Source organism: Sorex fumeus, unplaced genomic scaffold (assembly GCF_029834395.1).
Source record: "Sorex fumeus unplaced genomic scaffold, SorFum_2.1 ptg000044l, whole genome shotgun sequence".
Classification (NCBI taxonomy): Eukaryota; Metazoa; Chordata; class Mammalia; order Eulipotyphla; family Soricidae; genus Sorex; species Sorex fumeus.
Genome location: NW_026606101.1, coordinates 10,884,452 through 11,424,156, shown reverse-complemented (window position 1 = coordinate 11,424,156; position 539,705 = coordinate 10,884,452). Strand labels below are relative to the sequence as shown.

The 539,705-nt window shown below is 46.9% G+C and overlaps 10 protein-coding genes, 1 non-coding gene and 1 pseudogene across 18 annotated transcripts; 5 read left to right on the top strand and 7 right to left on the bottom strand.

Annotated features, from left to right (window-relative positions):
* The first annotated feature begins 3,807 nt into the window (after positions 1-3,807).
* On the top strand, positions 3,808-20,447 carry DYNLRB1 (dynein light chain roadblock-type 1). Its single transcript, XM_056121106.1, has 4 exons — positions 3,808-3,895; positions 11,715-11,790; positions 17,781-17,948; positions 20,116-20,447. The coding sequence occupies exons 1-4, from the start codon at positions 3,893-3,895 to the stop codon at positions 20,157-20,159; spliced, it is 291 nt and encodes a 96-aa protein (XP_055977081.1). The 5' UTR covers positions 3,808-3,892; the 3' UTR covers positions 20,160-20,447.
* Positions 20,448-37,345: 16,898 nt separating this feature from the next.
* On the top strand, positions 37,346-39,035 carry MAP1LC3A (microtubule associated protein 1 light chain 3 alpha). Its single transcript, XM_056121519.1, has 4 exons — positions 37,346-37,556; positions 37,901-37,956; positions 38,043-38,149; positions 38,411-39,035. The coding sequence occupies exons 1-4, from the start codon at positions 37,517-37,519 to the stop codon at positions 38,571-38,573; spliced, it is 366 nt and encodes a 121-aa protein (XP_055977494.1). The 5' UTR covers positions 37,346-37,516; the 3' UTR covers positions 38,574-39,035.
* Positions 39,036-39,311: 276 nt separating this feature from the next.
* PIGU (phosphatidylinositol glycan anchor biosynthesis class U) lies at positions 39,312-144,776 on the bottom strand. Its single transcript, XM_056121645.1, has 12 exons — positions 144,559-144,776; positions 133,070-133,134; positions 120,516-120,575; positions 119,298-119,360; positions 107,812-107,921; positions 104,490-104,590; positions 86,052-86,149; positions 61,587-61,741; positions 58,551-58,694; positions 55,956-56,080; positions 49,724-49,866; positions 39,312-39,604 (listed from the first exon to the last, which is right to left on the bottom strand). The coding sequence occupies exons 1-12, from the start codon at positions 144,686-144,688 to the stop codon at positions 39,491-39,493; spliced, it is 1,308 nt and encodes a 435-aa protein (XP_055977620.1). The 5' UTR covers positions 144,689-144,776; the 3' UTR covers positions 39,312-39,490.
* LOC130030884 (uncharacterized) lies at positions 123,898-124,009 on the bottom strand (annotated as a pseudogene).
* A 15,923-nt stretch (positions 144,777-160,699) lies between the features above and the next one.
* On the bottom strand, positions 160,700-160,810 carry LOC130030817 (U6 spliceosomal RNA). The gene has a single exon (XR_008793499.1). It is a non-coding gene; the product is annotated as a U6 spliceosomal RNA (small nuclear RNA).
* Positions 160,811-169,696: 8,886 nt separating this feature from the next.
* Positions 169,697-178,647, top strand: TP53INP2 (tumor protein p53 inducible nuclear protein 2). 2 transcript variants are annotated; one of them, XM_056121356.1, is made up of 4 exons: positions 169,697-169,796; positions 174,051-174,225; positions 174,637-174,925; positions 175,394-178,647. In XM_056121356.1, exons 2-4 carry the CDS (start codon positions 174,102-174,104, stop codon positions 175,647-175,649), a joined length of 669 nt encoding a protein of 222 aa, XP_055977331.1. In that variant the 5' UTR covers positions 169,697-169,796; positions 174,051-174,101; the 3' UTR covers positions 175,650-178,647. The 2 variants fall into 2 exon arrangements, with proteins under 2 accessions (XP_055977331.1, XP_055977332.1); XM_056121357.1 differs by lacking the exon at positions 169,697-169,796 and adding an exon at positions 170,601-170,712.
* A 1,068-nt stretch (positions 178,648-179,715) lies between these two features.
* NCOA6 (nuclear receptor coactivator 6) lies at positions 179,716-263,882 on the bottom strand. 5 transcript variants are annotated; one of them, XM_056122135.1, is made up of 16 exons: positions 263,704-263,882; positions 244,713-244,786; positions 238,074-238,180; positions 237,192-237,473; positions 236,203-236,358; positions 233,556-233,678; positions 220,280-220,408; positions 218,847-219,713; positions 216,646-216,792; positions 209,546-210,662; positions 206,252-206,373; positions 200,040-203,048; positions 195,452-195,520; positions 191,421-191,457; positions 187,817-187,965; positions 179,716-180,231 (listed from the first exon to the last, which is right to left on the bottom strand). In XM_056122135.1, the coding sequence occupies exons 4-16, from the start codon at positions 237,424-237,426 to the stop codon at positions 180,188-180,190; spliced, it is 6,204 nt and encodes a 2,067-aa protein (XP_055978110.1). In that variant the 5' UTR covers positions 237,427-237,473; positions 238,074-238,180; positions 244,713-244,786; positions 263,704-263,882; the 3' UTR covers positions 179,716-180,187. The 5 variants fall into 5 exon arrangements, with proteins under 5 accessions (XP_055978110.1, XP_055978112.1, XP_055978113.1 ...); XM_056122137.1 differs by having other exon boundaries at positions 187,817-187,962; XM_056122138.1 differs by having other exon boundaries at positions 216,646-216,759.
* Positions 263,883-276,380: 12,498 nt separating this feature from the next.
* GGT7 (gamma-glutamyltransferase 7) lies at positions 276,381-306,900 on the bottom strand. 2 transcript variants are annotated; one of them, XM_056121753.1, is made up of 15 exons: positions 306,665-306,900; positions 294,567-294,802; positions 294,199-294,350; positions 292,826-292,943; positions 292,054-292,121; positions 291,770-291,843; positions 291,272-291,468; positions 288,657-288,744; positions 286,296-286,423; positions 286,040-286,128; positions 285,124-285,273; positions 284,876-284,993; positions 284,122-284,259; positions 282,327-282,419; positions 276,381-277,050 (listed from the first exon to the last, which is right to left on the bottom strand). In XM_056121753.1, exons 1-15 carry the CDS (start codon positions 306,837-306,839, stop codon positions 276,988-276,990), a joined length of 1,887 nt encoding a protein of 628 aa, XP_055977728.1. In that variant the 5' UTR covers positions 306,840-306,900; the 3' UTR covers positions 276,381-276,987. The 2 variants fall into 2 exon arrangements, with proteins under 2 accessions (XP_055977728.1, XP_055977727.1); XM_056121752.1 differs by having other exon boundaries at positions 282,320-282,419; positions 306,665-306,896.
* Positions 306,901-311,542: 4,642 nt separating this feature from the next.
* Positions 311,543-382,400, top strand: ACSS2 (acyl-CoA synthetase short chain family member 2). The gene is made up of 18 exons (XM_056121750.1): positions 311,543-311,785; positions 320,555-320,750; positions 363,431-363,522; positions 363,877-363,980; positions 364,428-364,500; positions 364,777-364,852; positions 365,007-365,121; positions 373,491-373,628; positions 374,545-374,715; positions 374,988-375,121; positions 375,318-375,450; positions 375,533-375,589; positions 375,782-375,862; positions 378,692-378,800; positions 380,207-380,275; positions 380,582-380,758; positions 381,316-381,390; positions 381,522-382,400. Exons 1-18 carry the CDS (start codon positions 311,608-311,610, stop codon positions 381,644-381,646), a joined length of 2,103 nt encoding a protein of 700 aa, XP_055977725.1. The 5' UTR covers positions 311,543-311,607; the 3' UTR covers positions 381,647-382,400.
* A 626-nt stretch (positions 382,401-383,026) lies between these two features.
* On the bottom strand, positions 383,027-409,198 carry GSS (glutathione synthetase). 2 transcript variants are annotated; one of them, XM_056121754.1, is made up of 13 exons: positions 409,089-409,198; positions 402,180-402,314; positions 398,554-398,699; positions 397,118-397,193; positions 396,708-396,847; positions 395,948-396,064; positions 391,658-391,738; positions 391,498-391,575; positions 389,462-389,528; positions 386,658-386,852; positions 386,186-386,267; positions 384,527-384,716; positions 383,027-383,576 (listed from the first exon to the last, which is right to left on the bottom strand). In XM_056121754.1, exons 2-13 carry the CDS (start codon positions 402,306-402,308, stop codon positions 383,453-383,455), a joined length of 1,425 nt encoding a protein of 474 aa, XP_055977729.1. In that variant the 5' UTR covers positions 402,309-402,314; positions 409,089-409,198; the 3' UTR covers positions 383,027-383,452. The 2 variants fall into 2 exon arrangements, with proteins under 2 accessions (XP_055977729.1, XP_055977730.1); XM_056121755.1 differs by having other exon boundaries at positions 409,085-409,125.
* Positions 409,199-429,222: 20,024 nt separating this feature from the next.
* MYH7B (myosin heavy chain 7B) lies at positions 429,223-452,756 on the top strand. Its single transcript, XM_056121748.1, has 41 exons — positions 429,223-429,351; positions 431,441-431,547; positions 431,710-431,853; positions 432,114-432,270; positions 432,470-432,497; positions 433,569-433,665; positions 435,961-435,984; positions 436,320-436,412; positions 436,517-436,580; positions 437,299-437,397; positions 437,831-437,934; positions 438,012-438,150; positions 438,346-438,464; positions 438,560-438,709; positions 438,851-439,021; positions 440,393-440,572; positions 440,660-440,792; positions 440,872-440,948; positions 441,718-441,805; positions 441,953-442,070; positions 443,935-444,058; positions 444,155-444,291; positions 445,039-445,294; positions 446,109-446,351; positions 447,038-447,214; positions 447,324-447,469; positions 447,904-447,994; positions 448,075-448,464; positions 448,964-449,090; positions 449,169-449,287; positions 449,379-449,575; positions 449,659-450,008; positions 450,114-450,238; positions 450,328-450,443; positions 450,717-451,113; positions 451,452-451,577; positions 451,657-451,827; positions 451,909-452,013; positions 452,084-452,179; positions 452,396-452,533; positions 452,613-452,756. Exons 1-41 carry the CDS (start codon positions 429,261-429,263, stop codon positions 452,628-452,630), a joined length of 5,832 nt encoding a protein of 1,943 aa, XP_055977723.1. The 5' UTR covers positions 429,223-429,260; the 3' UTR covers positions 452,631-452,756.
* A 511-nt stretch (positions 452,757-453,267) lies between these two features.
* On the bottom strand, positions 453,268-528,176 carry TRPC4AP (transient receptor potential cation channel subfamily C member 4 associated protein). The gene is made up of 19 exons (XM_056121749.1): positions 527,993-528,176; positions 514,874-515,002; positions 511,974-512,090; positions 499,857-499,914; positions 492,299-492,354; positions 487,501-487,629; positions 482,353-482,560; positions 477,521-477,706; positions 468,990-469,156; positions 464,416-464,547; positions 459,825-459,883; positions 458,229-458,330; positions 457,251-457,334; positions 456,332-456,422; positions 455,162-455,302; positions 454,770-454,878; positions 454,225-454,337; positions 453,736-453,942; positions 453,268-453,652 (listed from the first exon to the last, which is right to left on the bottom strand). The coding sequence occupies exons 1-19, from the start codon at positions 528,158-528,160 to the stop codon at positions 453,515-453,517; spliced, it is 2,394 nt and encodes a 797-aa protein (XP_055977724.1). The 5' UTR covers positions 528,161-528,176; the 3' UTR covers positions 453,268-453,514.
* Between the last annotated feature and the right edge of the window lie 11,529 nt (positions 528,177-539,705).

Sequence of the window (539,705 nt, the reverse complement as noted above, 5' to 3'; positions counted from 1 at the left end):
CCAACCCCAAGCCTACAAAGCTCAAACTGGGACTCAGCTGTGGTTGACTGCTGTTCTCTGGACTTTAAAGAACTGTCTTATTATTGTGTTAACTGTGGAACAGAAGTTGACATTCTAAGTGCATTTGAAGTTCTTGGTTCCTACATGTCTGTAGGACATTTGGGAGAAGAACTAGGGAAATCGTCCTACTCCTCAAGTACTGTTGGTATCACTGGAAACTTCAAAAGGACACTGTTGGTCCTGAATGAACAAACTTCCATGAACTAAGATACTGTGAGTAAGAGAGTTTCCTCAAAGCACCCCACAGGGAAAACACACCTTGGAAATTTGTAGTGCTGCCCTCAGATAACTAAAAAAAATCTCTTCTGTTACTTTTCCTTATTTCCATTCCAAACTTGATCTGTTAATTTATCTTATCTATCTTAACAATCCAGGACAAATGTCAGTATTTATTACTGTGCCTCAAACATTGCTAGGTAAAAGAAGTGTGTTAACATTTAGTCTTCCTGGACACTCAATCAAAAATAATTTCTATTTTACAGTTAAAAAAAAATAGAAGCTTGAGACTGGGGTGATAGTTTAGTGGGTAAAGCACTTGCTTTGCCACAGGCCAACTCAGGTTCAATCTCTGGCAGCCTATATGGTTCCCCAGTACTGCAGGAGTAATTCCTGAGTGCAGAGCCAGAAGTCACCTCTGAACATCACCAAAAACAACACAAACAGGTGCTGGAGCGATAGCACAGTGGGAATAGCGTTTGCCTTGCAGCGGCCGGCCCCAGTTCGATTCCCAGCATCCCATATAGTCCCCCAAGTACCACCAGGAGTAACATTGCTGGGTGTGACCAAAAAAGGGGGAAAAAATAGAAGCTAACAGTAAATTAGTAGCTTAAAGTGACCACAGTTATTATAGGGCAGCAATTAAACTGGAATACAGGATTGTCTAGTTCCAAAGTCTGTATGTCTAAAGGTTTTGCTTAGGGATGGAGAGGCATTATACAGTCAGGCACATGCAAGAGGCTGACCCATACGGTACTTCGATCCCTTGACCCCATGTGATCCTCTAAGCACACCAGGAATGATCCTTAAGTGAAAAGACAGGAGGTAAACCCAGAGCACAGTCACGTGTGGCACCCCTCCAAAAAAGGGGGAAAAACTTTGCAGTAGTTGGATCAGGATAGTAGCTTAAAAGAGCTGGAGCTTTTAGTTTGCATGCATGAGGCGTAAGTTTGATCCCAAACATTGTGTGGTCCTCCTAGCACTGCTGAAAGTGACACATGGCCCCAGAGCATCGCTGGGTATGGGCCCTATCTCCCCCTCCCCGCCCCAAAATATTTTGTTGCACTGATACAAACATAACACTAGGAGTCTTATGTAGCCAGTTCAGCTATTTCAACTAGTGAGTCTCTAATCCAGTCAAATCAACAAAACTTTTTATTATTACTTCTTCCTACCCACTCAGGTCTATCTCTGCTGCCTTAGAATCTGGAAAAGCCCCACTCTCATTCTTCTTCACACAGTAATGACAAAGTCTCCAATGGAGACGTTACTGGGCCCGCTCGAGCAAATCGACGAACAACGGGAGGGCCTTTACCTTTACCTTTACCATTCTTCTTCACTGCTCAGCATGTTAGTGGTTCCTCTACATCACAGAACAGACTACAAAATAAGTCTGCTATTTATTGAAAGGCTGTCAAGGGCCTATGTCCAGCTCCTCTTTCTTCTTCATTCTCACTCCAGCTATATGAATTATTGGCTTCTCTTTGTTTCTGTGATTATGATCTTGTAAAATTCTTTTACCACAGACAACTAATCCATTTTTTCTTTTGTAGCATGATCATGATATGCCTATGTTCCGGAATGTTTTGAGGTGTAGCCAGCCTGCCTTTTGCTAAATACTGTGCTAATGTTTCTAGCATTAAATAGCAACTTTTAAATATATAATCTTCTAAAAACAAAACAACTTTGGACATTTTGTACACCCAAGAAATACGGCTTCAAAGGGCAGACTAGAGCATTCACATGAGGAATCCGGGTTCAATATTTGGCACCTTGTGTTTTGTCTCCCATCTTCTACATTTCCGCAGGAACAGCCCCCAAACAAAGTAAACCAAAAAGAATTAAATCTTGAACACAGCTGTTGCAAAGAAAGGGTAGAGAACTCCTGCACATAGAGCTTTCACCCACTTTTTCCAGTGTTAGAATCACCCATAATTTGTTAAAATGATCTAAATGTACTTTGGTAAACAACTTTTAATCTTTGTCCCTTGTTGAGATTTCACCAGTCTTTCCATCAAAGTTTTCACCAAAAGCCAGAGAGATAGTATAGTAGATAGAGCACTTACCTTGCATGGGACTGAAGCTGTCTTAATACCCAGCATCCAATACAGTCTGTCCCCCAAGCCCTGCCAGGAGCACTTCCTGAGTGCAGAGCCAGGAATACACCTGAGCATCACCAGGTGTGTATCTGTGGCCTTCCCCTACCTGCCCCCCCCCCCCCATTTTTCCTTTTTCCTGTCTTCAATCTGTGGGATTCACTTGCCTTTCATATTTCACTGACCTTGATATACAGTATTGACTAGGCAGACTCAGAGACATTATACATTTCCTTCTAATTAGGCGTAATGCTTTCTCGTGGAATTTTATGTTGTGCCTTTGGCATACTGTATTGGGAACACACATCAATCAATGTATTACCAGAACATTAACTTTGGTCCTCTGCTAAGTTTCCTTGGTTTATAGTCAGTCACCAATGCTTTTAACTGTAGAGAGGAGTATCAAATGACATTTTAGTTAAGTCGTTTGTATTAAATTTAGCAAACTAATGATACTAGTTTAAAACTAATTTTTTTTTAAAAAAAACAGCATTTATTAATGGGATCTCGAGGCCACTGAAGTCAGTGTTCAGCTCAATAACATGTCACATGGTGCACTAAACAGTGTTTTTGTTTTTGTTTGGTGTGGGAGAGCCGGGCAATGTACTAGGTATGGAACCCAGGGCCTTCTAGGAACTAGGCTTGTTTTACACTAAGCTATATATCCCTGGAGATGATTGTTTTTAACATATCATTTCCGTTAGAGAATAAAGACATTTCCTTAATAAAGACAGTGTCCTGCTAAAGAGCTGATAACGGAACGTAGGGCTCTGGTAAGAAAGGAAGGAAACCCCGTTTACAGGTGAGAAAATGAGAAGAGCACAATGATGCGTAGTGGTGCTTTCTCCAAGGTCACACAGGGTGGGACTGAGCTCGAATTCATGTCCACAGACTCCCAAAGTAGCCCTGATCGCTTCCTCTACCGGCCGGGGATATTCCCTAGGGACTCGTTCAATGACCTCCAGACTTCAGCCCCCAAACCCGGACTTCACCGCGTCCTCGCTGCAGTTTTCCTGGACGCATAAAGGATCTCTGCTACCCCTGTTCTGATCTTCATACTTTTCCCACCACTCGTCACCAGGCCTACCACAATCAGCCTAGATCGTTTGGGAGGCTAGTTATTTGCAAAACAGTGGATAAGGCGCTTGCTTTGCACGCGACCGAACCAGGTTCATTCCGACACCTCATAACCCCCACCCCTCCCAGTCCCGCCAGGAGTAAAGCACCGCCGGGTGTAAGGGCAAAACTGAGGAAACTACTTCCGATCCCGCGAACTGGCTTTTTTCTGCACGGGCGTAGCTGGGAAATCACAGCCATTGTACTCTTGAGCCTTTGCCTTTTCGCACAGCCAAGTACCCTGTAGCCCTGAGGGGGCGGAGCCAAGTCCGACCCGCCCGCCTGCTCCACGCGGGCTTCTCATTGGCTGCCAAGGCTGTCGCTCTAGACAGTGCTCTGCGCAAGCGCAGAAAGATTCGGGAAACTGGATTGGGAGCTGGCGAAGTGGAGGTAATCGTTCCGACATGGTGAGTGTTCTCCCAGTGCTTGTGACTGGGCCCGGCTGCCCAACAGCCCGCCCGGGGCTGGGTAGTTTCAGATTGTCCGGAGCCAGGCCCGAGCTGACCGGAGGGCGGAACACGGGGCGGCGCGGGGGCCTCCAGCCCCGGCCTGAGGCGCCCCGGGCGGGGCCACCGGATCCGGCGCTCCCTTGACCGGAAGCGCTCGGGGCGCGGCGCGGCGCGGCGCTGACGGCCATGGGGAGCCCGGCGCGGGGCCCCTGCCTGCTCGCGTCCCGGGGCTCGCCGCGGGGCCGCAGTAACGGGGACGTGCCTTGCAGGCTTCACGAGGGCCAGGCGGTGCTGAGCGCCTTGCGCGTCCTGGCGTTCCTCCTCACGCACGGCTCGGTGAGGTAGGCGCGGCCGTTCCCCTCCATCTTGCGGGCGCGGGGAGCCGAGCGCGGGGCCGCCGCGCGGCCAGGCCCCGGGAAATGGCGGCCACGGGCCGGGGGCTTGCTCGCGGTTGTTTCCCCCCCACACACGCCACAACCCCTGAGAACACTAGACCCGGGGTGTGCGTTGCCTTTCCAGAAAACTTTAAAATTGTACTTTAAAAAGGGGGAAAACAGTGCCACCACCAGTCACTGTTACGGGGGTTGCATCTTCCGCATCACCGGCTTTCGGCAGTTCAGCGTCTACTAAAGGCACAGATGTGGGCTCTCTTCAAAAGCTTTTTTTTTCTTACATTCCAAAAAGCGGAGGTGGGTGTTGTGTTTTGGGTCACATTCGGCGATCCTCAGGGGTTGCTCCTGGCTCTGTGCTTAGGGATCACGCAGAGGATCGTACGTGGCGTCAAGGATTGAACGCTCGTGGGCGTGGCACAGGGGCAAGCGCCTTAGCAACGTAGTGCAATCTCCCAGGGCCGCCACCGTATTTTTGGTACTGTCCCTTGTGGGGTCCACACCTGGAAGACGCTCTCAGTGGACCATGCAGGTACCGAGGATGGAACTCAGGGCTTTGCTACTTGCAAGGCTTCGGCTTTGCCACTTGAACCAGCTCCTTTACGCACCAGTGTTTATTTAGAGGCCCTTTTTAGCAAATTCATGCCGTCATAAAGACTAGGTTGCAAGTGCACACCTTGGTAAATACAGTTGACTGTTTCCTGGTCTATAAGCACAAGACCTGTTTATTACATGAAGCCGAACACGTGTTTATGCTGCAACTTTGTTTAAATATATTTTCAGGTTTTTTTGTAGGGGAGTTCTGGGTGATGCTTGGGCCTACTCCCACTTCTGTACACACATAACCATGCAGTGCCAGAGATCAAAACCAGTGCCTCCTGCCTGCGCATCCTGGGCTCAGCCCTTTACGCTTACCTCTAGCCTCTCCTTTATTTTTTAATGAGCTGTGCAGAAGCTTTCTATTGCAATATTGCATTTATACATGTAGGATATTTGTAGTTTTTCACTTCAGAAATGCTCTAATAACTGTTTTGCAGCTCTTGGTCTTGTTTTTAGTCTATGCAAGGAATCAAACCCAGGTCTCAAGGGCAGTACAGCCAGTAGGGCAGTTACCTTGCACACTGCCCTGAACTGCACCAAGAGTGACCCTGAGCACCACCTGGTGTGCTCTCCCCCGCCCCCCCCCCCCCAAATTTATCTCAATTATGCAAAGCAAGTGCTTTAGCAGTGAGTTACATCCCTGTCCTACTATAACTGTTATCTTTTCTCTTTGGGGAGAAGGGGGGAGCACACCTGCACCACCACTTCTAGATATCACTCCTAGCAAAGCTGGGGAGAAGAAGGGATTATATCCAGTGACTTGTCTTAAACCAAGGTTGCTGAGGCAGCTACATGCTAGGCAAGCGCCTTTATGTTTGTATTGTCTCTTAAGTCTGTCTTTTTTCCTTTTTTCCCCTTCATTCTTGCTAGTGTCTTGGTAGGGTAGATGAACAGAAGTGGTACTTCTAAAATGGCTAGTTTGTATTTAGTGGAAATTCCAAATTACCCTCCAGAGTGAATCATAAGAAATCCATAATTCTCATCCACTCTTACTCCACCAACAGCTATTTTCATTGCTCCTTTTTTTTTTTTTTTGAAAGAAAGGAGCAACACCCTGCATTGCTCTGGTGACCATGTGCCAGGGATCTAACATGGGCCTCTTGCATATGAAGGATGAGCTCTCGCCAGCTGAGCTGTCGCTCTGGCCTAAAAGTTCTGTCTTTAATTGAGGAGAATCTATACTGTTTCTATAGAGACTGAAGGTCACTGCTGTGTCACCACCAATAGTGAATGAGGTTTCCTTTTGCACTACTTTCCTACAAGTTCTGATTGTTTGAGGACTTTTTGAAATAGGCCTTCTCACTGGTGTGAGGTGATGTTTCATTGCTATTCTGATTTGCATTTCCCTGATAGCCTAAAATAATGAACTTTTACATATACCATTTTTTTTCTTTTTTTAATGTAGGAGTACTGCTATTTATTCAGCCACTGATTAGCTGATTGAATTGGGCATGAACTCCACATACATACACCATCTTTTTATGTTCTTTGAAGAAGTGTCTGTCCAGTACTTTTTCATGAGTGGTTTTTGTTTTTATTTTTGTATTTGTTTAGTGCCAAGACTTAAACCCAGGTCACATATGCAAGGGAAGTGATCTACCAGCATGATAGATCCATGGCCCCCATTGTTTTTATGAGGTTTTTGGTTTGCGAGGGATGTGTGTTTGTTCGGTTTTGGGTTTGTATGCTATTCGTATATCTTGGATATTAACCCTTTATCAGGTGCATGATGTGCAACTATTTTTTCCTGATTGGTAGAGAGTGTTTTAGTTTTGTTGGCTTCTCTTTTCTTTTTTTGGGGGGGGTGGGTCACATCAGACAATGCTCAGGTATCATTCCTGGCTCTGCACTTAGAATTACTTCTGATGTTGGTGCTGTAAAGACCTTGGGGATGCTAGGAATCAAAACTGGTTGGTGGTGTGCAAGGCAAGCACCCTACCCACTGTCCTATCTCTCCAGTCCCCTCTTTCTTTTTTTTTTCTTTGTATATTTTAACCAATGGTTGTAGCTGTAGCTATGTTTTACTATGCAGAAACTGTTTTGTCCCATTTGTTTATTTTGCTTTATTTTCTTTACCAGTGGCCTGGAGTGATTAAAGACACCTCTGAGGTCCATAGTCCCCAGCACCACAGGGTGTGGCCAAAAAAAAAAACACACACACACAAGCATCAAGATACTGAATATACTGGTTAGACTCTCTCTAGAAGCAAGAGAGGGAGTTGAAAATATTAGCTGACCCTGGGGGCCTACATATCCACTCAGGTATTTCTGGTATCAGATGGCTAGAACTGTAGGGATGACAAGTTACCCTAAATGCAAAGGAACCAGCATGGCTGAAGTACAGTGAGCAGGGTGGGTGGGGGGTGTGGAGACTGACCAAGTAAGAGAGACAGCCAAGATCAGCTTAGTGGTTCTGGTAGTCACAGTAATGACTCTGCTCCTTTAATGGAGATGATTTGGGGAATGACAGGTAGTTCTGGAGGTAAGGAATGAGGCGAGCCAATGTTTCGAAAGACTGGCTAGCGGCTGTCTGGGTGCAGGGCTGGGGATCAGCATCAGCTGTGCGTAAGGCAGGGGCCTTATCTCCTATACTGTGCCTCCAGCCCACTGGTCAGTTTTTTAAAGGCTTTTTTTAATTAGAGTTAATGCGCTCCTGAGGGCAGGGACCTCCTCAGTAGTAAACAGTGGTGTATATATCCACTTCTTTTCCTGACCTGCTCTGTGTTTTTGTTTTGCTTTAAGTGTTCTTTTTTTTTATTTATTTTTTGCTTTTTGGGTCACACCCAGCGATGCACAGGAGTTACTCCTGGCTCTGCACTCAGGAATTACTTCTGGCAGTGCCCAGGGGACCACATGGGATGCTGGGAATCGAACCCAGGTTGGCCACGTACAGGTCAAACACCCTACCCACCATGCTATCGCTCCAGCCCCTGCTCTTTGTTTTGAGACAAAACTCTTTTTCCCTTTTTTCAGGGGAGGGAAGGATTTGGGGCCACCCCACCTAGTGATTCTCAGAAGTTGTTCCTCGGTCTACTCAGGGAACTCTGTGGGATGCCAAGGATCGAACCCAGATCAGCCATGTATAAGGCAAAACACCCTCCCCTCTGTACTATCACTCCGGTCTAACTCTTCCTTTCTGAGCCTCAGTTTTTCATTTGTTGAATGGAGATAAATCACACTAACCTTGGATGGTTCAGGTGACAATTGTATTTCACCGCTGATAGCTCATGTATAACCACTCTTTTTTGTTAAGTATATTAAGCAGTCAGATCTCAGAAACTAATTCTTACTAAGCTCAGGATCAGCTGGACCCTAACTCTTTGGGGTGGGCGGAGAATCAGAGGGGGACACCCAGCGCAGTTGCTCAAGGCTTCCTCCTCACTTCTAATGGTCATAGGGGATCATATGCAGTGTGGGACTGAACTGTGTTTCACTGCATGCCAAACAAGCACCTTTACTTTGTACTATCTCTCTGCCCCTTGAATTTTTTTTCACTGGGTACTGGAAGGTGGGCTGGAGGGGATAGCACAGCGGGTAAGGCGTTTGCCTTGCACACGGCCAACCCAGGTTCAATTCCTCCATTCCTCTCGGAGAGCCTGGCAAGCTCCCGGTGGTAGATTCGATATGCCAAAAACAGTAACAAGAAGTCTCACAATGGAGATGTTACTGGTGCCCGCTCTAGCAAATTGATGAACAACAGGATGACAGTGCTGCAGTGCTACTGTAAGGTAGATTTTGTGAACTATATGGTTCAGTGGTAGAGCAGATTCCTTCTATGCATGGGACCCTGACCTTGATTCCCAGCACTGCAGAAAAAAAGAAAAAGTTGGTGTTGTGAAACAGTTGCAGAAATGATTTTCATTTACTTTCTTAAGTATTTACTGGGCCTATTTTTGTCTCATATCTGGTAGTCAACAGGTACAGAAAGTTACACTCCAGTATTCTGAAACTTTGAAGGCAGGGGGCCATACAGGCCAGAGGACCTGTCTCAGGACTCCCACAGAAGACCCCTGAGCTGCGGCCAAAGGATTGGGACTGAGTGAGAGAAGTGCCACTGCTCAGCCACACTGCAGGCTGTGCGTGCCCCCTGCTGTGCCCAGAAGTGAAGATGGTTAGCCCTCCACCCCTTCAAGAGCCTTTTCTGGCCACCTTATTCAAAATTGCCATAACCTCGGCATCCAGATGATCTTGCCAACTTGCCAACTGTATCTGACACTTACGGTTTACTTATTTATTATTTAATGTCTGATTCCCCTCTCTTCCAAATATCAGGGGTTTTTGGTGGTTTGTTTTTTTGGGGGGTGTTTTTTTTTTTGCATTTTGTGCCCCACACACAGCTATGCTCAGGGGTTACTCCTGGCTCTGCTATCGAATTACTCCTGGTGGTGCTTGGGAGACCATATGGGATGCCGGGATTGAACCCGGGTCAGTTGTGTGCAAGGCAAATGCCCTGCCCTCTATATTACTGCTCTGGCTCCACCAAATGTCAGTTTTATAAGAGCAAGAATATTTGTTATATTTGAGTTGTCCTGAATTGTCATAAAAGGGGAATGGAGTTGGATGGGGGCACACACAGCCTTGCAGACCTGGGAGCTTCTCCCAGCTCATAGTTTAGAGCCACTCCCAGAGGTATTGGGGTACCATGTCTTACATTCCATCCTCCTGTGTGCAAAACATGCGCTTTGAGCTGTCTCCCTAGCCCCCAGTTTCCTCTTAATGTATTCATGTAATGTTGAGCATGTCAGAGACCTGTTCTCTTATCAGAGATCTCTAAAATACAGAGGAGTTAAAAAAAAAATTTAAGAAAAATGGGGGCTGGAGAATAGCACAGCGGGTAGGGCATTTGCCTTGCACGCAGCCGACCTAGATTCGATTCCCAGCATCCCATATGGTCCCCCGAGCACCGCCAGGAGTAATTCTTGAGTGCATGAACCAGGAGTAACTCCTGTGCATCGCCGGGTGTGACCCAAAAAGAAAAAAAAATTAAGAAAAACAATAGAATTTTCAGGCTATCTTAAAAATAAAAGGAACCTTATTTATAATTCCTTTTTACTAATATGACTTCTCCCCATAATTTCTCTAGTCTTCATGTTTTCAAGTAGTTGCCATCACTTGGGCACTTTATTTTTGCATTAAATTGTGTTCTTGTTTTTATTTTTATTTTGGAGCCACTTCTGGCAATGCTCAGGGGTTACTCCGGACCCTGTGCTCAGGAATTACTTCTGGCAGGGCTCCGGGGATCATATGGGATGCCAGAAATCGAACCCAGGTTGCCATGTGCAAGGCACACACCCTGATGCTATTCTCTCCATCCCCTTAATTGTTCAATTCACATAAAACATATGTAGTGGTATAAATTTTCTGATCATCGTTGTTAATGTATTTCTTTGAATATTCATAATTTAATTAATGTTCCTAATTATGGTACATAGTAAAACTTTGGTTTCGTATATGCATGATCCACTGTATTGTATTTCTGTTCCCAGAGCGAGCTAGCCTCTGTCTATTTCAGAGGTTTGGGCTTTTTTATAGAAAGAATTTGTTTGCCCTTCGCTCCAGCATTTGAGAGTATTCTTACATCACTAGGGAGTGGGTGGTAGTGACTGGGTTGTCATCCTTGTGCCAGCTAGAAAAACACAGTAATTCATTGTGCTGTCTCCATCGCTGTTTCAGAGCTTCTCCCTTCCCCACCCCCAGCCCATTTGCCTCTGGGATAGGGAACCACTCTGTCCGTGACTAGAGCCTCTGTTTCCAGCGTAAGCCGTCTCTGACTTGGAGGAGTTCCACTGGATCTGGAGAAGTCTAGAAGGTGACTCCTGAAAGCGAGCACAATTGTGGGACACTTTTCATCCATGGGAAAATTAGGGCTTAGCTCAGTTACACAGATATTCACTAGGCCTCTGCTCTGCATTAAAACATAAAAATAGTAATCTAATATATCCCCAGTCAAGCACAGGCAAGTGCTGGGGCATAGAAATGGGCAAACACTCCATCGAGTTTGAGGTTTAATAAATTTTATGGATGATGGTCCAAAATCTGTTGGATTTTGTCAGAGATACCAAAACCTATTCTAACGAGATACCTTGCTAGAATAAAAGTGGAGACTGAGAGGTTTGGGCATATAACTGAAGAATGGCGGGGAGGAATCACGTGTGGGAGTGATACTATAGAAAGCCTTGCGTGGGCACGAAAGAACCCTAATAGCTGGTTGTCCCTCTGTTTACAAATGCCTTGTGTACTAGAGCACCCCATCCTCTGATTAATTTCTGGAGAATCAGGATAGTGAGCCTCTTTCCTGTATACATTGCCAGAGACTATACGCCATGTGTCACATTGTCTCAGATGCCATCTTACCAAATCATTGAGTCTATCCTCATAGCCTCATTTTGCTTCCTTTGGAATGTTTTCATTTGTGCAGTTTGGACCACATGTAGTAATCACTTCTTCCTCTGGGGCACCATTGTTTGGATATTTTTCAAACCATCGGTCTTGTCCCCCAAATATGTGAGTCAGGGATGTGTCTGTATTCCCAGAAATGCTGTTTATACTCTAATTTTCTAAAGAGGAAAGGAACTGGGATTGGGCCAAGGGTTCTCCTGTCAGGGATGTGAACAGAAGGTCACGTTCTGGTAGCTGTGGTCCATTTGGCAGCTGAAGAGCTCGAAGAATTGTCAGGTACCTGGGTGCTAACATGCAGCCTCCAGGTTGTGAGTCATTTGCCGTGTGTATGAAGAAATTATTCCAACTTGCCTGGCCTCTCCTAACCTTGGCCTTGTTTTCTCTGGCAGGCAGAGGTGGAGGAGACACTAAAGCGACTTCAGAGCCAGAAAGGAGTGCAGGGCATCATTGTGGTGAACACCGAAGGTACTTCCTCCCTTGTACCATGACCTGCATGCAGGAAGCCCCTAGAACACAGCCCAAACGCCTGATCGCACTCGCTGTTTAGTAGGCCCCTTTGTCTACGTAATCTAATTCTCAGCTTTTTTTTTTTAAGTGATATCTCTAAGTCTATGAGTATAAATCATTGGTAGAGTGCATGCCTCACCTATGTGAGGGCTTGCGTGCAATCCCAGGCAATCCCCAAAAATTAATCTTAAAAGAAAATTAAATAAAACAATAATAATACCTCCAGTGTTTACTGCTCTTGGAATTACAAATTTTTTGTTTTGTTTTGAGGCCACACCTGACAGTACTCAGGGGTAACTCCTGGCTCCCCACTCAGGAATCACTACTGGCAGACTCGGGGACCATATGGGGTGCTGGGGATCAAGCCTGAGTTTGCCTTGTGCAAGGCAAGCACCCTACTCGCTGTATTAGCTCTCCAGCCCCAAGGAATTTAATTTTTTTTTTAAAGGGAACATTCGCTTAGTCCCACTACCCTGATAAAGCATATTTTCAATATGCCTCTTTCTCAGTTGTCTTAAATCCTATTTTCTCTTGATAATATCACTTTAATTTTATTCTTTAGCATATTTTATTCATGGACTTTTTTGGTGGTTATTGTATAATCAGTGCTTATTAGCCATATCCTATTTTTATGTTGTTTCTGCCTTTTTTTTTTTTTTGCTTGATTATACTTGATTACAGGCCAAATTCTGTGCCTGTAACTTTTTCTCCTTCTGTAGTGTTATTTCAAGTTATTTCAATCAGAAGAATACAGATATTTGGGTCTGGAGAGATAGCACAGGGGGTAGGGCGTTTGCCTTGCACGCGGCCAACCCGGGTTGGATTCCCAGCGTCCCATATGGTCCCCTGAGCACCGCCAGGAGTAACTCACTCCTGAGTGCAGAGCCAGGAGTAACCCCTGTGCATCGCCAGGTGTGACCCAAAAAGCAAAAAAAAAAAAAAAAGAAGAATACAAATACTAATATTCCCAGGCTGCACTAAGCATTACTCCTGTGCCTCACTGTGACGGGCTTCCACTGTACAAACACAGTTTTGTTTATTCCTTGAGGCAACCCTGTTTGCTTCTGTTTTTCAGTAAAGAAAACAACCTAGAAATTGAATTGATTCATCTACCATTTCTGAATCAGGATTTCGTTCTCAGTCTGCCTGAGTTCACTTTGTACAGTTTCTCCCACAAGAGAAGTGCTGGGAAGGATCGGTGAGAGGCTGCTGGTCTGTGGTTCGGCCGTGTCGAGAGTCACCCCGCAGGGGCTCCTGATTCTCTCGTTTCTCTCGCTCAGCGCGTTCAGCTCTCATTCACTCAAGGCTTCTATAGAGCCTCGGTGTCTATGTGTGCGTTGTTATCCTTCGCCTTTTTGGAAAGACACAATTTTCCCTCACTTGGGACTGGAGCGATGGCACAGCGGGTAGGGCAATTGCCTTGCATGGGGCCGACCCGGGTTCAATTCCCAGCATCCCATATGGTCCCCCGACCACTGCCAGGGGTAATTCCTGAGTACAGAACCAGGAGTAACCCCTGTGCACTGCCGGGTGTGACCCAAAAAGAAAAAAAAAATTTTCTCTCACTCTTCCCTCCAACCTCCCACCCCCTACACACACACACACGTACGTGCGCACGTTCCTCTCGTGTATGTTCCAGAGGTCAAATCCAGGGCCATATACATATGAAGCATGTCCACCACCGTCCCGCCCACCCACCCCCCAGTCCATGGAGGCAGAATATGTACTTAAAGTGAATAGAATGAAAATCATCAGATATGACTTTGATTAAAATTTTCCAAGCAGGCAGAGCTGATTTCCCAACCTAAAACCTTGTGAAATGTTATGGTCATTGTTTTCAAAGGAGGCCTCTGGCTGGAAGCCCCAGAGCTGGATGATCTAAGGGAAATTGCTTGCCCTTTCAGACTTCAGCTGCTGCTTGGTCCAAGTAATGACTTTGTGGTACTTATTACTCCAAGACAAAACACTCTGTCCTGAAAGGGACTGTCTGAGACTAGATGTTTTTGACCCCAAATCAGGAGGAAACAGCCCTAGTGGGTGAAGACTCCCAGGCTTCCTATCATACCCACAGATCACAAGGCTTCATTCATGCTTCATTAAACTTCACTAAAGTTACTCTTAGGGCCCGGGAATGTAGCACAACAGTGCTCGCCTCATGCCTCACATTTGTGGAGGCCTGGGTTTAGTCACCAGCACCAAGGAGCATGGAAAATGTTTCTGAAGTCTAGGTTTGTTCTTGGGAATATATAGCCCCAATGCTTACCTTCTCACTTTTTGTCTGTTTGTTTTTATATACTAATGAGACCTCATTGTCCAGTAGCAAAGAGAATGGAATCAGACTGAGTTTGAATCCTGTCAGCTGTGTGTTCATGGACAATTCGGTCTCTGTTCCAGTTTTCTCACCCATAAAATGTAGATAATCACTCCCTACCTCTGAGGGAATCTTTTTAACAGTGCCTGATGTACAATAAATGACGTGTAAATGATACCATCTGTGTTTATTTTAACTTGTGTCCCTTTCACTGAATCCGCATTTTACTTTTTTGTTAAAATATAAGACAAGGGTGTATACCCATTTTTCAGATTAAAACTCTATTAAACAGAGAGGTAATGACCTGCCCAGGTCCCCAGTCTGGGGATCACCAGAATTCACTCTCCCATGAGGCCTTTGAACCCTTGGAGGCTTCCATTACGTATGACCAGTTTAGAGGCTTGTGTCAGGGATTCCTTTTATCCCCGCTCGGGCTGCCTTTCCCTGCAGTGCAACTCCCCTCACCACCCAGCCCTCCCTGTTCCTCCCCAATGATGAACCCTTAGTCTGATCACTTACCAATCACTTGCCTTTCCCTAGTCAGATTCAAATGCTGTTTCATTGAAAAAACATGGGGCCACAGAGATAGTACAGCGGGTAGGGCATTTGCCTTGCATGCAGCTGACCTGGGTTTAATCCCCAGCATCCCATATGGTCCCCCAAGCACCGCCAGGAATAATTCCTGAGCGCTGAGCCAGGAGTGACCCCTGAGCATTACTGGGTGTGACCCAAAAAGGAAAGGGAAAAAAAGGCATGAATTTAAACAGCTTTACCAAAAACTTAAGAAACTTTTCATTCTGTGCACCGCCGTCATCTGCTGCTACACTCCCAGGGCAAAATACAAAAACTGAAGTGAGGGCTGAGAGAGAGCACAGAGGGTAGGGTGTTTGCCTTGCGCGCAGCTGACCCAGGTTCGACTCCCAGCATCCCGTATGGTCCCCTGAGCACCACCAGGAGTAACTCCTGAGTGCAGAGCCAGGAGTAACCCCTGTGCTTGGCCAGGTGTGACCCAAAAAGAAAAAGAAAAAAACACTGAAGTGAGTAAAGCTTCTTGAGGGCAGGAATATTTTCTCTTGTGTTCACACACTACTATGAAGCACCTGAAACATTAAAGGAGCATTAGTTCCTTAATAAGTGTCAGGGGCCGAAGAGAGAAGTCAGAGGGTAAGGTGCTGGCCTTGCTGCAGCCAGCCTGCGTTCTGTCTCCAGCACCACATACGGACCTATGAGCTCTGGAACTATGAGCACTGCTGGTGTGGCACAGAAAACAATGTGAGTTAGGGGTTAGAGATATGCCTTGGGCCAGGGGGTCATATTAATTGCAAGGTCTTGAACCTTGGCACCTTTTGACTCCTGAGCACCACAGAATATATAGCCCTAGGAGATTCCCAGCACCTTCAGACCTAATTACTGAACTGTCAGGCTCAGTCTGAGTGGCCTTCAGGCTCTCTGAGCACTGCTTTGAATACCCATTCCCCCTCCCTAAATAAGTGGGACCGAGAGATGGTACAATGGGTAGGGTGCTTGTCTTGCACACAGCAGACCTGGATTCAGTCCCCAGCACCCTAGCACCCACTCTGCTGAGCACCGAACCAAGAGTAAGCCCTGAGCACTGCAGATGAGAAAAATTAAGCAAATCTATTCATTTTATTTATTTATGACTTTTTTGGGTCACACCCAACAATGCTCAGGGGTTACTCCTGGCTCTGCACTCAAGAATTACTCTTGGCGGTGCTCCAGGGACCATATGGGATGCCGGGGATCGAACCCGGGTTGGCTGTGTGCAAGGCAAACGCCCTACCCACTATACTATCACTCCAGCCCCACAATGTATTCTTTTTTTTTTCTTCTTGATGGAGCTGGGTGTGGCGTGAGGTTCCTAGGGGTCACACCTCCCTGCTGACTGGTCACTGCTACAAGCAGCACATTTGTTTTGAAGGAGTGCAGCCCTCAAGGCAGAGACCTAAGGGAAGGCTGACCTGTGATACATAGAAAGACCAGGCTGGGCCAGAGAGAGTCCAGGGGTAAGGTGCTTGTGCGCTCTTCAGTCTGTACCCCAGTTCAGTCCCCAGCACTACATCTGGCTCCCTGAGCACCACCAGGAGTGACCCAAAAAATCAACAAATATAGATTCATCTGGTGTGACTCCAAACACAGGTGTGCTCCACAATCAAAGTAAAATAATAGTAATTTTAAAACTAAAAAAGAGAAGGCCCAGGGGTTTAATCATCCTTAAGCCGATCAATTTAACCCAGTTTAGGAGGGTTCTGGGTCCAAAATCCAGGCACTTGTGTATGACCTGGGCCTCATTTGACAATACCCATCAGTGTGGGAAATTGTTCAGGGTGACACTGAAGGAGCCTTCTGTTGACATGTCACGGTGATTCACAGGCCATGATCTACTTAGGCCAGAGGTGGGTCAAGTGCTCCTCATTCTTCGCCATCAGGACAACAGCACTGTCCGGCAAGGGAGGTCATTTAATAGTTCACCTCAAGGAAACAGTCCAGAACGACACCATTTTGCATAGTGGTGTCTGCTGCACAGTGAATTAAGTAGGAATGGAGCCTGAGTATCCAGCAGTAAGGGAATGATTAGCTCTGTCGACTGGCCCCTTAGTGGAGTCTTTGAAAACTGCCGTAGCCCTTTTGAAAAGGGTGTGTGCTGACAGCAGGCTTGTTTGGGGGGCATGACTGTGAATATATAGACTGTTTACAGCTGGGCCCAAAGCCCTCTTGGTGGCAGCTAGATGGAGCATACCACCAGTAACAATATCGTGGCACAGCTGGCCTTTCTTCTTAGTTTTAGTTTTTATACTTTTATGAAAAAGTTCCTCCTTCAGGTTCTGTTTACAAATCAGTCTCTCCATTTATTGCTCAAAAGCTGTTCAAGACGGTAATACCCCTGTGAACTGTGATGGGCAGTGGACCCATCTCTGGCCTGCATTTGCATCCTGGCTAGATTGAGGTGTAACCACAGGCAGATGAGCCTGTCACTCAGGTTTTGGTCTTGGTGGCCAGTGAAGATGTTGACTCCACCCTCTCAGAGCTTCTGGAGTCTGGTGTAGATGTGTTTGCAGATCCCAGCCTGGTGCCTGTCACATGCGTGGCACACCCTCAGAAATGGGGACATTGGGTTGGGTTGGGTTGGGTTGGGTTGGGTTGGGTTGGGTTGGTTTTTTTGGGCTACATTCAGCACTGCTCAGGGATTTTTCCTGGCTCTGCACTGAGGAATTTCTCCTGGCAGTGCTTGGGGGACCATACTGGATGCCAGGGATCGAACCTGGGTCAGTCACATGCAAGGCAAACACATTGCTGTACTGTCACTTCGGCCATCAGAAATGGGGATATTGGGGCTGGAGCGATAACACAGTGGGTAGGGTGTGTGCCTTGCATGTGGCCGACCCGGGTTCGATTCCCAGCATCCCATATGGTCCCTTGAGCACCGTCAGGAGTAATTCCTGAGTGCATGAGCCAGGAGTAATCCCTGTGCTTGGCCGGGTGTGAACCAAAAAAAAGGGGGGGGAATATTGTTAACTGCCATCCCAAACTCGTTCAGGACTCCAGAATTAGGGCTATGGGCTTAGGAGCTGGGCAGGAGGGGGCTGCCACATCTTGCTCGTTTTGTCTCCCACCTCAGGCATTCCCATCAAGAGCACCATGGACAACCCCACCACCACGCAGTACGCCAGCCTTATGCACAACTTCATCTTGAAGGCCCGGAGCACTGTGCGGGAAATTGACCCCCAGAATGACCTCACTTTCCTTCGCATTCGTTCCAAGAAAAATGAAATTATGGTTGCACCAGGTAAGAATGGTTTCGCATAACTTACCAGCTTCCACAAGAAGGCCTTTTGAAGGGATGAGAGTGGAGTTGATTGCCCCATTGCCTGGCCAGTCTACAAATAGCCACTCACAGTGATTCCTAATCAACCAGAGTGTACGGCAAAAATACTGTAGAGATCATTATCTTTGGGGAGACTTTGCCCACTTCCAAAGTGTTGTCTCAGCGTTTTCTTCAGCTGGACCAGACTGCTGGTTGTGTTTCACATACAGTGCCTGGCTTGAATCTCGGGACTCTGGCATGTTACCTCTCTTCAAGTCTTACGATGGTTCTCTGGGTGATGAGGTACTTGTCCTTGGAGGAGCCGTGGGTTGGACCATGAAAGGGAGCAGCGGGGAGGCCATCTTTCGGCCTGCTCGCCCAACTCACACTCGGACCAGAGTGGGTTCCCCAGAACTGTGTCTCTCTCTCCCACCTGTTAGCTCAGCTCCGTAGATGCACATGTAGGAGTTCAGTGTGCACGGGCTGTCCGGTAACTGTAAGGCAGCTTCTTAAATTGGAGGTCGCAACCCCGTATGGGGTCACATTCTGAATGTAGGGGGTGGTAAGAGATGTACCAGCAGTGAGAGATTTCTGAATGGCAAACCCCCCAAAATTAATTCAGAATCAATCGTGTGAACATTGAGGGTGTTCGTTGCATTTCTTGGGGAAGGGGCGGCAAATGGAAAGGTGTGCTCGGCCCTGGGTGAGGGCATCAGAGTATGTATAGGAAGGAGTTGGGTGAGCTTTATGGTCCAAAGTAAGGGACTTCAGATTCCAAATCCAGCACTGTGAACTTGACCCGGTGAGCAGCTTTAAGACAGGCGGTGATATTACTTGTCACCAGGCAGTGCAGAGGATGAGGACACCGAATGCCCCTGCGGTTGGTGGCGCAGATGGGGGGGTGGTTATGTGGTCTTCACTCCCAGCAGCAATTACTTTCCCAGGAAAGGCCTGTTTTCAGCCTCATTTGGCTGCTTAGAAAGTTGTGAAGGAGAGAACCATAAAGCCTGTAAGCACAGGGGCCCATAATCTCCTTAGGACAACCCTACCAAGGTCCAACGACATACGACGTTGATTCTTTTAAATGACAGGGCCTTGGGCTGGAGCAATAGCACAGCAGGTAGTGTTTGCCTTTCACACAGCCAACCCAGGTTCGATTCCCAGCATCCCATATAGTCCCCTGAGCACCGCCAGGAGTAATTCCTGAGTGCAGAGCCAGGAGTAACCCCTGTGCATTGCTGGGTGTGACCCAAAAAGCAGAAAATAAATAAATGAAACATGACAGGGCCTGAATGAGAGCTCAGCAGGCTAAAGTGGACTTTGCCTGCAAGAGGCCCAGGTTTGATCCAAGAGCACCTGAGCACTTCCAGGAACAGCCTGAGTGCTGACGTAGCACGGAAACCAACAACAAAAAATATGCATACATCCATCTAGTCCCTGACTGGTGGGTTATAGAGTCTCTAGTTTTCTCAGGGAAAATAATTTAGGCATAGAGTCTTGGGCAGTGACTTCAGCAAGTCACCAGACACCTCCAACCCAGTGTGTGGCTGTCCCTGGTTTGATCCCCTGAGCAGAGCCAGGAGTGTCCTCAGAGCTCCAGGTATGGCCCAGAAACAAACGAAACACGCAAAATTCTCAGCCCTCCCAACCACCACCCCCCACCTCCTGGATCAGGGGCCAAGGTTGGCCTTGAATCTAGGGACTTGCTTTACATCTAGTGACCCTTATTTCTTCCCAGTAGGCGCTCTAGGCAGTTTGATTCCCTCTAGTTAGAGAACCACTGCTGTAGGCAAGTCATTGAAACTCAGTGTCCCTCCCAAGAAAAGTGTGCCTCCCTGTTGGTGCTGGGAAGGTTAGAGGGTGCCAGGGACCACTGCCACGCAGAGCATGAGACTCCCTACTCCGCAGCTACTCGCGCAGCGGTCCATCGGGACTGCCCATCCAGGGCAGCGCCAGAGCGTGCGGGGCAGCTGATCCAGCCCTGGGTGTCAGCTCTCGGCCCCATCTTGTCTCTGACTGGAAGACAGTTGGAAGCAGCCTCAGCATGGATGCTTCTCGTCACCTCCACCCCCAAGTTATTACTTATGGCTGAATGACGTTTGTCTTTTGCTTTACATTTAGTGATTTTTTTTCATTTTTTCTTTTGCAGATAAAGACTATTTCCTGATTGTGATTCAGAATCCAACTGAATAAGTCATCTCTTGTCTTCCTGCATCATTCCTTAATTTAATATTCCCCGTGAATCTTGTTAATCACGTCAATCGACTGGCACTTGGCACTTGGATATCAACTTAGACCCTCCTCAGACCGTGCGTGGCTGCAGCTCCTCCCTCCCACCAGTGCCATCACCCCTCAGTTCCTGGAAGGGCCCTCCTCTCTCTCAATCACGTTTCTAGCAGAACTTGTGAGAGGCCTATGCCTTGCATCCTTCTGACCTTCAGTTCATTTGTTTTTCTTTAACTAAAAATAATCTAGTGCTTACTTGCTGTGTGTCTCTAAACACCAGGTTGAAACGGTGGTTCTCTTCCTGTGTGATCATGTGGTCTGCAGGCGCCTGTCTCAGGCCCTCCCGCACCTGTGCCTACACTTGCTGAGCTAAACCGGATTTATAATTGGTGCCCTGGTTTCTAGCTACCCATTTTAGCATTTCCCACTCTCACCAGTGTTTTCAAAGATTTTCTTTCACTACATTACGCTGAGGAAACCAGAGAAGCGGAGGTGCATGGAGAGAAGGAAGTTAGGTGTATTCTGAGTGCACAGAAAGTCTGATGTTTAGATCCTGTGACTCATGTCACAGGGTATTCAAGCCAACTTAAAGACAGAATGAGTCTGATGAATGACTTGCCCAAGGTGTCACAGCTGGTAGAACAGGTCTCTCACTCCAAAAGCTTTGCTTTTCACCCTGTTTTCCCCCCAAAGTCCCCATATCTAGTTCCCCTGAGTGAGTTCATCCCGGGTGAATGCCTGCCTTCCCTTAGACTAGGGCAGAGGTGGGGGGGAAGGGGTGCCAGAAGGTGCCTGCCCCTCAGGCTGTTCACCTAGCAACATTCTGGAAGCACTCCAGCTCATTGAGCTGCCTCTGGCCCAAACTGATTGGGTCTCGTATGGTCCCTGAGCCAGCTTCTAGGTGTGTTCCCCTGCGAGCATAGTGCAGCAGTTACACATACTGTGGAGCTTCTGTACCTAGAAGTAGCTAGTGTGAAGGAATAGAGTATCTGCTAAGGTGAGAAACTGACAAGCACCATGACCACAGGTTCTAAAGAACATTTCCCAGGGACCAGGGAGATAGCTCAGTGGGCCGGGGCTCAGGCATTCCTGGCAGGAGCCTGGTTCAATCTCCAGCACCACATACAGTCATCTGAGCATCACCAGGAGTGTCCTGTAAGCGCTCCTAAGGGGAGGCCCCAAACACCCCAAGTACATTTATCAGATAATAAGGATGTACCGGACCAGAGAAGGTACAACGGGGTAGATACTTGGCTTGCATACAACCAACCCAGGTTCGATTCCTGGCACCACCAAATCTGGCCTTAAAAGAACAAGGATGTATACCTACACCCAAGATTGAAGATTTTCAAACATAGAAATAAATTTCCTCCATTAGTTACTATAATCTCTACCATTAACTTTTTATATGATTTTTATTCCTCTGCCCTTTTAAAAACTTATTTCATGGACTAGAGTGATAGTACAGATGATAGTGCACTTTGCCTTGCACACAGCCAACCCTGGTGTCACCCCACGTGGCCTCCTGACCCTGCCAGAAGTAAACCCTGAACACTGCTGGATGTGGCATGGAAAAATTAGTTCAGAATAGTCACTGCACATTCAAACACATGCATTTTCTTCAACTATCCTTTTTTGGGGGGGGAGGGTCACACCCGGCAATGCTCAGGGGTTACTCCTGGCCTTGCACTCAGGAATTACTCCTGGGGTGCTCGGGGACCATATGGGATGCTGGGGATCGAACTCGGTTCAGCCATGTGCAAGGCAAACGCCCTCCTTGCTCTTCTGTTACTCCAGCCCTCAAACACATGAAAATTCTTAGTTTACCTTTTTTTTTTACAGAACTCACAGTGAAATGACAAGTCCTAACTACCACGTACATGACAAATACTGAAACCCTTTCAACCCAAGCCCCTTTCCACATCCGCCAGAGTCCTGCCTCCCAGTCTCCACTCCCACTGCAGTGGCAACCTCTTCTGATTGGCTCCAGGAAACTGTTGCTTCTTGGGCAGGTGTGCTGCTGTCCTCTCTGTCCAACAATCGTCCCTTCACCTCCACCTTTGAGGATTGATATTGCCCTGTTCCAAAATACACTAAATAAAACACTCGAAATGGCAGGCTTTCTCCCGTTCATGTGTGACTCGAACAACTGATGCAGCAATGCAGCTGCACATCCGTACATCTTGTGCCTTGAGTCTAAATTCCCACACCAAAGTCAGGTTCTGGTGAAACACTGGAGCAAAATGAACATTGGCACCAGGGTGATAGTGCAAATAGGCCCGTGACTTGCATGTCTGAAGCCCAGAATTCCACCTCTGACCACCTCCCAGAGGGATCCCAAGAACCTCAGGACCATGGAATGTGGCCTCTTTTAAAAATAAGGTAGGTCTCACAGTTTAGATCTTTGCAATAGAAACCACTAGTTGGCAAATTAGTGGACACAGTGTTGATGAACTTAACTGATCATTAAGTTCAGAAAAAAGAATACAAAGTCAAGTTAAATGGATCGAGTGGAGGACTGGAGAGAGAGCTCAGACTGGAACACGCCTGGCATGCACAGAGTCCCAGGGTCAGTTCCTGGCACCAGATGGCCTCACAAGCCCTGCTGGGAAGACCCCAAGCAAATATGAATGTGTCAAGAAGCCCAGCTTTGATCTCTCACTACCATCTTGTTTTGAGGCTGTACCCCACGTTGCTCAGTGCTGGGATTGGGGGCAGCTTCTCTGGGCAGTCCTGGGGAACAGGATCCAGGGGTCCAACGTGCAAAGCATACTGAGCTCTGGAGTCCCCTGAGCTGTTCCCCAAAGCCATCTCTGTTACTCTCGCTTGTCCTGCCTCTGCCCTGAATAGATGGGGGAGGAGGGTGGGCAAATCTACATTTCTCCCACCACTTTGGGTACAGAAGGGCACCCCTCCATGAGCCTCCCAGTTGCTAGATGATGTGTCCAGTGCCTGTAACAACAAAGTCTCTGGCTCGTTCATTGATAGAAGCTGTCCACTGTGCCCACTGTCCTGCCCTCTTCATTAGGGACCTGGGGAGGCAATTCTTTGGTCTTGGCCTTGTTTGCCCATGTTGCAATTTTGAAATGGTGTCTGGCTAGCTGGGCCTGGCTTGTATTTACAGCTGAAACTTGTGCCTCGGCTGCTTGTCTCCAGGCTTTCAAAACTCCTTGTCGCTGCCACTCCCATCCCTCAGTCATTCCGCACCCACCTGCCACTCCTGATTCAGATAATGCACCTTTTGCGGCCCCCATTGAACTTCACTTTTGATGCACCTTTGATGGGTCCTGTGGAATTTTCCTTTTGACCGCCAGCTTTAAGGAGCCCCCTCCAACAGTTCCCTCTGCTGATTCCAGGGAAAGCTCCACCTCTAAGGGGGGTTGGCAGGGCTGGAGAGATAGCACAGTGGATAGAGTGTTTGCCTTGCATGTAGCTGACCTAGGTTCAATCCCCAGCATCCCATATGATCCCCCAAGCACTGCCAGGAGTAATTCCTGAGTGCACAGTTAGAAGTAACCCCTATGCAACGTTGGGTGTGACCCAAAAAGAGAAAAAGACCAAAAAAAGGGGGGGTAGCTTATCAGAAGCTTCTAAACTTGCAGTGCCCTTAGAAATAAAAGATGAGGCAGAAAAACAAACTCCCTCTGGCTGCCCTGCTGTGCTGCTCCCACTCCCCTCCCTGGCATAAGGCGACTGTTGCCCTGGGGTCTGCAGCAACTGAGACCCAAGTTCTCCCTGTTAGCATCCTCATTGGCAGAAACAGGTTGCTAATGGGCTTGTGTTGGTACAGTGGGCAGGACACTTGCCTTGCGCATGAACCACCCCAGGACCCTCTGTGGTTCCACAGCACCACCAGGAGTGAGCCCTGAGCACAATTGGGCCTGGCCAAAAGAAGGAAAGAGAGAAGAAATAGGTTTTGAAAGGCTCTGTCTGTAACTAAGATGAAATAGATACTTTCATGATTGACACAATCCCAGTCCGAAGGTAGTGGTGGCTTAACTGCACCTGCCTTGCATGTGGTCTGGGGGACCCCAGTGTCCCCCAACTGTGGAGCACAATCCTGGCACCTCTGCTCTCTGCAGCCACAGGAGCTGTGAGGAGCCCTAAGTGATTCCAAGTCATGCCACAGCCAGTGTGTGTCAGAACCATGAAAGGGTGAGCCCCCAGCAAGCACTATGTGAAAAGATGTGTGAGCAGCACTGCTTGGAAGGAGAACCTCGCTGAGCACGAGCACCAGCGCTGAGTGTGCAAACCCACCCCCCAAGGGGTGTACACGCCACACAGCTGTGCCACAGGGAGACATAGGAGATAATGGCAGCAATGAGCAGGAGGAGAGAGGAGGGAAAAAAATCTCCTGTTTTCAAATATTTGTTTGACATGCAATATTATCTGATACTCAGGTGGGGTTTTTTTCCATAAAAAGTACATTTTTGGGAGACCTGAGAGATGATACAGGGATGAAGGCTCTTACCACTGACTCTGGTCTGATTCCTGACAAAGTTGAAAAAACATGTCCAAAATTGGAAGGAAAAATGAAAAACGTAAGAAACTTAAGACATATCCATCTGGGATATTTAAAATGTGATCAACAGGGGCTGGAGCAACGGCACAGCGGGAAGGGCATTTGCCTTGCACGCGGCCAATCCGGTTTCAATTCCCAGCATCCCATATGGTCCCCAAACACTGCCATGAGTAATTCCTGAGTGCAGAGCTAGGAGCATCGCTGGGTCTGACCCAAAAAGTAAAATAAATAAAATATGATCAACAGGTATTTCGGAAAGAGAAAACAAAGGATAGGATATTACCATCAAGGAGCTAAGAAAAAAATTCACAGCCAAGAACACACATTTTCAGATCAAAAGTTCTGTGTTCAGAGCAATTTTCAGCAGCTCAATCATCCTGAAATCTCAAAACACTGAATAAAAGAGAGGGGATGGGAGAGAGGCAAGAAGGAAAAGGAGTAAGAATCCTGATAGCATGGGGCTGGGGTGACAGTCCAGCAGGGAGGGCACTTGCCTTGCACACAGATCACCTGGGTTTGATTCTCAGCATTCCATTTGGTCCCCCAAACACCACCAGGAGTGATCCTTGAGCATTACCAGATGTGGCCCCAAAACAAAACCATAAAACCTGAAAAAAATTACAAAACTTCAGGACTGGACGGAACCAGGCTTTGCATTCAAAAGAGCTGGGTTTGTTCACCATCTCTGCATGGTTCCCTACACACCACTGCAGGCAACTCTTGAGCACCACCAGATAAGACTCGAAAAAACAAAACAGTTGGGGCTGGATCGATAGCACAACGGGTAGGGCATTTGCCTTGCACGCAGCCAACTTGGGTTCGATTCCCAGCATCCCATACTTACTTTTGCTATTTGGGTCACACCCAGCGATGCTCAAGGGTTATTCCTGGCTCTGCACTCAGGAATTACAGTGCTTGGGGGACCATCGAACTCGGGATATCGCAATAGCACAGCAGTAGGGCGTTTTTGCCTTACAAGCAGCCAACATGGCCGACCCGAGTTCGATTCCTCCGCCCCTCTCGGAGAGCCCGGCAAGCTACCGAGAGTATCTCGCCCGCACGGCAGAGCCTGGCAAGCTACCCCTGACGTATTCGATATGCCAAACACAGTAACAAGTGTTACAACGGAGACGTTACTGGGCCCACTCGAGCAAATCGATGAACAACGGGAGGACAGTGATAATCTCCTCCATTGATTCTTTTTTTTTTTTTTTGGCTGGTCCGAGTGCAGTGGTGTTTACAATTAATTGATCAAATATGAAAAGGAAAAAAAAGCAAATTCAGGGCATGTGATGTGGCTCAGCTGTGATGTGGCTCAGATGTGAATCATAGCTATGCAGGTGAAATACAAGCCCTGAATAGGTGGAGGAGGTAAGGGCGATGGTAGGGCCCTTGTCTTGCCCATGTGAGGCCCCAAGGCTGATCCCTGGTGCCGGATTCCCAGTATAACTCCAGCCAGGTGTAACCCAGAAATGATGGAACTGGGGTTTCATCAACAGGGTTTCACCCATCTGTGCCTGGGGGAGCCGGGGGGTATCTTCTGTCTGGGTGCTTCAGGGAAGGGGGCAGGGAGGACTTTACTCGGGGCTTTATTCCTGGTTCTGTGCTCAGGGATCACTCCTGGTGGCGCTTGAGGGACCAGATAGGGTGTCCAATATTGCTGGGTGTGACTGCATTGTCCACCATCAAACCTGAGCAGAAGGAACTTCTAGAACTGGGTGGTGACAGAGGGCTGGGGAAGGAGCCGAGAGGGTGCGTGGGGGGGGGGGGGGGTGGGAGTTATCAGATCTTTGCAGGCTCTGCTGGGAGATACTTGGAGGAGCACAGCAGTGGGTGGGCAGAGACAGGATAAGGGTGTAGTTGGGGGGACGCGAGTTCCGGGGGGCTGTGTGGTCTGGGGGACCCCAGTGGAAAACTGGTGTGCTGGGGAGAGGAGGTACACCTCACACGGGCTGAGTTTGCACCCTCGGTTCCCAGCCCAGAGCACAGCATGCCGGAAGTTCCAATCTCAGCCCTGCTGGGACTTGACTCATTCAGGGGAGAGAAGGGGTGACAGGTGGTGACATGCTTGTGAGAGGAACCAAGGCAGGTGGAGGGTGGAGGTTAGTGGCCCCGCCTGGGCTGTGAAGGGGTATGGCCGCGACAGAGATGGGATGGTGGGAACAGAAGCTCCTTGAAGCTGAGTCATGGTGAGGATAGAGGTGGGGGTGGGGGGGAGAGGGGAGGTATGTGGGGGGCTGGAGTATCTGGGGGCCAGTAGAGTGGTGGAGAGATGCAGGGAAGCCCCTTCAAGCTTGGGCCAGCTGTGGATAATGGGAGTCAGTAAAAGGCACAGGGATTGGAGAAGGGGGTGACGTAGATGCAGAAGGAAAACGGGCTGCAAGCAGGGTGGGGGGGTGGTTGGTTGTGGTGGGGGTGTTCAGGGGTTACTCCTGGGGGTACTCAGGGGGGACCATAAGCGGTGCCAGTGCTGGGATCAAACGGCAGACAGCTATGTGCAAGGCGAGCACTGGGAACCTCATCCCATCTCTCCAGCCCAGTGTGAAGACTTGGAAGGGTCCCGAGCTTGCTGAGGAGCTGATGGCTAGTCTGACAGGAGTGGGGCTATGAAGCTGTATAGAAAGTAAACCCGGAAGGGGCCAGAGTGATAGTACAGCTGGGAGGGCATTTGCCTTGCACATGGCTAACCTGGGTTCAATCCCCAACATCCCATATGGTCCCCTGGGCACTGCCAGGAGAGATTCCTGAGTGCAGAGCCAGGAGTGATCCCTGAGCATTTCTGGGTGGGGCCCCAAAACCAAAACCAAAATAAATAAATAAATATGTTTAAAAAAAAAAAAGAAAACCCAGGAAACCTACTCCATCTCCTTCCCAAAGAAGATCATTTGAATATGAAGAATTTAGGCTTAAAGTGAATGGATATCTTCAAATTACCCTGTTTTTCTTTTTAAAGTCAATGTTTTTCTTAAAATAATTGAGATGCAGTTGACCTGTTTCAGGCATGCAACATAGTTCCTCCCTGTTTATGTACTCAGGAGAGAAAAGGACCAGCAGGATCCTAGCCTGCAGACTCACAGGGGCTTGTTTTGATTTTATGAGACACAAGATGGTGCTCAGGGCTTTACTCCTGGTTCTATGCTGGGGATCACTCCTGGCGTGTCTGAGGAACCAGATAGAGTAGATAGAGTATCGGAGATGAAACCCAGGTCAGCCACGGGCAAGGTAAACATCTTACTGTACTATCTCCCCAGCCCCATATCTATGCTTTTTAAAGTGTTTTAAGTGTCCGAGGCATTTTTTTTATTTGTTTATTTTGGGGCCACACCCGGCTGTGTTTAGGGCTTCCTCCTGGCTCTGTGCTCAGGGATCACTCCTGAGCATTCTTAGGCCATCTATAGTGTAGTAGCTTAATCCCAGCTTGGTGGCGTTCAAGGCAGGCCCTTAATCCCAGAACCACCCTTCCAGCCCTGATAGCCGAGATCATAGTAACCATAGTCACTGGGCCTCACAAACCCATGATTAGTTTTCTGGAATTTAGTGTCTTTTGACCATTTTATCCAACCCTCACCTGTCTGTTCTCTGAAACTCTAAGCTCAGTTTTTTTTTTTAAATTTTATTTCTGTGGGAGTCACATCTAGCAGTGCTCAGGGAGCACTCCATGCGGGGCCCAGGGGATCAACCTGGGTCAGCTACATGCAAGGCAAGTCCCCTGCCTGCTGTACTCTGTCCCTAGCCCATGATGCTTAAATTTATATGACTGAGTGCTGTTTGGCTTGAAGACCTCAGGGAAACCTGGACTTTCTCCAGCACAGCCTGCGCCCCTGGCAGTCATTCAGCACAACCCTCACCTTGTGCTAGTTCTCATTCAATTTTCTTTAAACTTTAGGCACTGTCATTTACAATCCTGGTAATGGTCAGCTTTCCAGCATGAAACATCCCAGGGCCACACCCTGCACCAGAGTTTCCGCTTCCTCCATCGTTGTCCCAGCCCTGCGTCCATGACACGCTTCCTACCGAAGGCTGGGCTCAGTGCCCGTTGTGGAGGGCTTTCTTGTAAGCCCACCCCGGAGAGACCAGAGAGACCGTCTGTACCCCTCGCTTTCATTCCTGAGGGTGTATATACCTTCCTTCCTTCCTCAGCAGCTGTTGCTGTTGCTTGGCTCTGCCCTGTGAGCTGCTCCCATGGGAGGGCCCGGCCCTGGCTCCCGGATGGTTGGTGCTCATGTCCCTGTTCCTGTCCCCACCTGGATGGCTCCCTTGGGAACATCTTGGCAGGCCCTCGGCCCACTCGCCCATTTTTTTTTTTTTTTTGCTATTATGTTTGTACAAGTTCATTTTTTGTTTGTTTGTTTTGGGCCACACACAGCAGTGCTCCGGGGTTACTCCTGGCTCTGCTGCAGGCATCACTCCTGGTGGGGCTTATGGATTGCTGGAGACCAAACCCAGGTTGGTCTCAAGCAAGGCAAGTGCCTGCCCACTGTACTATCTCTCTGACTTCTTTTTCTCTCACACTCTTTTTCTTTCTTTCTTTCTTTTTCTTTCTTTCTTTCTTTCCTTTCTTTCTTTCCTTTCTTTCTTTCTTTCTTTCTTTCTTTCTTTCTTTCTTTCTTTCTTTCTTTTCTTTCTCTTTCTCTCTTTCTCCCTTCCTTCCTTCCTCCTTCCTTCCTTCCTTCCTTCCTTCCTTCCTTCCTTCCTTCCTTCCTTGTCTCTCTCTTCCTTCCTTTCTTTCTTTGCTCAGGGATAACTCCTGGCAGGCTCAAAGGACCATATGTGATGCCAGGAATCAAACCCAGGTAGGCCTACGTGCAAGGCAAACACCCTATTCATTGTACTATTGCTCCATCCCTGAATTCTACAAGTGTATACGTACATATATGTGTGTGTATTTATTTATATTAATCCTCTACCAAATATGATCACTTTAGGCATTTTATCATAAATGAATAATATATGCCTATATATGCCTGAAATTGTCTTTTTGGGATGGTGACCACCTCCCGGGAGACCATGCAGTGCTGAGGCTCAAACCTGGGGCTCCTGCCTGTACAGTATATGCCCCAGTCCTTTGCCTCTCTCTGGGCCATTTCTAGGCTTTCTGTTTGGTTTTCCGTTGTGTGTCTGTGTGTCTGTTGTTTTGTTGTTGTTGTTAATGATTTTTTTCAGAGGGGCACACCTGGCGATGCTAGGAGTTTCTCCTGGCTCTGCACTCAGGAATCCCTCCTAGTGGTGCTGGGGATCAAGCCCAGGTTGGCTGGTGCAAGGCAAACTTCTTACCCTCTGCTCTTTCCAGCCCCTGTTTTTGTTTGTTTTTAGATGATGCTGTTTGGGTTACTACAGCCCTCTAATAATTTGAAATCAGAAAATGTGATCCAAAGAGCTGGTCAAGGAGCCGAGTGTATGTTTTCCACTGAGGAGGCCTGAGTATGACCCCCTCACTTCATCATCCCTCAGGCACAGGGATAGCTCCAAATCACTGGCAAGTTTGGCTCAAAAATAAACAAACAAAAAACCTAAGCCCCCCCCCCCCCACACACACACAAAAGAAACTGTAATGTCGACTGTAATGTCAACCATTTTTCTTCTCAAAATTTCCTTTAGTTTTTTGGATGTGTATGCTGCATGCGTGTGTTTGTGTGTCTGTGTGTGTGTGTGTTTTGGTCATACCTGGTGGTGCTCAGGGTTTACTTCTGGCTCTGCATTCAGGGATCATTCCTGGTGGGCTCAGGAACCATATAGGGTGCTGGGGCTCAAACCCAGATTAGACATGTGCTAGGCAAACACTCTACCTGCTGTACTATCACCTTGCAAAAATGTTAGGGCTGTTCTAGCTCTGTGAAAAATGGGATTTTAGGGGCTGGAGCAATAGCACAGCGGGTAGGGCGTTTGCCTTGTACGTGGCCAACCCGGGTTCGATTCCCAGCATCCTATATGGTCCCCTGAGCACTGCCAGGGGTAATTCCTGAGTGCAGAACCAGGAGTAACCCCTGTGCATCGCCAGATGTGACCCAAAAAGTCCCCCAAAAGAAAGGAAGGAAGAAAGAAAGAAAGAAAGAAAGAAAGAAAGGAAGGAAAGGAAGGAAAAATGGGATTTTAGTTGTTTGGGGGGTTGAGGGGGCCACCTGGTGGTGCTTGGTAATTACTCCCAGTTCAGAATTGGGGTCCTTAGTCCTGGCAGTTGTCAAAAGACCATGAGGTTCCAGGGATGAAACAAGGATTGGCCACATGCAAGGCAAATGCCTAAACCTCTACACTACCTTGTTAGTTGCCTGGAGTTTTAATAGGAAATGTAATGAATCCACAGACTGCCTTAGGTAATACGAATATTCATACAATATTATTTAAATCCATGAACATGGAATATCTTTATATGGAATATCTTTCCATTTGTCTTTTTAAATTTTTTTTTATCAATGTCTTATAGTCTTCCACCTTTGTTCAGTTAATTCCTGTTTTATTCTTTTAGATGCAATTGTCAATGGAATTGCTATCCTAATTTTTCTTGAGTTCACACTGAGTTCACTTTGAGTAAATATGCAAGAGATCTTTGTGCACTGATTTGCATCCTGCAACTTGATTGCATTTGTTCATTGACATACATTTAGCTTATGTCTGAGAATCCCATCAGAAATCAAGAGCAAATTAAACAGAGCACTGAGAGTTTTACTAGTTTCCCCTGACTAAGGGCTGACAGGGAGCGAGGCTAGGCACAGTGTGATAGTGGATCTCACTGCATATTTCTGGATGGGAAAAAATTAAAATTCAGGGCTGAGACAATGGCTGGAGCACATGCTTTATATGTAGGAGGCCCAGGTTTGATTCTCAGCCAACACTGGGTATGGCCCCAAAACCAGAAAAAAAAAAAGGAATAAATAAATAAATAAAAATAAACATTGAATGTATGTTTTCTAGCCAATGTTAATAGCTTTTACACTATCACAAACTAAGTCACATCATTGTAGTCTGGTGGCCACCTGAATGTCCCCTGTAAATAGGGAGTTTCAGTTCATTTTCAGTTTGGATTGCCTTATTTTATTCTTGTCTGATTGGTATAGGTTGGGCTTCCAAACTGATGAACTGAAATGGCAAGAGTGGGCATCCTTGTCTTGTTCCTCATTTGCCACCATGTTAACTGTGTGCTTGTCCCATGTGGTATTAAGCTGGGCTATGTTCCCTCTTCAACCAGTTTGTTGAGTGGTTTTATCAAAAGTGGGTGCCAGATTGCAACATACTCTGAAATGCATCCAAGAGATAAGAAGGATGGGGGGTGGGGGACTGTAGCTCTGGTAAAGCACACAGGTCTGAGCTCTGGATTCCACATAACCCCCACCAAAACCAAGGATGGAGGATGGAAACGCAGATGGAGCAAGTGGTAAGTGTGGACCATAGCTTGGGTAGGTGGACAGTCACTGGACAATGACTGTCAGTGTTCTACGTTCTGAATTTTTGGTTTTGTTTTTTGTTGTTTTTTGGTTTTGGGGGCCACACCCGGTATGCTCAGGGTTTACTCCTGCCTCTGTGCTCAGGATTCACTCCTGCTGTTACTTGGGGGACCATATGGGATGCCAGGGATCGAACCTGGGTTGGCCATGTGCAAAGCAAGTGCCCTATCTGCTGTACTATCTCTTCTCCAGTTCTCCCCACCACTCCGCCCCACTGAAAAAAAAATTTTTTTTTTTTGCTTTTTGGGTCACACCCAGTGATTCTCAGGGGTTGCTCCTGGCTCTGCACTCAGGAATTACTCCTGGCAGTGCTTGGGGGACCTTATGGGATGCCGAGGATCAAACCAGGGTCAGCCCCGTGCAAGGCAAACACCATTCCCAGCACTGCTGTACTCCACGCCCTCGCCCCCTCCCCCCCCCCCCCCCCCCGAAATTCTTTACATAAAAATTCTCAGCAACACACTGACAAGAAAACAGCAGCTCCGGCAACAAAATAGCAAGGTACTGGTAGGGAGGATAGGAAGGCTGGGGTGCATTACTGAGTGGGAACGTGTAGGCAGGCCTCCCAGAGGACATGGTGGAGAGAAGTCATACAGTTATCAGGGAAGAATGTTCCAGCAAAAAGAACAGGAAGTTCAGATAGGCCCTGGGACCCAGGTTCTAGGAATGTGAGGGGGTGAGTGTGGCTGGAGCCAAGGTATTGGTGGGGGTGGTGGATGGAGATAGGACAGTAGCAGAACCGAGGTCCCCAAGGCTGTGCTGTTCGCTCTGAATGGGATGGGGGTGGGGTTGCAGGAACTACGGAACCTGATGCCGCTGTGCACAGGATTGCTCTGATCAGTGGAACGAGTCTAGACTGGAGCCAGCAAGGCCCAAGCCAGCAGGCTGATGAGACACGATGGTCCCAGTCTGGCAATTTAGGCCCAGTGAGGTGTCAGGTTCCCAAGCACCTTTGCATGTGGCATCTCAAGGCTTTGGGCAAGATTCACTATGTGGTTTTGGGGAAAGAGCAGCATCAGATGGCAGAGGGGAAGGGCAGGCCATTCAGCAGGTAGACTGGCTCCGTCTGACCTTTGGTTTTGGGGGAGAGGGTGGGCACCGGGAGTATGGGGAGAGGAAGCAAGGAGAGAGGCCAGGCTGCTGGAGGAGGACATATCAGGCCTGCCGCCTGGTCGGGAGAAAGGAAGAGGGAACGACGACTCTTGGATGACGGGGAGTCCCACCCCAACCATTAAGCCCAGCCAAAGGGCTAGTCTGACAGAGGAGGCACCACCTGTTAGGCCCAGCTGAGGGGCTAGTCCGACAAAGGAGGCATAACCATCATGATCACGGGAGACACAGTTTTGGCTTCACTTGGCTCAGATCACCTGCGTCAGGCGAGCTTTGCCCACCAGCACACGTGGTCCCCAATCAAGAGCTGGTAACATCTTTTTTGTTTGTTTTTGAACCACACCCAGCGAAGCTGAGGGGTTACTCCTGACCCTGCGCTCAGGATTTACTCCTGGCATGTGGGATCAAATACAGGTCTGCCACGTGCAAGACAGGTACCCTACCTGCTGTTCTATTGCTCCTGTCCCCCAATATCTTTTCCCTTTTTTATATTTTATCTCATTAAATTTTTAAATTTTATTTTTATGAAGTTGCTCACAATAATTTATTACAATCAAAATTCCAACACCAATCTCACCACCATTACTCCTTTCCGCCACCATCTTTCGAATTTTTCCACCCCGACCCCCAAAGCCTGCTCTCAAAGCAGGACCTAAATAATTTATTTTGTATTGCTTGGGCTGGAGCGATAGCACAGCGGGTAGGGCGTTCGCCTTACAAGCGGCCAACATGGCCGACCCGAGTTCGATTCCTCCGCCCCTCTCGGAGAGCCCGGCAAGCTACCGAGAGTATTCGATATGCCAGACACAGTAACAACAAAGTCTCCAATGGAGACGTTACTGGGCCCGCTCGAGCAAATCGACGATCAACGGGAGGGTATTGCTTGCAATGAATAATCCACTAAAAATGATTCAAAAAAGTTTCCTGAGAAGAAAGTATGTGAAGATCATTGTATTTCAACCCGGAGCCATTAAGTCCTTGTATTAGTGATTACTAACATCAACATCCAACATCTTTTTTTTCAAGAATAACATTTTGTTAGGACTCAGTCTTGGTCATTTGGGTCATCTAAGACTGCCTCTACACAGAGATATTGCTGAGCAGTCATCAGAATCTACAAGATTTGGGGGCTGGAAGAATAGCATAGCAGGGTAGGGCCCTGCACACGGCCAACCCCCCCCCCGCCCCCCACCCCGGTTCAATTCCCAGGATCCCATATGGTTCCCCCCATCCCCCAGCACCTCCAGGAGTAATTACTGAGTGCAGAGCCAGGAGTAATCCCTGAGCATTGCTGGGTGTGACTTAAAAAGCACAAAACAAACAAACAATCTACGGGCCTGAGAAGCTAGTCTCTTTCTGCCCATCTGAAGGGCCCTGCTAGCTCTTCATCTCTGCAGTTCCCAAATCCATGGCTGTTTCAAGGGGATCTGTTTTGTTCTCTGGTTTAGGATTTAGTTTCTGGGCCACAACACGTGGTGCTCAGGGCTTACTCCTGGCTCTGTGCTCAGGGATCAGGCCTGGGGTTTAAGACCATTTGAAGTGCTGGGGCTGGAGCCCAGAGGGCGGGGGGTGGCGTGTTGCATGCATCGTCAGTGACTTCCCAGCTGTAGTATCTTTCACTGCTCACCCTCCAACCTTTTAACCTGGAAATTCAGAATTGTTATAATTTCCTAGAAAATTTTATTATTTTGTAGGGACCCTCTTTATTCAGAATAATATGTCTCACATACTGTTGCTATTTTTTCATTTAGAACACTTAAAATCAGGAGCCCTTCGATTTTAAATGTGCTCTTGTAAACAGCATTTTTCCCCCCTTGCCTAGTATGATCATCTCTGTTTAAGAGGTGAATTATCTACTTCTGGTTTTGATTGTTCATACATCGTCTACTTTTGCTTTCAATGTTCTCTTTTTCTGTCTTCTATTTTAATAACTTGGGCTGGAGTGATAGCACAGCGGTAGGGCGTTCGCCTTACAAGCGGCCAACATGGCCGACCCGAGTTCGATTCCTCCGCCCCTCTCGGAGAGCCCGGCAAGCTACCGAGAGTATTCGATATGCCAGACACAGTAACAACAAAGTCTCCAATGGAGACGTTACTGGGCCCGCTCGAGCAAATCAACGATCAACGGGAGGGCCTTTACCTTTACCTTCATATTATTAATATTTTTGCACTGGCAGCTATAATGTTTCTACTCTTAGTTTAGACCCTTCAGGGGTACGTGAGGCTTGAGCCCAAGGCCTAATAAATGCAGAGCTATTTCTACTCTTGAGTGTGTCTCCTGACCTGACAAAGCTGGACATGCTTTAGCCTCCTTCCTCCCCTCCAATAGGCTCCCCGAAGTGCTCATAGCCCACTCCCATCTTCTGTGTTATTGCTTCCCTTGTTCCTTGTTTTGTAGTCCACAAATGAGTCATCACCATTTGTGTTGCAATTAAGTGCTTGTTTAGATATACTCACATGTTTGCCAGTTTATCTGCCATTTAAATAATCCAGTTTATTCTCTTAGGGTTGGGGATTTGTTTCAGTGCCTGCCTGCCTTGCACGTGTGAGGCCCTGGGTTCAAACTCCTGCACAATACACACACAAAACACACCCTTTCTTATTTTTTATTTACTTTTTATTTTGGAGGCCACATGTGGCAGTGCTCAGGGATCACTTCTAGTGGTGCTTGGGAGATCATTGCAGTGCCGGGGATAGAACCTGGTGGGCACATGTAAGGCAAACACCTTAACCAAGTGCTTAGCTGTAGATTGAATACCTTTTTTTGTGGGGGGGGCGGGCCCATAGTTGGTGGTGTTCAGAGGTTACTCCTGGCTCTGTGCTCAGGAATTACTCCTCACAGTACTCCTTATGGGTTGCTGGCGATCGAAATCGGGTCGGACACATGCAAGGCTAACGTCCTACCTGCTGTACCACAACTGTGGCCCAGATTTTATCTTTATCCTGGTCTAAATTTTTTTTTGAAGTAAATAGATTTTATTTGGACAATTTTTAGGTGTGGAGGGAGAGAGTGAGAGAGTAAGGCACTCAAGAGAGAATGCGGGCTTCTCCAAGGGCCGAGAGAGGCCCTACACACATCCTAGCATTAGACACAAAAGCATGAAAGTACACATCTCAAGAGGGGAGATGCGGGGGACACATGTGCTCGGGCACCACATGTGCTCGGCCACGTGGGCACAAGCAGCACATGGGCTTGGGCAGCATATGCTATCCTGGTCTAAATTTTATGAGGATAGTGGTCCATGGGCTTTAATTAGGAATCTCCTCCCCCACCTTCTTTCTCTCCTGGCTCTCTTATTTGAGGAGGGGGGGTTAGGGAGACGGGGCAAAATCGTAGGTGCTCAGGGATTACTCCTGGAGGGACATGGGGACATGTATGGTGCTGGGAATGAAACCCGGGGTCAGCGTTAGGCAATCGCCCTACCCGCTGTATCGTCCATCCAGCCCCTCCAGTCTCTCCTGGTTGCCAGTTCTCGCTTTTTCTAGACACAGTCCTCCTAGATATTTGCCGTCACCTGCTTCTGTAATTAACTGCTTCTGATGTATCCTCCAGTTGAACGATTTTCTCTTTTGCTGCATCTAATCTGTCTTCTCACCAAGTCCTTGGAGCTGACTTTCAATAGCGCTAATTTGCAGTTCTAGAAAAGCCTGGGTTCTTTTCCAGCATCTCTCTCCTCCAGGTTTTCCTCCTCTCCTCTTTCTCTGACCAGGAGCTCGAGAAAACACGACCGTTTGGGAAACAGAGGTCCACCGCATCGCCCTAGGACAGTCCCTGCCAGGGGTCAGGCTGCGCGGTCGGGTGACTTAGTGCTGACGGGAAGAGCTGCGCGGGGCTGCCCGGGCCCGAGCTCCGCAGCCTCTGCAGCCGCAAACCTGCTCCCCGCCAGTTTTCCAACCAGTTCGCCAACCCCGGGCGAGGGGCGCGCAGGCATGACGTCACGGGCCTGTGACGCGCCCCCGCCCACCGCCGCCCGAGACGCGGAGGTCGCGAATCCGGCTCGCGGCGCCGTGACGTCACGGGTCCGGGCGGGCGGGTTTTGCGTCGGCCCAATGGGAGCGGCGCGCCGGCCTCCCCTTTAAGGAATGTTGTGACCTGACGTCACCCGGGCGAGTTACCTCCCCGCGCCGCCGCCGCCGGGCTCAGCGTGAGTCCCGGAGCCCTTGAGCGCCAGCGCCGAGACCCCGGAGCCCCCGAGCCCAGCCACAGCGCCGCGCCCCTGCCCCCGGCCTGCGCGCCCCGCCGGGCCCGCGCGATGCCCTCGGACCGGCCTTTCAAGCAGCGGCGGAGCTTCGGTAAGGCCCGGCGCCGGGCGGGCTGCCAGCACGAGGGTGGGGGCACGGAGTGCGGCGGGGGGGGGGTCCCCAACCCACCGCCCCGGCGGCCGCAGGTGATGTCAGGCCCGTGACGTCAGGCCCCGTCGAACCCCAGGATCGGGGACAGGCTTTGGCCTGGGCCTGTGGCTCGCGACGCGATTGGGCCCGGGGTCCTGTGCCCGAGGGCCACGGGGAGGGGGGGGTGCGGGCCCGGGGGGGTGCCGGGGGCGGGGCGAGGCGGTAGCCGCCCCCTTGGGGCCGGGCGGGGCGGAAGCGCGGGGAGGACCTGGGCCCCCGCCGCGCTGACCGCCCGCTGTCCGCAGCCGACCGCTGTAAGGAGGTGCAGCAGATCCGCGACCAGCACCCCAGCAAGATCCCGGTGAGTCCGGCCGCCCCGGCCACCCCCGCCCCTGCCCCCTGCCCCGCCCCGGCCTCACGGCTCCCACCTCGCCCGCCCGCCCTCAGGTGATCATCGAACGCTACAAGGGGGAGAAGCAGCTGCCCGTCCTGGACAAGACCAAGTTTCTGGTCCCAGATCATGTCAACATGAGCGAGTTGGTCAAGATCATCCGGTGCGCGGGGGACAGCAGCTGCCAGAGGGGGACTGGGGCAGGCGGGGGTGGGGCAGGAGGCTGAGTCGTCCCGAGAAGTACAAGTGCGGGGCTCAGGGGTGACTCGCCTGGGTTCCAGCTCTGGGGCGGGAGGTAGGGAAGAGGTCAAGGTCAGGGCCGGGGTCAGCGTCCTGTCGGGAGAGCCTGCAGCCAGGCCAGATGGGTGGGCTGCATGGAGCCTCCCGGGGTCATTGAGCGTCTCTGCCCGCCCCCCCATCCCAGGCGCCGCCTGCAGCTGAACCCCACGCAGGCCTTCTTCCTGCTGGTCAACCAGCACAGCATGGTGAGCGTGTCCACGCCCATCGCCGACATCTACGAGCAGGAGAAGGACGACGATGGCTTCCTCTACATGGTCTACGCCTCCCAGGAAACCTTCGGTTTCTGAGCCAGCAGTGGGGTGGGGTGGGGGTGGGGGTGTGGCCTGGGAGTGGGGGGTCCTGTCAGGCACTGCCCAGGGAACTCCTGGCTCCTGAACTGAGCTGCCTCTGCCCCTGGCGGGCCGGGCAGAAATGCCATCCCCAGGGCCAGGGGACCCCCATCAGGCCTACTGGCCTCTGGGTGGCTCCTGGACCAGTCCCCTGTTAGGGTTTCTCCTGAGTGCTGGCTGGGATGGGGATGGGGAACAGTCCCCAGCACCCCTGCGCTGCGTGTTTGTGTTTTTTTTTTTTTAATTTTAGGCCCCTGCCTGTCTGCCCACCTGCCCTCCCCCACCTGAGGCGCTACCCCTGCCTGGACCCCCCTGCCCCTCTTCCCCCAGGACTGGCCCCCGGCTCTCCCATCCTGACATGCTGTATGGATCTGGGTCTCTGACCCTCCGCAGAATAAAGACCGCTCAGGCCTGCCTGGCCTTCTGTCTCCAGCTGCTTGGAAACGGGGAAGGGTGTGTGTGTGTGGGGGGCTGCCCTTTACCATTCTCCGGGCAAGACGTGGGTTCTGTGGGTCCCAGACTCCTGGAAATGCACACCTGTGCAGAGGGCCTATGGGTGGAATTTGGGCCCAGAGCCCTGACCCCTTCCTGGAGTCCAGCACGAATGCAGGGGAGACTTGTTCATAGCAAAAACATTTATTGAGTCACCACAGCCTCACAGGCTACCTTCTGCTTAGTGTGCAGGGTCGCACGGGCAGCTTGAAACGGGGCTCCTGGCTGCTCCCGCAGGCCTCGCTGCCAGCCATGGCTTCCCTCTGGTGCCAGAAACTCAGGACCCTGGACTTGAACCTCATCTGTCCCAGCACTTGCCTGCTGGCAACTCTGGCCTGAGGGCGCGGCCCCCTACAGTCTGTGCAAGCCTGGGCCTCCGGGGCCTACTTGAGCACGAGCATGGCCTCGGTGCCGTCCTTGGCCGTCAGGTGGAGGCCGTGTGTGAGGTAGTACTCCCGCCGCAGGAACGCATAGAAGTAGTCGGAGATGAGCAGGATCTGCAGGGGAAGGCGGGAGTTAGAGGACTTGGGGTACCTCCTCCCTAACCTCGGACCCCTGACAAATGAGGCAGGTGTGGGGGAGCCTCTGTCCAATAGATCCTACATTTGGATCTATGTTTAGCCCCAGAAAGTCTTGCTGGCATCGTCAGCAACCGCTTCTACTGTACCGCCCTGCCTCTCCCCCTCTCTGTGATTCCAGCCCCTCCCCTCTGGGTGCCCACTGTTAGGGTGCCCGTCCCTCATCCCGCTGTCTTACCCACTTCTCACTCCAGGAGTACAGTGTGAACCCGGGTTCCCCAATCTTCCCTCTGGGTGCTCAGCCCACTTGCTCACCTCCTCCAGGTCACTCAGCCTAGCCTCCAATCAGTGGCCAGGTCCACCTCGCCTTCCACTCCCCATCCCGGTCCCCTCTCCCTAGGAGTCGGACTGAGCTTTTCTTTTCTTTTTCTTTTTTTTTGCTTTTTGGGTCACACCCAGCAATGGGGTTACTCCTGGCTCTGCACTCAGGAATCACTCCTGGTGGTGCTCAGGGGTCCATATGGGATGCAGGGAATCGAACCTGGGTTGGCGCGTGCAAGGCAAACGCCCTACCCGCTGTGCTATTGCTCCAGCCCCAAGGAAGGAGCTTTTCAAAGTAGTTTCCGTCTGTTACTGTCCAGCTTTCACTCTTTCTGGTGCATTTGAGGCTCTTGCTGGGCCCCTCAGACAGGGAACGCCAGCCCTTGCCTACACACACCACCACCAGCCCCCCCACCTCCCACGCCAGCCACACTGGTCCCTTTTTTTCCTGGCAGCCTTCTCCCTCCGCCTGGAATGTTCTCTCCCATTTCTGTCTTAGGTCTCAGATGCCGTCCCATCCACTGCACACTGCATGCCCAGGTTGTGCTGGGCCCCATGAACCTCTGCTGCACAGACAAGCGAGTCTGGAGTCCTTTGTTGGTCTGAGTGACAGCTGGTGGTCAAGGCACTGGCCCTGCACTGGGTAGGGTTCCCTGAGGGGCTCTGCGTTCCCAGTGTGGGACCCACTCAGTCTCTCCTGCCCGGGCCACATATTCAGAAACCCACTACAGGGGCTGGAGCGATAGAGGGGAGTGTCTGCCTTGCATGCACCGAACCCTGATTTAATCCCCACCATCCCCTATGGTCCCCCGAGCTCGCCAGGAGTGATTCCTGACTGCATAGCCAGGAGTACGTCCTGGTTATGTGCAACCACACCAGTTGTGCCCCAAAACCAAAAATACAAAAAACCCAAACCCAAACCAACTTGTTCATTACAGAGACTGGAGGGACGGTCCTAAGATTAAGGCATTGACCCTCCACCATATATGGTCCACTGACTGCCAGGGGTCACATCTGAGCACAGAGCCACGGGCAGCCCCTGCACACAGCTGGATGTGGCACAACCACCACCCCCCAAAACCCCACCTGTGTTCCCTTTCAGAGGGAACAGGTATTTGCCAAGGTCCCTTCATCGGACCTGCAGCTTTACACTGTCCCAAGTGCCCCAGCGGGGCCCACCAGGAGGATGTGGGGATAGTGGGCACTCAGCAGATACCCACTCCAAGTTTCCTAGGTCTCAGATGTGCCAACTGTCACCTGCTCATGGCTGAGGTGGGAGGCACCTGGCAAAGGAGTAAGTCAGAGGCTGAACCTCTAAAGCCCAAACCCTGTCCTGAGTAGCCTCTCAAATGGGGGGATGGGGTGGGGCATAGTCAAGAAGCCAAATAGGAGGGGGGAGCCCAGGTTCTTGTCAGCTCCAGACAACCTCACCACAGCCCTCCAGGAAGGTCCTGCTGCAGTCTTGTGGGCAATCAAAGTCTGGAGGTCCTGCAGAGGGTGGAAGCACACTGGGAGCCAGATGTGTGACCAGGCACCAGGCATGCCCCTCCCTGCTCCCCAGGCACAGAGTTCCACTGCTGAGGCATCAGGAGAGCTGGGGGGGCTGGGAACAGTTCTCAGAGGAGCAGAGGGGCTGCCGAGGACTGAGTGGACTGGGCCCCCACCCGGCGCAGACTTGAGGCAGGCGCCACAGTTCAAACAAAAGAAATGAAACAACTGGGGCTGGTGCAATAGCACAGCAGGTAGGGCGTTTGCCTTGCATGTGGCCAACCCGGGTTCAATTCTCATCATCCCATTATGGTTCCCTCAGCACCGCCAGGAGTAATTCCTGAGTTCAAAGCCAGGAGTAACTCTTAGGCATGGCCGGGTGTGACCCAGAAAGAAAATAAGAAATGAGCCAACTCCAAAGCTGCACACGTCAAGTCAGACAAGTAGGGGTCAAATTTCCTAGGCAGGGGGGATGGAGAGCACAGGATAAGGCACCTGCCGGAATGTGGTGGACCTTGGTTTGATTCCCAGGAATGATCTCTGAGCACTGTCTGCACTGCCCTACTGTTCATCAATTTGCTTGAGCGGGCACCAGTAATGTCTCCATTGTGAGACTTGTTACTGTTTTTGGCACATGGAATATGCCACAGGGAGCTTGTCAGGCTCTGCCGTGTGGGTGGGGTACTCTCGGTAGCTTGCCAGGCTCTCCAAGAGGGGCAGAGGAGTCAACCAGGGTTGGCCGCATGCAAGGCAAACGCCCTACCCGCTGTGCTATGGCTCCAGCCCATCTCTGATTAGAGCTAGGTAAAAAACACAAAAACAAAAAAGCCCCCAAACCAACACCCCCCCAAACAAAAAACAAAAAAAACACTACAAAAAAACCAAAAAAATGAAGTGCCTCACTACTAAGAATTTCAATGTAGGAAAGTCAAGCTTCTGACTGCTTTCTGATGCAAAGAAAAGGGGTTTATATGATTAAAGACAGGCTGGTCCTTGGAAGAAGGATGCAAAGAAAAAGAAGAGTTTGGGGCTGGAGCAACAGCACAGCGGGTAGGGCGTTTGCCTTCCACGCAGCTGATCTGGGTTCGATTCCCAGCATCCCATATGGTCCCCTGAGCACTGCCAGGGGTAATTCCTAAGTGCAGAGCCAGGAGTAACCCCTGTGCATTGCTGGGTGTGACCCAAAAAGGAAAAAAAAGAGTTTAAAATGGGGCTTACTGGGGGCCTGAGTGACTGTATAGCAGGTTGGGTATTTGCCTGCATGCAGCCAACCAGAGTTCAATCTCCGGCATCCCATATGGTCCCCCAAGCACCTCCAGGAGTAATTCCTTTTTTCTGGGGGTGTCACACCAGCAAGCTCAGGGGTTATTCCTGGCTTTGCTCTTAGGAATTACTCCTGATAGTGCTCAGGGGACCATATGGGATGCTGGGGATCAAATCCGGGTTGCCCCCCGTGCAAGGCAAACACCCTACCCACTCTAATATTGCTCCAGCCCCACCAGGAATAATTCATGAATGCAGAGCCAGGAGTAACCCATGAGCATCACTGGGTGTCACCCAAAAACAATTAAAATAAAATAAAATATGGGCTGGAGAGAGCGTATAGGGTAGGGCTTGCCCACGGCTGACCCAGGTTGAGTCTCTGCCAGGGCATATCTGAACCCAGACAGGAGTGATTCCCTGAGCAGAGCCAGGAGTAAGCCCTGAGCACAGTCAGGTGCGGTCCCCTGGCCCACTGCAAAATGTTGCGCAAGTATCAGTAATTTCAGATGATTTATAGAAACAGTGCAACAAGAAAGCGAGCTATGAGAAAATAACACGACTTCTAACAAATGTGCAGGTTGAGGTAAGAAAGGAGAGAGCATGCCATCTCAACTACCCAGGCCCTGGAGGGTAAATAAGAAAGATTCCATCAAAGGGCTGGGACCCGCATCCTGGATGCATGAGGGTTGGTCTGATCCCAGGCATCACCTGGCCCACAAGCTCTGCTGGCTGGAGCCCTCCCTGCTGGAACCGGAAACAGCTCAGCCAATTCATTGTGTCCATGAAATGCCCTGGCCATGGAGAATGGCCTAGTCTTACAAGAGACAGAAACTGCAAGGGGAAATGGCTAGATTCTAGATTCATACTGACAGTAGTATAAAAGATGGCTAGAAAACAACATGCCTTCGTGAAGGAGATTGGAAGACAGATAGAGGTTTGGGGGTCACATCTGGTGGTCCTTAGGGCTTATTCCTGGCATAAGGTTTAGGGGTCACTTCTGGTGGCCTCGGGACCATAGGGATGCTGGGGGATCAAATCTGGGTCTGCCATATGCAAGGCAAGCACTCTGTCTGCTGTACTGTTTCTCTGGTCCAGAAGATAGATATATAAATTTTTTTTTGGGTTACACCCAGCGATGCTCAGGGGTTACTCCTGATTCTACACTCAGGAATTACTCCTGGTGGTGCTTGGGGGACCGTATGGGATGCCAGGGATTGAACTCTGGTTGGCCGCGTACAAGGCAAATGCCCTGCCTGCTGTACTATCACTCCAGCCCCGAAGATACTATTTTGGATAGGAACTATGTGCTGCTTCACTGGTGAAAAAAAGACCTTTATGTGAGTCTGGATCCACATACAGCTGGATAAGCGTCAGGTGGCTTCCAAAGTCAGGCAGTCCCACACTACCCACTCCTTACAGTGCTCGGGGGGGACCGGGTGGTGCTGGAGATAGAACAGGGGCTCCGTATGCAAGGCACATACTGCAGCCCTTGACACCCCTGACATACTCCTGGTCCAGGTCAGATGGTCAGGCAGAGAAAGATCAAGTGTGTGCCAGGAAGGCAAGCCTGCTGTCAGAGACCATATGGAGTGCTCCGAAATCACCAACCATCCCTGAGAAAGGCTTTCTTGCCTTTGAAGTCTTTTCTGAAAAAACTGAGAGGCAGGGAATAGAAGAAACTGGGGAAAATGAACCAGCGAGAACTGATGGACGTTAACTGCATCAGAAAAGATGCACGGGGATGAGGCACACGGGACAGGCAAGTGAGACCCACACATGGCTGGCATTTGTGAGTCCAGTGTGTGGCGTGTGACGTGAAACATTCATGCACACACACTCACTGCCTCTGCTCACGCCCGCCCTGGGCAGGACAAGTCCCTCCTGATTCCAACAGCAGCATCGCCTCCCCCAACTCCCCAATCTCACAGGCTCCACATGACCCCTGCGGTGTGGTCACTTCCTGTAGGTCTACCAGGTGAGGGCACCTGCTCAGCTGTGGTCTGCAGTCACCAGCTTCTCCTCACCCTGTGGCATTGCCCTCCTGTGGGGTCCCTCTGACCATGTTCCTCTCACTGCAGCCGGAAGGGGCCTAGCACCCACCTTTGGGCCATGAGACCGCGTTACTGGAGCAACTGGCAGAGCAGGTACAGAGCAGAAGCAGAAAGAAGGGGTCTGAACACGCCCCAGCTCAGAGCCAAAGGCTCAGGCAGGGGTCAGCGGGGGGGGGGGGGGGGGGGGGGGAGGGAGAAAAGGCCCCAAACCTGAGCATCTGCCTGTCACAGAACCTCCAGAACCCTCCACATCCCCAGGCAGGACTTCAGACTCCCCAGCTGGAGGGTAGCAAACTCAGAGGTGAAAATTTTGTCTGGGGTGATGTGGAAGTGCGGGGGAAGGTTGTGTGCCTGGCCTGCCTGTGGCCTGAACCCCAGTTTCTGGTACTGACGATGCCCCCCGTTAAGCATGGCGGAGGGCAAAGGGCTTGGAGCGAGTGTGCTGACGGCACTGGAGCCCTGAGGCAGCAGAGGTCATGAATTTGGGGATGTCTAGAAGTGGGGTGCAGGAAGTGGCTTCAGCAGGCCAGGTCTGAGCTGTAGCTTTCTGGAGAGGCAGGTGCTGGCACTCAAGCATATTGGGGGCAAGGAGCTGGGGGCGTCTCCGGCAGGAGCATGAGACGCTGATGGACAACTTCAGAGCTGGACGGAGTTGTGGGGTGACCTGCCAACTCCCGGGCGAGAACAGACACCGAGTGGGAGGAGAGGGGGAGAGTCAGCGCCCCGCCCTCTGCATGTCACAGGCCAAGAGGCCGCTGCCCGTGCCCAGGCTCCCGGCCCTCCCTCCCCTGCCAGGCGGGGTCCGGACCTCAGAATCAGCCGCCCTCAGCCTAGCGCCAAAAGCTCAGCAGAGGCCGGAGAGACACACAGCGCCAAGGCCTGACATGTGGTCAACTCTGGTCTGATTCCTGGCACTGCTGGGTAGCCCAGAGGATCCCCAGAACAGCAGAGCCCAGTCAGCACCACATCCTAAGGACCTCCCAACAAACTGCTAGTATGATTGGCTGAGAATCACTGCAGGGGTCCTGGGAACCCTGAGCACCTCCTGGAAGCAACCCCAAAACAGGAGCATGGGCAGGTCCTCAGAGGGACAGGCCCAGGCCATGCTGTCCTCAGGGTCCATTTCTGGAGGACTGTGTGAGGTGCTGGGGATTAAACACGGGTTAGCTACGTGCAAGGCCTTACTCGCTATACTATTGCTCCCGCCCATTTTTTGTTTTTTTTTGGGGGGGGGCTGCTCCCAGTGAGGCTGGGGGGCGGGCGGAACCCTGTGCTACTGGGGGTTGAATCTGGGTCTCCCACATGCAAAGCACAGGCGCAGTTCCCTGAGCTCTCTCCAGCCCTGGGGTCCTTGTTTTTGAGTTGAATTAGGGTGAGTGGGAAATCTGCCTTATTCTTTTAAGTAAGCAAAATTTAAGCGCATTTCTTTTTGTTTATAATACAAGCATTTTGCGGGTCACTGACCTGTAGAAGGAGAGAGAGAAGGAATGGGAGGGAGAGAAGGGGGAAGAGAGACAGGGAGAGAGGGAGAGAGAAAAAGGGACAGAGAGGAGTGAGAGAGAGGGGAGATGGAGAATGAGGAAGAGGAGAAAAAAGGGAGAAGGGAGAGAGGGAAGGAGGGGGGGGGAGAGAGACAGAGAGAGAGAGAGAGAGAGACAGAGAGAGAAAGAGAGAGAAACAGAGAGAGAGTGAGCGCATCTGATCCCTTGGTTTCCTAGTGTGAACAGCCCCTAGGAATTGCTCTGGGTATTTCAGGAGTCTGTCACTGCTGCTATTTCCCATGTAAACATGAAAGGTGGCAACAGGATCCACAAGTACAATATTCTCAACACCTGGTGGTTGTTATACTGTTCTCAAGAAAACTGCAATCTAGAGAAGTGTGTCACTGGTCACATGGCTAGGAAGTGGAGGGGGACCTCAACCCACTGATCTATCTCAACCCACCCTCCCTCCCTCTCCCTCTCCCTCCTTCCCTCCCCCCCACACTCACACACACACATACACATAAACACACACATTCTATAGATGTTTTACTATTGTCATTTCCTGGTTACTAACTCTGAGGCATTATTATAATTAGTAAATGATCTGTCCACATGCTAACAATACTTATTGGCCCGAGGGAAAATGATAGGCCTAAGGCACTCGTTTACCTGCTGGTGTCACTAACAGGTCAGCCATGACAGGCCTGACCACCACAGGGAACTTGGACATCTATAGACCCCAGGACCCGGAGAGTTCACTCTGGAACATTCTTTTACCCTTGCTTCCCAGGAGGCAGGGCTGGGAGGGGAGAGTGAGGACGGGCCACAGCAGGCCCCATCCTGGCTAGGAGAGGGAGGATCCCCCGATGCTGACCACCCCAGGGGGCTCTGGCTGTGGCCTCAGGGTGGGAAGGGTACAGGTGGCACCAGACACAGACATCGGGCAAAGCAGTGTCTGGGGACGGAGCCGTGACCCCTGGCCTCAGCTGCAGGGGTGCCCTGTAGCCCACCGCCCCGACTATGTGCCCATGTCCCCGAGGGTTCTCCTGGCCACTCACAACAGGAAGCTGAGCCCATTCCCTCTGGTTCCTCAAGCAGTGGCCACACGGTTGGCAGTTGGCACCGGTCACGCCATGTTCTCGCTGGCTATCTTGGGTTGCTTAAGTCCACAAATATTTGCTAAGTGACTGCTCTGGGCCGGGCCCTGATCTTCAGTGAGGGACCCTGCTGGGGTGGGCTGGGCAGACCCTGCCTTCATGCAGCTCACGGGCCAGTGCAGGGGGCAGAGGAGCCACTCGGGGGCAGCCAGTCAGAAGCTGGCTCAGAGCCGGAAGCACAGAGGAGAGAAGAAGCCGGTGGGGCAGGGCACCTCAATGGGGGCTTGTCATTCTTGCTACAATTCTCAAGAGCTGGTATTTTCAGTCTGTGATGCCCAGGAAGTCTGGGCACGCCCCAAATAACGAGGGGTGCTCCTGTCCCTCACTCAGTGTCCAGGACACCGGCATGACGTGGGTGGCTGCTGTGGTGAACTAGTGCCCCCATCTGATGTTCCTGGCTCCGGAACCACAAGGCTCAGAGCCTCAGGCCCAGGAAGCACCTGACTGGGCAGAGCTGCGTTTGGCCCAGAGCCGGAAGCCCAGGCCCGAGAGGCCCCTGGCACAGACGTGCCGCATGCCTGAACACGCAAGGACACCGTGGGGAGGCAGAGCAGGGGTATGACCTGTCCGGAGGGCAACCTGGTACCATCTGCCATGGTACCATGCACACACCCCTGACGCAGCAGGTCCCCTGCCTCTTGCCCCGCACCTGGAATCCATCCCAGAGAACTGGCATGTGTGCACGGGAACATACGGAGGCCCAGAAGAGCCTCTTCCGGACAGCAGCCAAGTAACCAGAAACCACCTCTGGGACCAGGGAAGGGGCTCTGCTGGTCCAATAAACCCTGCAACACCCAGCCAGGGCCATACCATGACCACAGGAGACAAGGCCGCAAGGGCTGGAATGGGGCTCAGTGGTAAGCGCGGGTCTCACATGCACGATTTCTGGGTAGCCTTGGCACCACACATACTCCCAAAATCCAAGAATATCTTAGGGTGAAAAACAGCGAGATGAAGAGCAGCATTTGGAGCAAATTGGGCTCTGGAGTGATAGCACAGCGGTAGGGCGTTTGCCTTGCGCGCAGTCAGCCTGGCTGAGCCAGGTTCGATTCCGCCCCTCTAGGAGAGCCCGGCAAGCTACTGAGACTATCTCGCCCACAAGGCAAAGCCTGACAAGCTACCCATGATGTATTCAATATGCCAAACACAGTAACAAAAAGTTTCAAAAAATTGGAGACATTACTGGGCCCGCTTGAGCGGAGGATAGTGTTTGTTTGTTTGTCATTTCTTTATAAGAACAGAGAGCTTGGCTGGGGAGGTGGCACAAAGGACCAGTGTGTGGGTTTCACGGCGGGAGGTCCCTACTCCAGCCCCAGCCCTGCATGCAGATGCTCTCGAGCCTGGTCCTACCCAGGCCACAGGGCCCTGCCTGGCTCTCCGCTGCTCACAGGCTAAGGTAAACCACAGGGCTGGACACGAATTGTCCAGAAACATCCAGGCAGGAAAAGAGGACCCGCCATTCACGAGAAAGCCCCGTGTCCCTACCCAGCAGCGAACGCCAGGGCAAGAGCCTCCCCATGGTCCTCCCCTAGCCCCATGCCCACAGCAGCGCCTTGCTCCCCTCCTGCCCATCTGTGCCAAAAGCAATGAGAAGGGGAAGGGGTGGAGCTCTGAGGGATGAGGGCGGGGCGGAGCTGAGCTGACACCATGTGTCACAGCGGACAAGGAGCTCCAGGCATGGTTCAGGCCCACGTGCGAGACCCCCGTCAGAGCTCATGAAGGAGGCCGATTCCTGAGTCTGCTTTCACGTCTATGGCAGTGGGAACGGGGAACCTGGCGTGTCTGTTTTTTAAACCACGTCACTGTGACAGTCACAGCAGATACAGGATTTAAAATACATGAAGAGATGGGCCAGAGAGGTAGGACAGTGGGTAGGGAGTGTGTTCTGCTAATAGCTGACCGGGTTTGATCCCTGGCATCCTACCTGGTCCCCTGAGCCCCGCCAGGAGTGATCCCAGAGTGCAGAGCCAGGAGCAGACCCCTGAGCATCACTGGATGTGGCCCCAAAAGCAAAGTAAATGAATAACTAAATATATGAAGAGGAGGGCTGGGAGACATTCAAGGTCTGGAGCACTTGTCTTGCATGTGGGAGCCCTGGTTCCACACCCCAGTTCTGCAAGGTCTCCCAGCTCCTTTGATGATGCTGGTAAGGCATGATACTATGAGTCACAGCTGTAAGATCCCTCCGGGAGGCCCCATATGTGCCAGCAAGATTCAGGAGTCACCGCGCTCCTCCCTTCTTTCCTACAGGACCATGTGGGGGAGTAAGGAAGACCCCCACAGCCGTCGGGTGAGCAGGCCCCAGCCTGGCCCTGCGCTGCCCTGGCCTCTCACCTGTCCCACGTTAAAGGTCAGGGTGATGGCGTAGAAGAAATTCGAGTTGGCACTTCCTGCGTAAATCCAGAGGTGCCACAGGACGGGGAAGAGAAGCGAGCAGATGACGATGATGCAGGTGAGGACAAAGACATTCCGCAGAACTGCAAAGAAAGACACAGTCAGGCCGGTGCTATGTCTCTGTGCTTCTGGCCCCATATCAGGGAAAGCCTGGAGGCCTTGGGTTGGATCCCCAACACCCCTCCTCCCAACACACGCACACACACCCACACACACACACAGAGGTCCAGGAGAGTCGGCTGCAACTCAGAGGCAGTACCCTCGCCTGCTGGAGCCTGCAGGTACCAAGGCAGCCAGGGCTGGATTCCCACTCAGCCTGCATCTGCAGGTGTGGCAGTGGAAGATCAAAAGTGCTTCCAGGCCTGAAGTGGCTGCACAGCCCCTGGAGTGTAGAGCACTCGGGTTCGAGGAACAGGTGATTCCTCTTGGGCTCCAAGTCTCGGTCCCCAGCTGCACACACCCCTTAAAAACTCTTCCTCTGATGACCCCAAATCCGACACCCTCCCTCTGACCACTCCCTCCATCTCCAGAGGTGTGATTCGCCCCAGAAGAAAGCATGGTTCCAGGTCCTGGGGGCTCAGGAGGGCAGCCTGGGGCAGGGGCAGCACGGAGTGGCCTCAGAGGGAACTTGGTGGAAACGCCTGTGCTCCCCACCAAGCTTCTCAGACGGCTCGAGCGCCTGCTCCGAGGTGCCATCTCCAAGCCAGCTGCAGGAGCCAGCAGTTACCAAGAGCGCGCTTCCCTCTGCCACGGTGGCGCTTGCTCCTGACTCCTGTCTAGGAGGCCGCAGCCTTCAGCCATCTCACGGGCCAAGACCCAGGTGCCTTCACCTCCCCTGAATGCAGGAGGGGAGACCCTGTGTGTGCGCTCACAGGGCAGCCCGGCCAGGCATCCAGCTGGCCTCCTCCTCACCTGCCTCCCTCCCATATTTTAGAAAATAGGCTCATTTTTAGAGCAGGCTGAGGCTCATGGCAAGACTAAATGGAAAATAAAGATAGAGGCTCTTTTGGGGCTGGAGAGATAGCACAGTGGGTAGAGAGTTTGCCTTGCACGTGGCCAACCCGGGTTCGATTCTCAGCATCCCATATGGTCCCCCGAGCACCACCAGGAATGATTCCTGAGTGCATGAGCCAAGAGTAACCCCTGTGCACATCCCTTGGCGTGACACAAAAAAGAAAAAAAAAAAAGACAGAGGCTCTCATGCATGCTCTGCCTTCACTACTCTGAGTCTGTCCTTTAGTTTATGGGTCACACCTGAGGGGATGCAGGAGCTACTCTCAGCTCAGTGCTCAGAGGGTCATATGCTATGCGGCATCAAACCCAGAGCTCCACGGAGGATGGAGAGATAGTACAGCAGGCAAAGTGCTTGCCTTGTTATGACCCAGGTTAAATCCCTGGTACTACATACAGTCCCTGGACACAGAGCTAGGAGTGATCCCTAAGCAGAGTCCGGAGTACTTCCTGCCCCACCCCCCAAAAAAAACCAACAAAACCAGGCCTCCAGGACACAAAGCATGTGCTCCAGCCCATCCAACTAGCTCTCTGGCCCCACCTGGACGTGTGTGACAGACCAGGGCCCTGGCATTGTTAGGAGTTCTTCCTCACCAAGGGCTTTCACAGAATAAACCCAAGCGGCCCAGCCTGGCGGGCCTGGCAGTCATGGTGGTTTTTCTAACATCCCTGTGGCCAAGCCTGGGAACCACTAGACTCCAGCTGCAGGCCCCACCAAGGGGGCGGCTCCTTCTGGCCCACAGACCTCTCACAGGCTCGGGTCACAGGGCGAAGAAGATGGGTAGTTCAGAGCTTCGGTGCTGCCGAAATGCTTTTCACCTAAGGGTCATTTTTTTTTTTTTTTTTTTTTTTTGCTTTTTGGGTCACACCCGGCAATGCACAGGGGTTACTCCTGGCACTTCACTCAGGAATTACTCCTGGCGGTGCTCAGGGGACCATATGGGATGCTGGGAATCGAACCCAGGTCGGCCTCATGCAAAGCAAACGCCCTACCCGCTGAGCTATCGCTCCAGCCCCTAAGGGTCATTCTTTATGGAGATGCACTAGGCGCCTTTTTGCCTTTTGCGGCTAGTGGTTGTTAAAAAGCTTTTTCTTTTTTCTGAAACAGAGGAGAGTGCCTGGCAGGTAACTGTCTAAATGTTTTCAGCTCAATTGAAATTTAGCAACTGTGTCATCGAAGAGTATTTGAAATGCCAGTGGTGAATGAAACCCCCCAATATGGAAATGCTGGCCTGCGAGGCCCTCTTTCTAGCTGGGACTCCCCGAAGTGCTGGGTTTGCAGAGAGCTGAGCCCTGGGACGAACCCTCCTGAGGCTGCTGGTTCTTCATCACTGGAACAGGAAGTCCGAGAAGGCAGGTGCTTGTCCTGTGAGCTGCCAAGCCTATTCTGACTCCTGCTGGGTTTGCCATCAGGATTTTCATAATGAGGGTGCCAGCCTGTTGGGGGCTGCTAGTGAGCCCTCCCTGCTCTAGCAGCAAGGAGAACGAAAAACTTAAGACTGTTCTCAGTCCTGGAATTTTCTGTTCCGCAGCCTCTAGAGAAAAGGAATGTGGTTTTGGGCTTCATATATATTCAGATACCATTGTCATTTGGGGGAGTGGGGGACAGAGGTGGAGCCCTGAGTCTTAGACATGTGCCACATACGCTCTACCGTTGAGTTACTTCCTGACCCCTACAACTGTTATTAAACAATACTACCACCTTGGGGCCAGGGAAGATAAAGCAAAGCATTGGCAAATATGCCTGGCATGCATAAGGTCCTGAGTTTGACCCCTGGCACTGCATATCCCCAGAGCACCAACATGGTGGCTTTGAGCATTGCTCAAAAAAAAAAAAAAAAAAAAACCCCAACAACAACAGACAACAATACCCTCAAGAAAGGAAAACAAAGTTATCTCCATTTCTCCACTCCACCGTCATGGTACATTTCTCAGTGGTTCTTTGTTTTTGTTTTTTGTGTCACATCCAGCAGTGCTAGAGAGCTTACTCCTGGCTCTGTGCTCAGGAATCACGTTCACTGCTTTGAGGGACTGTATATAGGGCCGGAGATTGAACCCAGGTTGGCCCCATGCAAAGCAGGCGCCCTGCCCTCTGTACTACGTCTTCAACACCCACTCAGTGGACCCTTGAAAATAATTTTGCTGAAAGAAATATAACCTATTTCTAAAATGAACCTGACCACCCGGGTGTGTGTGCGCGTGTGTGTGTGTGGGGGGAGTTATTCCACATCCCTGGCCACGGTGGATTTCAGTCTGGGTGACAAGAAGGTGGCCAAGTTCAGAGAGATGGAGAGACGCCCACGGGTGCTCCTAGGCGCGACACGAAGCGTGGCCGAGACACATTCCTGTATGTCTGGAGAGAGCCACAGCATGCCGCTGGCTCTGTCTGTGGTGACCTTTGCAGGAACAGGGAGCTGCTGCTTACTCTGGCTGGCTGGCTGGCCCGAGGATTAGAGCTATCTGCCAGAGCAGATGGAGCCGGGGGCCCAGGGCACAGGACAGCTTGTTCTAGGCACCAGGAGGTGTCAGAGATGTCAGAGATGACCGGGGCCTAATGAGGCCCGATCACCTGCTGCCCAGCAGTCCAGCCCCGTACGTTCACCTGGGGCTCATCTGATCTCCGACCCTGCCACAGGGCAGCTGGGAATTGAGGCAAATCCCCTTCCCTCTCTCTGGGCAGCAGTTCTGGGTACACTTCCAGTGAGGCACCTCAGCTCCACTGGGGAGGCTGCACGGGGATTTGGGGACGTCAGTGGTTGATGTTTCCTTTTGCAAACTAGTTGATGGGTATGTGGGATTGTATTGTAGTATTTATAATTTATGTGTATTTTATCAGTACTCAGTTTTCAGCGCTCTCTACAGCAGGGCTGAATCTCTCTCGGCCCCAGGTGAGGCTGTCCGCTGCAGGCTGCTCGGGCCCGGCCAGCAGGCTGTCCCCTTCCACCACGGCTGTGCTGCTCTGACTCACGCTGGCCCCAAGCACTGGAGCCCAGCGCCTGGGCCTCCGCAGGGCCCGGCCCACGTGCCTCTCTCCTCCCCTAGGAGCAGTACAGGATGGCAGAAAGGTGAATGGATGAGCAGGCATGTTGGCACTGGCCGCTAGGATTCAAACTGTTCAAACCCCATGAAAAGTCTGAACATGAAAAGACTTTTCAGTCACTGGAGTCCCGAGAACCGGGACTGAGGGCACTCCCGAGAGAATGATTCACCCTGCGAACTGCAAACAGGTACTCCGAGCATGAGTGCTTTCTGCCAGGGCAACTAGGCTCAGGGCTGGCACCTAATGCTCACTGTGGAGCCTTCAGAAGCTGATTTTCCAGCCAGACAGCAGCAACACTATCCAGATTTCAGGGAGCCTCACTCCTGTTTCTGTGCCCCATCACTCCACAGGCCATAAATCAGCTTCTTTCAAGTCTTGAAGATGGTTTACGCCAAGGATTCTAAATGACGCTGGCCACCAGGCCTGGAGCTTTGATCATGAAATGATTCACGAAACTCCCGACCTCTTGATTAGTGATGAGAGTAACAGCAGTGCTATATATATGGCTCTCTAAGCTACATATACATATGTCTCACTATTGTTTTTGCTTTGGGGAGCAACACCCCAAAGTGCTCAGGGGCTACTCTTGGTTCAGAGCGTCAGCTGCTCCTGATGGTGCCTAGGAGTCTTCGTGCTGGATTTCCGTGAGGTCCTGCATGCAAGTATCTGCTCCAGGCCTTCCCATCACCTCCCTGCCTCTACCTTTATATTTTTTTCTGAAAGTTTAACACCCGTAAAAGCTATTCTCCATATTTATATTTAACAGACTAAAAAAAAGAAAAGCAAAACCACCAAACTACAACATGGCTCCGAAAGGGTAAATGGACTTGCCTGAAACACCTGTAGTTAGTAACGGGGAAGCTGGGTGAGGCTTAGCCAGTGTTCAGACTGTTCGGCAGTACGAATAAAAGGCCCACCACAGAGGAAGAGACGTTCTGTGTGGCACAGAGCGAAGAAGATAATGACTCTCCCTAAGACTTAGCCTGTCACACACTGAGACACATCCACATTTGGTCACCTTCTGACTTGTCACTGGCTACTGTGCCAAAGGGTCCCAGGTTGGTGGTAACCCGCTCGTCCCCAAGCATGTGATTCTTGTCTGTCCGGTGAGATGTCACAGGCAAGAAGATGCCACATCCTCCTCCTGTCAGGCCTGTCCCCCACCTGCTGCTGACCTTCCTCAGAGGCCCTGGTGACAGGTCAGTTTCCTGCTGGCAGCTGCTCAGTTTTACTTCCTGACACCCAGGCAGTCCCAAAACAACAATAAAGACTCCACCCTCTGAAGGTCGCCCTCCTCTTCACTCCCGACACTTCCTTTGCTCTGCAAAGGAAGTTCCACCGCTCCCCACCAATTTTACTTTTAGAGAATCAGGGGGTGTTGGCCCTGGACCTCACTGTTCTGTTAGGGAGACTTTCAAAACAAACACGCCACACTGCTTGGGCCACGGTTCCTCCGGGTGCAGACACACAAAGGCAGGGAGCTCACAGACATGGCAAAGGACTTCAGGCAGAGGGCAAAAGCCCGAGTGAGGGCAACAGAAGGTACCAAAGAAGTACCCCATGAGGCAGAAAGCCCCATGCTGCTCATTTGTCGTCCAGAGGATTTGGAAGTGTTGCCCTGGGACTCGGCTCAGATCCCCGCAACTCTCATCACGCTGATTCAGCTCCGTGCAGAGTGGCTGCTCTGCTGGGCTGTGTAGATACCTTTCCTTCTCAGCATGACAGAAGTGCTTGGCTTGAGCTCCTGAGCTGGATTCCGATCCCAGCCCTGCCACTTACAGTTCCGGGATGGTGAACAAACGTTCTAGCGTGTTCTTTCTCATCCACACAGTGGACGCCTCCCATCTAGGCAAGGCTAGTGAGCAGGTGAAAGGCGCTCTTGCGTATGCCACGCATAGAAGCCTGGTTACTGGGGACACCGCAGGTACTCACGGCACGGTGGGGGTTTTTATTCTCCTCCCTCCGTGATCTGGGAGCATCCCAAAGGCAGAGGCAGAGGCAGAGTTTCTGGAACAGCCAAGGCCTAACAAGCCCTGCATCCCCGGCTGCTTTGGCTGGGGGCGGGGGGGGGGGGGCGAGTTGAGACAGACCTGCAGGCCGGATGGCTCAAGGAGTACTCACATCTGTAGAGATGGTTCCACACAGGGAAGAAGGCCATGTAGAGGGCCACATCCCCCACCGTCGGGTAGGACTTAAAGATGGAGATGATGGCAATCTGGATGAACATGAAGAAGATAGGGTGGTCCCTGCAGAGCAGACAGGGAGAGATCAGTGGGGCCCAGGCCCATCACAAGGCTCCAGCCATTAAGCCCCCTAGTACGTTTGAGGGAACTTCAGAAAAAGGGTTGGCTCTAATACCCACAGGACACAGGGCTGGGGTTAGAGACGGCTTAATGGGCTGAGCACATGTTTGCATGCAGGAGTCCAGTTTTTTAATTTTGGGGTCACACCCAGTTGTGCTCAGGGCTAGCTTCTGGCTTTGTGTTCAGGGATCATTTCCAGTGAGCTCAGGGGACCACATGGGAAGCTGGGGATTGAACCTGGGTCAGTCACATGCTAGTGCCCTACCTGCTGTACCATCCTTCCAGCTCCAGAAAGCCAGGTTTGATGTTCAGTGCTATATGGTCCCCCAAGCGCTGCTGGGAGCGAACCCTAATCACTGAGCCAAGAATACACCCCTGCACTACCTGGCATAGTCCAACCCACAAAGGAAAAAAAAAAGACATTAGATCAGATAAGTAGCAGAACAGTAAACTTTGGGGACCCAGAAATGCCCCAAGGTGATGAGGATCCCCAGCAAACGCCAGAGGATCAGCCCTCGGAGACGTTTCCCATCAGGCCCTGTCTCTACCAGCGCCAGGCCTTCCCCCAGGAGCCACGGAGGAAGAAAACAAATGAAGTCAGTGTTTTTTATTACCGGCTTTAATGACTGCTTGTCAGAGGCATTAGGCAGCCTCCCTTGCCAGAGGTCCTCTGAGAACTGGACTCAGGACAGGAAGTGGCTCCTGTGGATGCTTTTGTCTGGACAATACGGTTGGCGGGGCCCGGAGACCCTTGGCTATGGCGACCTCCTTCCCAGGAAGGGCACCAAGAGCGGCCGCAGCTCTGCAGTTCTCACATGCAGGAATGGGGCCTGTCACCTCAGACTAGTAGGAGCGGCGATCACCTTCTGAGCCCTCGCTCCAGCTCGTTCAGGGGAGACCCCTTTCCTCAGCCCTCTCACAGGAGCCTCACTACACCTCCTCTGCCTGAGGTAGGCCGCACCGCACCCTGCCCTTCACTGAAAAGGAAACTGGAGCTTAGAGGTGCTGGTCACGCGATGAAGGAGCCTGTCCCAGGACTGCGACTCGTGGGCCCCACACGAGGGGCTGTGTGTGGGGAAGGAGGGGGTTCAATCTCCACACTCCTCCAGGAGTGATGGAGGGATATCAACTGGGAGAGCAAGACCCTCCTGGGCACCCCCGAATGACGCTTAGGCTGCCGCACCTGGAGGCCTAGCTCACAAGAGTTTGCTTCAGAGGTTAATGACACCATGTCTTGCAGGTCAGAGGCCAAGGTGACTCAGTGGGCAGACATCTGAGGTGTGCAGGCAAACAGGTACACACCCAAACACTGTTTACCTCTACGGCAAATGCTACCAAAAGCTGGGCACAGAGGCTAGTGGCCTCTGAGAAGGGTCGAGGAGCTCAGAAGACATCTTTCTAAAGAGAGTTGAAATAACTGTCTGGGTGGCCAGGATGCCTGCCACATTTCTATGAAAAGGCCAGTAACGGGCCCGGAAGGAAGGGCGCAGGGGCTTAGCATACCTGCCTTCTAACCTGGCAGGTGTACAGCCAGGAGTTCATATCCCTGGTGTCCCAGATATGTCCAGCACAATCCTGGCGGCCCTGCTGTGATCCCCAGCGCAGGGAGATGGCTCAGAAGCCTGAGCATAGGCCGTGTGCAGGGAGCCGCAGTACATGGCAGGAGGGACAGCAAAGGACTCAAGCTCTTAACATCTTCCAACTCTTCCAGCTCCCCTCAGCCAGCCTGGCACATACATCAGTGCCTGCGGTTACCCTTCCTTGAAGCCAGGATGACAGAACCTTCTCCAGAGGTTACTGTAAGCGATCGCTCTCTGGCACCTGGCAGGGTACAGAGGACTGAGCAAAGACTCTGGAACCAGACAAGCCAGCGCCACTGCTGACTGTCTGACGCTGGGAAAGTCATCTCATTTCTCTGAGCATCCATGTCCTCAGCTGTAACATGAGAGTGGTGACCGTGAACATGCTAGATGGGTAAGGTGCGGTTACATTTCTGCGAGCCCAGAAAGGTGCCTGGGATGAAGCGGGCAGGGAACAGGGTGGCTCTGTTATCCTGCAGGAGAGGGCTCCATGGGCCATTATTCGAGGAAACTAATTTTTCCTGAAGACGCCCCCCGAAACACGTCCCAAACCTGCTCTCATCCAAAACAGTGAGTGGGAGCAGTGGGATTAAGCATCCCAAAGTAAGATCAGGGGAAGGGTCAGGGCCCCGAGCACCTTCTGCAGGGATGCACTTGTGTGACTACTGCAGGCTTGGCCCCTAGGACCTGAAGCGAGGCATGGCCCAGCTCCCTGGGCAAAGGTGGCATAAACCTGAGAGCAAGGGCCCCACGAGAAGGGCACCTGTCAGGCTACGGGGCAGGATCCCCAGATGACTCTGGAGGAAGCAGCAGCAGCAGGTACAACTACTTACTTTAGCTTGATGGCTAAGGGGATGGTGTAGAAGAAGATGTTGATCTGAAACACGCATACAAAGAAGAGGCTGAAGTGTTCAAACATCTCTGCAAAGAAGTACCAGAAAAGACCAATGTTTGGAGTGAGATCTGGAACAGACAGTCTGAAATGAAGAAAACATGGGCAGAGAGAGACAAAGTAGAGTTAGACACCATCCACCTCGATGGGGCTTTCTCCTGCAAACATGTTCACTGAGAACAGCTCTGGCCCTGTGGAGATGTAAGGGGATGTTCTAGCACCCTGAAAACAGGGAGTGGACAAAAACAAGAGGCAAAGACGAATAGTAGCTGAGCCAAACTCTGACATGCATCAGAGATCCAAAATAAGGCAGGGCCCATGCCAGAAATCAAAAGTTCAGTTCCTTGAGGGCCAGAGAAAATAATAGAGTACGTAGGTCGTTTGCCTTGCATGCAGCTGACCCGGGTTCAATCCCCAGCATCCCATATGGTCTCCAGAATACTGCCAGGAGTAATTCCTGAGCACAGAACCAGGAATAAGCCCTGAACATCACCAGGTGTGGCCCCAAAACAAAAACCAAAAGAGAAGTTTCTCTCCAACTGGGCATACATGTTTAAAAGTCATTCAGAACCATAATCCCCTTCCCCTTCCCTCTGTGTGGTGGTTATGATGACTGGAAGATGCTCACACACTGGTTGTGGTGCTCACACAAACTCAGCTGCAGTGCTCTGGAGTCACACACATCTGTTGTGGCTTGTGTGCTGGGATCACTAATGGCACTGTCAGGATCACACTTGATGTGTGAGTTTTATTATAATTTTTTAATCTATTTTTTGGTTTGGGGGTCACAGCCAGCTGTGCTCAGGGCTTACTCCTGTTTCTGTGTTTAGGGATCACTCTTCGAGGGCTCAGGGGACCATGATGGATGCCAGTGATCAAAACCAGGTCAGCCGTGTGCAAGGCAAGTGCCTTGTCCATGGTACTATTTCTTCGACCTCCCATCCCCGCCCAAGAATGAGTTGTTTTTTTTTTTTGCTTTTCGGGTCAAACCCGGTGATGCACAGGGGTTACTCCTGGCTTGTGCACTCAGGAATTACTCCTGGCAGTGCTCGGAGGACAATATGGGATGATGCTGGGAATCGAACCCGGGTCAGCTGCATGCAAGGCAAATGACCTACCACTGTGCTATTGCTCCAGAAGCCCCTAGGATGAGTTTTAAATAAATAATACCAGGGCCACAGCAGTAGTACAGTGAGTAGGTGTTTGCCCGGCACATGGCCAACCGGGTTTAATCCCTGGCACCCTACTGATCCCTGAGCTCATCCCCTGAGCCCCACCATGAGTGTTCCCTCATCACAGACCCAGGCATACACTTTGCAGTGGTACCGGGTGTGTCCCCAAAACCAAAATTAAAATCAAGACTATCTATTCCAGCCATCCCAAAGATTTGCCTAGAGAAGCAAGTTCAAAGACAAAGGTATTGGTCCTCCCCACTCATGCCACAACTGACATTGCAGTGGGACCCCCGCCCCCCCACTGAGGGCTGGGGTAATCGTGGACAGATCCTGGCTGGCATCCAAGACCAGCTGTACTCAACCTTTTTTTTAAGTTTTTTGGGTCACACCTGGGGATGCACAGGGGTTACTCCTGACGGAGGTCGGGGGAATATATGGGATGCTGGGAGTTGAACCCGGGTCGGCCGCATGCAAGGCAAATGCCCTATCTGCTGTCTCTCCAGCCCGATTCTCAACCTTCTGACACAGAAGACAGGCACCTATCCAAGCACTGAACATCAGGTATCAGACAGCTGAAAACCACTGGTCTAGCCCATTTGTGACCCTTGCCTTTTTGCCTGAGAATTTTCTTTCATTTTTGGGCCACACCCAGCAATGCTCAGCACTTACTACTGGTTCTGCACTCCTGGCGGTGCCAAGGGGACCATATGGCATGCCGGGGATCAAACCCAGGTCAGAGGAAGTGCAAGGCAAATGCCCCACCTGCTGCACTATGGCTCCGAGAAATTTTATATGACTCCAAGTATATAAAGTAGGTATACAAATCAAATATCTGCTGATAATAAATCATGTTTTACTTAATGAATTTTTGTTTGTTTTAGGGACAAACTGGCAGGCTACCAAATGTAACCTGTCCACATGGCAGAGTTGGGCAAACTCCCCGTGGCATACCCAATATGCCAAATATCAGTAACAATGAAGGGTCTCATTCTCCTAACTTGAAAGAGCCTTGAATATGGCACTTTTTAAAAAAAAACTCAGGGCTAGGATGAAGGAGACGTTACTGGGGCCTGCTCGAGACAATCGACGAATAACAGGATGGCTGTGATTGTGATTGATTGATTTGTTTGTTTTAGACCATACCAGGCTGTTTCCAGGGCTTATTCCTGGCTCTGAGCTCAGGAATCACTCCTGGTGGGACTCAGGGTGCTCATTTGTGGTGCCAGGGATATAGCCCTGGTACTATATCTCCAGCCCCATCATGCATTTATTTTAAAATAAAATTTTCAGGGCCAGAGTGATAATATAGTGGGTAGGGCATTTGCCTTGTATGCAGCCGACCTGGGTTCAATCCCCAGCATCCCATATGGTCCCCCAAGCATTGTCAGGAGTAATTCCTGAGTACAGAGCCAAAAGTAGCCCCTGAGCATCAACTGGATGCGACCCAAGAAGAAAAAAAAAAAATTTCGAAGCCCTTCATATTTAGTTTCATGCCTCTAAATTTAAGAAGCTAGGTCTCGGCCAATGGTTCTCAGAGCAGATTGCACCAAACAGACTTAAGATTACTGTAGCCTGGGGCCGCTCACCTAGGGGATTCTGCTGGTGCTGTTGAGGCCTCAAACATGTTACTAGAAATATTAGGAAGCTGTCTGGAATCGGAAGCGCTCCCCCAGTGAGCCAGAGAAGACAACACACTTGAAAAGCTCTGTGCTAGGTGCTCCTGATACTCCCTCGCTTCCAGCTAGACCCATGTAAACCAAATCTAGCTTCCAGAGTTCCCCAAGGAGGTCGAGGTTACTTACATGAAGCCATAGACAGCAGGGATGAAATCCCAGGAGCTGAGGAGGAAGAAGGAGAGGCAAATGATTACCACTAGACTTCCCATGTACATCATGGCGTACTCCCAGGAGAAGATCCAGAAGGCTTTGCTCTTCACTTTCACGGGAATGTACTGCCGCTAGGAAAGAAGACAAAAGAGGCTACTGAGAGACACTGGGGACACAAAGCAGTCATCGGCACCAATAAGGACACCTCCTGTAGTCACGGGCCAAAGAAAAGCTGTAAATCAAAAATAGAAAGATACACCAACCAAAGAAAATTACTTTGACCTTAAGGGGTCAGAGAAAAGAATACACGGGTAAAGGTACTTTGCCTTGCATGAAGTAGACCCCAGATCTGATTCCCAGCAGGTTCGTTGAGCAGCAATGAGGGAAACCCCTGAGCACAAACTCAGGAGTAGCCCCTGAGCTACTGTGGTCCAAACAACCTCACTACTCCTATATTAATATTAAAAAGCACAGGATTAAAGATGCTCTCTAATGATAAAAAATGATTCTTCATGGCCGGGGAGACAGTGAGTAGAGCAAATGCCTAGCAAGGAAACCTGAGTCAGATCCCCAGCACAATGAGGAGGAGGAAGAAGAGGAGGAAGAAGAGGAGGAGAGCAGAAGGAGGAGAAGATCCAGGAGGAAGAGGGAGAAGAGGAGAAGCAGGAAGAGGAAAAAGAGGAGGAAAAGCTTAATCCACAGAAAGACATAATAGTTGACTGAATGGGAAAAACATATTTACACTCAACACATCAAATAAAGGTTTGATATCCAGAATACATAAAGTACTCACAAAGATCAACAACAATAAAAAATCAAAAACCCTATGGCCCCACTGCTTGGAAGCCGAACTCATGTGCCGGGGAAAAGGCAGGTGGGCTGGAGAAGAGACCACTAAGAAGAGACCACTAAATGATGGTTGGAGGGATCACTCGGGATGGTAGATGTGTGCTGAAAGTAGACTATAGACTAAACACGATGCTGCTTAGTACCTATGTTGCAAACCATAACACCCAAAAGGAGAGAGTAAGAAGGAATGTGTCTGCCACAGATGCAAGGGTTGGGAAGGGGTGGGGGTGGCGGGGGGACACTGGGAACATTGGTGGTGGAGAATGGGCATTGGTGGAGAGATGGGTACTCAACATTGTTTGACTGAAATGTAATCACAAAAATTTGTAAGTCTAACTGTATCTCCCGATAATTCATTAAAATAAAAAAAAATCAAAAACCCTATCAACAAATGGGGAGAGGAAATGAATAGATAATTCTCAGAGAAAGACAGGTGGATGGTTAGTAGGCACATGAAAAAATATTCAGCATCACTTATCATCAAAGAAATGCAAATCAACAAAATGAGATAGCATCTCAACCCAATGAGAGTGGCTTATATCAAAAACGGTAAGAACCACCTGTGTTGGCAGGGATGTGGTAAAAAAGGAACTCTTATCCACTGCTGGTGGGAATGTTGTTTGGTAAAACCCCTGTGGAAAATAGTATGTAGAGTTATCAGTAAACTTAGAATTGAACTGCCATATTTCCCAGCGATTCCATTTTTCAGCATCTACCCCCCCCCCCGGACATAAAAACACTTTTTCAAAAGAACATACACACACCATTATTCATTGCTGCACTCAGTACAATAGTAATATATGGAATCAACCTTGGTGTCCAGCGACAGCTGAATGGATTATGAACATGTGGTACATATACAGAGTCTCCTGCCTCCGCGCCTGGCTGTCCTCACTGGTGCCCCTTGGAGGAGGGTGGGTTGAGCTTCCCTCCCCACCCCAAGTAGAACCCTGGCAGCTGAAGACCTCCGGTTCCAGTCACAGCCATGCTTAAGACCACTCTCCACATGTTCAACCGAGCCTCACACATGAAGGAACTGACAGAGGAACCCAGGTGTGCGGGACCCAGGGTGTAGATCTCCAAGCCTGCCCGGATTGGGACTAGGGCCTCCTCCACCCAGATCCCCTATCTTCCAGGCGTTACACCCACCAACTGCCCCCGGCGCCATGTAATCCCATCAATGGCCAAGTCCCAGAGACTATAAAACCCTGTTCCCAGAAGCGCGCGGCCGCATTTGCAGCCGCGCAACATCTTATTATCTAAGTCTTACTCTAGAGAATCTGGCAGGCTACCAAAAGTATCCTGCCCACACAGCAGAGTCTGGCAAACTCCCCGTGGCGTATTCAATATGCCAAAAACCAGTAACAATGATGGGTCTCATTCTCCTGAGCCCGAAAGAGCCTCGAATGTGGCACTTTTGAAAATCTCAGGGCTAGGACAAAGGAGACGTTACTGGGGCCTGCTCAAGGCAATCGATGACCAACAGGATGACAGTGATACAGTGTTATATATACACAATGGAATAATATGCAGCTGCAAGAAATGATGAAATCATGCAATTTTCTGCAACGTGATTGGAACTGGAAGATATGCTGAGTGGAGTCAGAAGAAGAAAGACAAACAGGATGATCCCACTTATCTGTGATGATACTGGATGAGGAAATGTATTGCAGTAAAAGGGGGATGCCTGAATCACCTCTGACACAGTGTTTAGAGAGGAAAAGTTCGAAAAAGAAACGAAATCAAGGGAGGAAGAAGAGAACTGAAAGTAATGGGTGAACAGGCATCAGAACTTCAGTTATGTAGGGATATGGGTGAGTGGTATAGCCAGATATCCAAAACACAGACTCAAGAACACTGAAAACATGAGATCTAAGCTGCAACCACTGAAACTCTGTAATGTGCCGGTAAAGTTGACAGGCAGGGACGGTGGGGGTTGGGAGGGGAGGGAATGTGGGGACATGGGTGGAAGGATTGGTGTTGAATATTATATGCTGAAAATTCAACTACCCATGACTTTGTGAGTCATAGTTCTTAAATTAAAAATAAAGAAAAATTAAAGAAAGATGTAACAGTTCTAAACCAAGATGCATGTACTAACATACTCTCACACAAAAGAAAAGTAGACAAAGCTGTTGCTTTGTAAAGGAAACCAGACAAATCCATCTTTGGTGGCTAACATGTAAATCAAACGGACAGAATCAGTGCTCAAAGGCAGGGCGACGGCACTGTGAGACGTGAGACCGTGTATGCCTTACATGCTTGGGGCTCTAGGTTTGATCCCCAACACTGCAACAAATAAACGAAGAAAATTCAGTGAGCAGGGCTGGGACTGAGCTGAGTGGAAGAGAGCCTTCTATATGTGAGGCTCACCATTTGATCCCCAGCACTGCAAAGAAAAAAAAATTAAGAAAAAAAAACAGAACTGTAGCACTGTCCTCACATTGTTCATTGATTTGCTTGAATGGGCACCAGTAATGTATCCATTTTGAGACTTGTTACTGGGCATATCGAATATGCCATGGGGAGCTTGCCAGGCTCTGCCATGTGGGTGGGATACTCTTGGTAGCTTGCTGGGCCTCCCCAAAACATCCACAAAAAACAAAAAAGTTGATGGTTCTAATCTCTTTCACAGTGTTAACTGTCTTCACAACAAATATTAAAAGTGTGATAACAAAACTTATCAACACAAATACAAAAATATTAAATATATTATCTAATATAATTCAGTAATGCCTGGAAAAGATCATGATAAAGTTGGATTGTGACCAGATTGAGTTTATTAAAATATTCAGTTCAACCTAAGATAAGCTATGCTTAACATAAACTACTTAAAGATAAAAATCATGGCTGGAGAGATAGAACAAGGGGGAAGGTGCTTGCCTTGGCATGCTGCCAAACCGGGTTTGATCCCAGCACTGTGTGGTTCACAGAGCAACACAGAGAGTGACCCTTGAGTCACTCCTGGTGGTGCTCGGGGGACCATATGGGATGCTGGGAATTTAACCCGGGGCAGCCGCATGCAAGGCAAATGCCCTACCCGCTGTGCTATGGCTCCAGCCCCATTGGGGTCTTATCTGGTGATGCTCAGGGCTTACTCCTGGTCCTGTGCTCAGGGATCACTCCTGGTGGGCTCAGGGAACCATATGGGGTGTTGGGGTTGAAACCCAGGTTGGTTATATGCGTGGCCAATGTCCTAACTGCTATGCTATCGCTCTGGCCCAGTCAATGTAATTTTTTTTTTTTTTGCTTTATGGATGACACCCAGCGATGCAAAGGGGTTACTCCTGGCTCTGCACTCAGGAATTACTCCTGGCGGTGCTCAAGGGACCATATGGGATGCTGGGAATTGAACCCGAGTCGGTCACATGCAAGGCAAATGCCCTACCCGCTGTGCTATCACTCCAGCCCCCCAGTCAATGTAATTTTGGACAGATGTATTTTTTGTAACAATTCTGGAACAATTTTCTGTGTGTACTAACATTGAACAAATAAGTAAGTATGCTACAGAGAATGAAAATTAGGTTTCTAACTGCTAGGAGTTAGGAATAAGGAAAAGGCAATTAGGAAAAAAGGATTACCATGAACCCTGTGGTGTTAAACCGCTACCAGGGGGTCAGTGCAAAGAGACAAATCAGACATGGGTTTGTGTGTGGCGACATACAGATGCTTTAGGGCTCTGTCTGCTGGAAGAAATGATATTTCAACAGCAGCTAGCATAACTATCAGCCAGACCTTGGTTTCTAAAGAGCACTCTGCAACACAAAGAACCAGGAGTCCTTGAAGAAGTAGCTGATAACAGGGCTCTGGGCTGGGGAAACACAGGACAAGGCCGGTACAACTTGTACGAGAAGGAAATGTCAGAAACAGGGCTGGTCAAAAGAACACAGGAGCCAAAGCTAAAACATTTGGATCGATACACTACGGGAATTAACAGAATTTGGGAGGGAGGCTGGGGCCACACCTAGTGGTGCTTGGGGACTATCCTGGTTATTTGGGGGACTGCTCAGGGGACCAAGTGGCATTGGGCTTCCTGCAGGCAAAGCAAACACTCAGCCCTTTGCACTATCTAACTGGCCTTTAAGGTGTTTGCAATGCCAGGGATCAAATTCTGGCCCTCACATGCACGGCAAGTGTTCTGAGTGACACGCTTTGAACTTCTATTTTCCCTTTTGGAATTCAAGCTTTCGAAGTCACAGCTAAGGGCCTACAGCCCAAAGAGGTCATGAAGATTTATCCCTGAACTATTTACTTTAATAGTTTATGATTCTAGCACTTCTGTTTAGGTTTTTGATCCATTTTGAACTCTACATTTAAAGTGAGGTAGGAATCCCATTTCACTCTTTTGCTTGTGGCTAGCCAGTTGTCCTGGTACCATTTATTTGTTCAAGAGATTATTTCTTCTCTATTTAATAGTCTTGGCACCTCTGTCAGAAAAAAATAACCAGTTGGGGGCACAAGAGATAGTATAGCAGGTAGGTCACCTTACATGGGGCTGACCCAGGTTTGATCTCCACTGTCCCATATGTACCCCAAGCCTGCCAGGAGTGATCCCTGAGCATAGAGCCAGAAATAAGCACTGAGCACCCCAAAACAAACAAATAAACAAAAACCAAACAAAACAAAATAAAAAATCCAAAACAAAATGGAACAATGAAAGAAAAGAAAAACCGGGGCTGGAGCCATAGCACAGCGGGTAGGCGTTTGCCTTGCATGTGGCTGCCCCGGGTTCAATTCCCAGCATCCCATATGGTCCCCTGAGCACCGCCAGGGGTTATTCTTGAGCGCAGAGCCAGGAGTAACCCCTGTGCATTGCTGGGTGTGACCCAAAAAGAAAAAAAAAAGAAAGAAAAAAACCCTATCAATTTGCCAGGGTCTAGATTAGACTTTAATTCTTAGAATAAAATTCCTCTTTATGAGAACATATTAATAAAAATCAAATGAATGGATGAAGAAAAAGGGGCAACTCTTCCTTACATCAGACTTTCACTTAATAAACAAAGAACTGAGAGAAAAATTCAGGGTAACTATTTTTTTTTTTCTTTTTGGGTCACACCTGGCGATGCTCAGGGGTTATTCCTGGCTTCGCACTCAGGAATTACTCCTGGTAGTGCTCGGGGGACCATATGGGATGCTGGGAATTGAACCCAGGTAGGCCGTGTGCAAGGCAAATGCCCTACTTGCTGTGCTATTGCTCCAGCCCCAACAATTTTTATTTTTTTGGTCACACCTAGTGTTGCACAGGGGTCACTCCTGGCTCATGCACTCAGGAATTACCCCCCTGGCAGTGCTCGGGGGACCATATAAGATGCTGGGAGTTGAACAAACCCTGGTCAGCCACATGCAAGACAAACGCCCTACCCATTGTGCTATTGCTCCAGCTCCTCAGGGTAACAATATTTTTTTTTTTTCAGACAATGTCTACTCGCTGATGGAGGCTAAAGTTAGTGGAGGAAATTTGAGGAGAAATAATGTACATGATTTCAAAGTATTGTCCCCATAAAACTAAGTACAAAAGGAAGAAAACTTCTCTTTCTTCTGCTTTTTTCTACTCTGGAGAAGCCCATATTTTTCTCATGAACATACATTCCTTTCTTTCTCCCTCTCTCTCTCACTTCTAAGTAAATTTTTCAAAAAAAAAAAAAAACTATTTGGCTTCGGTGGCCTGAGCAAAGTACAGCAGGTAGGATGCTTGCTTTGTATGCGGCTGGTCTGGGTTCTATCCCCGACTTCCCATATGATCCCTTGAGTACTGCCAGGAGTGGCAGAGCCAGAATAACCCCTAAGCATCATCAGGTGCAGCCCAAACAAACCAACCACCACAACAACAAACCCCTATTTTGCTTTACTCCAAAAACAATAAAGATAAGTAAAGTAGAAATTTGGTAGACACCAAGCTAAGCAAATGATCAAGGTAAAAGTTTCAACACTAGAAATAATATATAGCAACATCATGAGTTCCTAATATTACACATTCACTCTCAGAAATACATTTTTGTTTTGGGGCTGCACTGGCAGTATTTAGGAGTTACTCCCAGCTCTACACTCAGGAATCACTCCTGGAGGTGCTCAGGGGACCATATGGGGTGCTGGGATCAAATCCAGGTCAGCAATATGCAGGGCAAATAGCTGTACTATTGCTCTAGCCCTAGGAATAAACATTTTTAATGAAAATTCCATTCAATCATGAAAAACATATGACAGAAAAGAACTGGGAGCAGACTCAGACCAGGGGAGACAGAGGAAGATACAAATAGATGCCATGAGGGAAATGGAATAGCATCCTGAAATAAAACAACTGCAGCTGCAGAGAAACTGGCAAAACTGTAATGTAAAACTCGCAAAATATAAGCAGAACTTTAAAGTGAGACACCACAACAACCTACTAGAAAAGCTAATAGTACAACAGCTGGCACCAAACATGGGTCGGACATGCTCCAGTCAGACGCCTGGTACTTAGATGCTAGGAGTGTAAAATAAAATAGCACAGGCGCTTTGGAAAAATGTCTAGCAGCTTCTAGCAAAACTAAATATACACATACCCTCTGTCCCAATAATTCCACCCTTAAGTATTTACTCAAGAGAAATAAAAACGGTAAGTCCATTAAAAGGCTTGTCCAAGAATGTTCTTAGCAGCGCTATTCATAACAGACAAAAACTGGAGACGGGCCAAGTTTCCATCAATAGGAGAATGGATAAACAAAATGTGGTATTAGCCACACAACAAAAATTATCTATACAGCAAAAGGCAAGCACACAACACTGATGAGTTTTAAAAGTATGCTGATTCTAAGAAGACTTACACCAAAGAGTCCTATTGTTTTATTCTATTTATATGTTCTAGGCGAGGCCACCTATGGTTAAGGAAAAAAAATCAGGAAGGGGAAGCAGTGACACGAGGACAGTGGCGGATCTTGGGCAGCAACATCCAAACCACAAATGTCAACACTACTGTAACCAGGTTACCTAAACTCCAAGAAAAAAAACTAAATGAGAATAGTTTTCACAGAGAAGGAAAGGTAGGAGCTGGGTGGGATGAGGCCCGAGGCACGGGTTTGGGTGACACAGGCCAGCGCACCTGCCAGGATCCTGAGGTTACCTGAGATTTGGGAACCTCACTGCTGCAAACTAACTTCCTTCCTCCCTCGCTTCCTCTCTCCTCTTTTTGGTTTCTGGGCCACAATTGGTGGTGCTTACTCCTGGCTCTGTGCTTAGGTAACACTCCTGGTTGGTGCTGGGAAACCACACGAAGTGCCAAGGCCAGTGCAGGGATTGAACTGGGTCAGCCATGGGCAAGGCAAGCGCCTAAATCCCGTTTACGACCTCTCTTGGGGCCCTACTGTAGGTAAATTTTACCTCAGACAAAACAGACTGTAACAATAAACCACTAATGATACATATGTTCAGCTATTCAAAGAGAGACAAAACTGCAATTTACAAGGAAAATAATGAAAATAAGATTTTTTTTTCTTTTTGCACCCCGCCGATGCACAGGGGTTACTTCTGGCTCTGCACTCAGGAATTACTCCTGAAGGTGCTCAGGGGACCATCTAGGATGCTGAGAATCGAACCTGGGTCGGCCGCATGCAAAGCAAACACCCTACCCACTGTGCTATAGCTCCAGCCACCAAGATTAACTCTATTTTTAAGATGGTTATGAGATCAAACAGGGTTAAATGTTCATGGTGGAATCCAGGTAATAGATGTATTTCCAAATTTCCTCTTCTGAAATGATTCATGATAAAGTATTGGCAAGAAAATGGAAAGTGTAGTTATCATTTAGCATTCTATAAATATGTGGGAGAACTCTGTGTGTGTGTGTGTGTGTGTGTGTGTGTGTGTGTGTGTGTGTGTGTGTGTGTGTAGGGGGGCAGCCTGATATTAGGCACTCGGGCTTGCTCAGGTCCAGTGATGCAGGGCAACCACGCAATTCAAACTTGGGGCATTGCTCACTAGCACCCCAGGGATTTGTGCTAACCCTAATGGCCATATGCAGACAGTGAATATTTCAATTCTCACAAAATGTTTTGTCGGACTCTAGAGTGAACTACATTTCCAGAGGATGGAAAATAACTTCACAAAAAAAGTGGTACCTATAGATAGATTCAAAGAGGAAGGGACACAGGGCACTATGCTTCCAGTTTAGGACGGTCTTGCTCTTTTCCTGAAAAATATTAGCATGCAGCATAGAAGAGAGGAGTAGAAGGCTGGACGAAACCACTGTGGTTCAGGGGAGGAAAAATCCTCATAAAGCCCGGAAGTGAAAAACACAGCTGAATCAGGTAGACAGCTCAAAATAGTTCTTGGGCAAGTTTTAAGAACATAAGCAGAAATGAGGTTTCATTTGTCACAAATGTCATTATCCGTCCACATGTGTCAGGCTGCTACCATGTTTTCAGTGTTTTGCTGACCTAAAGTGTTAGGTATGAGTGGGAAATAATTTTTTCCTTGGCAAATTACAAAATGGGACAGAGTTTCTTTTAGGCATATGTTTGTCTTTACGACTTGGTCTTATAATTTAGTGGAAGGTGTGGTGCTGGAATCTTGAATAAATAAAACCCTACTATTAACAGTATTATTAATCATGGTACCTAAAGGAAAATAAATTTTAGAGGCTAGAGAGGTAGTACACAAGATATGGTGTTTGCCTTGCATGCAGCTGACCTAAGTTTGATCCCCAAAACCCCACATAGTCCCCCAAGGCCCACCAGGAGTGATCTCTGAACACAAAGTCAGGAATAAGCCCTGAGCACTGCTGGGTGTGGCCAAAAAAAAAAAAAAGACTTGGTCTTGGAGTCAAGTTTACTTTGGTGCACAGAACCCTGAAAATAACAAGTAATGTAGAATATTTACTGTCTAATTATAAAAATGGACTTGCAATTAAATCTTTCAGGACAACTGTTACAAAGAATGAGGCATGCTTGAAATTCTGAAAAAAGAAATTCAAGCAACCCTTTGATGGTTTGTTATTTATAAATCCTAGAGTCAAATTAATTTAGAAGTCTACACTGCAAATTTCCAGAGAACAGATGACTGTTCATTTTAAGCACCTTTTCTGCTCAATAGCAAATAATGGTTTAGAATTAGAAGCATGGCTGCCAGAGAGAGCTCAATGGGCTGTATCACATGCTTTGCCTGAGGGTGGGCTGGTTTAGTCCCTAGCACTGCATGGTTCTCTGAGCACTGAGCGAGGAGTAGCCCATGAGTACTGCTGGGTGTGCCCTCCACAAAAATAGTTAAAAGTATGTCAATAAAGGCCGAGTTATTCTCATAATTTAAAAAAGTCTTTTACTGTCATTAGAAAGCATATGCCCCCTATAACCATTACCTGAGTCAATACATCTTTTAAATCTTCCGTTCATGTCTTACGATTCATCTGAAGTTGGGGCATTTAACCCGTAGAACTTCCCCCAATCTGGTTTTGCTAACTGCTAACTTTATTTTCAGTATTTGCTGTAAATTGGCAGCTGGAATGGGAGGTTCAATTTTAGATTTAATCTCTCTGGCAAAACCTTGGTTGTAGTATGTTCTTTCACCAGGAGGACTAATTTTTGTTTGCTGTTTTAAATTTGCTGGCCCCCTTCCCCTCCCCTTGCTGCTGTTACGATGCCATGGAGTGGCACATGCTTGGCTGCGGTGCTCACCCCTGGTTACAGTATTGGCACTTGAGCTGAGGTACTCGCGGGGATTGCATACTTCCAGTTGTGATATTTATACACTAGGTTCTGCTATATCAGAAATCTCACAATTTTGTGCTGAGGCTGGGGACGGCAAATGACAGTGCCACCAGGACTGCTGGTGCGAGGAGCCCCTTAAAGCATGTGCAAGGCTGGAACTCTACCCAAGAGCCAACTCCCCAGGCTGATTATTAATATTGCTTGTTTTGGGGACCACTCCTGGCTCTGCACTCAGTGATCATTCCTGGCAGGCATTTGGGGTACCTTGTGCAGTGCTGAGGATAAACCTGGGCCAGCTGTGTGCAAGGCAAGTGCCCTACCCACAGTGCTATCTCTCCGTACCCTAATATATATGATATATATTATATATATATATATTTTTTTTTTTAAACAGAAATGACTTCCCAAGATCCTGGGCTGGTCAGGTAGGTCTGACTGTTTGGTGTCTGCTGGTGCTTGGTCAGTCACCAACGCTTCACTGAGAGTTGTTTAAAGGTATTGAAACACCTTTCATTCAATACCGTGGGGTATTGAAAAATCAAACTCAGGGCCTCACAACATGCTAGGTATGTGCTCTATCACTACAACCCGGTCCTTTAACCCAGCTCAATGCTCAGATCAGCTAGGCTGTAAAGCAATGCTATCTCATTAAGTTGGTTTTGTAGGGGTGTGCATATTTGGTTGTTTGGACCATATCTGGTGGTATTCAAGGGCTATCCCTGGCTCAATGCTTGGAGGTTGCTCCCACTCATACTCAGAGGACTGTGCAAGGCAGGGGATAGAAGCTGGTGTTCCCACATGCAAAACATGTGTTATGTCATCTTCCTGGTCTTGTTTTCATTTAAGTTAAAATGCCTTTATAGAGTTGCCTGTGCTCACCTATTCTATGGTGGTACTTAGTAGAAAGGAAGGATAAAACTTTTTGTTTGTTTTGGACCAATTTGTGCTCAGGGCTTACTCCTTGTGGTGCTCGGGGACCACATGTGATGCCAGGGACTGAACCCATGTCAGCCATGTACAAGGCAAATGTCTTACCCACTGTACTATCTCTCTGGCTCCAGGAACAAGTCTTAGTTTGTTTTTCTTTTTATTTATCTAGACTATAAGATACTGAATAGATTCCCTGTCAATTGTTGACCAATGAGGTTTCCTTTTCCGTATCATTATGAATGCCTCTCTTTCAATCTGCTCCTAGGATTATTAGTTCATAGCAGACCTCATCCTGATGAAGCTCAGGGTGTCCATCTGTGCTCAGCTGAAGCCGCCTCCTGTTGGATCTGGAGACAAGCTTTGATAATTCCTTGTTGTGGTTTCAGTGTTCTGGGGTCATTGGGTAATTTTCCTGCCCTTAACCTACCATCAGCTATTTTTCTCAGCGATCTCTGCTATTACTGTTATAAGCAGTACATGGTTGTTGTCTCTATTTTGCAGTGTTGGAAGTTGAACCCAGGGCCTCACGCAGGTCAGCTGCAGCCCCAGCCAAGTAGAGTATGGGGCAAGGAAGATAGTTCGGCAATCAGGGACACACTCCCAGCATGCACCAGGACCTGAGTTCAAAACCAACACTACATGGCCCCCAGGCACTGTGGGGTGTAGCTGTGGAGGTCTTTAAGCACCACACTGCCAGGCCCAAGCACTAAATTGTCTGGCCCAGAAGGACAATACCATCAGTAGTGAGCACAAGCCCCTGAGCACTGCTTGGGAGCTCCCTGGCAGTATAAAATAAAGTGGTAAGAAATGCAGACCACAGGGGACTGGAGTGATAGCACAGCAGGGAGGGCGTTTGCCTTGCACGTGGCCAACCTGGGTTCGATTCCCAGCATTCCATATGGTCCCCAGGGCACCATGAAGAGTAATTCCTGAGTGCAAAGCCAGGTATAACCCCTGTGCATCACCGGGTGTGACCCAAAAAGCAAATACAATAAATAAACACAGACCAGTTGGGGTCCCAAGAATGGTCAGTGTTCTCCAGGTCTTTGCATGGACATAAATAGAGATATAAACACACACCTCTACATTATCAAGTAACAGCTGCCAGGGGAAGTTGTGAGTGAAGGCAACGTGATGACACACAGGCACAGTGGTGGATAGAGTAGTGTGCTCTGTCCTCAACAGAGGGCACTTTCACATTTCCAAAGGCAAAAATACAATTTTGCAGCCAGGTTTTTTATACTTGTTCACTTCCCTTTATTTATTTGGGGTTTGGGCCACACCTGGAGATGCTCAGAAGCTATTCCTGGCTCTGGGGACCATATATGGTGCTGGAGATCGAAGCAGGGTCACGGATAAAGCTGCAGCATGCAAGGCAAAAGCCTACCTCCTGGACCATCTCTCTGGGTCCCGAATACAGATATTTAGAACTGATAACTATGACTGGAAAGACAGGCCAAGGATGAGCTCATGATCATTAAAGTTTGTAACTGTATCTCAGGGTGATTCAATTAAAATAAAATTAGAAATAAAAAAAAAAGAGAATACTTAAAAAAAAAAGAGCATGAGCTCATGAACCAACCCCAGTTTGATTCCTGGCACTGCATGATCCCCCAATTGCTGCAAACAAGTATATAATAGAACTGATGACTAATTAAAATACATAATAGAACTAATGACTAATTAAAAAAATGAAACACTAGGGTCAAATAAATTCACAGTCCATGGGCTAGATGTACTTTCAAGCTGAGATATAACTGGCAGTTATTTCTCTGAAGTTATTGCTAACAGAAAAATATTTAATGAAGTAAAAGAATTCTCAGACTGCTTCAGGAAAGGCCCAACTGTAAGGGAGGAGAGAAAGGATGGTTACTTCTAGTCCTCCCCAACTCTTAACGTGGAAAAAACAGGTTTTATACAGAAATCATTTTCTTTTGTTTGTGGTTGTTGTTTGTTTGTTCTGGGCCACACCCGGCAATGCTCAGAGGTTACTTCTGGCTCTGTGCTCAGGAATTACTCCTGGCAGTCCTTGGGAGACCATATGTGATGCCAGCAATAGAACTTGGGTTGTCCATGTGCAAGGCAAACTCCCTAACCACTGTACTATCTTTCCAGCCCCTCAGAAATAATTTTCTTTCTAGGATCTGTATAATAGGGAAAAATCAGTATCAGAATACATCCTTAAACTTGGAAATTGGACCAGGGAATTAGCTCAAGGGAAGGAAAGAAAGAAAGAAAGGAGGGAGGAAGGGAGGGAGAAGACCTGGAACTGAACATTATACCTAAGCAATTAGATTTCTCAGGATGAGGCCCAGGATACTTATTTATCTTTAGTTTTAGGGCTCCATCCAGCAGTACTCTGGGCTTACTCTTGGCTCTACACTCAGGGATCACTCTGGGAGGTGCTCTGGGGGCTGTATGTGGTGCCAGGGATCAAACTCTCAGCTATATGCAAGATCTTAACCCCTGTACTATTATTTTTCCAGCCCCAGGAGAGATATCTGGTCAGTATATAAAGAGAGTGAAGCCTGTGGAAAGGACCTGGGGATGGCCCAGACCTGCAGGCATGAGGTCACGAGACTGATCCCCGGCATCAGGCCACCAAGGGTACCGCCCTGTGGGATTCCTGGTGCCATGACAGTGTGCCATCATCGATGCACTGTAGCCACATGTGTGAGATCACAACTAAAACGACGTGCACCACCCCATCACACGAGCAGCACAACTAAGTGTGCAAGCGCCACCACTAGAGGCGTGCGACCCCACAGCCAAACGTGTCACGAGAGTATGAGTGAGCGCCGCCACCACCACAACAAAAGGAAGAGGAGAAAAGTACATGACCTTCTAGAAAGCTTCCTGAAAACACAGGCCCTCACCTTCATTTATATCCTAACAAGAAAAGCAAGCCACTGGAATCAACACCACCACCTTGGGAAACAATAGAGAGTTGCTGGGGAAACAGAAAGCACAGCGTGAAGATTCTCACTAAGCCCCAAAGACGATGGAGAAGAGCTCAGAACCAACAAGACCTGCCAGTGTGATGGGACAGACACGCCCCAGCTCCAGAAGGTCTAGAAATCACTGGGTCCTCCTGCTCAGCATGAGGGAGAAGCTGAGACAGGAGGAAAACAAATCCCATAGGTGGTGTCTTCCCTGCTTCTGTTACTTTCTTTCAAAGTGTCTCATCCCAAGGGGGTCCAGGCTTTAGGAATCCCCAGCAGGAGGAAGGAGGGAGCTAAAACCCTTCCTGAAATGCGACTGCGCCCCAAGGCCCTGCTGCCAACCTCTCGGCTCCAGTCTCAGGTCTGGCTCCATGGCATCCCCTCTGGCATGGTCCTGTGGACTGCAGGGCTCACAGGATCCGCTCAGGACAGCTTAAGCGCCTTCCCTTTGACGGGGGCCAGACATCACCATCCTCAGGTGTGACGTTCCAGGAATCCAGGTGCAGCATCCCCTGACTTTGGCCCTGAAGCACTCCGGTGTCTCTCGGGGAAAGGAAAGCCAGTGTGGCTTGTGCTCTGACACTGATCAGACACTGGAGTCTCCACCTTGTCTTTGCGCCTCCTAGAAATTCTACTGGTAGAATGGAGGAGGTGGTAGCCCGCACAGGGAGCACTTCACCCAGTTACACAACCACAAGGAGCAAGTGTGGCCTCCACCAGCATTGCGACCTGCTGTGTGAGCCCCAGAGAGGGCCACTACTTAAGAGAGGGTGTGAGCACCATAAGCAGGAGTGTGTGCAACCTCTGGGAACTGCAGCAACGTGGGAAGGGAAGTGGGGAGAAACAAGAGGGAAGCAAATGAATGTTTATAGTCCCTTTATCTCCCTACATCCTCACCCTAATTATCTCCTGCACCTCCAGAAGGCTGCCATGTTCCTTCTATGAACATCTGAATATTAAAAACCACAACTAATTTTTTATGGAGATATTCCCACATTCTAACTACCTGAGATGTGCTAACCCTTTGTGGTGGCTACTATATTGTGCCCCTCTTGTAGGTAAGAAAACTGAGGACAGAAGAAGTTAAGATGTCACTTGTCTAGGGCCACAGATAAATGTCTAGACTAAAGATGACATTATATTTCGAAGATGATATTGTATTTTCCTTCAATTTTCTACCCTTTTCTTTCCTTTGGGGGGGTTCCCCCCAGACAATGCACAGGAGCCTGATGGGACCCTCACAGAGATTCTCAGTCACTTGGGCAACAGTTCAATGAAAGGATGAGGTGCTCCTCAGGCCTGCAGCACCAGAGGCTAACTGAGCCCTGGAGGTGCTCAGGGCTGGGTCCACAATGCTTGGATGCTACTGTGTGGTGCTGGGTATAGAACCAGGGTCAGCCACATGCAAGCCACGTGTCTTAACCCTGTATCATCTCTTAGCCACTCTCCTATTCTTATACAGAAAAATCCTCAAATAAACCTTTGTCACTTGAATTAAAATTTAATACTTTGCCATTAGCCCTTAACACAGTCCCATTAGCCCCGCATACATTCAGTTGCCTCTTGTGCCTGCCCATTTATCCAGTTTCGGTGGAGCCCCCAATGGCTGTGGAACTCAGCCCCAAAAGACACTGCCCTTGTGCTCACTTCCCCAGCGTATCCCCACCACCGAGTCCCGTGCCAAACTTCCTGCTGAAGACCAGTTTTCCTGCTCTTCAAAATAGGGGAGGGGAGAAGTGCCTGCTGCAGGGGCAGACTGGGGGACGGGAGGGAAACTGAGAGGGCGTGGGTTAGAGGGTAATGGCACTTGTGAAGGGATGGGTGTTGCAACAATATCTACCTGGAACTAAACAAACAAACAAACAAAAAAACACACAAAAAACCATATTTTATTTTATTTAAATCCTCTCGTTTGTATTTATTTATATTAGTGAAATACCATGAGGTACAGTTGTAGACTTACAAATTTTTCTTCTTCTTCTTCTTTTTTTTTTTTTTGCTTTTTGGGTCATACCCGGCGATAAACAGGGGTTACTCCTGGCTCTGCACTCAGGAGTTACTCCTGGCAGTGCTCAGGGGACCATATGGGATGCTGGGAATCGAATCCAGGTCGGCCACATGCAAGGCAAACGCCCTACCCGCTGTGCTATCTCTCCAGCCCCAGACGTACAAATTTTTGTGCTTGGGTTTCAGTTATACAATGATTGAGTACCCGTCCCTCCACCAGTGTCCATTCTCCACCACCGCTAATCCCAGTATCCCTCCCAACCCCCATGCCCCCATCCCACCCTGCCTCTGTGGCAGGGAATTCCCTTTTGTTCTCTCTCTCTCCTTTTGGGTGCTGTGATTTGCATTGAGTGGCAATCATGTTCAGTCTATAGTCTACTTTCAGCATACATCTCCCATCCTGGGCAGATCTTCCCAACACCCTTTATTTGGTGCTCCCTTCCCTATCTGTTTGCTCCCATTCTCATATGTGCTTGGGAGGGCTTATTTTCTGGATGTGACTGGACTCATTTTAAAAATAAACATAACCTCCTTGGGAAGGAAAGACAGCTCAATGGGCTCAGTATGTTCCGCAAGCAGGAGGCACAGACTCAATCCCAACATCACAGGGCCCCCAAGAACAGCCAGTGGCCCCCATACACTAGTTCGGTGTGACACAAAAACAATAAATAAATAAATAACATTAAGACTTTACTCACAAGGCTTTCCTTTCAAGTTACCTCCAATTAAAAATAGATATACTGGGAGGTAGGGCAATAGCACAGCAGGTAAGGGCTGCCTTGCACACAGCTGACCCAGGTTCCAACCCCAGTATCCACACAATTCCCGGAGCATCATCGAGAGTGATCCCTGGGCACAGAGCCAGAGATAAGCCCTGAGCACTACTGTGTGTGGCCCTAAAACAAACAATAATAATAAAAATTTTGAAATAGAGAAACAGCATGGGTGAGAATTTTAATCTTACATCTTGCCCCCTCTCCTTTCTCATCCTTCTCAATGCTGCAATATTGGTGACGCCTTCAGGGTCAGGGGAATGAGACCCATTGTAATTACTGGTTCTGGCATATCGAATACACAAAGGATAGCTTGCGAGGCTCTGCCGTGCAGGCAGAATACTCTCCGTAGCATGCCAGGCTTTCCGAGAGGGATAGAGGCTTTTGGGGCGACCTCTAATCGCCCTTGTAGGTGTTACCATATTTGAACCCTGATGGATCTATCACATCTTCCAGAAGGGCAATGGAGAAGATTATCCATGACTTCTACCCAAATCTTTTTGATAGCCATGTCCACCTGCCGACATACCAAATTCCACAGGATGGATATGTTGTTCCCAATATTCTCCCTTCCGAAATCCGATATGCCATTTGGTCAGTAAAGAAACAAATAGCACCCGGCCCAGACAAGGTCAGACCTGAACACCTGAAGAACCTGCCATCAGTACTCATCAATACACTGGCTCGGCTCTTCACACGCTACCTATCTGAATGCAAGGTTCCGTCCCAATGGAAAACCAGCAGGACTGTACTACTGTACAAGAAGGGAGACATCCATGACATTGGCAACTATCGTCCGATCTGCCTATTGTCTGTCATCTACAAGTTGTTCACTTGAGTCATCCTGAATAGGATTGGCAGAACACTAGATGAAGGACAACCATGCGAGCAAGCTGGGTTCCGCAAAGGATTCAGCACCATCGACCATATCTACACAATAACCAAGCTCATTGAGGTTTCTTGGGAGTTCAAGATAACGCTCTGTCTAACGTTCATTGATTTAAAGAAGGCCTTTGATTCTGTTGAGACTGAAGCAGTCATTGAAGCCCTAGCCAATCAGGGCATTCAAACTCAATACATCAAGATCCTCTGTGAGCTGTATTACGGATTCACTACCAGGATCTCACCATTCTACAAAAAAGTAATCATTGATGTCAAGAGAGGGGTTCAGCAGGGTGATACCATTTCACCGAAACTCTTCAGTGCCACCCTCGAGAACATCATGTGACGACTAGAATGGGAAGGAATAGGAGTGAAGATAGATGGTCGGCAACTACACCACCTCCGCTTTGCTGATGACATCTTTTTTTTTTTTTTAGTTTTCAAGACAACATGTTTTTTTTTTTTGTAATTATGCTTTTCAAATTTGATGAAATCGTTTTTATAACACCAAACATCAGCCAACCGGCACAAATAATGGCTGACTTCGACTGTGAGTGTGGAAAGGTCGGACTACAGCTGAATCTCATGAAGACAATGTTTATGAGAAACAGCCTTGTTCCTGATGCCCCATTCGCTCTCAACGGAACGACCATCTCCGAATGCAACAGCTATGTGTACCTAGGTCGAGAGGTCAACATGACAAATGACTTGGCACCCGAGCTGCGCAGGAGGAAGAGAGCGGCTTGGAACGCCTTCAAGAGCGTGGAAGAAATAGCTAAGAGGACGAAGAACCTCCGGCTCTGGGCACATCTCTTTGATTCCACTGTTCTTCCTGCATTAACATACGCCTCGGAGACCTGGGCCCTATGCAAACAGGATGAGAACGATATTCGGGTCTCCCAAAGAGGAATTCAAAGAGCTATGCTTGGAATATCACGTTTCACTCAAATGAGAGAAAGAATCCGGAGTTCCGATCCCCGTTGACGATCAAGAATCGGGGACACTGTCTCGTTTGCTAAGGTGTCAAAAATCAGATGGGCTGGTCACGTAATGAGATTTAAAGACGACCGCTGGACTAGAGCTGTTACCGACTGGATTCCACGGGATGTCAAAAGACCGCGTGGCTGCCCACCTACCAGATGGTCAGACTTCTTCATCAAGATCATGAACAATTGGTTTGAGGTTCTTCGTGTTCCTAGAGCGAACAGACGCCATTGGGCTACACTAGCATGTGACAGGGACAAATGGAGACGTTACTGGCGCCCGCTCGAGCAAATCGATGATTAACGGGAAGTCAAGTGATCAAGTGTCAAGTGATCTTGCCCCCTACATATAGACAATCTACTTCCTCTCTAGATTTCTGCATCCAGTCCGTCAGCTTTCTGATTCTTCCCAACACTGGCTGCAGCCCCCATTGAGCCCCTCTGTCTCAGTTCCTGCCCCCCTCCCCGAGTCTCTCAGGAGCCCTCCTCTTCCACTGTCATCATTTCGACAATTCCAGGAGTTTTAACACATTGATGACTACACACACCATCAGCGGCTCACACTTAAATGTGGCTAATTAACAGAGGCTGCGGCACTTGTGTCAACATATTAAACAAAAACACTTTTTCAGGGTGGGTCAGCATGGTGCCTGCCCTAGCAGAGCCCCTGGCAGCCCCTTGCTCTCACAATCCAAAAGTACTGCCATGAACCCATCTTGGGACGGACCTCAATGAGATATAACCTACTGAAAATTTGGATATGGGGGTTTTGTGACTGAAATCTCCAGGCTTCTCAGGGTCAAGATGGGCTACCTTTCCCCACTTCCCTATACTCCTGGAAAGCTCTGGCAGTTACCCCCATGAACCAACTCCAGAACTACCATGTAAGCTCTTCTACCAGCCTTGCTTCAGACACCCATAAGTAAATCTCAAGAGATCAAAAGCTGCATTTAATCTCGGACCCAAGCAAGGCTGAAGAGACTGAGGTAAATTGGAGGGAGGAGGGTCAGCCTGGTGCCTGCCCAAGCACAGCCCCCAGCAGCTGCTTGCTTCCACAATCCAAAATAGCCACCATGTCCCCGACTGGACTCCACTGAGATATAATCTGCCGAAAATTCAAGTATGTGGGTATTGTGACTAAAATCTCCAGGCTTTCTCGGGGGCGGCATGGACTACCTCCCCCCATCTCCCTGCACTTCAGAAGCATCAGCAGTTATGTCCACGTTTCAAAGATGCTATCCAGTTAAAAAAGCTACTCCTGCCTTACCTTCCCGATAAAAACACTGAACACCCTGAACAACAACAACTAACAACATTTCCCCTCTGTTCTCTCTCTCTTTCCCCCTCTTTTTATTGTTTTTTGTTTTAGGCTACACCTGGTGATGCTCAGGGGTTGGGATTACTCCTGGCTCTGCACTCAGGAATTACTTCTGATGGTGCTGCGGGACCATATGGGATGCCAGGGATAGAACCCGGGTCAGCAACATGCAAAGAAAGTGGCCTCCCCACTGTACTATCTTTTCAGCCTAAACAAATACTGCTTTACATTGGGCTGGAAAGGTAGTACAGAAAATAAAGTACATGTGGACAGCCTCATTTACTATCCCTGGTACCACATGTGGTTCCCTGAGCCCTGCTAGTAATGAGACCAGAGCACAGAGCTAGGAGTAATCCTTGAGCATTGTCAGAAATGGCCTCAAATCCACTCCCTCACCAAAAAAAAAAAAATTTTTTTACATAAAGCATATTTAGAAACTATCCTAATGAGTCATTCCTAAATTTTAGTCAGTTCAGGTGTACAAATAAATTTTGTGGGGGGATTTGAACTACACCTAGTGATGCTCAGGGGTCATTCCTGGTGGGACTCTGGGCACCATCCAGGGCTGGGGATCGAACAAAGCTCAGCCACTTAGAAGGCAAGTGTGCCTTAACCCCTCTACTATCTCTCTGGTCCCTAAATTAGTATCTATTTAAAGCCTTTGATAAAGAGTTACTACAGTTCTGGTTTCATGCAGTCTCCTAAGAGCTCCGACTTTCTAAAGGAGGCGGGTGCTCAGCCAAGTGGCAGAGCAAACGTGTGCAAGGGCCTGTGGGTAGGGCTGGGAGGCTCCCACCTCTGCCCCCGCATCACCAAGTACATCCAGGACACCTCCACAAGTGGCGACCCTTGGTTTGTAGCAACAACACTGACAACAGTAGAAGCAATAAAAGCCTATGAATTAGAAGTAGGAGGAGGGACACACAAACAGCACGCGGCCAGCCGTGGCAAATGGCTCTGACTCAAGAAGAATCGAAAGAGAAAAACAAAGCTGAACAACTCCACGCTGGTACTACTATTAAACTGTGGCCATGAGTCAGACCACTCGGGGGCAGGCTGGAGGGTGGCGGGAGCCACTGCAGATCACATTAGTCACTGCAGACTGGCTTGGGTTTTCGTCAACAACCCTGTCTTATAGAAAAAAAACTCAAACCTTTCATACCTTTGGGTCCAGTAATCTAGCTAGAGGGATATACCTCCAGGAAATAACTTAAAGAAAAGTACCTTTCTTTCTTTTTGGGCGGTGGAAGGAGTGAGGGGTGTGCACACCTGGCTGTGCTCAGGGCTTACTCTGTGCTCAGGGATCAGTCTGGCGATGTTCAAGGAACCATATGAGGTGCTGGGGATGGAACCTGGGTCAGTCGCATGCAAAGCAAATGGCCTACCAGCTGTACTATCTCTCTTGCCCCAGCAAAAAAAACCATTTCTATACTATTTATGTTAGTGACAGCTAGGGCACATTTCAAATCTCCTAAATGGGAGAAAAAATTAAGCCATTCAAGCAATGTAGCATTGCATATATCCACATTTATATATTGTTTTGGTTGGGGTTTGTTTTTGTTGATGTCTCTTTCGTTTTGGGGCTACACCTGGCACTGCTCAGGGCTTATTCCTGGTTCTGTGCTCAGGGACCACTCCTGGCAGGGCTCAGGGGACCATATGGAATCCAGGTGGTCATGTACAAGACAAGTGTCCTTAAGCTATCTTTCCGGTCCCATATGTCCATATTTAAAACGAAAAGCAGGCCTGGAAAGAGAGCTCATTGGGCTGAATATATACTTTGCATCTAAGAGACCAGGGTTCAATCTGTGACATCACATGGCCCCCTGAGCTGGGTATGACCCCTGACCACAGAGCCTAGAGAAATTCATGAGTACTGGCAGATGTGGCCAAAAAAAAAAAAAAGAAAACCCAAACGGAAACAAAATAAATAAATAGATAAGCATATACGGTTGGGGATGTAACTTAAGAGTAGAGTATTTGTCTTTTGTGTGTGACCACCTTTGGTTTGATCCCCTGCATCTTTCCATTCTCTCTCTCTCTCTTTCTCTCTTTTCTCTGCCCCCGCCCCCAAAGGAATTGAGCATATGTTTTCTGGAACTCCAGATTTGATCCTTGGTTCGACATGGTCCCCTGAGCACCACTGAGAGTGACCCCAAGCACTGTGCTCAGGGTGTAGCCCCCCAGCACCGCTTAATATGGTCCCAAACACCAGAAGAGAAATGACAAGCATACGGACTATTTCCATAAATAGAGATATACATTTGGCTTCAGCAACAGGGTTTGTAATTAGCATTGTGTATGCTTCTTCTCTTTCTTCCTCTGGATATAATTTGTGTATTCTTAGCGGTACAGAAAAGAGGGACAGGAGCTGGAGCAATAGTATAGAGGGTAGGGCATTTGTCTTGCATGTGGCCAACCCGGGTTAGAGTCTGGCATCCCATATGGTCCCCAGAGCACTGCCAGGAGTAATTATTGAGTGCAGAGCCAGGAGGAGGGAGGGAGAGAGTGAACAAGAGAGGGAGAGGAAGAGAGAGAGGGAGAGGGAGAGCGAGAGGGGGAGAGAGAGAGAGACAAAGAGAGAGAGAGCGAGAAAGAGAAAAAAAGAGAGAGAGAAAGAGAGAGAGAGAGAGAACAGGGCATTGCACCAGTCTGCCTGCCTGAGTTCACATCTCAATGCATCATCTGCTGGCCACGTGGCCTTGGGTGAAAGAACTCTATAAAATGCCCAGAGTTCCAGCTGCAATTATTCATGTGTCAAATATTATTATTATTAGTCTAATACATGACTAATAACATGACCTACCACATAAGCTCTTATAAAGCTGAAATGAGAAGATGCCAATAATGGTGTTCTGCACAGCCTGACAGGCAGAAAGTTTTTAGTAAATACCAGTAAAAGCGGGTAGGACGTTTGCCTTGTACACGGCTGACCTGGGTTCAATTCCTCCATCCCTCTCGGAGAGCCCGGCAAGCTACCGAGAGTATTTCGCCCTCATGGCAGAGCCTGGCAAGCTACCAGTGATGTATTCGATATGCCAAACACAGTAACAACAAGTCTCATGATAGAGACGTTACTGGGCCCGCTAGAGCAAATTGATGAACAACGGGAGGACCGCGACCGTGACTCCGTGACCAGTAAAAGCGGGTAGGACGTTTGCCTTGTACACGGCTGACCTGGGTTCGATTCCTCCATCCCTCTCAGAGAGCTCGGCAAGCTACCAAGAGTATCCTGCCCGCACAGCAAAGCCTGGAAGCTCCCTGTGGCATATTCGATATGCCAAAAACAGTAACAAGTCTGGTGCCCGCTCCAGCAAATCAATGAACAATGGGAGAACACTGTTACAGTGCTACCAGTAACTTATTTTCTTCAATTTGTCATTACCCAGTGATTCAAGTGTGACTGTAGGGCCCCACATCTGTCTGTCTATATTTGGTCTGGGGGCCATACCAGAGATGGCTAGAGGTTATTCCAAGCTTGGAGGCCACCCTTGGTGGTGTGCAGGGAACTGTGCGGTGCTGAGAATCAAGCCTGGGTTGCTCGAGCCCAGTGAGCTATCTCTCTAGCTCTCACTTTCTACACATAATTCCTACAGAAACCTTCCAGGAAAGTGGGATTATACAGAAAAGTTAACGAAATGAGCTCATAGAGGAGTCTTAGGGATATCAGATGAGAAACAGAGGCTATAGATAGTTGACAGATCCCAGCTGAAAATACATAAAACATACTTTTGTTTTATTTTGTGGCCACACCTATACATTTTCAGGGCCTACTCCTGGCTCTGTGCTCAGAGATTACTCTGGTGGGCTCTGGGGACCATATGACACGCCAGGGATCAAACAGGGATGATCCTCATGCCAGGCAAGTGCCTTACCTGCTGTACTATTGCTCTGGCCCCTAAAATACACTTTAAATACACTTGCAATGATATATTCAATTAGAACTTAATGATCATAGGTCCTCTTTCTAAGTTTGTGTTTTCAAGCAGAAGCAAGTGTGTGCACTGGGGACCCACTGCCTTCACTGACCTCTGTCTGAGCACATCGCTCACAAGCTGGCTCTCACCAGCAAGCGCTTACCTGGAGGAGATAGAGGAGTCCTGGGACAAACAAGGTGAGTGGGTACAGAGACTGGTATGTGGCTAAGGCAAGAAAAATAGCACTGAGGAAGGCACTACCTGTAAAGAGAAACAAAGACATGGAATGATCCAACCGCATCAACCAGGCCTGGACTCAGACCCCGACAGCCCCAAAGCAAGAAGCGTTCCTTTACTGCTCACATCGTCACCATTCTAATGTTCCTCATTTAGAGCAGCACCATGCAACGCACAGAGAGGGAGAATTTCCTGGCTTGATTTCCAATGAAACCTTTATCTTAAACAACCGGAGATAGCACAAGTATATGCCTTGCAAAAACTTCAGACCCAGAAAGATATAAAACTGCAGGCCAGAGGGCAACGAAGAGATCGGCTTCCTTGGCACTCATAATGTGTTGAATGTCCCATTGATTGTGCCCACAATCACTGCCTGTGCCATAGAGAGCTGTGAAAAAGAGCTTTTTGGTAATCACACCCCATGGCTATTTTTACAACACCCTTTCTTTTATGGTGGGGCAGGGCACCCAAATGTGCCCAGGGGCCCTGGAGGGATACTCAGACAATTGGGCCAGGAGTTTGGGGACAGGACTGGAGGGTGCAGCGCTGTTCAGGCCTGGAGGTGCCTGGGAACGTCCAGGAACCAGCAGTGCCCAGCAATCCTTCCAGGGCTGCACCCAGTGATGCTCAGGCCACCATGTGTTGTCCAGATGTTTTAGGATGTTATAACATCCTTTCAAGTCATTGCAGTTGTTTTTTTTTTTTATAACACAATGCTTACTGATTCCATATTAGTTTGCCTGTGGTGGGGAATAGGGACATTATTAATAAAAAATATACTTCAATTTGAAAAATATAATAAATACAGGACCTGAAAATCTATAGTCCATAAGGAATGTTATATGAACTGGGGAGACAGTACAGGGGTTAAGATACAGGTCATACATGCCAACTCATCTATGTTAGATCTCTCGCACCCCACATGTTCCCTGATCCTCAGGAGTGATCCCTGAGTACCACTTGGTGTAGCTCAACCTGTCCACCTTCAGTGATTAAAAGAAGATTAAAAGACACATCCACAAAGCTCATAGTAGTTTTCTCTGGTAACAGTAATATGCAAAATTTTTCATTTTTGACTCCCCTGTATTTTCTAAACTGTATATACTGAACATGCGCTGTTACTGTCATAAGAAAAAAAAGACTTGAGGGCTAGAAAGATATCACAGACGTTAAAACCCTTGCCTGGCATCCTGCCAACTCTAGTTCGATTTCTGGCACAGCACGGCCCCCCAAGTAATGCCAGGGGTCTCTCCTGAGCAGAGAGCTAGGGGTAGCCAAGCACCACATGTGTGACCCAACTCTCCCCAACCCCCACAAAAGAAAATTTAAAAAAAAAATCAGACTAGCACAAAACAAAATCTCAAATAGCTATTTCCTTTTAGATGGTTCAAGACAATAAAATATATTATTTTTTGTGGGGTGGGGTAGGAACCTCCTAAGCAGTGTTCAGAGAGCCCAATGCTCTCCCAGGGTCCCAGAGTACTCGTGCCTGGTGATGATGGGGTCACCGGGGTGACCCCCAGCAGTGCTGAGACTGAACTCGGGGCCTATGGAATGTGCTCCAGACTTTTGAGCTACCTGGCTGTCCCCAACAACAGACTACTCTAAAACCAAGACTAGAGAACAACAAAGGTTTCAGTGTGGCCCAGGAGTCTAGAGTGTGCAATCAAAATCCAGAGGTAGAATTTTCCATCGTTGTTTCATAAATGACTACCCACTGTAACTTATAAGTATGGTGCCAACTGATTACTGAAAACAATAGACATCCTCTTCACAGTGTTTCATGAAACGAGAAACTAGTCCCACCACTCAATCTAAGGAGTTCTGCCCCTTTCTTAGGGCTGGATCAGATGATTCATAGAGGAAAACTGATGATTCATAGTTTTGTTTTTTAACTTTATTTAAACACTGTGCTTTACAAAACTGTTCATAATACAGCAGTTTCAGCCAATCAATGTTCCAACCCCAATCCCATCACCAGTGTGTGTGACCTTCCCTCTACCACTGTTCTGTTTCCCACCTACCCCCTCAAGCCTGCCCCTTTACCAGCACAAAATTATTTATTTTATATTGCTTGTTACAACTAAATGGCTAATGAAATTATTGCTTTTTGTTTTTGTTTTTTTTTTTGTGGGGGGGTCACACCCAGTGATGCTCAGGGGTTACTCCTGGCTCGTGCACTCAGGAATTACTCCTTGCGGTGCTTGGGGAACCATATGGGATGCTGGGAATCGAACCCAGGTCGGCCGTGTACAAGGCAAAAGCCCTACCCGCTATACTATCATTCCGGCCCCAGCTCATAAAATTATTGAAAAATACTTCAAAGAAAATTTCTAAAAATGATTATATCGCACAGTGGGGGTCATTAAAATCACTGTCTGAGAGTTTACTATGCTGTTTGTTACACTGGCCTTCTGTACTATTGTTTTTGTTTACTGAGCTTAGCTTCTATGCTACTTTCCCACCCAATCTGTTGTGCTCCCACTGGCCTGTCAGTATTGTGGAATTTGGAGGTGTTGCTCCAGAACTCCAGGATCTGTGCTACTGGGTTGATGAGTTTCAGCGGCTTGGCTTGGCTTGGCATTCAACTCATAGATTAGCTGTGAAACTGGGACATTGTTTACGAGGCAGTGGCTGTAGGATGTGGGTGTGGCTTCGGGCCTTCCATCAGAGCAAGGGTCAGGGGCTGCCTGCCCCACTCAGAGAAGACCCCAGAGTTCTCAGCCCAAAAACCAGTGTACCTGGTACTTTTTGTTGGCTTGGTGTCTCTACAGAGATTGGTCATGAACCAGTGAAGTTGGGTCATTTGCAAAGCAGCGGCTGTGGGGTATGAGAGCTCCAGCTGGGGCGTTAGCAGGGCAGGGAATCGCTTGTGCCACTCTGGGGTAGCCAAAGACCCAGTGTACCCATGAGTTTCAGCGGCTTGGCTTGCCCCTCTTCTGAGATTAGTGGTGAAGCCCGTGAAACTGGGCCGCCACTTACAAGCTGGCGGCCATGGGTTGTGGGTGTTGATCCACAGGGGTTTTTTGCACACCAAAGTGATGACTGCTTGATCACTTGACATCCCGTTACTCATTGATTTGCACGAGCGGGTGCCAATAATGTCTCCATTCATCCCTCTCACGTGCTAGTGTAGCCCAATGGCGTCTGCTCACTCCAGAAACATGAAGAGCCTCAAACCGATTGTTCAGGTTCTTGACGAAGAAGTCTAATTAAGTGTCCATCTCATCTAACTTTCGACACCTTGGCAAATGAGTCAGCGTCCCTGATTCTTGATCGTCGACAGAGGTCAAAACTCTGGATACTTTCTCTCACTTGAGTGAAGCGTGATACACCAAGCATAGCTCTTTTGATTCCTCTTTGGGTGACAGAAAAACGAACAGCGTTCTTATCCTGTTTTTGTAGGGCCCAGGTCTCTGAGGCGTATGTTAATGCAGGAAGAATAGTGGAATAGAAGAGATGTGCCCGGAGTTGGAAGTTCTTCATCCTCTTAGCTATTTCTTCGACGCTCTTGAAGGCGTTCCAAGTCGCTCTTCCTTTTGCGCAACTCAGGTGCAAGGTCATTCATCATGTTGGTTTCTCGACCTAGGTACACATAACTGTTGCATGCAGAGATGTTCATTCCATTGAGAGCGAATGGAATATCAGGAATGAGACCATTTCTCATAAACATTGTTTTCATGAGATTCAACTGTAGTCCGATCTTTCCACACTCATAGTCGAAGTTGACCAGCATTTGTACTTGGCTAATGTTTGGTGTTATTAGAACAATGTCATTAGCAAAGTGGAGGTGGTGTAGTTGCCGACCATCTATCTTCACTCCCATTCTTTCCCATTCCAGTCATCGCATGCTGTTCTCGGGGGTGGCACTGAAAGAGTTTCGGTGAAATGGTATCACCCTGCTGAACCCCTCTCTTGACATGGATGATCACTTCCTTGTGGAATGGTGAGATCCTGGTAGTGAATCCGTAATACAGCTCACAGAGGATCCTGATGTATTGAGTTTGAATGCCCTATTTGGCTAGGGCTTGGATGACCACTTCAGTCTCAACAGAATCAAAGGCCTTCTTTAAATCAATGAACGTTAGACAGAGCGTCATCTTGAACTACCGAGAAACCTCAATGAGCTTGGTTATCGTGTAGATATGGTCAATCGTGCTGAATCCTTTTCAGGACCCAGCTTGCTCGCATGGTTGTCCTTCATCTAGTGTTCTGATAATCCTATTCAGGATGACTTGAGTAAACAGCTTGTAGACGACAGACAACAGGCAGATCAGGCAATAGTTGCCAATGTTGTGGATGTCTCCCTTCTCGTACAGTAGTACAGTCCTGCTGGTTTTCCATTGGGACAGAACCGTGCATTCAAGGTAGCGTGTGAAGAGCCGAGCCAGTGTATTGATGAGAACTGATGGCAGGTTCTTCTGGTGTTCGGATCTGACCTTGTCTGGGCTGGGTGCTGTTCACTTCTTTACCGATGAAATGGCATGTCGGATTTCGGAAGGGTGAATGTTGAGAACGACATATCCATCCTGCGGAATTTGGTATATGGGCAGGTGGACATGGCCATCGAAGAGAACCGAGTAGAAGTCGTGGATAATCTTCTCCATTGCCCTTCTGGAAGATGTGATAGATCCATCAGGACAACGGAGGGCAATTATCTTGGTCTTGTAGTTGGTGAAGGAAAGGCGGTGTTGTGAATGCTTTTACTGGCTTCTGCCGCATCTGCCAGCAATGCTGCTCTTCTCTCTTTGAGGTCTTCCTTGATCGCTTCTCTGCACTGCTTTGCGAGCTCCAACATTCGCTTGCAGTTGCCTGAGACTTGCGCCAAGCCATGTTGACGAATGAGCTCAAGAGTTTTCAAAGACAGGTATCTTTTTGCGGCTCTCTCTCTCTCGGCATTCCTTGCACAATCATGGAGGTGCTGAACCAGTCGATCATATTCCTCGTCAATGTCAACGATGGCATCTTCCCATGTTGCCACAATAATGCCAAAGAGCTCCCAGTTGGTGGTCGTTCTGGGAGTTCTCTTCTTAAACTTTGCAGTCCTTTCTCCCCGCTCCGTGAAGTAGAATTTTGCACGAAGAAGACGGTGGTCTGATCCCGTTTGGAATTTTGGGACAACAGCGACATCAGTCAGGCAAAACCGTTGACTGAATATGATGTGGTCAATTTCGTTGTGGAACCGTCCACCGGGAGTCTCCCATCACCAAAGTGATAGATATCCTTAAAACATCTAGGGAGGGTTAAAAATGAGACCACAGAGTTTGGCAGCTAATACAGAGAGTAGGGGTAATGGAAGCTCCCAATCATCACTGGGTGTGGTCCTGGTGATCCCTGGTGTCCGTGGTGATCCCTAGCAGTACCAGGTCCTTGGAACCTCTCAATGAACCATTAGTTCAATGAGTCCAGTATCACTGAGAGTGCCCTCCAAAACAAACAAATAAATAAAAACAGTCACTCTAGGGCTGGAGTACATGCTTCACATGAAGGAGTCCTGTGTTTGCTCTCCAGCATGGCAAGGCTCCCTAAATACTGCCAGGGGCCCCCACCCCAAAAGTCAACACTTCATAGGAAAGAGCATGAAGAAAAGAGAACTTTTGAGTGGTTCATCCCTCAAGTCACAATAACCCAGCTTCAAGGAACAAGTCCAAGTCACAAAAATTGGAAGGAAGACAGAGAAAGGAGGAAGTTGGAAGTAAAGGTCCAAGCACAAAATTCTGAGGATAGCTGTCTTGCCAAGTGACTTAGTGCCAAGCACGATGTCCTGTAACTAGGATACTTATCACTGTGGCTGTGCAGGGACAGGATCTTGCCCAAGAAAGCTATGCCACCAGCAGAGGCCCACACACACCTGCCAAGCCACTGACACCTGGAACCAGAGTCTGGCCAGGGCCTGAAGGAGAGCTTGATGGGCAGAGCACATGTGCTATTTTGCAGGGGGAGGTCTGGGTTCAATCCCTGACACTGTGTGGTCTGCCCAAGCGTTGCCAAGAGTAGCCTCTGTGCCCCAAAATATAAAACAACAAACCAAATAAAATAAAATAAAATAAAACCAGGTGAATTCAAATATTGAGAAGGTGGTGGTACAAGTGTAGTGTTCTAAGTTTAATGGCTAGGGTGGGTGCATGATTCCTTTAATTGGCAAAATTCCTAAGTGACATTTGTGGCAAAGTAGCTAAGAGGGCACAAAACTGGAAAAGATTTTTTTTCTGGGGGGGTGGTGCCAGAGATTAAGCCCAAATCTCATGCATTTTGCTGCCGAACCACTCCCTCGTCTCTGAAAATGAACTCTGTATTTATCTGCCACATGCAATGATGCTCAGGGGTTACTCCTGGCTCTGCACTGAGGGACCACTCCTGGAGGTGTTCAGGGGACTATATGGGATGCTGGTGATCAAACCTCGGTTGGCTGCGTGTAAGGCAAGCACCCTACCTGTTCTACTATCGCTCCAGCCCCTGGAAAAGAACTTCATAATTGAACCTAGTTTTCTAGATGTTGAGGGTGGGACAGAGAAGAGACCGTGTGTCTGGCAGCAGAGGATGGAGGCTAATGGCTCAACTCCATCATTCTTATAAATGTGAAAACAAACCAATGACTTCCACCTCTTTCTCCCTTAGGAGACAGTGGGGCATGAAATAAACACAGTCAGCTCCTGCCCTAATTGTCTGAGAGCAGTAATGATCTGACTGCAGCAGGTAACTATTTATAAGCCGGAGAGAGAAGAAATGGCCAGGAGCCTAACAGAACAGACTGGTGAGCTGGTGCTCCCAGGACGAGGAAGGAGAAGCCTGCCTGGATTCCTTGGCTGACATCACTGGGAAGGAAAGCCCCTGCTCTCGCCCAGTAAGTCCATGACTGTCACCCAGATACCTGGGCTGTCCTTCCTCTGCCTGATTCCCTTCCTTGATCACCACACCCTGTGGATGCACCTCTATGACACCAGTCACTGAGCTCAGCCTCTCACCAGAAATTCAGTCTCTTTTTCCCCCCAAATTTTACCCAAACCTCCTCCAGTCACGTCCACCTCCAGAAGTGCCAGAAAGACACTCTAAAAGACAGTTTAGATCACAGGTACCCAAATTTATTTGGCTTACTGCCTCTTCTCAGGAAAAGAAATCACTCAGTGGCCCCTAAAAATCTACCTTATTTTCTTCTTTTGGGGCAGGGGTAGGGAGGTAGTTAGAGGCAGCTAAGCTCAGGGCTTACTCCTGGCTTTGAACCCAGGGACCACTCCTGGTGGGGCTCAGGGAACACTCCTGGCAGTGCCAGGGAACCATATGGGGTTCTATAAATTAAACCCAGGTCGGCTGAGTGCAAAGTAAGTGTGCCCGACCCACTGTATGATCCCTCTAGTCCAGGCTAAGGGGCCTCCCAAGAAATGCTCAGGGGTAATTGAATGTGGGGCCAGAGGATGCTGTGCTGCTTAAGGACGAGCAGAACTCCCAGGCCTAACCTGGTGATGCTCATGGGGCCACATGGTGCTATGAGTCCAGCCATTACATGATCTACTCCACACATTACCTCCCCAGCCCTAGAAATTGAACTCTAAGTGAACAAATAAGAAGCATCCTCCAACTGCACTCAAAGCTTCTACAACCCCCTGAATTTTTAGTATCACATGGTGATATCACGTGGTGATACTAAAAATTCGAAATGCCAGGAGTGACCACCCCCCCACCCCAAACACTGAGTTGGGTGTAGCCCCTAAGTGTGATTGTGTATGGCCCTTCCCCCACTACAAAGGACTAACAAAGATTCTGTTCCATTCTAGGGCTAATTCCAAACTCCAACAGCACCAAGACCTTTCCCAGTTTGGTCTTATTCCCTGGCTTCAGCTCTCTGGTTTGTTTCACACACAGACCATCTTCCAGCTGCATGGGACTATTCCGTTTCTGAAAATATCATGCTGGGCAGTCCTGTGTTTGCTCTCATATATTCCTCCTGCCTGAGCTGTCTGTCTCTGGCCACAGAGTAGAGACCCATAGAGACTTCAGTGGATAACTGAAATGTTACTTCCTCCAAAACACCTATGCAGAGATGACAATACACCACTTACAGGTTCCAGTCACCTACCCTCTGTGTCCTAGTCTCAAGAACAGTGCTTGACTACACCTACATACACACACACACACACACACACACACACACAACCTTGTAAACACTGTAACAACCTCATGAAAACACTACTTTTCTTTTTCTGGTCTTTTTCTTTTATTAAAAAAAGTTTTGGGGCTAGAGCAATAGCACAGCAGGTAGGGCATTTGCCTTGCACGCAGTCGACCTGGGTTCGATTCCCAGCATCCCATATGGTCCCCCAAGCACCGCCAGGAGTAATTCCTGAGTGCAGAGCCAGGAGTAACCCCTGAGTATTGCTGGGTGTGACCCAAAAAGGAAAAAAAAAGAAAAAGATTTGGGGTCATACCAGTGATACTCAGGTATTACTCTTGGCTCTGCACTCAGAAATTACTCCTAGCAGTGCTCAAGGGACCATATGAGATGCTGAGGATCAATTTCAGGTTGGTTGTGTGCAAGGCAAACACCCAAAAACTGTACTACTGCTCTAGTTCAAAGGCTCTATTTTTCTACCCATTTTACAGGTGAAGAAATTAAGGCATAAAAATAGAAAGATTAGGGATATCCACCAAAACACACAACCAATTCCAGTGCCCATTCTCTGATCTCATCCAATATGCTCACTCAATACTGTTGTAAAATAATGTGCTAATGTTTCTCTTTTTTATTTCCCTGATTTCTCAAGGGAAATAAATTTAACTTCGAATCTCCAGCATCTAGAAGAACATGTGGTCACTGAGTGAACACCATGTAGTGGTACATAAACAACCTCTTTAAAAATCAAGCTAGGGAGATAACAAAAGGGCTAGTGTGTATGCACTGTATGCACATTACACAGTCCCTCAAGCATGGAGCCAGGAACAGCCTCTACGTACTGCTGGGTAGAGCCCAAAAACAAAAATTAAAACTCATTTAAAGGGGCTGGAGCAATAGCATAGCGGGTAGGGTATTTGCCTTGCACGTGGCTGACCTGGGTTCGATTCCCAGCATCCCATATGGTCTCCCAAGCACCACCAGGAGTTATTCCTGAGTGCAGAGCCAGGAGTAACCCCTGAGCATCGGCTGGGTGTGACCCAAAAAGAAAAAAAAAACTCATTTAAAAACAAAGAAAAAAACCCAAGCACATTGGGGCCTGGGATATGGCTTAGAAGTAGAGCACTAGCCCTGCATGTGTGAGAATCTGGGTTCAATTCAATTCAGTTCCCAGCTCCACTAAGGAAAAACAAAGCAAGCATACTGGACCAGAGACAGCAGCTCAACAGGCCGAGTACATGCCTTGTACACAGGAAGCCCAGGTGTGATCCCCAACACCCTATGATTCCTAGAACACTGACAGGAATAACCCTTAAGCTGGGGATGAATAGCCCCATCCTCTCACCCAGTAACACTAGATGTCAACCAAAACCCGAAACCCAAAAATGAACTTATTAAAGAAAACCAATACCAATGTCCTTGAGAAAGGAAACCTTATAAGTATAAGACAGGGCAATACAAATAACATGGGCAAAGGCCATGGAAGGAAGAGAGAGAGGAAGACAGAAAGAGAGGGAGAGAATGGGAGAGGGAGAGGTGGAAGGAGAGAGAGAGAGAGCAAGAGAGTGCAAAACCATAAATATATGGAAAACACAAAATAAATCTGACTGGAATAAACTGGGCTCAGAGCACGTCCCCGGAATAAGCTTTCAGCTGGCTGGGGTCATGCTCTGTGGGCAGGACCCCCAAGGATGGTGGGTGAGACACCGCAGCAGGGAAACGTAGGGCACATCCTAATCTTGTGTGGAGGCACACAAGAGACTCAGATCAAGCTGATATGTGTTTTTGAAAAAATGCTGGGCAGGGAGAGAAGAATGGGTTAGGAAGGCAGGAGGAGGACCGGGGCAGAATCTGGGAAAAGAAATGTAAAAGGGGACTCAAATAGTTTAGACAAAATGTGCAATGGAGCACGCAGATCTGAGTGCCTGCTTGCTCATGCCAAGACAGCACAGGGTGCGAGGAAGACAGGTGATTCAGATGGTCTCTGTCTGCAGAGCTCCCGGTAAACAGTGACAAAACACGGGAGGCAAGTCAGAAGGAAGTTAACTAGTCCATCCAGGAAAGTTGGCACCTGAGTTCTGAGCAATGAGCAAGGGAGGCCTGGGAGGCACTGGGAAGAGCAGGTGCATAGGCAGGAGGGCACGAGACAAAAACGGGACAGGAAATAGTACAGGGGTTAAGGCACTTGCCCTGCATGTGGCTGACACTGGCTCAATCCTCAACACATGTGGCCCCAGGAAAGATCCCTGAGCACAGAGCCAGGAGCACTGCCAGGTGTGCTCCCCTCCCCCCAGGAAAAAGGGATGTGGGCTGGGGGCAGAGCAAAGGTGGTTTAACATGCAAAATCAGGGTGATACTTGGGAGAGACTAGAAGAGGGTGCAAGTGGGGTGGTTAGGCACTCCCGTAGATATTGATAACATTCTGTTTCTTGGTAGAAGTGCTACTACTTATCACTCAACTGTACACTAACGACCTGTGCGCTTTTCAGCATATATGAGGTACTTCAATAAAAATATACTTCCAAAGCTGGAGAGATAGTACGGAGGTGTAGATGTTTGCCTAGCATGCAGCTGGGGCTCTGACACTAGTTCAAATCCCAATACCACATATGGTTCCCCAAACACTGATAGATATAGCCCTTGAGCATGCCAGCTATGGCCCAAAACCAAACAAGCCAAACCAAGCAAATATATTTCCACAGATCTGGTTGACCTCGGCAAGAAATTGGATCAGGCCCAGATCACAAAGGGCTTCGCTTGCCTCCAAAGACATCTTATGTCAGCTCTAGAAAGGTCTGGGAAACCAGGTCTGCAAGGGGAGGCTCATGTGGGCCAAGACCCAGGGCGTCCTGCACCTCTAACGTGGGGGGCTGTGACAAGAGGACTGGGGGTGGGGTTGGAGCGATAGTACAGTGGGTAGGCCGTTTGCCTTGCATGCGGCCAATCCAGGTTCGATTCCCAGCATCCCATGTGGTCCCCTGAGCACCGCCAGGAGTAATTCCTGAGTGCAGAACCAGGAGTAACCCCTGTGCATCGCCGGGTATGACGCAAAAAAGCAAAAAGAAAAAAAAAGAGGACGGAAACAGATACAAATTCGACTCTTTTGCCTGATGAGAATATTAAAGCAAATCACTCAAATGTGCAAATCGCTCAAATGCATCCGTGTACTGGCCAGGGTATCAGGAAACACTGTGCCCCACTGAGCTTGGAGTTTGTTCTCCAATTCTTAGCCAGGGGTGTGGCGAGGCGGAAGGAGACCAAACACGCCTTGGCAAGACCTGAAATGGACGCTGCCTCTGGGGACAGTAGCCAAATGGCATTGGGGTCTGGGGGGGGACCTGGCCACAGAACAGAGCAGCAGTGAAGATGACATGACACGGGGTTGTGGAGGACAGTTCCACGTAGGAATTTCCAGTGCAGAACAGAGACTGTTCACAGGTAGTGACCCAGACTAGGTGCTAGGACAGACTGAAATCGGGTCAAACAGGCTCAGGTGCCACAGGATCTTCAGGACAGGAAGTGAGCATCTAGCAAGATCACCAGGAAGGAGGATACCATGGCAGGTCTGGCCCAAAGCACTCCAAGCTCAGGAGGACTCTGCAGAGGCACTCTGTCGTGGGGGGGTGATGTGTTGCTTTTTGAGCCACAACAGCGGTGCTCTAAGGTGACTTTTGGACTTGGTACTCAGGAATTGCTTCCTGTGGTATTCAAGGGGGACCTAGTCTTGCTGGGGCTCAAACCTGGGCCTCCTGTATGCATAGCATGTGCTCCAGACTCTGGAGTGCCCTCTCGGGTCTCACTTTACACTTAATAACTCGTTGAGTCCTCCAATCACCTCATGGGGGAACTATTACTATAGCCCCATCTGACAGACAGAAAACTAGTCAGAAGTAGTAACTGAATCTGAATGCAGACAGTCTTACTCCGGTCACACTCTTCAACTGCATCACTCTGCTACCCTCCTGATCTCTTTCTATGGCTGGCCCAGAGAGCAGCAGGCAAACCTGTGAGCAGGGCTCCAAGACAGAGGCCTGGCAGGGACCCACAGATCCCAGTGGGTGACCCCTGTTCACTGCAGCATGGGAGATGACAACGACAACCAAAGTCACAACAAGCAGTCAAAGAGATGCCCCAGGGGCTGGAGTGCCTGGCATGGAGAGCCCCCTCATCCCCACAGGGTCCCCCAAGCACCACTGGAACCCCAAGGACCAAACAGCAGAAGCCCCCAGCGCACAATCAAAACAAAACAAACAAAGAAAAAAAAATCACAACAAGCAAGAAAACCATTTGTTGCCTGGGCTCAGCTAGGAAAGAAACAAAGCACTGTTCATAAGGAGCAACACTCTGGGGATGGGAGGAAGGACACCAGCCATCCCCAGCAGCATTGGGGAGCCAAACGGTACCCAGAATCAACTCAGGGCCTCACACACATGCTGTGCACCTGAGCTGTCTCCCAGACCTCATTCTAAGCATTTTGCATTCCTCCTTTATCCCACACAGTGACGGAACTGACAATGACGGAACTGACGGTGATGGTGACAGAACTGATGTTGCAGAAGCTGTGATTTGCCTGAGGCAAGACAGCAGGTAAGGAGAACCAGCAGGTTTGGAGGCTACAAAAACCAGCAGGTTTGATGTGGCAAAACTACCCCAGATGCTCTGTGCTTCTCTTGGCCCCACCCATGGGGAAGCGCAAAAATAAGTGATTGGGGGAGGGAGGCAGGTCTCAGGATCTGTCATTGCTCCATTTGGAGCTGAGCTCCTGGAAGACAACCACTCAGTCTTTTTTGTAGGGGAGAGGGTGAGGGGAGCATCTGGAGGGGTAGAAGGGTGTCTGGACCACACCCACAATGCTCAGGGGTTACTCCTGACTCTGCACTCAGGGATCACCCCTACAGTGCTCAGGAGACCATATGGAATGTCAGGTATCGAACCCAGGTCTGATGCATGCAGGGCAGTGTTCTACCCACTGTACTATTGTTCTGGCCCTGACAACTACTCATTCTTACCCCCTCCCAATTCTCCCTAGAAGATTCAGAGGGGGCCTATCAGTCCTAAGGGATCTTTATTATTTGTTTTTTGGTTTAGGGGTCACACCTAGTGGTGCTCTGGGTTTCCTCCTGGCTCTGCGCTCAGCAATTTCTCCTAGTAGGGTTTAGGGGACCTGACTGAACCTGGGTCTGCTGCATGCAAGGCAAGTGTCCTACCTTGCTGTACTATCTCTCCAGGCTGAGGGATCTCTTTTCAAAGCAGACTACTGCTGGCTGGACTGCATGCTTTAAATGTGGGAGCCCTGGTTTTGATCCCAAGCATCACAATGGTCAAGAGATGTGTTTATGAAAATAGAGCTCACAAGCAAACTAAAGGGGGTAGGGTATCACGAAAACTGAGATGATGTCTGAAACAGATGGGGGAAAAGAGATGAAGATGCTTTTGGGGGAAGGGGTGGCGGAGGAAGGGTTCTGAACCATACCCGGCAGTGCCCAGGGCTTACATCTGGCTCTGCACTCAGGAATTATTTCTGGTGGTTCAATGCCAAGAACTGAACCCAGGTCAGCTGTGTTCAAGGCAAGTGCCCTACCTGTGGTATTATCGTTCTGGCCTCGTGATGCTTTAAACAAACTGAAGATAAAAAGAGAAGTTTTAATTATACAAGCAAGGCCCAGAGAGTTCACTGAGCTGGAGACAAGCTTTGCATGCAGGTGGCCAGGGTTCCACTGCCAGTACTACAAGGTCCCATGAGCACCACAAGGAGTGACAGCAAGCAGTCAAGAGCAACCCTGAGCACTACCAGCTGGGACCCAACAATAAACACAAAAAGAAAAAAAATCAATAGAAAATAAAATACGCAAACAAGATCAATCAAGAATGTCAAAAAGAGGGGGGTATGGTGCCACCAGTAGGTCAATCTGTACCTGTGAGGCGAGTGCATCAGCAACCTGATGGCACCTTCAGACTTCCAGATACCCCAAAATTGCTACTGTGCCTTTGGCCAGACCCCAAAAACTTGGGCCAAAGTTTACCAAGAAAGTAAATGGCCAAAAGTTAGGTATGTGGGAAACACACCCACAAACCACCTCCGGCTCAGCTATATAATTGGAGGCATGTCCTCTCTGGTTCCTGATTGAACTGCTTAATGGCCATGATCCCAGAGACTCAGAAACAAATCTCGAAACCCAGCGGTTTTTGGCAGAAATGCGTCCGGTCCCTGCAGTAGGTTACCGGTGCTGGGCCAACCCAGGTGGGAATAGGTTTCGTGCCTTGGCCTGTTCCCCCTGGCGGCCCGGTGGCCACCGTTCTCCAGAGGCCACTAGACAGTCAGGTTTGGGAGCGCAGGGACGAGACATGCAGGGCCTCACGGGATGAAGGTGGAGCCGGTCCTGTCCTCCCCACCCCAACGAGACCCCAAGTCATTGCCCACAAACGGCCTCTCTGGCTCCTGATCAGGCTGCTTAATGGCCATGATCCCAGAGACTTAGAAACAAATCTCAAAACCCAGTGGCTTTTGGCAGAAATGCGTCCGGACCCCACAGTACGTTACTGTCACTGGGCCACCCCGGGGGGGAAAGGGTGTTGTCACTTCACCTGCTCTACCTTGGCGGCCTAGTGGCTGTCATCCTCCAGAGACCACGGGACAGTCAGGCTTGGGCCCGCAGTGACAAAACTTGTTGGGCCTCACAGGATGGGCGTGGAGCCAGTCCTGTCCACCCCCCCCCAACGAGACCCCAAGTTATTGCCCACGAACGGCTTTTCTGGCTCCTGATCAAGCTGCTTAACGGCCATGATCCCAGAGACTCAGGAACAAATCTCAGAACCCAGCAGGTTTTGGCAGAAATCCCTCCAGATTTAAGTGTTAAAATTTCGGAATTTTAAAATCGTGTGGCCACTACTGCAGCCATGCAACATCATATGTTATTCATAACCAGCAATAGAAAACAAATTGTCTACTGTTGCCTTTTCAGCAGATCTGAGTGTTGGGGTAAAATCTCAAATAAAAATGGTGGGTCTGGTGTCAAAATACTGAATGTGATCAAAGTAGAGAGAGAGTAATGTGGAAATCATCTGCCCCACAGGTAGGGGGAGGGTGTGGGATGGGGGTATACTGGGGTTGTTGGGGGTGGAGAATGGGCACTGGTGAAGAAGGTACGGGTGTTTTATTATGTGACCGAGACTTAGACCTGAAAGCTGTGTAACTGCTCTCACAGTGATTCAATAAATAAAATTATAAAAAATGAAAAAAAATGTAAGGTGGAGTTCGTGCACAATTCAATCACCTAATCAGTGGCTGAATAAATAGCAGTACTCCTACATTTAAAAAAAAAAAAAAAAGAATGTCAAAAAAAATGCTACAAACAAGAGGACAGTAAAAACAGAGGACAGAAGAGGCCAGAGAAACAGCTCAAGAGGGGGAGTGCATGTTACACGTGCAGGAGGCACATGTTTGAACCCCTGGCACCACAGGATCCCCCAAAGTACCACTCCGTGTGGCCCCAAATAAAACAAAAGAGAGAATTTGACTAATATTATGGGAAAATGTTATTTGTTTTATGAAAACAAAAAGGACTTTTGTTCTTAAATTGGAAGACCCTACCATAATGAATGGGAAAAATCCCTACTTCTGGGGCTGGAGAGATGATAGAGCGGGTAGAACCTTGCACACGGCTGACCTGGGTTAGATCCTCGGCACCCCATATGGTCCCCTAAGCCCACCAGAAGAGATCCTTGAGTGCTGAGCCAGTAAGCGCTGAGTTGATCCAGTAAGTCCTGAGCACCACCAGGTGTGGCCCAAAAACATGAAACAAACCAAAACAAATAAAAAGCCTATTACAAGAAATAGCCTGAGAGTACAGCAGTTAAGGCACTTGCCTCACATGTGACTGACCCCAGTTTGATCCTTGATACCATATTAAAAAAACTGTTACCAAGCTGATTGATAGTAACCAGACTGCTAGAAATGGAGCAATGTCTTCAAATACTGGAAGGAAACATTTTTCCATTTAGAATTCTACGCTCTGCCCCAGCTATTAATTTTGGGCTAAATTAGAACAAATAATTTTTTTTCAGATGTGGTATAACTCAAAACATGTATCTCGAAGCAACCTTTCTAGAACCTTTTTTTTTGGCAGTGCCTAGGATCAAATCCAGGGCCTCACACACGTATACAAAACAAGTGCTCTATACTGAGCCACATCCCTGGACCAGTCAGAGCACCTTCTTCCAAGAAAACTACTAAAGGTGATTTTTGTTACTGTTGTTGTTACTCAGCAAAATAGAGGGGAAAGAATAAAGGAGAAAAAAAAATCAGGAATGAAGGAACATGACCCAGTAGAATTATAAGGGAAGAGGCCCCATGAAAGATCTGCCCAGGAGGAGACCAGAGAACAGCGAGAAAGGTTTCCCAAAAAGCAACAGTACAGATGGGCTATTTGGTGTATTTAAGTATTAAAAAATTGCTAGGCGGGTCTGAAGCAATAGCACAGCGGGTAGGGCGTTTGCCTTGCACGCGGCCGACCCGGGTTCGATTCCCAGCATCCCATATGGTCCCCTGAGCACTGCCAGGAGTGATTCCTGAGTGCAAAGCCAGGAGTAACCCCTGAGCATTGTGACCCAAAAAGAAAAAAAAATTGCTAGGCATTTTACAAATCTAGTAGATAAAATATGAAAAAAAAAGTGTTTGGTAGAAAAGAGTATGCCAAAAAAAGACAATAATTAGATGCAGGTTGGGGAATGATTACAGAAGAGGAAATAACAGTTATTACTTTACCTAGCAGTAAATAATACATGTAGTATCACAAAATACAGGTACTGATTTTTGGATTGTTCAAAACCACAACATACCTCCTCTAGGAAAATTTAGTAAAAGCAGTGATATTAATACAAATCTTTATCTCCCATGAGAATACAATAGATAATGTCTGAAGTTTATTAAAAATCAATATGAGCTTATTCAGAAATACAAAAACAAATACTAGCAAAAGCCAGAAAAAGGTTATTCTAAAGTTGAACTAGGGCTGGAAAGAGAAAGGCAGAGGTTGTTAGTCTCACTATAAGCTACTTATTTTCCTTCTGATTTTTGGACCACTTCTGGAGGTGCTCAGGGGCTACTCCTGGATCTGTGCTGGTGTGTGTGTGTGTGTGTGTGTGTGTGTGTGTGTGTGTTGGAGGTATCAATCCTGGCAGTATTTGGGGGAACCAAACATGACCAAGTATCATAATAAGTCTTTAAGGAAAAAAATATTTTAATTATGCTAACAGTGATTCTGATTTTTAAAAAAACTTATTTTTTCTCTTGGATTTTCTAAGTTTTTACTTATTTATTTTTAATTATTTGAGATTCTGCGGTTCACAATGCTATTAACAATGGCTTATCATGCACATAATTCTAACACAAATTATCTACATTTTAAAAAATATTCTTGGGGCTGGAGAGATAGTACAGAAAGTAAGAAGGCACTTGCCTTGCATGTATTTGACCTGGTTTGATCCCTAGTATTGGTTCCCAGAGTGTTACCAGGAGTGATTTTAGAGCTCAGAGTCAAGAGTAAGCCCTGCCGTCCTTCACGCCCGACCGAGGTCACCAGCTGCCCCCCACGAGCGGCTCTCCGGCACGGCCACGACTCCAGAGCACAGAAACCAATCTCTTAACTATCTATCTTTTAATAGAAATTCTTCCAGGGTTAATAAGTAAAATAGCAGAAATCCAAAACCGCGCAGCCGCTATTGCGGCCAAGCGACATCATTTTATTCTTAAACCAAGTTGTAGAAAGCAAATCATTTCACAACGCTGTTTCAGCATGTCTGATTGAGGGGGGGGGGGGGGGGTCGTAAACCCTGAACAATAATTGTGCATCTTCTATCGAAACAATGTATCTAGTCAAAGTAGATAGAGTATTAACTAGAACTCAACTGCCTCACAGGAATTGGGAGGGGTGGGAGGTGGGGTTCTATTGGGGTTCTCGGTTAAAAATAAGTATTGGTAAAGGGAAATGTGTTTGATATTTACATGACTGAGACCTAAACCCGAAAGCTCTGTAACTTTTCCCACAGTGATTCAATGAAGAAATAAATTATAAAAAAAAAAAAAAGAGTAAGCCCTGGGCACAGTCGGGCATGGCCCCCCAAACAAAACAAACAACAACAACATAATAACAAATCTTACATGACTTTGTTTTTATTTTTAAATCCTTAGTGTACACATTACCACATCCTACCCAAGTCTGGGACAACAGACCTATGCACTTCCCTTTGAGAGCTTACCTTTCATGGTGGTCAAAATGAAGAAAGCAATGAGGGTGTTGTTGATGGCACAGGTGGACTTGGCAACACAAGACAAGATGGTGTAAGGATTTAGGAGATAGCTGGGGGAAAAAACACACACACATATAGGTGGTATTAGTAATCCTGTTCAGAAGCTGGGGAGCCCTGGCCACCACTGCCAGGAAGTTCAAAGACAACTAAAGGCACATTCAAGGGAAGGCGGCTTTCAGAAAGGGTTCTGAGGAAGAGAGAACGGGTCTGGGGCTTGGGCCAAAGAGCAGATAAAGGCACTAGAGGGTCAGGACCTCCGCGCCCATGTGTGTGGTCTGTGGAAACCATCATGCTACCTAAGCACTGGCATGCTGGACGCCTGCAACAACCTGATTTCTGGGCTGCAGGTGAGGAAACTGAGAGTTGATGCTTAAGGAACTCACACGAGGTTTCACAAGCTAAGAACTACATTCAAAATCGGGTCTTTCTGGCTCTGAAGTCTGTGTTTTTCTACTGTTTCAGGCTTCCAAAATGATAATAAATACTACCACTTCCCCAATGGGCCATATATTTTAGGAATAGCTACATTTTTCGCCAAAAACCAAGAATACATTTTCTGTTGTCAGGTTCCCAAACGCAGACACAACCCCAAGCAGGCCATTTGGGGGGCCAGACTCGCTCAGACTTTGTCCTCTCAGTAGTCAAATAGCCCAGGGTGATCCATGGACAGAATAAGGATCAATGGGATTCAGTGCTGGAGAGATGGTACAGCGGATCAGGAGCTTGCCTCGGGTACAGCCAACTTGGGTTTGCTCTCCAGAACCCCACATCGTCCCCACATCCCTGAGTCCCAGAAGTGAGCTGCCTGGAGCATAGCTGGGTGTTTCCTTCCCCCCACCCCCCCTCCCCCCGCCAAAAAAGGGGGAAAGATAAAAGAAGTATCAGTATCAACAAATTAAAGAGTTGCCGTAGAATTTTACTGAACCTCATGAATTTCTATGGAAGAGAATTAAGGTGAAACCCCTTGTCTTACTGAGGTAGGAAGGAAGGAACTGAGAAATTTTAAAAGTGACAGCAAGTGGGCTGGAGCAATAGCACAGTGGGTAGGGCGTTTGCCTTGCACACGGCCGACATGGGTTAGATTCCCAGCATCCCATATGGTCTCCCGAGCACCGCCAGGAGTGATTCCTGAGTGCAGAGCCAGGAGTGATCCCTGAGCATTGCTGGGTATGACCCAAAAAGCAAAAAAAAAAAAAACCAAAAAACAAAAAACAAAGGTGATAGCAGGGAAACCTAATAAAGTCATAATGGATTGCCATTTTTATTTCTACCCTGCTTCCATGAGAGACAAAGAAGAGCACTCTAATAAGAATAAATCATTTAAAATAATAATCAAGGGGCCAGAGCAATAGTACAGCAGGGAGGGGGTTTACCTTGCACATGGCCTACCCGGGTTCGATCCCTGGCATCCCAAAGGGTCCCCCAAGCAATGCCAGGAGTGATTCCTTAGTGCAGAGCCTGAAGTAACCTCTGAGCATTGCTGGGTATAACCCCAATAAACAAAACAAACAAAACCCCAAAAAGAAAAAAAAAAGAAAACAATAGGGGCTGGAGAGATAGCACAGTGGGTAGGGCATTTGCCTTGCACGAGGCCGATCCAGGTTCGATTCCCAGCATCCCATATGGTCCCCTGAGCACAGCCAGGAGTAACTCCTGAGTGCAGAGCCAGGAGTAACCCCTGTGCATCGCCAGGTGTGACCCAAAAAGAAAAAAAAAAAAGAGAATAATAGTCAAATAGAAGTAGAAATAAAGGTTAGGGAAAGCAAATAAAAGAAGGAAAGGCCAGGGAGCACAGACCAAATGAGTCTGTAGACAGCACTGTAATTATCAGCTTCAGATCTGGCTCTGAGTTTCCTGGCACATGAAGTGAAAAGGGAGACCAGTTACATAATTCTGATTATCAGATAGGAAGAAACATACCAGTGTCTCTCACAGAGAGAGAGATAGATTATAATTATTATTCGCAAATAAAGACCTTAAACCTAATATCTCTCAGGGCTGTAAGATTAGTAGCTGAAAAGCCAAAGCCTAGAAATTGTTGGTAGCTTCCCTCCACACACCCGAAACAACCACTGACAGGCTCATTACACAACCCAGAGAGAAATGGCCGCTACTATTAACAAACTACTCCCTGGAGACACAGAGTATGTCTAAAGGGATTCCAAGTGTTGCTAAACCTCTGGCTCTACTGGGTAATTCCCAGCAAAACTTTTGTTTGTTTGTTTGTTTTGGGGGGGGGGGTTCAGGGCTTACTCCTGGCTCTGCACTCAAGAATTACTCCTGGTGGTGCTTGGCAGACCATATGGGATGCCGGGGATTGAACCCGCGTAGGCCACACGCAAGGCAAACACCCTACCTGCTGTACTATCATTCCAGGTCCCTGGCAGAATTTCTGAAAAACATCGATGTGTGCTGCTCACAAAACATTGTGGGGGTGGGGGGCGCGGGGGTATTGGTCGGTGGGTTGTAAATGGCAGCAGCTGCTGAGGAGTGGTGGACCAGCCGCCCATGGGGGTACAGACGAGGAGATGTACACAGCAGGCAGAGGACTGAGTCAGCTGTGCCCACAAAGCAACAAAGCCGTGAGGCTCCAAAGTCACATGCTCCACAAGGAAACTTGTCTGTCCTGTTTACTCTGTGGGCCTAGAAACCAGTATTTTATTAATATTCAATTACCAGTAGCTGATGGGATAATGATCCATGTTTGTCTGTCTTTGGAATAAGTGGAAATAGCTGGAAGGAACTAACTTCCTGGCAGTAGAGTCCGCCTAGAGAATTCTTTCACAATCTCTGTCGTTTCCATAAGTCCATCCTGGTCCCCTCTGCAGAGATGGGTCTGCGGGGCACTGAACTTCAGTTTTCTGAAGGACAAATGGAAGACTAAACTGTCCCCAAAACAGAAGCTACTCAGAACAAACTACCATGTGAGGATCAGAGTTTTCTCCAATTGATATATCACAACTGAATACTTTTTTTTTCCCTTAAGGAAGCACTGGTTGCAAGTAGGCTGGAGTCCAGATCAGAGCTGAGTCAAAAAGCAATTGTGAGGGGTGGATTGTACACGTCCCTGTGAGAGGCTTTGTCCCAACAGAGACAGAATGGCTCTGTCTCTTTTGCTGGCCAAAACCCCAATTGTGCAACAGGACTACAGCAAATACTTGATGACTAAGACTGCAAGTCTCCAAAAATACAACAAACAACACGGGAGCGTCTCATCAGATTTTCCACGCATTCGCCAGCACTGAGCCCACTTTGATCAGAGAATACTTACAAGAGGGCAACTTTCAGAGGGATGGAGCGCATTTCCATGGGGGTTCGGATGAGTTCCGCCACGTCTGGGGCATACTGATCGAGCTCGAGGAGCAGTTTCTGTTTTTTAAACTGGAAAAGAAACGACAACCCACATGAAACTTGCCACACTTAGGATGATAACAAAGGTTCTTCCACAGTCCTCACGGCTTTCCACGTGCCCATGCTCTGGCCTTGCCTCTCCAGGCTCATTTCACCCCGTCTCGGCCTCCCCTCTGCCCCCGCCAGCTTTCAGAGTTGCTGCACCAGGAACAGGCCATTTGCCTCAGCACCAAGGTCTCTGCATCTGGACGCAATCAACTGCCTTTTGTTTTCCTGGTTAATTCCCACAGCACCTGTGGATCCCCATTAACTCATTACTTCCTCAGGAAGATGTACTCACCTCCCTGTTACACACATCATTTCACACACGGTATACAGTGACTTCGTTTTGCTTTGTTTGGGGCCACACCCAAAGTGGTGGCTCAGGGGTCAATCTGATGGTGCTTAGGGAACCATATGTGGTGCAGGGAATTAGGGTCACTGCATTCAAGAGAACTGCCTTAACCCTGGTATTATCTCTCTGGCCCACAACTTTTTTTTTTTTGGTTTTGGAGCCACACCTGGCGTTACACAGGGATTACTCCTGGCTCTGTGCTCAGGAATTACTCCTGGCAGTGCTCAGGGAACCATATGGAATGCCAGGGATCAAATCTGGGTCGGTCTCATGCAAGGCAAATACTCTACACACTATAATGTTCTTACCACCCACAAATTTTTGTTTAATGCAACTAACATCTATCCCCCTCACTAGATAACCTGGCAAATGGTGCAAATAATGTATATTTTAATGACTGGGTGAAAAACTGAGTGGCAAAGCAACGTTCTTTATCTTGCAAACTCCATTGGCTTAGGATCCCAAAGTTCATCAGCAAACTATTTTCAGGTGGACCAGAATAGTCTTCTGACCATCAGACTCCACTGTTCTCTCTCCAGCGCTCTTGTTTCAAGTTTCTGATTTACACAGAGGAGGTAGGGAAAGGCCATGGTGAAGAGGAAGGTGGGGTGTGGCGGGCAGCTGGAGAGTTATCCAGGGAGCGAGGGGGTGGGGGGCGGGAAGCTCCTGCCTTCCCCGGTATGTCCCAACAAGTTCAAGGGTGTGTTCCACAACGAAAAAAGTTAGGCAATCTGATAAGCAAACACTATCCAGACTATAGGTAGAAAAGGGCTCAGAGCCCCAGAGAGGCAGCCCTGCTGACTACCTGAGCAGAGAATCTTATTTTAGTATAAAATCAATATTCAAACCTATTACAAATCTGAGTATTTCATAGAAGGCAAACAGGCATGAAAAAGAGAAAGAGAACAGAATATATTCTATAGTTTTTATTAAGTTAAAGACACATAAATACATTATCCCCTTAGCGCTCTCTCTCTCTCTCTCTCTCTCTCTCTCTCTCTCTCTCTCTCACACACACACACACACAGATGCACACACACGAAACCAACTGTGCATTTACAAATGCAATGAAAGGTAAGGCCATGAGGTGAGGGAGATAGATCAAAGGTCTAGTGTTCATGCATTGCACAAGGAAGGCCCGTGTTAGATCCCTGATCTCCACGACTACACGGTTGTAGGGCCCCAGAGCACTACTGGGTGTGACAGGGTTAAAAAAAAGTTAACACCATGTGTGTGGGAATGATAAACACTAAATTCAAAACAGCGGTAACTAGTGGAGCGGGAGTAAGGAGATAAATGTATCACAGAGAGGCAACTATCTGTGTAATGTATTATTTTTTAAATTGAAATAGGTTCGTAGTAGACATTCTTGATATATTTTAAATGTTTAGGTACTTCAGAATTTTATAAAATTAAAAAGAAATGTATCAAGAATTTATCTCAATGATAGAATATATGTCTTGCAAGAGTTAGATCAGGGTACAATTTGCGAAACAAACAAAAAAAAAGAAACAAAAAGTTTTAAAGAAAATTTTAATTTCTTTTGGTTCCAAAGAAAATAAAGGGCTCTTCGTAAGAATTCAGATAAACCCCAAGTTCTTGAATAGATTTACATAGATGCTTTATTAGGAAACCTGAAAAGTTTCAAATACCTCTCCTTGATCAGCTCTGAGAATCCAAGTGAAGTAATAAGAGTTATAAACAGAAAGATTTATGCGAGGGGCTGAAGTGATAGCACAGCGGGTAGAGCATTTGCCTTGCACGCGGCCGATCCAGGTTCGATTCCCAGCATCCCATATGGTCCCCTGAGCACCGCCAGGGGTAATTCCTGAGTGCAGAGCCAGGAGTAACCCCTGAGCATTGCCGGGTGTGACCCCCCAAAAAAAATTTATGCTAGAGGCTGGAGAGAGTAGAGGAGTTGAGGCGCTTACCGTGCATGTAGTGGCAACCTGTTTAGTTCCTGGCATTGCATATGGTTCCCCCAAGCACCACCAGGAGTGATCTCTGAGCACAGATTCAGGAGTGGCCCCTGAGAACCACCAGGTGTGGCCCAATATCCCACCCACTCCCTCCGAAAAAGATTTATATCACTATTCACAGCTGAGTTGTTCAATTACAAGGACAAAATATAAAGAAGGCCCGGGTTCAATCCCTCACCCTGCACGGTCTCCTGTATACCGAGCCAGGAGCAACCCCTGGACACTGCAAGGTATGGCCCCCCTCCAGGAAAGACGAGGATAAAATATTTAAGAAGGTGCTTTTATCAGAAAGGAGCACTCAAGTGTGGGTAGTTGCAGCAGGGGGCAGAAAGGAGACCCCAGAAAAGGTTCTAAAATTGCACAACAAAAAGGATTACCTGGAGGGTGTGAGCCCCCGCACACCTCCCCCTTTTTGGAGAAGTCAGTAAGAAGGAGACGGGCAGTGAGGTCAGTCAGGAGCAACGGGAGACCAGCGGGAATGCAGCAGACCCATTCCTCAGGCGGGTCACCAGCCAGTAGGCTGGAATCAGAGATGAGGCTGGCAAACATGGACAGGGCATGGGCAAAGGTGACACTGTGCCAATAATAAAAGAAAAGACTTCCCTGTTAACGCAGTTCCCCAAAGTACTTTGAAAAGACCACGATGGCAGAAAAGGAGCGTCTCAGGAGAGAGGCAGCCAGCACAATGCACCCTCTACCCCCCCCCCCCACCCCTCTCTCTACTTGTACAAATGCACACTTGCCCTGAGGAAGGAGCTCCAATGGCCTCGTAGCTCCAATACTGACTCAGTTTCCCAGGGAGCAACAAAATCCCTTTTAAAAAATCTCCGCTGTGAACTCTGGGGTCTTCTTGCAGTGGGGGCTAGCAGCCTTGCCCCCACCCCCCTGCCCCAGCAACTGCACCCACATCCCACAACAGCCACCATGTACACTAATGGCTCAGTTAAATTTTCTGGAGTTTCTGGAGCTCAAATGCCACCACAGGACACCTCCAAATGCTACAATACTGACAGCCTGGTAGGAGCACACCTATTTAGATGGGAGAGTAACTTAGAGGCCAGCTAAGCTCAATAAACAAACATTAACACAGAAAGCTCAACTAGCAACAACAGCATAGTAAACTCCCAAATAGATCTTAATGACCCCATGGTGAGATGTAACGATTTTCACAAATTTTCTTTTACTGAAGTAGTTTTCAATAATTCCATTAGCCATTTAGTGTAACAAGCATAATACAATTTTGTGTCTCTTAAGGAGGCAGGGTTGAGAAAACAGGGATAATGGAGGGAAGGTAACAGTGGTAGTGGGTCTGGTGCTGGAATATTAAGTGCCTGTAACAAATGTATCATGAACAACTTTGTAAACCAGTGTTTTAAAAATAAAAAAAAAATGAGGAGGGTAAATCTTCATAGCATCTAGTTAGTGATGAGTCCAGAAAGTTGCTTAAAGTGTTTAAAGAAACTTAAACACACACACCAAGAAAACCATAGAAGTATAAAAATTAAATGAGGTTAAGGAATCTAATTTAAAATCCAAAAACGACTGGAGCAATATAGTACCAGGGTTAAGGTAACTTGCCTTGCAGGCAGTTCGCTCTCATTCGATCCCCAGCATCACAAACTAAACCAACCCAATAAACCAAAAAGAGAAAACACCCCAAACCAAAGACACATGCAGCAGCCTGAGGTGATGTCATTTAAAGCTATCACGGGAGAGATTTAAAGTCTGAGCAGAGACTAAGAAACTTCCTTTGTGATCAAGAAGCAGCAAGCACACAGCTGCCTCTACACTTTTCCACGTGTGTAACATTTCAGTTGAAACTGCTGAATTACGGAAAACTGCAGGATGGAATCCCCCATCCTCTCTCCACTCCCCCGGGAATTCCTTGCAAGGCCTTAGTTTTGCAAGGATGTAATTCCCCATTTCAAATAAAGAATCTTCCAAGACATTGAAGCCATGCTATACGTCCCTCTGCACCCTCAGAAACTATGATTCAGGGCCCAGAGCTCCCTCGAGGGTCGAGGAGAGGGCTTGGAATGCACAATGTCGGGAGTTTGATGCCCAACACCACCCACTGTAGCCCTGGAGGCCCTTGAGCACACTGGGCACGGGAGAGAGGTGTACTGCTTAAGCAGAGATGAGAACGGCCCAGGAGTCCTTGAACACTTCCAGGGAGCTCCCCCAAACAAAGTCAAACAAATGTGGTTCTAGGAGTGGGAGAATGAATGCTCCACCTCAACTGAATCGCCAACCGTCGGTCTCAGCCCTTTTCAACTGCGGCACTTTTTCTCCTTTAAAGGCCTCTGAGCAAACACAGGTTTATCAAGCCATTTGCTGCTTTCAAACATGAAACCCAAATTCCAAACCGGAAGCACAATCTCAGCAAAGGACAGACTCAACTTGTGTTTTCTCAGTCTCATTCCAGACCGGGCCCTTCTGATCTTATTTCCTGTCTGTGCTGCACCGCCCCCCCCCCTCCCCCCCCCCCGCCACACACACACACACTCTCTCTCTCTCTCTCTCTCTCTCTCTCTCTCTCCTACCAACTGGCCGTCTGTCTCCTATCATGGCACCCTTTACTCATACGTGTGTGTGTGTGTGTGTGTGTGTGTGTGTGTGTGTGTGTGTATGAAAGCCGGGGGGATGGGAAGGTGCAGGGAGAAGGGGTTTGGCCAAACATGCTGGTGCTTAGGGCTTATTCCTGGTTCTGTACTCAAGACACTCTCAGGGGGCTGGAGCACAGCGGGTAGGGCATTTGCCTTGCACGTGGTCAACCCAGGTTCGATTCCCAGCATCCCATATGGTCCTCTGAGCATCACCAGGCGTAATTCCTGAGTGCAGAGCCAGGAGTAACCCCTGTACATCACCAGGTGTGACCCAAAAAGAAAAAAAAAATCACTCTCAGGTTAGTTACCTGCAAGGCAAGGCAAGTGCCCTACCCACTGTCCTGTCTCTCGAGCCCTTTTCACATAATTTTTTATCTGTGCACACCTCTTGGACTATCCTTGGGGCCTACAAGGGGACTATATGGTCCCCAATTGAGAAACAATGAACTCAACCTGGAGTTCTCAAAGTTGACTGCAAACTGGAATCACTGAATAGACTTAAACATTCTGAGGGGCTGGGGCCAGAGAGATGGGGGGGGGGGGGGGGGACAAAAAGCTTGGCTTGCACACAGCTAACCTGAGTCGTCAACCTGAGTGTGATCCCTGGCAGCCCATATGATCCTTAAGGCCCCACCAGAAGTGACCCGTGAGCACAAAGTCAGGAGTAAACCCCGAGTATTGGCAAGTGGCCCCCAAACAACAAAATAAAACAAAAATAAATCCTGACAGGCTGAAGAGATAGTTCAGCAGGCAAAGCACTTGCCTTGTATGCTGCAGTCCTGGTCAGGATCTCCACCACCACATACAGTCCCCTGAGCACACCACGGGTCTCTCCTGGGCACAGAGACAAGAGTAGCCCCAGAGCACTACCAGGCAAGGACTCCAAAATGAAAATAATAACAGTAGGGGTGAGAGCAATAGTACAGTGGGCAGGGTGTCTGCCTTGCAAGCGACCGACTCAGGTTCGAGCCCCGGCATCCCATATGGTCCCCCAAGTACCTCCATAAGTCCTTCCTTAGTGCAGAGCCAGAACTAACCCCTGAGCATTGCCGGGTGTGACCCAACCCCCAATCCCCCATGCACACAAAGAGAAAAGAATAACAGTAATAAAATTAATAATAAAATTAAAATATTGAGGCCTCAGTGGTAGAACCTTGCATGTGTGAGGTCCTGGGTTCAAACCTCAGCATTGGGAATGGGGTGAAAGCGGGAGAAGCAACCAAGGTCCCCCCCTCAAATACAATTCTGACACAATTGCCATGGTTATGGTCTGGCCATCATCATGTCATTTGGAATATTAGAATGACCTCAGGAATTTTAAGAGCTCTCCAGATGATTCAAATAAGGAAGTTGGAGAACTAGTCTCTGGACCAGACTAACATTACTCCTGTCAATTGAGACAGATATAAAATGTCACATCAATCAAATTCACATCCCTCAGGCTAATAGTTGGGACATGGGTGGAGTTCCCCTTTCTATACCATAATATCCTGGGATGTCACTTTAGATGTAGAAAAGTCTTCATCACAGGGCTCAAAAGATTCAAATCCCAGAGAAGTTAAAATATTTTCAAACAATGTGATTTGGAGGAAGATGTGTGCCAATTTTCTATCCAAATCAACCATGATATATTAGTGTCAGGAAAATCTACCATTTAGAGTGGGTCTATTTTGGGCACAGTAAAAATAAAACCCCTAGGAGAGGAGAGACAGTATAAGGGTTAAGGCACTTGCCTGGCATGTGACCTGACGCCGGTTTGATCCCCAACAGTCCCCCAAATACAGCCAGGAGCTACTCCTGAGGATGGAACCAGGGTAGCCGCTAAGCACCACCAGGAGGTGTGGTCTAAATAAATACATTTCCTATTGTGATCAAGAACCTAATGTTCCAATAGGCTAAATTCTGAGAATGGAAAAACAAAACTACTCCAAATCTTAGCTGAGTGTCGTCTGATAGGCAGCGAGAGGAGCAAGGGTGCTTGGTGATAGGTGTTGCTTGTGTGAGGCCGGAGTTAGATCCCCAGCACCATATGGAACCCCAGCATCACTAACTCTAACCCTGGTATACCACTAGACCTAGCCCCTATTTTTAAAAAAAGGAATTGTGGCTGTCTTGCTGGAAATCAAGTTTCCCAATGTGCTAAAAATTAGCAGGAGGCTATGAAAGTGGCGCTTGCTGTTAATAAACTGGTTGATTTCATTAGTCTAGGTTTGGGAAAAACCTTGAATCTGAGTTACCAGCTGCCCTAAATACTGAAGTCTTAGCTATTTAAAACACTACCCAATGAAAACACTACCCAATGAGGCTGGAGAGAGAGCACGGCGGGTAGGGCGTTTGCCTTGCACGTGGCCGATGACGGTTCAATTCCCAGCGTCCCATATGGTCCCCTGGGCACTGCCAGGAGTGACTCCAGAGTGCAAAACCAGGAGTAATCCCTGTGCAACTCCGGCGTGACCCAAAAAGCAAAATAAATAAATAAATAAATAAATAAATAAATAAAACACTACCCAAGGGTCAGAGAGATAATACAATGGTTAAGGCACTTAGCTAGCAGACAGTTAACCTCATTAGATCTGTACTCTGTGTGGTTTCCTGTACCACCAGGAGTTTTCTCTGAGTAAAACCTATCTCTGGCCTCTTTTGTCTATGTGAGAAACACCAAACTTGAAGCAGGTTACAAAAGCAAGTAAACTAGTACTAAAACATCATAGAAACAAAGAACTTAAAGTCCCAAAACATTTCTGTCTTAGCTTCAGTTGATTAAAAACTTGAAAGAATGTGCTGAATCTGTCTAAACCAGGTTCACGATTTCTTTTCTTTGGAGTATTTCTAGTTTTTGATGGTCTTTACGTTGCTATTTCATTTCAAACAAAACTACTGAATATCTTTGTTTATATTCATGTACTTGTGTTCATATAGGATGAATTTCTGTGTCAGGGATTAAGTGTAAAATAGTGCCAGTATGCCTTCAAAATATTCTAATTTGCATATTAAATTCAATATTGCTAAGAGAAAAAAAATTAGCAGGAGGCTGACAACAGCTCACGTGATTTTCTCATACTAATTTTTGGGGGAGGTTAGAGGGGCGTTGGGGGACACTCAGTCCTGGTGGTACTCAGGGGACCATATGCAGTGCCAAGGATCAAACTAAAGAGGGCCACATGCAAGGAAAGTGCCTTAACCCCTGTACTATCTCTCCTGCCCTCTCACCCTCTGTATTTATTTACTTCTGGTTTGGGGGCCATATCCAGCACTGTTCAGGCATTACTCCTAGCAGGGCTCAGGGGGAATTGTATGTGGTATTGGGGGTCAAACCCAGGTCAACCTCATGCAAGCCAAGAACCCCACTGCTGTACTATCTCTTCAGCCCCTTCTTACCCTATTTAAATTATACCCCTCAAATCCACAGACTATCTCCCAAGCCCTAAAACCTGGTTTCTTTTAGGCAATTAACCACAACCTAGTTTCATTACTTCCCTATAAGCTGCACCCTTATTAAAAGTTTCTAAATGAAGGTATATATGTGGCATATATTATAATTCAGGGAAAAGAGGCATACACATGATATTAACTACTCCAATAAATTTTTTCTTTTCTTTTTTCTTTTTTCTTCTTTTTGGGTCACATCTGGTGATGCTCAAGGTTTATTCCTCGCTCTGCACTCAGGAATCACTCCTGGCAGGGCTCAGGGGACCATACAGGGTGCTGGGAATTAAACCTACGTCAGCCACATGCAAGGCAAACGCCCTAACTGCTGAACTAACACTCCAGCCTCTAAATTTTCATTCTAACATTTCAATTTTACACTTTAGTTGACAGAACTGATATGGGACAGAGTGAGCTCAATGGGAGTTCTGGTTAGGTTCAATCCCAAACACCACCTGGTCCCCTGGGCAGCACTAGCTAACAGGGAAATAGATCCTGAATAATGCCAGGTGGAGCTTTCATCTAACCCCTTACTCCTACCACCAAAAAAATAAAATATTTTGCTTATCATGTTCTCAAATAAAAGCCACCTTTGATATTCATATATGACATATATACACTATGTACATAAACAAATCTGTTGGTGAATATCCACAAGGATCTATTTCCCCCTCACTGTTTTATAATGAAAAATTTCAAACTACATAAAAGTTGAAACATAATTCAATAAAACACCTAGATCCACTGTCACTATTTTGCCACATTTCCTTTATTGCTCTACACACATACACACAATTTTTTTTCTGAAACCATTTGAAAGTTGTCGATATCACAGTATGAAGCTGGAGCGACAGTAGACTGGGTAGGGCCCTTGCTCTGCATACAGCGGCCCCAGGTTCAATCCCTGGCCCTCACACCGGGTGCTCTGGTCCCTGAGCACCACCAGGAGTGATTCCTGAGAGCAGAGTAGTAAATTCTGAGCACCACTGGGTGTGGTAAAATAAAATCAGAAATATGACCTAAATATTTTCAAATAACTTGATGATCTGATCTGTGTATACGTTACAAAATGACAACCACAATAAATTAACACACCATTTACTTTTAATTGGGAGAATGGTAAAAAAGGTAAAGGTAAAGGCCCTCCCGTTGATCGTCGATTTTGCTCGAGCGGGCCCAGTAACGTCTCCATTGGAGACTTTGTTGTTACTGTGTCTGGCATATCGAATACTCTCGGTAGCTTGCCGGGCTCTCCGAGAGGGGCGGAGGAATCGAACTCGGGTCGGCCATGTTGGCTGCGTGCAAGGCGAACGCCCTAAGATCTACTTTTCATAGCAGCTTTCAAGAATGCAATATTGGTGACTGTACTTACCATGCTATATAATAGATCCCCACAATTTATTCCTCTTACCATTGGAAATTTTTTGTTTATTTTTTTGCTTTATGGGTCACACCCAGTGATGCACAGGGGTTACTCCTGGTTCATGCACTCAGGAATTACTCCTGGCCATGCTCGGGCCACGTACAAGGTAAAAGCCCTACCCGCTATGCTACCACTGCAGCCCCACCATTGGAATTTTATATACTTTGACCTACATGCTCCATTTCCCCTATCTTTTATTTCCTGGCTTCTACCTATCTACTCTCTGTGACTTAGACTTGTTTAATATTCTCCACATAAGTGGGAGTCAGATAGTGTTTTTCTCTTCTAATTTCACTTATCATAATGCCATTAAGATAAATTAATTCAAGAAGCTCCATGAATTTAAGATGTGTACTTCCTGGGCCAGGGCTATAGTACAGTGGGTAGAGCACGTGCCTTGCATGAGGCCCACCCAGGTTTGATCTCTGGCAGCCAATATGCCAGGAGTGATTCCTGAGCACAGAGCCAGGAGTAAGTCCTAAGCAATGCTGGATGTGACTCAAAAACCAAAACCAAAAACAAGATGCATACTCCCTAGTTTTAGTGAGACTCAGTCTTGAAAATGCAGTTTTTAAGTCTTTAGGGACAGGGTCAAGGACTCTAAACCCTAATAATAGCTACGGGCTCTTAATTTGAAAAAAAATGACATATGTACACACACACACACATATCTACAGTTGAAAAACATTTCAACAGTTTTACAGACACATGAAGGCTATAAATGATCCCCAGATTAAAGCCCGCCAGGTCTAGTTTTTAAATCCCTTTACAATCTAAAGTCTAGAATTTACCAGACTGATATAATGAAGCCCAGTGCCACAGAAAGACAGACTTCTATTTCTGGTTCTATTACTTGGTAACAGAAGTGAAAATCAACCACACAAACAGACACCAGTAGGATGCAGCTTGCTCTCACCCAGTCTAAATCCTCTCAGTGGCACCCAGCCAATCAAGAAAGGCTGAAGCCAACTTTTTAAATAACTACATGGACAGTACACTTGCTCATCTGTTTACTCTCTCAGAACCTAGGAAAATTAATACTGGCTCTACTACACAATGCCCCCTGGCTATTACATATTGGAATAAGACGAGAAAGTTTACATCAAAATATTCAACAGGCATTTAATATGAGCTAAGTTTTCTAAGTAGGATTGCTCTTTGCAAGGAACCTGAAACTCTACTGGGATCCAATTTTGCCTCCAATAGGCATAAATACAGTGAGTCGAAAGCTGTATTCTTTTTCCTTTGAAAAGAGGACCTGATGAACGGAATGGAATTTTTTTTTAAGGATCCTCGTTTATATTATATTGTGATAAATTTCTATCTTCCCCCGAAAATCTGAACTTGCACAGGTGAGAAGCCATTCAGCGATTAGAGTCAAGTATCTCTTAGAGGAGCTGTCTTATGAGTTTGGTTTGGTCACTCCAGAGCTGGTGAAATAGGCCAAAGCTTCACTCCCACTTCTCAGTATTTTTCAACACGTGGATCCTTAAGTATATGATCTTGGATCCTCTGCAATCATAGAGACCAGCAGGCAACCAAATTCCACCAGTTCTGTCCCACCCACTGACAACCTACCACAACTTTATTGAAGTCCTGGATTGCAAAATACAGGGCAACGGCAGTGAGTGCGTCAGTTATCTGAAAGAGAAATAAGAAATGAACACAATTAGCGTGGGAGTAATGGAATGCTGCCACAGCCTGGAGGTTGGGAATGGTGTAGCCTCAATACAGGAAGGCAGAACCTCAACCCTCATATTGAGGACAAAAGGTAAAGTCTTTTAGGTAGGAAGACAATGATAGGACTCACCCAGGCTTATGTCAATCTGGGGTCCCAAATCTGCTCTGAAATTTGAAATAGGACTACCCACTCCTCTGCAGATCTAATGTGTCAAGTGCCCAGCACATAGTAAGTCCTCAATTAATTTGAGGTCATTGTCATTGTTAAGGAAATCTTTAGCAGATCTAGATTTTTCTTGATCAGCATTTTCCACTCTTGTCAGAGAGCAGCTAAACAATGGGCTAAGCACATACTTTGCATGCAGGAGCCCTAGGTTCAATCCATGGCATCACATGGTCCCCCAAGCACAGAGCTGGGAGTAGTCCCCCCACCCCCAGCACCTCTGGGTGTGGCCCAAAACACAAACAGATTTTCAACCCTGGATGAGGCAAACATTTCAAATTACTAAGCTCTCAAAACTCTCCTGTCATCATAATTGGGGAGGGGGCTGGGAGGAGCAGGCCACCAGGAGTTTGGGACACGACTGGCAGTGCTGGGGGTACCTACCACCCTGGGATCAGGGGATCCTCCACAGTGCTCAGGCCACTGTAAGACATCAGGAATCAAATTGGGGTTGGCCACATGCAAGGCAAGAGCCTTAACTCTTGAACTATCCCGCTGGCCACGTCATCATCTTAGTTTTAAAGGATTTTGCCCCTCAAAGTCTTATCATGCCTATGTCATCTTCCATAATGACTCACAGATCATCTGCAAAGAAAGCTTAGAAAATTCAGTTTGCCTTCTACACTGGCACCAGAATTAAAGCCAATCACAGACCCTTAGAGCTAGAAAACTCAAGAACACATAGACTGGAAGCAAGTTTTACACAGTATAAGGAATTTCAAATGGTCGGAAGTCACACATTTCTCACACTTCCATAATACTTCCAAATTTAAAATAGGATTTTGCTTTTATATTCTGATAAACTCCTAGAGCTTCTAAAGTAGATTTTTCTCTTAAAAACCAGGAAAGACTATATATATAGTCTGATTTCATACTGATTTCATGTGACTTACCATAAATACCAATTCAGCATAGTCAATCAGGAAATGAAAGAGGTATATTATTAATGGAGTCTGCAGGAGAAAAACAAACAAAGTTAAATTCTTACTATGAGTTCCTGTAGTAGGAGATAGGACAGAGGCTATTTTGTCAGCAAAAATCTCTTTCTTCCCTAGAGTAGTATTCTACAATAGTAGGCTAATGACATATGATGCCTTATTGTTCTTTGTTTTATTTTAAGCCGCACCCCCTTTGAGTGCTCAGGTGCTACTCCTGGTTGTACTTGGGATGGAACCTGCAAAACAAGCACCTTAACCACTTAACTTAACAACTTAACTTAACTTAACAACTTAACTCTGGCTCTGATCAATATACATGAGAGTAACTTTCTGTCACTATTTTATGCCCTTAGGACAATCTGTTGAATTAGGAGATGAGAATAAAAAAGATCTGACATACATTAAATATTGGCTGAGGGGCTGGGGGTTTGACTCAGTGGGAGAGGCACCTGCCATGCATGTGTAACATACTTGGTTTGCACCCCAGCCCACATGGCTTTGAGCACTGCCTGATTCAGCCTTGGTGGCCCCCGGTACACGGCAGAAAGCCGAGGTTTGAGGCTGGCATTGCATGGGCCAAGACTCCAGCCTTCTGAAACATCTTCTTACCAAACCCGTTACATTTTTTGGTTTGTTTTGTTTTTGCTTTCTGGTGGTTTTTTGGGGGGTAAGGGGGAAGGGTGGTCATGCCTGGCGACGATCAGGGGTTACTCCTGGCTCTGCACTCAGGAATTACTCCTGATGCATAGAAATTACTCTGGCAGTGCTTGGGGGAATCATATGGAATGCTGGGAATCGAACTGGGCTGGCCACTTGCAAGGCAGACACCCTCCCCGCTGTATTATCACTTTGGCCCCCTGCCCCATTACATTTTTGAAATTATCATATAGTTGGGGCTGAACTAAAAACTCAATGTGCTGTGTGTGAGCTTTGCATGAGGGAGGGCTGAGTCCGATCTCCAGTACTGCATGGTCCCAGAGCACTGCTGGGAGCAAACTCCAGCATAGAGCAGAAGCTTCTAAGCACCTCCAGAAATGGCTCCCAAAATAAAGCAGATAATTGGGCTGGAGAGATAGCTCAAAGGGCTACAGTGCCTGACAGTACCACAATAACTCCCAAGCACTGAGTTGGGAGTAGTACCCCTTGAGTACCACCAGGTGTGGTCCCCAAATCATATCAAACCAAAAAACCAAAAAAGATTGGATATTATCTTTTAGTTGTATTTCTAGGTTATTTACATTTAATGCAATTACTGGTAATGTTTAAGTTCACCACACCATCTTATTTTTTTTCATTTACTACATTTTCTCTTTTCTTTTCCTTCTTTATTATTTTTACTATTCCCTTCCCCTCTATTAGCTTGTTGGTTAGACATTCAGCTATTTCTTTTCTTCTTTGGTTTTTGGGTCACATGTGGCAGTGCTCAAAGGTTATTACCTGGCTCTGCAACTCAGAAATCAGTCCTGGTGGTGCTCAGGGGACCATACAGGATGCCAGGAATCAAACCTGGGTTGACCGCATGCAAGGTAAGTGCCCTACCTGCTGTACTATGGCTCTGGCCCCCATTTAGATATTATTTCTTTTTGTGGTTAACCTCAGATAATGACATACTTCCATAACTATAATATCAATTACTTTCAATATTTTTAATTGACAATATAAGAAAAGTTTAACCTTTTATTCCATATATATTTTATTTGGTTGTTGGATTTAGGGTCATACCCAGTTGTGCTCAGGGCTTACTTCTGGCTCTGTGCTCAGGGATCACTCCTGTTAGGGCTCGGGAACCATATTCAGTGTCAGGTATCAAACCTCAGTCAGCAGTGTGCAAGGCAAGTGCCCGACACACTGTACTATCTGTCCAACCCCATCCACATATATTTTTGGGTGGGGCCCCACACCTGGTAGTGCTCCGGGTTTACTCCTGGCTCTTCACTCACTGATCATTCCTGGTGGACCAAGGGACCACTGTGCTGGTAGGGATCCAAACCTGGCTGACCGTGTATAAGACAAGAGCCCTAACCACTGTACTATTTCTCCAGCACCTCCACATATATTTTAAAACCTGAAAGACATTATTAGTTTTATACACAGTCAGTATAAATATAGGTAAAGGTAAAGGTAAAGGCCCTCCCGTTGATCGTCGATTTGCTCGAGCGGGCCCAGTAACATCTCCATTGGAGACTTTATTGTTACTGTGTCTGGCATATCGAATACTCTCGGTATCAATATGTGTATCTATACTGTGTCTGGCATATTGAATACTCTCGGTAGCTTGCCGGGCTCTCCGATAAAGCTCCAATAGCCCAGCAGTAGGGCGTTTGCCTTGCACGCAGCCAACATGGCCGACCCGAGTTCGATTCCTCCACCCCTCTCGGAGAGCCCGGCAAGCTACCGAGAGTATCTCGCCCGCACGGCAGAGCCTGGCAAGCTCCCCATGACGAATTCGATAAATATAGATTTACCCATATATTTACCTTTCTCATTTTTATTTATTCCTTCCTATAGTTTTTCTGTTTTGATTAAACAATGAAAAATATTCGTAAAAAAAAAAATAGAAGTTTATGGGGTTGGAGTGATAGCACAGCGATTAGGGCATTTGCCGTGCATGCAGCCCAACCCAGGTTTGATTCCCTGCATCCCTTACGGTCCCCTGAGCACGGCCAGGAGTAATTCCTAAGTGCATGAACCAGGAGTAACCCCTGTGCATCGCTGTGTGTGACCCAAAAAGCAATGGGAAAGGAGAAATGGCTCAAAAAGCTATTACAAAGCAGAGACCTACCTCCCCAAACTCCCCCCAAAAAACTACCCAACTCTAGTTTCAGCCAGTTTGCCTGCCTGCCTGCCTGCCTGTCTTCCTTCCTTCCTTCTACATTCACTGATGTTGGGAGGGCATGAGTGCTAAGGAACAGACCCAGGGCTTCACCAATGCAAGCATATGCTCTACCACTTGAGTCACATCCCTGGCCTACATGTGACCATTTTTTCTTTTTCTTTCCTTTTCTTTTTTTTTTCCCCCGGGGGGTGGGGTAGGGAGGTCACTCTGGTGATGCTCAGGAGTTACTTCTGGCTCTGCACTCAGGAATTACTCCTGGAAGTGCTCAGGATGCCAGGGTTAGAACCCAGGACAGCCGTGTTCAAGGTAAACGTCCTACCCACTGTACCATCATTCCAGTCCTTAGATGTGACCATTTTTTTCTGGAAAAAAAAAGTTCTTCCAGTTTCTGGCAATTAGAAAGGAGTTTTATCACCTCAATTCAGTTAGGAATTTAGCTAACTAGAAGCTAGAGTTCATTCTCCCCCACCCGCTCACCCACCCACCCACCCACCCACACCACCATGACCACCATTCACAATACAGACAGGCACAGGCCTGGGCTGGGATCACTGTGCCTGTTCTTTCTATACAGTGGTGTAAAGTACACAGCCTGGGGTAAGCACGAGAGCCCAAGAACTAGAGTTCGTTTCTGTAAGACCAGTCTGTGCAGTGTAGCTTTGCTGTCAGTAGAACCCTTCAGAAGACTTGGGGGAGCCAGGCCCCTTGGAGGGCCGCTGCTCCGGTCCTTGGCTCCTCGCCCCAGGAGACTGCCAGGAGCTCCCCCGCACTCCTTAGCCAGCCAGTATGTTACTTCTCTGCCTCAGCCCTTGCAACTTACAAACTGGTAAATGCTTGGAAATGGAACCAACTCAGACTCTGTCACTGGACCTTGGCCCTTCTAGCCCTGGATAGCTCGGTACTTTCCAAGGCCTTCAAATAAATCTTTTATGTACTTGTCCTTTTTTGCAGTTGCTCAAGTCATGGGGTCACCTTGTTCTGCTTCAGTTCAAAATGAAGGCTGGTGCATGAGTTGGTTTTTGCAAGCCTATGCAAGTAACACGAGAGAACCTCTTTCCAAGCTGGCCACATGCATAAAGGTACCAAATATTGTAAAGGTCACTGACAGACTTTTTTTTTTTATTAGTGAAACACCATGAGGTACAGTTATAGGCTTACAAATTTTGTGCTTGGGTTTCAGTTATACAATGATCAAGTGCCCATCCCTCCACCAGTGTCCATAATCCATCCCCACGGGTCACAGCATCCCCCCCCCCCACTCCTCATCCCCCCGTCCCATCCTGCCTCTGTGGCAGGGTATTCCCCCTTGTTCTCTCTCTCTTCTTTTGGGTACTGTGTTTTGCAAGAGAGGCATTGAGTGGCAATCATGTTTGGTCTATAGACTACTTTTAGCATGCTTCTCCCACCCTGGGAGGGTCCTCACAACACCCTTCATTTGGTGCTCTCTTCTCTATCTGAGCTTCCTTTTCACCTAGAACGTGTGGCTGGCCTTCCATTCATGGAGCAAAATTCCTGGTCCTAATCTCAGCCATTCCTGACAGACTTTTTAATGAGAACAAACTAGTATGGTAGGTACAAACAAACAAACAAACAAACAAAAAAACCCCAAGGCTTTATGGCCAGAGTCAAGTTTAAAACCAGATTCTACCTGGAGCCTTCATGTCCTCAGCTATGCATAAGAAGAAAGATCTAGGGCCAGGGAAGTAACGGAACAGCTGAGCGCTTGCTTTGCATGTAGGAGGTCTGGGTTCCACCCCGATCTCCACAAGGTGTGCCCAGTACCACAGGGAGTAGCCCCTCTGCCTAGCGCAGGAAGTAGCCCTTGAGCACCACCAGAAATGGTCCCCAAACCCCAAATAAAACAAAACAAAAAGAGGAGAAACCTATTTCACAAGATTCTGAACAGAACTGAGCAGTAATGTGAAAAGTACTAACACAATGCCTAGCATACAGAAAACTAACACAATGCCTAGCATAGAGCAAACTTCATTACATTAGCTATCTGAGAGAAGTCTTTGTTTTGTTTCTTTTGAACAGGGGCATCAGTTTTGCCTTTCAAAGTTCAATAAGATTAAGCTTTTACAACTCTTGACTAATGGATTCTTTTTTGCACTTATCTTTGTAAGTAGTAACTTGATATTTATATTACAAATGGCCTGTTTTCCAAGTGTCTTGATGGTTCAGATAGTGTAGAAAGACCCTTAAAAGGTCTCAGAAATAACAAGAAATCCTTCTCAAAAAGCCTATCAGCAAATAGGCTGGTTTTCACAATGAATTCCCATGTCCATAGTAGTTAGCATAATCCATATTATGCATTTAGTACAATCTGCCTTTATTCCCTATCTCCAACCTGGGTGACCACTCCCACTCAGGGTAAACTAGGAAGGGACAAGCTCCTAATTTTATCAGCACTTGGCTACTGAAAAGATCTATGGAAGACAGTCATAAACACTAACCTGTTACTCCTAAATGTTTTTTTTCTCTCCTGGGTAAATATCCCCACCCCTCTATAACACCTTCTTTTTTTTTTTTTTTTTTTTTTTTGCTTTGGGCCACAATTGGCTGTATAGGGCTTATTTCTGGCTCTGTACTCAGGAATCATTCTGGGGGTGCATGGGATTAGGGTGTAGAACCATAAGCAATGCTGGGGAGAGAAGCAGGTCAACTGTGTGCAAGGCAAATACCCTGCCTCCTGTACGATCTGTCTGGCCCCTAGAATACCTTCTTAACTTTCCCTAAGAATAAGGTGATAGGAGAGTGAACTGTGAGCACACCCCAGAAGGTTGCCCTAAGGCTGTGACCAGGTCACCCTCTCTAAGGAAATTGACAGTCTGCTTCCAAGTTGACTTTTTGGGCTGTTAGTTTAGGATAAGTTTCTTATCCCAAAGGGTTGTGCGTAAGATTTGTTATCACAGCTTCCCCGCAGCAAGTGACCCAAGAGAGTGCCTCTATGACAGGAACTGCAGCATCATTTATAACCAGATCTGTTGACAGACTGTCAATTCTGCTATATTCCGATGGTTACCCGAGCCAGCCCTGGCACACTGTGAGAGGAGAAAGAATAAGTCAACACCGTCAGGTGGGCACCTCCACGGACATCTTGGAGGCTGATACCGCACTAAGTGATCACACTAGTCTCATGTTTTCAAGTATCATCTATAGGCTGACAGAACCCTGTTGTGCTTTTTTGGTTGTGTGTTTTTTGTTTTTTTTTGGGGGGGGGGTTGGGGATGGTGGTGGCAGGGATTGGGCCCACATCCACTGGTGCTCAGGACATTCTCTGGGCTCTAGGCTCAGGGATCAATCCTGGCAGGGCTCAAGGGACCATATAGGGTAGGGAATTGAACAAGTCAGCACTGCTGTACTATCCCTCTAGTTCTAAAACAAACCTAGTTTTAATCTCATTTTATTGGTATGGGGCTCTCAAGGGGAACCCTGGAAGCTCCTTCCAGTCATTCTCAGCCAAGCAGGTAGACTGGCAGCTGGATGCGACACTGCAGATGCAGTGTTGCTTTGAGCCTGTGGCCTCCCCGGGACACCTGGGCCATGCTCAGCCTTAGGAGCTGACTGGATGATGCTCAGGGATCCATGTGGTACTGTGGAGTAACAAAGTCAGTTATATGCAAGTTATATACACTTTAACCCACACTTTAACTCTCTCTCTAGCTCTTATTTTGTAACTTTATAGGTGATCCCCAAGAGGTACTTAAGAGCTAGAGAGTCACTCCTGGAAATCCTATACCCAGTGGTGCAGGCCTGATGGTAGAACCCAATTATATACTTCCAGTTTGGACCTTCTTCTTTGAGTTTCATATTTGTATAGTCAATTGTCTTAACACTGCCACCTGAATATTAAAAAAATTAAAATTTATTTTCAAAAGTGCTTCAAACTTAACATGGCAAAATCTGAACTCTTATCCCCAATCCGTTAAAACCTGCTCCTCCCTCAGTATACCCCATCTTGCTGAACATACCCCACCATTCACTCAATTGCTGAGGACCAAACCTGATATCCTTGGGTCCTCTCTTGCCTTCACGTCTCATATCAAATCTATGAACAAGACTACCTCTAAAATGTAACTTAGGACCAGAGTGATAGTACAGCAAGTGGGACATTTTCCTTGTATGTGGCCATCCCAGGTTCAATTCCCAGCACCCATATGGTCCCCGAACCCCACCAGGAGCCTGAGTGCAGAGAGACAGAAGTAAGCCCTGAGAGCAATTGGGTGTAGTCTAAAACAAAACAAAACAAAAAAGTAACTTGGCAGCAGAAGAGATGGTTCAAAGGGCTGGAGCATACACTCTGCGTATGGGAGCCTGGATTCAGTCCCCAACACTTTATGGTCTCTTGAGCACTGCTGGGAGTAGCCCTCGAGTTCCACAGTGTCTCTAACTCCAAACCCCCTCTCCCCCGGCCCAAATTTTATATATACAACTAGGGTCAAGATATATAGCTCAGTTGTAAAGTTCATGCCTTGCATATATGAGAACTGGATTCAATACCAGATACGCACAAAAACCCAAAATACTAGAATAGAGACCAGAGGGCCAAAGAAATAGCTCTATGGGCTCGGTACATGCTCTGCACGCAGGAAGTCTGGATTTGACCCTGGGCACTACATGGTCCTTGAACACCACCAGAAAAAAATCCCAACAGAGCTGGGAATGGCCACTGAGCACTGTTGGGAGTGGTCCCCAAATTAAAAAAAAATCACATTTTTTAGAAATCTGATAGCTTTTCACCTTCTAGGGCTGTTATCACCCTAAATCCAGGCTACCATTTTTCTGCACAGCCCGTTCCAGGAACATCCTGGCCATTCCCCTGCTTACCTTTTGCCTTGACTTGGAGTCATGTTCCCCTAAGGTACTGACAGCAATATTTATTTAATGAAATATAAATTGCATCTCTCCTCTCCTGGATTATAACAAGGAAAAAAAAATCCACTTGCTGCTGTGGACCACTGCAGAACATGAGGGATCTCAAAGTTTCTGGGAGAAAACCTGCTCTAAGAGGTTTTCGCAGAGTAAAACTGGGGTGACCAAACCCTAAGATCAAAGGGCCATTCACTGTTAACGTCTTGAAATCCTGGATTGAGCCACATTTCCACATAGGCTAATCTACCTTGAAATCCACCTCTGATCACAGTTGGCCTTACTATAAGACCACTATGATCAGGGTTGGCTTAGTTCTTAACTTTAAGAAATATATTGCCTTGGGGACCAGAGAGATAGTACAGTGAGTAGGGAGCTTGCCTTCCATTCCTGGCACCCTGCATGGCTCGCCAAGTCTGCCAGAAGCAATTCCTAAGTGCAGAGCCAGGAGTAATCCCTGAGCACCACCAGGTGTGCCCCCTTTTACTCCCCCCGAAAAGAAGTATACTGCCCTGAAGGTTCCTGTGCATAAATAATCTATCCAGGTGAAGCTAAGGAAAAAGACTGAGAAGTGTTGAGGTTTAGTCTCTCTCAAAGGCCAGGACTGAGGAATATGAGAAATAGCTAGAGAAGATAAGATACACATTTCTATTTGATCAGATAATCATAAGAACATGAAGTATCCCTACTGACCTCACCAGTCAATTGATCATGACATGATCATATGTCAACTGCCAAGACACCTCTCATATGTTCTTCAAATAACAAACTCTAGACATCAAAATAATATTGAGGGGCTGGAGTGATAATACAGCAGGTAGGGCACTTGCCCTGCATGTGACCAAGTTGGGTTCAATCCCTGGTATCCCATATGGTCCCCCAAGCTCCCCCAAGCTCCACCAGGAGTGATCCCTGAGCGCAGAGCCAGGAGTAATCCCTGAGCACCACTGTGCCCCCACCCCTGCCAAACCCTCCTCAGTATATATATTGAGGCAAGAGAGGAAGAGAGAGAAGAAAAAGAAAAAAACAGAGAGAATATATCCAAATTTTTAAGCAGGCCTATAAGAAGTCCTTCATAATCTGGCTCTCAATGTCTCACAACTGACCTCCTCTTATTCATTCTATTTGCTCATTCCTTAACAACACTGGCCAGCCTTAGGCAACAAACAAGGGTCAGACTCAGTCCCAAATTAGGCACATCACACAGTCCCAAATTAGGTTTGCCTTTCCAATCTGCAGCATCACATGGTCCCCCCAAGCATCGCTAGGTACAGCCCTGAGGCCCCTGGACAACTGCCAGGTGTGGCCCCCTCAAGGTGGCATGGGTAATCCCCAATATTACAGAGCCTGAAAAATAACTTTAGTTCTGCATTTTCACTATTATTTTGTTATTGATGTTTTCAATCTCTTATTCAGAAAAATCTTTATTCCTTAAATTATGCTTACTTGATCTTTTCTCTAGTTTGTTAAAATAGAAACTCAGATCATTAGTTTGCAACCTTTCTTTTGCAAAACAGGAATTTAGCACTATAAACTTCACCCAACTGCTGCTTTCACACATTTAAATTCCACACATTTAAATAAGTTGTATTTTTGTTTCCATTCAACTAAAAATATTTTCTGATTTTTTTCTCTGATTCATGAATTATATAGGAATGTGTTACTGGCATTAGTTAATTCAATTATAGTCAAAGAATATACTTTGCATGATTTCAGTCTTTTTCAACTTATTGAGGCTTGTTTAGTGGCCCAGAACATGGTCTATCTTACCCATGTTCCATGCATACTTGAAAAGATTATATGTTTTGGGGGCTGGAGTGCTTAACACAGTGGGTAGGGCGTTTGCCTTGCAGCGGCCAACCCGAATTCGATTCCCAGCATCCCATATGGTCCCCTGAGCACCGCTGAGAGTGATTCCTGAGTGCATGAGCCAGGAGTAACCCCCTGAGCATCGCCAGGTGTGATCCATAAAGAAAAAAAAAATTATATGTTTTGCCATTGTTAGATGGAATGTTCTATAAATAATGAGGTCAATTTCTTCAAGTCATCTATATCCTTAGGATTTTCTGTCTGTTTGAGCTATTAATCACCAAGAGGGCAGACACTGAGATCTACAACTATCATTATGAATTTCTCTATTTCTTCCTGCAGTTCCATCGGTATTCATGTATTTTGAAACTGGCAAAAGTGCATAAACATTAGGATTGCTTGCATCCTTTTGGTGAACTGACCCCTTAATCATGAAGTAACTTTCTTTATCACTGGCAATATTCTTTGCTCTGAAAGACACAACCTTTTTACTAACTTTTAATATGTCTCCTTCTCTCAGAAATATAGTACTACAAAGCAAAGAACTGTGTCTTATTTGGTATTCCTTTTTCTAACAGAGTAGCTAGTAAAAAACTAAGTAGCTTTAAAAAAAAAAACCCAGATGTGCTCAGGTCTTACTCCTGGCTCTATGCTTGGGGATTAGTCCAAACAGAGCTTGGGGGAACATATGTGATACCCTCGATCGAACCTGGGTCAGATGCGTGCAAGCACTCTACTTACTGTACTATTACTCTAGCCCTTCTGGCCCTAAACAAGTTTCTTCTTGAGTTTTATGGCTTGTTTTTCTTTTCTTTTTTTTTTTTTTTTTTTTGAGGGGGAGAGAAAGGGTTGTCAAGGGGACTGGGTTACACCCAGCTGAACTCAGAAATTACTCCTGACAGGCTAAGGGGACCATATGAAGTGCCAGGGATGGAACCCAGCTAAGCCGCATGCAAGGCAAGTACTTAACCTGCTGTACTATCTCTCTGGTCCCTAAAAAATCTTTTATAAAGGAAAGCGAGAAGGAGGGAATGACTGGGATACATAAGCAAATACAGAGCTAGACATTAGGCATAAGTTATGAAAGAAGCCAGTAATTGCTCAAAGGAGCAACTATTCTGGCAGGCAAAATAAACACAAGAGCAATCTCAAGAGCATGATAGAAGCCATGATAAGGATATGAAGAAGTTGCCTTGGAAGATAAGGGAGGAGTTTCTGTATCTAGTCTAAAGTGATGAAGGGGCTTTCTAAAGGAGGTAAACATCTAAGTTAACATCTGAATTGTAGAACCGAGCATGAAATGAAGGAAGAGGGGCCCTCCATAAGAAGAGCACATGAGCGAAAACACATAAGCAGTATCAGAGATGGTGCTGGGACATAATGAGGGCATGTCTAAACTTAGGGAAATCTCAGTCTAGAAAACATACTGCTAAAGGCCCACGGCACACCGAGCCGCTGAGCTCCAAGGCTCCTCTTTGATATGCCCACACACATCTGCTCACACTAACTGAATTATATGCTTACTAAGAGTCTCTTAAATTGTTCCTAACCTGTTTCTGCTAGTAGTTCTTGTTATTGCGGTTTGATTAGATAATAATACAAAGATAATGAAATAAGAATGCAAAGAGCAGTTGTTACCTCCATGGGAACCAAGCTGAATGCCTCTGAAAAGCTAGATAGAACATCAACAAAAAATTCCTCTCAAAGCAGGATACTGAAAAGAATTTGTGGTTTGGGTGACCACAAGAGGCTCCTGGGGCTTTGTACCGCCCTCTAAGGTGTTTGGAATTTATCCTGAAGTTGGTAGTGAGCATTCAAAGCTTCTGAGCAGGACAGAGACATAATCAGATTCATATTTCTAAAAAAAGGGGGCTCTAAGTAAAGAATAAAGGAGCAGAATGCACAAGATTCGTCAAGAAGCTGTTGCAGTAATTCAAGCAAAAGCTAGAGGAACCTAAGAAATAGTGAACAATTCTTTTTAGTTCTTTTTTTCCTTTATTGTTTTTGGATCACATTCAGCAGTGCTCAGGGGCTACTTCAGGCTCAGTTCTGCGAGTCACTCCATGTGGTGTTGGGGATCAAACCAGCCATTCACATGCCAAAAACAGGCTCTAGCCAGTTGGATTCTCTCCAGAGTTCCTGGCTAACTGCTGGGGTTCCATTCCAGGGACTGAGGGCACAATGCTGCTCAGGTCCTACAGTGCTGGGATGACCCAGGCCTCACACTGGTGTTCAGGGAGCCTCCAAGAGCCACACTTGGCAGCGGCTGGGGGCTTTCAGGGTTGCACAATATTCAGCGGGGGGGGCAGGGATTGAACCAGGGTTGACCACATGCAAAGCATCAGTATTAACCCTATACTATCTCTCAGGTCCCTTTCCTTTTTTTTTTCTTTTAGTTTCATTGTTACTATTGTTGGGGTTTCTTTGGGGGGAGGGGGAGGGCAGGGGGCACATCCAGTCCTGTTTAGGGATCACTCCTGGCAGTGCTAAGGGGACATGTCAAATGGAGTCAGGGATTAAATTCGGGTCAGCCATGTGCAAGACAAGCACCTTAACCCCTGTACCATGTCTCCGGCCTCCAAAGTTAATAATTCTTAGTAACTAATAGCAAAGGTTAAATAGGCTTTTGTAGGTTTTCTACGAAAGCAACACTGCTGCTTTCATATGAAAGCATGTTCCAAGGAGCCAATTACATGCCAGCTAGCATACAACCTACTCACGGACAGGGAATGTCTGTAGTTTATTTTCCATCAAAAATGGTAATCTATACAAAAGTCTCATCTGCTTCCCCAAATTGCAATCTTGATCTGGATCATTTCCACTGCAATTGTGAAACCTCCTTATGCAAAGGACATCTCAAAAAGGGCTGTTTCTAAATATAATTTTCAAAAATAGATGTTTTCAAATGTTTGTACAGAAACAGAGGTTAAGCTTTGGCATCTGTGACTATGAACTACTCTTAGTCTCCAGGAAAGAAAACAAGGGCACTTACTTCATGAAATACTGCTCCAGAATACGGGGACACTCCCAAGTCCAGCAGCGAGAGGCCTTCGACCACTGGAAAGGAAGATGTCCAAGATCACATTCAGTCCACAGGCAAATGCAGAGAAAGCAAAGTGCAAGAACTCCGGCCAAGAAGAGCCTCTGTTTCTTTAAGCCCACCCTCATCCCCCACAGGGGCTTGGGTCATGATGTGAATATCCCACAGAAAGGGAACTTCGGTCCATGCAGTTCTTTCTCCCTGCAGGGCAGGGGGCAGTACAGCTTTTTTTTTTTTTTTTGCTTTTTGGGTCACACCTGGTGATGCACAGGGGTTACTCCTGGTTCATGCACTCAGGAATTACTCCTGGCAGTGCTCGGGGGACCATATGGGATTGCTGGAAATCGAACCTAGGTCAGCTGTGTGCAAGGCAAACACCCTACCCGCTGTGCTATTTCTCCAACCCCAGTACAACTTACTTTTGAGAAGGGTTTTTTATCTTGTTTGTTTGCTTTTTGTTTGTGGACCAAAACAGACAGTACTCAGGGTTTACTCCTGCCTCTGTACTCAGGGATCACTCCTGGCAGGGAACCACATGGGATGCTGAGGATCGAACCCAAATTGGCTGGGTACAAGGCAAGCACCTTACCTGCTGTACTATTCAGCCCACAATGGCATTTTCTTAAGTGAAAAGCAGGTCATGACACAGCATGTCAAATTAGTGAATTTTTCCTAGCAGCACTCAGAGGACTATATGCATTACTGGAGATGGAATAGGGATCAGCCACACATAGGTAAATTCCTTAACCTCTAAGCTATCTCTTTGGACTCTGAATTTCATATTTTCACATTTAATTTTAAATATTTTAAAATATTCGTTCATTTAATTATTTGAGAAATAGTATTTTTGATGAGAACTGGCTCTAAATAAAGATAAACATTAAAAATAAACACATGGTATTAATGATCATCTCTAGATATTAAGAACACTGAGGCCAGGGGCCAGAGAGACAGCACAGCAGGTAGGGCATTTATTCCTTGCAGGCATCCAACCCGGGTTCATTCCCAGAATCCCATATGGTCCCTGAGCCTTGTCAGGAATGATTCTTGAGTGCAGAGGCAAGTGTAACTTCTGAACGCTGTTTGGTGTGACCCCAAAGCAAAAAACAAACAGAAATACAGAAAATAATTTATCTTATCATTTCTTCATTTTTCTAAATCATTAGCAATGAACGTGTATGGTTTAGTTGTTAAAAAAAAAAAAGAAAATTGATTCTGAAAGAATGACACCTGAAAAATATAAGCATCATAGGAATCAAGAAAATTTATGTATAAACTTAGAAAATCTCTCAGAAATAAGGACAATAGTACACCAGATAGGGAATTTGCCTTTCATGTGGCCAACACGGGTTCTCTCCCTGGCACTCTATAATGTCCCCAGGTACCACCAGAAGTAATTCCTGAGTGCAGAGTGAGGAGTAAGCCCTAAAGATCACTGGGTGTGGCCAAAAAACCAAATGAAAAATAAAATCTTTCAGAAATACACTAAGAAACTGATAATGATGTTTGCCTCGGCCTAGCATCAATTTCATGTAAAAATATTTACTTATTTTTTAGCAAAGTAAAATAGCTTTATAGGAAAATATGAGTTGGAAAAGGGACACATTCAAAAGAGAGCACAGGCTTCTCCAGAGGGGCGAGAGAACTGCAGGTGTCCCATAAAGTAAAAGAAAGAAATTACAGATCTAAGGGTGAGATGTAGGCAACTCCCCAAATGAGGAGTATGCCATGTAAAATAATTTAAAAGTTGGGGTTAGAGAGATAGTACAGCAGGTAGAGTGCTTGCCTTTGCATTCAGACAACCAGAGTTCAATCCCAACACATGGTTCCCCTTGCGCACCGCCAGGAAGTAATTCCTGAGTATAGAATCAAAGTAAGCCCTGAGCATTGGCTGGCATGACTCTCCCTCAAAGGGAAAAAAAAAAAACAACCTAAAAACTTTAAAGTAGGGGCCAAAGATATAGTACAGTGGGTAAGGCACTTGCTTGCATGTAGCACACTCAGGCTCAATCTCAAGCAATACACAGTTTCCCAAACCCTGAAAAGAAGTCATCCCTGGGCACAGAGCCAGGAAAAGCCCTGAGCATAGTTGTGTGTGGCCCCAAATTTTTTAATTGAAAAACATTTTTTAGAATTAAGTAACAAAATTATTTAAAAGTAAATAAGCAGGAATCAGTAGAGAGATAGCACAAAGGGTAGGGCACTTGTCTTGCAAGAGGCTGACCCAGGTTCAATCCCCAGTACCCCATATGGTGCCCCAAGATACCCCAGGAATGATCCCTGAGCACCATCAGGTGTGACCTAAAAATAAAAACAAAATAAACACTAGTATTTACTATAACCATGTCTAACATTTAAACCACAAAACAGGTTCCTTATAGAGAGTCCTATTAGGTTGTCTTTTGATCATATAGCCATTTGGATTTTCAAGGTCTTAATCATTAATTTTTCTGGATGAAGGTTTGGATCACACCTGTTGGTACTCAGGGGTTATTCCCAGCTCTGTCTGGTGGAGTTACTCCCTGAGGTGCTGAGGGACCATGCAGAGCTGACCATATGCAAAGTACCTTCACCCCTATTCTGTCTCTCTGGCCATGCACTTTGAATTTTTTTTATTATGTGACTGAACTGCTTATCCAAAAACAAAGGTATCAATCAAAATCAAAGCTACAAAGTCTTCCCCAAAAATAACATAATTGGAGCCAAAAAAACAGTCCAGCAGTTAAAGTGCTTGCCTTGCACTGGCTGAGCATGGTTCAATCCCCAACACCACATATGCACCCCTAAGTACCATCAAGAGTGACCCTGAGCAGAGCTGGGAGTAGATCCGCCTTTCCCTTGCCCCAGTACCAGGTGTGGCCCAACTTCCCTCCCCCGATGACATATGTGTAATGACTGGGACATCAACATGGTTTTAAACTTTGTAGATTCATCCTAGAAAAAAAAACCTAATCAGTTACACAATTCATGGAATCTATAAAATAAGACAAAGCCTGTTGTTGCTCAAGATGGGGCTGTAACAGGTCCTCTTACCAAAGCCAGAAAGAAACCTCCCTCACGGGGCCCATAAAGAGACGCAGTGTAACCCAATATTAAACGCTTCACTAACACCTTTGCTGGAGGCCCAAGGTGAGTCAGCGGTCACTTTATACAGCCATCTCATTCTTAGCCAAAGGCGTCCTACCACAGAGCAGTAAACGTAAGACGCAGAAGCCCTATAAATACTATCCAGGAATATCACTCGCCACTGGTTTGACCCAGACGAAATTCTTGATTATGAAGGTAGAGGAACAAACCAGACATTTTAGGTGACTGACTAAAATGTCGTTTCTCTTAGATATGATTTTGCTAGGTATTATACACTATGAATTTGTTAAATGTTCTCTTGGCAAGTCCCTGATTTTGCTATCCTGATGATCAAATATGAGTGATATAGCACAGCGGGTAGGGCATTTTCCTTGCACGCGGCTGATTGGGTCAATCCAGGATCAATTCCTCTGCCCCTCTCAGAGAGCCCGGCAAGCTACTGAGAGTATCTCGCCCGCACGGCAAAGCCTGGCAAGTTACCCGTGACGTATTAGATATGCCAGACACAGTAACAAGTCTCACAAAGGAGACGTTACTGGGCCCGCTAAAGCAAATCGATGAACAACGGGAGGACATGACAGTGATTACTTACTAGGTAATTGATCTGGGGGAAGAGACATAAGAAAATATTGAGACGTAAAATACAACAGAAATAGTGATATCTTATCTTTGGATGCAGCTGCCAACTTGCTGCATATTTTCTTGTATAAAGAACACAAGAACGAGTTAAACATGTTAAATCATGAATAAACAAATCCAGAAAGTCTAAACCGAGCTGGAGCAATAGTACAGCAGGTAGGGAGTTTGCCTTGCATGCAGCTGACCTAGGTTTGATGAGGGAACATGTGATCCCATATGGTCCCTAGAGCACCACCAGGAGTAATTGCTGAGTGCATAGCCAGGAGTAACCTCTGAGCATTGCTGAGTGTGACCCCCCCAAAAAAAAATGTCAAAAAATAAAAATAAAAAGTCTGAACTATGGAAGCTTCTAGAGGCCAAATGGTCTGAGGTCTTCAACTAATAAAATACAAAGGAAAAGAAAGGGATGGATGGAAACCTAAAGAATAAAGGAGGAGTCAAGAGATAGTACAACAGATAAGGTGTTTGCCTTTCACGGGGCTGACCTGGGTCCAATACCTGGTACCATCTGTAGTGCCCTGAGTCATGCAATAAGTGATCCCTGAGCACAGAGCATGGAGTAAATCCTGAGCACTGTCAGGTATGACCCAAAAATCAAAAACAAACAAACAAAAAAGATTGAGGAACACATACATACAAATACTTTTGTTTTTGGGGGGAGGCACATACAGATATGCCGGGAATTACCCCCAGCACAACACGTGAGGGGAATCATGTGGTGCCAGGGATTGAGCCCTGGGCTCCCACAAGCAACGTATATAGTCCAACACTTGGAGCTGTCTCCCCAGACACAAAGTTCTGGTTCTTGAGTTACATAATGGTGATAAAATTGTTTCTTCTAATAATTCATCACGTAAGAAAGACATGGCTGTATGCAATTTACTAATTCTGTATCCTATCTAATACAAGCAGATTTTAAAGTAGCAGTGCAGGGCTGGAGTGATAGCACAGCGGGTAGGGCATTTGCCTTGCACGCGAACGACCCGGGTTCGATTCCCAGCGTCCCATATGGTCCCCTGAGCACCGCCAGGGATAATTCCTGAGTGCATGAGCCAGAAATAACTCCTGAGCATCGCCGGGTATGACCCCCCCCACCAAAAAAAAAGTAAAAAAAAAAAAATAAAGCTGCAGTGCAGGGTCGGAACATTAGTACAGTGAGTAGGGTGTTTGCCTTGCCCGTAGCTGACCTGAGTTCTAATCCCCAGCATCTCATATGGTTCCCCGAGCACCTCCAGGAACAATCCCTGAGCATCACTGGGTGTGACCCAAAAAGCAAATAAATAAATAAATAAATAAAAATAAAATAGCAGTGCAGAATTGTTCCTCCTGACCAGACTCTACTCACAGATGCATTAGAGATTGGTCATTTTCTTCTGCTTTTCTGTTTTTGGGGCCATACCCCAAGGTGCTGGTGGGGTGTGAGGTGAGGGGGAGGGGAGGGCTGTCTACTCCTGGTTCTGTACTCAAGTGCCACTCCTGGCAGTGCTCATGGGGCAATCATGCAGTACTGGCAATCAGGGATTGCCAAATCTGGGATTCTTGCATCCAAGCATGGGCTCAACCCACTGAGTTATTTCTCCAGCCCTGGAGTTAGGCTTCCAAATGAACATCAATAGCTTGTGTTCTACTCATACTCAATAAAATTCCGGATCTTTAGGTGTCAAAGACAAATAGGCATTTTCTGTCTGGAGAAAAAGGCCAATCTCTAATCACCTGCATCTCAATATCAATGTTCTCTTTTTAACACATAACAATCTCTCTCTCTCTGTCTCTCTCTCTCTCTCTCCCTATGTGTCACTCTGTCACTTTCTCACTCTCACTCTCTCTCTCTCTTTCCATATTTCTTTAAATAGAACTTTTTTTAAAGGCAAGGAAATACTAAAATAGGTTCCACTATCACTCCTGATGATGATTCCCACACAGGATGAGATGAAACAAACTCTGGTGAAATAGTCGTGCCTATAAATTGCTAACTATTCATATAAAAATACTCTTATCTATGTGACATTGGGCAAGGGGAAAGCTCCTTGTATTTCAATTTTCTAAAGCTATAAAAGTATAGATTTTATCGTTTATAGAGCATTAATACCACTATTTACATCTTAGGGTCATTTAGCTTAATCATACCTCACATACTTAAACTTCCTGGCTTGTAGAAAGCACTGCATCAATGTTCATTATTATTCTTTCTATTGGACTGAGAAGCACATGTCAGCGTTTTATCAAGCACATTTCCCCCTCTTCTGGTACCAGCACTTCTACTTTTCCTATGGACACTCTCCCTCTTTTACGGTCTGGGAAGCTGTCCATGCTAAAGAGTTAATGACAGATGCATAATTTAGACTGATCACAGACTGAGTAGGAATTAGCATGTTAGGAGCCAAGGAGACAGTTCTGAGGGCTGGAAGACCCGATCTAGCATGCACAAAACCCTGGCAACCCATAGCCTCCCAAGCATCACACGGTATAGCCCTGTGGCCCCACGTATTGCTCAGAAGGCCCCCCAAGAAAACGCAAAAACCAAGGAAGTTCAATGTGACTCAATTCCAAGGCTTTTGTTATGTTCATTTGAGAAGTGTCACTCTCTATGAAACTGAGAGGATGTAAGTCAGAAACTCTGAGTAGCCAATTTTTTTTTTTTTTTTTTTTTTTTTGCTTTTTTGGGTCACACCCAGCGATGCACAGGGGTTACTCCTGGCTCTGCACTCAGGAGTTACTCCTGGCGGTGCTCAGGGGACCATATGGGATGCTGGGAATCAAATCCGGGTCGGCCGCGTGCAAGGCAAACGCCCTACCTGCTGTGCTATCTCTCCAACCCCACAGTAGCCAATCTTGCAACTACATGGGATACATCTTCCTGAATGCAGTGAAATTCAAAAAGGAAACAAAACTGGACCAGGTCAGCATGGCAGCAGCAAGCACCAGAGGGACGGCAGCTCACAGTGCTCTCAACAGAAGATGAGGCCACAAAATTTCTGTGTGAGTGAACGTGTGTGCCCCTCAGGTATTCTGGTTCAGGGAGCGTGCCATGGAGCACAGGCCCAGAACGGGATGTGTGAGGATGGCAACAGCACGACCACCAGCTGGCATGCTGTGGGCGGGGACAGAGTTTAAAGGGGTCTGAACAGGCTCTATAGGTCTGACTCGGTACCATTGCAGAGCATGGGTGCTGAGGTCCCGAAGTTGAGGAGGAGGTGCCCAGGTGATTTGCTGCCAATGGAGTGGCCCTGCTGCCATTTCCTCCCAGGACCAGTCCACACTACCCACCATATTATGGAGGAAAACCTCCCCGAGTGCCAACTGTGCGGACACCAAAGATGGAAACAGGTGCCTCCTAGTCAGGTTCTGCTGGTCTGGTAGCTGAAAGTCTGCCCAGAGTACCCAAGTCACATACTGTAGCAGCCCTGGACCTGGTTTTGATCCCTACCGGGTCCACTGCTACTGTCACTACTGGGGTTCCGGGGGCATGGCAGTGCCGGTAGGTCAACTAAACTAGTAGGGTGAGGGCATCAGCAGCCTGATGGTGCCCTCGGGCTTATGGACACTCTAAAATAACTGCTGTCCCTCCGACCAAACTCCAACAACCCAGAACCAAGTTTCCGGAGAAATTAAATCACCAACAGTTAAGTATGTGGGAGCCACGCCCACAAACAACCTACAGCTCAGTCATATAAGCTTATTTATCAGCCACACTGCAAAGTTCCATAAATAAATCTTGAAAGAGATCTGTAGCACTGTCGTCCCATCCCATTGTTCATCGATTTGCTCAAGCGGGCACCAATAACATCTCCATTGTGAGACTTGTTGTTACTGTTTTTGGCATATCAAATATGCCACGGGTAGCTTGCCAGGCTCTGACCTACAGGAGGGATACTCTCGGTAGCTTGCCAGGCTCTCCGAGAGTGACAGAGGAATTGAACCTGGGTCAGCCGCGTGCAAGGCAAATGCCCTACCTGCTGTACCATCGCTCCAGCCCAAATCTTGAAAGAGATCAGAAGCCACAATTAATCTCAGACCTGCACAGGCTGTACAAATGGGGTACAGAGAGGAGGGTGGGTTTGCCAGTGCCCGCCCAAGCAGAGCCCCCAGCAGCTGCTTGCTCCCACAATCCAAAATCACTGCCATGCTCCCAGCCACACTCTACTGTCTTGGGAGGGCCCTCACCAAGATATTAATCTGCTGAAAATTCGGGTATGTGGGTTTTGTGACTGAAATCTCCAGGCTCTCTTGGTGTCGGGATAGGCTACTTCCCCCCAGCTCCCTATACCTCCTAAAGTTCTGGCAATCACATCTACAACCCAAACCTGTCACCCAGTTGCAAACCATAATGCACAAAAGGAGAGAGAGAGAGAGTGTGTGTGTGTGTGTGTGAGAGAGAGAGAGAGAGAGAGAGAGAAAGAGAGAGAGAGAGAGAGAACAAGAAGGTGCTGCCACAGAGGCAGACGGGGGAGGGGAGGAGGGGAACTGGGGACATTGGTGGTGGGAAATGTACACTGGTGGAGGGATGAGTGTTGGAACATTTTATGACTGAAATCCAATCATGAAAAGCTTTGTGATGCTCTATTTCAAGGTGATTCAATTAAAAAAAAAAAAAAGAATTAGTCCTGATGAGATCACTGAGTCTCTGGACCCAACAGACTGAAAGAATATGTGAATGAAAAAAAACTGTCATCAGAGGTCAGAGGTCACACAATGAGTAAGAAGTAGAAGCAAATTTTTTTGGTTTTTTTGAGATTCTAGAGCTTTTGTTCTAAATCACCATACTCCTTGCCTCATCTTTGGATCCTTTACCCGAGCTACACTAAAAATTGCTTAACTTCTCTCATTGTTTTCTCATTCATAAAAGGGGAAAAATAACACCATCTCACATTGACTAACTGGATGATACAATGAGACTTTGCTTATATGAAGCTTATGAGTCTGACACACAGTATTTTCAGAAACCTTAGCTCTAATTATCCAAACCACAGCCATTCATTCATTACCATTCCAAATGTCTACAGAGTAACATCAATCAATACCTGAGCATTTTAAAGTTCAAGGACATGAAGGGGACTTCTAATCACTGGTAATGATCCTTTTCTTAATCTGGGTGCTGGCGAGCCCATGCCTCTTGAGCCATATAAGCTCATTAACCAGACATGATCCAGAGCTTCATAAATATATCTCGAAAGAGATCAGCAAGCTGCAAGAGATGCCTCCAGACCCCACACCAGGCTGAGTCTCATATCTAGGGAACCCCAGGGGTGGGGGGCAGGTGAGCCCTCCACCCACCCAAACAGAGCCCCAGCAGCCAAAAACCTTCAGAACCTAATCGCTGCCATGCTCAGAGTCGGACTCCACAGGCTTGGAAGAGCATCATCCAGGAAAGAGCTGTTGAAAAACTCAGGTATGCGAGTTTTGTGACTGAAATCTCCAGGCTCTCACCGAGTCGGGATGGGCAACCCCCCCACATCCCCATTCTTTCAGGAGCCTGGCAATCATGCCCATGAACTGCCTCTGGCACCATATAGGCTCATAAACCAGCCATGATCCAGAGACTTATAAATAAATCTCAAAAGAGATCAGCAAGATGCAGAGATGTTTCCCAATCCCAAAGTCACCATCCAGTTAAAAATTTAATCAGCTATATCACCCCATCAAAATTTTAGAATTCCTGGAGCAACATCTCAGACTCTACATCACTGATATACTAGGAGTAGCACACCACACTGGATATGATGCAAAGTAAAAGGCAACCAATCTCGATTAAGAAAATATTAACACACAAGGTTTAACCTGTAACAACATGTTAGTAATCTTTTATACAGGATAAGATACAACAATCTTCACACACTTTCTTCTAAGGAAATCTTTTTTGATCATTTTTAGCAAATTAATCGTAACAAGCAATACAAAATAAATCATTCAGAGTCTGCTATTGGAGCAGGCTTCGGTTGTGGTTGGGAAAATTGGAAATAACAGTGGTGGGGAGGTATAATGTTGGTGGGATTGGTATAATATTGAATGTAATAAATTGTAGTGAGCAACTTTATAAAAATAAAAAATTAAAAAATCTGGGTGCTGGCTGATTTGAGTATACAAGGTTTAAAAAAAAAAAGCGAGCTAGGGCTGGGGGTTAGTACAGTGGTCATACATATGCTTCGCATACACAGAAACCTGAGTCTGAACCCTGCTACCACATGTACTACCATGCCCAAGTAATCCTACATCCTTGGACCCTGGTATTGAAACTCCAGTTGGCTGAGAGTCCCTAGAATTGGTCCTCAGAACCCCTGAGCACTGCCTGGGATGTAACCCCCGAATAAATTTAGTTCATTGAGCTTTACACAAATTATGTGTGCACTGTGCATATGTTGTACTTCAGTTACAAGGTTTAAAGGGAGTGATAGTATAGTAGGTCAGGCACTTGCCTAGCACATGGCCAACCGGGTTCCATCCCTCGCATCCCATATGGTCCCTGGAGCACTACCAGAAATAATTCCTACATGCAGAGCCAGGAGTCAGCCCTGAGCACCATCGGGTATGACCCAAGCCTCCCCCCTCCAAAAAAAAAGCAAACAGGCTGAAATAAAATCTTAAACCTCCAACTGGAGAGATTGTACAGGCACCAAGACACTTGCCGTGTAATCTGGGGTAGGGAACTATGGTTAGATTCCCAAGGCCTAGGGTCACTGCTGAGCGTATAACCAGAAATAACCCTGAGCACTGCAGAGGCAGGATGTCGCCCAAAAGCCCACCACCCTGACCCCCACCATCAAAAACAAACAAAAGTTCTTCACTCTTTGGTTCAAATCTAATCAGACTCCCTTACTTTGGACATTTGATGTCCTTCAACATTTCTTGGTCCTGTTTACCTTCTGCTACCTGGAACTCCTCTTTCTCAAATCTCCCTCTGCAAACGCTACATCCTGCAATAGTTCAAAGTCCTCATCCTTAGGAAAATGGAAAAGGAGCTAACAGTTTCTCCAGGGGCAGAAATCCAAGGGGAAAAAAAAATGTGCACGAGGAACACATATCTCATAAATGATAATAACTATTTGTCTCTCCCCTCAGATCAAATTCCAGTTTCTCTGTAAGCGCTTGTACAAAACAAAGTTTGGGGATGGCTCCAAGGACTGGAGTGCACACTTTACATGCTGGAGGCCAGGGTTCCATCGCAAGCACGCGGAGCACCAAGCAAGCACCTCACAGAGCATTGTGAGGCGTGACTCACCCTCCCCCCCCCAAAAAATACAATTAATATCAAAGTTTGATGAATCTTAAAAAATTAATCAGAAAACTACAGTGCAAATCCCTGAACGAGAAAGAAATACACACACACACACACACACACACACACACACACGCCCTCTCTTCCCCCCCTTACGGGGGATTAGTCCCCTCATGGTCCGGACCCCAGTCCCTCACCACCTCACCCCGCAAGGGGCTCCCCCCTTGCCATCACGCCTCCAAGCCCAACTCCCTCCGCAAATCGCACCCCACCGCTCCGGGCCCGGGGCGGGACACACCCCCTCGGCGTCCCAACCCCCGGGAGCGCGGGCGCCCGCCGCAGCCCCGCCCTCGGCGCCGTCCTCCCGCCCCCTCGGGGAAGCCCGGGAGCCGGTCAGTTTCCCTCGAACGTGGAGCTTGCGAACGCTGCCCCCGCCTCCCATTCACAGAGGCCAGGGGTGTGCGGGCAGGCCCTGGCCGCCTCCCCGAGCCGGAGGCCTCACCTCTTTTCCAGGAGCTGAGCGGGGACACCACCTCCACCCGCTCGGAGATGAACTCGGCCAGACTGGAGCGGAACAACGCCGCCCGCACGGTCACGGCCACCACCAGCACCAGCGCTAAGGGAGCCGCCATGTTAGCTGGGGCGGCGCGCGGGCGGCAGCGGGAGGCGGGGCGGAAGAGCCTCGGCGCGCCCTGCCGCCGCCGCCTCAGTGCTGGTCTCAGCGGCCGCACCGGGGAGACTACAACTCCCAGGGAGCCTTGCGGCGAGACGGACCCAAACGACGGCAAGCGGAGCGTCTCAACCTTGTAGCAATAGGTTTTGCTTCGCCTCTTTCGGCAGCAGGTGAATTGCGAAATGACTCTGGCCCAAGTGCCGTGTGAATTAGGCGCCGGCGAAAGCAATTACCGTGCTCGGGTTGTGAGCAAGGTGGGTTTTTTTTTTTTTTTTTCGCTTCATAGCCACAACCTGCGTGGGAAGGATGAATGCTACTCGGGTTCAGCAAGTCCAGGGCTTGCTCCTTGGCAGTACAGGGGTATCTGGCGAGGCCGGGATCCCCGGGGCTCCCGCGCTCCAGTCTTTTGAGCCCTCTCCCAGACAGAGAGGTTTTGTTTTTGTGGTGCTGAGTTCTGAACCCAGGTCGAATGCGCTTTATCATTTACCCAGATCTCTCTCATTTACCCTGGGAGAGGTATAAAGTGTTGTAAATTTCTTTCTTCTGTGTACATGTTTTTAACTATTAAAATGAGAGACCTAAGAGACGGTATAGAGATTATGGCGCAGTCCCTGCGTGCAGCTAATCCGGAGTTTCTCCCCCAGCACCGCCAGGAGCGACCGCCCCTCCCCCACCGGATGTGGCCCCCCAAACCAGCAAGAACAACAAATCTCTTACCTGAGAAAATTGCTAACTGTGGCTTGTACAGGCTCGCTGGAGACGATTAGGGATGCTTACATATTTTGCCAGATGCTTTGAACAGCCATTTTCAAACATTAAATGATCTATACTTATCTATTCAAAATAAGGCAATAGTCAAAATTCTTCATTTCCTATTTATTTTACCACTCGTTTCATATGTGCTCTTGAAATTATTCACAACGATTATATCAGTATTTCAAATACTGTATAAGGGTGTCCTACTATGCTTCTCTCTCTAAATGGGTTTTTAGTTATGGTAGCTGGTTAGTTAATCCCAGTGAGAGTGAAACATACCTCAGGAATCAGCAAACTCTGCCTATTTGGTGAGTGTTTATAAGCATTTAGCAGCACAGCCCATATAAAAAGTACTTATGGGGAATGCTTAAATGATGTTCTAATCGTTTTAAATTAATTTACTAGGAAATTTAGATTTGTGAATAAAGTGAAACAAGTTGCATCATCAAAAATAATTCCATGGAAGCGAGTTAGATAACATTGGATAAGTGGCCAAGGAAGTTTCTGAGAAATAGAATTTGAACTGAGACCACAGGATGAGAAACTAACCAGTGCTTCCAAATCAGAGGGAACAGACTAAAGTCCAGAAACACTGTGTGTTTGAGAGAGGAAGCAAAAATGGGCCAGATGGAGAAAGTAGTAGAAGGTGTGTGTGGAAAGCATTTTGGAGTCACTCAGATAAGGACCTTTTTGCCATGGCTGAGAATTTTATTTTATTCAAAATGCAATTGATGTATCATTGAAAAAATTTTTTTCTTGTTGGTTTTTTTTGTTTTGTTTGAGGCCCAAATCCAGCTCAGTGCTCGGAGTCACTCCTGTTGATCTAGGAAAGCCCGAGATACCAAGAATCAAACCCAGAGTCTCACACAAACAAGACAAGTGCTCTACCACTGAGCTACATCTCCAGTCCCACAACTCAATAACTTTAAAATAGTAATAATGGACTAGACCGATAATACAATGGATAATAGCCATTTTTGAACAGCCATTTTCAAAAATTAAATGATATATACTTACCTATTCAAGATAAGACAGTAGTCAAAATTCTTCATTTCCTATTTATTTTACCACTTGTTTCATATGTACTCTTGAAATTATTTACAACGATTATATCAGTATTTCAAATACTGTATAACGGTATATACTGTATAGCGATTATATCAGTATTTCAAATACTGAACCAGGCTGACCCAGGTTCAATCCCTGGTACACCATAGTGCTCTGTCAGGAGTGGTCCCAGGAGTACAAAGACAGGAGCAAGCCCGGAGCAACTCCAGGTGTGGCCCCTCAAAATAAATAAATAAAATTTGAAATAATCCCATTTAAAATGGAAAACAGGGCCCTGAAAGATAGTACAGACAGTGAAACGCTTGCCTTGCAAACCTGGTTCTACTCTCTGACACCACATGGTCCCCCAGACACCATCAGGTGTCACACCTGAACACAGAGTCAGGAATATCCGCTGAGCATTGCCAGGTATGGTCCAAACAAACACATAAAAAATAAAATTAAATTAAGTGAGAGAATGAGTTGGACAACTGTATCTCCAAAGAAGATATCCAAATGAATGAACAATAAACACATGAGAAGATGCTGTGTGTTGTAGTTATTAATGAAGTATAATCAAAACCACAATAAGATATCACTTCCTGTTCTCTAAGATGTTTACAATAAAAGATAATATGTTATCTTTTATTTTAGTACTGAAGTGGAAATTTGCTAAGTTTAGCTGTGGGAATGTAAAAATGCTATAGCCCTTTTGATAGTGTGGCAGTTCCTTAAAATATCCCAGTAATGCCGAACACTCAGTAATTCAAATGGTAGCCATATATACCCAAAAGAAAAGAAAATATGGAGCTGGAGTGATAGCACACCAGGTAGGATGTTTGCCTTGCACACAGCCAATCCGGGTTCAATTCCCAGCATCCCATATGGTCCCCAGAGCACTGCCAGGAGTAATTTCTAAGTGCATGAGCCAGGAGTAACCCCGGTACAATGCCAGGTGTGACCCAAAGAGCAAAAAAGAAAAAAATATATATATATAAATATTTATATACAGAAACTTGTGCATGGATGTATATAGCCCATTCCTAGTTGAAGTTCATAAATGTCAAAAAGTGGAGACAACTCAAATATCCATTATGTTTTACCATGAATGAATACATAAAATATGGTATGTCTATACAAGGCTATAAATAAACGTTAACAAAAGTAATCACTGTCACTGTCACTGTCCTCCCATTATTCATCGATTTGCTGGAGCGGGACCAGTAACGTCTCCATTTTGAGACTTGTTGTTACTGTGTTTGGCATATCGAATATGTCACGGGTAGCTTGCCAGGCTTTGCCGTGCGGGCGAGATACTCTCGGTAGTTTGCCGGGCCTGCTCAAGCAAACTGATGAACAACGGGAGGACAGTGCTACAATGCTATATACTGGCTTTTTGGTCACACCCAGTGATACTCAGGGGTTACTCCTGGCTCGGCACTCAGGAATCACTCCTGGCATTGTTCAGGGGACCATATGGGATGCTGGGGATCAAACCCAGGCTGGCCATGTGCAAGGCAAATGCTCTACCTGCTGAACTATCACTCCAGTCCCTTTTTTTGTTTTTTAACTCCACAGAACTATATTTTTTGGGGGTGGCTTGTGTGTGTGTGTGTGTGTGTGTGTGTGTGTGTGTGTGTGTGTGTTTAGGACATACCCTGAGGTGCTCAGGGTTACTCCTGGTTCTGATTCAGTAATTGAACCTGATGGTACTGGGGAGCCATATGGGATGCTGGAGATCAAACTCAGATCAGCCGTTTGCAAGGCAAGTACCCTACTAGTTGTACAATCTCTCCAGCCCCAGAACTATAGAAGTTTTAAATAGGTTAACTTCATGGTATATGTACTATGTCACAGTATCTTTTATATTTTTAGGGCCATACCTGGTAATAATACTTGGGGGCTATTTGGGGGGTTCCATGCTCAGGGGTCACTCCCAAAAGTGCTCATGGGATCATGCAGTGCGAGGGACCAAATCTGGGTCTTCTACAGTTGATTGAGCTAGCTCTTCGGCCCCTAATACTTTTGTTTTAAATGAATATCAGAGAATCATGTGGGGAACATAACTTTTATTATTTTATCACTATTGTTAAACCAAGCAGCACTTGGGGGTCACCAACCCAGAGGTCACTAGGACCACACCTGGCTGGGATGGGGACATGCAGTGCCAAGGATCAAATTCAGGTCTTGGCACTGAGCACACACCCAACCCTGGGAGTGTAATTTTCAAATGTAAATTTTCTAGTTCTGCCCTAGAGACTGAGTCACTAGGTCTGGGAACTACTGGTGATTGAACCCAGAACTTGCATTCATTTTGGGGGGATGATGAGTTTTGGGGGCCCCACTCAACAGTGTTCAAGGATGGGGGACCAGATGCAATGCCAAGGGTTGAACCAGACTGGTCACATGCAAAGCATGCACTTTAATTCCTGTACTATCTGCCCAGAACTGAGAACCTGCATTTTTTCTTGGGGATGCCACACCTATCAGTGCTCAGAAGCCACACCTGGCCACTCCTAACAGTGTTTAAGGGACCATAAGCAGTGCCAAGAATCAACCTGGGTCAGTCAAGATATTAATCCTTGTACTATCTCTTCAGCCCTAAGAACTTGCATTCTTAATTTCTACTATCACTGATGGTGGTGGTTCAGGAACCATACAAGAAAAAAGATGAAAGCAGCAATACTAACTAGCAAGTTTTGAATGTTTGCTATGTGCTATGTATTAATTTTTATTGTTTTACTCCATTTTACATATACACTTTTACAAAATTTTTACTTCCGTACCACCACTAGTACACGATAAAATTGAGGCACAAAGACATTGATTCATTTGTTTAAGGCCACACCACTAGTAAATAGCAGGCGCAGGGTCTGAATGTAGCTCGAGATGTTGTGGTTAAGCTACTCTGCCTCAGAAAATGAGAGGAATTTGGGTTGGGTTGGCTTGAGTTGGGTTGGATTGTTTTTGTTGTTGTAGCTGAGAAGGAAGGGTAGAGAATTGCAAAGAAGGAGATAATAAAGAAGTAAGCAAGGTGGTTTCTGTCCTGAGAAACCAGGTCATATGTGGGCTCCCGAGTGAGGAAGAAATGGAGGAACTGGGGTATTAAGTAACCAGCATTAAGCCACGCACCTGGGTAGCTTTCCACTTAGCATTTCTGACCACCGACCCTTGCCAAGTCCTGCCCTTGGCTGGAGAGAATGTCTAGTCTATTCAGTACCTTTCTTCTATTCAAAAATAGCAAACTGATCTGGCTGTTTCTAACATTAAAAAAATGAGCTTGGAGATCTTGAGGGAGTAAAGGTGAAGACTCAGAAACTAAACATGAGAAAGTCAGAACCATGCCTGACTCTTGTCGGCTCAAACAGGAAGATACAGGAAGAAGCGAACTCCAACCAGTTTTTATGCCTTGCACCCTGACATTCAAGAGTCAAAGAGCGTGCAAAAAACAGATTGATTAAGATTTGGGCCCTGGCCTACATCTTGGATGTGTGTCGGGCAACTAGAGAAAAGGGTAGATAAAACTTTGTATGGTAAATCTACCTTATGAGGGCACACCTAGGAGGCTGGAGAGAGAACAGTGCGTAGGGTGCTTGCCTTGCACATAGCTGACTTACGTTTGTTCCCCAGCATTCCATATGGTGCCCCAAGCACCACCAGGATGAGGGGGGCTGGAGCAATAGCACAGCAGGTAGGGTGTTTGCCTTGCACGTGGCCGACCCAGGTTTGATTCCCAGCATCCCATAAGGTCCCCTGAGCACTGCCAGGGGAAATTCCTGAGTGCAGAGCTAGAAATAACTTCTGAGCATTACCAGGTATGGCCCCCAAACAAACAAATAGCAAAATAAAATGAGGACACACCTGAAGACAAATGAAGAAAAAAGTGTGGTTGGGTGGTGGAGGATGGCAAAAGGCAAATTCCACTATAAATGGTGACAGTGATGGATACAGCCCCTCCCATTTTGGCGTCTAGAGCCTCGCAGGAAATAACACAAAACAGGAGTAATCAGACCAATAAAATAGAGGTTGTGGTAAGAACTATAAGAACAACAGACCAGAAACAGTAATAAAAATAAGAGGACCTCCTCTTGACTGAATGGGTTATCAATAAAACCAGTCTGAGGGGGGTTGGAGCAATAGTACAGCAGGTAGGGCATTTGCCTTGCACACAGCCGACCCGGGTTTGATTCCCAGCATCCCGTATGGTCCCCTGAGCACCACCAAGGGTAACTCCTGAGTGCAGAGCCAGGACTAACCCCTGTGCTTCGCCAGGTGTGACCCTCCAAAAAAAAAAACAGTCTGAGGAGGTGACATTGAGGCTAAGACTTACAGGGTAGAAGAACCCACCAAAGGGAAGAGGTGGCAGTAGTGAATTGTGTGCCTGGGGAGTAGACTGGGCTGGCAATGAAGCAGAGGAATGAATGGGACAGGAAGATGGGGAAGCAGATGAGGATCAAATGACTCTGTGGCTCTTGAGGATAAGTTTTCTATTCAAAGAACCACGGGAAATCCAATGAAGATGGAGGTTGGAAGAGGTCCTAGTTTTGGTTTTGTCAGTCTCCCTTTGCTGCTTAAGGTGTGGGCAGGATAGAGAGGGAACTGGAGGGAAGCACTAAAAGGAGAAGGCTGGTGGCATCTAAAATTTCTGGTGACTTGTCCTAGGGAAGGAGAAAGAAGTGGATGGAAAGAGATTTGGAAGGCAGCATTAAAACATTGATTCCCAAGTCCCAAAATTGTCCTTGGTACTTATACCCCAGCTCCTGGGAAGTTCTGAAAAATGGTTTTTGGAGACTTTATTAACAAAAGTTAGAGAGATTAGTGAAACTGATACGAATGCAAAAATCTTTAAATTTAAGTAATTGGAGAGTTCTTTTCTTCCCCAGAAGCCTAGTGACCAGTTGTCATTCAGAATGACACGAGTAACTAGCCAGGCAAAGAATTTCAAAATACAAGAAGCATTCTCTGCAGCAGCCTTTACCATGCAAAGGCCACAGTGCCTGAGTCAGAAATTTAAAAACGAACAAGAAAAAAAATTAATCAAAATGTACTTGAACACACCAGATAATTATCTGCTTTCAATCTGAAATAAATTTGGCAGTGGCAAAATAACAGACTTCAATAAAAATTTACTGTTCCTTGGATTATGCAAAGAGATATCAAACTAAATCTAGATTTGCAAAATAAGGCCTGGATAGGAAGCAAAGAACTGAAGAAAGTTAGCCGAAGAAACACAAGGATAGAGTGAAGTAAGGATGGCTGTAAAATCCAAGAGAATAATAATCAAGCCAAGATACAACATTGGCTTGATCTGTGTTTGATGATGCAGGTTTTTCACCAGATGACAAGGAAATATATAAAACTTTTAAAAGACTGGGGCTGGAGAGATAGTACAGCGGGTAGGGCATTTGTCTTGCATGCAGCCAACCCAGGTTCAATTCCCAGCATCCCATATGGTCCCCTGAGTACCGCCAGGAGTAATTCCTGAGTGCTAAGCCAGGAGCAACCCCTGTGCATATATAAGATAGTGGCCAGTAGGGAAATATAATTAAAAGCATCCTGCAGGTTAGAGAAGAGCTGGTCTATTTCACTGGACAGAATGGGAAGCCCTGGCCCAGGAGCAACACCTGGGACAGTCAAATAGCATGTCTAGTGGCACTAGGCCCAGAAACTGGATGCTCACCATCTGCCTCCCAAACTAGCAGCTTCTTTTTTCTGGATAAGTCCCCTGGGATACCCAGCCCTGCTCCTTCCTACACCCTCGCACCCATGTAGTATAAGGACAGCGGAAGAAACCAGAGATCTGGCTTTTCACAATATCCTGAAGAATAGTTTCTGGGACCGCCAAACCCTCTCAATTTCCTTCCTGTCCCCTGACCACAATACCCACCATTGTACAAGTCATACTTTGGGGAAAGCAAGACCAAGATGGGCTTTCATCACACCCAACCTCCTCTCTCTGAAGGCTTCTCCTTACCCAGGAGCACCACCTCCACTACTGGAAGTCCATTGAGACCTCTTATGTGCTCTCTCCTTACACATACAGACTTCCAGCTCTGGCTCTGGGAAAGGAGCCCACCATGGTGGGCTTGGTGTGTTGCTCCCTCCTTGCCACCTTGCTGTTTTTCCACTGGAATTTCTCAACTTTGTTATTTGAATGAGATCAACATCACCATGAGAAATGGCATGAAATGATTTAAACTAACCAATGCACACGGAATCTCTAGCCCCAAAGGTTCAGGAAGGAAACATAGGCCCCAATTAAGTGAATCAGAGCACACAAGACTCAATTCTTTCAAATTGGACTATTTGGGAAATGGACCTTCTGGATTTGTGCTGGAAGCACCCAGACCCTGCCACAGTTATTTCTGAATATTTTGACTTTTAAAAAAAATTTTATTAGTTGAACACCATGAGGTACAGTTGTAGACTTACAAATTTTTGTGCTTGGGTTTCAGTTATACAAGGATCGAGTACCCATCCCTCCACCAGTGCCTATTCTCCACCACCAGTGATCCCAGTATCCCTCCCACCACCATCCCCATCCCACCACACCTCTGTGACAGGGCATTCCCTTTTGTTCTCGCTCTCCTTTTGGGTGTTGTAGTTTGCAATAGAGGTACTGAGTGGCAATCGTGTCCGGTCTATAGTCTATAGTCTACTTTCAGCATGCATTTCCGATCCTGGGAGGATTCTCCCAACACCCTTTACTTGGTGCTCCTTTCTCTTTCTGAGCTCCCTTTTCCCTGAGCATTTTGACCAGTTTTTTTTCCTCTGGCTTAATTGAGTTTGAATTGGAGCTTTTTTTTTTTCTTGGCATCAAGGTTTCCTAATTGATGGGGCTCCTCTTCCCAAAGGATTGACATACCACTGGCTTTAACCCAGATTACTCTTCAGAGATTTGGAGATGTGTATCAAACTACCTCCTAAATATGCCTACCTGAATATCCCAAGGCCTCTCCAAACTCCAAAATTACAAATTCATCCTTATCACAACTCACTCTCTTTTTCTTTTTCTCTTTCTCTCCTCCTCCTCCTTCTCCTCCTCCTCTTCCTCCTCCTCCTTCTCCTCCTCCTCCTCCTCTTCTTCCTCTTCCTCTTCTTCTGCTCCTCTTCCTCTCCTCTTCCTCCTCCCCTTCCTCCTCCTCTTCCTCCTCCTCCTATTCCTCCTCCTCTTTCTGCAAAAACCTGGTAATGAGTCTTTGTATCTCCCTTTTCCCCATCCTTCAGAAACAATCCATCTTGAACTTTTGAACCTTTATCAGTTGAATACATCTACTCCTCTCCATCCTCACTGCCATCACCTCCATCTTAGCCAATAGTCTTACTTGCTGAGCCTTCATTTAAAACCCTTCTCTGGGGGCTGGGAGAGAACATGCTTTATATTCAGGAGGCCCAGGTTCAATCCCTAGCACCACGTGGTCCCCCAGGTGCTGCCAGGAGCGACCCCTGGCGCAGAGCCTGGAATAAACCCCAAACTCTGTGGTTGTGCCCACACCCTCTCCGCCCAAAGAGAAGCAAACTCCTGCCTTGGATATAGCTCAGCAATAGAGTACTTCTTTGCCTGTGTCAGTGCCTGCTCCCAGCTCCACCAAAAAAGGAAAGAAACAAAGAAGCAAAGTACTAAAGATAGCTTGCAAGGGCCTGCATGTTCTATCTAGTCCTCCCTTGCCTCATCTCCCACTTATTGTCCTATTTGCACCTGAGAAAATAAACTACCAATGACCATTCCCTTGGTACTTTCCATGTTGTACACCCTACCAGCTATCTTGATTTCACGAGTCATCTGACATTTTCAGAATAGGTCTCCTTACATACTCTGACAGCTCAGAGCCAGAGAAATAACTCAGAGGACCAGAGTTCAGGCTTCGCATGTGGAAGACTCGGGTTCTATCCTTAGCACCACATGGGCCCCCAGGCATCTATTGGGAATGAGTCTAGGGCACCAAATCCCACTGGACATAACCCAGAAACCCAACCCCCCACAAAAATGAAACCAAAAAACAAGGCTGAGCCTTGGATATTCCCAGTCATGTGGGTGGTGGAAATAATACAAACCTTAAAAGAAAATTTGGGGGGCTGGAGTGATAGTACAGTGAATAGGGCATTTGTCTTGCACGTGGCCTACCCGGGTTCGATTCCCAGCATCCCATATGGTCCCCTGAGCTATCGCCAGGTGTAATTCCTGAGTGCAGAGCCAGGAGTAGCCCCTGTGCATCGCCAGGTGTGACCCAAAAAGCCAATAAATAAATAAATAAAAAGTTCACCCTTCCAGGGACTGGAGAGATAGTACAGTGGGTAGGGTGCTTACATCACATGTGGCTAACCTGTGTTTGTTCCCTAGCATCCCATTTGGTTCCCCAAGCACTGCCAGATGTAATTTCTGTGTGCAAAGCCATGAGTAAATTCTGATAACTGCTGGGTGTGGTGCCAAAACAAAACAACACAATTTCACCCTTCCTTCCCTCTGTTGTTAATGTGATGACCAGGACTCACACACATGCTCCGCCATCGTGCTCACACCTTTCAGTTGAGCTTGCTGGGTGTTGCATTCATTTATTGATGGTGTTTGCCTTAGGTCTCAGTGGTGTTCACATACATTCTTCCTGGGGGTTGTCTTCCAGAGTGCAATGCCTACACATCTCTTTTGTTGCTGTGCTCACCAGCCCCCTTTAGCTGGCTGAAATGTGTCTAGAAATTATAGACAGAAAAAAAACTGCCAGGTATCATCACACTCATGAATATGGTGGCAGCGGGGATTGAAATCATGACCTCGTGCTGCAAGACAGGTGCATCCATGGTGTCATCTCCCAAATATAAACTGACCCTCAAATACAGACTTTTTAAGGGCAGGTATGGCATTTCCAGTTGTCAATGAATAGTCATCCCCCCATTCCTCCCAAAGAACAGGTCTGAATGGGCACATTATACTTTGATAGTTGTCACCCATTTATTTTCCCTTAGTCCACTTTTCCGCATCAAGCCCACCAAGAGTCCTAAAGTGCGTGTGTGCGTGTGTGTGTGTGTGTGTGTGTGTGTGTGTGTGTGTGTACCACATCCAGCAATGCTCAGGGCTTACCCATGGTTCAATGCTTAAAGATTACTCCTGGCAGTGCCCCAAAGATCATATGCAGTGCTAGGATCTACCATGACTTAGCTGCATGCAATTCAAGTGCCCTACCCAATGTAGCTCTCCAGCCCCAAAGGTCCAAGATTTAACAAGGCTCTCAGCCACAACTTCTAACTTCCTATGAACCAAGGCTTCCTCTTTCCAAATATCTGTTCAAACCCAGATTATTGTAGATTCTGTTATGCATCTAAAAAGGTATTTATTGGGGTTCAAGAGATAGAACAGCAGATAGGTCTTTTGCCTTGCATGCAGCTCACCCAGGTTTGATCCCGACACGCATTATGGTCCCCTGAACCCCGCCAGGAGGGCTCTGAGTACAGAGTCAGGAGTAAGCCCTGAGCATAGCTGGGTGTGACACAAAACAAAACAAAACAAAACAATACCTAAAAGAATACTCGCTGCTTTTATTCCCAGCCTTTTCACGTGCTATGTAGGAGGAAGTTCCAGGCGGTATTAGGAAAGGAAGTCCCATCCCATTCAACGCTTAGTAGGCAGAATTGTCACTGTTTACTTGTCTGTTTTTCTCTGTATCAAGCTCTGGGAGGGCAGGGCCTGGTCTGACTCATCTCCTGCTCAACTTCTGACAAGAGCAAATGCTCAGTGTATTTGTTGATACCAAACCCCAACTCAGACACCCCGAGTGATTGCTACCTCATTTTCCATGTCTACCTTCCTCTGGAGTGGGTTGTGTTCTCTGCATGACTTCCAGCTTAGCTAGTAAACATCAGCCCCTCATCTGTGTTCATCCTTCACAACACTCAGATTGTCCTCTAAGCTTCTGCCAAGTGGGTGCCTAGAGCCCGAATGATCCCACTGGAACACGGATTTTGAACTTTGATTCAGGACCAAGCACAGAGATAACCCTAGGACTCTCAGCAATTGTGGAAGTCAAAACTGGACCAAGATTTTGGGAGAAAATTTTGGAAGCCTGTATTAACGTTTGATATGTGAATGTCTATCAATCTTACAATTCACTTCTCTGAATCTATAAGAACAGTCACCATAGGGTTCCAGGGGCTGTGCACAGGATTTGATTCTTTTTTTTTTTTTTTTTTGCGATGCACAGGGGTTACTCCTGGCTCTGCACTCAGGAATTACCCCTGGCGGTGCTCAGGGGACCATATGGAATGCTGAGAATTGAACCCGGATTGACCGCGAGCAAGGCAAATGCCCTACCTGCTGTGCTATTGCTCCAGCCCTGGATTTGATTCTTGGCAGCAATGGTTCCCTGAGTTCCACCAGGAGTGACCTCCTGAACTGGAAGTGAGTGCTGCTGGGTATAGCCTAAAACCCCTAAAGCAAACAAAAATTTGCTGTAAGATTGGTTGTGGCAGCAACAACTGAAAATCACACAAATGTTCGCCAATAAGTCATCAATAAATAAACTACAGCCTAACAATGGAAACTGTAAGACAGGTCTGTTAATTTTTGTTTTGTTTTGTTTGGGAACCACACTCAACTGTGTTCAGGGCTTACTCTTGGTTTTGTGCTCAAGGACCACTCCTGGATCACTCCTGGTGGTGCTCAGAGAACCTTATGGGGGACAGGAATTGAGTCCAGGTCAGCCACGTGCAAGGCAAATGCCCTACCTGCTGCACTACCTCTCTAGACCCAGGTTTGTTCATTTCTTTTTTTTTTTAATTTTTCTTTTCTTTTTTTTTTTCTCTTTGGGTCACACCCTGCAATGCTCAGGGGTTACTCCTGGCTCTGCACTCAGGAATTACTCCCGGCAATGCTCAGGGGACCATATGGGATGCTGGGAATCGAATCCAGTCGGCTGTGTGCAAGGCAAACGCCCTACCCACTGTGCTATCGCTCCAACCCCCGTTCATTTCTTAAATGATTTAAATCTTACAACTGACATAAGTAGAACTCTAAGTCATATTTATGAGTGAAAAGCATAAGTCTTCATAACTGTATATTTATGTAGAATCAAACAAATCTCTAGGCAATATAAAATGGGTATCAGTTCATTTTTCAGTGCTATTAGAAATTTTTAAATAACCTCACCTGACTATTTTCTGTTAGTTAATGTTCATCTTATAAATTAAGAACTCAGGGTAGGGAGCGATAGCACAGCGGGGAGGGCATTTGCCTTGCATGCGGCCAACCCGGGTTCGATTCCCAGCATCCCATATGGTCCCCTGAGTACCGCCAGGAGTAACTCCTGAGTGCAGAGCCAGGACTAACCCCTGTGCATTGCCGGGTGTGACCCAAAAAGAAAAATTAATTAATTAATTAAAAGCTCAAAATAATGAGTAAGATATCATTATAGCACTGTTTTTAATAACAAATTTTTTTTTCTTTTTGGGTCACACCTGGCAATGTACAGGGGTTACTCCTGGCTCTGCACTGAGGAGTTACTCCTGGCGGTGCTCAGGGGACCATATGGGATGCTGGGAATTGAACCCTGTTCGGCCATGTGCAAGGCAAACACCCTATCCACTGTGCTATCTCTCCAGCCCCAATAACAAAATATTTTAATCAAGCTTCCCATGGGGGACTGAATACAAATAGTACACACTATGAGATTCCTTGAATGTGTGAAATTCTCTCTCCAGGCTGACAAACGAAGTTCTGCAAAATATATCGAACAGTAGGGGAAAAAAAGCAAGATACAGAACAGGGCTTCCATTTGTACGAAAAATAAATATGTGCATACATATAATGAATTTTAGTCCTTTTTTTAAAGGGTCTCATACTTGTGAGCATGAGCTCTATCACTGAGCCATATCCTTGGCCCTATACATTGGATTTTATTTTATCTTGTGTTTTCTTTGGGGAGGTTTTTGGGCCACACCTGGCAGTGTTCAGGGGACCATATGCCAGGGATCAAACCTGCATCAGTTGCATGCAAGGCAAGAACCTTAATCCCTGTACTATCTCTCTGCCCTTTTTGCAATTTTCTTTTTGTTGTTGTTTGGGGACCATATATTGCAGTCTTCAGGGTCCACTCCCTGTGGGTGCGGGAGACCATCTGGGGTGCTAGACATTGAACCTGGATTGGCTGCGTCTATGTCCACGTGTAAGGCAAATGCCTTAACCGCTGTAATATTTCTCTAGCCTTCGAGCCATTCTTTGTGGAGCTTAGGGGACCATAAAGTGCAAGGGATAAAAGCAGGCCTTTTGCATGCAAAGCATGTGCTCATGCTCAGCCCATTAAACTATTTTTTCCAACCCCATACTTTTGATATTCAATAACAAAGATTGTATTATATACAAAAATTATGTAAATCATTGCTTTATTCAAAAACATCTTAATAGTTTATTTTGGGGGGTCTCCCCAGTGGTGCTAGGATCCACTAACACTATACCTGCTGTGCCCAGCTGAGAGGTCATGCAGTTCCGGGCATTGAATCCATGCTAGCCACAAGCTATGCTAGGCACAAGTTCCAGCCCTTTGAGCTATGTCCCCGACCCCCATAATTTGGGGGGCATTGGGTTTTGGGTCATGCCTGACAGTCCTTGGGAACCACTCCCAGGTCTGTGGGGTTCCTGGTAATGCTCAGGGGACCATGTGGTGCTGGGCATTAAAGCAGGGTTGGCTACATGAGACAAGCACCTTAACTCCAGTACTATCTCTCAGCCGTCCCATTTTAATTTTGAAAAAAAGACATCAGGTGCATAGATGACAATAGTCCCCTGGTAAAGAAGGGCGGCTAACTCACCCCTGAGAGAATTTCTGTCATGTCCTTTTCCCACCTGCTTCCCCCAGCATATTCTGGTTCAGAGGGAGGCACCTGAGTTATTCAAAGCCTCATTCCAAAGTGCTTGGGGCCAGAGAGACAGTACAGTGGCCACATGGCCAACTAGCACTTGATCCCTAGGCCCCCATGTGGCCCCACACCCCGCCAGAAGTGATACCTAAGCTCAGCACCAGGAGTAAGCCCTGAGCACCACTGGGTGTGGCCCCGAAACAAACCCAGAAAAAGAGTGCCTTTCCTGCCACCTCTTACCTACTTGGCACTCTGTCCCCAGTGTTCTGGGCTGAGAACCAGAGCCGATTGACCATAGGGTCATATTTCCAGAGGGCCCCATCAATGCGAGATCAGCCCAGGAAAATTGGGCCACCCATCTCTGACCTCTTACCTCCCAGTCCTGTTTCTTGCATGCCTCACCACTCTCCCCCCTCCCTGCGCGGCTTTTTCAGTCTCCTCTGTGCAGAGAAGCGTGTGAAAATCCCTCCTCAACTAGACAGGAGGGGAAGTTAGAGTTCCTCTCTCCAGACAAGCAGTATTTTAGAAGCACCCACAGAGGGCAAGGCTTAACTAAGAAGGACCCAAGATAGTAGAATGTCTGGCACCCAGGAGGACAGGATCTTGAGGGAAAGGGTTTCTCTATCATTCTTCAGTCAATGCCATAGAGTGTCTAAGAGTGTGGTCTCGGGGGCAGGAAATGTCTCGAAAGGCTGGAGTGCAGTCCCTGCATGTGGGAGCCCTGGGCTTAATCCTCCCCGTCGCATGGTTTCCCTGCACTGCTGGGAAGGGCCCTGAGCACCATGCCAGGAGTAGCCTCTGAGCACCACTGGATGTGACCCTGAAACCAAAAACCAAACCACATAAATGAAAATAAATATGGTCTTCAGAGTGACGCTGAAGGGATTTATTCATATTCTGGTCTGTCACTTAGTATCTGCTACATTTTGGACAGAGAACACCCACCCTGTGCTTTAGCTTCCACATCTGCAAGATGGGGGTAAGAACCAAAGATCATTCAAAGGACTAATCGTCGTGAAGGGCTGGAGTGATAGCACAGTGGGTAGGGCATTTGCCTTGCACGCAGCTGACCCAGGTTTGATTCCTCCATCCCTTTTTTTAAGCTTTACCTCCCTTTTTTTTTTTTTTTAAGCTTTACCTCTGAATACTTGTTGATATCTCCCATACCCGCCACTGGAAGCTCCAGAGTCATCCCCACTATTAAATTGAACCTTTGGGAATGGAGAGATTGTAGCACCTACCGAGGCTTCTGGACTCTTTTCATCGTCCTCCCCACGTGGTGGGGATTTGCGTTGTTTCTTCATGTTGGTGTGGAGATATGGAGAAAAATATGGAACACTTCATGAATTTGCATGTCATCCTTGCACAGGGTCCATGCTAATCTTCTTTCTCTGTATCGTTCCAATTTTAGTAGATGTGCTGCTGAAGCGAGCATGGGAATGGAGAGATTTTAGAGGGGTATGGCACTTGGCACTTGCATGCGGTCAATCCTAGTTCTATCTCCAGGACCGCATCTTATCCCCTAAGCCCTGCCAAGAATGATTCCCTGAGCACAGAGCCAGGAGTCAGGCCTCAGCTGAGCCTTTTACCCAGCCCTCTCAACACCTCCCCCCACCCCGTTGCCCTTTCTGTCTGGTAGCCAATATATTTTTCACAGATTCTGAGTTATTTTTGTTAGTTTGTTTTCTTTGCTTCTTTAGATTTCACAAATAAGACAAACCATTTGCTCATTGTCTTTCGCCTTCTGACAGTTCGCATTGAGTTAATCCCGGAAGCTCCCCTGTGTCTTCTCAGAAGGCAACATTCTGGTTATTTTTAATAGCTGAGTAGCCATGGAAAACCTTTAGAAAACCTACTGGAACAGAGGAAGCAGTGCAATCAGTGTTAGCTGCAATTATGATTATTTGTACAAATACATTTTTTGGTTTGCTTTTGGAACACACCTGACAGTGCTCAGGGCTCCTGACCCTGTTAGCTATGATTATAGTGGTCTATATAAATATTTTTGTTTTTTATTTTTGTGCTGCACCTGACAGTGCTCAGAGGCTACTTGTGGCTCTATGCCCAGCGGTCACTCGCAGCAGTGCTCAGGGGACTGTGGTGCTGGAGACTGAGCTTGGGGCTCGTGCATGCAAAGCCTGGATTCCCGTCCTCTGAGCCATTTATCCTGGGCCCCTTCATGCCCATCTTAACATCACAGGGTTTTACTCCAGCAGCTGCCTCAGACAACTTGTATTTACTGTCTCTTTTGCTAGCATTTTATTTCCCCTTTATGCATGATTTACTACCTTCTCACATTGTTCATCGTGGCTCCTGAGAGTCCAAACTCTACTGCTAACGTGTTCACATTATGAAATCTTTTCCAACCGATTTCTTGGATCTAGCTCCATTTTAAGCAGTACATGACTCTATACCACAGTTCTATTGATTTGGGGGCAATAAAGTTCCACTGAGTTTTAACTCCAGGAGAAGAGGATGAGGAGGTAAGCTCTGGAAACTGAAGCACCAAGCACCAAGTCCTGCCCCACAACCTTCCCTCGCTTGCTCTGTTCACTGGGCCAGTGCTTCTGAGCTTCAATTTCTTTAGCTGATTTTTTTTTTCTTTTTTAAGGGGTAGGTGGGACCCACCTGGTGGTGGTGGTGGTCACGGCTTATTCCTAGCTCTGGGCTCAGTGGTCACTCTTAGAGGTGCTGGGGAACCACTGGAGGTGCTGAGGATCAAGCTGGGGCCAGCCACATACAAGACAAATGCCTTACCCACTGTACTATCTTTCCGGCCCTTTCACTGAAAATTTAGAGGAGGTATCAGTAATCATTCCATGCACAGCATTTCATTATAGTGGAAAGGTTTCTTTTCCAATAAGATACTTTTTTTTTGGGGGGGGGGTCACACCCAGTGTTTCACATGTGTTACTCCTGGCTCATGCATTCAGGAATTACTCCTGGCGGTGCATGGGGGACCATATGGGATTCTGGGAATCGAACCCAGGTCGGTCACATGCAAGGCAAATGCCCTACCCACTGTGCTATTGCTCCAGCCCCACTTGTTTCTATGACTCAAGAAATCCTGTTCCTAGGAACTGAGAATTGGCCCAGTGAATTCCTATGCCAGAAAGAGAGGACAAACTCCACAGAAAAGCAGACGGGCAGAGTCCCAGACAAGTTCAGGAATTGATCAGTCAACAAATCAAGATTGACAGTCTATTCAGAGTCTCTCGCCGGACACCACTGTCAGCCTTTGGAGCCCTTCTTGGGCTCTTGCTTTGAGACCATCTATGCTATCTTAGGGCCACAGGAACTCACTGCTGCTCCCAAAATGTGCTTTTTTGCAGGGAGAGGCATAGCCAGCCCAGGCTATTCTGCCAAAAGCATCTAGCGATGAACTCTGGGCTATAATCAGAGAAAGTGTCCTAGAGTCAAAATTCAAGCTGTTTCTGAATTCTCAGGTGAAAAAATAAAAAGCAGACCTTTATCAACATGTGTGGAAGTTTTCTAGTTGCATAAAAAACCGCCTGTACAATCTTAGGGGTTCAAGACAAGGCCATTAGTCACGTTTTAAATCAGAGTTCAGGCCCAGCTTCTCATGGTTCTCAGGGACCTCCAGTGCTGAGTTCAAGGTATTATCTAGTGTATCATCATCTATACACTCAACTAGGGAAGTACTGACCTGTTCGTTTGTATCTTTTTGGGGTCACACCCAGGGATCACTGGGTCAGTTCCCAACTCTGTGCTTAGGGGTTCTCCTGGCAGTACCCAGGAAACTATGCGATGCTTGGGTTGGACCCGGATTCTTGCAGGTGAAGTCTGCACTCACTCAGCTCACTGAACCATTTCTCTGGCTTGGGAATGACTGACACGCAGGAACCAGAGGGATAGGGTTAAGGCCCTTGTCTTGCACATAGCTGACCCTGCACCATTGGGAGTAACTCCAGTGCCCTCCCTGCCCCCCTCCCACAAATAACCCTGATGCCCCACAAAATAACTCCAGTGCCCCACAAACAAAAGGCTTATTTGCAAACTCCCTTGCACACTTGACAAAATTCATTTTCTTGTGCCCTCATAACTGAGCTGCCTTTTTCTTGCAACCTATCAGCCAGGCACCAATCTCTGCCTGTGGAGTCCTTCTTGGGCTCTTGCCCTGAGACCATCTATGCTGTCTTAGGACCACAAGGGACTGTCTGCTGCTCCAGAAATCTTTTTTTCCAGGGAGAGGCATATCTAACAATGTTTAGGGATCATGGAGATCAAACCTGGAGTTTCTGCATGCAAAGCATGTGCTCTAGACCTTTGCCTCTTTAGCCCCCGGAAAGTGTAGGGACTACAGAGGTAATACAGCAGGCATTACCTTGCATGTGGCTGACCCAAGTTCAATTCCCATCATCTCCATCTAGTTCCCCAAGCATCGCCAGAAGTTATTCCTGAGTGCAAAGCCTGAAGTAACCCCTGAGCATCACCAGGTGTGGCCCCAAAACAAAACCAAACAAAAAGCAATTATATATTAGGTAGCACTTTCTGTAGCACTGTCATTTCTGTTGTTCATTGATTTGCTCGAGCGGGGCACCAGTAATGTCTCCACTGTGAGACTTGTTGTTACTATTTTTGGTATTTCAAACACGCCATGGGTAGCTTGCCAGGCTCTGCCGTATGGGCAGAATACTCTCTTGCCAGGCTCTTTGAGAGGGACAGAGGAATCAAACCCGGGTAAGCTGCGTGCAAGGCAAACGCCCTACCCGCTGTACTATTGCTCCAGCCCTGAATATCTATATGGTACAGCAGGTTGGGCATTTGCCTTGCACACAGCCTTGCACCGCCCTGACAGGTGCCTGGACAGCCAACCCAGGTTCCCGGGTTCAATTTCCCATGTATATTAGGTAAAAATGTTTTTTTATTTACAGTTTTTGTAACTTCAGGGCATTTTTTATTGCTTTACACTTATGTACAATTGATATTTTTGCACATGACTGAATGCATGGAAAAAGTATTGTGTCTTATTAGTTTTTGGCACTCAGCCATCTGAATCTCAATTTTCTCATCTATAAAATGGAAAGATCAATGGTGCCATATTGGAGAGTAGTGGGCTTATAGCAGATGCTCAACAAATTAGTTAGGTATATTAGTCCTGAAGAACAGAGATTAGACCCAAGGAATTAGGTTGAGTGGGGGGAGGGGCGAGGTAGTGGAGGTTCCCAGAGAGAAGGAAAGCGCAGGAGGCAACAGAGGCTGGAAAGTTGGGGGTTACTCAGAGTGTGGTTATTTGCACCAGGGGTTTGCACGTGTGTGTGTGTGTGTGTGTGTGTGTGTGTGTGTGTGTGTCCAAGCAGCTAAAGGAGCAGATGGCAACAGCTTCACTCTCCCCTCCCCGCCACTCAGAACACTGGGGCTTCCTGCTTTCCAGCCGCCCTGACAGGTGCCTGGATAGCAGCGGGAGCTGCCTGCTTGCAGAAGGCAGGACAAAAGGAAGAGTGGGAAGCAGGAAGGGGCAGTGGTGTGAACTTCAGGAAATCCATTTGTTCCCAGAAGAGGAAGAACCCTGCTCCACTCTCTCCTCACCTCTCCTCACCAGCCTGAAAGCTGGATGGGCACCCAGTCCCTAAGTAAGTCTCTGGGAAGTGCAGAATTTGACCTTGCCCGGGCAAGCGCCAGGCTCACAACCGCACCCACAGCACCCACCATTTCTCCCTCTGGCTCAGGTGCCTGCTGGAAGCTGTCTCTGAACTCAGGGCTCAGCCACCCAGCCATCCTATCCCCTTGCCTCCCGCCCCCCCCCCCCCTCTATCAACCCCTGCCCCCCCACCCCAACGCCAGATTCCTGTGCTAGAATTCCCACAAGGAACTCTCTCTGAAGGAGCTCCTCTGGTCCCTGCGTCACTCACAGACATCCCCACAGAATCCCAGTTATCAGCCAACCTCGCACCCAGAGCAGATGGGCTGAAGCTAAGCCCAGCCTCCTCTTGGCAAGATGGATCCTGCCCTGCCTGGCATCCTCACGGTGAGAGGTCAAGGTCGGTGGGTGTAGTTTAGGAAGCAGCCATTTTGTAGATGGGGAAATTGAGACTCAGACAAAAAAAAAAAAAAAGTGGGGAAGATTTTTACAGGGCCAGGCAATAAGTTTGTATCGGGCCAGTGTTCAAATCTAGATTTAGTGACAGTCACAGTGTTCATACACACACACACACACACACACACACACCAATTACCCTCAGTTCAGAAAACTGTTAAGTTAAACCCAGCAGAGCTCACACTCCTGACTCTGTTCTTAGAGGTCACACCTGGTGGTGCCTGGGGGACCATGGGCAGTGCCAGGGATCTAACCAGGGTGGTTTCATGCAAAGGAAGCACCTTAATCTCATACTATCTTTCCAACCCAGGTAACTTCAGATTGAACAATTTCTTTTTTGTTTTGTTTTGTTTTTTGTTTTTGGGTCACACCCGGCGATGCACAAGGGTTACTCCTGGCTTTTGCACTCAGGAATTACTCCTGGCAGTGCTCGGGGGACCATATGGGATGCTGGGAATCGAACCCGGTTTGGCCGCAAGCAAGGCAAACACCCTACCCACTGTACTCCAGTCCTGAACAATTTCTTTTTTAATGAACAATTTAGTTATCAGTCTGTCTGCTGAGGAAATTTGGGAAATACGTCTTCTTTAACTGACTTTACCAGTAAAATGTCTTTCCCACTTTGTTTCTTCATTCCAAGAAAACAAGAATAATACATCCAGAGAGGGTTGTTATGAAACAAAACCAGTCACCCACATAGGTCAGAACTCAGTGTGGTGCCTGGCACATAGAAATGCAAATAACACTATCTTCACGTTGTTTGTCTTACTCTCTGGACCAGGGGCTGGTAGAGTGTGTGTGTGGGGGGGGGGGGACGGGTTGGGCAAGGCGGCACTGCTTTTATCTGGTCTCACTAGTTTAGACTCAGAATTCAAGCCACAAATGCAAGGCTTTTTCTACACCTGTTCTCAATCTTAGTGGGGAGCGTGGAGGAGGGGAGGGAGTCAGTTCTACAGTGAGTTCAAACTCACTGTACACATAAGGTCTGTCAGGGATATGCCCAGGCAGACCCATCTCTGCCCTTAAAAGTGGGGGACTCAAGTCTTAAGGGGGGGCAGGGTTTGGTGAGAGCGCACTCTTGACCTTTAATCCTGAGGAACAAAAACGGAGCAGGTGCTTCTATCTGGCAGAGCCTGGCTGCGCAGGGACATCTGTCAGCTTTGTGTGTGTGTGTGTGTGTGTGTGTGTATGTGTGTATCTGGTTGTGATTTCAGGGATACTCTTGGCCTGGCACCTCCTCCATAGTCCCTGTGGGGTATAGAACACTGGCACCTGGTGGGGTCAAGCTCAGGACCTGAGTCTGCTGTTCTTGAATTCCAGACTCATTCCTCCACTTCCGTATTCTCTATCTGCTTACTTGGAGATCTGAGGTCTCCTTCTGCCCTGAGCAGAAATCTCTGCAGTGGACAGGGATGGGCCTCAGGGGGTATCAGGTGGTGACTCCACTGGGTTTTAGGCCCCCACATCTTCCATGGGTATTCCTGGCTGGAAGAGAAACAGCAGAGGGGCCTGGAACCCAGCCCCTTGTATATAAGGTTTAGCTAAGACTAGGAGCAGAAGCGAGGTCATTCACTCAGGATAACACTTCTCAACTGGGGGGATGGGGGCCTGGGTTGGGTTTCCTCTATGAGGCACCAAAATAAAGACAAAGTTCCTGCCCCTGTGATGCCACTTGGGAAGGCACCCCCCCACCCACCCCATACAGCTAGATCCCTGCTATAAACGGCTATCTGTGGAGGGCACGCTGGATACGCAAGTAGGGCCAGGAAGGGCTACAGAAAGAAAGAAGGCTGGAGAGAATCTTCAAGGCAGAAAAGATTTGAATTCAGAAAGACTGGAAGAGGGCATTCCAGGCCAGGCCTGCACTGAGGTGTGGATGTGGGAGAGTGTAGACGCGCCCGGGAGGCTGACTTGGGCATGAGGTGCCTGTGGGAGACGGAGGGGAAGTGTGGCTGGAGAGAGCTGCGGCTCCTATAAGGCCAGGCTAGGGGAGCTAAGCAGGAACGGAAGAGGGTTCAGCACAGGCAAGGAAGGGGTTGGGGTGGGGGTGGGGGATTATCTCCCTTAAGTCAGCAAGGAAGTCAAGAGAGGGTATGAGGTCAGAAGGAAGTCAGGGTTTGGGCAGAGGTTCAGAGTTGCCACATGATGACACTGGGGACAAGATTCCAAGGGCCCAAACACCTCTCTCTCTCTCTCTCTTCCCCCCAGCTCCTAGCTGTTCTTTCCTGGTACCTCCAAGTTACTTAGGCTAGGAGGGGACCCGAGAGTTGGTACAACAGGCAGTTGCTTGTCATACAACTGACCTGGCACCGTGGTCCCCTTGAGCCCTCAAGGAGTGAGCCCAGAGCCCAGAGCCAGGAGTAAGCCCTGGCTTACGAAAAAAAAAAAAAACACCCTAAGACTCAGGGGTTCCTGCAGGAGTTCAAACTAGGCTGGGGCAGATTTTATCTTGTTTTATTTAGGGGTAGAATTTGGGGGCTACATGCTGTGGTGCTCAGGGGTCACTCGTGACAAGTCAGGGTCTCTATGCCGTGTAAGGGATTGAACCAGGAGTTGCCACATGCAAGGGAAATGTCTTAACCCCTGTACTGTTTCCCCAGCCCTTGGGACTGGATTTTAATCACCAGCATGAAGTGGCTGAGCTCATTCTCCATGTCCTGGTGGAACAAAGGAGAGTGCAGTTCTTAGAACTGCCCCGTGAAGACAGCTCCTCTGAGAGGCCTGAGGACCTCAGTCCCCACCTCTCTCAGGCCATGGGGAGCATTAGCAGCCTACAGCATGGGCTTGCAGAATCCTGAGGGTTTAATTGAAGTTTCCAGGTGAGTTCTGGAAGGCAGCTTGGTGGGACGGGATAGAGAGCTCAGGGGGCCTTTTACATTGCAGGCAGGACAACCACCAGGCTCTAGCCTGGAAACTCAGATATGCTTGATTGACAGATAAGGAAATGTAAGCTGAGTGTGGCACTGAGACTTGTTTGAAGTCACAGCAAATTTAGGGCAGTTCAGAATGGCTGCAGCTCCTGCAGATAAGAGCAGAGAGGGTTGAGGTAAAAATTGGTTCCAAATCCTGGTTCTAGTTTTTTACTTTTATTTTTTAGGCTGTATATCACGGTGCTGGAGTTGTCACTCCTGCTAGGTGCTCTGGGGTCCATGCCTGTGGGGGATCAAACCCCAGGGGCTCACCTCTCTGGCCCTGCTGTATCCATTTTTAAACTTTGTGGCTTTGGGAGTCACTTAGGCTGAGTCTGTTCCCTCCGCTGGAAAGTGGGGATCGTCAGCCGCCTTTAGAGCCATGGAAGCACTTTCCTGGCACTCTGTTCCTAAATGTCAGCGTGTGGTCTGGCAGCGGTCAAGGCCAATTCTCAACGATTGTTTGTTGAGCTCATTATTGAACAGGGATTCTCCTCCTTACAGCGACATTGAGAGCCTCAGTTTCCCTGTGTATTCAGGGACCAATCCCTGCCCCATAGCAACGTGAATAAAGTTGTGTAAACGGTCCAGTAGGGAGCGTGTCTCTAAGTCAATGTTTATTCAGCCCACAGCAGTTCCTCTTCAAATCCTACTCTGTAAAAAATCAGCAAAACCAGTTTACACTCCCAGGAGACACCCCCCCCCCCACCAACCCCTCCTCTCCTGGCCCCCACTGCCCTGGAACCAGGGAAGGGGAATGTCTCCCCACTACCGCGTCTTCCGAGCTGAGAAAGAAAAAAATGGAGTGGGGAAGCAGAAAGTACATGCGAGGCAGCGAGACAGAAAAGAGCGAGCGGCAGAAAGGCGGTGGGGGAGCCGGGAACTGCACGAACGGGCCGCGATGCGGGGGGGAAAAGGGTCCCGGTGGGGGCACTTGGATTGTGGCGCGCTGGCGAAAGGATGCGGGGCGGTGGGCGGTGGGCGGTGGGCGAGGGGGCAGGGGGAGGGCAGGAGCTGCGGGCCGTGCAGGGAGGAGTGCACGGCCGTCCTCCAGGAGAGGTCTGGGGCACCTCCGGAGGGTCAGGGTGGGCTCCACGGTGCCAGCTCGAGCCGGCCGCCCCCGAGAGCCGGAGCCGGGCGCCGGGGCGGGGAGGGGGATCCGCAGCCCGCGATTGGCTGTTGCGCCGGCGGCCGGTGACGCGGCGGGCGGGCCCCTTTGTGACGTCACAATCAGCTGTTCGAACGCTCGAATTTGTGCCGAGCGCCCAGCGGCTGCGTCTGCACAGGCTCAGAGCGGCGCGGGCGAGCGCCGCAGCCCCGCGCCTCCGCCCGCCCGCAGCCGTGCCCCCCGCCGCCCGCCCGCCCGGCCCCGCGATGTGGCCCGGCCAGTGACCCGCCGCCGAGCCCGGGACGCCCCCGCCGCCAACTACCTCAGCGCCCCCCCCCGCCCCGAGGTGAGTGCCCCCCGGGCGGGGCTCGGGGAACCCCGGGACACGCCCCGCGCCCCCCGCGCCCGGGTCTTTGTCTCTCGCCGCCGGCCGCCGCGGGGGCTGCGTCCCCGGCCCCGGATTGGCTACCGCGCCGCCGGTAGACCTTGACGTCTCCCGATTTGCATATGACATTGAGACGTCACCAAGGCCGGCACCGCCCCCCCAACCCCCCGGACTCGGGGCGCTTGTCCTCCGTTGACCCGGTGGGCGCTAGGTCAAGACTTGGTGGCTCCTAGCGTGGGAGGCTGAAAGGCGGCGGGTCTTTTGGTCCAGTTTTCCTGGGCCAGTCCAGGGTCGGGGCGCGAGCCTCTGACCCCCCGGCATTTTCGATATTTGAGGGGGATCCTTAGAAGTTTCTTGGGGTGACCGGCTCGGGAGCGCCAGGTTGTTGGGGCAGCGTGAGATGCTGGTGAAACCCCCCTTTCCCTCTGGCTCCAGCCTCTGCACCCTCGGGACGAACAAAACAACATCCTCCTAATCCCAAACGGGCGTGCAGCGCCTTAGCTGACGTCACTCCCAGCGCCCGAACCTGGGGTCTTTAACATTTCACAAAGGGGGAAACTGAGGCCCAGAGAGGGGACGTGGCTCCCTGGAGATCACACCGCCAGTTAGAGGCCTGCCCGCTGAGTGACAGATACATTATCTGTGGGCACTCACCGAACCCGGAGCTGGGAACTATCAACTAGTTGATTACACATCCTGCCTGCTGCTCAGCGCAGTCCCGATTTCACCAGGCCCGGGGGTGGGGAGGGGGGGGTCCTGGATCATTTCCCAGAAGGTCTCTGTGTATGGGGACCCCCTTTTGTGGCCTTGAGCCTCACTCTGTACCTGGGAGTTGCAAAACCCAATAAAATAGATGCCTCCCAGCTGTTTTGACCAGGTGAGTCTTTGGCTACCAAAGGGTGTCTCCAGGGCTGATTTTGGGGTGGGATTGGGGGTTGCCCGTTGCCTCTCTCTGGCCTTTTGGCACCTCCCAGAGGCCCAGAGTGGTCAGCGAGGAGGTCAGTGACCTGACTGATGGCCAGTGTTGACACCGCTTGCGTTGCCACTCTCCTCAGGGCAGGGGAGCTTCTGGCTTTCCAAGCCGATGGAATTGAATAGGCGGGACAGGGAGTCTCATCCTAGCCTGGGCTTGGCTAAAGGACGGGCTTGGGCAGCGGTGCGTGGGGCTTGCTCTGAAAACATGCTGGGCACAGCTGTTGTGATTAAAGGGACGAGTTCTCCCGAGCAGAGCTGGGAATGTGAGAACCAGGAAGCTGGCAGGACTGGGAAAGAAAATCCGGGAGGCTCCTGCAGTGGTCAGGAGAGGGGGCGGGCACTGTTTGGCTGGTGCTGTTGTCATTCCTGGCTCTGTCGCTGACTCCATGTGTGACCTCAGGCAGGGAGCGCCCCCCCACTGAGCCTCCCTTCCCTCAATCTGGTTGTAATTTGATGAGACCTAGAGCAGGCTTCCAGGACACAGTGGGTGCTCTGGAAAATGCCTGCTGGATCTTGGGGCCCCGCCACCCCAGACCCTTTGCTAGCCAGGCAGAGGCTCTGGCAAGACCTGGGTCTGAGCCCCCTCTCTCCCCTGCATCTTTAATACATTCTTGGGGGCTGTTTGCTGAGCTTCCCTGCGTTCACACCCTAGGGGCTGGATGCTCTGCCACTATTTACACAACATGTTTAGACTTAGAATCATCTGGTTGTCTGGCTGGTTGAATGGGATGGTCCCAGCTGGGCTTTCCTTCTCCAAGGACACGGCTGGGTTCTTGGAAAGGTGTAAGCTCATCAAGGACTTGATCTTCCCTTCTAATAGGAGGGGCCGAACTTTCTGGATTTTTGTGAACTGAGTCACTAACTCTGTGGGCTACACAGATGTGCTGGGCACTGGTTGGAGGTGGCACTACATTTCATCACCCCGGACATCCACCAAGGAAGGGGCCAGCACCCTGGGAGGACTTCCCACCAGTTACCCCTCCCCTCCCCCACCGCCCGCCATGGGATTGCCAAGTGTGGAACAGGAACATGGTCTGGAAGCAGGGAAGGTTGCAGTGAGCACAGAAATATCTAGATGGCTTAGCACAAGGAGTAGATGCTTCCAGGAACTGAGGAATGGTGCTGCCCCAGGGACTTCTACAGGAAATGGAGAAACATTCATTCCCCAAGGAAGGGGCTCAGTAGCAAAACTACTGGCCATCTGTAGGGAACAGTGGTAGAGGGACCCTGGGGGCCAGTAGTCTCTAGCTGAGGTCTAGTGAGATGGGCAGAGGGGCACGGCCACTTCCTGGATGTTTCCATTCAAGGAGCAGAGGGTCTCCCTCATCATCATCCAGGGGAGGACTGACTAGGGTTACAGGTCCTATGGGTGCTCAGGCTTAGGGCTCCTGCGGTCTTAGAGCTCCCCTCTCTGACCTGCTGCTTCCTGGGGCCAGGCAATCCGATCTTTCCCTCCTACTCAGGGATCCAGATCAGAGCTGGAGCTTGAGCGTTACCCGGGTGAGGGGGCAGGGCCTGTGGGGATAGGATCTTTGAATCCCATCTGCTACACAGCTGAGACTGAGTGTAGTAGGGTTTGTGCGATTTTCTTTCTTTCTTTCTTTCTTTCTTTCTTTCTTTCTTTCTTCCTTCCTTCCTTCCTTCCTTCCTTCCTTCCTTCCTTTCTTTCTTTCTTTTTTGGGGGTGGTCATACCCGGCGATGCACAGGGATTACTCTTGGCTTTGCACTCAGGAATTACTTCTGGCGATGCTCAGGGGACCATATGGGATGCTGGGAATCGAACCTGGGTCCGCTGCGTGCAAGGGAAATGCCCTACCCGCTGTACTATTGCTCCAGCCCCTGTGTGGTTTCTTGGAGCCAGCACTTTCCAAGTCACACAGGCTTAAGTATGTTCCTTTTTTTTTTCTTGCTTGGTTTTTGTTTTTTGAGCTACACCCCATGGTGATTTGGGCTACTCTAGACTTGCTGCTTGGGGATGGGGGTGCTCCCAGAGATGCTGGAGACCATGCAGTTGAACTATCTCCTACTGAACTATCTCCCAGCTGCTGATAATGGTTCTTAATCTTTGGGTTCAAGGACTACTACTTAGGAAATCATGGCAAAACTTCAGAAAAATGCACATGAACCATGGCCACTAAATTAATGTCTAATTCAGTTGAAAATGTAGCTCTGTGGTAGAGCATGCATGAGACCCTGGACTTGATTCCATGGTGCCACAAAAACAAAACAAAGAATAAAAGAATGTTCTATCCAGTTAGGGAGTATAGTGTTAATGAATATTGTTTTTTTCTCTCTGACTACATGGGTTCGAATCCTACCTCACTGTCTCACTGTGAACTTTTGGGCCTGAGCTTCAGTTTCTTTAACTGTAAGAGGAGGGTAATTATCCCCACCTTCTAGGGTTGTAAGAATTCCATGAGGTGGATTATGTAGGTAAAGTACTTAATAGAAGAGCCTGGCACATTAATGCTTGTTATATTAAGAGGATGGGAATAAATACTATATTGACCATTTCTTCCTTGCCTGGAGAAATTTCTGTGTATTCTTTAAGATCTAGTTTGAATGGTGAATCTTGTGGAGACCTTCCTGAAAGAGTTTGGGCATATGTAAGCCTTATTTTGGGGGAAGGGGGTAATCACTTCTTTTGTGTGTTTCTAAATCTTGTTTTATTTTGGGGTTACACCCGTGGTACTCAGGGCTTACTCCTGGCTCTGTGCTCAGCTTGGGGGAATCATATCAAACCTGGGTCAGTCACATGCAAAGCAAGTACCTTACCAGTTCATTGTACTCTATCTCTGGCCCCTTCAACCATTTTTTTTTTTACTGTGGCCCCTTTCAAACCTTATCTTTTCCCTGTGGCCCCACTTTTTGATTGACTGGTCCTCTACTCTCTTGCTCTGAATTTCCATGTATACAGTTTTCACCTGTGGTCCTTTGGAATATCTGGGGGCCCACTGGGAACCATATGGCCCCAGTTGAGAAATGCTGCCCTAGAGTATTCCCAGTAACATTAACTATATAACTATTATTCCCATTTCACAGATGAGAACATTAAGGCATCGATAAATTAAATGGCATCCAAAGATTATATGAAAAATAGAAAAGCCTGAATTGAAAAGCAGAAAGGGTGTACACCATAGAGCTTCCCCACACAGCCCTGTCCTGCTGTGGGGGCTGGGAGGAGGGTAGTACCCCAGCGGGAGTCCCTCAGGTGACTGACACCTCTCTACGCCTCCCAGGTTTCTGCACTGCCATAGGGCGCCCCCCTGAGGCCGCTTCACTCTCCCACCATGTTCCAGCGCTTCACCAGTTTCTTCTTCAGCACCCCTCCGCCCCCGGAGGACGCCGAGTGCCCGCGCGCCTTCGTGTCCCAGGAGGATGAAGTGGACGGCTGGCTCATCATTGACCTGCCAGGTGAGGCCGGAGCCGGGGCCAGGGCACCGCAAGGGCAGGTGGCCGAGCAGCGGGGTGGGGAGGAGCTGCTAGGGGGTAGGGGGAGCCCCTCCAAGCTGCCTGGGCAAACGGGGCCGAGGCAGTGTCACTGGAGGCGGGTCCGGGCGCTCCATCCCGAGTAAACGCCAGTGCCAGTTGTCTCGGGGCGGCTTAGGTCTTGGGGCTCGCACCTCACCTGCTCTAAAGGCAGGTGCTGAGTCCTGCCCCGTGGGTGCCCCGTGGGTGCGGCGGACCGGGCTGCGGCTCTGACTAACGATGCCCTTTCTCTTCCCGCCCCCCCCCCCACGTGTGTGTGTGTGTGTGTGTGTGTGTGCTGTGTGTCCCTCCCTGCTGCGCCCCCTCCTCCGCATGGCTCCCCCCCGCCCCCCGTAGACAGCTACGCAGCTCCCCCCAGCCCCGGGGCCGCCCCTGCCCCCGCGGGCCGCCCTCCGCCCGCGCCCTCCTTGATGGACGAGAGCTGGTTTGTTACCCCTCCCGCCTGTTTCACTGCAGAGGGGCCCGGACTTGGGCCCGCCCGCCTCCAGAGCAGCCCCCTGGAGGACCTCCTCATCGAGCACCCCAGCATGTCTGTTTACGTCACCGGCAGCACCATAGTGTTGGAGCCGGCGCCCCCCTCCCCGCGCCCGGACGCTGCCCTGCCTGAAGGCGACCTTAGCGAGGGGTGAGTGGACCCGGGCGGAGCCGCGAGGCCTAGGAGAGCAGAGGAGGGGAGGAGCTGCAGCCCGCCCCGCCCGAAGGCCACCGGCTCTGGGGGCGGGGCCTCAAGGCCGGGGCGGGGCTTCGGGGACGAGGGGGCGGGGCCTCCCCTGGGGCGGGCCTGCGAGGTTTCAGAGGCTAGAAGGTTGAAGGTTGTTTGTTTGAAGGTTGGAAAAACGTATGCATAAGATTCCGAAGGTGGGGTTTCTGGAGGCTAGTGCTGTAGGCTAGAGCCCGATTGGAGGCTAGAACCTTCGCTGTGGGCTAGTTTACCAAATTAAGGGGTTCGAACCCAGAGGCATCTCCAGGTTGTCTTCGAACAAGGAACAGAGCTATGTTGGACCAGGGTTCAGGGGGCGTAGAGGGACCGGCGCCGGGCCCGGGTGGGAGGCGCTGGCCCCTCCCTCTAATCCAGCCCTCTCCGTCCCTCCAGGGAGTTGGTGCCTGCTCGCCGCGAGCCCCGGGCCCTGCACCACGCCGCCGCCGCTCCTCTGCCGGCGCGGGCCGCGCTGCTGGAGAAGGCGGGCCAGGCGCGGCGGCTGCAGCGGGCCCGGCAGCGGGCTGAGCGCCACGCGCTGAGCGCCAAGGTGGTACAACGGCAGAACCGCGCCCGCGAGAGCCGTCCGCGCCGGCCAAAGCACCAAGGCAGCTTCGTCTACCAGCCGTGCCAGCGTCAGTTCAACTACTGAGCTCCGTTGGCTGCGTCCCAAGCCCCTGGCCGACTCCCGACCCACCCCACTGCCCCAGCCCCGCCGCTGCAGCTAAACTGTGTGCTGCGCGAGGGGTGCCCGAGGCCTCCCGCAGGCTGGTCAGGATCCCTCCAGTGTGTGTGGGGGGGTGCTAGCTCTCCTCACCACCTCCCCCTTCCTGTGCTGATCCTCTAATCCGCCTGATTCCCTTCCTCCTGCACACCTGCTCCCTGGCCCAACCTCACCTGGACCGTCCCCTTCATCCTTGCTCTTCAGCCCTCTACCTCTGGCCACTCCTATTCTTTGTATCTTCCTGTCCCAGGCCTGGCTCATCTCCCAACTCGTTTGCCACGTCACAAGCCTCACCCTCTCTCATATTTGGCACTACATTCACACTCGCTCCCTTACTCATTCCCTGTAATTCCTTCCCAAATGGGGGTGGGGAGGGCCCCCTGAGGCTCTTTCCCCCTCTCATGGGGGCTGTATGACACCTTGGAGTTTGCTTAGGTCTGGAAAGGTAAAGTATGTGGAAGGGGGCTGTGAAATGTGAATTCGAGGGAGAAGATGGAGGGAATCTCAAGAGGCAGTCTGTCGGAGCTGAATGTAGTCAGGATAGGTTGAGAAAGCCGCGGGGACAGGGCACTGTGGGAGCTGGCCCAGTGCTTGCTCAGAGAGGCCAAGCCCTGTTTGCAGACCCGAGCCTCAAGTCTGCCCTCACCTCCGTTCCTAGAAACCCACCTCCCAAAGCTCTTCCCCGAATTTGCCTTCTGCATGCTACTGAGTCTGAAAGGGCTTCGTCTTGCCACCCTAAACCACGTGTCACCCAGGAATAGAGGCTGGGCAAGGCCCTGCCATCCTGGCCATCTGTTTCAATGCCCAAGGTGCTAGAATTTAAGAGCTTAGGAGAGATGCAGGCCAGAGGGCTTCCAGGCAGCACAAGGGCACACCCCAGAGGAAGAGCGCTCGGGGAGTGTGGCTGGAGGGGACAGCTGCAGAGTGAAGCCATCCTCGGAGACACAGCTCAGCCTTCGTCTTGCCTCTGGTCTTGTCCTTCACACCCTGCCCACTACGGCTAACCAACACTCCTGGGTAGGAGGCCAGGAGCCCCCTTTCCCACCCTCAAGTCTCCCTCCAAGATTCAGGGCCTTCAGGGGGCCTCTCCTCATTTCTCTTCCAGTTTATGCTACTGGGGAGAAACTGGTGCCCTAGGGTTCCCCTCCCCTTTTCTTCCAGTTACCTGGAGGAGGAAACCTGAATCCCTGGATGAGATAGGGGTGGGGAGCGGGGGCGCCAGCTTTTCCCTTCTTGGGGTGGGATTGACTTTTGGGCTCAGACACCAGCAAAAGCTTCTTGGGACGCCCCGAGTTGCTTCCCTGTCCTCTAACTGTCCTTTTCTAGAGTGTGCTCTTTCCTCTTTGAAACTTGGAGGGTTTCCCGTTACCTACTAACACAGGTCTCTCGCTTTACCCGTCTCAGATTCCCAGGCCTCAGAGCCATGCTGAGGCCTGGAGAAAACAGAATCCCATGAAGGTCAAGACGACTGCACCATCACCTTAAGAGCCCAAAGCCTTGGGTGAGGGTCCAGGGGGTAGCCCATGTATGCTGGGATGGGGATAGAAGAAGCTCTGTTGGGGTCTCCTGTCCCAAAGAATCAGCTGAATTCACATGAAAAGTAGTCAAAGTCCCTTCACAAGTCCTCCAGGACTCCTATACTCGACAGCCTTGTTCCTTTCTATCCCCAAGGCTGTCCCTTCAGTTAGGACCTAGTCACTTTTACTCTTCCAGCAACCCCCTTGGCCACTTCCTAGCTAGCATAGGGTCTTCAGCATTTCCAAGAGCTGACACTCCCTCCAGCTCTTCCTGCCTACTTCTTCGCTGCCAGCTGGGGTCCAGGCTCAGTCCTGGGCAGTATCCATGATGACCTGGTTGGAGGAGAGTGAGTGACAGGGAATTTGGCTAAAATTTCAAAAGAACCCCTCCTAACCCATATTTCTGGAGACTAGTATAGGTTCTAGAACTCTCCAACCTCATCCTCTGGCTGGTTGCAAGGCTCATATTTTGTATTTTCCTATAGATTCTGTAGCATCTGCGTGTGGCAATATTTTAATTGTATAGATTTCTAAGAACCAACACTACTCAGTCTCTTGCTAGTCTGATTCCTGAAGCATCAGACTTCATCATACTGTATTGACTGTGTATGTGCCTTTCACCTTGAGCATGCTTCAGGATTTTTATTTTAAACCACAGAACTTGAATACATGAGGGAACCAGAAATCACGAAGTCCTATGCAACCTTAGACAGGAGGAGGTTAGAGAGTCTGTCTGGACTGATGTTTTCAGAAACCCTGGAGAAGTTTGTTCCAGTTTGTATTAATGTCAATACATTACCAGCACTTTGCCAAAACTGAGTATGTCAGGGGGACCCATTTCTAGAGTGAGTCCCAATTACATCTAAGGGTGATTCTAGTTATTTCCCAGTAAGTCTGAGTGCTCTGGTGTCATTTTTTTGCCTTTGCCAGTCTGGCCCTAGCACAGGGTACCATGTGTGTATGAGTGAAGTATGCTGTTTTCGAGTATGCCTGCTCCCTAGCTCTGCCCGGAACCCTGATCGATTTGCTCTGACCCATAATGTCTTAGATGCAACAAAGACCCATCTGGAGCTCTTGGATGCCTCCTAAGATCCATGTGGCTTACTTAGTGCAGACACACAATAGCCCCTTTATATCTTCCCTCTTGCCCTGCTACTTAGTTCCAAACGGAACCAACAAGTTGAGTGCGTCCCTTCTGGGTGTTTTGTGTTGAGACTGGCTGAAATGAGACTGACTGACCATGTCATGACATGTCGACAGACTCAAGGACACAACCACCTCGACCCGGTCATGTGGCATGCCTGTGAACATGTGTAACAGGATTCTGATTGTTAGACTGTAATGTATTCCTCTATGGGAGAAAAAAATTTAATATAAAGAAAAACAAATAAAAATCTATTTAAAGCACATTATGCTTACTGCCTGAGTTGAGCTAAAGTGGGAAAAATACTTTGCAATTGCAAACACAGTGTTGGCATAAGGTATTATTATTAGGTTGGCTTTGGGTTCCAGTTGTGTATATCATGCAGAAAAGGAAGAGGGGAGATAGGCTTGCTGGGAACAGAGCCAGTGTTGGGTCTGACTCATAAGTTAACTACTTCTAGAGAACGGTTAAGATGCAAGACACATATAAATTAAGATGAGAATACACATGAGAGAATCACTAACTCATCCTTTTGGTCTCAGGCATGAGGTTAGGCAAGGGCATAGAGCCCTGTAGTGAGAAAAGGGATACACTGTGTTTAGCTGTAGAGACACAGCAAAAGGCTGAGGCCCACAAAGACAGGGCTGGGATTCCAAGCATCAGATTCCCTTAATGGTAGTGGCTAGGGTGGGGGCAAAAGCAGCTGGTTGGAGACTACAAATTTCAAGATAAGACTTGAGCCAGGAAAGAAAACCTGGGCATACTGATAAGTGACCCATAAGCCAGCTGCAGCTGGGTAAGAGAGGAGAGAGAAAAAGAGGGGTCAGAGATACAGTGGTAATCTTTGAAGCATGTAACACAAATGACTTCTTTGGGCGCAACCTCATCAGCGCAGAATTAGAGGGCAGGTGGAAAGCTGACCTCAGGCAGGGTTAGATTCTTGATGCTGTTAGAATCTGCAGTGCTAATGGCTTTCTGTCCCTACAAAATCCCAGAAGGTTTTGGATTATTTCTCAGATGACTATTTCAAGAGAAAATTTGATGATTATTTCAAGAGAAATTTGGCCAACATTTATCAAAATGCTGAGTACAGTGCTAAAAAGGCCTTGTTCTAGAGCCAGACATGAGATAAGTGAGCAGGTGGGCATGTTACTCTCAGCTTGCCAGGTGGGCATCGTGGGTACAAAAATAAGACAGGGTTCTCGGTCACAAAGAAAGATGTTTCTACTCATTTAGGTCCAAATAAAGAGCTCACTTAAAGATTCCTTACTAAAGTTACCAGTATCATACATTTATATTCTAGAACAATGACATTTATTGAACACATTCAATATTTCACATTGTAGAAACCCTTAGATTCTCTTTATTCACTGGTCCATTTCTACAACAAATACATCCAAAACACTATATAATAAAATTATTTACATATCCAAATGAGAAGATTCCTTTTGCCCACACTACTGCTATTCACACACAGTACTTCCACGGCACAATATATCATTAGAAGATCTAAAAATGCTCACCCTGTACACTAGGCTGCATAGGAAATGTGAAAACTAATAGTCATATTAGCTTCTCTCAATACATGGCAACATTTTAGAAACTTGAACTGCATCTTGCAACACAAAAGGCTTCAACTCTGCTTTCCTCATTGCACTTTATGAAACAGGTTGCAAGGCCTAGGAAAGGGGCCGTATTATTAAAATGAGTAACTGTACAGAATGGATTTTAAAAAGTCACAGCTCAAAATTGCTTTTTGTAAAATTCACACACATTTACAAGTATCAAGTTGCTGTCCAGCTCTTTCACTTGGATTTTCTTCGCTTGGATTGCACGGCACTGGTTAGGTCTGTGGGGGGAAAGGAAGAACGCATTTAGTGGAGGAAGTTTTCTACCATAGGGCCGTTCAGGCCTTCTGCAAGAACTCGGCTCACTTCAGTAGCTCGGCTGGACCCTGAATCTACAGGATTCAAAAGGGGGGCACCCAATGTGGAGAGGGCTCAGGCTTCAGTGGGTGGGAGACGAGAGAGTCCTGTACACTTAGGGTGTGGCAACTGGGGAATTGTGGTACAAGTGGTGGGAGATGCATATACGTAACTGCACGAAAAGGGACAGCATGTGGAGAGTGGCTATAGCTTACATGATTTACCCTGCAGTGTCCATCACCAGCTTCCACCATTCAAAAAAACGATGGATACACTGACTGGGCTTCAGTGAGAAACCAATGAGCAATGGATACAAGCAAGTGGTTAAACTGCCAAGGTACCTCCCTGAGCATCCCCAATCCCCCAACAACTCTAATCCCTTCAGGGCTATCATAGTTTTATAGCAAGAAATTCTTTTTGCCACAACAGAGTTAATATCTCCTTGGTCAATGTCTACTGTGGTCCAACAAGGTGTATCAAACTGTGGACATATATACATATGGAATCAACTTAGAGTAAGTCACAGCCTGCAACAAGCCTGAAAGATCTTGAGAACTTCATGCAAGAAATGGGAACAGTGATTTATAAGCAGGGTAACAATGCCATAAGGAGGAATGAGTGTATGTGTTTCAGTCCCCTTAATTTCTCTTCAATTTATATTCCACATTTAAACTTTGTTTTTCGAATTTTTTTCCACACATAGTTCTCCTATAGCACAGTAAGATAAATCATTGAAACTCTCCAAACGTAAACATTTCTTGAAAGTCTTGCACTGATCTTTCAAATTCACTCTCATGGGGCGAAAGAGAGAGTGCAGCGGGTAGGGTGCTTGCCTTGCATGTGCCAACTGGGGTTCAATTCCTGTATCCCCATCCCATATGATCCCGAGGCCCACCAGGAGTGATTCCTGGGAGCAGAGCAAGGAATAACTCCTAAGCACTGCCAGGTGTTGCCCAAAAAACAAATTAAAAACAAAATCCACTCTCGTATCTCATGCTGTTCCATACTAGATATTTTGGTTTTAGTATGAAAACAATGTTTTAAAATTACTCTTATCAAAGAGAAAAAAAGTGTTTTGATCTAACAATCGTGTAAGATGAATAAAATACATTCATTTTTGGAAACTAAGCTAAACTTTTTCCCTCAGTCCTGAGGCTTGAAACAGGTTATACATGTAAGGCAAATGCATCTGCTGTACCACATTCCTAGCACTTAGGCTGAACTTTCCAAAGCTCATTTTACCTTCAGAGTTGTAGGCAAATTTTATCTCTTTGATGTAACACTTAAGAACCCAGACTCAAATTATAAAAGCAAAAATCCAAATATTTTACTGCTCTGTAAGCAATAGTAACTGCTAAGAAGTGAAGTTTAGATCTCCTTAGTCTTTTGCAAATCAGAAGACAGTTAATCTGGGCCAGGAGAATCATATCATGGTTTGGAAGCTGGCCCCACATGCTGGGGGAGAAGGCAGTTGGGATGAAGAAGGGACCACTAAGTAAATGAAGATTGGAGGGATCATCCAGGATGGGAAATGTGTGCTGAAAGTAGATCAAGGACCAAACATGATGGCCTCTTAGTATCTGTATTGCAAATCGTAATGCCCCAAATTAAAAAAGAGAGAGTAAGAAGGACTATACTGCCACAGAGGCAGGGAGTGGGATGGGGTGGGGGTGGCAGGTGGGACACTAGAAATAATGGTGGCGGAAAATGTGCACTGGTGGAGGGATGGGGGTGCTCAAGCATTGTATGACTGAAATGTAATCACGCAAGTTTGTAACTGTATTTCACGGTGATCCAATAAACCTTTTAAAAAAAATAAAATAGAACATGCAAATGCTGTGATAAACAACAACAAAAAAGAAGACAGTTAATCTGACTGGATATTGATAGCTATTTTAATCCCATGGAAATAATGTCCTACAGAGCCCACAACTCCCCATAGGCAACTCTTTATGTCCAACTCTTGCTTGTTTTTGTGCCACACCTGGTGGTGGTCAGGGCTTACTTCTGGTTCTGTGTTCAGGGATCGCTCCTTGCACGAGGTGCCAGGGATCAAATTGGGGTCAGCTGTGTGCAAGGCAAAAGCCATGCACTGTACTATCTCTCCAGTCCCTTTATGTCTAAGTCTTTTATTTTTAAAATTTTCTTTATGGGCTACACCTGGCAATGCTCAGGGGTTATTCCTGCCTCTGCACTCAGAAATCACTCCTGGTGGTGCTCAGGGGACGAGATGGGGTGCTGGGGGTCAGACCTGAGTCTGCCACGTACAAGGAAGACTCCCTACTGGTTGCATTATGGCTCCGGCCCCTGCTTCATGTCTAATTCTTATGCTTCATTTTCACTGTAGCAAATTTGTCACCTGCAGTTAAAAAAATAAAGTATTTTATCTTGACTGAGCTTTCCTTTTTTTTTTTTCCTTTTCTTTCCCTCAGAAAAAATCTGTTATGTCAACTCTGGAAGTTTCTTCTTTGTTGTGCTATAAAAAATCAAGTGATGTACTCAAGGGACAAAGAAAGGCAGTGGTGGGAACTGGCAAACCCTTGTTCCCCTTACTCCTTCCTTGCTCGTTCCCAAAGCAACCAATAAGTTGGCAAGCTGCATGTTTCTGAGGAGGGATCAATGAGTGGAGCTAGGAGTAAACAAGTATTTTACACTAGAAACGGCAATAATAAGTCTTAGGGGCCAGAGATTGTAGCTCAGTAGTAGAACATTTGCCTTGCATGTGTGAGGTCCTGGGCTCATTTGACATGCAGAAAATAATCTTTTATTTATTAGTGTTTATTTTATACTTCTATGAAGGAAAACAAACAAAAAATATCAACTTATTTAAAGTCTCTGGTCACCTTCCCTGGATAAATCTAGCCAATCTGGGTTAAACAACAAATCATATGTGGTGTCTAAGTTTGAAAAGAAAATATTGGGGGCCAGAGGTCCCCTGAGCTCATAAGGAGTGATTCCTGAGCACACAGCCAGGGGTAATGCCTAAGCACAGCCAGGTGTGGCACCAAAAAAACAAAAAGGAAAAAAAAAAGTTATGTTAACCCTGGAAGTTTCTTCTTTGTTATGATGCAAGGGATCAAGAGATGTACCCAACGGGCAAAGAATGGCAGTAGTAGGGAAAGATATTTTTATTTAACTTTTTAATTGAATCACTGTGAGATAAACCCTTACAAAGCTGCTCATGATTAGATTTCAGTCACACAGTATTCCAGAACCCATCCCTCCACCAGTGTACATTTCCCAGTACCAGTGTACCCAGGTTCCCTCCCATCACCCCCCACCCCACTGCCTCCCGCCTCCCTCTACAGCAGTTGCGCCTCTCCCCTCCCCTCCTCCCTCCGTCTCTCTCCTCCCTCCCTCCTTCTCTTCTCTTTCTCTCTCTCTCTCTCTCTCTCTGTCTCTCTCTCTCTCTCTCCTTTTGGGCATTGTAGTTTACGATATTGATACCAAAAGGTTAACAAGAATATCCTCTATCTATATATATTTTTAAATTATATACTACAAATGAATGTAGTCATTCTATACATTCTATATCTGTTGGGGACAGATTTTGTGTTCAATTTTTATTTTCTCTCCAAAGCTAGGTTTACTAGCTTTAAGGAACTATGGGAAGTCACAGAGGCTATTTATCTTTTGTTGGTGGCCTTTCAGTAGTTCTTTCAGGATTGGTTTAGTTGTTGCAAACACTGCCAGCTTTCGTTTGTCTGAAAAGGTTCTTATCCTTCCCTTAGTCTAAATGATAGCTTTGCAGGGTAGTGGACTCTAGGCGGGAAGTTGTTTTTCATTCATTATGCACACTATTAATCATCTTTGCACACAATAGCTAAGATATGTAATCTACTCAGGTGTCCAATGACAGATGAATGGATTATTAAGATGTGGTATATATACACCATGGAATACCATGAAGATGCAAGGGATGATGAAATCATGCAACTTGCTGCAATCTGGTTGGAACTGGGAGATACCATGTTGAGTGAAGTAAGCCAGAAGAAGAAAGAATGATCCCACTTATCTGTGGTACATAGAATACTGGATGAGGAACTATAATGTACTAACAGGGGGATGCCTAGATCACTCTTAACTCCAGAACTTAGGCAGAAGGACAGAGAAAGTAAAGAAATGAAGGGGAGAAGGAAGAAAATGCAAATGGGAGACAAGGGGGGAGCAGGAGTCCGGAATTCAGTTATACTGATTGATGTAGGTGAGTTGGATAGGTATATACCCAAAGTACAGACCCAACAACATTGAAAACAAAAGATCTAACTGCAACCACCTAACTTTGTAATGTGTCTGTCAAGGAGGCAGGAAAGATGATAAAGTATGGGAACACTGGTAGAGGGAAGGTGGCACTGGCAGTGGGAATAGTATTGAAATATATGCCTAAGACTCAACTATAAATAACTTTGTAAAACCTTAAATAAAAGTTTTAAAAATTTCAAGTTTACAAATTGTTGTCTTCACAGATATTCAGTTTATTATTTTATTATTTATTTATTTATTTTTGGGTCACACCAAGTGATGCTCAACACTTATTCCTGACTCTGCAATAAGAGATCACTCCTGGTAGGCTTGGAGGACCATATTGGATGCTGGGGATCAAAACCCAAGCAGGACGTGTGCAAAGCAAGTACCCTATCTGCTATACTATTGCTCTGGCCCAGAAATAGTTTCAAGACATAAAGTAAAGTCCTGACTCCATGCTTAAAGATCACATTCACTGGTGCTGGGGGCCATGTGGTGTTAGGGACTGAAACAAGGCCTTTGTGTGTAAAGCATGCAGTCCAGCCCACTGGACTGGAGTTATCTCCCTAGTCACAACTGTCACCACTGTCCTCCCGTTGTTCATCGATTTGCTCGAGCAGGCCCAGTAACGTTTCCATTGGAGACTTTGTTGTTACTGTGTCTGGCATATCGAATACGTCACGGGGAGCTTGCCAGGCTCTGCCGTGCAGGCGAGATACTCTCGGTAGCTTGCCGGGCTCTCCGAGAGGGGCGGAGGAATCGAACTCGGGTCGGCCATGTTGGCTGCGTGCAAGGCAAACGCCCTACCCCTGTGCTATCACTCCAACCCATCTCCCTAGTAAAATTTTTTTTTTTGAGGGGGTATGTGGGTTTTGGGCCACACTTAGCTATAGCTACGTTCAATGGCTTACTCCTGGCTCTGTGCTCAGGGATCACTTCTGGAAGTGCTTAGGGACCAAATATGGCACTGATTATAGGCACTTTACCAGGATATCTGCTCCTGCCTAATCAGATCTATTTAAGTTAGGCATATTTTCAGTCAGAAGGAGGCATCATGCTTTCTCTAAGATGTGGACCTTTACACATGCTGTACCTTTCATCTAGAATACTCTTATATTTAATTCCCTTGACTTGGATAATGACTCTTTATTCTTCAAGTTTCATTCTTTTCTCCAGAAAGACTTCTCTGACTTGGAAGAGAACAAAATATCCCAGAAATCTGCTCCAATTAATTGTAATTAAAAAAAATTGTTTTTGGGTCATACCTGGTAGTATTTGTGGGACCATGCAATACAGGGGATAGAACTTGGGGTTCCTGCAGGCTAAGCATGCACTCAATCATAGAATTCTTCCTCTCTGGCCTCAGTACCATGTAATTTTGCTATTGAGGCATTTAACATTAAAATAGCATATGAGTCTGTTCTCCTAGGTAGAAAAAAATTGAACTGATGAAGACAGATATTTTATCTTTTTGTTATTATACCCCCCAAAGCCTGGAATATAATAAATAATGAATTAGTCATTAACAATATTTTCTGATTGTATAACTTTCTGTATAAGATCAGGCATCAAAGATTTTGGTTGGGGCTGGAGAAATAGCACAGCAGGTAGGGCGTTTGCCTTGCACGCGGCCAACCTGGGTTCGATTCCAGCATCCCATATGGTCCACTGCCAGGGGTGCATGAGCCAGGAGTAACCCCTGTGCATCACTGGGTGTACCCCAAAAAGAAAAAAAAGATTTTGGTGAATAAAACTAGGTATTATCTTTAATATAGAATATATATTATCATCACATATGTAGCAAAGTAACAACTATGATACTATGATTTCTCATAGCAGAGACACATCTGAGTTACATAAGGAGGAAAAGTAGCACATGAATGAGAAGAACGGAAGGAGGAAGGATGCTCCTGCCTGCACAAAACCGTGATGAAAGGGATGAGAAAGGCATGTTGGGAGTTGCTGAAGCTGGGAGATGGAGCCAGAGAACCAAAGGGCTAGAGTTCAGGCTTTTAAAGCAAGAGGTCTAGCTTGAATTTCCCACACCATACAGTCCCCAATCACTGCTGGAAGTGACCCCCGAGCAATAAGCCAGGAGCAGATCCTGAATAGCACCAGCGCTGGCCCCCAAACTAACAAAACAAAAGGATGCACCTGCAATTGTTTAAGACATCTAGAGCACTGGACTAGATACACAAACTCAAGAAGTCACCTGTGAAAGGTTAGAACTACAGAAGGGGTCATGAATGAGATCAATTAGGAAGAAAATACAAGCTTGATCAAAAAAGGTGACTCAGTCTGTGGAAGGTCCATATCTAAAGGTTGTATAGTGGCTGAGAAGCAACAGCCAGAGGAGCCAGAAAACTCTGAGAATTTGAAGTCACAGAAGCACAGGGTAGTTACTCAAAAGAGGCCACTGGTAATAGAAGGTTCTTGAGAAAGTCAGAGACAGGGAACAAGTCGGAAAACTGGAGTTGGACTCATGCAAAGGCTGCTCTGGAACAGAAAGTGCAAAGGAGCAAAGGGGAACTCTAGTAGATTTGTCTGGACCAGATAATGAGAGCGAAGAAGTTAACTTTGTCCCTAAAAAAACAAAGGAAGTCTGCTGAGAGAGAGGGGAGAAAGCACGAGCTAGTGGTTTAAAGAGCAGAGCACACAGGAAAATGAACTGACCAAGAAACGAAAAATGTCTGGGCCATATTGACAGCCTGTGCTGATCACCAATCAATCTGTTAAGTGCTTTGTTTCCAACAGGACTTGCTGTCTTGTCTCACACACACACACACACACACACACACACACACACACACACACACATACACACACACACACACCACTGCAACACTGTCCAGTGAACAGAACTTGCTGTTCTTGTGAGACACACACACACACACACACACACACACACACACACACACACACACACCACCTCTGTCCAGTGAACAGATAAAGGAAGGACAAAAACAAAAGTAGAAGTTTAGAGGCTGGAGCAATAGCACAGTGGGTAGGGCATTTGCCTTGCACGCGGCCAACCTGGGTTTGATTCCCTGCGTCCCATATGGTCCCCCAAGCACCGTCAGGAGTGATTCCTGAGTGCAGAGCCAGGAGTAACCCCTGAGCATCGGCTGGGTGTGACCCAAAAAGCAAAAAAAAAAAAAAAACCAGTTTAAGAAACCTGATAGAGTAACTTTAAAAGAAACAGAGGAAAGAGGAAGGCCGCTGTTCTATTTCACTCACAAAGAGCCCGCACATCCCACAGCTAACCTTTAGTAGAGCTGGAGGCTGAAGCAGGCCGAGAGGATCGCTTACGATGTCCATTTTCCACACTTTCAGAAGCCACAGCTGGCTCTTCAGTTCGGGAGTTTCTTCGGCTTGGGGTTTTGGACTTTTCAATGATCTCTTTGGGCTCACTGCTGACAGAGGGAAGCAAAGGTTTCCAAGGAGGTAAGGGAATCAGGTCATACAAGTTTAATCTTAAGACAGGATATCTGAGCCCAATTAGCTCCTACATTACTGATAATTAATTACTTTATTTTATTTTGGGGCTGTACCTAGGGATGCTCAGGGGGAACAGGTGGTACCAGCGACAGAACTAGGAATGGCCACAAGCAAGGCAGGCACCTCAAACTCTGTACTATCTCTCCAGTTCCAAATAAATAGTTTGAGTAAAAATTAAACACCCATTGACAAACAATCTTATTCATACTAGTACAGAAGACTTAAATGCTTAATAGTAGTAATTAACTAAATCATGGTACCTGACGAACCATGTTATAGAGGTTACTTAATGACAAAAATGTTCACAGTATATTATAGAAAAAATTACCAATGTTAGAAACACATTACCATTTTTATTATTATACAAGTCATATATGTGATCACACATGAATGAATGTATGTAAACAATGTATACAATGTTCTATGCGTTATTTAAATGATATAGTGAAAAACGTGTGCACATATATGTATGTACACAGATGCAAAGCATTTACTCATGTTTAAAAGGACTGAAATATATACAACAAATATTGCTGTAGGAATATTTGCTGTAAGAATACTGGTTTATGTGTAATTTTCCTTTTCTGTTGGGGTGGGGTAAGGTTGAGTCACAAACAGCTTTGCCTAGAGCTTATTCCTGGCTCTGTGCTCAGGAGTGACTCCTGGTGGTGCTTGGGGGAATCGAAGTGATGCTGGGGATCAAACCCAGACATCCCATATGCAAAGTATATGCGCAGACTGTTGAGCACTCTCTCTGATCCCTGATATGATTTTCTAGCTTTCTTTAATAAGCATTACTTTCCATTGTTACAAAAACTTAAGATAGGTATGCCAGGTATAACCATGGTTATTTCTAAGTACTGCTAGACGTGGCCCCAACAAAAGAAAAAAAGAAAATGAATTCCTTTGAAAAAAAAAAAACTGCTCTTGAGCACTCACAGTTGAATTTGTACAGCATCTTGTTCCTTCTACTAGCCTGTGTGCTTCTGAGGGGTGAGAACCAGGCATAGCCTCTCTACCAACCATCCCTGCTCCTTGTCTGTTCATTCCTGCCAAAGGAGTGCCACATTGCTAGTGCCACATGGCACTACAGTTAGAAATCTGGTTACATCATTCACTAAACTTATCTTTCAAAAAACCTTTGGAGGGGTCGGAGTATAAAGGGCACTTATTTTCCACATGGTCGACCTGGGTTCGATCTCTGGCACCCACATGGTCCTGAGTTCTGCCAGGTGTAGCTCCAAAAAGAAAACAAAATACCACCCCGAAAACCCCCCACCAAAAAAAAGACTGGAGGGAAGATAGCCCAGGGTTAGGGGCACGCATCCAGCATTCTTTGTTCAGTCACCAGCATAGCACTCACTCCCTGAGCATCACAGATCCCTAAAGGGCATTTTGATTTGATTATCTCCTTTCTCTAGCTATGCACGCTTAAGAAACACAAAGTAACCCAAATGTTATCCCAGCTAGCTGGGTAGGAATTTGGAGAATAACTGAGGTCAAGCTTTAGCTATTCATTTATATGCCATGATCTTTAATACTCTCTATGCTTCAGGTTCTTGATTTATAAATCCTGCCTGATGTAACATATGTTAAATATGAAGGCTCCCAATCCAGAAAATCTGGGTCTGAATTTTGGCTTTACTGTAAATTTGTAACTTGTAATCTGCAAGTTAGTTAACCTTTCTGAGCTTTAGAATCCTTTTTTGTGAAACAAAATTTACTTTCCTAATAGATACTTAAAAATAAATGAGATAATACATCCAAAGAGCCTGCAGTTCACTACATAGCATTCAAATAAATGCATTCAATCTGTACAGGACTAATCAAAGGATGAAATAAGTATAAAGGTAAGGTAAAAGGTAAAGGCCCTCCCGTTGTTCGGCGATTTGCTCGAGCGGGCCCAGTAACGTCTCCATTGGAGACTTTGTTGTTACTGTGTTTGGCATATCAAATACGTCACGGGGAGCTTGCCAGGCTCTGCCGTGCGGGCAAGATACTCTTGGTAGCTTGCCGGGCTCTCTGAGAGGGGCAGAGGAATCGAACTCGGGTCGGCCATGTTGGCTGGTGCAAGGCAAACGCCCTACCACTGTGCTATCGCTCCAGCCAAGATGCTTATCAAGCTAAGTGATACAAATAAATGAGAAATTTTTAAAATTTTATTTTAACAAAAATAAAATACTTTCGGAAAACAGTACTACTCTACTTTAAGGAACCAGTGAGATTTTTTCTTTTTTTGCTTTTTGGGTCACACCCGGTGATGCACAGGGGTTACTCCTGGCTCATGCACTCAGGAATTACTCCCGGCGGTGCTTGGGGGACCACATGGGATGCTGGGAATCAAACCCGGGTTGGCAGCATACAAGGCAAATGCCCTACCCATTGTGCACTGTGCTATCGCTCCAGCCCCCCCAGGAACCAATGAGATTTTATTTTATTTTACTTATTCTTTTTTTTTTTTTGCTTTTTGAGTCACACCTGGCGATGCACAGGGGTTACTCCTGGCTCTGCACTCAGGAATTACTCCTAGCGGTGCTCAGGGGACCATATGGGATGCTGGGAATCGAACCCGGGTCGGCCGTGTGCAAGGCAAACGCCCTACCCGCTGTGCTATCACTCCAGCCCACCAATGAGATTTTAACTATACTTCATTGTTTTAGATTATGTCAGGGAACACAGTATAATAATAATAATAATAATAATAATTACAAGTATTGGACTCAGACTCCTCCTGGCTTTCTCTATTTTGCCTTGAGGGTCTGCTGTACTTGAGAAGACAGACACAGGACTAAGGAGTGCTAGCCAACAGTGCCCACATAATGAATGTGTGTTATTTATTCACCAGACTGAGAGCTGAACATGTTATATCATTTTATTTCAAACCAACCATAAGAGATATAAACTTAGTCACCAAGTTCCATCAAAAAAAAAAAGTTACTGGGATAATTCAATAGGCTGAGCACATTCTTTGCATGTGGGAGTTCCAGGGTCAATCCCCAGCACTACCAGGGTCACCCTTGAGCATAAAGCCAGGAAAGTAGCCCCTAAGCATTGCCAGGTGTGGCCCAAAAGCCAAAAAAGAGAGAGAGGTCGGGGAAAGGAGGAGGAGGGAGGAGAGAGAGAGAAAGTGGGGGGACTATAATGGACTAAGGCTCATGTTTCTTTTTTGTTGTTGCAATTTTTTTTTAATTTTTAAAAATTAAAAAGAATCTTTAATTGAATCACATCATGAAAAACCAGAATGGTGCAAAAAACAGAATGGTGCAAAAAAGTAAAGAAAAAAATCACAAGATTAGGAGAGGTTTAAAGAACAAACTTTAAGGAGACTTATGTGGCATTTGTGCTAAGTCTGAAGAAACGAACATCTTACCTTTGTCCAGAGACTATGGCAGCATTTGCCTCAAGCTCTATAAAAAACATAAAGAACAGAAATGAGACAAGGCAGCTTCTGGCATATATATACACAGGGAGAAGTTAGGTATCTAGAAGAACGAAGTACCTATTATTGCCCCTGTCGCTGTGATGAGCAGAACTGCCAAGAATTGGTACTGACACAATGTAGTTGTCTGGAGCAGAAGACAACTTTATTTCTACTCCACACTCTAAAATAACCCTGCTTAGATCAAGAAAACCAAATTCACATTGTTTGGTTCATATTTCACCCACTTTTAACTACTTCAGTAAAAATAAGTCTCTTCTTATTATGTAAAAGACATAGTTTTCATTTAAAAAATATCTCTTTCTGAAAAAATTTTTAAAAAGCAATCATCACCACATAGCACTGTAGCACTGGTTCTCCCGTTGTTCATCAATTTGCTAGAGCGGACACCAGTAATGTCTCCACTGTGAGACTTGTTACTGTTTTTTGGCATATCGAATACACCATGGGGAGCTTGCCAGGCTCTGCCGTGCGGGTGGGATACTCTTGGTAGCTTGCCGGGCTCTCTGAGAAGGACGAAGGAATCGAACCCGGGTCAGCCGCGTGCAAGGCAAACGCCCTACCCACAATGCTATCACTACAGCCCATCATCACTACATACATCCAAAATATTAAGAATATATGCTCAGAGGGTAGAGAGATGGTACAGCAGATAGGGCACCTGCCCGAACACGCTGACCCCAGCTTGTATCCCTAGAACCACCAGGAATGATCCCTGAGCCCTGCTGGATGTGGCTCCCAAACAAAAATGAAAAACAAACCCTATCGCTGCAAGTTGGAGGATGACAAGATGCAGAAGGGTCAGTTATAGCTACAAAAACTAACCTAGCTCTTGCTTTGCCATTAAAATGATTTTGGATGCTGGAGGTAAAAGATACATGCTTAGCTGGGGCGGTAACTCAAAGGGCTAGAGTGCGTGTCTGCATTTGTGAGGCCGTTCAGGATCCCAAGCAGTGAGCTGTGACCCTAATGATCTTCCAGTGTTGCACTGAACCATCAGGCCTGCAAACAAGGCCAAGTATCACAGTACCCTGATACTTGAGAGGCCAAAAAAAAAAAAAAAGGAAACACACACACACACACACACACACACACAAACACAAACACATAGTATCTTCTTAGCAACTCTATTCTTTCAAAATTGCTGTACCTCGTACTCTGATGTGTAACAATTTTATTTTATGATGAAATAAAATTTTAATCTCTCTCCTCAATCATATTTCTTTTTTCTACTTTTTCGGGTTACACCCAGTGATGCTCAGGGGTCCTGGCAGTGCTTGGAGGACCATATGGGATGCCGGGGATTAGAACTCAGGTTAGCCGCATGCAAGGCAAACGCCCTACCTGCTGTACCTGCTCCAGGCCTCAATCACATTTCTTAAATAAAATAATTTACATCACTACAGACAAAATAATGCATCTTCTCCAAAAGATTACCTCTAAGATTACCAGGCATGTTGGTTTGTTTTGAAATATTGCCTATATTGTTTCTATTATTATGTTCCTTTCTTCTTCAAATTCCTAGCAATGCCCTCCAAGAGAAAAATGAGTATCCAGTAGATTAGCCAGGCACCTTTTTCTCAGTACCGGGAAAAAAACATCTCCTCCCATTATAAGTCTTTGGGTATCTCCATCTTTTCCCAAGGAGCTTCCTTGCAATGCCAGAGAGCACTGACTTCTACCGTTAGCATCCCATAGCCTTGTCTGTATGGAATTCAGCACTTTAAACTCAGTGTAGCTATCTAAACTATTCTACTGATCACGTACAAAGCTCCTTGAAGGCAATGAAGTCAGTGTTTGGGTCAAAATTTTGACTTCACTGCTTGTTAACCATGTGACTTTGAATGAGTTATTTATCCTGACTGTATTAAATCTTTTGTCTGAAAAATGAAAATAATCACTTTCCTACTTCAATGTTAAGACTAACTAATTTAACACACACTGGCATTTAGTCCAACTTTCAGCCAATTTTTAATAGTTCAATATTAAATAGCATCATTGCCACAGGTCAATTAGTAGCTCTAAGGCATTCTGTGGAGATTCATTTAAGATAAACCAGATTCTTGGTCCAACTATGCTGACGACATAGAATATGGCAAAGACCATTTTCTGGAATAAACAGTTGGAGCAGAAAATAGAACTGCCTTCTAGGTTAATCATTTGCTCACCAAAAACCTGTTTAATATCTCCATTACCATCCCTTTTATTAAAGTTTTGGGCCACACACGGTGGTACTCAAGGATCACTCCAGGTGGAGCTCAAGGGACCATATGGGGTGCCAGGGATTGAACCCAGGTCCGCCATATGCAAGGCAACTGCCGGATCCACTGTACTATCTCTCTGGCCCCTCCTTTCCTACCCCGTATAGACACTTAGCACAATGCCAGCAGGCAGCTGTAAACAAAAATAACCCAGTGGTTGAAATATTTTTCTGTTCATTTCTTTTTCTTTCTTTCTTTTTGGGGGGTGGGGGGGCCTCCCAAGCAGTGTTCTGGCAGCTCCACTGGTGATTCTAGGGCCAAGTAGGCCTGCTGCTCAATGCAAGGAAGGGTCGTCTGAGGGTACAATGAGACCCCAGGGTCTCCAGGGCCATACCTGGCCATGCTTAGGGCCTCCAGAGCTGCACCTGATGATGCTCAGGGGACCATGTGGTGCCAGGAATGGAACCTGGGTTGGGCATATACTGCCCCCTTTGTCATTTTATAGGCCTTGCTTTACCCAGAGATGTGCAGTAGGAAGTCCCATTCAACACAGAAGATACAGCACCCCAAAGCAGGTTTTAAAATAATTACTGCTGGGCCAGAGAGACAGACAGCACAGCGGGTAGGGCACTTGCCTTGCACACTAACAACCCGAGTTCAATCCCTTGCACTGAATATGGTCCCTGGGCAAAAAGCCTGAACTGAGCCCTGAACATAGAGCCAGAACTAAGCCCTGAGCAAGCTAATATGGCCCCCAAACAAACATAAAATAATTCTAAATTAGGGTCAGGGATACAGCTCAAATGGCTGGAGCACAAGCTTTGCACTTGGGAGTCCCATGTCTGATCCCTAGCACTGTCTGTTGCTCTGAATGCCACTGGGTAATGTCCCCTGCCCACTCACTTCCCCAAGTCACAAGTTATATCTTACAGGCTTAGAGTTACAAAATTAGACACATTGTATTATGGCGGTATTGCTCATTCATTTCCTCACAAGTGTGTGAATTATGCTGTCAATGGGATTCTGACCTCCTTGAAGAAAGCAGCCCTGCTTCACTGTTTTTGTACCCTACAGGGACAGAGGGCCAGACACAACTAAATTCTTGCCAAATCTATGATTATCTATCTGCTCTGACAGGGTTATCTATGAAGGCAGTGCTACTATGGTTATCAGGATCATCATGTGCTCAGAGCTGAGCCCCCCATAGCAATTATCTGTCTGTCTGTCAGAAACAACAATCCTGTCTCTATTTGCAGTATCTTGATCACGGAAAGAAAATGGATGCCATGAAGGGATGACGAAACGAATGAGTCCATGGAGACAGGCCACCTGAGTGTAGCAGAGTATCAGAGTATGCTTCCACTTCTGCAGGATAACTCAATTATTGCTCTAGTGAGTAACACTTGCTACCCTGCGCCAGTCAGTCACAGGCTGTTCCAAGACTCCGATAGAGGGATGGGGGGGACAGGGAAAAATGCAAAGGAAAAGCCCTGGCCGGGTGGCAAACAAACAATGAGCACTGCGAAGCCCTTCTTGAGTTCACTGGCAGGACACCAGGAATGCATAAGAAAGCGCTGATGGGGTTTGGGGTGGGGGGTAACCTCAAATAGGACTGTGGGAGTTCTGCCAAGTCCACGGAAGTCTGCTCTGAAGTGACCAGATGAGAGCATTTCAGGCACTTCCTGGCACACTGAGGATAGCAGTTCCTTTACACGTCACCCATCCCACTCAGAGAAATGTAGTCCAAGTGGTTTGCCTTACCTGGTCTGGTGACTGACCCCTGCAGTGCTGTGGCTGGAGTCTCCTTTGGGACTAAATTCTGTGAAGGAGCTAAACAAAAGGGGAAAAGGGGCGGGGGTGGGGGGGAGATACAGCTGTTTACTTTTTATTTTCTAAACAAAACAAAGTATAGACTGAATCAAGAGCTCAATAGCCTATGAAAATGCAAATTCTCTTAGAGCACAGCACTTGAAGCTGGCTTTGAAATTACATTACAAAAGTTATTTTAAAAGTTAACTACTATAACATTTACTACAAAGACAGTTTTTCCCATTTGTACAAAGATCAAGGAAGGAGATGGCCCTGAGCAAACAGCTTCCATACTTTTGGTTTCTGAAGGTCAAGTTCTGTCTGGTACTCTAAAAATACCCCCAAGTATATCTCATTTGGTCAGAGGGACAATGCATTCACCTCAAATTTTCAGAAAATCTGTTCTAGGGAAGGTAAGGTGCTTGCCTTGCATACAGCCAACATGGGTTTAATGTAGGTAGGCAGATTAAGGGAGGCTTCCCTCTGGGATGTCCCTAACCACCCCCCCACCCCGCCCCCGCCCCAAGCCATGGAATTCCTGGAGGGCGATAAAACCACCTAGCCCTTAAGCTGTCAGGACCCACCTGTAGCTATAAGGCCTTTACCTGGAGCTAGCTAGCCCACACCAGAGAAGGCTGGACCCACTCTCCGAGAGAAGATCCAACAGGAACAAGGGTACAGCTGGCAACCACCCTAGCAATGAACTCTTACCTAACTAGAGAGCCCCATGTGGGGCAGCTTGGGAAAAACCCTATAAAAGCCACCATGAGCAAAGTAAGTGTGCAAAAATGCTGCCTGAGGCCATGTGCTGCTTTGTCCACCTGGCTGAGCAATTGTGGCACCTGAGCACATGTCCCGCCTGCATCTGCCCTCTTGAGATATGTACTGGGGCTCTCTTCTCTCTGGAGAAGCCTGCATTTGCTCTTGTATGCGTTACTCTGTCTCTCACTTTCTCTCCCTCTTCCCCTTCTAAAAGCCTCCAAATGAAATGTTTTTACTTCACTGCTTATCTACTCCTAAAATTCCTTTCTGTGAGAAAGACAAGGACCTGGAACCCTGGATAAGGCCTGACTTTCTTCTCCTGCAAAGAGCAATTCCTCGCTCCAGCCTGAGTCCGTGACTCCCCTGAGATTGGGTGGTGGGACCAATTCGTGTGCTGAGAAGACCAAGCTGTGCTAAGCTGAGAAGATCATCAGCTGTGGCTTGATGATCACTTGGTGGAGCTGGTGGGGGCTCTGGCCCATGCCGTGCAGGGGCTCATCCTTTCCAGCCGGTCCCAGGGTGGGCAGAGTCTGATCACAAGAAAGTAACTGTCTCTCCTCTCCACTTCACATAAGCGACCCACTGGGGCCCACAGATGTCAGGTTGATCCTCTGTACCACATGTAGTTCTGTGTACCTCCAGGAGTAATTCCTGAGCCCAGAGCCTAGATATCCCCCTACCCTCAGTCCCTGGGCCAAACAAACAAAAATCTGTCTTAGGTCAGGGGGATGGTTCAGCTCAAAGGGCTAAAAATATAAGCCTTGCGTAGGGGAATACAAGGTTCACTCCTCAATACTGCATGATCTTGGTCAGAAGCAAGCCCCGCACACCGCCCTTATGGACCCCTGCCAAATAGTCTCAGCAGATTCAACACTACACTCAAGGTCTGAAAAGAATCACAATGTTTATCTTTTCTACAGCACTTAGGAAGAGTGATTATTCCATTTAAATTCAAGTAATCAGTCTGATATGTTATTTACTTATCTAACAATTACCAAGAATTTACACTGGAGCACACTGCACCAAAGTATAAAGCACTGTGGGAGGCTAAAGCAAGGAACATCAATTCAGAAATCTGAAATTTCATCAAGAAACTAGACCTTGGAAGGATCTGAGGGGGAATGGATATTACACTCAACATCCTCCGGAATGAAACCTCAGTTCAGAAAGAACATCTAGGCACAGATATGGCACAGCTAACATCCTAGATAAAATGCCTAAACCTCTTACATAGATTTCTCTACTTGGAAAAGCAGTCAGTAATACACTTATTTGTATTAGGCATTTTATTTTGGATGCATATACTCATAAAAATTTAGAACAGTACTCTAACACTTTTTCCCTGTTTTGTTGCTGTTTTGGGACCACATTCCTCCTAGGAGTGCTTAGGAATTACTCCTGGTTCTGGTCCCTTGGATCACTCCTGATGGGACTCAGTGGATTAAATGAGGCGCAGGGATGGGACGGGTGGATTGGTCACGTGCAAGGCAAACACTCTACCCACTGTACTCTCGCTCCTCTCTCTCCAGCTCTAATGTACTTTTAGCTTTGGTACAAACTTCACACATTTTCAAGGTAAAAGCAAGAATGTCTGGGAAACTAAAATTGAAAATATTTTTTCCTCCTCTATTTTCCCATTCAATCTTGGCTGTCACAGTCAGACAGAGAGAGCAAAAACATTTTTTTCTTGCATTTGGAGCATAAAAGAGATTTTTTCCCCAATGCTGGTTCATCTTCCCAAGGCTCACATACTTCTCTAGGGCTACATGTGGTTCAGATTAAAAAAATAACAACTTTCTAATCACTTATTTTCTTGGTATCTGAGGGAAGTGCCTCACTGGAACTAGAATGGGTGTTTTTTTTTCTTTCTTTTTTTGGGGTCACACCGGCAATGCACAGTGGTTACTCCTGGCTCATGCACTCAGGAAACCATATGGGATGCTGGGAATTGAACCTGGGTTGGCTGTGTGCAAGGCAAATGCCCTACCTACTGTACTATCACTTCAGCCCCTGGAATGGGTGTTTTTAATTGCAGAGAATATGCCACAGGTTTTTTCCTTAGGACTAACCTTTATTAACAATACTAGAACCAGAAACAGGTTAATACTCAGTCTTGTGAAGTCTGTCTTCTATGGGCAGCAAACTCCAGAAAAGTCTTTCCTCTGCAGCAGTACAAGGTGAGGCAGACACAGGGAGTTCACCTTTCTAGAGCTCTAATTGTGGGCCCATTTGCTCAAAGAATTCCTACTGAATCACTGTATACAATCTAGAAAGTGGGAATTATAATCTCCATTTTACAGGTAAAAGTGGGAAGTTAAGAAATTCATCCAACTGCAACTGGTGACCAGTGGAGCTAGAATCTGAACTCTGATCTTAGCCTAAATCCTGGATTCTTTCTGTCCTTTCTCTTGGGAGCTTAGCTATCACCCAGTGGTAGGCACTAGAAACATCTTAGCTGCACTATTAGCTGCCCTAGGATCCAGCAGAGGTGCTTCTTAGTTCTGGAAGTGTGTGACTGACTCCACTGTTGGGATACAGAACTTCTGTACCACTTAAGCCTCACAGATGAATTTGTGTAGTGGGGTATAAAGGGAAGGAGGGGAGCTATAACAACATCTATTCTTTTATAATGTTCATAGGAGATAATCTGAACTAGATATGTAAGAACAGAATGGTTCAATTTACAAAGACACTGCATTGGAAAGAAACTAGTAACTGATTACCATTTACTGAATGATTATTATAGGTTCGGTACTAAGTTTGTACATGCATTATCTCATTATAAACATCATATTTCTATTATCCTCCTACTATCAGGAAGGAAACTGAAGTGTGGAGTGATCAAGTAACACGTACAAGCCCAGACAGCTGATAAAAGAAGCCTGATATATGATAGCTACTTTGTTCTTCCATATCTAATATCATGAAGCCTGGTTTTCTGGACAGTTCTTTTCTATAGTAGCTGGAAAGAAATGGCCCCTGGGCTAGAGAATATTGAAGAGGGAACTATGAGAACAGTGCTCTGAAACTGCCAGGAGCAAGTAAAGAGAATCAACCCATAGAAGCTGCTGTCTACATTTAACCCTGTCAAACTGCAGGTTCACTGTCTAGGTGGATAAATTCTGAACTTCTCTAATCTTCAATCTTCTAACCCCCTGAGCAGGGTGAAAATGAATACTGACACAACTCAAGACGATGTGAGATACTTCCAGTGAAAAACTTTTTTTTGGGGGGAGGGGCAGTAGTTTGAGCCACACTGGTGGTGCTCAAGAGACCATATAGAGTGCTGGGGATCAAACCCGGGTCAGCCGTGTGCTAGGAAAACCTCCTGTACTATTGCTCTGGCTCTGATGTGAAAAATTTCTTATACATTATTTCAAAGTACCTCATTTCAGGAGAGAGAAGAAAACCATGTTAATGAAGGAAGCATGACATGGGATTTCACATTTTCTTTTTGGCCTTTTGAGTCACATCTGGTGTTCGGGGGCTACTCCTGGCTCTGTATTCAGGAATCACTCCTGGTAGTGTTTGAGGGACCATAGGCATGCCATCTCTGAACCTGGGTCGGCCATGTGCCTTCTTTGCTGTACTATCACTCTGGCCTGGACTTCAAAGCTTCTCCCCAATGTATTTCCAAAAACTTAAAACTACCATGACTTCCACTACTGTCATCTAGCCCACTTTTCTTCCTCCAAGTAGAAAAGGAGAAATGCTTTCTCTGGCAGGACAGGTTTCAAAAAAACTTACATGAGGAGATGGGGGCAGGCCGGGTACATACCGATGCTGGGTAGAAGCTCTGGATGTGATCCCACTTTCTCCTCCACTATGCCACCTGCAAGTGGCTCAGGTGCTATGCCAACATGATTGGTTTTTGCGCTTGGTGCTGTGGAGATGAGCTCAGAGGGTACCAGAGTGGTTACTATTGGGCGGACATTGGTGGGGAGAGTACCGCCGGGTAAGCTGGGTCCTGCGGAGGCAGAGCCAGGGCCCACAGGGCTGGAGGTCATTTTTAGCAGAGAGGGGGCTGGGGGTGTTGGGGTCTGACTATCCAGCTCTGTGGATAACTGCTCTGTTGTCATGAGCCCTGGAGCTGCTGTCTCTACTCCTTGACCTTCAGTCTCTCCATCTGCACCATACTGTTCGTCTCCCTTCTCCAGGGAGCCTGTGACTTTCTTACATGCCTTTGTCAGCAAAATCTGGCCGATTTTGTCTACTTTTCCTTTGCCTTTACTAGATGAGACTGGGCTTCGCCGGTTGACAGAGGAGCCTGGACTACTGGTCAAAAGGGGAGAAACAACTGCGGCTGACTGTGAGGCAGGCAGAGTGCTCTGATCTGCTGAGGTGCTCACCTGAGGACTAGCCTCATCCGGATTCGATTCTTTCACTTGTTGGACAGGAGGATGAGGGGGGACAACTGGAGCAGCTGTACAAGGAGGAGATGGAAGCGGAACAGGGGTAGTTCGTGAGTTAAGGACCATGGGTCGGCCTGCCTGGATATTTGAAGCAGGACTATTGGAGGGAATATTAGGCGGTACAGGAGCAGAAGAAAATTTTATGTTCTGAGGTATATGTAAAGGGCCAACAACTGCCACGGAGGGAGGCATCAAGCCAGAGTTGGTAGTCAGTGGGGCTGCAGGAATTGTGCTTGGCTGTGATCCTTTCATAACCTGGATTATTGAGGATGAATTGATAAAGACAGGTGTAATGAACTGAGGCCGGGCATTCGACTGAGCAGCGGACTGTCCCTCAGAAACCATCACCTTGTTGCCCACATTGGGCATCGTGACAACTGTTGACATTAATGCAGACTGCAGGTGAGTTGGCAGCGCTGCTGATGTGTTAGCTGAAGTTGTGATGGGATTGGACGTGACGAAGACAGTTATTTGATTTGGGGGCAAAGGAGCAGAAATTGAGGAAGAGTTGACAGGTCTTGACATGACCGGAGGGATGCTTGGTGCAACGTTAGAACTGATCTCACTCAATTCTGGATGCACAAGGGTTGAACACGGTTCATTACTGTGAGGTAAATTGAGGGAATTAGAGGATTCTTTAGAAGGTGGCGGATCCTGCAGTGTGGGAATGACAGATGACTTTTTCAGGTCCTCCCCAGAAGCTACTGGGGGTGTGACTTCCAGATCAGTAAGCCCAGGGGGTTTAATGGTCACATTAGGAGCTCCAGAGTTGTCAAGAAGTTGACTCAATGATGTTGGCGCTTCTCTCATGGCAGGAGATATCAAGCTTTTGTTTTCTTCAACACCGGGAAGTTTGTTAGGATCCGAAGGCTGCCCATCCTTTTTGGACTGGTCTTCAGGGACAACCATTTTAACTTCTTGGACAGGAACTGCTTTTAGCTCAATGTTTGCCTGTTCCTTCCTCCCTTGGGAATTGTGGCAATCACTGTCCTGAGGCACAGTCACGCTCTCCTTGTTGTCCTCAAGAACACTCCCCACTGCAGCCACAGGCATGCCAGGAGCCTGAGGATTCAGCCCTGTGTTGTTAGAAAAGCTCCCGGGTATGGGGGGATTGGTCAAAGGAGTAGGACTGACCAATACATTTCTTGGCAACTCCACATTCTGCAACAGGGCCGCATTCGTTTGAGAGGCCAGGGTAAGTTTAGGGGCTTTTGAGTTTTGTCTCCCAGGACTTGGAGTGGTTTTTCGACTGGACCCAGGACTAGACCTACGACTATTGCTTGGACTTGCCCGCTTTGTTGCTCCAGAATTAGACTGCTTTCCAGAATTCACCACCACAGAATCTAATTTGTGAGTCTGTGGGGTGGTGAAATTGGAAGGATTATTCATGTTAAGATTTGAAGGTGCTTGGCCAATGGCCTTCAAAGTCGTTGGATTTAGGCCCTGCTGATCGAAGCCCCTGTTTAAATTTGGCCGAGGAGGTAAAGGAATATTAATCTGTGGGGGGAAGAGTCCTGCTATCGAGGCATTGAGTCTTTCTGGGGACAGGCTGATTTCTGATGGTTCTGTGCTGGGAGGGCGATTATTGGGTGTCTGAGGATAATAGGGACGGGGGCTCGCTCTATTTGGTGTTTTAGGTCTAGCAGTTTGGGTTGGAGCAGCCACATTCGGAAAGTGGTGGCCATGAGAGCTGGGCAGTGAATTTACTGGGGGTTGCTGAGGAGTGGCTCCTTGAGCTGCTGAGAGAGGGGATGGTCCAGGTTTGGGCCCTGGCATCATTAACTGATTCTGGGAAACCACTAAATGCGAAGGCATGTTACTGGGGCCTCCTGAGACAGGTGGTACTTCACTGCTATTTGCTTCAGGGAGGGCAGAGATCTCTCCCAGTGGGGAGCTGGAAGGATTCTGGGGGTTCTCCTGGTATACCATCTTCCTTGAATTGCTTCCCAAAGGAGTATTCACGGGTACTGGCATTCTTTGTTTGTCGGGTGATGGTGGCACGGAGGCAGGTCCTTGCAAACTGACCATGACAGGCACACCGCCACTCTGCTGCACAGGCATTCTCTGAGGGTCTGGGTTCAAGGGAACTCGGGGGGGATGGAGATTTTGGGAGACAGGAAGCCTAACTGCTTTGGGGTCCTGCTGCATCATGAGCATCATCATCATTTGCTGCTGCTGCTGCTGCTGCTGCTGCTGTTGCTGCTGCTGCTGCTGTGGCTGGCTGGGAGGTGGTGGCGGCGGCTGTGGCTGTGGTGGCAGTTGTGGCTGTGGCTGTGGCTGCTGCTGTGGTGGCTGTGGTGGGGGTGCCACATGCTGCATGAGCTGAGGAGGCATCTGCTGGAGTGGCCTCTGTTCAACTGGTTGAGAAGGATAACCTAAAACAAGCCCCCAAAATCAGGGAAGTTAGATTTTCAGCAAAAAAGGCTCTGCTACCTTTAGAGTAGAGCCAAGCAATGCTCAATCTGTGCACAAGCCATGAAGGCCTGCCTGTTCCCGGGGGGAGGGGCGCCCCCTCTTTCTCTGACATAGCAAAGAGCACGCTGCTTAAGGAAACAGCAAGCAAAGCACCAAGAGCCTGGAGCTCCTCAGTCTTCGAGGTTGCACGAGGCATTACTGCATATCCTATAGCTTGACAGACATTTCGCTAAGCATGGAAAGCAGCAGATTCTGTATCAGTCAAACACTCAGATGAAATGAGAAAAACTCCATCAAAAGCAAGCAGCTGACCATCCAGCACTGGGGTTACTACGCAGGCACAATGACCATTTTACTGCACTTGTGAACGAAGTTAGGATTAACTTTCTGTTAGCACAGGATTAAAACTGTTTTTTAAAGACTTGATTTTATTGAAAGCACTGACATAGAAGCAGCATTTTTATTCTTTGAACAGAAGTAAAACATGAAAATCCTAGGATTCAATTTCTTAGAAGAATTTGGGATTATTCCAATCCATTAGTTCCACACCATGCTGCATTTTTCAAACTCAGTCCTTTGGGGAACACAGGGGAATTAAACTGCCCCTCCGACAGATATCATTGAAAAAGACAGAAGGAGGTAACAGAGACTGATATGTATTAAAAATAAAATGATGACACTAAAGATTTTATGGCTATTAACTTCTATTTATTTTCTTACATGTAAAACTCTTTTAAGAAGTATTTCCTATGAATCTGCAAATGGACAATAAATAAGTCAGGAGTATAGCCCTCAGTAGTAAAAAACTAATTTTGTGACACAAATTCTGAGGATAACTAATGCTTTACATATTTGCAGATGGCATTTCAAATGGTTCTTGCTTTGTAAAGATTTCTTTTGGCAACTTAGAACCGACACCTTACACAATAAGAACAGAGGTAACGATCACTAAGTTAAGAAAAAACAAAGGTGGTTCAGTGGTGTAAAATGAGTAAATAACTGGGATACAACTGTATAAACTAGATTTATTCCATTATTGTATGAAAAATAAATTAGGGAAGTTTTAAGAAGGCGCAGGAATTTGAACAATTGGCTCTGGTAGTTGGGAGAAATGCTGGCTCAGATTTTCACAGAATAGTTACCAAATGCTGATCCACAGGGTCAGACGCTATGCTCAACAGCTAACTGATATCTTCGGGCCTAGGATTTCTATGACATGAATGAGTATAATGTGTAGAATCCAGTTTTGAAGATTTATTTATTTATTTTTGCTTTTTTGGGTCACACCCAGCAATGCTCAGGGGTTACTCCTGGATTTGCACTCAGGAATTACTCCTGGCGGTGTTTGGGGACTATATGGGATGCCGGGGATTGAACCCGGGTCGGCCGCATGCAAGACAAATGCCTTACCCGCTGTGCTATTGCTCTGGCCCAGTTTTGAAGATTTAAAAAAGAAAATCCTTTGCTGTTTTAGTACTGCATACCTACTCTCTTTATTCTTTTTAAAAATATAAATTCTTTTACATATTTTATATATATTTTGTAAAGAAAATAACATGGCTTTTTTAAAAAACAGATTTAATTGGGGTTCTCGTGTTAAAGAAAATTGCGATTTCTGCAGATGTTCTTCAATGTCAAGACTAAGACAAAAATGCCTTTTGGTCCACCAGACAGCACAGTAAATACCCAAAAGAGCAGCATAAAAAATATAGAGTCTCTTGAAAATAATATGGCATAGTTGCTGAAAAGGTTCCAGAAGCCGGAAGTAGCAGTCCAAAGGGAACTAATGATAAGAAGACAAACTATGGGTGCCATGTCAAAGAATGACAAAGAGCGAAAGTTAAAACACACAGGGCCTATAACATATTTAGAACCATATTTATTAATTAAGGGATGAAAGTTCATATGTTTTTCAAGACCCACCAGCCCATTAGTAAAAAGGAGAAGTGAGCTGGTATGGATAGTGGTTGCTTTCGGGACAGAAAAATTATATGCTCTGTTTAAAGGCATTTATATCCAGGTTTCTGCTTGGTTTAAAACACTGCTACGTCAAATAGGTTAAATTTAGCCTGTCGGTTCCCCAGTTTGAAGAAAAGGAACAAGAAAGTGTGTAAGGACTTCTGGAATTCATGAAAGAATTCAGGTGTGTTTGGGTAAGAAGGTTCCAAATTCCTCTGGGCATACGGGCCTGCCAAATCTGGTCAACTTGCAGATCAACTGTGCTGTGAGTTATCCCACTACACCTCATAGTGGAAAGCCTAAACAATTTGTAAGAAGTACCACAAAGCACTGACACCTTGATGAATTTACCTTTTCATTTTGAATTCACTTTTAAATTCTATAAAGGGTAGATTAAAGACAAAAATAGCATTTCTCTCTCATGCCAAAAAATATATGGAATAACTAGTGAGGAGAAAACTTTTTACTCTGTTGAGAATGTCTTGAACATTCTCAAGGTAATACAGTTACAAATCGCTGCTCAGGTGCAGAATCAGATACTGTAGCAGATAGCCATGGGTCTGCAACTAAGATTGGAATGAATGAAAGATAGGAACATTTTCCTCTTCAATATAAGTTCTCAATATTTAGAGGATACAATTATTTTATAATCAGAGAGGGGTATAACATAGGGGACTTCAATAACATTTGTCTTGTTTTATTATTATGCTATATGTTATGCACATAATCGGTTATTTTATTATTTTTATGTGTTTTATGTTTTAGAGATTAACAATAAACCTCTTATGTAAAAATCAATCTTGTTTTAAATCCAGACAGTTTTCTGTTTTGAATAAACTCCAATACAAAGGGCTGTAGGAAAATCAGGTAAATAAGATTAGAGTAAAATTATGTCCCTGTGTAATTTTACTTCATTTTGATGCCAACTAGAACCTTGACAGTAAGACTATATAGAGATACATGCCATTTTAGTCTCAGTATACGAGGACTTAAAATAATGAAGACAAATTTGAAATCTTTACATATTGCTTCAGAAATTATATTTGAAAGTTTACTTAATATTAAGGCAATGTTTCCAGATGAAACACAGTAAGTTCCTAAAGGACCCTATTTAAAAGACAAAAAATAAAATACTATTATTTTCTTGATGAGAAGCCTTGCACGGCTGTATAAACGGTGAGAGGTATATGTTTATTTTCATCACCTGGTGGTCGGTTTGAAAATTCTGGCAGTTTAGGGCCTGAGTTGTCCAAGTTAATTCCTTGATCTCCAGGCATTGGCTGCTGATCAGCTTCCTCTAGACCACTTGAGCGAGTATCTGAGGTGCTAAAAAATAAGTTATACAAGAAAGAGTAAGTTGCATAATTTATACAAGAAACTTAAACCCTCTCCTATTTCTGAAGAACCAAAACCTAAAGGCATTACCAACCTAGTTATCTTTAACTCTCCAAACTTATTTTATGTTGAATATTCAGCATTTGACACAAATAATCTAGAAATTTATTCAACATTAGAATCCACTTAAATCCACTTAATGGATCAAGGGCTGAAGCATGTTTTGCACGCAGGAGCCTAGGTTTAATTCCTAGCGCTGCATGATCCCTGGAGCATCACTGGGTAGAACCTTGCAGCAACAAACAAAAACAAAATTGAAGTCTAACTAGTGACCCAAAGTACTTTCTAAAAACATCTGATATAATTTCCATGTAGCTGACCACCCTTTAGACATCCTAACGCCTGATGAAAGTTTAGGTTATTAAAAGTATGTCACACGGTTCCTGGGAAGCCTTTGTGCCTTTGTGTCTTTGGTGTTGCCATGAAAGTCAACCTGGAAACCTACATTGTTTATTTAGTGTGAATATTACCAGTGGAGTCTCCAACAATTCATAACACATTGCAAGAACTTGTAGGATGGCTGATGAAAATGTATTCAGTGAACAAAGAAAGACAGGGAATGCTAGAACAAAGCTAATTAACTCTGCAGCAAAATGAGTATTTATAGATGTTCCCACTGGTTTCGGGATGCTTTCATTTCTCACCTGGGTTTAGCTTAAAAGTTTTAGTGGGGAACAAGAAAATGCTAAAATGCTAACACCCACATTTCCCAAGACCCTCTTTGTCTGTAACCTTAGTTGCATCCCCCCCTACCTTTAGTTTCTTTTGGACTAGATCTTGGGTCACTAATTTCTGGCAGTATTTTATCATTTCAGTTCTGAGCAGTTTCATAAGCCTTATCACAGATCCATCTGAAAAAGATGGGAATTTAGAACCTGAAGTTTGTCCTTAGCATATCTGATGCCAGTACTGATTTATTCCTTACATGGCTGTTTTTATCTGCAAATTTTTTTTGGGGGGGGGTTTGGATTTTGGGCCACACCCAGCCGGGCTCAGTGCTCACTCTTACCTCTGTGCTCAGAGGTCACTTATGGTGGGGTTCAGGTAAACATATGTAAAGCGATTTTGAACCCAAGCAAAGTAGGCACTTTACCCACTGTACTATCTCTATGGCCTCTCTCACTGCAAATTACAAGCAAGAACTTAGTGGTATTCTTCATGTTCAAGAAATTGTACTGATAAAAATAATCTGATACATGGTCCTGCCACCTCATGTTAGAGAGAAAATAAAGAGAAGTGTTGGGGCTGGAGCACAGTAGGTAGGGCGTTTGCCTTGCACGTGGCCAACCCGGGTTAGATTTCCAGCATCCCATATGGTCCCCGCCAGGGGTAATTCCTGAGCGCGTGAGCCAGGAGTAACCCCTGTGCATCGCCGGGTGTGACCCGAAAAGCAAAAAAAAAAAAAAAAAAAAAAGTGTAAAAGACAAGCCCACACTTTATGAGACATGCCAAGAGAGCTGAGACCTATTAAACCTATTGTTTCCCTTTCCTAGGAACTCTGCTGCCCTATAAAGCCCTTTTCACCATGTATCCCTCAATAAGAAACAATCTTCACAGGGTTGGTGAAGAAATCAAAATACACACTAATAGCAACGAAATAACTTCGCAATTTTACTCCCAGACTACTGGGATGGAAAGAAATTTGGGGGGTGGAGGTTGGTGCCAGACAAGGAAGTGCTCAGAATCAGAATTACCCTTGGAAGAGACAGGGAGACCATATATGGTGCTGGGGAGCATGCAGGCAAGCACTGAGCCTCCTGCACTATCTCTTCAGCCCTCCTGTGCTCTCTCTCTGGCACTCCTGTACTATCTCTGGCCCTCCTCCTGTGCTATCTCTCTGAGAACGCACACATATAGAACACACATGGGACATACACATGGAACAGAGACCCATAACACACACAAGGAAAACTCTCTCTCTCTCTCTCCCCCACTAGATGAGAACAGTAATAATTTTAGTTAAAAAGCACTTTCAGAAAAATTAGGTAATTAAAGGGCTGATTATGTCTGAATCCAGTAAAATATAGGTTGCATGCTACTGACAACTTATAAAATTCAAAAAGCAGCTTGGGCATATGGCATAATATTAGAGTATAACCAAGGAAACATTGTGGGAAGGCTGGAAAACAGTTTAATTTAATTTTGAACATTCATGCTGTTTAATTAAAGCTCCCCTATTTTTTCCCTATAGGTCAAGCAATTTATTTCAATTAACTGTCTTGCATTAGTCACTATTCCCTGCTAATGATTAAGATAATAAAATTCACTTAAACCAATATTCCTCCTGAAAACACTTTATCCAAGCTAAGAATGTAACAACACCTTGCTTCCAGAAATAAAACAAAATCTGTTAATTGTCCTCCTGCTGTGATCCTGCAGAAGAATACAACCGGAGAACCATTACCAAAAGAGTAAATGGTTTAAAACGTCAAATCATTTTGACATGAGGTCGTAAGCTTCTAAGGGTGATAAAGAGATTCTGAATGAAAAGCACAAGTACAAAAATACAATTTCTGTGGAGCACAAATCATCCACAAGCAGTTTTCATTTCCAAAACACATTTGGCTTTCCTAGTTCCCTAAGAGCCATGATAAGCCTGAACACTCTGAGGTGTTTCTATGGCTACTTTTAAGGTCCAGTGCCAAACGAGACTTAATCGGCATGCTGCAATGTATAAACTTTCTGTGGTCATTAAGAAACAAATTCTCACTGGGTTTGGGAAGATGGCTCAAACAATTGAAGAGAATGCTTTGTATGCTGAACCCGTTGGTTTCATCTGCCATAGGACACAGTCCCCCAAGCCCTGCAGGAAGCAACTCTGGAGAACCAGATCAAGAGTAGCAGCCCCCAAACAAAAACAAAACAAATGCAAATCTGTCATTATCTTTCAGAGGTATACATACTTAGTGACTGCTTTAAAATAATCAAAAGGGTAGCAGGGAGAGCATGATAAAACACAGGCAACAGGTTGCAGCAAGGGAATTTCATTATGCTGAATTATAAAATTAGAATATACGTTATTATATGTTTAGAAATCTCCATCAAAAAGTTGTTCACATAGAAATAAATGAGTAAGATTTGAGGCAAGACTATCATGACCTACTTTAGATCTTGCTGACTATTTTTCTTCTTCCGAGGGGGTTTCTTCTTCTTCGGTTTATTTGCGTTGGCATTATTTTGCTTATTGTTTACCCCAAAATGGCCTGCAGAGATGTCACTCTGCAATAAGTTGACCAACAATGGGCTTGTTAACGTGACATCCTTATTGACTGGAAAGCCTGGATTTTGACCACAGGACATCTGATTTCCATTGGGCGCTCCACTGAAAGGTGCATTGAAAGGCATTCCATGGCCTGAGAAGTGGTTTCCTGGGGCACTGTTCCCCTGCATGGCCTGCACATGAGGGGGGACCATGTTGGCTTGCTGCATGCTAACATCAGGCATCATCTGAGGCAAGCTGACGTCATTATTTGCTGTAGTAGCAGAATCACCATGCTGCTGGGCCATATGTGGGTTGGGTCCTGGTGGTCGTAAGACCTGCCCCTGAATCCCCATAACCTGAGACGGACTGTTGTTCACAGGCCCTTGCTGAGGCAGCATCTGTCCTGACATCTGTCCCGAAAACTGCACCATGTTTCCTTGCATGTTTGGAGTTGGTCCCCTCATTATCTGTGCTGGTCCCGGCATGACATTGGATTGGTTCTGAGTATTAAATTGTTGCTTATTCCCCTGCATCTGATTGGTCATGATCTGCTCTATCATTGGATTCTGCTGGAGCAAAACTTGCCCCTGAGGCCCCATCATCTGGTTATGTGTCGCCATCATTTGTGGGCCCTGCTGGGGAAGCATCTGCTTGGGTGGGGTCATCCTTTGGGGCGAGGGCCCAAGATTCTGGCTCTGAGGGTTCACCATCATCTGGCCCTGCGGCATAAGTTGGGCCCTGGAAAGGATCATAGGGTTCTGAGGGTTCAAGGTTCCTTGTTGCTGGACCATCTGGCCCTGGGAGGGCACGATCTGCTGGTGCATGCTCATCAGCTGAGATGGTGGGCCCTGCTGGGGCTGGCCTTGCATGTTGCCTAGGTTCACCTGAGGAACCCCGGAACTACCAGACTGCTGGCTGTTCATGTTGCCATGAATTCCCATGAGGCTGGGCTGCATCATATTTGGTGGCCCGTGGGACACCTGCATCTGGTTTTGAGGAGGACCAGCTCCTTGACCACCTTTAAAAAAAATAAAAAAGCATCATTTCAGAAAGAAATAATATTAACGTATATACTCAAATTAGCCTAATATCTACTGACCAAAATGACAAATACGCTATGATTCAAAATCCTTCTGAAGGTTTTCTAAAGCAGGAACACTTTACTATAGTATAATTGTTTACATTCTCAAAGACCAGACAATAGAGCCGGATAAACCATTTCTTTTTTTGGTTTGTTTTAATTTTGGGGCTACACCTGGCAATGATCAGGTGTTACTCCGAGTTCTGCACTCAGGACTTATTTCTGGCAGTAATTGGGGGACCGTATGGAATGCCTAGGATCTCCGAACCTGGGTCAGTAGTGTGCAAGGCGAGTACCCTACCCTATGTACTATTGCTCCGGCCCTAGAGAAACCATTTCTTTGCTTCTATTCGGTAACTGAAAATATTTTAAAAAATCAATAAAGTTTACCTTTCTTCTAGTTAAAAAGGCAGCGTCTCACTGTTCAAAAATAACTTGAAGCTACCTTACAATGAATAGAATAATAAATAGAATTGTAAGCTAGTAAAATATGCTCTGCTTTAGATGAGTCATGGAAACAAAGAACACAGTGCATCCTCTTGGGGAAACCTTGATAATGCCGAAAAGACTTTTAAAAATGCTATTTGGAAAATGACTTTCAAAGGTCAAATGTGTGATATCTGGATGTTGAACTTTATTTTTCACTTTGTTTTTTTGTTTCTGGGCCACATTTGGCAGTGCTGTAGCTATCAAGTGCTCAGTAGCAACCCCTTTTGGTGATCAGGGGACCATACGTGGAGCAGAGAATTCAAATCAGGATCGGTATAGGCAAGGCAGTTACCTTAACCTTAATCCCTGTGTTGATCTTTAGACCTCACGCTGAACTGTAAAGAGCTTTTAATATTTCCCAATGACAAATGTTCTCTGCTTCAGTGTGGTAAAATGATTCAATCCTGTTCAAGAAAACCAGGAAGTTGCAAATAGAGGATAGTAAACAAGGGCTGTTAAATTTTAGTGACCCTCTTGTGTGAGTTCCTGGTGGAACACAAAGGATATGTTCTACTCTCTGATTTTTTGTTTGTTCATTTGTTTTGGGGTCACACCCAGTGATGCCCAGGGATTACTCCTGGTTCTGCACTTGAATCACTCCTGGCAGTGCTCAGGAGACCATACAAAAATGCTGGGGATTGAACCTGGTCCGGTCGCATGCATGCATGCATGCATGGCCTCTCCTAGTTATTTCTTACTTTGACAAAGAAATCTGCCCGGTTTGCTGCAATGTTGTGGTGCCTTGGGAGCACCAGAGCTGCTCTTGGCAGTGTCTGTGTGCTATGAGATAAATGCCAGGAACTGATCCTAGGACCTCATGCAAAGTATGTACCATACTCCTTAAGTCACATCCCGAGCCCCCATTTTAAACAAATTATTTAAAACTATTTATTTCCCAGGGATTGAACCAAGGGTCTCATACAAGCAAGGCAAGGGCTCTATGGAGAGCTACATTCCCAGCACTTATTATTATTATCTTTTAATATTTGGGCCAAACCCTGCAGTACCTAGAGTCTACATCTGGCTCTCTACTCAGGGTAGTTCCTGGCATTGCTTGAGGGGTCATGTGGTACTGGCAAATCAAACCTGGGTCTCTGGCATCTGAAGTATACACTCAGTTTGTTGAGATATCTCTCTTGCTCCCCCCCCCCACTGTTCTTTTTTGGTTTTTGATCCACACCCGATGATGCTCAGGTTTTAATCCTGGCTCTGCACTCAGTAATTATTTCTGGTGATGCTTGGGGGACACATGGGATGCCGGCAATCAAACCTGGTTGGCTGCATGGAAGGCAAGTGTCCTACCCACTGTACTATCTCTCCTGCCCCCCCGCATTTTTTTTTTTTTTGGCAGGTGCAAAGTGTGCCACGACCAGTGGTATGCTCAAGGATTACTGCTGGCTCAGGGATCACACCGTGTGTGGTACCAGGGATCAAACCAGCTGACATAGACTGCATGCTGGGCAAGTGCCTTACCCTCAGTATTATCACTCTGGTCCCCCATTTTCAAAACAGGAACTAAAAATTGTTAGCCAAAATTAAATTATGTGGTAGCTCAGACTCTATCAGAGAGGCAGGGGACAAACTGTCCCATGTGTTTGCTACTTAGAGTTTTCATGAATCCCAAGATTTCTTTCCAAGAAGATTTTATAAACAATCCTATGACCTCTTAACTTGAACTCCAGGGCCACTGTCTATATACTGAATACAGCAGTGTATATTCATTCAACCTGCAATATTTATTAAATACACAGTATATACAAAGCACTTTGGTGTTGATATTGTATCAATAAGCAAGGCAGTCCATATTCCTAACCCTTTGGAGTTGGAAGAGATATAATATCAAAAAGAGAAGTTTTTTTTTTCAAGTATTTTCCAAGTATTAAAGCCTACCAAGGGAAATAAAATGGGATAAGAAAAGGAAACATAAACAAGGGCAGCACAATTTTAGATCCAATAAGTGAAGAGGTTGAAAAAAAAAGTGCAGGGGGCTGGAGAGATAGCACAGCGGGTAGGGCATTTGCCTTGCACGCAGCTGACCCAGGTTCAATTCCCAGCATCCCATATGGTCCCCTGAGCACCACCAGGAGTAACTCCTGAGTGCAGAGCCAGGAGTAACCCCTGTGTATCGCCAGGTGTGACCCAAAAAGAAAAAAAAAAAAAAGACAGTGCATGTAAACAGTATGACTGTATGGTTGAGTTTAATTGTCCCACGGGCAGTTCTCTGCAATCTTTGGCACTAAAAGCAATTTCTGGCTGTATCAAAACTAGAAAGATATGCTAGCACTTTGCCAGGCAATGTGACTTCTGGCGAACACCATAAATGTAATTTGGGTGTCTTAAGAGTGTGACCTGTAGCAAAACAGTTGTGCAAGCCATAACTGAAGGGACAACTGAGACCAAGTATATGAGCACTGCAGTAAGGCAGATGTGCAACCCCTGGTGACTGTAACAGAAAAGAGTAGGGCAGGTGGGAGAGGAAATAAAATGAAGCGTGGAAAAGAGTACTCAATGGGATAGAGCACATGCAGGAGGCCCAGGTTCTATTCAAAGCACTGCTGTCCATGGTTGATCCATGGTCACCTAGTACTGCTGGGAGTTATGTAACTCGGGAATGCAATTTTGCATTAGAAGCTAGGGAGAGTCAAACCATTTGCCCTTTCCTCTCAGTTTTCAAAAAGTAATTTGAACTTTTAAATTAAGAATTTTCTCCTTGAGGGGCTGGAGCAAAAGCACAGCGGGTAGGGAGTTTGCCTTGCATGCGGCCGACCCAGGTTCAATTCCCAGCATCCCATAGGATCCCCTGAGCACCGCCAGGAGTAAATCCTGAGTGCAGAGCCAGAAGTAACTCCTATGTATTGCCGGGTGTGACCCAAAAAGAAAAAAAAATATTTTCTCCTTGAGTATCATGCTAAGTGAAATGAGTCAGAAAGAGAAGTACAGACAGAGAATGACTGCAGTTATTTGTGGAATATAAAATAACATAATATGAGACTGACACCCAAGGACAGTAGAAACAAGGGCCAGGAATATTGCTCCATGTTTGGAAACCTGTCTCATAAGTTGGGGGAGAAGGCAGCTGGAATAGAGAAGGAATCACTAAGTCAACGATGACTGGAGGAATCTTTCGGGATGGGAGATGTGTGCTGAAAGTAGATGAAGGGCCAAATGTGACAGCCTCTCAGTATCTATATTGCAAACCATAATGCCCAAAAGTAGAGAGTGAGTATGGGGGAAATTGTCTGCCATAGAGGCAGGGGGAGGGTTGGGAATGGGGGAAATTGTCTGCCATAGAGGCAGGGGGAGGGTTGGGAATGGGGGGTATATAATGGGTACATTGGTGCTGGAGAATGTGCACTGGTGGAGAGATGGGTGTTCAATCATTATATGGCTGAAACTCAAACATGAAAGCTTTGTAACTGAATCTCACAGTGATTCAATTAAAAAAAAAAAGAATTTTCTCCTTAGTGATTTGCACTTAAAGATGGAACCTCATAATTTTAATACCAAGTGGGGATGGAAGTTCAGAAAATACTTGAAGCTATATCAGCCTAAAATTGCCTCAATGAGAAAGGGTAAGAGAATTAGTCGTGCAGTACTTACATGACCAGATGACCAGAAACATGAAGTCTATCTAGGTTTATAGAAAAATGCTTTATAAATACTTTTCAGTCACTCTGCTTTACTACTTTCTTGGGTTTTGTTTCGGGGCCACACCTGGCAATGCTCAGGGATAACTCCTGGTTCTACACTTGGGGATCACTCCTGGCGAGCTTGGGGGATCATAAGGGGTGGCAGGGATTGAACCTGGGTCGGCCACATGCAAGGCAAGTGCCCGAACTGCTGTTCTATCACTCTGGCCACTGTTCTACCACTTCTCCAGTTTTTTCTTGTATAAAATACACTGTCTGTAGCACTGTTCTCCCGTTGTTCATGATTTGCTCAAGCAGGCACCAGTAACGTCTCTACTGTGAGACTTCTTGTTAATGTTTTTGGCATATTGAATATGCCACGGGGAGCTTGCCAGGCTCTGCTGTGCAGATGGGATACTCTCGATAGCTTGCCGGGCTTTTTGAGAGGGACGAGGAATTGAACCCGGATCGGCCGCGTGCAAGGCAAATGTCCTACCCGCTGTGCTATTGCTCCAGCCCACCATTAATATCAAATAACAATAACAATAATTAACATTAAATAAGTTCTGGCTGAGGTTTAGTCTTCAAACCTCACACTGTAAACCAGAATTCTGATACTCAGGATAAACAATGCTAATATGAATTACACAGAATTTTAAAAGGTGCAATTGTCTAAAATGCCATGTGTCACCATGACTTTGCACCTATAATTTCCTTTGCTAGAAACACCATTTGTACTTTCACTAACCCATCAGCCAAGTCAAGACTAATGCATCACCAAACATGACTGCCACTCAAAGCCTCTTTTGCAAACCACAGCACCCAAAAGGAGAGAGAAAACAAAAGGGGTGGGGTGGGACTGGGGGCATAGGGGTATGGGAGGGATACTGGGAACACTGGAGGTGGAGAATGGGCACTGGTGGAGGGATGGGTACTCAATCATTGTATAACTGAAACCCAAGCACAAAAAATTGTAAGTCTACAACTGTATCTCATGGTGTTTCACTAACAAGAAAAAAAAGACTAATGCATCAGTTCACAAATAAACAGTATTTGGAACACTGCCATACTCAATGGTTTATGCATTATCTAAGGGTACTTTGCATTACAATAGCAGAGTTAAAGAGCTGTAGCAGAGACCATACAACCTACAAAATCTAAAATACTAACGCAAAATCTAGTATCAGTTTAAGGAAACAAGACTGAGCTGGAATCTTGCATGTGGCTAACTCTGGTTAGATCCATGCACCCACAGAGTCCCCAAAGCACAGAGTCAGAAAAAGCCCTGAGTACCCAGGATCGTGGCTCGAACCTTCCCCACCACCCAAAAGAAAATTGTTGAACCAGAGAGTTAGCTCAATGAACTGTACAGCACATGTACTGTATGTAGAAGGCCTGAGTTCGATCCCTGGCATTGCGTGGTCTCCCATGCACTGCCTGATACGATACAAAAGTAAAAAGACATAAAACATATAATCACAAAGTTAAGAGTTTCATCTCCTTTCCTTTGGTATTTAGTTATTTCTAGTTTCCTTAAGCTACTTTCCCCCCTTATCAGGGATCATACTCAAGGCCTCAAACAAGAAAAGCATGTTCTTTATCATAAAGTCACATCTCCAGCCTCCGGCCATCCTGACTATTTTTGATATACCAATTACTGTCCTAAAAGAATACATATTTATGGGTTTGAAATTCAGAGGAGAAACCAGTTATATTTAACTCTAAGTATATCCTTTTTGCCTATCATAGGCTACCACAAAATGTTTATTAAATGCTGAATGAATAAATGATGGAAAACAAACCTGCATGCTGGACATTTTGATTTGCTTGCATCTGAGAGGCTCCTGCATTACCAGGGGTGGTTGCAGTGGTCGAAGGCACCTGACCTTGCATAAAGTTCTGATTGGCCTGTCCTGCTGAGAAGCCAGGTGGGAGGCGTTTAGGCATTCCTTAATAGAAAACAATGAGTAAGGCAGTTACCTAGCAAATTTATACTCTTGCTTAGATGTGGAATGAATAAGGAAGGATGAGCTGCATGAAGTCTTCACTGGCTTAGCTCTCTGTCACACTGGTAAGATCTTTAATAATAAGGTTGGGAAAGATGGTTAAAAAAATTAACACAATCTCTTACATGAGCATTGTCAAAATGAAAAAGAAATACTGAAAAATTTACACTTAGAACATGCCAAGGAAAAGATGGCAATCTGCTCCCTAAATGTGATCTGAAGCCAAGTCACATCAAGGTTTAGGGCTTACTTTTCTCTGTAATACAACAGACCCTGAAACTTTACATACTTTAACACAGATATAAAAGGAATATGCTAAATTCTCTCATATTCAACCAAATTAATAAAAAAAATGCTATGAAACAAAGAGCTGGGTCCTGATATTAAACAGGTGATTCTGTTTTCCCTTTGAGGGAAATCAATGACAATCTCCTTTGTCTAACATTCCCCCCACTAGTACTGTGCTTGTCTCTTTGGAAGACAAGCTATTGGAAACAATTCGTAGGAGCTTCAAAGTGAGGCTACATTAAATTTATCATTATGCCTTCTCCTCATAAGGTTTGCTGCAATCCAAAGAGCTATGATACCAAAAATGACACGTAACAGATTCTTACTAAAGAAGTATTTCCTTTTATAGAAAGGTTTAATTTTAGAAAACAAATCAGTGCTAAGGAGAATCTCAGAACCCACTCTTGTCTATACTGTGGGCCTTGATGTGGCCAGATCACCTAGGTGAGCACATCATCTGCTCTATGAAAGCATCAAGACCTAGAGCTCACTGAAAAATTTTGCATTAGTCCCTTTATTCTTCTCAGGGCCAAATTTTCAATCTCCTGGAAAATGCTTTATAGACAAATACACATTTGTCCTTTCTTTGGCAGTGACAAGTCCCCATTTGCATGTTTCCATTGTAAGTAAATCAATAATCACATTTGCAGGAGGGACTTCTCAGCTTCTACTGATTCAGGGCCATGTGACATGCCCAGAACAGTGAAGTTTGGAGCTGAAACATTCTTGCATTTTCTAAAAACTTCTTAGGGTTCAAATATTAGAGCCTGCATGTCAACAGAATTACAAGAGAGTGAAAAGATTGATGAGCAACTCAATTTCATTCATCATAAACCATGGGAACATGCCTTTGCTATGCTGCACTAAAGATGCAAGGGTTTTTTTCCGGGCAGACAATGGGTGTCTTTCGGTGGGGGGTATGTTTATCAGATGACAGCACTACTGACACTCTCTATACCTACTGAACAGCTCCAAGCACATTCATGTGCACTAGGATCAATGATTAATAAGAATAAATAATAAACATGGAGATGGATAAGTTTTACTGTAATCGTTTTACCTCTCACACATTAAGCTCCATTGCTTTTTCTTCATACAAGTGGCACCTTACAAAATAAATAAATAAATCTCCTTTAGGTATAACTGATGGAATTCCCTCTCTAAGGAGCAGGCATTGGCATTATAAATCTATAAAAGTCAATGACTTCTGAACTTATTCCCCTTTAATACTTTAACCAAATTTAACAAATACCATGCTTACTATCTTATACACTAGGATTATAAAAAGTGAAAACTAGAAGGGCCTTTTCCCCAATAAGATCCTGTACTTAAGTTTTTTTCCTACTGCATAATCTTAATTGTTCTTTAACATCTGAGCAGTTTTAGCTGTTAATAAAATGTATGCTTCTCTTTGAAATTTTAATTTACCAGTACAAGATCAACAAAAGAATTTGATAAACAAACTGAGTACCTTTATATTGAATTTACCTGTACTTTTACCCAGAGAGCTTGCTTAAATGTTACCAGTAAATGCTGCATAAGATTTTCATAATGTACCAAATTAATTTAAATCAAGTGTCATCACTATATTCACAAACCAAATTAATTACATTCTTATTTCACTCCCTCCATTAGCTCTAAAACTTTAAGTTCTACTATGATCTATCTTCAGTAAACTGACCAACACAAACAGCTTCCATGCTCCTCACCTCCTAGGCCTGGATGTAAACTCTGTGGCCCCTGGTTTGGTGGCTGCTGCTGCATCACCATGAAGTTAGGTGGCACGTTTCCCTGTTGAACCATAGGATTCCGACCTGGAGAGCTGACAGGCTGCTGAAATCCCTGGGGAAGTGGGTTATTTTGAGGTGGCCTTGGTCCCATCTGCTGTTGAGTTTGGTTAACCGTTGGGGAGGAAGCAGGGGATCCCTGCTGGAAGGAGGAGGGTGAGGAGGCAGGAGACTTGTTGGTGAGGTGGGGCTGCTGCAGGGGGGTTGGGACCCGGGAGGGCCCTCCCTGCAAACTCTTCATCTGAGGAGCTGTGAACTGGCCTGGGTTGCTCATCTGAGGAAAGTTTGTATGGGCTTGTGAGGCTTGCTGGCTGCCAAAGGGGTATGGAGGGGGAGGGTGGGAAGGTGTCTGTACCGTGGCTAAGGATGGTCTTGCCTGGAGTTGCTGTTGCATTGGGCCAGGCAAGGGAGCCTTCTTCCAACCTTGGTTTGCAGTCATTGTGCCCAGAGAACCCTGGGCTGGAGGAGGCTGAAGGGCTCCGGAAGGCAGCTGGTTCCAGCCTGGAGGAACAGGCACCTGAGTTGGGGCAGTAAACTGGGGTCGAATTCCCTGTGGCTGTTGTTGCTGATGTTGCTGTGGGGGTCTTGCCTGCAACTGCTGCTGCTGCTGCTGCTGCTGTTGCTGTTGCTGCTGCTGCTGCTGCTGCTGCTGCAACTGGGGGAAGTTAGCTGGGTTCATCTGTCTGTTCAAAGGGAGAGGCTGCATTGGGTGGTGGGGGGGAGCTAAAGATCCTGAGGGATGACTTTGTTGTTGTAAATGGAGCCCAGAGAGGAGTGGATCCATTGCATCTGTTCAAAAATAGACAATAAAGCAATTAAAGTACTGCAAGCTAGGTCCTAGAGCAGTAGTCTTGGCAAACTGCAAATCTAGGTCCAATTTGCTCGTACCATTTAATAAAATAAATGTTTGCAAGCACTTTCCATGTGCAAGTAATAAGATGATAGAAAGATAAAATCTCACATAAAAAAAGTAAATAGTTTAAATTATGTTTGGGTAACAATGAACTTAAAGCTTTAGTTTTACAAAATGCGAGTCTCTCAGAGCCTCTAATGTTAATTTTGAAACTTGAGGAGGAAGGGTAAAAGTATAAAGCATTTACCAAATGTACTCAGGTACAAATTCTCTGGCATGGAGTATCTTGCCGGACTAAACAGATTAAGGAAGCAGTTTTAGGAATGTTGGGGTAAAACTGAAGAAATATCCAGAAATGGGAAAAGAAGGTTAGGGCAGATTTTATAAATATAGAGGCATCTGAGTTGCACAGTTGGGAATTTGATATCAGGGAACAGATTTTTGTAAAACTCTGTGCAGGAACTTCCATTTTCTTCAGTCCTCAGAGATTGATGGTCATTACCTGACTGAGAAGCAGGGCGAGGAGTCCTTGGCTGTAGCTCTGAACCGGGGCCTTGTGCCATGATGGAAGATGACATGTTTCCTCCCTGGGGTATCATAACAGTGGCAGGACTGGTCATCCTTATTAATCCTGGAGGAAAGAAGAAATCCCTAAAATACTGTGAAGGGTATGTGTTTGTTGTTAATGAGGTTTTCAAGAATCTGAAAAGGTATGGAAGACTTCTACAGCCATCACCTGTTCTATCTATATTGAAGCCTTCTGCCCTTCAGACAGATACATATGTAGACACAGCAGAAGCTTCTTACTCATTTCCAGTTTCATTCTATTCCCTACTTCTTATAATTGAGATTTACAATTCCATGCAGAGCTGGGGATTTGGACTAAAGCATATGCTTTGCCTGTACAATTTCCCTAAGTTCAATTCCCAGCACTGCAAGGGACCTGTGGCACTGTCAGATGGAGCCCCAAAGCAAAACCAAAACACCTAAACAGTTTTATACCATCTTTACTTAAAATTCTTCCAAATTTCTGGAACTGGAGCAATAGTATAGTGAGCTGGGTGCCTGCCTTGCATGTGGTGGACCCAGGTTCAATCTCTGGCAGCACAAATGATCCCGAGTCCCTCAACAGTGATTGCTAAGTGCAAAGACAGGAGTAAGCCTGAGCACTACTGGGTGTAGTACCAAATGCAAATTAAAAAATAAAATTTCTAATATGTAAAAAAAAGGCCCTCCCATTGATCGTCGATTTGCTCGAGCGGGCCCAGTAACGTCTCCATTGGAGACTTTGTTGTTACTGTGTCTGGCATATCGAATACTCTCGGTAGCTTGCCGGGCTCTCCGAGAGGGGCGGAGGAATCAAACTCGGGTCGGCCATGTTGGCCGCTTGTAAGGCAAACGCCCTACCGCTGTGCTATCGCTCCAGCAGTAAACTAATTTTGGAGTTACATGTGACTCCATGCTACATGTATTCCTACTCAGTTTCTTTCTTCATTTAATGTTATTTTTGAGATGTATCTAGAGTTATACAAGCATTCTGTATCATAGAACACATATATCCACATTCTTGCTATTGTATACTAAGGTCATTCCTGCCTACCAACTTTTCATTTTGTAACATTGCAACATTATGTTTTCTTGTGGACAGGTGATGATGACTTTAGATTATGTACTTGGAATTGCTGGATTTTAAATATAAACCTTAATTTTACTAAACACTGACAAAATGCTCTTGAAAGTGTTTATATCAATCTTGAGATCTCTTGATCCACTTTTTTTAATTTGATACTTATTTCTTTCTGTATTAAATGGAAGCCAAGACAATATCAAGCTAATTGTAAAGGTAAATCTGATACTTCTTAAAGAAGAAAAATACAAACTCCACATTTTTTTCAATAATTGGAAAAATCTTTTATTTCAGCACTTAAAAAAAACCTTTTTGGATCATACCCAGTGGTGCTCAGGGATTACTCCTGGCTCTGCACTCAATAATTACTCCTCGTGCAAGAAATGTGAAGTGGAGCAAGGAAAGCCTCTTTAACAAACGGTGCTGGCAAAACTGGACAGCTACATGCAAAAAAAAAATGGGCTCAAATATCTAGCTAACACCATGCACAAAAGTCAGATCAAAATGGATTAAAGACCTCAACATCAGACCAGAATCCATCAGGTACATTGAAGACAAGGTCAGCAAAACCCTCCACGACATTGAAGCTAAAGGTATCTTTAAAGGTGACACACTATTGGCCAAGCAAGTGGAAACAGAGATAAACAAATGGGACTACCTTAAATTAAGAAGCTTCTGCACCTCAAAAGATACAGTGACCAGAATACAAAGACAGTCTACAGAATGGGAAAGGATATTCACCTAAAACCCATCTGAAAGGGGTTGATATCAAGGAATTACAAGAGCCTGGTTGAACTCCACAAGAAAACATTCAACCCCATCAGAAAAAAGGGGCAATGAAATGAACAGAAACTTTCTCAAAGAAGAAATCCAAATGGCCAAAAGACACATGAAAAAATGCTCTTCATCACTAATCACCAGGGAGATGCAGATCAAAACAACAAGATATCATCTCATACCACAGAGACTGGCCCATATCTAAAAGAACAAAAGCAACTGGTGTTGGCGTGGATGTGGGGAGAAAGGGACTTTCCTTCACTGCTGGTGGGAATGCCAACTGGTTCAGCCCTTTAGGAAAACAGTATGAACACTTGTCAAAATATTAGAAACTGAGCTCCCATTTGACCCAGCAATACCACTTATGGGAATATATCACAGAGATGCTAAAAAGTATAGCAGAAATGACATCTGCACTTATATATTCATTGCAGCACTGTTTACAATAGCCAGAATCTGGAAAAAACCCAAGTGCCCGAGAACAGATGACTGGTTAAAGAAACTTTGGTACATCTACACAATGGAATACTATGCAGCTGTTAGAAAAGATGAAGTCATGAAATTTGCATACAGGTGGATCAAAATGGAAAGTATTATATTAAGTGAAATGAGTCAGAAAGAGAGGGACAGACATAGAAAGATTGCACTCATTTGTGGAATATAAAGTCACAGAATGGGAGACTAACACGCAAGAATAGCAGAGATAAGTACCAGGACGATTACTCCACAGCTTAGAAGCTGGTCTCACATCTGGGGGAAAAGACAGCTCAGACAGAGAAGGGACCACCAAGAAAAGGGTGCTTGGAGGGCCCGCTCAGGATGGGAGATGCGGGCTGAAAGTAGACTATAGACTGAACATGATGACCACTTAGTATCTCTATTGCAAACCATAACACCCTGGAGAGAGCAAAAGGGAATGCCCTGCCACAGAGGCGGGGTGGGGTAAAGGGGACGGGGTGGGGATGATGGGAGGGATGCTGGGATCACTGGTGGTGGAAAATGGGCACTGGTGGAGGGATGGGTACTCGATCACTGTATGACTGAAATGCAAAAAAAAAAAAAAAAAAAAAAAAAAGAATGACTCCTGGTAATGCTCAGGGAACCATATGGGATGTCAGGAACACAGGTCAGACATGTGCAAGGCAAACACCCTACCCATGGTACCATTGCTCCAGCCCCAAACTCCATATTTTTCTAATGTCTGACACCAATTTTTTAAGATTCTTAACACTTTTGAAAGTGAAAATACTCTTTTATTATCCTCTCATGCAGTTCTTCCACTCTTTTTGCTGCTGTTCTTGTTTTTTGGGCTGCATCTGGCTATGTTGACGAATTACTCCTTGTGCTCAAGGGACCACATGTGTTGCCAGGGATAGAATCAGGGTCAGCTGCCTTCAAAGCAAATGCCTAAACCCTACACTATCTCTCTGGCCCTTTTCTTTTATTTTTGACACCAATATTAAAATGAGCGAGAGCTGAGCACAAACTTTGCATGCAGAAGATTTGGGTTTGAGTCTCACCACCCCTGGAAGCAATTCCTAAGCACTACCTGTGTGGCCCAAAAACCAAAGCAAAATAACAAAAAAGGAAATCATTGCTTTGGGATCAAAGACAGCTCAACTCACTTAAGTTCATGTCTTGGTTTCAATCCCCAGCATATCTTGGTCCTCCTAGTATCTCAAGTGTGGCCAAAAAAAAAAAAATACCACAAACAAACAACTTCTTTACCTGCCACAAGTCGGGGTGGGCAAGTCAGTTAGGACAGAGAAGGAACCACTATGACAATGACAGAAATGATCTCTCTGAACAAGAACTGAGTGTAGACAAGGTAAAAGGAAATATATGACATTTCAGTACCTGGAGGGGGGGAGGGAAGAAAGGGGGGGAGAGTGAGAGGAAGGAGGGGGGGAGGGAGGGAGGGGGAGAGGGAGATAAGAGAGAACCTGCCACAGAGGCAAGTTTGGGGGAGTGACGGTAGGAAAATGGTGATCCGTGGTGGGAAATGTACGCTAAAGGGGCAGGTGTTAGAACGTTGTATGATTGAAAATCCAATCATGAACAACTTTCTAATTATGTATCTCAGAGTGATTCAATATAAAAGGGGAAACAACAACCAAAGCCCCACAAAAACCCCTTCAATTAAATTAAAAAGTACTTTTTCTATGCTTTGAAAGAATCTATTTATCTGTTCTTTAAATATTTAGTAAAATTCATCTGTACAAACATCTGGGGCTGGGGCTGGGCAATAAATTCTACCAGATAATTCACAGGGAGATAAACTTTTAACTATTTTTATTTCTTAAGTAACGAATTTTTCAAGTCTGTTGTCTTAAGTTAGTTTTGGCTGTTAGGTATTTTTGTTTGTTTTGTTTATGGGTCATACCCAGCTGTGTTCAGGGGCTACTTCTGGCTCTGCACACAGGAATTACTCTTGGTGGTGCTTGGGTGACCATATGGGATGTCAGAGGAACTGAACCAGAGTTCGCCACATGTGAGGCAAACACTCTACCTACTGTGCTATCACTCTGGCCCTAAAAGTAGGTTTTAAAACACTGCTAATTTTCCAATGCTTTACAATTTATAGCACAAATGTATATACGGGATATCCCTTTTCCATTCTTAAAAAAACACCTGAAATATTATTTACATTTTATAAGACTTTTAAAGCATATACTTTTCATTTTTACATAAATTATGCTATTTTTTACTTTTATTGTTTGATTTTGGGCCAGACCTGGTGGTGCTCAGGAGTTACTCCTGGCTCTGTGTTCATGGATCACTCCTGGTGGACCGGGAGTGCCGGGATCAAACCCAGGTCAGCTGCATGCAAAGCAAATGCCCTACCTGCTATACTATTGCTCCGGTCCCCTATTTTTTACTTCTTTAAGGGTTTGTTCCACAGCCAGCCGTGCTCAGGGTCTACTCTCAGGGTTCCAAGCAATTCTAGAATCAGAACTGGGGCTTCTGAATGCAAAGCATGTGATAAGCCATTGATCTAGCTCTCTGGTCTTTCTGTTTTTTCTTTACTTATCTTGTCAGGATCATCTGTTTTATTTATTGTGTTTATGTGATACTAAAAGTAAAAGATCTCAACATATAAGACATGTACTCTACCCTTGAGCATGATATCCCAGGCCCCAAGGGTCATTAATTTTAGTTCCCTTCCAAAGAAGTACCCTTTCGTTTTGATGCTGCTCTGTTCTATTGCTTTCCTGGATTTAGATCTTACTTAAGTCTACTGCTTTCTTCTTGCACTGTAGCACTGTCCTCCCGTTGTTCATCGATTTGGTCAAGCAGGCACCAGTAAAGTCTCCATTGTGAGTCTACTGTTTTCTTCCTAAGTAACTAAACTTTACTCTGCTATTCATCTCTCTCCCTCCCTCCCTCCCTCCCTTCCTCCTTTGGTCTTTGGGCAATGCTGGGCTTACTCCTAGCTCTGTATTCAGGGATCACTCCTGGCATGGCTTGAGGGACCACATAGTATACAGGAGATGAAACTCTAGCCAGCTGCATGCAGGGCAAGTGTACTAAAACCCATTGTACCATCGCTCCAACTTTGCTATTCATTTTCTTGATTTATAGCTGTCACTAAGTTTGCTAACTTTTCCATATCAATTATGGAATGACAGCGATCAAACCTGGGTTGGCTATGTGCAAAGCAAACTCCCTGTCAACTGTCTTATTGCTCCAGTCTTTCTAATATAAATTCTGAGGGAGCAAATTTTCTTCTTAGGGCTATTCTAGTGACAGCTCACAAATTTTGATATGTATTGTTCTCATTATTCCATTCAACATATTTTTTAATTCTATCTATCTATCTATCTATCTATCTATCCATCCATCCATCCATCCATCCATCTATATTTTAAATCATTGGGAGCTAGAAAGATAGTATAGCCTTGCATGCTACTGACCTAGGTTGGATTGCTACTACCACTTTCGGTCTCTTGAACACCACCAGGAGTGATCCCTGAGCACAGAGGCAGGAGTAAGCCTTTAGCACTGCCGGCTCCCCGCCTCACCTCCACCCCACCCCCAAATCTAGGTATTTAGAAGGTATTTAAAAATTTCTAAATATATGGGTTGTTTAGTTTTGCTTTCTTCCCACTAACTACTGTAGTTTCACTGTAGTTAGAGAACATTATTTGTGTGATACCAGTAAGTAAAGGTAAAGTAAGTAAAGGCCCTCCCGTTGATCATCGATTTGCTTGAGCGGGCCCAGTAACGTCTCCATTGGAGACTTTGTTGTTACTGTGTCTGGCATATCGAATACGTCACGGGGAGCTTGCCAGGCTCTGCCGTGCGGGCAAGATACTCTCGGTAGCTTGCCGGGCTCTCCGAGAGGGGCGGAGGAATCGAACTTGGGTCGGCCATGTTGGCTGCGTGCAAGGCAAACGCCCTACCGCTGTGCTATACCAATTATTGAATTTTACAGAAAATTTCCTTTGAAATAATATTTGGGTTTTTGTCTTTTGCTTGGTTTTTGGATCACACCCTTGGTGCTCAGATGCTACACCTGGCTTTGTGCTCAGAGGTAACTCCTGGCTTGGAGGACTATATGCAATACTAGAGATGGAACGGGTTCAAGGCTAATATTCAAGGGCCTTAACCCCTGAATCTGTGGTCATTTTGTATAAATGTTACATTTATGCTTGAAAAGATTGTGCTTGACTTATTAGCCTATGGTTTTTATAAAATCCATTACATCAAAGTTCGGAGGGTTCCTAGGCATTGTTCAGGAGGACGGGGGGCTCTGCCAACGATTCTCGGCTGCCAACTGTGCATGCATTTCATTGAGTGTTCCCGGGGCTATGGGTGCTGGCAGCTACCTGGGCTGTGCTGGTGGTCACGATGGTGGTGTGCAAGGGCCTCCAGTGCTGCACCCAAAACTGCAGAAATGCAGGGGGACTGTCTGGTGCCAGGGATCAAACCAGGGCCGCTGCATGCAAAGCATGCGCCTTGATCTTAATAATCTAAGTATGTTATAAAGTCTTTCTTTCATCTTATCTTGGGGCAGGATGAGTCTTAGGACACTGGCAATGCTAAGGGCTTATTCCTGGGTTTGTGCTCAAGAATGACTCCTGGCAGTACAGGAAATTTAATGGGAACAATCATATGCAAGGCAAGCACCTTAACCCCTTAACTAACTACACCTTAGACCTCTTAACACTTAAAGTAAAAGTAAAGTAAAGGCCTTCCCGTTGATCATCAATTTGGTCGAGCGGGCCCAGTAACGTCTCCATTGGAGACTTTGTTGTTACTGTGTTTTGGCATATTGAATACGTCATGGGGAGCTTGCCAGGCTCTGCCGTGCCGGCAAGATACTCTCGGTAGCTTGCTGGGCTCTCCGAGAGGGGAGGAGGAATCGAACTCGGGTCGGCCATGTTGGCTGCGTGCAAGGCAAACGCCCTACCGCTGTGCTATCGCTCCAGCCTTTCTTAAAGGGAGAAGGAGGGTGTACACCTAGCAATACTCGGGGCTTCTCCTGGTTCTGAACTCGGGAATCCCTCCTGGCGGTGCTCAGGGACCATCTGAGATGTCCGCCCAGGTCGGCTGAGTGCAAGGCAAACACCCTGTCCACTGTACTATCTCTTCAGCCCAGCATTTTTATAATTTAGGGACATAAGTTGTAACCACCCAAAGGTAAAGATTAAGAGCGAGGGAAGAAATAGCAGATGTGACAAAAGGCGTTTTGACACTTCTTTTTGGCGGTGTCAGGGATGAAACTGAGGGCCTCACATATTAGGCAAGTGTTCAACTGCTCAGCTGTATTCCTGGCCCCAGAGGAAGAAACGACCCCGGTGCATCCACACCTTAAGGTTCTCTTAACACTTAAAAAAAAAAAAAAAAACCACAACTACCATTAGAGGTATGTTAAAAATTCCCTAAAATTTGCTTTCTCCTAATTCTATAGATTGTTTGATACATTTTAAGGTTAGTTTCTTAAATGCATAAAAAAAATTAGCCCTACTGGGAGAGGGAAGTTTGGGTCCCATCTGATAGTGCCAAAGGATTAAACCTGAGCCTCCCATATGCTAAGCAAGCACTCAGTCTTTCCAGCTAACCCTCAGCCCCACCAGCAATTAGAAAAAAATTTTTACCTATTTTACCTGATGAAAAAAATACTGTTGTACTTCTTTATTCTGGTTAATAGTCACCTGGATTTTTTTTACCCTATCCTTTTAACTATAAGCTGAGTCCTTAGATTTTTGTTTCCTTGAAGAGTGCATGAGGTGAGGGGGGGAGAAGTGGAGGCGGTAGGGGGGACAGGTAGGGCCAAGAGATACTAAAGCAGGTGATGAAATTGTGTTGCTCACAGCCAGCCTGGGTTTGATGCCTGGCAACCCACATGGTACCCTGAGCCCACCAGGAGTGAAGCCTGAGCAGAAAGCCAGGAGTAAGCCCTGAGTACTACTGGGTGTGACCCCCAAATTTAAAAAACAAAAGAGTATATAAGTACAGTATAGAGGGTAAAATTCTTGCTTTGTACTTGGCCAAACCAGGTTCAATCCCTGGCACCCGATATAATTCCCTGCATCTGAATGCAGAGCCAGGAGTAAACCCTAAGGACAGCTGGGTGTGCTCAAAGACAAAAAAAATTTTTTTTAAAGGGCACATAAAGTTAAGATTATTCCATTTAACTATTATTATTTGTTTATCGTTTTATGCCATTACTTTTGGGCAACTTCCAAGACTGGAAAAGTCAATACTTGATTCAATCTAGTTAGCCAACTGAACTGGATGACTCAATACTCAGGCCCAACAGCTCGAGGCTGTAAGAGCCACTTTGGTAGCTAAGGTAACAAGGTGGAATCGTGGACTGAACTCAGGGCCTCATGCATCACTCCAGCCCTTGGAACTTTTTCGCCACTCCTGGTTCTGTGCTCAGGATCACTCCAGGTAAGGCTTGGAGGACCATATGCAGTGCCAAGGATCAAATCCAGAATAGCCATATACAGGGAAAATACCTGTTGTACTCTCTCTCTGACCCCGCACCCCACATCATTACTTTTTTTTTGGGGGGGGGGTCACACCTGGCAATGCACAGGGGACCATATGGGATGCCGAGAATTGAACCTGGGTTGGCCATGTGCAAGGCAAATGCCCCACCCACTGTGCTATCGCTCCAGCCCCCATCATTACTTTTTTTTTATTTTTATTTTTTTTGCTTTTTGGGTCATACCCGGCAATGCTCGGGGGTTACTCCTGGCTCATGCACTCAGGAATTGCTCCTGGTGGTGCTCGGGGGACCATATGAAATGCTGGGAATTGAACCTGTGTTGGCCATGTTGGCTGCGTGCAAGGCAAACGCCCTACCCGCTGTGCTATCGCTCCAGCCCCCATCATTACTTTTTAACCTTCTTTTCCTATGTTATTTTCCCAGTTTTATATGATTGACTTTTTTTTTTTTTTTTGGTCATGCCCTTCCTCTCAACCCTCCACTACTAGTTTGTTAAGTTATACGTTCTAATTTCTAATTTTAGTGATTATCTTTTTGGGGTAGGGAAGGTGATTTTTAAAAAATGTCAACAGACATTTAAAGTCTAAAGACAATTATGATCATTGTGATTACTACATAACGAATGTTTATTAAAATTTACCACACGCTTAACAATTATTTAGCTCACCATTCCATCTTAGATCTTATTTCTTCCATCTTAGGTTCAATTTTCTTCTTCCTGAAGTACATTCTTGAGCAGTTCAATTATCTAGGGTCTGTTAATGGTAAATTTTCTTAAGTCTCTTTAGAAAGCTCTTTATTTTTATACTACTCTTGATAGCATAGAGAGGTTTAAAATTTTAAGCTTTCAATTATTTTTCTCACCACTTTGCAAAATATTACTTCCCTGTTTCCTGGCTGCCAATGTTGTTGTTGAGATATTAACTGTGGATCTGAAAGCCTTTCCTTGGTAAATGATCAATCTTCTATTTGGGATTTGCTTTAAATATTCTGTTGTTTATGTTCTGTAGTTTTATAAATTTGTGCCTAGACATTAATTTGTTGTTTTTTTATAGTGATCATGATTACTGGGTCTCTTAATATGAGAATTTGTGTCTTTTTGTCTTATTTTTGTGCTCAGGGCTTACTTCTGGTTCTGTGCTCAGGAATCACGCACGGCAATAGGAGGCCATATTGGGTGCCAGGGACAGAACCTGGGTTGACTATGTGCAAGACAAGTATCCTATCTGTTGTACTATCACTCTGGCTCCGAGAATTGCAGTCTTTCATAAATTCTGAAAAAAATTCCAGCTATTCTCTTTGACTATTGTTTCCTCCTTAACAACAACAACAAAAACCCTCTTCTGGAGCTTTTTTTGGGTATAATTTTTTTCCTTTATGCCTCTTTTGACTTTTCTGGGGAGGGGCTTAGGCTACACTAGGCAGGACTCAAGGATTATTCCTGGCTCTGTGCTTAGGAATCACTCCCTTTGGTGCTTAGAGCTTGGTGCTTGGGGAACCATATGTGGTGCTGGGGATCGAACTGAGACCAGCTGCATACAAAGTAAGTGCCTTAACCACTGTATTCTCTCTCTCTCTCTGGCTCTCTTTGATTTCTTGATCTCTTACATATTTCAATCTCTTTATCTTTTACTCTGATGCATTCTTGGAATTTTCTCAAATTCATCTTCCAGTTACACTGTGTCTAATTTACTGAATAAGCTATTTACTTTAATAATTGTTTGGTTTCTATTAGTTCACTTCTCCTCCAATTCTCTTTAACAGTGTCTTTTCTCTTAGGATTTGCATCAATCATTCTAAACATCTTGATATTGCTGTTACCTAGAATTCTGGAGGAAGTATAATCCTGAATTTTACAAATCTGAAATATAAGTTCATTTATAACAGGCTTTATTTAGCTATAAGAAATCTGTAGTGACTTGAGACTGTCCCTCCAGAACTCCAATTAAGTATTACTAGTCTAAAACATTTAATGCCTTACCTTGATCACTCTAAGCTAGTTGTATAGTATATTCAATATCCAACATGTAAAGGACTGAGAAGACAATTCCACAACCACCATATATAACCACAATGAGAGCTTAGGTCAACAGTAACAAGTTTTTTATTCCTTTCCCTGTGTCAAAGGGTGAAGATTTTATAACCTACTTTTCATTTTATGTGAATCCAAGGCAAAGTTTCAAATGTTATTCCTTCCTAGTGATTCAAACTTAAAGCCAAAACAAAACAAAACCCCTCAAAACCTTTGGTTATTTCTGTATCTCCTCATTTGTTTATTGCTATCTAACTTAGCATCTCCTATTTTTGCCATCCTTTTCATACCTTTTTCATAAGTTCCGTTTTGCAACAATTTTTTTGGGGGGGGAGGGCCATACCTAGCAGTGCTCAGGGCTTACTCCTGGCTCTGAACTCAGGGATTACTCCTGATGGGCTCAGGGGACATATATGTGATGCCAGGGATTGAACCTGGATCTGCTGTATGCAAACCAAGTGCCCTACCAACTCTACTATCTCTTCAACCCCAATAAAAATAAAATTTTCCCCCAGCAGTTTTAGTTGTTTTATGTAGCTGAAGAGAGCAATAAGAAAAATGTTCATGTGTACACAATTGTTCTATTTTAATGAACACTACTGCATTTTTGAGAAGATGATAATTAGACAGTAAAGAAGTGCTTAGAACACCTGCTCTTAGATTACAGTTTCTTATTTCCAGCAAAGCTCAATTTATTTTTTTTTAGAAAAGCTCAAATTCTTAAAGAGTGTATGTGTGTATGTTCACTAACAGTACCATACAATTTACTCTACAACTTACAATCACCAGGACTGGTCCCTGAGCATATTGCTAAGTGAATCTCCTTCACCTGTTCCTCATTTTAGAGTTGAAAAGACTTTTGCTTGAGAGATACAGTATGTACTTAGCAGTAAGCAATAAATGTAATGCCAGGATAAAACCCCAGTACTGATTCCAAAGACCACCATTTAAAAATAATAGCTTTAAAAAGCAGTTTTCCACTCTGGTGAATTTCCTCAAAAGCTACTATGTTAAGTGGGGAGGTGAATGACTAGGTATATTTTCAGGTATTTACTCTGCTTTAACTACAGCGGCTCTATTTTTTGGGTTTATTTGAAGAAAAAAAAAGGTTCTCAAGCAGAAAAAGTCTGGAAACCACTAGTGTAGTGAAAAGACCATTACACTGGGTGTTAGTCATGTGACAACAGCCCACTACAACTTAACCTTAGACAAACTACTTTCTCTCTGTGAACACTGGAGCTCCTCAGTTTTAGATGAGAAAATTATTTCAATCCTAAAATTCTGTGATTCACAAACTACTGAGTTCATTTTCTAAAGAAGGTATTTCAGGATTGCTAGGAAAGTAAGCAAATAATTTATAACTCTCATATTGTGAATACATAAAACATATTTCTCATGTATTTCTACAGATTTTGCATAAGTACTTAAGAGTGCTCAGCTCCTGATCTCAGAATAAGTGAACATTGTACATTCTCTATATATCATGCTCATCCTTGAGGTAGAGAACATTTTTTCTGGGGTCAGAATGATAGTACAGCAGGCAGGAAACTTGTCTTGGATGCAGACAACACTCGTTTGATTCGTAACACCCCATATGGTCCTCTTGAGACTAGCCAGGAGTAATTCCTGAGCACAGAGCCAGGAGTAAGCCCTGAGCATGTTAGGTATGGCCCCCAAACCAAAAAAATGAATGCAAGAAAACATTTTTTCATTTCTTGTGTTTTTTGTTTTTGTTTTTTGCTTTTTGGGCCACACCCAGTGATGCCCAGGGGTTACTACTGATTCATGCACTCAGGAATTACTCCTGGCCATGCTCGAGAGACCATATGGGATGCAGGGAATCAAACCCGGGTTGGGCCATGTGCATAGCAAACGCCCTACCTGCTGTGCTATCACTCCAGCCCCCCATTACTTCATTTCTAACAGCTAGTATAGGTCTATCAGACAATAGGAAATCAATAAATACCCGCTGAGTGGTTCAGTACTCAACTACATTTCAGCACTGAGATCCAAAGACTGCAAAGACTTATAGATACAGTTCATGCTCTGTTGACTCTAAATTTAGGTTTTGCTTTCTTGAGACAGTAAACAGAACCAGGAATCCTGCCTATCTACTTTTCAAAATCCAGACAATTTTTTTTTTGCCTTTTTTGGGTCATACCCAGCAATGCACAGGGGTCACTCCTGGCTCTGCACTCAGGAATTACCCCTGGCGATGCTCAGGGGACCATATGGGATGCTGGGAATCGAACCCGTGTCGGCCACGTGCAAGGCAAATGCCCTACCCACTGTGCCATTGCTCCAGCCCCCCGCCCCCCGATAATTTCATGTTGGCAAAATAGGAAACTAGTAAAATGTCAGGTAAGAGAAGGAGATCTCACCTGGACCACCTGCCATGGGAAATCCTGCCTCCATCCTAACAGAATTTCCCGCTCCCATGGGTCCATTCATTCTCACATCTTGATTTCGGTTCTGAGCCAAAGCTAGGTTGATAGCACCTTCCCCTGAAAATGACAAAATATATAAAAGATATTATGACAATAAAGTGAAATTTTGTATAAAAACATGTATACAAGAGTTTCTGCTTTCTGTGTTTGTGTGTGTGTTTAAATAAAGTTTACCACCATGAAAAAACAATATGGGTCTTCAATCATATTTAAACAGGTTTAGTTACATGCAGTATAGGATAAAGCAATTATCATAATACAACTGATTGAGAAGCACTAATGATGTATAGCATTAAGTATAAAGAGTGAAACTAAATATTTTCAAACAGCTCAGCATGGATGTGTATGAAAGTATACCTGTGTGTGCACAAATGTGTATATAAGAGAGAATGTCCTTAGAAAATCTCAAAATCCTTATCTTTTAATAATCTATAACAGTAAGTAGGGATATGAGCAGACTTACAAAGAAATCACATATGATGGCATGGAGACACTAAGATTTGTGAGCAAAACACCACTGCACTTTGATAAACACATAAATACAATATAAACTTATCCAATAAACAAACTTGTAAGAATTCTATTGCTATTACTCTACTTTACTTCTGAGATATGTTAGAGTTTTGAATGCTTATAACATTTAATCTCATTTGCTCCTCTACAATATCTACAATAGCCTGCTATCTAAAATAGCCTACTATCTGTAATAGCACGGTAGATAATTATCACTAGAAACATAAGTAGATCCTAAATTTAAAAGTCATTTAAATTTTACCTGGTCTGCTCATTAAAAGATTTTGAAAACAAGTTTTGGGATGCTTCCAGAGTTTAATAACCCAATTCTAAATCCAAAGAATTCAATTCTTTCTTATTCTGGAAGAAAGCACCACCTTGTGGGCAGATAAAAGGATAGCTAGTCTGTGGCTGTAAGAAAATACCTTAACCCTTATGCTAGCTCTTTGGCCCCTAATAGCTAGCTAGCTAGCTTTCTTTCTTTCTTTCTTTCTTTCTTTCTTTCTTTTGGGGGCGGTGTGGGGGGGGTGGGCCATATCCTGTATTGCTCAGTTCTTTGCCTATCATATGACAAAATTTATCTTATTTTTAAGATAAGATAAAATCATTTTTGATTTTTGTTGGTGCTGTCCATTGTGGAGTATAGCAAAACCAATACGCTAGATCACACAAAATATATTTCCCTTCTTTACAAAATGTTGACCTCTCCTGGTGAGTTTTTTTTAGGAGTACTTGTGTTTAAGGAAGCACAGGGTCAGAAGACTTTAGCCCACTAATGAAAGGGAAGGCTGAAATTGGTAGGCACCATCTTTATATCAAAATAAGTGATAAAGACAGAGCTCTGGTTCAGTTGGCCTCCAAAGACAGATCCTCCCCACACTTAGTCCTTAGCTCTCTCAAGAGATCTTTCTCCCTCACAATGGTCATGAACTCCTTTTGAATTCAAAACAGCAAGTACGATATTTTATTTATCATTGTATTCTGAATGCTGAAACATATTGGTGCTATCAAATGTATACTTCCCATACTTTCATTCAACGTTTTTACTAACATGTACCAGCCAAGCAGAGATACAGTAGTAAAGAAAACCTGACATGATCTCTTCTGGGGGAATTTAAAAAAAATTAAAAATCAAGTAACTGTACTAAGGAAAGTGTGAGATTAATAGCATGAGAGGAAAAAAACAGACTTCTGTGAGAGGACATAACAAAGGAGTTCAGTTAGTCACGGAGTTCAGAAAGTATATCCTCAAGATTTGATACTTGAAGGCTGAGTAGGTTTAACTAAGGTGAGGGGATATGGTAGAGGACATCCTTTCATATAGAGAAAACACCAATGTGAAGGAGCTGGGCAAGAGGAATAATTTCATATTCAAGGAACCAAAAGAGAACTGAGAAGATGGAACAGGGATCAGAGGAAAGTTATTAAGATAAGCTGGATGAGAAGGTACGAGTCAAGGTTTGGAGTCTGTTCTTTACTCTGCACAGCCAGGCCCAGTCATAGGAGGGCTTATGTGTGCAGGTGTGTGTAACTCATTTTAGAAAGACCACTCTGGCAAAATATCTGAAGATTAACATTGCTACAACAGTATTATGCAGGACTTCCTCATCAAGGAATTGATTTGCTTTTTTTAAAACACTCTGTAATCCTACAACGCCTCCTAGATGAATAAAGAAATATATATAAGGCTAATTTGGTGAAAAGCAGCAACAGAAATGAGATTTTCTTCTTTTTGGAGCAGGTACCACAGGGATGCTTGGAATTAATCAGCGGTGCAGAAGTGGTGTAATTACATAGTGCTTTTAAAAAAATAAAATCCAAGTCTGAGAAACTTTAATATCAATTCAAGAGACTAGAGTCTAATGTTATGGATGCTGAGGCATCAAGACCAGTCACAGCCATGATCCCTTATTATCATAAGGTGATGCAATATATACAGCAGCGGTTCTGAGTTATTTAGCATCCTAAAACATAATAGCAGAGGAACAGACCATGCAGGACAGATAATCATGCTATGTTTCTACTGTTAAGATTCTGGTCCAAATGGGTGCATGACAAAGTAAAAGACCTTCAATCTGAACGGAGAGAATCCCCAGATCCCGGAGCTGCTGGTTGTTGCTCTGAGCCAGGATCCGGAGCCGCTCCGCTGCTTCCCGGGGGATGTTGAATGTCACACGCACACTGTTCCAGGGCTCCACCTTTTGTACCTTTAGTTTGCTGGATTCTTTATTGTGAAATAAAGAAAACAATAATAACCTTAACCACCAGAAGACACAGAATGAACAACAGAATGAACAACAGAAAATACACGTTAGACTATCACCTTGTAGTAACTGACAAGAGCTTAGGCTTCATTATTAGGTAGACACCAAATCAAATTTCAGCTTTAATACTCAGGACCTGAGTGACTGTGAACAACTTACTTAACCTTTCTGAAAGGTTAAATATCCCTTGCTCTTTATACTAAAAAAAAAAACCAAAAAAAAAAAAAAAACCAAACAACTGGAGCCAAAGAGAGAGAGTACGGCAGGCAAGATTCTTGCCTTGCATATATGGCTGAACTCGATTCAATTCCAATCACCACATGTGGTAAAAGTCATATTTCACTAATGGGAAATAGAAAAACAAAAAAAGGAGCAGATTATGGACTACTATGTTATATAATACATTAGTCAGTTTCTTAATTAAGAGAAACATAACACATTTTCTTTATTCTTTTTTGTTTTTTTCCTTTTCTTTGGTTTTTAGATCATCCCTAGTGGTGCTCAGGGAATACTCCGGACTCTGTGCTCAGGGATCGATAGTGAGGCTAGGGTTATTCTATGTGGCATTGGGGTTTGAACCTGGGTATGCTGTGTACAAGGCAAGCACCTAACCCACTATACTAGCTCCCCAAACAGATTTTCTGCATTAAAAAAAAAAGTCCTAAAAAATGTAACTTCTCACTTAAAATAAGTCTTTTAAGCCAGTATAGGGAAGTTTTACTTTGCAAAATCCAAGTAACTATAAGGAAAGCACATCAATAAGAATAACAATAAGGAAAGAAAAGCAGATTACCCATATTTAATAAATTGGGTACATTCTCCAATATTGTGTCCAATTTCCATTTGAAGTCGATATCATCTATATTTCCTTTGAAGGCCACGAAAATTGTAGAATCCTCCAAAATATTATCACTTTTTGAATCATCATCTTCTAGTCCAGAGTCAAAATCCATCTCTGAGTCTTCCACTGTCGATGAACACAAGGAGGTATAGATGTCTTCTAAGTTTGGAAGGTCATCCAAAACCATGGTGAATATTATTCTGGAAGCATACGCCAAGTGGAAAATAAGAAAACCTTTGAAAAGAATACGAAAGAGTATTATAACTGTACAATTAACAAAATATAACCTATAGACCTCCAGCACCACATGGTCCCCCATCTCAGAAAGAAAAGAAAAGAAGTGTTTATTAATACATGTTTACAGAGACCTGTGTCTGGACAGAACAAAATTACTTTACTTTCAGATATAGAAAAATCACATTTTTCAATTATATTGCCTATGAAAGACTGTGTGTATTAAAGATCACCTTTTCTTCCAGTAGCTTAGGAATTAAAGACCAGTTTTCAATTCTGCATTATCTGACAATCCAGTCATACCCAAGTGATCACCCCTGGTGGTTCCATATGGAATGCTGGGGATTGACTGAACCTGGGTCAGCTGCGTGCAAAGCAAGCACCTTACCCACTGTACTATCGCTCCAGCCCTGAGAGATGACTATCTTAACTCTATAGGAATTGAGGTATTCAAATTTACCGAATTTAAGCTTCATTAAATATGTTGCTATGGCCTTAAATTGACCAAAATACTGTCTTTTTTGGCAAAATGCTAGATGTAACTTTCTCTACAATTTTGGTACAGCTTTATCCACTTTCATGTAAGATTGTTTTACTTACCAAAATGTCTTTCTTAATTTTTATCATTTATCCAGATCATCTTCTAAGTCCAAACAAGTGGGCATTTTTAGGGCTTTTACTTCAAGGTAGCAGGCAAACAGAAAATTCTTTTAAATGAAGAAAAATCAAAAGTTAAAATATTAATTGCTATGATTTTAACCTATGTAAATAAGAAAATTCAAATAATTTAACATAATATACTGCCTATTCTCATTTACACAACTAGGTTTTCAACTCTGGCATCTAAAATGTATAGCATTAAATATTATTTTGTACTTGAACCTTATTGTGGAAATAATCATATCTTCCCTGTCATAAATGAGGAAGCTGCTTCTTTTTTTTTTTCTTTCTTTGCTCTCTTGGCAGGCAAATAAAATTATTTTATATTACTTGGTCCAAAAAACTTAAATGTATTAGAAAATAAATCAAATGTAATGTAATGATTAATTGCTATATTTTTTAACCTTTCTTAATCTAGCAGAGGACAACAATATGTACCATTAATAAGTGCCATATTTAGTGCCACATGGTGGGGTATCTCCTGTCCTTTGAAGAATCTTTCTTTTTCTTTTTGGGGTCACACTCAGCAGTACACAGGGTTTACTCCTGGCTTTGCACTCAGAAATTACTCCTGGTGGTGCTCAGGGGACCACATGGGATGCTAGGAATCAAACCCGGGTCGGCCGAGTTCAAGGTAAACGCCCTGCTCTCTGTAATATCGTTCCAGCCCCCAAATTTTTTTAATGCTTCTTACTAAACTGGTTCCAAGGCTATGACCCTAAGCTGTTGCCTATCCATGAAGCTCTGTATAGTTCCTTCAAATCTGAATGATAATCTAGCTCGATAAAGTATTCTTGGTGAGGTGGTCAGTTTGTTCTTTCCATATTCTTCTGGCTTATAGTCTCATTTGGTAGATCTGCTGTATGTATGTGTAAATATGTATGTATATATATATATACATACATATATATTTTATTTATTTATTTGCTTTTTGGGTCACACCCAGTGATGCACAGGGGTTACTCCTGGCTCATGCATTCAGGAATCGCTCCTGGCAGTGCTCGGGGGACCATATGGGATACTGGGAATCAAACCCAGGTTGGCCGCGTGCAAGGCAAATGCCCTACCCGTTGTGGTATCACTCCAGCCCTTCACTATTTATCTTAAGGACTTTCCTTTGTAACTTCCTTTTTTAAAAACTTTTTTTATTGAATCACTGTGAGATAGACTCTTACAACACTGTTCATGATTAGGTCTCAGTCATACATGTTCCAACACCCATCCTCTACCAGTTGTACATTTTCCAGCACCAGTGTCCCAAGTCTCTCTCTCTCTCTCTCTCTCTCTCTCTCTCTCTCTCTCCTTTCTGTGTCTCCTCTCTTTCTCCTTTTGGGCACTGTAGTTTGCAATACAGACACTGAAAGGCTATCAGGATTATGATTATCCGAATATCTCCCCTCCCCCCTTTTTGAATAGCTTCGTCTTTTTTATTATTATTATTTTTGGTCTTTTGGCGATGCTCAGCGGTTACTACTGGCTCGGCACTCAGGAATTACTCCTGGTGGTGTTCAGGGGACCATACAGAATGCTAGGGATCAAACCCAGGCTGACCACGTGCAAGGCAAACACCCTAATTGCTGTATTATCACTCTAGGCCTCTGAATATCCCTTTTCCTGTCCAGTGTGATCATTCCCAGCCATTATTGTCATATTGTTCTCTTCTCTATCTTACCTTCCCTTCGCCCACACACACTTGGTTAATTCCAACCATTCCTCCTAACCCCTGTTTTCTCTAGCCATGGATATTACTCTTTTACTAAATATTTTTTATTTGGGGAATATTGCCATAACTTTCTTTTTTGATTTTGTTGCTTTCACTATTGCCTCTATCTTTAGATTTTGTCATTTTGAGTATTCTTAACGCCCGCCTGTCCTTCGCCAACTACAAGACCAAGATGACTGCCCTCTGATGTCCTGATGGATCTATCACATCTTCCAGAAGGGCAATGGAGAAGATTATTCATGACTTCTACTCAAATCTCTTTGATAGCCATGTCCACCTGCCGACATACCAAATTCCACAGGATGGATATGTCGTTCCCAATGTTCTCCCTTCCAAAATCTGACAAGCCATTTCGTCAGTAAAGAAATGAACAGCACCCGGCCCAGACAAGGTCAGACCTGAACACCTGAAGAACCTGCCGTCAATACTCATCAATACGCTGGCTCGGCTCTTCACACACTACCTATCTGAATGCAAGGTTCGGTCCCAATGGAAAACCAGCAGGACTGTACTACTGTACAAGAAGGGAGACATTCATGACATTGGCAACTATCGCCTGATCTGCCTATTGTCTGTCATCTACAAGTTGTTCACTCGAGTCATCCTGAATAGAATTGGCAGAACACTAGATGAGGGAGAAGCATGCGAGCAAGCCGGGTTCCGCAAAGGATTCAGCACCATCGACCATATCCACACGATAACCAAGCTCATTGAGGTTTCTCGGGAGTTCAAGATGCCGCTCTGTCTAACGTTCATTGATTTAAAGAAGGCCTTTGATTCTGTTGAGACTGACGCGGTCATTGAAGCCCTAGCCAATCAAACTATTCAAACTCAATATATCAGGATCCTCCATGAGCTGTATTGCGGATTCACTACCAGGATCTCACCATTCTACAAAGAAGTAATCATTGATGTCGAGAGGGGTTCGGCAGGGTGATACCATTTCACCAAAACTCTTCAGTGCCACCCTCGAGAACATCATGCGACGACTGGAATGGAAAGGAATGGGAATGAAGATAGATGGTTGGCAGCTGATGACACTGTTTTAATAACACCAAACATTAGCCAAGCGGCACAAATGCTGGCCAACTTCGACCGTGAGTGTGGAAAGGTCGGACTACAGCTGAATCTTATGAAGATAATGTTTATGAGAAACAGCCTCGTTCCTGATGCCCCATTTGCTCGCAACAGAACGATCATCTCCAAATGCAAGAGCTATGTGTACCTAGGTCGAGAAGTCAACGTGACAAATGACCTGGCACCCGAGCTGCACAGGAAGAAGAGAGTGGCTTGGAACGCCTTCAAGAGCGTCGAAGAAATAGCTAAAAGGACGAAGAACCTCCGGCTCTGGGCACATCTCTTTGATTCTACTGTTCTTCCTGCATTAACATATGCCTCAGAGAACTGGGCCCTACGCAAACAGGATGAGAACACTATTCGGGTCTCCCAAAGAGGAATTGAAAGAGCTATGCTTGGAATATCACGTTTCACTCAAATGAGAGAAAAAATCCGGAGTTCCGACCTCCATCAACGATCAAGAATCAGGGACGCTGTCTCATTTTGCCACAGCGTCAAAAATCAGATGGGCTGGTCACATAAGAGACGACCGCTGGACTAGAGCTGTTACCGACTAGATTCCACGGGATGTCAGAAGACCGCGTGGCCGCCCACCTACCAGATGGTCAGACTTCTTCATCAAGATCATGAACGATCGGTTTGAGGCTCTTCGTGTTCCTAGAGCAAACAGATGCCATTGGGCTACACTAGCACGCGACAGGGGAAAATGGAGACGTTACTGGCGCCTGCTCGAGCAAATCGACGATTAACGGGAAGTCAAATGATTAAGTGATCATTTTGAGTAAAACGTATCTCGGAGACTTCCTGATTGGGTCTATTTTCACTGGAACCTTCTGGGCCTCCTGGATCTTGGTACCACAATCCTCAACTCTGTGAAGTTCTTATCGATGATTTCTTTAGCTATTGTAACTAAAATTGACTTTTGTTGATTTATCTTCTGATGATTCCATTTACCATTTCTTTAAATGTTGTTAGAGCAAGCCACATGAAATAAATCTGTTATATGTCTGCCCCAAGGGACCCAGCCCTGGCAGCCGATCTCCACTACCCAACCGCTGCCATGCTCCAGACTGCTTTCCAAACCATAAGACACTTCCTACCCATTTTCCTAGTGACCACACCATATTTGATGGGGTTCAGACATTAGGCAACAAATTATATCCTCTTGGAGAGACTGGCAAGCTACCAAGAGTATCCCGCCCACTCGGGCAGAGTCTGGCAAGCTCCCTGTGGCGTATTCAATATGCCAAAAACAGTAACAATAACAGGTCTCATTCCCCTAAAGAGCCTCCAATTGTTGGAAAGACGAGTAAGGAGAGGCTGCTAAAATATCAGGGCTGGGAGGAATAGAGAGGTTACTGGCACCTGCTTGAGAAAATTGAGGCACAACGGGATGACAGTGACACAAGTGATATGTCTGCCAAGGGGGTAGATTGGGGGAATGGCAGGGAGCCTTACAAGCGGCCAACATGGCCAACGCAAGTTCGATTCCTCCGCCCCTCTCGGAGAGCCCGGCAAGCTACCGAGAGTATTCGATATGCCAGACACAGTAACAACAAAGTCTCCAATGGAGACGTTACTGGGCCCGCTCGAGCAAATCGACGATCAACGGGAGGGCCTTTACCTTTACCTTTACTGAGCCACATCCCTAGTACTATAATAGAGCTACATCCCCAACCTTAGTCCACACCAAGTGCTTTACCATAGAACATTTTGGGCCCTGGTACAGGACTGTTTTATTGTTTTGTTTGGGGTCACATTTACCAGTGCTCAAAGCCTAATCCTAGCCTCAGGGTGCTGGGGATCAAATCAGGACTGGCGCATGTAAGGAATGTCCTTACATCTGTACTGTCTCACCAGTCCTGGTACAAGCTTTTAACTTTGGGGTCAGAGAGATAGTACAGCAGGTAGGGCATTTGCCTTGCATGTGGCTGACCTGAGCACCAGCAGGAATAATTCCTGAGTGCAGAGCCAGGAATAAGCCCTGAGCATCATTGATTGTGGCCCTGAAACAAAACAAAGCAAACAAACAATAAAAAACCCCAAGTTTTTAACTCTTCTTCTACTTGGGCCTATTCATATTCTTCTCTCACCTTCTTTCTTTCAAGAAGTTAATTCCAAGCCAGAAGTTAAAAACGAAGGCTAATATAATCTCATTAGCGGCCACGATCTCAATATAAATCTCTCCAAAGACAGCATAAAACGACACACCATAGCCATGCTGCTGGAACCTGCACCAGGCTGTTTTATTAGGGGCAACCCCAAGAGGGGCGGGTGAGGCCTCTCCCCACCCCAACAGAGCCAGCCCTAGCAGCCAGTATCTCGTACTTCACACCACCAATATACCAAGAGTAGCAAACCACATTTAATTGAGTTTAAAGTAGAAGGCAACCAATCTTAGAGGAAATATATTTATAGAGATACAAATATAAGCACACAAGGATCAATCTTTAACAACACGTTACTCTTCTCTTATAGAAGGGCTTAATAGTGCCTGTGTGAAATTCAACAATCTTCACACACTTTCTTCTAAGAAACCTTTTTTGTCTCATTTTTAGTGGGTTATTCATAACAAGCAATACAAAACAAATTGTTTCGGTTCTGCTTTGGGGGCAGGGTTTGGGGTTCAGGATGGAAATCGGATAGTGAGAAGGTGTAATGGTGGAGAGGTTGGTGTTCAAATATTAAAGGTAAAGGTAAAGGCCCTCCCGTTGTTCATCGATTTGCTCGAGCAGGCCCAGTAACGTCTCCATTGGAGATTTTGTTGTTACTGTGTTTGGCATATCAAATACATCACAGGTGGCTTGCCAGGCTCTGCCGTGTGGGCGAGATACTCTCGGTAGCTTACCGGGCTCTCCGAGAGGGGCGGAGGAATCAAACTCGGGTCGGCCATGTTGGCTGCGTGCAAGGCAAACGCCCTACCGCTGTGCTATCGCTCCAGCCCAGTTCAAATATTAAATGTAATCAAATATTGTGAACAACTTTATAAAAAATAAAAATTTAAAAAAAATATGGAGGCTACCTGATAATGCCTGATCATCTATATTATCACCTCCAACATAATTTTTCATTGATATGCTTAAGGAAGATCTGAAAACCAAAGTGATAATAGTACTAGAAACCAGTGCTCCTGCTAAAGAAAAACAATGGGGCTTGAGAAAGTAATTGAGCCAGGCAGGCAGGTGTCAGACTCCTGACTCCCCAGCTTGAGTCTCCACCGCTCCGGAGACTGGCTCCAAAAGAGCCTTTCTCTCAGAGGCAGCAAACGGTGTTGTTTGGGAGCTGTTCAGCTGTGAAAATTCCCCCTTACAAAGACCAAAGGTATTACAGGTTCAGTCTTACTTTTCATTTTTGGAACACATCTGGAGGTGCCAAAGGCTACTCCTGGCTCAGTGCTCAGAGTCTGCTCCTGGCAGTGGTCAAAGGACCATTTATTACTAAAAGTTGAACCTGTAGCCTCACGCAGACAAGTGCTCTTTCACTGAGTTGCATCTCTGGTGCAAATCTTTCTCCTAAAAGTAAAATCTATTTCTTGGGAGCTGGAGAGACAGCACAGCGGGTAGGGCGTTTGCCTTGCACGCGGCCAACCCGGGTTCAACTCCCAGCATCCCATATGGTCCCCTGAGCACTGCCAGGAGTAACCCCTGTGCATCGCCGGATGTGACCCAAAAAGGAAAAATAAAAAAGTAAAATCTATTTCTAACTCAATCTGTCAAAGTTAAAATCAGACTTTGGTAAATCAAACTTGCACTTGTATTCTATAGAATGAACCAACAAACCTGTTTTAAGGGCTATCTGACCATTCACTGACAAAACAAGTTCAAAAGGACCCCAGCTCCATTCCGTCCAGCACCTAGAATAAAAGGAGAAAAGGTAGTAAGAGAAGATGACAAATAACATACAACTAAATATAAGCCAAACAAATCCATTCAAAGTATAATTCTGTGACTAGACAAACTCTTTTCTACTATAGCTCCTGCTAATTTCACTCTACAAGAAATTATAGGAGCCAGAGAGAGACTCTCACAAGGCTAAGCACATACAGTGCATGTAAGAGGCAAGGGTTTAAGCACCTTGGGGTCACCTGAACACTTCCAGGAGTGACCCATGAGCACCGTGCCAAGAGTACCCTCTATTTCTTTTTTTTTCAGTTTTGGTAGTGCCCGGGAGACCATATGGGATGTGTGTAAGGAAAGTGCCTTATTTGCTGTACCATCACTTCGGCCCCTCAGGTTCCTTCTTGGTTTAAGAATTTTCAGGGCCAGAGAGACAACTCAAAAGGCCGAGCACATGTGGGAGGCCCAGATTTGAGCCCATTACCAAATGGTCCACTGCATACCACTAGGAGGGACTCCTCCCACCAGCAGACAAAAAAAAAAATTAGAAATCATGTATCAAGAAATTTAATGTGTTCTATATGTTTTCACTTTAACAACAATATGTTTGAATGTATAGTAAATAAGAATCCCATAGCATCTTTGATAACTGTGTCATAAACAAGGTATATTCTAATCCTATACCAAACACAAATATCCTGTACTTGTTGTCAAGCTATAAACTCTCTCCCGCTCAAAGTAATAATATCCCTAACACTTTACCATCACCACCATGACTTTTTTCTCTTATTTTGTTTTTTTTGGGGGGGTCACATCTAGCGGTGCTCATGGCTTACTCCTGGCTCTGCACTCAGGGGTCACTCTTGACAGTGCTCAGGGGATCATATGGAGGTCAAACCCAGGCTGAGGTGTTCCAGGCAAGCTCCTTAACCACTAGACTATCTCTCCGGCCCTGCATGACTTCTTTTTAACTTCATATTTTGAAATTTCAGACTTACAAAGCACAAGTTAATTTTTAATGTTTGGATGCTCTGTTCTCAAGGGACCTAAGAGTGCACTGGTACCAAGGATCAAAGTTGTGTCTCTTGCAAGCAAAAGCATACACTCCAGCTCACTGAGCTACTTCCCCGGTCCATGAGTTTTTTGTTTTGTGTTTTTTTTAAATGAAAAATATGTGTGCAGAAGTGCCTAGAATTTCTAGTTAACTGTCATTTAAATACTTTTAATAGAAGCATTTATTTAACCACTGTATACCAATTTACAAATATGCATGAACCAGACTCTCTGCTAGGTATTTTCCTATGCCTAAAATTACTGTATAAGAAAAAAAAATTGTGGATGGGAAATTTAAATAGCATTTTCATGACTGCCTAAATCTACTTATTGTACTTAAAATTTTAATCTGGCCCTCTAACCACACAGTAGTAAATGTTTCAGCATGATTTACAAAGTATTTAAAAGTGTCTGAAAAAACAGTTAAGAGTGAACTGTCAAAAACTGTTAAGCAACGGCATAACTAACAATTGCATCCTTCTCTCTATACCCTCTCATGAGGTTCTTATAAAACTATATATATTTCCTTTTCCCAACTCTATGACTCCCAAGGGAAGATTTATGCAAACCTTTAGCAAATCATAAATTTAGTGCCCCGAGAATACCGACAGACTGTCTGCCAAAAAGATCAGCATTTCAATACTACAGTAACCCTGGCTTACTGTTGGTAGGGTTAACACAAATTAAGGTATATTAAGGTAACAGACAATTTAGGTAATGTATTTTTAAACTTCAATTCTGATACTATTAACAAGTTAGTGAAATAATGAAATTTGAAGCTCCTAAAACTACTCATCCTAACATATTTAACAATTTAATAGAGCACAATATAAACTATTTGAATAATTTCCCCCATCTGATTAAATATAAGTAGGTAAGGTAAAATTTAGAGAAAAACAGTTCTTCATATCATATTCTAATTATGACTACAACTTTCTATCATAATACAGCTGCAATCAAAAACATAATGGGGCCCAAGTGAGTTCAACACTTCTGAAGTACATGTTTTTCATAAAGGAGGCCTGGTTTCAAGGTCTAAGGTCTGGGTTCAAGCCCCCTTACTGCCTATGGTTCCCTGATTTCAGCACTGGGCCAGAAGCATTTCAGCACCCAAAACAAACAAAACAAACACGACCAACTCGGATTCCATCCTCAGCACCTTATCCCCCAAACCTACTAGGAGTGTTCTCAGAGCGCAGAACCAAGAGTAAGATCTGAGCACTGCCAGGTGTGACTCCTCCCCTAAAAATGAGGGCAGGAGAGACAAAACAGTGGGTAAGGTGCCTGCCTTGCATGGAGCAGAGAGGTTCGGTCTCCACTACCCCAAATGGTCCCCAGAGCCCTGCCAGAAGTGATCCCGAAGCAGAGAACCAGGAGTAATCTGACCAACTATCCCCCAACAAGAGCAATGATAGATTCCCTAAAAATAAAGGTGAGAGGGCCAGGGAAAGAGATCAAAGGAATGGAGCACATGCTTTGCAAGCAGGAGCCCTTCCAGGCACCACATGATCTCCTGCACGGCGAGGGACTGTGCCCCCAAATAATGATGATGATGATAACCTGGGCAAAGTAAGATCTATAGAGCTTGGCAATTTCTGGCCCAATAGCCTCAAGGAATGGGTAGAAAACTTAAGGTCCTAACCATTTACGGGCTGGAGAGATACAACAGGGAAGATGCTTGCCTTGCTTACACCCAACACGGGTTCAATCCCTGGCATCCCATATGGTCCCCCAAGCACTGCCTGGAGTGATTCCTGAGTGCAGAGCCAGGAGTAACCCCTGAACATCATAGGATGGGACCCCCACCCAAAACTGAAAAAAATAAAGAAAGAAAATAAATTAACCATGTATCCAAAGTCTCTTAGAAAGTCTTCTGAGGCTCAGTGATAGTACAGCAGATAAGGTGTTTGGTCGCACATGGTATCCTGGCATTCCACAAAAACAAAAAAGAAGTAGCAAGTCACATGTGAGGATTCTTTACTACAACAAAAATACTTCTGCTTGTTTGTTTATGGTTTTGGGCCATACCTGGTTATGCTCAGAGATTAATCCTGGCTCTGCATTCAGAATCATTCTTGGCAATGCTGAGGAGACCTTAGGAGATGGGGGGATCGAACCCGGGTCAGTTGTGTGCAAGGCAAGTTCCCTACCCTCTGTACTACCTCTCTAGCCCCTGAAATACTTATTTTCAAAAGTACCAAACAAGTATGTTATAATATAGTGAAAATAAGTAAAGTCTTGCCGTAAGACAGCAACTAGTGGAATGAGTAACAGAGAGATAATATAGATATTAAGGTGCCTGCCTTGCATGTGGCCAACTCTCTGGCATGAAAGGGTAACCCAAACACTGCAGGTAGTAACCTTCAAGCACCACAGGGTGTGACTGAGTGCCCTCTCCTCCAGCACCCCTTCCCTCTACCAAATGTCAGACAACTTTAAAGAATTGGGAGCCACCTCAGATCACTGCCAGGAAGAAAACAAAAACAAAAGGATGGAAAAGATGTGATTTTGAAAAAAATGAAGAGGACCACAGGGCTAGAGAGATAGTACAGCAGGTGAGGCACTTGCTCTGCATGCGGCTGACCTAGGTTTGATTCCCAGCATCTCATATAATTCCCCAAGCTCACCAGGAGTGATTCCTGAGTGCACAGCTAGTAGTAACCCTTTACCACAGCCAGCTATGGCTCAAAAAAACAATCAGTCAATGAATCAATCAATAAAAATAAAATCCTTGGGGCCAGAGAGATAATACAGGGGTTGGGGCACATGCCTTACATGTGGCTAACCCTGTCTGATCCCTGGCAGGGATCAGAAAACTGCCAGGTGTGACCAACAATTACAGACCCAGGAGAAGTTCCTGAGTACTGGCAGGGGTGGCTGTCAAATTAAAAACAAACAAACAAACAAACAAACAAACAAAAACCACCTGAAATCCCTGGAGAGACTAAATGCCCACAGATGACTAATCAACAGTTGTAGTGTGTTTTTTGTTGCTCATTTAAGAGGAATTTCTTGACTATCCTAGTTAAAAAAAAAAAAAATTACTGGCATAGGGAAAATGAGAGCGTCTAGACATGTTAGACCATCAAAAATCTTTTTCTTTGGGATGTCTAAGGATAATCCAATCCAAAAATTTCCCTAGAGTGGCCAAGTAGATGGGTCGAAGGGCTGGCGCATGCATGCTTTTTGCTTGCAAGAGCTCTTGATTTGATCCCCAATACCACAGGGTTCCCAGAGCATGGACCAAGAGTGGCTCCCGAGCACCAATATAAACAACAATAACAAAAGATAACAAAAACGTTTAACAAAAACGTTTCTAAGGCCTTTCTTACCGGGGTCCAGCTCCCACTAAAAAGGGTGGCAGAAAAATGAAGGGCTGTTCTGCTGTCCTCGAGGAAGTGACAGAACACACTGTCAACATTCAGAAGCTGTGCAAAGCTTGGGCATCCAGAGATCTGGAAATGGGCCATGAAGGAGAGGAGGCCCCAGATGTGCGCACTGACACCATCTCCACCAAAGCTGTCTGGGTCAGAGGAATAGGGACATCCTCAACCACAACCATACGTTTGTGCAGAAAACATCATGAGGATGAAGATGCGCCAAACAAGCTGTACAACTGGTAAGTTACCTCTGTGCCTGTAAGGGGTAACATCTACAAAACAGTTGAGGACTAATGACACAATAAAGTTTACAAAATCAAAATGAGTCCCCTAGACTCAGAACTAATTATCCAAAGTGTGACACTATTATGCACCATTTCCAAATTATGCAGTGCCATCATGCTCCTACACAACAATAGTAATAATATTAAGTTGAGCCCCCAACTCAGTAATATTCCAATGTCCTAGATCTGGCAACTCCAACTCCAACCAACTATTCTGGCTTCATTTTCTGACACTTCTCAAAATACCAGCAAACCAGACGTCACACAATTTCATTTCCTACATACTCTTTATGCTTTCCTATGTCCACCTGTGATTCTTCACTCCTCAACTTAATTCCTTAGGATCTCCCTCCACCCATCCCATTTATTTTGTTTTCATTTAGGACCAAAGAGATAACTCAATGGACTAAACACATGTTTTATTATGCAGGAAGACCAGGTTGGATCCCTGACACTACATATTGCCCTGAGCACCTGTACGGAAACAGAAGCAGTTTCTAAGCAACACAAGGTATAATGCCAAAACAAACAAAAATTCTTTAAAAAAATTTTTTTTTAATTTACTGTCTCTGTATCATATACCTGCTATGGATTGAACTGTTTCACCCATAAAAGGTATGTTAAAGCAACAACAATTTTCTTTCTTAAGGAAAGAAAATTGGGAGACCAGAGAAATAGTCAAGCATACAGAGAAGCTTGCCTTGCACAGAGCCAACTGGAGTTCAATCTTCGGCATCCCATATAGTACCCCAAGCACTGTCAGGAATGATTCCTGAGTGTGGAGCCAGGAGTAACCTTTAAGCACCACTGGATGTGGCCCAAAAACCGAAAAGAAAAAAAAAAAAGAAAATTTGGACTCAGAGACATAGACACAAAGAGGGAATGACATGGGATAAGAGTGGTAGAGATTGAAGTGATGTGGCTCCATAAAAACACTGGCGATGACTCAGTCAGTAGCAGAGCATTTGCCTTCAGTGTGTAAGAACTTGGGGAGGAAAGAAGAGAGGGAGAAGAAGGAGGAGGGAGGGCAGAAGGGAGGGAGGGAGGGAGGGAGGAGAGAGGAAGTAAGGAGGAAGGAGGAAGAGGGAGGGAGGGAACACTAAGAACTGATGGAAGCCAGGAAGGAGTCTACCTAGAGTCTCAGGTTGATAAAGGCTTGTTAATAATCTTGAATTTAGGTTCTAAACCCATGAACTGTGAAAAAATGACTTCTGTTGTTTTAAAACCCTATTTGTAGTAGGTTATTAGAGCTGCCTTAGAAAATGAATAAATCAGCTGGAGTGATAGTACAGTGAGTAGGGTTTGCACGTGCTGACCCAGGTTCCATACCTGTCATCCCATATGGTCCCCTGAGCACCACCAGATGTAACTCCCCCGCCCCTGCCAAATCAATAAATCACTTTTTCCATAAACCCTTCCCTGATTCTCCAATGGAAATGCATGTCTCATTTTAAAACTCCTAGACTTTCCTCCTTTTATGTTCACATCAAATGTCCAAATAAATTAATCATCAATTGTAGGAACCTCTCTTCATTGATGGGTAGTAAACAAGTGTTAGCCATCATAATAAAATTTCTCTCCACCACTTTATTCTGATCTTAATGCTTCGGAATCATCCCCATACCACATACTAAAGAGTTAAACACAATTTAAAAGAAGTCAGTCAGCTGAGGGCCTGGAGGACTACAACAGCCATTTAGAGCAGTGTTTCTCAACTGAGGGCCAATAGGTTTCCTCTATGGGTGTCCAGGATATTTTAAGGGGGCACAGGTAAAAAATCATGTAAAAGTGGGTGTGGGGAGCCAACCAGTCAGAAAAAAAAGTTGAGAAACACTGGTTTAGAACACTTGCCTTGCAAGCATATGGTTGAGTTCAAATCCGTGTTCCACGTGCACTAGGGGTCTGATCCTAGCAGCTCTACCTATCCATGACATCATTTTCCAGCTGCACCATAGTAGGTTATGTGTAAACAACCCCAATGAGCATTACAGTCAGGAAGTGTGACCCTGTTGAGCATGTGTATGAGCATGGGGTCATAACTTGTGTGCCTTAACTAAGACAGCAATCCCTTGTGAGCATGTTGCAAGCACAATTATGGGAATGCAAATCTCAAAGAGAATTGCAGCAAACACCACTTCATGCACCACAGTTACACATGTGCATCCCCAGTCATTGCAGCAAACGACAGGTATGAGGGAAGAGAATAGGACTCAGGTAAACCAGCATCTGATTAGATACAAGAGATCAACAGACCCTTATTTAATGGGCTTGTTAGTTTGTCTTTTCCATTGTAGATGTCAGCTATCGGATAAATGTGCATGTACACGTATGCACAGATCAATGAGAAACATGCTGTGACTCAGAATGCTTCCTAAAGAGGGTCTTCTTTTTTTCATCACTCTTTCCCTCTTTTCCTGCCTTTTGTAGTTGTTGATAAAGGAGTTGCTATGATCAGAGATAAACGTGCCTGATGTGCTGCTCACACATTTTCAGTTACGAAGCCTCAGGTTGTAGGGCTTGCACATTTGGACATGGTGCTCGCTGAAGTTTGCTCACAACCCCTTCAGCTGTAGTAGTACACAGGCTCTCTGGTGATGTGGCAGGGTGGGAGGGGTGTCATATTGTCATTGAGGCAGTTATTGCTGTTGAGCTCCCCAGGAAGCTGAAATTTCCCCCTACTATAATCTGGGTGTTAGAAAATGCATATAATTTTTTTAAAAAGGAAAAAAGGAAATTATATAAATGTTACTGAAAAAGTTCACTAGTAAAGGAACTGGGTGGTCGGAACTTTTATTGTTTCTCTGTATGTTGGGGGAAGGGAAGTTCCAGCTGGTTTATGCTAAATACAAACTTAAACGCCTACTTAAAACTTAAAAAATGATTAATGATCACTCCTCACTTTGGTGATCATTAACATTAACTGACATCTTTTCCCATCACTGAAATATAATTGACATACGCACTACAGGTTTAAGATGGATGGAGACGTATACATGTGTACAGATCAAAATGATTACCACAATAAAATTAGCTAACATGTTAGTCATCTCATATAATGACCTTCTGGTGTGTGATGAGAATATTTAGCATTCTCTTAGCAACTTTCAAAAATAAAATGCAATACTGTTGGGACTGGAACGATAGAACAGCAGGGAGGGTGTTTGCCTTGCATGTGCCCAATTCGGGTTCAATCCCTGGCATCCCATATGGTCCCGAGTACTGCCAGGAGTAATTCGTGAGTGCAGTGCCAGGAATAACCCCTTGAGCATCTCCAGTGTGACTGAAGAAGCCAAAATCAGAAAGAAAAAAAAAAAGCAACACTGTTCATTACAGATGTTGCACTGTAGGTGCCCAGACCTGATTCATTTGGTAACTGCAAGTTTGTCCCACTTGACTAACATATATCCCCAGCCCCTGGCAACCATCAGTCTACCCATTTCTAGGAGTCTGTTTTTAAACTGAAAGTTTAATATGAACTGATAATTAGTATTCTGACATAGAATATATAATTCCTGGGCTGGAGAGATAGTACAGCAGAAAGGGTACTTGACATGCACATTGCTGACCCAGGTTGAATTATGGTTCCCTGTGCACCACCAGGTGTGACCGCAAAACAAAACAAAAAGAGAATGCATAATTCTTGGTTTAGAGAGATAATACAGTGAGCAGGGTGTTTGCCCTGCACATATCTGACGTGGCTTGGATCTTGGGCACCTATGGACCCCAAGCACCACCAGAAGTGATTCCTTAATGCAGAGCCAGAAATAAGCCCTGAGCACCACTCGGTGACGCCCAAACAAAAAGAAATAAAACAAGCAACAACAATGACAAAAGAATATAGAATTAATTACTATTCAAAGAAAACATGCTTTTGATCTTTTTATCAAGGTTTATACATAAAAGGCAGCTTTGTAATTCTAGGCTGCATTACTCTTTCCAATTCACAACAGGACCTGTGTGCAAACATCTGTATTATGGTAATTTAGTTGTTTATTAATTCACTCATCAAATGATTATTGAGCTCTTAAGCTGCCACTCATGTCCTGTTTAGAATAAGGTGAGATAGAAAAAGATAAAAAAAAAAAAAGGCTGGAGCAATAGCACAGTGGATAGGGCATTTGCCTTGCACGCAGTCAACCTAGGTTCAATTCCCAGCATCCCATATGGTCCCCTGAGCACCGTCAGGGGGAATTCCTGAGTGCATGAGCCAGGAGTAACCCCTGTGCATCACTGGGTGTGACCCAAAAAGCAAAAAAGATAAATAAAAATTAACATACTTGTGGCTGGGTACAATTTATCTAATACAGTGGCTAGGGTGCTTGCCTTGCATGCAGTCAAGTTTGATCCTCAACATCCCATATGGTCCCCTGAGCCCCGGTGAATGATGCCTGAGTGCAGAACCCTCTCAGGAGTAACCCCTGAGAACTGCTGGATGTGACTCAAAAATACCCCCTCCAAATGAACATATTAAACAACAGTTTGGATAGACACTAGAAACGAAGGGAAGGAAGGAGAGTCACCAGCCAGCTCTTCAGAAGTCCCCCCAACTGGGGAAAAGAAAAAGCCAGCTTTGTGGCTTCCCTTCTCCCTATGTTGGCCTTAAGCTTCACCACTGGTTTACTTTCTATGGCAGTTTTCATTCTGTCACCAAAAGATGACTAAAAACTGCCCTCTTCTCCTTTCAAAGCCTGGAACTGAAAAGAATTCAAAGTCAAGGGGCTGGAGAAAGAGTAGAGATAGTACAGAGGCCGGGTGCTAGATTTTATCCAGGGATCCCCGTACAGTTCCCGAGTCTGCTAGGAGTGATCCCTGAGCTCTGAGCACTGCTGAGTATAGCCCTCCCCCTCCAAAAAAAAAAAATATGTATTCAAAGTCTTCATGACATGGAGGCACACAGTATGCAGAAACTATGAACAGAGGCTCCAGAAATCTAGAGCATGAACTCAAATTCTTCATCAATTTCTATCTCTAGTCCTCAGTTTCTCTATCTAAAAAGGAATAAAAAATGGTGCCTACCTCACAGGATAGTTGTGAGAAATGAGTGAACTCTTACAAAATGATTGACAAGGGGATAGCAAGCCAGGCATGTGGAGGCTCAGATTCAATCCCAACACTACAAGGTCCCTCACCATCACGAGGAATGACCCCTAAGCACCACTGGGTGTGGCACAAAAAACCAATAAAAGTGAAAAATAAATAAAAGGCTTGGCACATTATCTGCAAACAGTAATGCAAGCAAACAGGGGTGGGGGCTAAGTCATAAGCAAACTGGCAAATAAAACTACCTTCTAGACTTGGTAAAGACCCTGGCAGTTACTGGAGGGATGAGGGGGTGAATAGAAAGAATGGGCAAAGGAGTCATTTTGGGTGACAGTGACAGTGGAACTTTGCTAGTGAGTGTGGTGAACCCTCCACTCATACAGAAGTGTTGAACTATGCCTCTGAAATTCTCTAATACTACAAACTAGTGATAAATCAAAAGGGGGAGAATATAAGCTAACGTTATTAGTTTCTGTTACAATCTCATTTAGCCATTTTCGTGAAAAATAGCCTGGGGGAGCCAGAGTGATAGTAGAATGGCTGGTGCTTGCTTGCCTTGCACACTGCTGACCCGGGTTCAATCTCTGGCACCCCGCATGATCCCCCAAGTCCCACTAGGAGTAAGTCCTCAGCACTGCCAGGCCTGCCCCGCCCCCCAACAAAAAAAACTAGTTAAAAAAACAACCTATAGCGTTTAAGTAAATTAGACAGTGAGTTTTCTAACACTAATGCGTTCATTTTTAATGTAGCACCCAACATAGCAGACACCTAAGTATCTGATCCAGAGACTCATAATTAAATCTAGAAAGAAAGCAAGTAGCCACAAAAATTTCTCAGATACACTGGTTCCTGGCTGAAAACTCTGGAGCTCCCTCAAGAGTGAGGTGGGGCAAGGTCTTGAAGCCTGGACACTGAAGCCCCAGCAGCCGCACTCATACCCCAACTGCTGCCATCACCTGCACTGCCTCACAACTGAGCTCTGCAGAGACATCGAACTGCAGAAAATTTCAGGTACAGCAAGTTTTTTGGCTGAAAACTCCAAGCCTTCTTAGAGTTAGGGTGGCAGTCACACCCACATTCCACCCGGAGTGACATCTCCAAACTCTACAATACTAACATCCCGGTAACTAGATTGGATGGGAATGTAACATAGAAGTCAACTAAACTTCATCAGCAAAAACATTAAGACACAAGGCTCAACTAGCAACAATAGTTTAGCAAACCCTCAGACCAGGACTTAATCTCCCCATGGTGAGATACAACAATTCGCACAAATTTTCTTTCACAGAAGTATTTTTTGATAATTTCATTAGCCTTTAATTCAATTAATTCCATTGAATTCCAATTCAATGATAACAAGCAATATAAAATAAATTCTTTTAGGGCCTGCTACAGGGACAGTTTGAGAGTTGGTTGGGAAAATGGGGACAATGGTGGAGGGATGGTCACAGTGGTGGTGGGATTGGTACTAGAATATTGAATACCTGTAACAAACTATCATGAACAACTTTGTAAATCACTGTGTGTGCGTGCATGTGGGAAGACATCTAAATGAAGTTCATTTCATTGTTTCATTTACATTTTATTTATCATGATCAAGTATAATACCATCCTCAGTTCCACCCACAAGCACTAAGCAAGATCAGGACAGTTCTGCTGGCTAGGACCCTCAGCACCACAACAGAAGTTTTTGTTTTATGGAGTTTTGTTTTGTTCTGATTTTTAGTTTCTTTTGTCTTTGCAGCCCCGTGATCAAACCCAGGATTTCACATAAGCAAGACAAGCACTCTACCACTGAGTTACACCCCCAGCTTCACAGCAAAGTTGTGTTTTGCTCTGTTTTTTTAAATGGGGATTGGGTCACACCTAGCATTGCTCAGGGCTTACTCCTGGCTCTGCACTCAGGGATCACTCTGGGCTTGAGGTACCACGAGGTGTTGGGAAACAAACCTGGGTTCACTACATGCAAGACAAGTACCCTACCCACTGTACTATCTCTCCAGTTCCACAGTAGAGTTTTTTTTTTTTAATTTTTTGCTTTTTGGGTCATACCTGGCGATGCACAGGGGTTATTCCTGGCTCTGTACTCAAGAATTACCCCTGGCGGTGCTTAAGGGACCAAATGGTATGCTGGGAATCGATCACAGGTCAGCCGAGTACAAGGCACACGCCCTACCCGCTGTGCTATCGCTCCAGCCCCACAATAGAGTTCCTAATCTCTGGCACACCACATAAATGCAATGGGAATATTGCAACTCAAGTGTGACTCCCAGTAAGGACCATAGCTAAAGATGTGCAAGTAGCACAGCCAAGTATGCAACCCCTGGAAGCACTATAACCACAATATGCATAAGTACAAGTGAGTGAGACACCCCAGCAAGTTTCTGTGCAAGTGCCTAATTAAAGGCATGTGAGCCATGGAGAGTTCCATCCAAGTGTGCGAGCACTACCAAAATCAGCTCTTCAGGCATCACCACCAAGCATGTGTACAGCCCCAGACAAAGAGAAGCCAGGGAAAGAAGTCTGGTGCTCCAGCATGCTGAGCCTTCTCCTCAACATGCTGAGATAGGTCAGGAGGGCCAGAAATGGTTTTGTGGGAGGCAAAACCTAAACTCTGTTTTTTCCCCTTCCCTCAATCTCCAGCGGTGGCAGTAGCTCCCCAGCATCACCAGGTGTTGCTCCCAACCCCCAGCAAAAAAGAAAAAAAAAAAAAGGAAATGAGTAAAGCAAGAGATTAGAGGACTGCAGAGAACTAGGAAAACACACACCACTAAAAGCTCTAGCTTTTATTGTTACTGAGAGAATATGGATTCAATATTGACGGATATTCTGTTTTAAGGTAAGAAGTAAGTGTAAAATTTTAAGTCATTAATAATATTATGTCTTTATGTCAAATCCAACCATAGGCTCTCGTTTATATCATTTGCTACAGAAGTCCCCTTATAAAAGAAGTGATGGTGTAAGAGAAATTCTACCCCAGTGATAAAACTAAGCAAAAATCTGGAAGCACATCCAGCAACACTCAGCCTAACTCTCATTCTTTTTTACCTGAAACTGAAATTAATTCTACAACTGTGTTGATGAGAAAAGAATCTCTACTCTACCTAGTGCTGGAAATTTAAAATGAACAATAGTGCTAAATAAAAACTAACACTACTGAGCATTTTCTAGGTATCAAACTCCTTTATACAGGAATTATTTTTTCCTCAGATCAACCCTATTAGATAAAAACTATAATCTTTACTTTAAAACCAAGGAAACTGAGGCATGAAGAGGTTGGATAACATTCTGAAGGTCAATTAACAAATAGCAGAGCCAAAATTATGACCTTAAAATGTGAAAACAAGTGTCATTCAATACATGGAACTTGGGGCCAGAGTACTGCGGAAATGGTGCTTGCCTTGCACACGGCTAACCCAGGTTCGATCCCCGGCACCCCATGTGGTCCCTCAAGAACTGCCAGGAGTAATTCCTAAGTGCAGTGCCAGGAGTAAGCCCTGTGTATAGTTGGGTATGACCCAAAAAGCCAAAAACAAAACAAAACAAATTCCCAAAAAACCCAACATGTAACTGAGGTAACTAGTTATACACAGGAAAACAATGAACTAGACTCAACCTCTACAACACGCAATAGTTATTTCTACATGGATTTGAGATTTAAGCATCAAAGGCAAATAGAAGAAGAAACTCAAGATGGTAACATAAAAAAATCTCTAACCTGAGAGTTAATACAGGTAACTGTCTTGCATGCATCCAACCCTGGTGTGTTCTCTAGCACCACATGGACCTCTAAGCACAGCTGGGAGCAACCTCCAAGCACAGAGCTGAGAACAGCCCCTGAGCACAGCAAGGTATAATCCCCAAATAAAATAAAATGTCATGGTCTGGGAAGGTGGTTCAGAGGAGTGAATGTTTTGCACACAAGAATCTCAGGTTCAATCCTTAGCACTGCATGGTCCCCCAAGCATCAGAAGTGTCCCCACTGACCACACAGAAAGAAAAAAATAATTTCAATCTTAGGGAGTAAAATAAGCACCAACAAATCTGACTTTATTAAAATCCAAAAGTATCAGTGGGGTAGCTCAAAAGGCTAATGCACAGGCTTTACACGTGGTAGGCCAGGACACTGAGTACTGCTCGGAGCAAGCCCTAAGCAACATAGGAAGCACCCCCACCTCCGCTGAGGTATGTGGCACAAAAACCAAACAAATCCCAAAGCTGGAGAGATGGTTTGAAGTCTTATACTTTGCATGCAGTAGCACCATGTTACTTCTCTGGCACTTCACAGTCCCCATGATGCCAGGAGTAAGCCCCAAGCCAACAAAAGTCCCTGAGCACACGTGTGGCCCCAAATTCAAAACAACAACAAATAACCAAAACCACCAGAAATTTTCAATAAGATTATACAGAGATTACACAAAACAAAACAAAAAGTTAAGTTTTAAGTGATTGTCTATGTTAGAGATAATGCTTAGTTGCAGAGTGTCTGCCTTGCATACAATGTAAGACTCTGGGTTCAATCAATATGCCAACTGCCCCTCCAAAAAAATGTAATAGTCTGTCCCTTATTATCTACAAATCTCATTTTCCTTCCACCATTTAAAAAACCTAGGCAGCCACCATTCTGAACCAATAGTCTAAAAAATTAACTCAGGGGGGCTGGAGCGATAGCACAGCGGGTAGGGCGTTTGCCTTGCACGTGGATGACCCGAGTTCGTTCCCTGACATCCCAGATGGTCCCCTGAGCACCGCCAGGAGTGATTCCTGAGTGCTAAGCCAGGAATAACCCCTGAGTATCGCCGGGTGTGATCAAAAAGCAAAAATAATAATAATAATAAAAATAAATAAATAAAAATAAAAAATTAACTCAGGGCTGTAGAGGTAGAGAGGGAAATCATTTGCCTTGCATACAGCTGACCCTGTTCAATTTCTGGCAACCCATATGGTCCCCCAAGAATGGTCAGGAGTGATCCCTGAGCACTAAACCAGGAGTTAATCCTGAGCACTGCCAGGTATGGTCCCAAAACCCAGAAATAAAGTTTAGAAATTAATTCTCAAGCTAAAGCTATAGTACAGTGCTCATGGCACTTGCCTTGCACATGGCCAACCTGAATTCAATGGGGACTGAATTGTCTACCAGAGTGCCAAGATAACACCAATCATTATCTCAAAAATCCTCCTGCATTTGTGGGCAACTTTAAATTCTAAGTCCATTGACCATATCTCAGAGTTTGTTTCCACTGAGAATCAAACACCTGACCAATTCTATCTCTGCTCATCACTCACAGTTCTACCTCATTTCAAGAACTCCTTACTTCTTCCCTGCTCTCCAGTAGACAAAATATTCATTAATCTCTTCAAAAGAAAATCCTGGGACCAAATAGTACAGTGGGCAAAGCATTTGCCTTGCACAGAACCCAACTGGGTTCAGTCCCTGGCACCACATATGGTCCCCACAGCACAGTCCAGAGTGATCCCTGAGTGCAGAACCTGAGTATAGCCATATGTCCCTCTCCCCAGCCAAAAAAGAAAAAAAAAAAGAAAAAAGAAAACCCTCATCATACTACACCCCACACCTCAAAAAACCTTGAATGCCTCATTAACAGCTACGGAGTCGTCCATAGTAAAATCCTTTATAACCATGTTCCAAACAAACTTTCTGGTCTCATCTCTGACTACTGTTTCATATATACATGCTATGTTCCAACCACATTTAATTAAACTCCCCCAAAACATATTCCTTTACCTAGAGTTTTTCTTTTCAATTCTCCATCTGGCAAAATGCTCTACCTTTCAGGATACATCTCAAATGTAACTCTTTACAAAAACCTCCTTTCCTTATTCTAGGGCAAAGACAAGCCTTCCCAGGTCCTTATAATCTTTGATGACTTCCCATTGACACTTACCATTCTATACTATCATTTATACAACCCATCTCTCATGGAACTGAATATCCAAAGAGAAAAGACCCTGCCATAATGCTTGATGTACAGTGAATATCTTAACCTACAGCAAATGTCTGCTGAATGAAAGACACTTGGTTATAGGAGCAGGGTTCCTTAATCTGAAACTCACAGATATAAATCCATGGGTAGAATTTGGGGATTGGAAGAAGGAGGGGTCCATGAATTTTAATGAGAAAAAATTACTTCTTCACTTTCATCAACCTCTAAAAGTCACCACTTTCCCCCCAAAAAATGTAAGCAACAAACCATTTTAGGAAAGCAGGATTGTGACTGTCACAAAAAAACATCATATATCTTTATATCATACGACAACCATTTTTATATCCTACTACAATTATTGCACACATCTTACAGTATTATAATTATCAGGCTCAGGCCCAGAACACTAGCCCTGCAAGTGTATGGTCACAGACCAAATCCCCAGTGTCTCCCACAAACTGAGCTGAGTCCTGGCAGCTCTACTACATGCATTCCCCAGCAACACAATTTCTGGCTGCCCTACAGCCAAGTATGTGTAAGCACCACAAAAAGGAATAGAACCCCAGATGAGAACAACTGATAAAAAGAAAGATAAATGAGTACCACAGCCAGGAAGTAGTCCCTGTCCTGTATGTGCAGGTAGATCAACCACAGGAGTGCAAGCAAACTGCAGCAAGCACCGCACTGTGATGTGGGACCCTCAATGAGTACAACCTCCTGTCATGTGTCCAACCCCCTACCCCCACCCCTCACAGCAACAACAAAAGGAAGAGGAAAGGAGGGGAAGGGAAACATCTTAAATAAAATTATAAATACCAGACCCATCAAGAGATAGGACTTGTTGTCTCCCCCCACCACCACACCTCACCCCCAAGAAAAAGAGTTCTACTAAGCATTTTGTAAAAATGAAGAGCAAGTACTAAGAGAGGTTCATAAAATATAGTATAAATAGAACATCTGAATATGGATTTCTTAATATTCTAATGAAAAGCATACACTTACCAGTGTATATCACAACTGGTTTATTTTGGTAACTGTATTATGCAATTAAAAATATTTTAGGGGCTAGAAAAAAAGGATCAAAGGATTGGAGCATATGCTTTGCATGTGGGTGCACCAGGTGAGGTTCCTGGCACATCATGGTCCCCAAGCATCCCAAAATGAATGAATAAAATGAAAAACAGTTATTCTGAGAGGATTCATAAGCTTGCCTACGTCCTAAAGGAATCCAAGTCACAGGCAAGGTTAGGCCTAGCGATACTAGAAACAGCCAGAAAAAGTGAGTAGTGCTAGCTACACGTACAAGTGGTTCAACTACCTTTTTGCCATGAATGTCTTTACCACTCTTTTTCTTGAAAGTCCTTTTTGGTTATATGAGAACCTTGGAACACTATATCATAACTGATTGGCACAGTTCCCCTCAGAACTCTCCCTTAGTCCATGTGAACTCTGAACTCTACTATCATGATCAAACTTCAAATCAAAATGTGATTTTATTCAGAGCCTCAGTCTGAAGGCTGTTCACTACTACCTTTTTAAGCTTTTTGTATCTCTTTGCTAAACAGTAAACACCTACAAGGGAAGAACCCTGTCTTAAAACTCTAGAGAGATAGAGTTCAAAAGGGTCCTGCAGAAAATCTCTTTGCACAACTGAAGGTGGATTAAAAAATATCAACTGCAGAACTGAACAGACAGTACAGTAGGAAGGTGCTTGCCTTACACCCCATGCAGTCCCGGGTACCCCATACAGTCAGTCAGTCAGTCCCCTGGGCTGCTCAGGATGGCAGAGCCAGGAGTAAGCCCTGAGCACCACAGGGCATGGCCCCAGAACAGGACCTCAACGAAAGTCAAATTTATGGTTATCTAAACTTTTTTTTTGTATCCCCCAAGGTTTTGTAGTGACAAACAGGTTAAAAAAGCAAAATAAAAAATAATAGTCCTTTGGTATATGCTGCCATGCTTAACCCCACTGTCTTCCCCTGGGTGCAAATTCCTCCAAGGCGGGCGCGTTAAAGGAGGAAACAGCAGACCGGTATTCCTCATGCAACTAATTTACAAGCTCCTGAGTCGCCAACTTTACCTATGGCTCGGCTGAAAAAAAAACCACAAGATCTGAAATCGGCACTGATCTCTACGGCCCTTGCAGTTTTTACATTCACTTCTCCACGCTACAGGGTTTCAATAATGCCTTTCCGATGACCTCCCAGGTGACCCAGCTCTTAAAACTTCGGGCAGTCCCCTTCCTGGGTAGACACCTTGGGTCACCGCCCACAAACAGCCGGGTCCCTCCTTTTAAAGACACACGAGAACCCTCCAACTAGATGGGAGGCTTTCTCTGCCTGCCTACCAGTTCCACTCTCCGCAGCCTTTGCTGGCCAGCTCCTGCGCCCACACCTTAGACCCCCGTTCCCTCCTTCCCCGAGAAAGCCTGCCTGGTTCTTTACTTAGTTGTTTTTCTGTTGCCCTCCCCCGCAAAGTGAGCGAGGCTCCTGAGGGCACCCAAGTCCTCAGTCAGTCCTTTGGGAGTTACAGGGACTTGCAATTCAGTTTCGAGACTCACAGGACTGCCCCGCTCTGCACCCGCGTCCCAGCACCCGTCTCGCCAGCGCCCGCATTTCTCGCCCACCCCCTCCCGGGCTCCCTCCCCCCTTCCAAGAACTGTCCCAGCCCTGACAGCCGGAGCCCGGGTCCCCCACGCCCCTCCGGGTCCTCCGCGCGGCTGGGATCCCCGAGCGCCGTCCAGAACCGAACCCGGGCACTCGATCCTGGCCACCCACCCCCACCCCCACCCCCGGCCCGGTGCCCACGGGCGACGACCTGGGGGGGTCCATTTGGACCCAAGTGTCCCTTCCCTTCGGCACGACCCCGGGCGCGACCCCACGCTCGGCCCCCTCGGGTCACCCCGCCTGGAGCGCCGCCCCGCACTCCCCTCGGCGCCTCCGAGCCGGGGCTCCGCGCCCTCCCCGAGCCCGGCCGGACCCCGCTCCCGCCCGCGCCCCCCGCCCGCAGGCCCCGGGCCCGCTCCCCAACATGGCGACGGGGACACGAGCGCGGCGGGCGGGCGGGGGCGGCTCCGGGCCGGGCCGGCACTGGGGCCGTCTCCACGGTCGCTCGGCGCCATTTTCCCGCGCCGGGCCCGGGCGGCGCCTCCTTCCCCCCAGGGCCGGCCCGGCCGGGACCGCCGACGCCGGGCGGGCCCACCCCTTACGGGCCGGCGTCGCCGTCACCTCACCTGAGCTCGGCCCCGGCCCTCCCGGGCGGGCCCCGGAGCACCGGCCCGGGCCGTGCGTGCCCGCGGCCCTCCGTGTGCCCGTCGGTCCGCCCTCGCGTGCGCCTGTCTGTCTGGCCGTCGGCGCCCGGCCGCCCGCAGCCCGACCCGGCAGGGCCTCAGGGAGCCGGTGGGGAGGGGGATGGGCCGGACCGGGCCGGGGAGGGAGGGGGAGGGAAGGAGGGAGGGAGGGAGCGCGGGAGGGGGCGGGGCGGGGCCGGGGGCGGGGCCTCGATCACGGCCTCGGTCACGTGATCGGGCGTCCCCGGGAGCGCGGAGCGGCGCGCGCGCCCGTTCTCTTGGGCTCGTTGTCGGCGTGCTGGGTGCGTTTCTGCTTTCTGGAGCCGGGCATCCCTAGTTTGGAGGTACCGGGCGCTGCAGGATCTCTCTCACAGAATGTCTGGGGGCAAGAGAACTTTCTCAGCCTCAGTTTACCTATATGAGGTATAAAAATGGAATAATAGTGTTTGCGAAGAAGGAAGGAGGGAAAGCATGTAAAAAAAAGCACTTGGAAAGGGTCTGTGTACAGTCTAATACTATTAATGAAATAGAGCTAGCAGACTTTTACGGAGAGATAGAACAGGGTGCTTGCCTTGCAAGCAGCCGGCCCAGGTTCTATCCCCCGTTATCCATGTGGTCCCAGGGCTCCAGCCAGGCATTATTCCTTGAGCCCAGAACAAGAGTAAGTCCTGAGCACTACCAGGTGTGGCCCAAAAACCAAAATGAAAAACAAAAATAACTTTTTAAATCATTTGTCTATGAGTTCCTTTATACTTTTTCCCATCACCATTGTCACTGTATCATATGCAACAGGTGCACAATTCTGTCGAGAATGAGGGAATAAGTCTTTGCCCCAGATGTAAGGCAACCCTTCTGCTCATCACTGAACTGGATGTTGCTCACGTAGGTCTGCATTTTGCTATCAATCACTCATGATAGCTGTGTGATATTTGTAGAGGATGCTTGGGTTCTTGCCTCCAAACTTTAGCTTCCTTCCTCAACTAAAATATTAGTTAAGTTCCTATTATAAGCACCACAGCAGATAGAAGATGAACAAATGGATTGTAAACTGATTGCACTGCAGGCTACTGATTTCATGTAAGAAAAGGAGTCTGGTGTCCTCTAATTGCACAGATATTGCAAACAGTCCAAAATATTTGCAAACACATATTGCAAATACTCCAAATGGGTAGACAGTAGTATCTATGGCTTTTTATTTTATTTATTTTTTTATTGAATCACTTTGAGATAGTTACAAATTTGTTCATGATTGGTTTTTAGCCATACAACGTTCCAACACCCATCTCTTCACCAGCGTACATTTGTCACCACCTATGTCCCCAGTTTCCCTCCCACCCTCTATAGCAGGCACTTTCTTCTTTTCTCTCTCTCTCTCTCTCTCTCTCTCTCTCTCTCTCTCTCTCTCTCCATTCTAGTTTGCAATTCAGGTACCTAAAGGTTATCATGTATATACCATTACCTATTTTTGGCACTCAATTCTTATCCAGAGTGATCATTTCCAACTATTATTGTCACAGTGGTCCCTTCTCTATCCTAATTGCCCTCTGCCCCCACACACTTGTGGCAAGCTTCCAACAGTGGAGCAGTCCTCCTGACCTCTGTTTCCCCTTGGATATTAGCCTCATACTGCTTTTTTGTGTGTGTGTCCCACAAATGAGTACAATCATTTTGTCTGTCGTTCTCCTCTAATTTCACTCATCCACATCCATCTATTTATAAACAAATTTCATGACCTCATTTCTCTTTGTATTTCTTTTGTTTCATAGTATTCCTTTATGTAGATGTACCATAGTTTCTTTATCCACTGATCTGTTCGCTGGCACTTGGGTTGTTTCAAGATTCTGCTATTGTGGATAGTGCTGCATGAACACAGAAGTGCAGATGGTGTTTCTGCTATGTGTTTTTGGACCTCCGGGGTATATTCGCAAAAGTGGTATTGCTGGGTCAAATGGGAGCTCAATTTCTAGTTTTTCAGGAATGTCCATAATGTTTTCCTGCACCAGTAGCATTCTCACCAACAATGAACAAGGGTCGCTTTCTCTCTGCATCCACACCAGCAATGGTACTTGCTTTTTTTTCCCCCCTTTTTTCATGTATGCCAGTCTCTGGTGTGAGATCATATCTCATTGTTGTTTTGAGTTGCATCTCCCCGATTATTAGAGATGTAGAGCATTTTTTTCATATGCCTTTTGGCCATTTAAATTTCTTCTTTGAGGAAGTTTCTGTTCATTTCTTCTCCCCATTTTTTTAAATGGGGTTGGATGTTTTTTCTTGTAAAGTTCTACCAGTGTCCATGGCCTTTTTAGATTCCCTTTTCCTCTCTAATTTATCTTTATATCTTTCTGTTAGAATAATGTCTCTGCAGGGGGGATGGGGGGATGGGGGTGGGAGGGATATTATCCATGGTGGTGGAAAATGGGCACTGGTGGAGGGATGGGTATCTGATCATTGTATAATTGAAACCAAAGCACAAAAAATTGTAAATCTACAACTTTAAAAAAAATAATAATAAAATAAAGGGAAAAAAAAAAGTCCCATTTGGGCACTGGTGGAGGGATGGGTATTTGATCATCGTATAATTGAAACCCAAGCACAAAAACTTGTAAGTCTACAACTGTACCTCATGATGTCTCACTAATAAAATTTTTTTAAAAAGTCCCCCCCCAAAAAAAAAAAAGAATAATGTCTCTGATTTTTTCCTCTTCTCTCTCTCTCTCCTCTCTCCTCTCTCCCTCCTTCACTCCCTCTTTCCCTCTCTCCTCTCACATTTCTCTAAGCAAATTTCTTTAAACCTATTTTAATTCACTAAAAAAAAAATTCCTCCAAGTCAAAAATCAGATCATGACCTCCCCTGTTTAAGGGTATGTGATGACTCCACATTGCTCTTATGTGGGTTCATCAAAACAAGAAAGACAGGGACCATATTCCTTCCATTCACGGCAGAATTTATTTATTTGCATCTGTTTGTGCCGGGGATTGAACCTGGGTTGTCTGCATGCAAGACAAACTCCTCTATATTGCTTTGCGCCTCCCCTGTAAATGGTGCCCCTCTACATTCTGAGATTTCTCTCAGGGTTCTCTTCCCTCTCTCTTGCTATAAGTACAGTGACTTCTCACATTGTACTTGCTCCCTTCTAAGGACTTACACATCCTTACCTTCCACCTGAACTGCTCTCCCCCACCCTCCTTAGGAAGCTCATCTGCCTTCAAATCCCAGCTCATTCAGTGGGTCCCTGAGCTTACCTTCCCTGATCACTCCTAGACAGGTTCTCCTGCGCATCCTCAATAGGATGCAATAGACTATTTATTTCATCTTCACCACTATTTCATAGATTCCATAAGGAAGGTAATTTTATCCAGCTTGTTCACCTTTGTTTTCTTAACACATAACCACAGTACCTGACACAGAGGAAGAAACCTCAATAAATATTAGTGTGTGGATCCCAAAGAAAAATAAAGAGAACCAAAAACAGCCACAAGAGGGCACATAAGAGCTTTGAGACAATGAAATTAATACTTTAGTATTTTGGATTTGTGAGAACCAGGAAAAACCTTAAGTTTTAACCTTTAAAAAGGTATAATTTACATATAGCAATAGGCAAACATCTTTAAGTGCATATTAAGTAATCTTTTCACTGCTGTTCCTATGTTAATACCACCCAGATCAAGTTATAGAACCATCAACCTAGAAAGTGCCTTTGTCCCACACTGTGTCCCTTCCCAGTCAATACTTGCTCAAGAGGAAACCACCATTCTGAATGCTGGCGCCATGATCATCTTTGTCAGTTCTTTTGTTGGGGGGCCACACCTGGCTGTATTCAGTGCTCTTTCCTCAGGGATCACTGCTGGCCAGCCATTGACTCCAACTCAGATGCATTCAAGGCAAGCTCCTTGCTGACTGTACTACCACTCCACTCCCAGACAGTTCTTGAATTTCGCATAAACATATACTCTTTATGTGTTAGCAGAGAAAGCTGACATAGCCAAAGAGTGGCTCTTAGACTTTTTGTTTTTATGTTCTTTTATTTTGTTTTTGGGGCCACACCCAGAAGTACTCAAGGTTTAATACTGACTCTGTGCTCTGGGATCACTCCTGGTAGTGTTTAGAGGATGAGGACCATGTGATTGCTGGGAATGGAACAGGTGGTGGCTATGCGCATGATAAGTGTCCTTCTCCCTATACTTGCGCCAGCCTTTGTGTTTTTTTAGGATATACCCAATGGTGCTCAGAGACAAATCCTTGCTCTATGTTCTAGATATCCTCCTGGCTGCCTGCACATGGGGACCCATGTAGTGCCAGGTATTCAACCCAGGCATGCGAAACATGCTCAGCCTCTCTGGGCCCCAAAGACTGGCTTTTTGAATAATGATATAATTAACTAGTGGTTAAGTAATTAATCTGAAAGACTGAATGTGCAACTGGAAAAGCCAACCTGCAGAGATAAGTTAACGTCTTGCCAGAAGCTAGCACAGGGGCTGAAATCCTTACTTCAAGTATCACAAGCGCTTCCAGAGTTAAGTGAAATGAGTCAGAAAGAGGGACAGACATAGAAGGACTGCACTCATTTGTGGAGTATAAAACAACATAACATGAGACTGACACCTAAGGATAGTAGATACAAGGGCCAGGAAGATTGGAAGATTGCTCCATAGCTGGAAGCCTGCCTCATGAGCAAAGGGGAGAAGGCAGCTGGAATACAGAAGGGATCACTAAGAAAATGATGGCTTGAGGAACCGGTCAGGATGGGAGATGTATGCTGAAAGTAGATAATGGACCAAGCATGATAACCTCTCAGTATCTGCAATGCAAACCATAATGCCCAAAAGGAGAGAGAGAGAGAGAGAGAGAGAGAGAGAGAGAGAGAGAGAGAGAGAGAGAGAATGGGGAATATTGTCTGCCATGGAGAAGGGGGAGGGTGGGAAAGGGAAGGTATTCCAGGCATATTGGTGGTGGGGAATGTGCACTGGTGAAGGGATGGGTGTTTGATCATTGTGTGATTGTAACCCAAACATGAAAGCTTGTAACTATCTCACGGTGATCCAATAAATTTTTTTTTAAAATAATAACAAAAAAATAAATGCACATGAGCCAATATAAACCATGAGAAAAAAGAAAAGAAAAAAAACAGGAGAGAGGAAAAGGAAACATGTCCCTACAAGAAGGGGGCTCCTCCAGGGAGAGGGGAAAGCCCCATCAGGTAAAGTAATTAAATATCCATGGCTGGGATGCAGGTGACCCCCACAAATGGAGTGAGACCCATACAGGGAAGAAGATACACAAGCAGAGAGAAGGAGTGGGCACCACTTGTCTTTGCAAAGCTGGTGTTAGAGGCCATTTCAGAGCAGCCCTGGCTCTGCTGCTAGAGCATCGTCAAGGAGGAAGGACTGGAGGTTCTGTTCAGTCTCATTGTTCCTCCTGCTCCTCCCCTGAAGGGTCTTCTGTGGGCCATGATGGTCCCGGCTTTAGTCTTTGAGCTGGTGCCCTTGGTCTGCAGCTGGCGCAGAGCAGAAAATCTTTCGGTTTTGAACCTCACTGGAAATTCATTGCCAAGGTTGTCCCCACACCCTCACCTGCCTGCCTTGTTCATTTCCTTCTTTTTTGTTCTTTTAGTTTTCTGGGTTTTGGTCCACACACAGCTGTGCTCAGGGTTTACTTCTGGCTCTGCACTCAGTAATCACTCCTGACGGTGCTCAGGGGACCATATGAGGTGCCTGGGATCACACCCGGGACAGCTGCATACAAGGCAAGCTCCCTACCCGCTGTACTATTGCTTGAGCATATACCAAAGAACATAAGCCATATGTACACTATGCCTAAGAAACCTAATGAAAACTCTTTATATTTTCAATCTTCTTATCACTCTTTTATTTGGGGGGGGTGGTGGCAGGGGGATTTTTAGGTCACATCCGGCAATGATCAGATGTTACTCCTGGCTCTGCATTCAGGGATTACTCCTGGCAGTGCTCGGGGAACCAAACTGCCAAATGGAGTGCTGGGGATCGAACCCGGGTTGTTCACATGCAAGGCAAATGTCCAACCCCCTGTACCATTGCTCTGGCCCCTCATCACATTTTTTGTTAACAGCAGTGAAGTTCTCAATATAAGGTGAAATTTATATTTTCTAGGGTAGAACAAGGTAGCAAAATTAAAACACAATAAAAAGATTAACAACATAAGGTTCAGAGAGATAAAAAACAACAATAACAATAATGACACATGCTTTGCATGAGGGAGGTTCGCGTTAATCCTCAGCACTGAATGGTCCCCAGCACCTCAGGAATGGTCTCTGAGCAACAAGCCTGGGATAATTCCCAAGCACTGCTCATATGACCCCAAAACCAAAAAGCCAAGAATCTAAGGTCTTGAAGCTTTGCTCACCAGTGCATAAGCATGCCAAAGAGCGTTGCACAGAGCTGACACTCAAAATTCCCGGCATACTATATGGTCCATTGAGCACCACCAGGAGTAATTTCAGGGTGCAAATCCAAAAGTAACCCCTGACCATCACTGGGTGTAGTCCCAAAACAAAGATTATGCAATGAAATATGGTGTTTCATATACTGTTGTAAGCATATTTTCTGAGACATCAGAAGTTTTTTTCACTTGACACAGAAACTTTAATTATAACAGAACTTTATTTTTAATATATAAATTGTTTCATTGACCAAGTATTTTATCCAAAACTGTCATTATTTAGATATTTATTTATTAAGGGGGGTTATTGGTGCCCAGGGTTTACTTCTAGCACTGAGCTCAAGGATCATTCTGGATGATTCTTGGGGGACCATATGCAATGTCGGGGATTGAACTGGGGTCAACTGGGTACAAGGTAAGCATCTAACCCCTATATTTCTTTATGGCCCCTATTTATATATTTTAAAAGGAAAATAATCCTGAAGCCTGTATGACACCCCAAAGGCATGCTACATGGAAAATCTATAACTCCATTACTTGAAAGAAAGTCTAGAGTAGTTGTTTGACCACTGACATGGCTCAAGCAACTAAAGCTATCAGGACATGAATATTCAAATTTTCATTGGAAACCCACAAAATATCCAAAAAAAAAAAGGACACTCGCTAAACTTGTCAGTGAATAATGATGCATGACAGATTATTGGATAGATTTGAGGCCAGAGTGATAGCACAACAAGTAGAGCATTTGCCTTGCATGCAGCCAATCTGGGTTTGGTCCCTGGCATCCCCCATGGTCACCTGAGCATCGCCAGGAGTGATTTCTGAGCTCAGAGTCAGGAGTAACCCCTGAGTATAGCAGGGGGTGTCCCCCCAATATTAGGTAGGTTCAGGTTCATATTTATTGACATGAAATAAAGCCATGCTATATTGACATATGGGGAAAAGGAATTTGTAGATACTTAATGATGTAACCCTATTTTCCATGGGGAGGCCACTTCTGGCAGTATTCAGGGCCATTTCTGGTGGGAGTCAGGGGACCATATGCTGTGCTGGGCATCAAACAGGGGCCAGCTGCATGCAATAGCCCCATTACATTTTTTAACTTAAATTATGGGGGAGTTTCAGGGTCACACTAAATAGTTTTAGGGCTACTTCTGGCTCTGTGCTCAGGAGTCAATCCTGGCCATGCTCAGAGGATGCAGTGCCAGGGGTCAAACCTGGGTCAACCACATGCAAGGCAAGCACCTTAATACTCATTTTAAAATTTTAAATAGAATAATGCTCTATCTATAAGGAAAGGAATTGGAGAAATATATGCGGGTGATAGTGTAATGTTTGGAAAATGGAGATTATGAGGATATATCTGTATCAGCATTTCTTTTTTTTTTCCCCTTTATTTTATTTTATTTTTTTTTACAGTTGTAGATTTACAATTTTTTGTGCTTTGGTTTCAATTATACAATGATCAGATACCCATCCCTCCACCAGTGCCCATTTTCCACCACCATGGATAATATCCCTCCCACCCCCATCCCCCCATCCCCCCTGTCTCTGTGGCAGGGCAATCCCCTGTGTTCTCTCTCTCCTTTTGGGTGTTGTGGTCTGCAAAAGAGGCATTGAGTGGCAAACATGTTCAGTCCATAGTCTACTTTCGACATGCATCTCCCCTCCTGGGAGGATCCTCCAAACATCCTTTATTTGGTGCTCCCTTCTCTATCTGAACTGCCCTTTCCTCTAGGATACCCGGCTGGCCTCTAAGTTATGGACCCCTATGATACCCTAGGATATTCCAAGGGAGCCACAAGTGAAAGTCATATAAATGCAGGGCTACAGTATGAGACTAGAGGACAAACTGGTAGCACGGGGGTGGTGGGGGTGCCCATAGGAAGGAAATAAGGTCAGAGTGGGCCATGGTTGGGAAAAAGTTGAGAAATATGATCTATCTAAATAATATATCTATGCAATATTTAAATTTTTGAACAAGTGTTACACTATAATCTGTAGCACTGTAGCACTGTCCTCCCATCGTTCATCGATTTGCTCGAGCAGGCCCAGTAACTTCTCTATCGTGAGACTTGCTGTTACTGTGTTTGGCATATTGAATGAGTCATGGGTAGCTTGCCGGGCTTTGCTGTGCGGGCAAGATACTCTCGGTAGCTTGCCGGGCTCTCCAAGAGGGGCGGAGGATCTGTAATCATCTAGAATAATAAAGTTTGGGAGGCTGGAGAGATAGCATAGCAGGTGCTTGCCTTGCATGCAGCCAACTTGGGTTTGATCCCAGGCCCCACCAGGAATGGCATCTGAGCACAGAGCCAGAAGTAATTTCTGAAACCATCAGGTGTGACCCAAAAACCAAGTGAATAAATAAAATAATAAAAGTTTCATTGGAGGAGAGATTTGGGCCACCCCTGGTAGTGCTTAGGGGCTATCCTGGCCTTGTGTTTAGGGATCACATTCCTTCTGGTGCTTAGGGGACCATAGATGGTACCAGGGATTGAACCAGGGTTATCTGCATGCCAGCCAATTGACTTAAAATCCCACTCCCCGCCCCACCCCATACTCCCTCTCTGGTCCAAGTATGATTATTTTTTAAAAAGACAGGGGCTAAAGAGATAGTATAAGCAGGTAGGGCACTTACCTTACACACTGTCAACCCAAGTTTGATTCCCAGAACCCCATTTAATCCCCTGAGCCCTGCCAGGAGTGACCCCTAAGCACAGAGTCAGGAGTAAATCCTGAGCTCACTGAATGTGACCCCCATCCAACAACAAAAAGGAGAGAGATGGACATGGCCTCTGCAGTCAGACTGCTTTTGAAGCAGGGATCTGATATCATCTGGGTGACCTTGGGAAAGTGACTTATTGACTCTGAACCACCGTTTCTCATTCATAAAATGGAGAAAATAATATCAGGCTCCTCGGGATATTGCACCTACCTCATCGTGCTCTGATCATGCTCCTCGCACCTTGCTGTTCCTATAGTGTGCTGTAGAAATGGTCCAGAGTGCTGTTTCAAGGCTCCTCCTGGCTCTGTGATCACAGATGACCCTTAGGTGGTGCTTGAGGGACCATTTGTGATGCCAGGATTGAATTCCAGTTGGCCGCGTACAAGGCAAGTGTCTTAACCCCTTTACTATCTATACAGCCTCAGCCTCAGCCTCACCATAACTTCTTTTTTTTTTCTTTTTGGGTCATACCCGGCGATTCACAGGGGTTACTCCTGGCTCTGCACTCAGGAATTACTCCTGGTGGTGCTCAGGGAACCATATGGAATGCTGGGAATCGAACCCAGGTTGGCCGCATGTAAGGCAAACGCCCTACCCGCTGTGCTATCGCTCCAGCCCCTCACCATAACTTCTTTATTCACTTATCTGTCATTGGATATTTGGGTTCTTTCCATGTCTTGGCTATTGTACCAGCTGCTGAACCTAATTTCTTGGAATTAGTGTTCCCCCATGTGTTTTGGGGTAGAATACTAAGAAGTGGAATCTCTGGGCCATATGGGAACTTCATTCTTACTTTTTTGAGGAATATCCATATTGTTTTAGTTAAGGCTGAACCGGACAACATTCCCAGCAACAATGAATGAAGGTCCATTTTTACCTAAATACTGGTTGTTTTAGTCCTTTTGATATATGCCTTCTCACTGGTGTCAGGTTGTACTTCATTGTCCTTTTGATTTACATTTCCTGATAATGACAGTGAAGACTTTCATATGTTATTGTCCATGCATATATCCTCATTGTGGAAATGTCTGTGCATCTCTTTCCATTTTTGATGGATTATTGGTTTATTTGTCGCTGAGTTTTGTGCATGCTTTATATATCCTGGATTATATATCCTGCCCTTTATCTAATTTATGGTGAGCAAATATTTTCCTCCTTTTAGTAGGATGTTTTTTATTTTTATTTTTTCAGCCTGAATTTCTTTTGCCATGTAAAAACCTTTTACATGGCAAACGTAGAACTTCCTGGTAGCTAACAAATCTATTTATAGATTGTCTCTTCATTTAAAGCTAAATCTCTATTACTTAACAAAGTACTCAGAATATAATAGATGGATATAGGCATGGGTGAATGCCAATCTACAAAAGGTTCTTAACATCTGATACACATTGTTTCGTTTGTTTGCTTTCAGATTTTTGGCCACATACCCAGTTCTGTACTCAGGTCAGTGCAGGGGATCACGCTACCCTGGATAGGGAATCAGGAACAGAACCCCAACTTCCTTCATGCAAAGCATGCTCTCAGTTGACTGAACTATCTCTCTAGCTCATCTGATGCATAATGTACATAATGTATAAAGTAACACCTTATAACAAGTAGTTCACCTGGCAAATGAGCAACCCTCTAGGAACACAGATTAGGAGTTGGAAATCCTGAGTTTGAATCCCATATCTTCTATTTTATACAATAGAAGTGAGGGCCTAGAGAGATAGTATAGTGGGCGGAGCACTTGCCTTCCATATAGTCAACCCGGGTTTGATTTCCTCTACAACCAGGAGTGATCCTTGAGCACAGAGCCAGGAGTAAACCCTGAGCACTGCTAGATGTGGACCCCCCAAACTAGAACCAACAAAACCAAACCAAAAACCTAATTCTTCCATTTAATACAAGTGGGGGCCAGAGAGACAGTATAGGGGTTGTTTGCTTTGCACAGGGAGGACCCCAGTTCCACCTTTAGCACTGCATAGGAGTAATCCTTGAGCAGTTGGAAGCAAGCCTTGGGCACAGCTGAGTGTGTTCCAATCACACCCACAAAACGAAAACAAATATGAGAGGCTGGAGAGATACTACAGTGGTAAGGTACTTGCTTGCATGCAGGTTTGATCCCTAGCACCTATGTGGTTCCCTGAGCTCAGAGCCAAAAGTAAGTCCTGAGTAGTCAGGTATGGCCCAAAAAACAAAGAAGGAAGGGAGGGAGAAAAAGAAAGAAGGAAGACAAAACACAAGAAGGCCAGGATGGTGGCTCAAATGGCAGTCAGTGCACATGCCTTGAACAAGTCAGACCCTGGGTTCGACCCCTAGCACAGCGCCGCACCACTGGGCATAGCACCAATGACAAATGATAAAAAAACCAACAACACTAAGGAACTTTTCTTCAACCTCTTCTACCTGTTTCCCCATCTTTAAGATGGGAATAATATTTAGAATCCACTTCAAGAGGCATATTAAAGTTTAAATAGGTTATGCTAAAAATGTTTTGCATATTAAACAAAGGCTTGGCTATGAAAACAAAAGCCTGTGACAGTTTCTATTTCCCCAGTTGGCAGGAAAAACTAAACTGGCAAAACAGAATTTTATTTATATATTTATTTTTGGCATTTTGGGCCCCACTTGGTGTTACTCAGGGGTTATTCCTGCCATTATGTTTAGGAATCATCTCAGCAATACTTGGGGACCATATGCAGTGCCTAGTGCTTGTAGATAGAACCAAGAGTCATTTGAACGCAAGGCAAGTACCTGACCTCCTGTACTATCTTTTTGGTCAAAGACCAGAATTTTAAATAAAGATCTGACTATTTTAAATAAGTTTAGCATATAGCCTGGTGTTATACAGATGCTACTGCTAATTTTCATTATTATTAATGAGTAATTATTATTATTAATGCAAGGGTTGGCTAGATGACAGTCTTTTTTTTTTTTTGATTTTTGGGTCACACCCAGCGATGCTCAGGGGTTACTCCTGGCTCATGCACTCAGGAATCACTCCTGGCGGTGCTCGGGGGACCATATGGGATGCTGGGAATCGAACCTTTGTTGGCCATGTTGTCTGCGTGCAAGGCAAACACCCTACCCGCTGTGCTATCGCTCTAGCCCCTCTTTTTTGTTTTTGTGACACACCCAGTGGTGCTTAGTCCTGGCTCTTGCATTCAGGGATCATTCCTGCTGGACTGGGGGATGATATAGGGTGCCAGGGATTGAATCTGGGTTGGCTGCATGCAAGGCAAACACCTTACCCACTGTACTACTATCACCCCAGCCAATGACAGCCTTATGACACGCCCCCCCCCGCCCCCTGCAAAAGTTTACCCCAGCGAAAGCTGGAGTCAGTAACAGGATGAGTTGAGGTCTCCTCTCTCACTCCCACCCCCAACACAGTCAATCATAAATCAAGCCAGAGCCACGGTTAAGCAACAGTTTCTCTTTAATTCCCCTTTGCAAATGGAAGCCCCTGAGCTGGTCCCCACCCCCGCCCCTCCCCCACACCCTGGGGACCCCGGATGCAAGGCCTCTGCCTCCACCTGGAGGGAAGAGGAGAGGAGCACACCTCCCCAGGATGGTGCATTTAAAAAATCCTCATCTTTTAAGAAATGAGGCTGGGGACACGCGAGTGGGGCTGGAAGACAAGGCCAGGCCAGGCCAGCTTGGCGGGGTTGTGAGGATCCTCGAGGCGGGTTTGCAAGCACATCCCTAAGCTCAGGGCCAGCATGGCTGAGGGAGAGGAGACAGACGAACAGACCGTCTGGTCCCTCGAGGTCCTGCCTGCCTGCTTGTGACTGACCCTCGCCACCACCACCAGCCACCACCACTGCAGGCCTCTCTCTGGGGGGAGAATTTTCCAGTTACTCTGGGACAGGGTTTGCTAAGCATCCCCTCTGGCCCCTGATTTGGGGCATTCCTGGGGTCCCCCTGAGACCAGACCTGGGAGAAGGAGGGACTCTAGGAACATGCAAAGGGGGGGACTAAAGACCCCGCCCCGCCACGCTGCTCTACAGGATGGTGGCTCCTGCTGCATCCGGGCTCCGCGGGTCCTTCACCCCAATGATGAAGTTGTTGGTTCTCCGGCTGCCGTGGACCCAGGATAAGACATCTACCTTCTCCACGTGATGACCCCTTGCTTCCAGGAACTCAATTTCTTCCTCTGTGAACTCACCTGAAAACCATCCGCCAACAGACACACATTCAGTGTGCTCAGAGCACTGGCTCAGGAGTCCTACTGTTGGCCTAAGTCCTGGTCCTAGGTGTTCCATTAGGAGCTGGATGATCTTGGGCGAATTGCTCTACCTCTCTGAGCTTCAGTTGCCTCAGGCATAAAATGAGTACAATCTTAAAACCGACACAGGAAGTAAAGGAGATAACCCAGAGAGCAGAGCTCACAGTAGTGCATATAATAAGTGATCAATAATGTGATCAATATGTTTGGTCATTCCTAAGAGACATAAGAGACATCATCCTGTTATTCGTCGATTGCCTTGAGCAGGCCCCAGTAACGTCTCTTTCATCCTAACCCTGAGACTATATTCAAGGCTCTTAAGGAGAATGAGACCCATCATTGTTACTGGTATTTGGCATATTTGGTACGCCACGGGGAGTTTGCCAGACTCTGCCCTGTGGGCAGGCTAAATTCGATAGCCTGCAAGTTTGTCCAAAGTAGGAATGAGATGATAAGATGTCATAAAAGATGTCCTGATAAGATGTTGCGCGGCCGCTAATGTGGCCGCGCGGTTCCGGGAGCTGGATTTTATAGTCTCTGAGTCTTGGCCGTTGATGGGATTACACAGCACCAGGGGGCCAGGTGGTGGGTGTGACCCCTGCCTACTGGAATTTGGAGGATCTGGGTGGAGGATTCTAATACTGAAAAAAAAAAAAAAAAGGTGCTGGAGCCTTTACCTTTACCTGCCCTGACCAAATTGTCACCATTACTTATCAGGGTTACGGGAGAACCTACCAACTGGTCTTTAATGCTTCCTACTAGACTGTTCACAGAGCTGCTAAGGGGTCTTTTATTTAAAAATTTGGGTCACACCCAGTGAAGCTCGGGGGCTGGTCCCGGCTCCATGCTCAGGAATCAATCCTGGCAGTGCTCAGGGGACCATGCAGTGTCAATATAAAATCTAGACTTTTACATGCAAATCTTGTTTATGTTCCAGCTCATTAACCTATCTCTTCAGCCCCCCCAATGGATTGTTTTATTTGTTTGCCATATTCAGTGATGCTCAGGGGTTATTCCTGGCTCTGCACTTAGGAATTAATTACTCCTGATGGTGCTCAGGGAACCATATGAGATGCCAGGAATTGAACCCAGGTCAGCTGTGTGCGAGGCAAGTGCTTTACACGCTGTACTATGTCTCTAGCCCTTTTTATTTATTTTTGTATGTTTTGGGGTCACACCTGGCAGTGCTTGGGGACTATAACTGGCTTAGCGTTCAGAAGTAGCTCCTGGCATCATTCAGGAAACCATGTAATATTGGAGCTGGAAGTGGGGTCTCCTGCATGCAAAACATGTTTTCAGCTTGTTGTGCTATCTCTCACAGTCTTTTTAATTTATTTATTTTTGGTTTTGGGTCATACCTGACTAGACTCAGAACTTACTCCTGACTCTGTGTTCAAGAATTATTTCTGATGGGGCTCAGGGGACGACATGGGTTCCCGGGGAAACAGCTACATGCAAGGCAAGTGCCTTAAGTGCCTTACACCCTCTGTACCATCTCTCTGAGTCCTCTAAATATTTTTGTTTTATTTTGTTTGGGGGCCACACTCAGTGGTGCTCAGGGCTTACTCCTGACTCTTCATTTATGCATCACTCCTGCTGAGCTAGGGGGACCATATGGGGCACCAAGAATCAAACCCAGGTCAGCTGCATGAAAGGCAAACACCCTACCTGCTGTACTATCTCTTTGCCCTCCCTCAGTTTTTAAAAACCATTAGTCAGACCATTTTACCTTTCCTTCTCAAAACCCTCCAACAGTTTTGATGGTTTTTAGAATCAAATTCAAAGTTTCCACCAAGGCCACTAAGATCTAACATCATCTAGAACCTTGCTACTTCTCTCAATTACTCTCCTCCCTTCCTTGCATTCCCTTGCTTAACTGTGTTCTCATCTCCTAACTATAGGGCAGACCTCTGAGCATTGGCACCTGTTCTTTCTGTCTTGTAACATTCTCCTCTTAGCCACAAACTTCATTCTAATCTTCAAGAAGAACTTCCCAAATAACTACCTAAAACAGCAGAAACTATTTTACGTCCTTGTTATCTTTACCTTCTTTCCTTCCAAGAACTTACTGATACCAGTAAAGTTTACTTACAGTGTGTCTCACCCCTCTATATTGTTATTAGATTTTTGTTTGTTTTTATTTCTGAGTCACAATTAAAACAACCCAGCTGTGTTCAGGGGTTACTCCTAGCTCTCCACTCAGGAATTACTCCTGGCAGTGTACCGGGGACCATATGGGATACTGGGGATCAAACCCTGGTAGGCCCCATGCAAGGCAAATGCCCTACCTGCTGTACTCTCACTCTGGTCCTAGATCATTAGATTGTTTTTTATTTTATTTTGGTCTTTTGGAGATGAGGGACTACTGGTAGTGCTTGGGGACCATGTGATAGTAGTGCTGGGGACTGAACCCAAGAGTGCTGTAACGTTTGGGATTTTAAAGTCGGGGTTATCTCCAGTGCCTAGAATAGGATGACATTGTAAATGTGAAGAAGTATTGAAAGGAAACATGACTAAATCCCCCACTCTCTTATATGTTCAGACTTCTCTTTATCTCTTGCCTGTGCATTATCCCAGCTCTTTCTTGTATCTCCCCAAGTTAAGCTCCCTTCATCCACCTCCCTTACATAAAACAAATCAGGTCAATCCCTCTCTACTTAGCGGGGTAAAGTCCATGCTACTTCACATGGTTCTCCCCAAGCTCAGTAATCCCAGTTTTCCCACTATAAGGTCTTTGCCTTCTTTCGTAAATGGGATAGTCTAAGGTGGTTCTCAGGATGAAGACACCACAATGAAGGACATTCAATCACAGAGCTGGAAAATGTATTTCCTTTGTGGTTTATGGTCACTCTTTTCTATAATAGCAAGTTTAAGTCTGGTCTCTATCTTCTCAAATTCTTTCTTTAACAAAGAGAGCGGGTTTTAGAGCATTCTAGGGCAACATTATCTAACTAAAGCCTCAAAATATTTTATTTAAAATTTTATTTATTTTTTATTATTTAGGGGAGTTTGGACCTATACCCGGTGGTGCTCAGGGTTTACCCCTGGCCCTGTGGGTCACTCCCGGTAGGATTGGGGTGATCATATGATGTGCCAGAGATGAAACCTGGGTACGCCATGTGCTTGGCAGATGCCCTACCCACTGTACTATCTCTCTGGTCTCTAAAACATTTTCATTTTACTTAAAACATTTACTTATTTGGGAGGTTTTGGAGCACACCCAGAAGTGCTCCATGACTGTTTTAGGAGCTACTCCTAATGGTGCTCAGGGAATCATAGGTGCTTCCAGGGACCAAACAGGTCCGCTGCATGCAAGGCAAGGACTTAGCTTCTGTACTCTCTGTCAGGCCCCGACATTTTGTTTTTTATAACTATGTATTATATATGGCAAATGCAGCTGGTTTTCCATTTGTGGGTATAATATTTATGTTTATAACACTTATGTCAAAAAGGAAATCCGTTTCTAGATACATTACATAAAGAACCGTTGAGGAGGCCTATAGTCGGGGCAAAAGTTATTGAGGTCTGGGCAAATGGTTCAAAGGGCTGGATGCTCTGTATGCTGTCACCCCAGATTCAACCCCAGCATCCCATGGTCACCCAAGCATCGAGAAAGGGGTAGCCCGCACCACAACAGGTGAGGACCCAAACCAAATGTTATGAAGGTGCTAGACAAATTCTCAAGACAATTATAGGAATTCAGCTGGCACCCTGGAGGCTCTCACCTCATTTTGGGGGGACGGTGTAGTTTGCAAGGCCACCACCTAGCAGTGCTCAGAGCTACTCCCCGTGGTGCTCAGGGGATCAAGATGTGCCAGGGATCCGACCTGGGCCTCCTGCATGCAAAGCCTACTTCTTGAAGCTATTCTCTCTGACTTTTGCTAGGCTGTTCCACGGTCCAGAATATACTTGACTTCATGGGCCTAATTCCTCCTCATACTTTATGATCCAACAGTTGCCACCACCCACCCACCCCCGCCCCACCTCCACCAGCTGGCAGAATTTTCTCTCTGCCAAGCTTCACTGCTTCCTCAGATGCTTAGTCTTAGTTTATGAGCCAACCCCAAGTGCGAGATGACACACATGTACCCCCTTCCCACACACCCAAGTAACCTAGCAACAAGTCTCCCTTTTGATAGACCAGAAGATGTGAGCAAACACCATTTCAAATCCCTGACCTTGTCATCTGGGAGCTGGGATCTAAGGTGTCACTAGCCCACCACAATGAGTGACCACCGAGTCACTAAGGTCTGGTGGCTTCTAGCGGGCTTCAGACTGGACACTATCAAAAGTCTCACAAGAAACGGCAGAGTATTTACGGTTAGCCAGGGCTGGGCTCCAAGCTCATTCTGCTACTCTGGTCTCTGACTAGTCTATAATCTCTGTTGCCTTTCTTTTTATATCTTCAAATGGCATAATAATTCTGAGTCGGCAAGGACCCTGTCTCCCTTGATTCTATATCCCCTTTGGACTCACGTAATATATTGTCTGCTATAATTTGAAAACCCACACTTACACACTTAATATAGTTAAGTACCTTAGAGTCCATTCTTAGAGCAAAGTCCCACCCAAATTGATTAACTCCATGATCTGGCCCCTCTATGCCCCTTTGATCTCATCTTAGGCTCACTTATCCTAATCTTTCTTCCCCCAGAACATAACAGGCCTATGTCTGTCCTGAATTTTCTGCATTTACTCCCTTGGCCTATCAAGCTCCAACCCAGTTCTGTACATGGCTGGCTCCTCATCACCCTTCCAATCTCACTTAATGTGGCCGGTAAGGAGCTTGCCCAGCTACGGTCAGTTGTCTGCCTTTCCTAACTGTCATGTCCTGCAGCACATCTGCTTTGCTCTCTCACTTTGTTCTGATTATTTCCTTTCCCACCTCCTCGTCAATGTGATCTCCACAGCCTAGAATGATGCCTGGCGTAGCAGGTGTTCATTGCCAACTGTTGAATAAGTGGTTTGCAGAATGAACAATGGTGTCTTATTTTACCAAAGGAGAAAAACCGAGGCTCAGAGTGGAGACCTGCGTCCCAAGACCACAGAGCCAGGAAATGGCAGGCTCCAAAGGCCAACAAGCTCACTTTGATGGGAGCTGTTTGAAAGAAACCAAACTTCCACTGGAAGGAGGCGGGCGAGCCCCAGGAGGAGTCCCGCTCTCCACCAGGCCCTGTGCCCACCCCTTGGAGCTTGGCTCTGCACTCACTGTCCACCTGCAGAAGGTTGGACTGCAGGTCCGGGTGCAGGCGGCCACGGGCCAGGCTGTCACTCAGGTTCCGGTTCAAGGTCAGGACGTTCAGCAGAACCTGCGGGCAGCCAAGGCACAGAAGTCAGAGTTGTCCCAGAGGGGTTCAAAATAACTCCACAACCCTCATCCCTGGCTCAGACTCCTTCGACTTTTTGCTTGTGTTTTGTTTGGGGGCCATACCTGGCAGTGCATGGGGGTCTGTGCTTGGGGGTCACTCCCAGCAGTTCTTAGGAGATCTGTGATACAGGGGATTGAAATCAGGTCACCTGCGTGCAAAGCCGGTTGCATGGTCTCTCTCTGACCTCAGCCCCCTTAGTCTTTATAACCCTTATAACCAGGAATGTCATCTGAATCTCTCAAAATCCTCAGATCACAGGCAAGCCTTGTGATACTGTCTCTTTTCAGAGTGGGCAAGTGAAGAAAAGAGAATAGGAAGAATAGGAGAATAGGAGAATCTTCCAGAGAATAGGAAGAGCCAGGGAAGAGGCGCAAGAAACACTTTCATCGAATCCTGGCCCAGACGGGATTAATAGCTAGGGCTGGTCTAGACAAGTATTTTAAGCTTAGTGGTTTAGAGCATGGGTAGGCTCAGGACCAAAATGCTTGCTCCTCCTTACTACACTGGCCTTAACTTTTGAAAATTAAAAAAAAACAAAACAACCTTTAATTCCCGCCCCTCCCCCCCCCCCCCCCCCCCCCCCCGTGGTGTCAGGGATTGAATCCAGAGCCTCACACTGGCAAGGCACATTCTCTACCTTTAAGCTATATCCTCAGTCCCACCTGGTTCCAGTTTACTTAATCTCCTTGGGCCTCAGTTTCCTCATCCATAAAAAGAAATATGGATTATTCTCAATGTTAGATATTTATTTAATGATTTTTATGGCTTTGGGGCCATACTCAGCAGTGTTAGATATTTCTTCTCAATGTTAGATATTTATTTAATGATTTTTATGGTTTTGGGGCCACACTCAGCAGTGCTCAGGCTTTACTCCTGGTTCTGCATTCAGGGACCACTCTCGGGAGACTCAGGGGACCATATGGGATGTCAGGGATTGAACCTAGGTTGGCTATGTGCAAGACAAGTGCCAAACCTGCTGTACTATCGCTCCAGCCCGGCGTCAGGACATTTAAAAGGGCCATGCAGCACTTAGTCAAAGTCCCCTATATGTTAGCTGACAGAACTCTATTTGACAGGAGTCCGAGGTTCCCACTTCACACAGCTGGACACTGGAAGAAGTTGGGCTGGGACCCAGAGGTGGGTGACAAGAATCAACTTCCCACCTGCCCTAGCAAGTGTCTGACCCTTAAACCTAGAGCTCAAGATATTTGTAGGACAGTTATAGGGCATTCTGGGGAGTAACAGGCCCTTCTTCCCACATCAGACCCCAAAGAGGGCTACTAATCTATTTCAGACCCTAAGCTGGAGGGTGGCAGAACCCAAGCAGCTCCCATGTCATCTCACTTCAGGGCCACTGGCCCCATAACTGCCCCTGCCACCTGGATTGCCAGACAGCATCAGAGCCACCCCTCCCCCTGCCACTTGTCCCCACCTCCCCCCATCCCCCCACTCCACCTCCATCACCAATAAACCACACAGCCTATGGTCCGCTTGCTCAGGACAAGCCAGACACAAAGCAGACTCTGCCATGTACAATGTTTGAACTGGGAGAAAAACAGATTGGAGACTTGAAGGGTGTTTCCAGCTGGGGTCACAACTTGACTGAGGGCCCCAAAAGGCCCATCCTTGGGGGAAACCTCACCTGGGTCAGGCCACTGAGGCCCCGCGCAGCTCCATTGGCCCCGAGGGCGAGGTAGGTCCCACAGAGCCCCTCTGCCGGCCGGACCACAGTGGGGAGCAGGAAGGATAGAGGCCTCTTCCCCGGCTGCACCGAGTTCTCCTGTTGTCCGAGGACCCAAACCGCCAGGAGGAGAAGAGATGGAACCAGAAGGGCAACCTCACTATTTTGTCACCTTCTCCCCAATGTCTTGCATCTCCCCCAGGTTCAGTTCTCAAGGCCTTTCCCAGACCACTCATGGAGAAATCATTTTAGCTCCTTCCCCCTTGGGACCCTTGGGACTGAGCATCTGCTCAGCATCACCTACTCACATACCACGTGTGCTGTAAAGTGCCCAGCGAAACTGAGTCCCAGAGGGGGGATCAGGCTTTACCCAGATCAGGCTGAAGATGGTCAGAAGGTTCTCGAGAACCACCAAGCTCCAAGCCTCAGACTCAGGCTAGGGGTGAAGCGGATCCTTTGTTTAGGACCCTCTTTTCTTGGAGGGGGTGGGGGATTTGGGGCCACACCCAACAGTGTTTGGCTCTAGGCTTGGGGGTTCTCTTGGCAGTGCAGGGTTCAAACTGGGATCAGTTTCATGTAAAGCAAGCACTTTACCCTGTGTACTACCTCTCTGTCAGCTCCCTCTGCTTTATAATAGAAGTTCCTAGAACAAGACTCAGGAATTACCCCAACCCCATTTCAGAGCCCCTGGGGGAGGAGGGAAACAGGGCCCTACCAGGCTGGGTGCTGAGTGGTTCGCAGTTCTGTTGGGCCAAGAGAAATCCAGCATCTGACTGTTGAGCAGGATTCCAGAGGGAGTGATAAGGCCGCTGCCAAAGGGCCGGTTCAGGGAGCTGGGGGTGGGGGTAGGGGGTTGAGGTGGGGGCCAGGTGAGCCCTGAGCCCTTCCTCCTTTCCCCCAGCCCCCCTCTCCTCCTGGTCCAGGTGGTCCCTTCTGCTAGGTTCTGCGTGTGAGCTGGCATACCTGACCATGGCCACAATGAAGTCATCAGGACCCATGATGAGCACCTGGGCAGCCGTGGGCGCCCCGTCCAGTTCATAGACGGGCAGAAGCGGGGTCGGGGCTGCCTGGGAGTCATTGATGTGGCCGCGGAGGTAGGCAGCCTCCACCTTGCTGAAAAGTCAAGGGGTAGGAGATGAACAGGGTGCAGGAACTCGTCACATTCCACCTACTATGCTTGTCATTTGTTTGTGTGACTGATTAGCCTCTGTCCTCCCCTTCTGGCTCACCACTGTCTAAGAAACCAGCATCTCACTCACTTCAGGATAGAGGTTGATTTAGATAAATTTATTTGGGTATTTATCCAGTTTCTCTTCGAGAGTACAGTATTGATCTACTTAGTGTTTAAAGTGAGTTGTTAGTTACTTGACTCACTTCTGTCTTCTTTCTATGGAAGTACGCAGGGCATAGTGAATGCTCAAAAATATTTTCTTGAGGGGCCAGGGATACGATTCATCTCCCGCTTTGAATATGTAAAGCCCTGCAATGGATCCCTGACACTAAAATTGGATCGCCTTACCCTGGAACTAATGCTTTGTCTAAAAGCCCAAGGTCTTATCCAGGGTATGTTATAATCAAATCCACACCACCTCCAGTATTTGCTGCTTTGGAACTCTTAGGCTTTCTTTTCCTACTCAAGAAGGGAAGAAGATGGACTCACAGAGGTGCCCTGCCAGGGTTGACAAAAAAACAAAACAAAACAAAAACCTTACAGAATCTGGGAATAGAGAAATAGAATAGGTGATAGAAGGGCTGAGAGTGAACTGAAATTGGCCTGGGATCTCAGGCTAGATGGTGTCACTAGCTGCTTTTCACCTGATCCTGCCCCTTCATCACAATTCCCACAGCCCCCATCACAATTCTCCTACCCAGGACCCACCTGAGCATGTCATCCATACTCTCGGTGATGGTAGAGTCATAGCTCGGATCTCCCAGTCTGCTGGCCAGAGCTAACGCTATCTTTAGGGTCTGAAAACAGAGTAGAGATGTGGACGAGGTTACCCTAACCCTCCCAAGCCCCACATCCAGGATGCTCAGTTGTGAGGCAACTTGGAGGTGATTTAGTCCTGTTCCCCCAGGCAGCCCTCCCTCCCGTCCCCCGTTCGCCCGCTCCCAGAAGGCTCAGGTTTCCTCACCTCTGCCACCCAGTGTAGGGCCTGCTCCCGGGCCACCAGGTTAGTGAGGTTGAAACCCTCGAGGATGTTGAGAGCACTGATGAGGGCAGGGCCCGTGTGAGGAGGTGGAGAGCTGAGAACCAGGTGGCCTGAAAGGACAGGAAATGAGCAGGTGGCAGGGGAAAGGTCAAGGGCTCTCCAGATCCCACCATCACCCCTCTGTGACAGTGACTCTGGTGGTTTTTTTTTCCATGGGGGAGGGGAACCTCACTTAGTGGTATACAGGGCTTATTCCTGGTTCTACACTCAGAGATCAGGGATCATTTCTGGAAGGTTCGGGGGACCATATGAAATGATGGGGATTGAATCTGCTTGGCCATGAACAAGGCAAGCACTCTATCTGCTACACTATTACTCTGGCCCCCTGTGACAGTTACTCTGAACTATTCATCACTAGGAAAACTCCATGGAGAGGCAAAAGAACCCACCCATGGTCATGTGGCAGGTTGAAATCACGGCTGAGATTCCGACTCAGAACACAGGTTTTTAATTTTCTCTTTTACAAAGGAAACTAATTCTCCAGAAGACTGGGATTTCCTAGAGTCATTTATAGGCCTTTGGCAGAGCAGGGACAAGCATTCCTTGCTCCAGATTCCTAGTGGACCAAGGATCTCTTTTCAGTTCCTCCCACAGGACAGAACGCTAGTTAGGGGCCTGATGGGATCAGTAACTTCCTCTTTCTACTGGAGGCCCTGGTATTAGATGTCTGAACACCTGAGGAACAATACCTAACACGTAATATTAACTAATCCTCATAATGGGTCTGGCTCCCACTCCCACTGTATACATAAGAAAACAGTCCCAGGGATGCAACAAGATTACAAGAAGACAAGGAGAATGTCAAGCACTCAAGGTACTGACACTGACAGCAGAATACAGGTCTGAGAGAAGAAATGGAAAACCAAAACATATTCAGTGCCTACTCTGATCAAGACAACTTCCAATATCACCTCATCAAATCCTCATAGGCAGTCTGGAGACAGGTGTGTGTGTGTGTGTGTGTGTGTGTGGTGTGGTGTGGTGTGTGTGTGTGTGTGTGTGTGTGTGTGTATTTGCGTCATATCCACTGATGTTCAGGAGCTATTCCTGGCTCTGTGCTCAGGAGTGACCCTCTGGCGGTAGTTGAGGGACCATATGTGGTGCTGGGATTTGAACCTGGATGGGCAGGATGCAAGCCAAATTCTTTAACTCCCATACTATTATCTCTGGATTAGAGGTAAACCATAAACATTATTTTCCTCTCCATTTTAAGGAGGAATCAGAGTTAAAGTGACTTGCTCAAGAAAAATGGCACAGTTAGTATTTAAACCTAGGTCCTAGGGCTTGAGTAATAGTCCAGTGGGTATGGCATTTGCCTTACATGTGACTGACCTGGATTCGATCCCATATTCTGAGCACCCATCCCTGAGCACCGTCAAGAGTAATTCCTGAATGCAAAACCAGGAGTAACCCCTGAGCCTGAGCATTGCCTGATATGGCCAAAAAAACAAAAACAAAAACAAAAAACCTTGGTCCCTTTTAGCTGTGGTCTCTCCTCTATTTCATGTTCACATGTGGCAGGGAATCAGGTTGGAAATTAAGGCCAAGAAACCTGGACACAGAGACAAATTCTTTTGGGACTTGACATAATTTGTTCTCCTGAGGCTAGAGAACCTGAGAATCCTCTCAGTTGTTCAGGGACTCTTCACTTTGGATTCAGCATGAGCCCAAAACTTCTTTTACGTTGTCAATTTGGACTTCTAGTTTCCTCACTGGTTTTTAGTTTGGTGGGTTTAAATTCTATCTCCTTCCCGCACATCAAGTTTCCATTTGGCATAATGAAGGGAGCAGGTCAATGGTTGTCATTTTTGGGGGAGGTGTTGGAGTTGTGGCCTGGCAGTGCTCAGGAGCTGTTCCTGGAAGTACTCGGGAATCCTATGCAGCAGCAGGGGTTGGCTGCATGCCAGGTAAGTGCCTCACCTATGTATCATCTCTATGATTGTCTTGACAGGTTTGTTCTAACCTGAAGCTTAGACAGACTGTTACAGAGTCATCTTCAGAAGCACTGAGCAGTGAGAACAGGGCACTGGGGGGCAGGTGACACACCATAGAGCTCAAATCAAGAAAGTCCCTCTTTAGATCCTCAATACTGGGGTCATGGAACCCAGGACTACTTCAAAATGTAGGCTGGCTCTAGTCTGCTTCAGGAGCGGGCTGCTCAGGCAGATCAACGCCTCACTGTCTGCCCTGTGATATGGGGAAGAGTCTCAAGGTCTAAAGGATATAGCCATGACTAGGAGACTTGTCTTGAGTGGGGACCTTGGGAGCTGGGGGAGAGGTCACCTCTGTATATGCCACCCACAGGCTTCTCCACAAGGGCGCTATAGTTGCTGAAATCCTCTTCAGTTATGACACCCCCTGCGTGCTGGGCCTGCATAGGAGAAAAAGAGGAGTAATACTGTAAACATGTAGTCTTGAGTATACGCTTGCACCATAGACAGATGCACTATTCATAATCTTCATGCCTCCTAAAATGCCCATCATGGACCTTTGGGGTTTCATTTTGTCTTGGGTACCCCAGAAAAAGGCAAAGAGGAGAAGCAGTAGTACCGGGCATCTTCTGTGGGCCAGCTACGGTACTTTAATAACTGAATATTCAAGGCTCTTTGTGATCTGGCCCCTGTCTGACTTTTATCTCAGGTTTGGCTATTTTCAATGACCCACAGTTCCTGAGTTCAGGACTCCGTGCCTTGCATGCACTAGTGGAATGGCCTTGCATGGACATGGACTGGCTTGTGGAAGATGATCTGCTTGGCTAGGAGAGAGCAAAATTGACTTCTGCATTCTACTAAAACCAATCAAAGGCATCAAAAAACCATGAACTCTGGTAGGGTTAGCTCAGCAGGAATGACCCTACCAGACCACCTTGAACAAACCAATGGGTACATACTATCCTATATAGCATGTTAATTTTCCATTTTAAATTAGTTTAAACACTAGGGGTTACTCCCAGCTCTGCACTCAGGAATTACTCCTGGCGGAGCTCAGGGGACATTATGGGATGCTGGGAATCAAACCCAGGTCAGCCGCGTGGAAGGCAAACACCTTACCCACTATGCTACCCTTCCAGCCATAGCAGTAGCACAGTGGGTAGGGTGTTTGTCTTGCACGCAGCCGACCCGGGTTCGATTCCTCCGTCCCTCTCGGAAAGCCCGACAAGCTGCTGAGTATCCCGCCCGCACGACAGAGCCTGGCAAGCTCCCCGTGGCATATTCGATATGCCAAAAACAGTAACAAGTCTCACAATGGAGACGTTACTGGTGCCTGCTCGAGCAAATCGATGAACAACGGGAGGACAGGACAGTGCTACAGTGCTAAACACTAGGAATGCTCTCATTTTTAGTTCTTTTTACTACTTGAAACCTCTGACTTCTAATCCACTCATAGCAAATGATGCACTTAACTTTTTTTTGGTGTGAATTCGTTTGTTGTTCACATTAATAAACTCAACTTTGAGGGTTTTTTTTCTCCTTTCAAAGCTCCACTAGTCCTGGTTGGAATATCCTTTGGGAGGATTTGGGGGGAGGGGCATACCTGGCAGTTTCTCAGGGGCCATTCTTGGATCTGTGCTCAGGAGTGACTCCTGGCAGCACTTGGGGGCCATATATGGTGCCAGGGGATTCAAATCAGTGGGCTGCATGCAATGTAAATACTTTCATCCACTGTAGTATCTCTCCGGCACAGAATCTCTCCTTTCTCCCAATCCCACTAGGGAAATACTGGTCTTAGATGTGGCTAATCACAGTGTTTCTTTTTGGTGCCAGAGGCTGGTCTGAGAATAGTCACTAGGCCACTGACTGGATGACGAGGCATAACCTTGAAAACTGTTGGAATTGTGGAGATGAGGACTGGTGTGCTGGGAGGCTGGCTGCCGGGAGCAGCTCTAACAGTGAATTCAGACAGAGGAAAGTGGTCATGAGACAAGTATGAGAGAAGCCAAACAAGGCCTAAGTAGGCAGGGAGCCTCTGGACCCAGAAGGATTCAGCACTCAAGCTGGGTCTCTGCTGGTCTTCCCAGTGAAGGCCATCTAGGTGACCTTCTCTCACACTACACCTTCAACGCCCAATGTTGGGTCTGGCCCAGAGCAGGTGCTCTGAGAAGGCAGAACAAGTGAGAAGCCACTTGATTTCTTGGAACTGTGTGGCAGAGGCAGACAACCATATAGTACAAGTCAGGGAACCACTGCAAGAAAGGAAAAGAGGGTAATAGTGAAGAAATGAAGGAAGGAGGGAAAGAAGAAAGAAGGAAGAAATGAAGGGCAAAGGAAGAAAGAAAGGAAGGAAGGGCACAGGAAGGAAAGTAGGAAGGAAAGAAGGAAGGGCAAAGAAAGGAAGGAAAGAAGGACAAAGGACAGAAGGAAGGGCGAAGAAAGGAAGGAAGAAAAGAAGGAAGGAAAGGAAAGGAGGGAGGGTGAGAGAGAAGGAAAGAAATAAAGGAAAGAAGGAGGGAAGGAAGATCAAAGGACAGAAGAAAGGGAGAAGGAAGGAAGGAAAGAAGGTAGGAAGGAAGGAAATCTTGAAGGACAAAGAAAGGGCGAAGGAAGGGAAAAGGAATAAAGGAAGGCAAAGGACAGAAGGAAGAAAAGAAAGGAAGGAAGGGAATCTTGAAGGACAAAGGACAAAAGGAAGGGCGAAGAAAGAAGGAAGGAAGGAAGGAAGGAAGGAAGGAAGGAAGGAAGGAAAAAAGGACAAAGGACAGAAGCAAGAAAGGTAAGAAGGAGGGGCGGAAGAAAGAAAAAAGGAAGGGCAATGGACAGAAGGAAGGCCAAAGGAAGAAAGGAAGTAAGGACAAAAGAAGTTATGAAGGAAGAAAGAGTTGGAGAAGGGGAGGAAGGAAAGGAGTGAGGGACAGAGGAAGGAAGAGAAGGAAGGGAGCACGGATAACCCTCCACACTCACCTCTGCCACCATTTCGAGCGTGAGGTTGCCTCCATTGTAGAAGGCCGCGGGCCCCAGGGTGCCCAGCACCTCCAGCACGGCCGCCAGGTCGGGCCGCTGCAGCACGGCCCCGGGGAGCGGCGGGCGGCCGGCGGGCAGGAACGTCTCCCGGAAGCGCTCGGACATGTTGGGCGGGGGCTGCTCGGCCAGGGCCCGAGCTGCGGACAGGGATGGACGTTGGGGCTGGACTGAGGGCTGAGCTGTGTGTCAGGAGGGAGTGGACAAAGGTGGAGGGAGAAGGGCCGGCCTGAGCCGTACAGGGTGGAAGGGGGGTCTGGCACCCAGCCAGTGCCGCGCTGGGGAGACTTCCTCCAGGTGGGGCAGGTGGGATGAAGGGGAAGTTTCTGGAGCACAATACAAGAGGAGGTGCCTCCTAATTTGGGCCCAGCACCTCAGAGGTTCCCCTCCCTCTTCCTCAGCCTCTTGCCCCCCGCCACCCCCCAACAAAGCCCCACTGACCTAGTTCATGGGTCACGTTGAAGCCGTCTTGGGCCACTGCTGCTGCGAAGGACAGGACTTGGGACCATGGCAGCCTGGAGGGGGGCCGGAGAGCAGGGGGTGGTGGAGGTCCTGGGGGGAGGAGGAGGGGTCCTGGGGGGAGGGGGGTTCCTGGGAAGGAGAGTCCTGGCAAGGGAAGGGGATATGAGGAGGGGGCGTTGGGACTGGGAGAATCCGGAAGGTAGGAGAAGGCCACCCAAAGAGAAGAGCAGGCGGGGTCCCCAGTCCCGGGGGGAAGTCTTTACCTGCCATAGAGCTGGTGTGCTTCATGTAGTCCCTTCACCATTCCAGGGACCCCCACCAAGAGCCCGGGCTGGGCGAGGCCGGCAGGCGAGGGAGAGAGGAGACCAGGTCACTGGAAGGGGGGGGGCTGGGCTGAACTCCGCAGAGCCCCAAGCCGGGGATGGGGGGGCTGGCACAGGGGAGACACACAGGCCAAGGATCCCAGAGGAGGGGCAGGCTCTCCCAAGCAGGCATCTGTCCCTCCGTCTCCCCAACTTCTGCTCAGCAAACGCAGAAGTGCTTTCTGCCAGAAGCTGAGAGGCTTCTAAGTGAATCCACTCATTGGAAAAGCTCGGGAAAATCTCTTCACATTGAATTATGCCTGCGTTTGTCTTTAAAAGAGGGGATGGGGGTCTTCCCTTCACCTTTTCCTGATCCTGCCCCCATTTCTAGGGCAGATGCGGGGGAGGCCGTGCAAATGCCAAAAATCCCTCCCATATGCAAACATGTGTTCCCATCCTCTGAGGCATCTCCTGGGCCCCTCCATGTCCTGCTTAATTCTTATGCGCCCCATCTGCGAGGTCACCAAAGAAATACAGTGTCACTGCATTGTCTGTTAGTGATTATTTCATTATTCCATGGAGGGTGGGGAATAATGGCTCCTGGCTCAACTCCTTTTCTCATCCCCACAGTAGATAAACAGCAACAGAAATACCAATGAGTGGGTTATCAGAAGGGCAATGAAATGAGATTGTTCCCACCCCTGCAACTGTCTCTTCTAACCAGGGTCCCCACCTTGGTCTCCCAGGATCTTTGCAAGGCCTCCTCCCTGAGGGCCCCTGGTGCAGACTCCCGGAAATTGATCAGATGGCTCTCGTTGCGTCGGATGTCATGTACCAGCATCACACCTCCCCTGGGAAAAACACAGAGTGGGGAACAGTGAGGTGGCCCCACTGCCCAAGGGCTGCTGGCTAAATTTGTGCTCAGGGGTCTGAGCACAAACTGAGACCCTTCCCCTGCAGGAACCAAGAGGCCCAGCCATGGGGTGGGTAGCGAAATGGAGGGACTGGGAGCCTAGAGTCTGTGGACCTCTTCCAGACTGTCACCCGAAACTTTAATCACTCTTTAGGGAAACCCCAGAGACCGGGAAAACAGGACATTCTGCCCCTGCCCGCCTCCCCCCCTTCCAACCCCCCATCACAACTGGACCCCTGCCAGCTTCCTGCATCTGCCTCCTGGGTATTCCCCACTCCCCTTCCCAAGACTGAATTATATAAGGTCAGACTATGCAAAGGTGAATGGATTTTGTAGGAGAGCCTGGAGGGGCTAGAGCCAAGACAGGAACTTCGTCAGCTTGTCCTTTATGGTGACATGCTTCCTCCTGGCATGGGTAACATTTGAGATGGTTGGCCTACAAACAGGACGGGACCAACAATGGTAGTTGGGACTCTGACCACAAGCACACAAGCGCCATGGTGGGGCTCAGCTTCCGGTCAGCTCCGGATAACTGGTCATGTGGAAACTTGGGGCCAGGGTTCCCAGGTCTCCTAGTTGTTCAAGAAATCTGGACTTTAATGACAATTTTCAACTTTGAAACAATAGTAAACTTAAAACAAATTTAAGTCTATGAAAGAAAAATGTCCCTGTATAGGCAAAGTGCTGGGTGGGACCCACGAGTGGGCAACTTGAAACAAGAGTTTTAAAAGTTCTAGGCCGGCCTGTACTTCAGGGGGCTAAGACTCACCAGATTTGATTTCTTTTTCCAAGGTAGTTTTAAATCCCCAAAGTCAAAGCTGCCTTAATTAGCACCTGAGCTTATAGTTTACAAAATCCTCTCCCCATTTATTTTCTATCAGGAATCAAACTCGTGGCCTTGGCAAACACATGCCTTTTTTGGGTTGAAAAGACAAAAGCCGAACCAAATCAAACCTGAAAACTCCTCTACCAATTCCAGAACAGGAGACACGAATGAAATTGGCGGCAAAACACACACACACACACACACACACACACACACACACACACACACACACAAAAAGGTGGGGGCGAGGTGTGTAGGCCCAGTGGCTCTCTACTTAATATTTGGAGCAAGCCCAGAAAAAGCACACAGACCAGGCCACAGAAGGCTGCCTTGGGGACCCCAAGTTCCCCAGCTGGTTGCTCCTTACCCGCCCAGGCCAGAACTGTGTGGGGCCACGATCCCCAGGCACAGAGCTGCAGCCACAGCCGCGTCCACGGAAGATCCCTGTTTCCTGAGCACCTCAATGCCCAGCGCCGAGCACTGGGCGGCGTCTGTCACTACCGCGCCCTGGTGGAAGATCTGCGGGGTGGGAGAAAATGGATGGATAAGTCGGAGAAGTGGGAACACGCTGGGAACCCCCATGCTCCCTCTGTGTCCCTCATGCCCCCCAGTCCCTCCCCTCGGGACCTTCCTCTCCTTCCACCCCACCCCACCCCACCCCCGCCACTTGGCACCCGGCTCCTCCAGGGCTTCACCCCACGCCCTCCCCCACGGCTCCCCGCTCCTGCTCCTCACCTGGGGGTCCCCAAAGTAGATCTGCATGACGAGCGCCACCGTGACGCCCGTGGCGAAGGTGAGACAGGCCGTGACGATGACCGTGAGCCCGTCCTGCCGGCAGGAGCACTCGGACGCGGCGGCCGAGAAGGGGTCCTTGCGCGTCTCCCGCAGCGGTGACCCGTCCTGACTGCCCATCTCCGACGACGACGAGGGCAGCCGCTGCAGCCGCGCAGACTTCAGGAACGAGTCGGGGTCTGGGGTGGGGGCGTGGGGATGGATCTGAGAGCCTCTCCGGGCCCTGCCCGCCCTCTCCCAGCCCCGGCGGAACAAAGCCCACCGACGGCAACAGCGGGGCTCACCTTCCAGCGTCCCCCAGCCAGGCGCACACCTTCCTCCCCCCCCACCCCCACATACCTCCGGACGGCTTCGGGGGCAGCCCTGGGTGGGAAGAGACAGGGACCCCCAGCAAGGCAACAGGGCGACTGGATTCCAACCCCTGGGTCAAATTTCCTGGGACCCAGGACCCAGGGCTGGGAACACTTCCTGGAGAGGCGGGGGTTGGACCCTCCCTGGAAACCAGATCCTGTCCCAGCTGGGACCTGGTCAGGCAGGCAGCTCCCTACCCTGAGCACACACAGGGCCTGTTAGCCAATCCTGCATCACCAGCTCCCAGCCCCTGCCATGGCTCTGGCCCTATGCTGGGTGTCAGGGAAAGGTCTCAATTTTTCCTGCCCCAGTGAGATTCACAGACCAGAGCAGGCAAAGACAATAAACAAGAAAAGGAGTGTAGAGTTACCAGCAGTGGCAGGTACCATGAAGAAAAATGATGAAATGAGAGAATAGTGGCGTGTGTCAGGAGCTTCTTAGTTGAGGGAACCACACACTCTCAGACACAGACACACACACACACGTATGCACACTCAGTTGAGACCTACATATCGAGCAAGGCTGGCTCCCTGAGTGTTCCAGAAAAAAAGGAATAGAAGGTGCAAAGGCCCTAAGGTAGTACATCAGAAAAAAAAAAAAAACGGGGGAGGGAGGGGCTGGTTGGAGTGACAGTATAGAGGGGAGGGCGTTTGCCTTGCACGTGGCTGACCTGGGTTCCATCCCTGGCATCCCATACAGTCCCCCGAGCACCACGAGGAGTAATTCCTGAGTGCAGAGCCAGGAGTAACCCAAGAACATTGGGTGTGATTCCCAAAAGCCAAAAAATAAAAACAAGAAAACAACTGGGGCTAGAGAGAAAGTATCTGGGGCTGGAGAAATAGTATTGAGGCTAAGGTATATGCCTTGCATGTGGCAAATCCTTGTTTGATCCCTGGCACCACATGGGCCCTTGAAGGGCTGGTGAGAAAGTATAGTGGGTAGGGTGCCTGGCTTGCACAGCTATCTATCCCCAGCACCCCACATGGTCGCCTGGCCTCCTCCAGGAGTGATTCTGAGCACAGAACCAGGAGTAACTCCTGAACACAGTGGGTGTGACCCCCAAACAAACTTTCTCCCCAGAAAAACATCCCCTGATGATCAGCTGGCTAAATATTGCTGGGAGTGACCCCTGGATCACTGTTAGGGAAAAACTGTGGTCCCCTGAGCATCACTGAGTGCAGACGTGGAGCACCACCAGGTATGTCCTGAGGTCCTTGAGAACCACTGGGATGATCCCAGTAACTCCCATTACTGCACAACCCGAGCAGTATTGCATCCTTGAGCCCAGAACTGAACCACTGACCCGACTGGGTGAGAATCACTGAGCGTCCCCAAGCTTCCTGAGCACCACTTAGGAGATCCCCAAAACCATACACATACACAAAAACCCTCAAAACACTAAGGCCTAAGTAGCTCCACCAAGATAAAATCAACAAAACAAAACAAATCTGGGTGAACTGGAGATAACTCAACAGGCTAGAGCACATGCTTTGCCTGCAGAAGGCATGGTTTCAAACCGCGGCATGACCCAATTTTTAAAATAAAAAATAAATAAATGTCTGTGGGATACTATTAAAAACGATGGTTATATTGGCATTCTAAGTGGTCCGAATCTATGCTTTATATGCAGGAACCCCATTCAATCCCTGGCCCACATGGTTTCCTGGGCAACCCCTGAGCAGTGAGCTGTCAGTAGCCCCCCAGAACTGCCAGATGGAACCCCTAAACCAAAACACATACATAAAAAATACTACCAAGATTCACTGACGTCAGTATGATGAAAATCCAAATTCTCCAACCTGTATTCAGTCTTCTATAACCACATCTCCTTTTGTGGAAATAAAATGTCCCATACAAATATAGAAAAAAATGCTGATGCATGCAAGACATTTTTAGAAATTTCTTTAGAACCCCCTTTTTTTATTAATAAATTATGGCGGTGGGGTCAAGTATTTAGTTCAAGGGATGGGGTTATTTTGTTTTTTTTGGAGAGGCCACACCCAGTGGTGCTCAGGGCTTACTCCTGGCTCTGTGCTGAGAAATGAGTCCTGGAGGGGCTCAGGGGTGCCAGGGATCGAGTCAGGTGATACTCATGCCAGGCAAATACCAGTACAAGTACCCACTGTACTGTCCCTCCAGCCTCAGGGGTTAGGTTTTGATCCTTAGCACCACTTGACCTCCTATGCATTGCTATGTGGCCCTGGAGACCCCCAAACACTGACAGGGTGTTGGCCCAGTTGGTCACTGCATGGTCCAAGCAGCACTGCATCCTTGAGCCCTGCTGACCAGCTGGCCAAATACTGCTGGGAGTGACCCCTGGATCACTGCTTGGGAGGCTTCCCAGTAAAAAGATTATGGCGGTATTGTGAGAAAAGATAATGAAGGTAGTAAAGAGATAAGGAGGAAATATGTTTTGTTTTGAATTTTCACTATACATATTTAAAAGTCAATGCATATAAGCATATAAACAGGTTTGCTTTGGGGGCCACATCTAGCAATGCTTTGGAGGTTCATGCATCCCAGGGATCATACCTGGGGTTCTCTCATGCTGTGCTCCAGTTTTTGGATCTCTTACCTAGTCCAAGTACACATATTTTTAAATGAAAGAATGAATTGTGAAGAAATGGGAATGAAGAAGGGAACTTTAATTTTTTTATTTTTTGGTTTGCGGGCCATACCTGGCTGTGTCCAGGGCTTACTCCTGGTCCTGTGCTCTGGGACCACTTATGGCTGGGCTTAGGGAACCATATGTGGTGCTGGATATTGAACCTAGGTTGGCTGCATGGAAGGCAAATGCCTTATCCCTAGTACTAACTCTCCAGCTCCCAATTTCCCTTTTGAAAAATTATTTTCTTCCCTTCTCGACAATGTGTTTATTCTGGATTGAATATGCAAACTATAATTGCTGCTAAACATATAATTTACTATAGAGCTTTGCAAAAATATATTTATCTTATGAAAATGTTTGAATTTGTCTTGTTTTGTTTTTAAGAGACTTTCACTTGTGAAAAGCATATATTTTTCCCAACAATGAAAGATTATCTGCTTAAAATTATTTTATTTTGAAATTTACATCCTGTCTCGCCCGCACGGCAGGGCCTGACAAGCTCCCCGTGAGGTATTCGATATGCCAAACACAGTAACAACAAAGTCTCCAATGGAGACGTTACTGGGCCCGCTCGAGCAAATCGATGATCAACGGGAGGGCCTTTACCTTTACCTTTTACATCCTGTTGCTTTTGAACTTACATGTCAAATCTACCTCTATATAAATCAAGACAAGTGAGTTTTGTGACAGTAATGAAATATCTGTCCACATAATTCATCCCTAATAGTACAATCATATAGCCACATGATCATATGCAAAAAAGAGCCTTTAACAAAATCAACTGAAGAGGCCAGAGAGAGAGAGAAAGAGAGAGAGAGAAAGAGAGAGAGAGAGCAGCAAGGTTAAGACACTTGCCTTGCATACAGCCAAGTCTGGTTCAATCTCCAGTACTGCATATGGTCCCCTGAGCACTGTCAGGAGTGACCTCTGACTCAGTGTTCCTTGAGCACCACTTAGCATAACCACAAAACTCAAAACAAAAATTGTTAGAAATTTTGATTTAAATAAATCTGTCTTCTGAAAATCTTCCTCAAAGATCAGGCTTGCCACTTGATCAAACAGTACCAGCACTAGTCTGTAAAAAGTATTGGAATTCACTCAACAAACATACTTAATCCTAATTGTGGACAAGAAACTCTCCTTTGCTTGTAGAGGTTCCCAAAGCAATGCAAAAAAAAAAAAAAAGATTTTGAACCTATGTTTATAGATGTTGACTATATATCGAACACTTTACATATATTCCCTTATTTACTTTTTTCTCACTGATTTTTCTGTTTTTCCATAACTTTATGAAATAGACTCTCCCTATTTTACCTAGATGTAAAAGGTCACATTGCCTACTTCAGGGTAAAACAAACAAAAAAAAAACAACCAGCGGGGACCAGGGATGTGGCTCAGAGGTTGAACTTGCATACGTGAGGTCCTGGGTTTCATTCCCAACACTGCAAATCCAACAAAAAAGGCCAGTGCTCAAATAAAAAGCTTGGTTAGAAAAAGCCTCTTTTTATTGCTCCATATGGCAGAAGGAGTCCCTTCCAAAACTTAGGGGCCAGAGCTATAGTAAAGAGTGCAGGGCACATACCGTGCACACAGCTGATCAGGGTTTAATCCCTGGTACTCCATATGGTCCCCTGTGCACCACCAGGAGTGATCCCTGAGTGCAAAGCCAGAAGTAAGCTCTGAGCATTTTCAGGTGTTATCGCACTCGCCCCCCAAAAAACAATCTTAGGAGCTTGAGACATAGTACAGGGGTTGAGGTGCTTGCTCAGGTTTCATCTCTGGCACCAGATGGTCCCCTGAGCACTTCCAGGAGTGATTCTTATGCGCACAGCCAGGAGTAAGCCCTGAGCACCACTGGGTGTGGGTCCCAAACCAAAAAAATACCACCAACCTTAGGAGCTAATTTTAGTTTATACCTGTTATTTCCAGCTATTTGTCTTCTTATTTTTTTTTAATATTTGTCTTTGGGACACCTGGATGTTCTCAGGGACCACAAAGGTGCCAGGATTGAACCTAGGCCTCCTGTTGGCGAAGCATTCACTCCAGTCCTTGGGTTCCCTGAAAGAAAATTGGAGCCAAGGAAATAGTTCAAAGAATTTTGAGTGCATGCTTCACCTGTAGGAGTCTCAGGTTCAATTTTTGATACCCCATGGTCTTTTGAGGCCCCTCTCTAACACCATTACCAAACTGGAAATAGCCCCTGAGCAGTGCCAGGTGAGTACGAACATCAACAAAAAAAGATAAATGGGAAAGGTGTGTAAATAGATAAAAAAAAAATAAAGGCCTACCAGAGAGCTGTCTCCAGATAATTCTATTAGGCATACAATAAATTCAGAATTGCCAAATTAAAGTCATCATCTTTCCCCCACAAAGATTTGATCTCAAACAAACCTTTTTGCAATATCCTGCTATTGTTCTTACATATTTGTAAACTCTACCTCTTTGCTCCTTATTCCCTCATTCCTGGCTAGAAAAAAGTGTATAACCTGGGCCATTAAATTAAAACAGGTAGCTCTGGGGCTGGAGCAATAGCACAGCAGGTAAGGCATTTGCCTTGCACGCGGTCGACCCGGGTTCGATTCCCAGCATCCCATATTGTCCCCTGAGCACCACCAAGGGTGATTCCTGAGTGCAGAGCCAGGAGTAACCCCTGGGTATCGCGGGGTATGACCCAAAAAGCAAACAAACAAACAAACAAACAAACAAAAAACAGGTAGCTCTGAACAGTGATTGCTTAAGGGACAGGTGGAGATGAGCAAAACCAGACCAATGAAACTTATACCTGGTTCTTTTGCTGAAGCTATTGAGAAGGAGAAAGGCTTCCTAAGTTGCTCAGATGGAAGATATGAGCCTATTGCTGCTACAGGCAGCCCCCACAAGACAGGAACTTTCTGAAGAGCAAGCCCCTGGAAAGGAAGGCAAAGCGAAAGAACAGGGAAGCGCCCACTCCTTTAAGACACCTCACCTAGCTATGCCCAGAGCCCCATATCCTGGAACTTTTCAGTTGAGTTTAGGATAATGAACCTAGAATAAAGTAACTTAGTAAGTCCAGAGTTTTAAAGAGAGATCGTGGCAGGAAACTAAGGTTATTCCTGACTTACTCAAAAAGGGAGAATCACTAAGGATATTTGAATCAGAGAATGACATCATCAGAAAGACAGGATGGTAGATGGATTGGATTGGCAGGAAAGAGGAACTAAAAGCCAAGAGATTATACAGGTAAGAGGATGGTAGTTTAGACCAATGTTCTTCAGCCTTTTTCCAACCATGTCCCCCTTACAACCTTATTTCCTTCCTGGGGTCCTCCTGTTCTATTGGCTGGCTTAATCTCATTTTGCAATTCCCCATTTGTGATTTTCACCTCTGGCCCCGTTGGAATATTCTTGGGACCCACAAGAAGCCACATTGGCCCCTGGTTGAGAAAAGCTGTCTTTTTTTTCAGGATAAAAAGATATAAATTGTTTTATTTATTGCAACATCTCAGCCTTTTGTAGCATGATTAATATTACGAAGAACTCTTCACTAAAATAGTTGCTCAAAAGTCTTGGCTTTAAGTGATATATGAAAGCATCTTTAAAGAAAGTATATCAAGACAAAATATGATCTTGCAAAATGTTAAATCAGGAGATTATTTGTTTTAAAAGGAGTACATTTATCATACAATAGTTTCCTTTTAAATATTGTTTAAAATGTTGCATTGGGGCTGGAGTGATAGTACAGTGGGTAGGGCATTTGCCTGCACTCGGCCAACCTGAGTTCAATCCTGGGCATCCCATATAGTCCCCCAAGCATTGCCAGGAGTAAATCCTGAGTGCAGAGCCAGGAGTAACCCCTGAGCATTGCTGGAAGTGACCCAAAAAGCAAAAAAAAAATAAATAAATAATTGTTGCACTTTGACAATTGGAATGATATTATGGGGTCAGAGCAATAGTACAGGGGGTAGGGCATTTGCCTTGCACATTTCCGACCTGGGTTTGATCTCTGGCACCTCATATAGTCACCTGAGCACCTCCAGGAGTAGTCCTTGAGTGCAGAACCAGGAGTAAGACTTGAGCATTGCCAGGTGTGAACCAAAAAGCAAGAGAGAGAGAGAGAGAGAGACAGAGACAGAGACAGAAACAGAGACAGAGACAGAGAGACAGAGAGACAGAGAGAGAATATGATTGTTTATGAAGTGCCTGGAATCCAACCCATGGCCTCACACATGCTGCTGAGCTAACACCCAGCCCATTATTTTATTTTTTAATTTTTTAAAATCAAATCACTGTGTGATAGATCCTTACAAAGCTGTTCATGATTAGATTTCAGTCATACAGTATTTCAACACCCATCCCTCCACCAGTGTACATTTCAAAAATCTGGCTTATTAAAGTAGTGATGTCAGGAGTAGGGAGATGGCTTTTGGAAAATATTTAGGTAGGAGACAACCTGTGATTAGCATTTAGAAGTGAGAGAAAGAGGGGACTTGTGAGTAGCTTCTGACCTTCAACCTTGAATACTGAATGAATGACAGCATCATTAAGAATGACATGATGTGAGGTCTGGAGCAATAGAACAGTGGGTAGAGAGCACTAGCCTTGCATACAGCTGTCCTGGGTTTAATCCCTGGCACCCAATATGGTCCCCTGAGCCCTGTCAGGAACTCAGAGTGCAGAGCCAGAAGTAAACCCTAAGCAACACCAGGTGTGGTCCCCCAAATACAACAAAAAGCAAACAAAAAAGAATGATACGACGTATTGGTGGAGGGGCCGAGAGAGAGAGTACAACAGGTAAGGTGTCTGCCTTGCACACAGTCAATCCAGGTTTGATCCCTAGCACCATATACAGTTCCCTGAGTACTGCTAAGAGTGATCCCAAAGCCAGGAGTAATTCCTGAGCTATAGGAGGCAAGCCTTGATGTGCTAGTCCAATTTGATCCCCAGCACTGCCAGGTGGCATTCCTGTGCACAGGACTAGGACTAGTCCTGAGCATCACTGGCTGTGGCCCCCAAACAAGACAGAAAAATGACATGAGGTACACTCAGCTCTAGAATTGTGGGCATCCCAATTCAAAGTGTGTAACCTCTCCCTTACAGCACTTTACCCTGGGGTTGCCCCTGTTCTCTTTTAGGGCATCCTTTCTTTCTTTTTTTTCTTTCTTTCTTTCTTTCTTTCTTTCTTTCTTTCTTTCTTTCTTCCTTTCCTTTCTTTATGGGCTGGAGTGATAGCACAGCGGTAGGGCGTTCGCCTTACAAGTGGCCAACATGGCCGACCCGAGTTCGATTCCTCCGCCCCTCTCAGAGAGCCCGGCAAGCTACCGAGAGTATTCGATATGCCAGACACAGTAACAACAAAGTCTCCAATGGAGACGTTACTGGGCCCGCTCGAGCAAATCGACGATCAACGGGAGGGCCTTTACCTTTACCTTACCCACATTTTCCTTAAAATTAGTATCTTCCATCAGTGAAATATAATCTTAATTCTTAGTGCTGAAGAGAGAGCTTAATGAACTGAGCTTATGCTTTGCATGCAAAAATCCAGGTTCATTGTGGCCAGAATGATAGTAAAGCGGGAAGGGCATTTGCTTTGCATATAGCTGACCTGAGTTCAATCTCCAGCATCTCATATGGTCCCCTGAGCACCACCAGGAGTAATTTCTGAATGAAGAGCCAGGAGTAATCCCTGAGCATCACTTGGTGTGACCCTCAAAAGCCAAAAAAAAAAAAAACCCCAAAAACAAAAAAGGATGCCAAGGTTGCAGCACCACCAGCACATGGTCCCTTGAGCATGACTGAGAGCGATCCCTAGGCACAGGTCTCCTTGAGCACTGCCAGTCCAAAATCTAAAGAAACAAGCAAAACCTACTTTACTTTCAAAAGGAAGGGTATGGGGCTGGAGAGATAGTACAGCACGTAAGGTGCTTGCCTTTTATGTGGCCGAGATTACCACATAAGGGTCCCTAAGTACTGCCAGGGGTTACTCCTGAGCCAAGAGTAGTCCCTAAGCATCAATGGGTATGGCAAAAAAAAAAAAAAAAAGAAAGAATAATGGGCATAGAGGGATGGAGGGATGGAGAAAATAGCTCAAAGGGCTGGAACTCAAGTTCCAATCCTTGGCATTTAATGCTCCCCAGTACCCATGCAGGGACTAGCCCTCCTCATTCCCAGGACAAGAAGATGTGGCCCTAAAACACAATTATGACATAATGGAGGAGTAGCAGGTGCCATGCCTTACGGTGAAGCTGTCAAAAGACACCCCAGAAGCAGCCCAAAAAGCAGGGTATGAAGATGTGCAGGGAAGATAAGACACTGAAGCAGAAACAAAAAGAGGAGCAGAAGAAATTCCAATGCAGAAAAAGTCAAGGCCCCAGGGAAGGGCTTAGGAAATCTGACCAAAAGTTCACTGCTCCTGGGCCTGCGGCATGGCCGTCCTTAATTCCATTGCTGTTTGGACATTTGGCATCCCTCCCTTAACATCTGCTGCCACCTGTGTACAAAATAAAGTGTCTGAGAACCTGATACACATTTAAGAATAAACTTTTGTTTAAAAATAATGACCTTGGGTTGGAGAGATAATACAGTGGATAAGGTGCTTGCCTTGCACACAGCCAACGCTGGTTTGATCTCCAGCATTGCATATGGTTCCCTGAGCACTGCCAAGTGTGAACCCTGAGTACAGAACCGGGTGAATCTCATACCACAAGGGGTGGCCCATCCCCCTCCCCCTTGACCATAGGGGGAAAACAAGTTTATAGAGATGACATGAGTTTAACAGAGTAAGCTGAATGTGAGGCAAGCTTGCATAGCCCCGAGAGAAAGAAACTGGGAAGCTGGAGGCATACAGGGGTCTGAGCAGTCACCCTCAAGCTCTGTTTTTTACAGGGCCTCCTGTGGGGTGCCTGACATTTGGTCCTGGAAGACTTACAGGTTAGTTGGGCACAACCAAGGTCCCACAGAAGAGGATAGGACAGCGCCACTAGAGGGCACCATTGGGTTGAGAAGGAGGTATAAGTCAGCCTGCATGCAGGTATACTTGGGTCAGAGGAACCTTGGGATTCGGAGGATAGGAGACATGACACTGGGGTGATTACGAAGGAAAGACGCAAGATCCTTGGAACCACAGTGCTCAACGCTGGCATATGGTGCAGGTTCCCAGAAGCTCAGGTGACAGCCAGGGCTGGCTGCTGAATTTTTGTACAAGTAAGGGCAAAGCACATATTGAACACCCAACACTCTCTAAGGCTTGAGAAAGTCTTCCCCCGCAATTATTACACTGCAGCCAATATTGCATTTATTTATCTATTTATTTATTTGTTTTTTGGTACATGTCCGGCAATTCTTGGGGGTTACTCCTGGCTCTGCATTCAGGAATTACTCCTGGCAGTGCTCAGGGAATCATATGGGGTGCTGGGGAATCAAACCCTGATCGGCCACATGTAGGATAAGTGCCCTGCCTTCTGCACTCTCTGCCCCCTAGCATTAATTTATTAATTTTGCCATTTCTACTGTATTTAGTACTATACTGGATTGTGGAGAGAAGAGGGTGAACAACATTGTCATGATCCCATCTTCTTAAAGTAACCACAGGATCACACAAATACTCACAGATTTTAATCAAAGCTAAGGCATTAATCAGGGGTCAAGAGTAATCATATCAGGGGCTTCTAATCTTTAGGTTGAGTAAGCTTGACATTTTCAGTTGAACCAGAAAAGGGAAGCTAAGGTCAGGACAGGTGTGTCTGCTGGGATGGGGAGTTGGACAATGCTGGGGCCAAAAACAACACTCTTGACCCCTGAATAAAGGACCTAGCTTCAGGCTGGTATCCACCAGAACACATCATCCACTCTTCTCCCTGCCGCATTCAGATACCAGGCTACCTGCTCCGGAAAAGAAGTTTCAGTCTGTTGCCCTGACATTTGCTGTCCATAAGCCTCTACATCCTGTTCTCTTTGCCCCCTTCCAGGTAGGAAGGCTGTACAACAAAGGTTGGCAAGTACTGCTGGTCAGGCAGGTTGACCAGAAGGTCAGGGAAGGGGAGAGAATTGGAGGCTGTCAGGTGAGGAGTAGCTAGGGCAGGGTCAGGTAAAGAGAGGAAAGGGTTAGAGAAGCAACATTCACCAGGCTGGTAGGGGTAGATGAGGAAGAGGCGAATGTGACTTAGAATCGGCTCTGGTGCAGTAAAGCACAGGCACTGGGTAAAAGAGAACAGAACAGAAGGATGCTCTAATGCCAGGAAGTGACGTGGAGGGAAAGAGGGATGGGGGATGGAGGATGAAGAACGGAGGGGAGGATAGCGCTGGGCCACATGGATGGGAATGAGCACAGAAAAGAACTGCTCAGAGATCCTGGGTCCAGAATACCACCAAGCCTGGTCTGCTCCCACCCTATTCCCACCCTTTGCAGGCCCTGCAAGAGTGGAAGGAAATCAGAACATTCTGGCAGCTGGCTAGGGGGCAGGGTACCTTACTAAGGTCCTGGCTGATCCAAGGCTCGGGGAGGAGTGAGGTAATCCACAGGGCAGCCACGGAATGTCTGGTCCCCAAGGACTTTGAGAGGTCACACTGCCGCCAGCCCCCTTCTCCCAAAGCCCTGCGCTGACAGAAGACCGGAATCAGACTGTTTTGACCCCCATCCTGGATATGAAAAGATGCTCAGCTTCTCCCCAGGTCTCTTCTTCCCACATCCCTGGCTGTGGGGAAGTTCGTCTCGGACCCGCACCTCTGTCTCTGTCCATTCTGCGGCAGTGCCTGCCTTGGTTTCTCCTCCCCTATTCTCGCGGACTCGAGAAAGCCCTCCGAGGGGGCGATCACGGCTGTTCCTCGGGATCTCCCCTCCAACAACCCTTCCATTATTAGTTGGTCCTTCCCCAGAGGGATCCCCCATCTCTCCTACTGCAGTCCCTGGCAGGGTGCTCCTTGTCGCATCCCGGGCAGAATTGCAGCCCCGGCCCCCGGCAGACCATGCACCGAGGCCAGGGAGAAGGAAGAGCTCCGGGAAGCGGGTGATGCGGGGCAATGCAGAGCGGAGGGGATGCTCCGCGCAGATGAAGGAGGCCTGGGGGGCGTCCCGGGGGATGGGCAGGGACAGGGCCAGCGGGCCTCACCGGTCTCGGGGTCTCCCAGGAAGGCGTCCTCGTCCTTGCGGCCCCTGAGAGGGGCCGCCGCAGGCGCCGGCTCGTCCTCCGGCAGCCGCGGGAAGCTGGTGATGCTCATGTAGTCCACCGGCGAGTAGGCGCCCAGGGCGCTCTCCTGGCTGGCCTGGTTCTCCGCCGCCGCCATGCTCGCCCGCGCCCCCCAGCAGCTCGGCGCCTGCCGGAAGTGGTGCGGCGGGGGCGAGAGCGAGGGCGGGGCGTGCGCCCCGGGGCGGCCGGGTGGGGGCGCCTCCGCCTGGGCCCTGGGGGGTGTCGGGGCCCACGGGCCGCGCCTGCAGCGGCCGCCAGGGGCGGAGAACCTGCGCTGGACAGGGGTGCAGGTGCGGATCGCGCAGAAGGGGCTGCAGAGGGGAAGCGAGCGCTGCAGGCGCCACCGGGATGATGGGGAGCTTTACGAAGCCCGGGGCCCCAACACTTTGCTCCTTGCAGTGTCGCCAAGCATCCTCCTCTAATCCCGGACTACCTCCGCGGCCCACAGACCCTTGCCCTGGCTGCGAGCCTTTCCTTGACTTCAGCTTTGATTTCAAGTATCTCCGACCCCAGAACCGCCTCGTTGGACCCCTGGTTTCGGATCTCCAAAACCTCGGACCCCAGACCTGTCTTTCGACTTCAGACTCCACCATCCCTTTCCACTCTTCCCACAGCGCCACCCCCACTGACTCCTCTGAAACCCCAGTCTCTGCTCCCCCGCTCCAGCTGCTTTTTCACTCGGTGATCCTCTCCTTGAATGTTAGATCCCTCTTCTCAGAGTCCTCTTCCAATCGCAACCTCTTCTGGGATCCCTGCTCCATCAGCATGGGACCGTGAAACCAAAATTTGAGTGTGTGTGTGTTGAAAGCTTTAAAAGCAGATTCCCAGGGCCAGAGAGATGGTGTAAGGGTCAAGGCACTTGTCTTGTGTGGAGCCCAGCAATCCGGTTCAATCCCCAGCACCACAAGTTCCCCGGACCAACACCAAGAGTCATTCCTGAGCACAGAGCCAGGAGTTACCTATGAGCAACTGCTGGCTGAGCCCCCACCCCCCTAAATGCTGATTCCCAGAGACCAGATATGTAGCTCTGTGATAGAGTGCATGCCTCTCATATGTGAGGCCCTTATGCCACTCACAGGTGCAGGATCCCTGGTACCCTGCATGTGACTGTCCCCTCCCCGCCCCAAGAATAGATTCACTATACACCATAATTTCAATAGGTTTGAATAGAGTCTTTTTTTTTTTCTTTTTTGGGTCACACCTGACAATGCACAAGGATTACTCCTGGCTTGCACTCAGAAATTAATCCTGGCGGTGCTCAGGGGACCATATGGGTTGCTGGGAATCAAACCTGGGTCAGCCGCATGCAAGGCAAATGCCCTACCCACCGTGCTATCACTCCAATCCCTTGAATAGAATCTTGAATGTGAATATTTACCAGCACTTTAAGAGTTTTTGTTATGACCTGCACCCTACATCCAAGAGGGGTTCCCCTTCTGTCCGAGGACAGAAGAAGCCCTAGAGACAATGAGACTGGGGAGAGCCATTGGTCACAAGACCAGAACTGCTTTTAAAAAATTTAATAACCCCCCCACCCCGGCAGCAAGGTGGCCACCGCCTCAGAGCTTATGGAAAACCAGGTATGAGCCGGCGGTGACAGGGCAACTGCAGTCTCATGGGAAGGGGGATGTTACCAGCTTGTCCTTCACGCCCTACCGAGGTCACGAGTTGCCCCCCACGAGTGGCTCTCCGGCACAGCCACGGCTCCAGAAGCAAAAGAACTTAATCCAGAGCCCGGCAGCTTGCAGCAGAAAAGTGAATGGACCATGCATTAAACTACGGTGCCATGCCTCCCCAGGAGGGAAAGAATGTTGCTCCCTTCTGCCTCCCCCACCCCTCCCGCCCCAACAGCAAGGTGGCCGCTGCCTCAGAGCTTATAGGAAAGCCAGGTATGAGTCAGTGGCGATGGGGCAACTGCAGTCTCATGGGAAAGGGGGCGGTACCGGCTCGTCCTTCATGCCCTACCAAGGTCACAAGTTGCACCCCACGAGTGGCTCCCCGGCACGGCCATAACAACCAGATGCACAGAAACCAATCTCGTAATTATCTGGCTCTTTGCAGAAATCCAAAATCGCGCTGTTGCTACTGTGGCCATAAGAAATTACATGATTCTCATAATCGGCTATAGAAAACAAAGTATTTCACAATGCCTTTTCAGCAATTCTGATTGTTGGGGGGGAAATTCTAAACAATAATTGTGCATCTTTTGTCGAAATAATGAATGTAATCAATGTAGAGAAGAGTTAAGTAGAAATCATCTGTCTCACAGGCATTGGGAGGGGTGGGAGGGGGGTATATTGGGGTTCTTGGTGGTGAAAGATGAGTACTGGTGAAGGGAGAGGTGTTTGATCATTGTATAACTGATACTTAAACCTGAAAGCTTTGTAACTTTTCCCACAGTGATTCAATAAATAAATATAAAAAAATTAATACTGGGGGTACTCAAGGGGCAGGGACAGATAGATAGTACCTTGCATGATAGTTAAGATAGATAGTACCTAAACAGATAGTTAAGACCTTGCATGTGGTCTGCCTTGGTTCAATCCCTGGCATCACATATGGTCTCTGACCCTCTCCAGGAGTGATCCTTGACCATAAAGCCAAGAGTAAGCTTGAATACCACTGGGTGAGGCACCCAAAGCAGGAAAAAGGGAAAAAAGAAAAAAAGAAAGAGAAAGAAAGAAAGGAGAATGAAAGAACAGAATGGAAAGAAGGAAAAAGCAAAAAGGGAAAGGAAAAGATGGAAGGAAGGAAGGAAGGAAGGAAGGAAGGAAGGAAGGAAGGAAGGAAGGCAGGCAGGCAGGCAGGCAGGCTATTAGAGGTCCAGATCTGCAATGCCATCTTCAGACAGGAGAGGGCAGCAGTATTTCAGGAACAGCTCTAGGGCTTTGGTAGCCGCACTGGGTACAAGAGGTTGGGATGAGTGCTGTTAGGAGCTGTGGGCCAGGTGTGGCGCAGGGATGCCCCTATGGGTAGAACTGTGTTCCATTTGCCTGTGCCTTCCTCTGAGCAGTGGGGGCTTCTTACTCCTCAGAAGGTGACAGCTAAGCCTCTCTGTCCCCAATAAATGAGATCTGTGCCTCTCAAATACATGAGTTCCCTTAGGGTAGTAGAGATCCCTGGATGGATTTAAGTTCTCTTAGTGGGTTTATTTATCTTCCCATCTCGCCTAGGAACAAATCTGTCATCCACAGTAGGTTCAGTGATCTTTAATGCCTCTGGTCCTATTAACAGGGTCCATGGTACATTGGCAGCATCTAAGACCCCTCAGAAAGATCTGTGGTCCCTGTGGAATCCAGGTACCTTCATTGAAGTATGAACCTCTTCAGCATAGCTACTGTCTCTTCAATGGGGTCCATTCTGCCCCACAAGATCTGTACCCCTTCAAAGAACTCTGAGACCCTCGTCCTCAAGATTAGGTGACTCTGACCATAGTCTGACCTTGGAGGGATGTTTTTCACTAAGACTGAGATTAGCCAGATAAATTAAAGGAGCAGATGGGAAAAGAGGCTGGGCTAGGTAGGGTCCAAGTCCTCTAAGGAAGGATGTGAACTGTTTGCTTCAGGTCTCAGAATCACTCTTGAAGTTAGGTATTGGAGTCCTTCCTGCCTTGGTAGTTATTCTGTGACATGAAGGGGGCTGGACCCTTACTGATGGTGCTCTCGAAGGGACAATGGAAGTCTGCTTGTTTCTTGCTTCTGGGGTGAAGGGGATAGAAGGAAGCCATAGATGAGTGAGACAAGGGGTGGCAGTTGTGGTGTGGGGTCTCTGTGAAATAAGAGATTGAAATTAGAGAGTGGTAAAGCACACATCCTGCATGTATAAAGCATGGGGGGTTTGATTCTGTCACTGTGCTGGGGGTGGGGGCGGCGGTAATGAGTCATTCCTCCTATTTGCGTAGATCCTAGTATTTACAAGCCTCATTCAACCACATGGACAGTTAAAAAAGATAAAGACTATCCTGAAATCAGGAAGTCAGGGACGTTACATTTGACTCTAACTTGATCACCATTTGCTCTGTGACCTTGTGCATATTCCATCCCCTCCTTGAGTTTACCATTTGTGTGTAGTGAGGAGAGTTTATTAACAAAAACCGGAAGGCCCTTCTAGTCTTCATTTTATGAGACTGGTACTTTAGATTTGGGTGGAATTTGGCGAAGAGGAGAGAGTGAAGATAAAGCCTCAGGGATGGAAGATAATCTAAGGTGACTGCAGGGCTAGGATGAGTCTGGAGCCCAGACGGTGCCCTCATTGGAGGAAGCTTCCTACCCCAGCACGAAGAGGAGGGAGGCGCTCAAAGTGGGAGAATAATTCCCACAGAGGAATCGGAGCTCAACTGACTCTCTGACTCAGTTGGGCGACAGTTATATTTGTGCAATCAGGCTATAGGGCAGCTCCATACAGAGCTTGACTAATTTCAGCAAGAACCCCGCCTCAACTCAGCTTCTGTATCTGTCATCTAAAAGTCTGACCTTCCCTTTTTTGGGGAGAAGTGGGGTGAGGCCACATCCGGCGATGCTCAGGAATTGAAGCCAGGAGGATCGCGTGCAAGGCAAACGCCCTAACCACTGCTCTCTCCTGTCGGCAAAAAGTTCGGCCTTTTCTTGTCACTCCAAGCCCCACCCCTTCTGCTTTTACTATAAGACCACACCCCTTCCTCAAGTCAGCCCCGCCCCTCGCTCCCGAGTGGCACACAAGTTCCCAGTCCAAGAGTAGCCCCCTCTCCCGCCCGCCCTCCGGTCTGTGTAAGCCCCGCCCCCACTGCCTCCAGGCTCCGCCCCTCGCCGGAGGCCCCGCCCCTCGGCTGGCCTGTTTTTCCGCGCCCGGGCGCCACCACCTCACAAGCTGCCAGTGAACTTGACGGCATGGGGCTTCCGGAGGAGCGGGGTCGCGGCGGCCGAGGCGCTGGGGGCCGGGAAGAGCCCGGATCCGGGAATCGGCCGCGCAGCTGGACTCCGCCGCCGGACATCAGCCGTTCCGCGCATGTTTCCTCGCTGCAGCGCTACCGCGAGCTGCACCGGCGCTCTGTGGAGGAGCCTCGCGGTGAGGCCACGCCCGAGCGGGCACGGTGCGGAGGGTGGTGTCCGGGAGCAGAGGAGTGAGGACTTGGGGGTGTCCTGGGAGGGAAATGGGGTTCGCTCCGTGAGGAGACGGGGCCTGCCGGGAGGAGCGGGGGCTGCCCTTGGGAAGTTGAGGGATCCGTGAGGAGATGGAAAATTTGTGAGGGAAGAATTGCCGTTTTCTGAGGAGATGGGCAAGGGGTTCCGGGAGGACACGGAGGTTCTGTGAGGAGAAGCAGAATTCTCTGAGCTGGGAAGGGCTTCTTAGGACTTGAGGAGTTGCCTGGCGACTTGGGAAGGCGGGGAGAGATGGTTTTCTTTTCTTTTCTTTTTTCTTTCTTTTAGGTGATGGGTTTCTTTCTGTGAAGCAAGTCCGTTTCCTCAGAAAATTTTGGAGGGCTCCCGTGGCAAAAGTGAGGTTCTCAGTCTGGAGACGCTCAGTGCCCTGAGGGGCCGGCCTCGAGAACTTTCTTTGCCCCCGTTCCCACCAGCTCAGCCTTGGCTGCGGCGGCGTTAGTGGCTATTCGTGTCCCCTGGGGAGGTGCAGTCAGCCCGTCTGGCACCCACGCTGGGGTCTCCAAGGCGCGTGGTGCCCAGGGCCTGGCCCTTGCGACTGAACAGGACTCGCCCACGGTCGAACTGGACTGTCATTGAGACCCTCGGAACTCGGGCAATGGTCAGGGGCTAAGCAGGATTCAGGGCTACTGGAAATGGTGAAAGTCGCAGGGCACATACTCTGTACCTGTGAGCCCAGGTGGCAATTCCCGCCTGGCGCCCGGGGACCTCCAGAACCTCCACAGCGACCAAAGAGGGCAGGTGCTGAGTGAGGAAGAGTCCAGGCCCTGCCTGGTCAAACCCTGGAAAATCTAGATTTAATTCTGGCAGTACCATTCATTTATTGTGCAGTTGCAGGCCGAGTTTTATTAGGAAGTGGCAGGGTTTGGTTACAGCCCACTGTGTTTGGGGATCACTCCCAGTGGTACCAGGGATAGTACAGTGTCCTATATATCATTCTATCCTGTGCCCCTGATAGGCAGGGTTTTTTGTTTATTTTTTCCTTTTGGGTCACACCCAGAAATATACAGGGCTTACTCCTGGCTTTGCACTCAGGAATTACTCCCGACGGTGACTGGTGGACCATATGGGATGCTGGGAATCAAACCTGGGTCGGCCATGTGCAAGGCAAACACCCTGCCCGTTGTACTATCATTCCAGCCCCAGATAGGCAGAGTTTTACACCTGAGATTCCTTTCCTTTGCCTGTAAGATAGGGATAATAACTTACCTCATAGGTTTGTGTGAGGTGTAAAGTGCATGATATTGGGCGGGGAATGTGACTTGGTGGTGTTACACTTGCCTTAATAATGAGGTATTAATTGGTTCCTGGCCCTACATGGTCCTCTGGGCACTGTCAGGAGAGATCACCACACACCAAGCTGGAAATATCCCATAAATATAGCCTGGTGTGTGGCCAGAGGGATACTACAGTGGGCAGGGTGTTTGCCTTGCATGCAGCCGACCCGGGCTCGATCCCAGCACCCCATATGGACCCCTGAGCATGTCAGGAGGAATTCCTGAGCACAGAGTCAGGAGTAACCCATGAGCACTGCTGGGAGGCAATCCCCTTCCCCACCCAATAGCCTGGTGTTGCCCTCAAACCAAAACCAAACACAAAACTAAGGTGTGGGATCAGAGCTAGAATAGTGAATAAAGCAATTGCCCCGATTCTATCCCTGGCACCAAATATGTTACTCCACGTACTGTCAGGAGCAATCCCTGAGCCCAGAGTCAGGAGTTAACTTTGAGCACAGCTGGGTGTGGCTCCCAATCCCTCTTTCCCCCAGCAAAAAATCTCAAAATATAAAGTGCCCAGTGAATAGCAGCCATTCAATAAATGCTGATGAGTTTGATAATAACAGTATGGATTAAAGCAATTACTGAATAATCAAGAATGAATCAAATGTAGAACGGTTGATTGCTTCAGGTGATGGCTGAGCTTGAGTTCTCAAGCCTTTTATTTACTTTCCTCCTGTATTTTCTCCTATTATGAATTCTGTTTTCCCAGGGTGAGTTAGTATTACTGCCACAATAATTTTGATATATTTTATTCTATACCTAGGATCTCTCACTTATGTTCTAGTCCCAAATTTAAAACTCTGTACAATGTTCTTTTTACGTACCTTGATGTTTTATCATATTCAGAATGACTATGAAATTTACCACATTTCCCCCAAAACTTGCTCTTCCTAATTTCCAAACCCTGTCAGCAGCATTATCCCAAACAATAACTCTCTATGATGATAGAAAGGATAAGTCTTTCTTTTATTATTCATTTATTGTATTATATGGGCTGGAGCGATAGCACAGTGGGTAGGGCATTTGCCTGGCACGTGGCTGACCGGGTTTGATTCCTCTGCCCCTCTTGGAGAGCCCGGCAAGCTACCAAGAGTATCCTTCCCGCACAGCAAAGCCTGGCAAGCTCCCCAAGGCATATTTTATATGCCAAAAACAGTAACAAGTCTCAGAATGGAGACTTTACTGGTACCCGCTCGAGCAAATAGATGAACAATGGGAGGACAGTTATACAGTGCTATTTTGTTTATATATATATGGGCTGGACTGATAGCACAGCAGGTAGGGCATTTGCCTTGCATATGGCCTACCCGGGTTCAATTTCTCTGCCCCTCTCGGAGAGCCCGGCAAACTACCGAGTGTATCTTGCCTGCACGGCAAAGCCTGGCAAGCTCCCCGTGACATATTCCATATGCCAAAAATAGTAACAATAAGTCTCACAGTTTGTTGTGAGACATTACTGATGCCCGCTCCAGCAAATCAATGAACAGCCGGAGGACAGTGCTACAGTGCTACAGTGCATATATATGTGTGTGTGTGTGGGGGGGGGGGGACCAAATAGCGCGCGTGTGTGTGGGGGGGGGGGGACCAAATAGCGCCTGGAATTATAGTGCCTGGAATTAAGTATCAGTGCTATATATAGCACTGCACTGTAGCACTGTAGTACTGTCCTCTGGCTGTTCATCGATTTGCTGGAGCGTGCATCAGTAATGTCTCACAACAAATTGTGAGACTTATTGTTACTGTTTTTCATCAAGTTGCTCGAGCAGGCCCAGTAATGTCTCCATTGTGAGACTTGTTACTGTGTTTGGCATATCCAATACATCACGGGGAGCTTGCCAGGCTTTGCCGTGTGGGCAAGATACTCTCTGTAGCTTGCCGGGCTCTCTGAGAAGGGTGGAGGAATCAAACGTGGGTTGGCCGGGTGGACCGCTTGCAAGGCAAATGCCCTACCACTGTGCTATCGCTCCTATATTTTATTTGGGGGCCACCTGGAAGTACTGGGGGTTTATTTCTGGCTTTGCACCCAGGGATCACTTGTGGCAGGTTTGGAGGACTATATGGGATGCCGGGAATCTAATCTGGGTCAGCTGTGGGCAAGGCAGGTGCCCTGCCTACTGTGTCATTGCTCCAGCCCCAGTTTGTTTGTTTAATTCTTTTTGCTTTTTATGTCACACCTGGTGGTTATTAGGGACTATTTCTTGCTCAGTGTTTGGGGGACCATATAGTGCCTGGAATTAAGTATCAGACATTCAAGGCAAGTACACTATTACTGAGCTACATCCCTGGTCCCATAGCTTCTTTTAATATGTCTATCATTTATAGATTCTATCTATCTATCTATCTATCTATCTATCTATCTATCTATCTATCTATCTATATACACACACATACACATAGCATTTTTATATTGGTTTTGAGGTCAGATGGGCAGTGCTCAAGGCTTACTCCTAGATCTGTGCTCAGGGGACCACATAGGGTGCAGTGATCAAATCCGGGTTAGCCATGTGCAAGGCAAGCTCCCTACCCATTATTCTATCTCTCTTATTTTTTGTTTTTAATTTTGTTTTGGGCTGGAGCGATAGCACAGCAGGTAGGGCGTTTGCCTTGCACGCGCCCGGCCAACCCGGGTTCAATTCCTCTGCCCCTCTCGGAGAGCGCAAACTACAAAGAGGTCTTGGCTGCACGGCGTGGCGTATTCAATATGCCAAAAACAGTAATGACAAGTCTCATGATGGAGACGTTACTTGGCCCGCTAAAGCAAATCGATGAACAACGTGAGGACAGTGCTACAATGCTACAATTTTGTTCTAGGGGGGTTACATTGGTAGTTCTCAGGGGATTCTCCCATCTTTGTGCTCAAGGATTGCTCTTGGGGGATTGCTCAGGCGACCATATATGATGCAGGGACTCACTCCTGGGCCTCCTGTATGCAAAGCAAATGCTCTAGCTTGCTCAACTATCTCTCTGGCTCATGTTTGTTAAAGCTTGGGTATGACTTATTAAGCACAAATTTTGTTTGATTTAATGTTATCATCTCCATTTTCTACAGAGGGAAATTGAAAATTTAAAAAATTTTTTTTTGCTTTTTGGGTCACACCCAGGAGTACCTGGCTCTGCACTCAGGAATCACTCCTGGCAGTGCTTGGGGGACCATATGGGATGCTGGGAATCGAACCTGGGTCGGCCGCATGCAAGGCAAATGCCCTACCCGCTGTGCTATTGCTCCAGCCCCTGAAAGAGTATTTTAGTGCAAAGTCATATTTAGTGGTATAGCTGAGATTTGAATCAAGGTACTCTTGTCTGCAAAGCCTATTATTTTCAGTTATGCTATTTCTTTTCTCTCACCTCAGTCAGCTTTCCACTAAATTCTGTCAGTGTTCTTCAGAATGTCTTTCTGATTTACTTTTTATTTAATTTCCTCAAAAAAGCACCTTCCAATTTGTTCTTCCTCCCTGATTTTACTTGCCTTTAATCTCTGATAGATTTATCGATATACTGTTAGAACGATTATTTTGAAAATACCTTTTTAAAAACTTTGATAGTTTCATATTTCTTGCAGTTTCTAGTTAAAATTCTGCCTTTCTTTTAAGATCTCTGGACAATCTAGATTTACTCACACCTCTCTGGCTTTATGTTTTATAATTCTCAGCCACACCCTGTATTCAACACAGGTTATTCTCATTTAAACCTGATATGCAAAAGTCCCTTTCTCAACCTTCTTGCCCTTGCTCATTTCCTTTTACTTTTCTCTACCTAGATAAAACCTCACCAATTCCACAGAGAATTCCTGTCCATGGTCATGTAATCCCTCTTGTGCTTTTGCCAGTGAAATATCCAGATTTCAAGACTTTCACAAAAATGATTCAAATCTCAGCACCACATATGGTCCCTTGAACACTGTCAGGAGTGATCCCTGAGCAGTGGAACCAGCTGTGATCCCAGAGTACCACTGCTGGTGTACACCCCCCCAAAAATTTTTTGTGGCAAGTAACTTTTCCTCTTCAGATTTGATTTATAGGTAAAATGAGGAGTTGATAATCTTTTTTTTTTTTTTTTGCTTTTTTGTTGGGGTGGGGGTCACACCCGTGGATGCACAAGGGTTATTCCTGGCTCTGTACTCAGGAATTGCTCCTGGTGGTACTCGGGGGACCATGTGGGATGCTGGAAATCGAGACCAGTTTGGCGAGCAAGGCAAACGTTCTACCCACTGTACTATCCCTCCAGGAGGTGATAATCTTTAAGATTCCTTATATTGTTATATTTCTAGGTAATTCTCTCCTCTTTAACACTTGATTCAGTACCAAGAAAGTCCTAATTTTTCTGCAGGTGCTAGCTATTTGGCTTGTTGAATACCTTTTCTCCTGAGTAGCCCTGCAGCTATTTTAAGATTTTGAATTTGATTATATCTCTCTCTTGCTTAAAACCTTCTCATGGGAGGGCCAGAGCCATAGTAGAGTGGGGTAGTAGGGCACTTATCTTGCATCAAGATGACCTGGGTTATCCCCAGAACCACATATGGTCTTGTGAGCCCAGCCGGGAGTAATCGCTAAGCAAAGAGCCAGAAGTAAGCCCAGAGCACCACAGGGTGTGATCCAAAAAAAGAACAAAAACAAAACCCTTAATAGGGGTAGGAAGATACCTAAAATGTCTGGAGCTCAAGCTTTGCATGTGAGAGCCTGGGTTCAACCCTGGTACTGCATGATTCCCTGAGCATCACAGCCAAGAATAGACCTAAACTCCTGTTTAGGGGAAACCATCACTTCATCCCCAATATAAAATTTCATATCAGCCTTGGAAGGACTGTTTTGTTTAGTTTGTACATCAATTCTTGTATTAATTCCTGCTCTTTTTTTTTTTTTTTGAGGGGACATACATGGTGGTACTATTCCTGGCTCAATACTTTAAGGTCATCCCTGATGATACTCATATCATGCATTTGGTACTAGGGATTGAACCTGGGCCTCCTGCTTGGGAAACATGTGCTCCAGTCAGCTCAACTATCTCTCCAGCCCAACTTCCTGTTATTCTTTCTCATTCTTAGTTCTTTTGGCCCAAGGTGTTCTTTGTTTCTTTTTCAGTACTGGAATTGAACACAGGGCCTTACACATGCAAATCTGTGCTGAGCTAGGCTCTAGGCTCAAGGAGTTTATAATGTAAACCTTTGTTCTTTTTCATTCTGTATTCTTGCTGTCTTGGTAGAGGAGTATAGAAAAATTCCTATTCATCTTTCAGATTTTAGGAAAGATATTTTTCTCTGATAATTTCAAAACTTGACTTAGTAATTATGTAATTTATGGAAAATAATTTAATATTGAGCTTCAGTTTTCATGTCAATAGTGTGAGAATGTGGTCCAGAGAGATCATACTGGGACTAAGGTACTTAATTGGTATGTGACTGACCCCAATTCAAGTCCCTGGCACCACATGTGGTCCCTTAAGCATCACCAGAGGTGATCCCTTAGTGCAGAGCCAGAAATAAGCCCTGAGCATTGCCAGGTGTGTCCTAAAACAATATATATAAGTCTCACATATGTGATACATACATCTCAAAATAAATAATTCTCATAATGTGAGAGTGATAGTAATGCTTACTTTCTAGGATTATTATAAGTATTAAATAAGATACAAATAAAGTGCTGAAAGCAACTTCTTTTCTAACTAGTATATAATTCTTGGGCAAGTAATAGTTGAAGGAGATGCTCAATAAATAATTGAAACTGTAGGACTAATTTAGAGAAAAAATTGTTCATGTAAATGTCTGTAGGTAAAAGATTTCTTCTTTCCTTCCTTTCTTTTTTTTTTCCTTTAAATTTTTGGGCCACACTTAGCTGTGCTCTGGGCTTACTCATGGCACTGAGTTCAGGAATACTCCTTGCAGTGCTCAGGGATCATATGTGGTGCCAGGGACTGAAAAGAGATGAAGCACATGCAAAGTAAGTACCGCAAAGCAAGTGCCTTAATTCCTGTACTATCTCTCCAGTCCAAGAATTTCTTCCTTTCACTAATTAATTAATTTAAAAATCATTACAATAAGCTAGGTATCATGAAAGGCAATAGGTTGTTTCTCTTTGTGTGATGGTGTGAGAAATAGTGTAACAAATTTGTTTTGGTTCCTTTGGTTTTGGGGCCATAACTGGTGGTTTTTGGGAGTTACGCTGACTCTGTTCTTAGAGATCACTTCTGTTGGGGTAGGAGACCATGTTGTGCCAGGGCTTGAACATAGGCCTCTAACATGCAAGGCCTATTGAACTGTCTCTTTGGTCCTGGAGTAGTAGTTTTGAGGGAGGAAGTAAGATACATGAGTCAAGAATCAGCCCATGGAACTAGACAGTAGTGAATGATGGATTAGATAACTAGAACATCTACCCCATGAAGACAAAAACTTAAATTTGAAAGGATATATTGTCACTTCATTTACAATAATCAAGGTGTGAAAACAACCCAAGTACCCAACAATAGATGAGTAAATAGAAAAATGTGGTGGGGAGTGGAGAGAGTTTAGGGATTAAGGTGCCTGCCTTGTGTGCCACTGACCCCAGTTCAAAGTCTGGCACTACATGAACTCTCCTAACAGCATTCCCTGAACACAGGACTGGGAGTAGCACCCAAGCACCTCCAGGTATGCCCCCAAAATAAATAAATTTGTGCTTTATGTATACAATGGAATACTACTCAACTATGAGAAAAATCAAAATTTTGCTGTTTTCTGCAACTTGGATGGAATTGGAGGAAATCATGTTTAGTGAAGTAAGTCAAAGAAAAATACAAATTCTTGCTGGTGACCTTATTCATATATGGAGTATAAAGAAACAAAGCAAGGAATTTGACAGTCCCCAATGGAAATAGCCCTTAATAATCTGGAGGGAGGGGAGCTGGAGCAATAGCACAGCCGATAGGGCATTTGCCTTGCACGCGGCCGACCCGGGTTTGATTCCCAGCATCCCATATGGTCCCCTGAGCACCACCAGGGGCAATTCCTGAGTGCAGAGCCAAGAATAACCTCTGTGTATCTCCAGGTGTAACTCAAAAAGAAAAAAATATCTGGAGGGAGGACGAGAGGGATGGAACCTTAGGATGATGGTGGAGGGACCCTGATACCCTGTTGTGGGCATGGTGCAGCAGCTCTACAAGTATTTTTTAAAAAGGAGAGTGGTGGAATCTTGGGCACTTTGGTGGTGGTGATGGTGCAATAACTGGGTATCTAAACTATTGTAACTATGTTGCCTACACTGCAATTGAAACAGATTTTTTAAAAGATTAGATGGGTGAGGAGAGACCAAGGTTCTTGAGTACTGAGTAAAGAGTAGTTACTTGAACCTGTATGTAGACTGGTAAACCATATGATGTAAATATGTCTGAGAAGTGTAGTGATGTCTGGTCTTTACTTTCTGTTGCAGAGTTTTGGGGAGACATTGCTAAGGAATTTTACTGGAAGACCCCATGCTCTGGCCCATTCCTCCAGTACAACTTCGATGTGACTAAAGGGAAAATCTTCATTGAGTGGATGAAAGGAGCAACTACCAACATCTGCTACAATGTACTGGATCGAAATGTCCATGAGAAAAAACTTGGAGATAAAGTTGCTTTTTACTGGTAAAAACATCTATTTTATAGACTGTGGCAGATAAATCATCCTGTAATAAATCATCATTAAGTTTTATACAATGTTCCATAGTTCACAAAGAATTTTAGAATTTATTAACTCATTTGATGCTTACAATAACCCAGTAGAATAAGCCTAAATAGAATATAGAATATATTTTTTTAGGAAAATTATCTGAAGGCACTTACATGACTTCCCTAAAATCACAAAATTCACATGTGACAGAATGGACATTCAAAGCCAAGTGTCCTGACTTGAGTCTAGATTTTTTTGGCTTACAGTTAGAGAAGAGGGGTAAGAGTATATGAAAAAGAACAGGACTGACTGAAAAGCTTTATTTCTGTTCTTACTTTGGTAGGAAGATGATCATCAGGTTTGTTTGTGGGTTTTGTTTTGTTTAGCTTTTTTAACCACCATCATGTTATTATCATTGCCTTTTTTTTTCCCCACTGGGCTGCGTGCCAGATACTATGTTCAAATGTTTAACACGTAGTATCTCATTTGTATCTCACAACAATCAAGAAAGCATTGTTTTCTATTTTATATATATGAAAACTGAAAATATAAGATGTGAAATGCTTATCTGAAGTTTTGCATTTAATAAGAATCTGCAGACCTGAGATTCAGACCCATTCTAGTGTTTACACTCTTTTTTGAGGGGCAGGGTTGGTGGATCACACCTGGTGATACTAGGGGTTACGCCTGACCCTGCACTCAGGAATTGCTCCTGGTGTACACGGGGAACCATATGAGATGCCAGGGATTGGCTGCATTCAAGGCACGCACCCTACTTGCTGAACTGTCCAATTCTAGAGCTTATACTCTTAACCAGAAAGTTTTGAGAGAGGAAGTAACTCTCTAACTCTTTATACTAGTTTCTTAATAATCATTGCAGAATAGTTATTCTTCACTTCATTTTATATGTGAAGAAAGGAAAGGTTGCACAATTAAACAATATTATAAGGTGAATAAGTGGTGGAGCTAGATTTGAAACACATCTGTTTGACTTCTTGCTTGTAACATTAGGCCATCCTGCCTCCCTGGAGGCACTTCCTAAGGTCCCCTTCTCCTCGAAACATAGCTTATTGGCAGTATTACTATACTGAACTCAAGTGGGACCTTGAAAGTGAAGAACAGGAGTCTCTCACTTCTGGCACTACTCACTAGCATTTGGGAATTAAACTACTTCTTTTTAAGTAAGATGGTAGGAATAGTTAGAATATTTCATGGGAAGAGCTTAAACCAGTAAAATTTTTCTTTGTATAAGTTGAACTTAGTCAAGTTTATTCCATTGTGTCATATAGTAAGAAGAGCCCTAACCAGAGGGACAGGAAATTTAGGTTCTGATTCCAAATTTGCTCATATGCTACAGGCAAGGCATTTAACTCTCTGAGTCAGTTTTCTTTTCAGTAAAATGTGTATAATAATTCCACCCTTGACTTTGTAATTCGATTGCTATGAAAATCAAATGAGGTGATACTATAAAAATCATTTATTTATTTATTTGGGGAACAGTGTACAAATGTGAATAGCTATTTTGTATTGCCATTGCTTAATTTGGAGGCACTTTGCCATTAAAACTCAGAATCTGTTTATTCTGTTGAGATATTCCTGTCTTGGACTTTATACTTAAGCTCCAACTGATACTTGGGATTGTTTGTGTCAGAGTTTGTTCTCTGGTTTGAAAAAAATTCAGGTAGATCATGAAAGAAAACTCAGGTCAGAGTTATTCAGTCTTTGAGGGGTGCTGTAGAATCTTGAGGTCTCTTCTAATTCCAGTACCAGGCACACCCAGATAGACCTAGACTTTTTATTTCCCCAATGAAGGATGTGGATAAGATCAGTGTTTTCTGGGCTGGGTCAGAGTCATGGCTTAAAAGGCTGGTGTGCAAAAGCCCCTGATTTGATCTCTGGTACCATTGGATGTTGCCCAAGCACAGCCATGTCTAGTACCACCCCCTCTCCCAAATTGTATGTTCCAAAGAATGCTCCAGCAACTACTAAACTCTAGAGGGGATTTCATAATTCATGAAACAAATGGGTTTTAGAAACATTACATAGTAAGCCTTTATAGGAATCGCAATGTATATTAATATGATAGTGTTCTTAGAAGCCTCACACAATAAAAACACCAGATTAATTTTGTTTAATGTGAAATTTTCCAAACTTATTTGATCCCTAGCACTTTTTATAACATGTTATTAACATTACAAGAAGCAGGGTTCTATTGAACACTAATTTGGGAAGCATTAGGGTAGGTCATCTCTAAGTTTACAGGAGACAATGCTATATATCCATAATATATCTATACTTCATTTTAATATATATTACCAATTTTTGTGTTTATTTTGGGCTATATCTATTAGTGACTAGGGGACCATATTGTTGTGGGGATTAAAGTATGGCATATAAAGCTTGTGTTCCAGCTCTTTGTCATCTCTCCATCTTTACATCTTTAGTTTTTGAAAAGAAAATCTTGATTTCCTATTGTGGAAGAGAAATTAGTTCTTAATCATATCTCCAAATTTCTCCTTTCATTTTCCCAATATAATGATAACTCTGCCTTATAATTAATTAAAAAATTAATGTTTATGTACAAGTGGTATATTATAATTGAATTTACTTTTTTGGGAATAGATTTTAGTTTTCTCTGAAGTCAATAATCACCTGCAGTTTTTCTTGAGCTATTTGCCTTTATCAGATACTCAATTTTGTTCAAGCTCTCTATCATATTTATTTTTTGCAGTTCTAATTCTCCTTTACCCCCAAAGTCCTTTCTTTGCAACTCACCTTGTTCCTGCTCAGTGCTTACAATTTATTAATTTTTAAAAATTTTATCTTTTCAATTATTTGTTATAATTTATGTATTTTTTTATGGAACTATGGGCTGGAGCGACAGTACAGCGGATAGGCCGTTTGCCTCGCACACGGCCGACCTATGTTCAATTCCTCCATATCTCTAGGAGAGCCCAGCAAGCTACTGAGAGTATCCTGCCTGCACAGCAGAGCCTGGCAAGCTCCCCATGGCATAGTCAATATGCCAAAAACCGTAACAACAAATCTCACAATGGAGACATTACTGGTGCTCGCTCGAGCAAATCGATGAACAATGGGAGGACAGTGTTACAGTGATTATGGAACTACAGTATGACTGTATACTCAGCTGAAATTGTGTAATTTAGATAGGTAGTATTAGCAAACTACATTTACGACACATTCCTTGCTTTGGAGTATGTCTTAATATATACTCAGAGATATGAAATAATTCACAAATGAAATAACGTTTTTAAAAAAGTACTCTCATTAGACATAACAAAACAGTGGCTGGAGCAATAGTATAGTGGGTAGGGTGTTTGCCTTGTACCTGGTCAATTTAGGTTCAATCCCTGGCACCCCATGGTCCTCCAAGCTTACCAAGAGTGATCCCTGAGTGCAGTGCCTGAAATAAACCCTGAGCACTGCCTTTGGAGGCCTACTTCCCCCCCCCCCAAAAAAAAGACAAAACAAAACCATATTAATGAAGAATTTGGCCTTACTTTTGGCTCGACAAACTATAAATGTTTATGGAATAAAAGTGTTATTAGAACATGAAGTGACTATTTAAAATAAATTTGTAGCACTGTCCTCCCGTTGTACATCGATTTTCTCGAGCAGGCCCAGTAACGTCTCCATTGTGAGACTCCTTGTTACTGTGTTTGGCATATTGAATACATCACAGGTAGCTTGCCAGGCTTTGCCGGGCGGGCAAGATACTCTCGATAGCTTGCCGGGCTCTCCAAGAGGGCCAGAGGAATCGAACCTGGGTTGGCAAGGCCGGCCGCCTGCATGGAAAATGCCCTACAGCTGTGCTATCGCTCCAGCCCACTTTTTTTTACAGAAGGATAGATTAAGAACCAGAGAAGTTTAGTGATTTGTATAAGGATCACATACTTGTTAGACTAATCTTGGGATAGCCTGACTCCTACTCAACTACTTTTAACTACTTTTTTGTTTTGGGGGGGGACATACTTGGCAGTGATCAGGGGTTATTCCCAGCTTAGCACTTGGGGAACTTCCTACTATAGTGCTGGGGGACCACATGGTCCTTTAAGTTACATCCTCAGCCCTCAACTACTCTTTTCACTGTATGTAATAACTTAATTATTCTACTAATTATCTAGTAGGGAAACATAGTGAGGAATATTAAGGGTACCTAAATTAGTGAGGGCAGACTTAGTTGAAGGGAGAATAGGGGATTTGATTTATAGGTAGAAGGTTTATAGAGTGATTGGTGACTGTTATTATGTTATACTGCTTTCTCAGTCTCTCAGTTATTCAAGAAGAGATAGTCTGCAAAGAAATTTAATAATCCATTTCTTCCATTGCTTTCTTTGGGTTGTCTATAGTTATCATTATCTTTATATCACCTCATCCTTTATTCTTAGCTAAAGATACTGCTGTCTTTTCATGGGTCCTGAATGTGATATAACCTTTCCGTATGAATTGGAGCTTCTGAGAAGAGGGTGACTTTAGGAGTGATCTTAGGACAGAAGCTCTGATCTCAGAATCTCTATGTATTCCTTGAGTATGAACTTGAATATATTTAGAATTCTCTGTGTCCCTTTGGTCTGTATGTACATATCAGAGCAGAGATGGTTGGAAAAGAAGTAAGACCAGGTTCAAATAAGAAGAATGTTAAGATAGCATGGAATATTAACACCCTGGGGTATATTGTCTTAGAATTCATCTTAGGGTCTATGCTAATTATCTATGTCCATATCTATGCACTCATTTCAGTGATGTGATGAAGAAAGGATAATTTTTCCCTGTTTCTTTAGTGGTTTCATTAGAGTCTTTATTCTGATTAAAATATGCTTGGTAAGGAAAAAATATTTATTTGAGAAAGAAGATGGCCTCAGACTTATGGGAGTGGGAGTGGTAGGAGGTTAACAACAGATAATCTTTAAGGTTCCTTTTAGTTATGATATATCAGAACTTTATGATTATTTCTGAATAGGAAGTGGTTTCCAGGAGTCCTGTTGCAACCTATGGTGACTTTATATTGACTCAAGAAAGGTTGGTCTTATGAAGTATAGTAGAAGGGAGGATTTTGGAAGGCTTGGGCTTCAGGCATCTGAGAAAGGAAGTCTAGCTCTCTTATCTGAGGGCAGTACTGGTAAAATAAACATTATTGCTGGTTAAATAAACATTTTTTCAAGTGTTATGACCCTTGATGCTATAAAGAATCCTCCAAGCAGGTAAAAATGATATAAGGAAGCTAGGGGCTAGTGCTGTGAAGTCTTGAGTTACTTTTTGGAAGTAGGTAAAAGGAATATGGATAATAAATGTATGAAATGTTGATAATCCTATTTTATGTTACATATTAACATTTATAACAATAAACGTGGGAGCTGGAGAGATAGTATAGTGGGTAGAGTGCTTGCCTTGCGTGCAGTGGACCCAGGTTTGATCCCCAGCATCTCATATGGTCTCCTGAATACCGCCAGAAATAATTCCTGAGTGCAGAGTAACTCCTGACCACTGCTGGGTATGGCCCCCCAAAAACAAAGCAGTACATGTGTAATAAATGGAGACCCTTGAGGCATAATTTAATGGTCTGTATCACTCAGCTACCTGTATTTGTAGCTTGGCTGACTTCTTATATCACTGTTCATTAAATATTAAAAGAAGAGAATGACTTTAGATAATGCCCGTTTAGACTTCTTTTTCTCACCTGTAAACTGCTGGGGGTGGGGGTGCACAGAATACTTGCTAAATTTACTCTTACACTGACCCTTAGAGTTTCTGTCATAAATATAGGGAACTTCAGTGACAAGGCAGCAAATGGTGGTTGTGAAGAGGGGAGAACCTAATACTTGTGTGAATTATGTGCGCTTGTTTTACAGTAGCCTCATATTTATAACAGTTATTATAGGAGACATGGAGTCAAGGATAGGCCATTCCCCCTTTCCCTAAGTTTAGTATGGTAAAACTGTTCCCAGCAAGAACTATTTCTCTAGCTATTTCCCATTATCTTATAGCATGCTTCCCTCAAGCAAGGGATCAAGCTAATTCTCAGCTCCTTCACCCCAAAGAATTTGGGCACATATAATGATCTGTCCTATCTACATCGTGAACTTACAGAAATTTGATTCTCCCACTTCCAGACCTTTATGGTCATTTGATAAACTTCTCATCAAAACTGGAATTGTAACCTCTGTGTTTCCATCCCCAGTAATGCCCTAAAATGAACATTCTGATTCAGGAACACTAGTAAACCCATAGCGTATCCCTCACTGTATCCTATTGTTGAAAAACTGTGTTGCAACGCATTTATATATCCCTCTTTAAAACTTTCTCCCTACCCACCCTATTCTCTTACCTTGGTCTTAGTTCTTTGTTTGGGGCCTCATAAAAGAATCCTATCCTTTTCCCATAAGACATCTTATCAGATATTTGAGGGTACTTACTATTTCCTCTGAACAGACTGACTGTAGAATTATAGAAATTTCAGTCTAAGGCTCAGGTGATGGCTCATATGGTAGAGCATGTGTCTAGCATATTCAAGGTCCTGTGTATGATCCCAGACATCTCATGGCTAGGCCTTGCTGAATGTGATATTTTAAAAAATATTTTAAAATTTAAAATTTTAAAATATTTAAAAAATATGGTATTCCAGAAATTTAAATCTGGAATATGGGCTGGAGAGATAATATAGAGCTTAAAGTGTTTGCCTTGCATGTAGCTTACTTTGGTTCAACCCCCTGAACCATATGATCTCCTGGGCATAGAGCCAGGAGTAGTCTCCAGATCACCTGGTGTGTCTCAAAGTCCCTCCCAATCTAGAAGATATCTTGAACATCATGTTAAAAAATTTTCACTCTTTGAGGTCAGATAGGGACTTGCCTTGTATGTGACCTGCCTAGGTTTGATCTCGAGCATCCTATAGGTTCCCTTAGCACTGGACTACTGGCAGTGGTCGGGGACCATATGGGATGCCGAGAATTGAACCTGGGTTGGCCATGTGCAAGGCAAGTCCCCTACTTGCTGTCCTATCACTCCGGTCCCGAATTAGAATATTTTTATTTATATAAACTGTATATTAACATGAGTAGGATCTGAACTGCTTGGGTTTCTTTCATTTTTAGTAAAGCAAGATAGCTTTTAGTGAATAAAACTTACTTAGAAATATTTGCAAGAGATAGAGAGAGGAAATACATGTTCAAGAGAGAACATGTAGCTTTTCAACAAGCAAGCAAAGATAAGTAGAGACAAGCAAGTAAGATATGTGTTCTCAAAGGAGAACAGGGGCTTGAAGAGCAAGCCTGCTTGAGTGTCAATTCCTGACACATACTAGTTGAACAAGTTGCCTCATCTTCTTACATCTCAGTTTAGCCATCTATAAAATGGGAATAATAGTTCCTATGACATCAATTTCTGTGAGGGGTGGTTAGAATAATTTATGTAAAGGATGCAGGGCTTGCCAAATAGTGTGCTGCTAATTTTGTTTTTATTCTAGATCCTCATACCATAGAGCTGATCTTTAGAAACCTGGATAGGAGAACCGGAATGACATTTGTTTCTTCACTTTGTCACTGTGAACGTATGACCTATAGGAGTTTTCAAACCCCTGACTTAGTGTTCTTATTTTATGGATAGGGTAATACTAAATCAATATTCCCAAGTTCTTTAGTAAATTTATTATTTAGAATTTTTTTGTTTTATATTTTGTTTTGTCCTTTTTGTTATGCCTGGTAATGTTTAGGGGATACTCCAAATTCCATGCTTGGATGTTGCTTTTGGCAGTGCATAGAAGACCATATAGTGCTGGGGATTGAACCCAGGTCTACCGCATACAAAGCGTGTGTTCAGTCCATTACACTATTTGACATAGAGAGTTTAGTAACTTTTGAGATGCTGACCACAGTTCTTAAGGCTAAGGACATTAAGGGGAAAACCTCTGGCCTTGTAATGTGACTTCTTGAGCAATTCCATCACCCATGTTAGTTTTCTCAAGAAAGAGTAACTAGTTTGTTTAGCATTCTAGCTGTGTGCTGCCTCACACAGGGAACCCTTGCTATTCTTTGTTTTGAATTTACATAGATTAAGTTAGTCCCATTGACAGCCACACTCTACCATTTAAATCACAATCTTTCACGCCTATTATTTTTCTATTCTAATAATAAACTATACCTTATGGTTGGACTTATGTTTGTTCTCTCTCTTTTAATCTGGGCGTAGATTAAAATATGTGACAGGGACCAAAACTATAATACAGTGGGTATTAAGCTTGCCTTGCATGTGGTAGACCTGAGTTTGATCTCTGGTACTCATATGGTCCCCCAAATCTGCAAGGAGTGATCCATGAGCACAGAATCAGGAGTAGACCCTGAGCTCCAATGGGTGTGGCCTCAATAAAACAAAAAAATTTTTAAAATAAAATAAGATAGCTGACAAGATGAGCTTAGGGCTCTCAGAGAGTGGAAATAATTAAGCCATAGTCACTTAGCAGTTGTAACTTAGTTCTGAACAGGACAACATTTACTTTCCTTCACATGGACACCATATTTTTACTTACACAACCTTAGTTTTTTTGTTTATCTTTTGTTTGGTCAGTATTTTTTTTTCTTTTTGGGTAACACCTGTGATGCACAGGGGTTACTCCTGGCTCTGCACTCAGGAATTACCCCTGGTGGTGCTCAGGGAACCATAGGGGATGCTGGGAATCGAACCCAGGTCAGCCGCGTGCAAGGCAAACACTCTACCCACTGTAATATTGCTCTAGCCCCGTTTGGTCAGTATTTTACTTAGAGAGTTTAGTGACTTCAGATGCTGGCTACAGTTCTTAAGGGTAATGATATTGAAGGGAAAACCTCAAAGAAATAATAACCTTTACTCCTTTTCCTCACCTGTGCATATCCATTAAACACGTTTTAAAACTGAATATCTAGTCTATTAAGTCTTCATACTACCTTAAGAATAGACTTTGGGGGACAGTGGGTAAGCAAAAGGATCAATGAGGGGGTTACTGACAACAATTATGACAGGTTGTAGTAATGGTAGGTGGAGATAAAGGTGGCAGAAGTGAAAAGTGGTAAGAATATGGAATATGATGAAGCCATACTCAACTGGATTAACTGATGAACTTGACATGGAGTTTAAGAGATTACAGTCAAGAATACCTCAGAGACATTGGGGCTAGAGTCATAGTATAGTGGGTAGGGCACGTGCATTGCATGTGGCCAACCAGTATTCGATCCTCAACATTCTATATGGTCCCTGGAGACTCACTAAGAGAGATTTTTGAGTGCAGAGGCAGGAGTAAGTATGAATACAGTTGGGTATGACCCAAAGACAAAAAATAAAAACAAAAACAAAATCTTAAAGGGGGCCAGAATAATAGGACAGTAGGTAGGGCCTTGCTCATAGCCGACTGTGGTTTAATCTCCAGTTCTCATATCCCCACCAGAAGTATTCCTTGGGTTCAGATCCAGGAGTAATCCCTGAACACCACTTGGTGTGCTTCCACAAGCCCCCAAAAGAATTATTTCAAGGGAGCGATAGCACAGCGGGTAGGGCGTTCGCCTTACAAGCGGCCAACATGGCCGACCCGAGTTCGATTCCTCCGCCCCTCTGGGAGAGCCCGGCAAGCTACCGAGAATATTCGATATGCCAGACACAGTAACAACAAAGTCTCCAATGGAGACGTTACTGGGCCCGCTCGAGCAAATCGACGATCAACGGGAGGGCCTTTACCTTTACCTTACCTTAAACCTTCACATATATGGACAATTAATTTATGACAAAGGAGGTAGTTGTCTAAAGTGGAGCAAGGAAAGTCTCTTCCAAATGATGCTGGGAAAACTAGTTAGCCACATGTAAGAAAAAGCACCTGAACGCTTATCTCATACCATACACAAAAGTTAATTTAAAGTAGATCAAAAAGTAGCTATTGAAACTAGATCCATAAAATAAAGAAAACATAGGCAGAAGTTTCTATAATATTGACTTGAGAGCCATCTTCAATGATTCGACACACTGGCAAAGAAAATAAGTTAAAACAAACATTTTAAAATGGGACCACATCAAACTAAAAAGTTTCTGCACTGCAAAAGGAATAACATCTAAAATAAAAAAAGTACTCTAGTGAATTGAAAATATTTAGATACCATATATCTGACAAGATATATAAAGCACTGACCAAAGTCAACAGAAAAACCATACAACCTCGTCAAAAAAAAAAATGGGGAGAAGAAGTATTGAAGAGACAAAACAGGGAGTGATATTCTTGCCTACTTGTGACCAACCCTGTTTTGATCCCTGGTACTGCATATGGTCCCCTAGCATTGCTATATATGATTCCTGAGCACAGAAACAGGAGTAAGCCCTGAGCATCACTGAGCTTGTACACACACACACACACACACACACACACACACACATATACACACACATATACACACACATACACAGAGAGAGAGGTGATGAGTGGATGTTTTTCCAAACAAAAACATATATCCAACAGTTACATGAAAGTATTGTGTCAGTGATTATTAGGGAAATGCAAATCAAGACAGCAATGAGATTGGTCTGAAAGAAAAAGTCTGGAATCAACCATTGCTGGGAGGGATGTGGTGAAAAGGAAACCCTTATTAATTGATGGTGGGACTCTCATTTATGTTCAACCTTTGGAAAATAGTGTGGCTACTTCTTTTAAAATATGTATATATGGGCTGGAGTGATAGTACAGCAGGTCGGTTGTTTGCTGCATGTGGCCGACCCAGGTTTGATTCCTCTGCCCCTCTCGGAGAGCCCGGCAAGCACCGAGAGTGTCCTGCTCACACAGCAAAGCTTGGCAAGCTACTATATATATACTATATATATATATATATATATATATAGAGAGAGAGAGAGAGAGAGAGTGCTTCTATGGGGCCAAAGATAACTCAAAATGCTGAGTTCATGCTTTGGATGCAGGAGACCCAGGTTTTATCCCTGGTACCATGTGGTCTTCTGAACACAGAACTGAGAGTTGCCCCCTGAGCACCACCAGGTGTGGCCCCAAAGAGAGCTTCTGTATGATCTATTCCTTGACATCTACTCCAAGAACATGAGTACATTAGTTCTAAAAGGTAACGTCACACCTATATTCATTGTAGTACTATTTATAATTATCAAGATCTTGTTATAGTAATAATAACCAGATGAGTAGATAAATTAAAAAAGGAGTGGATAAAGAAACAATTGATGAGTGGGGAAAATAAACAAAGGAAGGATGGTATGCATGCACAGTGGAAAACTACTCGGCTACAGGAAAAATGAAATCTTTCAGGTCACTGCAACTTGGATGGAATTGAGGGTGTCATGTTGAATGAAGTGAGTCAGAAGAGAAAAGGACAAATACAAACACTAAATGATTTTTCTCATTTGGAGTATAAAGAAACTGAGTAAAGGAATAAAACAGTGGTTAATGAAAACAAACCCTGAGATTCTGCCTATAGGACTGAGTCTTGTAATGTTAGGAAGACAAGGGACGTAGAGACAGTGATGAAGGGATGAGGCACTCTGGTGGTAGATGTGGTGCAGTTAACACAGTATGTCTAAGACATTAATATTAACATTGATGTAAATCATGATGCCTCACTTAAAATTAATTTTTTAAATGAATTTGTCATAAAAACAAAAAATAGGAACCAGAGAAATAGTACAGAGGATAGGACTCTTGCCTTGGACACAGCTGACTCATTGACTCAGATTTGATCCCTAGCACCCAATATGTTCCTCTGAGCCCTGCCAGGAGTGACCCCTCACTCTGGAGTCAAGAATAAGCTCTGAGTACCACCAGGTATGGCCCAAAACCAAATAAACAAAATTATTCTAAGAGGCCCAGGAGATTGCTCAGTGGCTAAAGTGGCTACAACTTGCAAGCCTGAAGCAGCGCAGATAGAGAAGGGAGCACCAAATAAAGGGTGTTGGGAAGATCTGTCCAGGATGGGAGATGCATGCTGAAAGTAGACTATAGACCGAATTTGATTGCCACTCAATTCCTCTCTTGCAAACCACAGCACCCAAAAGAAGAGAGAGAACAAAAGGGAGTGCCCTGCCACAGAGGCAGGGTGGGATTTGGGGATGAGGGGATGGAGGGTGGGAGGGATACTGGGATTAGTGGTGGTGGAGAATGGGGACTGGTGGAGGGATGGGTGTTATAGTTATAGAATGGATCATTCTATAACTGAAACTCAGGCACAAACATTTGTAAGTCTGCAACTGTACCTTATGGTGTTTCACTAATAAAAATTTAAAAAAAATATTTTGGGACAGAGCCATGGTACAGTGGGTAGGGTACTTGCCTTGCACACAGCTGAATGGGATTCAATCCCTGGCACCCTATATAGTCCTCTGAGCTCTGCCAGGAATGATACCAGAGCTCAGAGTCAGGAGAAAGTCCTGGGCATCACCAGGTATGGCCCCAAACAAAAATTAAAATAAAAGAAAATAATCTTTAATTTAATTTTTAATTTTTGTTGAAAATCTGTGAGGTAGACTATTACAAAACTATTCATGATTGGGTTTCAGTGAGACAATGATCCAACACCCATCCCTTCACCAATGCACACACCCCACTACCAATGTCCCCCATCTCCCTCCCACCATCCCCCAATACCACCCAACACCTCAGCCTACCTCTTTGGCAAGCACCCCTCCTCCCTCTCTCTCTCTCTCTCTCTCTCTCTCTCTCTCTCTCTCTCTCTCTCTCTCTCTCTCTCTCCTTTCGTGCATTATAATTTGCCATAGAGATACTAAGAAGTCATTGTATTTGTTCAGGGCATTCAGTATTTTTATTGGGAAGGTAAAGCTGGAGTAGTTTTTTTTTTTTAAACTGGACATCAGGTTGGAGTGTGAGCATGACTACTGAGGCTTCCAGAAATACAGGGAGTTGGCAGGGGTGGGAGGGGGAGGGAAGATAGCCCATTCTTACCCTGAGAAAGCCTGGAGATTTCAGTCACAAAACCCATATACTCGAATTTTTAGCAGATTATATCTTGGTGAGGTCTCTCCTGAGACAGTGAAGTTCCACTGGGGGCATGGCAGTGATTTTGGATTGTGGAAGCAAGAAGCTTCTGCGGGCTCTTGCTAGGGTAGGCACCATGCTGATGCACCCCCTCCCTTCAATTTACCCCCAGTCTGTTCAGCCTTGTGCAGGTCTGAGATTAATTGCAGCTTTTGATCTCTTTCAAGGTTCATTTATGGGTCTCTAAAGCAAGGCTAGTAGGAGACCCTACATGGTAGCACTGGAGTTGGTTCATTGAAGTGACTGCTGGTGCTTCCAGGAGTATAGGAAAGAGAGGGGAGGTAGCCCATCCCGACCCTGAGAAAGATTGGAGATTTCAGTCACAAAATCCACATACCCAAATTTTCAGCAGATTATATATTGGTGAGGTCTGTCCTGAGATGTTGGAGTCTGGCAGGAGATCTGGTGGTAATTTTGGATTGTAGGAGCAAGTGCTTGCCATGGGCTCTACTTGAGTGGGCATCAGGCTGACCCACCCTCATCTCTGATTTACCCCTGTAGTGCTCAACCTTTCATGGATCCGAGATTCACTGTGGCTTTTTATCTCCTTTGAGATTTATTTGTTGGTCTCTGAAGCAAGGCCAATAAATGAGCTTGTATAGCTGAGCTGGTTGTGGGTGTGACTCCTACATACCTAACTTTTGACTGATGAATTTCTTGGGAAACTTGGTCCTGATTTGTTGGGGTCCAGCCAGAGACACAGTCGCAGTTTTGGGGTAATAGGAAGTCTGAAGGTACCATCAGGCTGCTGATACACTTGCAGGCACAGGTTGACCTGCTGGCAGCACTGCACTCCCATTACCTTTAATTTAGAAAAGAAAACGCAACCATTCTCCTGCTTGACTTTCCTCATTCTCTTTGGTGAAGTGCTTGGAATCAGGGATAAAGTCTGCTAGAAGCATCTGCAAGATGTGGACAACATGTATAGCTTCTAGCATTACACCAGTCCTACTTGGTAGCTGCTAAACTGCACCTAAGATCCATCTAATTTGCAAACTGTGGAACTTGATCTTCACCACCTGAGTTTGGGGGAACCCCTGATCTCAGGCTGGAGCATGGGATTGCTCTTTGCAGGATAAAGCAAAGTGAGTCCTGACCTCTACTCAGATTTCCTAGGTTTGTCATCTGCAGAAGAGAATTTCAGGAGAATACAAATAGTAAAGTGAAATAGTTTTATTTAGGGAATATAAGGAAGGAGAGAGAAAATAATGCATTCAAGAGACAATGCAGTGTTCTCCAGAGGGGAGATACCTTACAGTCCAGGATACCTCACAGGGTAAAAGAAAGGAATTATACATCTCAAGTTGAGATATGCATGGCACTGAATAAGGATGCACTCACTTGCCTTTGCATAGGGTTTTTCCCAAACTGCTTTCTCCCCATAACTTGGGGCTTTGTATATAGATAAGAGTTTGGTGTTATCAAGGGTAAAAGTGTTTTGATGGTTCTTTCATCTTATGTTCTCATGTTCTTATCTATGCCTGTTATTCCTCTTAAAACTTTCCTGAGGGTGGGGTGGGGGGTAATTAGTCTTAGGCCTGTTTCTGAATCTTTTGACCTTCTATACCTTTGGGCTATTTTGGGACTGGTGACAGAGCAACTTCTTCAGCGCTTCCTCAGAAACTCTTTGCCAGGGATACCCTTATGCTTATTTACTTCACAGTAAAATGCTTTTATTTTTTTGAATAAAGTTTTGAATCATTTTTAAATTATAGAAAGCTTGCTAGTTCAGCTCCCTATAGTTTACTGATCCCTGCATTTAGGTCAGACTGGTAAGTATAGCCAACATGCTGCTTGGCTTATTGGTGGGTTATCTACACAATGAAGCACTGGGGACACCCTTCCAAAAATACCTCAAGTACAAGCCATGAGCATAAAAAGCATAAATGAACTCTAGCCAAGATCCTACTGTTTTCTGATTATCTCTGATGTATACCATTCTTTGAAAGCAACACATTGCTGCAAGTCTTCTGCATCCAGATAACAATATAGGCACGATGAAGCAGGGTTACATCCTGGACCTGAATACTGAATATTTTTTGGAGATATCTTCAAGTTTAGGTTGGCCCAGTCCATCTACCACTAATCTGCTGGTGCTATACCACAGCTTACAAGAAACTAGTGAGGGGCTGGAGCAATAACTCAGTGAGTAGGGCGTTTGCCTTGCACGCCCTACCCACTCCCAGCATCTGATATGGTCCCCTGAGCACCACCAGGAGTAATTCCTGCGTGCAAAGCCAGGAGTAACCCCTGAGCATCGCTGGGTATGACCCAAAAAGTAAAAAACAAACAAACAAACAAACAAAAACTAGTGAACATTCCATCTCTATTGTCTTATTACCAGAAACAAGTTTAGATATTTCTGCTCTGCTCTCCATATCAGGACTAGTAAAGATATCTGCTAAGGTCCAGGGTAGGGTCCAAACTGGCAGTAATGAAGAGGAGAATTAATTCCATTGTTTATTTCCTGAACTGGTGGGTTGTCTAATTTTCAGGTCAGACAATAGTATCACTTTCTTTAAAAGAAGGAAAGAAAGAAAGAAAGAAAGAAAGAAAGAAAGAAAGAAAGAAAGGACAACAAGTTGGAAATACAATACAAATAACATTTTTTTCTCAACTGAGTATATTAGTTACAGATACCTGAGTACTTTAGTATTTCCAACAAACAGGACTTTCTTCTGTATAACCAGGAAGAGTTAATAAAATTATAATCAAATCAGAAACCCCATTATTTTCTTTTTTTAAGCGATATTTTCCAGTTTTATTGAGGTACATTTGACAAATAAAAATTGTAGTTATGGTGTACAATGTGATTAATTGATATATGACACTCTAAAAATGTTTATCACAAATCAAGTTTACCAATAGATCTATCCGTCACATAATTACATACATTGGCAGGGAAGGATACACCAATGATGCTGAGGAAGAGAGCGCTACTCCTAGCTCAGTGTTCAGGGGCACTCCCATGGGTTCTAAGGTGAACATGTAATACTAGTGATGAAACTCAGGGCTTCCACATGCAGAGCATGAATACCAGCCCTTAGAGACATTCCTCCAACTCCCATGATTATTTTTGTGTGGGGTAGGGGATGTGGTAAGCAAACTTAGCAGCTACCACAAATTTTTAGTATATAAAATGGTATTACTTGGGCTGGAGAGATAGCACAGCGGGTAGGGTGTTTGCCTTGCACGCAGCCAACCTGGGTTCGATTCCCAACATTCCATATGGTCCCCTGAGCACTGCCAGGAGTAGCTTCTGAGCGCAGAGCCAGAAGTAACCCTTGTGCATCGTCAAGTGTGACCCAAAAAAGCAAAAAATAAATAAATAAAATAATAAAATAAAATAAAATGGTATTACTATAGTTACTGCCCTGTATATTAGATCCCCATTACTTACTCAACTTCTAACTGAAAGTTTATTCTCTTTTACAAACATCTTTTTGTTTCTTCTACCAACAGCTCCTGGCAATTTCTTCCTGAATTCAATCATTTTACTTGCTGCTTCTGTTATTTTGATATTTTTAGGCTCCACATATAAGTGAGATCATATAGTTTCTATATTTCTGTGGCTGGCTTATTTCACTTAGCAAAAGGTGCTTTGGGTGCATCCGTACTATCACAAAGGGCAGGATTTTCTTCATTCTCATAGTTAGATAATATTCTATGTATGTATACATATAAATGTATGTATACCATATTTTATTTATCCTGGACGTGTAGGTTGTTTCCTAACAGATTAGGAATATTGTGGATAATTTTTGAAGTCAACATAGAAATGCATGTATTTCTTCAAATTACTGACTTAGTTTGCTTAGGATGTGTATACTAATGAGGGTTCTTATAGACCATGCAGTAGTTATAGTTCTAATTTTTTGAGAAATCTTTCTACTACTTTCCATAGTGATTGTACCAGTTTTTATCCCAATCAACAATGGCTTTCTTTTTGTCTTATCAGTGCTTGATATTTCTTATTTTTTAATAATAGTCCTTATAACAGGTATGAAATGATATCTCATTATGGTTTTGATTTGCATTTTCCTGACACTATTGATTATCTTTTTATATACTTATTAGTGATTTGTATGTCTTCCTAAGGAAAATGTCTCCAGATTTTTGCCCATATTTCAATGAGATTATTTGGGTTTCTGATATTAAATGGTAGCAGTTTCGAATCTATTGTAGTTTTAACTATGGTCGGTTAAAAAGTTTACAGACTGTCTTTCATTCCATAGATTGTCTTTTCATTTTGTTCATTGTATATTTTGCCGTGCAGAATAAACCTCACTTGATTTCTAGATTTATGCAACCTCACATGTTGGCTTTTGGTTTTGTAACAAAAAAGTAATTGCCAAGACCAATGTCAAAGTGACTTTACCCTGTGATTTCTTCTAGGGATTTTATAGTTTTAGATCTTATGTTTATGTCTTGGATCTCTTTTGAGTTAGCTTTTCTCTTGTGTATAAGATAAAAGGGTCCAATCTAGTGTTTTTCATAAGGGTAACCAGTTTCCCCAACATCAGTTACTGAAGAGACTATTCTTTCCTTATTGTGTATTTGTGGCACCTTTGCCCAAGATTAGTTGGCTGCAATGTGGTGCAGGCTCTTATTTCTGGTTTGTTTTTCTTTTTATTGTTGTTGTTTCTGTTTTATTAACTCACTAAGTGCCAGAGCGATAGCACAGAGGGTAGGGCATTTGCCTTGCACACGGCTGACCTGGGTTTGATTCCTCTGCCCCTCTTGGAGAGCCTGGCAAGCTACCTAGAGTATCCCGCCTGCATGGAAAAGCCTGGCAAGCTCCTTGTAATATATTCGATATGCCAAAAACAGTATCAACAAGTCTCACAATGGAGACGTTAGGGTGCCCGCTCGAGCAAATCAATGAACAACAGGAGGACAGTGCTACAGTGCTACAGTTGTTTTAGCCCATACCCAGTAATGCTCAGGGCATACTACTAACTCTGTTCTCAGCAGTCACTCCAAACAGACTTGAGGGATCACATAGTATGCCAGGGATCAAATCCCCATCAACCACCATGCAAGGAAAACTACCCACTGTACTATCATTCTGGCTCATCTGCATTTCTAGGCTCTCTTTGGTTCCATTAGTCTGTGTCTGTTTTTGTGCCAGTACCATGCAGGTTTTTTTTTTCCCCCCTTTATTTTATTTTATTTTTTTTACAGTTGTAGATTTACAATTTTTTGTGCTTTGGTTTCAATTATACAATGATCAGATACCCATCCCTCCACCAGTGCCCATTTTCCACCACCATGGATAATATCCCTCCCACCCCCATCCCCCCATCCCCCCTGTCTCTGTGGCAGGGCAATCCCCTGTGTTCTCTCTCTCCTTTTGGGTGTTGTGGTCTGCAAAAGAGGCATTGAGTGGCAAACATGTTCAGTCCATAGTCTACTTTCGACATGCATCTCCCCTCCTGGGAGGATCCTCCAAACATCCTTTATTTGGTGCTCCCTTCTCTATCTGAACTGCCCTTTCCTCTAGGATACCCGGCTAGTACCATGCAGTTTTTATTACTATGCTTTTATAATATAATTTGGATCCCAACAAAACGTGATCTATATCCACCTTTGTCTTTCTCAAAACATTTTTTAAATTAATTTTGGGTGTGTGTATGTGTGTGTGTGTGTGTGTGTGTGTGCTCACTCCATATGTATTTTCATCTTTTTAAGTAGGGGTCAACTCTGTTGGTCCTTGGCAATCTTGGGGCTACTCTTAGCAATACTTTACCTCCTAGTGTGTTTCTGAGAGTGTTTGTACTTTGCATAAGGATCAGGGGCTACCTAGGATGCTTGGAGAAACTCCACTATTTTCTAGTCCTCAGATTCAATTGAAGTTTTCTACTCACCTTGGTCCTCTCAGGGAAATATCTGGGAGAGTCTGGATCCAAAAGTCTACTGGGAACATCTACTTAGCATAGACGCTAGAGTCCCTTCAGTCCCACTAAGCAGCTGTCAAACTGTGCCTGCAATCCACTTGATCTACAGGATGTGGGAACTGCTCACCATTTTCCAAGTTCTTGGGGAGCTATGAATTCTGGCTGGAGTGAGGTATTACTCTGGATAGAAAAAGGAAATTCAACCCTAACCTCTCCCTAGATTTTTCAAGATTGTTGTGTAGCACAGCGGTAGGGCGTTTGCCTTGCACGCAGCCAACATGGTCGACCCGAGTTTGATTCCTCCGCTCCTCTCGGAGAGCCCAGCAAGCTACCGAGAGTATCTCGCCCCCATGGCAGAGCCTGGCAAGCTCCCCGTGATGTATTCTATATGCCAAACACAGTAACAACAAAAGTCTCCAATAGAGACCTTACTAGGCCCGCTCGAGCAAATCGATGAACAACGGGAGGACAGTGACAGTGACAGTTGTGTTCCCTTATAAAAAATAATTTCAGGAGGAGACAAATAGTGAAGTGAAATAACTTTATTTTAAAAAATATGTTAAGAATTAAACACTTCAGCTTGAGGTGTAAGTGACCTCAAGCTGAAAAATGCATGCCATTTGTCTTTATAAAGTTCAGAACTTATATCCCAAGGGGATGTGGTCTTCATGGGCTGTTTCAGGACTGGTGACTAGAGAACTTTACTAAAAGAAAAAATGTCTTTGTTTTTGGACTATATCCAATGGTGCTCAGAGCATACTCCCTGGTGCTCAGGGATTACTCCTGGTGAACTTAGGGGACCTTATGTGGTGCTGGGAATTGAATCCAGATTGGCTATGTACAAGGCAAGTGCCTTATCACTCCAGCCCCTAAAGGAAAAACTCTTTATCAGTACTTCCCTTCCCCATCTGCTTGCCTGTAAAAAAAAAAAAAAAAAAAACCTCTTGGTTCCTCAGCACAGCTGGAAGTGACTTTCCAATACATGATTGGGGGTAGTCCCTGACTTCGTATGGTCTTTTATATAAAATAAATTGTTTTTATGAGAAAACATTGGGACTGGATTGTAGACTGGGCTGTAATGGTTTTGCATCCAAGCTAACATTGTTCCTTTTTCCCTGTACTGGCTGTTCTTTATCTGAATCAATCTATTTTTTTACTTACTCTTTGTTTTGGGCTCATACCCAGCACTGTTAAGGAGTTGCTCTCAAATTGGTACTCAGGATTGCTCGTGGTGGTGCCAGGAATAGAACTGAGACCTGCTTGTTCTTCAAGAACCATTTGAAATTGCATCTTTGCAAAAATTTTCCTGATTCTCACTTTGTCAACTTTTTCTTACTCTCAGCCAGTATAGCACCAAAGCACTGTCCTCCTGTTGTTCATTGATTTGCTCGAGCGGGCACCAGTAACGTCTTCATTGTGAGACTTGTTACTGTTTTTGGCATATTGACTATGCCACCAGGAGCTTGCCAGGCTCTGCCGTGCGGGCAGGATACTCTCGGTAGCTTGCCGGGCTCTCCGAGAGGGACAGAGGAATCGAACCCGGGTCGGCCGCATGTGAGGCAAATGCCCTATCCACTATGCTATTGCTCCAGCCTGTATAAATAATAAAATCTAGATATAGAAAGCACATTTAATGAAATATTCCCTTCATGTACAGTTGGAGCAACTGAGGCACAGGGAAGTGAAACAATTTGTAAAAAGTCTCACCTTTTTGAAATGTAGCAAAACTTGTCCAAAAATCCAGTTTTCCTGATGTTCAATCTGTTGTGGAAATGTGGCCTGATTAGAATGGGAAGAAACAAATAAATCCTGAGAAATCTTGAGAAAAAAGGTTTATTTCACATTAGCAGACTCAGATTAACTTCCCAAGAATTCAAGCAATGAGCATATGGAAATCAGGGGATATACCTGTACTCGTTCTGTGTACATGACTAAGCAAAGGTTTCACATGCGTGGGCATAAGGAACAAAGGACCCAGCAGGCTGATGAAACCTTAGAATTTAAGAAAGGGTCCCAGGATTTTTCCATTGGGGAATCTCGGTACAGGTACAAAACATTAAGTAGGGTTAGAGAAAGAGTCATCAGTAAATAGTTAACTGAGAAATGTATAATCAGTGATTGATCAGCACACTGAAAGGAGGAGGAAGGGAGAACTATAGTGCTATAATTTTCCTTTTGAAGAAGCTGGATTTATTACTTATTCTGCTTCAGGCAGTTCTACCACAAATCAGGAGATCTTTCCCAGCATATACTACTGATTAATCCTTAACAGTATTCCTGCCAAGGGACTGGGAGAGCTTTGCCTGAAGCCAAAGGTGGTTCTAAAAGAACATCATAGATAGGGTTGATCAGTTAAGGTAGACCCAGACTCTAAAGGAACCCAGGATTCAGGGCCAAATATATATGATTTTTTTTTTTTTGGTCTTAGAGAGCTTAGATTGGGGGCGGGGCAGTGCTCAGGAGTTACTTTTGGCTTTGTGCTCAGAGACCACTCCCCAGTGTGACTCTGTGAACCATGTGGTACCAGTTATTGAACAAGTGTTCCTGCTCTTTGAGTCATTTCTCTGGTCCATGCTGCTCAGAATTTTGAGGTAGAGATGAGACAACAGAATTATTATAGAACTTAGACCTGGAGAGTCGTAGACCTGATCTGTTATCTCTTTGGGGATGTAGACTTCGGGAACAAGCACATCTGGGGTACTCAGATCTGATTATTTATTTTAGAATATAGGAGGGGGTTTGTTTTTTTTTTTTTCAGTGTGGGGTTGAGGTAGTGCCTGACAGTGTTTAAGACCCATTCATGGTAAGGTTTTCAAGAACTATTCCTTGTAGTGCTTGGAGGACCATTCAGTGCCCAGGATCAAGCCAGGGGCTCTAGTATATAAAGCATGCATTCCAGTCCTTTGAGCCATTCCCCTATTCCCAAACCTAATAGTTTTAATTTTGGAGAGAATCATTATTTAACTTAAATAAGATGAGTAAGATCTTGAATATTTTCACCCTAAACCACAGAACACAGAGTTGTTCCTACAGGAAGCATTCTGTAGTGTATCAACACTTGAATTTCTTTCTTTTTTTTCTTTTTTTTAATTTTTTGGCTTTTTGGGTCACACCTGGCGATGCACAGGGGTTACTCCTGGCTCTGCACTCAGGAATTACCCCTGGCGGTGCTCAGGGGACCATATGGGATGCTGGGAATCGAACCCGGGTTGGCTGCATGCAAGGCAAATGCCCTACCCACTGTGCTAGTGCTCCAGCTCCCAACACTTGAATTTCTGAGTGATTTTTGACTAGAGCAAAATTTTTGAAGCAAGTATTTTTTGACCATAATATTTTAATGCATGGAAATCTATCCTAATGACAGCCACACAAGCCTCTTATTGAATTTTAATTTTATCTACTTTTAAGAATATTTAACTTACCTGTTTGATGAATCTTCTAAATTCTACACATTCAAATTAAAGAATCCTAACTATGTCATCTGAAATGAACAGAAAACTACTTTGGATAAGACATGCTCCTTATTTAATCTACTTTGAGCAGCAGCTTTTGTGTATGTGTATTGTGAGCAGTGGTTTGGGCTACCCTTTTCTCAGTGTTCAGGGGTCATTTTCCAGTGGTGCTCCTGGAACCATGTGGTAGCAGGAATGAAACCTGGCTCCTGCATGCAAAGCATGTGCTCCGTGCTACAGCCAATAGGCTATCTCCCTGATCAGATTTTTGAAGATTAGTTTAGAACCTGAGTTAGTACAGTGGGTAAGGTACTTGCCGTGACACTGCTGATCGAGGTTCGATCCTTCCCTGACATCCCCGACTGTCCCCTGAGCCCCACCAGGAGTGACCCCTGAGCCCAGAGCTAGGAGTAAGTGTTGAGAACTGCTTAGTGTGGTCCAAAAACCAAAAACATAAAAAAAAGATTATAATAATCCCTCTATCTGATAAGGTTAGGATCATGGGAAGAAATATCCTCAAAAGCAATTTTTAAAATTTTTTATTTTTTTGAGGTTTGGATCACACCCAGCAGTGCTCAGGGGTTACTCCTGGCTCAGCACTCAGGAATTACTTCTGGTGGTGCTCAGGGGACCATATCGGATAACGAGGATCAGACTCAGGTTGGATATCTGCAAGGCAAGCGCCTTACCCACTTTGCTATCTTTCCAGCCCCTGAAAGCAGTTTTATACTGCCCTCAAGGAAGGAATTAACTGGTTTCTGATCTTGTTTTGTTTTATTTATTTTATTTATTTGAGGAAATTTGGTGGCTATATCAGATTTGGTTGTTAGAAGCTATTTGTAGCTGTGTGCTCAAGGGTTATTCCTGGCGATGCTTAAAGAACCATATCTGGTGCCAGAGACTGAACTAGGGTTGGCTATACATAAGCAAGCACCTTACCCTCTGTACTATTTCTTCAGCTCTAGATTCTTATTTGAGTTACATTAAAAAAAATGTGAGACAGGCATTTTATATCTTTATTTTATTTGTTTATTCTTTTTTTTTTTTTTTGGTGCTTAGGGTCAAATCCAGGTCTCATGCATGCAGTGCATGCACTATACCTCTGAGCCACATCCCTGACCATAGCATGTCAGCTTTTATAACTTTCATTTGTACTTCAGCTAATTTTGTTCTACCTACTCCCCCTATGTAAGTAAAACCTGTTTTCTCTGATACTCGCTTTTAGGGCCCAGTTTCCTGCATCTGAAAAGGGAGAAATGAGTAAAGGAATTTAAGATACAGTAGGGATTGTACAGTCTAACACTAGCCTCCCTTCTCTTCCTCCTGATTTCCTTCCTCTTATCTGATACTTTGCATGGAAGGAAACTGAAGCTCAGAGAGGGGAAGATTTGCAAATTCAGGCAGTGAATTAGGGGTAAACAATAAATGTAGGTCTGGTGACTCCAAATACTTACCTCAGGATCTTGTTTCTAATCCAGATTCCTGGACCCCTCCCAGTCTATTGAATCAAAATTTTCACATACTAAGACGTCCTACTTGTATTTTTACAACCTCCTCTGGTGATTTAGATGTAGTGATCATTGAAAAATAATTATTTGGATTTGTCACCTAAAGCTTTTAGTACTGAGGATTAGCTCAAGTGGAGGCCCTGCAAGTGATTCCTGCCACTGCATACTCCTCATCTCTCATTCCAAGCACCACCAGTGTGACCCATATGCAATTTTTTAACTGTATATCCAAACCTATTATTTATTTATTATTCATTTATTTATTTTTCTCTTCCCTTTCCTTTATTGCTATTGGTGCAATGTCCTAGGGCGCTAAAATCAAACATAATCTCATGCACGTAAGGCATCAGCTCCACTGAGCCAATTCCTGAGCTGCCATCAAACAATTTGTTTTGTGGACACACTGGTGATTCCCAGGGGCTGCTCCTGGATCAGTGCATGGAGGTCACTTGAAACTGAGCTACCATATACAAACCCTGCAGTTCAGTCCTCAGGTATGTCCATGACCGGTACATTTTCTTTCCTGTTTTTAATTTTGGGGTCACAGCCAGTGGCGCTCAGGGGCTACAGCCAGTGGTGCTTGGGGTACCATGTAGTGCTGGGGATTGAACCAGGGCTCTGTACATACCATTTATGTGCTTCAGCATTATGAGCTATCTCTTTGGCCCCTAAAACAAATTTTTAACTCCACACACTTTGAAATTCACATTCACAAAAAAAATTATTACAAGAACCCAATTTCTTAGATTCTATATTAGAGTGTTCTATATTGTGTATGTGCATGTATTTTTATATATCTTCTTCAAAGTCTTGGAATTGCAAATATAGCTTATATAGCTTATAGAAAAAGTTCAACATGTAATCTGATTTGTACTGATAGTTCTTCCTGTCAAGTCAAATCAGATTTAGTTTCTGTTTAAAAAATGTTCTATCTTCTGGCCCACAGAGATAGAATAGCCAGCAAGGTACTTGCCTTGCACTCGGCTAACCTGGGTTTGATCCTCAGCACCCCATATGTTCCCTGTAAGCATTTGAAGGAATTATTCCTGAGTGTAGAGCCAGGAGTAAGCCCTGAAATAACTGGGTGTAGGCATCCCAAACCATGGGGGAAAATGCCTAACTTCTTTTTTAATTAAAGCAAATATGTTGAGCTATAGAAATAGCTCAATGGGATGAATGCATGCTTTGTGTTCAGGAGACCAAGGTACTACTCCCAGTTCTGAACAGTCCCCCTGAGAAATTGGAGTTACCCTTGAGCATCAAACTGAGAATAGCCTCTTCGTACTGCTGAGTATGCCCCCCCACACACACACATCTCAATAAGAAATTGGTCTTGAAAGGAGTAACAACTTAATCTGTGACAAATTGATAACAAGATTGCAGGACTGTAGCACTGTCCTCCCATTGTTCATCAATTTGCTAGGGCAGGCACCAGTAATGTCTCCATTGTGAGACTTGTTGTCACTGTTTTTTCTGGCATATCAAATATGCCACGGGGAGCTTGCCATGAGGGCGGGATACTCTCAGTAGCTTGCTGGGCTCTCTGAGAGGGATGGAGGAATAGAACCTGGGTTGGCCATGTGCAAGGCAAACGCCCTACCCACTGTGCTATCGCTCCAGCCCAATAACAAGAATACCTGTCTAATTTCTTAGTATGTATTTTTTGGTGTTGTGGAATAGCCACTCTCAGTGGTGCTATTTGTGTATACACGCACACACACACAGATATAGTGGGTGAAGGGTATTTGTACAAGAGAAAAATGAGAAAGGAGAACTAACTCAGATAGGTATTAGAAATGATTTCACACAGAAGTTCTAAACATAGGAATACTTACTCTCTTAGACTTTCCTGTTTAACTACCTACCAGAGACTTGAAAACAAGTTACTTAAATTATGCTGTTCACCTAGATAACAAAGATCTATTGTAACAAATATTTTTGTGTCTGTCAGTTATAACTGAGATTTTATATATATATATATATATATATATATATATATATATATAAAACAGTGCCCCTGGCTGTTCTTTCTATTTTTTTTTCTACACTAGGCTTATTCCTGCTTTAGGCAGCTTTCCAAATGCTTTCATAATAAAGGGCATCCATGCGGTACCCTCATTCACTTGCTTTAGATAAGGCTACCATGGAATATAGGATGGTAGGAACAAGTGTGGATGGCATTCTTCTTGAAAGTAGGCATGTAAGCAGGGGAAGAAGGGTAACCTTTTGTATTGGCACACCTTCTTCTCTCTCAATAGAGATGTAGAATCCAAATAGGGCTAATGCTATCTTAGCCAAGGGAAATAGGCACCAAGTTCCCTGGATCAAGGTCTGAAAATAGCTGGCAGGAGGGTAGGGTTCAGTAATAGCCAGATTACAAAACACAATCTCTTACAGAGACTTCACAGGGAGGGGCTTCTTTCAGCCCCTCTTGTGATCTAGAGCCCAGGACTGAATCCATTGTTGGTACTCAAACTTTTCTTGATATTTCTCCAAATCCCATTTTGTAAATGCAACACCCTTCATTGTGCCTATCATTTCCCCTGCCTTCCAGTCTGTCTTCTTTGTATTCTCTATAATCCCTTTTATTTCCATATTTGCTCTCTCTGATTAGGCTAGATCTTTCTGGTTGTATGAGTGAAACGGTTTGTTTGTTTATTATTTTATCCATTTGTTTCGCAATAATGTATTCAATACCCATCATATCAAATTTTATGCTAGGAACTAAGGAAGAAGCAGATAAAAAGATATTCTGTGAAGAAATAGTACAGCAGGTAAGGCACTTCTTTTACAAGCAGGCAACCTGGGCTCGATCCCTGGCACCATACATATTCTTCTGAGCACAGAGTCAGGAAAAGGACCAAATCACTACTGGGTATGGCCCAAAAAACACTAAAAAATAATGTTAACTCTTTAAGTAGATAGTGTGAGTGAGTGAGAGTGTGAGTGAGTGCATGAATTAATGAATCATACTGGGAAACGGTCATTCTGGAAAGACAGACCATAAAGCTGTCTGTTTTATCTAGTGTCATCTGTGTGTTGGTTGTACTTTCAACCAAAATTGTGAGGATTTTAAAAGATACTTAAATCACTTAACTTCCCGTTAGTCGTCTATTTGCTCGAGCGGGCGCCAGTAACGTCTCCATTTGTCCCTGTCGCGTGCTAGTGTAGCCCAATGGCATCTGTTCGCTCCGGGAACATGAAGGGCCTCAAACCGATCGTTCATGATCTTGACGAAGAAGTCTGACCATCTGGTAGGTGGGCGGCCACGCGGTCTTTTGACATCCCATGGAATCCAGTCGGTAACAGCTCTAGTCCAGCAGTCATCTTTAAATCTCATTACGTGACCAGCCCATCTGATTTTCGACACCTTGGCAAATGAGACAGCGTCCCTGATTCTTGATCGTCGACGGATGTCAGAACTCCGGATTCTTTCTCTCATTTGAGTGAAACGTGATATTCCAAGCATAGCTCTTTCTATTCTTCTTTGGGAGACCTGAATAGCGTTCTCATCTTGTTTGTGTAGGGCCCAGGTCTCTGAGGCATATGTTAATGCAGGAAGAACAGTGGAATCAAAGAGATGTGCCCGGAGCCGGAGGTTCTTCATCCTCTTAGCTATTTCTTCGACGTTCTTTTTTTTTTTTTTTTTTTATTTTATTTTATTTTATTTTATTTTATTTTTTTTCCCTAAATCTATTCATTGAATCACTGTGGGAAAGGTTACAAAGCTCTCAGGTTTATGTCTCAGTCATGCAAATATCAAACACATTTCCCTTTACCAATACTTATTTTTTACCATGAAGAACCCCAATAAAACCCCACTCCCCACCCCTCCCCGTCCCTGTGAAGCAGATGAATTCTAGTTAACACTCTATCTGCTTTGATTAGATTCATTGTTTCAATAAAAGATTCACCACTATTATTTAGAGTTTACCCCCCCCCCCCCAAATCAGACATGCTGAAAAAGCATTGTGAAGTGATTTGCTTTCTACGGCTGGGTTCAAGAATTAAATGTTGGTTTTGGATTTCTGCTCTTTTACCTATTGACCCTGGAAGTATTTCTACTGAAAGTCAGATAGTTAAGAAATTGGTTTCTGTGTTCTGGAGTCCTGGCCGTGCTGGAGAGCCGCTCGCGGGGGGCAACCAGTGGCCTCGGTAGGGCGTGAAGGGCGGACCGAAACGCCCCCCTTCCCATGAGGTTTTAGTCGCCCCCACACTCCCAGCTCATACCTGCTGTCCACAAGGCTCCCATGTGGCCGCCATCTTTCTTTCCAGAGAGGAGAGGGCGAATGGGGCAACACCCTTTCCCCTCCGGCAGACTTGATGGCCTGGATCAATGCATAGTCCGTTCACTTTTCTGCTCCAAGCTGCTGGGTTCTGCATTAAGTCCTTGTGCTTCTGGGGCCGTGGCCGTGCTGGAGAGCCGCTCGTGGGGGGCAACTGGTGACCTCGGTAGGGCGTGAAGGACGGACCAGAACGCCCCCCCTTCCCATGAGGTTTTAGTCGCCCCCACACCCCCGGCTCATACCTGCTGTCCACAAGGCTCCCATGTGGCCGCCATCTTTCTTTCCAGAGGGAGGAGGGCGGAAGGGAGCAACACCCTTTCCCCTCTGGGCAGAAATGATTGCCTGGATTAACGCATAGTCCTTTCACTTTTCTGCTCCAAGCTGCTGGGTTCTGCATTAGGTCGTTGTGCTTCTGGGGCTGTGGCCGTGCTGGAGAGCCGCTCGTGGGGGGCAACTGGTGGCCTCGGTAGGGCGTGAAGGGCGGACCGAAACGCCCCCCTTCCCATGAGGTTTTAGTCGCCCCCACACTCCCGGCTCATACCTGCTGTCCACAAGGCTCCCATGTGGCCGCCATCTTTCTTTCCAGAGAGGAGAGGGCGAATGGGGCAACACCCTTTCCCCTCCGGCAGACTTGATGGCCTGGATCAATGCATAGTCCGTTCACTTTTCTGCTCCAAGCTGCTGGGTTCTGCATTAAGCCCTTGTGCTTCTGGGGCTGTGGCCGTGCTGGAGAGCCGCTCGTGGGGGGCAACTGGTGACCTCGGTAGGGCGTGAAGGACGGACCGGAACGCCCCCCTTCCCATGAGGTTTTAGTCGCCCCCACACCCCCGGCTCATACCTGCTGTCCACAAGGCTCCCATGCGGCCGCCATCCTTCTTTCCAGAGAAGAGAGGGCGAATGGGGCAACACCCTTTTCCCCTCTGGGCAGAAATGATGGCCTGGGTTAACTCATCGTCCGTTCACTTTTCTGCTCTAAGCTGCTGGTTTCTGCATTAAGTCCTTGTGTTTCTGGGGCTGTGGCCATGCTCCAAACTTAACTCTGATTTTCAGGGAGAAAGATTGGGTGGTTTACTTCTCATTGATCACTTTGTATATAGAGAGATGTCGCGCGGCCGCTTACGCGGCCGCGCGGTTTTGAGAAAAAGTCCTCGTTCCCGCATACTCGAGCTGTGTTTGTAGAGGCTTCTGGTCACCAGGGTTCCATCTGGGGGAGGCGGGATGCAGCGCCTACTCCATCTGGAACTTGCCGGTGCTCTCCGCTCTTTTTGGAACCTGTTTTTTCTTTTTTCTTTTCCTCCGGGATCCCGCACCCTCCATGTGTTCCTTCTCTTATTCTGAACGTTTCAAAGATGGCGCTGGGGGGCGGGCTGTGGGCGTGACTTCCGGGATCAGAGGTTACCTGGGAGGTGTAGTCTGGCAGATTTGAGAAAAAGTCCTCGTTCCCGCATACTCGAGCTGTGTTTGTAGAGGCTTCTGGTCACCAGGGTTCCATCTGGGGGAGGCGGGATGCAGCGCCTACTCCATCTGGAACTTGCCGGTGCTCTCCGCTCTTTTTGGAACCTGTTTTTTCTTTTTTCTTTTCCTCCGGGATCCCGCACCCTCCATGTGTTCCTTCTCTTATTCTGAACGTTTCAAAGATGGCGCTGGGGGGCGGGCTGTGGGCGTGACTTCCGGGATCAGAGGTTACCTGGGAGGTGTAGTCTGGCAGATTTGAGAAAAAGTCCTCGTTCCCGCATACTCGAGCTGTGTTTGTAGAGGCTTCTGGTCACCAGGGTTCCATCTGGGGGAGGCGGGATGCAGCGCCTACTCCATCTGGAACTTGCCGGTGCTCTCCGCTCTTTTTGGAACCTGTTTTTTCTTTTTTCTTTTCCTCCGGGATCCCGCACCCTCCATGTGTTCCTTCTCTTATTCTGAACGTTTCAAAGATGGCGCTGGGGGGCGGGCTGTGGGCGTGACTTCCGGGATCAGAGGTTACCTGGGAGGTGTAGTCTGGCAGATTTGAGAAAAAGTCCTCGTTCCCGCATACTCGAGCTGTGTTTGTAGAGGCTTCTGGTCACCAGGGTTCCATCTGGGGGAGGCGGGATGCAGCGCCTACTCCATCTGGAACTTGCCGGTGCTCTCCGCTCTTTTTGGAACCTGTTTTTTCTTTTTTCTTTTCCTCCGGGATCCCGCACCCTCCATGTGTTCCTTCTCTTATTCTGAACGTTTCAAAGATGGCGCTGGGGGGCGGGCTGTGGGCGTGACTTCCGGGATCAGAGGTTACCTGGGAGGTGTAGTCTGGCAGATTTGAGAAAAAGTCCTCGTTCCCGCATACTCGAGCTGTGTTTGTAGAGGCTTCTGGTCACCAGGGTTCCATCTGGGGGAGGCGGGATGCAGCGCCTACTCCATCTGGAACTTGCCGGTGCTCTCCGCTCTTTTTGGAACCTGTTTTTTCTTTTTTCTTTTCCTCCGGGATCCCGCACCCTCCATGTGTTCCTTCTCTTATTCTGAACGTTTCAAAGATGGCGCTGGGGGGCGGGCTGTGGGCGTGACTTCCGGGATCAGAGGTTACCTGGGAGGTGTAGTCTGGCAGATTTGAGAAAAAGTCCTCGTTCCCGCATACTCGAGCTGTGTTTGTAGAGGCTTCTGGTCACCAGGGTTCCATCTGGGGGAGGCGGGATACGGCGCCTACTCCATCTGGAACTTGCCGGTGCTCTCGGCTCTTTTTGGAACCTGTTTTTTCTTTTTTCTTTTCCTCCGGGATCCCGCACCCTCCATGTGTTCCTTCTCTTATTCTGAACGTTTCAAAGATGGCGCTGGGGGGCGGGCTGTGGGCGTGACTTCCGGGATCAGAGGTTACCTGGGAGGTGTAGTCTGGCAGATTTGAGAAAAAGTCCTCGTTCCCGCATACTCGAGCTGTGTTTGTAGAGGCTTCTGGTCACCAGGGTTCCATCTGGGGGAGGCGGGATGCGGCGCCTACTCCATCTGGAACTTGCCGGTGCTCTCGGCTCTTTTTGGAACCTGTTTTTTCTTTTTTCTTTTCCTCCGGGATCCCGCACCCTCCATGTGTTCCTTCTCTTATTCTGAACGTTTCAAAGATGGCGCTGGGGGGCGGGCTGTGGGCGTGACTTCCGGGATCAGAGGTTACCTGGGAGGTGTAGTCTGGCAGATTTGAGAAAAAGTCCTCGTTCCCGCATACTCGAGCTGTGTTTGTAGAGGCTTCTGGTCACCAGGGTTCCATCTGGGGGAGGCGGGATGCGGCGCCTACTCCATCTGGAACTTGCCGGTGCTCTCGGCTCTTTTTGGAACCTGTTTTTTCTTTTTTCTTTTCCTCCGGGATCCCGCACCCTCCATGTGTTCCTTCTCTTCTCTTCGACGTTCTTGAAGGCGTTCCAAGCCGCTCTCTTCCTCCTGCGCAGCTCGGGTGCCAGGTCATTTGTCATGTTGACCTCTCCACCTAGGTACACATAGCTGTTGCAACCAACCATCATCACCATCATCACCATCATCATCATCATCACCATCAACTTTAGACAATTTTGCCACCCTCAAAGTAGGCCTTTTAAAAGATACAATCCATACCAAAGGATCTACTCACTTATTGCTTTTTTTTTCTTTTTGGGTCACACCCAGTGATGTTCAGGGATTACTGCTGGCTCTGCACTCAGGAATTACTCCTGGTGGTACTTGGGGGACCATATGGAGTGCCGGGGATGAAACCTGGGTTGGCTGAGTACAAGGCAAACACTGTACCTGCTGTGCTATCGCTCTGGTCCCAGATCTACTCACTTAAGGCATGCAATTTGGTGAAATTTGGTATAGTCAAAGACTTGCTACTCAACCATCATCACCATCAACTTTAGACAATTTTGCCACCCTCAAAGTAGGCCTTTTATTAGCAGTTGTTCTTTGTTTCTTTTCAGCTTCTCCCACCCCAGCCTAGACAAACACTAATCTACTTTCTGTCTCTATGGCTTTGACTATTCTGGACATTTTATATAAATGGAATCTATATGATTCTATTATATATGTGACTTTTGGGGTCACATCTTTCACTCATTCATTTATTGGCAATATGTATTAGCATTTTTTTTATGACTGGATATACTCCTTTTTATAGACATACAGTTAGGCATTGCTTAACAACATTTTGGTCAGGGGCTAGATAGTGCAGTGCTTAAGGGACATGCCTTGCATGCATCCTACCATGGTTTGACCCCTGGAACCACACAGTCCCCAGACCACAATAGGTCGGGGCCCCAGAATCCTCCTCCCTGCACACTCCAAACACTTGGGATGGCCTGGGTAACCCTGGAACTCCAGAACCCAAGCAGCACTGTATTTTTGGGCCATTGCATTGAACAATCCACCCTCTGAGTTGGCCCAGAATCACCAGGAGTGGCCTCCAGGTCTCCCAAGCACTTCTTGTGAGACCCTCCTACAAAACAGCAACAACAACTTTGTCAGTGATGGATTGTGTATATATTGGTGGCCTCAATAGCCTGCACTATATAGTCTAGATATGGTAGGCAGTCCCATCTAGGCTTCTGTAATTATACTGTATGATTTGCACAGTGACAAAAGCACATAATGATACATTTCTCAGTATGTGTCCATGTCACTAAGTGATATGTGACTGCACTGCATTTTCTTTATCTATCCTTCATTTGATGACCATTTGGGTTGTTTTTGCTATGCTTTTATCACAAATAATGCTACCCTGAACACTTGTGTACAAGTTTTTGTGTAGATGTATATCTTTGGGCTGGAGCGATAGCACAGCGGGTAGGTTGTTCACCTTGCACGCAGCCAACATGGCCAACCCGAGTTCGATTCCTCCGCCCCTCTCGGAGAGCCCGGCAAGCCACTGAGAGTATCTTGCCCCCACAGCAGAGCCTGGCAAGCTACCCATGGCATATTCGATATGCCAAACACAGTAACAACAAAGTCTCACGATGGAGACGTTACTGGGCCTGCTCGAGCAAATCGATGAACAACGGGAGGACAGTGACAGTATATCTTTAATTCTCTTGGGTGATTACAGATACACTGAAATTTATTCTTGGTAGATTTCAACTCCGTAGTCCTCAGGACTTATGCACTTCAGTTTGATTTTCTTTCTTATAATAATTCTGGTTTTGGAAGAAATGACACTTTCTTGGAGGCCATTTAATTTAGACAGAGAATGCTCTGAACTAGAGACAGATTAAGGTAAAAGGTAAAGGCCCTCCCGTTGATCATCGATTTGCTCGAGCGGGCCCAGTAACGTCTCCATTGGAGACTTTGTTGTTACTGTGTCTGGTATATCGAATACTCTCGGTAGCTTGCCGGGCTCTCCGAGAGGGGCGGAGGAATCGAACTCGGGTCGGCCATGTTGGCCGCTTGTAAGGCGAACGCCCTACAGCTGTGCTATCGCTCCAGCCCTTAAATAATATCTAGTAGAATTCAAAATTCAATTTCACAGTCACATTTCAAGTATTCATAAGTGATATGTAACTAGTGGTAAGCATATCAGATATCAGTGCTGTAGAAAAGTATGCTTTTGGTATGCTGAGTAAACTGAGTAAACAAACTGGCCATCATTTCCTTTCTCTGTGCATTAGTGTTCTTCTTTGTAAACAATGATGGTGAGCTTTAAGGGCCCTGCTCTCCTCTGACATTGCAAATGATTTGTCATTTAGTCTTTGGTGTATGCTTCCTCCCATCTCCTCTCTCAGTCCTTTTCTTTCCTGTTGCCAGGGCAGGAGTACCCAGAGGGAACATTAGACTGCTAATTGGTCAAGTTATTTGTTTTGGTCAAGTTAATTGCTCCCACTCCCTGTTCCCTGGTGAAAGGGAGAGTGACTTGAGGGTATTCTTACAGCTAGGAGTCTCACATTTGTGCAGTGTTTTGTGGATCATAGAACTCTTTCATATTGTTTCTCTATAGACTCAAATAAATTTGAAGTTGGAAGAGCCTTAAAAGCCAGATCAAACTTCAGAAAATATAATTCACATGGTGTGATGTTGTGATGTATCTGGAAGTAGTCCTAAAGCCTCTGGGATGTCCTAATCTATGAGAGTATAAATATGTCTTTGATTATGTTAATAAAGTGACTTTGTAAAGTACTAAAAGAGGTCTGGTTGCCAGAGGACCAATCTTGTGATTAGAAAGTTTATTTTTACCCCTCAGCCTCCAAGGAGAAGCAAGGGTTGGATCAATTGCCAATGGCCAATGATCAAATTAATTGGGTGTGTCTACATAAAAAATCCAAAAGGGTAGAGTTCAAGGATGAGTCAACAAAGAAATTGTAGTATATGTACACAAAAGAATTCAATTCACCTACAATAAAAGAGTCCATCTTGTATTTTGCTATAACTCAAATGGAACTAGAGGGTGTCATGAGAAGAGACTTGAGTCAGAAGGAGAACCATTACTGATAATCTCACTCATACTTGGAGTATAAAGAAACAAAGTAGGCCTAGAGAGATAGCTCAACTTGGGCCTCATTTGGGAGGCTGGGGTTCAGTGTCTGGCACTGCATGGTTCTTTAAGTATGCCTGAACTGAACCCCAAGTACTGAGCCAGAAGACCCTGAGTACTGCCAGGTGTAGCCCTAAAACAAAAATAAACCAACATAGTAAAGGAAAAGTCAGTGGTCAATGAAAACAAACCCAGGGCCAGAAGAAAAGTACAGGAGTTACGGCACATGCCTTCCATGCAGCCAAATTCAGTTTGATCCTCTGCATCATGTGTTGTCCTCTGAGCACCGCCAGGGGTCACTCCTAAGCACAGAGCCAGGAATAACCCCAGAGCACTGCCACTTGTGGGCAGGCCCCTCTCCAAAAAAATTTTTTTAATAATTTTTTAAAAATTAAATTTTTTAAAAAAATAATTGAGTTGTAGGACATCAAGCTAGTGTCTGCAGAATGGCTTTTTAATATGGGGAAAACTTTCCTTCCATATATGCATGCTAGAATTGATACCACAACAGCCTTTACATGGGCTGCTTATAAAATTAGAAATTCAAAGGCCCCATGGCCAGGAGAACAATCCAGTAAGTTGTGATATTTTCCTTGTTCAGCATCAAGCTCAGATACTACATATATGTGGAATCTGCATTGTGAAACACATTGGCCTTGTTTGGTTATAACCATTTTTGTAGCGTCTGCTCTTTAGTATTTCTTCAAATCTCATATTCCTCATTATCCTTGCAGAGTTAAGGAGCTCTAAAGGCAGTTCTGATCACTGGACAGCTGTGACAGAAAGACTTTCCTTATAGTGAGCTCTCCCAATCAGCCAAGGACCACATAAAATTAGTCTGTTCCTTTAGTAATTTTTCAGGTTCATTCATTCATTACACAAATAGTTATTGAGCACCTATTATATGTACAAAGTGCTTTGTAAGGCAATGGGGATTCAGCTGCAGTCTCTTGAGGTTCTTAAGGACAAGTGGTCTTCCCTTAAGGAAGCTAGTCTAGTAGGGGAGACGACAACTGGCCAAAAAAACAAAAAAGGTAAATAATGAAAGTATGATAGGTAAAAGGTAAAAGTAAAGGCCCTCCCATTGATCATAGATTTGCTCGAGCGGGCCCATATCGGGTGAGATACTCTCGGTAGCTTGCCGGGCTCTCCGAGAGGGGCGGAGGAATCAAACTCGGGTCGGCCATGTTGGCTGCATGCAAGGCAAACGCCCTACCGCTGTGCTATCGCTCTAGCCTACTGAGAGTATCTCGCCTGCAGGGCAGAGCCTGGCAAGCTACCCGTGACATGAAAGAATGATAACTTTAAAAAATTGTGGAAGAAAAAAGTAGGAACTAGGCAATAGTTTAAGTGGTAGAGCACATGCCTAACATGTTCAAGACTCTGGAACTGCATGTCCCCCTAGATCTGTAGGGTCTGTGCCAGGCACCACCAGACCCAAGTATTGCACTGTTGGTCCCATACTGCTCAGATGGTTTCTATAATAGAAAATAGATTAATATGATGAAGAGCAAAAGGAAGGGTTGATGACACTTAGGGTGGTCAGTGAAAGCCTCAGTAAGAAGATGACATTTATACTTAAATTTGAAACATGCAACAGCAAACCACTCAGAGTTGGGAAACGATAGCAAAAGAACATGGCATGTTACATCAGTTATATCAGTTGGAAGCTAATGTGTTTTGAGCCTATAAGACAGAATGGAAGAATGGTACGAGGTAAAGAAGAAGAATATAAGGTATAATTTAAGTCTGAATTTTCTTCTACATAACATCAAAGTTACTAAAGGGTTTTAAGCAGAAAATGAGGTTGTCTGATATATGTTTTTAATATATCATTCAGAATCAGGAAAAGGTTCTCTGGAGAAATATGAGCAGAACCTAGTGACTTTATACTGGGGGTTGTTCCATAACCATTTGATCACTGTATGAAGAATAGTTTGCCTATAATAAGAATTTCTAATTGGTTCTCATTAAAGGTCTTTACCACTGATAAGAGCTACTTTTAAGTGCTCTATGTATTCCTTTATTAGTGCATGTAGTCTCCAGTTTTCTAGCCTTTTTTTTCTTGCTTTTTGCTTTTAGGGTCACACCCGGCAATGCACAGGGGTTACTCCTGGCTTTGCACTCAGGAATTACTCCTGGTGGTGCTCAGGGGGTGCTGGGAGTCGAACCTGGGTCAGCTGCATGCAAGGCAAACGCCCTACCCGCTGTACTATTGCTCTAACCCCCAGTTTTCTAGCTTTGGCCCATTCTTCTTTCTCCCAAAACTGAGACTAATCACACATGTGTTGTTGCTTTCTTATAGAAAACCTAAAAGGGAAGGAAACAATTTCCTGTCTGTGGAATTTTTTATTTCTACACTTTGCTCATGTATGATACCTGCCTGAACCTGTTTGTTTTTGTGTTTATAAGATAGTGTAGAGGAAAGAGTCCTCTATCCTGAATTCTGTTTCCTGCTCTGTCACAACCCACTATATGACCTCAAACATAGCAGAGACTTAAATAGACATTCTTTTAAAAATGCTAACATCCTTGAGAGCTTGGGATTTTGCAGTAGGCTAGTACTCTCTCACCTTCTCCCTTAAATAGCCATGGCCCTACTCTGGTGTGTATGTCAGAGAAAGATGACCCTGGAAGAGTAGCCTGTATCAATAATGTATAACAAGCACAGAGCCAGGGAAAGAAGGTACACTATACTGTGTGGTGTGGTAGTGGTGATGGGGTGTGTGTATGTGTGTATGTGTGTGTGTGTATGTGTTAACTAAAGTGGACTCAGTTAAGCTGTTCTCTGTAGGTTTCTGCTTATCAGCTCCTGTGTACTTTCCATGTACACAAATAGGTTTCTTTCTAGTATGAACAATGTAGAAATGAACAAGACAGTTTTATTATGACACATATTCCAGTGAGACACATATCATATACGAATAAAGTAACATAAGATATTTCAAAATAATATAGTTCCCTGAGCCCACCAGAAGTGATTCCAGAGTGCAGAGCCAGGAGTATGCCCTGAACACCACCAGGTGTGTGGCTCCAAAACAAAACTAAGAAAAAAAGGAAAGGAAAGTTCTGTCAATGTGGGTAGAGCAGTAGTGCATAGAGCATGCTTACCTTGCACGTGGTCTGGATTTCCACCAGGAGTGATCCCTGAGTGCAGACAGGAGAAAGACTTGGGCATCACTGGACATGGCCTAAAAATCAAAAAAGAAAGGAAGGAGGGAGGGAGGAAAGAATGGAAGGAGGGAGGGGAAGAAAGGAAGGAGGGAGAGAAGGAAGGGAGAGAGGGAGGGAGGGAGGGAGAGAGGGAGGGAGGGAGGGAGGGAGGGTGGAAGGAAGGAAGGAAGGAAGGAAGGAAGGAAGGAAGGAAGGAAGGAAAGAAGGATTTGATTGAGAAGGTTAGAGTTTGATCCCTAGCACTCCAGACACTGTTGGGCAGCCACCAAGCACAGAGCTGAGAGTAGTCCTTGAATCTTGTGGAAGTGTGGCCACCCTTTCGTCCAAATAAAATAAATAGGTGATTTAATACATGTGAATCCACACAGGTTAGCTGGTGTGTGGTATAAATGTGCGGTTTTGAGTGCATGGTTTACATTCGCATGTAGCCATTAACTAAAGATGTTCTGGAGTTCCTGTGTCAGTTCAGGGGACAGTTAAGAGAATAACTTTTCTACCTCTGGAACTCAGAGCTTTCTTTCAGCTTCATTTCTCCTTGTTTCTTCTCACTTTGGAGAGCTCCCTGTACTTGGCTCCTCTGAACCCGAGGGGCCCAGCCAATAAAGAACAGTAACTGACTCACCAGCCAGGAGCTTCAGAAAGAGGTTAATAATCTTGTGTAACAGCCAAGATCTGGCTTCACTGCTAGTCCTTGCCCTTCACTTCACTAGAGGAAATATTCCTGACTTGAAATCAGAAGATTTGGGGCTCTATTCTTGGCAGTACCTCTCATCATTGTGTGACCTTGACCAAACTATAACATCTCCCTGTGTTTCAGTTTCCTCCTTCCTACTCTGGGCAATAAGGAATGAGCTGGCAGGATACACAAGAGCCTGTCATACTTAGGGCGGGCCATGTGGCGCTGATGTCTGAAGGGGAAGGAAAACTTTCTTAGCTGAGGCAGTGGGATGATCAAAAGTTTGGAAGGACGTCTGAGCTTTGTGCATGTAAGGGTTTCCAGGAGGAACTCATTTAGATAAACTTATCATTTTCCTTATGACCCTAAATGATCTGGCTGTTTTCCTCTTATTTTTTTACTGTCTTTGTTCACTATGTTTCGGTCACACTGGCTTTTTTTTTTCCTGTTCTATAAATAGGTCAAGTTCTTTGCTGCTTTAATGCCTTTCCAAAGTTTGATGTCTCTACCTAGAATATTCTTACCAAGAATTCATATAGTTGCCTAATTCTCATTACTTGAGTCTTAGTACACCTCCACAGGGAAAGACCTTCCGTAGTCATCTTATTTCAAGTAGTTGTCCTCTAACGTTTATCAATATTTAAAATGTGCAAATCCTTTGACCCTATGATTTAATCCTACAGATGTGTTTTCTAGTGAGTAAAATTATACCTGAGTAAGAGTATTTATTAGAGAATTTATTAAATTATAGCACATACAAATAGTAGAATATCATGCAGATGACAAAGAAGGTGAAATAGCACTGTAAGTTGTGATAGAGAATATATAAAAGTATAATAAATTAGAAAAACAAGTTGATTGAGTTCCATATTTAAGATTATACAGTAATTGAATGTATTTTATACTTAATAAAAGCAAGATGCAATATAGCATGTATCTTTTTAAAATATGCCATTATTTATATAGAAAAATGAGAATATCTTGAAATCTATGCATATGTATATGCTTGTCTAACAGATCTGTCCCATGATCAAAGCAGCCCTTTCCCACTCAGCCCACTCACCCCAGTGTTTGACTGGGGACTATGAGGTGCTTAGCTCTCTTCAGAACAGCATTAAAATTTTTTTAAATTTAAATTTCCATTTTCAGCGATGTTTCAAGGACCTTTTGAAGGATTCTGACTGTGTAACCTTCTCACAAAGTGATTATCATTCTCACTCCACTCTAGTTCAGTTTCCCCATACTATACCTTCTCTCCTACTAGAAGAAGCCTTTATCTTCATGTTGACTATTGTTGGAAAGTTTCACAATACACTAGTAACAGTGGCTGCCAGTAGGCAGACTGGAAGATAAGTGTGGGAAAGTCATTTCATTGCCTATCCTCTATAGAGTACTATTGGATTATATTGCTTAAGATTACAAAATTTAAAATGGATACCAAAGGGAATATTATTATAGTAGTCAGCATACAGTCAAGAAAGTGTTTTAAGATGTCTTTTGAAAGATGGATTTCTTGGGGCTGGAGGCATAGTGCAGCAGGTAGAGTGTTTGCCTTGCACGTGACTAACCTGGATTCCATCCCTAGCACCACATATGGTCCCCTGAGTCCTGTCAGGAGTGATCCCTGAGAGCAGGGCCAGGAGTAAGCCCTGATCACTGCTGGATGTGAACAAAAATTATATTTCTCCTTATTATTATATCTTCTAATGATGGCTATAACTTGACATTAATTTGGTTGTATTTGTTACTTGTATATTTTTTTGCTTTATTGTTGGAATATAAGTTCCTTGATGTCAAGAATCTTTCTCTCTTGGTTATCTGTGCCCTATGTATATATGCATAATTGGTGAATAAAAAAATGGGAGCATTGAGAAGGATGAGAATAAAAAAAATGAACAAATAAGAAATGACTGAAAAAAACCCCTGCTGAATCTTAGGAAGGAGTGTGAGACAAGGATGAGAAAGTCAATGCCTATTATCTGAGAGAGGGCAATGATTCTTGAACTCACTCAACATCATTTACTGATGATTCTTGATAGTAGCTTCTCGTAAGAAAATGGATTTTAATTTTTTTTTAAAAGATGCTGCATAGAAAAGCGAATGGACTATGTGTTAAACCGAGCCAGCATGCCTGCCTGGAGGGGAAAGGGTGTTGCTCCATTCGCCCTGGCCTCTCTGGAAAGAAAGATGGCGGCCGCACGGGAGCCTTGTGGACAGCAGGTTTGAGCCGGGGGTGGGGGCGGCAGGGACCTCATGGGAAGGGGGGCGTTCCGGTCCATCCTTCACGCCCTACCGAGGTCACCAGTTGCCCCCACGAGCGGCTCTCCCGCACGGCCACAGCCCCAGAAGCACAAGGACTTAGCGCAGAAAACCAAACGCTTGGAGCAGAAAAGCGAATGGACTATGTGTTAAACCAAGCCAGCATGCCTGCCTGGAGGGGAAAGGGTGTTGCTCCATTCGCCCTGGCCTCTCTGGAAAGAAAGATGGCGGCCGCACGGGAGCCTTGTGGACAGCAGGTTTGAGCCGGGGGTGGGGGCAGCAGGGACCTCATGGGAAGGGGGGCGTTCCGGTCTGTCCTTCACGCCCTACCGAGGTCACCAGTTGCCCCCACGAGCGGCTCTCCCGCACGGCCACGAATCCAGAGCACAGAAACCAATCTCTTAACTATCTACCTTTTAATAGAAATACTTCCAGGGTTAATAAGTAAAATAGCAGAAATCCAAAACCGCACGGCCACTATTGCGGCTGCGCGACCTCATTTAATTCTTAAACCCAGCTGTAGAAAGCAAATCATTTCACAATGCTTTTTCAGCATGTCTGACTTGGGGGGGGTCGTAAACTCTAATAATGGTGCATCTTTTTTTGAAACAATAAATCTAGTCAAAGTAGATAGAGTGTTAACTAGAACTCATCTGCCTCACAGGAATTGGGAGGGGTGGGAGGTGGGGTTCTATTGGGGTTCGCGGGTAAAAATAAGTATTGGTAAAGGGAAATGTGTTTGATATTTACATGACTGAAACCTAAACCTGAAAGCTCTGTAACTTTTCCCACAGTGATTCAATAAATAAATAAATTATATAAAAAAAAGATGCTGCATAAAAAAGAAACAGATTTTAGATTCTGTGATTCTGATGTAGTAGGTCTCAGCTGTAGTCCAGGGATCTACCTTTATTTTCCTTTAACTTTTATTAAGACACCATGCTTTGCAAAGCTGTTCATAATAGAGTTGTTTCAGTCATACAATGTCCAACACCAGACTTACCACCAGTGTTTCTTTCCTCCATCAATATCCCTGAACATCACTGGATATGGCCCAATAAACAAAACAGAGCAAAAACAACTCAATTTGTGATGATTGATTGCTATGTTTTTTGTTGTTTTTGTTGTTGTTGTTTGTGTTTTGCTTTTTGGGTCACACCCAGCGATGCACAGGGGTTACTCCTGATTCATGCACTCAGGAATTACTCCTGACCGTGCTCGGGGGACCATATGGGATGCTGGGAATGGAATTTGGGTTGGGCCGCATGCAAGGCAAACGCCCTACCCGCTGTGCTATCACTCCAGTCCCTGATTGCTATGTTTTTAACCTTTCTTAATCTAGTAGAGGGCAGCCAGACTCACTATTAGTGAATGTCATACTCAGTGCCACCTGGTAGGAAGTTTCTCCTATCTTTTAATGCTTCTTGCAAAAATGTTTTCAAAGTTATGAATTTCTTGTGCTGTTGCTTGTCTGTGAAGCTCTATCTGTATCAAGGAACCTATTTTAGTAAATTTCCTAGGTCACTTGGGAATTGACTCACTTTGAATAACACCAATGAAGCCTTGACACTATCCTTAGGAGCAATCACATTTGTGGTATTTCACCTTAATACATCCCTGAGATGGAGAATAAGAGACTTCCACCCCACATTATCAGCCTAATTGAGACTCAGAGATGGACAGTACATTTCCAATGACACATAGCTCATGTGTACAACTTGGGTATAAAGTGTAATTTAAAGGCCACAGTGTCTATTTATTTATCTATTAATTTATCACAGTATTAAGCTCAGGGTGTGATGGCAGATAATCACCCTCCCGGGACATTACCAGGCCTTGGTGAATAAATTTTGTAACTGTTCCTATTTTTTGTTTAGGGAAGAGATTATACAGTCTAATCACTGCTTCTTTCTGATGTTTTACAGGGAGGGCAATGAACCAGAGGAGGCCTCCCAGATCACATACCAAGAGCTTCTGGTCCAAGTATGTAAGTTCAGCAATGTTCTTCGAAAACAGGGTGAGTAAGGGGGTATGGGAAGGGGACTAGAGTGTTTGACCTTGGGGTATATGAGGACTGGGAGAAAAGTAGACATGGAATGAAAAAAAAAATCTGGTAACAGAACAGAAAAAGTCAGATAGGGTTGGGGATACATCTGATGGAAGGTAGCAGGTAGCAGCAAGAAGGGCCCATGGTCTGTATTCTTCTTATTTTGGGAGAGGGCACACCCAGCAGCAGTGCTCAGAGATTAGTCCTGGCAGGGGCTCTGGGGACTGTATATGGGGTTGTGGACCAAAACACAGAATGCAAGGCAAGCGCCTTTCCCACTGTACTATCTCTCTTGCCCTCATGGACTGTTTTCTTTACTTGCAGGTATTCGGAAGGGTGACCGAGTAGCCATTTACATGCCCATGATCACAGAGCTTGTGGTGGCCATGCTGGCATGTGCCCGCCTTGGAGCTTTGCACTCCATTGTGGTAGGAATTTGGGTTGGAAAAAAATGGTGCCTGGAGAGTGGGGGGCTCTAGAGAAGTAGGATGGGACTAGATGATGGAGGATCTTAGAAATAAACTAAGGAGTTTAGGAGGCTGGAGAAATAGTAGAGTTGGTAGGGTACTTGCTTTGTATGCAGCTGATCAGGTTTGATCCCTGGTATTCCATATGGTTCCTTGTGCACTGCCAAGAGTAATTCCTTAGTGAAGAGCTATGAGTCACTCCTGAGCATTTTCTGGGGTGGTCTACAAGCAAAAAAGAAATGGACTAAGGAGTTTAGAATGTTTATGTTATAGGTTCATTTCAGTTATCCAATTTCTTCTAGGATCATGTCTTAAGTTCCCCAGGGTTTCCTATTTATTGGAACATTTCTTTGTTCATTCAATCCACTGGTGTTCCCCTTCTCTCTTAGTTTTTCTTCTTTTCCTTAGTTTGCAGGTTTCTCTGCAGAGTCTCTATGTGAACGGATCCTGGATTCCAGTTGTAGCCTTCTCATCACTGCAGGTGACTAATTGTCCTATGCCTTCTTCAGAACTCCCACACTATGGCTGTTCTCTAATCAGTTAGCTGGTACTTGGGACTGCTCAGAATTGAAGGTGTACCGCCTACCCTTTACCTTTCAGTTTCACCTCATCAAACCCTCTGTCAGCTCAGATCAGCTGGAAAATCTAGAGTTAAAAAGGTCATGAGTAATAGCTCAATGAACATCATATTCACTAGGGCTAAAAGACTAGGAGTTGATGCCTTTCTAAGACCTGGAATATCTTTTGCTCCCCAAAGATGCCTTCTACAGAGGTGAAAAGCTTGTGAACCTGAAGGACCTGGTTGATGAGGCCCTGGAGAAGTGTCAGGAAAAGTAAGTATATTTGGTCAGTTGACTACTTCTCTGGGTTGACTAGACCTTTCTCAGTGCCAGGTTATCTTTGTCACCCCTAAACTATGTGGGCAGGGGTGGATCCTGCCAAATTTTCTTGAGTCAACCAACACAGTCATGATTTTCTTTCCTTCAGGGATTTCCCGGTAAGATGCTGCATTGTGGTCAAGCACCTTGGGCGTGCTGAACTGGGCACAGGAAACTCTCCCAGCCAGGCCCCACCAATTAAGAGATCATGCCCAGAAGTGCAGGTATGTCACTGCTGTGCTCTGATTTTCAGTGCTTAGATTAGCTCCTTTTTTCTGCCTTGGAAGTTCCTAATGTCCTTCTTGTTTCCTTATCATAATGTGAGGAATTTGAGAGCAATCTTGGAAATGTCTCCTCTTGCAGGCTTTCTGGAGCTGGGGGACTTTGACCTTGAATATAGGTATAAGCTTCCTTGTACCTTGGGAACTTAATGCGAGAGACAAAAAGCAGAAGGGAGACTGTGCTGTCTGTGGTATCCTGAGGGACATTAAGAACTCACAGGCTTAACTTAGAAATGGGCTAACTTCAGTGACTGAAGTCATCTTAATTACTGGCCTGTGGTTGAGTGGTCTACCTGTGGTCTCACCAGGGAAGGGGAAGAGTCTGGTCCTTTTTCTAAGGCTCATTAGCTTTGGATTCAGTGTACCTGATAGAAATGGTGGAAGGTCCAGTGGTGGCCGCTAAGTCTGGGGAACATGAAGGCTCTAGGCTCCCGAAGGACAAAACTCCTGAGATTGCTTAACTTGAGAGACCTTGAGAGGCCTAGAGAGGTTGTAGCCTAATCTAGAGAGATTGGAGATGCCAATCACCATATGGATTTTGAGTACAGGAACTGGGACGGGGGAAATGAGTGTTGGCAGGGCCAGTGAGAGGGAACCCTGAGTAAAAGGAGGCAGTGAGAGTTGTGGGGCTCATCTTGTCTCCTAATACCCTATACTCCAATCTTACTCATCCCATCCTCCCTTTCCATGGGATCTCAACAGGGCAAATTGAAAGAGAAACCCAAGGGCATCCAACCCCAGGTATCCACCTCTGCATTGCCTTGGGCACTGCTTCCGGTCTGCTTCCCACCTGCTTATCTGTGTGTCCATCTGTGCTTTGTCAATTTGGCCACTCCTGGAGTGCTGGGTATGGGTGGCCACATACTAGGCAGATGTCTAGTGCAGATCTCCTGTGCTTTTTCCAGCCCCTATGGGTTTGTTTGTTTGTTTTAAGTTTCACAATTAGTAACTCTGAACTGAGAGAGCATGGATCTCAGAAAGGTAGTAAAAGACAGCTCATTTTCCTTCTGCTGCTCAGGATCTTGTGGGAGAGGGAACCAATGAAGTGCAGATTTTGCTGTACCTTGCTGGGCAAAGTCAGGAGATATAGGAGGAGCAGAGAGAGAATTTCAGTATCAGTTTTGTGAAATAGATGTATATTATATAAATGAAATTAGATGTATGTTATAAATGACAGTCTCAGTTTTATTATAGGACAGAAGAAAAGCAGGTTCCTAAATATGTTTATATGCAACTTGGGTTTTACAAACTACTGATAAACCCTGATATAAACCCTGATATATTTAGTGCCAAATTGAACAACAGTCACGTTGTAGGTGATTCTGACAATGGAAATTCCTAAGTGGGAACTCAAGGCAGATTTGCATAAAGAGGAGAGTCCAAAGATCAGTTTTTAGCTGTGTGATCTGGAATTTGTCACCTTTCCTATATTGACTCTAGCTTCCTTAACTGTAGCAGAGAAATGATAATAAATTCTTAAAAGGAAAGCAAGGGCTGGCTTACCGTATACAAGGCTGACCCCAGTTTTGCATATAGATATATGTATACATATGTGTTTATATGCATATACTTTTATGCTTCCTTAAGCACTTCCCAGCATGATCTCTGAGAACAGAATCAGGAGTAAATTCAGGTAATAGCCTGGGTGTGGCCCAAAAAATGAAAAGTAAAACTTAAAAAAAAATCTTAAAAGAATTTAAAAGATAAATAAAATAATAGGAAACCACATCCCTCACTGAAACATAAAGTCTTCTCTTATTCTGAGCATTACCATACTTGTAGAGTCTAATTCAAAATATGCTATGATTACCTCTTAGGCTAATGGCAAATAAAAATCCCCTTTTCCTCTATTCTTATTACCATGACAAAAAAAAATAAAAAACATTTTTAAAAAAGTTGATTTCCAGGGGACAACTGGTTTTCCTTTAAAAACTCAGGACAGGGGACCCTGGACATAGTTCAAAGAACTGCAGCATTTACTTCATATCCTGGAGCCCTGGTTCAGTCCCCAGCATGTCCACAACTGACCCCAACCACAGAATCAGGAGCAGCCCCTGAACACCACCAGGTGTAGCCCAAACAAACAAATAAACAAACAAACAAAACACTCATATAATGACCAAAGCTTCTTCTTTTTGCAGAGATGACAAACTTAGTGGTTAGAATATGGATGCTGGAGCCAGGCTTCCTGGCTTCAAACCCTGACTGCATCATCTGCTACTTTGTGTACAAGGGCAAGTTACTTAGGCTCTCTTGTCTCATTTTCCCTAAGTGTAATAAGCCTGATAGAGTGATTCCTGAGCACAGAGCCAGGAGCTGTGCTGAGCCCTGAGCACCACTGGGTGCGGTCCAAAACATAACAACAACAAAAAGGATGGTGTCTCTAGAGGAACAATCTTTATTTATAATCCTTAATACCAGAGACCCTCAAGCTACAGGTTCCAGGATTCTTATTTCTTGGAGGTGAAACAATCAGTCATCAAAGAACTAGAGGTCATGAAAATAGGGTTACAAAGCCCAGGCTTGTTGGTCTGAAATTGCAGCCAAAGCTGCAGAAATCTTGGCCAAGTTCCAATCTCATCATCCTTAAGCAATCTTCCAGGAAGGGCTGGAACCACTTGCAGGTGCCCTCCTCAATCAAATTACCTTTGAGCTTCCTCATGTTCCTCTGTCACACTTGGCAACTGCCCTTACCGAGGCTCTCCTGGTCCAAGGATGAGATCTTCCTCCTCAATTCTTATTTTAGAAAATTCAAACCTTTTTTCTGGTTCAAAGCTCTAGTCCCAGGGGTGGCAGGGAGGTAGCTCAAATGGCTAGTGCTCATGCTTTGTATGCAGGCCCTGGTTCAGTCTCCTGCATTGCATGGTGTCCACACCCCCCAGAAACGACCCCAGAGCCCCTGAGCACTGCCAAGTGTGACCCCAAAATCCAAGTCCAAACCCAACCAAAGCTCTGGGATTCTTGTAGGCACACACTTCATCCACAGACAGTGTTGGTGCCACTAACTGAACTCAGCTTGCTTTTTGATGCTATCAGCTCTACACCTGGAGTCCCGCTCCTTCACTTCCTCCACGCACAGAGGAAATAGTTTTACATTACAGAATAACCTTAGTTAGATCTGCTTTGCCTATCTGCCTAATATATGTGCTAGTGCCTTTTCTATGGCAGTTCACAGCAGTACCATAGACCAACATAATTTTCTCAAGGCAATACCCACAGGATTCTGCTTAAAAATATTAATGTCAGTACCTGAAGAGGATCACTTGCTGGTGCTGGGGAGTATTCCTGAGACATTGTATGTGTAGACCTGCATAGCAATTCCACTTAAAACAAAGTTTTTTTTTTTTTAATGGTTTTTAGAGTCTCTCTCTGTTTTTCTTTTTAATGGTGCTTCAGTTCACTTGGACTCGTCATTCTTATTATGCTTATATGCCAGAATTCTCTAACATGAGGAAGATAAAACTGTTTAGAAAGCTGGCCGGGGAGATAATACAGTGTGGTGGGGTACTTACCTTTCATACAACTGAGCCAGGTTCGATCCCCAGCACCCCATATGGTCCCCAACCCTCACCAGGAGAGATTCCTGAGCACAGAACCAGGAGTAAGCCCTGACTACTGCTGGGAATGGCCACCCCCAACCAGAAAAAAAAAATATGTAAAAAGAAGAGAGTGACTGGAGGTCATTTTATAATTTATTAAGGTATGTATCTAATCATTTGTTTGTTATGAGCAAATATGCACACAATAAATGACCATATAGTTATGTAATTGGAGTAGGATATTTCTCTTAACATCATACTGTCTATATGCATCTAGGGCCATTGAACATCGAAGAAGTTAATAAATATAAAAGAACATTGTGACAACTAAAGCAAAGCCCAAACATTTGCTATCATTATGCCTTAAAATCATCTCCTGGGATAATTTAGTAATCTATCCTCTTGACATTTGTCAGATCCCCCCCCAAGAATAATACAAGATTTGATATTAATTGGTTAATATCTTTCTTTGTTGATGTTCCCCAAATCCTGTAACGCCATTAGAGCATGAACAATTACTCTTTTTTTTTTTTTTAATGTGGGAGCCATAGATTAAGCTGATTGAATTGGGCATGAAATGCACATTACTTTTTTTTTTTTTTTTGGCTTTTTGGGTCACACCCGGCAATGCACAGGTGTTACTCCTGGCTCTCTACTCAGGAATTACCCCTGGCGGTGCTCAGGGGGCCATATGGGATCCTGGGAATCGAACCCGGGTTGGCTGCTTGCAAGGCAAACACCCTACCCACTGTGCTATTTCTCCAGTTCCAAAATACACATTACTTTAAAAAAATTTTTTTAACTGAGTATTTGTGAGATACACCGTTACAAAGCTGTTCATAATTGGGTTTCAGTCATACGATGATTCAGCATCCATCCCTCCACCAGTGTACATTTCCCACCAACAATGTCCCCTGTTTGTCTTCCATCATCCTCCCAACCCCCCCCAGCCTCCCTCAACAGGAGGCACTTTCCTTCTCTCTCTCTCTCTCTCTCTCTCTCTCTCTCTCTCTCTCTCTCTCTCTCTCCTTTTCCTTTTGTGCATTATAGTTTGCAATATAGGTGCTAAGAGGTCATGGTGTTTGTTCAGGGCATTCGGTATTTTTATTGGGACAGTAATGCTGGAGTAGCTTTTCAACTGGGTGGCAGCTTTGGGGTGTGGATGTGACTGCCGGGGCTTTGGGAAGTATAAGGAGGTGGAGGAAAGTATCCCATCCTGACCCGGAGAAAGCCTGGAGATTTCAGTGACAAAACTCGCATACCTGAATCTTCAGCAGATTATATCTTGGTGAGGTCCATCTTGAGATGGTGGAGTCAGGCTGGGGATATTGTGGTGATTTTGGATTGTGGAAGCAAGTGGCTGCTGGAGGCTCTACTTGGATGGGCACTAGGCTGACCCACCCCCTCTGATTTACACTGGTCTGTTTGGTCATGCGCAGGTCTAAGATTAATTGTGGCTTTTGATCTCTTTTGAGATTTATTTATGGGTCTCTGAAGCAAAGCCAGTAGTAGAGCTTATATAGTGGCACTGGAGTTGGTTTATGGGAATGACTGCCAGTACTTCCAGGAGTATTGGGAAGTGGTGAGGAGATAGCCCATCCCAACTCTGTGAAAGCCTGGAGATTTCAGTCACAAAACCTGCATACCTGAATTTTCAGCAGATTGTATCTTGGTGAGGTCTGTCCTGAGATGGTGGAGTCAGGCCAGGGGTATGGTGGCGATTTTGGATTGTAGAAGCAAGTGGCTGCTGGTGGCTCTGCTTGGATGGGCACTAGGCTGACCCACCCCCTCAGATTTACCCTGCTCTGTTCAATCTTGTGTAGCCACAAGATTAATTGTGGTTCTGATCTCTTTTGAGATTATTTATGAGTGTCTGAAATAAGGTCAATACTTGAGCTTGTATAGCTGAGCCGGAGGTGATTTGTGGGCATGGCTCCCACATACCTAACTTTTGGCTGTTTAATTTCTTGGTAAACCTGGTCCCAAGTTGTTGGGGTCCGGCCAAAGGCACAGTGGCAATTTTGGGGTATCAGGAAGCCTGAAGGCACCATCAGGCTGCTGATGCACCCATCCTGCAAGTACAAGTTGACCTGCTGGCGGCACAATACCTCCAACAATTACTCTTTTAATAACAAATGAATTGAGGTAAAATGACTTGTCCAAAGTCATATATAGCTGATAAATGGCAAACTTGATTCAAATACTGGGAATCCAACCTTATGCATCAAGCAATAGACTCATGTTCATAAAAGTGATGTAATAGAAAGAGTAAAACCATTTCAATAAATATTTCAAGAAATTAGGGGCTGGAGCGATAGTACATTGTTTTTGCCTTGCACACGGCCAACCCAGTTCCGATCCCTGGTACTTCTTACAGTTCTCCAAGCACTACTAGAAGTAATTCCTGAGTGCAGAGCCAGGAGTAACCCCTGAGCATTGCTGGGAGTGATCTAAAAACAAAACAAAACAAAAAACAAACAAAAAATTTTGTTTTTAATTTCAGGGTGACTGATAAAAAAGTAGTTATTAGAGTCACTCTAGGATAGTGGGACATCCCTCTACTGAGAGAAGTCCAGCCTTGTCCTTCTTTTAATTAATTAATTTGGTTTGGGGGCCACACGTGGCAGTGCTCAGGGCTTACTTCTCTGGCTTTGTGCTCAGAAATCACTTCTGGTGGTGTTCAGGGTTCATATGTGTTGCTGGTGATCAAACGTGGGTGGCCACGTACAAACCAAAAGACCTACCCCCTGTTTCAGCTCTTCTTTTAAAATGTGTGTTTTTAAAAATACCATGATTGGGGCTGGAGAGATAGCACAGCGGCTAGGGCGTTTGCCTTGCATGCGGCCAACCCGGGTTCGATTCCCAGCGTCCCATATGGTCCCCTGAGCACCGCCAGGAGTAACTCCTGAGTGCAGAGCCAGGAGTAACCCCTGTGCATCGCCGGGTGTGACCCAAAAAGCAAAATAAAATAAAATAAATAAAAATACCATGATTTATAAAGTTGCTGACTGTTTTTGGTTCTTCTTTAAACTTAAAGCAAAGCTTTCTGATCAATGGAGTCTCAAGCTAATATCTTAGGAAACCTCGGTTGGAGCCAGTGTTGTAAAGACAGAAACAGAGCTAGGGTGGGAACTTCCACTATGCATGAGATGTGGATACACAGTAAAAGGTGATTAAGGGACTGGAGTGATAGTACAACAGGTAAGGTGCTTGCCTTGCATTCAGCAAACTCAGGTTTGGTCCCCAGCATCCCATATGATCCCCCTGAGCACCACCAAAAGTGATTCTTGAGTGCAGAGCCAGGAATAACTCCTGAGCATTGCCAGGTGTGCCCCCTGGGCACAAAATTACAACAAGAAAAAGAAGAAAGAAAGAAAGAAAGAAAGAAAGAAAGAAAGAAAGAAAGAAAGAGAGAGAGAAGGGAAAAAGATGCTTGAACCAATACTGTTTTTCTGTTTGTTTGTTTGTTAGTTGTTTCACTAATAAGTCATAGGAACAGGCTCACCTATAGGTTCCTGATTTTACACTTCTGAATGGTGTGGTGTCTGCATTCCTGCCAATGAGCCACTTGTCCCATAATGTGCTTATATAGGTCTGTGTGTGCATATCCATTCATCCAGTGAAACTTTGCTGAGTGAATTTTTGAGTGCCAAGCATTTTGTTAGGTCTTGGGAACAGGGGGGTGGGGTGGATGGGGGAAAGACAGGTATATCTTTGCCCTCATAAAAGTTATTGACTAATTAGGGAAACAGTTATTGCATAAACAACTAAAAAAAGCTGGAAAGCTGTGGGAAAAAATACAGTGTTGTATAATACTATTACATAAGAAATAGTAGGGCTAATAGTAGGTGTGGGAATCTACCAGGTACTATTCAGGGAAAGTCTTTCCTAATAGGTAGCACTGTAGCACTGCACTGTCCTAGCACTGTCGTCCCGTTGTTCATTGATTTGCTCGAGAAGGCACCAGTAACGGCTCCATTGTGAGACTTGTTACTGTTTTTGGCATTTTGAATACACCACGGGGAGCTTGCCAGGCTCTGCCCTGCGAGCGGGATACTCACAGTAGTTTGCCGGGCTCTCCAAGAGGGACAGAGGAATCCAACCCGGGTTGGCCGCATGCAAGGCAAATGCCCTACCTGCTGTGCTGTCACTCCAGCCCTTCCTAATAGGTAACTTATTTTATTTTATTGAGTTAACATAGCTTACAATAATTTTCATATTATTGTTTTATATTTGTACTGCTACTTCACTACTCCACTATCAGGGTGTCACTAACCCTCTTCCACTGTGTCAGTTTCTTTGTTTCCCTGACTTTTGCAGCCTTAGTTCACTATTCTCTATTTTTATATGACCACAATTTAAGCTAATAATGGAAGGAGGAGAAGGGAACAAGCTCATCATTTCACAATATATAAAAATATATAATCATTACATTGAGACATAATAAAAAGAAAGTACTATAATAATATTATATATCCAGTATATTTTAGAAAGGTTGGGGGGACCAACAAGGGGCTCTCCTCATGTTAAAGCTGGGTAAAGCAGCTCCGAATAGAGATGGGGGAAGATGACAGTGCTGGGAGTATCCAGGAGGTCTGCTATTTTATTTGTTCACTCTGTCCCTGTTTTACCCTCGTAGGGCCCTTTCTTCATCGCAGAACCCTGCCTACAAATTCCATTCCTCCAGGTGCCTAGTAAGGCAGGGACAGAGCTGCTCCCATCTTGAACTATTCATAGATCTTCACTGCCTCTTCTGTCTTCTTCCCTCTGCAGATATCCTGGAACAAGGGGGTTGACCTGTGGTGGCATGAACTCATGAAAGAGGCAGGGAGTGAGTGTGAGCCAGAGTGGTGTGATGCAGAGGACCCACTCTTCATCCTGTATACCAGTGGCTCCACAGGAAAACCCAAGGCAAGTGTGTGTGTGTGTGTATGTGTGTGTGTGTGTGTGTGTGTGTGTGATGCTTTATGTGTATGGAATGAGCAGTTTCTTAGGAAGCATGTAATAATACGAATTTATAATCTTGTGCTTCAGAAATGTGACTTTTTCTTTTCTAAATCAAAGAGATAAACTCTCAGTCACTGGGTGGTAAAAACTAGTAAGAGGTAATTTACATGGAGGCTTTCATGGTGCAAAGAAAAGGTGGAAAAGTGTATGTGGATAATACCGATGGCCCATTCTTGTGCCCATATTGAAGAGAGCTGCCTTCTTAACTCAAGGCTAAGGATGAACACAGAGATCCCTCTTCGGCTCCAGGACCAACCATATATGCCACACTATTAACACAAGCACCTCCCAGGCACCTGTGGGAGTCAGAATAAGAAAATGAACTCATCCACTGACTTAAAAGATATCACTATCTTCCACTCACTACATCACTACTACATTCTTCTCTTGACAAGATTATCTCTCAAAGGGCTTTCAAACACAATTTTGGCCTCGTCCACATGAATAGGATATTGAATGAGTGAGTGAAGCAAATTTTCTCTTTTCTCCCATACTGACTTTGTCAACATGTAATTATGTATGACATATGCACAACATACACACTATTAGATGTGACTGTACTAGAAGTGTTCATGTGTGTGAATGATGTGTGTATTTCACTTGTAAATACCATCTTAGGGTATGGCTATGAATGATGCACTGGCTATATATGTGTGGAGTTAAGCAGGAAGATGGGGAGAAGGGAACGAAGAGAATGGATGCTTGGATGCTGTGCGAAGGGAACTGGCAGGGCCAGAATCCCAAGAAGTTTTCCTGTAGCTCTGCTCAGACTGACAGGATGAGCACAGGCCCTAACATGATGCCGTGTTTCCTCCCCTAGGGTGTGGTACACACAGTTGGAGGCTACATGCTCTATGTGGCCACGACCTTCAAGTATGTGTTTGACTTCCATGCAGAGGATGTTTTCTGGTGCACAGCAGATATCGGATGGATCACTGGCCATTCTTACGTCACCTATGGGCCAATGGCCAATGGTGCTACCAGTGTGTTGGTGAGAAGTTAGGTGGGATGTGTTACCATCTGGCCTTCCCAGGGGGTAGATAAGATGATGCTGACTAACTCCCTCCCAAGGCTACTTGATCTAGAGGAAGAGGGGCTTATCAATGACCCATTTCCTGGAGAAAGGAGAGTTCTGCCAGGGAAGGTCTCTTAGCTTCTCTGGTAAGGTATTAAAGCCAGGGTTTGGTAAGAAATTCTAGGTTATATAGGGGAATAGAGGGTCTGTTGGGATGGGCCAAGAATGATCTGCTTTTATTGGATTAGTTTGAGGGGATCCCCACCTACCCAGATGTGAGCCGTCTATGGAGCATCGTGGACAAATACAAGGTCACCAAGTTCTACACAGCACCCACGGCTATCCGCCTGCTCATGAAGTTTGGAGATGAGCCTGTCACCAAGTGAGACCCCCTCTCCTAGCTGCGGCCCCTTCCCTGTAGCGTGTTTCAGAACTGGGTGCTGGCCTTTGTCTAGTGTTTCATTCCACTGTTCCAGTCCCCTGACCTGGAATAGAGAAGGGGTACAGAAACCTGGGCATGTCTTCCTGGTTCATGGTGGTACTCAGAACTTTCCTCTCTTTCCACTCCCCTGCCCAAGGTATAGCCGGGCCTCCTTACAGGTGCTTGGGACAGTGGGTGAACCCATCAACCCTGAGGCCTGGCTGTGGTACCACCGTGTGGTAGGTGCTCAGCGCTGTCCCATTGTGGACACCTTCTGGCAGACAGAAACGGTGAGTAAGGGATTCATCAGAAGGTGGGGCCTGAGGATAATGTGGAAGACTGACTCAGGTCCTTGGTCTCTCACTTCCTCAGGGTGGCCACATGCTGACACCCTTGCCTGGTGCCACACCCATGAAGCCTGGCTCTGCTGTGAGTGAGGGTCCCTGTGTGGTTCTGGGGGAGGTTGGAGCAGTATCTTAAGCATCTGGCTAGCTTAGGGGATGGGAAACTAGGCTGATATGTGGGAGGAATTTGGGGCTTAGGACTGCTTGAGAGTGGTAGGGAGCTTAACCACTGTTGCCTCATACCTCTGCTTATGTCCTGTCTCCTGGTTGCTTCCAGACATTCCCATTCTTTGGTGTAGCTCCTGCAATCCTGAATGAGTCTGGTGAGGAACTGGAAGGTGAAGCTGAAGGTTATCTGGTGAGTCCCTGGATACTTAAGGGTCTCTGAAAGGGACTGGCAGGAGAATTCTACCAAGGGACACTTATTTTGCTTCAGGGTTTGGAACCCAATTTCTCCTGTGAGCTTCTGTGGTTAAACTCCATGACTGAGGAATCGATCCGTTCTCTGTGGGGAATCCTGGGAGGCAGTCCTGGAGACTTTCATTTGCATCTCTGTCTTTTGGGCTGCCTAGGATCAAACCCATGATTCCTGCACGCAAAGTATGTGGCCCAGTCCTTTGACCCATCTCCCTAACCCCTCCCCGTGAGACTCTCAAGGGCCCTTTCAGCCAGAGTGATGGTACAGCAGGTAGGGTATTTGCTTTGTCCAGAGTTGGCCCAAGTTCAATTCCTGGAATCTTATATGGTCCCCTGAGTGCTCCAAAACTTATTTCAGAATGCAGAGCCAGAAGTAACCCCTGAGTACTATGAGATATGGCCAAATAAAAACAAATCAAGGGCTTTTTCAGAGTCTGCTCCAAGATTATTGATGGGAATTTTTAGGTCTGAAAGACTAAGTCCCCACTCTTCCTTTGCAAAGGTATGAAAGGTGTCCTTATGTAGTGAGAAAACATCTAGACTCTGGAGTTAAAATCCTGCTAATCCAGAGTTAAAATCTCTGGGCCCAAATCCTGCTTTTGTCTCTCCTGTTACCGAATCCCTTTGAATCTAAAATTTTCTCATTGATGAAAAGGATTATAACATTGCCTTTGTTTCCTATGGTTACTGGATGAAGTTACATTATCCACATGATGAAGGGTTTCTTTAGCACATAACAGTCAGTAATTGATTACTATTAGTTGTATTAATTTATTGGTGGGAATTACACCTGGTGATTAAGTATCAGGGCTATTGCTGGTTCTGTGCTCAGGTGTCACTCCTGGCAGTGCTTGGGGACCATATGTGGTGCTAGGGATCAAACGGGGGTTGGCCTCATGCAGGGCATGCACCTTAACCCCTGTACTCTCTCCCCAGCCCTTGGGGCCCCACTTTTTTTTTTTTTTTTAAATTTATTTATTGAATCACTGTGGGAAAGGTTACAAAGCTTTCAGGTTTATGTCTCAGTCATGCAAATATCAAACACATTTCCCTTTACCAATACTTATTTTTTCCCATGAAGAACCCCAATAAAACCCCACCCCCCACCCCTCCCCGTCCCTGTGAGGCAGATGAATTCTAGTTAACACTCTATCCGCTTTGATTAGATTGTTTCAATAAAAGATTCGCCACTATTATTTAGAGTTTACCCCCCCCCCCAAATCAGACATGCTGAAAAAGCATTGTGAAGTGATTTGCTTTCTACAGCTGGGTTCAAGAATTAAATGTTGGTTTTGGATTTCTGCTATTTTACCTATTGACCCTGGAAGTATTTCTACTGAAAGTCAGATAGTTAAGAAATTGGTTTCTGTGTTCTGGAGTCGTGGCCGTGCTGGAGAGCCGCTCGGTAGGGCGTGAAGGGCGGAGCGAAACGCCCCCCTTCCCATGAGGTTTTAGTCGCCCCCACACTCCCGGCTCATACCTGCTGTCCACAAGGCTCCCATGTGGCCGCCATCTTTCTTTCCAGAGAGGAGAGGGCGAATGGGGCAACACCCTTTCCCCTCCGGCAGACTTGATGGGGGCCCCACTTTTATATAGGGGCTAATCAGAGATACTCAGGAAGCTAACGGGCCACTCCCTGCAATACTTGGTTTCATTTTGTGTCTTTTGGTGTTGGTGGTAACCAGATATACACTCAATGGTGCTGGTAGTTGGGGAGTATGTGGTGCCAGAGACTGGACATGAAACTTCACACATACCAGGCTCACCCCTTTGAGCCATAACATTGGCCCCTGGTTTCACTTTCTTTTTCTGGGTTTTCTTTTTGGTGGGGGGTGGGGTGGAGGCACACTTGGTGATGCTCAGGACTTAACTCCTGACTGCTCAGAGATCACTCCTGACAGGGATGAGGGGATCGATCATATGGGGTGCTCAGGATAAAACCTGGGTCATTTGCATGCAAGGCAAGCACCTTACCTACTATATCTCCAGCCCCCATTTCTTCTTTTCTTTTTTAAAAAATTTTTATTAGTGAAACACCATGAGGTACAGTTGTGGACTTAAAATTTTTGTGCTTGGGTTTCAATTATACAATGTTCGAGTACCCATCCCTCCACCAGTGCCCATTTTCCACCACCACTGATCCCAGTATCCCTCCCACCCCCCATCCCCCCATCCCCCCCTGCCTCTGTGGCAGGGTATTACCTTTTGTTCTCTCTCTCCTTTTGGGTGTTGTGGTTTGCAAAAGAGGCATTGAGTGGCAGTCATGTTCCGTCTATAGCCTACTTTCTGCTTGCATCTCCCATCCTGGGAGGATCCTCCCAACACCTTTTATTTGGTGCTCCCTTCTCTACAGCCCCCATTTCTTTTTATGTTTTGTATCAAAGTAGAGCTGCTTTATTGAAGGATTACCTAAAAGAAGACCAAATGTATGAACTGTTCCTTGCTACCAGAACACTGTGTTAGGCAATTTCCTTATAATTTTTTCCTCAGAATAATTATAGGAATTAGAGGTTGTTTTTTGGGTTTTTTTTTTTAAATAATAATTTATTGGTGAGGATTCTGAAGTTCACAGAGGTGAAGTTAGTTACCTGAACTTACACAATTTAGTATGTGGCAGAGTCCAGATTCCAAGCTTCTATTTCTAAAGTCTATATTTTGTCCTCTTTCTAGAAGGGATTTCCTATAATTTCCGCCTCAGAATCGGCAGAACTGTGACTCTCTTCCAGTGAGACAAGGCAGGTGTTACTGCTGTGTGTTCCTCACTCTCCAGGTGTTCAAGCAGCCCTGGCCAGGGATCATGCGCACAGTCTATGGGAACCACGAACGCTTTGAGAACACCTACTTTAAGAAGTTCCCTGGATACTATGTGACAGGAGATGGTGAGCTTTGTTCCCTCCCACACCTCCCAGTAAGACTGTACCTGATCTTTTCAGAAAAAGTTGGTTAGAGATAAAGAAAAACAGAGTAAAGAAAAACATATGTCCTACATGGCAATGTCAGATGTCCAGGCAAAACTATCAAGAAGACTCTCAGAGCAGCAATGAACCTGAACGTGGTACATTTTGAGGTGTGATGTATGAGGAAAGAGGTTCTCATTTTCATTGTCTCTGTGCTTAAAGGCATGAGGCATGTGGAAGCATATAATTTCATGTATTTCATTATGAAATATATGAAATTTCATTAATTTCCTATTATGAGTATCCCCTTATTTGAAATCTGTGTTTTGCCCATGTGTTCATCTACCCATCCATGCACCCATATTTACTGGTACCTCCTGCACCTGTGCACTGATCTCAGCACAGAGGATAATCCCACTCTAGTAAGGGGAGAGACAGGAAGCTCACAAATAAGACAGTAGTAAACTTATCCTAGTGAGAAGGGTTAGGAAGGAAAAGAAACAGTGTTATAGGTGAGTCTCTGTTGCAACAGTCACCATACAGGGCACGGTGATGGAAGGCTTCTCTGAAGTGACAGAGATCTGAAGGCTGAAGAGCCAGGTATGGAGAAATCTGGAGTTAGATGCATCTGTGCAGAGACACAGGTTTGAAATGTCTGAGTAATAAGCTTGAGCCTGTGTGGCTGGAGTGTGGGGATCAAAGAAAAGTATGTTGCATGAAGTTGGAGGGAGATGTGGCCTTGGTGAGCAGTTTGGATTTTATTCCAAGCTTAGTGGTATTTTAAGGAGATGAACTGTAACTTGCTCTTTAGAAAAAAACTGCCTGATTGGTGGAGAATAGGCTTTAGGTGGCCATTTTATCTATGACTACAGAATAAGTTATTCTCATCTTGGTAGCTTAAATTTGTGAGAATCATAATCTATGTGAATGATGATTTGGAGGTTCTCCTTCAGAGTATTTTGTGGGTTGCAGTCAACTGTGACTCAAGGCTACAGTTATCTGAAGGTTTCACTGAGTTTGGGGGACCCACTTCCAACTCACTCGGTTATTGACAGGAACCTTCATTTCCTCACTATATGGGCCAATTTATAGGACTCCCCACAATATATTGGCCTCCCCCAGAGGAAATAATCAGAGAACACAACCAAAATAGACACCACACTGGTTTCCTACTGCAAAATGGCAGCCCATTGGCTCATGCAGACTAACCCTAGCAAAACAAGAGTTGTCTAACAATAATGAAAACTCAGAGTATCATCTTGGATCCTGGAAACCCCAGTGCACCGGGCAGACTTATTAGAAGGCTTAGTGGATGTGACAGTTTGGTAACATGGATCATGAGTACTATGTGGGGGTATTATTTCACTGTACATTATTTCTCTCTCTAGGCTGCCGCCGGGACCAAGATGGCTACTACTGGATCACAGGCAGGATTGATGATATGCTGAATGTGTCTGGTAAGGGCCACATGCTATTGTCCTACTGACCGGTACCTCTGAGCCAAAGCCTTCTAAGAGCGAAGATGTCCTCTGTCCAGACCCTGTCTGCAGTGTGGCAGTCAGTTCTGAGCACGGGTTTTGTAAGAAGAGTGAGCACACTGGACTGCTGTGGGGAGGGGAACTGGGAGGGTGGGGCATCTGGAAGCCTGTGATGTGAGGAATGAAGCACCGCGCTCCCACCGTCAGCCTGCCCAGAGGAAGCAGAGGCTGTGGCGAAGGCGGGAATGGGGGGTTCTCTCACTGCATTCCTCTTCCCTTCCCAAGGGCACCTTCTGAGCACAGCAGAAGTGGAGTCAGCACTCGTGGAACATGAAGCTGTTGCAGAGGCAGCTGTGGTTGGCCACCCACATCCTGTAAAGGGCGAATGCCTCTACTGCTTTGTCACCCTGTGCGATGGCCACACCTTCAGCAGGACCCTCACCGAGGAGCTGAAGAAGCAGAGTGAGGAGCAACCCCAGAAAGGGACCAGGGGGTCTAGTTGAGGGCCATTACCATGACGAGTTATTAGGAAAGGGCCAGAATGAGCAGCTCTCCAAACCACACATTCCAAGGACCTTAGGGTTGGCCGCCCCCTTCCTATTCATCTCCACTAGAAAAATAGTAGCTCACATGTCTCTGTGCCACCACTGAACTAAGGACTTGAAAAGAATTAATCCACTTAATCCCCATAGCCACCCCCAAGAAATAGATCCTATTGTTACTTTCATTCTGAAGATGAAGAAATCAAGGCTTAGAGAAATTAAATCACTTGCCCATCATCATATTGTTAGTAAGTTAGGATTTCAGACCTAGCAGGTTGATTCTGGCAATGGGTTTCATAAAGTTAAAATAGTAAAGGAACATTGTGTTAAAACCAGAGACAGGCAGTGAGCTTAAGAATGACTCCGGAAGGGCCTTGAAGTGGAAATAACTGGGGAACAAAGGCATCTCTAACTTGGTTTAGAGGTGCCTGGCTAAAGCTACTGGGGGAAAAATGCTTTATTGTTTGTTGGTTACAGTTAGAGAAAAGATTGGACCCATTGCCACACCGGATTACATCCAGAATGCACCTGGCTTGCCTAAAACCCGCTCAGGTATGTTCAAGACCTCAAGGGGTTGGGAGTGGGCAAGGTCCAGTGGTAGTGGAGGTGGACAGATGAAAGCCATGGCAGGCTGAAGGTGATCATTACTAACAGTAGGTAACCAGAGACCTGTGGTTCCCCAGGTAAAATCATGAGGAGGGTGCTTCGGAAGATTGCTCAGAATGACCACAACTTGGGGGACACATCTACCGTGGCTGACCCATCCGTCATCAACCAGCTCTTCAGCCATCGATGCCTGACTACCTAGTAAACAAGACACAGGGCCCCCCATCTGGCTCTCCAGAACTTAGTCCACCCTCCCTGCCCCTAACCTGGAGTTCTGAGGACCATTGCTGACCCTGATACCTCCCTTGACCAGCTGAATGAATCGTAGGACCAGCTTTGTCCCTGGGTAGTGGCAACTTCCTGTGACTGCCAGGTCAATGGGACAGGGCACAGGTCAACCTCAGGTTTCTGTGCCCCAAAACTGCCTCTCCCCACAGACCACAAAGAGCCCTTGGAGTACAGAACAGAAAACTGAAAGTCACTCACTGAACTAAGAAAAGTGTTCAGAGGGCAAAAGAGGGGCTGGATTGAGGAGGGAGGCAGTTCTGTAATCCCACACCAACTTTCTCAGGAAGTCCCATGCTTAAGCTGGGTAGGCGCTTGCCCTTAGCATGCCTACCTGTGAGACCTAGGACTATTGATCATTACTTTTAAAAAACACTTTGTTGCTTCTTTTCTGGGTCTGAATTCCCTCTTGTACCAGGTGGCAATGCTGTCTGCCCATTTGCTCTAGAGGCTGTGTGGGCAGCCTCCCTCTCCAGAGGGTTTTCTGATCATCTGCTTCTTTGCAGGCAATGTGTCTTGTTGCTAAGGCCAGAGAAGCTTGTTTTCCTTGTCCTCTGTTCCCACGTGTCCCTGATTAAAGCCCTGCCCATGAGAAACATGCAGATGAAACTCTTTTCTGGCCCTGGTTGTAGGAATAAAGTCTGTGACCTAGGAAAGGAGGTCTGTCTTTTTTGGGCGGAGGGTGGGAGTTTGGCCACACCTGGAGGTGCTCAGGGGTCAATTCTAGTGGTACTCGATAATGCTAGGAACTAAACCAAGGTTGGCACATGCAAGGCAAGTGCCTTCACACTCATATAGGGAGAGTTGTCTTCTTAGGTCTCTCCCAGGTTGGAATACCCCATTATTCTCTGCCTTCCACTTCTGATTTGGGCAGAATTTTACTCATAGGCTCTTGACAAGACCCCTTTTTTTTCTTTTTGGGTCACACCTGGAAATGCTCAGGGGTCACTCCTGGCTCTGCACTCAGGAATTACCCCTGGCAGTGCTTGGGGATCATATGGGATGCTGGGAATCGAACCTGGGTCGGCTGCATGCAAGGCAAACGCCCTACCACTGTACTATCACTTCAGTCCCTTGACAAGCCCTTATACTATGCAAAAAGCAACTGAAGCCAGGTCCCAACTGGAATGTCCATTTCAATTCTGCCCCTCCCGGTTCCCACCACAGACACTCTCCTCCCTGTGATCTGTACCTAGAGACCCTTCTTGCAGCTCAGTCACCTCCTTCCACAATACACTGATAAGCAGGCTGGCTCAGATCTTAGCTCCTCCTTCCCCCAAATGCACAAACCAAGGACTCAGAGTCAGCAATCTAGTTTTATTTAAGACAGAGGCCGGGAAAAGCTATGCCCCTACTCCCCCCTCCTGTTACTCCAGCCCTCGCCCAAGGCAGACTCTAGGTCCTGACTTAAAAAGAAAAAAAAAAAGGGCCAATAAGGAACTGAGAGGAAGGTGGCAACACTAACTTTACCCCACAGGGGCTTCCCTTCAGCTGTACCCACACCCTGAGGACTTAGGGATTTCACCTAATGGAAACAACTTTCTTGGTCTTCAGGTGGGAGAACTGTGGGAAAGGGGAAAGCTCTAGCATTACCCCTCCCATGGAGATTCTGGCAGTCCCTGGAAGATTCCAGTCCTTCCAGATTGAGGGGAGGGAGGCTGACTCAGAACGGCATATATGGAGATGAAGGCTCAAGTGGAGTTCCAGCTGGCAGTCCGTGCCCTCACACAGGGTATGGGTTGTCCAGGACGGCCACTCCTGCAGCCACACCACCGTCCGCATGCTCGATGGCTTTGGTCCGAAGCAGATGCCCCACATGTTTGTTCATCACGTATGTCTGTCCATGCCTATAGAAATGGGAGCAGGCGACATCCAGCTCCAGCCCTGGGCTCATCCCCCAAATTCCAGCCCTCCCCTCATTCTAACTGAGCCACCAGGAGTCACCTGAGTCAGGTGACTGACTATGCCTGAGAAAATACTTGGATTTTAAAGTCAGATTTGGATCCTTGCTTGGAAATACTAGCTCTGTGGCTTTAAGCAAGTTACTTAGCTTTTCTAAATATCAGTTTCCTCATCTAAAAGGATAATCCCTCTCACTTTGCAAGATGGTCATGAGGATTAAATAAAGCAGGGAAAGCTGTTTGCATGATCCCAGGCTCACATTTCATGTTTTGGAGCTGTAAATTTCCATCCTAATTCTTTCAAGATGGCTAAGGTGGTTGACTGGGGACCAAGAGGTTGGGGTGGAGGGCAGCAGCAGGTAGAGGGGCTCTAAGTGGTTAGAGAGGGCAGGCTCCGGTGGGGTACTGGGTAGGATTTGGTACCCTATCTTGCCCGATCTGTAGTATTTTGCGGGAAGTGATATGAAAGTCCTGGAACTATTACTTGCAAATTGCCAAGTCTTCTTCTCAAGACTCTTTAGTGCTCAAATCCAAACCCAGGAGCCCCTCAGTTTTTCAAAGTCACTGGATAGCCTCTGATTGACCTGCCCACTTTTCCCCAGTATCCTGTGGCCTGAGAGATGAACCTTAAACTCTCTTCTCCCTGGAAGTCTCCTAGTCTTAAGGTTGTCAGACAATATTTCTTCATCTATCTTGCTACTACTTGGCAATTCATTTTGAGTTGTAAAGCATTTCTCACCTGGGTGGGTCTTGGACCCTGGATCTCATAGATTAGCTAAGGAAGCAGGTAACAGCAGTGGGATGGCTGGGAAGGAGCGCAGCCCAGGATCATCGCTCTCACTCTAGGCTTTCTTGGCTTCCTGGCCAGGAGAAGAGCAAAGTCCTGACTGGCTTACCTGACATACACCCCAAAGATGCCCAGCTCTGAGATGCACTGGACCACTCGGATGGGGCTTCCGGGCCGTAACAGGCAGCTGTCAAAAGGTTTAGGTTCGATCTTCTCCATGAGGATGTAGGAGGCCCTCTCCTCACTGTCCTTCAGCCGCTCCAGGGCCTCCACCATCTCCTCCCCATACAGGTTGTTACCTGCAATTCCACCAATCAGTCACTCAACCCTCTCCAACCGTCTTCACCCCAGCCCCCCCCCCCCCATTTCTGGGGCCCACGTGCAAGTCAGCTGCCACAGTTCCCAATACCAGTTCGGTGCAATCAGGGTGGGCCGTGCACCTGAGGTGGGCACTTCACTTTGACAGGTGAGCTCTTCTTCACACAAGTGAGCCCAGCTTCCCTACACCATCCTGCCTTGGTTCTTGGCCATTGCTCCTCAGCATCCCCCACTGCTCCTGCCACTCTTAAATGCCAGGGAACCGTGCAACTCTGTCCTTTCCTCTTCTTTTTTGAGGAAAATCTCATTGAAGTCTCCATCTATAATCTATATATTGCTAACTCCTGAAATCTTATTTTTTCTTGTTGTTTTGTTTTGTTTCGTTTTGTCCTGTTTTGTTTGCCACACGTGGTAACTTAGGGGCTACTCCCAGTTCTGTGCTTGGGGGTCATTCCTGGCAGTGTTGGCAAACCAGCAGTGACAGGGAACAAACCCGGCCTCCTACATGCAAAGTCTGCACTCCCATCTGCTGAGCTATCATCTCTCTGGCACCTAAATCCCAACATCTTTAATTCCAATTCCCTGTTATAGATATCCCCTGGGACTCCAAACACATCCAACATATGCAGGGAATTTATCATTTCTGCCTGAAATGGACTTTCCTACTCCTTACAAGGTACAAATCTTATCAGCTCCTCCCTCAGCCACTAACTCAGACCTGCCTCTCCAGTCTGTCCTTCACAAAGGCCTCTTCACTGCTCTCCGGGACAACTGAACCTCATCTCTGCTCTCGCAGCCATCAGGGTCTCCCCTTATTCCAGGACGTGCTCCACCATAAAGAACCACAGATGCTGACTTAGCTGCGACTTCCCTACTTCAGCTTCACTAATGGCTTCCTACCACCCTCAGGATAGGCTCCAGTCTCCCACCTTTAATCACTGCCTTCGTAAACAGTCCTTCCAACATCTTTTTCCAGACCAAACTCTTCCCAGCATCCCACGCAGCATCCCTGCCTTGGCAGACACCCCTTCATCTCAATGGACCTTGCTTTCTTGGCCTTTGGGATTGATCCTACTATATGAAATACTTTTCCTTTTCCCTTGGGAAAACTCTGAACTCTTCCTTATGACCCAGATTTTTTTTTTTTTTTTAAGAATCATCTCTTATGGGTTTAAGAGGCAGACACTATCTTTGCCCTCAAGGAATTCAACCTCCTGAAGGCCTTCACCCCACTTCTCAATCTAGTCTCAGACACCACAGGGCAAACCCTCCAGCAAGGGGTCATACACTTCCGATGCCACACCAGCTCTGGCCCAGCATCTTCTGGGACACTGTCCAAGGCACACGCTTGCATAGGTTCTTCATGCCTGAATAAGTGGTGGGCAGCGTGAGTGGCAGTCCACTGGCCCCGTCTCACTGACTAGCCCTGCAAAGGGGTTGACCCACCTACCTCCGCCCTCTCTCTGGGGTTTGAGCACGAACCGCTGAGGGGCAGCGAGGGCCTTGGCAACGGCCTGGTCCCCTTCTTCTCCCTAGAAGGAGCAAGAAAGCAGTCATCAGCCACCTGGAGCCAGAGGCGAGAGCTGAGGTTCTGCTGGTGCAGAGCAGTATCGGGGGGAGAGCAGAGGGGCCCTCACCATGGCCCTTCCTTCAGGCTGACTGCCACTCCCCATGTGGCCCCTCTGACATCAGGGCAGGGAACACTGCAGTAGGGTCTGGGAAGTGGGTTCAGATACTTCCCAGGACCTGTCTGCGTCAGGCCCTTCCTGGTCACCATCTCCACCTCCGTTTCTGCTGAGGGAGATTACAAGGATTCCAGCCGTCTTCCCCAGGGCTCTTGGGGGTCCCACAGAGCATCACTGAGCCAACTGTGAGCCAGGGCCCACTTTGGCCCATGCATGGAGTAATGGGCTAGCACGTACCATGTCCAAGGAGTAGAGCCCAGCAAAGGTGGCACGAAGGCGGGCCACAGCCTCTGGCTGGCCGGGGAGTAGCCTCTCCAGCACGCCCCTTCGGCTTAGCTCCTGCTGCACCTTCTTTGTGCCCGCCAGCTGGGTGGCAATGTCCGGGCACTTGACAGCACGTGACCTCTCGAGCAGCAGGCGAGCCTCCCAGTTCTGCGGAGAGAAGAAAACAGAAGGAGGCCCACTTGATTCCCTGAGCGCTGCACACTCCTGGGACCTGGTGTCCTCATAGGCAGTATCCGCAGAGGCAGGTGTGGACCCCAGTGTTCATCCCTCTTTTCCCCCTTGGGAGGGTCCCAGTCTAGTGCAATGACATCAGACTCTCATTAAAAAGAAAATGACAAAAAGTGAAAGGGTGTAGCAAACTGAGGAGGCTGGAAGGGGCGGCCACTGTGACTCCCACAACACTGAATAAAACCCAAACTCCTTACCACAGGCCCTAAGACTGCAGGATCTCGCCCCTGGGGCCTGGTTCCATGCCACCCTGGCCCCACCTTCTAGCCACACAGACATCTGGGAACACACCTTTGCAGCCTTCCCTCTGCCTGACATGCTCTTCCTTGCGGCTTAGGCAGTGGATGGTTGGATCCTTAAGTCTTGCCTCCAAGTCACTTGCTCCAAGAAATCTCCCATGACCACCTTATTCAATGTGGGGGTCCCCATACTTTCTAATCTTTTCACCCTGTTTCCAATAGGGGAAAAAAAAGCCCACAACAACGTTTTTGCTCTCTGGAGTCTCTCTCCCTGCCACACACAGCTGCATAGGCCCACGTCACTCATTCATTACTATGCGCCTCAGTGTTGAGCACAGCCTGGCACTCCGGGGGCCCCAGGCATGCTTGCTATTGGTGTTGGGTGAGGTGACACCTGAGTAGGATTCGGAAGCATGGGGAGGGTCAGCCTTGTGACTAAAGTTAACAACAGTCCAAACAAAGGCCTATGTGTGGGTAAGCACAGCTGAGGGCCCAGTTTGCCAGCTGTGTTGATTGTAGGTGGGCAAAGAAACAGCAAAGGGTCAGGCCTCTGGCTCCGGCACTGGAAGGACAACCCGTCCTCAGTCCTCACCACCGTGCCTAGGGTTCTGGCCTAAGGAGCCTTGCCCAGCTCCCCTCCCACCGCCAGAGCTGTGTAGCAGTCAGACTACACAGAGCACCTGCTCGGTCTTTACCAGGGATCCAGGCTGTGTTCCAGGCACAGTGGCAGGGGCCTGCACACCAGAGATAAGTCAAGAGAAAGACCTCGAGGCTTGACACAGGAAAAGCAAAACTTAAGGAGGAGCTTGCTGGGGTCATCTAGCAGGTTACCAGCCTGCAGAGTCACCTCCCTGTTCTAGGCCTGATCTGCTGGTTCCGTCCCTAGTGTCCTCCAGATACTCAGACTTCCTGGCTGGCTGGCTGGGTGGGGTCACAACCTGGTGATGCTCAGGGGTTACTCCTGGCTCTACACTCAGGAAATACTCCTGGTGGTGCTCAGGGGACTATATGGGATACTGGGGGGTGGAACCGGGGTCAGCCACACGCAAGGCAAGCACCCTACCCACTGCAGTATCACTCCAGTCCCGCTTTTTCCAGTTTAAAGTGTTCTTCAGTGCCTTTCTCCAAGCTTCCTGTCCCCTATCTGGATCCACTCTCCAAAGGCCAGTTTCTCTCAACCCCTCCCCACTGCCACTGACCACTTTCTCCAGGAAAGAGCCTCGCTCAACTGCCTTCACTTGCTCCTCAGATAGCTGGGCCCCAGGGAGACTCTCCGCAAAGAGACTCCTCTTTTCCCAGCTCAAAGAAACTAAGCCCAGAAAAGAAGCGGCCGCAGTCAGACAGAGCCAAGGCTCCTAACACCCTGCCCAGTGCTCAGGATCTTTCCTGACTTCCTATTCCACCTCCTTCCACCTGAAAGCTGGGCCTCTTCACCTCTCTGCACTGTGGGTTAGGTGTCAGGGTAGAAGAATCACCTCCTGGAGTACCCTTGGCCTAAAAGTCAGAAAGTTTGAGAACTCCCTGTGGGAATTCACCCCTGAATCCAAACCTGTGTTTCTCCATCTGTGTAATAAGGATAATAATATACCTCGGAGTGGCTATAAGGATTAAGTGAAATAATGGGTGTGGAAGACATCTGAAACTATAAGAAAGGCTAGCAAGATAGGGTTCTGTCATTACTGTCATTAGCACGAGTGGTCAGATCAGAGAACCTTTTTTTCAGGGGGGTGGGGGAGAGCACACCCAGCAGTGGTCAGGGGTTACTCCTGGTTTTATACTGAGAAATTACTCCTGGTGGTGCTCAGAGGATGCCAGGGATTGACCTGCTGTACTAAATCTCCAGCCCAGATAAGAGAACTTTTTGACAAAGCTAAAAGAGAAGTGAGAGTTGGCAGGAATCATTGTCGGGGGGTGCCGGAACTGCTAACAAGCTTCAGCTGACAAGAGTGGATTGTCCTTGACTCTCCTGGGTCTTGGCCTCGGTGGAAGTATTAACACCATAGAAAGCAGCAAAAGCTCCAAACTGGGGCTCTCCCCGTCCTTGAAAGATGGTTTTTAAACATTTACCAGCAAACCCCTAGGAAGAACAGACAGGGCTAAAGCACCAGATGCCTGAGGATTTGAATCCTAGAAGAGTTTGTAGCATGTGAGCGGTAGCAAGATCCCTGAGGAAGTACTCAAGCAAGGCCTCAGGGAGAAAATCCAAGTTGTTGTGATTTCTGAGTTGGGTCTCTCAGGAGGGCTGTCAGGCCCCAGGAGGCAAAGAATGGTCAAACAGAAAATACCAACCTGTACACTGTACTGACTTGGCATGTAGCCATCCCGGAAGTAAACCACAGCAACTTCCTGGCCATCCCTAGAACACAGGATGGAGAAGGTTGCTGTGTTAAATGATAACTAACGTGCAGTGTTAATCTATTTTAGGGTGTACTAAAATGAGTCTGGCTGTATGAAATTCAGTCAACAGGGGTAGCTGAAGAAGTTCGTTGACACCAGAGTAAAGAAACCCCCATACACAACTGCTTCCACCAGAAATAGAGGTGTGCAGCAAAGACTGTTCTACAATATTCCAGATCTAGACTCACTCTAGAAAGGCTTGAGTGAAAAAAAACAACAACAACAACAACCAGAATTAAACCAGTAAATTGGTTTTTAAAACGGGACTCAAGGGGGCTGGAGCAAGAGCACAGCAGGTAGGGTGTTTGCCTTGCACGCGGCCGACCCGGGTTCGATTCCCAGCATCCCATATGGTCCCCTGATCACCACCAGGGGTAATTCCTGAGTACAGAGCCAGGAGTAACCCCTGTGCATCGCCAGGTGTGACCCAAAAAGCCAAAAAAAAAAAAAAGGGGCCTCAAAATCACTGAGCAGCAAAATCATATTGCTAAGCTTAGTAAAACACATAGTTGAACTGCTTAAAGTAAATGAAACCAGACTCAAAATTTTTATTTTCAAATTGTGTGCATGAAGACGAGAAGATAAAAAATTACTAATATAAGGTAAGACACTGTTTTTTGGGGGGGAGGTGTGAGATTAGGGGTCAGCTACAATGAGTGTTGTGAACGCTGAAGTACAGTAATTGGGGGTCACTCCTGGTGGTTTTGTGGAAACATGCTACACTGGCTATCACCCCAAGCAGAGTATGTGCTCCAGTCCTTTGAGCCATCTTCCTGACCCTACAGATTATCTTTTTAAAACTTCCGTCCCTTTTATTTGTTTTAATATTGTCTGGTTTATCTGAAAAATATGTGAAGAACTTAATTTTGCTCTGACAAAACACACATTTTTGAAATACGGGTATTGTAAAATCTATGGAGGTTCTTAATTTTATTTTTCTTTGCCTTTTGAGCCAAATCCAGTGGAATTCAGGGGTTACTCCTAGCTTTACACTCAGGATTACTCCTGGGGCACTTGAGGGATCATATAGCATGTCAGGGATTGAACCTGGGTCAGCCGCATGCAAGGCAAGCACCCTATCCACTGTATTATCTTCCCAGCTCCTGGAGGTTCTTAAATTAATTTGGGGGGGGGGGGGGCGCTAAGGATTGCATCCAGGGCCTCACGCATGTAAAGTCAACACTCTACCACTGAGCTACATTCCCAACCTTAAGGGTCTTAAGTTCAAGAATGACAAAGTTCTAAGACTCAATCTGGGAGATGCAAGCAATGCTACCCAAAGATGTGGTTCTAAAGCCAGGGGGAAGGAAGCGCAGAGCTGGGCTTGGAACTCAAACCTCTGGCCTGAGCTCAGAGTGCTGTGCTAAGATCAGTCACAGAAGTCAGCTTGTTCTCCTTCCTCCCTGACTAGCCATCAAGAGACTGGCAAGAATACTTCTGGGCACTCTTGGTCTTATGATGACAGTTCCTGTCAGTGCCCTCTCACAGAAAGGTCACAGTTCTGATACAACCCTCAAGAGGGAGATTCTGGCTGGCTTTCTCTATGCTTTCCTGGGATGATAGGATGGTTGTTTTAGAGTTCAATCCTAGATATCAGACAGAAAGACGCACACTATCACAGATCCCAGAGTCAAGAATCATTTGGAGACAGTGATGACACAGTTTCCTGAACCCTCCTTTCTTTCTGTATTTTATGTTTGTTTGTTCGTTTGGGGGGCCACAGCCAGTGGTACTCAAGGCTTACTCCTGGCCCTGCATTCAGGGATTGCTCCTGGCTGGGCTTGGCGGATCATATGTGGTGCTGGGGATCAAACCCACATCAACTGGCCAAGTGCAAGGCAAGCGTCCTACCTGCTATCCCTGCTGATCACTTGGGTCCCTGAACCCTTCTTTCTCTGAGTGCTTGGTGAGAGCCCCCAAAAACTTACATGAAGAGTCTGCGGTCTGAGTCCAGAGAGCCTTTTTCAGAGACATCTTCAAACCTTCGCCGTATCACATGGATGTTCCTGGAAGAGATGGGTGAGGGTGGGCGGGAGTGGAGGGTGCTGAGAGGCCCCCATGCTCCACAGCAGGTCTGCCTTTACTTACCTGGCCAGAAGCTCATTCTCTATGGCACGTTGGTCAAATATGTTCCTTTCCTTTTCCTGTGCAATCAGTAGCACCAGAGCACTGGGGAAAGAGCATAGGTGCCCATGGTGACCTTATAGTCTGGCCTCCCCTCTCCTTCACTCCCGTGAGAAGTGACAAAGAGGGGCTGGAGTGACAGTACAGAAGGTAGGGCATATGCCTTGCACACGGCTGACCTGGGTTTGATCCCCGGCATCCCCAAGCACCACCAGGAGTGATTCCTGAGTGCAAAGCCAGGAGTAACCCCTGAACACTGCCAGATAGGGACCCCAAACAAAAACAAAGCAAACAGAAATATCCAAACAAACCTATAATGATTCTAAAACATTTCTGGTAGAATGACCAAATGAGATAGTGAAGAGTATTTTAGGGAAAAACATTCTGGGAATTGGGGTCATTGGCTGCTGCTAAACTGGAAGCATCTACTAGAGACCTGTGGTACATCGACTCAGTGTCAAATTTGTTCTGTGGAATATTCCATCCATCTACAGTCAACAATATAGAAGGTATCACCCTGGGGAGCTCCCTGTCTATGATGAACACAGGGCCACCTTTGGTTTCAAAGCATAGACTCGTGGGGCTTACCTGGAATCTTTCCTCTGTTTTATCTACATGTTTCTTTTCTTTACTTTTCCTTTCTTTTCTTTTTTTTGGGGGGGGGGTCTGTGTGGGGGGTCCCACCAGGCCATGCTCAGAGGTTACTCGTGGCTCTGCAGTCAGGAATCAGTCCTGGCGATGCTCGGGGGACCATTTAGGATGCCAGGGATCAAACCTTGGTCAGCCACATGCAAGGCAAGCATCCTACCCACTATATTATCCAGCCTCTATCTACATGTTTCTTAAAGAAGCAGAAAGTCAAGAACTCAGACAAAATTTCATCATGGACACCCACCTCCCACAACTACTGTCATATAAGCTCATCCATCAGTCCAGCTTTACAGACTCATATTAAATCTTGAAATTCTAAGATCAACTAACTGCAAAAATTTGCATGTACACTAACTGAAAACTCTGGGGTGTCCTCAGGAGGGGGATGGATCAAGTGCCCACCCTGCCAAAGCCACAGCAGCCAAAATCACACCAAACTCAATGACACATATTTTTGCCATATCAATGGCCAACTCCACTCCCTCACAACTTAGCTCTGCAGAGACGGCAAACTGCCAAAAATTCCAGGTACACCAGACTTCAGGCTGAGAACTGTGGGATCTTCTAGTCATGGGGGTGGGCAGCCTCTTTCCACCTCACCCCTGTACTCCTGGTAGCTTCTAGAGCCACATCTACATCCTACAACCGACACCGTGTAAATTCATAGGCCATTTAAATAATCCAGAGTTTCTGGAGTGTGTGGCTGCATTTCTGGCTGTGTGACACCTCCAAATTCTACAAAACTAACAGTAGGAGCACACCAAATTAAATTAGAAAGTAACATAGAAGCCAACTAAGCTCAATCAACAAAAACATTAACACGGAAGGCTCAACGAGCAACAAAGAGTTTAGTAAAGCCTCAGACAAGGACTTAGTGATTCCATGGTAGGATACAACAATTTTCATAAATTTTTTTTTACTTATTTTTTGATAATTCCACTAGCCCTTTAGTTGAAACAAGCAATAAAAAACAAATTATTGTTTTCCTGCTAAGAAGGCAGGCTTAGGGGTTGGTTGGGAAAATGAGGACAATGGTGGAGGGAAGGTCACACTTGTGGTGGGATTGGTGCTGGAATATTGAATGGCTCTAACAAATGCATCATGAGCCACTTTGTAAATCAGTGTTTAAATAAAGGGAGGGAGAAAGTTCATGATGAAGAAAGGTCTGATTGGCAGCCTATCAAACTCTTCTGCTGTCAAAAAGTGGTCCAGCCTTGCCACCAGACTCTCAGAGGCCACAGCTCAGCAGAACCATGTTTAAACTTGGCTGTGGCCATACTGGTCTGTGCCACTGGTTCTTGCTGAGACTGAGGCAAACAGATTTTGGCAAGGATTCCAAATGTGGAATCTTGACCTCCTGGCCTTGGGCTCTTGTATATTTACTTCTCCCTACCTCAGCTGAACTCCATGGCCCGCACTGTTTAGTCACCTTCTTTTCACTCAGCCCGCATACAGTCTTGGTATATGACCCTCCCTACCCCGCCAATAATCTCTTGAGGTTAACTACATTAAATTGAGTCTTGGCTTTCAGTTGGGTGTCTGAGAAACCAGTCAGCTAGGATGTTCTTAGAAACTCTCTTGTCCTGAGAGAGTTCTGAGGGCTCTGTGCTCCCTCCACAGCCCAACATGCTCTGTTCTCGGGTGGAAGCTGGCCCAGACTGGCTCACCTCCAATAAGAGATGGAGAGGGAGGTTAAAGGAGGCTGAGGATGTAGGTTAAAGTGGAACTGCATGCCTTGGCTAATTAAGTCAGCCCGGCCCTTCCAAAGAATCAGAGCCAGGCTCGAGAAACATATTCTAGCCACTCCTGCCTTCAGATGTGAGTGGTCTGGGAAGAACAGGACTGGACAAACTGTTAGCTAATGAAGCAGAAGAGGCAGGGTAGATGTGAGGTCTCCTGAATCCCAGTTCATGCTTCACCAAGGGGCTTGTGAGGTATCCTTGGGCAAGTAAGATTCTTTCCTTGGGTCCTGATTTCCCCATCTATAAAATAAGGGTTAGGTTTGGAACTAGGAGATAGCATTAAGGGCTGCAGCACATATTTTTCATGGGGGAGAACTGAGTTTGATCCCAGCATGGAGCAACCTATGAGCACTGAGAAGTGAGTAACGCCTGAGAACCAGGTGAGCCCCAGAGCCAAAATTTAAAAAAAAAAAAAGTCTAGGGTGTTCAACAGATCACAACTCCCAACCTTTGATCCCTAGAATCCCTTTTTCTTTCTTCCTTTTTTGTATTAGGGTCACTCCTAAAAATGCGGGCCTAACTATGCCACAGCGACACCTGGTCCTGGAGGGATTATGTAGTGCAGGGGGTTAAGCTCCTTTCTTTACAGCTGCTGGGCCATGCCCTGTGGTACTCAAGCGCCATCAGGGGACAGGCAGCCATCCTGGGGGTCCATGAGTCTGGGATCTCGCACTCAGTGCTGGAACACACAAGGCACATGCTCTACTAACTGAGCCAAGTCCTGACCCCGGAAGCCCTTGTGCCTACCCCTACTCATTCCAACCCAACCCCACAGGGTCTATTTTGTCTTATCTTAAACTTTACTTGAGGAAAGGAATGGAATGGCAGGGAAGTTAGGGACCAGAGGATCCTTAAAGTTGGAAGTCCCTAGATCCTACATTCTAAAAGTTTGTTTAAATATCAAGTTGAAATCATAATTCATTTCCTAGATTTCCTTTAAAACTGTCTTAAGGGGCTGGAGCAATAGCACAGTGGGTAGCGCATTTGCCTTGCACACGGCCGACCCGGGTTTGATTCCCAGCATCCCATATGGTCCCCTGAGCACCGCCAGAGGTGATTCCTGAGTGCAGAATCTGGAGTAACCCCTGTGCATCGCCAGGTGTGACCCAAAAAGTGAAAATAATAATAATAATAATAAATAAATAAAATAAAACTGTCTTAAAATGTATCGGATGATCAGTGAAAATCCTTCTGCTTTCTTAAACCTGAGGGGTTGTTTTTGTGGGATTTTTTTTTCCTGATTGCTTTGTTTTTGAGTTTTTGAGCCACACCTGGCTGGGCCCAGGGTATACTCCTGGTCCTGTGCTCAAGGATGACATCTGACAGTGCTCAGGGGACCATATGTGGTGCCAGGGATTGAATTAAGGTATGCACCTTATCTCCTGAACTCTCTATCTAGCCCCTCGAGCCTCGGGTTTTGTTGTTTTTTTTTTAATCTAACCTGTAGGAACAAAGCTCTTGGGGGCAGAGAGTGGAGAGAAGAGGCTCTAGAGACAGAGTGGTAATTTCCAACTTCCTTGCGACTGAACTAGTTACTCAACCTCAGTCCAATTTGTTCTCCTGTAAAACAAAAATAAAACCTAGATTTGCAACCTGGCACCACATGATCCTCCAAAGCACCACCAGGAGTGAACCCCCTCCCCAGGATTCAGAGCTCCTGAGCACTGCTAGACGCGGTCTCCAAACCTAAATAAATCAATTCATAAAATCATGCCACTTAAAGGTATGGGACCTGGAAAACCCCCTCTCACTTTCCAATGATGTCAGTGACCTTCAGAGAAGGTCCTGCGGTCCTGTGGTCAGAAGCACCAAATCGAAAGCAATTCCTGCTGCACTTGGTTGCCCCCCCATTCCCCCTTACTTGGCACTGCCGTAGAGCTCCCAGGCCTTGGCAATCCCCAGGGCCAGTCCCTTGCAGGGTTCATTGGAGAGGATCCGGGCGGCCTCCTGGTTCTTGTTCAGGACACTGAGCACGTGTCTGTGGAAAGAGAGAAGCCTGCACAGTGCCGGGCAGCTGCGGGAGGCCCCTCCACCGGCAACATCACACTCCCTGGCGCATAGCACCCAAGGCTCCTGAGGGCGCCACCTCAGGCCCAAGTGCTCTTGGCAGCCCCAGCGCCGGCCCCGTCTCTGCCAGAGAGCCGAGAGCCTGCCTCCACCCACACCAGATTCCTGGAGCTGCCTGAAACCTCACTGTTGGCCACCTGGATCCCAGCAATCTGGGGAATGAGGGCAGGCTAGGAAGGGGGCCATGGGGGACAGCCCCCCACACAGGACGCTCTGGCATCTCTCCCAGTCTTGCACTTGCACTTCTCAGGCCCCCAACACATAAAGCACCCCTTTACCCGAGGCCACTCTTGCAGAGACCATTCCTGCTGCTGGGAACAAGGGGCAGCGTGACAAAAGCCGGGAGGCCTCTTGTCTCCTGGCCCACCAGGGCAGACTCCCCAAGGAGCTGCTGGTGTGTGTGGGGGGGGGGCGGGGGGCGTGGAGCACCTGTAACCCCAGGGGGGCGGGGAAGGCCAGGGCCGAGCTGCAGGCCCCGTGCCCACTTCTGTCTGTGTGGTGGCTCAGAGTAATGTCACCCCACCGCAGTGCCCAGGGCCGCCCACGGGACGCACCGGTGCACAGCGGGGGTCCGGGAGGTCAGGCCCCCAAAGCTGGCAGAGATGGTGTTGATCTCAATCTGTTTCAGGGCTGGGGGGCCATCTGCGTTGTGCTGGAACATGTAGTCTGAGCGGTTCAGGCCCAGGAACACAGTCTGTAGGGAGAACTGAGGGCTGAGGACAGGGTGTCCGGCCTCGGCGCTGCGCAGGAAGCCACAGGGCTCGGCCCAGATTGGAGGCACCCATGGATGCACCCGGACCCAGTGGGATCATTCTTTGTGGTTATCCCAGGACTGGCTACCGATGCACAAAGCCAGCAGCGACCCAAGACAGGCAGATTCCCGTGAGCTCATAGCCAAATTCTTCAGACTGATAAAAGAAGAGATTGGGGGCATCCCAGGCCAGAGGGGTGAGGGGATTAGTACCTGGGCAACACCCTCTTTCAGCACTTGCTTGTGGATGTCGAAGAGGCGTGCAGTAAAGTCGTCTCTCCTGATGGTGCTGGAAGAGAAAAGAGAAAGTTTCTTTCTTTCTTTCTTTCTATCTTTCTTTTTTTTTGTTTCTAATTTTTGGACACATCCAGTGATGCTCAGAGGTTACTCCTAACTCTGTACTCAGGGATCACTCCTGTTGGTGCTGGGGATGGCACCCAGGTTCAGCATGTGCAAGGCAAACACCCTACCCACTGTACTATCTCTCCAACCCCTAAGAATATTTTCTAGGCTGTATCCTAGAGCTTCTGAAGGTTCTTTGGACCTACCGGCCCGAATCCGGGGTACTCAAAACCATCAACAAAGTGATTTAGAATACATGGTAGGGTCCATGCTTAGCATGTGAGAGGCCCCAAGTTAAATCCCATCCCCACCCTCACTTCCAGCACTGCCAGGTGTGGCCCTAATAAAAGATGGTATGTGTTACAGGTACTAAGAGGTCATCGTGTTTGTTCAGGGCATTCAGAATACTTATCAGGAAGGTAAGGCTGGAGTAGCTTTTTCAACGGGGTGGCAGCTTTGGGATGTGGACATGACTGCCGAGGCTTCTGGAAGTACAGAGAGGTTGGGGTGAGGTAGCCCACCCCAACTCTGACAAAGCCTGTAGATTTCAGTCATAAAACCCACATACCTGAATTTTCAGTAGATTAATATCTCCATAAGGTTCTCCCTAGATAGTGGAGTTCAGCCAGGAGTAGAGTGGCAATTTTGGATTGTGGGAGTAAGAGGAGGAATGGGTGTTGGAACATTGTATGATGAAACCAAATCATGAACAGTTTTATAATGGTCTGTCTCATGGTGACTCAACAAAAAGTTTTTTTAAAAAGTCTAAAAAAAAGTTTAAAAAGTTTTTAAAAAGTTTAAAAAGTTAAAAAAAAAGATGATCCTCAGAGAACTTCCAGAAGTGATTCCTGATTGGAGTCAGGAAGTAAGCCCTGAGCATACTGGATATGAGCCCAAACCAAAAAAAATATAAAAAATTAAAAAAATACTAGGCTGACTTTCCCCAATTTCAAATAAACATTGCAGTCTTCAGAGTAGGGGGAAGGGTTTATAGAACAGAGAATTTTGCGGTGTCAGCGTAGAAGGTATGTTAGATTTAGGCTACTCTCCCCACCTTACAGATGAAAAAATTAAGAACCAGAGAAAGTAAGGGACTTTCCTGAGCCCATGGAAGTAAGTGGCAGGGTCATGTTTAAAAGTCAGCCCTCCCAACCTTTATTAGGAGTACCTGAAAAATGTTGTTGGTAGGTGGTACCTGTCCCCCATCTGACCCAGTCAGCCGCTAGAGCAACACTTCAGGACTGGCCAGTTTTCCTTTCTGTGGGTTCCAAGAGCTCCTGGACCCCATCAGCTCCATTTCTGAGTACCTGGCAAGAGTTTGTTCCAGAAAGGCAGCATTCTGGCTGACAGCGTCCACAAGCAGGTTGAAGTCCATCTGCACAGCATAGGCCTGCTCTATCAGGGCGCTGGGCACCAGTGAGGGGAAGAGTGTGAAGGGGGCATAGCTCACCACCTGGGGGAGAGAGTGGCAGCCGTAAGAGCCCTGCATGGCTGTCCTCCAGTAAACACACCCCAGGGGAAACCTGGAGTGTATTTAATATGGACGCAGCAATTGCAGAAGAACAGCTCTCACTGGGCCAGGAAAGAAAACAGAATGAGGAACAAGGAGAACATTTGGACTGTAATGCTTTATCTATTTACACTAACAAAGAGGTCACAAGCCAGAGAGAGCACAACAGGCTGAGCACATGCTTTGCACACCAGGCTGTAGAGACAGAACAGCAGCTAGGACACTTGCCTTGCATGCAGCCAACCTGAGTTGGATCCCCAGCACCCCTCATGGTCACCGGGACACTGCCAGGAATGATCTCTCAACATAAAGCCAGAAAAAAGCCCTGAGCACAAGCGGATATGGCCCCAAAACAAAACAAAATAAAACACCAAAAGAACAATTATTTGTTGTTCAAAAAATAAAAAATTAGGGACCAGCAGGTAGGGTATTTGCCTTGCAAATACAGCTAAAAAAAAAAAAAACAGCTAATCCAGTTTCGATCCCTAGCACCATATATGATTCCTAGAGCCAGCCAGGGATGATCACTGAACAGAGCCAGTCGTAAGCCCTCATCAATGCGAGGGTGTGGCCCAAAACCAAATAAATAAATAAATTTTTAAATTTAAAAAAATTTTAGGTGAGATAGGACAGCAGATACTTGCCTTGCACACAGCTGACTGGGTTCAATCCCTGGAACTGCATATGGGCACAGATCCAGGAGTAAGACCTGAACACAGAAAATATGGCCCAAAAACAAAAATTTTAAAAAAGTTTTTTTGAATAGGCTGAAGGGACTAGAGAGATAGTACAGCAGGTAGAGTGAGAGTGATTCCTGAGCACAGAGCCAGGAGTAACCCCTGAGAATCACTGGGTGTGACCCAAAATCCAATAAATGAAAAGGGGCTGGAGAAAAAGCTCAATGGGCTGAGCACAAGCTCTGCATGTTGGCGACCCAGGTTTGAGCTCCAGTAGCACATGGCCCTCCGAGTCCCCTGAGCATAACTGGGTGAGAATAGGAGCGAAATGGCCAAAACAAAAACGTGCAAAAAATATTGAGGTTATGTGTACAAGGCACTATTTAAAACACTTGACAGGCATTCACTATTGAACTCCATGAGGAAGAGGCTACTGTTATCTACTCTTAATAAATAAGGAACTTAGTTTCAAAGGATGTGCCAAACTGTCTCAAATAGTGATGTACATTTTGATATTTTGTTTTCAGTCTTTTTCATATGAATACAATGTATTTCTTGCATTATTTGTTGTGAACAGTCTAAGGGTTTGCAGTAAGATTATTTCTCACAAAATGTTAGTCATAGTGGACTAGTTCACTTATAATACAAGGACTTTTTTTTTTGGTTTGATTTTGTTCTTTGGATTTGGGGCCCTACCCAGATGTGCTCAGGGAACATTCCTGGCTGTGTTCAGGGGAACCACATGGGGTGCCAGGGATGGAACACAGGTCAGCCATGTGCAAGGCAAGTACCCCCTCGCTGTACTATCACTTTAGCCCTTAACATATGGGCCTTTTAAAAGGTTGAATTTCATATGTATTGTATGATTCCTCAATAAAAGTAGGAAAATAAAATACAAAGAAAAATAAATAAGGGAACAAGAAACAGAGAGATTAAACAGCGCTCCAAATTAATCATATAAAGTCATCAAGTGCACACTGATTTCTAAACACCACACACACACAGACATACACACACACACACACACACACACACACACACACACACACACACACACACCCTCCAAGCCAGCTGCAGGCCAGAAGCTCCCCTCCAACACCCTTGCCTTGTGGCAGAGCAGAGAGAGAATCTGCAGGTAAGACCGCAGCATCAGTGAATCCAGCCCCTACAGGAGAAGCTATTAATGGCTTTGAAGATTCACTTTTTGCACACCTGGTGGTGCTCAGGGCTTTCTCCTGGCTCTGCATTCAGCGAACATTCCTGGTAGGCTCAGGGAACTATATGGGATGCCAGGGATCAAACATGGATGGGCCGCGTGCAAGGCAAGCACCCTACCCACTGTACTACAGCTCAGGGCAGCTTTGGAGATTCTGACTCAGCCTGTGGGCCTGGACACAGCTACATGCTGAGCACCTGATACCTGGGCAGAGCCAGGAAAGCCACACGCCATCTAGAACACTCTTTCTGGAAGGAAGATGATGCTGAGATTTCCAGTAAAAACAATGAACTAGAACTTGGGAAAGAGATGGTAAAGATTGTTTTTGGAAGCAGTCCTAAGTTCAACCTTCAGGTTAATAACAGCAGTTTGCCATTATGATAGTCTGAGTTTAAGATGTTAGAATTTTCTTTTATATTTTTCAAATATTTTTGTTGTTGTTGTTGTTGTTGCTTTTTGGATCACACCCAGCAATGCTCAGGGATTACTCCTGGCCCAACACTCAGAAATTACTGCTGGAGGTACTCAGGGGAGCATATGGGATGCTGGGGATGGAACCCGGGTGCCACGTGCAAGGCAAATGCCCTACCCACTGTACTCATATGCCCTACCCACGGTCCCTCAAATATTTTAAATAGACAATACAAACATTGAGTGAATAAAAATTCAACCAATAGAAAGATATAGCAAAAAATATCTCACTTGTCTCAATAATGTTGTTCTCCTCCCCAGAGGCAAATGATATTCTAATGTTTTACAGAAACTTCTAGACATCTTTATACTATTGTATATATGTACATACATCTTTTCCAGTGCTGGAAATTGAACCCAGGCCCTTACTATTATCCAAAGATATTTCTGTGTAAGTTCATATATAGTACTCTTGTTAATGTGTTTGTCTGGGAGGGCCACACCTGCTGGTACTTAGGGCTTACCCCAGCTCTGTGTTTAGGGATCTTTCCTGGTGGTACTCGGAAGACCACATGCGGTTCTGGGTTGAAATCAGGCTGGTCGTTTGCAGAGACAGTAGTTTGATTAAGGGGGTTTTGAACAGGGCACTGGGCAGACTGTGAACTTGCTGTGAACCATCTTCTAATTCTCTTATGACTTGATTTATCAGGATTTTGCATCTGAAGTCACAGCAGCGGAGAGGTTCTGCAACTTGTCCAAGACAAACTTGCGACCTAGAACTGACTTGCTTTGTTTTGCTTACGGGGGGCTGGGATGACACCAAGCAGTACTATGGGCTTCCTCCTGGCTCTGCATCCGGGGTCCCTCCTAGTGGTGCATGAGAAACCATATGTGGTGCCTGTAACTGACCTCAGGTTGGCCCATGAGCAAGGAAAAAGCCTCACCTGCTGTGACTTTACCCAGCATGTGACTTTTTACTTGACACACTTCCAGGTTTCAAGTTTAGTTGCTGAGAAATGTAAAACAAAGCAAAAGAGACATGCTCTCTGGCCCCAAGGAGCCTGGGTAGGAGGATCCAGGCAGTATCGTAGGCATTGTGGAGAGGGGGCAGGGGCTTACATCTGAGCAGCTGGGCTGCTGTGAGGTCCTCAGCAACACTCCCTCGGCCAGGGCCCGGTCCACTGCCTCCTGGGCCAGCGCCTGCAGCTGCTTCTCATCCTGTAAGAGGCTCCCCCAGCCGGTGGCCATCCCAACCTGCAAGGGAGAAGCGGGGAAGGTTTGGTGACAGATGGCCTGAAGCCCAGTCAGCACTGACACTGGCTGGCAGCCACCTCCAATACAGGGTGACTCTGACCTCTGTTGGAGGGAACGGCATGGTACAGACTGGCACTGGCACTTCCCTTCTATAGAACAACACGGAAAGCTTGCCAGGGCATTGCTCCTGTGGTCTCTCTCGCTTCCTCATACAATGATGGCATTTTTCTCATAGCAAGGAAGTCACAGGTCAATGACATTCTCAGGTAACAATCCTGGGCTTGAACCCAGGCCTCTGGACTCCCAGTCTGGCATCTTTCACAGAAAGAAATGCTACTCCCTTGAGACTGGAGAAACAGGACAGTGTGTAGGGTGTTTACCTTGCACGCTCCAACCCAGGTTCAATCCCCAGCACCCCATATGGTCCTCTGAGTCTGCGAGGAGTGATTCCTGAACACAGGGCCAGGAATAAGGAATAAGCCCTGAGCACAGTCGGGTGTGGCCCAACCAAATACAAGGAATAGAAGAGGTGGGGAGGAGAGGGGAAGAGAAGGGGAGGGAAGGGGGAAGGAGAAAAGAGGTAGGGGGAAGGGGAAAGGGAAAAGGGAAGGGAAGGGAAGGGAAAGGAAGGGAAGGGAAGGGAAGGGAAGGGAAGGGAAGGGAAGGGAAGGGAAGGGAAGGGAAGGGAAGGGAAGGGAAGAAAGGAAGGGAAGGGAAGGGAAGGGAAGGGAAGGGAAGGGAAGGGAAGGGAAGGGAAGGGAAGGGAAGGGAAGGGAAGAAGGGAAGGGAAGGGAAGGGAAGGGAAGGGAAGGGAAGGGAAGGGAAGGGAAGGGAAGGGAAGGGAAGGGAAGGGAAGGGAAGGGAAGAAGGGAAGGGAAGGGAAGGGAAGGGAAGGGAAGGGAAGGGAAGGGAAGGGAAGGGATAAGGTGAGTTCGGGTATACCCTGTGGTGCTCAGAGATTATCTGTGGCTCTGTGCTCTGGTTACCATGCACTGCTGGTGGCTCCCCCATGCAAAGCACACAGTCCTGCTTACTGAGTTGTGTCCCCAGCCCCTGGCTCTGCCTTTTCACACATTGTGAGGCCACAGACCTTCATCATTGGTTGTAGCAATGGTTTGTCATGGGACAGGAGGATGTTGCTGAATGAATGGGGCGTCCATGCTCTCTAGCTCTCTTCCTAGGGACAACTGGGGAAGGGAAGGGAAGGGAAGGGAAGGCAAGGCAAGGCAAGGCAAGGCAAGGGGGAAGGGGATGGGGGAAGGAAAAGAAAGGAAGGAAAGGGAAGTCCCATTTGCCACTGGGCAAGGCCTTACTCTCCCAGAACTGCAGATTCTCCACCTGGGGAACAAGGAGGGGGCAAACCTGTGGATTCCACATCTGGCTACAGTCTGGAAGGGAATATATTTCTGGGCCCCCACAGATTCCTGAAATGAGGGGATGGATAAGATAATGTACTGGATTTTCCACAATAGTTTTTCTCTCTCTAGCTTCAATAATACATCAGTAGATTTCAAAATAAATCACATGGGGGGTGAGGGTTTGAGGAATACTATAAAATGAACCTCTCTCTCATACCCACCATAAGTGTGCTCATTAGCAGGAAATGATCACAGCATGGCACCTACTATCATAGCACCCAGAGGCAGGAAACATGTCTATTTTTTTGGAACTGCCAGGGATGAAGCCCAGGACCTCAGGCATGGAAGGCAAATGCTCTACCATGGATCTATATCCCTGGTGCTAGGATTTTAAAATGTTCTTTTCTTTTCCAACAGCGAAGAGAGAAAATATTTTTGAGAAATCACCTTAGCAGAATGGAAAGAATTGAAACTCAAGTGCCCAGTGTAATAGGAGGAATCTGAACAGCTGCCCAGAAACACACAAAAGTGAACCCATGCACAACACTCATTCATCCTGGAGCAGGCCCAGGGGAGTTAAGGTCTAGATAAAAATCTGGCAACATCAGTCATTAATTTTGTCTTCTGGTAAAATCTCCAATTTAAAACCATGAGCTCCTGAGGTCAGGGCCTCTTCTCTCTTGTCATCATGTGGCTTTGGGGACAGAACACGGTTGCCCAGCTCAGTTTTCCCTAGGAAGAGAGCTAGAGAGCATGGATGCCCCATTGATTCAGCAGCATCCTCCTGTCCCATGAAAAAACCATTGCTATACCAATGATGAAATCTGTGACCTCACAATGTGTGGAAACACAGAGCCAGGGGCTGGGGAGACAACTCAGTAAGCTGGACCATATGCATATATTAAACCCAGAGCACAGAGCCACAGACAGTCTCTGTACACCATAGTGTGCCAGAAATTCACCCCCCAGAAAAAGTCCACCAGTGATCTCAAGGTCCTCCTGCTTGAGACCTGAGTGAGGATGGTCCTTATGGAGAACAAAGTCAATGAAACTCTGCACCTGAGTGCGTCAAACAGTACTTCCTTTATAAATAAGGAGATTTATTGCATCGAGATTTCCTGAGAAAAGTCTCTGTGGAGTTTCTAGAAGCATTTAGAGTTCTAGCCATGGGACCTTATTTTTGGCTGTACCCACTTAACAGGTGGAGGACATCAGAGGTCAGACAGCAGCCTGATAGCGGTACCAGACTCAAATCCTGACTCTGACATTAGAGTTCTGGAACCCTCCATAAGCCCCCATCTCACCACAACTCAAGTTCCAGCATCTCTGTCCACCATTGGGTTGGGTTGGTTGGTACACTGACATCTAATTCCAGATTCTTAACTAGGTACAGGAGTCACAGAGAAAGACAGGAAAGAAAAATAATGGTTATGGGGTCAGAGTGATAGCACAGTGGGTAGGGAGCTTGCCTTGCATGCTGCTGATCTGGGTTTAATCCCCCCACACAACAGGAGCAGAAGTGTGGAGCGCCAGATCACTTAAAATCTCCGCCTATCCAACCCAGGTGGGAATAGGTTTCGTGCCTTGGCCTGTTCCCCCTGGTGGCCCAGTGGCCGCCATCCTTCAGAGGCCACTGGATAGTCAGGTTTGGGCCCCCAGTGACGAGACACACAGGGCCTCACGGGATGGGGGTGGAGCCGGGCTTGTCCTCCCCACCCCAATGAGACCCCAAGTCATCGCCCACGAATGGCCTCTCTAGCTCCTGATCCAGCTGCTTAATGGCCATGATCCCAGAGACTCAGAAACAAATCTCAAAACCCAGTGGCTTTTGGCAGAAATGCGTCCGGACCCCACAGTACGTTACTGTCGCCGGGCCACCTCAGGGAGGAAAGGGTGTTGTCACTCCACCTGCTCCCTCTTGGCGGCTCGGTGGCCATCATCCTCCAGAAGCCATTGAACAGTCAGGCTTGGACCCGCAGTGACGAAACTTGTTGGGCCTCACGGTATGGGGGGGAGCCGGGCCTGTCCTCCCCACCCCAACGAGACCCCAAGTCATCGCCCACGAATGGCCTCTCTGGCTCCTGATCAAGCTGCTTAATGGCCTTGATCCCAGAGACTCAGAAACAAATCTCGAAAGCCAGCGGCTTTTGGCAGAAATGTGTCCGGACCCCACAGTACGTTACTGTCGCCAGGTCAACCCAGGGGGGAAAGGGTGCTGTCCCTCCGCCTGTTTCCCCTGGTGGCTCGGTGGCCGCCATCCTCCAGAGGCCATTGGACAGTCAAGCTTAGGCCCGCAGTGACGAAACTTGTTGGGCTTCACGGGATGGGGTGGAGCCGGGCCTGTCCTTCCCACCCCAACGAGACCACAAGTCATCGCCCACGAACGGCCTCTCTGGCTCCTGATCAAGCAGCTCAACAGCCATAATCCCAGAGGCTCAGGAGCAAATCTTGAAACCCAGTGGCTTTTGGCAGAAATCCCTCCAGATTTAAGTGTTAAAATTGCGGAATTTCAAAATCACATGGCACTACTGCAGCCACGCGACATCATGTGTTATTTATGACCAGCAATAGAACACAAATTGTCTATTGTTGCCTTTTCAGCATATTTGAGTGTTGGGGTAAAATCTCAAATAATAATGGTGGGTCTGGTGTCGAAATATTGAATGTGATCAAAGTAGAGAGAGAGTAATGTGGAAATCATCTGCCCCACAGGTAGGGGGAGGGTGTGGGATGGGGGTATACTAGGGTTTTTGGTGGTGGAGAATGGGTACTGGTGAAGGTACGGGTACGGGTGTTTTACTGTATGACCGAGACTTAGACCCAAAAGCTTTGTAACTGCTTTCGCAGTGATTCAATAAATAAAATTATAAAAAATTAAAAAAAAATCTCCACCTATGGAACAGGGGGTCAATGGAATGGCTGGGGAGTGGGTGGGATATCACGATCACGACCACCCTGTTGTTCGTCGATTGCCTCGAGCAGGTGCCAGTAACGTCTTCTTCGTCCTAGCCCTGAGTTTTTTTTTTAAAGTGCCATATTCAAGGCTTTTTCAGGGTTAGGAGAATGAGACCCATCATTGTTACTGGTATTTGGCATATTGGGTATACCACGGGGAGTTTGCCAGACTCTGCCGTGTGGGCATGTTACATTTGGTAGCCTGCCAGTTTGACCAAATTAGGAATGAGATGATAAGATGTCACACTTCCGGGAGCTGAGTGTGATGATCTCTGGATCCTGGCCGTTGTTGGAGTTACATGGTAGTTGGTGGGTGTAACTGTCTAGTTACTGGCAGGTCCAGTCCCAAACTGTGCAGGCTTGGAGATCTCAGCCCCGGGTCCCACACACCTGGGTTCCTCTGTCAGTTCTTTTATGCGTGAGGCTCATCCAAGTGTGTGGAGAGTGGTCCCAGCATGGCCTTGGCTGGGCCTCAGTGGTCTTCAGCTGTTGGGCCCTGGTGGAGACAGTCAGGCATAGGGTAGGAGACTCTGCCTATGGGTGGGATATGGCAGAAGAAAAAAGCCCCCCCACCCCTCAAAGCCAGGAACAGGAAAACAGGACAGTTGGAAGGCCCAGCGACAGGGACATAGCACAAGGATCTTGCCCACGTGCATGTGGTCATGGCTGGAAACTGAGGAAAACACACACAGGAGGGAGTGAGTGGCACAGGGATAGAACCTAGCACTCATTCACGGGAGGCAAGGAGAGGGCATGGGACAGAACTATGACGTTGTTCTAGAGTAAAGGAGAGGCCTTGACATCTGGGGAGGGATCCGAACACATCAACTTTATCTGTACAATAAACTAACTTTCAGTCTTCCGGGTTTTGTATGCAATTCTTTCATACAATTCTCAAGAACCCACCAGCGCAAGAAAATCCACTTTCACGCTAACATAAATCCCCAGCACTAGATAAGGTCCCTTGAGCCTGCCAGGAGTGATCCTTGAGCACAGAACCAGGAGTAAGCCCTGAGCATAGGTAGGTGTGGCCCCCATCTCCTCACCCCCCAAAAAAGGTATGAGGACCCAGAGATAGTAGGTAAAATCACTAGCCTTGCAGGTGTTCAACCAGGTTCCATCCCCTGCACCCCAGATGGTTCCCCAGCACTACCAGGAGTGATCCCTGGATACCACTGAGCCCTGAGCACCACTGAATGCCCCCCCAAATAAAAAAAAATAATGGCTATGAAAAGTGCTCATTGGATTTTTTTCCCCCTATTCTGTAGCCTCCACCCCTTCTTGTGACTCTTCCTGTGTTCCTAAGAGACTCCGTTCCATCCCTTCACCAGCAGGGCTTTCCAAACATGCAAGCAGAGAGCCAATAGCCCACAGGCAACCCCCTCAAAACCATTACAGCTCCTGGCCTCCTGGAAAGTGTGTTTCCCTCCAGGTGCATCTACCTAGCTACCCAAGTCTCGCAAATCTCGCACGAGTTTCTCTCCAACCCCCTATTCCGCCGCAATCCTGCAGATTCTTTCTACCTAAATGTATGTGCAATATTTGAGTTCCTTGGGACTGGAGCGATAGCACAGCGGGATAGGGCGTTTGCCTTGCACGGGCTGACCCGGGTTCAATTTCCACATCCCATATTGTACCCCCCTCCCCCCCAGCACCGCCAGGAGAATTCCTGCGTGCAGAGCCAGGAGTAACCCGTGTGCATCTCCGGATATGACCCAAAAATTTAAAACGAGAAAAAAAAATATGCGAGTTCCACTTCTACTGTCGCTCTTGCCTGGCCTTCAGGTCCGGGGACGCTGGCCCCGCTACCCTCCCAGTCCTGGGGCAGTGCTGTTCTCTTCGGAAAGTTCCCCACCACGCCTGACGTTCAGACAGGACTTTCCTAGCTGTCCCTGCTCTTCTCCACCCTGGGCTTCTGCAGCCGGTTGCTCTCCCCTGAACCCCACGACCGGTGAGTGCCGTGCCCGCGCCTAATCCTTGTAGTCAATGAATGTTAGGAGAAAGAATGCTGAGTGACAGTCCGAGCTCGAAGTTCGGGCGCTCTGCCACGCCCACCAGGAAATCGGTCGGACTTTATTCCAAGGGCAGGTCCTAGCCCGCCGGGAGCCCGGGGCAATGGCACGGTCTCCTGCCCGAGCCCGTTCAGCTTCACCGCTCGCTCCCAACCGGAGCAAGTGTGCTTCGAATCGCTCCAGCTCTGGTTTGCTTTGCGGGAAGTACAGCTCTCGGTGACATGGGCTTGGTGTCCGAGGGGGTCACTGGGGAAATGTGGGCTCCGAGAGCACCAACCCAACCCCCGCCTCACTGGGCACCAGCCGCCCAGTCCCGGCCGAGGCTAACGCTGCAGATTGCAAATGCCTCCCTCCCTCGGGGTTCCAAGCGTGGGTTAGACCCCTCCCTCACAGTCTTCCTCCCGAGGAAGTATGACCCTTGCCGGCCTCCGTTGCGCGCCCCAACCTACTGTTCGTCGTTCCACCGCGTTCGGTGCTCGGGCCCTTGCGCCGTTAGCCGAGGTTCAGGGGGCGGGGCCTAGAGCGAGCCACTGCGCTTGCGCGGACCTGCCGTGGGCGGGGGGCCCGCAAGGGCGGAGCGGGGGCGGGGACCGGCGCACGCGGGACTGGATGGTGGCCGCGAGGGGCCAGACAGGGCGCCGACCTGCCGGACGGAATGACCCAGGAGGGAGGAGTCAAGCTGGGTCGGAGTGAGCTGGGGGTTGGCATGACTCGTCAGGCCTCGAACATTCTTCATGCAGAGTGTACGTTGAGGAAAGTGAGGCCCGGAACGGGACAGTCACTGCCGCGGGGACTCACGGTGGAGGGGATCGGTGTGGTGGGAGAGTTCCGGAACGGGACAGAGAGCGGGCGGAGCCGGTGCTGGACCCAGGCTTCTGTTCCCCGCACAGCTGGGTTCCGGAAAGCCCCTGGAGGGCGGGAAGGTTTCTGGGTCAGACCTGGGCGCAGGGATCCCTGGGGCCATGCTTGGGGGACCTACGGGGCGTCCGCTGCATGCCAGGCCAGCGCCCGGCCCGCTCCACTATCTCCCCACCCTCCCCTTTATTGTACCGGCTCCCCTCTGCTGCCAGCCCCGGGGCGAGGAGGCAACGCTATTCTCTCTAGCCCTGGGGGAGATTTTTGTAAACCTATTATGTAAATATGAACTAGAAGTAATATGAAATATGAACTAGAAGTAGTATGAAACATAAGCTATGTAAATGTGAACTTCGAACACTTGATTCTTCTCCCGAATTTTATCTCGGATTCTCTTAGCTCCAGCCAGTAGTATATCGGGGTTTTTTGCCTCTTTGTTGTTTAACATCTCTAGGACGTTAATTCTTTTGCTCAAACATCTTGTGATTCATACACAAAGTGTCATTTCAAAGAAATTCTGAGTAAGAGAACACTCTTACCAGAAGACAACTGACTTTATATATAACGATAATTCAAGTCATTTATACATCACACTTAGGCTGGACATTTTCCTCTCTTTCTGTCTTTCACAGGGATTCTGAAGGCAGATAGTCAGGGGCAAGGGAGTTGGCACAAACGGCTGGAGCATATGCTTTCATGCCAGAGACCCTGGGTTGGGTTCTGCTACCCACCTGGCAGTGGCAGCAGGTGGGAGCCGCAAAAAAAGGAAAAGGAAGAAAGAAGAAAGAGGGGAGAACAGAAAGCTAAAAGTTAAGGCTCTTCCCTTACATCCTGCCTACCCCAGTTCCAATCCCAAACACCATATATGGCCTCCTGAGCACTGCCAAGAGACACCTCTGAGCACTGTGGATGGGTACCAAAGAAAAGACTGGTAAACAGTAATTTTCTGGGGAATAATGGAAGGTTTGGGGGATCTTGAGGTGGGTAGTAATGTGTCCACAGTGAAGTAAATAAGAGTGGAGGTAGCAATAGGATGGGGGCAGTGTTCCAAGTAGGAGGAACAAACAGAAAAGGCAGTCCTGAGTGTGGCTTGGCTTGTTTTATACTTGGGAGGAGACCATACCCAGAGCTGCTCAGGGAACCATATGCAGTGCCAGCAGGCACCTCCCCCCTCTGTGCTACTCTTAAGCCCTCCGCTCAAGATGGAAAGGCATTTGAGGGGTCTCTGAGGAGGGCCTGTGGGATGCAGCCTGTGGGCTATTAGGACTGGGTCTTGCTGGCCAAGGGGCTCTGCAGCCGTCCAGCAAGCACTGGATGCTGTCAGAAGGGTTTCAGGCCTGAGAGAGACACAGTCTGTTTTGTGCTGGCTACAGTGTAGCCAGTGCTTCAGAAGTGGGGAGACTGAAGGAGGAAGCCTCAGTTTCCCTTTGCCAGTGACAAAAGAAACCAGTTTTCTCTCTCCACATGTTCCATCTCTCCCCTATCAACTTGACACACATTCCACCCCCAAGGTTCTTCTCAGCATTCCCCCAGTTTTCCAGGAACACAAAACTCTGCCAGGGAGCCCTAGGCTGATGGGGAAACTAAGATAATAGCAAATTAGACCTGGAGAGATTTAGACCAGCTAACATCTCTGTGACCTTCTGAATCTTTTGTAAACCCTTGTCAACCAATAAGGGATGCAAGGAGCCTTTAAAAGGGTACACAAAAATCTCCCTTTTGACTTAATCCTATATTAAGTTCCTTCCCACTGGGGAGCTTCTTTTCTTTTCAACTTTCCAATAAATGTTTCTACTTTCCAGCTCTAGAGTCTGAGCATTTTTATTACCCAATATTTTCATTCTTTAAAATATATTTTTAAAAAAAACACCTGGGAATCACGAATGAACGCAGAACCTAACACCAGGGCCTGAGAGACAGCTTGGAGGGGCTTGAGGGGTAAGACGATGAGGCTGGAGCTATGTGTGGCTGGGATGGAGAGAAGGATCAGATGAAAGGTTTAGGAGCAAGAACTACGCATGACTGTCCGTGGCCCAAGTCCAGAGCTTGGATGGGTCCAGCTCCACCCTCGGTGTACAGGACAGGCACGCCCTCCTGGCGGGCTAGAGGGTCAAGGGCTAGGTGGTCTGTGCTTCCACACAGTGTTTTCACATTGTCTTGCCTTCCCCTTAGTTTGTACCTAAGGAGCGTCTGTAGCCACAGTTCCTGGAAGGGGCAGCAGGAAAAGTCTGCTGTGTCAGCCAGGAGCGAAAAGCAGCTGTTGCCATGCAGCGTGAAATTAAAAATCAAAACTCATGACCCAGGTTCTGTGCAGGTCCCCTTCTTCCATGGGGCTGGAGCGATAGCACAGCGGTAGGGTGTTCACCTTACAAGTGGCCAACATGGCTGACCCGAGTTCGATTCTTCCACCCCTCTCGGAGAGCCCGGCAAGCTGCCGAGAGTATTCGATATGCCAAACACAGTAACAACAAAGTCTCCAATGGAGACGTTACTGGGCCGACTCGAGCAAATCGACGATCAACGGGAGGGCCTTTACCTTTACCTTTTACCTTATCCTTCTGCTATTTTCTCCTCAGATGCCACTCCCAACCCTATCAGTCTGCCTGACCCTATCTTATGTATTTTTTTTTTTATCCAATGTTTTCTTCATAGCAGTGAGGACTATCTGAAATCAACTGGGATTGTCTGTTGTTTTCTGCTGCTAGAGTGCCATGAGAGTAGAGACATCTGTCCTGTTCACCACTTTACCTGCCGCTCCTGGAATAAGGCCTGCCACCTAGAAGCATTTGGTAACGTTTACTGGATGATGGAATGAGGCTGGGGAGGGAGCAAGGCAGAAAACACACCATAGATGAATGCGTAGTGCTTCACTCACTTCTCAGAAGGACTCATTGAACCTCCTACAGCCCTCCAGGATAGAAACCATTTGTGGAAAAGAGAACGTGTGAAGGGGTCAGAACAACAGCTCAAAGGGCTGGAGCATAGGCTTTGCCTGTGGGGGCCTGGCTTCAATTTCCAAGCATCGCCGCCGGGTCTGTAGGACCATAGACAGTTCATCGACCTTCTGGGGGTGGGGGGACTGAGAGAACTTCTACTTCTTCTACTTAGTGGATGAAGGGAACCTGTAAAGATCACGTTGCTCTGAGCCTTTGATGTCTCAGACCTGAGTTCAAATCCCAAAGCCATCAATGGGCAGTGTCAACACCAGGAAATCTCTTCTAAATCTCACTTGCAGTAATGAATCTTTATTGATCTGTCTGCCAAGTAGTGGACTAGTCACCTTACAGTTGTTACCTCGCTTCTCCCCACAATGCTCTGAGGTCAGGATTGCTCTCTATGACAGTGAGGGACTTAGAGGCTTAGAAAGAATGCCAGGCCCAGGGACCAAAGAGATAGTCGGGGGCTAAGGTGCTCGCCTTAATGAGCTGACTGGGGTTCAATCCCCAGCACCATATGTAGTCCCCTGAGCCCAGGACCAGGAGTAAGCCCTGAGCACTACACTCCCCTCAAAGGGATGAATTAAGCCTTTACGTGTTTATGTTCTCATACAAGCACTCTGGGATACACCAAGCTCAGGCCTCCCAAAGCTGGCTTGAATCCATTTCTGTGTCTGTTCTTTGTGCTTGTGGTAACCTTTGAGTCATGGTGGAAAAAAAAAATGCAGGGATGCCCCACAGTGAGTGGAGTCCTCTGTCCCTGGGAACCCCCACAGCCTGGCCAGGGGCTCCGGGTGGAGACACCTAACCCCTCAGCATGTGGGGTCTGCTGTCTCCTTTTAGCGATGACATCACTCTGCTTGGTATGGTTGACCCGGGTGAGGCTCCCCACCTGCCTTCTCGGAGCCGGATGCCTCCAGCTTCTCCCAGCAGCGGCCTCAGGAAATGCCTGTGGAATCCGGGCACAGCCTCACCCAGGTATTGAGGATTTCCTGTGTGCCAGACCTGTCCCACCATTTCATCCATGTGATCTCAGTGACATCTGCAGCATAATCCCAGTGTGGGGGAACGGGAGAAGGTGCTGACTCAGTTGGACTTTGCCTTTGGACCCCTCCAGTGACAGATTGCATTTGGACTGACGCCAGCGTGCTCCTCTCTGAGGACCTCCTGAAGTTGTGGGCTGGTAACAGAGACACACTCCCTACCCCCCAACCAACATGGTCCTCAGAGACTTTCTCCAAACACGCTCCTGGGCATCTCTCGTCTCATGGGGGAGGAAACAGATTGGGGAGATGCCTGGAGTGCAGCCCCTCTTTCCCACCCACCACCGACTCTTACCTGTTTCCTCTCGGCAGGAGCGGGACGTCTCATTCTCCTAGGCACGACGCTTCTGGGTGGTATCCAGAGCCTGAGTCAGGTGGACATTCAGTAAATACTTTATTTTTGGGTGCTTTTTTTTGGGGGGGGATCCTTGGACATCGGTGCTCTGTGGCTACCCCTGCCTGTGTTTGTGATACAGCAGAGATGAGGTGTGGAGACCAGGTCATTTAAAATTTCGCCCATGGAAGAGGTCACTGTCACTGTCACTGTCCTCTCATTGTTCATCAGCCTAGTAACATTCTGAGACTTGTTACTGTGTTTGGCATATTGAATACATCATGAGTAGCTTGCCAGGCTTTGCCATGCGGGTGAGATACTCTCGGTAGCTTGCCAGATAGTCAATCAGAATAGATAATAAGATGGCTGGGGGTTGGGGGGGGAGGGGAAGACAGCAGGTAAAATGAAGCTCCCAGCCTCGTCTCTTGAGCTCTCTCTCCCCGGACCTCCAAAATCAGGTAGGTGCCCAGAAATATGGCCCAATACAGGCAGGTCACATTGGCCCACACGGGAGGATACAGCCAGGCCCAGGCAACCAGGTGGTGACAAGGTGTGGAGCACAGGTGTCTCACTAATACATACGTGACTGGACCAGAGACTAGGAAAGCCGGGACAGGACAACAGGAGGCCAGTGACCGGACCCGAGCATAGGGATCTCAACCGTGCACAGGTGCCATGCCGGAGAATGAGAAAGCATACACAGGATAGAGAGTGACCCAGGAACAGGCCCTGTCATTGTTCAGGGGAGATGAGTAGGCTGCAGGGGATGAGACAAGGAGGTTGTTTCCAGGACAGGGCAGCATTAGGGACAGGACCGGTGACATCATTCATGGATAAAGGAGAGGCCTGGACATATGGGGAGGGACCCGGACCCATCTTTATCTGTACAATCAACTAACTTTCAATCTTCCAAGTTTTGTACACAAATCTTCCATACGATTCTCAAGAACCCACCAGCTCAGGAAAATCTGCTTTCGTGCTAACACTTGGGAGTCCTGCCCATGCTCAGGGGTTCATGCCCGGCTTCCTGAACGGAGAGCCTGCCTCCCCCCCCCACCACCCCATGCTGGCTGTCAAAAGGGAGACCCCAGCACTGGTGGACAGCTGTGAGTCTGCTCTTGCAGTTGTTCTGAAGAAACCAGCGTGGGGAGCCTTTCCTCAAAGAGAGTATTGTTTGGCCCTTCCATCCTCTCAACTTCCCACCAACTCAGAAGAGTGGTGGAGCGAAGGAACCCCAAGGAGGTAGGTTATGGAAGAATGTGAACAGGGGCCTCCCGACTTAGGGGTAACCCTTTTTTAGGGGCCATTCTCATAGTCTCTGCATTGTGGAGGTATGCACCTTCCTTGTTCATTCAACCAAGTTTGGTGGGGATAATAATAAAAAAGAAGGGATGGAGCAATAGCATAGCGGGTTATTGCACGCGGCCAACCCGGGTTCAGATTCCCAGCATCCCATATGGTCCCCCGAGCACTGCCAGGAGTAATTCCTGAGTGCATGAGCCAGGATTAACTCCTGTGCAACACCCGGTGTGACCAAAAAGCAATAATAATAATAATAATAATAATAATAATAATAATAAAAGAATGGTGTTGCCCAGCCTGTTGGCCCACAGGGCTGCAGCGTATGTATCCCATGCAGGAGGCCCAGGAGTGATTTCCAACACTGTCTGTCCCTGCAGCACTACCACAAGAACCTCCCAACCCCCAAATAAAATAATAACAATTAGGTATTTGGGCATGAGTCACTAAATTTTTCTCATTTAGCTGGACTCTTTCATTTAGTTCTTCAGACCATTGTGCTATTATTATTCCCATTTTGCAGATGAGGAACAGAGACTCAAAAAAAAATAGTAGGGGCTAGTGAGATAATACAGCGGATAGGGAGTTTGCCTTGCATACAGCTGACCCGGGTTCGATCATCAGCATCCCATGTGGTTCCATGAGCACTGCCAGGAGTGATCCCTGATTGCAGAGCCAGGAGGACGACCCGAGTACTATTAGATCTGGCCCTAAAACAAAATAAAAGATAATAAAATAAAGTATAAATGGCTGGTTGCTGGACATATGGACAGGAGGAGGCGGGAGTGGGCACAAAAGGGCCTCGTCATTGTGTGTTATGCTGTATCCGGACAGTGACTAAGTGAATAATTGAAATAATTACTTAATTATATAACTGATAAATCAATAATATTAATAGGCTTAACAAATTAGTTGTGTCACTATTGTCTATTAATAATAAATGATTCCTAATTGAAGAGGTTACAAAAATCAATAAATGCACATTAAAGTCTAAATAAACTCCAGGGACTGTATAGCTGTCAATACAGGGGATCTCTCTATTACTATTGGGGCGAAGGTGACTACAAACTCTGGTGCTCAGGGCCTGGTCCTAGCTCTGTGCTCACCTGTGACCCTTGGTGCCAGGGATCAGACTGAGGTGGGTGGGATGCAGGGCAAGTGCCTTACTTCCTGTCCTGTCTCTTTGCTCCTATACAGAAAATGTTCTTTGTATATTCATTTCACGAAGAAGGCATCTGAGGCTCAGAAATGTCGTCACTTAGCTGAGTGACACTGCTGGGACTTGGAAAGACAGTTCCACTGTGTGCTGGGTCTTGGACCCAAACTGAAACATTAGGCATTTCACTCTGGAGTTCCCACAGCCCACAGGGAAGGTGGGTGCCATTCCTGTCATTTACCTCACATGGCTTCCTCTTCTCTAATACTTCCTAAATAAAACTCTTACTTCACAGCCATTGCCTTGTATATGGCTGACAGAGATTTGATCCCTGAGACCGCCCCCCAAGGGACTCCAGAGGGATCTCTAAAGTGCAGAGCAAACCCTGAGCACCACCAGTCATTGCTCCAAAACTGGGGGAAAATAAAGGAAAGAAAGGAGGACTAGAGAGATAGCATAGTGGGCTTGGCACTTGCCATGCACACAGTCGAGCCAGGTTCAATTCCCAGCATCCCATATGGTCCCCTGAGAATCCCCCAGGAGTGATCCCTCGAGCAAAAAAACAGCCCTGAGCACAGTTGGGTATGGACCTCCAAACCAATCATTTTCAAAAAAAAAAAAAAAGGAAGGAAGGAAAGAAGGAAAGGAGGGAGGGAGGGAGGGAGGAAGGAAGGAAGGAAGGAAGGAAGGAAGGAAGGAAGGAAGGAAGGAAGGAATCGTCTATCTGTATGTTCAGCTTTTTCTGTGCCTGCTTCATTGACAGTCCAGCAGCCTGATGGTGTAGGCTGTGCCCGTTTCAGTGGGACAGAAATTCTGAGAGGGAAGATCTGCTGCTTTTACCACCTCTGCACCAGCATATTCTTCTGCCTACTTCCCACCTCCAGTCATTGGCTCTCCCAGACCCTCCTGCTGCCCCCAAGTTAGCCCACATCTATCTCTCCCCACTCCTACCCCGCCCCACCCCTTTCATTGATATTCCGAGAAGAGCCTGGAGCCAGGGGGTGGGTCAGACTCTCTAGATAGTTCCCTCTGGGCACACTCTATACTTCAGGGCCCTTCCTTACCTGGCCAGGGGAGTCTTGGCAGGGCTGCCACACACCCACCTTCTCCATATTGGCCGCCTGAGTGGTGACGGTTGATGCTGCAGGGGGCAGAGCTGGGGATGCCCAAACCTGGAAGGGAAGCCAGAGAGTGAGGAGCAGGGGCCGCCGTGGGGCCCTCGGGACTGAGCATTTCTGGAAGCTGATATGAGCAGCAGCAACTGCGGGCATTATCTGGGCTCTAAGAATAGCCTTAGCCAAGGGGGAGGGGGGGGCGGGCTGGGGCCAGGCCGAGAGCAGCGCTCCTCTCCACACTCCCCCCTGCCCCTTCTCTCTGGCCTAGAAACCAGGTAGCTTCCTTTTGGCTTCTCAGTGCTCAGGAGATGGTTATCGTGGACATGTCTGCTATGGCTGGCAGGAAAGAGAGAGTGTCCTGGGTCTTTCTGGTGGTGTTAAGCCCGGGATTCTGGGTTCCCAAGCAGCTACATGGACAAAGACACAAACACAATAACGCAAAAGCAGTAGGAGTTTTATTCCAGTATACTGGGGTCAACTATCTCACCCACAGAGTGGTCTCTTGCTTGATAGCAACCCCGACCTTCAAGTTCAAGCAGTTTATATAGGGTTTGATTAAGTAAGCAGTACATGCCTTATTGTTTCAGAAATGGTTTACTTCGTTACTAAACAGAGGTGTTTTGGCAAGTGTCTAGGGTAACAGTGGTCAGGCAATAGTTAAACAATAGTTCCCAGTAACTGTTCATGGCTATATATGCTACTCATTGTTTCAGGGTTAACAAAAAAGCAATTTCTGGGGCATTGTGAGACTTGATTGACTGAGCCCAAGTGCTGAGCCCCGGTGGGTTCAGGTTGGCCAGTTACACACTGTTTCATAGCTGCGAAATGGAATCTGTTTTAGTTCCCTTAACTGAACCTGAGGCCTAGCTGATTTTGCTGATTTCTGCCTCCTGTCATGGCTGCACTCTGGCTTGGCCTGAGTCTCTCTCACACTGGCACAAAATAGAGGCTAGCAGGGATTATGGTGGAAGGACCCTTATTCACTTAGCCAACAATAGGCAATAGAAGATTGGAAATTCCAAGTGCTGCATGGGCGAAATATCCCTCCCTCCACCCCCCTGCCCCAGCCAACTATTTCCTGCAGACACAGCACCCTTTGCCAGCTTCTAGTTCCTGCCTTTCAGGGGGCCTCTGCAGAGGTCAGCACATAAGGAACTACCCCCTTCTCCCTCCGTTCTTCAGATGTGGCAGTGTTCCCCACACATCCACTCCACAGCCTTAACTTCTGGTGCCCACTGAGTGCCAGTCTCAGCACACTGGGTGTCTGGACTCATCAGCTGCTCTTCTCAGCCCCACATGGCAAGTCCCTTTCACACATGCCTGTTGTGGAAAGGGTAAGGCAGAGCTGGTAACTGCCTAGTCAGGATCTAGTCCCAGGCAGTCGGAGTTTAGAGAAAGTATGCTTGTCATGGTCACTGCCCTGGTACTACCTGTCTGACTGGTCCTCGCTTTGCCTATGAACCAGTGTTGTCCATGGATGGTGAGGCTCTGGCTCTCAGGTGGCAGAGAAGGAGACGAGAGCAGGGCTCTGCCTTGCTGGAACTGGCGTCCCAAGCCTAGTCTGGGCAGGAGGTGGGAGAGCCACCTGTAATAGCCCTTCCCCAGCCCACGTCTGGCTCTGCAGACACATACCCTGTTCTCGGAGTCCAGTCCTTCCCAACGTGGTCAGTACTGCCTGGGAGGTTGATGTGGGGAAGAGCAGTTGTAGCCTTAGGGTCTTGGATACAATTGGGGGCTTAAAGAGTAGATTTCAGAAGAGGGGGGAACTGAGTAATTAATTTTTCCCCTGTAAAGGAAGCAGTAATGTCAAGTTGCTGTTTGGGAATCTCTTTCTTAGTCACTGGTTCTCTACACACACACACACACACACACACACACACACATACACACACACAAACACACACACACATTTTAGAGAGTAAAATTATTTTCTGTTGGGTTCTGTTTTTGCTGATGGTGGTATGATAGGGTAGATTCAAGTAAAATGTCTAACAATTCCGGAATTTTCCAGTTTTCTGTATAGTGAAAATTTAAGAGTTCACTATACCCGAGAACAGAAAATAATGGGTTCTTGGAACCTTGCACACAGACCATGGGAGTCTGATCCTCTGCATCCCACATGGTCCCTTGAGCACCACCAGGGGTGAATTCCTGAGTGCAAAACCAGGAATAACTCCTGAGCACCACAGAGTGTGACCCTAATGGCCAAAAAGAGAGAAAAGAGTTGGTTCCAACAGTCCTTGAGGTTTGTGATCACAGGAACGTGGAAGTGTTTTCTACGTGTTTATAAACAAGATGGGTGAGGCTCCCTGTGGAAACTGGCGGGTGCGGGGGGGGAAATGTGGTGCTTCATGGCCTGACCTGGGGCTCACTGGTTCCTATTGGCCCTTTGGCCAGTTCTGAGATAAATGCAGCCACTGAGAAGTCAACCGTGAGGTCTGAGAAGCTTTTTATAGACTGGAGCTGGGTGGGAACACGGTGGGCCAGGCTGAGGCGAACACGGTGTTCACCGCGGGCCCTTGTGACTCCCCCGCCTCTGCCCCCGCCCCCTGGGATCCATTTCTGCAGGACTGCTGGGGGTGTCTCTAATCCGGGGCCCAACCATTGTTTGAAGTTGGGAACAATTGAAGGGCGAGAGCTATAGATAGAGCCACAGCTGCTGTCACCTGTCCCAGCCTGGGCACTGGGCCCGGGTACTGTCTTCCTGGGGGCGCTTTCCCCGTGAGGGGCCACGGGGGAGCTGAGGTGGACCCAGCCCAGCTTAACTCTAGACACCAAGGCAGAAGCTTACCTGGAGATGCAGAGCTTCCCAGGGGGACAGGGGAAGGAGGGCCGCATGGGAAGAGCTGGGGGACTCAAGAGGAGCCCACCCAGGGGCTGGGCAGTGAGATGCAGCCCAGAGCCCCCCTGGGTCTCTGACAAGGGGATACAGGTGGGATCCACAGACACAGTGAAAGGGAGATCCTGACCCTCCACCCCTCCACCTAGCAAGGGTCTTTTCTTTTTTTTGAATAAAAACAATTTTTTTTAATGAATCACCATGAGATACAGCTACAAAGCTTTCGCAATGAAGTTTCAGTCATACAATGTTCCAACACCCATCCCTCCACCAGTGTACATGTCCCAGTGTCCCTTCTGCCACCATCCCCACCCCAGCCTGCCTCTATGGCAAACACTTTTCTTCTCTCTCTCTCTCTCTCTCTCTCTCTCTCTCTCTCTCTCTCTCTCTCTCTCTCCCTCTTTCTCTCCCTCTCCCTCTCCCTCTCCCTCTCCCTCTCCCTCTCCCCCATCCCTCCTGTTGGGCATTATGCTTTGCAGTACAGATACCGAGAGGCCATCGTATTTGGTCTTTGCTGACTTTGAACACACCTCTCCCACCCAGAGTGATCTCTTCCAACCATCATTGTCATAGGGGTCCCTTCCCTAACCCAAAAGTCCTCTCCCTCGGCCTTTGAGGCAGGCTTCCAACTGTGGGCCATTCGTCCTGACCCTTGCTTCTACTGTCCTTAGCAAGGATCTTTCCGCCTTGAGGATGACACATGCTCGCTTCCCTCTGGGGCAGCCTTATTCCAAACTCTTCTGGGACAGCCTGGGGTCTTCTGTGGAGCACACTGGCAGGCCTGCGGGTCTGTGAGGGGAACAACTAGAGCTGCTGGGTCTAGCCATGTGTGATCCTTGGGCAAGGTCCTGCTGCCCTCTGTGCCTCAGTTTCTCTCAATGTTCAGTGGAGAGAAAGTTGGTTCACTAAATCACTCAAGTGGCCTTTCAGACCCTGCCACCTGCCTGACAGTATGCATCCCCTCACCGCCTGCCCTCCTCCTGCTGGGGCTGAGGCCACAGCCCCCTCCTTTTGTTTGTCCTGTGTGAGGTTGGGGGACAGCTGGTCCCCCACCCGCTCCCCCGCCAGTAACCTTTCAGCCATAAATCCATGCTGAGGCGTCTCTCCTCCGGATAAACAGTCCTGATGCCTTTTGGCTGCCCTCATCCTATTTCTGCTGGATGCCTCAGCGCTGGGGCCCACTCGAGCCTCTGCAGCTGCCGGGGCCTCAGGAGGGGGGTACACCTTGGATGAGCAGGGGCCCAGCCACCCCCAGGGTGCCAGGGTGGGGCGCCCCATCCGGGCCTCAGCACCTCACTCTTGGCCCGTGACGGCAGCCTCCTCCGAGGCGCGTCTTCCTGAGTCCTTCCTCCATCCAGCTGCCACCGGGATCTGGTGAGCCCATAAATCTGCCTGTCCTGTCATCTGCCTGGGCTCCCAGCTCTTTGATGAAAAACAGAAATAAAAATAAAAATGCCTTTGATGGCTCCCCAGCTCCTGCAGGATAAAGCACCAAATCCTAGTCTGGCCTCTGAAGACCTCACAGCCCAGCCCCAACTGTTCCACCAGCCTTGCCCACTCCCCCAGCCCCCGCTCCTAGCACCCCACCCCTACCGCACCCCCAAATCCAAGAGGGTGCGACTGCTTGAAAGCCTTTGACTTCGGGGTTCAGGAATGTGTTCTCTGTCCCCTCTCCCTATCTGTGCCCATTCACCCGGACACCACGGTCTCTTTACTATGCCCACCATGGCACCCTTTGGTCCTTCTAGTTTATTCTGTACAAGGCACCCAGGAAGACCACGAGGAAACCAGCTTCCCCTGGCCCAGGACCATGGCCCTTACAGGCTGGGGCACGAGCATGGCCATGCTGCTCTTTGGCTAGAACTCTTCTGCCCCTGGCCCCTAGCCTGGCCAGCTTTTCTCCTCCTTCAGGTCTTTTTGTTGTTGTTGTTGTTTTTTGGGTCACACCCAGCGATGTACAGGGGTTACTCCTGGTTCATGCACTCAGGAATTACTCCTGGCCGTGCTCAGGGGACCATATGGGATGCTAGGAATCGAACCCGAGTAGGGCCGCATGCAAGGCAAATGTCCCTACCAGCTGTGCTATCACTCCAGCCCAGGTCTTTCTTTTCTTTCTTTTCTTTTCTTTTTTTTTTTTTCCTTTTTTGGGTCACACCCAGCGATGCACAGGGGTTACTCCTGGTTCATGCACTCAGGAATCACTCCTGGCGGTGCTCAGAGGACCACATGTGATGCCAGGAATTGAGCCCGGGTTGGCTGTGTGCAAGGCAAACACCCTACCCACTGTGCTATCGCTCCAGCCCTCAGGTATTTCTTAAAAGTCACTTCTTCTGAGTCCAGGAAAGAGCTCTTGCCTTGCATATATGAGGTCCTGGATTCCATTTCCATAGCTCAAAGACAAAGGTCAGTCACCTATTCTAAGGGTCCCCCCAGATAACATGAATGTGTGGCCTCCTTCACAAAGAACCATCCCCCCCACGCCCCCTACCCCCCCGCAGCCCTTAATCACTTCCAGATAGATTTGCTTGGGGGCCAGAGTAATAGTGCAGCAGGTAGGGTGTTTGCCTTGCATGCAGCCAATCAGGACTCAATCCCGGCATCCCATATGATCCCCTGAGCACTGCCAGGAGTGATTCCTGAGCACAGAGCCAGGAGTAATACCTGATAACCTCTGGATGTGGTACAAACAAACAAACAAAAGATGTGTTTTCCTGGGTATGTACTGCTGCCAGTGGGAGAGGATCTTGTCGTCAGGCCCCTCTCCTTGTCAATCCTGCTTATTTGGGGGACAGGGGTACTCCTAGCCATATTTGGAGGTGGTTCCCAACAGTGCCGGAGAGGGCTGAGTGCAGTGCCAGGGATGGAACTCAGGCCTCTTGCATATGCATTTGCCTACTGAGTCCTCACCCTGCCCCAGTGTTGTTTTGGCCATTCCAGCTCCTCTGTTCTGGCATCTTCCTGAATGGTTCTCCTTCCTCACCAAAGGCTGTCTTGCTCCCATCCTGGACACAGAAGGGATGCTCTCAGCTGCAGGAGCATTTTAACAGAGTCCTTCAGTGTCTTTATCCACAGGAGGGTATCCAGGGCTGGGGTGCCCTGTGGTTGGCATATTCGGGGGTGGAGCTGGACCCCAATGCGCTTCTTTTCTGCCTGCCTGCCCTGTTTTCTCCAACAGACATTTCACACCACTGCATCTTAGACTAGACAAGGAGGGCCAGAGGGCCTATGCCCCTTAGCTCATTGCTTATGGAAATCTCAAAACAGTTGGGCTTCAGAAGCTGCCTCTAGGTCTGTCAGCTCCTCAACATGAGAGCTCCTGAATTCTGGACAACCAATCACTGGGGCGGTGTTTGGTGGAGAGGGATTGAGGACACCTCATCCCTAATATCTAGCTAGACTCCACCTCCCGACGCTACCTCCTCTGGTCTTCCTTTGGCCACATTACGCTGCTCCTTCCATCCAACTCTGACCCTCACCTCTGGAGTGGGTTAGGAATGGTGGTCAGATTCTCAGTCATTGATGGCCGTGTGAATGCAAGGGCCTGGGAGAGGGCAGCCACAACAACCCTCATTCATGACCTAAGTCACTGGGAGACAAGGTGTCTCTTTGAGTGATTACGGAAGCCATGTAGCCACCCTAGCACCACCCAGCTGCTGTGGGGCCCTGACCACTCTCCCTTCTCTTTTCCCAGTTTCCAGGTCTGGGCAGGAAGCTTAACGGGGGCAGGATCCTGGAGCTGGAGCAGGGACCCTTCGTCCCCCTCGGGAGATCAGTGTCCTCAGCTGAGGTGAAAGCCTCAAGATTTCCCTTCCAGCCCCAATGCTTCTGAAGCTTTATGCTCTGGGTGTTTTAAAAATATGCTGCCACTTCCCCTACATCACACACACACACACACACACACACACACACACACACACACACACCAAAATTGGGAGGAGAAATGCGAAAGATACAGGAAGCATTAAAGAATCACAATCTCTTGAACACACTGTCAGCTTTTTTTCAAATCTTTTGCCCTAAGATTCCAATTCAGATGGTTGCCATGCCCCAGAATTCCCTAGAACATTCAAATCTGATATGCGTATCTGGCTGTGTGCTCTTAAGGCTAGTAGAGAAGGCAAGAGGCATGACCGTGGGTCACTTCTACTGCCTAGTCAGAAAGCGGGTGGTCAGCAGAAAGCAGAGATGCAGGGGTGCTGCACCCTGGGGTCCTGGCTTCAGCCTTGCTCCAGCCCTGGGAAACCTCCGCTGGATCTTTTCCTTGCTGTTGGTGGGTATTTTCTTCCAATGAAACCTTTGGCATTGTCCACTGGCCCAAGTGTAAAATGCCCTTTGAGAGTATGTCCAAATTTTACTTCTTTGTGAATGTCCCTGGGTCTGTGCTGGAAGCCACAACACAACACTTAGGGTCCCTGCCCCGTAGGGAACTGTCAGTCATTCAAGAACCCTGAGAAAACTAGACTCTCACAGGCAAAAATGGTGAAGCCAGACTCTTAGTTCACACCACACACAAAGGCTAACTCAAAATGGATAAAGATCTTGATGTTAGATTGGAATTCATAAAACCATATGGAGAAAAACACAGATAGGACTCTTTAAGATACTGATCTCAGAGATGTTTTCAATGATTCAGTTCCATTGGCAAAGAAAACAAAAATAAGGATAGGATAACATCAAACTAAAATCCTGGTACCACACATTTACACAATGATAGAAGGGTAAAATTGGGCCTGGAGAGATAGTATAGTGGGTAGGGTGCTTGCCTTGCACGTCTGTGGCATCCAATATGGTCCCCTGAGCACGCCAGAAGTGATTCCTGAGCAAAGATCCAGGAGTAACCCCTAAGCATCGCCAGATGTGGCCCACAAACAAGCAAATAAACCAAAAACCACCACACACACACACCTAGGCTAAAATAGAAAGGTACCCACCTGAATGGGAGAAAACATTAGCATACCACCCATCTGATACGGGACTAGTATCATATATATATATATATATATATATATATATATATATATTCAACACTGTCACCGTCACTGTCACTGTCCTCTCGTTGTTCATCGATTAGCTGGAGCGGGCCCAGTAATGTCTCCATTGTGACACTTGTTACTGTGTTTGGCATATCCAAACGGATACGCCACAGGGAGCTTGCCAGGCTTTGCCGTGCGGGAGAGATACTCTAAGTAGCTTGCCGGGCTCTCCAAGAGGGGCAGAGGAATCGAACTCAGGTCAGCCATGTTGGCTGCGTGCAAGACAAACACCCTACCACTGTGCTATCTCTCCAGCCTAATGTTCAACAACAAAAAATAATACAATACCATCAAGAAATGGAGTGGATAAAGAGATGCTTCAGCACAGGAGGTATATAGGAGAAATATAGATGGCCAGTAGGTATATGAGCATGTTCATTATCACTGATCATCAGGAAAACTGAGGACTGGAGAGATAATACTGGGGTTAAGGTGCTTGCCTTGCATGCGACTGACCCAGGTTTGATCCCTGGCACTGCATCTCGTCTTTCTGAGCATAGCCAGGAGTGACCCTTGAGCACAGTTTGCTTTGCACGTGGCTGACCCGAGTTCAATTCTGAACATAATAAACCCTGAGTATCACTGTGGTTGGCCCCAGATCTTGAAATTTATTTTTAAACCAAAAGTAAAAATGCAAAATGACAATGAGAGAGCTATCACCTCACAGCATTGAGAATGGCCTGTATCAGAAAGACTGAAAGCAATCAGTATTGGTGAGGATGTGAGCCTTCATTCACTATTAATGGGAATGCTGGGAAAACAAAATGGAGATACTGGCAGATAATACAGCAGTTAGTACACACATGCTTGTCCCAGGTTCCTGTTACCACATGGTCCTCTGAGTATCACTGGAGATAGCCCTGGAGGTCCCCAGCACTGCCAGGGCAGCCCGTGTATTGCCCATATCATGGGGTCCAAGCAGCATCACATCCTTGGGCTCTTGCATTGAACCACTGGCTTGGTTGGTTGAGAATTGCCGATGAGGCCCCCTGAATAGTACTTGGGAGGCCCGATAAATAAACACACAAATAGAAAAATGTATGGAGACTTCTTAAATAATTACAAATTGAACTCACATACGACCCAGTGATTTCACTCAACATCTATCCAAGACCATAGAAGCACTAAAAATGACATACACATCTATGTTCATTACACACCTTAGAACAATATCCAGGATATGAAAACAATCCAAATATCCAAAGATGGGTTAGTGGATAAAGAGATTATGGTCCATATACACAGCAGAATACTGTGTAGCTGCTGTCACTGTCAATGTCACTGTCTTCCCGTTGTTCATCGATTTGCTTGAGCAGGCCCAGTAACGTCTCCATTGGAGACTTTGTTGTTACTGTGTTTGGCATATCGAATACATCACGGGTGGCTTGCCAGGCTCTGCCATGCAGGCAAGGTCCTCTCGGTAGCTTGCTGGGCTCTCCGAGAGGGGCGGAGGAATCGAACTTGGGTCGACCATGTTGGCCGTTTGTAAGGCAAACGCCCTACCGCTGTGCTATCGCTCCAGCCCAAATGTCAAATGTCATAATGTTCTATTGTCATGAATTCAATTAAAAGCCACATTTTTTAATTAAGAACGGGAACTGACACGGAAAGATAGTCCAGCGGGGAGGGCACTTGCCTTTGCATGTAGCCAACATGTGTTCAATCCCCGGTATCCCATAGGGTCCCCCAAGCACCTCCAGGAGCTGCAAGGAAGGATAAAATCTTCCCCGTGACTGTTATTGGTAGAGCTAGAGTGGGCACTCTAGGAAAATAGTCAAGGGAGAGAAGCACAATGCCAGATGACCTCACTTAGGTGAGGAACACAAAGCAATAAAGCAAGGGATGGACAGTGGCTGTTGGTAACAGGAACTTTGACTTTTGAACTGCACTGGTGTCGGAGTCAACCTGGGGGATGGGCAGGGGGAGGCAGAGGAAGAGGAATAATAGAAGTAACAGGAGGGGGGAATCAATCACAACTTTGTAACCATATTACTTCTACTACAATTTCTAAAAGAGAAAAAAATCAGATAAAACTAACAAGAAAGAAACTGAGTCCCTTTCTCTTGAGGGCTTTCCCTTGACGGCATCTCCTGGGGGTGCGTGAGTTTCCTCTGCTTGTCTGGACCTGCTTTCAGCATGAAGGGGCGCAGAGGAAAGTAGGAGCAAACCTAAGGCAGTTCTAGAGCCATCACGAGGTTGGTTTCTCGGACATAGGTTACTCCACCCAGCAGGGATTTGGGGTTTCAGACCTCTCGATGTTAGGCTGTTGGTGAGCCGTCTAACTGTGGCCGAGAAGCCCTGTTTCTGGAGCATCTCTGACCGCCAGACAGTCACTTCCCAGTCTCTCGACTTTCTCTGGGTTGCTGGAGCCCAGCTCCTGCGCCTCCTTAGTCAAGCAGACAGCAACCCTGCACTGCAGCGTGGCAGGTCGTGGACTGTCTCCAAGGTGCTGGGGCTCTCGACCACAATGCGGGCAGGCAAGCCAGAATCACCCTAAGCTCGGGGCTGGAGCAATAGTAAGGTGGCTGGGGCACTTGCCTTGCACGCGGCTGACCCGGGTTTGATTCCCAGCATCCTATGGCCTCCCGAGCACTGCCAGGAGTAATTCCTGAGTGCAGAGCCAGGAGTAACCCCTGAGCATCGCTGGGTGTGACCCAAAAAGCCAATGAATAAATAAATAAATATTTTTTTAAAAATTAAAAAAAAATCACCCTAATCTCCATGAAGAGAGGAAGCAAAATGAAGTTCTCTCCAATGTAACATGGAGATAAATGATCATTATTCTGATTATTTGCAGTGCCAGGATTGGAGCTCAGAATCTCACACAGGTTAGTGGGCTAAGCTATATCCTGGATTCCTGCCTTTCACTTTGTCTGGTTTCGAGGCCACACTCGGGTACCATGTGGGCCCAAGGATTCAACCCAGGGCTCTCACATGCAAAGCATGTGCTATGGCCCGTGAGCCAGCTCCCTGGTCTGAAATGATCTTAGTCATCTTTTTCTTTTCTTTCTTTCTTTCTTTCTTTCTTTCTCTTTTCTTTCTTTCTTTCTTTCTTTCTTTCTTTTTTTTTTATCAATGCTTGGGATCAAACTCAGGGCCTCGCACATACAAGGCAAGTGTTTTCTCACTGAGTCACACCCCCAGCAGATTTCATTTGGACCCAGTTACTAGTTTCTATCCAGTTTATTGGTGAGACTTGGCTGGTGCTTCCTCTCTGTAGACCTCAGTTTCCCTGGATGTATACAGAGAACTGGACTAAAATCTCCCAGAGCACATTCTGCCCCCCACCCCACACCCCCTTGGCCCTACCAGTCTCCTGACTTTATTGTTTCTTGGAATCTTTCCGGTCTTTCCACACCCCCCCCCTCCGGTATACCCGGTGTCCGTGACTCTGTTTCTCTCTCAGAGCCTCACCCCTGTCTTCCCTTCTTGCCCCTGTCTTCCCTTCTCTCCTCGCCTGTGCCTCTCCTCTCTGGCATCTCAGTCTCTCAGCCTTTGTGATCCCCCGACAATGGAGGTAAAAATAGCCCTGGGGCTGTGCTGGTGGAGATAAAAGGGAATTTGCCTTTTGTGTCCTGTGGCCAGGCTGGGGGGGCAGAGACTGAGAGACTGCTGACAAAGCTCTCCTCCGCTGACCTTCACAGCGGCAATAAAAGGGGTAGCCCAGTTCCCTGCCGCACCCTGGCGCTAAGGTGGGTGATCGGGGCTGGGCTTGGAGGCGAAGGGAGGACCGGGTGGGGGGCACGAGGGACCTGGAGCGGGGGGGGAGCACCCATCTCTCCTTATCTGTGGGAGCCCACGCACTGGGGTTTGAAAGGGTTGGTGTGCGCGTGTTGGGGTCCCCAGGGAGACTCAACTGGGGAGTCCCAGGGAATCTCTCATTGTCAGGCCTTGAGGATTACTGGATCCTGCCCAGCCGGGGTCCCTGGCCCTTCAGTCCCAGCATCGTTCTGTTCCAGTGCCACCGTGCCAAGACCTCGTTGCTCATCCTTCACTTTCCTTGCCACCACCATGATGGACATGAGTGAACTGGGGGAATCTGCCCCCTACCTCCGCCAGGGCTACCAGGAGCTGATGAAGGTGCACACGGTCGCCTGGGATGGTGAGTGGGGGCGGAGGTGGTGCGGCCGCTGGGAAGCCCTCCCAGACTGTAGCTCGTGACGGGAGGGCTGACTGAGCTCTGAGCCGAAGATTCACTTGGGCTGATGAAATTTTTCCCCTCAGTCTGGGGCCCTGTGTTAGTCACTAGGTCTGGGACAAATCTGCGTTTGTTCCTCTGTCAACTGGGGTGAACATGCTGCCTCCTGGGGCTGCCACCTGTGGCTGCCGCGAGAGACCTTCGACATAAGGGTGGTGGTGGGGTACGTGCTCCCGGCGCCCACAGAGCCTGTGCTGGGTTTATTTTTAGTGAGAAAGTCTGCTTCTAAGACCGCAGTCCAGGCTATTTATGGGCTGTTTTGCTCAAAGGATGGAGGTGATGATGATGTTGATGTTGATGATGATGATGATGATGATGGAGATGGTGATGATGATGATGATGGTGGTGGTGGTGGTAATGGGGACAGGGGGTGTGCGTCCCGGGGAGGTGGGATTGAGATTGGGCCAGAGCCACGGCCCTATAGTCTCTGAGGAGCCCAGGCACCACACTCTGGGGCCTGATTTCGTGCTCTGTGATCACCAGTTTGAAAATCTTAATAGTGTTTAACCGGGGTGGGAGGGGAGATGCAGAAATATGATCAGGCCTCATCGAGGCATTTGGCTAGTACAGAAATTCCCATTGTCACTCAACCTACTGCCCACTTTTCAGGATAAAAATCACTCAGTGCCCCCTGGAAGACTACCTTCTTTAAGCAAAGAAACAGAAGGTGCTCCCCACTCCACCGTACTTGAGTGTCCACCACCACCCCCCCATCATTCTGGCGCCCCTGGGGGGTGGTGTTGTCCAGGAAGGGGAACACTGGGCTAGTAACTGACTCAGGAGGGCTGCAGCCTGGGTCTGGGCTTTCCCCCACCATGAAAAAGGTGAGAAACGCAAGGAGCCTTGAGCTATAAGGCCAGAGGCTGGGGAATTGGAGACCTACAAGGCCAAGTGGGAGGTGGGAGAGCCTGAAGGTGGGCTCAGTGCCCAAGAGTGAGGAGGCTCTGGACGGGCCTCAAGGAGGGCCTCAGGGGGTGCCTTAGGTGCCTGCTAGTGAGTCAGCTCTAGCTGGGATCCTGGGGAGGGTCTTTTTTTCTCTCCCCCCCCCCCCCACTTCTTCCCTCACAGAAAAGAATTCCAGGAGGTGATAAACAGTAAAATAAAATATTTTTGTTTAGAGAAATGTGGAGAAACATATACAGAGACAGAAAGAGATAGAGACAGAGAGAGAGAGAGACAGACAGACAGACCAAGATGGAGACAGAGCAATGTGTTCAAGAGAACAGTGGCTTCTCCAGAAAGGAGTGAGCCAGGGGCCTCAGGTTGGGATGCTGGCAAATCTCCAGGAGAGAATTTTTTTTAATTGAGTCACTGTGAGCTACAGTTACAGTTTGAGTTTCAGTCATATAATGATCGAACACCTATCCCTCCACCAGTGTACATTTTCCACCACCAATGTCCCCAGTATCCCTCGCCTCGCAGGAGAGAAAACGTTGAGGTCCCCCACCCTTTTTTTTTTTTTTTTGATGATGAATAGGCCCATGGAGATGAAGGGATATTTATTTATTTAGTTTTGGACCCATACTCAGCAGTGCTCAGGGGCTATTCAGTGCTTTGGGCCGTTTGGGGACCTTGTGGTGCAGCTGAACCTGGGCTTCCTGGGTGCCAAGCAGGGTCTCAGTCCGTGGAGCCATCTCTCCGGCCTTGGCAGGGATCTCTCTTGGCAATAACATGGATAACAACAGTCCATATTATTGCTTTATTCTTGCAATGCTGCATCAGCACTTACACCCCCAGAGAGCCAATGAATAACCTTCTACCACCGACCCATGGTCTGAGAATGATTTTCCTGAGCCAGGGCAAGGACTATGGAGGCAGGATCTGGAGCCACGGGTGCGATCACCGAGTCAGGGCATCTGAGGCATGGAGGGGCCCCCAGGGGCCGTCAGGGGGGTTCCCATCACTGGGATTATAGGAGCACGGCTTGGCTCCTCCAGTCCCTTGGGTGTGTCCCAGGCCTCTCACAGCCTCCATCTCTCTCCCCCTTGCCCAGGAAAGAAGCGGGTCTGGGTTCCCGATGAACAAGACGCCTATGTGGAGGCAGAGGTCAAGTCGGAAGCTGCTGGGGGCAAAGTCAATGTGGAGACCAAAGACCAGAAGGTTCGACTCCCGGGTGATGGGATCTTCGCTCCTCTGCCCCACGGGTGGAATTCCAATTCCTTCCTGGCCAGCGGGCTCTTCATGAAGAGTGCATGTGTGTGTGTGGGGTGGGGGGCTGGGGCGTGGGTCCGTGACCACCTCACAAAATGTCCTGGGAGGCAGGTACTGACAGTGCCCGAGGCTGAGCTGCATCCCATGAACCCACCTCGCTTCGACTTGCTGGAGGACATGGCCATGATGACGCACCTCAACGAGGCCACGGTGCTGCACAACTTGCGCCAGCGCTATGCCCGTTGGATGATCTACGTAAGAGGCGGGCCCACGGGAGGACGCGCAGTGTGTCCACGGGCTGTGCGGGTCTGGTGGTGGAGCTGGGCTGCCACAGGGGGTGGGCAGGACTGCAGTGGGGGTGCAGAAGGGGCCCGGCAGAGGTGGAGTCATGCTCCACGGGCCTGAGTGGGCGTTGGGCGTGGGGCGGCTTTTTGGGGAAGGGACAAGGGGCAAGGTGCGCCCTCCGATGGGAGCTAGACCCCCAGTCACTCGGCCCCCTTCGGTATCACCATCAGACATACTCGGGCCTCTTCTGTGTCACCATCAACCCCTACAAATGGCTCCCCGTCTACACCGCGCCCGTGGTGGCCGCCTACAAGGGGAAGCGCCGCACCGAGGCGCCCCCGCACATCTACTCGGTGGCAGATAACGCCTACAACGACATGCTGCGCAGTAAGAGCCGGACCCCCGCCCCCGGGACCCCGCTGCTCCCCCACCTGCTGTGTCCCGTGAGGCGGCCACGCTCCCGGGGGAGCCGGCCTCCAGTCCCCGGTGCCCACCTGGTCCTGCCCGTTTCTGCCCCTGGAGGATGGAGGAGCTGAGGGCGCCCGCCTGCCCGGGACTGACTTCCCGTCCTCTCCCCTTTCCCCAGACCGAGAGAACCAGTCCATGCTGATCACGTGAGTGGAGGCCCTGGGGTGGGGGTTACAGAGGGTGGGGAGCGTTGCTGGATGCCAGGAAGGGACTAAAGCCATCCCCAGGGCAGCGCTCAGTTGACCCAGGGTCTTCTCTGGCCCTTCCTGGGCAATGCAAACCAGAGCCCCAGAGTGACACCCAGCTGATACAGCTCTTCCCCAGGGCATGGAATTTTCTCCTCACCTTGCTCAGTCTCTAAGCTGATTCGGTCTGCTCAAGGGGAAGAGAGATTCTGTTCCCTTTCCACCTCCGCCCCATGTCCTTATCTGGGAATCTCATTTTGGATCCTTTGCTCACCCCCCAGGGAAGGGTGCTAGAATCAAGTTCATAACCATCAAGTTCATAACCAGCCAGTATGAAAAGGATGGTGTGAGTGTACGTGGAGTGTGTGTGTGTATGTTGAATGTGCGCATGAGTGTGGTTTTGTGCACGTGTATGTATTGAAGGTGTGTGTGTGTGTGTTGAGTATATGCATATGTGTTATGTTGAATGTATGTTGTGTGTATGTGTTGAATGTATGTTGAGTGTGTGTATATGTTGAGTGTGTGTATGTGTGTGAATGTGTGTGTGTGTGTGTGTGTGTGCGTGCGTGCACGCTGCCTGGTGATTAAGAATAGAACTTTGAAAGCAGAAGATCTGGGCTCAAGTTCTCACGTTTCCGTCCCTGCTGGTGGCCTTGAGCCTCATCAGTAAAACAGTCTCATCAGTAAAAATAGAAGAGCCCTTCCTGCCTACCAAACGGAGCTGCAAGGAGGCGGGCAGGGTACGTGTCCAGCACGTACCACGGACAGGCACTTGACTGCTCTGAGCCCCACTTCCTTCTCCATTTAGTGGGGGAGAGGCGGTACCTGAGACGGGAGTTACTGTGCAGTACACAGTTGCCTCTCGATGCCCTGCAGGGCTGCCTGTACACACTCTGACCTGTCTCTGGGTGGTGGTGTAGGGTCCTGAGTTGGAAGAGGGTGGAGGGAGGAGGGCAGAGGGGCAGACGTGGAGGATGGGAGAGATCAGAGTGGCCAGAAGGACGCTGGTGACTCGTGTTTGTGTCGTCCAAGCGGAGAATCGGGGGCCGGTAAGACGGTTAACACCAAGCGGGTCATTCAGTACTTTGCCATCGTCGCCGCCCTGGGAGACGGGCCGGGCAAGAAGGCCGTAAGACTCGCCCGCCAGGGCGCTGCTCCCTCTGCTTCCCACTGGTTTTCTTTCCTTCCCCCCTTTTTTTTTTCTTTTCAATAAGTGGATTCCCTTGCCCCTCCCAGCCCCGCCTGAACCCCCCACTCTGGTGGGGGGCTCTGGCTTAAGCAAGGCTTGAACAGAAACGACCCGCACTTCCCAGTGCCCTGTGACCCTGGGCCAGACCTTGTGACCCCAAGGCCACGCCCTGTGACCCTGTGCCAGACCCATGCCCTGGGATCCCGTGCCATGCCCTGTGACCCTGTGTCATGCCTGGTGACCCCATGCCAGACTCTGTGTCCAGGCCCACCCTAGGGCCCATCTCACAGAGGCCAGGCCACAGAGATCATCCAGTTTGTTTTGTCCCTTCATGGGACTTTCTGAGAGCCAGAGTTTATCAAGAGGCCACTTTCACCATGGAGTGAGGCCTTCGTGGCCTCCACATACCAAACCAGCTTCCGGCGGCCAGTGAGAGAGGCAGTGGGTAGAATTGGGGTGCCTGGGGTTCCCAACAATCAGTTAGGTGCCAATTTTGTAGCCCATGATTTCTGTACTTTTTGAAAATGCTTTGGGGAAAAAAAGTGCGACCCGTGTTGTATTTTTGTTTTGGAGGTATAATCTTCATTCCAAACCCAGAGCCAGCTGTTCAGAACTCTGTGGGCGCCCCCAGTCGTCACCCCCAAACCAGCTGCCTTTGCTTCCCGGAAGGCCCATGTCTCCCCCTCCCCCCAGTCCTGCTGAGCCTTGCTTTCCTCTGGGGCATCTTTATTTCTTGTTTTTTCTTGTTTTATTTATGTTTTGCGTTTTTTGGCTTTTCTTTGTTTTCACCTTTTTGCCTTTGCTTTTTTTCCTCCCCATTTGATTTTCTTGAGTTTTGATTTTGAATTTTGGCTTTGTTCCGCTGTGGTGGTTTTGGTTTTGGTTTTTGCTGTTGACGTTTTTGGTCCTTTGGCCGCTGTCCCCTCCCTCACCCCATCTTCCTCACCCCCAAGGTATCTCCGAGGATGCTGCAGAAAGGTGGTGCTTGGTCCAGCTGTGGGAATGGGGGAGCAGGGGGAGGCTGGACGGGCAGGGATGCAGCTGGGAGGGACACACCTGGGAAGAAAGGAGCCCTGGATTGTGGCTTTGGGGATGGGCTGGGGGTGGGGGGCTCAGGCTGGTCCCAGGCTGACCCCAAGCAGCCACTACTGGGTTGGAGCTTCAAAACCTTATCTGGCCCCAGCCCTGGGCACCCCCTTAGAGACCACCCCATTCCAGGGCCCTGAGTGTTTGGTGGGGTGGGGGCCTCTTTTGCCTCCACTGTAGAGGGAGGAGTTTTAAGTTGGGGCCTCCATGGAGGGGAGCAAATAACCCAAGACCCCTGGTACCCTGACCAAGTCAACTCCGGAATCCTTCCTTTTTTCCTCACTCTCTCTCCCGGGACTGCTGGGATCCCGGCCATGAAGAGAAGAAGGGGACAGGAAGAACAGAAATGAGACCAGGAAGGGCAGGTGGGATGCAGCTCAGCTCAGTGGCGGAGTATCAGTGACCTCAGTGGTCTCACATGAGTAAGGTCCTGGGTTCGATTCCCAGTACTGACTCCCAACAGGAGGCCGCTAGGAGGGGAAGGAGGTGCCCTTCCCCCAGGTGAGGTATACAGATGGCCCTGGGCTTCACAGGACTCCTAACGTACTCATTTGCATATTAGGGCTAATGATATGCACCATTATCTCGAATAACAGTATAATGATAAGCACCACCATTCGAATTCTGAATAACAGTAAGTGAACAATTTCCAGTAAGGGGCACAATACAAAGTCGGGGGTGGGATGGATGGGGAGAAGAGTGAAAGAGAGGGTGAAGGTAAGAAGGTTAAGAGTAGGAGGAGGTCTTCCTGCCTCAGAGCATCAGGGAGACCTTCCTGGAGGAGGAAGCACTGGAGCAAGGCTCTGAAGTCCTCATAGAAGGTTTTAGTCAATAGGAGATTTTAGCCAGCTGCCTCCAGGGTTGGGGACTGCTTCACAGAGGATGAAAATGTAGAAAGCCAGAGCTGGGGGATGGAAGGCTGTGAGCCAGACACCCCCTCCCCAGTCCTAAGCACCGCCCCCCTCCCCACCCCAAGCGCCTGAAGACAGCCTTGCTTGCTGCCCCTTTCTCTGGAGCATCTCTCCTTCCCGGGAGGGGGGTAGAGGCCAGGGCCACACCTGGGGGGTACTAACGTGCTCTGCCCCGCTAACGGCTGCCCCTGCTGTGGCCTCACAGCCTCTAACACTGTCCTCCTTCCTCCCCCTCCAGCAAGTGCTGGCCACCAAGACTGGGGTGAGTGTGGGCCGGTGGGTGGGAAAAGGGCACCGTGTGGGGGTCCCAGGAACTCCCTTCCCTCTCCCACCATGGGGGGGCCCAGTCTTGGGGACTGACAGTTCCCGCCACCACATCCCTTGTGCCAAGCTCCCCCCCCGCCCCCACTTAGCCTCACCCCCCCATCACACAGGGTACCCACTGGGACTCCCATTCCCATACCCACCCCCCACCCCTGCCCAGGGCACCCACTGGGGTTCACAGTCCTGGCAATCCCCCACTTCCCCAGCCCCCCACTCAGAGCACCCACTGGGATTGACAGACAGTCCTGTCCATCCGCCCTCCCCCACACCCAGGGCACCCTGGAGGATCAGATCATTGAAGCCAACCCTGCCATGGAGGCCTTTGGCAACGCCAAGACACTGCGCAATGACAACTCCTCTCGATTTGTGAGTGGTGTGGGGTGCGGGCAGGAGAAGGGAGGTGGGGCGAGCCATCCATGACAGGCCCGGCCCGGCTGAGACCCCCGGCTAAGGCGCCCCTCTGCCCACAGGGCAAGTTCATCCGCATTCACTTCGGTCCCTCTGGGAAACTGGCGTCTGCAGACATTGACAGCTGTGAGTCCAGAAGGGCCACCATGCCGCTGGCCTGGCTCTGCCTGTCCCCGTGTTGCCACCCCACTGTGCCCCTGGGCTGGACCCTTCTCCCAGCTGCCACTGCTCTGACTGCCCTTCAGCCAGGGGCACTTTCTCTCGGCCTCTGCGCTGACCACATCCTTTCCTGCTTCAAACCCTTTCCTGCCTCTCGCCGTCCTCAGAAAGAGGTGCAAAGTCTTCAGTGGCCAGTCAGGCCTTCCTGTTCCCTGGGCCCCTCCTCCTCGCCTCCCCTCTGCACACAGAGCCCCGTCCTCCCCGCAGCACCCCTGTGCAGCCACCGTGCAACACCAGGCACCCCGACCACAGCCCAGAGGACTCCCACACTGACCAGCTCCACCTGGGGCTGCCTGACCACATCCCGGTGGTTAAGCGGGGTCTGCGGTGATGGAACTGACCGACCCACGTGGGGATCCGTAGGGTGGGGATGGATGGACGGACGGTTGGAGAGACAGACAGATGTGGAGGCCCCCTTGTGGATACACTGACACCCACGCTGCCCTACGCTTGAGGGTGCGGGAAGGAAACAAAAGGAAAGACCCGGGAGAGACCCATTCACTCTCACACGAACTCGGGGCCAAGGCCCAGCCCTCACACCTCCCGCTGTTCCTCCCTGCTAGGAGGGGGCCCCCCACTCTGGGCAGGTAGGAGGGGCATGGTGAGCGGCACCCCCTTCTCACAGATCTCCTGGAGAAGTCGCGGGTGATCTTCCAGCTGCCCGGCGAGCGTGGCTACCATGTCTACTACCAGATCCTGTCAGGGAAGAAGCCGGAACTGCAGGGTGAGGGCGGGCGGGCGGGGTTCAGCTGCCCCGACCAGCCCCTCCCTGGTTCCCTCATGCCCAGCCCTGGGGTCTCCGTTCTGGGGTCAGTGATGGCCTTTGTTCCCGTGGGATCTGCACTGTCCTCGCCTCCCTGCACTGGGGAATGGGTCCCCTAGGCCATTTCCTGGCGGATTGTGTCTTCCCCTGTGCTGAGCCAAGAAGGGTCCCTTGGGGGCAGGATCTGGTGTTTCCAGGGCCCAGCAGCCGGTGGTAGTCTGGGCCTGAGGCGTGGACCACGGCTGAGGGATAAGGGACCCACAGGGGCAGCAGCCCGTTCCTCAAAGAATTGCCCTGAATGAAGAGCTGGGGAAGGGGGGTGGGGCAGGGCTGGCTAGCTGGGGGATTAGGCTCGTCAGGGAGTCCCAGCCTGGCCTGTCCATTGTGTCCCCAGACATGCTGCTCCTGTCCATGAACCCCTACGACTACCACTTCTGCAGTCAGGGCGTCCTCACCGTGGACAACATGGATGACGGGGAAGAGCTCATAGCCACGGACGTACGCGGGGCATACGAGGGGCGGCTGCATGGGGCATACCCTGCCCGCGCATCTCTGATGGCCCTGCCCCCACACAGCACGCCATGGACATCCTGGGCTTCAGCGTGGATGAGAAGTGTGCCTGCTATAAGATTGTGGGTGCCCTCCTGCATTTCGGCAACATGAAGTTCAAGCAGAAACAGCGGGAGGAGCAGGCGGAGGCGGACGGCACGGAGAGTGAGGGACCCCCCCCCCCCCCGCATCCCCCAGCCCTGCCTCCCTGATCATCTCACGTCCTGTCCCCTCACCTGACCTCCTCCATAACCTTGGCCATGCCTTGATCCCTCTGCACTCCCTCTGAGCACCCTACACTGAGGCGAGGGGAGCCCCCATGCGGGGCTGCTCCCCTCCTGACCCTGCGTGCCCTGCCAGGTGCCGACAAGGCCGCCTACCTGATGGGCGTCAACAGTGGGGACCTCCTCAAGGGCCTCCTGCATCCCCGCGTCCGTGTGGGGAATGAGTATGTGACCAAAGGCCAGAGCGTGGAGCAGGTGAGATGCCGGCTGGCCGGGACCCCAGGGGTGGCTGTGGTGAGCCCCTCCCACCCCCACTGCCCGGTCCCAGCCCGGTGGCCCCCCTCCTCCAGGTGGTGTTTGCTGTGGGGGCTCTGGCCAAGACCACCTATGACCGGCTGTTCCGATGGCTGGTGTCGAGGATCAACCAGACGCTGGACACAAAGCTGCCCAGACAGTTCTTCATCGGGGTCCTGGACATTGCTGGTTTTGAGATCTTTGAGGTGGGAGCAGGCCCATGATGCACCTCCCCGCCACCATCCTTTTATTTTCGGGGCAGGGAAGGACGTGGGGACAGGGTCCTGGAGATGGAGGAGGGGGCTCATGGACCATCCTGCCCCTCTGTGGTCTGTCCCACCCGGCAGTTCAATAGCTTCGAGCAGCTGTGCATCAACTTCACCAACGAGAAGCTGCAGCAGTTCTTCAACCAGCACATGTTCGTGCTGGAGCAGGAGGAGTACAAGCGGGAGGGCATCGACTGGGTCTTCATTGACTTTGGCCTGGACCTGCAGCCCTGCATTGACCTCATTGAGAAGGTGGGACCGGTGGCAAGTGTGATGATGGTGATGGTGATGGTGATGCTGTGTATATGTGTGTGGTTGTGTGGTGGTGACGGCGGGAGTTCATCGTGTGTGTGTGTGTGTGTGTGTGTGTGTGTGTGTGTGTGCACTCCTGAGACCATTGCGACTCCGCGTACGTGTCCCCACGGAATGTGCGCGCGCGTGTGCGTGTGAATGTTGGCGAGGGGCTCAGGGCGTCACTGCCGCAGTGCGCAGGCATGTAGGTGAGTGGGGAAGCGCAGTCTGCGTCCCCAACGCCTGCTCCACCGCCCCCCTGTGGATGCGCGCGGGACTGCAGCTCGGCGGACCCTGGGCGGAGCTGCCCCGGAGCAAGGCAGAAGTGCGTGGGTTGGCATTTTTGTTGTTGACCTTATTGAGCAACCTTGTATGTATTTACCCACTGGTGCTTGCCTTGCATGTCGCCAATCCCGGTTTAATCCCGGGCACTGCACCGTCCCCCAGAGCACCCTCAGGAATGACCCCTGAGCATGAAGCCAGGAGTAGGCTCTGAGTACTGCCAGGTATGGCTCACCCCCACCGCAATAATAATAAAAATGAGAAAAATGGTTCCCCTTTATTCTCTCTTTGGGGTACTTTGGTTAGTTTTGCTACACATCTTCCAACCTGGGCCTCACACTCATTTTTCTGAATCTTTTATAGACACAGACTCATTTTCCATCCTACTTTTGTTTTTCTTTCCTTTGGTGGTACTTAGGGTTTACTCGCCATACCGTCTCTTTGCTTAGGGGTTGTACCCAGAGGTGTCCAGGTCAACCCTGAGGGCCTGCAAAGCATGTGCTCCAGCCCACTGAGCTGTTTCTCTGCCTGCTCATCCTACCTCTTCTCTGAAACTTAAACTCTAATTTTTTTGAATTGTAAGCGGTGTTGAAGATACAATGGTTTACACAGCAGAGGGTTTCCACATGTTTCTCTAATCTCAGGCTGTTGGACCTCTGGGCAGTTGAACAGCCTCTGGGCAGTTGATTGGTCTGGGCTGTTAGCCGCACCTCGAAAATCTCTCTTTGCCCCTTTGGGAGGTACTTCAGGGTTAGTGGGGGCAGGACCAGAGTGGTCAGGAGGCAGGTGAGAACAAGCCCTCTCATCAGTTTCTCTTGGGCCAAAGGACAAGCTAAACTGGAGGGGCAAGCTAAACTTGTAGGGGTCGTTTGCCGGGGGGGGGGGGGCGCGGTATTCTCTCTCAGGAGGTAGGTTCTGCCACTGGGCCTGGTCTCCATCTGCCCAGTGGGGACTCCGTTGGGGGCTCTGTAAGGCTCCCAGGGAAGGGGGCCAGAAGAGGGCAGCCAGGCCACCAGGCTGAGAGACCCTTCCTGCCGCTTCCCTGTCCAGCCGCTGGGCATCCTGTCCATCCTGGAGGAGGAGTGCATGTTCCCCAAGGCCTCTGATGCCAGCTTCCGAGCCAAGCTCTATGACAACCACTCGGGGAAGTCACCCAATTTCCAGCAGCCCCGGCCTGACAAGAAGCGCAAATACCAGGCCCACTTTGAGGTGGTCCACTATGCAGGCGTGGTAGGTGCCGCCACCTCGCCCGTACTGTGCCCCTACCCCCCGCCTCCGGGCATCACCACCACTCAGCACCAGGATGCCCTCCACCAGGTGCCTTACAGCATTGTGGGCTGGCTGGAGAAGAACAAGGACCCCCTGAATGAGACGGTGGTTCCTATCTTCCAAAAGTCACAGAACCGGCTCCTGGCCAACCTCTATGAAAACTATGCAGGTTCCTGCTCGGGTGAGTGCCAGGGGCTGGGCTAGTTTGTGCGGGGCCTCAACAAGATGCCCCCTGGGGTGACGGTCCGTGTTTCTCCTAGCCGAACCCCCCAAATCTGGGGTGAAAGAGAAGCGTAAGAAGGCGGCATCATTCCAGACGGTGTCCCAGCTGCACAAGGTGAGCCCTGGGCCGGCTCTTGGTGGGCTCTCCCTGCTCCGCCGTGGCCCCTGCTCCGAGCTCCGCACCGGGCGGGTGGCCGTTAAGACTTGCAGTGATGTTTAACTCCTCACACGTGAACATCACAGCAAGTCTGTGCTGCTGCCTGTCCTCTTGCTGCCTGGGCAGGGTTGGGGTGCTGGGGTGGGAACCATGGGGGCCTGTGGAAGGGGCACACAGGTGAGCTGAAGGGGGAAGGAGCCACCCAGAACAGAGTGAAAAGATTGGGGGTATGGGCACACTTGAAAGAGAGGGTGTTTTGGGGCTGGAGCGATAGGACAGTGGGTAGGGCATTTGCCTTGCATGCGGTCGACTCGGGTTCGATTCCCAGCATCCCATATGGTCCCCTGAGCACCGCCAGGAGTAAGTCCTGAGGGCAGAGCCAGGAGTAACCCCTGAGTACCACCAGGTGTGACCCAAAAGTGGGGGGGAAAAGAGGGAGGGTGTTTGGGCACACTCCATGGGAGCGAGGGTGTGAGGGCACCCTTGGTTAGAGGGCGGGTGTGCGGGCATGATTGGTGGAAGGGAGGGTGTTCAGGCACTTTTGGTGAAGGGGGAGGGTGTGCGGGCACCCTTGATGGGAGAAGAGTATGCGAGCACTTTTGGTTAGAGGGAGGTTGTGGACAGACTGGCTTAGGTGCTGATCTCACTTTTCTCAGGTGACTGTCACTGCCATTTCCCATTCTGCTTCTCTGCCCCTCCTGTGCCTCTTCCCCTCTTCTACCCCCAGGAGAACCTCAACAAGCTGATGACCAACCTGCGGGCCACACAGCCTCACTTTGTTCGTTGCATTGTCCCCAATGAGAACAAGACTCCAGGTAGTCACCCCAGGGCTGAATTGGGGAACCTGGTGGACTAGAAACTGGATCTTCCCCTACCCCTGGGCCTGACCCCCTGAAGGCCTGTGTCTGGACCATTGCTGTGTCCCCTGACCTGACATTCCCGCTATTCCGTGCTGTGTCTAGGGGTCATGGACGCCTTCTTGGTGCTCCACCAGCTGCGCTGCAATGGGGTCCTGGAAGGGATTCGGATCTGCCGCCAAGGGTTCCCCAACAGGCTGCTCTACGCAGACTTCCGGCAGCGGTGGGTGTCCTGCCCCTGCCTTGGCTCCTCCTCTGTCCACCTACAGTCTCCTCCCACCCCAGGGCCCGTCCACCTGAAGTCCTGTGTCTGGACTATTGCTTTGTCCACTGACCTGACATTCTTTCCTTCTTACCCAGCTGGAGGCTGCAGCCTGGGGACATGGAGGGAAGGGGAGGGCACACTTAGAGCCAGCTGCCACCCAGTTCTCATCACCTGGGAGGGTCTGGCAGGCACCGGGTGGGAGGTGGTGCTGGTGCGCTGGGCAGAAGCTAACCGGTACGTGTTGGAGACAACCTGTGGTCCTGCCAATGCCTTGGGTCCACCATCAGAAGGCAAAGACACAGGTGCCCCCCCCCACTCTGGCTGAGCAACTGGGGAGTTGATGGGGGCGGGCAGAGCTGGGGTTAGACTTGGCATGATGCTGGTGCTGTGAGCACTCCACCGGTGCTCCCATCCCCTGTGCTCCCTGCTTCCCTGTGGGTTTGGTTTTGCCAGCTCCAAGTGCTCATCACTCCCTCCACTTCCAGAAGAGATTTGGTCCTCTGCTGAACTCGTGGGTGTGAACAGACACTCAACCCCCATTCTTGTGGGCTCATTTTCCCACAGGGTGAGATCACTCAATCCACAGACACAGCCTCCATCAGTCTTTTTATTTGGTTTTTTTTTTGGCTTTTTTTTGGGGGGGGTCACACCCAGCAATTTTGTGGGGTTACTTCTGACTCTGCACTCAGGAATTACTCCTGGTGATGCTAGGGGGACCATATGGGATGCTGGGAATCGAACCTGTGCTATCACTCCGGCTCCACAAAGACTAATTTTTACAGTTTTTAATTAATTAATTAATTAATTTAAATTCCCTACTGTTGCAGGGTTAGGAACGTTTTGCCCTCACATCCCTCGCCCACAGCATCTCCCATTGGAGGAGACACTGATTACAGTTGATGGCCCCTCAGTGGCACACTGTTGTCCTTCAGGAAGCAGTGTTTGTCTCGGGGTTCACTCTGGGTGGGGTGCATCTCATCCCAGCTGGAAAGTGCTGGAGAGCCTGGTTCGCGGGCCCAGGCTGGAGCGGGGTGCTGTGCACCCCTGCTTCTCTGCACTGCCTTCCTCTGCCCGTGTGTGTCTTCGTGCCGCCCTGCTGCTGGGCCCCACGCTGGACAGCTCCACTCCCGCTCCCGGCCCAGAGTCCTTGACCAGCTGTGCTTCCACGGCACCTTCTCTGTATTTTTGCTCTCACTGTAGCACTGTAGCACTGTCCTCACGCTGTTCATTGATTTGCTTGAGCGGGCCCAGTAACGTCTCCATTGTGAAACTCGTTACTGTGTTTGGCATATCAAATACTTCATGGGTAGCTTGCCAGGCTCTGCCATGCGGGAGAGATACTCTCGGTAGCTTGCCAGGCGGAGGAATCAAACTTGGGTCAGCCAGGTTGGCCGCGTGCAAGGCAAACGCCCTACCCACTGTGCTATCGCTCTCACAAAGTGATAAATTGTACAAAGCGATAAACTAAGTGGTAAGTCAGAAACTGGCCCAAGCGCTGCCTCTCAAGTATATCCAGGACCAGAAGCAGCTGGGGCAGCAAGGGGTGGAAGATGGCTCGGGGTTCAGGGCCTCATACCTACTGCGCAGGATGGGAGTTTGATCCCTGGCACCACACAGCGCCTCCTGAGCACCACAGGGTGAAGTACCTGGTGGCCCCCATCACTGTGGTGCCCGAATGTCACCCCAACCACTTGGGAAGTTCCTCCCACAAAACCCCGCAGCTCAACTCAGATACAGGGAAGCCAAGGTTTGGAGGCGAAACTGTCTCCCCAGCCAGCTTGACCAGCGGGCTTCCAGGGGCCTGAGAGTCCCGTGTCCCCAGGTACCGCATCCTGAACCCCAGTGCAGTCCCAGATGACACCTTTGTGGACAGCCGGAAGGCCACAGAGAAGCTGCTGGGCTCACTGGACATCGACCACACCCAGTACCAGTTCGGCCACACCAAGGTGGGGTGCCTGGAGTGTGGGCTGCCCCAGGCTGTGGGGGGTTTGCTGGGTCGGGCTGCTGAGTCAAGGGTTCCAGCTGGCTTCCCTGGTCCCCAGGTGTTCTTCAAGGCGGGACTCCTGGGGGTGCTAGAGGAACTCCGGGACCAGCGTCTGGCCAAGGTGCTGACCCTGCTGCAGGCCCGCAGCCGGGGCCACCTCATGCGCCTCGAGTACCAGCGCCTGCTCGGAGGCAGGTGGGTGTGTGGGGAAGGGTGGGGAAGGGCTCAGGGGGGTGCTGTCCCCCAAGTGTGAAGTGGAACTCTGCCAGGACAGAGGGTCCGATCACCACTGAGAGCCTGCTGGAGTGGCCACAGGGACTTTGGGATTTGGTTCGTGCCTCTCAAGCTCAGCTTCCATTTCTTTGCTTCAAAAACTGGGTTAAGAGCACATGAGACCAAGGCCGGAGCCCCAGTACAGTAGGGGACGTGCTTTTCTTGCTTGCACTGCATGGGGCCAACCCGGGTTCAATCTCCGGCACCCCATACGGTCCCCAGAGCACCACCAGGAATGATCTCTGAGTGCAGAGCCAGGAGTCAGTTCTGAGCATCATCAGGGCTAATCGCCTCCTGCACAAAGGGCACACGTGACCGTGGTCATCTAGTATTGCTCTTGCATTGTCCAAGTTCCTAGGTGCTGGGCCTTGGGCCAGGTACCTGTTGGCCTCATCTGGCTGCAGTGCAGTTGGCCCTGGGGGTGGTTCCTTTGCCACTGCAGTGGGGGTGGGGTGGGAAGTATGGTGTCACATGAGTCCTGTGGAGGTCAGGACTCAGTTGGGGCTCACAGCCCCCGCCCCAAGCTTCTCTGCGCTACTTTAAAGGCTGGGGGTGTGGGGAGTCTGGTGTGTGTCCCCTCCCCCGCCCCGCCACTGAGCCCAGGTCAGGAAGCAGCGGTGCTGTGGCCCCAGGGGTCAGCTCCGAGTCTCACAGGTGCCCCCTGCGCAGGGACGCGCTCTTCACCATCCAGTGGAACATCCGTGCCTTCAACGCGGTCAAGAACTGGTCGTGGATGAAGCTCTTCTTCAAGATGAAGCCCCTGCTGCGCTCGGCACAGGCGGAGGAGGAGCTGGCGGCGCTGCGGGCAGAGCTGCGGGGGCTGCGGGGGGCTCTTGCTGCGGCCGAGGCCAAGCAGCGGGAGCTGGAGGAGACGCATGTCAGCGTGACCCAGGAGAAGAACGACCTGGCGCTGCAGCTGCAGGCGGTGAGGGGGAGGGGGCGGGGAGCGGGGGCCTCGGGTCCTCCTGGTGTCCCACCCACAGCCCTAGCTACTTTGAGGAAAAGCCATGCGTAGACCCCTGATGGCCAAGCTGGTGGACACTGTGGCCTTGTCTCTTTCCCTGTTCTGACAGGCTATGAGATGGGGCGCAGGGCCCCGAGTCCATTCTCTGCCTTCCACATCCTCACCCCTGCTCCAGCTGTCCTTCCGCACCCCCAGTTCTCCCCGCAGGGTTCCCTTCTCAGGCAAAGGATACTGGGAATCAGGTGGCAGGAATGGCAGTAACCAGAGGGCAAGGGTGCAAAAAGTCCCCAAGCAATGCTGTGGCCACCAGGGCGACACCTGGAGCTGGTAGGGTAGGGGCCGGAACTTGGGGCCTCACCATGCTGGGCACGCCCTCTGGCCCTTGAACAGACATTGAGTGGATCTGTGTGCCAGTCCCCGGCTCTGCACGCAGGCCTGGGCCACAAAGCCCACCTGCTGCTGGTGGGTCTGACTGGCGACCCCCTGGGCTGTGCAGAGCTGCGCCCTCCCCCAAGCCTCTGCCAGCACTTTCCTCCTTGTGCCTCTGTTGGGCCTCGCTCATGCCTGCCCCTAGCTGTCCTGCTACTCCTTGGCCTGGGCTGCCTGCACACCTGAGCCCCCAGAGCTGGCTTGGTTCCCCAAAACCAGCCGAACGGGGCTGTCGTCAACCCTTTGTACAGAGAGATGAACTTCCTGTGCTGGGCCGGCCCAGTGGTCCTTGGTGGCTCTCCCTAGCACGGCCTCGGCATACGTCCCCTGTCCCTGGCCCCTCCAGGAGCAAGACAACTTGGCTGACGCTGAGGAGCGCTGCCACCTGCTCATCAAGTCCAAGGTGCAGCTGGAGGCCAAGGTCAAGGAGCTGGGTGAGCGGCTGGAGGACGAGGAGGAGGTGAATGCGGACCTGGCCGCCCGGCGACGCAAGCTGGAGGACGAGTGCACGGAGCTCAAGAAGGACATTGACGACCTGGAGCTGACGCTGGCCAAGGCCGAGAAGGAGAAACACGCCACCGAGAATAAGGTCGGGGCTGGCTGCCTCGGGCCTCAGTTCCCTCCTCTGTGGGATGGACCCTGAGTAGCACCAACCTCTCAGGACAGCCCAGGAGCCGCTGTGTGACGAGCTCGTCCCCACTTGTCCCTTGGGGCCTGGCACCTGGGCAGACCTGCTCTGTCCTGGCCTGCTGGCCCTGGAGGGCACACACCCCATTTCCCCAACTCTTCCTCTCTCTCAGGCTGTATTCACAGAACTGGGGGTTATGGTCTTGCTGGGCGTGACCCCTAAAACAGTAGGCACCTACTGAGTTTTCCTGCTGGGCCGTGTACTATGCAGTGGGCTTGGTGTGCATTTTTCTCCCTAATATAACTGGCACTTTTTTGGGGGGAGGAATTGTCTCCCCATTCCAAGTCATGCTTGGCATGGGTGCTGCTTGGCTTCAGCAGCACTGGGGGTCCCCAGGGCCCCCTTGGTGGTACTCAGGGGGTCCTGCAGTGCTGGGTACTGACCCTAGGGTTTGTGCATCTGCCCCAGGCCTTTGTACCATCTCCCCAGCCCTCTCATAACTACCAGAGGAGAACCATCCTCCATAAGGGAGGAGCCTGAGAGGACTTGAGGGAAGAGACTCGCCCGAGGTTCCCTAGATGCAGGCAGGGGTGGCTGGCGGGGGGGATGCAGGAGGGACCCACACGGTGACCCCGACCCTGGCCCAGGTGAAGAACTTGACCGAGGAGATGGCGGCGCTGGATGAGTCGGTGGCTCGGCTGACCAAGGAGAAGAAGGCCCTGCAGGAGGCCCACCAGCAGGCACTGGGGGACCTGCAGGCCGAGGAGGACCGTGTGAATGCCCTGGCCAAGGCCAAGATCCGCCTGGAGCAGCAGGTGGAGGACGTGAGTCAGGGCCACAGTGGATGGCACGCTCGTGCTCGTGAGTGGGGGTGGGGGGGGCAGGTGACCAGCAGTCCGGACCCTGAGGCCCTCCCTGCCCCCACACCCACAGCTGGAGTGCTCCCTGGAGCAGGAGAAGAAGCTGCGCATTGACACTGAGCGCGCCAAGCGCAAGCTGGAGGGTGACCTGAAGCTGACGCAGGAGTCGGCGACAGACGCTGCTCAGGACAAGCAGCAGCTGGAGGAGAAGCTTAAGAAGTAGGCTCACAGCTGGGGCCCGAATGGGGCTCACATCTGGGGCCGAAGGGGGCTCACGTCAGGGGGCCCGAACTGGGCTCATATCTCAGGACTCGAACTGGGCCCAAGTCTGGGGGCCCAAATTGGGCTCATATCTTGGGGCCTGAATTGGGCACATGTCATGGGGTCCAAACCGGGCCCGTGTCTGGGGGCCTGGATTGGGGCCGTGTTGGGGGGCGGTCCTGTAGCTGCCCCTGGCTGCGCCTGCCCTCACAGACATGAGTATGGAGGGTTGAGGTGGGGTCACTAGGGTGCAGGGTTGGCTGCCATGTCCTCCTGAACCCAGGGGCCTGGCCAGGTGCTGAGCTCCAAAGGGGACACAGCTGAGGCACAGGGGCAACAGCGGGGTGGCCCCACACCGGGGTGTGGGGCGAGCTGCGGCCTGTCGCCCCCAGGAAGGACTCCGAGGTGAGTCAGCTGAGCCTGCGGGTGGAGGACGAGCAGCTGGTGGCGGCCCAGCTGCAGAAGAAGATCAAGGAGCTGCAGGTGTGTGGGGTTGGGGTAGGGTCGGGGCTCCGAGGCCTGCGGGGGTGATGGTGAAGGCGCTGCACCCCCGCCACGCCCAGGCTCGCGCTGAGGAGCTGGAAGAGGAGCTGGAGGCCGAGCGGGCGGCGCGGGCCCGCGTGGAGAAGCAGCGGGCCGAGGCGGCACAGGAGCTGGAGGAGCTGAGCGAGCGGCTGGAGGAGGCGGGCGGCGCGTCGGCCGGCCAGCGCGAGGGCTGCCGCAAGCGCGAGGTGGAGCTGGGCCGGCTGCGGCGGGAGCTGGAGGAGGCGGCTCTGAGGCACGAGGCCACGGTGGCCGCCCTGAGGCGCAAGCAGGCCGACAGCGTGGCCGAGCTGAGCGAGCAGGTGGACAGTCTGCAGCGGGTGCGGCAGAAGCTGGAGAAGGAGAAGAGTGAGCTGCGCATGGAGGTGGATGACCTGGGGGCCAGCGTGGAGACTCTGACCCGCGGCAAGGTGTCTGTCCACCTCCTGACTGACCTCTGACCCCTATCCTTTCATGACCCAGCTCCCATTCTACCTCTACCCCAGCCCCGATGCCAGCGGTCGACCCCCTTGTCCTTCACACTCATGTGCCTGATTCCCAACCCTGACCTTCCAAGTCCTTGGACCTGGTTCCCCAAAATCATTATGGCCTTGACCTCGGAGCTCCCTTGACCTCTCACTTAAGACTTACGCTCACACTTCCTGTTCCTGAACCCCAACCTTGACCCCTGACCCTATCCCACCTAATCCTGTCAGCTGAGCTCTGCAGGGTGCCCTAGCTGCGTCGAGACCAACCTCATCCCAACCCATGGGCCTCAGGGCCAGTCCAGCCCTCACTTTTGGTTGGCCACTGGAACTTGAAACCTGCTTTCCCCTGACCCCTGGGTCCGTGACCCCAGCCCAAGTTCCCTAGCTCAGTTGGGCAGCTCTGGATTCTTTCTCTTATCCTTGTCCTCAACCCCAACCTCAGGCCAACGCCGAGAAGCTGTGCCGGGCCTGCGAGGACCAGCTGAGCGAGGCCAAGATCAAGGTGGAGGAGCTGCAGCGGCAGCTGGCGGATGCGAGCGCCCAGCGCGGGCGGCTGCAGACCGAGAGCGGTGAGTCCGGGGCTCAGTGCCGGCCTCCTCTGTGCTGCTCCTCGCCCCCCTCACCCGCCTGCTTGTCCCCACCCGCAGGGGAGCTGAGCCGCCTGCTGGAGGAGAAGGAATCTCTCATCAGCCAGCTGAGCCGCGGGAAGGCCTCGGCCACCCAGAGCCTGGAGGAGCTGCGGCGGCAGCTGGAGGAAGAGAGCAAGGTGGACGGGCTGGTGGCGGCCACGGGCGGGTGGGGCGAGGGGCCAGCAGGTGCCCACCCACCTAATGCCGAGGTCCCGGGGGTCCCTGCAGGCCAAGAGCGCCCTGGCCCACGCCGTGCAGGCTTTGAGGCATGACTGTGACCTCCTGCGGGAGCAGCACGAGGAGGAGGCTGAGGCGCAGGCGGAGCTGCAGCGCCTGCTGTCCAAGGCCAATGCCGAGGTGGCCCAGTGGCGGAGCAAGTATGAGGCGGACGCCATCCAAAGGACCGAGGAGCTGGAGGAGGCCAAGTGAGGGCTGCTGGGTCACCTGGGGCGCGGGGAGAGGCCGGGGCTGCTCCGGCCCACCCTCACGCTGTCTGTGCCCGGGCTAGAAAGAAGCTGGCCCTGCGGCTGCAGGAGGCTGAGGAGGGGGTGGAGGCCGCGCACGCCAAGTGCTCCTCGCTGGAGAAGGCCAAGCTGCGGCTGCAGACCGAGTCGGAGGACGTGGCCCTGGAGCTGGAGCGGGCCACCTCGGCCGCCGCCGCACTCGATAAGAAGCAGCGGCACCTGGAGCGCGCACTGGAGGAGCGGCGGAGGCAGGAGGAGGAGATGCAGCGGGAGCTGGAGGCTGCGCAGAGGGAGGCCCGCAGCCTGGGCACCGAGCTCTTCCGGCTGCGCCACAGCCACGAGGAGGCGCTTGAGGCCCTGGAGACGCTCAAGCGGGAGAACAAGAACCTGCAGGGTAGGAGCACCACCTGGGGCCACCCCAGAGTCGGGGAGAACAAGGCCACCCGGGCTGGGGCTGGGGCCCTGGCGGTGACCCTTTTGGGCCCTCTCTGCCCTGCAGAGGAGATCAGTGAGCTCACGGACCAGGTGAGCCTTAGTGGGAAGAACATCCAGGAGCTGGAGAAAGCCAAGAAAGCGCTGGAAGGGGAGAAGAGCGAGCTCCAGGCGGCTCTGGAGGAGGCTGAGGTCAGGGGCCGCTGCCGCTCCCCTTGGCGCTCCCCTCCTTTAACTTGGCCCTGGGCCCCCACCCCCATGCTGCCAACTCTGCTCCCCAGGGGGCCCTGGAACTGGAGGAGACCAAGACTCTGCGGATCCAGCTGGAGCTGTCCCAGGTCAAGGCCGAGGTGGACCGGAAGCTAGCGGAGAAGGACGAGGAGTGCACAAACCTGAGGTTGGGGAGGGGGGGGCATCCGTACTCAAGAGGGTCTCCCCTCTTTCCCTGGGGGATGGAAAGGCAGAGCCGGCTGTGCTCACGGCTGATGGGGAGACCTGCCAGCCTAGGGGTGAAGCTCTTGTGTGACCCAGACCCAGACCCAGGCGCTGGGGAGGCTGGCCGAGGGGGTTTGCTCCATTGCCCACGCCCCGGGCGCTGGGAGCCCGGGAGGGGCAGGGCCTTCATGGCGTCAGGGGTGCCGACCAGTCTCTCTGCCCCGGCCCGCCCCAGGCGCAACCACCAGCGGGCCGTGGAGTCCCTGCAGGCCTCTCTGGACGCCGAGACGCGGGCTCGCAATGAGGCGCTGCGGCTCAAGAAGAAGATGGAGGGGGACCTCAATGACCTGGAGCTGCAGCTGGGCCACGCGGCGCGGCAGACGGCCGAGGCGCAGGCGGCCACCCGGCTGCTGCAGGCCCAGCTCAAGGAGGAGCAGGCGGGGCGGGACGAGGCGCAGCGGCTGGCCGCCGAGCTGCGGGAGCAGGCCCAGGCCCTGGAGCGGCGCGCCGCACTGCTGGCCGCCGAGCTGGAGGAGCTGCGGGCCGCCCTGGAGCAGGGCGAGCGCAGCCGGCGGTTGGCGGAGCAGGAGCTGCTGGAGGCCACCGAGCGCCTCAACCTCCTGCACTCGCAGGTGTGGCCGCGGGTCTGAGGGTGTGGCAGCGGGCGGGGTGTGACCGCAGGTGGGGGAGGGGTGTGGTCGCGGGCCTGGGGATTGGATGTCGCTGCGGACTGGGGAATAGGGGGGGCAGGGTGTGACCGCGGGCCTGGAAGTGTGACCGTGGGCGGGGGTGGGGTGTGATCACGGGCCTGGCGGTGAGACCGCGGCCGGGGGTGGGGGGGTGTGGTCCGGTCGCGGGCTGGGGGCGTGGCCGCGGGCGGGGGCGTGGCTGCGGGTCGCAAGTGTAGGCGGGGGTTGGGGGCCGCTGGCCGGCGCGGCGACGCGTTGGCTCAGACTCTGCTGCCCCCCAGAACACAGGCCTCCTGAACCAGAAGAAGAAGCTGGAGGGGGACTTGGCTCAGCTGAGCGGAGAGGTGGAGGAGGCGGCCCAGGAGAGGCGGGAGGCGGAGGAGAAGGCCAAGAAGGCCATCACCGATGTGAGGCGGGGCCGGGACCCGGGGTGGGGGTGCGGGGCGGGCGACCCCGGCTCACGGCCGGCCTCGGCCCCTGCTGCAGGCGGCCATGATGGCCGAGGAGCTGAAGAAGGAGCAGGACACGAGCGCCCACCTGGAGCGGATGAAGAAGACCCTGGAGCAGACGGCGCGGGAGCTGCAGGCCCGGCTGGAGGAGGCAGAGCAGGCCGCGCTCCGGGGCGGGAAGAAGCAGGTGCAGAAGCTGGAGGCCAAGGTGGGTGCGGCGGGGCGGGCGGCGGGCGGCAGGGGGGGCGGCCGAGGGCAGGCGGACCCCCACCCCGCGCGCTGTGCGCAGGTGAGGGAGCTGGAGGCAGAGCTGGACGCGGAGCAGAAGAAGCACAGCGAGGCCCTCAAGGGGGTGCGGAAACACGAGCGGCGCGTCAAGGAGCTGGCCTACCAGGTGGGTGCCCGGCCCCTCGGCGCGGGCGGCCCTGATTCCAGCCAGAGCTCACTCGCCTCTGCCTGTGCAGGCCGAGGAGGACAGGAAGAACCTGGCTCGCATGCAGGACCTGGTGGACAAGCTGCAGAGCAAGGTCAAGAGCTACAAACGGCAGTTTGAGGAGGCGGTAAGCACCCCTGGTTTGGACGCCAGTGGTCAGCCCCCCTGCAGCCCTGCCCCAGGCGGTCTCGCCCAGCGCCCCGTCAGCAGCACAAACCCCAACCTCGATGGCTGCACCCGGCCCCCTGGAAGGAGCGTCCTGCGCCCGTTCTTCCTGCTGTGGGGGTGGGGGTTGCCAGAGGACCGGTTCAGGGATGAAGGTGAGTGGCCGGCCTATTCCCAGGAGCAGCAGGCTAGCACCAACCTGGCCAAGTACCGCAAGGCCCAGCACGAGCTGGACGACGCAGAGGAGCGGGCAGACATGGCCGAGACGCAGGCCAACAAGCTGCGGGCGCGGAGCCGGGATGCGCTGGGCTCCAAGGTGAGGGTGGTGTGGGGTGGCGTCTGGCCCGGGCCTGGCACTGCTCACCCTGCTCACCCGGCTGCTCCTGTCCTCACAGCACCACAGTGATGCCTGAGGACGCCTGCTGGGGCTGGCCGCACTCCCCGGAGCCTGCCCCCGCCCGTTCTCCTCCTCCACCCCAAGCTGCTGTGCCTCAGCGTTCCCAGGGCATACCATGCCCCCAAATAAACACCGAAGTGACACCCCCAACTGCCTCCTCGTTCTTTAGGGTTCGGGGAGCAGGAGAGGACATGGTACCATGGACAAAGTCAGGCCCACAGCAGTCATGTAAAATAAAGTTCTTTAATAGTCTCCATTTAATTGGTTTATTTGTTGTTAATAAATTGGCAGCACAGAGAGGGGCCAGGGTGCTCCCTGCCCGCTCCTGTGTCTGGGCTCAGGCAGGAGACTGCCCTGAGGCAGGGCCACAGCCAAGTTGTGCCCCGAGGGATGGCAGGACCCCCCTTCCTGGGCAACCCCCCAGGATGAACACAGCGGCCAATGGAGCAAACAACCAGAGGAGCTACGGACAAGAAGGGGGCAGCGGGCCGGGCAAGGCAGGCTTGGGGGAGGGAGCATTCTCGATCCCTCCGCCCCTGCCCGGGGGCTCAGAAGCCTGGCTGGGTCCAAGCTTGGCTCACAGGCGGGGGAGGGCGCCCACACTTCCGTCCCCACCCAGGGGGGCCTCGCGGTGAGAGGACGGGAGCTCAAGACAGTCAGTTTAAAAATCCCAGAGTCCCAGGGTTCTGGGAGAACGGGTGGCCTGGTGCCCTGTCCTCATGGTGGGGAGCTCGGGAGCACTGAGGTGCCCCCAGTGACCTGGGGGCTCGGGCCCAGGGGCCCAGGGGTTGAGACACTCCCCTGCCCCCGGCCTGTCCTGGAAGACTGGGTGTATGTGGGGGGGCAGAGAGCAGCAGGGGTAGGGAGGGGAGGGGCGGGGTGTGGCACGCGTGCCCACGCTCACTCATCAGTGAAGTCCCTGTCTATGTCCATGTAGGGTTCCTCGATGTAGCTCACGAGGGCAGAGGGGGACTGGCGGTCGGGGTCCAGCAGGATAGACACGGTCTCCTTCCAGTAGGAGAAGTTGATGCAGGAGCTCTGGGCGGAGAGAGAGGGGCTGGGGGGTGCGCCCGGGGTGGCGCGGGGCACCCCACAGGGAGGGCCGTGCTGAGGGGACTCACGTTCTCCAGGCAGGTGCTGTCCTTGTCCTTGTGCAGGTAGTGCTGCTGCCAGAAGCGCAGCAGGTTGTGGAAGTTGTTGAGGAGGAAGCCCGGGTACTTCTTGCTGTGCTCCATGCGCTGCAGCAGCCGCAGGTACAGGGGCAGCCGCTCTTTCCGCCGCGCCAGCATCAGGATCACCAGGCTGGTGTTGAGGCAGCTGACGTTCTCCTGTGGGGCCCGGCCGGTCAGGCGCGGTCTGGCCCGGGGTGGGGACCTGGCCGCCCAGCTCTCCTCACGGGGCACTGCCGCTCCGCAGGCACTAGGAAACTTGCACTGGGCCCTGCGTTCTCTGGACCCTCCCCAACCCCCAGCCCAGGGAACAAAGGAAGAGAAAATAGGTACCAGAGTGCTGGGGGGTGTTTGAGGAGCGTGACGGATCACCCCTAGGCTGTCCAGGTGCCCCAGGCCATCCCTGCTCCTCCCTTGCACCCGGCCTCCAGGGCCACTCACCTGGGTCAGGGTCTGCACGTGGATGATGTTGATGAGGCGGAAGAGGAAGGACATCTGGGTGGGCACCTGGGAGATGTAGGCCAGCAGGCGGCACTCGGACAGGACTTCGGCCACTGGGGACAGACGGGCAGGGCTGTGAACCGCAGGCACAGCCCAGGGGCCGGCCACCCAAGCCTCTGGCTAGGCCTCCTGGAGGTCCTGACGAGAAGCTGTGGGTGCCGCGCGCTGTCCAGTAACTGCAGTGGCCACCTCCAGCTGCTGGCAGCCAGCTGAGCCGTGTTCTCGGGCTGGGTCCTCTTTTCCTTCTCGCCTGAGTGCCCAGCAGGGCCTGTCCCACCCCAGGCCCTCAGGGCCGGGAGAGGAAGGTCCTTGTGGGCGTCGAGTGCTCGGTGAGCAGCGATGGGTTTCATTTTATCACAGCGCTGAGTGAAGCTAGGAAGAGCCAGCTGAGCGCCAGCCCATGACCTGGGGCCTCCCGGAATAAGGGGCAGCGCCCAGCGTGGCCACACTGCAGTGGGGCCATTCGCCCTCGGGCCAGCTCTCACCTTTCATGTCCACCTGGTTCTCAAAGCGGTCCAGGGACAAGGTGACGCAGCGCACCAGCATGTTGGAGTCCACGAGGGAGCTGTTGATCTGCTTCAGGAACACCTGGAACTAGGATGGCGAGGACGGGCTCACGCAGGGGACACGCACTGCCAGACCCGCCCCTCTGGGCACACAGTGGCCCTGACCAGAGTTTTCACTGGCCCCCAGCTTCTCCCACAGTGCCCCGCACAGAGCAGCAGAAAGATGCTGATAATGCCTCCCTCCAGCTCTCTAGTCCTCCCACCCACCCCTGTTTTCTCCAATCCCAAACTGCGTCTGGAGAGCAGGAGGGCGTGGCCTCCACACTAACCCCCAGCCAACACAGCATGCCCCGAGGACCCAGGCCGCACACCTTTGCGTCAGTGTTGATGTATTTGTTGAATCTCTTGAACGCATCAACATTGAACTTCATCAGCTCCCCTAGGAGGTCAAAGTAGCTCTGGAGCACGTCCCTGGACTTGCACTCACTGTCCACAATGCAGTAGAGAATGTGCTGGGGGTGGGAGAAGACATAGTGAGGGCAAGAAGGGGGCTGGTCCCCAGAGCCAAAATACAGGTATGGCCACTGTGTCGTCCCCGCCACCCTCGTACCCCAAGGTTATAGTGTGAACTGTCTGAATGATGTTTACACTGTAATCAATGTCCATTTTTGGTCGAGAACATCAAGTCAATTTAGCTACGTTCATGTTTTTTTTCTGTTTTTGTTTTTTTTTTTAAACAATCATTAAACTCTATATAGTCCCTGAAGTTACACCAATCTGGGTCAATATTTCTTTTTTTGTTTTTTGTTTGCGTTTTGGGTCACACCCGGCGTTGCACAGGGGTTATTCCTGGCAGTGCTCAGGGAACCATATGGGGTGCTGGGAATTGAACCCGGGTCGGCCATGTGCAAGGCAAATGCCCTACCCGCTGTGCTACTGCTCCAGCTCCATGGGTCAATTTCTTTTCCTTCCATATGGATTTTACAATTTTAAGGGGTAAGTTACTTGTTCATAATATTTAAAGAAAACAATCATAGCTCTGATCATTCTGTGCTTCTTTTCGGGGGGCCACATTTGGAGGTGCTCAGGGTTTACTCTTGGCTCTGCACAGGATTCATTCCTAGAGGTGTTTGGGGGACTAGATGGCATGCCAGGGACTGAACTCAGGTTGGCTGCATTCAAGGCAATGGCCCTACCCACTGTACAATCACTCAGGTCCCTGTTTCTACCCCCGCCCCTCATCACACCTTTTCAATGTTTTGCTTTCCATAAATGCCGTCTTGTTCCAAAGGGAAACCAACTAGATATTTTCGGGGCCAAAGGCCTCGCCAAGTCACTCCGCAGGACCTTTACTCCTCTCAGTGCCATCCCTAGGGTCCTCCAACCATGAAACACCCACAAGAAGCCAGAGGCAAAAGGAGGTAGGCCCCTCTGCATCTCAGCGTGAGGTGGGCTGTTCCTGATGGCTCGAGGACACAGCCAGTCCCCAGCACAAGGGGCTGTGGGGCCGGGAGCACCCACCCTAGCGCCTCTGGCCTTACCTCCAGCAGGCCTCGCTTGAGCAGGAACATCTGGTCTGCATAGGAGGTGGTCCCCCGGAGGAAACTCTCCACGGCCCGGGCTTGCCAGAACCTACGACCTAAATGTCAGCTCTGGCCAGGCAGCTAAGGTTGTTTCTCTGGCCAGTGCCCGCTTCCCAAGGGGCTACAAGATGTTGGCCACTGTCTCCTCTTACGGGCTTTCACCAAATACCTCCCAGGCCTCAGGCCTCACCCTGGACCTTGGGGACAGAGCCCATGTCCCTACCCTAAGGGGGTGACTGCATGGTGCAGCCTGGTCTCCTGTGTGCTTCTGTGTGGGAGGAGGAGGTGGTGCCGGGATGCTAGCCCTGGGTCCCTCAGAACTGGGGGGGAGGGGGGGCATGGAGAAGGAGCCAGGAGTGTGTTGGGAAGCTGACAAATGCATCTGGCCGTGCTACTGAACTCACTCCAAGGGGCTTTCAGGGGAGCAGAGGCTGACGGGCGCCCTGGGAGCAGAGCAGGGACCCATGAGGGGGTGTGTGGACAAAGCAAGGAGTGTTGGCAGGGGTATATCAGGGCATGGCACCTCCCTCCCTGGCCCCACACTTAAGGGCTCCCCATCCTCTGCACCAGCATCAGCAGGGGAAGGGCTTCCTCTGCTCCTGCAGCTCCTGGGGCAGGGGCTGTCACTGGGATTTCCTTCTCTCCAAGACCCAACCAGGTGCCTGGGGGAATGCTCGTCTAGCTCTTGAAATGCACGGCTGGCATTTGGCAGGATCAAGACACACCTGATGGGTTAACACGAGGGCAGAAGCCCCTCAGGCTGCAACCCCTGCGGTGCCCGCCATCCAGGATGGACGCTAGCCTCTGGGGTCTTCCTCTGCCTACAATCCTCGGCTGCAGGGCCCCTCCCTGTCCAGCTGCCTGTCCCAAGACCTACCTGAATGATGACTCGGCTGGCTCCTTCTTCATGACCTGCAGCAGACGAGTTAATAAGCCCCTTTTCCCATCACACACCAAACTCCTGGAATCAAACAGATGGGACATTGATGGCAGGTCTGAGGGGCTGATGGGCTGGATTTCTTCGCTGACTTGGTGGAGGGAAATCTTGGGGTACATTTCCAAATCTGGAGGATGCCCCTCCTGCTCTATGCAGTGCCAAGTACCCCGAGAAACACACAGCTGTGTCTTAGAAATACACAGATAACTGCATCCCCCCAGCAGAAGCCAGCATCCCTTTCCCGGCCCCACCGGCAAGAGGGCAGAACAAATCCGGAGTGAGACAGAGTCCAGCACTGAGGGAGCTGTCGGCACCACAGTGGGTTGGAAAGAGGCATGAGAACCCACAAGGTGGGAAGGATCTGTGCCATGGACATATACATAAGTCTCCGGGCATCGGCTTCATGACCCAGGAAGCAGGAAGAGATGCTGGCTGCATGCCGGGAGAGCCGGGGCCAGGCAGACGGGAGGCCTGTGCCCTGCAACGCTCTGCTTCCAGCCACCCCTACAGCAGTGGGGACCATGTATGGGTTCTCTGGACAAAGGGCTGCCTTTAACTGAAGGCTGGATGTTCTGAGAGAGCATGGGGTAGCGTGGCAGCTGACCCTGGTTTGGTCCCTGGCACCACAAAGTCCTCCAGGCATTGCTGGGTGCAGCTCTGGAGGTCCCTGAGCACCCCTGGGGTGGACGGTAACTCCCGCCAGGAGCCCCAGGGCCTCCTGAGCTCTGCAGGGGCGCAGAAAAAAGAAAGAAAAAACACAGGCTGCATGCCCATCCTAGGGAAAATGTCAAGGCAGAGGGCAATAAAAGGGCAGGAGAGCGCACACGCTGCTTCTCTAAGTGGGCAAGGCTGGTGTGTCCTTGGCGGGGCAGGTCAGGGTATGGGGTGGGGCTGGGGGGACAGGGCAGTGGCGCTCACCTGTCCGTGTTGAGCACAGCCTCCACCTCGGGGATGTTGGCCTTGAGGGAGATGGCGCTGAGCTCATTCAGCTCCTGGTTGTTCAGCAGCAGGTACTTGTTCCTGAAGCCAACAACAAGCGGGGTTGGTGGGTGTAGGGCAGGCCCGGGCTCCCACTTTGGGGCCATGGGAGGGAGCCCCCAGCCCGCTCCTCTTTTCACCCCCTCTGCCAGCAGGAGCCCTTCTGCGGCTTGCTTTGGCCACTGAGCATTTCTGCTTGATTTCTCAAAGGCACCCGCAGTTCAATATTCTCCAAATCAAACTTCACTTCAGCTCTCCCCTGGGCCCTGTTCCTGCGTCCTGAACCCTCCTTTCAGCACCCGAGCCCCAGGACAGCCCCAGCTTTCTCAACGCTCTCCTGGAGGAATGGCTCCACACAGCCCCCACAGTGAGCTCTGGGAGTGGGACCCCACTCCCTGTTCTCCCTGCTGCAGCCCAGGCAGAGTCCTGCCCTGTGGCCATGACCACCGCCTTCCTCACTCCCTACCAACACCGAGCCACGCTCCGCCCCTCCAGAACAGTCTCTGGGCATGTCACTCGGTGCTGAAGACATCTCCGTGCAGGATGGAGCAGGGCTGTGTCCCTCTCACCCTTTCCCCAGAGCCCAGCACAGTTCCCCTGCACCCACAGTGTCGAAGGAGAATAAAGCAGTGAGATGCCACTACAGGGCCACATTCATTCTCACACTTCCTGGGTCCTTTCCCAGGCCTCAGGGCCAAGGCCCTCTCAGCAGAGCCACTGAGCTCCAGTGCAAAGGGACAGAGCAGGCCCTGGGGCAACATGTCCCCTCTGGCTGTACAAAGTTTCCTTTGAAAACCACGACTGTTCATGTAAATATGCATTACTGCCTTTCCTTAGGGCAACAGTGGGCCTGGGTTCCTGCGGCAGCTCACCAAGGTCCCCAGAACAACACTGCAACACTGTCTCCCCTGCCAAGGCCAGGGGTCAGCGTACCCCGCCCCCCCATGCTTTCCTGCACAGGGACAGTGGAGGGAGGAAGCAAGTGGGCAGCCGCTCCTGTGTGGAGAGCACTGCTCAGGGAGCCACTCTCAACCCAGACAATAGCCCAGCCCAACCTCCTGGTCAGAGGGCAGGGGACAGAGGGGTGAATCCAAGGGAGTGAGGGTCGGCTGCTCGGCTCACTTTCCTTCCCCTGTGCGGGAAGGAAAGACCCACACGGGGCCAACACACAGGAAGGGCTGCTGGTGGGACCTGGCCGTGTGGCTGCTGGAGCGACCACTGTGGCGACGAACCCCAACGCAAGCACTTCTGCAAGGCTGGTCAGCTGGGAGGAGGGGAGGGGAGGAGCCGCAAGGAGAGGAGGAGATGGGGGTGGGGAAAGGAGTAGAGGGGCAGGGAGGAGAGGAGGAGAGGAAAGAAGGGAGCAGGGGAAGAGGGGAGAGGAGAGCAGAGGAGGGGGAAAGGAGTGGAGGGGCAGGGAGCAGAGAGGAAGAGAGGGAGGGAAGGGGTGGAGAGAGAAAAGGAGGGGAGAGCAGAGGAGGGGAAAGGAGTGTGGGTGGCACCAGTCTTGGGCCAGCAAGGGCGCAGCACACTCACTCATGATGGTCGCTGAAACTCTGGAGAAGCCTCAAAAACTGTATCTTCAAGGTGATGTCCTGTAAGACATGTGATGTTAAAACCAGTTACTGGGGGACCAGCGAGATAATACTGGGGAGGGCATTTGCCTTGCACGTGGCCGAGCTGGGTTCGATCCCTGGCATCCCATATGGTCTCCTGAGCACTGCCAGGAGTAATTCCTGAGTACAGAACCAAGAGTGACCCCTGAGCATTGCCAGGTGTGACCCAAAGAAAGACACACACACACACACACACACACAATTAAAAAAGAATTGCGGGATGAGCTCAGAGCAAGGAGCAAAGAGCAGGCACGGTGGAGACAGGCTGGGCTGGGAAAGGCCTGTGGAAGCCAGGAGTGCCGGGAGTGCAAGGCGGGGAGACAATTCCTGAAACCCAAACCTGGGCTTCTGGCAAAGGAAGGTCAGGGTGCTGCTGGCAGCTGGTGGGGATTCCCAGGGGAGCAGAACATTATAAAAATAAGAGAAAAAATTTTGCTGCGATGTGGATGGAGCTAGAGGGGATCGTCATGTTAAGCGAGGTTAGAAATTCAATGATTACGTGCACCTGTGGTATATGGAAAAACCAAAGGGACGGACAGTATCTAAGAACAATCCCTTGGGTTTCGAATACAGAACCTAGGGCACCAAGTTGGGGGGTAGGGTCAAGGGGCGGCAGAGGAGGAGGAGGAGGACTAGAAGTGCCACTGGGAAAGTGGGGGGAGGCGGTCTTGGGCACGTCAGTCAATGGATGCACAGTGATTCTGTCCACCACAGCATGAGTGTGAACACTACTTCAACCAAGTTACCTCAACTACAATAAAATTAAATTTTTTTCACTTAATCACTTAATCACTTAACTTCCCGTTAGTTGTCGATTTGCTAGAGCGGGCGCCAGTAACGTCTCCATTTGTCCCTGTCTCGTGCTAGTGTAGCCCAATGGCATCTGTTCGTTCTGGGAACATGAAGGGCCTCAAACCGATCGTTCATGATCTTGACGAAGAAGTCTGACCATCTGGTAGGTGGGCGGCCACGCGGTCTCTTGACATCCCGTGGAATCCAATCAGTAACAGCTCTAGTCCAATGGTCATCTTTAAATCTCATTACGTGACCAGCCCATCTGATTTTCGACACCTTGGCAAATGAGACAGCATCCCTGATTCTTGATCGTCGACGGATGTCAGAACTCCGGATTCGTTCTCTCATTTGAGTGAAACGTGATATTCCAAGCATAGCTCTTTCTATTCTTCTTTGGGAGACCTGAATGGCGTTCTCATCTTGTTTGCGTAGGGCCCAGGTCTCTGAGGCATATGTTAATGCAGGAAGAACAGTGGAATCAAAGAGATGTGCCCGGAGCCAGAGGTTCTTCATCCTCTTAGCTATTTGTTCGATGTTCCAAGCCGCTCTCTTCCTCCTGCGCAGCTCGGGTGCCAGGTCATTTGTCATGTTGACCTCTCGACCTAGGTACACATAGCTGTTGCATTCGGAGATGGTCGTTCCATTGAGAGCGAATGGGGCGTCAGGAACAAGGCTGTTTCTCATAAACATTGTCTTCGTAAGATTCAGCTGTAGTCCTACCTTTCCACACTCACGGTCAAAGTCGGCCAGCATTTGTGCCGCTTGGCTGATGTTTGGTGTTATTAAAACAATGTCATCAGCAAAGCGGAGGTGGTATAGTTGCCGACCATCTATCTTTACTCCCATTCCTTCCCATTCCAGTCGTCGCATGATGTTCTCGAGGGTGGCACTGAAGAGTTTTGGTGAAATGGTATCACCCTGCCGCACCCCTCTCTTGACATCAACGATCACTTCTTTGTAGAATGGTGAGATCCTGGTAGTGAATCCGCAATACAGCTCACGGAGGATCCTGATGTATTGGGCTTGAATGCCCTGATTGGCTAGGGCTTCAATGACCGCTTCCGTCTCAACAGAATCAAAGGCCTTCTTTAAATCAATGAACGTTAAGCAGAGCGGCATCTTGAACTCCCGAGAAACCTCAATGAGCTTGGTTATCGTGTGGATATGGTCGATGGTGCTGAATCCTTTGCGGAACCCTGCTTGCTCGCATGGTTGTCCTTCATCTAGTCTTCTGCCAATCCTATTCAGGATGACTCGAGTGAACAACTTGTAGATGACAGACAATAGGCAGATCGGGCGATAGTTGCCAATGTCATGGATGTCTCCCTTCTTGAACAGTAGTACGGTCCTGCTGGTTTTCCATTGGGACGGAACCTTGCATTCAGACAAGTAGCGAGTGAAGAGCCGAGCCAGTGTATTGATGAGTACTGACGGTAGGTTCTTCAGGTGTTCAGGTCTGACCTTGTCTGGGCTGGGTGCTGTTTGTTTCTTTACCGACGAAATGGCGTGTCGGATTTCGGAAGGGAGAACATTGGGAATGACATACCCATCCTGTGGAATTTGGTATGTCGGCAAGTGGACATGGCTATCGAAGAGATTTGAGTAGAAGTCATGGATAATCTTCTCCATTGCCGTTCTGGAGGATGTGATGGATCCATCAGGACGTCGGAGGGCAGTCATCTTGGTCTTATAGTTGGCGAAGGACAGGCGGGCGTTACGAATACTTTTCCCGGCTTCTGCCGCATCTACCAGTACTTCTGCTCTTCTCTCTTTGAGGTCTTCCTTGATCGCATCTCTGCACTGCTTTGCAAGCTCGGATGTTAGCTTGCGGTTGCCTGAGGCATGCGCCAAACCACGCTGGCGAATTAGCTCAAGAGTTTTCGAAGATAGGCGACTTTTTGTGGCTATCTCTCTCTTGGCGTTCCTCGCACATTCATGGAGGTGCTGAACCAGTCGATCGTATTCCTCGTCAATGTTGTCAACAATGGCATCTTCCCATGTTGCCGCAATAGTACCAAAGAGTTCCCAGTTGGTGGTCATTCTGGGAGTTCTCTTTTTGAACTTTGCAGCCCTTTCTCCCCGCTCTGTGAAGTAGAATTTTGCACGAAGGAGACGGTGGTCCGATCCCGTTCGAAATTTTGGGACAACAGCGACATCAGTCAGGCAAAACCGTCGATTGAATATGATGTGGTCTATTTCGTTGTGGAATCGTCCACCGGGAGACTCCCATGTCCATCGTTTAGATTCTGCCTTCTGGAACTGTGAGTTACCATGAATGGTCTTGGTCGACATGATGAACTCAGACAGTCTCTCACCCTGTTCGTTCCATTCTAGGCCATGGGTCCCGATGTGGAGTTCTTCAGCTGATCTTCTCGGTCCTATCTTGGCATTAAAATCACCCACAATAATCTTGTAGAAGGTGTGGTCTTCTTTATAGAACTTCTCTAGCTCCATGTAGAACTTCTCGATTTCTCTTTCATCATAATGAGATGTTGGTGCATAGACAACGAAGATAGAAACTGCAGGCAGTGAGCCACATCTATTCAAATGTAAACGTCTGATTCGGGTTGTTAGGCATCATTCGAATGAATCAATGCTCTTGGCCAAGTTTGTGTTGACAAGGACACCGACGCCTCCAACACCTCTTTTATCGCATGTTCCGAGGAACAATTCTTCTCCAGTGTTGAAAACGGCATGGTGAGATTCGTGCCTTCTTGTCTCGGTCAGACCAATGATGTCGTACTTGATCATTCGCGCTTCTACCATCAGGTCCTCGATGGATGCATCTGATGCTAGCGTACGTGCATTGAAAGTACAGGAGCCCCACCCTACCCTGCCCTGTCTGCTTCCATCAACCACCCAGGGATCGAATTGTGCACAGGAGACCCACCCTACCCAGATAAATACCCCACTGGCAGACTTCCACTCTCGACACTACTTCCACTACCCAGCCGTCGCCACACTCCAGGATGTTTTCTGGACCCGTGCGGCCGCTTGCGGCCGCGCGACACATCATAAGACACTAAACACCCATCTTCTGGAATTGTTGTACCATATTTGATAGGGTTCAAATATGGTAACACCTACAAGGGTGATTAGAGGTCACCCCAAAAGCCTCTATCCCTCTCGGAAAGACTGGCAAGCTACTGAGAGTATTCCGCCCGCATGGAAGAGCCTGGCAAGCTATCCGCTGTGTATTCGATATGCCAAAACCAGTAACTACAACTGGTCTCATTCAAATTTTTTTTAATTTGAAAAAAAAGAAAGCAGCAGCAGTGCAGAAGAAGCAGCTCATTCAAGTGTTGTCCACACTGCAAGAGGAACAGCACACCCCAGTTACGAGCTCTCACAAGAGCTCTGCTAAGAAACAGGGTGGAAAGGAGCTGGTAGCTGATCCCACAGGAAAAGCTGCGCTGTGAGCCTGCTCGTTTTCACAGGCGGACCATGAAACGGCAGCTGATTATGGATGACAGTGGGGAAGAGCACAGAACACGGGAAGGCCTGCTGCTCCGTGGGGGACTGGTGGCTGGCAGGCCCAGAGAGGCGGGGTGGGGGTGGGGGCGTGAGTCCCTTCCCCAAGGAATTTCTAGCACCGGAGTGATGGGCCAGGCCAGGACTTGACTGTGCTCTCTCCAAAGCATGTGTGCCCAACGAGCAGGTCCCCAAAGAAGCTCTGGAGAGCAAAGGCCGATGTGTCCCAAGGGTCCCTGACTCACCGGGCTGCAGTCACAGTTCTGGTTGTGTCCGTGGAGGACGAGGGTAGACGCTGAATGCTTCCTCCAAATCAACTTGTCAAACAGATTATTGAGGCCAGGGATCAGCTTGAACTCTGCAATCATTCTGTGCACCTGGACGGGCAGGGACAGGACAGCGGTCAGGACACTGCTCTGGGGGGAGCTTTGCACGCGGAGCAACAACTGACAGGATGAAGGAGGCCACAGTGTCCAGGCCACAGAGGCCGCACCATCCACACATGCCTTACACCCCTCCCACCACCTTACAGCATCCACTACTCTGATTCTACTCAGTAACTCTCACAGTAGTGCTGCACGCCATGCTGCAGGGCAGCTCGAGAGTATGGATTCCGAGTGCCTAGGGCGTGAGACTCAGCTCTGCTGTGTGAAAACGTGGTTGTCTTAAGCGAGTTCCTTTACCTTCCTAGTGTGCTGTCTCTAATAGCTCTGAAATAAAAATAACCCTCAAGGGGGCCTGAGCCATAGCACAGCAGGCAGGAGTTCGCTTTGCACACAGCCGACCAGGATATGATCCCTGGCACCCCTTATGGCCCGCTGAGCCCCCCAGGAGTGATCCCTGAGTGCAGAGTCAGGAGTAAAACCTGAGCACCACTGGGTGTAGCCCCAAGACCAAATATACAAAACAAAAAACAACTTTCAAGCATCACACTAGAATAAATTCCAAATGGACGCAAGACAAGACTATAAAAGATGAGATTTTCAAAGTCTTAGGGAAATTCCTGCACAGCTTAAAAAAGATCAAGGCCTGGGGATGTGGCTCAAGTGGAACCTCCACCCTGTAGGTGTGAGTCCCTGGGTCTGTTCGTCAGCACTGCAGGCCAGTGCCTCCCTCTGCCCACCGCTGCCTAGGAGTAGCCCTGGAGGTCCACTGCATTGGATGTGCCTTGCATGCTGGAACGCACCCCGGCTCCATCCCACACTGTCAACTGGGAGCCCCAATAAGCCCCAATAGTGTCTGCACATTAGAGGCCACCAGGCAATCCCTGGCACAGCTAATGCATCAGCATTGGGAAGAGCGTGTAACCCTCAGCCTTGTGACCAGTGACCTCTGGACGCTGCACAACATGGGTGAAGAGAAAGGCTTTTTCCAGTACTGTGACACTCAAAAAGAGAAAACTGTCGAAATCACACACCTGTAAAAATTCCGCATGACAAAGCACATGAGAGAAGTCACAAATACACTAAGCCAAATGGAAAGCATGTTGGCGATCTTACAGCATGAAAGAAAAGTCAATTTCCTCTAGCAGTAATCCTGCAAATATCTTACACAGAAAGGAAAATGCGGGGCTGGAGCAATAGCACAACAGGTAGGGCGTTTGCCTTGAACATGGCCGACCTGGGTTCGATTCCCAGCATCCCATATGGTCACCTGAGTACCGCCAGGAGTAATTCCTGAGTGTATGAGCTAGGAGTAACGCCTATGCATAGCCTATGTGACCGGAAAAAAAAAAAAGAAAAAAAGAAAGGAAAATGCTATAGAAAAAGTGGGGAAAGGGGTGGGGAGAAGAGAAAGAAGAGCGACAAAGAGAGGAGGGGGTGGAGACAGAGAGACAGAGCGAGAGAGAATACAGAAAGTGACAAAATACTAAGCCTCACTTATGATACCAAGCTCCTGGAAGTGCACGGCTGCATTTGTGGCCGCGCGACCTCTTATTGTCTAGTTTTTGCTTCCAGAGAACCCGGCAGGCGACTGAAAGTATCCTGCCCGCATATATGTCTGACTGGGAACACCTGTAAAGGTGATTAGAGGCTTCCCCAAAAAACCTCCATCCGTCTCGGGGAGCCTGAGAAGCTACTGAGAGTATCCCGCCCGCACGGCAGAGCTGGCAAGCTACCCATGGCATACTCGATATGCCAAAAACAGTAACAATGATGGTCCTCATTCCCCTGACCCTGAAAGAGCTCCCATTATGCCACTGGGCTACACTATCACGTGACAGAGACAAATGGAGATGTTACTGGCACTCGCTCGAACAAATTGATGACAATGATACAGTGATACTGTAATGATATGAAAAGAACTTGAAATCAAATCACAACCAACTTTTTACTTCTCCTGGTAGGCAAAGAAGAAAAGGTTTTCCAAGCATGTGGTGCTGTGCCAGGCCTAAGACACACTTGCAGGCAGTGAGGAGAAAGGCTGACTGAAACTAATGGCAGATTGGTATTACCCTGGTACTGCCCTCCAGGTGGTACCAATCTAGCCTCCTGCTCGCAGCATAGGATGATAGTTTTGGTCGGTGATACCACTTTTAGGAATTTAAGATCCATGAAACACAAGATGACATATGTACATAGTTACCATAGTAGCCTTATGTGGCACACGAAAGCAAATATAACCTATACTTTTATCAGTGGGGTTTAGCTGCATAAACTAATATGCATTTATTCAATGGAATATAAGGCACTATTACAAAAGAATGTATTTTTTAAAAAAAGTAACAAAAGAATGGAGCAAGTCATAATTGCTTTTATAAGTGCAAAATGTCTCTAGAAATTGTGATCATCAGTAGAAGAACCAGAATGCTCAGGAGAAAGGCTTCATTTGTACTATTTACAATGTTTACCATTGAACTACACAAATCTATTAAGGTAAATGTTTATGATAACCTTTTGGTATCTGTAATGTACACTGTAATTCCCAAAAGGTAGATGTGTGTGTGTGGGGGGGGGGGGGAGGGAGGGGGAGGGAGAGAGAGGGGGAAGGGGGAACGTGAGGGGGGAGAGAGAGGAAGGAAGAAGGAGGAAGGGAGAGGGGAGGGAGAGAGAAGGGGAGGGAAAACAGAGACTGAGAGAGAGGAATATGTTTGTCGAAGAGGTAGGTTGGGGCAAGGGAGCAGGACGGAAATTGGGGACATAAAAGTACACTGCTGAAAGAATGGGTGTTGAAACATTAAATGACTGAAACCGAATCAGAACAGCTTTGAACGGTGTATCTTCCTGTGGTCCAATAAATGTTTATACAGCAAAATACAGAGCTATTACTACCCCTTTCCAGGGCTGCTGTAATGGTCAATCCAGGAAGGATAAGGGAAGTCCTGAGCACCATAGCTTCTGAAACCCCAGTTTAGCAGCGGAAAGGAGGTCCGGCAGGACTCAGCTGTCACCCCAACTCAGGTGTTCAGATCCCCAGCAGGCATTTATCTCTGGCGATCGAACAAGACTTGACAAAGCTGCAGGACTTGGGCAAATTCTTCTTTACACCTGAGTTTCTTGATGGAAAATGAAGGAAGGGGTGATGCTGCAAGCACCCAAACAAGGTCTTGGGTTAGGGATGCTCACCTGACACGGGGATGGCTGGGGGAAACCTGGTGACTTTCACTGGCAAGAGAGGGCAGGAAGTTACGGTATCTGAGGAATCTTTCCAGTCTAATGATTTCAAATTAGCTGAGACACAGCATTTGGCCACTTTGAGGAGAAAGGCTGCCCCCGCTCTCCCAGGCTAGGAGGGGTCCGCGAATCCCTGTGTCCATAGCGCCTGGCATATGAAGGAAATCTCTTGTTTTTGCTTTTGAGCCACACCCAGTGGTGCTTAGGGATTACTCCTGGCTCTGCACTCTGGGATCACTCCTGGCAGGGCTCATACGTGGTGCCAGGGATTAAACCTGGGTCAGCCATGGGCAAGGCAAACACCCTACCCACTACCCAGAACTCTGTCCCTCTTCTTCCCTTTTTTTTGGGGTGGTGGGGTGGGGGGAGTCAGGATGGGGATGCTAGAAACTGAAGCATATGCTCTTCCACTCAGCTAAATCAATGGCTCTCCTTCTCTCCCTCCTATGCCCACATCCAATCTCTGAGCAAATCCTACCTGTCCCGGCCTGCAAGTGTCCGGAATGAAAGCACTCCTTATCACTCACACCCGCCCGCTGGTCCGAGCTCCCATCATCGCTTTTCCTCAGAGACCAAATGGCTTTCCGTTTCAGAGAAAACACCAAAACCCTTTCCCCAGGCTCTCAACCTTAATGCGCTCAGTCAGGCTCTCCTGAGTGCTTGGTCCAAAGTGCCACTGGCCTTCTTACCCTTTGACCGGCCACCCAGACGCCCACCTCGGGGGCTGGCTAACCTGGCAGGCCTGTTGAGCCCCCTGACTTTCCTCACACTATCTTTTCCTAGCAAAAGTGGCACTTGTATGTAACGGGGACAGCCGCAGCTCTGTCACGCAGCTCAGGGTGACAGCCCAGTCAGATTGCAGGGGTGCAGGGGGCTGGCCCCACAGAGAGGTGACTGCTGCCCACCAGAGAAGTAGCGTGTCCTGCTGGTCACTGATCTCCCGCTTCACACTCAGAGGCTGAGGGAATGTGCCCAGCAGCCGGCTCTCATTCCAGAAGCCAATGTTCCAGCCTGGATGTGCTGCCCATGGCCAAAGATGGTGGGGAGGACTCTGCGCTCTGAACCAGGCCGGCTTTCGGGCTGGGAAACGCGGATAAGGAGAACAATTCTGCTTGGAGTGGCCCATCTGGGAGGTGGCCTAAGGGGTGTGTGGCCAGCTACCAGCACCCAGGAAGCACCTGCTGCGTCATGGGGGAAGGGCCCACCTGGTTTCGCTGACGCCCCATCAGCAGCACACAGAGGACGTACAGTACTTCCAGTTTGTACATGATCTCGTGCATGATCTTCATAGACTGGGGCAGCTGGGTCCTAGACGAGGTGTGAGGCAGGCCATTCTCCTCAGAAGCCCCTGGAGGATGGAACACAATGGAGGCTGGGACAGCCACCAGGAGAGAGGGTTGAGTCATGGTGCTGCTGAAAACAGGTTTCTGCCCTCAGACTTCCTTGAAACAGAGGTGAGGTCGCTGAGCCATGGGACTGGGGCCCTGAGCCTGGGACCGAGATTATCTTAGTCACAGAACTCCCGCCAGGGCCACGGGGGCCAGGCAAGCACAGAACCCAGGGAGTGGCTCAGCAGATCCATGGCAGCTTAGAGAGTCCATTGGAAAGTAAGAATATTCTGGCAGCCAGCTCAGGAACACCATCTTCCTTTCTAGTCAGCCTTTTTTCTGTCACTGCCCAAAAAACTCCCAGATGAGTCTGGTAGCATACGATGTCCAGCTCCCTTCTGGTCACCAGGACGCGGACTGTGTCTCCTGCTTAAGTTTCCTGGGGGGCACAGCTGAAAGGCTTCTCCTTCCCGGCTAATGGTGGGCACATGAGTGGGGGTGCTCGGGAGAACCCCAGGAGAACGCAGGGAGAGCCAGAGCCTGACTCTGCACACGCTTCGCCTGCGGTCACTTCAGGCCTGCTGGGGATCAGTCAGGAGACCTCAGGAGAGCTCCCTTTAGTTTCAAATTTTCATCTTTAAGGTGAAAAAAAGGATAAATCAATAATTACTAAGGTCCAGAGTTCTGCTGCACAAGGGCCTTTCCCAAGGCCAGGAAAGTGATGTTAAGTTTTAGAGCAAGCCATGAGGTATTCACAGAAGTCACGGTGATTTCTGTAAGATGATTCCTTAACACAGAACTAACTTAGCCTGTCTTAAAAGACTTGGAGCAAGTTTGCCCAGCCCTGTTACAACATCAGCAACACTCTGGATCTCAGGAAGAATGGCAGGGAATGAGGCAGGAAGTCAGCACAGTGCAGCAGTTAAGAGCACAGACTCTGGAGCAGGCTGCTGGTCCGAACCCTCATTCCACCATCCACTCAGCGGCCTTGAACAAAATATGTGGATGGCTTCATGCTTTATCTCTGTAATAGCGATAATGGCAAAAATATCTACTTTCCACAGAATTTATTTTTTTAGGGCTTTAGTCACGTCTGACGATGCTCAGGGGTTAGTTCTGCACTCAGGAATCACTCCTGGTGGGATCTGAGGGACCACACCGGACGCTGGAGATTGAACTCAGGCTGGGTGCATGCAAGACAGGCACCTGACCCACTGTGTTATCTCTCCACCTGTCCTATTCCCTTCAGCAATGTTAGCACTGTAGCACTGACTTCCTGTTGTTCATTGATTAGCTCGAGCGAGCCCAGTAACGTCTCCATTGTGAGACTTCTTGTTACTGTGTTTGGCACATGGAATACGTCATGGGTAGCTTGCCAAGCTTTGCCGTGCAAGCAAGATACTCTCGGAAGTTGCCGGGTTCTCCGAGAGGGGCAGAGGAGTCGAACCCGGATCGGCTGGTTGGCCGCGGGCAAGGCAAACGCCCTACCCGCTGTGCTATCGCTCCAGCCCCAGCAATGTTAGATGAAAGAATTTTCTATTGGAAGGTAGTTAGGACAATGCCTAGGACATACAAGCAACATACAAATATATGCTCAATAGAGTAAAAAGCAGAAATTTTCTGCTCACAGTGGCTTGCCACTTGTTTTCTTCTTTTTAGTCTTTTATTTTTTTGCTTTTTGGGTCACACCTGGCGATGCACAGGGGCTACTCCTGGCTCTGCGCTCGGAAATTATCCCTGGCGGTGCTCAGGGGATCACATGGGATGCTGGAAATTGAACCCGGGTCGGCCACGTGCAAGGCAAACGCCCTACCCGCTGTGCTATTGCTCCAGCCCCGTAGTCTTTTAAATTTTTTATTAAAGAGCCATGAGCCATGACTTACCAAGTCAATGATAGTTGAGTTTAAGGCATACAATAATTCAACCCTAACCCCTCCACCAGTGTTCCTATTTTTCTTATTTTGAAACTGCAAACTCTTTACGACAACAGGGTGACAATGGGCAATGACCTGTTTTTTATTGGACAGAGTATATCTGAGAGAATTCTAACTATCCACATATATTTTCCTGCCTGGGGGGAGAAAGAACATAATTACTCAGTTTCCTTATTGGGACTCCTGGGCCCAGTTTCCAGAATGGTCTAGGAGTCAGCAACTTTGTGGAGAGACGCTGCAGCACTGTCACGATCATGCTGCCTCTGCCGCACACTTGCCGTGTGGCTGTGAAAACTGTGGGTCCCCGTCACCTGGCCTGGGGGGACTAAGTGGAGAGGAGGGTCCTGTAGAAGTGAGTCTGCCCAAGGTCTGTGCAGTGCAAGGCACATGGGCTCTCTGCCGCCAGGAACTTCTGTGCAGAGAGACCAGAGAGAGTGGCAGGCAGTACCGGCCTGCACACGGCCACCCCCAGCTCAAATCCCTAGCACCACATTCAGTACTCTCAGCTCCGCCAGGAGTGATTCTTTTTTTTTTTTTTTTTGCTTTTTTGGGTTATACCTGGCTATGCTCAGGGGTTACTCCTGGCTCATGCACTCAGGAACTGCTCCTGATGGTGCTCAGGGGACCATATGGGGTGCTGGGAATCGAACCTGTGTCGGTCATGTTGGTTGCATGCAAGGCAAACGCCCTACCCGCTGTGCTATCACTCCAGCCCCCAGGAGTGATTCTTGAGCACTGTTGTGGATGTGGGCTAAAAAACCCATACCCTCCTTCGCTGCCTAAGTATTTCCTTTTCTTCTTGTTAATTGTCCCTAGGCAGTGCTCAGGACCTGAAGCCCCACTGGCAATTCTCGGCCAACTGGGCAGGCTGCTCGATGCTGCTTGGGCTCTGAGGTGCCAGGATTACCTGGGCCACCCTGGCAATGCTGCGGGGTAAGTATTTTCAGGAAAACAGAGATCCCAAAGCAATGACCAGAGCTTTGCTTAATGACAAGGTAATTAGCTAATGACTTGCACTGCCAGGAGTGACCCCCAAACACAGAGCCAGGAGTAAGCCCTGAGCACCACTGGGTGTGGTCCCATTTTCTTTCTTTTTAAATAAAATTAAGTGTACACCATTGGTTTGTAAAAATGTTCTCTTGCACCCCCATGAAATGCTCTCTCATTCTGTGAACTGTGTTTTTTCTTTTCTTGACAGTGTTTGTTCTGGGATCCCATCCAGCAGTTTGGAAAAGCTACTACCCCCAGGTTGCACTGGAGGTGCTTGGGGGACCAAGAGGAGGGACCAGAGATTGTATCCGGGCTCTTAATCTGAAAAGCATGTAGACTAGCCCTCTGAGCTGTCTCCCTGGGCCCCTGGGTAAGTTTTCTTTTTATTTAAGTACTAAAGATTCTAGTTTTAAGAAAGTAAAATTTACATTTTGCTGGTACTAAATTTTTAGGCTCATCTAAGAAACCATGGCCAAGTCAAGGTCATGAAGATTTATGTTTTTTCTCTAAGGCTACTGAATGTAACCTGCCCACATGGCAGAGTCTGGCAAACTCCCCATGGCATACCCAATATGCCAAATACCAGTAACGATGATGGGTCTCATTCTCCTAACCCTGAAAGAACCTTGAATATGGCACTTTTTAAAAAATCTCAGGGCTAGGACGAAGGAGACGTTACTGGGGCCTGCTCAAGGCAATTGACGAACAACAGGATGGTCGTGATTGTGATCTCTAAGAGCTATACAGGTTGAGTTCTTCCTTTTGGTCTTGGATCACTTTGGATTCATTTTCGTATCTGATGGAAGGCAGCAGTGGCAGCCTTGTTCTTTTGAACATTGTTATTGGATTTCTAGTGGTATCCAGTGGTTCAGGCTTATTTGTTAGAAAGACAAGACTTGTTCCTTCACAACTGGTCTTGGCACTAGTTGAGAGTCAGTGGGCCACGTAAAAGCCAATGTTTACGTCCCAACACTCCACTCCAGCTCACTGTCTACAGCTCTTCTATGTGAGCAGCGGTCTGGATGAACTGCAGCTTTCTAAGTTCTGGAATTATGAAGAATGATTTTTAAATGTTGTTCTAATCTCTTTCAAGACTGTCTAGGCCATTTCGAACTTCTTTACATTTCCATGTGTATTTTGGGACTAGTTATTCCATTTCTGTAGGAAGCCAGCTGGAATTTTGGTAAAGGCTGTGCTGAACCTATAGATAGATCAAGATAAGGGAGTATTTTCATCTTAGCAACATTGGGTCCTCTGATCTATAAACATGAGATGCCTTTACATTATTTAGGTTTTCTTTAATTTCTTTTAATCGTAATGATGTTTTATAAGTTTCAGAATGCAACTTTCACATTTGTTATTTAGTGCATTTATATTAAATATATATTACATTTAAGAAACTAAAATACTGTAGTATTTTAATTTCTTTTTTGTATACTAATCTGATACCCCCAAACTTGGTTGAACTCATTTACTAAAAATGAGTTAAATAACTTTTTAATTTTTTAAAAAATAAAAGGTTAAATAACTTTTTAATTTTTTCTAAATATAAGATCATATTGCCTATGAACAGACAGAATTTTACTCCTCCCTAATCTGGCCAGCATCTTATTTTTTGTTTTTGTTTTTTTCTGTTATCAAGTTTAAGGTTAGCTGTAGGCTTGCTTTTTATTTTTGTGTGCCACATCTGGCAGTGTGGGGTTAATCTTGTCTCTGTGCTCGGGACTAAGTATGGGCCTCGTGTATGAAAACATGTGCTCAGTCTATTGAGCTAGCTCTCTGTGAGTTTTCTGCAGATGCCTTTAAATCAACAGAGAAAGTATCTTCCATTCCTAGTATTTTTTTTTTAATCAAGAAGAAGGTACTGGATTTTGTCAATCTGTTCCCCAGCACTGCCAGAGTGACGGTACAGCAGGTAGGACATTTGCCTTGCACGCGGCAGAACCGGGTTTGATTCCCAGCATCCCATTATGGTTCCCCCAGCACCGCCAGGAGTAATTCCTGAGTGCAGAGCCAGGAATAATTCCTGAGCATCGCTGGGTGTGACGCCCCCCCCCCCCAAAAAAAGTCAAAGTTCTTTCTCTATCCCTGTAATACCTAAGATTAGTTTAATTCATTTGTTTCTGTCTTCTGTTTATGTGTTTATGTGTGTGGTGCCAGGCAATGAACCAAGGGTCACTCTACCACTAAGCTGCATCTCCCACTATAATTCTATAATGCCTTTATTGATAATCACTGTACTTTCAAGTGGATTTAAACGAAAAATTTGTTTGTTTTTTTGGGTCACACCTGGTGGTGCTCAGGGCTTACTCCTGGCTCTGTGGTCAGGGATCACTCCTGGCAAGGCTCAGGGAACCATATAGTTGCCAGGGATCAAACCCAGGCTGGCCACGTGCAAGGCAAGCACCCTACCTGCTGTACTATCACTTCAGCTCTTCAAGTGGATTTAAGTGACCAGTTGATGTCCTTTGATTTCAGCTCAAAGAACTTTCTCTGACATTTCTCATATGGAAGGATTTCTACTGAAAAAAAAATTCTCTAGATATTATCTAGCAATGCTTTTATTTCACCCTTATTTCCTTTTTCGTGCAGGGTTTTGGGACCACATCCAGCAGGGATTTGAACCCAGAGCTCCTGCATGCAAATCCTGTGTGACAGACAACTGAGCTATCTCCCTGGCTCTCACCTTAAGTTTTGAAGGCATTTTTTTGGGGTGTTATGTTTTGGGACCACACTCTGCTGTGCTCAATGATCACTCTAGTGATCCTTGGGAGACCATAAGCAGTGTCAGAGACTGAAACCGGGTCAGCCACAATGCAAGGAAAATATACTATCCATTGTATGAATGGAGAAATCCAGTCCCATTCAAAGAATATTTTGCTGGACAAAATTCTTATTGTTTGTTTCTTTCAACACTTATGAATATGAGTCATGGGGGTCGTATGGGATGCCTCATCGAACCCAGGTTGGCTACACACAAGGCAAGTGCCCTAACTGCTATCCTATTTCCCTGACCCCTCCTGTAGGTCTTTTGAGGGTACTTATAATGATTGCTTTTAAATAATGACCAAAACCCAAAATAAACATGGGGGTGGAGAGATAGTACAGGAAGTGGTAGGGCACCTGCCTTGGTAGGGCACTTGCCTTGGCTAGCTGACAGTGTGGTCCAAAAACAAAAACCAAAAATAAATAATGAGCTCTCCCTCAGTTTTTTTTGCTTGTTTTCACTCTTGTGTTAGTTTTTTCCACTTCTTTGATGTCTCATGTTTTTTAAAAACTAACATTTTAGGTAAATATTGTAGCAGTTCTGGATGCGGATCCCCTGGAAGGCTACCCTACTTCAGGCCAGTCTGTTTCTGGTGGGGAGCTGGGCCTCAGGATTTGCTGTGTCCCTGGATGACAGTGTCTGAGGCAGGGTTCCCGTGGGGACTTTCCTGATCTCGCTGCCTCATCTGGTATTAAATCCAGCTGTCAATTACCTCCACTAATTGCTGGCTGAATGCTCTCCAGTTTTTGACAATGCCTTGAGGCACACACTGCTCCAAAATCAGATTCAATTAAACCTGGGCAATGTGAGTTTTTGAGACTGAGCTGATTGTAACTTGCAAGAGGTTCTTAGCTATCTTATCTTTCTGGTGATTTTGACAGTTCAACTTTTTTGTTCTCAATTAGGAACAGGATCCTTTTATTAGCACCAAAATCCACATTCTTTTTTGAGAATGTGCTTAGAGTAGAATTACCCAATGGTTCTTACTATTACCTGTACCCTTGGACAAAATCTCAGGGTCACTACTCCGAGAAAGGTTGGTGGACCCTGGTTGGTCTTGGCTTGCTGATCCCAACTTGGAACCTCTATCCAACATATGAGAGAGGGCAAGAACAACAGGCACAGTAGAATTTCTGGGCATGGGGTGTGGGGGAGGATGTAGGGGGTGGGAGGCATGAGGCTCAGGGAGCAAGGATGCAGCTCCATAGTAGAACATGTATGTGCCTTTAAATGGATGCAATGTTATATATATCAATTCTGTCTACTATCAAGAAGGAAGAAAGGAAGCCCTGAGCTTTGGGAGACTCCTGAAGAATTTCGCCAGAAATTCGCCTCCAACTGAGGTCAGAGGGGGCTAAGCGGTGCCGGCAGCTCACCCTTCCCAGCAATGAGACACTTGCTTACTCCTGGCTCTGCACTGAGGAATTACTCCTGATGGTGCTTCGGTGACCATATGGGATGTGGGGATCACACCCGGGTTGCTGCGTGCAAGGCAAGGGCACTCTCCACTTTACAACTGCTTCGGCTCCAAGATCCCACTCTGGTCTGGGAGCTGCTGGGAGAGGAAGGAAGCCCAGAGGAGAACTCGCACTGAGCAGAATTTCACGTGTCTTACACTCACTATTCCTGCTGGGTTTCAGAAGGCTTTCCGAAATGTTTTCCTCACTCTGAGATAACGGTGGAGGGAAGTCACACTGTGGTGCAGGGTGGGTGGTGGCAACACTGTATGCACAAGGCTATCATTAACAGACTGTAATTAGGTGTCTCAAATAAGAAATTCAAAAGTACAAATAATAAGGAAAAAAAAACCAAAAAACCTAACTGAAAAAACAAAAACCTAACACTCCACCCCACCTCCCCCCCAAAAGGGGAAATGTTTCTTTATTTGCTCTTAGAATAAATTCCACAGACTTCTTATGAGTGGTTTGTACCAGTTCTGCTTTTATTTCAGTGGGGGACAGGGCCACGGGGCTCTGCACACGGCAGTCCTGAAGCAGAACCTCCCCTCCCCCCACCAGCAGGTGCACAGTGCTGTACTGGACAATCCGACTCCAACACCAAGGCAAAGGCATCATGATGGAGCACCTGACGCAGATACGCCAGTGTCCTTCATGGAGGACAAAAGAAGAAAGAAATGTATAGAATGAAGAGGTGGGGGGAACCTCCTCAGAATGCTCTGGTTACTGATTCTAGTCAGTCCTGGGTTTGGCAACAAAGTCCTTCCCACAATCAGCTCCTCTTGGAAAGAGTTCAGGGGGAGCACTCCCAGTGGGGCTCGGACAAGGGTAGGGGGCAGTGCTTCGGGGTTAACAGAACCACACCTGGCCCCAGTCTTCTTTTTCCCTTGGGGATTTCTTGGGGAGTGGGGAGGAAGGGGACACCTGGCAGTGTTAAGGGCTTACTCCTGGGATGACTTACTCAGGGATGACTCCTGCCAGCGTTTGGAGGACCATATGGGATACCGGGGATCGAGCCCAGGTCTGCCTTATGCTAGGCAAATGCCCTACCTGCTGTACAACTTCTCCAGCCCCAGGCCCCAAAAAATCTTAGTAGTCATCATGATTTGTAAGGGCTGTCCTGAAGGAAGTTCTACTTTGAAAAAAAAAATTCTCCTTGGAAAGAGGTCAAGAATGACTCCAGCTCTTGAATGACAGTGTAAGGAGACGAAACAAGAGTTGCCTCCCGTCGCCCAAAGGAAAGCATCCCTCCCCAAGTACCTTGATTGTGTTCGGACTCCTCATTCGCCACTCGCATCAGGGCATCGAGCACCAAAGCGTTGTCGAGCCACGTGTACCACTCCTCCAGGTCCTGCAGGAAGCTGGCTGTGCCCGTTGACTCTGACACCTTTCGAGTTGCCAGTTTGCAAAGCCGCTCAACGAAGCCAGGGATGCTGAGAAGGGCCGCTGCCAGGGAGAGAAGAGGGAATTTTCAAAATGGAGGCCAGCCCTTAAGCCCTCAACAAACAAGTAGCTCCTCCCCCCACATGGCATGGGGGTGGGGGGTGGGGTGGGGGGTGTGAGCCAGGAGGGCCTTGTAAAATGAAACGTCAAGCCAAGGCAAAGAGTATTAAAGCTACAGAAACATATTCATCTGAGCAGGTGCTGAAAGACAGGTTCTCCTATCCTCTGGGTGGGGTGGGGGGAATACAAACAAGAATAACCTTCATGCCTAAAATCTGTCTTGGAGCCAGGAGGTCCATTTCAAGTAACTGACCCTAAGGAGATGATCAAATAGCAGAGATATTATGAAGATGTTCACTGATATAGTTTCTATGGGAGCAAAATGGTGGTGATAACTGCGTGTCCATTAATAGCACAATACTAAGTATGATGCATCTACCCAATGGAATACACAGATATAAAGAATGATGACACATTTAATAGGGACAAAAAAATTTCAATATTTAGAACCATTGAATATATTGTTTATCTGCCCTGCCATATAGCTTTTTGGTAGCTAAAAACCTACTCATTGATAAATTATTCTTGCTTAAGCAGATTTTAGGAAAATTGTGTATGAATCTCTTTTGGTCATAACAGTAGATGAATCATGTGAAATAAAATATTTTGTTTTTATTGCCATATTGCCAACGCATGGAGCTAGGTAGGAGTAAGTCCTGAGCACAACAGGCTGTGACCCAAAAGCAAAAAAAGAAGAGGAAAAGAAAAGTGGGCTTGGAAGTGCTCCATTAATTAAAGAACTGACTATAATATACTGATCGCTGAGGAGATGGGTGGTACTGGTTTAATTTATTTATTTCTGTTTTGGATTCGGGGGACCATATGCAGCACGGGCTGAGGCTTCCTGGCCGTGCTCAGGAGAGACCCCTGGTGGTGCTTGAGGATCAAGGCAGGCACCTGAACCCACATATGCAGCTCTTATTTCCGGCACTTTGCAAACAGATGTGTGAAGGCAATCGATACTAACAGGATAAAAATAATCTGCAAGAACAAATTTATTTAATGAGAAACTAAAAGACTACGGTTATTTAGTGCCTCAGCACAGACATGCATCATGAGCCTTCTACACCCTCAGTTTCCTCAGCTACACAATGAAGGTATTAAGCTCTCTTTTTATTTTATTTTATTTTTTGTTTGTTTGTTTGAGCCACACACAGTGATGCTCGGGAATCACTTCTGGCAGGCTGAGGGGATCATATGGGGTACCAGGGATCGAACCCAGGTCGGCTGTCTGCAAGGCCAAGTGCCTTACCTGCTGTATGATCATTCTAGCCCACAATCTCTAGTTTATACTGCTGTTTCAAGGACTAAAAATAACCATTTATAGCAGTTAGGACAATGTTTACCATGAACTTAAAAATGTAAACTTAACAACTGTGTATATATGTGTACGTTAAACTTGCTTTGAAGCATAATTTAATATCAAATCCACTTTTTTTTTTTTTTAAAAAAAATGCCTCTTGAGATGACTAAAATGAGGATGCCTCAAACATTCTAAGAAAGAAAGGGGGAGGCGAGGATGAAAAGTCTGTGCAGAGTAAGAGAGGTCTCTGCTCTACGGCTCAGGAAGGAAAACAGGCCTGGAGAGAAAACACTGAATGAGGGTCCAGACTGTTCACACACTTATTATTACATGAGATTGAAACACAGAAATGATATTCTTCTGACCTACAGTGCGGGTACGACAATTTAGTGTCTGTACCGAGCTGAGGACATTAGCAGAGTTTGTGAAGGATTCAGATCAAGAATGGGTGGGGTGGGGTGGTGCCGGTCAGTGCTCGAGGCTCGGTGCGTTGGCCCAGGGACTCTGCATACCCACACTGGGCTTGAGAAACAGTTGTGTTTTCAAAGCAGCCCCTAAGCATAGTTGGGTGTGGCCCCAAAACATAATGTAAAACAAAATGTAATGTAAAAACATTTATTTCACATGATTCACTACTGTTATGACCAAATGAGATTCATACCCAATTTCCTAAAGTCTGCTTAAACAAGAATAATTTATCAATGAATAGGTTTTTAGCTATCAAAAAGCTATATGGCAGGGCAGATTAAACAAACAATATATTCACATGGTTCTAAAAATCAGAGAATATGTGAAATATGGGGGGTCATGCGATAGTTCAGTGGGTAGGGCATTTGCCTGGCACGTGACTGACCCAGGTTCGATCCCCAGTACCACATACAGCCCTCTGAGCATGCCAGGAATGAGATGTGAGCGTAGAGGCAGAAGTAAGCCCTGAGTAGCACTGACTGTGGCCCAGAAGCCAACCACGCAAACAAGAATATGTGAAACAATACACAAAAACATCCCACTTCTACCCCTTGCCCCTACCACCCTTCTTCAATCTTTGGTCTGACCACAGGGAAGGTCTAAGCAGAAGCAGATGCCGCAGTAACTAAAATTTGTAATTTTACAAAATTGAATCTACACTGGTTTTTGTTTCTGTCTGAGCTCTTAGCTGGTCTGCAAACAATTTCTCCTACTTTCCCCATTCTGCAGGTAAAAGGCTGAAGAACGTCGCTCTACCCAATTACCAGCCTCCCTGACACGTAACCACTTTCAGATTCCTTAATGCACTAGTGTATGAGTGTAGGATGACATTGCTTTGTCCTTTCTCCACAAGGAGCTTAGGTTTATCTGGTTACACATATGAGTGAATAAATTATTTTGATTTCATTCCTCTAACCATACCTTAAAAAACAAAAAACCATACTATATAACTTAAAAAAAAATTTATTTTTTGCTTTTTGGGTCACACCCAGCAATGCACAGGAGTTACTCCTGGCTTTGCACTCAGAAATTACTCGTGGCGGTGCTTGGGATACTGGGAATCGAACCAGGGCCAGCCATGTGCAAGGCAAACACCCTGCTCTCTGTACAATCATTCCAGCCCCAAAGAACTTTTTTTTCAAATCATTACTGTATCTCTGAGATTTTTCTCTATCACTATAGATTACCCCAGTTATTTTCTCAAAAGTTATACAATTTAAAAAAAGTTATGCAATCTTCTATTAAGGAAGTATTCTATAAAGTAGTCTCTCAGCTCATGAACTGCAAGATCTCTTGCAGTCACTTGTTATTACAATGTTGCAATGTATAATCTTATATATACTCTTGTTTATCCTTGTTTATACCTTGTACATCCTCTCCTAGATAAACACTCTACATATATGTATAGGATAAAAGTTGAGATAAGGCTTGGTAAATTAAAAGGTATATGTATCTGGAACTCTCTAATAAATAATGGTCCTGAACCTTTTTTTTATTTAAAAAAAAATTTTTTTTTATGTAGGAGTACTGCTATTTATTCAGCCACTGATTAGCTGATTGAATTGTGCATAAACTCCACCTTACTTTTTTTTTTCATTTTTTATAATTTTATTTATTGAATCACCGCGAGAGCAGTTACAAAGCTTTTGGGTCTAAGTCTCGGTCATACAATGAAACACCCGTACCTTCACCAGTACCCATTCTCCACCACCAAAAACCCCAGTATACCCCCATCCCAAACCTTCCCCCTACCTGTGGGGTAGATGATTTCCACATTACTCTCTCTCTGCTTTGATCACATTCAATATTTTGGCACGAGACCCACCATTATTATTTGAGATTTTACCCCAACACTCAGATCTGCTGAAATGGCAACAGCAGACAATTTGTGTTCTATTGCTGGTTATGAATAACATATGATGTCACGTGACTGCAGTAAGGCCATGTGATTTTGAAATTCTGAAATTTTAACACTTAAATCTGGAGGGATTTCTGCCAAAAGTCACTGGGTTTCGAGATTTGCTCCCAAGTCTCTGGGATCATGGCCGTTGAGCAGCTTGATCAGGAGCCAGAGAGGCCGTTCGTGGCGATGACTTGGGGTCTCGTTGGGGTGGGAAAGACAGGACTGGCTCCACCCCTATCCCGTGAGGCCCAACAAGTTTCATCACTGAGGGCCCAGACCTGACTGTCCAAAGGCCTCTGGAGAATGACGGCCACCGAGCCGCCAGCGGGGAGCAGGCGGAGGGACAACACCCTTTCCCCACAGGGGTGGCCCAGCAACAGTAACCTACTGCAGGATGCGGACGCATTTCTGCCAAAAGCCGCTGGGTTTCGAGATTTGTTTCTGAGTCTCTGGGATCAAGGCCGTGAAGCAGCTTGATCAGGAGCCAGAGAGGCCATTTGTGGGCGATGACTTGGGGTCTCGTTGGGGTGGGGAGGACAGGCCTGGCTCCCCTCCATCCCGTGAGGCCCAACAGGTCCTGAACCCTTTTAAATCTATTTCAGATTGTAGATTTGGCTCCCCCAGAGACAAGTTTTACATACCCTAAAAAAAAAGTTATGCAATCTGCTATAAGGGACTATTCTATAAAGTAGTCTCTTACAGTTGATGAACTGCAAGATCTCTTGCAGTCACTTGTTATTACAATGTTGCAATGTATAACCATGTACTCTTGTTTATCCTTATTTATACCTTGTACATCCTCTCCTAGATATATCTCTACATATATGTAGCTCTTTACAGCTATTAGAAGAACTAGATGGCTCAGGAAACAGTATGAATAGTAATCTGAAATTTCTAACAATTCAGACACTTTACCTTGGTTGATTTCGGCTGCAGAGGGCCCCAAGCCCAAGCTCTTCTTCTGTTGAGCATTTTTGGCAAGAAGTGTATGTTTGTCATCATTGCCCGTATCCATCTCGGAAATGGTGACAGCCAGAATCCGGCAGAAATTCGCAAGCTGCTGCTGATCAAAATTGGATACTAAGGAGCTCAGATTGGGGACTTCATCTAGTCGAATCATTTCCTATAGAAGACACAAATAAAACAATCCCATGGTCCTATTCATTTGTGACTGGATGTGGTCTTCTGTATTCCTCTAAGAACAAGGTCTAGCAGGTATAACACTTAGGTTCAAATTCCAGCTCTGCAATTTAAAACTGTCCGACCTTAGGTAAGTTAAGTCTTGGTTTAATAGTCGAAATATTAAACACTTTGAGCACCACCGTTCTTCTCTTCTAACATGGCTCACCTGGCTTATTTTACCTACTTTTGGGGTTTGTTTTGGAGTCACACCTAGTGGTCCTCAAGGCTGATTCCTGGCTGGGCTCATGTATGTGGTGTCAGGGATCGAACCTAGGTTGGCTATGTGCAAGGCAAGAGCCTTACCCGCTGCACAATATCTCAGGCCCAATTTTATTAAAGTAAAGGCCCTCCCGTTGATCTTCGATTTGCTCGAGCGGGCCCAGTAACGTCTCCATTGGAGACTTTGTTGTTACTGTGTTTGGCATATCAAATACATCACGGGTAGCTTGCCGGGCTCTGCCGTGTGGGCGAGATACTCTCGGTAGCTTGCTGGGCTCTCTGAGAGAGGCGGAGGAATCGAACTCGGGTCGGCCATGTTGGCTGTGTGCAAGGCAAACGCTCTACCGCTGTGCTATCGCTCCAGCCCAATTTTTTTATTATTATTATTATTATTATTATTGTTTTAAAAAATGTTTAAAAGCCTACCACTCAAGTTTTATCAATCATAAGTTGCCATTCTCACCATATCTTCTTTTTTCCTTTTGGTTCCTGGGCCACACCTGGCTGTGCTTCAAGATCACTCTGGAAATGCTCAGGAGGCCATGTGCGGTGCTGGGGTTTAACTGCCACTGTCTGTGGACAAGGAAAGCACCTCACCCGCAATCCACCTCTCCAGTCCCCTTATTTCATTTTAAAAAAATGAAATATTGATGGGCGAGGTGCCAGCATGCTCACTAGCCTTTTGAACTGTCTCCTCCGGCCCCTGAATGTCAGCTCTTACTACTTTCAGTCCACCAGTTCCTTCCATCTTAGTTCAGTGTGTGGGTTACGTACCAGGCCCACCATCCTCCAGTTTCACTTATGTCATTCTTAAATTTCCATTTAACAGTACATACAAGTAGCATGTACAAAGCAAAACATATGTGCCTCTCCTCTCACACTTCTGTCTCTCAATCAGAGATTACTGTCCTGATCTGTAACAGATCAGAACTTAAATTTATCACATGCCTAATTTGAATCTGCTCATTTTTTTTTTTTTTATAAAAATGGTGTAACAGACAAGAGTCTTCTGAAACTGGCTTCTACTGATCCCTAGGATTTGGCCAGGTTTTCGCTAGCCTAGTCGATGGCAATACTCATTCATTTCCACTACTTCAGAATTTCCTGCTGTTTGAAAAGATGACATTTATCCATTCTCCTGTTGATGGATCAGAAACTGAGTTTCAGCTCTGTTTTTACACTGAAACAATGATGCATCTGTTTCTTGAAGCATGTCTTCTGTGACAGTGCCCAAGAATAATTTCCATCAAATCCAATAAGGACACCTTGGCAACTATAAAAATTCATGTACAAATAAAAAGCCCAAATGTCCTCAAACCATTCCCTTTATCTTTCTCAAGCTAGCTCAGAGATTCACTAAATGGTGTCACAGACCTCTTAGCTTCAACTTAGTGTTTTCAGATCTAAGATTCAGGGTTCTGGGACTGAGCTGCCTGCAAATGTGCCTTGGGAAAGGTTAAAGTGACCCAGGCCATGAGACTAATGCCTCAGCCCTTGGTGCAGTGCGTCTCTAGGTGCTGGGCCACAGGGTATGTGCGTGCACAACTATGAGACAACAGCAAAGCAGGTAAATAAACTATGCTGGTCGAAAAGCTTGAACTGGAGAAATGGTACAGGCATGTGGTCAAGCTAGGTTCAATCTCCAGCACCCTGAGTCTGACAGGAGTGATCCTAAGCACAGAGCCTGGAATCAGCCCAGTCTGAGAAGAGCTGTGTTTGTCCAAAGATTTTATATCAGAAAAAAGCAAAGGAGGGTGGTAGGGAGGGAAGGAGGGAGGAAGGGAGAAGGGAGGGAGGGAGGGATGGAGGGAGGGAGGGAGGGAGGGAGGGAGGGAAGGAGGAAGGAAGGAAGGAAGGAAGGAAGGAAGGAAGGAAGGAAGGACGGACAAAGTTCCAGCTGCACAGACTTTTCCCAATGATGCACATTTGCAGCAGCACTGTGGTCTTGACGTTCCCATCCGTAATTATCACTGAAGCTAATAAGCCTCTGATTGTGGATTTATGGACCAGGTGTTAAACTGTTGTGAAATGCTTGTTTGTATCACTGCCCATTTCTCTACTGGCCTTTTTTGTAAGCACATGTATATATGCTGCTTTGTAAGAATTTTTGGTAAATTTCAAAAGCCGATTCTTTGTGAGTTGAATAGGGGAAAAATCCCATGTTCCCCCCCCCCCTTTTTTTTTTTGCTTATTTTGGGTCACACCCGGCATTGCACAGGGGTTACTCCTGGCTCATGCACTCAGGAATTACTCCTGGCGGTGCTCGGAGGACCATATGGGATGCTGGGACTCGAACCTGGGTCGGCCGTGTGCAAGGCAAACGCCCTACCCGCTGTACTGTTGCTCCAGCCATGCTCCCCTTTCACAGGGCACTGCGGACTGCTGTGTGTCCTGCAGTGAGAGAACATCTCCACCTCTGTCAGCATGGAGAGGATAGGTGAGAGGGAATGGGAGGGGGGCAAGGCAGGACAGTTGCTGGGGACAGCCCAATTCCAGGCTAAAACTGCCCTAGAGTCTGGAGTTCCTACTTGGCAAATTTTCTCTCACACACAGACCAGAGCACACAATTACTGGGAAAAATAATAGAGCTTTTTTTTTTTTTAATCTATGAGCACAAAGGGTCAGTGTGAGATGTACACATATCTCCAATGTGCTCCTGAGGACAATGGGCTGCTTGTGCATCCTCAGCCTCCAGGACAAACAGGGCCTGTGGGAAGTGCAGCACAACGATGGAAACGCAAGCTGTGATTCAAGGCGCAGGGACACCCTTTCTCTCACCACAGCAGTTGCGGTAGAGGCTGCTCCAGGAGGACGAAGTAACCTGCCACCAATATGGAGGCACAACAGGGATGGGGAGTGTGAGCACAGGAGCCCAGCCAGGTCACAGCAGAAGTTTAATACGTTGTCTTGCGGGGGTCTACGGCTTCATTTCTCTGAGTTCAGAGAGTTCTTGGAGAGTATTTTCATATCAATCAGAGTTTTGGTTTGAAGCATGCTCTGGCCCCTTGGATGTCTATCTTATGACCAGAGAACAAGATTTTAGTGCTCATAACTATATGTCCTGTGTCAGTATCAATTATATTTTAACTGTTGAAGACTAATTTAAAAAATTGAGGCAGATTTAATAAGCGGAAAGTGGTAGGAAAATGGAATCACTTTCAAAGGATACATTAATATAGGAATACTGAAAAGATCTTGCATCATAATACGAAGCAGTGAGGGCAATTTGACTTCAGCATATAGCATTAGTCATCACATTCAGTTCATGAAGTCAAATGAATTTATAAGTTTTTATCAAATTGATTTGAATTTATATATACATATGGGCTTTAGCATCATGTTAAAATCCATCAAGAAAAGGAGTATAATCTATTTTGTATATTTGTATGCACTTAAATAACACCAAAAATAATGCTAGGAATATGGAAGACTGTTCCTTTTGGTGGTGCTGAGGGACTCCTCTCACCTTGGTACCTTGGGTCTCGTCCAGAGCCCCTGCATGCAAAGCACTTGCTCTGGCCCTCTGAGTCATTTCCCTAACCCCAGGGTTTATTTCCCTAAGAAGAGCTCTGTGGAACAGGGCTAAGAGAGTGACAGAGCACAGGCGCCACACACCCTAAGCTTTTTTTTTTTTTTTTCTGATTTTTGGGTCACACCTGGCAATGCACAAGAGTTACTCCTGGCTCTGCACTCCTGGTTGTAGCTCAGGGGACCATATGGGATGCTGGGAATCGAACCTGGGTCCACTGCGTGCAAGGCAAACGCCCTACCCGCTGTGCTATCACTCCAGCCCCACACCCTAAGCTTCAAGTCCTGGCACTGCAATGGTCTCTCAGCACAATCAGGGGGTGCTCTAGAGCATAGAGACAGGATGAGTACCTGAATATTGCTTGGTGAGACCACCCTCCCCCCACCAGAAAAGAACACTGGGGAATGGGAAGTAGCTTAGTAAAGCATATTTTCTCATGCGTGAGGAACTAGGTTAGCTTTTCAGCACCAAAAAAAAAAAAAAAAGTTAAAAAATTTCAGGCTGGAGAGAGAGTACTGGAGGCAAGGCATTTGCCTTACATGCAGACAATCCTGGTTAATACCCAGGAGACAGCATATTCCATCTGCCAGCACCACCATGGGTCACAATCCCCGAACACTGCAGGGTGCTACCACCCTCTATCCCTGTCCCCAAATCTCAAAACAGAACCTGGCCAAATAGTACAGAAGTTAAGATACTTGCCTTAATGAGCCTGACCCCAATTTGATTCCCCAGCACCCCATGCTCCCTCCCCCAACCAGGCACCACAGAGTGTGTGTGATCTCAAAGCACAGAACTGGGAGTAAGTAACTGCCAAGCACAGAGCTGCCATGTGATCCCCAAGACAAAATGAAACATGAAAAGAGTTCTACAGGGCCAGAGAGAGAATAATAGCATAAGTGTTAAGGTGCTTTTCTTGCTTACAGCCAACCGCTGTTCTATCCCTGGCAACACACAGTTCCCCCAAGCACCTCTAGGAGCAGCCTCCAACCACCACCAGGTACAGCCAGCTCCCCCAATCCAAACACACACACACACACACACACACACACACACGTTTCTACTTGATTCAGTTTTGAGATTACCATATCCAACTGTCTGAGACCAACTGGCTGGTAGAGGATATAACTTACCTTTTTAACACCCAAAATATCTTCAATGAGGGTTGCTGTTTGTAAGAATGTCTTTTTACTTGTCATCAGAGTGAAAAGGAAGATCACAAAGTCATTCTTTTCTGCCAGACGCTTTGTAACTCCTTCAGTCTAACAAAAGGGAGAAGAGAGAAAAGGCAGTATACGTTACAACCACCAAATAAGCTTCAAGGAACAAGAAACCCCTCACAAGTACAAAAACTAAGGAATCAACACCAGATCCCAGCAAAAGAGTGTGAGAGAGCATGTATGAATGAAAATTGTCCCTTGCAAAAAGACACACCAGAAAAGCTGCATTCTTCTACAGAAGGTAAGTTTTGGCTCAGGCCTTAAATCCTGAATATTATTTTGTATATCAATCTTTTCTTTCTGGGGAGGGGGACAGTGCCAGGAAACAAATCCAGAGCCTTACACGTGCTGGGCAACTGCTCCACTGCTGGCCACCCCCACGGTTAATCATAGGTTCCTGACCCAGTATCTATCTAGTATGTAATTCTGAGGCTATAAATCAGCATTCAGAATGCTAATCTGTTGTTGTTATTGTTGTTTTGGGCTAGGTCAAGAAACCTCAAGACTTACTTCTGACTCTGTCCCCAGGGATCACTCCTGATAATGCTTAGGGGACCATTTGTGATGCCAAGGATGAAATCACATGTGAGGCACTCATCCTACCCGCTGTACTATCTCTTCAACCCAAATAGGCCAAGTTTTGTCATATGGTACTTCCTAAAAACTGGAGTTTAAATGTCCTTAGAAGGGACTGTTTACTTCAGGTTAGTCACAATTTACAGAGTTCTCCACTTCAAATAGTTGTTTTCTGCCTGATCCCTCGAGTCACTGTTGTTTACAACAGTAAAAGTCCTTGGTTCTTGTCCAACCTGGAATCCAACCAGATCTGCACAGAGTTAAACTGTTAGACTCAGTTTTCTGTGCTTTGTATCTCTTTTTTAAATCGAATTCTGTCTTACTGGGGTTTCAATGAATAACAGGTGTCTTTACCCCTAACCTACAAAACTATTAACTATATAGATATGGCTAAAGAGAGTCATATAAAAGTCTTTTTGTTTTTCCCCAGTGAGGACAACTTTTTACTGGTTTCAGTTTTGAGAATAATAGCACATTTCAATTTATTTTTATCAGTCTGTGCCTACCCTGGTGATTCTTGAGCTCCTGGATCCTAGCTAGGCTGAAATGAGATGTGCTTTGTGTATTAAAAAATACAAGGAGTTTCTGGACACATTTACAACCATGCGACATCTCATACTCTATAGCAATGGTATACCAGGAGTAGCACACCACATTGGATGGGGTGTAAAGTAGAAGGCAATTAATCTCAATTAAAAAAAAAAATTAGGGGTTGAAGCGATAGTACAGCAGGTAGAGCATTTGCCTTGCATGTGGCTGAGCCAGCATCCCATATGGTCCCCCGAGCACTGCCAGGAATAATTATGTTATAATAATATATTATAATAATATTATATTAATATTATTTTACATTATAAAATATAAAGGTAAAGGCCCTCCTGTTGATCGTCGATTTGCTTGAGCGGGCCCAGTAACGTCTCCATTGGAGACTTTGTTGTTACTGTGTTTGGCATATCGAGTACTCTCGGTAGCTTGCCGGGCTCTCCGAGAGGGGCTGAGGAATTGAACTCAGGTCGGCCATGTTGGCCGCTTGTAAGGCGAATGCCCTACCGCTGTGCTATCTCTCCACCACATAAAATATAAAATAATTATAATAATATTATATTATAATAAACCAGGAGTAATCCTGTGCATTGCTGGGTGATGCAAAGAAAAAAAAATATTAGCACACAAGGCTCAATCTGTAACAACATGCTAGTAATCTCTTATATAAGGATTTAATGGCTCCAGGCTGAGATACAACAATCGTCACACACTTTCTTCTAAAAAAACTTTTTTGGATCATATTTACATTTTTAGTGGATTATTCACAACAAGCAATATAAAAGAAATTATTTATGGCCTGCTATTGGGGCAGGCTTGGGTGGTGGTTGGGAAAATTTGAAATATTGGTGGTGGGAAGGTATAACCATGGTGGGATTGGTGTTGGAATATTGAATATAATAAATTATTGTGAAAAACTAAAAAAAAAAAACCACAAGAAGCAGGAGAGATAATACAGCTAAGACACTTCCCTTAAATGTGGCTAACCTTGGGGGTATGGTGCCGCCAGCAGGTCAATCTATACCTGTGATGCGAGTGCAACAGCAGCCTGATGGTGCCTTCAGACTTCCAGATACCCCCAAATTGCTGCTGTGCCTTTGGCCAGACCCCAAAAACTTGGGGCAAAGTTTACCAAGAAAGTAAACGGCCAAAAGTTAGGTATGTGGGAAACACACCCACAAACCACCTCCGGCTCAGCTATATAATTGCAGGCATGTCCTCTCTGGTTCCTGATTGAACTGCTTAATGGTCATGATCCCAGAGACTCAGAAACAAATCTCGAAACGCAGCGGCTTTTGGCAGAAATGCGTCCAGTCCCTGCAGTAGGTTACTGGTGCTGGGCCAACCCAGGTGGGAATAGGTTTCGTGCCTTGGCCTGTTCCCCCTGGCGACCCAGTGGCTGCCATCCTTCAGAGGCCACTGGACAGTCAGGTTTGGGCCCCCAGTGACGAGACACGCAGGGCCTCACGGGATAGGGGTGGAGCTGGTCCTGTCTTCCCCACCCCAACGAGACCCCAAGTCATCGCCCATGAACGGCCTCTCTGGCTCCTAATCAAGCTGCTCAACGGCCATGGTCCCAGAGACTCAGGAGCAAATCTTGAAACCCAGTGGCTTTTGGCAGAAATCTCTCCAGATTTAACTGTTAAAATTTCGGAATTTCAAAATCACATGGCCCTACTGCAGCCACGCGACATCATATGTTATTCATAACCAGCAATAGAACACAAATTGTCAAAAAAAAAAGTGGCTAACCTTGATTCAATCCCCAGCATCACATACAGTCCCCTGAGCAGTGCCAGGCGTGATCCCTGGGCACAGGGCAAGGGATAAGCAGAATTATGAGTACAGCAGAAATAATAAGTACAGCAGAATTTGGTCCAAAATTCCCCAACACTCTCCACCCCCCCCCAAAAAAAAAATCAAAGCAAAAACCAAAATCTACAATGGATTTTGAAAGTCTAGTACAAAAACTGAAAATGTCTATATTCACATATTGATTATATACTATAGTGATATTCTTTGGGGGAGGCGGTGGGGCTGGGTCACACCCAGTGATGCTTAGGGGTTACTCCTGGCTGTGTACTCAGCAATTACTCCTGTCGTTGTTCAGGAGACCATTTAGGATGCTGGAGACTGAATCTGGGTTGGTGGTGTGCAAGGCAAGCACCCTGCCTGCTGTACTATTGCTCCAGCCCCAGTAACATTCTTGATATACTAACTTTAACGCACTGCTAAAATAACTTCACCTGTTTTTCCTTATTTGCTTTTGTCTGGGGGCACACTTGGCAGTGCTCAGGGAAACATGAGCGGGAAATAATATGTGGTGCCAGAGACTGAACAGATTGGCACATACAAAGCAAGCACCTGGCCTCTGACACTCTCTAGCCCTGCTATCAACAGGTTCTTGAAAAACCATAATTTTAAGCAAATTAATAAAAGCGGTACCAGAGTGATAGAATAGCAGGTAGAACTTGGTGTAATGCGACTGATCTCCGAGTTGATCCCGGCACCACATATGGTCCCCTGGGTCCCACCAGGTGTGATCCCTGAGTACAGAGCCAGGAATAAGCCCTGAGCACTGCTGGGCCACACCCAAAAAACAAAAAAAAAAATAAGAAAAGCAAGTCTTTGAATAATTTTGTTCAGGTTCCAACAAGATTGCTTCAATCTCATCAGCATTATTTAAAAAGAACACTATTCAGTGACTGTTACATTATAATTTCCTGTTTACAATGCATCAAATAAGTTTCTAAAAGACAGGTACTGTTTTAAGAGTTCTTCACCTTAGGGCTAGAGAAATAGTGCAGTGGGTAAGGGTATTTGCCTTGCACACAGTGTCCTGAGTTTGATCCCCGACAACCCATTTAGTCCTGCAATCACCACCAGGAGTGATTCATGAGTACAGAGCCAGGAGTAATCCCTGAGATCGCAGGTGTGGGCATCCCCGCCCCCCGCAAAAAAAAAAATAAACAAAAATAGAGACTTTCATCCCTTTAAGACCCCACAATTCTACTTAATTTGATTACTAATAAGATACAAGTAACTGAAACTTGAGGAAATAGCAACTAGCACTAAGTTAAGGGAGAAAGGGACAGAACTCAAAATCTAATTCTACCACTAAGAGCTGTGCTCTTTTCTTTCTTTAAATTGCTTCCTTCACTCACCATTCATTCTTTCTTGCTTGGTTATCAACCTTATAGAATTCTTCCGCTCAATATAAGGCTGAGCCTTCTGGTTCCTATTTTGTTTTATAATAAGGAAAATGATGGAATAGGAATAATGGAGCCAAAAGAAATCTTAAAAGTTATCATCTTCCAATCAATACTTGTTCAGGCTTTCCTCAGACACCTCTGCCGAGAATTAGGCAAGTTCAGTATCTACTGAAGCAATCCCAGTCCTTGACAGTTATTACAAAATGTTGTTTCCCCATGATTTCTACCTGTTGATCCTGCTTCTGAGACACATGTACGACTCACTAATTCAATATCCGAAGATTGCTCTCATGACTATCACTCCCATTTAAGTACTCCCTCCCTGAGCACTGCAAAAATGGCAGGAAGATAAACAGAGCCCCAATGATAAAGGTACTTACACAGACACAGGTATTATACAGGATGCTTAAACAGTCCTTGGACATTTCATCGCTTACTGAAAGTAAAAAAGAAATAAGTCATTTTTTCTTATTAAAAAAAAGTGTAGCAGCAGAGGTATATTTTTTTTTTTTGTTTGTTTGTTTGTTTTAGCTTACTGCTGGACCACACTTGGCTGTGCTCAGGGCTTACTCCTAGCTGTGTGCAGGAATCACTCCTGGAGGGCTTTGAGAACCATATGGGGTGCGGGGGAACAAACCCATGTTGGCTGCATGCAAGGCCAACAATTATCCCTCAAGCCCAGATTTCTTTGAACATTAGAATCAAACCTAAAATTTTTCTTCAAGATGCGTATTTTTCTTTAATTTTCAGTGGTGCTGGGGATCAAACCTAGGGCCTCACAAATGCAAAGTACATGTTCTACTGCTAAATTATATTCCTGACTAATTTTTCCTTTTATCCATCCTTCTAGTCCTACTTACTCAATATTTTCAGCCAACAGACCAATTTCTACACAGCTTTTTATTTGATATAGTAACCAATTTCTTATGCTTCATAGTCTTGATAATTTGAACCTACTGGTATGTCATTTAACATGCCATGTTCTCTTTACAGCCTGCTCAGGGCATATAGTTATTTTTGGTTTATTTTTACTAATTAAATGAATAATACTTATGTTAAGTTGGTCCTTTAAGATAAAAAAGAAAATACTTCTAAAAACAGAACTACTAGAATTCAAGGTATGAGATCTTGCTATCTTGTTACATGTCTTTTTTTCCTTTTTTTTTTTTTTTTTGATTTTTGGGTCATACCTAGTGGTGCTCAGGGGTTATGCCTTGCTCTGTACTCAAGAACTGCTTATTCCTAACAGTGCTTGGGGGACCACATGGGATGTTGGAGGTTGAACCTGGGTCGGCCATATGCAAGGCTCTACCCACTGTACTATCGCTCTAGCCCCAATACATTTCCATTCTAAGACTATTTTTACTACAGACTCAACAAGTGTTTTATTTTTGGCTTTGGGGAAATGCCTTTTTTAAAAAAATTTTTATTAGTGAGACACCATGAGGTACAGTTGTAGACTTACAAATTTTTGTGCTTGGGTTTCAATTATACAATGATCAAATACCCATGGGCAAATGCTTTTTTTTTTTTTTCTTGGCTTTATGGGTCACAACCGGCAATGCACAGGGGTTACTCCTGGCTCTGCACTCAGTAATTACCCCTGGCAGTGCTCAGAGGACCATATGGGATGCTGGGAATCGAACCCAGATTGGCTGCATGCAAGGCAAACGCCCTACCCGCTGTGCTATTGCTCCAGCCCGCAAATGCCTTTTTTTAAAGAAAGGTTTTGGGGCTACACCAGGCTGAGCTTGGGGGACCATATGTGGTATTGGAGATCAAACCCTGATCACCTGCATGGAAGGCAATCACCATACCAGCTATATTATGGCTCCAGACTGACAATTTTTTTTTTTTTAGTTTGCTTTTGGGGGATACCCAGCAGTACTCAGGGCTTACTTCTAGCTCTGCACTCAGAAATTAATCCTGGTGGTGCTCAGGGGACAATACAGGATGTTGGGGATCAAACCCGGGTCAGCAGCATGTAAGGCAAAATGCCCTACCTGCTGTACTATGGCTCTGGCCCCTCAAAAATGCTTTTTAAGGCCTTATATACTGGGTTCAATTAAAAATTGGCTATTTCTTTGTGAGCAAGAAAGCAGTGCTAAAAGGAAATAAAATTTTCATGGCTGACCCAAAAACTTCGTGATCATGGTATCACCTCTGCCAGGTAGGCTGTAGTGATAGCACAGTGTGTAGGGCATTTGCCTTGCACGCAACCGACCTGGGCGACCTGGGTTCGATTCCTCTGCCCCTCTCGGAGAGCCTGGCAAGCTACTAAGAGTATCTCGTCCACATGCAAAGCCTGGCAAGCTACCTGTGACGTATTCGATACGCCAAACACAGTAACAAGTCTCACAATGGAGATGTTACTGGGCCCACTCGAGCAAATCGATGAACAACGGGAGGACAGTGCTACAGTGCTACCCAAAAACGAGATGCTAAAACTGAGTATGGTACCATGGACCAAATGTTTTGTTTGGCATAACATACAAAACAAAAACGAAAACAAAACACAACTGTTTCCATTCATTCCTATGCTGCCACAAACTCAAATGCAAGATTTCCCTCTGAGACCTCAATGGACAACCTGACCTGACTGCTGATTTAAATAAGTCTAACCACACAGGCACTCTGTATTTTCTCTCACTATCCCCCAAGACTTTTAGGTTCAGTTCTCTCAAGACTTCAGAGCAAGCTGGATTAGTTTATTTCAGTGATTCTAGGTTTCAGTGTTTCAAAGAAACTGGAATTTACCCATTTATCAATAAGTTATCTACAATGTCTACTTGATGGCAGCTATAGAATATACAGTGGTTTGCAAAATAAACAAAAAATAAATAAATAAAAGGATCAGAGCTCCTGGAATTTACAGATCTGGTGGGAAGAAGAGAGAATACTCACACCAGATAATCATGAGAGTATGAAGAACCAATTTCCAGAACAAAGTTGAGGGATCATAATTAGTAAAAATAGACATGAACCCCTTAGCCACTACCAAGTGTTCAAATAGGGTTTATAGATAGTACGTTGTAATGGAAACTAATGGGTAAATTTTTTTTCAAATGCTGAGCTTTTCAAATGCTTTTCAAATCCCCCAGCCCCCCTTTTTTGGGCGGCAGAGGTAGAGGAAGGGATTTCTGGGGCCATACTGAAGATGGTCAGGGCTTATTCCTGGCTCTACACTCAGGGGTCATTCCCAGCCATGAGTAGGAGACAACTGTGATACCATTGATGGAATCTGAGTCAGCTGCATACAATGTAGTGCTATACTACCTCTGCTGTTATATCTCTAGCCCCAATCAATAAGTACTTTTATTTTTTAATATTATTTATTTTTTAATTTTTAATTTTTTTTTTTTTTTTGCTTTTTGGGCCACACCCAGCAATGCACAGTGGTTACTCCTGGCTCTGCACTCAGGAATTACTCCTGGCGGTGCTCAGGGGACCATATGGGATACTGGGAATCGAACCAGGGTTGGCAGTGTGCAAGGCAAATGCCCTACCCGCTGTGATATCGCTCCAGCCCTATTTTTAGTTTTTGGGCCACCCAGAAGTGCTTAGGGTTTACTCTGGACCTGGACTCCTGGAAGTGCTTGGGGGACCACAGGGATTCTGGGTAAAGAACCTGGGTCAGCTGCATGCAAGGCAAGGACTTTATCCTCTGTACTCTTCTCTCCAGCCCCAGAAATGAGTACTTTTAAAGGAAACTATCACACAAATAACTCTAATATTAAGCTTTTTTTTTCTTTTTGGGTCACACCCGGTGATGCTCAGGTGTTACTCCTGGCTCATGCTCTCAGGAATTGCTCCTGGCGGTGCTCGGGGGACCATATGGGATGCTGGGAATCGAACCTGTGTTGTCCATGTTGGCTGCGTGCAAGGCAAACGCCCTACCTGCTGTGCTATCTCTCCAGCCCTAATATTAAGCTTTTTAAAGAAAATACCTAAAATTGAAAATTGTTGATTGTTTTACATTCTGCTAATAAAATTTATAATGAAGTAACAATCAGATTTTCTTAGTGAGCAAGTATAATCAAATATCACATTTATTAAATAAGTTACATTTTGGGACTGGCAAGATTGTACAGTGTAGGCTGCCTGCCTTGCCTAGGGCAACCCAGGTTCAATCCCTAGGTAAGTGCCAGCACCCAAGATGATCTATTCTTAAAAGAAAATCAAGAGACAAATCAAGGGGCCAGAACAATTGCATAACAGGTAAATCAACTGCCTTGCACACAGCCAACTGGGTTAGGAGCCTCAGCACTTTATATGGTCCCCCGTGCTCTACCAGGAGTGATACCTGAGCAAAGAGCCAGGAGTAAGCCTTGAACACCACTGGATGTGGTCCAAAACAAAAAAAAAATAAAAAATAAAAAAAGGCAAAGAAAAAAGAAAATCAAGACACCAATACTGAATTAGGCAAATGTAGAGTTTAGCAAAATAATATTAACATTTATTACAAATACACTTTACAATTACACTTCAATGATAGAATGGAAAATAGCCTATTAAATTAAAATAAATAAAATCTCAGCAGAAAATAAAATTTAAAACACAATAAGATTCAAAACAAAACCAAATATATAAATTTTAGAAAAGATTAGGGCTGGAGCGATAGCGCAGCGGGTAGGGCGTTCGCCTTACAAGCGGCCAACATGGCCAACCCGAGTTCGATTCCTCCGCCCGTCTCGGAGAGCCCGGCAAGCTACCGAGAGTATTTGATATGCCAGACACAGTAACAACAAAGTCTCCAATGGAGACGTTACTGGGCCCGCTCGAGCAAATCGACGATCAACGGGAGGGCTTTTACCTTTTACCTTAGAAAAGAAAAAATACAGCATCCAAACATTTAATTATTCTACATTTAACAGAACTGAAATAGAGAAAAGGAAAGAATTAGCAAACTTGAAAACAAAAGTTTCAGGGCCAGAGAAATAGTACAGGGGCTAAGATACTTGTCCTGCACAACACCAACCCGAGTTCAATCCCCAGCATCCCATATGGTCCCCTGAGCATCGCCAGGTGTCATTCCTGAGTGCAGGCCTGGAATAATTCCTGAGCATTGCCAGGTGTGGTCCCAATACTTAAAAAAAAAAAAAAAGACTTCCCACTATTTATTTTCCTTTCTCTCCCACATTTTGTTTCTAAGTTAATATACTACTTCCAACTGATTTCTTTGCCTTTTAATAGAAGTTCCTTAAATATTTCTTGAAAATTCAGTTTAGTGGTGATGAATTCCCTTAGCTATTGTTGGAAAAACTCTTTATTCCTCAAAATCTGGTAAGGTATCAAGGTGGAATATTCTGTAGAGGTCTTTTCCATTTAGTACTTGTATACATCATCATCACGCCACTCTTCTTTGTTCACAGTCTCTAATGAGAAATCCTCAATCGACCTATGGGCATTTCCCTTATATAGACTCTTTGGTTCTCTTTTGTTTGTAGAATTCTTCTCCTTATCTGTGTTTTGCCATTTTAATTATGAAGTGTCTTCGTGTGCATATTTGGGCTTACTGGGCCTGGAACTCTCGGAGGCTTCTGGATCTGGGTATCTTGCTCCTTACTCAGCTAGTTCTCAGCATCTCCTCCTTACTGAGAATTCTGCCCCCTCTTCCCTTTTAGAACCCTGTGACATGACTGCTGCTCCTCTAGATGCTGTCCTACAGAGCCCCTGTAAGCTCTGCTGTTTTCAATTCTTCGTTAGTCTTTTTTGGATGGTTTTCATTATTTTACCTTTAAGCTCTCGGGTTCAATTTTCAGCTTCTTGCATTCTGCTGGTTGAGTGCCTTCTATTGTAATTTTAAATTCTGTTACTATATTTTAGCTTTCTTTCCTTGAAACTCTTCCATTTTTTTTTCTTGTTGGAGTTCTCTTGTGTTGATGTCTTAACTTCAGTGAGCATCATTAGGATTGTCGCTTTAAAATCCTCTTCAGGTAGCTGGCACAACTCTGTCACATTAGGTATTCCTCAAAACAACAGTTCTAGGCTGTTGTCTGAGTTCCTAATTCCTGAGAGTGCTTCCATTCCCCCCCTCCCCCCATATCTGATGTTCCAAACAAAATTGGGTGAGGGCCAGGGAGTCTGAGGGGGCCTAGGTGGTGACTCAGGGTTCAAGATAGTAAATACTTGGAGACATCCGTCTGCCAAATTCAAGACAGCCTGAGCAGCAACTAGGGCTTTAAGTGTGACAGTGCTCTGTAGCCACCAAGCTGCCACAGCAAGCAGGCCTGGGCAGAGGTCGGAGAACTTGTGCTGTAGTGGGGTGAAGCAAAAGATGGGGTGTCAGCTCCTGCTGGTGACTGCAGGCACTCTCTGAGGCTAGTAGACCGCAGACTCTGGCTTGTCAAGAGATGCCAGCAGACAGTGGGGTTCCCTGGCTGATGGGCTCTGCTCTGGGAGGCCTGTAGGGTGGGTCCTGCCTGTAGTGGTCAGATGTGGACTGGCAGGGAATGGGTCCGCTTGCCAGTGGATGGATGGTGATCTCTGTCTCCATGACCCAGCTAGCTCAACTATTTGCTGGGGTGGGTAAAGATCTCAGAATTCTCCCGCAGGGCTGGTTACTGTGTGAGCAAGACAATTTAACTTCCATCAACAAGGCGGAGAGAAAGTTGCCATGTGGGGCCTGTTGGCAATTCCAGCCTCTAGTTGAACCCTAGCATTTCCTGCCACTGGCCCTGTGTTTTTCACCGCCTGTGCAAACCCTAGAATTTCTTGCCTCCTATTCCCGTGTTTTAAGTACAGAACTGGAGGCCTGGGTGCAGGTGTTTTCTTGGAGTCCCCTGTCCCCCTGGGTAAAGTTCTACCCCTCAGAAATCTCTTCCCATGCAGCTCGCTGTGCCCTGCAGGACCTTCCTTCCTGGGAGGGAAGTTTGTCTCCCTGCGCCCCGCAGGGTGCTGTCCTCTCTCTGGCTGCTAAAGCTGCACTCACTGGGGCTTCAGGTCAGTTTCTGTGTAGGCAAATCCAAGCTCTGATGCAGATTTCTGTGACTGCAGGTGGAGATCAACACAGTTCCTCCTTTTCAATCACCCTGATCCTGCCTCTTGGAAAATTATTTTTAATAAAAAAACTTGTTAGGGGCTAGAGCAATAGTACAGTGGGTAGGGCACTTGTGTCGCACGCAGTTAACCTGGGTTTTATTCCTGACATCCCATATGGTCCTCCAAGCAGCACCAAGAGTGATTCCTGAGCACTGAACCAGGAGTAACCCCTGAGCATCGCCAGGTGTGGTCCAAAAATAAAATAGATAAAAATTAAAATTAAAAAACTTGTTATATTTTCTAAAAGGACATTTGTCAAATATTAACTGAAGTGATCTCTGGCTTTTAGTACCAAAGTATACTTGCTCTTTTATAAAAATTTTTAAATATTGCAAGACTTATATTCTTTGTAATTTATATGAGCTATAAATGATAGAAAATATGCACATATTTACCACCCAACTTGTACTAATATGCTACTAAAACACTTTTACTTTTTTCCCTTTTTATTGTATATACTTCACTTTGGTAATGAGCTAAGAAACTTTTGATTAAAAAGTATATACTGGAGCCAGAGAGACGGTGCAGAGGTAAATGTGCTCAGCCCCCATTTGCTCTCCAGCTCCAGCTTCACCGTGGGTGCATCCCTGAAGGCCCAAGGCAACCCCAGCATCACAGCACCCTCAAAGGCCACATCCTGGGGCCCGTGCATTGAACGGCCATAACTGGTTGACCAAGAATCACCATAAGGGATGCTGGCAACAGAATCCAGGTGAACTGTGTGCAAGACAAATGCCCTACTTGCAATACTAATGCTCAAGCCTCCCAAATAATTTTTTATGAATGAATCAAGAAAACTGCTTAGTTGGAAGTGGAAAGAGTGTCCACAAGTAAAGTAAGGCACACCCTTACTGCTGAGTTAGGAAAGGGATAGAAGAGGAGCTCAAGTTTACTTACTCTTTAATTTCTGTCCTCGGATAGAGATCGTAGGCCTCATAAGGATTTCTACAAGGAGCTATGGGTGGAAAAAACAACAACAACAAAATCTTGGAATAAATTCAAAGCACAGCTTGCAAAATAAATTTAAAATACAACTTATAAACAACCTTTGCCATGACAACTAATGGACTATCGCTTTAGCCACACAAAGCCACATGCTTGGGGTTGCCCGTGATGTGAACATAACTATTAATACAATATCCTGAATCAAGAGACTGGGCAACATGCTTCATTTTGGTCAGGGACAAGAAATTGAAAAATAAAAGCCAAAGAGAGAGTCCAGAAGTTCAAGTGCTTGCTTTGCATGCAGCTGACCTGGTTTTGAATCCCCAGCACCACATACGGTCCCCTGAGCCCCACCAGGAATGATTCCTGAGCACAGAGCCAGGAATAGGCCCTGAGCATCACTGGATTGGCCCACAACTGAAGTGAAACAATCCAAAGAAAGCGATTATAAAATAACATAATTATAAAATAAGAGATTATAAAATAAATGACTGTCTCAGAACCACTGCTGTTTCAGAAGAAACAATGGGCTCAGCACATCTACGTTTAAAATTAAATGCAGTTGAAGGAGCGAAAAGAAAGATGCCTTATGAGCTGGAGCAAAATGAAAGCTGTTCTGAATGTAGGCTTGATTTTCTTTGTAAAGATGAAAGGTTGGAAACGTTGGACTAGCTATCACAAAGTAGACACAATTTTAAGCCCTATTTCTTCATCAATAACTGTCCCATGCTGTAAAGTTTTCAAGGGAAAAAAACAAGGAATGCAATACCCATTTTCTTCCTACTATGAAAATATTTAATCATTTTGTAAAATATTACACCAAGTATTTTTTATTTGGGTTTTTGTTTGGGGCCACATCGGGCTATGCTCAGGGCTTATTCCTGGCTCTATGCTCAGAGATGACTCTGATGCCTGATGGATGGTGGGGTCCGAACCCAAGGAAGTGGAGTCAAAGGGATGCTCCCTGTCTACTGTTCCCTCTCTCTCTCTCTCTGGCCCCACCACAACTTTTTTAAATACAAAGCTTAAACTTATTTCTACTTCAGGCTCCATGAAATTCACAGAAATTAAATTAATAGCACAAAATAAGTCATGATGTTTAACTATTTTGTTTTCTGTTTTTGGTTTGGGGGGTGACATCTGACAGAGCTCAGAGGTTATTACAGTTCAGCACTGAGGGGATCATGTGGTAATGGGATCAAATCCAGGACTCCCACATGCAAAGCATGCCCTCGAGATTTTTGAGTGGGCGCCTGCTCTAGGTCTGATTCCTAGCATCACTGGGTCCCAAGCACCATTATGACCCCTAAGTTCTGTGTGGGGACAAGCCTATGAGCACCTCATGGCTAGACCACTCATCATCTTGACTACTGTCACCCCCTTTAACATGTCAGTGATAAATTCTAGAGTCTGTAAAGTCAAATGCCTATACGCCTGCTGAGGGGAAGGAATGGTGAGCAGCAATTAAAGAATAAAGGCTGTGACTGATGCTATGGACACAAGTAGTATATAGTATGATTTCATGAGGTATTTTAAATTTTTATTAGGTTTAAAATTTGATGCCACTATAAATTAATTTTAATGCTTTAAGTGAGGGGCTGGGATTCTACCTTTCTCCATAGAGATCTGAATCTGTACCTTGACCTGACTGAAAAGAAATCGCTTTGGCCACAGAATTAAATTCATAAAAGAGGGAGGTAGACACCAAATTAAATTTTTAAATTTTAATTAAAAAATTAAAAGTTAGGGATAGTAGTAGTACCGGTAGTACAGCAGGTCAGGCATTTGCCTTGCATGTAGTCCACCTGATTCCCAGCATTCCTATGGCTTCCCTGAGCAACGCCATGAGTAACTGCTGAAGGCAGAGCCAAGAGTAACCCCTGAGCACAGCAGGGTATGGCCCCAAAAAATACTAAAAAATGAAAAGTAAAAAAAAAGAGTAATTAAAAGCTACTATATTGAGTGCTGGTGGGACGGGGAGGGGCAAAGGGTGGTAGGGGAGGGAACCTAGGAACACTGGCCAAGGAAATGACACTAGGGGCGGGACTGGTGATGGGTGTCAAAAACCCAACTTGGAATAACTTTGTCACTCATGGTGCTTTAACAAAATAAAATCTGGGAAAGAAAAAAAATGTTATTATATTCTGAAATATGTTTGTGCTTCCCAAATTCAAGTTAGATTCTCACAGAGACTTGGGAGGTGGGAGCCTGAGGATGTGAGACAGTCACAGGGCAGAGCCCCTGTAGAGGGAGAAATCCCAGCACCCCCACCACAGAGGGCCACAGGGAGCCTCCACCAGACACATCGGCTAGGGTCTCAGCCTTCTCAGCACCCTGAACTACTGAGGGTACTGTTTCTAAGCTACTCAGTATGTGATGTTTTGTTGCAGTAGCCCCAAAGAATAAAGACAATCAGTAAGGGGGCTAGAGATATTGCTCAGGAGTAAAGTGCTTATCTGGCATGTGTGAGGTCCTGGGTTCAACTCACGGCACTACAAAGAAAAAATGAGTAAGAGAAAAAAATCCAAATAATCAGATAGGAAAGAAAGCAAAAGCCACCAACATACAATTGGCATGAAAAAAACCTATTTAAACATGAAAATATGTTTAGTCTAACTCAGTAAAGGATGTAAATTTTGGAAAACCATGAAGACAATTAAAAAAACCCTCTTAGAACACATAATAAAAAGATGGAAAAGAAACTGGTTTTTTTTTTTTTTTTTTGCTTTTTGGGTCACACCCAGCCGATGCTCAGGGGTTACTCCTGGCTCTGCTCTCAGGAATCACTCCTGGCAGCCCTTGGGGGACCATATGGGATGCTGGGAATCGAACCCGGGTTGGCCGCATGCAAGGCAAACCCCCTACCCGCTGTGCTATTGCTCCAGTCCCAAAAGAAACTTTTCTATGGAAGATGTACAAATGACCTCAAAGTACATAAAAAGATACTCAACATTATTAGTCATTAGGAAAATGCAAATTAAAAGCACAGTGAGATACTTCGTATCACTAACAACACAGAGAACAAGTCTTGACAGGATAAAGAATGAGAAATCTAAATTCACTGCTAGCTGGTATGCAAAATGTTTTAGTGCTCTGAACAACAGCCTGATGACTCCTCAAAGGATTAAACATAAAAATTACCATATGAGGGCTCAGAGACATAGTATAGTGGGTAGCGTGCTTGCCTTGCATGCAGTCAACCCAGGTCAATCCCTGACACTCTATATGGTCCCCTGAGTCCCACCAAGGGAACTGGGCACAGAGCCAGGGATAGTACCTGAGAACAGCTGAGTGTGGCCCAAAAACCAAAACACAAAGCACTTGAGGGAAGGCCTGGAGAGATAATACAGGGTAAGGTTCTTGCCTTAATTCAGTCAACCTCAATTTGATGCCTGGCACCACATATGGTCCCTGATCACAGAGCAGGAATAAGCCCTGCCTGAGCACAGCTGGGTGTGCTCACCCCCCCGCAAAAGAGGGAAAACTTTATTTTTTTCTTATCTTCTTAGTAAACAGCTGAAATGCTTTAAATATAGTGTTTGGCAAAGGAGGCTATGGAAGCTGAAATGTTCAAATTAATGAATTGGGTGGCAGTGAGCAAGGTGAACTTATTTCCTGGTCATTACTGATACATTTTTTTTTCTGTTTGTAAGAAAACATTCTTATATTTCAATAACAAAGTCCATAACCCACACTGTCCATTACCCAAACGACAAGGTGATGGGGTGGGTAAACACTACTATATTCTGTTACTGGAAATGTTAATGACAGAAGCTCTTGGGAAACTTATAAACAATGTGGAAAAACTTATAAACAATGAAAGACATGTATGCTTTGATGCCGGGGGGCATCAACCCACACGTACACAGACATATGTATAAAAACCATTATGGCAAGCTTTTTTCAATAGCAATGATGCAATGATGTTAAAAACAAACAAACAAACAAAAATGAACCAAAAAAAAAAAAACCCTCAGCTGAGCCTCTTCCTGTTTGTCCCCAACGCCATGCCTGGTCTTCTGCTCCTCCCAAGTCAGTCATTATTCGAACCCGGGACTTTGCTCTCCCTGTGTATGTGCCACAGGCATCCTCTAGGACCCTGGGCCACCCACCATCCCTGACCCTCTTCCAGTTCGTCCCCAACGCCATGCCTGGTCTTCTGCTCCTCCCAGACTGTCCCCCACACACACTAGGAACTTGTAGTCCGAGTGGCCTCTGCAGAAGTGGGCGTGGTCGCTGCAAAAGGGCATGGCCTAATTTTGGGTCGGAGGCTTATGTGGCCTCAGATAAATTACTCATACCCAACAATCTCGTGTGACATCTCAGTCTCCATATCACCACACCAACATGAAGAAACAACGCAAATCCCCATCACGAGGAGAGGACAATGAAAAGAGCCCAGAAGCCTCATTAGATGTTACTCACTTAAGGGAGCTCTCTGAGAAAGAATTCAGATATAAAGTAATGAAGATGTTCAATGAACTTAATGAAACAGTGACAAAGATATCGAGTAAATTAAAGGTGGATATGAAAGAAACAATCGAGAAAATACAGGAAGAAATGAGAGCAGAAACTGAAAAGCTATGCACAGAAATAACATGAATAAAAGATTTGGTAGATGAAATAAAAAACTCAGTGTGTGCCCTCAACAGTAGAATGGCTATAGCTGAAGACAGAATCAGTGAGCTGGAAGATGAGCTGCGTGAAGCCTACAGGCAACAACAAACAATGGCAAGAGACCTCAAAATAGCTCTAGAGCGAATCAGAGTACTAGGGGATGATTCAAAGAGGAACAATAGAATCACTGGAGTACCAGAAGGTAAGGGAAACAGCCCCAATGAAAAAGCCATGGTTAAACAAATCACTGCTGAAAAGTTCCCAGAGTTGGACAATGCAGGCATCCAGATTCAAGGAGCCTGAAGGGTGCCAGCTAAAAGAGATCCTAACAAAAACACTCCAAGACATATCACAGTTAGAATGATGGATGCCACGGACAGAGACACAATACTTGCAAGCAGCAAGGTCAAAGAAGGAAATCACATATAAAAGAGCACCCCTTAGATTCACAGCAGACCTATCAGAGGAAACCCTCCAAGCCCGAAGGCAATGATGGGTTATAGTGAAAAAACTCACTGAAATAAACGCTTCATCAAGAATATTTTATCCAGCTAAACTCTCACTCAAACTCAAAGGAATAGTACACTATTTTCTGGATAAACAACAGCTCAGAAACTTCATAGACTCAAAACCAAACCTACAAGAAGGGCTAAAGGGGCTACTGTAAGAAAAGACAAACCCCTACAAGCACAACAAACCCTTACAGAAAGATGACATAAAACCCCATAACAATAATCTCTCTCAATGTCAATGGTCTAAATTCACCAATTAAGAGACACGGTGGCAAAACGGATTCAGAGACAGAACCCAAAATCCTGCTGCCTACAAGAAACACATCTGAACAATAAGAACAAACACAGACTCAAAATCAAAGGATGGAAAACAACCCTGCAAGTAAACCACCCCCTCAAAAAAGCTGTAGTGGCCTTACTAGTATTGGACAACATAGATTTCAGGTTGAAAAAGATTAGAAGGGACAGTGAAGGCCATTTTTTATTAATCAAGAGATATGTACAGCAGGAAGAAATCACACTCCTAAACATATTCGCACCCAATGAGGGACCAGCCAAATACCTACATCAACTGCTAGCAGACCTTAAAATGGACATTACAGGGAGGTATGGTGCCGCCAGCAGGTCAATCTGTACCTGTGAGGCGAGTGCATCAGCAGCCTGGTGGCGCCTTCAGACTTCCAGATACCCCCAAATTGCTGCTGTGCTTTGGCCAGACCCCAAAAACTTGGGGCAAAGTTTACCAAGAAAGTAAACGGCCAAAAGTTAGGTATGTGGGAAACACACCCACAAACCACCTCCGGCTCAGCTATGTAATTGCAGGCATGTCCTCTCTGGTTCCTGATTGAACTGCTTAATGGCCATGATCCCAGAGACTCAGAAACAAATCTCGAAACCCAGCGGCTTTTGGCAGAAATGCGTCCAGTCCCTGCAGTAGGTTACTGGTGCTGGGCCAACCCAGGTGGGAATAGGTTTCGTGCCTTGGCCTGTTCCCCCTGGTGGCCCAGTGGCTGCCATCCTTCAGAGGCCACTGGACAGTCAGGGTTGGGCCCCCAGTGACGAGACACGCAGGGCCTCACGGGATAGGGGTGGAGCCGGTCCTGTCCTCCCCACTCCAACGAGACCCCAAATCATCGCCCATGAATGGCCTCTCTGGCTTCTGATCAAGTTGCTTAATGGCCATGATCCCAGAGACTCAGAAACAAATCTCGAAACCCCGTAGCTTTTGGCAGAAATATGTCCGGATCACGCAGTAAGTTACTGTCGCCCCGCCACCCCAGGGGGGAAAGGGTGCTGTCCCTCCACCTGCTTGCCCCTGGTGGCTCGGTGGCTGTCATCCTCCAGAGGCCATTGGACAGTCAGGTTTGGGCCTGCAGTGACGAGACACGCAGGGCCTCACGGGATGGGGGTGGAGCCGGTTCTGTCCTCCCCACCCCAACAAGACCCCAAGTCATCGCCCACGAATGGCCTTTTTGGCTCCTAATCAAGCTGCTTAACGCCCATGATCCCAGAGACTCAGGAGTAAATCTCAGAACCCAGCAGATTTTGGCAGAAATCCTTCTAGATTTAAGTGTTAAAATTTCGGAATTTCAAACTCTCACGGCCACTACTGCAGCCACGTGAAATCATATGTTATTCATAACCAGCAATAGAACACAAATTGTCTGCTGTTGCCTTTTCAGCAGATCTGAGTATTGGGGTAAAATCTCAAATAATAATGGTAGGTCTGGTGTCAAAATATTGAATGTGATCAAAGTAGAGAGAGACTAATGTGGAAATCATCTGCGTCACAGGTAGGGGGAGGGTATACTGGGGCTGTTGGGGGTGGAGAATGGGCACTGGTGAAGGTACGGGTGTTTCATCGTATGATCGAGACTTAGACCCGAAAGCTTTGTAACTGCTCTCACAGTGATTCAATAAATAAAATTATAAAAAAATGAAAAAAAATTAAGGTGGAGTTCATGCACTATTCAATCAGCTAATTAGTGGCTGAATAAATAGCAGTACTCCTACATAAAAAAAGAAAAAAAAAGAGGACATTACAAGCAACACAATAGTAGCTGGAGACTTCAACACTGCTTTAACACCCCTAGATAGAACAAGAAGATTAAAAACTCAGCAAGGAAATAATGGCCCTGAAGGAAGAAATAGAAGACAGAGGGCTAATAGATCTATACAGGACTTTATACACCCCTCCCTCCAAAAAAAAAAAAAAGAATACACATTCTTTTCCAGTGCACATGGAACATTTTCCAGAATAGACCATGTGCTGGGCCACAAAACATACCTCAACAGAACCAGGAAGATAGACCACCATGCGCTGAAGATAGAAGTTAATCATGTACAGATGCAGAAAACCAAATCAAACACCTGGAAATTAAACAACTCAATGTTGAACAATGAGTGGGTCAGGAAAAAAATCAAGGAAGAAATCTAAAGATACCTGGAAACAAATGAAAATGAAGACACGAGCTACCAGAACCTATGGGACGCAGCTAAAGCCGTGTTAGGGGGAAAATTTATAGCTCTGCAAGCATTTCTCAGGAAGGAAGAAAGGGCCCACAAAACAAATTGACTTCACAGCTACCTCAAACCAGGCAGAAGGAAAAAGATCATAAAACTTAGAGCAGAAATCAATGAGATGGAAACCCAAAAAATAATCTGAAAGATCAATGAAATCAAGAGCTGGTTCTTTGAGAAAATAAACAAGATAGATAAACCACTAGCAAGACTCACAAAGAAAGAGAGAAACAGAACCCTAATAAACCGAATCAGAAATGAAAAGGGGGATATCATAACAGAAACCAAAGAAATTCAAAAGATCATCAGAGACTACATTGAAAGTCTGTATGCCACAAAACAAGAGAACCTAGAAGAAATGGATAAATTCCTGAATTCCTATAATCTCCCAAGGCTGAATCAAGAAGATCTAGAATACCTGAATACTCCTATTAATATCAAGTAAATTGAAACTGTAATCAAAAGTCTTCCCAAAAACAAAAGCCCTGGTCCAGATGGGTTCCTAGCAAATTTTTCCAAATATTTAAAGAGGACCTATTGCCAGTTCTTCTAAAGCTTTTCCAGGAAACTGAAGAAAAGAAACTCTCCCAAACAGTTTCTATGAAGCTCGTATCTCTCTAATACCAAGAGAAAACAAAGACACCACAAGAAAAGAAAACTACAGGCCGATACCCCTGATGAATACGGATGCGAAGATTCTCAACAAATTATTAGTAAATAGAATTCAACAACTCATCCAAAAGATCATACACCATGACCAAGTGGGATTCATCCCGGGGATGCAAAGATGGTTTAACATTCGGAAATCAATCAACATAATCCATCATATCAACAAAAGAAATGATAAAAACATATGATCATATCAATAGATGCAGAGAAAACATTTAACAAGATCCAGCACCCATTTATGATGAAAACCCTTGCCAAAATGGGTATAGAAGGACTTTCCTCAATATAGTTAAAGCCATCTACCACAAGCCTATGACAAGCATCATCCTCAATGGGAAAAAACTAAGAGCCTTCCCTCTAAGATCAGGGACGAGACAAGGATGCCCACTCTCTCTCTCCACTGCTCTTCAATATAGTACTGGAAGTACTTGCGATAGTGGTTAGCAAGAAAAAGATACTAAGGGTATTCAGGTAGGAAAGAAAGAAATCAAGCTCTCACTATTCACAGATGATATGTTACTATATGTAGAGAACCCTAAAACCTCTACCAAGAAACTCCTAGAAACAATAGACTTGTATAGTAAAGTATCAGGCTATAAAATCAATACCCAAAAGTCCATGGCTTTCCTATACAAATAATGAGAGAGAAGAAAGTGACATGAAAAAAACAATCCCGTTCACAACTGTGCGCCAGAAAAATCAAGTACCTAGGAATCAGCTTAACTAAGGACATAAAAGATGCGTACAAAGAAAACTACAAAATGCCACTTCAGGAAATAAAAGAGGACACAAAGAAATGGAAAGATATCCCCTGCTCATGGATTGGGAGAATTAACATTGTCAAAATGGCAATATTCCCCAAAGCATTGTACAAATTCAATGCAATCCCTATAACGATATCCATGACGTTCTTCAAAGAAATGAAGCAAACACGCCTGAAATTCATATGGAACAATAAGCACTCACGAATAGCTAAAGCAATTCTTGGGAAAAAGAAAATGGGAGGAATCAAACTGCCCAACCTCAAACTCTACTACAAAGCAGTAATAATTAAAACAGCATGGTACTGGAACAAAGGCAGAGCCGTAGACTGATGGAACAGGGTTGACTATACTGACATCTCCCCCCAAACATATGATCATCTAATCTTTGATAAGGGAGCAAGAAATGTGAAGTGGAGCAAAGAAAGCCTCTTTTAACAAATTGTGCTGGCAAAACTGGACAGCTACATGCAAAAACATGGGCTCAGATCTCTACCTAACACCATGTACAAAGGTAAGGTAAGGTAAGGTAAAGGCCCTCCCGTTGATCGTCGATTTGCTCGAGCGGGCCCAGTAACGTCTCCATTGGAGACTTTGTTGTTACTGTGTCTGGCATATCCAATACTCTCGGTAGCTTGCCGGGCTTATAAGTAAGATCAAAATGGATTAAAGAAAAAAAATGGATTAAAGACCTTAACATCAGACCGGAATCCATAAGGTACATTGAAGACAAGGTTGGCAAAACCCTCCACAACACTGAAGCTAACGGTATCTTCAAAAATGACACGCCACTGGCCAAGCAAGTGAAAACAGATAGACAAATGAGACTATCGTAAACTAAGAAGCTTCTGCACCTCAAAAGAAACAGTGACCAAAATACAAAGACAGTCTAAAGAATGGCAAAGGATATTCGCCCAACACCCATCCGACAAGGGATCGATATCAAGGATATACAAAGCACTATTTGAACTCCACAAGAAGAAATCATCCAATCCCATCAAAAAATAAAGGTAAAGGTAAAGGCCCTCCCGTTGATCATCGATTTGCTCGAGCGGGCCCAGTAACGTCTCCATTGGAGACTTTGTTGTTACTGTGTCTGGCATATCGAATACTCTCGGTAGCTTGCTGGGCTCTCCGAGAGGGGCGGAGGAATCGAACTCGGGTCGGCCATGTTGGCCGCGTGTAAGGCAGACGCCCTACCCGCTGTGCTATCGCTCCAGCCCAAATCAAAAAATGGGGTGACGAAATGAACAAAAACTTTTTCAAAGAAATCTGAATGGCAAAAAGGCACATGAGAAAATGCTCTACATCACTAATCATCAGGGAGATGCAGATCAAAACAACGAGTTATCATCTCACGCCACTAAGACTGGCCCACATCCAAAAGAACAAAAGCAACTGCTATTGGCGCAGATGTGGCGAGAAAGGGACCCTCCTTCACTGCTGGTGGGAATGCCGACTGGTTCAGCCCTTTTGGGAAACAGTATGGACAATTCTCTAAAAATTAGAAATTGAGCTCCCATTTGACCCAGCAATACCACTCCTGGGAATATATCCCAGAGAGGGAAAAAAGAATAGTTGAAGTGATAACTACACTTGTTTGTTCACTGCAGCACTGTTTACAATAGTCAAAATCTGAAAAAAACCCGAATGCCCGAGAACAGATGACTGGTTAAAGAAACTTTGATACATCTACACAATGGAATACTAAGCAGCTGTTAGAAAAAATGAAGTCATGAAATTTACATACAAGTGGTTCTACATGAAAAGTATCATGTGAAGTGAAATGAGCCAGAGAGAGAGGGACAGACATGGATTTTTTTTTTTTTTTTTTTTTTTTTTGCTTTTTGGGTGGTTACACCTGGTGATGCACAGGGGTCACTCCTGGCTCTGCACTCAGGAATTACTCCTGGTGGTGCTCAGAGACCATATGGGATACTGGGAATTGAACATGGGTTGGTCACATGCAAGGCAAACACCCTACCCACTGTGCTATCACTCCAGCCTCTGTGGCAGACATAGAAAGACTGTATTCATCTGGGGAATATAAAGTAACAGAATGGGAGTCACACACCCAAGAATAGTTGAGATCAGTATGAGGAGGTCTGCTCCAGGACTTGGAAGCTGGCAGCACATGCTGGGGGAAAAGACAGCTCAGACAGAGAAAGAAACACCAAGTAAAGGATGTCTGGAGGACTCACTTGGGATAGACTGAACACGATGACCACTCAATACCTCTATTGCAAACTACAAGACCCTGAAGGAAAGAGTGAGCAAAAGGGAATGCCCTGCCACAGAGGTGGGGTGGGTTGGGGAGTGTGAGGGTGGGAGGGCTACCAGGATCATTGGTGGTGGGGAATGGGCACTGGTGGAGGGATGGGTACTCAATCATTGTACAACTGAAACCCAAGCACGAACGTTTGTAAGTCTACAACTGTACCTCATGGTGTTTCACTAAAAAAAAAAAAAAAGTTAAAATAATTAATTAAAAAAAAAAAACTCCAAATGTCCATCAACTGAGGCCTGGGAAGATAAAATTGTTGTACCATTATTCTATCCCAAGTCAGTGAGCTTCCTGGGTAGATCCAAGGTATAGAGTACCTGTATCTGTATTTCTGTATACATGCAGCCAATTCTGTGTGGGAAGAAAATAAATCTAAGGTGTAGCAGTGGGTCACTGGCACATGTGTATGCACATATATGAACACCTTATAAGAACACAAAGGGGTTAGAGAGATAGTAAAGGCTTAAAGCACTGGCTTTGCATGCAGCCGACCCCAATTTGATCCCCAGCACAACAATCTCGAGTATTACTAGGTACAGTCCTAGAGGCACTCAGGAATCACTCCTAGCGGTGCTTGGGGAACCACATTGAACCCAGGTCAGCCACGTGCAAGGTAAAGGCCCGACCCACTGTACATTCGCTCTGGCCCCTCAAAAATTAAACTCTGCAGCCATTAAGCAAAAGTAGTAATAGTAATAATACTTACATCAACACCTCCAAACAAGTCAAATATGTAAGTATTTGGGTAAGTGGTTTCTTGTGTAAGCTTCCTTTCTTCAGTAACAAATGCCATAGCTTCCATGGAGAGAAGAGGAGAAATTTCCTAATCACACACAAAAATAAATAAATAAATAAATAAATAAAATAATAAAGAGATGCCTGGTTTGAGCGCCCAACATGAATCAGACACAAAAAACACTGGTTTGCATTTTAGTCACCACTTGAATCCCTCTGAGCACAGAGAGTCCAGCAAGGAGGCACCTTCCCTTGAAGCTGGCCCTGCATTTGGTGTATCTGCCCCTGCATCTGGGCGAGTGGACATAAATGACACGTGTCAGTTCCGGTCAAGTCAGAGAAGCCTGAAGGTGCTGGCTGCTGCCATCGTGCGCCAGATCTCCATACTGCGAGACCCCGAGGGATACCTGGGGGCCAGGAGGAGGAGAGCCGAGGCCAGTGCTGGCGTCCTTACATTGGACTCTAGCTGACATGAGCACTGGGCTGCCCGGATTATGAGTGAAAGTGCTCCCCAAAGTCCTGGTGCCCCCCAAAATCTCAGTGCCCTCATGTCTCAGCACCCCCATTTCTCAGTGCCCCTATAACTTAGTGCCTGCCACATCTCAGTGCCACCATAACTCAGTGCTGCCCATGACTCAGTGCCTTCCGTGACTCAGTGCCCCCCAAGTCTCAGTGCCCCCATAACTCAGTGCCTGCCATGTCTCAGTGCCCACCATGACTCAGTGCCTCCATGTCTCAGTCCTCCCCACCCTACACATGAATGAGAAGTGCCAGTGGATCAACTCAGAACTATGTGAGAAGAGTGATTTTACTTCAAGGTTCGGAGTGGCCAGTTCTGCAGCAACAGACAATGAAAACACTGCTCAAATGTCATTTCCCAAAAAATCTTGTTTCCCTTCACCAGAAGGCATCCGAAACATGCTGAACTCCCAGAGCAATCTGGAATTCATCTGCGCCATTTAGCACTTTTACTTTATTCCTCTTTACACACCTGTGATATCTCATCCCTAGACTAGATTTAGCGTTGTGGTTCTCATATCAAAAGGGTTGGGATGAGATCGGGGGGCTAGGGAGAATCATCTACAAGGAATAGAGCTAATGGAAAAAAATTTACAGAAAAACTATTAGGATAGTAAATGTTGTAATACTTAATTTCTTTAATGCTTATAATACACCAGGCATGGCTCATAAGAGCAGACTTCCTATCACCTGGAGGGCCTGAACACAGCCTGGAGAGTTACTGGGAGAATGTTAGGAATTCAACAAGGTCCCCGTGGAAGAGGCAGGTGGCACTTAGTTTCAAGAGTGGCCAGAATTCCACGCCTCTTGGAGTTTATCCCTTTGAGTCTTCTAACTCCATCCCATTATCTCAAAGATTGGGCAGGAATTAAGTGAGATAAGTTTGCAAAGTGTTTTCTTCTTTTAATTTTTGCAATCTTATTTCTTTTTATCTTTTGACCTACTTTATTTTTTTAACTTAATTTTATTTTTATAAAGTTGTTCACAATAATTCATTACATTTAATATTCAAACACCAATCCCAACACCTTCCTACCACCATATTTCAAATGTTTCCACCCCAAATCCCAAACCGTGCACCCCAAAGTAGAACTGAAACAATTAATTTTGTACTGCTTGTTATGAAAATTCCGCTAAAAATGGTACAATGAAGTTTCCTAAGAGGAAAGTGTGGAGGATTGTTGTATTCATCCTGGAGCCAGAGTCCTTGTATGTGCTACTCTTGATACATCAGTTTTTGACTTCCTTTAATCCTCACAATCAATTAATAAAAAAAAATCCTCACAATTGTATGAGATGACAATAACATTTTTGTTTGGGTCACACTCAGCTATGCTCAGGACTTACTCCTGGCTCTGTGCTCAGGGATCACTCCTGGCAGAGCTTGAGGGACCATATGGGGTGCTGGGGATCGAACCTGGGATGGACGTGCAAGGCAAGTGCCCTACCCGCTGTACTATCACTCTGGCCCTGTAGCAATATCTTTGAGGCACAGATCTGTAAAGGTTGCAACATTCTTAGGTAAGCAGCTTAGGCAGCAGGATTTAAACCTAGATCCAGCTCCAGAATCATGCCGAGAGAAGACAACTCAATCTGGGTGACAAAGGAGTCAGAGAAAAGAACTCAGGCTCCTAGCTGTGGTGCTTTCTCCTGGCAAACCTTGGGAGAAGCTGGCTAGAGCAGTGGTTCTCCTAACACTGGTAAGCAGCAGACTCACCTGAAGAGTCTGTTAACACCCAGATGTCTGCACCCCACCTGCAATTTCTCACTCAACAGGTCTGGGGTGGGATCTGAGAACGTGCGTTACACGTTCCCATGGCTGCTGATGCAGCTGATCTAGGTAGCACAACCACAAGAAAACAGAACTTTCTCTCACATATAATCCCCTATATAACAAGCACTGGCCTTTGATTTTTTTTTAGCCCATTTATCCTTAAGATAGTTCAATGGAATCTCGTAGCATACCCACTTTAAATATAAGAAATAAAAGTTGCCCAGGGTCACATGATTGGTAAGTGACTTAATCACTTATTTAGCACTGAGCAGAATTTTGTTTTTTTGTTTGGGGGCCACTCCTGGCAATGCTTAGGGTTTACTCCTGGCTATGCTCAGGGGACCAAATGTGGTACTGGGGATCAAACCCAGGTAGCAGTGATGGGCTTCTGGTGGTGGTATTGGTTACAACTGATTTTTATTTCTTTCTGTGAACTTTTTTTGAACATCCCAGATTTCTTCAGCTATGGAAAAACAGACCACTTGACAAAAGTAAACTCAGAGAGAAGGGAAAAGGGAACCGGGCCTCCTGTATCAAATCTGGAGGGGCTTCAGCCCTCCAGATTTCCAGAGAGTTACCTTGAGGATGTTTTGGCACTCGATGAAGTCGCTGTGGAGGTGGCTGGTGGTATGGAGCTTCAGGAGCAGCTGAGGAATCCCACTCCATTTGGACTGTTTGTCCCTCTCCATCAAAAAAGTGTCTGGGAACTGTCAGTCAAAAAAGAAAAAAAGTGGAACATTTTACTGGTGACGAAAGATTAACATAGATGGCTTATGATGGCTGTCTTCAAAACCATTCCAGGACAGTAATTCAAAGGTTTCTTCCTGGAAACTTCAAATAGCTCCTAACAGCCTGTTAGCACAAAGTACAGCTCTCTGACTTGTGATTCAACGCCCCTCCCTAGCTTTTCACCTATATTCTTTTCCCAGCCCCCTTCTCTCCCAATGTACCCTCCAGATGCTTGCTCTTGGCATCTTGGTGCATGTTCCTTTCCCTTTCCTGTCTTTTCTGTCCGGAAAGTGCCTACCCTTTCTTCAAAAGGTAAGCTAAATAAAAAGTGTCCTTGACTGACCTTTCCCCTCTCCTTTCTGAAAGATTAAGTGCCCTACTCTGGGGCTTTATCGAAAATCTGTTCAATGTGAACACAATTACTGGTACATTTGTCCAGAAATTCCTCGGGAGCGGGCACCGAGCCTGTGTTTATCATGTATGCCACCAACTCTCTCAAAGCACGCGAGGCACTGAGTGGGAAATGAACCAAAGGTTCAAGGTATATGCAACAACTTTCAAACCTAATAACAGGTACATCTACCATTTATGGCATTGTTTGCACTAACTCCTCTGGGAAGTAATATCATCGGGGCTGGATGTGAACTACTATGCACCTGCCACTCAGTCAGCTCACAGGACATGAAATGGTTTCAGAGACATCGTAGCATGTCCTGAATCACCATTCCTCTGACCTTGAGCTTCTCACATTTGTTTTCTTAGATTGCAAAGTTAAGACAATACAAGAACAACAGCAGGCAATAAGGTGTTCTTGCATCACTAGGATGAACCACAGGAAATGACCATTTCCACGTGTCAAAAAAAATTAAAAACCAAAAAAAAAAAAAAAAAACCCCAGCAAGCTCAAATCAATGCAAGTCACAAAGAATGGGTGAAGGGGGGGCATGAAATCTTTCTTTTGCTTGAAAGAGAACCCCCCAAGAAGCAAATGTGGCTGTATGGGACTCAGCAAAAAAAGTACTCAAGTCTTCACCGCTCCCAAGATTTATATTAATAATAAAACATGATCTCCTATCAATTATATAACCTCCCACCATGAGAAACCAGGAACAACAAGAACTAAACTAAACCCAAAGTAAGCATAAGGAAAAAAAATTTTTAGTGCTACTGCAAAATTCTACCTGAGACAAACCGCAGGCACCACTGGGATTCAAACCCATGATCTCCTGTTTACTAGATTAGGGCTGGAGCGATAGCACAGCAGGTCTTGCAAGCAGCCAACATGGCCGACCCAAGTTTGATTCCTCCGCCCTTCTCGGAGAGCCCGGAAAGCTACGAAGAGTATCTCGCCCACATGGCAGAGCCTGGCAAGCTACCTGTGATGTATTCGATATGCCAAACACAGTAACAATTGTCACAATGGAGACGTTACTGGGTCCTCTCGAGCAAATCGATGAACAACGGGAGGACAGTGACAGTGACTGCAAAATTAAACTGATAGATGAAACAAATTTTTTTTGTCTTTGTTAAATATTTATTTACATCATTCCTAATTTTCTTTTTTCTTTTTTTTTAATATCTTTATTAGACACCATGAAGTACAGTTGTAGACTTACAAATTTTTGTGCTTGGGTTTCAATTATACAATGATCAAATACCCATCCCTCCACCAGTGCCCATTTCCCACCACCACGGATCACAGTATCCCTCCCAACCCCCATCCCCCCATCCCACCCTGCCTCTGTGGCAGGGCATTCCCTTTTGTTCTCTCTCTCCTTTAGAAAACTTATTCTTTGAAAAGAGAAATGAAATGAAAACCTCTTGCTATATGGACTTAACTTACAATGAGCCAAATTATTAAGTTTAGTAATGAAAGAGAGACATTACTGGAAACCTTAGAGGGGGACAAAAAAACTCTGGAGGCCAGGGGGACAAAAAAACTCTGGAGGCAGGGCTGCAGTGATATTACAACGGCAAGGGGAAATGTCTTGCTTGTCGCCAATCCTGGCACAATCCTCAGCACCCCATACGGTGCCCTGGGCGCAAACTACGAATATGCTCTGAGCACAGCCAGGTGTGGCCTCCAAACAAGAATAAACAAAAAAACCACTGGGTAGCCAGGAAGCCACTAAAATTAAATATTGATTTTGTGATTTTGTTTGGGTCACATCTGATGATGCTCAGGGGCTACTCCCAGCTGGGCATAAGAATGCAGTGCTGCTCCAGCCCTATGGGGGCCGAGACCACCCGGGCCACCTTGCTGATGGTCAGGTGTGACCACGGCCGTGCTTGAGGTGCTTGGGGACTTCCAAGGCTACACCTGGTAGTACTCAGAGGGCCATGTGGTGCTGGGGAGCTAAACAGGGCCCCACACATATACCCTGGCCCCCTGTTCTATCCTCAAAACCCCACTCAAAATGTTTTATCAGGTAGTGTTTTAGGGAAAATTATATACCAATAAACTGTCACTGTCCTCCCATTGTTCATCGATTTGCTTGAGCGGGCCCAGTGACATCTCCATTGTGAGACTTGTTACTGTGTTTGGCATATCGAATACTTCACGGAGAGCTTGCCAGGCTTTGCCATGCAAGCGAGATACTCTCGGTAGCTTGCCGGGCTCTCCGAGAGGGGTGGAGGAATCAAACTCGGGTTGGCCATGTTGGACGCTTATAAGGCAAACGCCCTACCTGCTGCGCTATCACTCGAACAGATTCCTAGAAGAAACCAAACACAAATCGACTCAGGAAAAATCAGAATTATCTGATACAACTACAACAAGATGTAAGATTAGTGATTCGGGCCTGGAAAGATAACAAAGGGCTGAGCACATGATCTGGGATTGGGGTGGGTGGGGAGAGGGCCTGGGTTTGATCCCCAATACAATTCCCTGAGGACCACAGGAAACAATCTCTGAGCACAGAGCTAGGAGTAGCTCCTGAGCATCATCAGATGTGACCCAAACAAAACCACAAAATCAGTGACAAAGAACAGCCAAAGTTCAAATATTTCATAGGTAAATGCTATAAATATCTAAAGAAAAATTAACAATAGTTACTAGACTTTCATACTTGAGGAGAAAACACTTCCCAACACTTTGAGTTATTACCTTCATACCAAAATTAAAGACATCACATAAAAGCTAAATTCACAACAAAAAATTAGCGAAACAGGGGCTGGAGCAATACGAGTATGGGCAGGGTGCTTGCCTTGCACACGGCTAGCTGAGGTTTGATCCCTGGCACCTCATATGGTTCCTTAAGCAATCCCAGGAGTGACCTCTGAGCACAGACCCAGGAGTAAGCCTTGAGCACCACTGTGTGTGCCCGAAAAACATACTATATTTAGAAAACAATCTGGCCAAGTACAGATAAAGATTACTATCAAGGAAGATGTGTGCCATTTGAAGGTTGGGTCAACTAATAAAAACTAACTTGATGAAAAGCACCAAAACCCCAGTTACCATAATAAACAGTAGAGCCTGAACACACTTTCCCACTAAGACAGGAAGCTACTTAACACTGCACTTGAAATCCTAGCCGGAACAATGAGACAAGAAGAATACGTGCATCCAGATTTAAAATGAAATTTACACTATTCGCATATGGCAAGATCTTGTACATGGATGACATTAAGACACCCACTCTCCCCACAAAAACACTAAAGCTAATAAGTGAGTTCAGCAAGGTTGCAGGATACAACATTTATATACAAAACTCAACTAAATTTCTATAGCATAAAAGAACTATGTGGTACAGAAATAAAGACAGACTCTCAAGACCTATTGAATGGAATTGAGAGTTCAGAAATAATCTCTCAAATACATGGACAGTTGATCTCTGATAAAGGATCTGGGTGCATGGAGCAAGAAAAATCTCTTCAACAACTGTGCTAGAGGGGTTGGAGCAATAGTACAGCGCGTAGGGCATTTGCCTTGCATGTGGCCAACCTGGGTTCGATTCCCAGCATCCCATATGGTCCCCCGAGCACTGCCAGGAGTAATTCCTGAGTGCATGAGCCAAAAGTAACCACTGTGCATTGCCAGTGTGACCCAAAAAGCAAAAAAAAAAAAAAAAAAAAAAAAAAGAAAGGAAAAAAACGCCCATGGAGAGGAACAGGAGTCAGGGACATATACAGGGGCCAGAGGACATACCCTGTGTATCCTGTGTATGTGGGACCCTCAGTTCGATCCCCAGCACCACATGCATCTCCAACAGTGCGGGTGCAATCCTGGAGGCACCCCCAAGCTCTATCCAGGTCTGTCCTGGTGGTCCCAGGCCCAGCAGGCCCAGAGCATCACCACATCCTTGGCCCCAACATACAGCTATCCAGTTCATTTGGCTCAGCAACACTAGGAATGGCTTCTGGGCTCACTAAGCATTGCTTATTATGAGAGAACTGAGTCTGCAGTACTATCCTGTATACAGACGTTACTGTAAGTTTATATGACCTATTACAAGATCTGTGTATGAGTCACTTCAAGGCATTGAAATCTGTGCTGTTCCAGAGGGTCAACTAAAACAAAAAAACAAACCCAGACTATCTAAGAGCTGTGCATCAATTATAAAAGTGCAACATGTGGCGAACTGAAATATCAAATTAAAAGACAGAAAAGAAATTAAAAATATTTGAAATGGTTAAAAATTTTCCAAATTAATAATAATACCAAGTCACAGATCTGGGAATCTTAGAGAACACTAAGCACTGTACATACTTATTCTATTCAAATTCTATTCAGTCTTTAGAACCAATTCAAGATTCACCTGTCTACATAGCTCTCCTAAGCTATCACAGTCCAGTACTGGTGTTGAGGAGCACTACTGATATGGCCCAGACCCACCTCCACCCCCATCAAATAAATAACACAGGAAAAACCCAAAAGAACATTAAGTACACGGGCTAGATAGAGAGTACAGTGGGTAAGGCGCTTGCCTTGCATGTGGTCAATATGGATTCAATCCCTGGCATCCCATATGGTCCTCTGAGCACCACCAGGAGTGATTCCTGAGTGCAGAGCCAGGAGTAATCCCTGAGAATTGTCAGGTGTGGCCCTAAACCCCAAAACATTAAGTGTACAATCATTCTGCAGAGGGGAATAATAGCAGATAATATAACTTTTTATTGTTATATATTTCAATATGCATCTAGAAAAGTGCACAGCACTATTAAGATTTTTATATGTTCATATATTTGGGGAAATCAGAGAGATGGTCTTAAAAGCTCTCAGGGGTCAGAGGTGGGAAAATAAGCAATATATAGTAGAACTGAGAATGTAAACAGAACCTCTCTAAATTATACCAAATGTTTAAAGAAAATGAAGTAACACAATTAACATTTTATGGGAGGAGGGGCGCCATCCCTTAGGAAGCCCAGAAACTACTCCCAGCGTTATTTACCAGCTGGTTCAAGGTTGGCTCAGCAATGTGGCACTGTTCACGGTCACTGGGACTCTATCTGGTAGCTTGGAACCCGTGCAACACCAAGGATCAAACTCAGAACCTCACACATGGTACACATGCTCTCTAATACTTTACATATCCCTCCCCAGCCTCAATAACATTAACAGTTTAAAACACAGTAACTTCAAATTAGAATCCTATACCCAAATGAACTAAATATGCAATTTAAGATAAAAGCCATTTTCAGACAGGTAAGTATTTCAAACATGCCTTGCATTCAGCTGACCCAAGTTTAAGCCCAGGCACCACAGAGTCCTCCAAGCACTGCCAAGAGCAAACCTGCAGCAGAGAGTTGGAAACAGCCCCATCAACTACCAGGTGTGGCCCAAAATGCACCAACCCTAGGTCATCTTCTATCTAGTCTATTCTTCAGCAGACTACAAGAGAATATACTACCCCAAGAAAAAGCACAGAGTTCACAAAACTGATGGTTTAGTATAGTGTTTAGGGTACTTGCCATGCATATGGCCAACCAAGGTTAGATCCCCTGTGCCAAATATAGTTTCCTGCCAAGAATGATTCCTCAGTGCAGAGCCAGGAATAAGCCCTGAAAAGCGTCAGGTGTTACTCCAAAAACAAAACAAAAATAATGCCTGGATTTAAGTGACAGTAAATCCTAAGAATCAGCTAATAACTGTCCATAGAAGCAAATAGTTGACTGGATCAGAAGGACAGACACTTCCAAGACATTTTTTCTCCTCTCCCTTTCCCCCCTCCACCTCCCTCTCCCTCAAAATGCTTTTTACTGAATGAAACTTCGAGACATGTGAAGGGAAAGAAAGGAATACATGATGTTCAAAAAAGAACATGGGCTTCTCCAGAGTGGGAAAAAATGCCTTTAAAGGAAAAAGGATGGGGTGGAGCAATAGCACAGCAGGTAGGGCGTTTGCCTTGCAAGCCGCAGGCCTGGCTGACCCAGGTTCGATTCCTCCGCTCCTCTTGGAGAGCCCAGCAAGCTACTGAAAGTATCTCGCCCACACGGCAAAGCCTGGCAAGCTCCCCATGATGTATTCGACATGCCAAACACAGTAACAACAAGTCTCACAATGGAGACATTCCTTGGTGCCCGCTCGAGCAAACTGATGAACAACAGGAGGACAGTGCTAATACTAAACCAATAAATAATAATTAACTAAATATTTAAAAATAGAATAAAATAAAGAAAAAAGGAGCTTAAGAACCTGGAAATAGAAGCTGGAGAGATAGTACAGCAAGTAGGGTGCTTGCCTTGCATGAGACCAACCCACGTTCAATTCCCAGCATTACATGTAGTCCCCTGAGCACCGCCGGGAGTGATTCCTGAGGGAAGTAACCCCTGAGCACCTTCAGGTGTGGCCCCTCACTCCCCCAAAAAATCTGAAAATAAATTACAAGTATACAAAATGTGAAGCACAGGTGATTACTTATTTTTGTTCTTTTGGTTTTGGGGTCACACCTGGAAGTACTCAGGGCTTACTCCTGGCATAGCTCAGGGAACCAAACGAGGTGCCGGGGATTGAACCTGGCTTGGCTACATGCAAGGCAAGCGCCTTATCTGCTGTACTATCTCTCCGAACCGAAAGCACAAATTTAAAGGACGACTATTCTAAGCGCAGGGCTTTACCTTAAACTTTTCCCATTTGCGATCCCTTTCTGCCCAAAAAGTTTTCACGCAGCCCTAAGTCTATCAAATAGGTATGACAATAAAAATTTACTGATCATAAGTCACAAATTCATTTTAAAAGATTTTTTTTGCAACACTTTCATTCAGTTATGTGACCTTGGGAGGAGTCATGACCCATAGTTGAAGCAATTAGGGTACAGAGAAAGAGGCTGGGCTCAAAAGGTTAGATGGTACTTCATTTCTGTGTCAGTCTGCCAAAGGGCAAATTAGGACAGAAAACAGACAAGCTGTCAGAGGATGGGGTGAGGAAGTAAACGCTCCAACAGAGCTTATGCCAGTGTTTCCCAAAGTGGGTGACAACACCCTCTAAGGAGGGAAGCTGGAAAAAATACACAGAGGTATGGGGAACACAGTAATCTGAGTGCAACTGGGAGGTGGCAATGCTTGGCAAAGAAAGAAATTTTCTGGGTGCCAGGAGGTACCAATATTTTTTTTTCCCCTGAAAAGGGTGTGGTAGGCCACATGGGGTTGAGAACCTCTGCTCTACATGCCAACTACAAAGCGTGGTGTCATTTATGAAGGGGCTGCATTCTGAGCAATGTGGCGTGACGCAATTTGAAGGGTTGGTAAAGCTCGCCGAGTGCTCCACAAACCCAAATGGGGCAGCCTACTACATACGCATGATCCAATTCCCAGGGACCATTTGCACGTGAAGTCCCTATACCAAAATGTCCCAAATCATGGCTACACATTCATCTGCCAAACTCACACCACTTGACCCTATAAAGCAGAGCTCCGCAACCATGGTCCAGGGAGCCAGGCAGGTCTGCGAATGGGTCAAATTCCCTGGTCCACCTGGACGGTACGCAGGACAGGTGCCTGTCTGCAGGTGGCAAAGGCTGAAGAAGCATACTTAACTGGGGGAAAGGACATTTTAACTTTGAGAACAAACAGAAAAACAGTATACAAAATGCTACAATCTAACTATAACAATTATATAATTTATATACCAACAATTGAAGCTGTAAATACACAAGGTGAAATCGAAGATAATCCAGCACAGTGTGCTCTGAATTTAAGAGGAAGAAAAAATGTCTGAAAACAAAAAGCAAGCGAAACAGTTCAGAAATACTTGCCCCTCCCGTTCCTGGGTTCTTTCACTACAGAGTGTGGACAGTGGCTGCCTCAAGAAGGTGGAATATGGGACAGGGCACTGTTTTGTTACCAAGTCCACAATACTGGGAGCTTTTTCCAATCATGGGGAGGAAAGAGAGAGGGAGAAAGGGAGAGAGAGTGCTTGTCTATACACGGCCGACCTGGGTTAGTCCCCAGCATCCCATAGGTCCCCCAAACATTCAGGAGTGATTTCTGAGTGCAGAGCCAGAAGTAACCCCTGAGCATCACTGGATGTAACCCCAAACAAGCAAAAAAAAAAAAAAAAACCCAGAGATTTTCCCCAATCATAGTCTAATATTACAAAAAATCGATCATATTCCAACTATTCAACTTCACAAGGAATTTAACTACCTCTACGTTGTCTCACAAGGCATTTACTCTCATTTAAAAATAGTCATTTGGATTTGGTTTTCCTTGTGAACAGCTGAGTACTGTGAGGAAAGAAACACCAGCCAAGCACCTTGAGAGCTGAGTTACTGGCAGGTGCTGTAGGGGATTTCTTTCTCGCACTTGTGGTCTGTCCATTTACAGCAGTGATAATCTCTTAGATCTAAGCAGTCAACCCGTTTAGTGAATGTGAGGCTTCCAGTTTTCACTGACTGAACTTTTGTCGTTATTGCTGCTTTTCTTTTTAAATAGAGATGGACTGCCTTAAACACAAATGTTTATGTTTATCTTATTTAAATGTTAGATACCTAATACCTCAATATTATGTGAGTGCAAGTACATAAAAAAATAATAATTTAGGGAAGTTGTGGTCACACTCAGCCAGGGACCAGCACTCGGGACATGCAGTGCTGGTTCTGGGGCTCCTCGCACACCCCAGCCCTTTGGGCCATCTCCCCCGCCCCTCAAACATCATTTAAAGTCTTTATACATATCAACCCACTTGGATCTTACCACAGGGATTATCTTTGCTTTACAAGAAACAGCCACAGGGAGATTAAATAACTTGCTCAAAGGCACAGAAAGTATCTATCAAAACTGGGACGTAAACCTAGTCCTCCTCAGGCTGAGGACAATGTCATCTCAGATTGGAATTTGTACCTGGAATTTACAGGGCTTGGGGATCAATCCCCACCATTGCACTTGGGGTTCAATTCCCACACTTTCCAGCCACAGACCTGGCAGGAGGCTCAGTCCTCACTGAATTTCAGATTTCAGGTAATCGAGTGGCCATCAGGAGCTGGGTGCTGTTCAGGCCCTACAGGCCTGAAAAGTCCTTCCTTCTGCCTCACAGGCACTATAGCACTATCCTCCTGTTGTTCATCAATTTGCTCAAGCGGGCCCAGTAATGTCTCCAGTGTGAGACTTTTTGTTACTGTGTTTGGCATATCCAATACATCACGGGTAGCTTGCCAGGCTTTGTCTGCGGGTAAGATATACTTGGTAGCTTGCCGGGCTCTCCGAGAGGAGCAGAGAGGAAGGCAAATGCCCTACCTGCTGTGTTATGACACATCAGTCAAGCTTTTAGACAGTTTCCCTAAATTCCAACCAAGAGGTGGATACTGTTACTTGCCATGACAGAAACTGAAACTGAGGTTAGAGATGGTCCAACAACCACACTATATCAATTCAGCCAACACTGTATCAATTCGGCAGGCAGACCTAGGGCTCTCCCCAAGTCCCTTTTACTTCAAGACCTGAGCATTCCCAAAGAAATTCTATCATTTGCAAAGACCTAGAGGACCCTTGAGGATAATCTGCTGAGTAAAACAAGCCAGTGACAGAGACGGTCTGATTCCACAACAGGAGCTATGAGACTCAAATTTACTGGCACAGAAAAAAATGGGTGCTATGGGGGACTGAGTCGGGGATGGAGGGAGGTAAAGTAGGGATTAGTTTGAGGTGTGTGTGTATGAGGACTTCCCAAGCAGTGCTCAAGAGGGCTCAGTGCCATTCCCAGTGATACTGGGTCAAACTGGCTGGTGGTTCATTCCGAGGGTATACAAAGTGGGAACTGTTCAGGTGGTTTGTGGGGACCACCAAGGCCTCCAGGAGTAGCAGCAACAATGTGCTACCCCAGCACACATAATGCGCATGCCCCTGACTGCTGAGCTGTCTCCCACGCACCTTTAAAGCTACAGAGTTTGGAGCCAGAGCGACAGTACAGAGGACTGGAGGACGGGGAGCTTGCTTTGCATGTGGCTGGCCCAGGTTCGATCCCTGGGACCCCATGGAGTCCCCCAGTACTGCCAGGATTGATCTCTAAGCACAGAGCCAGGAGTATGCCCTGAGCACCACTAGGGTATCCCCGCCCCCGCCCCCCCAAAAAAAGGCTACAGAATTGTTTTGCAAGATGAAGAAATTGTGCAGGGGGTTCATGAAAATATGAATATATTTGCCATTACTGAATTATGTATTTACAATTAGAATGATAAACTTTGTTGTGTGGGTTTTAAGAAACAATTTTAAAACCTTTTGTGGGGGGAGAGGGGAGCAGCAGTACAGAGAGAGCAGGGTGTTTACCTTGCATGTGGCCGACCTGGGTTCGAGCACCATCAGGAGTAATTCCTGAGTGCACAGCCAGAAGTAACCCCTGAGCATTGCCAGGTATGGCCCAAACCTCCAACCCACCCTACTCCAAAAAAATACCAATTTTTTTCAACAATTTTTTTCCTGTACACCATACACCAACAGCAGATTCTTACTTAGCTGTAGAAATATCTGTGAGGAAAAAAAAAATTTTTTTAAAATATCTGTGAGGAAATAATTTAGCCTGCAATGAAGGGACAGAGTGGAGTGGGTGTGTGTGATAAGGACAAGGTAAGGAAAATGAATAAGATGGGACTTTCTGGGAAATAAAAGTCCCACTTTATCCTCAGTGATAGTTCAGGGATTACCTCCAAAACAGAACTCACACCATATACAACTACTGATAATCACCTGCTGTGCTAAACCAGCCTCAAGAATGTTCTATGCACCAGAGAGGGAGTACACGGGCTAAGACAATTGCCTCACACCCTGCTTCCAATCCCTGCCAGTAGTAGCCCCAGAAGATCACCAGTGATTGTGGCCCAAACCTCACCCCCTCTCCTCTCCAAAAAAAAGACTATTCCAGTAGCCTTCTAGCTGGAGTGCTTCTCCAGGCTCCTCCTATTCCAAATTACCTTTCACTGGAAACAAATTAAGTGTCCTAAATAGCCTCATTCATTTTGTTAAAGAACATCTGTTGACTATTGCCCTCAGGACATTAAGGATTGTTAAAAATGGGTATTTAGAAGCAAACTGCCTAACCTTTCAGAGGTTAATTCAAAAGACTGAAAGACCAAAGATTACATAAAGATACTCTATACCCTGCTACAATGTTTGATCCCAAATATGTGCACAGTTGGTTCCCTTTTCTGAAGGATAGAGCAAGCGGTTTCCAGGCTCCTAAGGCAGATAGGAAAGAACGGATGTGGGGGAGAGCTGCTTACATCTGGTTATCTACTGTCCCGAGAAAATACAGCTCCCCCAGAACTGCTTCTTCCCCTGTCACCTTCCCAGCCTGGTACTCACACAACACCTGCTCTTTCCTGTCCTTTTAGTCATACCGGTCATCCTGAAATGGCTCAAAAGTAAGCTTAATGCCTTCACAGAGATACACAATGAAAGGTCTCATCCTCTTTCTCACACAACTACCCCACTCCCACAACTTGGCTTCTTGTGTCTGTTTTCAATACTTCTTCATGAGAAAGCTGATGTTTAATAGGTGTGTCTGCCACTAAATTCTGGGAACGCAGAGGGGGAAGGGAAAGAACCAGAGCTCAGGGTTTTTATTTATCCCGCTTGACCCTTAAAGCAGTAGCTTCTTCCAGTAAAAAAAAAAAAAAAGAAATACATGCGCGGGGCACCACCCCCACCCCGGTAGATGGCTACCCCTTAAGCCAGATGCCAAGTTTAGCATTACCATTAACTGACTACTCTTCAGTCCTCACTCTGCACCAGAAAAGCACAGAAGGCGTTACACAATTGTCTCCTGGGCCTCCTAACACCCTAGGAGGCAGGACACCAAGGATCCTCTTCATTCACAAACGAGGCGACGGAGGCACAGGACGGTAACTTGCCCCAAACAAGGGCAGGACCTTACCGCTTCCCCTGACCTGGAGTACGGGCTCCTGGAGCAATGGCCCGCGGCCCCGGCCAGCATATGCGGGCCCTGGCCCCGCCGCCGGGCTCAGCCTCCGGTGGGAGACCGGCGAGAAAGCCGGGCGACAACAAAGAAATATGTAATTACAGACGAAGAAAGTAATGGGAACGAACCGAATTCCGGGGCTGTGACTGAGCAATAATGGGGGCCCCTACTCTGAGGGGAGGGGGGTGAGGTGCGGGGTGGGGGGGAGTGTGTGTAAAGCAATTCCCCGAGAGAATGACATCTAGGAGCCGTTGGGGCGAGGGGGCTGGGAAATGACCACCCCGTCCAATGCCGGGGGGGCCCCTGGAGACCCCTAGAGGCTACAGCCGACTCGCCCAGGGTCTCCTCAGACGTGCGGACGTGGCGCAAGGATCCAGGCGCTGGGCCCAGGGCTCGGACACGCCATCCCGGCCCCGGGCACCCCAGCCCAGCTCGGTCCCTAACCCCAGGCCTCTAAGCGGCCGCTGCCCGGCGCCCCCGCCGCGGCTGACAGCACCCGGGCCGCCCACGGGCCGGACCCGCCGACGGCCGAGAGGGGTCGGGCCCGCGCTGCGGCGGCCTGGACAGGCCGGCTGCCTCCCGGTCCGCCCCGCCCCGCCCCTCCGCGCCTGCCTACCTGCACGGCCCGCACCAGGCCCCGGCCGGTCAGCTGGCCCTGCCGCAGCTGCAACAGGATGTTCCCGGGCCGCGGCCGGCCGGCCCAGCCGCCCCACGCCGCATCCGCGGCCGCCGCGCGTCTCCCCCGGCCGGCCCCGGCCGTAGCCGCCGCCGGCGTCGCCGCCATGTCTCCTCCTTCCGACAAACAGGAAGCAAACGGCCCCGGGGCCGCGGCGATTTCTACGGGGCGGCGGAGGGGCTCCGCAGCGCCCCCCAGGGGTGGACGGCGGCGGCGCGAGCCGCGTGGCCGGAGTCCTGCGCGCCGCGAGGGCTGCCGGGAAATGTAGTCCGGGCGCTCGCTCCCCGGCGGCGCTCGGCCGGATCCGCGGGGGGCCCGGCGCACTGGGCAAACCCCTGATGGTGGAGGGGCCCGCCCCAAGGGCCGCGATCCCGCGGGGTCGGACGAAGTGAAGTCGAGGCTATTACGTGAGCACGTCCCTCTCCCTGCTGCAGTGGCTGTTGGCAGCCAACCGGCCCTGGGAGAGAGTCCAGGCTCCGGGGCTAGGTCACGCCCGCCGGCACAGATCTCTGCTCCTGCCACCGAGTTTCCTTGTTCCATCGTCCAGCAGTGGATCCCGGGAGGCCGATCAGATAAGGAAACGAACCCGGGGGTCCTCTCTGCGCCTAGCAGCCAGAGGGTTACATTGTGGGCTGAGCAGACCGGCAGGGCCCCCGCACTGGAATGCAGGCCACGGAGGACGGCTGCAAACCCGCACACAAAGCAGGGGACTCCCTGGGTGCCCCAGAAAGTGGACAGCGCAGGAAGTTAAGTGAAATAACGGACTGAAAGCGGATGGGTAAGCATTTTCTTGCGGAGGAACTTGTTCAATTTTTCCTGCGCTAGATAGTGTGCTCTCTTTTCTGAGGAGCCCACATAATCATTGTTTTGGCAAACTTCCGTGGCAGGACCCCGTTTTCTCCTTAACTGTAACTTGGATGAAAGAGAAGTGCTGGGTGTGATCCAACAGGACCGGTGGCAACTGACTGTAACTAAGATAATTGCCATTTATCACCCACATTACACCACTTAGAAGAATAAAGGAGCAATTACGTTAGAACTGCAGGCATACCTGGGGATGGTCCTAGCCAGCTGGGATGATGGCCACCCTTCCACATCCATTTAAAGGCTGGTATCTTTGCCTCCAGCATACTGTCTCAGGATCTTCCAGTTTTCCCCTACCAGACAAAAAATGAGATATAAGGTAAAATTCACCAGTTTTGAAAACTCCACGTAACTTCTGGAGCAGAGAGACCAAGAAAAAAGGTTTGTGTTTCAATATGGTAGAATATTTGAGTTATTGAATTATCATTATTTACAAAATAAAGTACTAAGATTTCAAATTAAGATAACATTTCAAACTAAGATAACATTAAACATTCATCTTCTGTTTATTTAATAACAACTAACAAAGCAATGTGTATTATGAAAGTATTCAGTGAGGTATTTATGTCATAATATTGGAAACAGTCTAAGTAATTACCAATAGTTGACCTGTTAAATAAATTATGGTTCATCCATATATACAGTGGAATACTATATAGTCACCAAAAGGTTTGTTGAATACATACAAACACTGATCTAGAAGGATAGTTATAACCTAAAGTGAAAAAAACTCAGATGATAGAGTATATTATATGATTACATCAGTGTAAAAAAGTCTATAAGTTCATACATAAATGACAAATCTAGGGCAAGAGCAAAAGTGCAGAGAGTGCATTTGCCTTGCATGTGACTGAACCAGGTTCAATCCCCTTTATGGTTCCCCAAATACTGCCAGGAGTAATTCCTGAGTGCAGAAACAGCAGTAAAAAATGACAAAAGCTAGTAATTCATACACAAAATAGTTCATAATAATTATCATAGGTGAGTGGAATTAGGAGATGAGGGAAGAATTATCATGTTTCTATATATTATATTATTATTTATATTTTATTATAGGCAGATATAACCTTAGAATAAACATTTAAATTACGTATATAGATGTATAACTGGATAGATGCTTACCACACATTGTTGAAAGAAGTGTAAAGCAGCTTCCAGAGGAATAGGCATATTCCGATTGCCTCTGTGTAATTAGTCAGAACTCTGTTATGTTGTGGGCAGATAGAAAGGGGATCAGATCAGTGTTCTTTTGGGGAAGAATAATTCCCATAATAATAATTTCATGGCCCTGAAGTAGCTCAAAGGCAGAAAGATATCCTTTTGAAATATAAATTCTGAGCCCTTTGAAGAGGAGAAACTGAGGCACCACCCAGAAGCAGAAATCTAAGCTTCCACCCCAGAGAAGAGTGAACCCCTCGGAGAAGGAGAAGCTACAGAAAAATCTCTGAGAGTATGAAGAGACCATCAATAGTACAAGGAACGAGACCTTCAACAGTGCAAAGCTTTTCTGTGACAACACTCAGATTATTGATGTATGCAAAACGCCAGAAAAAAAATTTTTTTGAAGAATTGTATAAAAACTTCTCCTGAAAGCCATTCAGGGCTTACTCTTCAAGCCAATACATCTTACTTATTTGTCTCTATGTTTCTTTGCTTACCTATTTCCAGTCTAGAGAAGTGGAAAAAATTTTTAAAAGCCCATGTTCTCTCAAGCAGTCCTGGGGGATGCCTGGGTTGAGGAATGGAAAGTGACTTGAAGTACGTGTAGAAGCAATTACTTCTCTTTTTCTCTCCCCTCATATTTTTCTAAATAGGTTTCAATAAAAACTTTCTTGCTTGAGAAAGAGAAGAGAGAGGTGTCTGCTACAGAGCAGGTTTCAGGGGTGGGGGCTGGCAGCAGGAAACTGGGGACATTAGTGGTATGAAACGTGCACTGGTGAAGAGGTGAGTGCTGAAATATTGTATGACTGAAAACCAATTCTGAACAACTTTGGAACTGTGTATCTCACAGTGATTTGATTAAAAAAATAAAAAGAAGGAAAAAGAAAAAAACGTTCTGACTTTCCCATTTTGTCTCATCCTGTAGTTGTCTCCTGTGATGGAAAGGAGATAAACCCACAATACCTGTGCTGGAGCGATAGCACAGCGGGTAGGGCGTTCGCCTTACAAGCGGCCAACATGGCCGACCCGAGTTCGATTCCTCCGCCCCTCTCGGAGAGCCCGGCAAGGTACCGAGAGTATTCGATATGCCAGACACAGTAACAACAAAGTCTCCAATGGAGACGTTACTGGGCCCGCTCGAGCTAATCGAGCTAATCGACGATCAACGGGAGGGCCTTTACTTTACTTTACTTTACTACCTGTGCTGAGGTTAGGACCTATCTAGGCCAGGTAGTTCCCCAGTGCAGGGGGCCGGGTGACCAGGAAGAGAAGTAGAAACTCTTTTCTCCAGCTAACCTCCCGCTCTCCTCATTTTTTGGAGACTGGCAACAATTATACCTAAAAGTACCTAAAAGAAACCACCAAAGTTGTCAACTGTGTAGATGGATCTCAAGTGACTTTACCTTATTCTTATTTTTCGTATCTGTTCAAACAGGTCCCATACCCGTTTTACACCCAGAAAAGTAACAAGAAAGGATCTTTCCAGTGATGCAGTACTGAGCACTGGGAATTCGCTGGGCAATCCCCACCTAGAGCCTTCCTGAGGCAGAGGGAGGAGGGTCCCCTTATCCTTCGCAAGGTGGGGGGATCCTGAGCCAGGCTGCAGTTCAGAGGGTGACTCAGACACCCATGATGCTAGCACAAGGCTTCCCACCCCACTGTGTGTGTCATTGAATTACTGTGAGATACACAGTTATACAAAGTTGTTACTGACTGGGTTTCAGTCATACAATGTTTCGCCAGTGTACATTTCCCACCATCAATGTCCAGATTATTTTGCTTCCATTTTTTCTCCTCCTGTAATTCTTTTCTTGCAAGGCCAGTGAGGAACCTTGGACTGCCTGTGCCAAGGTTAGGACTGACTTTCCTTTCCTGCAAAGCGCAATTCCTCATTCCATTCTGCTTCTCTGCGCCCCACCGCCAGCCTGCCTCTATGACAGAGACCTCTCCTCCCCTCCCCTCCCCTCCCTCCCCTCCCCTCCCCTCCCCTCCCCCTGTCCCTCCCCTTCTCTCCTCTCCTTTCCCTCCGTTCCCCTCCTCCTCTTCTCTTTTCTCTTCTCTTACTTCTTCTCTCTCTCTCCCCCTCCCTCCTTCACACCACCCTCTCCCCACCTCACTTTGACCCACTTTCCATTCCTCAACCTAGGCATCCCCCTGGGTTAGTTGATCACAACATCAAAAATGATCACATCAGGGGTAAGAGCTGTAGTATGGTGGGTAAGGCATTTGTCTTGCACGCAAATGACTTGCTAATCGTGGTTTGATCCCCGGCACCCCATACAGTCCCCTGAGCCCATCAGAAGTGATCCTTGAGTGGAGATCCAGGAGTAAGCCCTGAGCACTTGTGGCCCCCAAAACCAAACAAAGCAAACCACAACAACCAAATGATCACATCTGGGGCTATATATAGAGACAGTCCAGCGGCTAAGGCGCTTGAATTGTCCCCACTAGGTAATGGTTCTGGGAACCTGTCAGGAATGACCCCTGAGCGCAGAGCCAGGAGTAAGCTCTGAGCACCGCTGGGTATGCCCCCCTCCCACCTCAGAAGAAAAAGAGAGAGAGAGAAAAAAAAGCGCATCAAATTCTGGCCTTAATGATATTGACAAGGAAACAAGGAGCAGGGTTTCCAGAAACTGTCACCTCTCCAAATTCTGCTGGCCTCTTACTTAGAAATCACAGCTGATGGTCTGTTGCCGCCAGAGGGCGTCGCACTCCTCCCATAAGAGAGATGGCAGTTTGGGTCCTCAGGAGAAGAAAATGAAGAGGCTCATTTTAGTTTCTGCTCTCTAGGACAATCCCAGATAACTCTGTTGCAGCAAGATAAGGGGGTGGGAAACAGGTAATGAGCTTTTGGGAAATAATAAAGTTAAGAAGAAATTGCCCAGCTCTGAAGAAGTCCAAAGGCATAAAGACCACTTTTCTTTAAGATGAAAACCTGGGCTCTTAAGGAGAGGCCCAAACCAGCAGAAATCTGAGCCCCCCAACTTCCCCCCACCCCCCTCAGAGAACAGTGAACTTCCCTGGAAAAGGAGGAGCTACAGAAGAATCTAAGAGTTCTGATGAGATTATGAAAAGATGAACCACAGTGCAAGACTTTCCCTGTGACAATGTCCAGAGAGGAATTACGTATAACCTCATCCCGAAAGCCATTCAGGGATTACTTACTCTCTGAGCCTGTGTTCTCCTGTTTCCTTTTTTTTTGTTTTGTTTTTCGCTTTTTGGATCACACTGGCTCTTCACTCAAGAATTACTCCTGGTGGTGCTTGAGGGACCAATATGGAATACCAGGGATCGAACCCAGTTGGCTGCGTGCAAGGCAAAAGCCCTACCTGCAGTACTACCGCTCCGGCCCTTACCATGTTCTCTTTTGAACACATCTCTCTTCTTCTCCTCAGCCTTTCCTCCTCTGAAGAAACCTGTGTTCCCTCTTGAATACATATTCCTCTCTCTCCCAGCACAGCTAAATACATTTCTTTTGATAAAAACTATATTGTTGGGCTGATCGATAATACAGCGGGTAGGCATACAGCAAGGCATTTGCCTTGCACGTGGCTGACCCAGGTTCCATCTCCGGCATCCCATATGGTTCCCCAAGCACCGCTAGGAGGATTCTTGAGTTCAGAGCCAGCAGTAACCCCAGAGAATCGCCAGGTGTCACCCAAGAAGCAAAAAAAAAAAAAAAAAAAAAAAAAAAAAAGCTCTATGTTGCTTTGCTATTTTGCCTCCTCCTGAAATTCTTTTCTTGCAAGGCAGGTGACAAACCTGGACTACCTGTGCCAAGGTTAGGACTGACTTGCCTTTCCTGCAAAGGGCAATTCCTCGTTCCAGTCTGCGTTTTCTGCTCTCTGAGAGCTCAGGTGGTAGGGACCCGTTTCTGCTGTGTTTTAGGTGAAGTTTACCAGCTACCTTCTGGCACTGGCAGGATGAGATTCTGTGCCATGTAGGTACCTTACTAGTCCTGATGTTGCAGGAGCAGTGACAGTGAGTTCTCTGTGTTGACCATGGTTCCCAGGACCCAGAATGAAAATACTGAGTAACAACAATGCTCAGACTCAAGGGTTAGAAAATAGAATAGCAGAGGCCAGAGAAATAATAGAGTGATAGGGCACCCTCGTTGCACTCAGCTGACCGGAGTGAGATCACCAGCATCCTATACGTCCCCTTAGTACTTCCTGAATGCAGAGCCAGGAAAAAATCCTGAGCACCTCCATAGCCTCAAATCAGATGAAAGAAAAAGAGAGAGAAAGGAAGGAAAGAAATTGAACAGCTTATTGCAAAGTAGATCATGATCACGATCATCCTGTTGTTCGTCGATTGCCTCAAGCAGGCACCAGTCTCCTTCACCCTAGCCCTGAGAATTTAAAAAGTGCCATATTCAAGGCTCTTTCATTGGTTAGGAGAATGAGACCCATCATTGTTATTGGTATTTGGCATATTGGGTACGCCACGGGGAGTTTGCCAGACTCTGCCATGTGGGCAAGTTACATTCGGTAGCCTGACAGGTTGTCCAAAGTAGAATGAGATAATAAGATTTTGCATTTGCATGCAAAGTAGAAGAGAAAAAAATTCCCTAGCTGGGAAGGGACTTAGTAAAGAACTAAGCATGGCTCATTTTGTGGGTTTTTTGCTTGTTTGATTTTTAATAGGAAAACTTGTGTTCAGATTATGTCAAGTGACAAGAATCCACAGAAAATGCAAGGGTGGCCTGGCTACTTTCCGGCCTTTTGAGTTATCTATTGTCTCTTAGTCTTGATGAGCTTAAGGTCTGGGGCAGAATCGTCTTGGACAACTGTTGACTTCCCGTGTATCAGGAAGAGCCCAAGAATTTGCAGGAATGTTAAAAATGTAGGATGGGGCAGTCAAAGATGGGGCTGCTCACAGTAGCTGGTAAGGGAAAAATGAGGTTTCCTCTTCCACTGACCCACGCCAGGCCTTTCATAGGGGGGTGGGGGGTGGTGGGAGGGGGTCCAAGAGGAGAGTTGGATGCACCTCTTTCTCAAGGCTACCTCCCTCATTCCCCACTTTACCAAGTCACTGGCAACAGCTTCGCCAAACATGCCAACATTACTCAAGGAATATAAGTTCTTATAAATGTGTTACCAAACTCATCTCAGTTGGGCAGATGGATTTTCTGGGACATTTTTATTTTCTATTATTTAAGCTCAGAGAAGTCATTTTAATCAGACTGGCATAGTTACATTCATAGAAACAATGTACAAGGGCACCATAGAAACAGTTGTCCCTGTAACCGTGCATTGCCCAGTGTTATTTATGACAACTCTATTTTTCTCACATTACATTTCTAATGTGCGACCTCTCAATAATTTGTTTTAAAATGTGCTCGCTTGGGAAGTGCATAATATTAAAATCTGGAACAATGTAGAAATAAGTGAGGATGGCCTGCAAATTTGTCAAACTTTTCATACTTTCCAAAGATTCTTATTGAGCACTTCTTATGTCCCAGGAAAGTGGGAGGTGGTAAGATACAGTGCAAAATAAAGAAAACAAAAATCCCTGCCTTTATACTCTTGTGTAAGACCCTTCCTTTCTGAGCAATGTAAATAAAGCCGAGCACTTTATTTACATTAGTGAATTGCTGTATCTTCCCTCAGCTTTTAAAGAGCCTTTTGAAAATGTTCAAATCTGCAGAAATGTTATAAAGATTAATGCTTTTGATCCCTGGCATCCCATGTGATCCTCTCTGCCCACTCAGAGTGATCCCTTAGCGCAGAGCCAGGAGTACCTGAGCACAGTCAATTGTGGCTGAAAAACAGAGAGAGAGTGTAGTGGGAGGAAGAAGGAAGGAAGAAAGGAAGGAAAGAAGGAAGGAGGGAGGGAGGGAGGGAGGGAAGGAAAGAAGGAAGAAAAGAAGAAAGGAAGGAGAAAATAATAATGCTATCATGTTTCCTCTTCATCTCTATGCAAACATGTATATATATCTCTCTATAATACATATTGCATTTTTTGCTACAAGATTTGAAAGTAATTTACAAATGCCATATCTGTTGACCATAACATTTCACAATGTTGACTTTGTATTTCCCAAGAACAGGACTTGATAATAACCATAATAACCATGAGATCATGACATCAAAGAAATTTAAAGTTAATATAGCATCAGGGATCTGTTTTGCAGCCAATCCAGGTATGATACCCTTCCCCACCAGGAAAGATCCCTGATTGCAGATCCAGGAATAAGTGCTAAGCACTGCTGGGTGTGATCCAAAAGATACAAATAAATTAAAATAAATAAAATGAATATAGCACCAGTGTATAGTTCATATCCAAATGTTTGCAAATGTCCCCAAAATATTATACATAGTTTTCTTTTCCACTCTCCAATTCAAAATTCAGTAATGAGAGTCAGGAAGATAAGGCATCTGCCTTGCATGTGGCCAACTCGGGTTCAATTTCTAGCACTGCATATTGTCCTCTGAACACTGTCAGGAGTAACCCTGAGTGCAGAGCCAGAAGTAAGTCTGGAGCATTGCGAGGTGTGATTAAAAAAAAAAAAACTTCCAACAAAAATTCAACCAAGGATCATGTATGCTTTGGAATGCCATGTCTCCTTGGTGCCTCAGTCCAGAATAGCCCCTCATCTTTCTGTCAGTCCAGAATAGCCCCTCATCTTTCTGTCATGCATTGACAGTTTATAAGTGTCCCAGCCAACTGTGCAGAATATCCTACCATCTGGATTTGCTTGACTGTTTTCTCCTATTAGATTAGAGCTCAATTATATGAATGCAAAAATGCTATAATGGTAGTGGTATATATATCTTTCTCATTGCTTCACATCAGAAGCAATTAATATAAAATTGTCCCATTAGTAATAATGCTAGGTTTGATGTATTGGCTAATGTGTCTTCCAGGTGTCTTAATTAGAAAGATACACTTCCCCCTTTGTAATTAAAAAGTAAGCTATGACCTTTAAAATTAAGACTATTTTGTTCCCCAATTACCTTTCACTCAGTAGTTTTTAGCAACTTTTGATGATCTGCCTAAACTATTATGCTGGTGATTGCAAAATAGTGATTTTCTTTATGCAGATTTTGTTGCTATTTAGAGTAACAAGTTATGATAGAGATAATGGTAATCCTTTTGGTGTATAATTTAACTGCGTTTCTACAACCATGAAGTATAAGAATAATTTTCTTCTTCTATCATTTCTTCCTTGATTATAGCATCTTGAAAAGAAAAGGGGGCAGGGGAGCTCTTTCCCCCCATTTGAACCTAAGTTTTCACTGTAGACTCAAAGATTTTTTTTAATTAATTAATTCACTTATTTTTGGAGGCCACACCCAGTGGTGCTCAGGGATCACTCCTGGCAGTCTCAGGGGCCTATATTGGTACCAGGAATTGAATCCAGGTCAGCCACATGCAAAGCACACACACTTCCTGTACTATTGCTCCTGTCCCAACAATTCTTTTTGTTTATTTATTTATATGTTGCTTTGTTTTGGGGACATACCCAGTGATGCTCAGGGCTTATTCCTGGCTCTGCACTCAGGGATCACTCCTGGTGGGTTCGGGGGACAATTTGAAGTGTTGGGGATCTAACTCGGTCAGTCACGTACAAGGCAAGTGCTTTCCCCACTGTATGATTGTTCCAACCCCCCACTGATTTTTTAATTTTGGAAGCAAAAGAGTTTTTATTGAAAGCAATCTAGAAACGTGTGAGAGGAGACAAAGAGAGCTATGGATGTTTAAGAGAAAATAAAGGCTTCTTTGGGGAGAACTTGGGCCACACATGGTGGTACTCAGGGGCAACTTCTACACACACACACACACACACACATTGCACTCTGCCGCCTAGGCAACACTGTTCTGATTTCCACCATTAATTAGTTTTCACTGTTCTAGAATGTCACATAAATAGAATCAAGCAGTGTTCTGAGACCAACTTCTTTTACAGAGCCTAATGTTTTTTCACTTCTGTTTGGGGGGTTATTGATTAAATTGGTTTGCTTTTTAGGTTTTAGGCCACACCAAGTAGTGTGCAGGGCTTACTCCTGACTCTGTGATCAGGGATCACTCTTGGCAGGGTGCCAAGGTGACCATAAGTGGTGCCAGGGTTGGAACCAGGATTGATCACCTGCAAGGAAAGTGCCTTAACCCATGGACTATCTTCAGTAGCATTTCTTAACTTGGTGGCTGGGGAGCTGAGAATCCTTTTGTGATAAAAACTTGAGCCCTTTCTTTCCAAACTATGTATACACACACACACACACACACACACACACACACACACACACACACACACCACTTCTTGAATTGCTATAATAACTTCCAAACTAGCTATTTCAAATCCATCCACTAAATGCAAAGGGAAGAAAAGAAGAAATTTACCTTAGAATGGACCTATTATGTGTGATCCAGACACTGTGGAAGTGTTACAAGATACGTTATCTCAACAGACGGGCATAAAAGAGAGAGCTCATAAACGACTATTCCAGCAAAATGGAATGTGTGCAATTATAAATAAAGGATGTGTTATTAAATCTCACCAATTCACAAAATATTTACTTAGTTTGTGTCGGCACTTTCCAAACCATTTAAGATACATCTGTGAGTCCAGTAAACATGCTTTGTGACTTCTGGAACCCAGAGTGTAATAAGAAGACAAGAATTGTGGAGGGGTGAGAGATAATAAAACTGATAAGGTAGGGGTATGGTGTCACCAGCAGGTCAATCTGTACCTGTAACGTGAGTGCAACAGCAGCCTGATGGATCCTTCAGACTTCCCCAAAATTGCTGCTGTGCCTTTGGCCAGACCTCAAAAACTTGGGGCAAAGTTTACCAAGAAAGTAAATGGCCAAAAGTTAGGTATGGACACACCCACAAATCTCCTCCAGCTCAGCTATATAATTGCAGGCATGGCCTCTCTGGTTCCTGATTGAACTGCTTAATGGCCATGATCCCAGAGACTCAGAAACAAATCTCGAAACCCAGTGGCTTTTGGCAGAATTGCGTCCAGTTCCTGCAGTAGGTTACCAGTGCGGGCCAACCCAGGTGGGAATAGGTTTCGTGCCTTGGCCTATTTCCCCGGGCTGCCATCCCCCAGAGGCCACTGGACAGTCAGGTTTGGGCCCACAGTGATGAGACATGCAGGGACTCACAGGATGGGGGTGGATCCGGTCCTTTCCTCCCCACCCCAACAAAACCCCAAGTCATCGCCCACAAACGGCCTCTCTGGTCCTGATCAGGCTACTTAATGGCCATTATCCAAGAGATTCAGAACAAATCTCGAAACCCAGTGGCTTTTGGCAGAAATGCATCCAGACCACGCAGGTCACTGTCGGCAGGCCAACCCAGTGGGGAAAGGGTGTTGTCCCTCCGCCTACTCCCCCTAGGTGGCTTGGTGGCCACCATCCTCCAGAGGCCACTGGACAGTCAGGTTTGGGCCTTCAGTGACAAGACACACTGGGCCTCATGGGATGGGAGTGGAGCCGACCTTTCCCTGCCTGTCCCAACAAGACTCCGTGTCGCCACCCATGAACGGCCTTTCTGGCTCCTGATCAAGCTGCTTAATGCTCCCAGAGACTCAGGAGCAAATCTCGGAACCCAGCAAGTTTTGGCAGAAATCCCTCCAGATTTAAGTGTTAAAATTTCAGAATTTGGGCTGGAGCAA

What these genes read in the sequence shown, in the direction of transcription:
- GSS (XM_056121754.1), bottom strand. Translation starts at nt 402,308, where the DNA reads ATGGCCACCGGCTGGGGGAGCCTCTTACAGGATGAGAAGCAGCTGCAG. An exon ending in CGGACCCCCGCTGTGCACCG is followed by an intron (nt 396,065 to 396,707) that starts GTGCGTCCCGTG and finishes CTCTTTCCACAG; the next exon opens with ACACGTGCTCAGTGTCCTGA. An exon ending in GAGAATGAGCTTCTGGCCAG is followed by an intron (nt 391,576 to 391,657) that starts GTAAGTAAAGGC and finishes CATCTCTTCCAG; the next exon opens with GAACATCCATGTGATACGGC.
- DYNLRB1 (XM_056121106.1), top strand. An exon ending in CATTGTGGTGAACACCGAAG is followed by an intron (nt 11,791 to 17,780) that starts GTACTTCCTCCC and finishes CTCCCACCTCAG; the next exon opens with GCATTCCCATCAAGAGCACC. An exon ending in TGAAATTATGGTTGCACCAG is followed by an intron (nt 17,949 to 20,115) that starts GTAAGAATGGTT and finishes TTTCTTTTGCAG; the next exon opens with ATAAAGACTATTTCCTGATT.
- TP53INP2 (XM_056121356.1), top strand. Translation starts at nt 174,102, where the DNA reads ATGTTCCAGCGCTTCACCAGTTTCTTCTTCAGCACCCCTCCGCCCCCG. An exon ending in GCTCATCATTGACCTGCCAG is followed by an intron (nt 174,226 to 174,636) that starts GTGAGGCCGGAG and finishes CGCCCCCCGTAG; the next exon opens with ACAGCTACGCAGCTCCCCCC. An exon ending in GAAGGCGACCTTAGCGAGGG is followed by an intron (nt 174,926 to 175,393) that starts GTGAGTGGACCC and finishes CCGTCCCTCCAG; the next exon opens with GGAGTTGGTGCCTGCTCGCC.
- PIGU (XM_056121645.1), bottom strand. Translation starts at nt 144,688, where the DNA reads ATGGCGGCTCCCTTAGCGCTGGTGCTGGTGGTGGCCGTGACCGTGCGG. An exon ending in GCTCAGCTCCTGGAAAAGAG is followed by an intron (nt 133,135 to 144,558) that starts GTGAGGCCTCCG and finishes CTTCCTTTCCAG; the next exon opens with TGGTCGAAGGCCTCTCGCTG. An exon ending in CCCTTAGCCATCAAGCTAAA is followed by an intron (nt 56,081 to 58,550) that starts GTAAGTAGTTGT and finishes TCTGCTCTGCAG; the next exon opens with GGACCACCCTATCTTCTTCA.
- TRPC4AP (XM_056121749.1), bottom strand. Translation starts at nt 528,160, where the DNA reads ATGGCGGCGACGCCGGCGGCGGCTACGGCCGGGGCCGGCCGGGGGAGA. An exon ending in GCCTGGTGCGGGCCGTGCAG is followed by an intron (nt 515,003 to 527,992) that starts GTAGGCAGGCGC and finishes TTTGACTGACAG; the next exon opens with TTCCCAGACACTTTTTTGAT. An exon ending in ATATTTTGGGTGTTAAAAAG is followed by an intron (nt 482,561 to 487,500) that starts GTAAGTTATATC and finishes TGTCTTCTATAG; the next exon opens with GAAATGATTCGACTAGATGA.
- ACSS2 (XM_056121750.1), top strand. Translation starts at nt 311,608, where the DNA reads ATGGGGCTTCCGGAGGAGCGGGGTCGCGGCGGCCGAGGCGCTGGGGGC. An exon ending in GGAGATGAGCCTGTCACCAA is followed by an intron (nt 375,122 to 375,317) that starts GTGAGACCCCCT and finishes CCCCTGCCCAAG; the next exon opens with GTATAGCCGGGCCTCCTTAC. An exon ending in CCTTCTGGCAGACAGAAACG is followed by an intron (nt 375,451 to 375,532) that starts GTGAGTAAGGGA and finishes TCACTTCCTCAG; the next exon opens with GGTGGCCACATGCTGACACC.
- GGT7 (XM_056121752.1), bottom strand. Translation starts at nt 306,839, where the DNA reads ATGGCGGCGGCGGAGAACCAGGCCAGCCAGGAGAGCGCCCTGGGCGCC. An exon ending in CGCTCGAAATGGTGGCAGAG is followed by an intron (nt 288,745 to 291,271) that starts GTGAGTGTGGAG and finishes TCTCCTATGCAG; the next exon opens with GCCCAGCACGCAGGGGGTGT. An exon ending in CAACCTTCTGCAGGTGGACA is followed by an intron (nt 277,051 to 282,319) that starts GTGAGTGCAGAG and finishes GATGGTTTTCAG; the next exon opens with GTGAGTTCACAGAGGAAGAA.
- MAP1LC3A (XM_056121519.1), top strand. Translation starts at nt 37,517, where the DNA reads ATGCCCTCGGACCGGCCTTTCAAGCAGCGGCGGAGCTTCG. An exon ending in CAAGCAGCGGCGGAGCTTCG is followed by an intron (nt 37,557 to 37,900) that starts GTAAGGCCCGGC and finishes CGCTGTCCGCAG; the next exon opens with CCGACCGCTGTAAGGAGGTG. An exon ending in GAGTTGGTCAAGATCATCCG is followed by an intron (nt 38,150 to 38,410) that starts GTGCGCGGGGGA and finishes CCCCCATCCCAG; the next exon opens with GCGCCGCCTGCAGCTGAACC.
- NCOA6 (XM_056122135.1), bottom strand. Translation starts at nt 237,426, where the DNA reads ATGGTTTTGGATGACCTTCCAAACTTAGAAGACATCTATACCTCCTTG. An exon ending in TCTCTCCGTTCAGATTGAAG is followed by an intron (nt 233,679 to 236,202) that starts GTCTTTTACTTT and finishes TGTCATTTTCAG; the next exon opens with GGGAAGGTGCTATCAACCTA. An exon ending in TCAAAATGTCCAGCATGCAG is followed by an intron (nt 210,663 to 216,645) that starts GTTTGTTTTCCA and finishes TTTTTTTTAAAG; the next exon opens with GTGGTCAAGGAGCTGGTCCT.
- MYH7B (XM_056121748.1), top strand. Translation starts at nt 429,261, where the DNA reads ATGATGGACATGAGTGAACTGGGGGAATCTGCCCCCTACCTCCGCCAG. An exon ending in CTACAACGACATGCTGCGCA is followed by an intron (nt 432,271 to 432,469) that starts GTAAGAGCCGGA and finishes CCCTTTCCCCAG; the next exon opens with ACCGAGAGAACCAGTCCATG. An exon ending in ATGACAACTCCTCTCGATTT is followed by an intron (nt 436,413 to 436,516) that starts GTGAGTGGTGTG and finishes CTCTGCCCACAG; the next exon opens with GGCAAGTTCATCCGCATTCA.